The following is a 576,716-nucleotide window of genomic DNA, read 5'->3' as shown; positions in this document are numbered from 1 at the left end:
TACACACAGAGACAATAATACAGACACACTAACACATACAAACGGAGACACTAATACAGACACACACATATAGACACAAAGAGACACACACTTACACACACAAATGTACATCCTGACAACAACGTTTATAGAAAGATGACAGCTGCACATAGATGGTCTGCACTATGGTTGTTACAGAGTTAATACTTTTGTTTTACAGAGTAAATCTATCCAACATATAGCTAGATAGTAAACAGTTTCTCTCAAATTCATTTTAAATATCAATTTAAGACACAGATACAGGCACACGCAGAATTTTAAGTGCCTAGGGCAGCACAAAACCTAAATACGCCCCTGACACACAGTCACACAATTCTACATACTCTGTATAACAGAATATCACACACAGTGTCACACAATACTACACACCTTGTATAATAGAATCCGGCACTATATCAAGTTAAACAGTAATCTTTAATAAAGTCACATATAAAACAAGCAACGTTTCGGTGATTAACCCCTTAGTCATGCTTTTTGTTACATGTACACAATTTCTGCTTTTTAAATGCTATTTTTCGCGCCAGGAATTCCTGTGCATGACTCTACCACCCTCTAGTGGTGATCATACCACATTATAATTTTAAAGTGCACCAGTAACAAGGTTAAAAACATGGATTGTAACTAAGACAGTGAGGAGGCCTGTATTGATGACATGTATATAGAATTAAATACATAGGCACATTTTTTACATAGGAGCAAATCAGTAAAACAAAAAAGCAAAGCAGAAAAACAAATAAACTCGCTGTCACAGGTTTAGTTTTACAGGTGGCATAAATTTAAAGGAAACAAGTTAAATCAAAGTCACGGTTAAGACCCTTAGGGAAGAGTTTATTAAGCTTGTGAATCCACCACATCTCTTTTTGCTTTTGTAATTTCTCTCTATCCATCCCATTCCCAGGGGTATTAATTTGTTCTATAATTTGCCACCTTAATTGGCTAATACCATGACCATGCTCCAGAAAGTGTTTTGATAGAGGAGCATCCAGATTTTTTCTTCTTATGTTGGAACGATGTTGAGACATACGCTCTCTGGCTTTTTGGGTGGTCTCTCCCAAATAATAAAGGGAGGAAGGACACTTAATAAGATATACAACATGTGTAGTATCACAGGTATAATACCCATTGATGTCATACCTTTTACCACTATGGGATTGAAAAAAGTGGGCTCCTTTAATTATAGAGCTACAGCTCATACAGCCTAAACATGGATAGCTACCTTTTCGTTTACTGCCAATGCAGGTTTCCTTGTTGCCTTTGCTGGGACCTATGTCAGTTCTAACCAAATGGTCCCGAATATGTTTAACACGTCTATAGGCCATAAGGGGTGGTTCTTTGAACAAAGTTACTTGCTGGTTACAGTCCCTAAGAATATGCCAATTCTTTCTTATTATCTTAGTGATTTTATCACTGTGGGGGCTGTATTGGGATACAAAGACCATCCTATCGTTTTTATTCATCTTGTCCTCTTTGGGGATAGGATTTTGGATCTCATGTATTTTTCTGTTTATAAGGGTGAAAGGGTATCCCCTATCCAAAAATTTTTTTTGTCATCTCCTTAATTCTAACACTGACAAAACTACATAGTCTGCAAAGCAGAAGAAGGGTTGTACAACTCGGTGGCCCAGGTACAACTATACTTATTATTTGATTGTTAAAAAAACACAAGGGAAGAAAAACACCAAGGAAATAAAGTAGTGATTTTTAAACATTTGTGTGTGTATATGTATATATGTATGTATATGTGTGTATATATATATATATATATATATATATATATATATATATATATATATACAGTTTATATATGTGTGTGTGTGTATATATATATATATATATATATATATATATATATATATATATATATACACACACTGCTCCAAAAAATAAAGGGAACACTAAAATAACACATCCTAGATCTGAATGAATTAAATATTCTAATGAAATACTTTGTTCTTTACATAGTTGAATGTGCTGACAACAAAATCATAAAAAAGTTAAAAAAATGGAAATCAAATGTTTCAACCCATGGAGTTCTGGATTTGGAGTCACACTCAAAATTAAAGTGGAAAAACACACTACAGGCTGATACAACTTTGATGTAATGTCCTTAAAACAAGTCAAAATGAGGCTCAATAGTGTGTGTGGCCTCCACATGCCTGTATTACCTCCCTACAATGCCTGTGCATGATCCTGATGAGGTGGCTGATGGTCTCCTGAGGGATCTCCTCCCAGACCTGGACTAAAGCATCTGCCAACTCCTGGACAGTCTGTGGTGCAACGTGACGTTGGTGGATGGAGCGAGACATGATGTGCTCAATTGGATTCAGGTCTGGGGAACGGGCGGGCCAGTCCATAGCATCAATGCCTTTGTCTTGCAGGAACTGCTGACACACTCCAGCCACATGAGGTTTAGCATTGTCTTTGCAGTGTGATTGACTTGGAGTTACATTGTGTTGTTTAAGAGTTCCCTTTATTTTTTTGAGCAGTGTATATCCAATGTGTGCATCATATAATTTCTAACACATTCACAACATTTCTAATGTTGTATTGCCCTAATACATTTAGTGAAATAATTAGGCAATGTTATTGTATAAATATCTTCAAAATGACAAAGAATCTGTTAAAATTGTATTTTACTAAACTCCTGTCCCTTACTTACATCAGATTTAGAGAACACTGTCACAACCCGCCCCCCCCCCCTTACCTTATCAGTTTGCTCATCAGTTGTAAATTATTCCTGCTGTGCCTGTTTGCTGTCTCAAACGGAAGATGGTAGTACCGCACTCGGAGGAGAGAAAAGGGGAGGGCAAACCCGGAAGCAGAAGATGTTTCCAAACAAACCAGGCTGTTAAAGACACAGTCAGTCTACTGTAGAGTACACACAGTGCTAAACACATACATCTGGCCCTTATTTCAATGCTGATGGTGTCCCAGGGTGCTAACTCCTGCTCCTGAATGGCGGTGCTGCTAACTGTAAATTTGCACCCAAAATTATAAAATGGCGCCATTTTTTGTTTTAACCGGTGCAGCGGGGCCCCCTGACAGGGGGGACAGAGGCGGCCACCGCACTCGCCTTGCCCAAAGGCAGGCCCTGAGTTAGAGGGTGTTAGGGTTAGGGTTACAGTTAGGTTTAGGGGTTAATGTAGTTTAATTTAGGTTGTTGCGATGTGGGGGGCTGGCGGTTTATTTTTCAAAAGTATTGCCCACATAAATTTTGTCAAAACTGTTTGCATACTACATAATGCCTCCGCCATGTTTAACACATAATCATAATGCGAGCACATGTTTCTGTAGCAGCCTTCAACATGCCGTTTGCTCAGTGTATTAGATTTCAGTAGCAGTGTTCTGAGTTACGTATGTTTCAGGGTGTAGATATGGTAACATGAAGTGCAGCCCAGGTCAGCACAAGTATATTGAGACTGGAGATGACTATTCCTGTTCCCCTCTGCACACTCTGCAGCATGTATAAGTCATAGGTTTCTGTAAAAACATGTCCGTGGTGTCAACCCTAAGCGCACTCCAGTGATCATTGTAAACTGTGCTAAATTAAATTAATTAAAGTGACTGTTGTCCTTTTATTGTGCTGACCCTATAATTTCATTTTGTATATTCACATGGTAGATGTGTTAATATGCAGTTGTTCTAAGGGGTTTTCCAACACATTAATTGTTGTGACCATTTTAATTTATTAGTCTTTTAATTGAAAAAGTGTGTCCTTATCCTCTCAATTAATGAAGTCACAGCCCAAACAAGCCTTTGAGCGTGTAAGTAGTGTAGCACGAATGCTATACAGTAGAAATACTGATAATATACGCTAAACCATAAATGGTGTGAGCAAGTGATGTTTCTACTTTCATCTTGTAATCCCACACCAAATCACCATGCGCAAGTTTTGCAATAATAAAATCTCGCCAGCGGGTTTGTGTAAACGCTATTTTACGCTCCAACTGCAATCTAGTGATGGGACATTTGTTTAAAAAAACCTATGACTAAGTCTTAACACATTTACTTGTTTTTACAAAAATATGATATTTGTTGTACAGTTTAAAATACTAACATATGTGCTTTGTTTTTCCCAAAATATTTTGGTTATTTATTCTTCCAGGAATATCCACATCCACAAAAGAGATTTGTGTTGTACCTCCTGAGAATCATAGCGCCACTTGTGAAAAAAGGTATGTTTTTTTTTAAAAAACAATTCTAATAATACTAACATGTCACGTGTCTGACCGCTAGTATTTGCGCTATTTTGGGAAAAGGAGATGTTACTGGCTCTTTGCTGATTGGAAACGCAAGAGCTATTCACAACGCTTCAGGGATTCTAGATGACCGCCTAGCTAGCTTCAGTGGTAATGCAGCTTTTAAATGTGACTATAAAAACTAAAAGGCTTTACTAAAGCAAGAAAAGCAAAATAAAGAATTGGTCAATATTAAGGGGTAACCAGAGCAGAGTCCTAGAACAACCGAAAGGTCAGGTACCATGAGATTATTCCAGCAACTAGGTACCAAGGGGACAAACAAGAGCAGAGTCCTGGAACAGGCCAAAGGTCACATACTATGAGTTCAGTCCAGGACAGGCTGGCACAGGATATAATATAGATGCAATAGTGATAGCAGGATTCGGTGAAGGTGCCACTAGTACAGCCAGTACAGGAGATGCAGCAGGCACAGGATACCCAGCAGATACTGTAGGTGAGACTGTTACAGGATACCAGGTAGATGCAGCAGGATTCAGGTCAGCTACCTCTGGTACAGCAAGTACAGAAGACTCAGCAGGCACAGGATACCCTGTGTGTACTGTTGGTGAGGCTGTCACAGGATATTAGGTAGATGCAGCAGGTACAGCAGGATTCAGGTAAGCTGCCACTGGTAAAGCAAGTACAGGAGACTCGGCAGGCACAGGATACCCAGCTGTTACTGTCGGTGAGGCTGTTACGGGATACCAGGTATGTACAGCGTATGCAGCAGGATTCAGGTCAGCTACCACTGGTATAGCAAGTACAGGAGATTCAGCAGGCACAGGATACCCAGAAGGTACTGTTAGTGAGGCTGTTACAGGATACCAGGTAGATGCAGCAGGTACAGCAGGATTCAGGTCAGCTACCACTGGTACAGCAAGTACAGAAGACTCAGCAGGCACAGGATACCCAGAATGTACTGTTTGTGAGGCTGTTACAGGATACCAGGTAGATGCAGCAGGTACAGCAGGATTCAGGTCAGCTACCACTGGTACAGCAAGTACAGGAGATTCAGCAGGCACAGGATACCCAGAAGGTACTGTTAGTGAGGCTGTTACAGGATACCAGGTAGATGCAGCAGGTACAGCAGGATTCAGGTCAGCTACCACTGGTACAGCAAGTACAGAAGACTCAGCAGGCTGTCATGGGATACCAGGTAGTGCAAAAGGTACAGCGGGATACTGGAGACTCAGCAGGCTGGCACAGGACATCAGGATACAGGAAGAAAGTTAAAGATAACGTAGACTCCTCAATAACTCAGCCCAGAGTGATGGGCTGAATGGATTTGTATAGCAACTCCCACACCTCTGGCCACTTAGGTTGGAGTTTCTATAATTAGGTTCTGTCCCTTAAAATTAGCGCAGATATTTTGACACAGATTACAAGTGAAGCGCTATTGATAGCACAGAGTGTGCTATCAATATTGTGGGCCCGTGTTCATTATAGCACAATCTGGAATTACAAGTGAATGGTAAAACAGAATTACCAGAGAAGAGCTCTTTAATGTGCCCTATACTTGCCATATACACTTTGTCACATACCATGTCATGTTAAAACACTGTTAACACTAACCTAAAAAAATTAATAGTTTAAATACCTTTTGTTCTTTATTCAGAAGAAAATTATCTATATGCATGTGTGTGTATATATATACACTGAGGAAAGCTCCTGTGCGAGCTGAAACGTTTGGCAACAGGCCAATTCGTATTACCTTTTGATTAAAGGCTGTATATTTGTTACTTACCTGTGTAAACCTGCTTTGTGTTCTGGGGATTCCAGCCAGCTCTGGGATACTTCTAGGAAATCTACACTACTTAGGGGTAGATTTATCAAAGCAATTCACCTGTAATTGCGGGCAAAATAACGCATACGCATATTTATGAAAGCAATCTGTGCCTATAATTGCGCAAATCTAAAAGAAACCTCTTCGCACTCCGCTTGCATTCGCCTAGGCGCACGAACGCCCAGTTTCTTATTTATCATTGCTTTGAGCCGATAGGGAACTGAAATTTCTCCATAAATTGCGTGTTCTATATTTCGCCATACAGACTGAAGCAAACACCATTATCATACATGCTTTTACATCTTGTGATGCAGTACTTTCTTTTTTTAACTCATTTTTCAAAGGCTCGGCACCAAGAAGAGACAGTTTTTGCCATAAATTTGCATTTCCACAGGCGCATACGGGTATATATATATATATATATATATATATATATATATATAAATATCGATATATTGATTTTTGCGATCTTAAATTACCAACATATGGCAAAAACAGCACAGAAACATTATATAATATAAATATGCGCAAAATAGATACCTAAAAAATTATTATTTTAATAATCAAGACATGGTGGCGTAAATATTATAGGGATGTACTGTTATAAATAGGGAGTATATGCTTTTTCCGACAGGCGAAATTTGACTGATGCCTATTAGAGAGTTACCCAGCTAGAGAAGCTGATGTATGTTAAAAGACTTTTGTTCCTGTGAGCTGTGAAAGGACATTATTTTGACAAAGCACTTGTGAAGTGCTGGGACATGCTTGAAAGTACTGCTATTTACTAAACGTACTTTATATTGCTGCAGAGGAAGGATTACCCTGTTTTTGAAACTGAACTGCCTGTGTTGTTGCTGTGAAATATAAAAGCCTTTTAAAATATAGTGAACTGCCCTGCATTTGTGCCCTAGAAGACTGTGGTTAAAAGTGTTCCTGTTACACTTGGTGAAGAATCCAGGTAACCACATTGTATGTCTGCGGGCATTATAATCTGCAAGCAACATGGAGGAAGTCATTAAATCTTTGATCCATTCTAACGCTATACAGCAGGAGATTAACAGAAAAGCTGCTGAAATAGTGCAGCACTACAACAGTTGATCTTGGCCCAGTCAGACAGTGCTATGCTGCTGGCTAAATCACAGAGGGAGAACACTGAAATGTTGATACAACAGATGGCCGCTGTGCAAGCTGAGACATTTAGGAAGACCCGGTAAGAGCAACAAAGTGCTACACAAATTCTGCAATGAGAGGTTCAAGCCATATCAGAAAAACTGAACTCTGATTATGTTGGTGGCAGCCAAGGTTCCAGAGTAATAAGGGCTAGTAATTAGCTTAAAAAGATGACACCAGCTGATGATGTTGAGGCGTATCTTTTGGCATTTGAACGCACAGCAGAAAGAGAAAAATGGCCGGCAGCTGAGTGGGCGAGTATACTTGTGCCATTTCTTAGTAGTGAACCTCAGAAGGCCTACTATGATTTAGAGCTAGCACAAGCCAGTGACTATGAGAAATTGAAAGCGGAAATCCTTGCACGCCTGGGGGTGACTTTGGCAGTCCGTGCACAAAGATTCCATTCCTGGATGTTTTTTTCATAATGCTGCAAGATCAGATGTTAGACCTTATACACCTTGCCAGGAAGTCGCTGCAACCAGAGGTTAATTTGGCTACCAAAATAGCGGAACTACTGGTGATGGACCGGTTTCAGCATGGATTACCTGCTTGCCTGCGGCAGTGGGTTAATCAAGGTGATCCTCAAACAGCGAACCAGTTGATTGTGTTGGTCGAAAGATTTATAGCAGGAGAAGCTTTGCAACAGTCTTCAGTGGATCAGCCCTGCAATCCCATGTCCCAGAATACTAGAAGAACTGGTAAGACTGTTCAGGGGATAAAGGGGATAGGAGAGCAGCAGGTGTATATGCAAAACACCAGAGGCATTTCCCCAGGAATTAAGGAAACATTTAAATATAACCAACCAGTAAGATGTTTTAAATGTAATGAGGTTGGTCATATTGCCAGAGACTGTGATAAAGATGAACTTATGGACTGTAATGTTGCACATTTAATATTGTCTAATTGCAACAACTTTGTTAATAATGATTCCCATTGGTGTACTGTGAAGGTTAATGGTAAAGTTTCTAGGGCTTTGCTTGATTCAGGAAGTATGGTCACACTAGTGGCTAAATCTATAGTACCTGATGCAGTATTAGATTATGTGGAAAAAATGGGAATTATCTGTGTTTATGGAAATAAACGTGAATATCCTACAGCTGAGGTGGAGATTGAGACTCGGTGTGGTAAATTAAAATATTGTGTAGGTGTAGTTACACATTTAGCCCATGAGGTGGTGATAGGGAGATATTTTCCAAAATATTTGGAGTTATGGAAATCTCCAGAAATATGTCTATGTATTTACTTTCTCTGAAACTGATTTGGAAGGGTTTCCATTGAAAAGGAGAAAAATAAGATTTATTGCCCTATGCCTGTATTAGTAGGTGATCAACCTTCTCAGAGTAATGAAGTACCAAGTACTAGCTCAGAAAATACTGATGATTTGATAGATCTGGTTGGTGGCCCTGGAAATTTAAAAAAAGCCCAATGTGAGGATCCAACATTGGTAGAGGCAAGAAATAATATTAGGGTTATAAATGGTGTTGTGACACAGCCAGAAAATGTATTGCTCTATCCTTATTTTGGTGACCCAGACTTTTAGAAACACTGTATTAAATCTTTCAAATAACCAAATTCTAAGGAGACATTTGGGAGTTGAGAAAGCCAAAGAGAGAGTTCTTAGAATGTTTTATTGGCCATGGATATTTGTAGCCATCAATGATTATTGTGCCTTATGCCCTAAGTGTCAACTTACAGCACATGCTAAAGATTTTCGTAACCCTTTAGCAGTTCCTCTTCATAACAGCCCTGCAAAGTCCATAGCAAGATAACTCATGCTAATTTCTAGCAGGGTCAGGATACCTGAGGAAATTGTGACAGATCAAGGAACTACATTTATGTCCAGGGTTACAAAAAAATTGTAAGTTGTTTGGCATAAAACAACTAAGGACCTCAGTATATCACCCTCAGACTGATGGTTTAGTGGAAAGGTTTAACAAAACTCTCAAAAGTATGCTAAGAAAGGTAACCCGACACAGATGGGGGAAATTGGGACCTTTTGTTACCCTATTTAATTTTCTCTATCAGGAAGGTTCCCCAGGCTTCTACAGGTTTTTCCCCATTTGAACTGTTATATGGGCTTCATCCCAGAGGACTACTAGATATAGCCAAATAGACATGGGAGGAAGAGACAACACCTTATCAAAGTGTTATTGAACATATATCCCAAATGCAGGACCGTATGGAAGCTGTTGCGCCCATTGTAAGGGAACATATGGGGAAAGCACAGGAAGTACAAAAGTACAGCTATAACCACAATGCTAGTGCCAGGGTGTTCCAACCTAGGGGTAGGGTGTTAGTTCTGGTCCGTACAGTTGAAAATAAATTATTGGCTACTTGGCAGGGCCCATATGAGATAATTGAGAAATAATAATTGAAAACCTACAGAACTCCCTGCCACTGAACCAGAGGTAAATATATCCGAAACCCTATCTGTACATCAGAAGCGAGAGGTCAAGGATTTTATTAGGAGAAACAGAGGTATTTTCTGTGGTACAGGGAAAAAACAAATGTTTTTTTTATATATATAAATTTTTATTAATGTCATCAGTTGTAAACTCAAATACAAGTATGTAGTCTGTCCAGCACACAAAAGAAACAAGAAACATTAGTACATGTCATACAAAAAAACATATAACTATAGTAGCTTCTTTCCCCTAGAGCAAGCCAGAGTAAATTGAAATCATTACATTCCTGTTTACAAAATTAAATGAGCACATATCAGCCATCTATATTAAGGTCATCATTTATACACTTAAAGTGAAAGTAAATCCTAGTGTTTGTAAAACGCTAGGATTTACTATTTTAACAGATAAAGGGGACTTTCATTCATGAAGTATAAGATACTTCATGTAGAAAGCTCCTTTATTTTATTCAATTGATCGCCGTTTTTACCTTGTACAGCAGCCCACGGCAAGAAGAACAGCCGTGGGCTGCTGTACAAGGTAAAAACGGCGATCGATTGAATCAAATAAAGGAGATTTCTACATGAAGTATCTTATACTTCATGAATGAAAGTCCCCTTTATTTGTTTCAATAGTAAATCCTAGCGTTTGTAAAATGCTAGGATTTACTTTCACTTTAAGTACAAGCCCACATTCTGTCCAAAGTACAAGCCAAAAGAGGAAAAAAGAAAAGAAAAGAGCAAAAGGCATTTATACATGCCATAATGGAAAAAACAATAATATATGTTTCTTTCCCCTAAAACAGAAATATAGATAGCATCATTACATTCATATGTACCAGTAGGCGCAACTCATTAACGTTTAACCAATACAAAATAAACCCCTCTAAATGTAAGAGCTTATATAAGGACTTAGTGTCATGACCTTTTTATAACAAAGAACGAGAAAGAAGACGAACAGCTTTATTATATGCAGAATACATAGTATCGCTACCTGCTATAGTAAAATGAAAATTTATCTCAAAACTTATGTTTAAGTTGAATCCTGGTGAGTGAGGAAAGGAGGAGGAAAAAAAAAAAGGGAAAACCCTTTTTTCCATTTTTGACCCAGAGGGAGGGAGGTTTAGGAGCCGTCTGGGGCACTATACTCCTTAGCCATTCATTCCTAAATTTTGAAAAGTGGTCATGAGTTGTCTCTGGGAATTGCTCCCATATAGCTTAAGAAAATCCAGCCATTTTATACCGAACTTATCCTGCCGCGTTTCCGTGTTATTGAAACTATAAAATTGTAATGTTTAATTATAAATTGAGTTTGCAACAGAAACGTTAAATTATTAACGGTTGGTTCTCTTTTATTCTTCCAATTCCTAAGAATAAGGTATCTCCTCCCCAAAATAGTTATATTAATGAAGTCAATATTATCTTGCTTATCCCCTTTGTCTAGCAGAAAAAAGATATATTTTACATCCAAAGTAATATTAGATCTTGTCACTTTCCTCATCCCAAATTGAATACGTTGCCAAAACTGTTGAATTTTTGGACAGCTCCAAAACATGTGGACCAGGTCAGCTCCAAATGAGCTACACCGGGGGCATTTATTTTGCGAAACGGGGTACCTTTTTTAATATGGAAGGAGGTATGTATACCCTATTGATTAGTTTAAAATGCGACTCTCGCCATACTGCCGATAATGTAGCGTTCTCGACACTGACGATACTACCCTTCACCGTATTCGCATCTATTGCCGGAAAATCAGACTGCCATTTTAGACGGATATTAAATGCGTTAAACTCACCGGTATTTTTAGTATCATTTTATACCAATAATTGATAGAATGCTTTCCCATTTTAAAGAGGGATAATCCCATTTTTATACCTGGATGTGACCATGCCATATTAAAGTCTTTGGTAGTTTCAAAGAACCAGTGACGCACTTGTAAGTATGCATAAAAGTCTGTATTTCTAAGACTATAGCGATCTTTAAGAGTCTCAAAGGTAAATACTCTGGGAGTATCAATTTCATTAAATTGCTATAAACATATTAGCCCATCTATTAAACAGCTTATTATTAAGACCCCCGATTAAATAGCGGGTTCCCCGCAATAGGTAGTAGATCAGAGATATAAGGGTTACATTGTAAGGTAGATCAAATAAACTGCCAAGCTTTAATAATATGAAATATGGTACATCTTTTCCTGATTTTATTGGGGATAAGCTTACTAGGACAATGCAGCAGGGCACTCAAAGAGAAAGGGTATACCAATTTTTGTTCCCCTTCCAAATATGCGACATAATCCCCTCCAGTAAGCCAATCCATAGCTACTTTATTACCGGAAGTGCCAGTCCACCAAACTGCCTTGGTTGGGTTATTTTTTCCAAAGTTATACGTCTTCTACTAGTCCCCCAAAGAAATAACCTAAAACAGTTATCAAGAAACCTAGTATCTTTTTTTAATTAAAAGAATGGAGATATTCTGCATTAGGGATAAAAGCTTAGGTAGAACAATCATCTTAATTAAATTGACTTTTTCAGTAATTGAAAGAGGTAAATTAGCCCAATTCATCAGATCTTTTTGATTTTCACAAATAAAGGGGGATAATTTAGTTTATACCAACTCAAGGGATTTATACCGATTTTTTTTTTTTTTGATTTTTTTTAATAACTAATGTTATTAAGCATGACATAATAACAGAACCAGGGAAGAAAGTCTTGCTTAAGCCCTATAGGGTTCCTGAGGCTCGTAGAAAGGCCATTAAACTAGAGGTAGAAAAAATGTTAAAGCTTGGGGTAATTGAGGGTTCACAAAGTGAGTGGAACAGTCGAATCGTGCTTGTTCCAATGCAGGATGGTTCATTAAGATTCTGTAATGACTATCGTAAGCTTAATTGTGTTTCCAAATTTGACACCTATCCAATGCCTAGAGTAAATGAGTTGATAGAAAGTCTAGGAAAAGCACGTTATCTCACTACAATTGATTTAACGAAAGGGTATTGGCAGCTGCCTCTCACTAATCAAGTGAAGGAAAAGACAGCTTTTTCACCCCTAGAGGGCTTATTCCAGTATACGGTATTGCCATTTGGTTTACATGTGGCCCCGGCAACATTCCAGAGAATGATGGATAGAATTCTGAAACCCCATGTTCGTTATGCAGCAGCATATTTGGATGATGTTATAATTTATAGTACAGATTGGGAATCCCATCTTCCAAAAGTTCAAGCAGTACTTGATGCAATACGGTCCACTGGGTTAACTGCCAATCCTGCAAAATGTACTGTTGGTTTACAAGAAGCTAAGTACTTGGGTTATACTATTAGTAGAGGATTAGTTAAACCTCAGACAACAAAAGTAGAAACTAAAAAACAAGTGAGAGCTTTTATTGGAATAACTAGTTATTATAGAAGGTTCATCCCGAATTTCGATACAATTGCGGCACCCTTGACAGATCTAACAAAAGCAAGGGCCCCAATTATGATAAAATGGTCCCCAGAAGCAGAACAAGCTTTTTAGGCATTTGAAGATGCCCTTTGTGCCCATCTAGTTTTGGTAACCCCCAATTTCTCTATAGATTTTATTGTACAGACAGATGCCTCTGATGTTGGTTTAGGAGCAGTGTCAGGGAGAAGAGCATCCTGTCCTTTTCCTAAGCAGAAAACTTATCCCACAGGAAAATAACTATTCTATAGTGGAGAAAGAATGCCTTGCCATTAAGTGGGCTTTAGAGACCCTTAGGTACTATCTGTTGGGAAGAACATTTAAATTAATAACAGATCATGCTCCTCTCACATGGATGAGCGAGAATAAGGAAATAAATACAAGGGATACTAGGTGGTTTCTTAGCTTGCAACACTTCAATTTTACTGTTGAGCTCAGGGCTGGTTTTGCAGGGCAATGCTGATGGATTGTCTCTGGTACATTCGTTAATGTCTCTCAACCCACTGGGTATGAGCTGGGGGGGGTATGTGACAGAAAGCAAGGCCTGGTTATAAATGGAAGATATGCAAGACCAAGTATTGTACATAGTATTTCTCCTTTCAGTTAAAAACCCCAGGGGGAGAGTGTGTGTATTTGATTGTGCAGTTGGTAAACTGTGTTCTGGGTCCCTGGGGTTGGGATAATTGGGAGAAGGTGGGCCATTATCCAAGACAGCTGTGTAGCTGTCCAATTTAGGTTTTTGATTAAGCAGCTAATCATGTGTGGCTAATTAGAAGTTGTGAAAGTTTAAATAGGAGCCTGACGGATGCCTATTAGAGAGTTACCCAGCTAGAGGGGCTGGTGTGTGTGTTAAAAGACTTTTGCTCCTGTGAACTGTAAAACATTATTTTGACAAAGCACTTGTGAAGTGCTGGGAAATGCTTGAAAGTACTGCTATTTACTAAAAGTACTTTACCTTGCTGCAGAGGAAGGATTACCCTGTTTTTGAAACTGAACTGCCTGTTTGTTGTTGCTGTGAAAAATAAAAGCCTTTTAAACTACAGTGGACTGTCCTATGCTGCATTTGTGCCCTAGAAGACTGTGGTAATACGTGTTCCTGTATGTGTGTGTATATGTATATGTATGTATGTGTGTGTGTGTGTGTGTGTGTATGTATATATATATATATATATATATATATATATATATATATATATATATATATATATATATATATATATATATATATATATATATATATATATATATAATTTGCCCCCACAAATGCAAATTTATATTTGGGTTATTTTGAAATGGAAAAAGTATTCAATTCACATAATCCATTCAGAGAAAATCTGATGTTTTTTACACGTTTTATAGATGACATCCTTATTGTTTGGACGGGGGATGTACCAAGTATAAACTTATTTGTGAATTATCTGAATGATAACTTAGGTAATCTGAAATTACATATACCTGTTCCAATAAGAATGACATCTATTTAGACTTAAGGATATCAGGAGATAGTGATTTGAGGAAGTTCAAAACAGAAGTCTATCGAAAAGAAATAACAGGCAATACTATTCTGAGGTCAGACTCTTGCCACCTGAGACATCTAAAAAAAATGCTTTTACCTAGAGGGCAGTTTATTAGAATTCGTAGGATTTGCACTGAAAAGGAACAATATTTAGTACATATACATACAAAGAGAGAAGCGCTCTACCAGGAATGAACAGCTCAGTTTCTAGTTCTATGGCGAGATACGACCTAGGAGCAGCTTCTTTTAGCAAAGTTGCGCTTTTCACAAAGTAAAACTTTCCTGAAGTATATCAGTCTGATCCCGGTGAGTAAGGTCAGTCCAGCCCCAAAATACCAGGCAATTCTCCTCTGAACAAGGAACATGACAACCCCAGACTATTGTATTTAGTACATGCTAAAGATCTCAAAAATAGATTGTTGCATAGAGCCTGGTTTCTCAACAGCCGGGGCGTGGCCCAGTACCGGGCCGCTGGTGGGCCCCGACCTGTCATGCCCCCACTGCACACTCTTACCCCACTGCACCCCAGGGGCAGACTGAGACCAATCAAGGCCCCAGGAACACTGTCTCACACTGACCAAAATGTATTACATTTTATGCAAATGAACATGGTAGCCTCCCTGCCCTGCCCCCAACAGGCTCAACCTCCAGAGCCAGGACCCACAACATTAAGGTCCAGAGAAAGGGCACCCATCCTCCAGGGCCAGACCCCACACTCCATGGCCCTCACAGCGACAGACCCCCGCCAGGGCCCCGACTAAACCCACACTTTATATATAAAACTACCGGGCCCTGGACATGTCTAGCTAAAATGTACCAGGCCTTGAGGTCACTTTGGTTGAGAACCACTGGCATAGAGGATATAATGAAACGGCATTAGAAAAAATACTATTGGAGGTCTTGACTATAAAAAGAGAAGATCTGTTGAAGGATATGAAAGGGAAACCTAATTCTTATGAAGGAGAAGTTTTAACTTTTTACGCTCAATATAGTAGACAATTTGCTAGCATATGTAACATTATATAGAAATATCTTCCCCTTTTAGAGAAAGATCCAAAATTATTTGACATTATAAAATGAGGAGTCAGATTCTTGTCTAGAAGAGCAAAAACTTTGGGTAATATTTTAAATAGGGATTTCTCTGAAAAAGAAGAAATTCAATAAAACGGGTTATCCAAAAAATCAGGATGTTTTAAGTGTAGGGGTCACCCCTGTAAAAGTTGCCAGCATTTAAAAGTACAGTAACGGGTTAAAATTTTGAAATAAAGAATTATGTGACTTATAATACAAAATATGCTGTTTATTTAATAACGTGTGGAAAATGCTTTTGTCAATATACAGGGCGCACAATACACGTTCGTATACCAGAACATTTGTTATCTTTAAAACTGGAATTTGCTTAAAACCCCTGTAGCAAAACATTTTGCTATACATACACCATAATAAAACAATAACATATTTACAATCTCTGTTAGAGTTTCATGTTATAGACTGGTACAATTACTGGAGAGGATGACAGCCCATTCTTATTATGAAAGAAGTATTTTGGACATACTACCTAAAACCAGTAAGACCTGAGGGCATTAATAAAATCTCATATAAAGTTGTATACGGAATGTTATTAATAAGAAGAGAGAGAGGAAATAAAGATTTCCCCCTCCCCCGTACTATTATTATTGGGGAACTATAATTATACTTTTATATTACACAAATAAATACTGTAGTTGTACTTGTATGTGAAAAGATACAGGGTTTAAATAAATTATATATATATATATATATATATATATATATATATAATGCTCAAAAAACAAAGTATTGCAGTATGCAGTGATACCTTTTTTTATTGGACTAACATAATATTTCAAAGACAAGCTTTTGAGAGTTTTCCTCTCTTCCTCAGGTCTAAAGCAATACTGATCAATCTGATATAGATACACATCACATACAACAAATGGAAGGGAGGGAGGGAGGGAGGGAGGGAGGGAGGGGGGTGAGAGGGGTGTCATAAAAATCAGATAATGTGTCTGAAGGAGAAAATATCCCAGTCACACCAAACAAGGTATCATCTACAGCCAAGCTATCAGATATCACCGCATTTGCTCTGACACAAAAGACAGAGATCAGCACCTGAGTACACTGTCAGAGTCATTTAGGCAAAAGGGCTACAAGGAAAGGACAATATCTAAGAAAATCAAATCTGCCTTAAAAACACCACGGGAAAGGCTCCTACAATACAAAGAAAAGGAAAACAAAACAAGAACCCCTCTAGTAGTCACTTACAACCCTACTCTGGAAGGAGTACACAAAATTATTAAAGAGCTACAACCACTAATTTCAGAGGACCCCACACTCAAAAAAATATTTCCTGAACCCTCCATACTAGCATTCAAACAACCGCCTAACCTGGGACAGAGATTGGTCCGCAGCAAATTAACCACAGAACAGAAGCTTACACAGAATGGCACTGCATGATGCAACAAATCACTGTGCAAACTGTGTCAACATATATGTGACAACAACACAGCCAGACACAACAACACATCATATAATATTAAAGGATCCTATTCGTGCTCATCTGCTAATGTGGTGTACATGATACAGTGTACAGCGTGTGACAGAGGTTACTACATTGGAGAAACTGGCCTAAAGCTGCATCTCAGAATGAATCTACACAGACACTCGATCAAAAACCACAAGGAAAATGAATATTGTACCCCTGTTGGTCATCACTTCACCCAGACTGGTCACTCCATCCTTAACCTCAGGATTAAAATTCTTAAAGGGAATTTCAAAGACTCTCATGAACGAAAGACGTTTGAGATGAAAATGATCACACATTTCAATACCAGAAATGAAGGACTTAATGTAGACTCTGGCTTTCTCACACACTACCATAACTTTCTATAATCTCTCAACTTATTGTCCTATATTGGTTTCTTTTTCCTTTTGTTTTTCCTCTCATCTTGCCTATTTACTCTCCTCTGTTTATTTATTCTTTCTGGCTATTCTCAGCTATTTTCTCCTTCAGACACATTCTCTGCTTTTTATGACACCCCTCTCACACCCCTCCCTCCCTTCCATTTGTTGTATGTGATGTGTATCTATATCAGATTGATCAGTATTGCTTCAGACCTGAGGAAGAGAGGAAAACTCTCGAAAGCTTGTCTTTTAAATATTATGTTAGTCCAATAAAAAAGGTATCACTGCATACTGCAATACTTTGTTTTTTGAGCATCTTATCTACTGGACTAACACGGCTACTCCAATCTTCAATATATATATATATATATATATATATATATATATACGCATATATATGTGTGTGTATGTGTATATATATATATATATATATATTAAAAAAAATTCTCTGCTCCCTCTCTCCCATTAAGGGCTAGATTACAAGTGATGTGCAAAATATCCATTTCGCAAGGGTGATATTTGCGCTCCACTTCGTAATAACAGAGCACAGAAATGTGCGCTGGTATTACAAGTTAGGTCGAGTTCACATTGCATAGAAGCTTTGCGCTCATGAGAGCGCGCTTCCATAGGCTCCAATGGGAACCTTGTTCTCATGCCGTCAGACATATGAGAACCTAGCACATTGAAGGGGGTAAGTCGCGCAGCAAATGTTAAATATATATGAATATATACATATATATTTATGTGTATATACACATATTAACACATACATATACAGTACTGTGCAAAAGTGGCCACCATTAGATTTGTTGTTTTATCAAAGTTTTAATGACCATCCGTATTTATTTTTTGGTTTCTTGATTAAGATACAAACAGAAAATACAGGAAATATGTACACAAAATAAAAAAAAATAGAATTTTCAGAGCAAAATGGCTTCTTCAGGCAAAAGTCAGTATTTAGTAGTGTGACTTCCCTCGGCACTAAGCACATCTTGAACTCTTTTGGGGAGACTGTTCTGGTATATTATATCAGGCTTCTTTCATCACTACCCAGAGTTATTCTTTAGATTTAGGTTGTCTTTTATTTATTTCTCTGTCCAGGTGATCCCATACTTCCTCTATAATATTAAGGTCTGGACTCTGTGGAGGTCAGTCCATGACTGTCAGTGTTTTATCAGCTGTTTTTCTCTACAAATATGATTTCACTGCATTAGCAGTGTGCTTGGGATCGTTATCATGCTGAAAAATAAAACCATTCCCATTCTCGGACAATATCGCCAACACCACTGGCAGAAATGCAGCCTTTAACCAGGACAGACCCATATTTCACTGAAGGCTGCAAGCACTCATTCTTCCATCTCTCTCCAACTCTTCTTATCACATATTTTTGACGATTGGACCCAAAAATGTCAAACTTGGATTAGTCACTCCATAATACTATTTTCCACTGATCTTCATTCCAATCTTTGTGCACTTTAGCATATCTTCGCCTTTTCACCCTGTTCCCCTTCCGAAAAAGTGTTTTATTGGCTGCTACCTTTCCACAAAGACCTCCCCTTACACTTGAGCAATAGCAGGAATCTGGCTCTCGTAAACCTAAATGGAACCCTAATAATTGTAATTGCTAACACATGTATTTAGCCTACTATTTCATGTCAAAATGACTGCTGTCAAAAAAGGTCTATTACACCAGGTTATGCTTGAGCATTACATACACATGTGATATGAGTTTAATTAATTGGAAGCTTGCTAATAAGACCAACTTTCAATCACATCATTCCATTCAAAATGCCACAGATAACAGAATTTTACAAACATAAAATCATACTTTTGCATCAGCAAGGTCACTCTCAAAGGGAAATCGGCAAACAAACTGGATACTTAAGATGTGGTATTCAAGCTGTTACAAAGAAATTTGAAGAATCAGGAGAGGTCAAGGACAGAAAAAAGGAATGGAAGGCCAAGAAAACTTTCAAAATCTGATGAGAAGTTTCTCAGAGTTTCTTCTTTGAGAGACCCGTCTAGCATGGACCTCGTGCAGCATCGTGCAGCTTCATCGGGATGCCAAGTTGACCCTTCTATAGTCCGAAGAAGCTTGATCAGGAATGGTCTTTGTGGAAAGATAGCAGCCAAGAAACCACCTTTTTTGAAGGGGAACACAGTGAAAAAGCTAAGATATGCTAAAGCTCACAAAGATTGTAATGAAGATCAGTGGAAAAGAGTATTATGGAGTGACGATTCCAAGTTTGAAATTTAAACAGATAGTTAAAGTACTGCAGAACACTGGTGGTCCAGAGTGGAAAGTACCATTGGTCCAATCAGCAGCCCTTGTTGCACAACTGGGTTGTGTGACTGGCACTGCTAATTGGATCAGTGTCAGTTTTATCACTGTAATGTCACTTTAACATTGCACATTGTCTGCTGTTATAGTTTAATGCAGGAGCATGTATGAAGGCTGTTACTTGGATGCATAGACTTTCATTATAATTATATAATTATTGTTGTGGATATAAACATCTTGTGCAATACTCTAAATTACTCTTCCTTCTGAACCATTATCTTTCCTGCATTTCCAAGATCTGAAAATATAGCTAATGCACATGTTTAATGCAAAACCATTTTTTATCCAATACATTAGCTTAGTGTATAGACATAGTAAGGTCCAATATCAGTTGCTAACTAACTCAATGAATAAACATAAACAGAGATCAGACCCTTTAGGCCATGAGAACGTCTACTGGGTTCCAAAGAACAGTAAAATATAATATTGTGTAATTGTTATTGGATATTAAACTGATGCTTTTCTAATGGGTTGGTATGATTTTGATAAGAAAACCAAAATCACATCTCTGTTGGGCTTGTACTTTTCACAGGACAAACTTTAGAAGACCAGTGTCTACTTTGTGATGTCAGTTCTTTAAGTCTATGGTAATGTCTATTGTGAATCAAAAAACTTACAGTAAGATACAATAGTGCCACCTACGGACAAAGTCTAAAATTACACTGAAATACAATTGATCATTGCTTCATAATGGTATAAAATAATCCTATATTATAAAAGACAAGAGTTTGTCTGAAGCCGTCATGCCCAGTTCAGACAAACACTTGGCCTTAGACAGCAGCTGATCGCACGCGCAGGGGTGAATGACAGCAGCGCGAGGACCCGGCAAGTGGAGGAGGAGAGGGCTGATCGCACGCGCAGGGGTGAATGACAGCAGCGCGAGGACCCGGCAAGTGGAGGAGGAGAGGGCTGATCGCACGCGCAGGGGTGAATGACAGCAGCGCGAGGACCCGGCAAGGAGAGAGAGAGAGACTAGCAGTTGAAAGCGTCGCGAGGCATAACAGGGAGAGAGTGAGAGAGAGACAGGGGAGAGAGTGAGAGAGAGAGACAGGGGAGAGAGTGAGAGAGGGGAGAGAGTGAGAGAGAGAGACAGGGGAGAGAGTGAGAGAGAGAGACAGGGGAGAGAGTGAGAGAGACAGGGGAGAGAGTGAGAGAGACAGGGGAGAGAGTGAGAGAGAAAGGGGAGAAAGTGAGAGAGACAGGGGAGAGGGAGACAGGGGAGAGAGAGACAGAGGGGGAGAGAGAGAGACAGGGGGGGGAGAGAGAGACACGGGGGGAGAGAGAGAGGGGAGAGAGAGACAGGGGAGAGAGAGACAGGGGAGAGAGAGAGACAGACAGGGGAGAGAGAGAGACAGACTGGGGAGAGAGAGAGAGACAGGGGGGAGGAGAGAGAGAGGCAGGGGAGAGAGAGAGAGACAGGGGAGTGAGAGAGAGACAGGGGAGTGAGAGAGAGACAGGGGAGTGAGAGTGAGAGAGACAGGGGGGATAGAGTGAGAGAGACAGGGGGGAGAGAGTGAGAGAGACAGGGGAGAGAGAGAGAGACAGGGGGAGAGAGAGAGAGAGAGAGAGAGAATATAAAAATAAAAATAAACCACACGGCCCGTGTGAACGGGCTTTAGGACTAGTATATTAATATTATGTTATTTTTGGGAATAATAATCTGTTGAAATCTCTGTTTTTACTTTTCGTCTTAAAGGGATACTGTATTAAAAAAACAAAGTGCACATTTTAAAAAAAGAATCATTTAATTAGTCTTTTTGCCATATATAAATATGTATTAATTTTTTTCCAGCTAAAGTTGTTAAAATTGAGTACGTTCCTGTGTTGTAATTTCTTTTTAAGAACTGTATGCTACTTGTATTATATATACTAGTATTGTTTCTTCTCCACACAGCTCACTATTCTTCTATGATGCTTAAACACGTGTATTACAAGATTGTGTCATTACTAGCTGTGCATAGTATATTGTGTACACCATAAAAGGCAGCAGGTTTCTGTCTTACTTTAGCAGAAATGAGGCATCTTGTAAGGGAAAGTTAGTTTAGGCAGCTAAGACAACTTGTCAGGGAGCAGTTTAGTAATGCAAGTTTCAGCTGCCCTCACGGCAGAGACTAGTTTGTCGCCAAGGTAACCAAGGCTGTTCAGGAATTGTAATCAACTACAGAGCATATATGTATTAGGGCAATGAGGCAGCTTCTGTTTTATTGTTTGTGCCCCTGCACTTTGTTTCTGCTAATTTAAACATAAATCTGTTTGCATTGCTGTGTGCAGTAAACGCTGCACAGCTAGTACTATTATAGACAGTGGTGCCTGATAGTTGAGTAGGTGGCTCTATGGGGCCGATTTAAAAAGCTCTGTATTGGCCTCAATGCCTCTGTTTCTGCGTGAGCCTTCAGGCTCGCCGGAAACAGGAGTTAAGAAGCAGCGCTCTTAAGACCGCTGCTCCTTAACTTGTACGCCACCTCTGAGGCGGCATACAGCAATCAGCCCGATCACATATGATCGGGTTGATTGACATCCTCTACTAGCGGCTGATTGGCCGGGAATCTGCAGGGGGCGGCATTGCACAAGCAGTTCACCAGAACTGCTTGTGCAATGATAAATTTATTGATGTGCTGCGAACATGATCGCTACAATGGATCATGTTCGTACGCACAATGGTAAATCTACCCCAATTTCATACAGTTCATAACAGGAAATGACAACACCTGCAAGTTCAGACTCCATTTTAACAACTTTAACTGCAAGATTTTTATTACAGATATATTGTAAAAATGCTAATTAAAGGGACAATATAGTCAAAATTAAACATTCACGATTTAGATAAAACATGCAATTCCACAACTTTCCAATTTACTTATATTATCAAATTTGCTTTGTTCTCTTATTTTTGTTTATTGAATATTAAATCTAGGTAGGCTCAAAAGAGCTCAAGAGTGTGCAGTAATCTATGTCAGCAGTGTTTTGCAACGTTGTATAACAAAGCTATAAATAATGTTGCAAAACACTGCTGTCATAGAGTACTAAAAACACATGCACACTACTGAGTTCTTGTGAGCCAACCTAGATTTACTCTTCAATAAATACCAAGAGAACAAAGCACATTTGATACTAGAAGTACAATGGAAAGTAGTTTAAAATTGCATGCTCTATCTGAATCATGAAAGTTTGATTTTTACTTTACTGTCCCTTTAAAGGGACAGTCAACACTAGAATTTTTGTTGTTTTAAAAGATAGACAATCCCTTAATTACCCATTCCCCAGTTTTGCATAACCAACAAAGTTATAAAAATATACGTTTTACCTCTGTAATTACCTTGTATCTAAGCCTTTGTAGACTGCCCCCTTATTTCAGTTCTTTTGATAGACTTGCATTTTAGCCTATCAGTGCTCACTCTGTAAATTCACGTGCATGAGCTCAATTAAATATATATAAAACACATGAACTAACGCTCTCTAGTGGTGAAAAACTGTCAAAATGCATTTAGATTAGAGGAGGCCTTCAAGGTCTAAGAAATTAGCATATGAACCTCCTAGGTTTAGCTTTCAACTAAGAATACCAAGAGAACAAAACAAAATTGGTGATAAAAGTAAATTGGAAAGTTGTTTAAAATTACATGCCCTATTTGAATTATGAGAGTTTTTTTTGGACTTGACTGTCCCTTTAAGTCATTCTTTTTTCAAATATTGTACTCTGTTTAACCCATTAACTACTGGGACTTTTAGAGAAGAATTTGTCAAAAATATCAGAGAAGTTTTAGCATTTTTGCTATTACGCCATTTAAACAGAAATAGAGCCTTGCTTTTTTTAAATTTACCTGTCAAAACTATATATTTTTTTTAAGTTGACAACCCAAGGTATGAATCTAGGCCCATTTTCATGCCACCATTTCACCGCCAAATGCGCTAATATAAAAAAAATGGTTAACCTTTTCACAAAGTTTGGGTTTTTCATTTAAATTATTTACATACCGCTTGTGCAATTGTGGCGCAAATGATTGTAAAAGTTTCTCTGGGATCCCTTTTGTTAAGAAATAGAAGACATACATGCTGCCCATGACACTTCTATTGTTCCCGGCAATGAAGGGGTTAGTTTAGAGATTACCCTGTAGTTTAGAGATTACCCTCCCAATTGACACCTCCCACTCCTGATACCTCCCAAACAGCTCTCTTCCCTCCCTCCCTCACCCCCCCTTGCCAGTTTGCAGTTTTTTTTTTTTAAATGTATTATTATTTTTTTACATTTATTATTTTCTGCAGTGTAGGGATCCTCCTAAACCCTCACACCTCCCTGATCCCGCAAATAGCTCTCTAGCCCTCCCTATCCCACTACTTGTGGCCATCTTTAGTACTGGCAATTGTCTGCTAATACTTTTTTTTTTTTTTAAAACATTTTCTGTAGTGTAGTAGTTCCCCCCCCCACCCCCAGCGTTCATTATTCAGGGACCCCCACCCCACCTTTTTTTCTGTAGTGTGTCTCCCCCCTTCCCTCTCTCTCTCTCTCTCTCTTTTTTTTTTTTGCAGTGTAGGGTCATCCCACTCCCCCTCCCTCTGCTGCTGGGCATCCCGGTTTCCCTCCCACACCTCCTGCTGGCACAGACCGTGGCACACACAGTGTAACGTCTTTATAGATCTGGCATCTGCCTTCATATGCAGTAAGATAGGCAAAGTACTGCATGACATATATACATCCTTTTGGGTTAAGGGGTTAAAATGGCAGTTTAAAGGGACACCATTTTTTTCTTTATGATTCAGATAGAGCATGCAGTTTAAAACAAATTTCAAATGTTCTTTTCTTATTAATTTTTCTTCATTCTTTTGCTATCTTTTGTTGAAAAGCAACTCAGGAGTGCGCACCTGTCTGGAGCACTATATGGCAGTAGTTTTGCACAAATGTTATCTGTTTGCAAGAGCACTAGATGGCAGCACTATTTCCTGCTATGTAGTGCTCCAGATGCCTACCTAGGTATCTCTTCAACAAAGAATATCATGGAAACAAATGTAATAATAGAAATAAATTGGAAACTTTTTTACAATTGTGTGTGCTGTCTGAATCACAAAAGAAAATGTTGGAGTATCCCTTTAACACTTTTAGATGACAAAATAAAATGCATGATTATGCATAGTAAAACAACTTTGCAATAAACTTCCATTATTTATTTTGCCCCTTTTCCTGTAATTTAGGTCTAAAAATTGTGGATTTTCCAGTCCTGAAAACTGAAAGAGCACTTTACACACATAACCTTGCCACATATCTACCTAATTTGCAGTTTTATATTTTATCTTTTCAGCTGACAATTGATATTTTGCTATCTGCAGGTTTTAAGGGACAGTCTACACCCTTCTATTAAATCTACTCAACTATAATAACACCCAAGACAATGCTTTTGCAGCGGTTAACTTAGACAGCTGCTTTAACGAATCATTACCGTTCCTGTCAGACTCCTCCCAACTCTTCCTTCATGTTCATCAAGTAGCCAGTTACTCATGTACGTAGAGTGTTTTTATTTTTAGCATTACGCTGCATTTGGGGAACTGATAGGACGAGCACATGACTGTAATAACAGCGCATGTGCTAATTTACGAGGGTGACTCTTAAATCATTTGCCTGAGTCGATAGTGATATGCTGTTGCTTTACACCAACCACACACCTAGCAGTGGGAGGAGTCTGGTGGCCATTTTCAGATTTCCGCGAAAGGTACTGATTTTTCAAAATCCGCAACATTGTCAAGGCAGATTTAACTGCCGCAAAAGTATTGTGTTGAGTGTTACTATTATCGAGTGAATATAATTGAAGGGTGTAGACTGTCCCTTTAAGTCCAGAATAGCTCTTCCAAATAAGGAAACTGGGCCTCGATCCGATATGCAGCGTCGCCCGCAAAAGCCGGCGACGCCAAATTTTGCGCTGGTTTGGTATCACATATACTGCGTAACCTAGAAGTTAGGCTCGTATATTTCTGCCTTCGGCCGCAGTTTTTTGGCCCATAGACCGGTATACCAAACCAGCACAGTTTGGTATCCAATATACAGCGTAAGGACTTACGTGGCGAAAATGGAGAAATCTTACTCCATGTTCACCTCGCCACAAATTGCAGGCGTAGTGAGCCTTACGCTGTCTATTGGAGCCCCGTAACTCCCTAAACTACCTGCAAAATAAAACCTAACGCATGCGCAATGTCTATCTACCTGTCAACCGCGAACTGTTAAATAAAACCTAACGCATGCGCAATGTCTATCTACCTGTCAACCGCGATCCCCCGCCGCAATCCCTAATAAAGTTATTAACCCCTAAACCGCCGCTCCCAGACACCGCCGCCACCTACATTAAATGTATAACCCCCTAATGTGATCCCCCTACACCGCCGCCACCTACATTACCTACCCCCTAATGTGAGACCTTACACCGCCGCCAGCTACATTAACTACCCCCTAATGTGAGCCCCTTACACCGCCGCCAGCTACATTAACTACCCCCTAATGTGAGACCTTACACCGCCGCCAGCTACATTAACTACCCCCTAATGTGAGCCCCTTACACCGCCACCACCTACATTACCTACCCCCTAATGTGAGACCTTACACCGCCGCCAGCTACATTAACTACCCCCTAATGTGAGACCTTACACCGCTGCCACCTACATTAACTACCCCCTAATGTGAGCTCCTACCCCGCCGCCAGCTATATTGAAATTATTAACCCCTAATCTAATCCCCCTATACTGCCGCCACCTATATTAAATTAATTAACCCCTAAAATACTAAACTATCCCTACCACTAAACCTAAGTCTAACCCTACAAATAGCCCTGAAAAGGGCTTTTTGCGTGGCATTACCCCAAAGTAATCAGCTCTTTTACCAGCCCTTAAAAGGGCTTTTGGCGGGGCATTGTCACAAAGTAATCAGCTCTTTTGCCTATAATCTAAATCCCCCTATACCGCCGCCACCTATAATAAATGTATTACCCCCTAATCTAATCCCCCTACACCGCCGCCACCTATATTAACCCTAATTATATTAGGGTTAATATAGTTAATATAGTTATTATATTATATATATATTAACTATATTAACCCTAATTATAATAGGGTTAATATAGTTAATATAGTTATTATATTATATATATTAACCCTAATTATATTAGGGTTAATATAGTTAATATAGTTATTATATTATATATATATTAAGTATAATAACCCTATCTAACTCTAACACCCCTAACTAAATTCTTATTAAAATATATCTAATTAATATTAATATTATTAATTCAAATTTTCCTATTTAAATCTAAATACTTACCTATAAAATAAACCCTAAGATAGCTACAATATAATTAATAATTACATTGTAGCTATTTTAGGGTTTATATTTATTTTACAGGTAACTTGGTATTTATTTTAACTAGGTACAATAGCTATTAAATAGTTAATAACTATTTAATAGCTACCTAGTTAAAATAATTACCAATTTACCTGTAAAATAAATCCTAACCTAAGTTACAAATACACCTACACTATCAATAAATTAAATAAACTACAAATCTCTAAACTAAAATACAATTAAATATACTAAACTAAATTACAAAAACAAACAAACACTAAATTACAAAAAATAAAAAAAGATTACAAGAATTTTAAGCTAATTACACCTATTCTAAGCCCCCTAATAAAATAATAAAGTCCCCAAAATAAAAAAAAATCCCTACCGTATTCAGTCCACGGGTCATCCATTACTTATGGGATATTCTCCTTCCCAACAGGAAGTTGCAAGAGGATCACCCAAGCAGAGCTGCTATATAGCTCCTCCCCTCACATGTCATACCCAGTCATTCTCTTGCAAACCTCAACCAGATAGGACGTTGTGAGAGGTCTGTGGTGTTTTATACTTAGTTTATTTCTTCAATCAAGAGTTTGTTATTTTAAATGGCACCGGAGTGTGCTGTTTTTTTCTCTCAGGCAGTATTTGGAAGAAGAATCTGCCTGCGTTTTCTATGATCTTAGCAGAAGTAACTAAGATCCACTGGCTGTTCTCGCACATTCTGAGGAGTGGGGTAACTTTCAGAAAGGGAATAGCGTGCGGAGAATCCTGCAAACAAGGTATGTGCAGTAAATTATTTTCTAAGGCATGGAATTGACTAAGAAAATGCTGCTGATACCGATGTAATGTAAGTAAAGCCTTTAATACAGTGAGAGCGACTGTTAGCAGGCTGATTTAAATATATACAGTAAAGTAATTTTCTAAGGAATGGAATTTGACTGAGAAAATGCTATTAATACTGAAGTGATGTTATAAGCCTTAAATGCAGTAGGAAGACTGGTATCAGGCTTATCAATAGAGATACATACTCCTTAAAAAATAGGATGTTTAAAACGATTTTGCTGGCATGTTTAATCGTTATGTGAGGTACATTGGTGATAAAACTTATTGGGGCATACATTTTTTCCACATGGCTGACCGGTATTTCTGCATAGAAACAGTTAACTGAAACTCCCAATGTTGTAATTTTGAGTAGGAGGGGCCTATTTTAGCGCTTTTTTGACGCAGTAAAAATTCAGGCTCAGTCTTCCTGCTTCTTCCTGCATGACCCAGGTCGTCTCCAGAGAGCTTAAGGGACTTCAAAAGTCATTTTGAGGGAGGTAATCAGTCACAGCAGACCTGTGACAGTGGTTTTGACTGTATTAAAAAACGTTTTTTTCTTTACTGCTTATAAAGAAAACCGTTTTGGGTATTAAGGGGTTAATCATCCATTTGCAAGTGGGTGCAATGCTCTGCTAACTTAATACATTTACTGTGAAAATTTGATTGCTATAACTGATTTGGTTCATTGTTATTTCAACTGTGACAGTTTTTTTGTGCTTCTTAAAGGCACAGTAGCATTTTTTCTTTATTGCTTGTAAAATTATTTACAGTGTTTTCCAAGTCTGCTAGTTTTATTGCTAGTCTGTTTAAACATGTCTGACACAGATGAATCTGTTTGTTCACTATGTTTAAAGGCCGGTGTGGAGCCTCATAGAAATATGTGTACTAAATGTATTGATTTCACTTTAAATAATAAAGGTCAGTCTTTATCTATAAAGGAATTATCACCAGACAACGAGGGGGAAGTTATGCCGACTAACTCTCCTCACGTGTCAGTACCTTCGCCTCCCGCTCAGGAGGCGCGTGATATTGTGGCGCCAAGTGCAGCAGGGACGTCCATACAAATCACTTTACAAGACATGGCTACTATTATGAATAATACCCTGACAGAAGTATTATCTAAATTGCCAGAATTAAGAGGCAAGCGCGATTGCTCTGGGGTAAGAATAGAGCGCGCTGGTGCTACAAGAGCCATGTCCGATACTGCGTCACAGTTTGCAGAACATGAGGACGGAGAGCTTCATTCTGTAGGTGACAGATCTGATCCAGGGAAACCGGATTCAGAGATCTCTAACTTTAAATTTAAGCTTGAGAACCTCCGTGTATTGCTAGGGGAGGTTTTAGCGGCTCTGAATGACTGTAACACAGTTGCAATTCCAGAGAAATTATGTAGGCTGGATAGATACTATGCGGTACCGGTGTGTACTGATGTTTTTCCTATACCTAAAAGGCTTACAGAAATTATTAGCAAGGAGTGGGATAGACCGGGTGTGCCTTTTTCCCCACCTCCTATATTTAGAAAAATGTTTCCAATAGATGCCACTACACGGGACTTATGGCAGACGGTCCCTAAGGTGGAGGGAGCAGTTCTAATTTCTGGAAAACCTCCGTGTATTACTAGGGGAGGTGTTAGCGGCTCTGAATGATTGTAACACAGTTGCAATACCAGAGAAAATGTGTAGGTTGGATAAATATTTTGCGGTACCGACGAGTACTGAGGTTTTTCCTATACCTAAGAGAATTACTGAAATTGTTTCTAAGGAGTGGGATAGACCCGGTGTGCCGTTCTCACCCCCTCCGATATTTAGAAAAATGTTTCCAATAGACGCCACCACACGGGACTTATGGCAAGCGGTCCCTAAGGTAGAGGGAGCAGTTTCTACTTTAGCTAAGCGTACCACTATCCCGGTGGAGGATAGTTGTGCTTTTTCGGATCCAATGAATAAAAATTTGGAAGGTTACCTTAAGAAAATGTTTGTTCAACAAGGTTTTATCTTACAGCCCCTTGCATGCATTGCGCCTGTCACTGCTGCTGCGGCATTCTGGTTTGAGTCTCTAGAAGAGGCCATTCACTCAGCTCCATTGGATGAAATTATGGACAAGCTTAAAGCACTTAAGCTAGCTAATGCATTTGTTTCTGATGCCATTGTACATTTAACTAAACTAACGGCTAAGAACTCCGGATTTGCCATCCAGGCGCGCAGAGCGTTATGGCTTAAATCCTGGTCAGCTGATGTGACTTCTAAATCTAAATTGCTTAATATTCCTTTCAAGGGGCAAACCTTATTCGGGCCCGGCTTGAAAGAAATTATCGCTGACATTACTGGAGGTAAGGGTCATACTCTTCCTCAGGACAGGGCCAAATCAAAGGCCAAACAGTCTAATTTTCGTGCCTTTCGAAACTTCAAGGCAGGAGCAACGTCAACTTCCTCCGCCCCAAAACAGGAAGGAACCATTGCTCGTTACAGACAGGCCTGGAAAACTAACCAGTCCTGGAACAAGGGCAAGCAGGCCAGAAAACCTGCTACTGCCCCTAAGACAGCATGATGGGATGGCCCCCTATCCGGAAACGGATCTAGTGGAGGGCAGACTTTCTCTCTTCGCCCAGGCGTGGGAAAGAGATGTCCAGGATCCCTGGGCGTTGGAGATCATATCTCAGGGATATCTTCTGGACTTCAAGGCTTCTCCCCCTCAAGGGAGATTTCATCTTTCAAGGTTATCAGAAAACCAGATAAAGAAAGAGGCATTCCTACGTTGCGTACAAGACCTCCTAGTAATGGGGGTGATCCACCCAGTTCCGCGGACGGAACAAGGACAGGGATTTTATTCAAATCTGTTCGTGGTTCCCAAGAAAGAGGGTACCTTCAGACCAATTTTGGACCTAAAGATCTTAAACAAATTCCTAAGAGTTCCATTATTCAAAATGGAAACTATTCGGACCATCCTACCCATGATCCAAGAGGGTCAGTACATGACCACAGTGGACTTAAAGGATGCCTACCTTCACATATCGATTCACAAAGATCATCATCGGTTCCTAAGATTTGCCTTTCTAGACAGGCATTACCAATTTGTAGCTCTCCCCTTCGGGTTGGCTACGGCCCCGAGAATCTTTACAAAGGTTCTGGGCTCACTTCTGGCGGTTCTAAGACCGCGAGGGATAGCGGTGGCTCCGTATCTAGACGACATCCTGATACAGGCGTCAAGCTTTCAAATTGCCAAGTCTCATACAGAGTTAGTTCTGGCATTTCTGTGGTCGTATGGGTGGAAAGTGAACGTGGAAAAGAGTTCTCTATTGCCACTCACAAGAGTCTCCTTCCTAGGAACTCTGATAGATTCTGTATTTACCTGACGGAGTACAGGTTATCAAAACTTTTAAATGCTTGCCGTGTCCTTCATTCCATTCCACGCCCGTCAGTGGCTCAGTGCATGGAAGTAATCGGCTTAATGGTAGCGGCAATAGACATAGTGCCATTTGCGCGCCTGCATCTCAGACCGCTGCAATTGTGCATGGTAGGTCAGTGGAATGGGGATTACTCAGATTTGTCCCCTCTACTAAATCTGGATCAAGAGACCAGAGATTCTCTTCTCTGGTGGCTATCTCGGGTCCATCTGTCCAAGGGTATGACCTTTCGCAGGCCAGATTGGACGATTGTAACAACAGATGCCAGCCTTCTAGGCTGGGGCGCAGTCTGGAACTCCCTGAAGGCTCAGGGATCGTGGACTCAGGAGGAGAAACTCCTCCCAATAAATATTCTGGAGTTAAGAGCAATATTCAATGCTCTTCTAGCTTGGCCTCAGTTAGCAACACTGAGGTTCATCAGATTTCAGTCGGACAACATCACGACTGTGGCTTATATCAACCATCAAGGGGGAACCAGGAGCTCCCTAGCGATGTTAGAAGTCTCAAAGATAATTCGCTGGGCAGAGTCTCACTCTTGCCACTTGTCAGCGATCCACATCCCAGGCATGGAGAACTGGGAGGCGGACTTTCTAAGTCGTCAGACTTTTCATCCGGGGGAGTGGGAACTCCATCCGGAGGTATTTGCTCAACTGGTCCATCGTTGGGGCAAACCAGAACTGGATCTCATGGCGTCTCGCCAGAACGCCAAACTTCCTCGTTACGGATCCAGGTCCAGGGACCCGGGAGCGACGCTGATAGATGCTCTAGCAGCTCCTTGGTTCTTCAACATGGCTTATGTGTTTCCACCGTTTCCTCTGCTCCCTCGACTGATTGCCAAGATCAAACAGGAGAGAGCATCGGTGATTCTGATAGCGCCTGCGTGGCCACGCAGGACCTGGTATGCAGACCTAGTGGACATGTCGCCCTGTCCACCATGGACTCTACCTTTGAGGCAAGACCTTCTAATACAAGGTCCTTTCAATCATCCAAATCTAATTTCTCTGAGACTGACTGCGTGGAGATTGAACGCTTGATCCTATCAAAGCGTGGCTTCTCCGAGTCAGTTATTGATACCTTGATACAGGCACGAAAGCCTGTTACCAGAAAAATCTACCATAAGATATGGCGTAAATACCTGTATTGGTGCGAATCCAAGAGTTACTCATGGAGTAAGGTTAGGATTCCAAGGATATTGTCCTTTCTCCAAGAGTGTTTGGAAAAAGGCTTATCAGCTAGTTCTTTAAAGGGACAGATTTCTGCTCTGTCTATTCTTTTGCACAAGCGTCTGGCAGAAGTTCCAGACGTCCAGGCCTTTTGTCAAGCCTTAGCTAGGATTAAGCCTGTGTTTAAGAACCAAGTTTAAGCTCCACGGAGGAGCAACAGTTTTAAAGTTCTTCAAGGAGTTCCGTTTGAACCCCTTCATTCCGTTGATATTAAACTTTTATCTTGGAAAGTTCTGTTTTTGATGGCTATTTCCTCGGCTCGAAGAGTCTCGGAGTTATCCGCCTTACATTGTGATTCTCCTTATCTGATTTTCCATTCAGACAAGGTAGTTCTGCGTACTAAACCTGGGTTTTTACCTAAGGTAGTCTCTAACAGGAATATCAATCAGGAGATTGTTTTTCCGTCATTATGTTCTAATCCTTCTTCAAAGAAGGAACGACTTTTGCACAATCTGGACGTGGTCCGTGCCCTGAAATTCTATTTACAGGCAACTTAGGATTTTCGTCAAACTTCTTCACTGTTTGTCGTTTACTCTGGGCAGAGGAGAGGTCAAAAAGCTTCGGCAACCTCTCTCTCCTTTTGGCTTCGTAGCATGATACGCTTAGCCTATGAGACTGCTGGACAGCAGCCCCCTGAAAGAATTACAGCTCATTCCACTAGAGCTGTGGCTTCCACCTGGGCCTTTAAGAATGAGGCCTCTGTTGAACAGATTTGCAAGGCTGCGACTTGGTCTTCGCTTCACACTTTTTCAAAATTTTACAAATTTGACACTTTTGCTTCTTCAGAGGCTGTTTTTAGGAGAAAGGTTTTACAGGCAGTGGCTCCTTCCGTTTAAGTTCCTGCCTTGTCCCTCCCATCATCCGTGTACTTAGCTTTGGTATTGGTATCCCATAAGTAATGGATGACCTGTGGACTGAATACACTTAACAAGAGAAAACATAATTTATGCTTACCTGATAAATTTATTTCTCTTGTAGTGTATTCAGTCCACGGCCCGCCCTGTCTTTTTTAAGGCAGATCTAACTTTTAATTAAAACTTCAGTCACCACTGCACCCTATGGTTTCTCCTTTCTCGTCTTGTTTCGGTCGAATGACTGGCTATGACATGTGAGGGGAGGAGCTATATAGCAGCTCTGCTTGGGTGATCCTCTTGCAACTTCCTGTTGGGAAGGAGAATATCCCATAAGTAATGGATGACCCGTGGACTGAATACACTACAAGAGAAATACATTTATCAGGTAAGCATAAATTATGTTATTACCAGGTCTTAAAAAGGGCCTTTTGCGGGGCATGCCCCAAAGTAAACAGCTCTTTTGCCTGTAAAAAACCCCACTATACCACCCCCCAACATTAAAACCCACCACCCACATACCCCTACTCTAAACCCACCCAAACCCCCCTTAAAAAAACCTAACACTAAGCCCCAGAAGATCTCCCTACCTTGAGTCGTCTTCACCCAGCCGGGCCAAACTCTTCATCCAATCCGGGTGATGTCTTCATCCAACCTGCAAAGAAGAAGTCTTCTATCTGGCGATATCTTCATCCAAGCGGCAAAGAAGAAGTCTTCCATCCGGCGATGTCTTCATCCAAGCAGCAAAGAAGAGGTCCTCCATTGGGGCAAAGTTTTCCTCCAAGCGGCATCTTCAATCTTCTTCCTTCAGCCCTCCGACGTGGAACATCCAGCTGGCCTGACGACTGAACGACGAATGAAGTTTCTTTTAAATGAGGTCATCCAAGATGGCGTCCGTCGAATTCCGATTGGCTGATAGGATTCTATCAGCCAATCGGAATTAAGGTAAGAAAATCTGATTGGCTGATTCAATCAGCCAATCAGATTCAAGTTCAATCCGATTGGCTGATCCAATCAGCCAATCAGATTGAGCTCACATTCTATTGGCTGATCAGAACAACATCAATAGGATGAAAGCTACTCAAATCCTATTGGCTATTTAAATTAGCCAATAGGATGAGAGCAAGTGAAATTTTATTGGCTATTCAAATCAGCCAATAGATTTTCACTTGCTCTCATGCATATGTATTTCACCGGTTTTGTGCACTTACTCTATTATATAGTAAACATAGCCCGGGTGTCTCCTCACAAATATTTACAAAAATTGGCACAGACGAGGGCCCTCACAGGATTTTATGTAATCCACAAACGTTTTCTTTATTAAACAAGATTCATGTATATATAAATATATTTTAAACATTTTCTTCTAACTGAAGAACATAGTAATTTGAAGTATTTCTATTAAAAACACATTAAAACATTAAAGGAACAGTCAAGTCAAAATTAAATGTTCATGATTCAGATAGGGCACGCAATTTTGAACAACTTTACAATTTACTTTTATCATCAAATTTGGTTTGTTCTTATGGTATTTTTTTTTTTGAAAGCTAAACCTAGGTAGGCTCAAACTGATTCCTAAACTGTTGAAGTCCGCCTCTTATCTCAATGCATTTTGACGCTTTTTCACAGACAGCCATATAGATAACATTGTGCTCACTCGCATGTCAGCGCTGAAAATTCAAGTCTGTCATAAGAACTGAGATAAGGGGGCAGTCTGCAGAGGCTTAGAAATAAGGTAAAAAGTATATTAATATAACAGAGTTGGTTATGCAAAACTGGGGAATGGGTAATAAAGGGATTATCTATATATTTTTTTTAAACAATAACAATTTTCACGTAGACTGTCCCTTTAAAACTGCTTCAAAATATATTGCATATTTCAAGGTATGTGACTGGTGAAGGGCTCAAAAGTGTATTTATATGTGTGTACATGTGTATTTATGTTTATGTGCATATATGTATTTATATGTATTTATGTGTGCACATACATATTTATTTTTTTATATGTATAAGTATATACTTTTATATAAAGTATATACAGTATACTTTTATATAAAGTATATACAGTATACTTTTATATATACAGTATACTTTTATATATATAAGTGTAATACTTTGTTTTAACATCTTTTACATGTGTTTTGTGATTTCTTTTTTTAATTTTTTTTTTTAACCCTTACAGTCACTTTTGAATCAGGTCATGTCTTGCAAATTCTTCTAGCACTATTTGGACTTTTACTCGAGTGCAACCTATAACTTTCAACTTGTAATAGCGCTATTTAGTGCGGTCACAATATCCATTAGAATTAATGAGTGTGCTAGAGTGATGTCGGCCACGCTAAATCTTCTCTGGTAGATCTCATTTACCATGATCTTGTAATAATATATATACATTATGTAATATAATACTGCTTATCGCGTCCTGCGCTATCATTAGCGTGTCACTTGTAATCTTTTGATAAATCACTGATTAGCAGACTGCAGACATCACTTCTAATTAAAGATAATACAACTATAATATCTATTCTTATATATATATGCAAAGCAAAATATAGAGAAAACACATCTGCAATGATTTTATAAAAATACCAAGTAAAACAATAAATGCATACTGTAAATGTCTGGATGAAGTTGTTTGAATATAGAAAAAGAGTAGTTAGTAGTTTACCCTTAAAGGGACACTGAACCCAAATTTTTTCTTTCGTGATTCAGATAGAGCATGCAATTCTAAGCAATTTTCTAATTTACAACTATTATCAAATTTTCTTCATTCTCTTGTAAGTTTAGATCCTTGCCCATTTTTGGTGAACAACCTGGGTTGTCCTTGCTGATTAGACAGCACCAATAAACAAGTGCTATCCATGGTACTGAACAAAAATTTGCTGGCTCCTTAGCTTAGGTGCCTTCTTTTTCAAATAAAGATTGCAAGAGAACGAAGAAACATTGATAATAGTAGTAAATTAGAAAGTTGCTTAAAATTGCATGCTCTATCTGAATCATGAAAGAAAAAATTTGGGTTCAGTGTCCCTTTAACTTGAAATGTTTGTTACACTGTGGTTGATGCAGTTACAAATGTACTAGTAAAATCTACTGCAGTATAAAAAGAATTAGAATAATTTGTAATACAACATTTGGGTACATTTTCTTTACTTTTACCTAGTAAAATGCTCTGGTCTGCCAAGAAAATTCTGTCACTTTAGTTTCTGTGGCTTTTAGAAATCGATGCCCAGATATAGAAATCTATATATTGCAGTAATTGTCCTGTGTCAGGGGGCTGTATACAGTTATGTGTAAAGTAATATATCAGTTGGAGGAAGATGCACTTACTCTGTACAATTCTGCAGGTTTTGGAGTCTAAGAAGAATGTATTTCAGCCATCATGCCTGTATGAAATTGTTTCTTTTGTCCACTTCTCTCTCTCCTTTAGGGAGAAATCTATATGTAAATGTCACCCTCACTATTGCTAGTGCTACTCACGTGTTTACCTGATTTGTTCACCTTATTATTCCCATGAAATAATAACCACTAGGTGTCACTATTGTACTACTATAAGAATGTATACTACAAACCTCCATTTCACCTAGAGTTACATTTGTGTGACTCTACTGCAGAGCTTTCCAAACTTTTCATGTTGGTGACACACTTTTTAGACCTTCATCATTTCGCGACACAGTAATTCAGTTGTACTAGCAAACAGGAGGTTAAACTAATTTGTTTTAAGAGATACAGACACATACATAAATTATATAATAACGAAATGTATTTACAAGTAACAGTATGTATGTGCAGGAATTAATAAAAAGATTAATAACACCAATAGCTTCTTACTATTTTAATGGGATTTATGAGGTTGATGGGATGAACACAGTTTCTGAATATTTAGTGGAATATTAGATAAAGACACTCACATTTCATCATCAAGCATTTTTAAGCTTTCACTTCCTACCCGTATATCAAGAGCAGGAGCAGCAATGCACTACTGGGAGCTAGCTGCAAAAAAAAAAAACACTTTGAGTTCTGACTTCAGCTTAGCGTTTAAGCTGCCGCCCTTAGAGCTCTGTGAGTCCGACTGACTACTGCCCACACTGCAAACACACTGCTGTCCCACTCACTGACTACACATGCAGTCATGAGCCGATTGAGGAGACTACACATGCAGTCAGGAGCCAATGTGCCGCCTAAGGGAATAGTTTCAGTTCCCACTGAGCTGCGCCAATAGGTTAAGATGATCTGTGACCCACTAGGTATCAATCACGTGTCAACCATGTGATATGCATAGCAGGCAGGTGAAAAGTTAGAATCCAAAAAATTATTTAAATTAAAAAAAAATTGTGCTGAAGCAGGGACACACCTACAGACTGCTGCCGACACGCTAATGTGTCACGACACACAGTTTGGAAAGCACTGCTCTACTGGGTGGCACAGTCTTAAATTTCAAAACTTTTTTTATGATTGTAAATTAATTGTTAAATGAGGTCTCCTGGATGAAAGGAACAGTAACTTAAAAATTAAACATTCATGATTCAGATAGAATATGCAATTTTAAACAATTTGCCAATTTACTTTTAGTCTCAAATTTGCTTTGTCCTCTTGTTAACCTTTGTTGAAGCATAAACTTAGGTAGGCTGATATGGGCTTAGGGGTGTGCATGTGTCTTTTGCATTCTACAGGGAGTGCAGAATTATTAGGCAAGTTGTATTTTTGAGGATTAATTTTATTATTGAACAACAACCATGTTCTCAATGAACCCAAAAAAACTCATTAATATCAAAGCTGAATATTTTTGGAAGTAGTTTTTAGTTTGTTTTTAGTTTTAGCTATTTTAGGGGGATATCTGTGTGTGCAGGTGACTATTACTGTGCATAATTATTAGGCAATTTAACAAAAAACAAATATATACCCATTTCAATTATTTATTTTTACCAGTGAAACCAATATAACATCTCAACATTCACAAATATACATTTCTGACATTCAAAAACAAAACAAAAACAAATCAGTGACCAATATAGCCACCTTTCTTTGCAAGGACACTCAAAAGCCTGCCATCCATGGATTCTGTCAGTGTTTTGATCTGTTCACCATCAACATTGCGTGCAGCAGCAACCACAGCCTCCCAGACACTGTTCAGAGAGGTGTACTGTTTTCCCTCCTTGTAAATCTCACATTTGATGATGGACCACAGGTTCTCAATGGGGTTCAGATCAGGTGAACAAGGAGGCCATGTCATTAGATTTTCTTCTTTTATACCCTTTCTTGCCAGCCACGCTGTGGAGTACTTGGACGCGTGTGATGGAGCATTGTCCTGCATGAAAATCATGTTTTTCTTGAAGGATGCAGACTTCTTCCTGTACCACTGCTTGAAGAAGGTGTCTTCCAGAAACTGGCAGTAGGACTGGGAGTTGAGCTTGACTCCATCCTCAACCCGAAAAGGCCCCACAAGCTCATCTTTGATGATACCAGCCCAAACCAGTACTCCACCTCCACCTTGCTGGCGTCTGAGTCGGACTGGAGCTCTCTGCCCTTTACCAATCCAGCCACGGGCCCATCCATCTGGCCCATCAAGACTCACTCTCATTTCATCAGTCCATAAAACCTTAGAAAAATCAGTCTTGAGATATTTCTTGGCCCAGTCTTGACGTTTCAGCTTGTGTGTCTTGTTCAGTAGTGGTCGTCTTTCAGCCTTTCTTACCTTGGCCATGTCTCTGAGTATTGCACACCTTGTGCTTTTGGGCACTCCAGTGATGTTGCAGCTCTGAAATATGGCCAAATTGGTGGCAAGTGGCATCTTGGCAGCTGCACGCTTGACTTTTCTCAGTTCATGGGCAGTTATTTTGCACCTTGGTTTTTCCACACGCTTCTTGCGACCCTGTTGACTATTTTGAATGAAACGCTTGATTGTTCGATGATCACGCTTCAGAAGCTTTGCAATTTTAAGAGTGCTGCATCCCTCTGCAAGATATCTCACTATTTTTTACTTTTCTGAGCCTGTCAAGTCCTTCTTTTGACCCATTTTGCCAAAGGAAAGGAAGTTGCCTAATAATTATGCACACCTGATATAGGGTGTTGATGTCATTAGACCACACCGCTTCTCATTACAGAGATGCACATCACCTAATATGCTTAATTGGTAGTAGGCTTTCGAGCCTATACAGGTTGGAGTAAGACGACATGCATAAAGAGGATGATGTGGTCAAAATACTCATTTGCCTATTAATTCTGCACTCCCTGTATGGTAGCAGTGTTTGCAACATTGTATAACACCGCTGCCAGATGGAAAAGGACATGTAAACTCTCCTGAGTCTGGATTCCCCTTTTTTCCCATAGGGAGACTAAATACACACAGAGAGAAGCACACTCACAGGAACGAACAACTGGCTCAATACCATTGTTAGCCTGTTCTATAGCGATTTACCACCTGGGTGCAGCTTTTAGCCCAGTAATGCTTTTCACAGAGTAGAACTTTCCTGTAGTATATCAGTCGGATCCCGCCTATTACGGTCAGTCCAGCGCCGAAATACCAGGCAATTCCTCTCTGAACAAGGAACACAGCAACCCCAGACGATCGTTTCGGCCTTCATTGGGCCTCGTCAGTGAGGTGTAGCAGTATTCCTCTAAGCACACTGAGCAAGGAGTCCACGTCTGGATTCCCCTTTTTTCCCATAGGGAGACTAAATACACACAGAGAGAAGCACACTCACAGGAATGAACAACCGGCCTCATCATTGAGATGTAGCCATATTCCTCTAAGAACATTTCACCTTTACTGTCTCTTTAACCATCTTCACCAAAATAAATTAAAGGCAGTGTGTGTATATGTGTGTGTGTGTATATATATATGCACCATGGATAGTTTAATACTAAGGTCTTTAACTCAATTATTGACATGTAAATTCTGGGGAGGTTTCATTATTTTAAAGCAAGTGTATTCTAATTTAAACTCACAGATTGGTCTGGGGAACTAACAATGGTGAAATTAATTGCACAGGAAGGGAGTCTGCAAAGGGGCAAATAGGAAAAGTTTTCATGTTGTATTTGCAGCTGTGCTAATTTGAGCTGGCAACAGTAAAAAAATGGCTTATTTTGCCTCTTTGCCACCTTAGAGTTGCAAGATCAATCCCCCTGACACTTGCTTGGTGGGGTGACGGACAGGCCCTGCTCTTGTGTGATTGGTTTTTGTGAGTTCAGGGATCGGCATTGCACAATACCACAATTTTGCCTTTCAAAAAGTGGACATGTTCTCTACTTGAGAATGTGTCCTCCTGCAATCTTGATAAATGATCCTTACAGTTAAAAGACAACTGAATACTTTAGAATTACATACTTAACATGTACATAATAAAAAGACAATGCAATAGCATTTACTCTGAATTTCACAAAAGCAGTAGATATTTTTTCTGGCAAATGTATTTGTTCTCTCATTTCCTGACCCCTGTGTTATGTGACAGACATCAGCCAATCACAGACTGGTATACGTATACCCTGTGAGTTTTTGCATATGCTCAGTAAGAGCTGGTGCTTAAAAAACTTTGAATATAAAAAGATTGTGCAAAATTTGATAATGGAAGTAAATTGGAAAATTTCTTAAAATTTTGTGTTCTTTCTGAATCATGAAAATTTATGACTTGAGTGTCCCTTTAATTCCATAGGAAGTTTAGATCAGCCATTAGTGATGGTAACTCAAACATATCCAGGCACTAAACAAATGTTGTGTTTCTGGTGTGTAATTAAAATCAATCTAAATCATTAAATATAATTAAAATGACACTGAAAGGCACTTTGCAGTCCACAGCCGCTATCGGATTCATTTCATGCTAATTCCTCAAAAGATGGATCCTTGTTTTATGTCCATGATTGTAAAGGCTCTATAATTGTCTTCATTTAAACAAATTCTGTAGTTAAAACTGCATGTTCCAAATGTAACTCATAGTGCTTGACAAAAAATTAGAGGGTTCTGGTCAGCTCTATTAGAATTAAATTGCAGTTTGGTGGTTCGGTCAGGGTGGTTAGGGTTAATGTGTCCTCCTGTGTAAGCTATGTTCTATTGCTATAGTGAATGGAGTCACTAAATAATACCCAGTTTCTATAATGGAGTCACTATTTTTTTATTTCTTAGCGCTTCATAATAGCAACTTTAATAGGATCTATCCCCAAGTGGCCAATGCTCTACCTCATAACACTACTTTCTTTGAAAACATTCATGAAGATTAAACATAGAAACATAGAATTTGACGGTAGATAAGAACCAAAAAGGCCCATCAAGTCTGCCCATATTACATGTTACTTTTTCCTTAGGATAGCCTTATGCATGTCCCAGGCATTTTACAGTCTTTGTGTTTATCACTTCAAAGGCAAGTTTATTTCAAGATTAATGCAGTCATTTTGGCTATGGGCTTCTATTAAATTCTCCTACCTTCACCATGCAAAAATGCAACAGAAGGAAAAAGTAAAATTGCAGATTTGGTTCTAATTGTTACCTAAAGGTGATAACCCCTCACCCCACTCCATAGGATTTCTACTATGTGGTCCTAACTATATAATCATCTTGCTGTATGCAGATTTCACTCAGCAGTATGTGATGTTAATTATTTGTAGCTTCCCTAAATCATACTATTAAAAACTACTGGACTGGATATGGACTGCACACACACTAAACTGAATTCAAGTTCAACCATTTTCCACTTTACCTCTATTAACTAATCATCAAGATTAAACATTGTTCATAATAGAGAATCTAATTTATGAATTTCTTCAATTTTTAAACAAAATATCTAATAACACAATTGTATAGCCTTAAGGCTAGGCTTACATTGATTATTATTATTTTTTACTGATTTTCCTTGCCTATTAATTCTGCACTCCCTGTATGGTAGCAGTGTTTGCAACATTGTATAACACCGCTGCCAGATGGAAAAGGACATGTAAACTCTCCTGAGTCTGGATTCCCCTTTTTTCCCATAGGGAGACTAAATACACACAGAGAGAAGCACACTCACAGGAACGAACAACTGGCTCAATACCATTGTTAGCCTGTTCTATAGCGATTTACCACCTGGGTGCAGCTTTTAGCCCAGTAATGCTTTTCACAGAGTAGAACTTTCCTGTAGTATATCAGTCGGATCCCGCCTATTACGGTCAGTCCAGCGCCGAAATACCAGGCAATTCCTCTCTGAACAAGGAACACAGCAACCCCAGACGATCGTTTCGGCCTTCATTGGGCCTCGTCAGTGAGGTGTAGCAGTATTCCTCTAAGCACACTGAGCAAGGAGTCCACGTCTGGATTCCCCTTTTTTCCCATAGGGAGACTAAATACACACAGAGAGAAGCACACTCACAGGAATGAACAACCGGCCTCATCATTGAGATGTAGCCATATTCCTCTAAGAACATTTCACCTTTACTGTCTCTTTAACCATCTTCACCAAAATAAATTAAAGGCAGTGTGTGTATATGTGTGTGTGTGTATATATATATGCACCATGGATAGTTTAATACTAAGGTCTTTAACTCAATTATTGACATGTAAATTCTGGGGAGGTTTCATTATTTTAAAGCAAGTGTATTCTAATTTAAACTCACAGATTGGTCTGGGGAACTAACAATGGTGAAATTAATTGCACAGGAAGGGAGTCTGCAAAGGGGCAAATAGGAAAAGTTTTCATGTTGTATTTGCAGCTGTGCTAATTTGAGCTGGCAACAGTAAAAAAATGGCTTATTTTGCCTCTTTGCCACCTTAGAGTTGCAAGATCAATCCCCCTGACACTTGCTTGGTGGGGTGACGGACAGGCCCTGCTCTTGTGTGATTGGTTTTTGTGAGTTCAGGGATCGGCATTGCACAATACCACAATTTTGCCTTTCAAAAAGTGGACATGTTCTCTACTTGAGAATGTGTCCTCCTGCAATCTTGATAAATGATCCTTACAGTTAAAAGACAACTGAATACTTTAGAATTACATACTTAACATGTACATAATAAAAAGACAATGCAATAGCATTTACTCTGAATTTCACAAAAGCAGTAGATATTTTTTCTGGCAAATGTATTTGTTCTCTCATTTCCTGACCCCTGTGTTATGTGACAGACATCAGCCAATCACAGACTGGTATACGTATACCCTGTGAGTTTTTGCATATGCTCAGTAAGAGCTGGTGCTTAAAAAACTTTGAATATAAAAAGATTGTGCAAAATTTGATAATGGAAGTAAATTGGAAAATTTCTTAAAATTTTGTGTTCTTTCTGAATCATGAAAATTTATGACTTGAGTGTCCCTTTAATTCCATAGGAAGTTTAGATCAGCCATTAGTGATGGTAACTCAAACATATCCAGGCACTAAACAAATGTTGTGTTTCTGGTGTGTAATTAAAATCAATCTAAATCATTAAATATAATTAAAATGACACTGAAAGGCACTTTGCAGTCCACAGCCGCTATCGGATTCATTTCATGCTAATTCCTCAAAAGATGGATCCTTGTTTTATGTCCATGATTGTAAAGGCTCTATAATTGTCTTCATTTAAACAAATTCTGTAGTTAAAACTGCATGTTCCAAATGTAACTCATAGTGCTTGACAAAAAATTAGAGGGTTCTGGTCAGCTCTATTAGAATTAAATTGCAGTTTGGTGGTTCGGTCAGGGTGGTTAGGGTTAATGTGTCCTCCTGTGTAAGCTATGTTCTATTGCTATAGTGAATGGAGTCACTAAATAATACCCAGTTTCTATAATGGAGTCACTATTTTTTTATTTCTTAGCGCTTCATAATAGCAACTTTAATAGGATCTATCCCCAAGTGGCCAATGCTCTACCTCATAACACTACTTTCTTTGAAAACATTCATGAAGATTAAACATAGAAACATAGAATTTGACGGTAGATAAGAACCAAAAAGGCCCATCAAGTCTGCCCATATTACATGTTACTTTTTCCTTAGGATAGCCTTATGCATGTCCCAGGCATTTTACAGTCTTTGTGTTTATCACTTCAAAGGCAAGTTTATTTCAAGATTAATGCAGTCATTTTGGCTATGGGCTTCTATTAAATTCTCCTACCTTCACCATGCAAAAATGCAACAGAAGGAAAAAGTAAAATTGCAGATTTGGTTCTAATTGTTACCTAAAGGTGATAACCCCTCACCCCACTCCATAGGATTTCTACTATGTGGTCCTAACTATATAATCATCTTGCTGTATGCAGATTTCACTCAGCAGTATGTGATGTTAATTATTTGTAGCTTCCCTAAATCATACTATTAAAAACTACTGGACTGGATATGGACTGCACACACACTAAACTGAATTCAAGTTCAACCATTTTCCACTTTACCTCTATTAACTAATCATCAAGATTAAACATTGTTCATAATAGAGAATCTAATTTATGAATTTCTTCAATTTTTAAACAAAATATCTAATAACACAATTGTATAGCCTTAAGGCTAGGCTTACATTGATTATTATTATTTTTTACTGATTTTCCTTGGATTAATTAACCACTAGATGGCAGTACCTTCATGCAGTACACTTTCAAGCAGATTCAACAGTAATAGTTTTTCTGTATTGCAGTGGAACAAGTCAGTGTAATGCAAACTTATTGCTTTATTTTATCTCAATAATACCATAACACAATTCCTTGGTACATCATGGTACACAATGTATATCAAAAAAGAAAAATGTGTTTTTGCTGTATTTGGATTATGAAAAGATGTGCCTATTAGAGGCACACTGAGAATTTCTAGGGGTTGTTTTGAAAAAATAATCGCAGCAAAGTATTTCAAATTATAAAACTAGAGATGCCTTTTCAACCTAGTTAATTTCTATAAAATTCTATATCCAAGGAAAAATTCGGTTTCTACTGGCATTGCACACAAAAAAACCCATATGTTTTTAAAATGTGAACTAGTATAAAAATCCCTGAATCTCATGGGCATTTTAACATAAACACTTAATTCAGAATGAATTTAAATGATAAAATACCTGAAAACGAGATCTAAAGAGACATTAAACACTAAGGGCAAGATTACAAGTCGCTCGTCAAATCAGTTGGAAAACACCCTGCGAGTTATGGCTTTTTTGCATTTGTGGTTGCGCAGCTATTACAAGCTGAAAAACTTATTTTGTGCATGTGTTAAGCCACGTAATGCAAGCAGCCAAATCGTGTGTGTGTTCACGTATTCCCCATAGAATTCACTGGAGAAGACAAATAGAAAAAAAAAAACAACACACTTAATATGTTGCGCAAAGCCCTTGACGTATTCTCCTCGAAAAGTGTACATTAAAATGCGATTATTTCATATTGTGAAAATGTTTTCGTAACTGATGATGTTTCATTTATTTGTAAATAAATATTTTTCTTTTGGACTGAAATATCTATTTATAGCGAGATATGTATATGTCTAAATATCTCGAGATCTATATGCGAATATCTCTTTGAAAAGCCCTCTGAGATATTATTTAATGTGCATAAGATTGTAATGTAATATTTTTTTTTATTTCCATAGTTAAACATATCTCTATAAATATAAATCCATGTTTCTCTATGTATGTGTATGTATGTCAATGTAAAATCCCTGCATCTTTTTTTTTTTTTTCTAACACCCGAGATCTCATATCGATATTTTTTTAAGGGGTTCGAAACCTGGTCGTGCAGGAGAATGGCTGTGTCTGCTTAGTGCTCCTGAGCCGACAGTTGGCCCAAAAGTTTTCAAAGTCAGACCAAAATAAAAATACATCTAAACTGATCCCATAAACCGAGGGGACCACTAAGAACCTCAGGATCAACCAACTAACCGAAATGGCATTCTGATCAGCCACCACAGCCCACGACCGCCCGTGTAGGCCGCAATTGATCTCGTAACAGCGATAGTAATGCCGGAATCACATACTTGCATTGGGGGAAGCTAATCCCGTGTCTGGAGCACTTCGACGCCAAGGAGCTGGATAATTTACCTCACGGAGGCAGCTAAACACAAAACAGCACCTCCAATCGGCAGACCTAGCCTCGCCATCTTGCAATGACAGCCGTAAGGCCCAAGATACCTCTCCTCGGCGACCGGTAAGCACCCGGAATCACGAGAGTGGGTAAACAGTTGGGCTAAAACAAGCTTTAATGAGCCCAAAACTAACAGATTGGGGTTGTCGCTAGAGAGGGGCCTAAATTATCTCACAGCTCGCATAGCTATCCTACATTATATAAGAGCCATAATAACTGCATATAGCTCCTGAAGGAAGCCACATTGAAGCCATAGCTCTGCGAGCAACCGGTCAGCATTCTGTGCTATAATATCAACACAGGAGCTCTAGGATAGCGTAACTTTACAATAAGGGTCACTTTATCCCCAATGGGAGCAAGAACCAACACTCATCTCTTATAGGCACTGATACCATTATTGCAGCACAGTGAACGATAAAGACCTTTGCTGTATCAAATCTGCAACATGGTTGGTAGCAGCAATAAGTAAAAGATGAAGGGATCATAAATAAACAATTTAATACTTCAAAGCACATAAAACATGGCGCAGCAAGAGCCCAGCATTCCCGATAAAGGGGCAAAGACCAAAAACATGAGTCATTACCTCAAAGGAATAGACCCTCAAGTAATAAAAGAAGATCTTATACCACAAGACCCTAAGCAAGATGAACCAATACAGACACTCCGGTTCACTGATGTGCCCCCACAATATGTCACGAAAGAGGATTTAAAGACCCTTTCATCAAAAGAAGTTATTAAAGAAATCGTGTCTGAAGTTAAAAACCTGTTCAGTGAATTGCGCAGGGATGTCACAGATTTTTTTTTACAAAAAGTCATTAATATAGAGCACTCTCAAGGCACAATGCAAGAAAAGTTGAAGGAATCCTCTTCACAAGCACAACACAATGCAAACATGGTTCAAAGTTTATTAGACCGAATAGAAGACCGGGATAACCGCAGTCGGCGGAATAACTTACACATACTGGGCATCCCTGAATCGATTAACCCCACTGCTCTGCAGGTATATCTCCAAGACCCCTTTAGGATGCTTAATGGCACACCAATGTCAGGTTACCAATGGTAACCTGAAGTTACCATTGAAAGAGCCCATAGGGCCTTATGCCCGAAACCATCAGCAAAGGCACCTCCAAGGGGCATTATCCTTAGATTATTAAACTACAAGTATCAAGAAGAAATTCTTCAGCACAGCAGAAGTAAACACCCTATCCAACACGCTGGCATCATACTACAAGTGTTCTCAGACCTTAGCCCAGCGACTCTTCAAAAACGCAGAGATCTAAGATTCCTTACCACCAACTTACAGGACAACAAGATTTCATATCGTTGGTTGTTCCCTACATTTATAATAGCTTCCAATGGTGATAAAAAAGCACTATACAGATCACTGAATGTCCTTGAATCCTTCTGCTCAAGGCTGGGTGTAACACCTCCATCCCCAGACAACTTGCCTTCCCCTGAATCAGCCCCAGGGGAAAACCACCATCAAACCTGATTTACCTACTTGGCTGATCAACCATATCCCTTTCAAGACATTAACATAATGGTGGGATCCGTTACCACCTATATTCTGGGAAGTATTGACACCCACCCCCAACCAGGTCTGTAACCTTTTTTTTACCTCAACTGATTATCGACATTGACATTTAAAAATGCAGCCAGTACTATGTACTATGTACTATGCACCCAACAGACACTGACTTTACCTACTACTCTAGTCCACATAAGAAGTACTCCCGTATTGACTTGTACTTCTTCACAGATTCCCAAGGTATTGCATTTATTACACGTAGTGATATCTCGCCCATCACATGGTCCGATCACGCACCAGTCACATTTGAGATGATGTGGCCGGATACACCAGCCACCCCCTACATATGGCATTTAGATGACATGCTCTTGGATAATCCAATAGTTAAAGAGGACTTGACCTCCACGATAACAGAATATTTCGAACTAAACATGACAGAGGACCTAACTTTACCTACCATATAGGAAGCGCACAAAAGTCATTTTATTAAACATAAAGCAAAAATTTTGAAACAGAACAGATAACAACACAATCTCATCCTTCAAAACATAATTACTAGAGGAACAACACAAAAAAACCTTCAAATGCTAATCTTGAATCTACTCTAAATCAGGCCAGATTAGACTTTAAAGGGACACTCAATCAAAATTAAACTTTCATTATTCAAATGAGCATGCCATTTTAAACAAGTTTCCAATTTACTTCCATTAACAAAATGTGCACAGTCTTTTTATATTTAAACTTTTTGAGTCACCAGCTCCTACTGAGCATGTGCAAGAATAAGTGTGTATGCATTTGTGAATGGCTGATTGCTGTCACATGGTATGTGTATGCATTTGTGATTGGCTGATGGTACAGGGGGAGTGGAAAAAGACATAACTTTTAAAAGTGTCAGAAAAAAAATCCACTACTCATTTGAAGTTCAGACTAACTGCTATTGCATTGCCTTGTTATCTTGCATTTGTTGATTATGCAAATCTACTCTGTTGACTGGTCCTTTAAGCAACTATTACAAAATGAGAACCAACACAAAGCTTTATTGTTAAAACAAACATATTACAAAGGGGGCGACAAAGCTGGGAGGCTGCTGGACAGAGCACTTCGCCGCAGACAATTGAAGTCACATGTGTATGCTATAAATACAGGGTAGGCTAATCCCATAAAGATAGTCTCAAAATAGCAGAAACTTTTCGTTCCTACTCCAGTAAATTATATAACCTTAAATCCGCCTTACCTACCCCTTCTCCTGAGAAGGCCTCTATACATCACTTGGCACAGGAGTATCTGATAAATACACAACTACCGACATTAGAACAAGAAACAATAGATTTCCTCGAATCTCCCCTAACACAGCAAGAAATACAAGCCGCTTTAAAAGACCTTCCCAACAGGAAAAGCCCCGGCCCAGACGGGTTGGGCTCTAAATACTATAAAACATTTCTGCCCATTCTGTTACATCACCTACAAACTTTATTTAATGAATTACCTGACTTAGAAACATTACCATCAACCATGTTGACTGCATACATTGCTGTAATACCAAAACCCGGCAAACCGACAGACAGACCACAAAGTTACAAACCAATTGCGTTACTTAATACTGACGTAAAAATCCTGGTGAAGGCCCTGGCTAATAGCGTCAACAAATTTCTTCCCATGCTGATTTCCTCAGATCAAGTTGGTTTTGTTCCGAGGCAGGAGGCAAGGGACAATACCCTAAAGTCCTGCAGTTAATTGCATATTTCAAAACCAATGGGGTGCTGCCTGCTCTGTTATCAACAGATGCCGAAAAGACGTTTGACAGAGTGAACTGGCAACTCCTTAAAGGGAACCATAACACCTGCTTCAAATATTCTAAACTAACTTGTTCTAATACTGCAAAATAAACTAACAATTATGTATGCAGTCTTCATCTTTTAATTCTGTTGTAGAAAACCAGCCTCATAATACATTATTTAATAACAGCTTAATCTGCAGCCTAGCACTTTGTATGTAAGCTGCCATGTTATAACGTGCGTTCTACATCAGTACTGTAGGTCACGTGACTCACACTGCACCTCCTTTTTCTAATGCTGACGAAGCAGAGCATGACTGCAGTGTCTAAGAAGAACGGCTTCAGGCACTGCTATGATTATAAATACCAAGAGCAGGGGAGGAAGGGGGAGGGAGACTCTTGAGACTATGAATAACTTAGATGAATGCAGATGTTTCTTTTTACATTTATATCTGCAGCAAGAGTTTGGGTTCTGTCTCAGGAGCCTTTCTTCCCCCTGTGCATTCCTCTCCCCCTCCCACTTCCTTCCCTGCTCTTGGTATTTATAATTATAGCAGTGCCTGATGCCGTTCTTCTCAGACACTGAATGTGATCACTCTGCTTTCTCAGTGTTAGTAATAGAGGAAGGTGACGTTTTTGTCACATGACCCACTGTAGTGGAAAGTAATTGCCAATATGGCAGCATACATAGCAGATTGTAGTCTGCAGATTAACATTCAAATTATAAAGGTGTTTTCTGCAACAGAATACAGTAAATTGATGACCACACACAGAATTGTAGTTAGTTTATTTTGCATAATCAGAAAAAGTTAGTAAAAAACATTTCAAAGCAGGTGTTATGGTTCCCTTTAAGAATACAATGGAAAACATGAAATTTGGGGATAGGTTTATAAAAACCGTTTTTGCTCTGTACTCAACGCCCAACGCACAAATTAAAGTAAATAATATCCTCTCAGGCACCTTTACTATCTCCAAGGGGACCAGACAGGGGTGTCCGTTGTCACCCCTGTTATTTGCAATTTCGATTGAGGCCTTAGCAAGCAACATAGGAGCCAATCAATCCATTTAAGGGATACAACTAGGGACAAAGGAATATAAAATAACACTGTACGCAGATGATCTATTTAAACTTACAGATGTAGAAACATCTATCCCTGCCCTACTACATGAATTTACCAGATATGGGGATGTCTCCCATTTTCTCCTTAGCAATACTAAGTCAGAGCTTTTAGGTATCATGTTACCATCCTCCACAAAGATATGGCTTAAAGATCATAGCCCCTTTGTACTAAACACCAAATTTCTGAAATACCTGGGAATCAATATTTCCGCCTCCATATCAGATATATTTCAAGCTAATTATGCATCCCTTAGGAAAGAAATTGCTATTTACATCTAAACTTGGAAACATAAAACAATTTCCTGGTTAGGGAGAATCAGTTTTATAAAAATTAATGTCCTTCCAAGGATACTGTATCTATTTCAGACTATTCTAATTCCCCTCCCCTATGCGTTCCTCCCCTCACTACAAAAACTAATTGAAGAATTAATTTGTAAGGGAATAAGACCAAGAGTATATAGAAAAACTATGTACCTCCCTAGAGAGCAGGGCGTATTGGGGATCCCCAACTTCCACCTATATAGAAGAGCTATTTTTCTCCAAAGAGTGGTCGAATGGTGCCATAGGAGTGCTATGAAAGATTGGATACTCCTGGACTCTACCATTTTACAAACAAGATGTACAATGTAATGATTCCACAGCACCTTTCAATATAAAATGTCCTTTATTAGCAACTCATGGACAGAATGTGGTACAGGTGTACTATGTGGTATGCATGATTAAGGGACTGCGTTCCCAAAACGTCGCATAATATTCTGTCCATGAGTTGCTAATAAAGGACATTTTATTTTGAAAGAAAAAGAGAAACCAATGGCACTACAATTGAATTTAAGACTAAGCTCTAGATCTCTTACTATAACTAATTCTGGAATAATTTCCAGATGTAATAGTGTGTAATACTTGAGTCAGCGGTGCTGTGTACTATATTGCAACTGAAAAAACTATACGTGGTTAAATAAATAACCACTGGAAAGAGTACACTTATAGCACTCAAGAGCTTAATAAATAAACTGAAATTAATCAAGAAAATCAATAAGGCTAATCAATCATTGAAATGACAATGTCCTCTTAATATACAAGAACCTAACTAGATTTAAAACTTAACGTTTATTAATTTCACAGTGCTAAAATTAGCGGAAAACAACAAATAGTTAAAAACACTAGCTGTAATAGAAGCTATGTTGTGAATGAAAAAGGGAGAGTATTAGGATAGAGATCCAATACAGGGGTCAAGAATATTTATATTAGACGTGGGTATGGGAAATATTCGGTGTGTGAAAGGACCGTAATCACAATTGCATCAATCGAGTTGACTGTTAGTGATTAACAAAAATATCACAGTCCATATAATCTACTATAAGTTAGTAGTATTTAACGATTAATGAACATATGACACATTAGTGGTTATGACTGTTTGACATTAGGTCATAAAGAACATCATAATTGGAAGGATAGTTTTCAATATCAAAATTGATATTTTTATCACCTTGGGTTTTTGTGTCCAAGGTGTAATGTGGTAAAATTACCACTTGGGTTCTCTTAAGTAATGAAGAATATAAATACAGCTTAGAACTCACTCACCCTCTGTTTGAAAGCACAATTTGAGGAATATAAGAAAATAACATATGTGGATAGATAGGGCTAATGTTGGTTGTGTTAAGCAGCCTGTTTCTTAAACTTAGCACATCCTAAGTATGTCTCTGAAGCCAGATTCTTATGATGATATTCCCATCAACTGATGCCACGTATAGTGCACTTTATTAGTTCATACTGGTAATTGATTCTGTGGCTGTGTGAATAGAGGTTTTGCTGTGTATCATAGTTTCTATAATATAGATACACAGTATTGTTTTTATCCGCAAATATATATGTTACCCTTCCTCTTGTTACAGCTTTTACCAGATTCAAATAAGTATGTTACACGTCCTCTTGTTAATATGTAACAGATTAAATTATGCTAGTATGGATAAAAATTCCATTGCGTGTCATAGCTTTTAGGTTGAAATTATATAGTCTGCAATATTAATTTAGACAAATACAGGTTTTTTATATAATATACCGTGGTTTTGTATTATTATCCACGGATTAGGTTTTACAGTGAAACATTCTCCCTCTATTCAGTTTGTTTATTTAACAACTATTTGCCACTGAAGGATAGATAAAGTTTAGTAAACATTACTTTTTGGTATATATTCCTTCTGTGATAAAAGTACTCGATGTTGAGCTAAGAGATGCTTGTAATAATTTTTACCTTGTTTGTCTAGTAAACATAGATTTAAGAATATAGCTGCAAGCAGCGATAGAGGTGTTCATGCACATCGACATTGCAATGACATACAAGCAGCTAAGTCACAATATAAAGCTTTATAGAAGTTTTTACAATTCTAACATTAGCAGTTGGAAAGAAAACAGATTTTCGAAATTTTTGCGTTTTTCAAGATGGCTGCCCCACCATATGATTAATACTTTCATCACGATCAGATCTAACTCTGTGTGACAATATATGTTTATACAGAAAATTTCACAGCTTTAACATAAGCGGTTGGAAATAAAACACATTTCTTCTGTTAAGTGTGATCAGTCCACGGGTCATCATTACTTGTGGGATATTAACTGCTCCCCTACAGGAAGTGCAAGAGGATTCACCCAGCAGAGTTGCTATATAGCTCCTCCCCTCTACGTCACCCCCAGTCATTCTCTTGCACCCAACGACTAGATAGGATGTGTGAGAGGACTATGGTGATATATTTAGTTTTTATATCTTCAATCAAAAGTTTGTTATTTTATAATAGCACCGGAGTGTGTTATTCCTTCTCTGGTAGAATTTGAAGAAGAATCTACCTGAGTTTTTCTATGATTTTAGCCGGAGTAGTTAAGATCATATTGCTGTTTCTCGGCCATCTGAGGAGAGGTAAACTTCAGATCAGGGGACAGCAGGCAGATTAATCTGCAAAGAGGTATGTAGCAGTTTATTATTTTCTGACATGGAATTGATGAGAAAATCCTGCCATACCGTTATAATGTAAACTCAGCCTTGAATGCAGTAGATGTAGCTGATATCAGGCTGTCATGTATGTATATTTTACACTTCAGTTTTCTGGGAAATGGTACTTCTCTGGCTTTTAAACTGTATACATAGACTTAACCTATTTTGCAGGGACTTGCAATAGGTTTTAAATGACAATTAATTATTGAGGTAAAACGTTTTTTTGCTGGCATGTAAAAACGTTTTTTTCTCTGAGGTACTGGGTGAAAAAATGTTTTGGGCACTATTTTTCCACTTGGCAATAGTTTTGATTTAAATTAGAGCAGTTCACTGATCCCTCTCACTGTTATGTGTGTGGGGGAGGGGCGATTTTTGGCGCTTTTTCTAAGCATCAGAAAAACTCAGTCAGAGGTTCATTTTCTTCCTGCATGATCCGGTTCATCTCTACAGAGTTCAGGGATCTCCAAAGCCTTTTTTGAGGGAAGTAATCATTACAGCAGAGCTGTGCTGATTGTATTGACTGTGATATAAAAAACGTTTATTTGTGTATTTTTTTCTGCTGCCTGGGTTAGTTATCATTTGCTGAGGGGAACAATCCTTTGCTAAAACTGTATATTCTGACAAAGATTGATGCTATAACTTAATTATTTTATCTGTTATAATATTTTTCTGTGCTTCTTAAAGGCACAGTTCGTTTTCATATTATTTGTAAATTACTTTGAAAAGTATTTCCAAGTTGCTGTTTATTTGCTAGTGTGTTAAACATGTCTGATTCAGAGGAATATCTCTGTGCTATATGTGTTAATGCCAAAGTGGAGCCCAATAGAAATTTATGTACTAAATGTATTGATGCTACTTTAAAAAACAGTCAATCTGTACAAATTGAACATATTTCACCAAACAACGAGGGGAGAGTTATGCCGACTAACTCGCCTCACGTGTCAGTACCTGCATCTCCCGCTCAGGAGGTGCGTGATATTGTAGCGCCGAGTGCATCTGGGCGGCCATTACAAATCACATTACAAGATATGGCTACTGTTATGACTGAAGTTTTGGCTAAACTACCAGAACTAAGAGGTAAACGTGATCACTCTGGGATGAGAACAGAGTGCGCTGATAATGCAAGGGCCATGTCTGATACTGCGTCACAGTTTGCAGAACGTGAAGACGGAGAGCTTCATTCTGTGGGTGACGGTTCTGATCCAAATAAACTGGACTCAGACATTTCAAATTTTAAATTTAAGCTTGAGAACCTCCGTGTGTTACTAGGGGAGGTATTAGCGGCTCTGAATGATTGTAACACAGTTGCAATCCCAGAAAAAATCTGTAGGTTGGATAAATATTTTGCGGTACCGACGAGTACTGACGTTTTTCCTATACCTAAGAGACTTACTGACATTGTTACTAAGGAGTGGGATAGACCCGGTGTGCCTTTCTCACCCCCTCCTATATTCAGAAAAATGTTTCCAATAGACGCCGCCACACGGGACTTATGGCAAATGGTCCCTAAGGTGGAGGGAGCAGTTTCTACTTTAGCTAAGCGTACCACTATCCCAGTGGAGGATAGCTGTGCTTTTTCAGATCCAATGGATAAAAAATTAGAGGGTTACCTTAAGAAAATGTTTGTTCAACAAGGGTTTATATTGCAACCTCTTGCATGTATTGCGCCTGTCACGGCTGCAGCAGCATTTTGGTTTGAGTCTCTGGAAGAGACACTTCAATCATCCACACTAGATGACATCACACACAAACTTAAATTCCTTAAGTTAGCTAATTCATTTATTTCAGATGCCGTAGTACATTTAACTAAACTTGCGGCTAAAAATTCAGAATTCGCCATTCAGGCACGCAGAGCTCTGTGGCTGAAATCCTGGTCAGCTGATGTTACGTCTAAATCTAAATTGCTTAATATTCCTTTCAAAGGGCAGACCTTATTCGGGCCCGGCTTGAAAGAGATTATTGCTGACATTACAGGAGGTAAAGGTCATGCCCTGCCTCAGGACAAGGCCAAAGCCAAGGCTAGACAGTCCAATTTTCGTTCCTTTTCGTAATTTCAAAGCAGGAGCAGCATCAACTTCCTCTGCACCAAAACAGGAAGGAGCTGTTGCTCGCTACAGACAAGGCTGGAAACCTAACCAGTCCTGGAACAGGGGCAAACAGGCCAGAAAACCTGCTGCTGCCCCTAAGACAGCATGAATTGAGGGCCCCCGATCCGGGACCGGATCTAGTGGGGGGCAGACTTTCCCTCTTCGCCCAGGCTTGGGCAAGAGATGTTCAGGATCCCTGGGCGTTAGAGATCATATCTCAGGGATACCTTCTGGACTTCAAATCCTCTCCCCCAAGAGGGAGATTTCATCTGTCAAGGTTGTCAACAAACCTAACAAAGAAGGAAGCGTTTCTACGCTGCGTACAAGATCTTTTATTAATGGGAGTGATCCATCCAGTTCCGCGGTTGGAACAAGGACAAGGGTTTTACTCAAATCTGTTTGTAGTTCCCAAAAAAGAGGGAACCTTCAGGCCAATCTTGGATTTAAAGATCCTAAACAAATTCCTAAGAGTTCCATCGTTCAGATGGAAACTATTCGAACAATTTTGCCCATGATCCAAGAGGGTCAGTACATGACCACAGTGGATTTAAAGGATGCTTACCTTCACATACCGATTCACAAAAGTCATTACCGGTATCTAAGGTTTGCCTTTTTAGACAGGCATTACCAGTTTGTAGCTCTTCCATTCGGACTGGCTACGGCTCCAAGAATCTTCACAAAGGTTCTGGGCACTCACCTGGCGGTACTAAGACCGCGAGGAATTTCAGTAGCTCCGTACTTAGACGACATACTGATACAAGCTTCAAGCTTTCAAACTGCCAAATCTCATACAGAGATAGTACTGGCATTTCTAAGGTCGCATGGATGGAAAGTGAACGAAGAGAAAAGTTCTCTCTTTCCACTCACAAGAGTTCCCTTCCTGGGGACTCTGATAGATTCTGTAGAAATGAAGATTTAGCTGACAGAGGACAGGTTAACAAAACTTCAAAATGCATGCCGTGTCCTTCATTCCACTCTAAATCTGAATCAAGAGACCAGAAATTCTCTTCTATGGTGGCTTTATCGGCCACATCTGTCCAGGGGAATGCCATTCAGCAGGCCAGACTGGTCAATTGTAACAACAGACGCCAGCCTACTAGGTTGGGGCGCTGTCTGGAATTCTCTGAAGGCTCAGGGACTATGGAATCAGGAGGAGAGTCTTCTTCCAATAAACATTCTGGAATTGAGAGCAGTCCTCAATGCTCTTCTGGCTTGGCCCCAGTTAACAACTCGGGGGTTCATCAGGTTCCAGTCGGACAACATCACGACTGTAGCTTATATCAACCATCAGGGAGGGACAAGAAGCTCCCTAGCAATGATGGAAGGATCGAAGATAATTCGCTGGGCAGAGTCTCACTCTTGCCACCTGTCTGCAATCCACATCCCGGGAGTGGAGAACTGGGAGGCGGATTTCTTAAGTCGTCAGACTTTTCATCCGGGGGAGTGGGAACTTCATCCAGAGGTCTTTGCCCAAATACTTCGACGTTGGGGCAAACCAGAGATAGATCTCATGGCGTCTCGACAGAACGCCAAGCTTCCGCGCTACGGGTCCAGATCCAGGGATCCGGGAGCGGTCCTGATAGATGCCTTGACAGCACCATGGACCTTCAGGATGGCTTATGTGTTTCCACCTTTCCCGATGCTTCCTCGATTGATTGCCAGAATCAAACAGGAGAAAGCATCAGTGATTCTAATAGCGCCTGCATGGCCACGCAGGACTTGGTATACAGATCTGGTGGACATGTCATTCTGTCCACCTTGGTCGTTACCTCTGAGACAGGACCTTCTGATTCAGGGTCCTTTCAAACATCAAAATCTAACTTCTCTGAAGCTGACTGCTTGGAAATTGAACGCTTGATCTTATCAAAGCGTGGTTTTTCTGAGTCAGTTATTGATACCTTAATACAGGCTAGGAAGCCTGTTACCAGAAAGATTTACCATAAAATATGGCGTAAATACCTATATTGGTGTGAATCCAAAGGTTACTCTTGGAGTAAGGTTAGGATTCCTAGGATATTGTCTTTTCTACAAGAAGGTTTAGAAAAGGGGTTATCCGCTAGTTCCTTAAAGGGACAGATCTCAGCTCTGTCCATTCTATTACACAAGCGTCTGTCAGAAGTTCCAGACGTTCAGGCTTTTTGTCAGGCTTTGGCCAGGATTAAACCTGTGTTTAAAGCTGTGGCTCCACCATGGAGTTTAAACCTTGTTCTTAACGTTTTACAGGGTGTTCCGTTTGAACCCCTTCATTCCATTGATATAAAGTTGTTATCTTGGAAAGTTCTATTTTTAATGGCTATTTCCTCGGCTCGAAGAGTCTCTGAGTTATCAGCCTTACATTGTGATTCTCCTTATTTGATTTTTCTCTCAGATAAGGTAGTTCTGCGTACTAAACCTGGGTTCTTACCTAAGGTAGTCACTAACAGGAATATCAATCAGGAGATTGTTGTTCCATCCTTGTGCCCAAATCCTTCTTCGAGGAAGGAACGTCTTTTGCACAATCTGGATGTAGTTCGTGCCCTTAAATTTTATTTACAGGCAACTAAAGATTTTCGACAAACGTCTTCCCTGTTTGTCGTTTACTCTGGTCAGAGGAGAGGTCAAAAAGCTTCTGCTACCTCTCTCTCTTTTTGGCTTCGTAGCATAATTCGTTTAGCTTATGAGACTGCTGGACAGCAGCCTCCTGAAAGAATTACAGCTCATTCCACTAGAGCTGTGGCTTCCACTTGGGCCTTTAAGAATGAGGCCTCTGTTGAACAGATTTGCAAGGCTGCAACTTGGTCTTCGCTTCATACTTTTTCCAAATTTTACAAATTTGACACTTTTGCTTCCTCGGAGGCTATTTTTGGGAGAAGGCAGTGGTTCCTTCTGCATAAAGAGCCTGCCTATCCCTCCCGTCATCCGTGTACTTTTGCTTTGGTATTGGTATCCCACAAGTAATGATGACCCGTGGACTGATCACACTTAACAGAAGAAAACATAATTTATGCTTACCTGATAAATTCCTTTCTTCTGTAGTGTGATCAGTCCACGGCCCGCCCTGTTTTTTAAGGCAGGTAAATATTTTTTAAATTATACTCCAGTCACCACTACACCCTTGGCTTCTCCTTTCTCGTTGGTCCTTGGTCGAATGACTGGAGGTGACGTAGAGGGGAGGAGCTATATAGCAACTCTGCTGGGTGAATCCTCTTGCACTTCCTGTAGGGGAGCAGTTAATATCCCACAAGTAATGATGACCCGTGGACTGATCACACTACAGAAGAAAGGAATTTATCAGGTAAGCATAAATTATGTTTTTCAACATTTTCTCGTAAACCAATATGGCTGCCACAGCTTGTGACCAATTCCTTAAACATGAATAACTGTGACTCTAGGTCACAATATAAGGTTATACAGCAAGTTTCACAGTTCTAACATAAGCAGTTGCAGAGAAAATAGATTTTCGAAATATTCGCATAAAACAAAATGGCTGCCAGATCTTATGATATACAGCCTCCATATTATGCACAATAATTGGCACCATAGATCTCAATCAACATGGCAAAAATAAAGCATTTTTGTAAACGGTTTTTGTTTTATTATTAATTTAAAAATATTGTTAAGCGTTTTTGAAGAATTCAAAATGGCTGCCAAACCACATGACATATCAACTTCTCTTGAACAAATCTCAATGTTAGTCATAAGATAAATCTGTAAACAAAATTTCAAGTCTGTGCCATAAGCGGTTTCGGAGAAGATTTTTGTAGTTTTTAAAAAACGCGCATACGAAACAAAATTGCCGCCAAGCTATGCATTGTATGGCTTTCAAATTGCACATACTAATGCGCACTATAGACCTCTACAATTTGCAGAAGTTTTATGAAAATTTGCAAATGTTTTATTTCACGAAGGCGACTGCGCAGTGCAAATTTTTATTGCAATATTGCCTTTAGGGGTCATGAATATGCGTACTCATGTGTCTGCTACACTGCAATATAGTTAAATAGTGTAAACATAATGCATAAAGTGCAAATTTACGCAATTAAACAGCGATAAAAAGTCGAATGGCTCATAGCAGCCATGTTGATTATGGAAAATTCTCAGTTTGAACAAACTTGGTAGAGGACCTTACAAGGAGCACATGTGCAAAATTGCACTTCATTGCACTTAGCGGTTACAGAGAAGAAGATGTTTAAAGATTTTCGCACAATTCAAAATGGCAGCTAGGTCATGTGACTAAATCACTTCTCTTGAACAAAATTTATTCTAGGTCAGTACAGCAGTACACACAGCAAGTTTCACAGCTGTAACATAAGCGGTTCTGGAGAAGAAGATTTTCAAGCGGTTGTCAAAATTTGTCGCAAAAAGCAATATGGCTGCTAGATCACATGACCTATGAGATTTATGTTGCATAGGATTATGCACAGCATAGATCTTTAGCATAGTGCCAAGTTTCATGAGTTTTAGAGTTATGCTGTTGTTTTTATAAGCATTTGAATAAGTGGTGGAATAATAATAATAATAAATATAGCTGCAAGCAGCGATAGAGGTGGCCATGCGCATCGACATTGCAATGACATACAAGCAGCTAAGTCACAATATAAAGCTTTATAGAAGTTTTTACAATTCTAACATTAGCAGTTGGAAAGAAAACACATTTTTGAAATTTTTGTGTTTTTCAAGATGGCGGCCCCACCATATGACCAATACTTTCATCACGATCAGATGTAACTCTAGGTGACAATATATGGTTATACAGCAAATTTCACAGCTTTAACATAAGCGGTTGCAAAGAAAACACATTTTCGAAATTTTTGCGTAAACCAATATGGCTGCCACAGCTTGTGACCAATTCCTTCAACATGAACAACTGTGACTCTAGGTCACAATATAAGGTTATACAGCAACTTTCACAGTTCTAACATAAGCAGTTGCAAAGAAAATAGATTTTTGAAATATTCGCATAAAACAAAATGGCTGCCAGATCATATGATATACAGCCTCCATATTATGCACAATAATTGTCACCATAGATGTCACTAAACATGGCAAAAATAAAGCATTTTTGTAAAATGGTTTTTGTTTAATTATTAATTTAAAAATATTGTTAAGCGTTTTTGAACAATTCAAAATGGCTGCCAAACCACATGACCTATCAACTTCTATTGAACAAATCTGAATGTTAGTCATAAAATAACTCTGTTAACAAAATTTCAAGTGTGTGCCTTAAGTGGTTTCGGAGAAGAAGATTTTTATAGTTTTTAAAAACAGCGCATACGAAACAAAATGGCCACCATGCTATGCATTGTATGGCTTTCAAATTGTACATACTAATGCTCACTATAGACCTCTACAATTTGCAGAAGTTTTATGAAAATTTGCAAATGTTTTATTTCTCGAAGGCAACTGCGCAGTGCAAATTTTTACTGCAATATTGCCTTTAGGGATCATGACTATGTGTATTCATGTGTCTGCTACACTGTAATATATTTAAATAGTGTAAACATAATGCATAAAGTGCAAATTTACGCAATTAAACAGCGTTAAAAAGGTGAATGGCTCATAGCAGCCATGTTGAATATGGAAAATTCACAGTTTGAACAAACTTGGTAGAGGACCTTGCAAGGAGCACATGTGCAAAATTGTGCTTCATGGCTCTTAGCGGTTGCAGAGAAGAAGATGTTTAAAGATTTTCGCACATTTCAAAATGGCACCTAGATCATGTGACTAAATCACTTTTGTTGAACAAACTTTATTCTAGGTCACTACAGCAGTACACACAGCAAGTTTCACAGCTGTAACATAAGTGGTTCTGGAGAAGAAGATTTTCAAGCGGTTGTCGAAATTTGTCGCAGAAAACAATATGGCTGATAGATCACATGACCTATAAGATTTATGTTGCACAGGATTATGCACAGCATAGATCTCTAGCATTGTGCCAAGTGTCATGAGTTTTTGAGTTATGCTGTTGTTATTATAAGCATTTGAAAAAAACGGCGGAAAAATAATATTAATAGTACAAGCAATAACAAATAATAATATAGCTGCAAGCAGCGATAGAGGTGGCCATGCGCATCGACATTGCAATGGCATACAAGCAGCTAAGTCACAATATAAAGCTTTATAGAAGTTTTTACAATTCTAACATTAGCAGTTGGAAAGAAAAGACATTTTCAAAATGTTTGTGTTTTTCAAGATGGCTGCCCCACCATATGACCAATACTTTCATCACGATCAGATGTAACTCTAGGTGACAATATATGGTTATACAGCAAATTTCACAGCTTTAACATAAGCGGTTGGAAAGAAAACACATTTTCGAATTTTCGAATGCAATATTGCCTTTAGGGATCATGAATATGTGTACTCATGTGTCTCCTACACTGTAATATAGTTAAATAGTGTAAACATAATGCATAAGGTGCAAATGTACGCAATTAAACAGCGATAAAAATGTGAATGGCTCATAGCAGCCATGTTGATTATGGAAAATTCACAGTTTGAACAAACTTGGTAGAGGACCTTGCAAAGAGCACATGTGCAAAATTGCGCTTCATTGCACTTAGCAGTTGCAGAGAAGAAGATGTTTAAAATGTTTTGCACGTTTCAAAATGGCAGCTAGATCATGTGACTAAATCACTTCTCTTGAACAAACTTTATTCTAGGTCAGTACAGCAGTACACACAGCAAGTTTCACAGCTGTAACATAAGCGGTTCTGGAGAAGAAGATTTTCAAGCGGTTATCGAAATTTGTTGCAAAAAGCAATAGATCACATGATCTATAAGATTTATATTGCATAGGATTGTGCACAGCATAGATCTCTGGCATTGTGCCAAGTTTCATGAGTTTTTGACTTATGCTGTTGTTGTTATAAGCATTTGAAAAAAGTGGCGGAAAAATAATTCAATATTTCAGGCAATAACAAATAACAATATAGCTGCAAGCAGCTATAGAGGTGGCCATGCGCATCAACATTGCAATGACATAGAAGCATCTAAGTCACAATATAAAGCTTTATAGAAGTTTTTACAATTCTAACATTAGCAGTTGGAAAGAAAACACATTTTTTGAAATGTTTGCGTTTTTCAAGATGGCTGCCCCACTGTATGACCACTACTTTCATCACGATCAGATGTTAATCTAGGTCACAATATAACACTGTACAGCAAATGTCCCAGTTCTTACATAAGCGGTTGCAGAGAAAATAGACTTTCGAAATTTTCGCGTAAACCAAGATGGCTGGCCGATCGTAAGATATACAGCCTCCGTATTATGCACAATAGTGCTCACTATAGATCTCAATAAACATGGCAAAAATAAAGCATTTTTGTAAAACGGTTTTTGTTTTATTATTAATTTTAAAATATCGTAAACCTCTACAATGTGCAGAAGTTTTATGAAAATTTGCAAATGTTTTATTTCACGAAGGCGACTGCGCAATGCGAATTTTAACTGCAATATTGTCTTTAAGGGTTATGACTATGTGTAATCATGTGTCTATTACACTGTAATATTGTTAAATAGTGCAAACATAATGCATAAAGTGCAAATTTACGCAATTAAACAGCGATTAAAAGGCGAATGGCTCATAGCAGCCATGTTGATTATGGAAAATTCGCAGTTTGAACAAACTTGGTAGAGGACCTTGCAAGGAGCACATGTGCAAAATTGCGCTTCATTGCACTTAGCGGTTGCAGAGAAGAAGATGTTTAAAATGTTTTCGCACAATTCAAAATGGCAGCTAGGTCATGTGACTAAATCACTTCTCTTGAACAAATTTTATTCTAGGTCAGTACAGCAGTACACACAGCAAGTTTTACAGCTGTAACATAAGCGGTTCTGGAGAAGAAGATTTTCAAGCGGTTGTCGAAATTTGTCGCAAAAAGCAATATGGCTGCTAGATCACATGACCTATGAGATTTATTTTGCATAGGATTATGCGCAGCATAGATCTTTAGCATAGTGCCAAGTTTCATGAGTTTTTGAGTTATGCTGTTGTTTTTATAAGCATTTGAATAAGTGGCGGAATAATAATAATAATAATAATAATAAATATAGCTGCAAGCAGCGATAGAGGTGGCCATGCGCATCGACATTGCAATGATATACAAGCAGCTAAGTGACAATATAAAGCATTATAGAAGTTTTTACAATTCTAACATTAGCAGTTGGAAAGAAAACACATTTTCAAAATGTTTGCGTTTTTCAAGATAGCTGCCCCACCATATGACCAATACTTTCATCACGATCAGATGTAACTCTAGGTGACAATATATGGTTATACAGCAAATTTCATAGCTTTAACATAAGCGGTTGGAAAGAAAACACATTTTCGAAATTTTTGCGTAAACCAATATGGCTGCCACAGCTTGGAACCAATTCCTTCAACATGAACAACTTTGACTCTAGGTCACAATATAAGGTTATACAGCAAGTTTCACAGTTCCAACATAAGCAGTTGCAGAGAAAATAGATTTTCGAAATATTCGCATAAAACAAAATGGCTGCCAGATCATATGATATACAGCCTCCATATTATGCACAATAATTGTCACCATAGATCTCAATAAACATGGCAAAAATAAAGCATTTTTGTAAAACGGTTTTTGTTTTATTATTAATTTAAAAATATCGTTAAGCGTTTTTGAACAATTCAAAATGGCTGCCAAACCACATGACCTATCAACTTCTCTTGAACAAATCTGAATGTTAGTCATAAGATAACTCTGTAAACAAAATTTCAAGTCTGTGCCATAAGCGGTTTCGGAGAAGAAGATTTTTGTAGTTTTTTAAAATCGCGCATACGAAACAAAATGGCTGCCAAGCTATGCATTTTATGGCTTTCAAATTGCACATACTAATGCTCACTATAGACCTCTACAATTTGTAGAAGTTTTATGAAAATTTGCAAATGTTTTATTTCACGAAGGCGACTGCGCAGTGCGAATTTTTACTGCAATATTGACTTTAGGGGTCATGATTATGTGTACTCATGTGTCTGCTACACTGTAATATAGTTAAATAGTGTAAACAGAATGCATAAAATGCAAATGTACGCAATTAAACAGCGATAAAAAGGCGAATGGCTCATAGCAGCCATGTTGATTATGGAAAATTCGCAGTTTGAACAAACTTGGTAGAGGACCTCACAAGGAGCACATGTGCAAAACTGCGCTTCATTGCACTTAGCTGTTGCAGAGAAGAAGATGTTTAAAGATTTTCGCACAATTCAAAATGGCAGCTAGGTCATGTGACTAAATCACTTCTCTTGAACAAACTTTATTGTAGGTCAGTACAGCAGTACACACAGCAAGTTTTACAGCTGTAACATAAGCGGTTCTGGAGAAGAAGATTTTCAAGCGGTTGTCAAAATTTGTCGCAAAAAGCAATATGGCTGCTAGATCACATGATCTATGAGATTTATTTTGCATAGGATTATGCACAGCATAGATCTTTAGCATAGTGCCAAGTTTCATGAGTTTTAGAGTTATGCTGTTGTTTTTATAAGCATTTGAATAAGTGGCGGAATAATAATAATAATAATAATAATAATAATAATAATAAAAAAAATAATAAATATAGCTGCAAGCAGCAATAGAGGTGGCCAGCGCATCATTTTTGCAATGCCATATAAGTAGTTATGTCACAAAATATAGCTATACAACAACTGTTTACAGTTCTAACATAAGCATTTGGAAAAAAAACACATTTTCGAAATGTTTGCGTTTTTTAAAATGGCTGCCACACCATATGACCTATACTTTCAACATGAACAAATGTAACTCTAGGTGACAATATATGGTTATACAGCAAATTTCACAGCTTTAACATAAGCGGTTGGAAAGAAAACACAGTTTCAAAGTTTTTGCGTAAACCAATATGGCTGCCACAGCTTGTGACTAATTCCTTCAACATGAACAACTGTGACTCTAGGTCACAATATAAGACTGTACAGCAATTTTCACAGTTCTTACATAAGTGGTTGCAGAGAAAATAGACTTTCGAAATTTTCACGTAAACCAAGAAGGCTGCCCGATCGTAAGATATACAGCCTCTATATTATGCACAATAGTGCTCACTATAGATGTCAATAAACTTGGCAAAAATAAAGCATTTTTGTAAAACGGTTTTTGTTTTATCATTAATTTAAATATATTGTTAAGCAATTTTGAACAATTCAAAATGGCTGCCAAACCACATGACGAATCAACTTCTCTTGAACAAATCTGAATGTTAGTCATAAGATAACTCTATAAAGAAAATTTCAAGTCTGTCCCATAAGCGGTTTCGGAGAAGAAGATTTTTATAGTTTTTAAAAATGGCGCATACGAAACAAAATGGCCGCCAAGCTATGCAATGTATGGCTTTCAAATTGCACATACTAATGCTCACTATAGACCTCTACAATTTGCAGAAGTTTCATGAAAATTTGCAAATGTTTTATTTCACGAAGGTGATTGCGCAATGCGAATTTTAACTGCAATATTGTCTTTAAGGGTTATGACTATGTGTAATCATGTGTCTATTACACTGTAATATTGTTAAATATTGTAAAACTAATGTATAAAGTGCAAAATTACGCAATTAAATGACGATAAAAAGGTTAATGTCACACAGCAGCCATGTTGATTATGGAAAAATCGCAATTTTAACAATCTTGGTAGAGGACCTTGCAAGGAGCATACTTGCAAAATTGCGCTTTATTGCACTAAGCGGTTTAAGAGAAAAAGATGTTTAAAGATTTTTGCAAAATGGAAGATGGTTGCTACATCATGTGACCAAGTCACTTCTGTTGAGCAATGGCAAATCTCGGTCATAGCAGCACTAAGCACAGCAAGTTTCAAAGTTGCAACATAAGCAGTTCCAGAGCTAAAGATTATTAAGCAGTTCTCGAAATTTGTCGCAAAAAACAATATGGCTGCGTAACCTTATGACCTATGAGTTCAATATTGCATGAGATGTAGCATTGCAATAGGCTGTACCAGCATACCTGATTTAAAGAGTTTAGCATAAGTAATTTGTGTTTAGTGAGCAATTGACTCAAAAGAGGAAGTATTGAATTACAATTAATTACGATAAACATAAAACTGATATTGCTGCCGCATCATGTGACTGATTCTCTCCTAATGAGCAATTATGAATCTAGGTCACAATATAAGACTGTACAGCAAATTTCACAGTTCTTACATAAGCAGTTGCAGAGAAAATAGACTTTCGAAATTTTCGCATAAACCAAGATGGCTGCCCGATCGTAAGATATACAGCCTCCATATTACGCACAATAGTGCTCACTGTAGATGTCAATAAACATGGCAAAAATAAAGCATTTTTGTAAAACGGTTTTTGTTTTATTATTAATTTAAATATATCGTTAAGCAATTTTGAACAATTCAAAATGGCTGCCAAACCACATGACGTATCAACTTCTCTTGAACAAATCTGAATGTTAGTCATAAGATAACTCTACAAACAAAATTTCAAGTCTGTCCCATAAGCGGTTTCGGAGAAGAAGATTTTTATAGTTTTTAAAAATGGCGCATACGAAACAAAATGGCCACCAAGCTATGCAATGTATGGCTTTCAAATTGCACATACTAATGCTCACTATAGACCTCTACAATTTGCAGAAGTTTCATGAAAATTTGCAAATGTTTTATTTCACGAAAGCGATTGCGCAATGCGAATTTTAACTGCAATATTGTCTTTAAGGGTTATGACTATGTGTAATCATGTGTCTATTACACTGTAATATTGTTAAATATTGTAAAACTAATGTATAAAGTGCAAAATTTCGCAATTAAATGGCGATATAAAGGTTAATGCCTCACAGCAGCAATGTTGATTATGGAAAAATCACAGTTTGAACAAACTTGGTAGAAGACCTTGCAAGGAGCATATGTGCAAAATTGCGCGTCATTGCACTAAGCGATTTAAGAGAAGAAGATGTTTGAATATTTTCGCAAAATGCAAAATGGCTGCCACATCATGTGACCAAGGCACTTCTCTTGAGTAATAGCAATTTTAGGTCATAGTAGCACTAAGCACAGCGAGTTTCAAAGTTGTAACATAAGCAGTTCCAGAGCTAAAGAGTTTTAAGCGTTTGTCGAAATTTGGCGCAAAAAGCAATATGGCTGCAAGAGCATGTGACCTATGAGTTCAATTTTGCATGAGATGTAGCAGAGCAATAGGATGTACCAGCATACCTGATTTCAAGAGCTTTGCACAAGCAGTTAAGCAGTTATGGGCAATTGAATAAAAAGCTTGGCGGAATAAAAAGAATAATAATAATAAATATAGCTGCAAGCAGCAATAGTGGTGGCCAGCGCATTATTTTTGCAATGCCATATAAGTAATGTCACAAATAAAAGCTATATAACAACTGTTTACAGTTCTAACATAAGCATTTGGAAAAAAAACACATTTTCGAAATGTTTGCGTTTTTTAAAATGGCTGCCACACCATATGACCTATACTTTCAACATGAACAAATGTAACTCTAGGTGACAATATATGGTTATACAGCATATTTCACAGTTTTAACATAAGCGGTTGGAAAGAAAACACAGTTTAAATTTTTTTACGTAAACCAATATGGCTGCCACAGCTTGTGACTAATTCCTTCAACATGAACAACTGTGACTCTAGGTCACAATATAAGACTGTACAGCAAATTTCACAGTTCTTACATAAGCGGTTGCAGAGAAAATAGACTTTCGAAATTGTCGTGTAAACCAAGATGGCTGCCCGATCGTAACATATACAGCCTCTATATTATGCACAATAGTGCTCACTATAGATGTCAATAAACATGGCAAAAATAAAGCATTTTTGTAAAACGGTCTTTGTTTTATTATTAATTTAAATATATCTTTAAGCAATTTTGAACAATTCAAAATGGCTGCCAAACCACATGACGTATCAACTTCTCTTGAACAATTCTGAATGTTAGTCATAAGATAACTCTATAAACAAAATTTCAAGTCTGTCCCATAAGCAGTTTCGGAGAAGAAGATTTTTATAGTTTTTAAAAATGGCGCATACGAAACAAAATGGCCGCCAAGCTATGCAATGTATGGCTTTCAAATTGCACATACTAATGCTCACTATAGACCTCTACAATTTGCAAAAGTTTCATGAAAATTTGCAAATTTTTTATTTCACGAAGGTGACTGCGCAATGCAAATTTTAACTGCAATATTGTCTTTAAGGGTTATGACTATGTGTAATCATGTGTCTATTACACTGTAATATTGTTAAATATTGTAAAACTAATGTATAAAGTACAAAATTACGCAATTAAATGGCGATAAAAAGGTTAATGTCTCACAGCAGCCATGTTGATTATGGAAAAATCGCAATTTCTTCTGTTAAGTGTGATCAGTCCACGGGTCATCATTACTTCTGGGATATTAACTCCTCCCCAACAGGAAGTGCAAGAGGATTCACCCAGCAGAGCTGCATATAGCTCCTCCCCTCTACGTCACTCCCAGTCATTCTCTTGCACCCAACGACTAGATAGGAGGTGTGAGAGGGCTATGGGGATTATACTTAGTTTTATATCTTCAATCAAAAGTTTGTTATTTTAAAATAGCACCGGAGTGTGTTATTACCTCTCTGGCAGAGTTTGAAGAAGAATCTACCAGAGTTTTTGCTATGATTTTAGCCGGAGTAGTTAAGATCATGTTGCTGTTTCTCGGCCATCTGAGGAGAGGTAAACTTCAGATCAGGGGACAGCGGGCAGATGAATCTGCATAGAGGTATGTAGCAGCTTTTATTTTCTGACAATGGAATTGATGAGAAAATCCTGCCATACCGATATAATGTCATGTATGTATACTTTACACTTCAGTATTCTGGGGAATGGTACTTCACTAGAATTACACTGTAAGAAGTACATTAAGCTGTTTAATAACTAGAAATTATGTTTAACGTTTTTGCTGGAATGTAAAATCGTTTTCATTTGCTGAGGTACTGAGTGAATAAATGTTTGGGCACCATTTTTCCACTTGGCAGTTGCTTAATCTTTTTCTGACAGTTTCTGTTCTCTCTCACTGCTGTGTGTGAGGGGGAAGGGCCGTTTTTTTGGCGCCTTTTCTATGCATCAGTTATTTCAGTCAGCAGCTCATTGTATTTCCTGCATGATCCAGTTCATCTCTAGAACTCAGGGGTCTTCAAACTTATTTTGAGGGAGGTAATTTCTCTCAGCAGAGCTGTGAGAATTATAGTTGACTGTGATAAAAAACGTTTATTCTGTAATTGTTTCCTGCTTTCAGAATTTGTTATCTTTGCTATTGGGATTAAACCTTTGCTAAAGTTGTGTTGTTTACAAGGATTGAGGCTATAACTGTTTCAATTTATTAATTTTCAACTGTCATAGATTTTCTGTGCTTCTTAAAGGCACAGTACGTTTTTAATATTATTCTAATTGAATTGTATTCTAAGTTGCAAGTTTATTTGCTAGTGTGTTAAACATGTCTGATTCAGAGGAAGATACCTGTGTCATTTGTTGCAATGCCAAAGTGGAGCCCAATAGAAATTTATGTACTAACTGTATTGATGCTACTTTAAATAAAAGTCAATCTGTACAAATTGAACAAATTTCACCAAACAACGAGGGGAGAGTTATGCCGACTAACTCGCCTCACGTGCCAGTACCTGCATCTCCCGCTCGGGATGTGCGTGATATTATAGCGCCGAGTACATCTGGCCGGCCATTACAAATCACATTACAGGATATGGCTTCTGTTATGACTGAAGTTTTGGCTAAATTACCAGAACTAAGAGGTAAGCGTGATCACTCTGGGGTGAGAACAGAGTGCGCTGATAATATTAGGGCCATGTCAGATACTGCGTCACAGGTTGCAGAACATGAGGACGGAGAACTTCATTCTGTGGGTGACGGTTCTGATCCAAACAGACTGGATTCAGATATTTCAAATTTTAAATTTAAACTGGAAAACCTCCGTGTATTACTAGGGGAGGTGTTAGCGGCTCTGAATGATTGTAACACAGTTGCAATACCAGAGAAAATGTGTAGGTTGGATAAATATTTTGCGGTACCGACGAGTACTGAGGTTTTTCCTATACCTAAGAGAATTACTGAAATTGTTTCTAAGGAGTGGGATAGACCCGGTGTGCCGTTCTCACCCCCTCCGATATTTAGAAAAATGTTTCCAATAGACGCCACCACACGGGACTTATGGCAAGCGGTCCCTAAGGTAGAGGGAGCAGTTTCTACTTTAGCTAAGCGTACCACTATCCCGGTGGAGGATAGCTGTGCTTTTTCAGATCCAATGGATAAAAAATTAGAGGGTTACCTTAAGAAAATGTTTGTTCAACAAGGTTTTATATTGCAACCCCTTGCATGCATTGCGCCGATCACGGCTGCAGCGGCGTTCTGGATTGAGTCTCTGGAAGAGAACATTAGTTCAGCTACTCTGGACGATATTACGGACAGGCTTAGAGTCCTTAAACTAGCTAATTCATTCATTTCGGAGGCCGTAGTACATCTAACTAAACTTACGGCGAAGAATTCAGGATTCGCCATTCAGGCACGCAGGGCGCTGTGGCTAAAATCCTGGTCAGCTGATGTTACTTCTAAGTCTAAATTGCTTAATATACCTTTCAAAGGGCAGACCTTATTCGGGCCCGGGTTGAAAGAGATTATCGCTGACATTACAGGAGGTAAAGGCCATGCCCTGCCTCAGGACAAAGCCAAAACTAAGACTAGACAGTCTAATTTTCGTTCCTTTCGTAATTTCAAAGCAGGAGCAGCATCAACTTCCTCTGCACCAAAACAGGAAGGAGCTGTTGCTCGCTACAGACAAGGCTGGAAACCTAACCAGTCCTGGAACAAGGGCAAGCAGACCAGGAAACCTACTGCTGCCCCTAAAACGGCATGAATTGAGGGCCCCCGATCCGGGATCGGATCTAGTGGGGGGCAGGCTTTCTCTCTTCGCCCAGGCTTGGGCAAGAGATGTCCAGGATCCCTGGGCGCTAGAAATAATATCTCAGGGATACCTTCTGGACTTCAAATACTCTCCTCCAAGAGAGAGATTTCATCTGTCAAGGTTGTCAATCCAGACAAAGAAAGAGGCGTTTCTACGCTGCGTACAAGAGCTCTTGTTAATGGGAGTAATCCATCCAGTTCCACGATCGGAACAGGGACAGGGGTTTTACTCAAATCTGTTTGTGGTTCCCAAAAAAGAGGGAACTTTCAGACCAATCCTGGACTTAAAGATCCTAAACAAGTTCCTAAGAGTTCCATCGTTCAAGATGGAGACTATTCAGACAATTTTACCTATGATCCAAGAGGGTCAGTACATGACCACTGTAGATTTAAAAGATGCTTACCTTCACATACCGATTCACAAAGATCATTACCGGTACCTAAGGTTTGCCTTCCTAGACAGGCATTACCAGTTTGTAGCTCTTCCATTCGGATTGGCTACAGCTCCAAGAATCTTCACAAAGGTTCTGGGTGCTCTTCTGGCGGTACTAAGACCGCGGGGAATCTCGGTAGCTCCATACCTAGACGACATTCTGATTCAAGCTTCAAGCTTTCAAACTGCCAAGTCTCATACAGAGTTAGTACTGGCATTTCTAAGGTCACATGGATGGAAGGTGAACGAAAAGAAAAGTTCACTCGTTCCACTCACAAGAGTTCCCTTCCTGGGGACTCTTATAGATTCTGTAAAAATGAAGATTTACCTGACAGAGGACAGGTTAACAAGACTTCAAAGTGCTTGCCGCACCCTTCATTCCATTCAACACCCGTCAGTGGCTCAATGCATGGAGGTAATCGGCTTAATGGTAGCGGCAATGGACATAGTAGAGTCTCCTGCCAATAAACATTCCTTCTCTGAATCTGGATCAAAAGACCAGAAATTCTCTTCTTTGGTGGCTTTCTCGGCCACATCTGTCCAGGGGGATGCCATTCAGCAGACCAGACTGGACATTTGTAACAACAGACGCCAGCCTTCTAGGTTGGGGTGCCGTCTGGAATTCTCTGAAGGCTCAGGGACAATGGAGTCAGGAGGAGAGTCTCCTGCCAATAAACATTCTGGAATTGAGAGCAGTTCTCAATGCCCTCCTGGCTTGGCCCCAGTTGACAACGCGGAGTTTCATCAGGTTTCAGTCGGACAACATCACGACTGTAGCTTACATCAACCATCAGGGAGGGACACGAAGCTCCCTAGCTGTGATGGAAGTATCAAAGATAATTCGCTGGGCAGAGTCTCACTCTTGCCACCTGTCAGCAATCCACATCCCGGGAGTGGAGAACTGGGAGGCGGATTTCTTAAGTCGTCAGACTTTTCATCCGGGGGAGTGGGAACTTCATCCGGAGGTCTTTGCCCACATACTTCGACGTTGGGGCAAACCAGAGATAGATCTCATGGCGTCTCGACAGAACGCCAAGCTTCCTCGTTATGGGTCCAGATCCAGGGATCCAGAAGCAGTCCTGATAGATGCCCTGACAGCACCTTGGGACTTCAGGATGGCTTACGTGTTTCCACCCTTCCCGATGCTTCCTCGATTGATTGCCAGAATCAAACAAGAGAGAGCATCAGTGATTCTAATAGCACCTGCGTGGCCACGCAGGACTTGGTATGCAGATCTGGTGGACATGTCATCCTGTCCACCTTGGTCTCTACCTCTGAAACAGGACCTTCTGATACAGGGTCCCTTCAAACATCAAAGTCTAACTTCTCTGAAGCTGACTGCTTGGAAATTGAATGCTTGATTTTATCAAGACGTGGGTTTTCTGAGTCAGTTATTGATACCTTAATACAGGCTAGGAAACCTGTTACCAGAAAGATTTACCATAAGATATGGCGTAAATACCTATATTGGTGTGAATCCAAAGGTTACTCTTGGAGTAAGGTTGGGATTCCTAGGATATTGTCTTTTCTACAAGAAGGTTTAGAAAAGGGTTTATCCGCTAGTTCATTAAAGGGACAGATCTCAGCTCTGTCCATTCTGTTACACAAACGTCTGTCAGAAGTTCCTGACGTCCAGGCTTTTTGTCAGGCTTTGGCCAGGATTAAGCCTGTGTTTAAAACGGTTGCTCCACCATGGAGTTTAAACCTTGTTCTTAATGTTTTACAGGGCGTTCCGTTTGAACCCCTTCATTCCATTGATATAAAGTTGTTATCTTGGAAAGTTCTATTTTTAATGGCTATTTCCTCGGCTCGAAGAGTCTCTGAGTTATCAGCCTTACATTGTGATTCTCCTTATTTGATTTTTCATTCGGATAAGGTAGTTCTGCGTACTAAACCTGGGTTCTTACCTAAGGTAGTTACTAACAGGAATATCAATCAAGAGATTGTTGTTCCTTCTTTATGCCCAAATCCTTCTTCGAAGAAGGAACGTCTACTGCACAACCTGGATGTAGTCCGTGCTCTAAAATTTTACTTACAGGCAACTAAGGAATTTCGACAAACGTCTTCTCTGTTTGTCGTTTACTCTGGGCAGAGGAGAGGTCAAAAAGCTTCTGCTACCTCTCTTTCTTTTTGGCTTCGTAGCATAATTCGTTTAGCTTATGAGACTGCTGGACAGCAGCCTCCTGAAAGGATTACAGCTCATTCCACTAGAGCTGTGGCTTCTACTTGGGCCTTTAAGAATGAGGCCTCTGTTGAACAGATTTGCAAGGCTGCAACTTGGTCTTCGCTTCATACTTTTTCCAAATTTTACAAATTTGACACTTTTGCTTCATCGGAGGCTATTTTTGGGAGAAAGGTTCTTCAGGCAGTGGTTCCTTCTGTATAAAGAGCCTGCCTATCCCTCCCGTCATCCGTGTACTTTTGCTTTGGTATTGGTATCCCAGAAGTAATGATGACCCGTGGACTGATCACACTTAACAGAAGAAAACATAATTTATGCTTACCTGATAAATTCCTTTCTTCTGTAGTGTGATCAGTCCACGGCCCGCCCTGTTTTAAGGCAGGTAAATATTTTTTAATTTATACTCCAGTCACCACTTCACCCTTGGCTTTTCCTTTCTCGTTGGTCCTTGGTCGAATGACTGGGAGTGACGTAGAGGGGAGGAGCTATATGCAGCTCTGCTGGGTGAATCCTCTTGCACTTCCTGTTGGGGAGGAGTTAATATCCCAGAAGTAATGATGACCCGTGGACTGATCACACTACAGAAGAAAGGAATTTATCAGGTAAGCATAAATTATGTTTTTAACAATCTTGGTAGAGGACCGTGCAAGGAGCATACGTGCAAAATTGCGCTTTATTGCACTAAGCGTTTTAAGAGAAGAAGATGTTGAAAGATTTTCACAAAATGCAAGATGGTTGCTACATCATGTGACCAAGTCACTTCTGTTGAGCAATGGCAAATCTAGGTCATAGCATCACTAAGCACTGCAAGTTTCAAAGTTGCAACATAAGCAGTTCCAGAGCTAAAGATTATTAAGCAGTTCTCGAAATTTGTCGCAAAAAACAATATGGCTGCGTAGCCTTATGACCTATGAGTTCAATATTGTATGAGATGTAGCTTTGCAATAGGCTGTACCAGCATACCTGATTTCAAGAGTTTAGCATAAGTAATTTGTGTTTTGTGAGCAATTGACTCAAAAGAGGGAGTATTGAATTACAAATAATTACGATAAACATAAAACCGATATTGCTGCCGCATCATGTGACTGATTCTCTCCTAATGAGCAATTATGAATCTAGGTAACAATATAAGACTGTACAGCAAATTTCACAGTTCTTACATAAGCGGTTGCAGAGAAAATAGACTTTCGAAATTTTCGCGTAAACCAAGATGGCTGCCCGATCGTAAGATATACAGCCTCCATATTACGCACAATAGTGCTCACTATAGATGTCAATAAACATGGCAAAAATAAAGCATTTTTGTAAAACGGTTTTTGTTTTATTATTAATTTAAATATATTGTTAAGCAATTTTGAACAATTCAAAATGGCTGCCAAACCACATGACGTATCAACTTCTTTTGAACAAATCTAAATGTTAGTCATAAGATAACTCTATAAACAAAATTTAAAGTCTGTCCAATTAGCGGTTTCGGAGAAGAAGGTTTTTATAGTTTTAAAAATGGCGCATACGAAACAAAATAGCCGCCAAGCTATGCAATGTATGGCTTTCAAATTGCACATACTAATGCTCACTATAGACCTCTACAATTTGCAGAAGTTTCATGAAAATTTGCAAATGTTTTATTTCACGAAGGCGATTGCGCAATGCGAATTTTAACTGCAATATTGTCTTTAAGTGTTATGACTATGTGTAATCATGTTTCTATTATGCTGTAATATTGTTAAATATTGTAAAACTAATGTATAAAGTGCAAAATTACGCAATTAAATGGCGATAAAAAGGTTAATGTCTCACAGCAGCCATGTTGATTATGGAAAAATCGCAGTTTGAACAAACTTGGTAGAGGACCTTGCAAGGAGCATATGTGCAAAATTGCGCGTCATTGCACTAAGCGGTTTAGGAGAAGAAGATGTTTGAATATTTTCGCAAAATGCAAGATGGCTGCCACATCATGTGACCAAGGCACTTCTCTTGAGCAATAGCCATTTCAGGTCATAGTAGCACTAAGCACAGCGAGTTTCAAAGTTGTAACATAAGCAGTTCCAGAGCTAAAGATTTTTAAGAGTTTGTTGAAATTTGTCGCAATAGGCAATATGGCTGCCAGAGCATGTGACCTATGAGTTCAATTTTGCATGAGATGTAGCACAGCAATAGGCTGTACCAGCATACCTGATTTTAAGTGCTTTGCAAAAACAGTTAAGCAGTTATGGGCAATTGAATACAAAGCTTGGCGGAATAAAAAGAATAATAATAATAATAATAAATATAGCTGCGAGCAGCAATAGAGGTGGCCAGCGCATAATTTTTGCAATGCCATATGAGCAGTTATTTCAAAATATAAAGCTTTACAACACGTTTTTACAGTTCTAACATAAGCATTTGGAAAAAAAACACATTCTCGAAATGTTTGCGTTTTTTAAAATGGCTGCCACACAGCAAATTTCACAGTTTTAACATAAGCGGTTGGAAAGAAAACACAGTTTCAAAATTTTTGCGTAAACCAATATGGCTGCCACAGCTTGTGACCAATTCCTTCAACATGAACAACTGTAACTCTAGGTCACAATATAAGACTGTACAGCAAATTTCACAGTTCTTACATAAGAGGTTGCAGAGAAAATAGACTTTCAAAATTTTCGCATAAACCACGATGGCTGCCTGATCGTAAGATATACAGCCTCTATATTATGCACAATATTGCTCACTATAGATGTCAATAAACATGGCAAAAATAAAGCATTTTTGTAAAACGTTTTTTGTTTTATTATGAATTTAAATATATTGTTAAGCAATTTTGAACAATTCAAAATGGCTGCCAAACCACATGACGTATCAACTTCTCTTGAACAAATCTGAATGTTAGTTAAAAGATAACTCTATAAACAAAATTTCAAGTCTGTCCCATAAGCGGTTTCGGAGAAGAAGATTTTTATAGTTTTTAAAAATGGAGCATACAAAACAAAATGGCCGCCAAGCTATGCAATGTATGGCTTTCAAATTGCACATACTTATGCTCACTATAGACCTTTACAATTTGCAGAAGTTTCATGAAAATTTGCAAATGTTTTATTTCATGAAGGCGACTGCGCAATGCGAATTTTAACTGCAATATTGTCTTTAAGGGTTATGACTATGTGTAATCATGTGTCTATTACACTGTAATATTGTTAAATATTGTAAAACTAATGTATAAAGTGCAAAATTACGCAATTAAATGGCGATAAAAAGGTTAATGTCTCACAGCAGCCATGTTGATTATGGAAAAATCACAATTTTAACAATCTTGGTAGAGGACCTTGCAAGGAGCATACATGCAAAATTGTGCTTTATTGCACTAAGCGGTTTAAGAGAAGAAGATGTTTAAATATTTTTGCAAAATGCAAGATGGTTGCTACATCATGTGACCAAGTCACTTCTGTTGAGCAATGGAAAATCTAGGTCATAGCATAACTAAGCACAGCAAGTTTCAAAGTTGCAACATAAGCAGTTCCAGAGCTAAAGATTATTAAGCAGTTCTCGAAATTTGTCGCAAAAAACAATATGGCTGCGTAACCTTATGACCTATGAGTTCAATATTGCATGAGATGTAGCATTGCAATAGGCTGTACTAGCATACCTGATTTCAAGAGTTTAGCATAAGTAATTTGTGTTTTGTGAGCAATTGACTCAAAAGACGAAGTATTGAATTACAAATAATTACGATAAACATAAAACCAATATTGCTGCCGCATCATGTAACTGATTCTCTCCTAATAAGCAATTATGAATCTAGGTAACAATATAAGACCGTACAGCAAATTTCACAGTTCTTGCATAAGCGGTTGCAGAGAAAATAGACTTTCAAAATTTTCGCGTAAACCAAGATGGCTGCCCAATCGTAGGATATACAGCCTCCATATTACGCACAATAGTGCTCACTATAGATGTCAATAAACATGGCAAAAACAAAGCATTTTTGTAAAACGGTTTTTGTTTTATTATTAATTTAAATATATCGTTAAGCAATTTTGAACAATTCAAAATGGCTGCCAAACCACATGACGTATCAACTTCTCTTGAACAAATCTGAATGTTAGTCATAAGATAACTCTATAAACAAAATTTCAAGTCTGTCCCATAAGCAGTTTCGGAGAAGAAGATTTTTATAGTTTTTAAAAATGACGCATACGAAACAAAATGGCCGCCAAGCTATGCAATGTATGGCTTTCAAATTGCACATACTTATGCTCACTATAGACCTCTACAATTTGCAGAAGTTTCATGAAAATTTGCAAAAATAATTTTTCACGAAGGCGATTGCGCAATGCGAATTTTAACTGCAATATTGTCTTTAAGGGTTATGACTATGTGTAATCATGTGTCTATTACACTGTAATATTGTTAAATATTGTAAAACTAATGTATAAAGTGCAAAATTACGCAATTAAATGGCGATAAAAAGGTTAATGTCTCACAGCAGCCATGTTGATTATGGAAAAATCGCAGTTTTAACAATCTTGGTAGAGGACCTTGCAAGGAGCATATGTGCAAAATTGCGCGTCATTGCACTAAGCGGTTTAGGAGAAGAAGATGTTTGAATATTTTCGCAAAATGCAAGATGGCTGCCACATCATGTGACCAAGGCACTTCTCTTGAGCAATAACAATTTCAGGTCATAGTAGCACTAAGCACAGCGAGTTTCAAAGTTGTAACATAAGCAGTTCCAGAGCTAAAGATTTTTAAGCGTTTGTCGAAATTTGTCGCAAAAAGCAATATGGCTGCCAGAGCATGTGACCTATGAGTTCAATTTTGCATGAGATGTAGCACAGCAATAGGCTGTATCAGCACACCTGATTTTAAGAGCTTTGCAAAAACAGTTAAGCAGTTATGTGCAATTGAATGCAAAGCTTGGCGGAATAATAATAATAATAATAATAATAATAATAATAATAATAATAATCCGAACAATAACAATAGGTTGTCCTGCAACTTTGTTGCTGGCCACCTAATAATCCTAACAATAACAATAGGTTGTCCTGCAACTTCGTTGCATGGCCACCTAATAATCTTGACAATAACAATAGGTTGTCCTGCAACTTCGTTGCATGGCCACCTAATAAAAAAAATAATAATAATCTTGACAATAACAATAGGTTGTCCTGCAACTTCGTTGCATGGCCACCTAAATATAGCTGCAAGCAGCGATAGAGGTGGCCATGTGCATCGACATTGCAATGACATAAAAGCAGCTAAGTGACAATATAAAGCTTTATAGAAGTTTTTACAATTCTAATATTAGCAGTTGGAAACAAAACACATTTTCGAAATGTTTGCGTTTTTCAATATGGCATTGCATAAAACAAAATGGCTGCCAGATCATATGATATACAGCCTCCATATTATGCACAATAATTGTCACCATAGATCTCAATAAACATGGCAAAAATAAAGCATTTTTGTAAAACGGTTTTTGTTTTATTATTCATTTAAAAATATCGTTAAGCGTTTTTGAACAATTCAAAATGGCTGCCAAACCACATTACCTATCAACTTCTCTTGAACAAATATCAATGTTAGTCATATGATAACTCTGTAAATAAAATTTCAAGTCTGTGCCATAAGCGGTTTCGGAGAAGAAGATTTTTGTAGTTTTTTAAAAACGCGCATACGAAACAAAATGGCCGCCAAGTTATGCATTGTATGGCTTTCAAATTGCACATACTAATGCTCACTATAGACCCCTACAATTTGCAGAAGTTTTATGAAAATTTGCAAATGTTTTATTTCATGAAGGCGACTGCGCAGTGCGAATTTTTACTGCACTATTGCCTTTAGGGGTCATGACTATGTGTACTCATGTGTCTGCTACACTGTAATATAGTTAAATAGTGTAAACATAATGCATAGTGCAAATTTACGCGATTAAACAGCGATAAAAAGGCGAATGCTCATAGCAGCCATGTTGATTATGGAAAATTCGCAGTTTGAACAAACTTGGTAGAGGACCTTACAAGGAGCACATGTGCCAAATTGCGCTTCATTCCACTTAGCGGTTGCAGAGAAGAAGATGTTTAAAGATTTTCGCACAATTCAAAATGGCAGCTAGGTCATGTGAGTAAATCACTTCTCTTGAACAAACTTTATTCTAGGTCATTACAGCAGTACACACAACAAGTTTTACAGCTGTAACATAAGCGGTTCTGGAGAAGAAGATTTTCAAGCGGTTGTCAAAATTTGTCGCAAAAAGCAATATGGCTGCTAGATCACATGACCTATGAGATTTATTTTGCATAGGATCATGCACAGCATAGATCTTTAGCATAGTGCCAAGTTTCATGAGTTTTAGAGTTATGCTGTTGTTTTTATAAGCATTTGAATAAGTGGCGGAATAATAATAATAATAATAATAAATATAGCTGCAAGCAGCAATAGAGGTGGCCAAGCGCATTGCCTGTGCAATGGCATACAAGCAGCTAAGTCACAATATATAGCTATAATGCAAGTTTTTTCAGTTCTAAGATAAACAGTTGGAAAGAAAACCCATTTTTTAAATTATTGCACTTTTAAAGATGGCTGCCACACTATATGACCAATACTTTCAGCATGAACAGATGTAACTCTAGGTCACATTATATGGTTATACAGCAAATATCAAAGCTTTAACACAAGCGGTTGCAAAGAAAACACATTTTCGAAGTTTTTGCGTTATTCAAGATGGCGGCCATACCATGTGACCAATACTTTCAACATGAATAGATGTAACTGTATGTCACAATATAAGGTTATACATAAAGTTTCACAGTTCTAACATAAGTGGTTGCAGAGAAAATAGATTTTCGAAATTTTCGCAAAAAACAAAATGGCTGCCAGAATATATGATATACAGTCTCCATATTATGCATAATAGTTGTCACCATAGATGTCAATAAGCATGGCAAAAATAAAGCATTTTGGTAAAGCGGTTTTTGTTTTATTATTAATTTGAAAATATCATTAAGCATTTTTGAACTATTCAAAATGGCTGCCAAACCACATGGCGTATCAACTTCTCTTGAACAAATCTGAATGTAAGTCATAAGATAACTCTATAAACAAAATTTCAAGTCTGTGCCATAAGCGGTTTCGGAGAAGAAGATTTTTGTAGTTTTTAAAAACAGCGCGTTCGAAACAAAATGGCCGCCAAGCTATGCAATGTATGGCTTTCAAATTGCACATACTAATGCTCACTATAGACCTCTACAATTTGCAGAAGTTTCATGAGAACTTGCAAATGTTTTATTTCACGAAGGCGACTGCGCAGTACGAATTTTACCTGCAATATTGGCTTTAGGGGTCATAACTGTGTGTAGTCATGTGTCTGCTGCACTGTAATATAGTTAAATAGTGCAAATATAATGCATAAAGTGCAAATTTACGCAATTAAACAACGATAAAAAGGCGAATCGCTCATAGCAGCCATGTTGATTATGGAAAATTCGCAGTTTTAACAATCTTGGTAGATGACCTCGCAAATAGTACATGTGCAAAATTGCGTTTTATTGCACTTAGCGGTTTCAGAGAAGAAGATGTTTAAAGATTTTCCCACATTTCAAAATGGCAGCTAGATCATGTGACCAAATCACTTGTCTTGAACAAACTTTATTCTAGGTCAGTACAGCAGTGCACCCAGCAAGTTTCACAACTGTAACATAAGCGGTTCCAGAGAAGAAGATTTTCAAGCGTTTGTCAAAATTTGTCTCAAAAAACAATATGGCTGCTAGATCACATGACCTATGAAATTTTTATTGCATAGGATTATGCACAGCATAGATCTCTAGCACTGTGCCAAGTTTCATGAGTTTTTGAGTTATGCTGTTGTTATTATAAGCATTTGAAAAAAACGGCGGAAAAATAATAATAATAATAATTAAAATAATAATAATAATAATAATCTGAGCAAAAACAATAGGTGTCCAGCACTATAGTGCTTGGCCACCTAAATATAGCTGCAAGCAGCGATAGAGGTGGCCATGCACATCGACATTGCAATGGCATACAAGCAGCTAAGTCACAATAAAGCTTTATAGAAGTTTTTACAATTCTAACATTAGCAGTTGGAAAGAAAACACATTTTCGAAATTTTTGCATTTTTCAAGATGGCTGCCCCACCATATGACCAATACTTTCATCACGATCAGATGTAACTCTAGGTGGCAATATATCGTTATACAGCAAATTTCACAGCTTTAACATAAGCGGTTGGAAAGAAAACACATTTTCGATTTTTTTGCGTAAACCAATATGGCTGCCACAGCTTGTGACCAATTCCTTCAACATGAACAACTGTGACTCTAGGTCACAATATTAGGTTATACAGCAAGTTTCACAGTTCTAACATAAGCAGTTGCAGAGAAAATAGATTTTCAATATATTCGCATAAAACAAAATGGCTGCCAGATCATATGATATACAGCCTCCATATTATGCACAATAATTGTCACCATAGATGTCAATAAACATGGCAAAAATAAAGCATTTTTGTAAAACGGTTTTTGTTTTATTATTAATTTAAAAATACCGTTAATCGTTTTTGAACAATTCAAAATGGCTGCCAAACTACATGACCTATCAACTTCTCTTGAACAAATCTGAATGTTAGTCATAAGATAACTCTGTAAACAAAATTTCAAGTGTGTGCCTTAAGCGGTTTCAGAGAAGAAGATTTTTATAGTTTTTAAAAACAGCGCATACAAAACAAAATGGCCTCCAAGCTATGCATTGTATGGCTTTCAAATTGTACATACTAATGCTCACTATAGACCTCTACAATTTGCAGAAGTTTTATGAAAATTTGCAAATGTTTTATTTCACGAAGGCGACTGCGCAGTGCAAATTTTTACTGCATTATTGCCTTTAGGGAACATGACTATGTGTACTCATGTGTCTGCTACACTGTAATATAGTTAAATAGTGTAAACATAATGCATAAGGTGCAAATTTACGCAATTAAACAGCAATAAAAAGGCGAATGGCTCATAGCAGCCATGTTGATTATGGAAAATTCACAGTTTGAACAAACTTGGTAGAGGATCTTGCAAGGAGCACATGTGCAAAATTGCGCTTCATTGCACTTAGCGGTTGCAGAGAAGAAGATGTTTAAATATTTTTGCACATTTCAAAATGGCAGCTAGATCATGTGACTAAATCACTTCTCTTGAACAAACTTTATTCTAGGTCAGTACAGCAGTACACACAGCAAGTTTCACAACTGTAACATAAGCGGTTCCAGAGAAGAAGATTTTCAAGCGTTTGTGAAAATTTGTCGCAAAAAACAATATGGCTGCTAGATTACATGACCTATGAGATTTATGTTGCATAGGATTATGCACAGCATAGATCTCTAGCATTTTGCCAAGTTTCATGACTTTTTGAGTTATGCTGTGGTTATTATAAGCATTTGAAAAAAATAATAATAATAATAATAGTACAAGCAATAACAAATAATAATATAGCTGCAAGCAGCGATAGAGGTGGCCATGCGCAACGACTTTGCAATGGCATACAAGCTGCTAAGTCACAATATATAGCTATACAGCAAATTTCAAAAATTTAAAATAAGCGGTTGCAAAGAAATCAAATTTTCAAAATGTTCGCGTAAATCAATATGGCTGCCACAGCTTGTAACTAATTCCATTAACATGAACAACTGTGTATCTAGGTCACAATATAAGGTTATACAGCAAGTTTCACAGTTCTAACATAAGTGGTTCCAGAGAAAATAGATTTTCGAAATTTTCGCGTAAAACAAAATGGCTGCCAGATCATATAATATAAAGCCTCCATATTATGCACAATAGTTCTCAATATAGATGTCAATACACATGGCAAAAATAAAGCATTTTTGTAAAACGGTTGTTGTTTTATTAATAATTTAAAAATATCGTTAAGCGTTTTTGAACAATTCAAAATGGCTGCCAAACCACATGACGTATCAACTTCTCTTGAACAAATCTGAATGTTAGTCATAAGATAACTCTATAAACAAAATTTCAAGTCTCTCCTATAAGCGGTTTCGGAGAAGAGGATTTTTATAGTTTGTAAAAATGGCGCATACGAAACAAAATGGCCGCCAAGCTATGCAATGCATGGCTTTCAAATTGCACATACTAATGCTCACTATAGACCTCTACAATTTGCACAAGTTTCATGAAAATTTGCAAATGTTTTATTTCACGAAGGCGATTGCGCAATGCGAATTTTAACTGCAATATTGTCTTTAAGGGTTATGACTATGTGTAATCATGTGTCTATTACACTGTAATATTGTTAAACATTGTAAAACTAATGTATAAAGTGCAAAATTACGCAATTAAATGGCGATAAAAAGGTTAATGTCTCACAGCAGCCATGTTGATTATGGAAAAATCACAATTTTAACAAACTTGGTAGAGGACCTTGCAAGGAGCATATGTGCAAAATTGTGCTTTATTGCACTAAGCGGTTTAAGAGAAGAAGATGTTTAAAGATTTTCGCAAAATGCAAGATGGCTGCTACATCATGTGACCAAGGCACTTCTGTTGAGCAATAGCAAATCTAGTTCATAGCAGCACTGAGCACAGCAAGTTTCAAAGTTGTAACATTAGCAGTTCCGGAGATAAAGATCATTAAGCGTTTAGCGAAATTTGTTGCAAAAAGCAATATGGCTGCGTAACCTTATGACCTATGAGTTCAATATTGCATGAGATGTAGCAGAGCAATAGGCTGTACTAGCATACCTGATTTCAAGAGCTTTGCTTTAGCAGTTCAAAAGTTATGGGCAATAGAAAAAGTGGCGGAATAATAATAATAATAATAATAATAAAAAAAAAAAAAAATAATAATAATAATAATAATAATAATCCTGACAATAACAATAGGTTGTCGTTGCATGGCCACCTAATAATAATAAATATAGCTACAAGCAGCGATAGAGGTGGCCATGCGCATCGACTTTGCAATGGCATACAAGCTGCTAAGTCACAATATATAGCTATACAGCAAATTTCAAAGATTTAAAATAAGCGGTTGCAAAGAAATCACATTTTCAAAATTTTCGCGTAAATCAATATGGCTGCCACAGCTTGTAACTAATTCCATCAACATGAACAACTGTGTATCTAGGTCACAATATAAGGTTATACAGCAAGTTTCACAGTTCTAACATAAGTGGTTGCAAATAAAATAGATTTTCTCCAACATTGGTGTGTCCGGTCCACGGCGTCATCCTTACTTGTGGGATATTCTCTTCCCCAACAGGAAATGGCAAAGAGTCCCAGCAAAGCTGGTCACATGATCCCTCCTAGGCTCCGCCCACCCCAGTCATTCTCTTTGCCGTTGCACAGGCAACATCTCCACGGAGATGGTTAAGAGTTTTTTGGTGTTTAAATGTAGTTTTTATTCTTCTATCAAGTGTTTGTTATTTTAAAATAGTGCTGGTATGTACTATTTACTCTGAAACAGAAAAGGATGAAGATTTATGTTTGTAAGAGGAAGATGATTTTAGCAGACAGTAACTAAAATCGATTGCTGTTTCCACATAGGACTGTTGAGATGAAGTAACTTCAGTTGGGGGAAACAGTTAGCAGACTTTTCTGCTTAAGGTATGACTAGCCATATTTCTAACAAGACTGTGTAATGCTGGAAGGCTGTCATTTCCCCTCATGGGGACCGGTAAGCCATTTTCTTAGTCAAAAACAAACAGAATAAAGGGCTTATTATGGGCTAAAAAACTGGTAGACATTTTTATGGGCTAAATCGATTGCTTTATTTGTGCATATTATTCAAATTTAGGCTAACAATTGACATTTATAATCTTGGGGAACGTTTATAAAACGGCAGGCACTGTATTGGACACCTTTTTCAGTCAGGGGGCCTTTCTAGTCATAGACTGAGCCTCATTTTCGCGCCATTAATGCGCAGTTGTTTTTTGAGAGCAGGGCATGCAGATGCATGTGTGAGGATCTAAGAATCTCTGAAAAAGCTTTTAGAAGGCGTCATTTGGTATCGTATTCCCCTCAGGGCTTGGTTGGGTCTTAGCAAAGACTGTATCTGGGACTGTATAGGGGTTAAATTGAAAAACGGCTCCGGTTCCGTTATTATAAGGGTTAAAGCTCTGAAATTTGGTGTGCAATACTTTTAAGGCTTTAAGACACTGTGGTGAAAATTTGGTAATTTTTGAACAATTCCTTCATACTTTTTCACATATTCAGTAATAAAGTGTTTTCTGTTTGAAATTTAAAGTGACAGTAACGGTTTTATTTTAAAACGTTTTTTGTGCATTTTTGACAAGTTTAAGCCTGTTTAACATGTCTGTACCTTCAAATAAGCTATGTTCTATATGTATAAAGGCCAATGTGTCTCCCCATTTAAATTTATGTGATAATTGTGCCATAGCGTCCAAACAAAGTAAGGACAGTACTGCCACAAATAATGATATTGCCCAAGATGATTCCTCAAATGAGGGGAGTAAACATGATACTACATCATCTCCTACTGTGTCTACACCAGTTTTGCCCATGCAGGAGGCCCCTAGTACATCTAGTGCGCCAATACTTATTACCATGCAACAATTAACGGCTGTAATGGATAACTCCATAGCAAATCTTTTATCCAAAATGCCTACTTATCAGAGAAAGCGCGATTGCTCTGTTTTAAACACTGAAGAGCAAGAGGACGCTGATGATAATTGTTCTGTCATACCCTCACACCAATCTGAAGGGGCCATGAGGGAGGTTTTGTCTGAGGGAGAAATTTCAGATTCAGGAAAAATTTCTCATCAAGCTGAACCTGATGTTGTGACATTTAAATTTAAATTAGAACATCTCCGCGCACTGCTTAAGGAGGTGTTATCTACTCTGGATGATTGTGACAATTTGGTCATTCCAGAGAAATTATGCAAGATGGACAGGTTCCTAGAGGTTCCGGTGCCCCCCGACGCTTTTCCTATACCCAAGCGGGTGGCGGACATAGTAAATAAAGAGTGGGAAAAGCCCGGCATACCTTTTGTTCCTCCCCCTATATTTAAGAAATTATTTCCTATGGTCGACCCCAGAAAGGACTTATGGCAGACAGTCCCCAAGGTCGAGGGGGCAGTTTCTACTCTAAACAAACGCACTACTATTCCTATCGAAGATAGTTGTGCTTTCAAAGATCCTATGGATAACAAATTGGAAGGTTTGCTTAAAAAGATTTTTGTACAGCAAGGCTACCTTCTACAACCAATTTCATGCATTGTTCCTGTCACTACGGCAGCGTGGTTCTGGTTCGAGGAACTAGAAAAGTCGCTCAGTAGAGAAACTCCATATGAGGAGGTTATGGACAGAGTTCACGCACTTAAATTGGCTAACTCTTTTATTTTAGATGCCGCTTTGCAATTAGCAAAATTAGCGGCGAAAAATTCAGGGTTTGCTATTGTGGCGCGCAGAGCGCTTTGGCTAAAGTCTTGGTCAGCGGCTGTGTCATCCAAGACAAAATTACTTAACATTCCTTTCAAAGGTAAAACTTTATTTGGACCTGATTTGAAAGAGATTATTTCAGACATCACTGGGGGAAAGGGCCACGCCCTTCCACAGGATAGGTCTTTTAAGGCTAAAAATAAGCCTAATTTTCGTCCCTTTCGCAGAAATGGACCAGCCTCTAATTCTGCATCCTCTAAGCAAGAGGGTAATGCCTCACAACCCAAACCAGCCTGGAAACCAATGCAAGGCTGGAACAAGGGTAAGCAGGCCAAGAAACCTGCCACTGCTAACAAGACAGCATGAAGGAGTAGCCCCCGATCCGGGACCGGATCTGGTGGGGGGCAGACTCTCTCTCTTTGCTCAGGCTTGGGCAAGAGATGTTCAGGATCCTTGGACGCTAGAAATAGTTTCTCAAGGTTATCTCCTGGAATTCAAGGAACTACCCCCAAGGGGAAGGTTCCACAAGTCTCACTTATCCTCAAACCAAATAAAGAGACAGGCATTCTTACATTGTGTAGAAGACCTGTTAAAGATGGGAGTGATACACCCAGTTCCAATAAAGGAACAAGGAATGGGATTTTATTCCAATCTGTTCGTAGTTCCCAAAAAAGAGGGAACGTTCAGACCAATTTTGGATTTGAAGATCCTAAACAAATTTCTCAGGGTACCATCGTTCAAAATGGAAACTATTCGAACGATTCTACCCACCATCCAGGAAAGTCAATTTATGACTACCGTGGATCTAAAGGATGCGTACCTACATATCCCTATCCACAAGGAACATCATCAGTTCCTAAGGTTCGCTTTTCTGGACAAACATTACCAGTTTGTGGCTCTTCCATTCGGATTAGCCACTGCTCCAAGGATTTTCACAAAGGTGCTAGGGTCCCTTCTAGCGGTTCTAAGACCAAGGGGCATTGCAGTAGTACCTTACTTGGACGACATTCTAATACAAGCGTCGTCCCTGTCAAAGGCAAAGGCTCATACGGACATCGTTCTAGCCTTTCTCACATCTCACGGATGGAAGGTGAACAAAGAAAAGAGTTCTCTGTCCCCGTCAACAAGAGTTCCCTTCTTGGGAACAATAATAGATTCCTTAGAAATGAGGATTTTTCTGACAGAGGTCAGAAAATCAAAACTTCTAAGCTCTTGTCAAGTGCTTCATTCTGTTCCTCGTCCTTCCATAGCGCTATGCATGGAAGTAATAGGATTGATGGTTGCAACAATGGACATAGTTCCTTTTGCACGAATTCATCTAAGACCATTACAACTGTGCATGCTCAAACAGTGGAATGGGGATTATACAGACTTGTCTCTAATGATTCAAGTAGATCAAAAGACCAGAGATTCACTCCGTTGGTTGCTGACCCTGGACCATCTGTCCCAGGGAATGAGCTTCCGCAGGCCGGAGTGGGTCATTGTCACAACCGACGCCAGTCTAGTGGGCTGGGGTGCGGTCTGGGAATCCCTGAAAGCTCAGGGTCTATGGTCTCGGGAAGAGTCTCTTCTCCCGATAAACATTCTGGAACTGAGAGCGATATTCAATGCTCTCAGAGCTTGGCCTCAACTAGCAAAGGCCAAATTCATAAGGTTCCAATCAGACAACATGACGACTGTTGCTTATATCAATCATCAAGGGGGAACAAAGAGTTCCCTGGCGATGAAAGAAGTGACCAAAATAATTCAATGGGCGGAGGATCACTCCTGCCACTTGTCTGCGATCCACATCCCAGGAGTAGAAAATTGGGAAGCGGATTTTCTGAGTCGTCAGACATTTCATCCGGGGGAGTGGGAACTCCATCCGGAAATCTTTGCCCAAATAACTCAATTATGGGGCATTCCAGACATGGATCTGATGGCGTCTCGTCAGAACTTCAAGGTTCCTTGCTACAGGTCCAGATCCAGGGATCCCAAGGCGACTCTAGTAGATGCACTAGTAGCTCCTTGGACTTTCAACCTAGCTTACGTATTCCCACCGTTTCCTCTCATTCCCAGGCTGGTAGCCAGGATCAATCAGGAGAGGGCCTCGGTGATCTTGATAGCTCCTGCGTGGCCACGCAAGACTTGGTATGCAGACCTGGTGAATATGTCATCGGCTCCACCATGGAAGCTACCTTTGAGACAGGACCTTCTTGTTCAAGGTCCATTCGAACACCCAAATCTGGTCTCCCTCCAACTGACGGCTTGGAGATTGAACGCTTGATTCTATCAAAGCGTGGGTTTTCAGATTCGGTGATAGATACTCTGGTTCAGGCCAGAAAACCTGTAACTAGAAAAATTTACCATAAAATATGGAAAAAATATATCTGTTGGTGTGAATCCAAAGGATTCCCATGGAATAAGATAAAAATTCCTAAGATTCTCTCCTTTTTTCAAGAAGGTTTGGAGAAAGGATTATCTGCAAGTTCTCTAAAGGGACAGATCTCTGCTTTATCTGTCTTACTACACAAAAGACTGGCAGCTGTGCCAGATGTTCAAGCATTTGTTCAGGCTCTGGTTAGGATCAAGCCTGTTTACAGACCTTTGACTCCTCCCTGGAGTCTAAATCTAGTTCTTTCAGTTCTTCAAGGGGTTCCGTTTGAACCCTTACATTCCATAGATATTAAGTTACTATCTTGGAAAGTTTTGTTTTTGGTTGCAATTTCTTCTGCTAGAAGAGTTTCAGAGTTATCTGCTCTGCAGTGTTCTCCTCCTTATCTGGTGTTCCATGCAGATAAGGTGGTTTTGCGTACTAAGCCTGGTTTTCTTCCTAAAGTTGTTTCTAACAAAAATATTAACCAGGAGATAGTTGTACCTTCTTTGTGTCCGAATCCAGTTTCAAAGAAGGAACGTTTGTTACACAATTTGGACGTTGTCCGTGCTCTAAAGTTCTATTTAGAGGCTACTAAAGATTTCAGACAAACATCTTCCTTGTTTGTTGTTTATTCTGGTAAAAGGAGAGGTCAAAAAGCGACTTCTACCTCTCTTTCCTTTTGGCTTAAAAGCATCATCCGATTGGCTTATGAGACTGCCGGACGGCAGCCTCCTGAAAGAATCACAGCTCACTCCACTAGGGCTGTGGCTTCCACATGGGCCTTCAAGAACGAGGCTTCTGTTGACCAGATATGTAAGGCAGCGACTTGGTCTTCACTGCACACTTTTGCCAAATTTTACAAATTTGATACTTTTGCTTCTTCGGAGGCTATTTTTGGGAGAAAGGTTTTGCAAGCTGTGGTTCCTTCCGTTTAGGTGACCTGATTTTCTCCCTCCCTTCATCCGTGTCCTAAAGCTTTGGTATTGGTTCCCACAAGTAAGGATGACGCCGTGGACCGGACACACCAATGTTGGAGAAAACAGAATTTATGCTTACCTGATAAATTACTTTCTCCAACGGTGTGTCCGGTCCACGGCCCGCCCTGGTTTTTTAATCAGGTCTGATGAATTATTTTCTTTAACTACAGTCACCACGGTATCATATGGTTTCTCCTATATATATTTCCTCCTGTCCGTCGGTCGAATGACTGGGGTGGGCGGAGCCTAGGAGGGATCATGTGACCAGCTTTGCTGGGACTCTTTGCCATTTCCTGTTGGGGAAGAGAATATCCCACAAGTAAGGATGACGCCGTGGACCGGACACACCGTTGGAGAAAGTAATTTATCAGGTAAGCATAAATTCTGTTTTCGAAATTTTCGCGTAAAACAAAATGGCTGCCAGATCATATAATATAAAGCCTCCATATTATGCACAATAGTTCTCAATATAGATGTCAATACACATGGAAAAAATAAAGCATTTTTGTAAAACGATTGTTGTTTTATTAATAATTTTAAAATATTGTTAAGCGTTTTTGAACAATTCAAAATGGCTGCCAAACCACATGAAGTATCAACTTCTCTTGAACAAATCTGAATGTTAGTCATAAGATAACTCTATAAACAAAATTTCAAGTCTCTCCTATAAGCGGTTTCGGAGAAGAAGATTTTTATAGTTTGTAAAAATGGCGCATACGAAACAAAATGGCCGCCAAGCTATGCAATGTATGGCTTTCAAATTGCACATACTAATGCTCACTATAGACCTCTACAATTTGCACAAGTTTCATGAAAATTTGCAAATGTTTTATTTCACGAAGGCGATTGCGCAATGCGAATTTTAACTGCAATATTGTCTTTAAGGGTTATGACTATGTGTAATCATGTGTCTATTACACTGTAATATTGTTAAACATTGTAAAACTAATGTATAAAGTGCAAAATTACGCAATTAAATGGCGATAAAAAGGTTAATGTCTCACAGCAGCCATGTTGATTATGGAAAAATCACAATTTTAACAAACTTGGTAGAGGACGTTGCAAGGAGCATATGTGCAAAATTGCGCTTTATTGCACTAAGCGGTTTAAGAGAAGATGTTTAAAGATTTTCGCAAAATGCAAGATGGCTGCTACATCATGTGACCAAGGCACTTCTGTTGAGCAATGGCAAATCTAGTTCATAGCAGCACTGAGCACAGCAAGTTTCAAAGTTGTAACATTAGCAGTTCCGGAGATAAAGATTATTAAGCGTTTAGCGAAATTTGTTGCAAAAAGCAATATGGCTGCGTAACCTTATGACCTATGAGTTCAATATTGCATGAGATGTAGCAGAGCAATAGGCTGTACTAGCATACCTGATTTCAAGAGCTTTGCTTTAGCAGTTCAAAAGTTAAGGATAATAGAACAAGTGGCGGAATAATAGTAATAATAATAATAATAATAATAAAATAAAAATAAAAAATAATAATAATAATAATAAGAAGAAGAATCCTGACAATAACAATAGGTTGTCCTGCAACTTCGTCGCATGGCCACCTAATAAAAAAAATAATAATCCTGACAATAACAATAGGTTGTCCTGCAACTTCGTTGCATGGCCACCTAATAATTTAGCAGACCCCATTTGAATTAACACACTTGGATTACTTGCATAGTATAGTGCTTCAGTATAATGTGGGCTGATGTGCGTGTTTTTCACATAAAGACTTTTTCAAATTGTGTTAGTCTTGATTGAAGTATAATACATGAATAAAAAAATTCACTGTCCTTTTAATGTTTCTTTATTATGATAGCCTTACTCAAACTGTTTATAACATGAGATGAGTGCTTATGGTTATCTATAAAATGTTTGTTTAAACTTATAGTATATTACCGTTGCATTCAACATAGATATAAGAATGTCTGAGTCTGAATACCCACATATAAGTCTTTGTTTGACCCCTTAATGTCAGAGCATATAATTGTGGACTGGACTTTACGTTAAGCTATCAGGTGATACCCGATGTCTGTGTGATAGATATTTGGCGCTTTCCTATTTGAATTAGATATCCGATGGGGCAATCTAGCTCCCAAGTAACGGTCGAGTGTTTAGGAAGCAGCCAATTATCTTGATGTTATGAGCCTGTCAAGTATAGCTATATAGTCAAAGTTCAGCGCTCGTGTTATTGAATTTTTTAAAACCGGTGCAGTAATCTAGCTTCCCGGTGGTAATAGAATATTAGAGAGCAGCCGATATAGTTATATTTGTAGCCAGGCTGGTATAGTTATATAACGATGGAATGGCGTTTTGCTTTTAGTTAGTTCACCGGTGGGGTAATATGGTTCCCAAGCGGTAATTACGAATTAGATAGCAGCCACTCCATTAAGAGCCAGTCTATTATATGAGTTGTAAACCTCCTTTTTTTGCATTAAATTAGGGCTATTTCCTAATAGATAGCCTATAAAGTTATGAACATAGCACTAATTGTGGCTAGCCTAATCCGTGGATAATAATACAAAACCACGGTATATTATATAAAAAACCTGTATTTGTCTAAATTAATATTGCAGACTATATAATTTCAACCTAAAAGCTATGACACGCAATGGAATTTTTATCCATACTAGCATAATTTAATCTGTTACATATTAACAAGAGGACGTGTAACATACTTATTTGAATCTGGTAAAAGCTGTAACAAGAGGAAGGGTAACATATATATTCGCGGATAAAAACAATACTGTGTATCTATATTATAGAAACTATGATACACAGCAAAACCTCTATTCACACAGCCAAAGAATCAATTACCAGTATGAACTAATAAAGTGCACTATACGTGGCATCAGTTGATGGGAATATCATCATAAGAATCTGGCTTCAGAGACATACATAGGATGTGCTAAGTTTAAGAAACAGGCTGCTTAACACAACCAACATTAGCCCTATCTATCCACATATGTTATTTTCTTCATACAGAGGGTGAGCGAGTTCTAAGCTGTATTTATATTCTTCATTACTTAAGAGAACCCAAGTGGTAATTTTACCACATTACACATAGACACAAAAACTCAACGTGATAAAAATATCAATTTTGATATTGAAAACTATCCTTCCAATTATGATGTTCTTTATGACCTAATGTCAAACAGTCATAACCACTAATGTGTCATATGGTCATTAATCGTTAAATACTACTAACTTATAGTAGATTATAAGGACTGTGATATTTTTGTTAATCACTAACAGTCAACTCGATTGATGCAATTGTGATTACGGTCCTTTCACACACCGAATATTTCCCATACCCACGTCTAATATAAATATTCTTGACCCCTGTATTGGATCTCTATCCTAATACTCTCCTTTTTTCATTCACAACATAGCTTCTATTACAGCTAGTGTTTTTAACTATTTGTTGTTTTCCGCTAATTTTAGCACTGTGAAATTAATAAACGTTAAGTTTTAAATCTAGTTAGGTTCTGGTATATTTAGAGGACATTGTCATTTCAATTATTGATTAGCCTTATTGATTTTCTTGATTAATTTCAGTTTATTTATTAAGCTCTTGAGTGCTATAAGTGTACTCTTTCCAGTGGTTATTTATTTAACCACGTCTAGTTTTTCCAAAGGACATTTTATATTGAAAGGTGCTGTGGAATCATTACATTGTACATCTACATTGTGGCTAGTGGTTGCTAGCCGGACTAACGTGCACCTGGCCGAATCAGGCTATTTTTTGTTTGCTGGGTTTCCTCTGTTTTTTGCTGTTGAAAACATTCGACCATTGACCCGTGCAACTTGAATACAATACTATTTCCATTATGGAGAAGCAACAAAAAACGGACGGTACTAAAGTGTTCATGAATACCGAAATGGAGGCTGCCCGCATCACTACGCTTACCAGGGGCTCCAGGGAATTTCTAAAAACCATACCAGTATATGATTATGAAAAAAGATATGAGAATCTAAGGAGCAAGAACACTGCTTGGGATTTACATATCACTACCCTCTCTGAATATCATAGGGTTAAGAGAATACCCAGGGGCTTAAGAATGAATACGCGTCCCACTCTGTTACGTGATAACGAGAAGTATTGTGGAAAGTTTGAGGCTATACTCAATAAGTGCTCTTACGACCTTATTACACTCACTGTGGAATATTTATTAAAGGACGTTGAACAACAGGATAAAGAGATTGAAAATTGTAAAATGGAACTTAAGAAACTATTGTCAGTAGAAGCATTGGATGATTACATCAAAAAAATGGATGAGAAGATCGCTCAGCTGAAGAAAGATATTCAAGAGCGGAAAAGGCTCAAATTAATCCGAGACGAAGATGATTATGTCCGGGGGAATGTATGAAAGTGGAAATCAGGGTATACAGATTTGAATAGGGGATTCCCTAGTACGTCATTGGGACGTCAAAACCGCCAAGCCTGTCGACAGAATAAACGTAGAGAAGAAGGCGGAGCTACAACGGATCAGTCATCAGGTTCGTCATCACCATCCTCTTTTTTATCAAGCGACGAAGAAAACACTGTGGTGGACGGAAACACAGACGCGGAAAACAGCAAGCGGATGAAAACAAGGGGCCAAGGAAATCGGAAGAGAGGAACACGGAAACAGTGATAAACATTTCCAAAGAGACATTGGATGACAGTGAGTACAAACTGTTGGAAAAAGGACTCTCTTTTTGCCCTTACAAAGAGCTGGACTTATTTCAGTTGAATAAGGATCTGTATAATTTTTTTAGGAGTATTAAGATACGCTTGTTTTTTGATGGCATCAGTGCTAGAGATAACGTCAACATAGAGAGTAAGGTAAAAAAAGTAGACATTTCTAGTGATAATACTCCCCGTACAGAGGTCAGGGATAAATCAATCAACACTGACACATTTAACCCTAAAAAATTTGGTTTGTATAAAAAAAGTACTTTTACTCCAGCAATACAGAAAAGCAATTTAGACACTTTTTCTAAGTTGGTTATGTCAGATATTAATACTTTGCACTCTAAAATATTGCAAACTAAAAATAAGAACATAATAGCTAAACCACATAATTTGTCTAAAGATGAATTTAGGGCCATTGAATCCATTAAAAAAACGTAACATAGTTATTAAGAGAGCGGACAAGGGCGGAGCTACAGTAGTTCTTGAAAAAGACTACTATATTCAGGAAATTAATAACCAACTCAGTGACCCCAACACATACCAGGTCCTAGATAACAATCCTATTTCTAAAAGCCAAAAGGAAATAAAGAGAATACTCAATAATGCTATGAATAAAGGTATAATTGACAAAAAGATGTGTGATTATCTATACAATGAACACCCAAGGACACCAGTGTTCTATACAGTGCCCAAAGTACATAAAAATTTGCAAGAACCACCTGGGCGCCCCATAGTGTCTAATGTTGAATCAGTATTCACTAACATAGCTAAATTTTTCGATAAGGTGTTACAACTATATGTGGAGAGAATGACATCATACATTAAAGACACGGGGGACTTTATACAAAAATTATCAACAATGAAATTTGAAAACACTAAATATATTCTGTTTAGTCTAGATGTCAAAAGTTTGTACACCTCTATAAAACACGAAAGTGGGATAGGGGTGATCTGTCATCTATTGTCTAATAGTAATGATTATAATATGGTGCAAGTAAATTCTTTGGAAGAATTATTGAGGATTGTATTGTATTACAGCTATTTTTTATTTAGAGACACATGTTATATACAAAAGAAGGGGACTGCGATGGGGTCTAACGTTGCCCCATCATATGCCAACTTATACATGAGTAATTTTGAAGAAACAAGTGTATATAATAACCCTCTGTTCTTACAGTATGGAGCCACATGGTGTCGCTTTATCGACGATGTGTTAGGCATATGGTGGGGCAATGAAGACTCATTAAAACAATTTGTCAGTGAACTCAATTTGGTGGTCAATGGCTTAGAATTCACACTAGTAGCCAGTGAGGAGAGAATGGTATTTTTGGACACATATATAAGGAAGGTTCAAAATTAAAGATTGATCTTCATCGCAAAAAGACAGACTGTAACACATTGCTTAGATATGACAGTTTCCATAACCAAAGGTTAAAAGATTTTCTTCCAAGGAGTCAGTTAATGAGGGTCAATAAAATTGTGAGTGATAATTCCCTTAGAAATGTAAGACTCAAGGAAATGGGAGAGAAATTCCTGGAAAGAGGGTACCTTGAGGAGTTGGTGGTAAAAGAAACCCTAAATATTAAAAGAGAATTAAAGATAAAAGATGATAAAAAGAATGATAAAAATAGGTTTATTTTTATTTCACAATTCAATGATCAAAGTACAAAAATATCCAAAATTATCAGGAAGCATTGGCATATAATTCAAACATGTAATAAACACATAGATATATTGCAAAAATATCCAATCATGGCTCATCGGAGAGTTAAAAATTTGAGTGACATCTTGGTACAGTCTGACATGGGTTCTAAATATATTAGTAGAACTAGATACATTACTGAAAAGAACACAGGATGTTTCCCATGTCTAAACTGTGTCAGTTGCCATTCTAGGAGTGGACATAAATTTAAATTAAAATCACATTACACTTGTAACTCAACTTTTGTAACTTACATGATAAAATGTCCTTGTTCAAAATTTAACATAGGGGAAACGACCCGTAAGATGAGAGAAAGACTCAATCAGCATAAATCTAATATTAGAACAGGTGACTTTCAAGCTCCAGTAGCCTGCCATTTTTTGGAAAGTGGCCACCAAATTAATCAAATTAGATGGCAGATCATTGATCATGTTGATATACCTGGGGGGGGGGGAGGAGACAGGGAACGTAGTCTTAAACAAAAATAAGCATATTGGATCCATAAATTGGATTCAATGTATCCTAATGGACTAAATAGAGAATTGGACCTGTCAGTCTTCCTCTAGGTATATACATAAGTAATTATTGGGATTTTTTTCAAAAAAAGGCAGCCTCTCAATATGTGTATTAATGAATTTTTATATATTTGTATGAATTTTTAATTTTTTGTGTACAAGTACATTATAGATAGTACCTGTAATATCTAAGTATGAATTGTTTTAGTTAAAATTTGTCATATCCTCTAGATGGCAGTGTTAATGCAACCTGTGCAGAAAAATTGTGAAGTAGGATGTGTCTATTGAGCTGGCCAGTGATTAGCTGGATACACCTTTAAGTAAAGGTACAGGTGTGCTATGTGGTATGCATGATTAAGGGACTGCGTTCCCGAAACGTTGCATAATATTCTGTCCATGAGTTGCTAATAAAGGACATTTTATATTGAAAGGTGCTGTGGAATCATTACATTGTACATCTACATTGTGGCTAGTGGTCGCTAGCCGGACTAACGTGCACCTGGCCGAATCAGGCTATTTCTTGTTTGCAGGGTTTCCTCTGTATTTTACAAACAAATGACCTCTCCGGCCCTCTTATGGATGAATAAAAAATATAGACCCCCTAACATAGCACATTTTCCTCTATCGGAGGAACTACTTTCTGAATGGGATAAAACTGTTGAAATAGACTCACATATCTCGACTATCTGTTCTAATTTGTCCCCTGTATATGGAAATCCAGAACTCCTATTACAAATCAAACTAACCCCCGCTCAGACTTAATTTACTAATAACCACATAGGCCGAATCACTACATGCGGGAGAATAAAGACAAGAGAGGAAATTTTAGAAGAGCACCCTGATTTCTCAATCCCATGGTTTATTTACCTACACATTGGCCATTACATCTCTACTCATAAATACAAACAACAACTTCTTAGAGATCCCATGCCATTTGAAAAATTATGCACGCGCCGATCTGCTCTTAGACACTTGGCTTCCATAATATATAAACTTCTCCTCCTACCTAAGGATAGCGCTCTTCTGACCTACACCAGACTGTGGCATAGGGAGTTGGAAACTGAATTCACAACTGTAGAGTGGCAATGGATGTTCCGTGCTGCCAAAACCGTTTCAGTCTCAGCACACACGCAGGAATCCCATTATAAACTAATGAGTCGATGGTACCTTACATTCCACCGTCCCGGCTTAAAACTATATACCCACACACATCAGACAGGGCTGGAGGGGATGTGGAGGGATAGGTTCTATCCTAGACATTTGGTGGGGTTACCCCTTGCTAGAGAACTTATGCGCCTCAGTGTGGGAAGAGATGCAGGAAATCCTGAAGATGGATATTCCAAAAACTCCAGAGACTTTACTTTTCCCATTCAAAATTCAAAACCCGATTAAAAAAACACTTTTAATGCTGACAGGCGTGAAAAACCCAACGTCACAAATTCCCATGACTGCTGACTGGAAACAAAATGTACAGAAACTCTTACAACTTGAAAAATACCATTATACCCGAGTATCTAAAACAGAAACCTATGAAATGCTGCTCCAGCTGTGGAATGGGAGCGACTCTGAGGATTAAAATATACTCTCTAAAAAGTGGGTATACAGCTACAACGGGCTAGTGTACAGTGGGGCCTGTTGTGCGCCATACCCTTCCCTTGCTCATTCCTATCTTACATGGATTCCCTTCCCCTCCCCTTTTTTTTCTCCTTCCCCTTTCGCTCTTCTTCCCCCTTTACTTCTTTGACTATGTCTTAAATAAAAACACTTCCTACAACTATTGTGTGTGTTAACAATAATCAGTATAATGCAACCCTTTATCTTATATACAACAAGCTACTGTTAACTAATGTAATTAATATTTGTCATTTATGAACATATGGCTCCGGAGCAGCTTATGCTGTTTTTTTACATATTTATCAAGCTCCATAACCTGTCCGCCTGCTCTGAGCCTACCTAGGTAAACTTTTCAACAATAGATACCACGAGAACAAAGCAAAATAGATGATAGAAGTACATTGGAAAGTTGTTTATAATTACATGCTATACATGAATCCTAAAAGAAATATTTTAGATTTCATGTCTTTAAAGTCGGCAATAAACTATTTGGAGCTAGCTGAACTCGTCTGGTGAGCCAATGACAGGAAACATGTGGAGCCACCAATTACTTTGACTTTCATACCCCTTTAAACATGTCCCTTTAATCTCCTAGAAGTTTAAATCAGTAAGTCTTTACGATGGGGTAGATTTACTAAGGGCTAAGTGGACAGCATACGCTGTAGGCATTTATCATTGCACAAGCATTTCTAGTAAAATGCTTGTGCAATGCCGCCCCCTGCTCACCGGCAGCCAATCGGCCACCAGCAGGGGGTGTCAATCATCCCCATTGTATCGGATCGGGATGATTTCAGTCCGCCACATAAAAGGTAGCGGAGACGTTAAGGAGCAGCGGTTTTACGACCGCTGCTTCTTAGTTTAGGCGAACCTGAAATGATGGTTGTAGGAAGCAGCATCCGCTGCTTAATAAATCTACCCCGATGTCACATGTAAAGGGATTATTAAATTTAAATATCACCTACTGGTTAAATAAGGATTTGCAAACTTGCTAAACTAAAAGTAATATTGATTCAGAATTTATGACTATGGAACATATATATTGAAAAGTTGCAAAGTTATGAAGTTTTGCAGACAGCAAGAGAGCATGCACAGTATCTAAATTATTATTATTTTTAACTAACGTCAATGAGAAATTAAGCTAACAAAAGTGGTATCTATTCATTAACGATTTTTTTAAATGGTGTAAGAATCTCTTAAGGGAATAGCTTATTGATGTAAAATGACCCGAGTGATAGGAAATCTCATGCTAGGCAAGTCAGTTCAAACTAAGGCCTAGAATTCAAGTGGAGTTTAAATTATTGCACGCTCGCAAACGAACTTGCGTTCACATTGCTTTGAACTTGTAATACCAGCGCGCATTATTGTGCGCTGGTATTACACACTGGAGCGCAAATATCGCTTTAATTAAAGCAATATTTAGGGCTCCACTTGTAATCTGGCCCTAAATACTTAGTTGCATTCAGGTATCTCAAATGAAATACGTTCCCTATTTACAAATATTTCTTCTGCATTCACCTTATAGGCTTTAAGAACAGAAAGATGCCGATTGTCAAGCTACCAGTAGTTCAAAGGTTTGGAATAATATCAACTAAATATCAACTTGATCTTCAGAAAAGGTTCTTAGAAAAAAACGAGCAGCCTGTAAAAAAAAGTCCCAGGTTTGTATTTGAAAACACAATATGTATTTGTATATCTGAAATACTGCCTGATCCTCCTTTTCATCAGTATCCCAGCTATTAAACAACTTTACTGATGATAACTTAACACTAACATTCCAAGTCTCCTACCTCAGAGTTATAGTTGTCCTTCCAATTATCCTCTAAATTTTAGCTATGGGGTAGATTTACCAATGTCTGTCCGACATGATACGCTGTAGTGTATCATGTCCGACAGACATCGCTGAATGCAGACAGCATACACTGTTGGCATTTATCATTGCACAAGCAGTTCACCAGAACTGCTTGTGCAATGCCGCCCCCTGCAGATTCACGGCCAATCGGCCACTAGCAGGGAGCGTCAATCAGCCCGATCATATGAGATTGGGCGGATTGAAGACAGCAGCCTCAGAGGCAGCGGACAAGTTATAGAGCAGCGGTCTTTAGATCACTGCTTCATAACTGCTGTTTCCGACGAGCCTGAAGGCTTGCGCAGAAACAAGAGGAACAAGGGCCATTTGGCCCTTGTTAAATCTACCCCATTGTTTTTTATTTTTCTCAAATAAAATTCTTCAAATGATTTCACTAACAATAATGAATTTAACCCATTGGGGCCGATTTACAATGCCCCGAATGTGGCCATCTCGCCCTGTTTCTGCGTGAGCTTTCAGGCTCGCCGGAAACAGGAGTTAAGAAGCAGAGGTCTAAAGACCGCTGCTCCTTAACTGGTCCGCCTGCTCTGAGCGGCGGACAGCAATCAACCCCGATCGAATACGATCGGGTTGATTGACACCCCCTGCTAGCGGACGATTGGCCGCGAATCTGCAGGGGGCGGCATTGCACAAGCAGTTCACAAGAACTGCTTGTGCAATGATAAATGTCGACAGCTTTTGCTGTCGGCATTCATGGATGTCTGTCAGACATGATCCACTGAGCGGATCATGTCGGACAGACCGATGATAAATCGGCCCCTATGAATAACTATTTACTTTCTCAAAAAAAATAACCTACAAAGATAGGTAAAAAGAATACCCCTGAGCACAATCAAATAGACGTATAGTCCCTAAATAGGGGTTAAATATGATTTAAAATGTAACTTTTATTAATAGTGCAGGAGGAAATGAAAATACAGCAAAGATAAACTGCCCTACTAATATATAAAACCGTTCATTACTTGTAGCCAAAATAAGTTGCAAATTATAATAAATAATGGTTATTATATAAATCACTGATAACGCTGTGTCATATATAAAGGGGTTTGCGGAAGAAAGCTTGCTTGAGTTACACTAATAAGATTCTACAAACGTCTGCAAAAATGGCTGGGTTTAAAAGAAGATGTTTCTTACTGTTAATAGAAAATAAAGCAAACCGGAGCAAAGCTATAGTTCAAGTCACAGAAAAAACAGATATGCACTAAGAGTAAATTTTACACATTAATATCATGTGTAAAGTATATATGTTCAATATCTGATTTGGCACATAAATTAATATTGCAGATGATATACTGCTTCGGTATAGATTAACAAATTATTATGTTAAACTGGTACTGCTACATCAAATTGATACCTATATGGTAATAATAAAACGCTCCTTTGCAATAAAGGATTGCTAACGTTAATTAAGACAATTGTAGGTAGCAGTTGCTACTGAGCCTACCTAGGGATGATTTTCGACAAAGGATACCAAGAAAGTTGTTAAAAATTACAAGCTCTATCTGAATCACAAAAAAACATATATATATATATATTTTATTCCTTTAAACCCATTCGCTACCTGGAATGTCAGAGAAAAACATGCCCAAAGTACCAGAATGTTTTGCGTTTTTACTATCACTCCTTTAAACAGAAATAGAGCCTTTGTTGTATTTACCTATGGAATATATATATATATATATATATATATATAAATAAAGCTTCTGAAGTTTGCACTCACTTTAACAGAAAAGCACAACGACCGGGATGCAAAATATGTGCAATAAATAGTAAATAGGACATGGGGAGGTAGACACAGCAAATATGGGGAAAGTTTTATTCTACTAAAACTGATGAGTGCTGTGTCTATCTCCCCTGGTTTTATATATATATATATATATATATATATATTAGCAAATGGAGAGCACGCTCACTTTAAACCAACTTGCCAGGGTGCAAACAGAGAACAAATAAGAATAAACGATGGCTTGCACTCGCTGGTCTTTTGCAAATGTAATCCCCTTTTGTATCCCCAAAACGTTACATTAAAGGCACGTTTTTTTGCAAAAGACCAGCGAGTGCAAGCCGTTTTTGTACCTTCTGTGTCCTCTCATCCACCTGGGGGTGTTTATTTACCTGGGGATTTTGCCGTTCAGGTTACTTCTGCAGTAACTGCGGCTTTGTCAGCTTTCCCTACATTGGGTAAGCGTAAGAGAAAATATAAACATTGGCTTGATACTAAGGTTTCTGACTCTAGGACTGCATTAGCCACTCTTGCTCAGATGTGTGATGAGAAGAATACTTTGGTAGCTTCTGAAGTTGAGATCTCAGAATCTGACACTTTAGCAGACAAATCTTCATAATCTGAAGAGGTTAATTTTAGATTTAAGCTTGAACATCTCAGGTTACTATTGAAGGAGGTTTTAGCTACTTTAGACGACTCTGAACCTTTGGTTACTGTCAACCCCACAAAGTCTTCTAAATTGGATAGAGTCTATGATTCCGCATCTTCTGAGAAGGTTTTTCCTGTCTCAAGGAAGATGTCTGAAATTATTGCTCAGGAATGGGATAAGCTAGAGGTTCCTTTTTCCCCTTTCACTGTTTTTAAGAAGATGTTTCCTTTTGCTGACTCTATTCGTGGCTCATGGCTCACTGTTCCTAAAGAAGAATTGGGCTATTTAAACTCTTGCCAAGAGAACTACCATTCCTATAGAGGATAGTTGCTCTTTTAAGGACCCAATGGACAATAAGCTAGAGGCTTACTTAAAAAATATGTATATCCATCAAGGATTACAGTGGCAACCAGCAACGAGTATTGCTACGGTTGCGGGAGCTGCATCTTATTGGTGCGATGCATTGTCTGATCTTATTACACAGGAAACTACAGTAGAGGAGATCCAAGATAGGATCAAAGCTCCCAAATTGGCCAATACCTTTTATCTGTGATGCCAATATGCAGATAATTCATCTGGGAGCTAAGATGTCTAGCTTCACGGTTCTAGCCCGCAGGGATCTGTGGTTAAAATCTTGGTCGTCCGATGTCTCTTCTAAGGCCAAGCTTTTGGCTTTACCTTACAAGGGAAAAACTCTGTTTGGACCTGGTCTGGCAGAGATCATTTCAGAGATTACAGGTGGAAAGGGACCTTTCTTACCTCAGGACAAGAAAAATAGACCTAGAGGTCGTCAGACCTCTAATTTTTGTTCCTTTCGTAACTTTAAGGGACAATAGTCCTCCTTTTCCTCTTCTAAACCTGATCAACACAGATCTTCTTGGAAATCCAACTAGCCCTGGAACAAAGAAAAACAAAACAAGAAGCCTTCTGCTGACTCTAAATTAGCATGAAGGTTCCGCCCTCGATTCCAGCGTGGATCTGGTGGGGGGCAGGCTTTCTCTTTTTCGTCAAGCCTGGATACGCGATGTCCCAGACCCTTGGGCGGTGGACATAGTATCCCAGGGTTACAGAATGGGAATCAAGTCTTGCCCTCCAAAGGGAAGATTTCTCCTGTTAAGACTGTCCTCAAACCAAATAAAGAAGAAGGCCTTCTTAAACTGTGTAAAAGACCTATACAATCTGGGAGTTATTGTTCCTGTCCCTCTAGCAGAACAGGGTCTAGAATTCTATTAAAATCTATTTGTGGTTCCCAAAAAGGAGGGAACTTTTTGGCCCATTCTAGACTTCAAGTGTCTCAACATATTCTTCAGGGTTCCTTCCTTCAAGATGGAAACTATTTGTTCCATTCTTCATTTGGTACATGAAGGTAAATTTATGACGACCATAGACCTGAAGGACGCATACCTTCATGTTCCCATTCAAAGGGAACACCATCAATATCTGAGGTTTGCGTTTCTGAACAAGCACTTCCAATTTATTGCACTTCCATTTGGTCTGGCCACATCTCCCAGAATATTCACAAAGTTTCTGGGGGTGCTTTTGGCTGTGATCAGATCCCAGGGAATTGCTGTAGCGCCTTATCTAGATGACATCCTGATTCAGATATCATCTTTTCAACTAGCCCTATCTCATACAGAGATGCTGTTGTCTTTTCTAAGTTCCCATGGGTGGAAGGTAAATTTGGAGAAAAGTTCTCTTGATCTATCTACCAAAGTGTGTTTCCTAGGGACTATAATAGATTCCCTGTCCATGAAGATTTTTCTGTCGGAGGTCAGAAAAGACAAGATTCTTGCTTTTTGCCTTTCTCTCATGTCTGCTTTTCGTCCATCTGTGGCCCAATGCATGGAGGTGATTGGTCTGATGTTGGCATACATGGACATCATTCCTTTTGCTAACAAGAGACTCTCTCTCATAGTGGGTGTTACAAGAACATCTGTCTCGGGACACTTGCTTTCTGAGACCTTCCTAGGAAATTGTTAGGCTGGGTAGCTGTTTGGGGCCCCCTAAAGGCTCAGGGCCTGTGGTCTAGGGAAGAGTCCTCTCTTCCCATAAACATCTTGGAGTTGAGAGCTATCTTCAATGCCCTATCAGCGTGACCTCAACTGTCGTTGGTCCGGTTTATTAGATTCCAATTGGACAACATCACCTCAGTGGCTTACATCAACCACCAGGGAGGGACTCGGAGTTCCTTAGCCATGAAGGAGGTGGTTCACATTCTGTAGTGAGCGGAAGCCCACAATTGTCTTCTATCTGCCATCCACATTCCAGGAGATGACAACTGGGAAGCAGATTTTCTGAGCAGACAGACCTTTCATCCCGGGGAGTGGGCTCTCCATTCGGAAGTGTTCTCTCAGATATCGCGCAAGTGGGGTTCCAGAGTTGGATTTAATGGCATCCTGCCACAACGCCAAGGTTCCAAAGTACGGTTCAAGGTCAAGAGATCCTCAGGCCGTTCTAATAGATGCTCTAGGTGTTCCTTGGAGGTTTCCTCCGTTTGCTAACCTTCAACGAGTCATTGCTCGTATCAAACAGGAGAGAGCAGGATCTGGTTCACGGATCTAGTGAGGATGTCATCTCTACCTCCTTGGAGGTTACCTCAGAGGAAAGACCTTCTACTTCAGGGTCATGTCCTCCATATAAACCTAGAGTCTCTAAAGCTAACTGCTTGGAGATTGAATGCCTAGTTCTGTCTAAACGTGGTTTTTCTGAAGCGGTCATTGAAACTATGATTCAGGCTCGAAAACCGGTTATTCGCAAGATTTACCATAAGATATGGCATAAATATGTTTTTTTTTTGTGTGAATCTAAGGTGTTCTCCTGGAGTCGGTGAGGATTCCCCGGATTTTGTCTTTTCTTCAGGAAGGCCACGATAACATAATTTATGTAAGAACTTACCTGATAAATTAATTTCTTTCATATTGGCAAGAGTCCATGAGCTAGTGACATATGGGATATACAATCCTACCAGGAGGGGCAACGTTTCCCAAACCTCAAAATGCCTATAAATACACCCCCTCACCACACCCACAATTTAGTTTTAACGAATAGCCAAGTAGTGGGGTGATAGAAAAAAGGCGTAAAAAGCATCAAAAAAGGAATTGGAAATATAATTGTGCTTAATACAAAAAAACATAACCACCATAAAAAGGGTGGGTCTCTTGGACTCTTGCCAATCTGAAAGAAATGAATTTATAAGGTAAGTTTTTACATAAATTATGTTTTCTTTCATGTAATTGGCAAGAGTCCATGAGCTAGTGACGTATGGGATAGAAATACCCAAGATGTGGAACTCCACACAAGAGTCACTAGAGAGGGATAAAATAAAAACAGCCATTTTCTGCTGAAAAAATTAAATCCACAACCAAAAAAATAAGTTTTTCTCATAAATGAAAGAAAAAAACTTAAAACATAAGCAGAGAAATCAAACTGCTTGAAGAACTTTTCTACCAAAAACTACTTCTGAAGAGGCAAATACATCAAAACGGTAGAATTTAGTAAATGTATGCAAAGAAGACCAAGTTGCTGCTTTGCAAATCTGATCAACTGAAGCTTCATTCTTAAAAGCCCACAAAGTGGAGACTGATCTAGTAGAATGAGCTGTTATTCTCTGAGGCAGGGCCTGACCCGACTCCAAATAAGCCTTATGAATCAAAAGCTTTAACCAAGATGCCAAGGAAATGGCAGAAGTTTTGTAACCTTTCCTAGAACCAGAAAAGACAACAAATAGACTAGAAGTCTTTCTGAGATCTTTAGTAGCTTCAACGTAATATTTCAAAGCTCTTACAACAGCCAGAGAATGTAAGGATCTTTCTAAATAATTCTTAGGATTAGGAGACAAAGAGGGGACAACAATTTCCCTATTAATGTTGTTAGAATTCACAACTTTAGGTAAAAATTTAAATGAAGTCCGCAAAACTGCCTTATCTTGATGGAAAATCAGAAAAGGTGACTCATAAGAAAGAGCAGATAATTCAGAAACTCTTCTAGCAGAATAGATAGCCAAACGGAACAACACTTTCCAAGAAAGTAGCTTAATATCCAAAGAATGCATAGGCTCAAAAGGAGGAGCCTGCAAAGCTTTCAAAACCAAATTAAGACTCCAAGAAGGAAAGATTGATTTAATGACAGGCTTGATATGGACCAAAGCCTGAACAAAACAGTGAATATCAGGAAGCTTAGCAATATTTATGTGAAATAAAACAGAAAGAGCAGATATTTTTACCTTCAAGGAACTTGCAGATAAACCTTTATCCAAACCATCCTGAAGAAACTAAAATTCTAGGAATTCTAAAAGAATGAGAACGCCATAAAATATAAGTCTTCCAAACTCGATAATAAATTTTCCTAGAAACAGATTTACGAGCCTGTAACATAGTATCAATCACTGAGTCAGAGAAACCTCTATGACTAAGCACTAAGCGCTCAATTTCCATACCTTCAAATTTAGTAATTTGAGATCCTGATGGAAAAATGGTCCTTGAGACAGAAGGTCTGGTCTTAAAGGAAGTGGCCAAAGTTGACAACTGGACAAGGTCCGCATACCAGAACCTGTGAGGCCATGCTGGAGCTACCAGAAACACAAACAAATGTTCCATGATGATTTTGGAAATCACTCTTGAAAGAAGAACTAGAGGCGAAAAGATATAATCAGGTTGGTAAAACCAAGGGACTGCTAACACATCCACCGACTCCGCCTGAGGATCCCTGGACCTGGATAGGTACCTGGGAAGTTTCTTGTTTAGATGAGAAGCCATCAGATCTATTTCTGGAAGACCCCACATCTGAAGAATCTGGAAAAACACATCTGGATGGAGAGACCACTCCCCCGGATGTATAGTCTGACGGCTGAGATAATCCGCTTCCCAATTGTCTATACCTGGGATATGTACCACAGAAATTAGACAAGAGCTGGATTCTGCCCAAGCAAGTATCTGAGATACTTCTTTCATAGCTAGGGGACTGCGAGTCCCACCCTGATGATTGACATATTTCACAGTTGTGACATTGTCTTTCTGAAAACAAATGAATGGTTCTCTCTTCAACAGAGGCCAAACCTCAAGAGCCCTGAAAATAGCACGGAGTTCCAAAATATTGATTGGTAACCTCGCCTCTTGAGATTTCCAAACCCCTTCTGCTGTCAGAGATCCCCAGACAGTTCCCCAACCTGAAAGACTTGCATCTATTGTGATTACAGTCCAGGTTGGACGAACAAAAGAGGCCCCTTGAATTATACGATGGTGGTGTAACCAAGTCAGAGAAAGTTGAACATTGGGATTTAAGGATATTAATTGTGATATCTTTGTATAATCCCTGCACCATTGCTTCAGCATGCAAAGCTGGAGTGGTCTCATATGAAAATGAGCAAAGGGGATCGCGTCCGATGCTGCAGTCATGAGACCTAAAACTTCCATGCACATAGCCACTCAAGGGAGCGATTGAGACTGAAGGTTTTGACATGCTGAAACCCATTTTAATCGTCCCTTGTCTGTTAGAGATAGTCTTGGACACTGAATTTATCTGGAAACCTAAAAAGGTGACTATTGTCTGAGGAATCAAATAACTTTTTGGTAAATTGATCCTCCAACCATGTATTTGAAGAAACAACACTAGTTGATTCATGTGAGATTCGGCAGAATGTAAAGACTGAGCTAGTACCAAGATATCTTCCAAATAAGGAAACACCGCAATACCCTGTTCTCTGATTACAGAGAGTAGGGCACCGAGAACTTTTGAAAAAATTCTTGGAGCTGTCGCTAGGCCAAATGTAAGAGCGACAAATTGGTAATGCTTGTCTAGAAAAGAGAATCTCAGAAACCGATAGTGGTTTGGATGAATCGGAATATGAAAATATGCATCCTGTAAGTCTTGCTGAACAAAAGGCAGAATAGTCCTTATAGTCACCATTTTGAAAGTTTCGCACTCTCACAAAACGGTTCAAAATTTTCAGATCCAGAACTGGCCTGAATGAATTTTCTTTCTTTAGGACAATGAATAGATTTGAATAAAACTCCAGACCCTGTTCCTGAAACAGAACTGGTATAATTACCCCTGAAAGCTCTAGATCTGAAACACACTTCAGAAATGCCTGAGCTTTCACTGGGTTTGATGGAATGCGTGAGAGAAAAAAATCTTCTCACAGGAGGTCTTACTCTGAATCCTATTCGATACCCTTGAGAGACAATGCTCTGAATCCATTGATTTTGGACAGAATCTGCCCAAATCTCTTGGAAAATTTTTAATCTGCCCCCCACCAGCTGAGCTGGAATGAGGGCCGCACCTTCATGCAGACTTGGGGGCTGGCTTTGGTTTCTTAAAAGGCTTGGATTTATTCCAACTTGAAGAGGGTTTCCAATTGGAACCAGATTCTTTGGGGGAAGGATTGGCTTTCTGTTCCTTATTCTGTCGAAAAAGAACGAAAATAATTAGAAGCCTTAGATTTACCCTTAGATCTTTTATCCTGAGGTAAAACTCCATTCCCCCCAGTAACAGTTGAAATAATTGAATCCAACTGAGAACCAAATAAATTGTTACTTTGGAAAGAAAGATATAGTAATCTAGACTTAGATACCATGTCAGCATTCCACGATTTAAGCCACAAAGCTCTTCTAGCTAAGATAGCCAAATACATAGATTTAACGTTAATTTTGATGATATCAAAAATAGTATCACAGATAAAATGATTAGCATGTTGAAGCAAGTGAACAATGCTAGACAAATCAGAATCTGTTTCCTGTTGCGCTAAAGTTTTCAACCAAAAAGTTGATGCAACTGCAACATCAGTCATAGAAATGGCAGGCCTGAGAAGATAGCCAGAATATAAATAAGCTTTCCTTAGATAAGATTCAAGTTTCCTATCTAAAGGGTCTTTAAAGGAAGTACTATCTTCCATAGGGATAGTAGTACGTTTGGCAAGAGTAGAGAGAGCCCCATCAACTTTGGAGATTTTTTCCCAAAACTCCAATCTAATTGCTGGCAAGGGATACAACTTTTTAAACCTAGCAGAAGGAATAAAAGAAGTGCCAGGCCTATTCTATTCCTTTGAAATCATATCAGAAATAGCATCAGGAACTGAAAAAACATCTGGAGTAACCACAGGAGGTTTATAAACAGAATTTAAACATTTACTAGTTTTAATATCAAGAGAACTAGTTTTCTCAATATCCAAAGTAATCAACACCTCTTTTAACAAGGAACGAATATACTCTATCTTAAAGAGATAAGTAGATTTGTCAGTGTCAGAGAGATCGGGGTATTGCGGTGTTTCCTTATTTGGACAATATCTTGGTACTCGCTCAGTCTTTACGTTCTGCAGAATCTCACGTGAATCAACTAGTGTTGTTTCTTCAAAGACATGGTTGGAGGATCAATTTACCAAAAAGTTATTTGATTCCTCAGACAAGGGTAACCTTTTTAGGTTTCCAGATAGATTCAGACGTTTGAAATTGGTTGCAGCCTGTCGTAACCTTCAGTCTCAGTCATTCCCTTCAGTAGCTATGTGCATAGAAGTTTGAAGTCTCATGACTGCAGCATCGGACGTGATACCCTTTGCTCGTTTTCACATGAGACCTTTTCAGCTTTGTATGCTGAACCAATGGTGCAGGGATTATAGAAGGATATCACAATTAATATCCTTAAATCCCAATGTTCAACTTTCTCTGACTTGGTGGTTAGATCACCATCGTATAATTTTAGGGGCCTCTTTCGTTCGTCCAACCTGGACTGTGATCACAACAGATGCGAGTCTTTCAGGTTGGGGAGCTGTTTGGGGATCTCTGACAGCACAAGGGGTTTGGAAATCTCAAGAGGCGAGATTACCAATCAATATTTTGGAACTCCGTGCAATTCTCAGGGCTCTGGCCTCTGTTGAAGAGATAACCGTTCATTTGTTTTCAGACAGACAATATCACAACTGTGGCATATGTCAATCATCAGGGTGGGACTCACAGTCCTCAAGCTATGAAAGAAGTATCTTGGATACTTGTTTGGGCAGAATCCAGTTCCTGTCTAATTTCTGTGGTTCATATCCCAGGTATAGACAATTAGGAAGCGGATTATCTCAGGCGTCAGACTTTACATCCTGGAGAATGGTCTCTCCATCCAGATGTGTTTTCTCAAATTGTTCAGATGTGGGGGCTTCCAGAAATAGATCTGATGGCTTCTCATCTAAACAAAAAACTTCCCAGGTACCTGTCCAGGTCCAGGGATCCTCAAGCGGAAGCAGTGGATGCGTTGACACTTCATTGGTGTTATCAACCGGCCTATATTTTTCCGCCTTTAGTTCATCTTCCAAGAGTGATCTCCAAAATCATCATGGAGCAATTGTTTGTGCTGCTGGTGGCTCCAGCATGGCCTCACAGGTTTTGATATGCGGATCTTGTTCGGGTGTCCAGTTGCCAACCTTGGCCACTTCCATTAAGGCCAGACCTTCTATCTCAAGGTCTGTTTTTCCATCAGGATCTCAAATCATTAAATTTGAAGGTATGGAAATTGAACGCTTAGTGCTTAGTCATAGAGGTTTCTCTGACTCAGTGATTAATACTATAATTGCAGGCTCGTAAATCTGTTTCTAGAAAGATTTATTATCGAGTTTGGAAGACTTACATTTCGTGGTTTTCTTCTCATAAATTCTCTTGGCATTCTTTTAGAATTCCTAGAATTTTACAGTTCCTTCAGGATGGTTTGGATAAAGGTTTGTCTGCAAGTTCCTTGAAAGGACAAATATCTGCTCTTTCTGTTTTATTCCACAGAAAAATTGCTAAACTTCCTGATATTCATTGTTTTGTACAGCCTTTGGTTCGTATCAAGCCTGTCATTAAATTAATCTCTCCTCCTTGGAGTCTTAATTTGGTTTTGAAGGCTTTACAGGCTCCTCCATTTGAGCCTATGCATTCTTTGGACATTAAACTTATTTCCTGGAAAGTGTTGTTCCTTTTGGCCATCTCTTCTGCTAGAAGAGTTTCTGAATTATCCGCTCTCTCTTGTGAGTCTCCTTTTCTGATTTTTCATCAGGATAAGGCAGTTTTGTGGACTTCATTTAAATTCTTACCTAAGGTTGTGAATACTAACAACATTAAAGGGACACTGTACCCAAATTTTTTCTTTCATGATTCAGATAGAGCATGCAATTTTAAGCATCTTTCTAATTTACTCCTATTGTCAAATTTTCTTTATTCTCTTGGTATCTATATTTGAAAAGCAAGAATTTAAGATTAGATGCCGGCCCATTTTTGGTGAACAACCTGGGTTTGTCCTTGCTGATTGGACAGCATCAATAAACAAGTGCTGTCCATGTCTTCTTTTTCAAATAAAGAAAGCAAGAGAACGAAGAAAAATTGATAATAGGAGTAAATTAGAAAGTTGCTTAAAATTGCTTGCTCTATATGAATCACAAAAGAAAAAATTTGGGTTCAGTGTTTCGTTGGGTTCAGTATTTCTTTGGCATTGTGATTAAAGCTTTTGATTCATCAAGCTTATCTGGAGTCGGGTAAAGCCCCACTTCAGAGAATTACAGCTCATTCTACTAGATAATTTTCCACTTCTTGGGCTTTTAAGAATGAAGCTTCAGTTGATCAGATTTTCAAAGCAGCAACTTGGTCTTCTTTGCATACATTTACTAAATTCTACCATTTTGATGTGTTTGTTTCTTCGGAAGCAGTTTTTGGTAGGAAAGTTCTTCAGGCAGCTGTTTCCGTTTGATTCTTCTGCTTATGATTTAAGTTTTAATTTTATTTTTTGAGAATAAACTTATATTTGGGTTGTGGATTTATTTTTTTTCAGCGAAATGGCTGTTTTTATTTTGTCCCTACCTCTCTAGTGACTCTTGCGTGGAGTTCCACATCTTGGGTATTGCTATCCCATACGTCACTAGCTCATGGACTCTTGCCAATTACATGAATGAAAACATAATTTATGTAAGAACTTACCTGATAAATTCATTTCTTTCATATTGGCAAGAGTCCATGACTCCCACCCCTTTTTTATGGTGGTTATGATTTTTTTGTATAAAGCACAATTATTTCCAAATACTCCTTTCTTTATCACCCCACTTCTTGGCTATTCGTTAAACTGAATTGTGGGTGTGGTGAGGGGTGTATTTATAGGCATTTTGAGGTTTGGGAAACTTTGCCCCTACTGGTAGGATTGTATATCCCATATGTACCTAGCTCATGGACTCTTGCCAATATGAAAGAAATTAATTTATCATGTAAGTTCTTACATAAATTATGTTTTTCTCCCGAAGGCAGTATCGGATCAAAACATTAATCAGGAAATTGTTGTTCCATCCTTTTGTCCTAATCCTTCTTCTAAAAAAAACCCGTCTTTTGCATAACTTGGATGTTGTACGGACTCTAAAATTTTACTTACAAGCTACTAAAGATTTTCGACAATCTTCTGCCCTGTTTGTTGTTTTTTCTGGAAAGCGTAAGTGTCAGAAGGCCACTTCTACTTCTCTGATTAGTTTGGCTTATGAGACTGCTGGGCAGCAGCCTCCTGAGAGAATTACGGCTTATTCCACTAGGGCTGCGTCCTTTTCTTGAGCTTTCAAAAATAAAGCTTCTGTGGACAGATTTGCAAGGCGGCAACATGGTCCTCTCTGCAAACTTTTTCAAAATTCTACAAATTTGATACTTTTGCCTTGGCCAAGGCTTCTTTTGAGAGAAAGGTTCTTCAAGCTTTGGTTCCTACTGTTTAGGTCATCCTGCCTTTTTTCTGCCTCCCTGTTCATTCCGTGTCCTCTAGCTTGGGTGTTGGTTCCCATTAGTAATTGGAATGACGTCGTGGACTCTCCATGTTATAGGAAAGAAAACAAAATGTATGCTTACCTGATGAATTTATTTATTTCCACACATGAAGAGTCCATGACCCCGCCCTCTTTTCTCATTATAATTTGGCAGTTTTTTTCTGTAAACCTCAGGCACCTTTTCACCCTTTACACTTAACAGCTTTGCTGGGGTGCTCTTTGTCTCCTCCTGCTGGCCAGGAGTTGAATATCCCACTAGTAATTGGAATGACATCGTGGACTCTCAATGTCTGGAAAGAAATGCATTTTTCAGGTAAGCATACATTTTGTTTTTCAAGTATCACAATCCAAAATGGATTAGACCACTAAAACCCCACTAGAAGAGTTCCCAAAAATGTATTCTAGGTTGTTAAGTACTTAAGAATCGAAACTGGGAATCCAACCAAAGCTGACATATACAGTAGCCGTTTTATACCTCTTAAAGTCACATGAAAATTTTTATTTCATGATTCAGACAGGACATGCAATTTAAAGCAACTTTCCAATTTACTTCTATTATGAAATTTTCTTCATTCTCTTGGTTTCTTTATTTGAAAATCAAGAATGTAAGTTTAGAAGCCAGCCCATTTTTGGTGAACAACCTGGGTTGTTCTTGCTGATTGGTGGATAAATTCACCCACCAAAAAACAAGTGCTGTTCAGTGTTTGAACCAAAAATTGGCTGGCTCCTTAGCTTAGATACCTTCTTTTTCAAATAAAGATAGCAAAATAACGAAGAAAAATTGATAATAGGAGTAAATTAGAAAGTTGCTTAAAATTGCATGCTCTATCTGAATCACGAAAGAAAAAATGTGGGTTCAGTGTCCCTTTAATGAAAGTTTTGTATGAGACATTTATATCAGAGCATAAAAATATTTTATATTGGACTTAGTAGCTTGGGTTTACTAAGGATAGGGATACCAGTTTCTTCTGTTATGCTATAGCGTGGGAAAAAAAAAGGTTTGCTTTCTCACTAGAGAGTTCTCTGCATTCTAAATGAATCTTAGGTACTGAGCCTAGTTGATTTTTGTGGTTAGCAAATCCTTTACATAGGTGTATTCCTCCTTTACAGTGCTTATGAAAAATCAATAAAGGATTAGGTTTCTGGTCAGTAAATGACATTTCAAATCATTGCAATTCTTGTGATCTTATTTTAGACGGCCTTTGGAAATCTCAGAGGAGTTCATTGAACAGTTTAACAATGCAGCAGATTCTGATGAACAGGAACGTATGCTTGATTTAGCACAAAAAATTCTTCACAAATGCAAGGTACTACATTCTTTGATGGTGTGAATATCTACTATACTGTACAATATTGTGAATGTTGTTAAATTATATCTTTATAGTGTAAACAGTGAGTTAAAGAAGCATACATACATAAATGTATAAAGCAGACTAAAACAAGGAAATCAATGAAAATACACCAGTACTATAAAACAGCAAAGAGAAATCTCATAGCAATTGACCAAAACATGTATGTAAATTATTGCTATGAAAAAGTGCAGAAGTAACATTTCTGGTATGTAGCTAGAAATCTCAATAGTTTTATTTTTGATATTGATAAAAACGAGTATGCCTGTAATATGTTGCTAATCTCACATGGTGCTCAACTCTCCCTGAGTACTAGCAGCCTTTAAAAAATAAAATAAGAATAAATGTAATTACCATGGTGATCACCTGCCCCTAGTGCACACTCATACACTGTAAAACTAATAATAATTTCTTTCATGTAATTAGCAAGAGTCCATGAGCTAGTGACGTATGGGATATACATTCCTACCAGGAGGGGCAAAGTTTCCCAAACCTCAAAATGCCTATAAATACACCCCTCACCACACCCACAATTCAGTTTTACAAACTTTGCCTCCGATGGAGGTGGTGAAGTAAGTTTGTGCTAGATTCTACGTTGATATGCGCTCCGCAGCAAGTTGGAGCCCGGTTTTCCTCTTAGCGTGCAGTGAATGTCAGAGGGATGTGAGGAGAGTATTGCCTATTTGAATGCAGTGATCTCCTTCTACGGGGTCTATTTCATAGGTTCTCTGTTATCGGTCGTAGAGATTCATCTCTTACCTCCCTTTTCAGATCGACGATATACTCTTATATATACCATTACCTCTGCTGATTCTCGTTTCAGTACTGGTTTGGCTTTCTACAAACATGTAGATGAGTGTCCTGGGGTAAGTAAATCTTATTTTCTGTGACACTCTAAGCTATGGTTGGGCACTTTGTTTATAAAGTTCTAAATATATGTATTCAAACATTTATTTGCCTTGACTCAGAATGTTCAACTTTCCTTATTTTCAGACAGTCAGTTTCATATTTGGGATAATGCATTTGATTTAATCATTTTTTCTTACCTTCAAAAATTTGACTTTTTTCCCTGTGGGCTGTTAGGCTCGCGGGGGCTGAAAATGCTTCATTTTATTGCGTCATTCTTGGCGCGGACTTTTTTGGCGCAAAAATTCTTTTCCGTTTCCGGCGTCATACGTGTCGCCGGAAGTTGCGTCATTTTTTTGACGTTATTTTGCGCCAAAAATGTCGGCGTTCCGGATGTGGCGTCATTTTGGCGCCAAAAAAGCATTTAGGCGCCAAATAATGTGGGCGTCTTATTGGCGCTAAAAAATATGGGCGTCCCTTTTGTCTCCACATTATTTAAGTCTCATTTTTTCATTGCTTCTGGTTGCTAGAAGCTTGTTTTTTGGCATTTTTTCCCATTCCTGAAACTGTCATTTAAGGAATTTGATCAATTTTGCTTTATATGTTGTTGTTTTTTCTCTTACATATTGCAAGATGTCTCACGTTGCATCTGAGTCAGAAGATACTACAGGAAAATCGCTGTCTAGTGCTGGATCTACCAAAGCTAAGTGTATCTGCTGTAAACTTTTGGTAGCTATTCCTCCAGCTGTTGTTTGTATTGATTGTCATGACAAACTTGTTAAAGCAGATAATATTTCCTTTAGTAAAGTACCATTGCCTGTTGCAGTTCCTTCAACATCTAAGGTGCAGAATGTTCCTGATAACATAAGAGATTTTGTTTCTGAATCCATAAAGAAGGCTATGTCTGTTATTTCTCCTTCTAGTAAACGTAAAAAATCTTTTAAAACTTCTCTCCCTACAGATGAATTTTTAAATGAACATCATCATTCTGATTCTGATAACTCTTCTGGTTCAGAGGATTCTGTCTCAGAGGTTGATGCTGATAAATCTTCATATTTATTTAAAATGGAATTTATTCGTTCTTTACTTAAAGAAGTTCTAATTGCTTTAGAAATAGAGGATTCTGGTCCTCTTGATACTAATTCTAAACGTTTGGATAAGGTAGTTAAATCTCCTGTGGTTATTCCAGAAGTTTTTCCTGTTCCTAATGCTATTTCTGCAGTAATTTCCAAAGAATGGGATAAATTGGGTAATTCATTTACTCCCTCTAAACGTTTTAAGCAATTATATCCTGTGCCGTCTGACAGATTAGAATTTTGGGACAAAATCCCTAAAGTTGATGGGGCTATTTCTACCCTTGCTAAACGTACTACTATTCCTACGTCAGATGGTACTTCGTTTAAGGATCCTTTAGATAGGAAAATTGAGTCCTTTCTAAGAAAAGCTTATCTGTGTTCAGGTAATCTTCTTAGACCTGCTATATCTTTGGCTGATGTTGCTGCAGCTTCAACTTTTTGGTTGGAAACCTTAGCGCAACAAGTAACACATCATGATTCTCATGATATTATTATTCTTCTTCAGCATGCTAATAATTTTATCTGTGATGCCATCTTTGATATTATCAGAGTTGATGTCAGGTTTATGTCTCTAGCTATTTTAGCTAGAAGAGCTTTATGGCTTAAGACTTGGAATGCTGATATGGCTTCTAAATCAACTCTACTTTCCATTTCTTTCCAGGGTAACAAATTATTTGGTTCTCAGTTGGATTCTATTATTTCAACTGTTACTGGTGGGAAAGGAACTTTTTTACCACAGGATAAAAAATCTAAGGGTAAAAACAGAGCTAATAATCGTTTTCGTTCCTTTCGTTTCAACAAAGAACAAAAACCTGATCCTTCATCCTCAGGAGCAGTTTCAGTTTGGAAACCATCTCCAATCTGGAATAAATCCAAGCCAGCCAGAAAGGCAAAGCCTGCTACTAAGTCCACATGAAGGTGCGGCCCTCATTCCAGCTCAGCTGGTAGGGGGCAGGTTACGTTTTTTCAAAGAAATTTGGATCAATTCTGTTCACAATCTTTGGATTCAGAACATTGTTTCAGAAGGGTACAGAATTGGTTTCAAGATGAGACCTCCTGCAAAGAGATTTTTTCTTTCCCGTGTCCCAGTAAATCCAGTAAAAGCTCAAGCATTTCTGAATTGTGTTTCAGATCTAGAGTTGACTGGAGTAATTATGCCAGTTCCAGTTCAGGAACAGGGGATGGGGTTTTATTCAAATCTCTTCATTGTACCAAAGAAGGAGAATTCCTTCAGACCAGTTCTGGATCTAAAAATATTGAATCGTTATGTAAGGATACCAACGTTCAAGATGGTAACTGTAAGGACTATTTTGCCTTTTGTTCAGCAAGGGAATTATATGTCCACAATAGATTTACAGGATGCATATCTGCATATTCCGATTCATCCGGATCATTATCGGTTCCTGAGATTCTCTTTTCTGGACAAGCATTACCAGTTTGTGGCTCTGCCGTTTGGCCTTGCTACAGCTCCAAGAATTTTTACAAAGGTTCTCGGTGCCCTTCTGTCTGTAATCAGAGAACAGGGTATTGTGGTATTTCCTTATTTGGACGATATCTTGGTACTTGCTCAGTCTTTACATTTAGCAGAATTTCATACGAATCGACTTGTGTTGTTTCTTCAAGATCATGGTTGGATGATCAATTTACCAAAAAGTTCATTGATTCCTCAGACAAGGGTAACCTTTCTGGGTTTCCAAATAGATTCAGTGTCCATGACTCTGTCTTTAACAGACAAGAGGCGTCTAAAACTGATGGCAGCTTGTCGAAACCTTCAGTCACAATCATTCCCTTCGGTAGCCTTATGCATGGACATTCTAGGTCTTATGACTGCTGCATCGGACGTGATCCCCTTTGCTCGTTTTCACATGCGACCTCTTCAGCTTTGTATGCTGAATCAATGGTGCAAGGATTACACAAAGATATCTCAATTAATATCTTTAAAACCGATTGTTCGACACTCTCTAACGTGGTGGACAGATCACCATCGTTTAATTCAGGGGGCTTCTTTTGTGCTTCCGACCTGGACTGTAATTTCAACAGATGCAAGTCTCACAGGTTGGGGAGCTGTGTGGGGATCTCTGATGGCACAAGGAGTTTGGGAATCTCAGGAGGTGAGATTACCGATCAATATTTTGGAACTCCGTGCAATTTTCAGAGCTCTTCAGTTTTGGCCTCTTCTGAAGAGAGAATCGTTCATTTGTTTTCAGACAGACAATGTCACAACTGTGACATACATCAATCATCAAGGAGGAACTCAAAGTCCTCTGGCTATGAAAGAAGTATCTCGAATTTTGGTTTGGGCGGAATCCAGCTCCTGTCTAATCTCTGCGGTTCATATCCCAGGTGTAGACAATTGGGAAGCGGATTATCTCAGTCGCCAAACGTTGCATCTGGGCGAATGGTCTCTTCACCCAGAGGTATTTCTTCAGATCGTTCACATGTGGGAACTTCCAGAAATAGATTTGATGGCGTCCCATCTAAACAAGAAACTTCCCAGGTATCTGTCCAGATCCCGGGATCCTCAGGCGGAGGCAGTGGATGCATTATCACTTCCTTGGAAGTATCATCCTGCCTATATCTTTCCGCCCCTAGTTCTTCTTCCAAGAGTAATCTCCAAGATTCTGAAGGAATGCTCGTTTGTTCTGCTGGTAGCTCCGGCATGGCCTCACAGGTTTTGGTATGCGGATCTTGTCCGGATGGCCTCTTGCCAACCGTGGACTCTTCCGTTAAGACCAGACCTTCTGTCACAAGTTCCTTTTTTCCATCAGGATCTGAAATCCTTAAATTTAAAGGTATGGAGATTGAACGCTTGATTCTTCGTCAAAGAGGTTTCTCTGACACTCTGATTAATACTATGTTACAGGCTCGTAAATCTGTATCTAGAGAGATATATTATAGAGTCTGGAAGACTTATATTTCTTGGTGTATTTCTCATCATTTTTCTTGGCATTCTTTCAGAATTCCGAGAATTTTACAGTTTCTTCAGGATGGTTTAGATAAAGGTTTGTCCGCAAGTTCCTTGAAAGGACAAATCTCTGCTCTTTCTGTTCTTTTTCACAGAAAGATTGCTATTCTTCCTGTATTCATTGTTTTGTACAAGCTTTGGTTCGTATAAAACCTGTCATTAAGTCAATTTCTCCTCCTTGGAGTTTGAAATTAGTTCTGGGGGCTCTTCAAGCTCCTCCGTTTGAACCTATACATTCATTGGACATTAAATTACTTTCTTGGAAAGTTTTGTTCCTTTTGGCCATCTCTTCTGCCAGAAGAGTTTCTGAATTATCTGCTCTTTCTTGTGAGTCTCCTTTTCTGATTTTTCATCAGGATAAGGCGGTGTTGCGAACTTCTTTTGAATTTTTACCTAAAGTTGTGAATTCCAACAACATTAGTAGAGAAATTGTGGTTCCTTCATTATGTCCTAATCCTAAGAATTCTAAGGAGAAATCGTTGCATTCTTTGGATGTTGTTAGAGCTTTGAAATATTATGTTGAAGCTACTAAATCTTTCAGAAAGACTTCTAGTCTATTTGTTATCTTTTCCGGTTCTAGAAAAGGCCAGAAAGCTTCTGCCATTTCTTTGGCATCTTGGTTGAAATCTTTAATTCATCTTGCCTATGTTGAGTCGGGTAAAACTCCGCCTCAGAGAATTACAGCTCATTCTACTAGGTCAGTTTCTACTTCCTGGGCGTTTAGGAATGAAGCTTCGGTTGATCAGATTTGCAAAGCAGCAACTTGGTCCTCTTTGCATACTTTTACTAAATTCTACCATTTTTATGTATTTTCTTCTTCTGAAGCAGTTTTTGGTAGAAAAGTACTTCAGGCAGCGGTTTCAGTTTGAATCTTCTGCTTATGTTTTTCGTTAAACTTTATTTTGGGTGTGGATTATTTTCAGCAGGAATTGGCTGTCTTTATTTTATCCCTCCCTCTCTAGTGACTCTTGTGTGGAAAGATCCACATCTTGGGTAATCATTATCCCATACGTCACTAGCTCATGGACTCTTGCTAATTACATGAAAGAAAACATAATTTATGTAAGAACTTACCTGATAAATTCATTTCTTTCATATTAGCAAGAGTCCATGAGGCCCGCCCTTTTTTTGTGGTGGTTATGATTTTGTATAAAGCACAATTATTCCAATTCCTTATTTTATATGCTTTCGCACTTTTTTATCACCCCACTTCTTGGCTATTCGTTAAACTGAATTGTGGGTGTGGTGAGGGGTGTATTTATAGGCATTTTGAGGTTTGGGAAACTTTGCCCCTCCTGGTAGGAATGTATATCCCATACGTCACTAGCTCATGGACTCTTGCTAATATGAAAGAAATTAATTTATCAGGTAAGTTCTTACATAAATTATGTTTTACATTTATTAAAAAGATCCCACTAGGAATTTCTATGGGGCAGAGTAGGATTAACCAGAAGTACAACAGCTACAAAGTGAGAATTTAATATTTTACACCCACTCATTTTTTGCATAAATTGTAAGATGCTGCAAAGTGACATTTTTTTTTATTAATTTTTTTATCTTTTAGTAAATCATTTTTATTGACTATACAGATATAGGGGTCGAATTATCAAGCTCCAAATGGAGCTTGATGCCCCTGTTTCCGCATGAACCTTCAGGCTCGCTGGAAACAGCAGTTATGAAGCAGCGGTCTAAAGACCGCTGCTCCATAACTGGTCCGCCTGCTTTGAGGCTACGGACATCAATCCGCCCGATCCTATACGATCGGGCTGATTGACACCCTCTGCTAGCGGCCGATTGGCTGCGAATCTGCAGGGGGCGGCATTGCACAAGCAGTTCACAAGAACTGCTTGTGCAATGATAAATGCCGACGGCATATGCTGTCGGCATTTATCGATGTGTGGCGGACATGATACGCTACATGGTATCATGTCCGTCCGTACTTTAATAAATCGGCCCCTTAAAATCTTAATTTATTTTATAAGGTGGTGAGAGTCCATGAGCCATTACTCCTGGGATTCAACTCTTGGCCACTAGAGGCAGGCAAATAATCTTTCCTGCATAGGAGGTGGGTGAAGAATTGAGGTGCTCCAGATTCTTTGTTGAGAGGGGTCCTCAGACCGATTTGAGGCCCATTTACCCCTCAGAGAGCTGCTACTGGAACTAGCTCCCAGTGTACGAGTAAGTCACAAGTTTGCCACAAGTGTCGCAGGTACCCGTCCCATAGCCTCCACCTGTATGGTCATCAAGATACTCCCTACAACAATCTTCTGATGTGACGTACACAACACTAGATGGGCTCTCTACTAGAAGCAATTTATCTCTGCATCTGACTAAGCACAGTAGAGTGGGTGCAGTTTCAAGATAAGTGTGCACAAACATGCACTCACATAGTTCACATGCTATTGGTAGGTACATCTTTCATAAGGTACATCATAGCCAGGGGACATAGTAACATACAGAAATTACCATGTTTCACTCTGGACTTTAGTTTGCACTCCATTTTTCCTGATTTATCTAGTCACACTCTCGCTCCTTCTTAGCTTGTTACACTTGTTCTTGTATTCTAAACCTATTTTTGTCAGCACGCTCCTCACTATCTATAGCGTGCGTCATTTCTTTCATACAGGTGGTGAAAGTCCACAATCCATTACTCCTAGGAATTACTCTTCTCTACCACTAGGATGAGGCAAAGATTCCCAAGCTTCAAGAGCTCTTAGTCTTTACTTTGCCTCCACTGGAGGTGTTTGAAGAATGAAGCTGTGCCTTTAATTCTCCAGAGAGAGAGGTTTTTAGTCTATGTTGAGGCCTGGTTTCCCCTCAGTGCTTGTCAGAGGGCTGTACATGGGGTATGGTTTTTGTTCTTTTTCACCTCATGGAAATTTTTTCATAATCCCTCCATAATTGGTGATAGGGACTTGTCTTTTGCCTCCCTTTATGGGTCTACAATATACTGCTATTTCATATCCTCTGCTGATACGTTTCAGTACTGGTTTGGTTGTATGCTGCTTGTTTGTCAGTGGACAAGCGTCTATTTGTTAACATTTAAACACTCCTTTAGCTATGTTATGGGCACTTTTTAAAGTTTATACATATATTTGCTAATATATCCCTAGGATAGATCCTTTATACTTTTCCCTTGTTGTTTTGCACGCTTCAGCTTTTTTGGTGCACTTAGTTTGTATTTTGTGTGTTGGCCTTTAGGTTAATGTGCATCGTGGTTGCGTATGTCAGGTTAACGCTTGTCGGGTTAGCACATGTCTCTTTTAGTCTTTCTATACTTTACTTGCGCGTTGGACAGTTTACGCTTGTCGGGTTAACACCCATTTGTTCTCATCTATGCGCATGTCGGGTTTGGGGCACTATATTCCTTTTTTAGCTGTTCCTGTTATCTGACTTCAGGTGCTATCTTATTGTCTCCTGCTTTGTTTTGCAGTTAGTCTTAACTTGTATTTTGCCTGTGAGTTTATTTAAAAATCTTCTTTCCATTCCTCAAGAGCTTTTTTAAGGGGGTTATAGTGTTTATTGCATTGCTTTGCCATATGCTATAATGGATCAGTCTGATAGATAGATGGCGGCGGGGTAAGGGGCTCACTTTAGGGGGTAGGTAAAATAGATGGCGGTGGGGTAGGGGGCTCACTTTAGGGGGTAGGTAAGATAGATGGCGGCGGGGTAGGGGCTCACATTAGGGGGTTATAGATTTAATATAGCTGGCGGCGGGGTCCGGGCGGCGGTTTAGGGGTTAATACATATTTTATTGTTAGGACAGTGAGGGGGGATAGCGGATAGAGGGTTAGACGTGTCGGGCTATGTTTGGGAGGCGTGTTAGACAGTACGGGTGATTTAATAACTTTAGTCAGGTTTTGTAGGCGCCGGCAGTTTCTAAAGTGCCGTAAGTCACTGGCGACTCCAGAAATTTGTACTTACGCAGATTTCTGGACATCGCTGGTTTGTCAGACTTACGGCACTTTAGCCTCTGACGGTGCCGTATATAGGATAGCTCGAGTTGCGAGCTGAAACTGCGGGCGGCGGGGGTTCCCTCGATTGCGCCGCAAACGACGATCTTTATCGGATCACGCCCCTGATCTCTCTCAAATAAACAAAATTGAAAAAACAAACAAAAAACTTTTAAATCATAAAGCTTACTTGGAGGCAGGTCAGCCTCCATCGCAGTGGATTACTGCTCATTCTACTAGGTCAGTTGCCGCTTCTTGGGCTTTTAAGAATGGGGCTCCAGTTAATCAGATTTTTAAGGCAGCCACTTGGTCTTCTTTGCATACTTTTACTAAATTCTACCATTTTGCCTCTTCTGAAGCAGCCTTTGGAAGAAATGTTCTTCAGGCAGCTGTCTCAGTTAGATTTTTTTGCCTGTTTGATTTATTTTAAGTGCATTAAAAAATAAAAAAATAAAAATAAATAATAAATATTGGGGTTGTGGATTTAATTTGTCAGTGAAAAAAAAAAAATGTTTTTAAATCCCTCCCTTTATGTTATTAATTTTGGACTCCACAGCTTGGGTATTTGTTCCCAGTAGTAATGGATTGTGGACTCACCACCTGTATGAACTATAACATAATTTACGCTTACCTGATAAATTAATTTGTTTCATGGTGGTGAGAGTCCATGAGACCCCACTCATTTTTTTTTTTGTTTTTTTTTAATTAGTTTTTCTTTCCTATGGCATGGAGTTTCCACAACTTCATTCCATTTACTAGTGGGATATTCAACTCCTGGCCAGCAGGAGGAGGCAAAGAGCACCCCAGCAGAGCTGTTAAGTGTCACTTCCCTTACCCATAACCCCCAGTCATTCTCTTTGCCTCTGTAAATGGAGGATGTGCGAAGATGGTGTCTGAAGATATTTAATACTTTTATGGGTACTTTTCCCTGCAAGCAAGGATTGGGGTTATGCTGTGTCCATGTCAATCTCTTTAGTAAGAGAAATGGTAACTTTTAGCAGTTAGAAGACGGTGAGGTAGTCTTTGCTTAACTTCTAACATTAATGCTACCCCATTATAGAAAACCAGGGTTGGTTATTCTGTATTTCTTGTGGCTTCAGGTAACTGTCAGCGTCCGGGTTAAGGGTAACACACCTGAATGTGCTGTGCCTGCTCCACAACTGAAGACCCTGGAGGGTAAGTCCTTTTATGTTTATTTATAGAAGATCAAAAGGACTGAGACATTTCAGGGACCTAGTGGGACCTGTTGCTCCCATAAGGGGTTATTATAATTTTATTAATAATATCCTTGGTACGGGATGTTTGGCGGCTGAGCAGTTAGCTGGTTCATACCTTCTAGGGCTGGTCTATTAAGAGTAATGACCAGGCTTTAAGGTGTGTGTGAGGACGCTTGTCACAATTGTTTTGTAATTTCTCCCTCACTCTTCATTTCCCTGTTTGGTCTGTCTACACGTATTTGTGGATCATTGGGACACAGTGTTTTTGTCCCTGAGTCCGTCATATGGGTGTTATATTGCTACTCCATTATTATTTTTTTCGATTAAAGAGGGTGCAAAAATGTTTTATTAAGGGATTGGGTTTTTGGCGCCTTTAGTTTCTGCGCTTGGAAGCCATTATGCAGCCTGTTAGTATACTCAGGCTAAGCGGCAGATATTCAGCCCTCTTCCTGCGTAGGAAGCTCCTCCCTTGTGACCGGGAGTGTTCATGTCAGTACATCGGGTCTCAATGGATATCGGTAAGTTACACATTATCCAACTTGGTTTTATTGCAGATTTTTTTCCCTCCCTATAGGCGCGATACGGCAGTTTGACCATTTAGTCTGTACTGACAGGGAGAGGAGGTGTTAGAGTGATTCAATTTCTTCCCTCTGCTTAGTGCGGTATCAGCAATCTGACCGTTTGTATTTTCCAGTCTGATTTTGCTAGGGAGTAGAGGTCTCTGCCAGATTTGCCTGTTATCGGCAAGTCTTTTTAATGTGTCAGTGTTTTAAAGGACACAGCTGAACTCTGACCGAGAAATGTGTGTCATATTTCTTCCTCCCTATGCGGAGTATAAGCCCGGTGTTCTAAAATAAGTTGTATACCATAAGAATGTGTGCACTACGTCACTTCCGGTGAGGTGAATCAGCTGCTGGAGGTGTGTGGTGCTCAATGCGCATGCGCAAGAGGCCCAACCTCCTCCAAACAGCTGTTTAAGGCCACTTATTTGAGAACAACGGGTCAAGGAATTCTATGGGCCGTGCCGCACATGCGCACACGGCCCTACTCTTCACTCATCAGAGAAGGCACTAGCGGCACACTGGACCCTATTGGTTGTACAGTCGCTGACTTCACGGACACACAAACAAATCAGATAATGTAGTAACGCTTTTTTACTATGTATTATCTGATCGGTCCGTAGTCCATTTGATTTGCCCACCTCCATTCAATTTCCAAATTGTTCCATCGCACGCCGCCGACTTGTAGAGGGGGTATCCTACATAAGCCCCATCAGCACCCACTGTAACAACCGTAAGCACCCCCTGTGTAACTTACGTAAGCGAACAAAAAAAGAGGTAGAAGCTCTCCAGAATGCCAAAGATTCAATACTTTATTAGAATCATGTGCAGAGTCAAACAGCCACAACGTTTCGGGGTACTATGCCCCTTAATCATGTGGTCACCACATGATTAAGGGGCATATTACCCCGAAACATTGTGGCTGTTTGACTCTGCACATGATTCTAATAAAGAATTGAATCTTTGGCATTCTGGAGAGCTTCTACCTCTTTTTTTGTTCACTTATGTTGGGGAGTTTGGTAGTTACTCCTTGAAGCTCTGACCTGTGGTTTTGCTGCTGGATAAATATTTGCATTTGCTAACTTACGTAAGCCCCATTAGCACCCCCTGTAAACCCCATAACACATGCAGATTAATTGGCATTGTTTATGCTCTTCATAAACCTAAGTCAAGGAGGAATGAGAATGGAATCTTCAGTTACCGTTTAAGAAATGTGTTTCCTTCTGTTCACATATTCTCAGTTCTTACAATTATGCAGTATTATTTATGCAAGAAAGAGGGGACTTGATCATGGTGTTTTTATAAGGTTTTTTTTTCATTATTATTCCTTATGTCTACACTTCTTTTCAGGATGTGTTCTCCTGACAATTGGGTTTTTCATAGTATTTTGCGCCATCTTGTGACAGTTTTATGTAACTACATGTTCCCCTTCATTTTTATTTTATTAGAATACTATCTGCATAATCAAGACTGATATTGAATTTTTGTTTACAGTAGGGGCTGTAATTTTTTAAGCCTAGCAATGTTCTAAACTTTTAATTTTATCTGTATAACTTTTAGAGCTGGCTTCATTTAAAGGAATGATTCTGATTTTCATAAGTTTTGAAAATTAGAAGTCTATGTTATTGGGGATTATTAAATTGTTTAATCCTTTTTATTGCTACAATAGTGGTATACTTTGAATGCTGTCATAAGCCTTATGTCTGCTTATATACTCTATCTTGACTGTGCATATAAGTCTTGAGGGATTATTCCTTTTTCACAATTATCCCTATTTTTTCTGCATATATATATATAATCTTTCTCTTTGAGGTGATTTATTTTATTCTTTTTCATGTATTCTTCTATGTTATCTATAGAAGTTCTTTATTTTTATCTCTCTCAATGTGGAGGTTTGAGTTTGAGTTTCTTAGTGATCTGCTGACACTAATGCATTTTCTATAATGTCTCACATGAGGTGCTCTCTACATAGGTAGGGAGTCGCATTTGACTATATTGCCATATACTATCCAAAATTTTTTTTTTGTTTTGAAAGGTGTATGAATGATAAGTGGACTCTCAGGAATGAGTAAACATTAGTGAAATGGTAAAATATGAATTAACATGATAAAGTAATATATTAATAAATTCTGGTGACAAATGTGAAATTGGTTAACCTTAATAAATGACAGAAATAGTGTTCATGTTAAAAAAACAAAAGTTCAATTGCTGAAATTTTTTTCAATCCAAGTAAAAAAGGAGTGTATCAGGCAGCTCCACTTGGGGGAATGATCTCCGTTCACCTCAATGATCTAGGTTAGAAAGAAAATGGGCACCTCATAGTGAAATCCATATGTGATAAATAATAAAGAAGGTAAATAGTAAAACTCACAATTTTTGAAGGCACTAGATAGTGCAAACAGGCAGGCTGACACTTGCAGTAGTCAGCTAACTGGATACTGATCCTGTATCAAGGTAGAGACCAGTTCTCAGGTCATAGGTAAGATCACAGGGAAGTTTGAATCCAAGTATCAAACAACAGGCTGAAGATATGGTGCAGGCAAACCAATTGTGATGTAATGGTTTGTAAAGTTCTCTGTGCAGATAGAGCAAATTCAATCTGAATAATCAGACAGAAAGACTCCTCTGTATATAAATGTTAAAAGACAAGTTTAATGTTGCTGCAACGCGTTTCTCGACCACACAACACGGTTGTTTCATCAGGCATAAAAATAAGATCCATAGGCTCCAACGGGAGCCTCGTTCTCATGCCGTGAGACACGGCATGAGAACTAGGGCAGCAAAGGGGGTAAGTCGCTCAGCGATGGGCAGCAGATTGTAAATATATATGTGTATGCTTATACACATATATATTTATGTGTTAATATGTGTATATACACATATTAACACATAAATATATACTGTATGTATAAAAGCATATACATATATATTTACTGGGAACACACAGTTGCCATAGACCGCAATGTAAAGGCACTTTTCAGTGCCGTTTTTTTCTGAACACCCCACACCCGCCAACTTTAGCACCCTAAAACAGTCTGGTGCATTTATTTTATTAAAAAATAAAAAATGCTACAATTTTTATTTTTTAATAAAATACACATCACTGTGTTTTGGGACACATTTATAAAATTAACCAGAGATCTGATCTCTGGTTAATTTTATAAGCGCTAATTGCTACCACAAGCTCGCAGTAGCACTAACTAGCCACTTGTAATGGCTGGTTATTTATCGCTTGCCTGCAAATGGGCAAATTTGCCCATTTGCGGGCACATGATAAATTAGAGCTCCACTTGTAATCCACTTGTAATCTGGCCCTTAGGTCTCTATTTATCAAGCCGTCAACCGCAAATACGCTCTAATTCCGCAGCGTATTTGTGGCAAGCCTGATTCGCCTTAGTTATCAAACCCTACAAACCAGCAAAAGTAGAATTTGGTGACATAACATACGATCCGCCGGACTCAGTCCGACACAGATCGATGCTTACGTCACTACAGATGTTCCGAATGCAAGTTCGGCACTATCTGACTACTTTTGTTTGTTATCAAATAACTAGCAGGTACGCTCGGCACTTTTCCGGCCCAGCGTACCTGGTTTTCAATCCGCCGTCCTGGAGGTCGCGGATACCATAGGAATCAATGGGAGTCGGAAAGCAGCGAGAGATCATGTTCGCTGCTGCCCGATATCCCATTGATTCCTATGGGAATGTCTACACCTAACACCCTAACATGTACCCCGAGTCTAAACACCCCTAATCTGCCCCCGCTATAGAGCCGCCACCTACATTATACTTATTAACCCCTAAACCGCCGCTCCCGGACCCCGCCGCAACTAAATAAAGTGTTTAACCCCTAAACCGCCGCTTCCGGAGCCCACCGCCACCTACATTATACTTAACCCCTAATCTGTCCCCCCCCACACCACCGCCACCTACATTATACTTATTAACACCTAAACCGCCGCTCCCGGACACCGCCACAACTAAATAAAGTGTTTAAGTGTTTAACATCCCCCTACATTATACTTATTAACCCCTAATCTGCCCCCCCCACACCGCCGCCACCTACATTAAATTTATTTACCCCTAATCTGCCCCCCTACACCGCCACCAACTACATTAAATTTATTAACCCCTAATCTGCCCCCCCTACACTGCCGCCACCTACATTAAATGTATTCACCCCTAATCTGCCCCCCCTACACCGCCGCCACTATATTAAATGTATTAACCCCTAAACCTAAGTCTAACACTAACCCTAACACCACCTAACTTAAATCTAATTTAAATAAATCTAAATAAAATTATTCCTATTTAAAACTAAATAGTTACCTATAAAATAAACCCTAAGCTAGCTACAATATAAATAATAGTTACATTGTATCTCTAGCTTAGGGTTTATTTTAATTTTACAGGCAAGTTTGTATTTATTTTAACTAGGTACAATAGTTATTTAATAGTTATTAACTATTTAATAGCTACCTAGTTAAAATAAATACAAAAGTACCTGTAAAATAAAACCTAACCTAAGTTACAATTACACCTAACACTACACTATCATTAAATTAATTACCTACATTAACTACAATTAACTACAATTAAATAAAATTAAATAAAATTATGTAAAGTACAACAAATAAAAAACACTAAACTACAGAAAATAATAAAATAATTACAAGTGTTTTAAACTAATTACAGCTAATCTAATCCTCCTAATAAAATAAAAAAAAGCCCCCCAAAATAATAAAAAGCCCTAAACTATACTAAATTACAAATAGCCCTTAAAAGGGCTTTTGCAGTGCATTGCCCCAAAGTAATCAGCTCTTTTACCTGAAAAAAAGTACAATACCCCCCCAACATTAAAACCCACACACCCAATCCTACTCTAAAACCCACCCAATCCCCCCTTAATAAAACCTAACACTAACCCCTTGAAGATCACCCTACCTTGAGACGTCTTCAACCAACTGGGTCGAAGTCCTCCACGAAGCCGGGCGAAGAGGTCCTCCAGACGGGCAGAAGTCTTCATCCAAGCCGGCCAGAAGAGGTCCTCCAGACGGGCAGAAGTCTTCATCCAAGCCGGCCAGAAGAGGTCCTCCAGATGGGCAGAAGTCTTCATCCAGGCGGCATCTTCTATCTTCATCCATCCGGCGCGGAGCAGGTCCATCTTCAAGACATCCGACGCTGAGCATCCTTCCTGGCCGACGACTAACCGACGAATGAAGGTTCCTTTAAATGACGTCATCCAAGATGGTGTTCCTTTAATTCTGATTCAGCCAATCGGAATTAAGATAGGAAAAATCCTATTGGCTGATGCAATCAGCCAATAGGATTGAAGTTCAAACAGCCAATAGGATTGAGCTTGCATTCATTTGGCTGTTCCAATCAGCCAATCGGAATTCAAGGGACGCCATCTTGGATGACGTCATTTAAAGGAATCTTCATTCGTCAGTTAGTCGTCGGCCAGGAAGGATGGTCCGCGTCGGATGTCTTGAAGATGGACCAGCTCCGCCCCGGATGGATAAAGATAGAAGATGCCGCCTGGATGAAGACATCTGCCCGTCTGGAGGACCTCTTCTGGCCGGCTTGGATGAAGACTTCTGCCCGTCTGGAGGACCTCTTCGCCCGGGTTTCGTGGAGGACTTCGGCCCGGTTGGGTGAAGACGTCTCAAGGTAGGGTGATCTTCAAGGGGTTAGTGTTAGGTTTTATTAAGGGGGGATTGGGTGGGTTTTAGAGTAGGGTGTATGGGTGGTGGGTTTTAATGTTGGGGGGGTATTGTACTTTTTCTTTCAGGTAAAAGAGCTGATTACTTTCGGGCAATGCCCCGCAAAAGCCCTTTTAAGGGCTATTTGTAATTTAGTATAGGGTAGGGCTTTTTATTATTTTGGGGGGCTTTTTTATTTTATTAGGGGGATTAGATTAGGTGTAATTAGTTTAAAAAACTTTTAATTATTGTATTATTTTCTGTAATTTAGTGTTTTTAATTTTTTTAATTTTATTTAATTGTAGTTAATTGTAGTTAATGTAGGTAATTAATTTAATGAAAGTGTAGTGTTAGGTGTAATTGTAACTTAGGTTAGGTTTTATTTTACAAGTACTTTTGTATTTATTTTAACTAGGTAGCTATTAAATAGTTAATAACTATTTAATAACTTTTGTACCTAGTTAAAATAAATACAAACTTGCCTTTAAAATAAAAATAAACCCTAAGATAGCTACAATGTAACTATTAGTTATATTGTAGCTAGCTTAGGGTTTATTTTATAGGTAAGTATTTAGTTTTAAATAGGAATAATTTTATTTAGATTTATTTAAATTAGATTTAAGTTAGGTGGTGTTAGGGTTAGTGTTAGACTTAGGTTTAGGGGTTAATACATTTAATATAGTGGCGGCGGTGTAGGGGGGGCAGAGTAGGGGTTAATAAATTTAATGTAGGTGGCGGCAGTGTAGGGGGGCAGATTAGGGGTTAATAAATATAATGTAGGTGGCGGTGGGCTCCGGGAGTGGCAGTTTAGGGGTTAAACACTTTATTTAGTTGCGGCAGGGTCCGGGAGTGGCGGTTTAGGGGTTAAACACTTTATTTAGTTGCGGCGGCTCCGGGAGCGGGGGTTTAGGGGTAAATACATTTATTAGAGTTGCGGTGGGCTCCGGGAGCAGCGGTATAGGGGGTAAACAGTATAGTATAGTGTGGGTGTTTAGTGACAGGGTACCAAGAAAGCTGTAAAAAAGCCAAAGAGCAGCGAGATCGATGACTGTTAGTTAACAACAGTCCGCTGCTCATCGCACCGTACTTGGTGCGTGGCTTTTTGACAGCTTTTTTGATTATTTTGGAGAACGTATTCAGGTCCGCGGCAGCGATGTTAGGCGATCTTAGGCAAGCGTATTGGTGCCGTCGAATGCAGGTAAGTTGACGGCTTGATAAATAGAGGCCTTAGTGTTTAATGTCTCTTTAAAGGAACATGAAACCCCTTTTTTTTGTCGTGATTCAGACAAAGCATACAATTAATTTTTTTTAATCTGTTTTCAAATTTATTTTGTTGTCGTATGTTTTGTTGAAGAGATATCTAGATAGACTGCTGCCATATATTTCTCCAGTCACATGCATGCTCCTACTTCTTCCTAACTGCTGTTCAGCAAAAGATAGCAAGAAAACAAAATAAATTTGCTAATAGATGTAAATTTTATTTCTTTCCTAAGATATGGAGAGTCCACAACATCACCAATTACTAGTGGGAATATCACTCCTGGTCAGCAGGAGGAGGCAAAGAGCACCACAGCAAAGCTGTTAAGTGTCACTCCCCTACCCATAATACCCAGTCATTCTCTTTGCCTCTGTCAATGGAGGAGGCAAAGTTTTGTTGTCTGAAAAAAATTGGATTTCTTTTCGCTACAAGCAAGATTTTTTGGGTATTGCTGTAGTCCACGTCAATCTCAGCAGTAGAGTAGTGGTGGCTTTAAAGCAGTTAGGAACTTGTGAGGTGGGCCTTGCTTTGTTTTCCTAACATATTTACTGCCCATGGTATAGAAATAGAAAGCCAGAGTAGGTTTACTCTGTTCTTTCTTTTACTACAGGTCTCTGTGAGGAGTATGTGTCCTCTCACACCTTGTAAGCTATCGTCCTGCCAGACAGCTAGTCTGCAGGTACGTGTTTTTTGTCTTTTAGGTTCTGAAGTCTGGCACTTTTAAGAAGATTTATGCTGCAGTATATTTGGGACAGTTTTAATATAATTAATTAGGCTGGATTATTTCATGAGCAGGGTGCATGCACTGATGTGGGAGATTAGGGGTTAATTTTTTCCATTCATATATGGAACTTTTAATCCACTGTGGTTTATTTTAGTTTTTTTGTGGGCTTTTATTGGAAATTTTTAGTTCAGTAAGCTAAAGTGCTGCTTTTTGAACATTTGTGTTTTCACATGCTGCTTGAGACATATTGTGTGTGACAACTAGCGTTTTTTTACAGTTCATGTTTTTCACTGTTTGTACCTTTCTGGAGTATCAATTAGCCTACTGTGAGGAGTTGCCTTGCTTTTGAGCGGTCTTTTAGCGGAGATAGGGAATGCACGCTTTTAGTGTGGCACAGTTTCCCTTCTCTGATGATTATGTGACTTCCGGCTCTCTGTAGTAACGGAGCAGAGCGGCGTCACAGCTTTCCTTCATTCTCCTGTGTCGGCTCGATACGCTGAAGGAGAATTTTCAGTTTTCAGTTCTCTGATATACTCCTGTGGGTATGGTAGGAGCACCTCAGAGGTGTAGAGGTGTTTAATGTTTTTGTCAAAACTTGTCAATGTCCATTTAGCGTGTTATGCTACAGAAAAATAACGCTCTTGGGGAATTTTTACTGTGCTGTGGACATGGATCAATCTGCAGACCAGATAGAGGACAATGTTGCTTGTGACAGATGTTTACTATGTTTGGAGGCACACATTGTTTTGCCTATGCAACTCTGTGCTTCTTGTTTAGCTAGAACCATAGAGTTTAAAAGTAAAATTTTGCCCACTGAGCCAAATTTCTCTCAGGTTGATGTTGTTCAAGCAATGCCACAGTTTTCTCCTCAAATGTCCCAAGCCTCTATGGCGTCACATGCAGTGCCCTTCAGTTCCTCTCAACCTCCTGGAGGAGTTTATTTGCCCACAGAAATTGCTGCTCAGGTATCTTCTGCGGTATCTGCAGCATTATCTGCTTTTCCTATGTTAAAGGGAAACCGCAAGAGGAAAATTAGAGATTCAGATAGTAAGGTTTGTGTTCCAAACACTACTACTCAGGTTGCTCTCCCTCATAAGTCTGTTGAAGAGGATACGTCGGTAGCCTCTGAGGGTGAAATCTCAGATTCGGACAGTATAATTCCTTCATCTGATGCTTAAGTAGTAACCTTCAGATTTAAGCTTGAACTTCTTTGTGTATTGTTAAAGGAGGGTTTTGGCTACTTTGGATGACTCCGATACTCCTATCGTTGTCAACCCTAAGAAATCTAGTAAACTTAATAAATACTGTGATGTTCCTTCCACTGTGGAAGTGTTTCCTGTTCCAGACCGTGCCACGGAGATTATTTCACAGGAATGGGGGAAGCCAGGGATACCTTTTTCCCTGTCTCCTGTCTTTAAAAATATGTTTCCTGCTGCTGACTTCATTAAAGATTCATGGCGTACGGTGCCTAAAGTAGAAGGGGCAATTTCTACTCTGGCTAAGAGAACTACTATCCCTATTGAAGATAGCTGCTCTTTTAAGGATCCAATGGACAAAAAGCTGGAGGCTTATTTGAAGAAGATGTATTTTCATCAAGGTCTTCAATGGCAACCTGCAGTTTGTATTGCCACTGTGTCAAGTACGGCATCTTGTTGGTGCAACGCCTTGTCTGATTCGATTTTAGTAGAGACTCCTTTGGAGGAGATCCAAGACAGAATTAAGGCTCTTAAGCTAGCCAATTCCTTTATTTCTGATGCTACCATGCAAGTTATTAAACTGGAAGCCAAGATATCTGGCTTCGCTGTCCTAGAGCGCAGGGCATTGTGGCTAAAATCATGGTCAGCGGATGTTACTTCTAAGTCCAAGCTTCTGGCACTTCCTTACAAGGTTAAGACCTTGTTTGGACCTGGTCTGGCAGAAATAATTTCTGATATTACTGGTGGAAAAGGGTCTTTTCTACCAAAAGACAAGAAGAATAGACCTAAAGGACATCAAAGTATTTTTCATTCCTTTCATAACTTCAAAGGAAGTCTTCCTCTTCCAAGCAGGAACAGTCCAAGTCTTCTTGAAAACCCACTAAGTCTTGGAACAAGGGGAAGCAATCTAAGAAGCCCGCATCAGCATGAAGGGTTTGCCCCCGATCTGGAATCGGATCAAATGGGGGGCAAACTTTCTCTGTTTCATCAAGCTTGGATACAAGATATCCCTGGGCTGTGGACATAGTATCTCAGGGTTACAAAATAGAATTCAAAACTTTTCCTCCCAGGGGCAGGTTTCATCTCTCAAGATTATCTGCAGACCAGATAAAAAGAGAGGCATTCTTGGATTGCGTTCAAGACCTTTCTTCCCTGGGAGTGATAGTCCCAGTTCCTGTAAGGAAACAGACTCTAGGATTCTATTCAAATCTGTTTGTGGTTCCCAAAAAAGAGGGGACTTTTCGTCCTGTTCTATACCTAAAGTGTCTCAACAAGTTTCTCAGGGTACCATGCTTCAAAATGGAAACCATTCATTCTATTCTTCCTTTGGTCCAAGAGGGTCATTTCTTGACAACCATAGACCTGAAGGATGTGTATCTTCATGTTCTCATCCACAGGGATCATCACAAGTTCCTAAGATTCGCTTTTCTACACACACAATTTCAGTTTATTACTCTTTCGTTTGGCATTGCCACAGCTCCCAGAATTTTCTCAAAGGTTCTGGGGGCTCTCTTGGCAGGGATCAGGGGCGCGATTATGTATACGGCACAGGCTTCAGCGCAAGCACTGCAACCTGTGCCACCCCGTAATTTCACCTCGCACATCGGGGTATCCAATAAACCCAGCCGGCAGTTCATAAAGTGCCGTAAGTCGGATAAACTAGCGATGTCCAGAAATGAGCGTAAATACAAATTTCTAGAGTCGCCAGTGACTTACGGCACTTTAGAAACTGCCGGCGCCTAAGAAAAGTAAAGAAAATAACAAATCCCCCCGTAAAAGTCTAACACGCCTCCCAAAAATAAGCCCTACAGGTAAAAACCCCTATATCCGCAATCCCCCCTTCTCACTACTAATAATAAATGTATTAACCCCTAGACCGACAACCCCCACAACGCAATAAGCCTAATTAAACTATTAACTCCTATATCCGCCATCAAACCCACACCGCAAGTAATAACTCCATTATTAACCCCTAAATCCGCCAACCCCAACATAGCAAACTACCTAATAAAGTATTAACCCCTAAACCGCCATAGCCCATAACACAATAAATTTAACCCCTAACCTAACACCCCCTAAATGAACCCAAATTACCTAATTAACAAAATACTAAAGTTACTATTAAATTAAAAACCTAACACCACTTTAAAAATACAAATAAAATCAGTATAAATTAAAGGGACAGTCTAATCAAAATTCTGGTGTAGACTGTCCCTTTAAGCTACAATTACAGAAAATAAAAAATCTAAGATTACAGAAAATAATAAAGAAAATGACCAGATTTTACAAAAATTATACCTAATCCCTATAAAAATAAAAAAAGCCCCCCCAAAATGAAAACACCCCCTAATTTAATAAACTACCAGTAGCCCTTAAAAGGGCTTTTTTCAGGGCATTGCCCCAAGATAATCAGCTCTTTTTCAAGAAAATAGGTAGTTTATGGGTGTTAGTGTACTTTTTAGCACTTTAGTTATGAGTTTTATGTTACGGCTTTGTAACATAAAAGCCATAACTACTGACTTTCAGTTTACGGTATGGATCTTGACGGTATAGGCTATACCGCTCACTTTTTGGCTGGACAGGCAAACTCGTAATACTGGCGCTGTGGAAGTCCCATTGAAAAAGGACTTTTTAAAAGCTGCGGTAGTTATGTTGCATTATGGCCAAAAAATTGTGTGGTACACCTATATCTGCAAAACTCGTAATACCAGCGGTAGTGAAAAAGAGCCATAACGCTGCTTTTTCACTCATACCACAAAACTCGTAATCTAGCCGCTAGTTATTACTTGTGGTGTGGGTTTTATGACGGATATAGGGGCTAATAAACTTTATTAGTTATTGCGGGGTGTGATTGCGGTTGACAGGTAGATAGACATTGCGCATGTGTTAGGTGTTTATCTAGTTTATTTTTGCAGGCATTTTTGGGAGTTACGGTGCTCCCAAACTCAGCGCAAGGCTTGCTACGGCTGCCTTTTATGGTGAGGTAAAAATGGAGTACGATTTCTCCATTTTCGCCACGTAACTCCTTACGCTGGATATTGGATACCGATTTACGACGCAGTCCCATGTTATCCTATGGGAGTAAAAACTGCGGGCGACGGGTGAAATATACGTGCCACATTTATATGCGCCGCTGTATATAGGATACCAAATCCGTGCAAAAACCGGCTTTTGCGGGCAACGCTGCATATGTAATGAAGCCCCTGGTCTCGGGGAATTGCAGTGGCGCCATACCTGGACAACATATTGGTTCAGACGCCATCTTTTCAAAAAGCAAACTCTCATATAGAGATCTTGTTGTCTTTTCTACGTTCCCATGGATGGAAAGTGAATCTGGGAAAGAGTTCCCTTGTTCCAGCTACAAGGGTAGTTTTCTTAGGGACCATAATAGATTCCCTATCTATGAAAATATTTCTGACAGAGGTCAGAAAATCCAAAATTCTTTCCTCTTGCCTCTCTCTGCAGTCTACAGTTCGGCCATCAGTGGCTGATTTTATGGAGGTAATTGGTCTGATGGTCGCTTCCATGGACATCATTCCCTTTGCTCAATTCCATTTGAGAGCTCTGCAGTTATGCATGCTCAGACAATGGAACGAAGACCATTCGGATCTGTCTCAGAGGATAGATCTAGATCAGTCATCAAGAGACTCTCTCCCGTGGTGGCTTTCTCAGGAGCATCTGTCTCAGGGCACATGCTTCCAGAGACCTTTCTGGGTGATTGTGACCACAGACGCCAGCCTGCTGGGCTGGAGAGTAGTCTGTGACTTGTTAAAGGCGCAGGGACTATGGACTCGGGAGGAGTCTGCTCTCCCCATTAATATCTTGGAGTTGAGAGCGATTTACAATGCTCTGATGGATTGGCCTCAGTTGTCTTTAGCCCGGTTTATCAGGTTCCAGTCGGACAACATCACCTCAGTGGCTTACATCAACCACCATGGAGGAACTCCATGATAGAGGTGGCTCAGATTGTTCAGTGGGCGGAAGCTCACAATTGCTGTATATCTGCCATCCACATTCCAGGAGTGGACAACTTGGAAGCAGATTTCCTGAGAAGACAGACATTTCATCCCGGGGAGTGGGCTCTCCATCCGGAGGTGTTATCCATGTTAACCCTCAAATGGGGGTGTTGGAGTTGGATCTGATGGCGTCTCGGCAGAACCCCAAACATCCAAGGTACGGTTCAAGGTCAAGAGATATGCAGGCTACCCTGATAGATGCTCTGGCGGTTCCTTAGGATTTCAGTCTAGCATACCTGTTTCCTCCGTTTGCGCTCCTTCCACGAGTCATTGCTTGTATAAAACAGGAGAGAGCGTCAGTGATTTTAATGCATGGCCTCGCAGGATTTGGTATGCAGACCTAGTGAAGATGTCATCTCTGCCACCTTGGATGTTGCCTCTAAGGAAGGACTTCTAACTAATGGTCCATTCCTCCATCCAAATCTTGTTTCTCTGAAGCTGACTGCTTGGAGATTGAACGCTTAGAGTCGGTTATTGAGACTATTATCCAGGCTCGCAAGCCTGTCACTAGGAAAATTTACCATAAGGTATGACGTAAATACCTTTTGTTAGTGTGAATCCAAAGGCTACTCTTGGAGTAGGGTCAGGATTGCTAGGATTTTGTCCTTTCTCCAGGAAGGTCTGGAGAAAGGATTGTCAGTCAGTTCTCAGAAATGTCAGATTTTTGCATTATCTATTTTTTACATAAGCGTCTGGTGGATGTGCCAGATGTTTAATCTTTTTGTCAGGGCCTGGTTAGAATCAGGCCTGTGTTTAAATCAGTTGCTCCTCTTTGGAGCCTTAACCTTGTTCTTAAAGTTTTGCAGCAGGCTCCGTTTGAGCCGTTGCATTCCATAGATATTAAGTTGTTATCTTGGAAGGTTTTGTTTCTTATTGCTATCTCTTCTGCTCGGAGAGTCTCGGAACTGTCAGCTTTGCAGTGTGATTCATCTTACCTTATTTTTCATGCTGATAATGCGGTTCTTTGTACTAAGTTGGGGTTTCTTCCTAAAGTGGTTTCGGATAGAAATATTAATTAGGAAATTGTTGTTCCTTCTCTATGTCCTAATCCTTCTTCTCATAAGGAACGTTTGTTGCACAACTTGGATGTTGTGCGTGCTCTAAAGTTCTACCTACAGACGACTAAGGATTTTCGTCAGTCCTCTGCCCTGTTTGTTTGTTTCTCTGGAAAGCGAAGTACTGCATTCTCAACCAAAGGGAAAGATAAGTACTGCTACTTCTCTTTCCCTTTGGTTGAGAAGTATAATTCGTTTGGCTTATGAGACTGCTGGCCAGCAGCCTCCTGAGAGAATTACAGCTCATTCCATGAGGTCTGTCTCCTTTTCTTGGACTTTTAAAAAATTAAACTTCTCTGGACAGATTTGCAAGGCTGCAACTTGGTCCTCTCTGCATACTTTTTCCAAATTTGATACTTTTGCCTCGACTGCGGCTTCTTTTGGGAGAAAGGTTCTTCGAGCGGTGGTGAGTTCTGTTTAGCTCTGCCAGTCTTGTTTTACCTCCCTAGTCATCTGTGTCCTCTAGCTTGGGTATTGGTTCCCACTAGTAATTGATGACGTTGTGGACTCTCCATATCTTAGGAAAGAAAACAAAATTTATGCTTACCTGATAAATCACTTAACAGCTTTGCTGTGGTGCTCTTTGCCTCCTCCTGCTGGCTACGAGTGATGTCCCCACTAGTAATTGATGATGTTGTGGACTCTCCATATCCGGAAATAAATTTATCAGGTAAGCATAACTTTTTTTAATTTTTTTTTTATTTTACACTTTATCTGAATCATAACATGTTTTGGGTTTATGTCCCTTTAATTATACACCCTCTTGTTGATGATAGGCATTCTGAATATATTTCTGTATATAACATTATGCTGAGAGCACAAGCCTTTTCTATATTTTGTTAAAACTTAAATATCTTATTTTAGTTTAGCTACGGCTAGAATAAAATATTCAAATATTCTTTTTTGTTCCTTTTTTCACAAGTAAAAAGAATAATTTATCATGCTTTTCTTGTTATTGGAAAAACGCGTTCAAGTTAATTGCTCATTGTGAGTTTAATTTTTGATCTACAAATACATAGTTAAATCATCAACTTTTTTTATAATTCTCTAAAGCATCTTCTTTTTAGATTCAGAACATCCTTATTTACATATTGTATTTACTAACCTCAAGTGACTCAAAATGAAGTCAGCTGCTCTAGAGAGTGACAAATGCAGATTTATTTGAGCTTCCTTGAACTTCGATGTTTTACTATTTTTTCTAGTAAGAGCGGCAAAAAGGCATTTAATAATACAAGAAGAATTTCCAAAAGGTTAAACAGTAAGAAGAAGTTAAATTAGCAATTAAAATATATCAGCACAACATACATAATTAGATTTTTGTCACTTCTGCTTTGAAATCTTAAAGGATAGTTAAAAAAGGAAACAAATCAATTATGCATATTAAAGAGGAACAGTTAAACATGTTAAAGTAAGTATAGTAGATTTGCATAATCAACAAATGCATGATAAAAAGACAATACAATAGCACTTAACTTAAAATAAGTAGTAGATTTTTTTTTCTAACACATTTCAAAGATATGTCTATTTCCACTCCCCCTTTATCTTGTGACAGCCATCAGCCAATCACAAATGCATATATTTATATTCTGTGAATTCTTGCACATGCTCAGTATGAGATAGTGACTCCAAAAGTTTAAATATAAAAAAACCTTTATCTGTATAATGAAAGTTTAATTTTGACTTGAGTGTCCCTTTTAAGCAACACCAGGGGCATGATCCGATAAACGGCGTAGTTTGCGGCGCAAGCGAGGGAACCCGCGTCGCCCGCAGTTTCAGCTCGCAACTCAAGCTATCCCATATACTGCGCCGTCAGATGCTAACGTGCCGTAAGTCGGATAAACCAGCGATGTCCAGAAATCTGCGCAAGTACAAATTTCTGGCGTCGCCAGTGACTTACGGCACGTTAGAAACTGCCGGCGCCTACAAAACCTGACTAAAGTCTAAATCACCCGCACTGTCTAACACGCCTCCCTAACATAGCCCGACACGTCTAACCCTCTATCCGCTATCCCCCCTCACTATCCTAACAATAAAATATGTATTAACCCCTAAACCGCCACTCCCAAACCCCGCCGCAACCTAATAAAGTTATTAACCCCTAAACCGCCGCCAGCTATATTAAATCTATAACCCCCTAAAGTGAGCCCCTAACACCGCCGCCATCTACCTTACCTACCCCCTAAAGTGAGCCCCTACCCCGCCGCTATCTATTTTAAAATTATTAACCCCTAATCTAATCCCCCTACACCGCCGCCAGCTATATTAACTATATTAACCCTAATTATATTAGGGTTAATATAGTTAATATAATTATTATATTATATATATTAACTATATTAACCCTAATTATATTAGGGTTAATATAGTTAATATCGTTATTATATTATATATATATTAAGTATAACAACCCTATCTAACTCTAACATCCCTAACTAAACTCTTATTAAAATAAATCTAATATTAATATTATTAATTAAAATATTCCTATTTAAATCTAAATACTTACCTATAAAATAAACCCTAAGATAGCAACAATATAATTAATAATTACATTATAGCTATGTTAGGGTTTATATTTATTTTATTTATTTTACAGGTAAATTGTTAATTATTTTAACTAGGTATAATAGCTATTAAATAGTTATTAACTATTTAATAGCTACCTAGTTAAAATAATTACCCAATTACCTGTAAAATAAATCCTAACCTAAGTTACAAATACACCTACACTATCAATAAATTAAAGATCTCCCTACCTTATCTTCACCATGCCGGGCCGAACTCCTCATCCGATCCGGGTGATGTCTTCCAGCAAGCGGCAGTGAAGTCTTCTTCCATCCGGGCGATGTCTTCAAGCAAGCGGCAGAGAGTCTTCTTCCATCGGCGATGTCTTCAAGCAAATCGGCATCTTCAATCTTCTTTCTTCGCTCCTCCGCCGCGGAGCATCCATCCGGCACGACGACTTCCCGACGAATGAGGTTCCTTTAAATGACGTCATCCAAGATGGCGTCCGTCGAATTCCGATTGGCTGATAGGAATTAAGGTAGAAAAATCTGATTGGCTGATTGAATCAGCCAATCAGATTCAAGTTCAATCAGCCAATCAGATTTTTCTACCTTAATTCCGATTGGCTGATAGAATCCTATCAGCCAATCGGAATTCGACGGACGCCATCTTGGATGACATCATTTAAAGGAACCTCATTCGTCGGGAAGTCGTCGTGCCGGATGGATGCTCCGCGGCGGAGGAGCGAAGAAAGAAGATTGAAGATGCCGATTTGCTTGAAGACATCGCCGATGGAAGAAGACTCTCTGCCGCTTGCTTGAAGACATCGCCCGGATGGAAGAAGACTTCACTGCCGCTTGCTGGAAGACATCGCCCGGATCGGATGAGGAGTTCGGCCTGGCGTGGTGAAGATAAGGTAGGGAGATCTTCAGGGGGGTAGTGTTAGGTTTATTTAAGGGGGGTTTGGGTTAGATTAGGGGTATGTGGGTGGTGGGTTGTAATGTTGGGGGGTGGTATTGTGTTTTTTTTTCAGGCAAAAGAGCAGTTTTCTTTGGGACATGCCCCCACAAAAGGCCCTTTTAAGGGCTGGTAAGGTAAAAGAGCTTTGAACTTTTTTTAATTTAGAATAGGGTAGGGAATTTTTTTATTTTGGGGGGCTTTATTATTTTATTAGGGGGCTTAGAATAGGTGTAATTAGCTTAAAAATCTTGTAATCTTTTTTTTATTTTTTGTAATTTAGTGGGGGTTTTTTTGTTATTTAGTTTAGTTTATTTAATTGTATTTTTAGATAGATATTTGTAGTTTCTTTAATTTATTGATAGTGTAGGTGTATTTGTAACTTAGGTTAGGATTTATTTTACAGGTAATTGGGTAATTATTTTAACTAGGTAGCTATTAAATAGTTAATAACTATTTAATAGCTATTATACCTAGTTAAAATAATTAACGGCAGTTTAGGGGTTAAATACTTTATTAGGGATTGCAGCGGGGGATCGCGGTTGACAGGGAGATAGACATTGCGCATGCGTTAGGTGTTAGGTTTATTTAGCAGCCAGTTTAGGGAGTTACGGGGCTCCAATAGTCAGCGTAAGGCTTCTTACGGCTGCTTTTTGTGGTGAGGTGAAAATGGAGTAAGATTTCTCCATTTTCGCCACGTAAGTCCTTACGCTGTATATTGGATACCAAACTGCGCGGGATTGGTATACCTGCCTATGGCCCCAAAAACTACGGGCGACGGCAGAAATATACGCGCGTAACTTCTAGGTTACGCCGTATATAGGATACCAAACCCTCGCAAATATTGGCATCGCCAGCTTTTGCGGGCGACAATTTTTATCGGATCGACCCCTAGAAGTTTAACCATTATTGGCTAATAAGGACAAAAGCTTTATTGCTATACAGGGACATGCTTTAAAAAAACATAAAAAGTACTTTTAACATACCTTCCAGTGTTTGTGGCTATCTATTAGGGACTCGAGAGGTTGAGGGAGGCCGGGGCTGTTTTGTGGGCAGGATTGTATTGGAAGGGGGCGTGGTTACAGGTGGTTGACGTGTGGGATTATAGTTTGTCTTGCTGGTTAGTATGCATGCCTGGTCAGTTTGTTTGTATATCTGGGTGGTTCTTAGGGCAGTTCTGCAAATTGGGAGATATGGCTGTCACAGAGAGAAAGCGGGAAAGAACAAATAATTAGGGACAGTCACTATCAAATAGGGACAGTTGGGATGTCAGCTTTTAAGAAGAACAAGGTTAACAGTTTTATAATATTATTGGCTTTTAAAATTGCCTCTTGAAAGTTGCACAAACATCACAACAGATTCATATGGTTCAGCTTGTGATACTGCTCAGAAAGAGTTTTGCATTCCTATGCATTAAAAGGGACACTCAAGTCAAACTTAAACTTTTATGATTCAGATAGAGCATGCAGTTTTAAACAACTTTCCAATTTACTTCCATTAACAAAATGTGCATAGTCTTTTTATATTTACACTTTTTGAGTCACCAACTCCTACAGCGCATGTGCAAGAATTCACAGAATATACGTACAGTATATGCATTTTTGATTGGCTGATGGCTGTCACATGATACAAGAATAGTGGAAATGGACATAACTTTAAAATTTGTTGATAAAAAATCTACTAGTCATTTCCATTTCTTTTTTATCATACATTTGTTGATTATGCAAATCTACTGTATTTACTGGTCCTTTAAGAGTCAGTTTTATTGTTAAAGACCTTCATTCAAAATGAAGGGGTAGTGTTCCAACAAGCAATGTTGTACTCATAGAACCCAGTCCAGTTACGGTATAGTCAGAAAATAAGTGTACAGGGCATATCAACACAATTTCCCAAATTAAAGAGCTCAGAGAAGCTACCTTTTTAAAACGACAACACTAACATTAAAATAGTAAATGATAATCATATGCTCTTTCCAATTTAAAGGTTTTTTTTTTCGCAATATGAACATAAAATATGTGAATTAATGGAATTGAAGATAGTAAAAATGAAAGCGTAATGAAGAGACGATACAAAATCATTAACTTATCATTCACTGATATAGCATTAATTCATTTTTACTGACCATTTATTTGCTAAAAATTTTTCCGTGTTTCACAGTTTTATTTCAAAAGCATAAATTGAAAAATAATAATACTGCATGTAGTCATAATGTCATTTTGTCAATTGTATTTAGAGGACATCCGGCCTAAATTCAAAGGGCTCTGGAAATCATGTGAATCTCCACCTTGCATGGACAGAACTGATTTTGCTAGCACGATGCAAGGGCAAAATACAGGAAGGTAAATAATTTCACACTTCATAAATTCAACGTCTAAAACTAACATTTTAACTTTGGATTTTATATTTAATGAATATTAAGCCTTATCATATAGATATTTCAATTCTGCATGAAATACACTAGTATTTGGAACTCTAGTACAATAAAATCTGCAGTCAGGCAGGCTTGTATGAGATGCCTAGGGCGATATTACATATGCATATATCCGCAATCCCACCACATCGCTACTAATAATAAAAGTATTAACCCCTAAACCGACAACCCCCCACAATGCAATATGCCTAATTAAACTATTCACCCCTAATCCGCCATTCACCTACATTGCAATCTACCTAATAAATGTATTAGCCCCTAATCCACCATTCACCCACATCGCAAAATACCTTATAAATGTATTAACCCCAAAACTGCCAAACATCCACAATGCAAAGTAACTTATTAACCAAAACAGAACAGGACAGCTGCACTCAGATACTTATTGTTAAAGAAACAGGTGCTACCTAGAGAATGATATTTTTACAAACATAGCAAGAAAGTGGATTCCCTAAATGGAGGGATTTCCAAAAGTCTAGGCTTAATCAGCACAACCATTTAATAATAAAAACTCAAGAAACATAAGTGTCAAAAAGTAAAATATCCTTTAATACATCACACAATTCACAAACATACCACATTCATGCATGGGATCCCAGTAATAAAAAAGTCAATAGACTGAGAGCAAACTTCTTGTGCACCAGGGTGAACTGGATATATGTATGGTAACCAGTGGTATTAAATATTTTTGTAATCCACAAGGAAGATAATTCCATATCTTTAAAGTCCCCAAAGTGCCGCTCTGCCGAACTAGCCGGACCAAACCCTCGACCCAAAACAGTGATCAGATCACCTTCAAAGCATACCTCTTCAAGCCGTGCATGTATATGTTATCACAGGTGCATTAACTTATTAACCCCTGAACCGCCAAACACCCACATTGCAAAGTAACTAATTAACTTATTAACCCCTAAACCGCCAAACCCCCACATCACAATAAACCTAATTGATCTATTAAATCCTAAACCGCCAACCCCCCAAAACGCAAAAAAGAAAGGAAATTGCTAACAAAACAATAAACCAAATTATCAAAAATTAAAAAAATTAAACCTAATCCCTATGAAAAAAAAACAAAAAAACAACTAATCTAATACTAAACTACCAATAGCCCTTAAAAGGGCTTTTCTCTTGTAAGGTGTATCCAGTCCACGGATCATCCATTACTTGTGGGATATTCTCCTTCCCAACAATAAGCTGCAAGAGGATCACCCACAGCAGAGCTGTCTATATAGCTCCTCCTCTAACTGCCACTACCTGTCATTCTCTTGCAGCTCTCGACAAGAATGGAAGTAGCTAGAGAGATGTGGTGTTTTTATTTAGTTTATCTTCAATCAAAAGTTTGTTATTTTCAAATGGTACCAGAGTTGTACTATTTTAGCCTCAAGCAGAAAGTAGAAGAAGAGTCTGACTGTGGTCTTTGATGATCTTAGCAGGTTGTAACTAAGATCCATTGCTGTTCTCACACATAACTGAAGGGAGAGGTAACTTCAGCTGGGGGAATGGCGTGCAGGGTCTCCTGCTATGAGGTATGTGCAGTTTAAATTTTTCTAGAGAAATGAATATGCTAGAAAATGCTGTTAAAACCGGATTTATTTAAGGTAAGCCTGATTACAGTGATTTAATAACGACTAGTATCATGCTTGCTGTAAAAGGTAATATTCTTATTACTTTCTCACATTACTGAAAAATAAAACGTTTGCTGGAAGTGTTTAAACGTTTTTTTATACATATTGGTGATAAAACTTTATTGGGGCCCAGTTTTTTCCACATGGCTGGCTAGATTTTGCCTAGGGTTAGTTTTGTTAGGCCCTCTCACTGTGAATACAGGTTGGGAGGGGCCTATTTTCGCGCCTAAATGCGCATTAGATTTTGCAGCTTGAGACATCCAGTTTCCCTGAAGGAGTCCCCTGAACACTTAGGACCTCTCTAAAGGGTTTTTGTGCCTTTCAAAGTCGTTATATTAGGGCCACAGCAGAGCTGTGGCAGTTTGTTGTGACTGTTGAAAAACGTTTATATCGTTTTTTTGATACGGTTTTGAAACTAAGGGGTTAATCATCCATTTGCAAGTGGGTGCAATGCTCTGTTAGTCTAATATACACATGGTAAAAATTTCATAAGATTTACTGCTTTTTATCACTGTTTTTCAATTTCTGACAAAATTTGTTTCTCTTAAAGGCACAGTACCGTATTTATTTTTTGCTTGTTTACATTTATCAAAGTGTTTTCCAAGCTTGCTGGTCTCATTGCTAGTCTGTTTAAACATGTCTGACATAGAGGAAACTCCTTGTTCATTATGTTTAGAAGCCATTGTGGAACCCCCTCTTAGAATGTGTACCAAATGTACTGATTTTACTTTAAGTTATAAAGATCATATGCTGTCTTTAAAAGATTTATCACCAGAGGAAACTGACAAGGGGGAAGTTATGCCGACTAACTCGCCCCAAGTGTCAGAACCTTTTGACTCCCGCTCAAGACATGGCGGCAGTTATGGATCATACCCTTACAGCGGTATTGTCCAAACTACCAGAGTTACAAGGAAAGCGAGACAGCTCTGGGGCTAGAAAAAATACAGAGCACTCTGACGCTTTAGTAGCTATGTCTGATATCCCCTCACAATATTCAGAAGCGGAGGCAGGAGAGCTTCTTTCTGTGGGTGATTTTTCTGACTCAGGGAAGATGCTTCAACCTGATTCTGATATGTCAACATTTAAATTTAAGCTTGAACACCTCCGCGTGTTGCTCAGGGAGGTTTTAGCTACTCTGGATGACTGTGACACCATTATAGTGCCAGAGAAATTGTGTAGATTGGATAAATACTATGCAGTGCCTGTTTACACTGATGTTTTTCCAATACCTAAAAGGTTTTCAGAAATTATTACTAAGGAATGGGATAGACCAGGTGTACCGTTCTCTCCCCCTCCTATTTTTAAGAAAATTTTTCCAATAGATGCCGCTACACGGGACTTATGGCAAATGGTCCCTAAGGTGGAGGGAGCAGTTTCTACCCTAGCTAAGCGTACAACTATCCCCGTCGAGGACAGTTGTGCTTTCCTAGATCTAATGGATAAAAAGTTAGAGGGTTACCTTAAGAAAATGTTTATTTAACAAGGTTTTATTCTCCAGCCTCTTGCATGCATTGCCCCAGTCACTGCTGCTGCGGCCTTCTGGTTTGAGTCTCTGGAAGAGGCCTTACAGGTAGAAACTCCATTGGATGATATACTTGACAAGCTTAAAGCTCTTAAGCTAGCCAATTCATTTGTTTCTGACGCCGTTGTTCATTTAACTAAACTAACGGCTAAGAACTCAGGTTTTGCTATTCAGGCACGTAGGGCATTATGGCTTAAATCCTGGTCAGCTGACGTTACTTCAAAGTCTAAGCTTCTCAATATTCCCTTCAAGGGGCAGACCCTATTCGGGCCTGGACTGAAGGAGATAATTTCTGATATTACTGGAGGAAAAGGTCATGCCCTTCCTCAGGATAGGTCTAACAAATTAAGGACCAAACAAACTAATTTTCGTGCCTTTCGAAACTTTAAGACGAGTGCGGCATCATCTTCCTCTAATACAAAACAAGAGGGAAATTTTGCCCAGTCCAAGCCGGTCTGGAGACCTAACCAGGCTTGGAACAAAGGTAAACAGGTGAAAGATTGGCCCCCGATCCGGTAACGGATCTAGTAGGGGGCAGACTTTCTCTCTTCGCCCAGGCTTGGGCAAGAGATGTCCAGGATCCCTGGGCGTTGGAAATTGTGTCCCAGGGATATCTTCTGGACTTCAAAGCTTCTTCCCCAAAAGGAAGATTTCACCTTTCACAATTATCTGCAGACCAGATAAAGAGAGAGGCATTCTTACATTGTGTTCAAGACCTCCTAGTTATGGTAGTGATCCACCCAGTTCCAAAGGAGGAACAGGGGCAAGGATTCTATTCAAATCTATTTGTGGTTCCCAAGAAAGAGGGAACCTTCAGACCAATCTTAGATCTCAAGATCCTAAACAAATTTCTCAGGGTCCCATCTTTCAAGATGGAGACTATTCGAACCATCCTACCTATGATCCAGGAGGGTCAATACATGACTACCGTGAACTTAAAGGATGCTTATCTTCACATTCCGATACACAAAGATCATCATCGGTTTCTCAGGTTCACCTTCCTAGACAGGCATTACCAGTTTGTGGCTCTTCCCTTTGGGTTAGCTACGGCACCAAGAATCTTTACGAAGGTTCTGGGGTCACTTCTGGTGGTCCTAAGGCAGCGGGGCATAGCAGTAGCCCCTTACTTAGATGACATTCTGATACAGGCGTCGAATTTCCAAATTGCCAAGTCCCATACGGACATTGTTCTGGCATTCCTGAGGTCAGGATTTACCTGACAGAGGCCAGGTTGTCAAAACTTCTAAATTCCTGCCGTGTTCTTTATTCTACTTCTCTCCCTTCGGTGGCTCAGTGTATGGAAGTAATTGGCTTAATGGTAGCGGCAATGGACATAGTGCCGTTTGCCCGCCTACATCTCAGACCGCTGCAACTCTGCATGCTCAGTCAATGGAATGGGGATTACACAGATTTGTCCCCTCTACTAAATCTGGATCAAGAGACCAGGAATTCTCTTCTCTGGTTGCTATCTCGAGTCCATCTGTCCAAAGGTATGACCTTCCGCAGGCCAGATTGGACAATAGTAACAACAGATGCCAGCCTTCTGGGCTGGGGGGCAGTCTGGAACTCTCTGAAGGCTCAGGGGTCATGGACTCAGGAGGAGGCTCTCCTTCCGATAAACATTCTGGAACTAACAGCGATATTCAATGCTCTTCAGGCTTGGCCTCAGCTAGCGGCAGTGAGGTTCATCAGATTTCAGTCGGCTTACATCAACCATCAAGGGGGAACAAGGAGTTCCCTAGCGATGTTGGAGGTTTCAAAGATAATTCGTTGGGCAGAGATTCACTCTTGCCACCTATCAGCTATCCATATCCCAGGAGTAGAGAACTGGGAGGCGGATTTTCTAAGTCGACAGACTTTTCATCCGGGGGAGTGGGAGCTCCATCCGGAGGTGTTTGCACAGTTGATTCAACGTTGGGGCAAACCAGAACTGGATCTCATGGCATCTCGCCAGAACACCGAGCTTCCTTGTTACGGATCCAGGTCCAGGGATCCCAAGGCAGCGCTGATAGATGCTCTAGCAGCGCCTTGGTCCTTCAACCTGGCTTATGTGTTTCCACTGTTTCCTCTGCTCCCTCGTCTGATTGCCAAGGTCAAGCAGGAGAGAGCATCAGTGATTTTTATAGCACCTGCGTGGCCACGCAGGACTTGGTATGCAGATCTGGTGGACATGTCATCCTTTCCACCATGGACTCTGCCTCTGAGGCAGGACCTTCTAATTCAGGGTCCTTTCAACCATCCAAATCTAATTTCTCTGCGGCTGACTGCTTGGAGATTGAACGCTTGATTTTATCAAAGCGTGCTTTCTCCGAGTCAGTCATTGATACCTTAATACAGGCGCGAAAGCCTGTCACCAGGAAAATCTATCATAAGATATGGTGTAAATATCTTCATTGGTGTGAATCCAAGGGTTACTCATGGAGTAAGGTCAGGATTCCTAGGATATTATCTTTTCTCCAAGATGGATTGGAGAAGGGTTTGTCAGCAAGTTCCTTAAAGGGACAGATTTCTGCTCTGTCTATTCTTTTGCACAAATGTCTGGCTGAGGTTCCAGACGTGCAGGCGTTTTGTCAGGCTTTAGTCAGAATTAAGCCTGTGTTTAAACCTGTTGCTCTGCCTTGGAGTTTAAATTTAGTTCTTAAGGTTCTTCAAGGGGTTCCGTTTGAACCTTTGCATTCCATAGATATTAAGCTCTTATCTTGGAAAGTTTTGTTTTTAGTAGCTATCTCCTCGGCTCGAAGAGTTTCGGAGTTATCTGCTTTACAATGTGATTCTCCTTATCTCCTTTTTCATTCCGATAAGGTAGTGTTACGTACCAAACCTGGTTTTCTACCTAAGGTGGTATCTAATAAAAATATCAATCAGGAGATTGTTGTACCGTCACTGTGTCCTAATCCTTCTTCAAAGAAGGAACGTCTTTAACACAATCTTGACGTGGTTCGTGCTTTAAAGTTTTATTTACAAGCTACAAAAGATTTTTGTCAAACATCTGCATTGTTTGTTGTCTACTCTGGACAGAGGAGAGGCCAAAAGGCTTCGGCAACTTCTCTTTCTTTTTGGCTAAGGAGTATAATACGCTTAGCATATGAGACTGCTGGCCAGCAGCCTCCTGAAAGGATTACAGCTCATTCTACTAGAGCGGTAGCTTCCACATGGGCTTTTAAGAATGAGGCTTCTGTTGAACAGATTTGTAAGGCGGCGACTTGGTCTTCGCTTCATACTTTTTCAAAATTCTATAAATTTGATACTTTTGCTTCTTCGGAGGCTATTTTTGGGAGAAAGGTTTTCAGGCAGTGGTGCCTTCCGTTTAAGCACCTGCCTTGTCCCTCCCTTCATCCGTGTCCTATAGCTTTGGTATTGGTATCCCACAAGTAATGGATGATCCGTGGACTGGATACACCTTACAAGAGTAAACAAAATTTATGCTTACCTGATAAATTTATTTCTCTTGTGGTGTATCCAGTCCATGGCCCGCCCTGTCATTTTAAGGCAGGTGTGTTTTATTTTTAAACTACAGTCACCACTGCACCCTATGGTTTCTCCTTTCTCTTGCTTGTCTTCGGTCGAATGACTGGTAGTGGCAGTTAGAGGAGGAGCTATATAGACAGCTCTGCTGTGGGTGATCCTCTTGCAGCTTCCTGTTGGGAAGGAGAATATCCCACAAGTAATGGATGATCCGTGGACTGGATACACCACAAGAGAAATAAATTTATCAGGTAAGCATAAATTTTGTTTTTTTAGGGAATTGCCCTAAGTTAAACAGCTCTTTTATCTTTAAAAAATACTAATTCCCCCCAACAGTAAAGAACCCCCCCAAAAAAAAAACTAACACTAAAAAACCTAAGCTACCTATTGCCCCTAAAAGGGCATTTGTATGGGCATACAGATGCATACAGATGCCCTTTTATGCTCTTTTACTGTACTTAAAAGGGCATTCAGCTTTTTTAGTGCCCAATAAAATCCCTAATCTAAAAAATTAAAAAAATTAAAAATATAAAAAAAACCCCTAAGTCTAACCCCGAGATAGGTACTGAAGTCCGGCGGTGAAGTCTTCTTTCAAGCGGCAACATCTTCTTCCATCGTGGCGACCTCTTCTACCTTCATCCAGGACCACGGAACTGAAGACCGGCGACCGCGAAGCCATGGAGCGTGGAGGATCCTCTTTGTACGACCCCTTCGTACACTGAATATTGAATTCAAGTTACACATGGGGCTCCATTTATCATTGCAATTCTCCTACATTTACGCCTATAAATAGGCCGGCGTAAATTCTCTCCTATGTATTAAAACAAAATCCGACCAAAAAAACTGATTTTCGACCGAAAAATCCGACCACTCTATTCTATCTCGCCAAGGCGCACATGTGCGCCGATTGAAGCTTAAAACAGCGCTTTTTCGGTCGTATTTTCATCAAATCGACTAACAGATCGCCAAATTTCATATTTATCACTATTTTGCGCCATGGGAGAACCTAATATTCTCCTACAATTACGCCCTCCAAAGTTCTCCATATCCACTGAGGAGAACATTTCATTTACTTCATTTTTTATGAGAGAGAAGATGGAATATTTTCTGCTGTTGGCTGTTATTTCTTTGGCAAGGGGCTGTTAAAATCGTCTTGCTGATGGTAATATGCCCATATGGAGACGCCAAAGAGTGCCTAGAGTTTTTTTACCCCGGTGTGGACTACAGGCATTGTCTGATAAGGAGATAAAGCAAAGATTTCGTATAAATAGGGAGAGTATTATAAATCTTTACTCTCTGATCCAAAATGACATAGACCCTAGGACAAGAAGAACAAGGGCGATACCTGGACTTTTAAAATTATTAGCAGTTTTGCATTTCTTGTCAACTGGTTCATTTCAGGCAGTCTCTAGTGCTGTGGTGGGCATTAGCCAGCCTTCATTTTGCAGGCATCTAAGAATTGTTTTAAAAGCAGTTTTGAAACATCTGAAGAAGTTTATTTTTGTACCCAGGAATGTGCAAGAATGGCACACAGTTAAGGCATCCTTTTATCAAGTAGCTGGTATGCCTAATGTTCTTGGTGCAATTGATTGCACCCACATAGCTTTAAGACCACCAGCTTTAAGGGAGGAGCAATACAGGAATAGAAAAAGCTTCCATTCACTGAATGTTCAGGCTGTTTGTGATGCCAACCTAAAAATTTGGGCTGTGCGTTCAGGATTTCCAAGTTCCTGCCACGATTACCATATCCTCAAACAATCAGCATTATTTACATCGTTTGAACGTGGAGACATGCCCCATGGTTGGCTATTGGGTGAGTTTAACTTTATATTTTTTGGTATTATTGTTTTTATGTTTAATTTTGGTTTTCAACTTTGAAGGACATAGATTTGTAGTTAGATGTATATACACTTTAGACCTTTTTTTTGTGAAAATTAATTTTATGATCTTTTCATTTATGTTATTATTTATTTCATTAATTTCTGTATTGCTAAAAGTGCATATAGATTGTTATTCCAATGTAATAATTTTTTTTATTTTTTTATTTGTAGGTGACAGTGGTTATCCGTGTAGGCCTTGGCTTCTGACACCAGTACCATCGCCCCATACACGTGCAGAGATCAAATTCAACGAGTCACACCGTAGTACAAGAAGTGCTATCGAGAGAACCTTCGGTGTGTTGAAGATGAGATTTCTTCTGTTAAGTGTGATCAGTCCACGGGTCATCATTACTTCTGGGATATTACTCCTCCCCAACAGGAAGTGCAAGAGGATTCACCCAGCAGAGCTGCATATAGCTCCTCCCCTCTACGTCACTCCCAGTCATTCTCTTGCACCCAACGACTAGATAGGATGTGTGAGAGGACTATGTTGATTATACTTAGTTTTATATCTTCAATCAAAAGTTTGTTATTTTAAAATAGCACCGGAGTGTGTTATTATCTCTCTGGCAGAGTTTGAAGAAGAATCTACCAGAGTTTTTGTTATGATTTTAGCCGGAGTAGTTAAGATCATATTGCTGTTTCTCGGCCATCTGAGGAGAGGTAAACTTCAGATCAGGGGACAGCGGGCAGATGAATCTGCATAGAGGTATGTAGCAGTTTTTATTTTCTGACAATGGAATTGATGAGAAAATCCTGCCATACCGATATAATGTCATGTATGTATACTTTACACTTCAGTATTCTGGGGAATGGTACTTCACTAGAATTACACTGTAAGAAATACATAAAGCTGTTTAATAACTAGAGATTATGTTTAACGTTTTTGCTGGAATGTAAAATCGTTTTCATTTACTGAGGTACTGAGTGAATAAATGTTTGGGCACTATTTTTCCACTTGGCAGTTGCTTAATCTGTTTTCTGACAGTTTCTGTTCTCCCTCACTGCTGTGTGTGAGGGGGAGGGGCTGTTTTTTGGCGCTTTTACTACACATCAAATATTTCAGTCAGCAACTCATTGTATTCCCTGCATGATCCGGTTCATCTCTACAGAGCTCAGGGGTCTTCAAAACTTATTTTGAGGGAGGTAATTTCTCTCAGCAGAGCTGTGAGAATTATAGTTTGACTGAGATAAAAAACGTTTATTCTGTAATTTGTTTCCTGCTTTCAGAATTTGTTATCTTTGCTAATGGGATTAAACCTTTGCTAAAGTTGTGTTATTTACAAGGATTGAGGCTATAACTGTTTCAATTTATTAATTTTCAACTGTCATAGATCTTCTGTGCTTCTTAAAGGCACAGTACGTTTTAATATTATTCTAATTGAATTGTATTTCCAAGTTACAAGTTTATTTGCTAGTGTGTTAAACATGTCTGATTCAGAGGATGATACCTGTGTCATTTGTTGCAATGCCAAAGTGGAGCCCAATAGAAATTTATGTACTAACTGTATTGATGCTACTTTAAATAAAAGTCAATCTGTACAAATTGAACAAATTTCACCAAACAACGATGGGAGAGTTATGCCGACTAACTCGCCTCACGTGTCAGTACCTACATCTCCCGCTCAGAGGGAGGTGCGTGATATTGTAGCGCCGAGTACATCTGGGCGGCCATTACAAATCACATTACAGGATATGGCTACTGTTATGACTGAGGTTTTGGCTAAATTACCAGAGCTAAGAGGTAAGCGTGATCACTCTGGGGTGAGAACAGAGTGCGCTGATAATATTAGGGCCATGTCAGACACTGCGTCACAGGTGGCAGAACATGAGGACGGAGAGCTTCATTCTGTGGGTGACGGTTCTGATCCAAACAGACTGGATTCAGATATTTCAAATTTTAAATTTAAACTGGAAAACCTCCGTGTATTACTAGGGGAGGTGTTAGCGGCTCTGAATGATTGTAACACAGTTGCAATACCAGAGAAAATGTGTAGGTTGGATAAATATTTTGCGGTACCGACGAGTACTGAGGTTTTTCCTATACCTAAGAGACTTACTGAAATTGTTACTAAGGAGTGGGATAGACCCGGTGTGCCGTTCTCACCCCCTCCGATATTTAGAAAAATGTTTCCAATAGACGCCACCACAAGGGACTTATGGCAAACGGTCCCTAAGGTGGAGGGAGCAGTTTCTACCTTAGCTAAGCGTACCACTATCCCGGTGGAGGATAGCTGTGCTTTTTCAGATCCAATGGATAAAAAATTAGAGGGTTACCTTAAGAAAATGTTTGTTCAACAAGGTTTTATATTGCAACCCCTTGCATGCATTGCGCCGATCACGGCTGCAGCGGCATTCTGGATTGAGTCTCTGGAAGAGAACATTGGTTCAGCTACTCTGGACGACATTACGGACAGGCTTAGAGTCCTTAAACTAGCTAATTCATTCATTTCGGAGGCCGTAGTACATCTTACTAAACTTACGGCGAAGAATTCAGGATTCGCCATTCAGGCACGCAGGGCGCTGTGGCTAAAATCCTGGTCAGCTGATGTTACTTCTAAGTCTAAATTGCTTAATATACCTTTCAAAGGGCAGACCTTATTCGGGCCCGGGTTGAAAGAGATTATCGCTGACATTACAGGAGGTAAAGGCCATGCCCTGCCTCAGGACAAAGCCAAAGCCAAGACTAGACAGTCTAATTTTCGTTCCTTTCGTAATTTCAAAGCAGGAGCAGCATCAACTTCCTCTGCACCAAAACAGGAAGGAGCTGTTGCTCGCTACAGACAAGGCTGGAAACCTAACCAGTCCTGGAACAAGGGCAAGCAGACTAGGAAACCTGCTGCTGCCCCTAAAACAGCATGAATTGAGGGCCCCCGATCCGGGATCGGATCTAGTGGGGGGCAGACTTTCTCTCTTCGCCCAGGCTTGGGCAAGAGATGTTCAGGATCCCTGGGCGCTAGAGATAATATCTCAGGGATACCTTCTGGACTTCAAATACTCTCCTCCAAGAGTGTAAGAAATCACTTGTTTATGTGACAATTCTTTACTTATCTTTAGTACTTTAGAAGTAAAACTGTGGTAATATGTTAATGTAACAAACTGGGAAATATGCTTGCTAGTAAGGAAGCATATAATCCTAATCTGTATTTATATTGCCTCAATAAGATTCCAATATCAGAGAGTAATGAATACAGGAATGCTTCAGAGGCAGAACAAAGGATATATATTTCTCAAGACAGGAGCAGTAACTAGTTAAGGAAAATACCCTGATTAGTACTCATAGCATGTTTAATATGGCACACTGCAGGTGAGGAGTTAATATAACCATTTAGTAATGGTAATGCTAGTAGCTTGCTGGCAGATTTATACAGTGTAACACATAGAGGAATGTCAATATTATGGCAAGCTTAAATGTGGAAGTAGTGAGAGTAGCAGACTTAGAACACTACAAGTAAAAGCTTATACGGAACCTGATAACCTCATGTGTCGCTATACTTGTTGCAAGCTGAAGGCACTGTGAGTGCTTGAGATCCGGAAGGCTGTGTCAGAGCAGCTGGAAGTCTGTGCACGCTGTGAAGTTGGAACGCTGCCAGGCCTGAGCAGCGTGTGACGAGTGAATGGCTTGCAGTGACGTCAGAGTAAGCCGGGTAGGAAGATAACAAGCAGCGCTTTTGCCAAGGTGTGCAAGTGAAGTAGTTTAAATGCAGCTGAGTACTTTCTTTCACCAGGATACAAGCTGGAGATGTGAGTTAATCACTTCAATAAACCAGCAAAGAGTAATTAGACAGTGCAGGCTTTATAGGCAGGAGGAGACAATGTTAAGGTGGTATAGGCTTGATATGGCAAAGTATATATTAAGGTGGAATGTGTGAGATAGGACCATGACATACTCCCCCCCCAAGGAAACATCAAAGAGGTTTCAGGGAGAAGGACGATCCGGATGCCTCCGATGAAACAAAGAGACCAACCTATCTGCAGAGAGATTTGAAGCTGGTTCCCAAGAGTCCTCCGAAGAGTCGTACCCGGACCAATGAACCAGATACTGCAGTTCACCATGCCAACGTCTAGAGTCCAGAATGGCCTGGACTTCGTACTCAGGATCCGGGGTAGGAGAACCCAGGGAAGTGGCTGATAGAGGGGTAGAAGAGCAGCAAGGTTTGATGAGGGACACATGAAATGTCGGGTGAATGCGGTAAGTGGGAGGAAGCTGTAGAGTCACCGTAACCGGGTTTGGAAGAGCAATGATAGAAAAAGGACCAACAAAAAGTTTGTTAAACTTCTTGCAAGGAGTTGGAATCCTCAGATTCTTTGCCGATAACCAGACTTTTTTTCCTACAGCGTAGGTAGGATGAGGGCGATGGCGTAGGTCATAGAACCTCTTTTGGGTGGCCTGTGCTTGCTTGATGTTATCCTGTATGGTGACGTAAGTCTGCTTGATGGAATTGACGAGATCATTCACCTGAGGACAAGGTGAGTGTGTCATAGGCAATGGATGAAATCGGGGATGGTAGCCTGAATTGATATAAAAGGGAGAAAACCCCGTAGAAGTATTGGTGGTATTATTATATGCAAACTCAGCATGTGGGAGGTACGTGGCCCAAGATTCTTGTTTGTTGGAACAGTAGCAACGTAAAAATTGCTCGAGCCACTGGTTGGTTCTCTCACACTGTCCATTGGTCTGTGGGTGGTACGATGTGGTCAAACACTGATGTATGTCTAGTGAGGTACAAAGATGTCTCCAAAATTTTGAGGTGAATTGTGAGCCTCTGTCACTGAGTACTGTAGTGGGTATTCCATGTAAACGAATAATCTCTCTAAGAAATAACTGAGCTGATTTTTGTGCAGTGGGTAGAGTTTCGGTTGGAATGAAATGTGCCATCTTTGACATGAGATCCACAACAACAAAAATGACGGTGTAACCTTCAGATTTAGGCAAATCAACTATAAAGTCCATGGAGACAGAAGTCCACGGAAATTCGGGAATAGGGAGGTTCTGTAGTAAACCCAGAGGTGGTTGGTGTGAGGGCTTACAGGTTTGACAGGTAACGCAGAGTTTGATGTATTCTTTAACAGTGGTTCTCATAGAAGGCCACCAAAAATACCTCTGTAGAAGGTCAAGTGTCTTATGTATTCCCATATGACCTGCTAATAATGAATCGTGGGCAATGGACACTGCCTGATCTCGCAGCGAGGGTGGAACATATAGCCTTGAATCCTTGTAGAGGATTCCAGCATTATCAGGGGTAAGCGTGTAAGCGGTCTTAGTAATGTCTTGTTGTTGATGTGTTTTTAGATCTGTGAGATCATTTGATAGAAGACCTACAAAAGAAGATTTTGGAATGATGGTGGATGGAAATTGAGTAGACTCAGGCTTTTTATCCCTTCTAGATAAAGCATCTGCCTTTCCATTCTGTATGCCAGGACGGTAGGCGATGTGGAAGGAGAAACGAGAGAAGTAGAGGCTCCAGCGGAGCTGTCGTGCAGAGAGGGTTCTGTTTGTCTGGAGATACTGTAGATTCTTATGATCAGTAAATATCACTATAGGTTGCTCCGTACCCTCCAATAAATGCCTCCATTGGTCAAAGGATGACTTAATAGCCAACAACTCCTTTTCACCAACTGGATAATTCAGCTCAGCTGGTGTCAGGAGCCTAGAGAAATAAGACACAGGATGTAATGAGTCCTTAGGAGTGGATCTCTGGGATAACACGGAGCCAATGGCATATTCTGATGCGTCAACCTCTAATACGAATTGACACTTTGTGTTTGGTAGATGGAGTATCGGAGAGGTGGTAAAGAGATGCTTCAATTGGTCAAAGGCGGTTTGGGCCTCAGGTGTCCAACAAAATGGAGTCTTTCCCTTAGTCAGATTTGTCAGGGGTTTTGTGATGGCAGCAAAGTTTTGAATAAAGCGTCTATAAAAATTTGCGAAGCCCAAGAACCTTTGAACTTCTTTCACAGAAGAGGGTATAGGCCATGATGATATGGCTGAAATTTTGTTATCCTCCATCTTTATCTGACCCTTACTGATGTGATAACCCAAGAAAGACACCTCTGTGACGTGAAACAAACATTTTTATAATTTAACATAGAGTCTATGTGTTTGTAGTCTAGACAACACAAGCCTGACATGTTGTATATGTTCTGTCAAAGAGGGTGAGTAAATAAGAATGTCGTCTAAGTAGACAACCAAAAATGTGTCAAGGACATCTCTAAAAATATCGTTAATGAAGTTCTGGAATGTCGCCGGGGCATTGCACAGACCGAATGGCATAACCGTATACTCATAGAGACCATACCTAGTCCTAAATGCGGTCAGCCACTCGTCCCCGGCTCTTATTCTGACAAGGTTATAGGCACCCCTCAGATCTAGTTTAGTGAACACTGTGGCGCCACGTAACCTCTCAATCAGTTCTGGGATGAGAGGTAGTGGGTATCTGTTTTTTATTGTTATTTTGTTCAGCTCGCGATAATCTATTATCGGGCGTAAAGACCCATCCTTGTTCTTTACAAAAAACATAGCTGCTGCTGCAGGTGAGGTGGAGGGACGGATGAACCCTTTTTTTAAATTCTCAGTAATATAAGTTTTAAGGTGTTGTAACTCAGGTCTTGAGAGGGGATAAATATGACCATGAGGTATGGTTGCACCAGGCAGCAGATCTATGGGGCAATCGTAGGCCCTATGGGGAGGCAATACCTCTGCCTCTTTTTTATCGAAAACGTTTGAAAAATCAGAATATTCAACTGGTATGACAGGAGTGGATGCGATCAAAATATGTTTCCTAGGGAAGCAAGTGTTAGAACAGTAAGAGGAGGGGAAGGAGAGAGAAAGAGTGGACCAATGCAGAGTGGGTTGGTGTAAACAAAGCCAAGAGATTCCCAGTACAATAGGGTAAATAGGAGAGGATATGATATCGAAAGTAATTGTTTCAGTGTGACCAGAGGGAGTTGTGACTAACAGAGGGACAGTTTGATGTGACACCGGACCAGAAGCTAAATGTGACCCGTCAATGACTTTGAGAGGCAGTGGAATGCTTTTTAACTGAAAAGGAATTTTATTAGAATGAACCAAACGAACATCAATGAAATTGGTACAAGCGCCTGTATCAACGATGGCGTTACTGCTGATCCTGTGCTGATCCCACTGTAATTGTAAAGGTAAGGTAAAGTAAGTTGATGTAGCTGACTTTGTGTGAAGACAGTTACTATTTGATTTTGTCTTACCTAGCTTTTGCTTCAGAAGCAGGGGACAATCCTTAACCACATGCTCCGTACCAGCACAATACATACACAGATTGAGATTACGGCGTCTGGTCTTTTCTTGCATAGTGAGAGGTCCTCTCAGAAAACTAATGTCCATAGGCTGGTCAGGGGGAGCAGTAGCAGTAGGCGGAGTCGGGAGCAAGCGGCGTGTAGGGTGGCTAGAACTACCTTTTTCCTGCCTTCGCTCTCGGAGCCTGCGATCTATAGTAGTAGTTAAAGTATAGAAATCCTCTAGGCGATCTGGTATGCCAGTTCTGGAGAGTTCGTCCTTTACTTCCTCTGACAACCCCATTCGATACTGATTCTTGAGAGAGACCTCATTCCAGAGCGAATCTCTGGCCCAAATCTTGAAACGAGTAATATACTCCTCTACTGGAGCTTTTAACTGTTTGAGTCCTCTGAGTTTAGTCTCAGCAGTAATCTGACGATAAGGATCATCATAAAGGTTAGATAAAGCCTTTAAGAAGGCATCAAAAGAATTCAGAATTGGGTCCTGGGACTCATAAAATGAGTCAGCCCAGGCCCGAGGTTCCCCTCGCAGGTATGAGAGAACAGTTAATACTTTGGATCTGTCTGTAGGATAAGTTCTCGGTTTTAAATCGAATAACAACAGGCAGGCGTTTCTGAACTGGCGAAAAGTGGATCTATCACCAGTAAATTTCTCAGGGTAGGAAACTTGGGGCTCAGCCTGGTGGTCATTTCCAGCATTCCTATTGGCCAACACTTCTCTAAAACAGGCTTTGAGACTTTGGTTTTCCACCTGTATATCTCTAAATGCCTGAGTTAAGTTGTCCAGGCGCTGGTTTAAATTATGTAGCTGGGGGGCCACATCTGATGGCTCCATAGTTACAAAAAAAAAAAAGTTTTTTTTTTTTTTTTTTAGGGCTGGTTTATTATGTAAGAAATCACTTGTTTATGTGACAATTCTTTACTTATCTTTAGTACTTTAGAAGTAAAACTGTGGTAATATGTTAATGTAACAAACTGGGAAATATGCTTGCTAGTAAGGAAGCATATAATCCTAATCTGTATTTATATTGCCTCAATAAGCTTCCAATATCAGAGAGTAATGAATACAGGAATGCTTCAGAGGCAGAACAAAGGATATATATTTCTCAAGACAGGAGCAGTAACTAGTTAAGGAAAATACCCTGATTAGTACTCATAGCATGTTTAATATGGCACACTGCAGGTGAGGAGTTAATATAACCATTTAGTAATGGTAATGCTAGTAGCTTGCTGGCAGATTTATACAGTGTAACACATAGAGGAATGTCAATATTATGGCAAGCTTAAATGTGGAAGTAGTGAGAGTAGCAGACTTAGAACACTACAAGTAAAAGCTTATACGGAACCTGATAACCTCATGTGTCGCTATACTTGTTGCAAGCTGAAGGCACTGTGAGTGCTTGAGATCCGGAAGGCTGTGTCAGAGCAGCTGGAAGTCTGTGCACGCTGTGAAGTTGGAACGCTGCCAGGCCTGAGCAGCGTGTGACGAGTGAATGGCTTGCAGTGACGTCAGAGTAAGCCGGGTAGGAAGACAACAAGCAGCGCTTTTGTCAAGGTGTGCAAGTGAAGTAGTTTAAATGCAGCTGAGTACTTTCTTTCACCAGGATACAAGCTGGAGATGTGAGTTAATCACTTCAATAAACCAGCAAAGAGTAATTAGACAGTGCAGGCTTTATAGGCAGGAGGAGACAATGTTAAGGTGGTATAGGCTTGATATGGCAAAGTATATATTAAGGTGGAATGTGTGAGATAGGACCATGACAAAGAGAGAGATTTCATCTGTCAAGATTGTCAACAATCCAGACAAAGAAAGAGGCGTTTCTACGCTGCGTACAAGAGCTCTTGTTAATGGGAGTAATCCATCCAGTTCCACGATCGGAACAGGGACAGGGGTTTTACTCAAATCTGTTTGTGGTTCCCAAAAAAGAGGGAACTTTCAGACCAATCCTGGACTTAAAGATCCTAAACAAATTCCTAAGAGTTCCATCGTTCAAGATGGAGACTATTCGGACAATTTTACCTATGATCCAAGAGGGTCAGTACATGACCACTGTAGATTTAAAAGATGCTTACATTCACATACCGATTCACAAAGATCATTATCGGTACCTAAGGTTTGCCTTCCTAGACAGGCATTACCAGTTTGTGGCTCTTCCATTCGGATTGGCTACAGCTCCAAGAATCTTCACAAAGGTTCTGGGTGCTCTTCTGGCGGTACTAAGACCGCGGGGAATCTCGGTAGCTCCATACCTAGACGACATTCTGATACAAGCTTCAAGCTTTCAAACTGCCAAGTCTCATACAGAGTTAGTGCTGGCATTTCTAAGGTCACATGGATGGAAGGTGAACGAAAAGAAAAGTTCACTCATTCCACTCACAAGAGTTCCCTTCCTGGGGACTCTTATAGATTCTGTAGAAATGAAGATTTACCTGACAGAGGACAGGCTAACAAGACTTCAAAGTGCTTGCCGCACCCTTCATTCCATTCAACACCCGTCAGTGGCTCAATGCATGGAGGTAATCGGCTTAATGGTAGCGGCAATGGACATAGTACCCTTTGCACGCTTACACCTCAGACCACTGCAACTGTGCATGCTAAGTCAGTGGAATGGGGATTACTCAGACTTATCCCCTTCTCTGAATCTGGATCAAGAGACCAGAAATTCTCTTCTATGGTGGCTTTCTCGGCCACATCTGTCCAAGGGGATGCCATTCAGCAGACCAGACTGGACAATTGTAACAACAGACGCCAGCCTTCTAGGTTGGGGTGCCGTCTGGAATTCTCTGAAGGCTCAGGGACAATGGAGTCAGGAGGAGAGTCTCCTGCCAATAAACATTCTGGAATTGAGAGCAGTTCTCAATGCCCTCCTGGCTTGGCCCCAGTTGACAACTCGGGGGTTCATCAGGTTTCAGTCGGACAACATCACGACTGTAGCTTACATCAACCATCAGGGAGGGACAAGAAGCTCCCTAGCTATGATGGAAGTATCAAAGATAATTCGCTGGGCAGAGTCTCACTCTTGCCACCTGTCAGCAATCCACATCCCGGGAGTGGAGAACTGGGAGGCGGATTTCTTAAGTCGTCAGACTTTTCATCCGGGGGAGTGGGAACTTCATCCGGAGGTCTTTGCCCAAATACTTCGACGTTGGGGCAAACCAGAGATAGATCTCATGGCGTCTCGACAGAACGCCAAGCTTCCTCGTTACGGGTCCAGATCCAGGGATCCAGGAGCAGTCCTGATAGATGCTCTGACAGCACCTTGGGACTTCAGGATGGCTTACGTGTTTCCACCCTTCCCGTTACTTCCTCGATTGATTGCCAGAATCAAACAAGAGAGAGCATCAGTGATTCTAATAGCACCTGCGTGGCCACGCAGGACTTGGTATGCAGACCTGGTGGACTTGTCATCCTGTCCACCTTGGTCTCTACCTCTGAAACAGGACCTTCTGATACAGGGTCCCTTCAAACATCAAAATCTAACTTCTCTGAAGCTGACTGCTTGGAAATTGAACGCTTGATTTTATCAAGACGTGGGTTTTCTGAGTCAGTTATTGATACCTTAATACAGGCTAGGAAACCTGTTACCAGAAAGATTTACCATAAGATATGGCGTAAATACCTATATTGGTGTGAATCCAAAGGTTACTCTTGGAGTAAGGTTAGGATTCCTAGGATATTGTCTTTTCTACAAGAAGGTTTAGAAAAGGGTTTATCTGCTAGTTCATTAAAGGGACAGATCTCAGCTCTGTCCATTCTGTTACACAAACGTCTGTCAGAAGTTCCTGACGTCCAGGCTTTTTGTCAGGCTTTGGCCAGGATTAAGCCTGTGTTTAAAACTGTTGCTCCACCATGGAGTTTAAACCTTGTTCTTAATGTTTTACAGGGCGTTCCGTTTGAACCCCTTCATTCCATTGATATAAAGTTGTTATCTTGGAAAGTTCTATTTTTAATGGCTATTTCCTCGGCTCGAAGAGTCTCTGAATTATCAGCCTTACATTGTGATTCTCCTTATTTGATTTTTCATTTGGATAAGGTAGTCCTGCGTACTAAACCTGGGTTCTTACCTAAGGTAGTTACTAACAGGAATATCAATCAAGAGATTGTTGTTCCTTCTTTATGCCCAAATCCTTCTTCAAAGAAGGAACGTCTACTGCACAACCTGGATGTAGTCCGTGCTCTAAAATTTTACTTACAGGCAACTAAGGAATTTCGACAAACGTCTTCTCTGTTTGTCATTTACTCTGGGCAGAGGAGAGGTCAAAAAGCTTCCGCTACCTCTCTTTCTTTTTGGCTTCGTAGCATAATTCGTTTAGCTTATGAGACTGCTGGACAGCAGCCTCCTGAAAGAATTACAGCTCATTCTACTAGAGCTGTGGCTTCCACTTGGGCCTTCAAGAATGAGGCCTCTGTTGAACAGATTTGCAAGGCTGCAACTTGGTCTTCGCTTCATACTTTTTCCAAATTTTACAAATTTGACACTTTTGCTTCATCGGAGGCTATTTTTGGGAGAAAGGTTCTTCAGGCAGTGGTTCCTTCTGTATAAAGAGCCTGCCTATCCCTCCCGTCATCCGTGTACTTTTGCTTTGGTATTGGTATCCCAGAAGTAATGATGACCCGTGGACTGATCACACTTAACAGAAGAAAACATAATTTATGCTTACCTGATAAATTCCTTTCTTCTGTAGTGTGATCAGTCCACGGCCCGCCCTGTTTTTAAGGCAGGTAAATATTTTTTAATTTATACTCCAGTCACCACTTCACCCTTGGCTTTTCCTTTCTCGTTGGTCCTTGGTCGAATGACTGGGAGTGACGTAGAGGGGAGGAGCTATATGCAGCTCTGCTGGGTGAATCCTCTTGCACTTCCTGTTGGGGAGGAGTAATATCCCAGAAGTAATGATGACCCGTGGACTGATCACACTACAGAAGAAAGGAATTTATCAGGTAAGCATAAATGATGTTTTCGTGTGTTGGACAGGTCAGGGGGAGACTTGCAATACTCACCAGAGAAGTGCAATGACATTATTTTAGTATGCTGCATGTTACATAATATTGCAATATCTCAAGGTAACCAAGATGATTTGTGTCCTGAGGATCAACCAGATGACATCTATGTCCCCCAAGACATATTAAACAGGCACACTACTCGGGCCGGTGTTCAAAACCGTATGGAAATTATTGAGAGATATTTTTCATGTAAGTTATTTTTATTTTTTTTTTTTTGGGGGGGGCAAAGAATTAGTATTATATTTCTGAATTTCTAATTATCTTTTAACATTGTATTACAGAAACCACGGATAACACAGGAGTTGTTTGAAAATTGGACAATAATAATCCTCACTACTGTTATATAATCAGACAGATGAAAAAGTTGTGTTTATTTGTTAATAAAACAATTTAGTTTTTATTCTTTTAATAAATGTTTTTTGAACAAACAAACAGCCTTAATTGTTTTTTGAATTTGAAATAACATTTTTATTGTAATAACAAATACTTGAACACTTTGGAAGCATGTAACATTTTTTCAAAAATAACTTAAACTGTAACCAAATTCTAGTGTTTAACTTTTCAACATGAAAACAATTTGAACATTAAAGTGCAAAAACAAGAAATATTAATAATTAATTATTGAGTAGGAAATCTTCTATTCAAAATTTCTTTTTGGAATAATCCCTCTTAAATTCTGAATCAGCTTTTAAAATTGCATTTCTTTCTTCTTGTAATCTGATCAGTTCTTTAAAAAATGCACTTTGCTCATTCCTGAACCCCAATGCCATGTCTGTGAGGTTTTGTATATCATTTCCCCTGCCTGTGACATCTTCTGGGTTTATCAATTGTTCTGGTCTTTCATCTTCCTCAGAGTCATTGACCATGATATTCTGAGGAGTTTCTAGATTTGGTGGTGTTGGTCCCTCTGATGTGTGTCCCTCAATCTGAGTCTCATCCTCATCTTCTGGACATACAGAATCCTCAACCAGAGGTTCCAAATTGATTTCAACCTGATCTTCTGTATGACATGGAAAATATGTATTATTAATAGGTTACATTCATAAAAAAAAAAAAAAATAACATGACAATTAGAAGACAACCTACCCTCGAATAATAATATAGAATTGTCCTACATGGTTTGTAGTAATGCACGAACACCTACAACAACATAAAAATAATATTAGAATATCAACAGCATCGATTTATACAATCAAAATATACATTAGCCCACAAGTTATCATCAGTGCTCATCTGGTTGTTAATTGTTATTAAAATATATAACAACTATTGGTTGTTTTTTAAAAATAACTTACTCTCCCCTTCTTCTCTTTGTACTGTGGATGTGGAGGGTTCTTGGTCTTGTGAGGTGAATTCATTTTCCAAAGGTTGATCCTCTTGTGCATCAATCTCCTCTTCCTGACGTCCCTCATCTTCTTGCTCTAAATAATATAAATATACTTGTATTAAATTTGAATAATTATTGATAAAAACACAATTTCAAATATTTAGATAGATTTAGATAGACAATAGATAGTTATAAAACTGACTAGATTACTTTTATTATAGTTCATGCCTCCATTTTCTCCATAATCCTTATTTTCCAAATAAAAATGTAAACTAATCACAATTTTATGATCCAATAGCAGAAATCTTCAAAATTAAAGAGATAGTGAGCATATCTACATATACTTTCCATAAAGGAATATCTATTGAATCGAAATAATTACATAATAGATTTCAATCATAAAGATATATAATTTTTCATTCTCTTTTTTTAAATCATGAACAACAAAATTTGGGTGTCGTTTACATTTAACTTACCTCTAAAATCCATAGTGTCTGCTGGGACATCCAGGCCAACCACAACGGCATCACCCATCCTTGCATAAAGCATCTGTTCAAAATCCGTTAATTCGGCCCTATATCCAGGGCCTCCACCGGTTCCTTTGGCAGATTGCTTTTCCCTGCAAACCTTTTTCTTTATGTTTTTTCTAATATCAGTTACTCTCTTCCGACAAGCCCGCACATCCTTAGGAAAACTTCCTTCAGCTGAAACAGATCTACTGATTTGTGTCCAAATTGTTCTCTTTCTCTGTGGGTTTACAGTTCTGGCTTGGTACCCAATGATTTCATCGTAGTGTTCGATAACAGATTCGACCAAAATACAATTTTGCCGATGAGTGAACATGATACTTCTCCCGCTTTTGGTCTTTCCAGCTTGGGCAGATAACTAAATAAAGTTTTCTTTTATAACGGTTTCCAAAAAAGTATCTAAATGTAGTTGATGAAAAGGGGCGTATACTGTATGATGTTCTGGAAAGATCACTATGTCGCAGTTTATATTTCATATGGAATACCTGTATTTCCATTTTTGTTTTTAATAACAATTTTACATGTAAATAAAGATAATTTGGTTATGAATAACAATATTAAATTTAAATATCATTACATTGTTATATGTATCTTTACTTTTATTTCACCTTATCAACGGATACATGTAACATTTGTTAATGTTGCCAAAAAAAATAGTGCTGTTGTGGTGCAGTTCTATACAATGTTTCATTGTTATTATAATGGATAAAAAAAAACATCATGTTGTATACTAAAATACGAATTTTGATAATATTTGCCAAAATATGTATCCAATTGAGTGCTATTTGTAAAAATAGGTATTAGCTTACAAAATTGCGCATTTAAAAACACAAAATTAGTCCCGTCAGTGAGTAGAGATTGAATAATATTTAGAAAATGCCACGATCCAAGAAGTTCTCTATTGGAGAATTATTGATTATTTCTGATACTATGGATAAATATTTTCCAAAAAAAAGGAAAGGGATTTTCACTTTGGACCAGGACACAAGAAACCGAATTCTCTGTGAAATGGTGCGAAGAGTAAGGAGAGTATCTGGGCAAAAACGAACGAGGAAACAATGTCTGAAAAGATATAACGACTTGTACCGGAGGCAATCTAAAATGCGCACTTTGATAAAGAGTTATCTTAAAAAATGTAAGCAATATAGATAGAAATATAGTTTAATTATATAATCTTAAGTTTTAAAAATGTATAGTTTTTAATTGGAATAGTTTCAATAAGATAAACAAGTTAAACAATAATAGGATTAAAAGATTACCATTGACTGAAGATAAAGTGTGAATGAATCAAGTTTTTATAGGATTTTCAGACAAAGTTTTTGTGTGTATGGATTTTTAAGAATATATTTTCAAAAATTTTGTATTTTATATTATTTAATAGTCAAAAGAAGAAGAGCTCCAAGGTACCTTCTTCCCATTGATACCAATTCTAGTTCTGAAGGGGAATCAGACCCATTGCCCACAGTTTTTATGGATAAAGATAGGACTCAAGACACAGGTATAAAAAATGTAACTGTAATTTCGAGAAAAAAAAAACATTCTAAGCCAGGTATTAAACTAAATTTATCTTTTAACTTTTTTTATAATGCTATAGATAATAGCACTCCAAATAATAATCCAATGGATGAGCAAGGAGAAGAAGATATGGATAACATTGCAGGTAATTTAAAAAAAAATTCTTTGACATTTCTTTAACATATATATTTTATATAAATATAAATTTATTTTTAATAATAATTTTAGGACATGTAGAGCCTACAGAGTCAGAAATTGAGGATACTATGCATAGTTGGCAAGATGAAGAACATTTGGAACAAGAGGACGAGGAGGGCCATGAAGAAGATGAGGTTCATCCAGGAACATCAGGTGATTTTTTTTTTATTTTTTAGTGGTGATATATATATTCTACAAACATTATATATATATATATATATATATATATATATATATATATATATATATATATATAAAACAATAGATATGTATGCATATATATATCAATTTTATTAATATGTGTATATATTTTTTTTTAATACACAAATATAGTTTAATGTGTTTATGTGATTATGTGTTTATATATATATATATATATATATATATCTATATATCTATATATATATATATATATATATATATAAAAACACAAACACACATAGTTTTTTATATCTATCTATCTATCTATCTATCTATCTATAAATATATATATATATATATATATATAGATATATTAATATATACATATCGACATGTATATAGATAAAAAAAGACAGATATAAATATAGAAATAAAATTAATTGAAAGATAACATAGATAGAGAGAAAAATATAGTGTAAGATAGATATATTTTAAAGTTACAGTATCAATACATTGTAATCAAAATTTTGTTTTTTGAAGAAACTCAACAAAATATAAGAAACTTAGAGGTGCACGATGAAGACTCTCAGTCACCTCAATATTATAACTGGGGTAAGTGTTATAGCATTTATGAATAAATATATGTTATTGCTGTTGGTAATTCCATTGACAGATATTTTTTTTACTCTCATGTCTATAACTGCTATTCAAAAGAATAAAAATATATGTTTAATATAAATATATATATTTTTTATTTTTTAGTTCCGGATGATGAAAAATTTTAATAAGCAAAAAAGAGCTCCTTGAAGTCCTGCTTAAAGCTGCAACTGGACTGATAAGCAGTTACTCAGCAGTCAGGAAAATGAGGCTAAAATATGAAAAAATGTAACTTTTTCATTTATGTGTTATTAAAAAATTAATGAATGTGCTAGCAACATTTTTTATTTTTATTTTATATACAGAATAAATGCATATATTATTTAACAAATATAAACAATTGTCGTTAATGTGTAATATATTGAAACATCTTATCAATGAAAGGGTAAGATTAGGTCAATGTAAGACGTTAATTTGAAAAGAATAGTAGTGAAATGTCTAGAGGGGTTGTGTAAAGTAGGTAGAGAAAAACAAATTAGTTGGTAAAGATAAAAGACATGTTGAAAATCAAAAGGAATAATAGTTAAAGGTCTGCATGGGTTGTCTAAAATAGCTAAACAAAAAACAAAAAAACAAGACTTTGTAAGACATGTGTTAATATAACGTAGAATAATAGTAAAAGGTCTGTATGGGGTGTCTAAAGTAGATAAACAAAAAAATAAGGTCTTTGTAATATGTAAGACGTGTTAAAATAACGTGGAATAATAGTAAGGGCTCCATTTATCATGATAAATGGAGGCCTAAAAGGTCTGTATGGGGTGTGTAATGTAGAGAAACCAAAACACATGACTTTGTAATAAGTAAGACATGTGTTAAAAATAACGTTGAATAGTAGAAAAACGTCTGCATGCGGTGTGTAAAGTAGATAAACCCCAAAAAATTACTTTGTAATATGTAAGCTATCTGTTAAAAATAACGTGGAATAGTAGTAAAAGGTTGTGGTTTGTATAAAAACCCCAAAAACAATAATAATATAGAAATTTGTTCAATTCATATTACAAATATAAATGTTTTAACCAATTATATAACATTATTAAAAAGGATGGCTATTAGAATCCAGTAATAAAAAAGGAAAATACCAAAAATATGCGCTTTTTTACGAAGATGGAATGGTAAATTAGGCGCATATCGAATAATATAGTCGAGATTTATCATTAACACGCCGCATCTCGACTTTGGAAAACAGCGGTATAATACGACCAGTTTTTTGATAAATATTGGCGCACAAGTGCGCCTCACAGAGGGCGAGCTGCGGAGAACTTCTGGGAGAACTGAAAGTCTGGTTTCTCCAAACAATGATAAATGGAGCCCATGGTGTACTTTGCATTCCTATTGGCTTATTTGAATCTTCAAATTCAAATCAGCCAATAGGATGAGAGCTACTGAAATCCTATTGGCTGATTTGAACAGCCAATAGGATTAGGTTTAATTATTTTATTTTTGATAATTTGGTTTATTTTTTTCTTTAATGTTAGACTTTTTATTTTTTGTAATTTTAGATTAAATTAAAGGGACACTGAACCCAATCTTAGCAGCCAGGCCATTTCAGGTTCAGCACCATGGAAAGCGCTTGTTTATTGTAGGCTTACATTTACCCAGCAATAAACAAGCATAATCCAGGTTCTCAACCAAAAATGGGCCGGCTCCTATGCATCACATTCCTGCTTTTTAAATAACGATAGCAAGAGAACAAAGAAACATTTATAATAGGAGCAAATTAAAAAGTTTCTTAAAATTGCATGCTCTATCTGAACCATGAAAAAAAAAAAAGGGTTTAGTGTCCCTTTAAACTTAGTTTTTTTATTTTTAAAGTAATGTTAGGTTTTTTATTTTAATTGTAATTTAGTATTTTAAATTTTAGGTAATTGGGGTTAATTTAGGGGGTGTTAGGTTAGGGGGCTTAGTTATTTAATTAGTTATTTGCGTTGTGGGGGGTTATTGGTTTAGGAGTTAATAGCTTAATTAGGTTAATTGCGTTGTAGGGGGTTGGTGGTTTAGGGGTTAATAGATTTATTAGGTTTATTGCATTGTGGGAGTTCGGCGGATTAGGGGTTAATATACTTTATTAGGTAGTTTGCGATGTGGGTCAATGGCAGATTAGGGGTTAATAGTTTAATTAGTCATATTGCGATGTGGAGGTTGGCGGATTAGGGGTTAATATACTTTATTAGTTATTGCGGTGGGGGACTGCGGATAACAGGTAGATTTTGCACATGAATTAGCGGGCGACGGGTGAAATATACGTGCCGCATTTATATGCGGTGCCGTATATGTGATAGCAAAACCGGACTACACACCGGGGTCGCTGGCTTTTGCGGCCGACGCCGCATATGTAATCTCGCCCCTAGTTTCCACTACATCTAAATGTATGTCCCAGTTTAAAAAGTAGGTAGCCCTGTTTCTAAAGTTAGGTCTCATAATCCCGTCATCGTTATGTCATCTACCTAATGTATTTACTGCAGACACATACACGCTATACCCCTCACATGAATGAGCGGATTATACATTTTCAAATGAGGGGTCTCATGCACTTTTAGATAGTTGGTGATTATCACAGTAATTGCAATCACCTTTATAATAGGCGCCTTTTACGGTGCTCTGGGTTTTAAAATGCAACCTAGCTCCCTAAAATAAGCATTATAATTGGAAAAGATAATTTTTTTTTTATTTTTTTTTTGTATTTCAATAGATGACATTTTCTCATATTCTAGAAAAGTTAGAGTGGGTGAGATCCCCACACTGTCAATAGGGGGCGCTCACACCATAATATGTTTACTAACAGAATAAAAATAAGAATAAAACAATAAATTAAAAAAATATATGTAATTAATAAAATTCACAATACTGTATTACCCCTTGGAAACAGGTATAAGAAAGGACTATAATGACAAAAAGGAGTCCAATGTCCCAAGTGGGCAGTTAAATCTTCCTTATCCAGAGCTTCTCCTATGATACTCCCATCTGAAGATTGGCTGCACTCCTTCTTCTCACTTGCAGTATGGAACTTCTAAAAAAGATTAAATAACAAGGAGGCGCTGCATGTGTGTATCAGTAAAAAACAACATTCCAATACAGAGAGTTGATGCTACGGAGAGTGCGGCGTTTCTGGCAACATCCGGGGACCCGGCTGGTAGACCGGAAGTGATGCCGGTCTGTCTGGAAAAAGTTCAACCCACTTAGGTAAACGGAGTGCCGTAGCAGTGGCGAAACCAAGCCACTAGATAAGATCCATAGAGAGAGCAAAAAGCAGGCACTGCAGCGAGGGCTCCATAAAAGTAAAAATCCTTTATTTGTAACAGATTAAAAAAATTCCCAGCAACAGACGCTGGATAACACGCAACAAAGAGTCAATGGCAGGAGTGTAAGAGAGACTCTACAGGCTGTCTGACTAGTTTCGGGTCCCTTTAGGACGCTTATTCATAGACTGATTTGTGATGTAGGGCAGTCTGCATAAAAAGGGGAACTCTGTGTCTAATTGGCTGTAATCTAAATCCAAGTTAATGTGATACAGCTGATTATTTGTTAACCCCTTGATAAGCGGACTGCTCTGTTGGTACATCGCAAATGGAAAATATTTTAAAAACAAAAGTAATGAACCTCTGTTAACATAGTTAAAATATACAAATATATACAAAATTAGCAGATTAAACTACTATGCACTGGGGAAACATTTGATATGTGATGGGAAATGATACAGAAAATGAGTCCATTATGACAAAAAAGATGAACCATGCTGTATATATGAGATCATAATTTTGATAAAGGTTATAGCTTAGGAAAAGTGTTTAATATACATCTAAGGCCACCTTATATGAAACAGTATAATGTGGTATGATGTTATACTGACAAATTCAGGTATAATGGTGATTGTTCATTAACAGAACTGAAATGTTACTGTATATGTGGAGCAAAAATTTGTTCAGTTTTGACATAATTTTAGGATCCATTATCAATGAAGTAATTAATATCGCATTCACGATTCATCCCTAAAGGCGACCGTGTTTTTAACTTTAACATCCAAAATAGTTCCTTCTTATCCAATATTTTACATTTATTTCCCCCTCTTATGGATGTGGTTGCAATGTCTATTATTTTGATACTCATATTAGCCTCATTTGTCATGTGATAACCATTGAAGTGATTTGCCACTGCCGAGTCTTTATTGTAGTTCTTAAAATCCCTAGTGTGCTCATTGAATCTTTTGCGGGCCTCCCTAGAGGTTTGACCTGTATACTGCAATAGGCACAGGTTGCAAGTAATAAAGTAAACCACAAATGTGGTACAACAGTTGGCATAGAAATCTATCGTATATTCGTTTCCTGTGCTGTGACTTGAAAAATTGTCACCCTCATTGATGTGTGTACACATATGACAATTGGTTCATCTTTTTTGTCATAATGGACTCATTTTCTGTATCATTTCCCATCACATATCAAATGTTTCCCCAGTGCATAGTAGTTTAATCTGCTAATTTTGTATATATTTGTATATTTTAACTATTTTAACAGAGGTTCATTACTTTTGTTTTTAAAATATTTTCCATTTGCGATGTACCAACAGAGCAGTCCGCTTATCAAGGGGTTAACAAATAATCAGCTGTATCACATTAACTTGGATTTAGATTACAGCCAATTAGACACAGAGTTCCCCTTTTTATGCAGACTGCCCTACATCACAAATCAGTCTATGAATAAGCGTCCTAAAGGGACGCGAAACTAGTCAGACAGCCTGTAGAGTCTCTCTTACACTCCTGCCATTGACTCTTTGTTGCGTGTTATCCAGCGTCTGTTGCTGGGAATTTTTCTAATCTGTTACAAATAAAGGATTTTTACTTTTATGGAGCCCTCGCTGCAGTGCCTGCTTTTTGCTCTCTCTATGAACATTCCAATACACTGCACCGAAGATTCCAATACATTTGCATTTCATACAAGCACCCCAATGTGCTATTAGGCACAGGCTGGATCGTTAACAGCAAACCAGCTAACTGTACTCTGGTTCTCGGGATCACTGGTTTGCTGTTAAAGATTCAGCCTGTGCCTAATAGCACATGGGGGTGCTTGTATGAAATATGAGTACCCTAGATTCGGTGCAGTGTATTGGAATGTTGTTTTTTATTGATACACACATGCAGCACCTCCTTGTTGTTTGATCTTTTTTAGCCTTTCCTATATTCCCATTACACATGAAATCCACAAGAGTACTGGTTTGGTACAACATCCAGTATAACATTTCTGTCAGACTATTTTCTCATTTACAGTAGTTGTGTGAAGCAATACTAAAGCTATATCATGTGATTATTGTAATGGAAATATACGTAGGTTTCAGTATACTGAAACAATATTAATGCATTAATAACAGTAATAATTAGTACAAAGTGCTAAAGTATTAATGTGTTATCATAGTTTTATTTTTCAATGCAGTATAAAAAGTATAGTACTTAGTAATACTAATGCCTTGTGATACTGGGGTTATTTGTGCACTGTACAGTATTAGCCTACTTTTTATTGATAAAAACTTACCATTATATGATAAATACTATCAATATAATCATATTTTAAGGTGCTAATGTCATTCCTATATTAATAGTATGTAAATTATTGTTTCTCTCTTTTAGAAGCTTTAGATATTTTGTTTGTTTCCATGGATAACGCTAATATTGAACAAGAACATGTAGATCTTTTGTTCTTCATGGCTGAAACTGTGGTTTATAGAATTTGTTCTGATTCATCTCAAATGCCCAAGTTGTACTCAAGTGATATTAAACTTTTGAAGGTATGTATATTGCAAGGATGTCTGGCCTTGTTGGCAGTGACATCACAAATATTTTACAGTAGCTAACTAAAATAAAGATGTATTCTTCTGTATAAATAAACTTTAAATGAACAATGCTTTAGTAAAATATATGGCTTTGCTAATTTTTGTGCAACAATGCCACATACATACAAATACACAGACATAGAAACATATTCTTTATATCTTCCCAAAGAAGACAGGAGTGATCCAATTGCAGAGAAGTTCAAACATTTCCACCAATTAGTGATTGCAACCAAATGCTTTATTATAGTAAAAAGCAACTATGTGCAACAACTACAGAGATTAGAGGTTCATCCATTTTTGGGGCGGCAAATCACTCAACATCATTCAAACACATATATACCAGTAAACAATAAGCAGAAGTAAACATGTTGAGTTTGTGTTGAGACACAATGGGCCAGATTACAAGTTGAGTGCAAAATATATATATAGTATATATTTGCCACAATTTAGTAATACAAGCACACGCAAATGTTCGCTGGTGAAGTGCAATACAAACGTGATCTTGTGTTCGCATTGTACGGAATCATTGCACTTGCAAGAGCAGACTTCCTTAGGCTCCAATGGAAGCCTTGTTCTCATGCCATGAGACACAGCATGAGAACTAGCGCAGCAAAGGGTAAGTTGCGTAGCGTTGGGCAGCAAATATAAATATATATGTATATGAATATATACATATATATTTATGTGTTTATACACAAATGAACACATAACTATACATGTATGTAAGCATAAACATATATATTTACTGGGAATACACAGTCCCCATAGACTGTAAAGTTCTGACACCTGCCAACTGTGGCCCCCAAAAACTGCTTAGTACAGTTTTTTTTTAGTTTAAAAAAATATACTTTTTTTTTAAATAAAAAACTAAACTATACTTACTGACCTCTGGTTAATTTTTTGAGCACTAATTGCTACCATGCTACCACGAGCTTGTGGTAGCAATAACCAGCCATTTGTAATGTCTGGTTATTTATCCACACCTTTAAATGGGCAAATTTGCCCGTTTGCGGGCACGCGATAAATTAGCGCTCCACTTGTAATCTAGCCCAAAATCATTTTCACAATCCAAAATGAATGTTTTTTGTAGAAAGATTTATATTTCTTTCTAATGACACAATAAGTCCACGGATCATCTAATTACTATTAGGAATATCACTCCTGCCCAGCAGGAGGCATCAAAGAGCACCCAGCAAAGCTGCTAAATATCACTTCCCTTCCCTCCAACCCCAGTCATTCTATTTGCATACGTTCGAGTAAGGAAGTGGTAAAATTAGGTGTCTGAAAAGATTCTTCAATCAAGATTTTTTAATTTTATTTGCAGTACAAGTATGTGCTGTTTTTACTCCAGGGTGTAGCTGTAGTCCATTTCAGTCTCTTTAGTAGAGCATTGGTGGCTTTTAAGCAAAGGGAACTTGTGGGACATAATTCTCACTGCGCCTCCCTCATATTTAAATCAAAGTGCTGCCCTTATTATTATTATTATTCCACAGGTTCATGTGAGGGAAAGGACCTCTCAAACCTAGTGAGCTGCCTTGCTGCCAGGCAGATTTTATTTAGGCAAGTGCTAATTTTATTTTCTTAAGCAGTATTAAGGAAAAAAATTATAGCACTTTATTATTTCCCTGCAGGGGGATTTTTATTACATTTCTCCTATTGTTAAGTGTATTATGTAAGACAGTGTTTGCAGGTACTGGGGACTGGAGGAGAATTTGGCTCAGTTTGTGATATTTCTGTTATTTTATAACGAAGATTCACTTTAAATGTGGGACAGACGTTATTTGTCACGCCCACGATAGGTGGGGCTTGTGTGGCGGTAATTTTAGCTGTTGCGCACTTATTTTTCTCTCACTTCCTGTATAGGAGGAGAGATTCATTGCAGCTTGTGATTTTTTGTTCATAACGGACAAACAATCGTTTGTGGTATCATTTGTAGCAGCTCCGATTGTTTACTCACACGGAGGCCATTTTTACATACACATATTTCCTGTATAAGCAAGGTTGGCACCTCAGCAGATCTAAAGCTGAGGTGTAGAGGCTGTTTTAGTTTTTTTTTAAACGTTATTGTATTACATGATAAATAAATCAATTTAGTTATTGCATTGCTTCAAAAGTAAAGCAGTTTTGTTTTAAAATTTAAAGAAACAGTAACGGTTTTGTCTAAATAAAATTTTATTAAAGTTTGAATAATTTTAAAGATGGATCATAACTATGTTATAGATTACAGATGTCCTTTATGTTTGAATGCTAACATTGAACCACCAATCCTTTCTGTTCATCACGTGTTGAGAGAACATTACATTTTTAAGGATAGACGGATGCTGTCCAAGAGTCTTCTGACAATGTTCAAAATATGTCGCATATTTATCCTCAGGTGTCCCAAATGTTATTACCCATTAATACAGTGCCCTGCGCTTCCTCTCAAGCTCCGTCTGGGGTCTCTTGCAAGACATTGCTTTCCTCATGTCTTCTTGTTTCTGATGCGTTGTCTGTTTTTCTCATGCTACAGGGAAAGCGCAAGAGGAAGTCTAAAGAATCAGTGTGTAAGGTGTCTGACTCATTTGTGACTATTCCGAATATTCCCTCTCATAGATCTGATGAGGAGGATTCTTCAGTGGCATCTGAGGATGGGATCTCAGATTCTGACAGTGTAATTCCTTCTTCTAATGCTGAAGTTGTATCCTTCAGGTTTAAGCTAGAGCACCTCCATTTACTACTCAAGGAGGTTTTAGCTACTCTGGACGACTCTGTCGTTGTCAACCCTAAAAGGTCTAGTAAAATTATAGTAAGTATTATGATGTACCTTCCATGCTGGAATGTTTTCCCGTACCAGATCGGGCTACAGAATTTATTGTTAGGAATGGGAAAAGCCCGGTATTCCTTTTTCTCCTTCTCCTATTTTTAAGAAGATATTTCCCATTGATGACTCTATTAAGGAGTCTTGGCAAATGGTCCCCAAGGTGGAAGGGGCAATTTCCACTTTAGCTAAGAGAACTACAATTCCCATAGCGGATAGCTGTTCTTTTAAGGATCCTATGGATAAGAAACTGGATTGCCATTGTGACTCACAGAGCCTTGTGGTTAAAATTTTGGTCGACAGATTTGTCGTCTAAGCTTTTGGCTATTCCTTACAGGGGTATGACCTTGTTTGGCCCAGCTTTGGCTGAGACTATTTCTGATATTATAGGAGGAAAAAGGACGTTTCCTCCCTCAGGATAAGAGTAATTTTCATTCTTTTCAAAACTTCAAGGGTAAACCTTCCTCTACAAAACCGGTACAGTCCAAGCCTTCCTGGAGACCCATCCAATCTTGGAATAAGGGAAAGCAATCCAAGAAGCCAGCTAATGATCCAAAGTCAGCATGAAGGGTCTGCCCCCGATCTGGTACAGGATCTTGTGGGGGGCAGACTTTCCTTTTTTGCTCAGGGTTCGAGATGTTCAATATCCTTAGGCGACAGATATCAGGTCCCAGGGATACAAACTAGGATTCAAGACTTTCCCCCCAGGGGCAGATTTCTTCTCTCAAGGTTATCTGTCGACCAAATAAAAAGAGAGGTGTTCTTACGTTGTGTTCGGGGTAAATCCAAAATGGGGGTTATAGTTCCTGTTCCAGTTCAGGAGCAGGGTCTGGGATTTTCTCCAATCTGTTTGTGGTCCCCAAGAAAGAGGGAACCTTCAGACCAATCTTGGATCTCAAGAGTCTAAACAAATTTCTCAGAGTACCATCCTTCAAAATGGAAACTATTTGTTCCATTCTTCTTTTAGTTCAAGAGGGTCAATTTAAAGGATGCGTACCTTCATGTTCCCATCCACAGGGATCATCACAAGTTTCTGAGATTTACTTTTCTCCACAAACACTTCCAATTTGTGGCTCTTCCTTTTGGTCTTGCTACAGCTTCCAGAATTTTTCAAAGGTTCTAGGATCTCTGTTGGCAGTACAGGGTATTACAGTGGCACTTTATCTGGACAACAGACACAGTCTTTCATCTAGCAAACTCCCACACAGAGATGCTCTTATCCTTCTTGCACTCTCATGGTTGGAAGGTGAGTCTGGAAAAGAGTTCCTTGATTCCATCTACAAGGGTAGTCTTCTGGGGAACCATAATAGATTCCATATTGATGAAGATATTTCTGACAGAGGTCAGAAAATTAAAAATTTTTGATGCTTGTCTGGCACTTCAATCCTCTCCTCAGCCATCAGTGGCTCAATGTATGGAAGTAATCGGTCTGATGGTAGCCGCTATGGACATCATCCCGTTTGCTCGTTTCCACCTCAGGCCTCTGCAGTTATGCATGTTCAGGCAGTGGAACAGGGATTATTCGGATCTATCTCAGCAAATTCATCTGGGTCAGATGACGAGAGTTTCTCTTCCTTGGTGGTTGTCTCAGGATCATCTCTCCCAGGGAACCTGTTTCGCTGACCCTCCTGGGTGATTGTGACAACGGACGCCAGCCTACTAGGTTGGGAGCAGTATGGGGTCTTCTAAGGGCTTAGGGGACATGGACTCGGGAGGAGTCTTTTCTTCCCATAAACATTCTAGAGCTGAGAGCAATCTTTAATGCTCTTCTGGCCTGGCTTCAGTTAGCTTCAGCCCGGTTTATCAGAATTCAATCGGACAACATATCCTCAGTGGCTTACATCAATCATTAGGGAGGAACTCGGAGCTCCTTGGCCATTTCAGAGGTGTCTAAGATTATTTACTGGACGGAGACCCAAAACTGCTGTCTATCTGCGATCCACATTTCAGGAGTGGACAATTGGGAAGCGGATTTTCTTAGCAGACAGACCTTTCTCCCGGGAGAATGGGAACTTCATCCGGAAGTGTTTTCCAACTTGATTCTCAAATGGGGACAACCAGATCTAGATTTCTTGGCATCTCGTCAGAATGCAAAGCTCCCGAGGTACGGTTCAAGGTCCAGATCTTCAGGCGGTACTAATAGATGCTCTGGCTGTTCCTTGGAATTTAAGTTTAGCATACTTATTTCCTCAGTTCGATCTCCTTCCTCGGGTCATTGCTTGAATCAAATAAGAGAGCGCGTCAGTGATTCTCATTGCTCCGGTGTGGCCTCACAGGATCTGGTATGCAGACCTGGTGGAGATGTCATCTCATCCACCTTGGAGTCTTCCATTGAGCAAGGACCTTCTCCTTCAGGGGCCCTTCCTTCATCTAAATCTAGTTTCTCTGAAGCTGACTGCTTGGAGATTGAATGCTTGATTTTATCTAAGCGTGGATTTTCAGAGTCGGTCATTAAGACTATGATTCAGGCTCATAAGCCAGTGACTAGAAAGATTTACCATAAGATATGGTGTAAATATCTGCATTGGTGTGAATCCAGAGGCTACTCTTGAAGTAGAGTTCGGATTCCTAGAATTTTGTCTTTTCTCCAAGAGGGCTTGGAGAAGGGTTTATCGGCAAGCTCCCTAAAGGGTGAAATATCTGTCTTGTCTATTTTGTTACATAAACGTCTGGCAATCATTCTGTCAGGCCTTGGTCAGAATCAGGCCTGTGTTTAAACCGGGCACTCCTCTCTGGAGTCTTAATCTAGTTCTTAAAGTTCTTCAACAGGCTCCGTTTGAGCCTATGCATTCCTTAGATATTAAATTATTATCTTGAAAGATTTTGTTTTTGGTTGCTATTTCATCTGCTCGTAGAATTTCAGAGCTCTCGGCATTACAGTATGAGTCTCCTTACCTTATTTTTCATTCGGATAAGGTAGTTCTGCGTACTAGGTTAGGGTCTCTCCCTAAAGTGGTTTCAGATCAGAACATTAATCAAGAGATTGTTGTGTCCTAACCCTTTTTCTCAGAAGGAACATCTGCTGCACAATCTGGACATGGTGCGTGCATTAAAATTCTATTTACAGGTGACTTAGAATTTTTGTTAGTCTTCTGCTCTGTTTGGGGTTTTCTATGGAAAACGTAAGGGGCAGAAAGCTACGGCTACTTTTCTTTCTTTGTGGCTGAAGAGTATCATTTGCTTGACCTATGATACTGCTGGACAGCAACCTCCTGAGAGAGTTACGGCTCATTCTACGAGGGCTGTTTCTTCTTCCTGGGTATTCAAATATGAAGCTTCTGTGGAACAAATTTGCAAGGCTGCAACTTGGTCCTCTCTTCACACTTTTTCAAAATTCTATAAATTTGATACCTTTGTCTCAGCTGAGGCTTTTTTTGGGAGAAAGGCTCTTCAAGCAGTGATGCCTTCCGTTTAGGTTCCCTGTCTTGTCCCTCTCTTATCATCTGTGTACTCTAGCTTGGGTATTGATTCCCAATAGTAATTAGATGATTTGTGGACTCATTGTGTCATTAGAAAGAAAACAAAATTTATGCTTACCTGATAAATTTCTTTCTTTCTTGACACGATGAGTCAACGGCCCGCCCTGTTCTTTTTGGACAGGTTTGTTGGTATGTTATAAACTTCAGACACCTCTGCACCTTGTTGCTTCCTTTCTCTCTTTTGCTTTGGTCGAATGACTGGGGTTGGAGGGAAGGGAGGTGATATTTAACAGCTTTGCTGGGTGCTCTTTGCCGCCTCCTGCTGGGCAGGAGTGATATTCCCAATAGTAATTAGATAATCCGTGGACTCATTGTGTCAAGAAAGAAATACATTTATCAGGTAAGCATAAATGTAGTTTTTTCAGTTATAAAAGCCTGTATGATATGAACAATCAAGCATGAACATACATTTAGTTTTAGTTGGATTATATCATAATATCTCAAGACTGTAGATATTGTAATTCACATATTTTTTTTCTGAGGATGTCAGTTTGCTTATTGCAGTACTTACACTCAAATATGTACAGTACAGAGGTGTTAAAGAGACCCATTCATTATGACATATCTTCATGGGGCAAGTAGGCCACACCAAGTAAAAATAAAAACATTATAATTCTGAGGAGTCTTTTAGAGCCCTCACAGGACCTCACATGACATGAGAGAATGTGGCAACTATATTTACACGTTATTAGCCAAGTGTGGTTTGCAGCCCAAGGTCCTCAGACTAAACTACAATCCCTGACTCGTTGTGCTGGCCAAAAGTGAAAGACCTCCCTAGTCCTATGGCTCCATACCAGCATGCAGTGCTGATGTTCAGTGCAAACATTAATTCCCCAGCTGAAAAGAATATAAAAAGAGTGCCCAGAGAGCACCACCATATCCTAAAATGGGTCTTTACCTCTTTCAGTTTAATTCTTTCACACATCTCAATGAATAAATTGATGCTGAAAAGCTGGAGTGTCATTTGCTCCTACGTCTGAGGGTCTACACACAAAATGAGTCACAATTTAATAAAAACTTGCATTTGCAGTAAAATTATTACAGCTGATTTTATCATGACAAAATAACTGTAAAATCATAATAATACTTAGTGTATGTAAGAGTTTACTAGAATAATGCTTATACTTAATGCACTAATGAGTACAATAACGCGGGTTTATGCAGATTTTCAGAATTAAAGACTGTGTTGCTGCACATTGCAAGCAATCACTGTGCAGCATGCAGAAGGGTCTGAATTCTAGAGAATGCACTCCAGCCTCTCTGGAGGCAATGAAAAAACCTAAAAATTTCAGATATACATTAAAGGAAAAGATGGAAAAATAATAAATGAAAACAGACTTCCAAACCATCCCAGATTTTGCAGGATTGTCACAGGCTTGGAAGTCTTGCCACTTCCTATCAGCAACTTCTCGACCAGGGAAATTGTCTCTGTTTAAAGGACTGACTCAGCCCTGCCTTGGACATGTCCTTCCAGCATAATACACTCCCATGATCCCACAAGATGCAGGTGGGCTGTTTAGTTGTCCCTTTAACCACTTCACTACCGGGACTTTCAGAGCAAAACTTGCCCAAAATACTAAAGAATTTTTTTTAGCATTTTTGCTATCACTCCATTCAAACAGAAATAAAGCCTTGGTTATTTTATTTACCTGTCAAAACTATATATATTTTTTAAGAAGACAACCCAAAGTATTGATCTATGCCTATTTTGGTATATTTCATGCCACCATTTCACAGCCAAATGCGATAAAATAAAATAAAAATTGTTAATATTTTCACAATCTTCGGGTTTTTTACTGAAATCATTTACATCCTGCTTGTGCATTAATGACACAAATGATTGTAAAAGCTTCTCTGTGATCCCCTTTGTTCAGAAATAGCAGACATATGGTGTTGATGGTGTTGGCATTGGTTTTTGGTAATTAGAGGGCCGCTAATTGCAGCTGTGCACCACACTTTTATAATTCCCAGCAGTGAAGGCATTAATCAGGTAGCTTGTAAGGTTAATTTTTACCTCTAGTGTAGAGATTACCCTCCCACCCCCTGATCCCTACCTAATCCCTCCCACAGAGCTCTCTTTCCTACCCCACCCCAATGGTCACCCCCATTTTAAGTACAGGCAGACAGTTTGCCAATATAAAAAATGAATGCTTTTTTTTTTTATCCCATTTTTTTTCCTGCAGGGTAGAATCCCCCGTACCCTTCAACCTCCCTGATCTCTCCCAAACAGCTCTCTAACCCTCCCCCCTCTAACTATATCCGATCTTAGGTACTGCGCAAAATTCTTACTTCTAGAGAAGTTAACATGCAAGTGAGAACGATAAATAGCTCTCCACTGGTAATCTAGCCCTATGTGTATTACAGTGTCTCTGACTGGTCGAGGGAAGGTGCTTTTGCATACAAGAGTTAGTTGGCTCCCTACACATGCAGTATGACCTTGAGTGTCAAACAGCTTTTGTCTGCTAAACTTGTGTACACTGAGACATGTCTATAAAGTCGTTAAATCTCAGAACATCTGACATTTACAAACTTCCAGATTACCCTTAAGTAGTTTTTTTTTTAATATATATGCTTAGTATATATATCAGAAAATAATCACTTTATTACTAGAAGTCTTCATATAAAATATGTGCTTTCTAAGCATCAATAATAGACATTTAATTAGAATGGAATTACAGTGTAGATAATTTGCAACTCAGGAAAACATCCCTTCAAAAGCACTGAGGGGACATGGTGCCTGGTCTTTGTTCTGGTCAGTTAGAACCCACAAGTAAATCAGCATGTGTGATGGTTCCAAGCAGCCATTGCTGAAATAGGTCAAGAAATCAGTAGTATGTACTTTAGATGCCCAGGCTGTCTTAGGGGAGTGGAAACAGCACAATATGCCTAGGTACATTTCTGCAAAAGCTACCAATTACAATGTGAAAATACACATTTTATGGGGGGAGGGTTTATTTTGTGTTGAATGTACTATTTAAAACAAATAACATATGATATATAATGCAAACACTAGAAAAATACCGTATTATACATACAGATGATTAATATGGTGATGTAAATTTGATGCTTTAATATTTTTTTCAACAGCTCGGGTATTTGACATTTTTAAGACTCTTTATATGTCATATATTTGGACAACTAGAGCCTTTTGAAGACCACAAAGGGAGACTGTCTGAATATTTGGAAGGTATAATTAGAAAAATATGTCAAACAGTATTCTCTTAAAAGAAATTGAATTGAAGTAAAGCATTTTATCGGTTTTATTTACAGCACTTCCTGCATGTGAAACAACATATCAATCCTATCCAAATATTCTGCTTTCAGTCCATGTAATGTTACAAATTGGAAAAACCATATGCTCTTGTAATGGTCCATTAGAAAATTCAGATTCATTCCAGGTATGTTTCTAGACAGTAGAAGACAAAGGTTAACAATTTAAAAGACAAAGAAAAATATATGATGTTAGGAACACAGCTCAACCCTGCCAAAGTTTCTTAAGTGATTATTGCTTAATTTTCTGAGCAGACACATTTTAGGGGCTGCCCAAGCAGGCAGCTAACCTTTGGGCACAACTGTCGAACATAACATTAAAAACAAGGTAGAAACAAATCAGTGTTCTCAGGGGCAGTCTGGATCAGGTTTGATTGCACATCACAAAGTTGGAGAGGTGAGGCAGGGAGCATGGTTTAGCATGGTGTAGCTTTGTCTTTTTTTTTCCTCATATGTATGTTTAGGGGTTATCTTCTCTAACTGGCTCACCCACCCTGCCTGCATACTGCACCACATAACACCTATGAAATTTACCATGACATCCATTAAAGTCCTATGCCCTGTTCCATTTGGAAAGGGACAGATTAGGCTTAAAGATTCACTTCTTCTATGAATGTGTGCAGTGCTAGCAGAGCCAATCACATAACTTGTGCAACAGCTGCTCCATTATATATATTCCCCATATTGCAAGGGAAGAGCAACATCAGACCCTCCAACCTTTGATTGTCACCACCACTATCTAGGCATGTAGATGGAGCTGTTTGGGTTGGCCCCTGGTAGTCTGAATAAGTTAGTTTGACTAATTTAAAGCTTATTGCACTAAATATCTTTCAAGGCCGTAGAGTTCCAAGTAGAAAGGTAAAGAAGCCTTAGTTACTTGCTATATAGCTAGCCTGGGGACATGAGTATATATTTTTTTCTGAATGCAAAGACACAAACAGATTTAATATCTGCTAATACTTTTTCTATCTATTGCATGGCATTTAGATTTCTCCTTGGGTCAACATGCTACTATACTGTCAGTACTGCTACGGTATATCCCTGTATATCCTGATTTGCTAGCTTTCTTTGAAAGCATCTACTGAACTTGCCAAAACAACTTCATTAGGCAGAGAATTCCAAATCCTTATTGTTTTTACTGTAAGGAGCCCCCTTACTCTGCTGTTGGTGAAATATTTGTTCCTCAAGTCTCAATGGATCACCTCTTGTCTCTTGCCGAGAGGCAGAACTTTTCTTCACTTTCTGCAATGAGATATTTTTACTGAAACATTTTCTGCTTTATTTTGAAATAAAATTCAATTTTAAATTAGGCAGTTACACTAAAGCGCCAGCTTAATTGCAATGTCATGAATACATGGAGAATAAAGCAATTTTCTCCAACATTGGTGTGTCCGGTCCACGGCGTCATCCTTACTTGTGGGAATATCTCTTCCCCAACAGGAAATGGCAAAGAGTCCCAGCAAAGCTGGCCATATAGTCCCTCCTAGGCTCCGCCCACCCCAGTCATTCTCTTTGCCGTTGCACAGGCAACATCTCCACGGAGATGGTTAAGAGTTTTTGGTGTTTAAATGTAGTTTTTTATTCTTCTATCAAGTGTTTGTTATTTTAAAATAGTGCTGGTATGTACTATTTACTCTGAAACAGAAAAGGATGAAGATTTCTGTTTGTGAGAGGAAGATGATTTTAGCAGACAGTAACTAAAATCGATTGCTGTTTCCACATAGGACTGTTGAGATGAAGTAACTTCAGTTGGGGGAAACAGTTAGCAGACTTTTCTGCTTAAGGTATGACTACCCATATTTCTAACAAGACCATGTAATGCTGGAAGGCTGTCATTTCCCCTCATGGGGACCGGTAAGCTATTTTCTTAGTCAAGCAAACAGAATAAAGGGCTTAATATGGGCTATAAAACTGGTAGACACTTTTATGGGCTAAATCGATTGCTTTATTTGGGCATTTTATACATGTTTATGCTGATAATTCACATTTATAAACTTGGGGAACGTTTTTAACGGCAGGCACTATGTTAGACACCTTTTCCAGTCAGGGAGGGCCTTCCCAGTTGTAGGCTGAGCCTCATTTTCGCGCCTTTACTGCGCAGTTGTTTTTGAGAGCAAGACATGCAGATGCATGTGTGAGGATCTGAAAGTAGCTGGAAAAGTTTCTAGAAGGCGTCACTTGGTATCGTATTCCCCTCTGGGCTTGGTTAGGTCGCAGCAAAGGCTATAGCTGGGACTGTATAGGGGTTAAATTTGTAAACGGCTCCGGTTCCGTTATTTTAAGGGTTAAAGCTCTGAAAATTGGTGTGCAATACTCTTAATGCTTTAAGACACTGTGGTGAAATTTCTTCATACTTTTTCACATATTCAGTAATAAAGTGTTTTCTGTTTAAAATTTAAAGAGACAGTAACGGTTTTGTTTTAAAACGTTTTTTGTGCTTATTGACAAGTTTAAGCCTGTTTAACATGTCTGTGCCTTCGGATAAGCTATGTTCTATATGTATGAAAGCCAATGTGTCTCCCCATTTAAATTTGTGTGATAATTGTGCCATAGCGTCCAAACAAAGTAAGGACAGTACTGCCACAGATAATGAAATTGCCCAAGATGATTCCTCAGATGAGGGGAGTAAACATGATACTACATCATCTCCTACTGTGTCTACACCAGTTTTGCCCATGCAGGAGGCCCCTAGTACATCTAGCGCGCCAATGCTTATTACCATGCAACAATTGACGGCTGTAATGGATAACTCCATAGCAAATATTTTATCCAAAATGCCTACATATCAGAGAAAGCGCGATTGCTCTGTTTTAAACACTGAAGAGCAGGAGGGCACTGATGATAATTGTTCTGTCATACCCTCACACCAATCTGAAGTGGCCATGAGGGAGGTTTTGTCAGATGGGGAAATTTCAGATTCAGGAAAAATTTCTCAACAAGCTGAACCTGATGTTGTGACATTTAAATTTAAATTAGAACATCTCTGCGCACTGCTTAAGGAGGTGTTATCTACTCTGGATGATTGTGACAATTTGGTCATTCCAGAGAAATTATGCAAGATGGACAAGTTCCTAGAGGTTCCGGTGCACCCCGACGCTTTTCCTATACCCAAGCGGGTGGCGGACATAGTGAATAAGGAGTGGGAAAAGCCTGGCATACCTTTTGTTCCCCCCCCTATATTTAAGAAATTATTTCCTATGGTCGACCCCAGAAAGGACTTATGGCAGACAGTCCCTAAGGTCGAGGGGGCAGTTTCTACTCTAAACAAGTGCACTACTATTCCTATCGAGGATAGTTGTGCTTTCAAAGATCCTTTGGATAAAAAATTGGAGGGTTTGCTTAAAAAGATTTTTGTACAGCAAGGTTACCTTCTACAACCCATTTCGTGCATTGTTCCTGTCACTACAGCAGCGTGGTTCTGGTTCGAGGAACTAGAAAAGTCGCTCAGTAGAGAGACTCCATATGAGGAGGTTATGGACAGAGTTCACGCGCTTAAGTTGGCTAACTCTTTTATTTTAGATGCCGCTTTGCAATTAGCTAGATTAGCAGCGAAAAATTCAGGGTTTGCAATCGTGGCGCGCAGAGCGCTTTGGCTAAAGTCTTGGTCAGCGGATGTGTCATCCAAGACAAAATTGCTTAACATCCCTTTCAAAGGTAAAACTCTATTTGGACCAGAATTGAAAGAGATTATCTCAGACATCACTGGGGGAAAGGGCCACGCCCTTCCACAAGATAGGCCTTTCAAGGCCAAGAATAAGTCTAATTTTCGTTCTTTTCGCAATTTCAGGAACGGACCGGCCTCTAATTCTGCATCCTCTAAGCAAGAGGGTAATGCCTCACAACCCAAACCAGCCTGGAAACCGATGCAAGGCTGGAACAAGGGTAAGCAGGCCAAGAAGCCTGCTGCTGCTAACAAAACAGCATGAAGGAGTAGCCCCGGGACCGGATCTAGTAGGGGGCAGACTCTCTCTCTTTGCTCAGGCTTGGGCAAGAGATGTTCAGGATCCCTGGGCACTAGAAATAGTTTCTCAGGGTTATCTTCTGGAATTCAGGGAACTACCCCCAAGGGGAAGGTTCCACATGTCTCACTTATCCTTAAACCAAATAAAGAGACAGGCGTTCTTACATTGTGTTAAAGACCTGTTAAAGATGGGAGTGATACACCCAGTTCCAATAAAGGAACAAGGAATGGGATTTTATTCAAATCAGTTCGTAGTTCCCAAAAAAGAGGGAACTTTCAGACCAATTTTGGATTTGAAGATCCTAAACAAATTTCTCAGGGTACCATCGTTCAAGATGGAAACCATTCGAACGATTCTACCCACTATCCAGGAAGGTCAATTTATGACTACCGTGGATCTAAAGGATGCGTACCTACATATTCCTATCCACAAAGAACATCATCAGTTCCTAAGGTTCGCCTTTCTGGACAAACATTACCAGTTTGTGGCCCTCCCATTCGGGTTAGCCACTGCTCCAAGGATTTTCACAAAGGTACTAGGGTCCCTTCTAGCAGTTCTAGAAGACCGAGGGGCATTGCAGTAGTACCTTACTTGGATGACATTCTAATACAAGCGTCGTCCCTGTCAAAAGCAAAGGCTCATACAGACATCGTTCTGGCCTTTCTCAGATCACACGGATGGAAGGTAAACATAGAAAAAAGTTCTCTGTCTCCGTCAACAAGAGTTCCCTTCTTGGGAACAATAATAGATTCCTTAGAAATGAGGATTTTTCTGACAGAGGTCAGAAAGTCAAAACTTCTAAGCACTTGTCAAGTTCTTCATTCTGTTCCACGTCCTTCCATAGCGCAGTGCATGGAAGTAGTAGGGTTGATGGTTGCAGCAATGGACATAGTTCCTTTTGCACGAATTCATCTAAGACCATTACAACTGTGCATGCTCAAACAGTGGAATGGGGACTATACAGACTTGTTTCCAATGATTCAAGTAGATCAGAAGACCAGAGATTCACTCCGTTGGTGGCTGACCCTGGACCATCTATCCCAGGGAATGAGCTTCCGCAGACCAGAGTGGGTCATTGTCACGACCGACGCCAGTCTAGTGGGCTGGGGTGCGGTCTGGGAATCCCTGAAAGCTCAGGGACTATGGTCTCGGGAAGAGTCTCTTCTCCCGATAAACATTCTGGAACTAAGAGCGATCTTCAATGCTCTCAGGGCTTGGCCTCAGCTAGCAAAGGCCAGATTCATAAGATTCCAATCAGACAACATGACGACCGTTGCGTATATCAATCATCAGGGGGGAACAAGGAGTTCCCTGGCGATGAAAGAAGTGACCAAAATAATTCAATGGGCGGAGGATCACTCCTGCCACCTATCTGCGATCCACATCCCAGGTGTGGAAAACTGGGAAGCGGATTATCTGAGTCGTCAGACATTCCATCCGGGGGAGTGGGAACTCCACCCGGAGATCTTTGCCCAACTAACTCAATTATGGGGCATTCCAGACATGGATCTGGTGGCGTCTCGTCAGAACTTCAAGGTTCCTTGCTACGGGTCCAGATCCAGGGATCCCAAGGCGACTCTAGTAGATGCACTAGTAGCACCTTGGACCTTCAACCTAGCTTATGTATTTCCACCGTTTCCTCTCATTCCCAGGCTGGTAGCCAGGATCAAACAGGAGAGGGCCTCGGTGATCTTGATAGCTCCTGCGTGGCCACGCAGGACTTGGTATGCAGACCTGGTGAATATGTCATCGGTTCCACCATGGAAGCTACCTTTGAGACAGACCTTCTTGTTCAGGGTCCATTCGAACATCCAAATCTGGTCTCCCTCCAGCTGACGGGTTGGAGATTGAACGCTTGATTCTATCAAAGCGTGGGTTTTCAGATTCTGTGATAGATACTCTGGTTCAGGCCAGAAAACCGGTAACTAGAAAGATTTACCTTAAAATATGGAAAAGATATATCTGTTGGTGTGAATCCAAAGGATTCCCATGGAATAAGATAAAAATTCCTAAGATTCTCTCCTTTCTACAAGAAGGTTTGGAGAAAGGATTATCTGCAAGTTCTCTAAAGGGACAGATCTCTGTTTTATCTGTCTTACTACACAAAAGACTGGCAGCTGTGCCAGATGTTCAAGCATTTGTGCAGGCTCTGGTTAGGATCAAGCCTGTTTACAGACCTTTGACTCCTCCCTGGAGTCTAAATCTAGTTCTTTCAGTTCTTCAAGGGGTTCCGTTTGAACCTTTACATTCCATAGATATTAAGTTACTATCTTGGAAAGTTTTGTTTTTGGTTGCTATTTCTTCTGCTAGAAGAGTTTCAGAGTTATCTGCTCTGCAGTGTTCTCTGCCCTATCTGGTGTTCCATGCAGATAAGGTGGTTTTGCGTACTAAGCCTGGTTTTCTTCCAAAGGTTGTTTCTAACAAGAATATTAACCAGGAGATAGTTGTACCTTCTTTATGTCCGAATCCAGTTTCAAAGAAGGAACGTTTGTTACACAATTTGGACGTAGTCCATGCTCTAAAATTCTATTTAGAGGCTACAAAAGATTTCAGACAAACATCTTCTTTGTTTGTTGTTTATTCTGGTAAAAGGAGAGGTCAAAAAGCGACTTCTAGGGGGGGCGGAGCCAACTACCTTAGCAAGCAGACGTATATTGCAAGAGCTCTGGCCCTAAAACTGGATATCAGGGGTAAAAATATAAGTTGATATGCTTTTTTTTTTACGGATTGTTTGTGGAGCCCTACTAGTTTTCCTCACACAATACCCTGCTAACCACATATGGGGACTTTTATGTCACAGCCGAATCCAGCTTAAATCTTAAATACCGCAACCACGCAGACAGAACCAGCCAACGCAGATCATGGAAGATATGTGATCGTTTCAGCGGGAGTAGCAGCTCGCACAATCTACAGGCTGGCTTGCTATTTGTACCACACTGACTAAACTGAATTGCTGAAACAGCCGCGGCACATATATCAGCTTCAATCCAGAACTCTCTAAAAGCAAAAATGGCGGCCCAACCAGACTACGAGAAGATAGCTCTAGGCTATTTTGAGGCCTCCTACAGGCTCCTGGGAACACTTCTACCTAAGCTCCTTACCACACCACCATACGACCCTATGCCGGCTAGCCAGGCTTTGCGGGTAAGCGGAGCTCACAATACAGATCAGGACTACATACCCGCAGTCATCTATACACATAGAGCTGGTGTGGATGTTGTATCTTTGGATCGACGGAGATCCCCCACCCCTTCTATTGCTGGGAGCCCTTCTGAGCATGGTTCTGGCTTCAGACACGGAGCAGCATTAGGATTCTACGTGAGGAGCGGCATAAAGCTGTATCACTCACATGCCACGAGCGAGGTTTTGGAAGGCCTGACCATTCACTTGGTCCAACATTTGGAGCCCTTCCAGACGAAAGGTGATTTTGGCAGATGTTCGTTCCGGCTGGCTCAAAGATTACCTTCAGCTTTACGTTCTGGTGTGGGGTAAAGGACTTACTCCTATGGTATGTTGCGCCATGGCATTTCTCTCATCCAGACTATTATCTGCTTGGAGGGTCCATGTGTAAAAGCGGACATTCCATCTTAGCTGTGCAAATATGGCTTAACAGTGTTTTTTCTATATCTTTTTGCCAATTCTAACGAGGATCCTCATACTTCAGTTCACCCATGGACCTGGATATCTATTTGAATGACTGCTTGTTGTTAATTGAATCGGCTACTACAGTGTTGCATCTCGACTAAGCATTACATCGTATTTCTATATAATATACTAAATGTTGAATGCTAAACTAGATAAATGTTTTTAGTGTGTGGCTGGTTGAGGGCACCTGTGTAATATTTGTGTTGCTAATATGTGTGCTATGCTATAATAAGTTTGTTTATACTGGATTATCATAGCTATCATTTCTCCATCCCTCTATATGATAACTGATAGCAGCATGCCAGTGAAATCCTGAACCTAAGAACGATATCAATCTGGCTCCCTTAGATGCCCCCCACCCCCCATAATAATCCTTCCTTAGTAGAAGGCCTATGTGTATACTAGCAGGTATCTTAGACATTATCGGGGTGGAAGTTACTCACTGTTATTTGTTTTAGGTTTTGTCAGGTTATAGATCTAGTGTACATATTAATATTAACACCAACTATCCAGGCGCACTAACCGCATAGTGTCTACCCTAATAATTTGTTTTATTAAATTAGATGTATTTACTGTAGATATACCTGTATTTTCCTCATATTATTCTTATTATACTGAGCATTGGGCACCACTATATATGTACAAACGTTTTCTACACTGTTTTGTCTTTCCTGGTTTGAGGCCCCGTTTCTCTTAGTATTTACATGGGGTTTCTTTCCTTGTAACTTGTCTCCACTTACAGTTGAATTTGGGAATAATACCTACTCATAAAAGACATCCATTATTCCCACACTCCTACTAGTATCCACCGGGACTTACTTAGAGGCTTAATAATTTGAATGCAGAGTTTCATTTCTCTACAGTACAGGCGTTGCCAGCGGCCGAGGCTGCGCCCTTATATTTATTAAGTCCTACCATATAAATGTTATATAATGCTTAACTGCTTTATCCATCCCTCTATATTGCTACAGTTCCATTGTTGTCATATAACTCATACAGAGTGTACCGTCCGTTCCCTCATCAACCCCAACTAAAGGTCCCATATTATTCTGGGGGCAGTCTATCATAATCAAGCTTGTCTTATACTACAGAGGTGCCATTCTAATACCATGGTATGGACTTTACCTACATTTTATAGGTCAGCAGGTCTGATCAACAATAATACTAATTAGCTAAATCTATAACCCTTAGCTACACCTTGCCTTCTTAGCAGCTCCACTTGTTCTCCTCCTCAGCATAACAACATTATCTATTGGATGCCCTACATTTTATACGCTTCCTTTGACTCCTAGTTTCTATCCAGATATTTGCTATCATACCCACCTTATTCAAATGCCCAGCTACTCCTATGTTAATCCTCACTATTAACAATTATCCTCTAGCCATGGTTTTTAGTCTTAATTTCCATTCACATCCCAATGACCACCTCCCCCCCCCCCCCATCTCATAATGTACCTCCTAGGTAAGGAGGCCTACCTATGCGGTTTTTCTAACCAGTACCGCAACCTACCCCATCTATTTTCTATGTTTTTATGTGTAGCTTTTCACTCTGCCATAAAATTGACTTTATTTCTACTACCTTGCCAAGCGAAACTGTTAAGCTTCACTTACAAATTGAGTTACAAGTTTTAAGTTTAGCATGTTCAATTTCACCACACTACTCATATATCACAAAAACTTGTTTTGTTGTATTATAAACAAAAAAATAAATAAATAAGGAAGACACATGAAGACCATTTGCTGTTTACATATTGCGAAATGTATGCCATAACTATTGTTTATATTTGACTTACTTTGAGAATTTTGAATGCATTTCATTGACAAGTCTGTGTATTATAAACATTCCTACAGATCTAGCTTATGTATAATTTTACATCTCTGTATATTCTTATGTTTATATGGCTTCGTTTTTATATGCATGTAACCTTATTACTTTTTCTTTGTCTTCAATAAAAAGATTATTATAAAAAAAAAAAAAAAAAAAAAAAAAAAGCGACTTCTACCTCTCTTTCCTTTTGGCTTAAAAGCATCATCCGATTGGCTTATGAGACTGCCGGACGGCAGCCTCCTGAAAGAATCACAGCTCATTCCACTAGGGCTGTGGCTTCCACATGGGCCTTCAAGAACGAGGCTTCTGTTGACCAGATATGTAAGGCAGCGACTTGGTCTTCACTGCACACTTTTGCCAAATTTTACAAATTTGATACTTTTGCTTCTTCGGAGGCTATTTTTGGGAGAAAGGTTTTGCAAGCCGTGGTGCCTTCCGTTTAGGTAACCTGATTTGCTCCCTCCCTTCATCCGTGTCCTAAAGCTTTGGTATTGGTTCCCAGAAGTAAGGATGACGTCGTGGACCGGACACACCAATGTTGGAGAAAACAGAATTTATGCTTACCTGATAAATTACTTTCTCCAACGGTGTGTCCGGTCCACGGCCCGCCCTGGTTTTTTTTTTTAATCAGGTCTGATGAATTATTTTCTCTAACTACAGTCACCACGGTACCATATGGTTTCTCCTATATTTTTCCTCTGATTAGAGTGGGACACTTTGAGCCTAGAATATTGCACCTTTTCACAATATTCTAATTTTCTGTGGTTGTGGATTTGGGGTTTTCATGAGCTGTAAGCCATAATCATCACAATTATGAGAAATCACAGCTTGAACTATCTTGCTTTGCATGTAATGAGACTATCTCATATATTTGTTTCACCTTTTAAGTTGCATTAGTGAAATAAATTAACTTTTGCACGATATTCTAATATTTCGAGTTGCACCTGTATATTCAGAAGTCACAGCTTTGCAGACCGGGAAAGGCTGGGGGAGAAGTTGAAAAAATTCCTGAGAGCTAGTCACCAATCAGTGTGCTTCTGCTTTGCAGCTATGCTTCATATTTGATGGTTTTCTTCTAACAGCCCTTTGTTCTGGATAAACTGTGTTAAGGAAAAACTATACAGTGTAGCCAGAGCAACGCTCTGTTTACAGAGAACTGTCTAATATGGAGCTGAGCTGCAAAGTGTAAGTGCTAACAGTTCCTGCATGTTTCCTATTCTTTCTGCATACATTCTGCATTTTCTGCAATGACATCTCAGATCACAGCATGTTTTGCGTTGGTGGTCTTGTGAACAGTCCTATTGACAAACAGGTCAGTTGATAATTGCTTATTTGGGAGTTGAATATATACGTATAACATAATCATATCCCCTCAGAGGTCTCGTTCCCAGTGTAAATAATTGCAACCTTTCCAGCCTTTCTTCATAATGCAAATCTTCCATTCAATTTTGTCACCCTCCTCTGCACTTTGATGTCTATAATGTCCTTCTTAAAAACAGGTGGCCAAAATTTCTCTGCATATTCAATGTGGTGACTTATTGATTTATAAAGAGGCAAAATGATATTTTCATTACATGAATAGATACCCCTTTAATACATGACAGCAACTTACTGAACTGCTGGCTGACATTGTGTCGTATTATCAAGTCCTCCTCATTCAACAATATAGGTTGCCTGTTTATTTTTGCTGCAAAATCGCCTAGTTTTGCATTTATCTAAATTGAATCTTATCTGCCAATTGCCTGAACAGTCCTCCAATGTATCCATGTTTATCCTGTTCTGACTGAATTACCTAAAAATTGTTTATCTGCAAACACATCACCAAAGATAAAAGAAAAATGGACCCAGAACAGAACCCTAAGGCACTTCACTTTTGTCCAACTTAAAGGGATACTAAACCCATTTTTTTTTCCCTCTCTTTCCCTTCCAATTTTTAATTGTCTTCTCCTGTCTTTTTTCTCTCCCACTCTTGCACTCTTCAATGCTTCCTTTCCCTCTCTCCCTTCACTTTCTCAACAAACAGCTAACCACTTCCTTGGCCAGGCATGTGTCTTCACCAACATAATGTGGAATTGCTGTCTTTCATGAATGTCAGGGAACTGGAATGAATGGCTGAGAGGCTTGGTTACCAAATTCTCATAACAGTATATTACATGCTTTATCTGAATCACAAAAGAAAAACAATGGGTTTAGTATCCCTTTAAATGTAGCAAAACTGGAGTTCTTTAACAGGGACAGAAAAGGCAGGGAAATAGCAAATAATACAGACAGGGAAGTAGTGGATACATTGTCAAACAGGCAAGGTCCAAACAACTCAGGCAGATAAATATAGATCCCCATTGTGAGAGTAATTGTCTCAAGGAAAACCTAGTCAAGCCAATAGTTAAATACAAATGATCAGGGAACAGAAATATCTAAAGAAAATCCTAGTCCAACCAAGAGACACAAATACAAAATCCAAATGATCAGGGAAGTGGAATAGCTCATGGCCCCTATCCCCCACTCTCTGTCTCAGTCAAACCTAGAAGTAAACAAATACAAATAGTCAAAATAGGAAATGTCTGAGTACCTAAATAGGGTCCTGGTCTCCCACAGCGTAAACTTGGAAAAAGTATTTATTAAAAGTGTAATATACATAAAATACACAAGCTGGACGTGTTTCGCAAGATCAAACTTGCTTCCTCAAGCGCTTGAGGAAGCAAGTGTGATCTTGCGAAACGTGTCCAGCTTGTGTATTTTATCCTTATAAAGGGGATTTCTCTGTTACTGGTGGGATTTAATTTTTGAAATAATACGCCATTGGAGCGCCTTCTTCTTATCTTTCCTTTATCCAGAATCATTTGGTTCCTGAAGAGTTGCCCTTTGGTATGTGTGCCTACTACAGAATTATCAGCCTGATTTGTGGCGCCTCTGCTATCCTTTTCACTAATCACTGTTCGCAGTGGGGATTGAGCATTTGATTTCTTTAGATTTAGGTTGTCTTTTATCTCTTTCTCAGTCCAGGTGATCCCCTACTGCCTCTAAAATATTCAGGTGTGCACTCTGTGGAGGCCAGTCTATGACTGTCAGTGTTTTATCAGCTGTTTTTCTCTCCAAATATGATTTCACTGTATTAGCAGTGTGCTTGGGATCGTTATTACGCTGAAAAAGAAAACTATTCCCAATGACATGATAAATGGCATGATGAATTAAAACCTGCCTGTACTTTTCAGCATTCATGATTCCATCAATTCGGACTATGGGGCCGATTTATCAAGGGCCGAGTGGCCCATGATGCTCCTGTTTCTGCGTGAGCCTTTAGGCTCGATGGAAACAGCAGTTATGAAACAGCAGTCTTAAGACTGCTGCTCATTAACTGGTCTGCCACCTCTGAGTCGGCAGACATCAATCCACCCGATCGTGTACGATCGGGTTGATTGACACCCCCTGCAAGCGGCCCATTGTACGCAAATCTGCAGGGGTGGCATTGCTCAAGCAGTTCACTAGAACTGCTTGTGCAATGTTAAATAATGACAGCGTATGCTGTCGGCATTCAGCTATGTCTGGCCGACATGATACGCTACAGGGTATCATGTCCGCCAGACTTTGATAAATCGGTCCCAATATCGCCAAAACCACTGGCAGAAATGCAGTCCTAAACCAGGACAGACAATCCACCATGTTTCTCTGAAGGCCACAAGCACTCTTTCTTTCATCTCTCTCCAAGCCTTTCAGTCCTTTTTTTTGTCCTTGACCTCTCCTGATTCTTCAAATTTCTTTATAACAACTTGAATACCACATCTTGAATATCCAGTTTGTTTGCTGAACTCCCTTTGAGAGTGGCCTTGCTGATGAAAGTATGATTTTATGTCTGTCAAATTCTGTGATCTTTAGCATTTTGAATGGAATGATGTGATTGAAAGTTGGTCTTATTAGCAAGCTTCTAATGAATAAAACTCATACCACATGCATGTCTTGCACAAACGTGGTGTAATAAGTGTTTGCTATGATAATAATTAGGGTTCCATTCCATTTAGGTTTACAAGAGCCAGGTTCCTGCTATTGCTCAAGTGTTAGGTGAGGTCATATTAAGTACTTGCCACTTTAGCCTATAGAAGATGTTTTTTTCTGATTTTATTCAGTTTTTTTAATACTGCATACAAATATCCTGTATTTTCTGGATGTATTCTAATAAAGAGACTGAGAAATAGTTATATATGGTCAATATACCTTTGCTAAAACAACAAATCTAATGGTGGCCTAAGACTTTTGCACAGTACTGTATCTGATGTTTTTTTTAAAACAATATATAGTCCTGAATCAAAGATGCACTCTCAGGGTTTTCCAAACAGAGTAAGCTTTATTAGATGACGTTTCAGAGATATAACATCCTTTTCATCAGGTCTGATTTTATTTTGTTTGTTTATTTATATATATATATGTATATATGATTCTTCATGCTTTTAGCTACTTCACTGCAAAGGACTCCAATGCACTATATATATATATATATATATATATATATATATATATATATATATATATATATACAGTATATATATGTGTGTGTGTGTATTTATGTGTGTATATGTGTATATATGTCTGTAAATACATATATACACATACAAATGCATATGTACACACACACATACATATACATATTTTATGTATATGTATGTATCTCTATGTTTAAGTCCTTTGCAACTTTTTTTTTTTTAACACCTGAGACCTCATATCTTTGAGCCCTTATAACTTTGAATGCCTCGGAAGGAGACCAGGGGGCCGATTTACTAAGCAGTCAATCTGCTTATTCTGCCTTTAGGCAGAAGTTAAGAAGCAGCGGTCGTAAGACAGCTGCTCCTTAACTCGTCCGCCACCTATGAGGTGGCGGACAGCAATCATCCTAATCAGATGCGATTGGGATGATTGACACCCCCTGCTAGCGGCTTATTGGCTGCAAATCTGCAGGGGGCGGCATTGCACAATCATTTCACTAGAAATGCTTGTGCAATGATAAATGCCGACAGCGTACACTGTCGGCATTTAGAGATGTCGGGCGGACATGATCCGCTGCAGCGTATCATGTCGGTCTGACATTTAATAAATCGGCCCCTAAGTAGCTACTTTGCAAATTTGGTCAACTGTTGCCTCATTCCTCAGTGGCAGTCTCTTTAATTTCCCCCTTGGGAACATATATAAACAAAAACAACCAAATAAAAAATTGAAATTACGAATAAACAAAATGTGAAAAAAGAATTAACACTTCTCAAAAGAACACATTTTTTCTTTAGATAATTCCATAATCTGTCCTCAACTCATTAGTATACATATAAATATAATTACATAAACTTAGATAAGAAGTCAGAATATTATTGTAGATGACAAAGAGAGAACCCCCCCCCCCCCCCCCAAAAAAAAAAAAAAAACCCTTCATACAGCCATTCTTCGCTTAAATTGGATTCTAGAATATGTGGAATCTGTACAAAGTCATATTTAATAAGGAAAAACCCATGGAGGAAGGGGAATTTAACATGGAGGGACCCGTATATAGCATGGAGATAAGGTAAATATTAAGTGCTTATAAATAAATAAATTAATAAAGGAAACAAATACAGTGGTTACAGAATCACTCCCCTTGAAAATAATCACATTTTATTGCTTTGCAGCCTGAAATAAAGACTTATAACATCCAAGTGAAAGATATAACACCAACATGTCAGACAAAAATAAAGACAATTCAAAAACAGAATCACAGAGTTGGAAAAAGGATCACCCCCTTGTGTCAGTATTTTGTTGAACCACCTTTTGCTTTAAAACAGCCTTTAGTCTGTTGGGATATGTCGTTACTAACTTTGCCCACTCTTCTTTGCAGATCTGCTCAAGTTTCGTTACATTTGATGGTGACCGTTTGTCATGCCACAGATATTCAATAGGGTTTAAGTCTGGGCTCTGACTAGGCCATGCAAGGACATTCACCTTTTTCTCATTCAACCACTGTGTGGTCATGTGCTTTGGGTCATTGTCATGTTGGAAGGTAAACCTTCTTCCCATTACCAACTTCCTGGCAGAGGGCAGCCTATTTTCCTCAAGAATTTGATGGCATTTTGCCCCATCCTTTATTCCTTCTATCCTGACAAGTGCTCCAGTGCCTGCTGCAGAGAACCCCCCCCCCATAACAGGATATTACCACCTCCATGCTTTACTGTAGTTATGGTGTTATTTGGATGGTGAGCTGTACTGGATTTTCTCCAGACATATCGTTTGGTGTTGAGGCCAAATAATTAAATTTTAGTCTCATCTGATCATAACACCTTTTTCCATGTGGCTTCAGAATCTCCTAGGTGTGTTACAGCAAAGCTCAGTCGTGACTGCATGTGGTCTGTCTTGAGGAGGGGCTTTTTTCTTGCAACCCTCCCATAAAATCCATATTTGTGGAGAATTTGTGATATTGTTGTCACATGGGCACAATGACCACTCTTAATAAATCTGAAGCAGTTGCAGGACTTTATGACAGTGGGCCTCTTGGTAGCCTCTCTGACCAGTTTCCTCCTAGCTCGTTCATTGAGTTTGGAGTGACGTCCTGATCCAGAGAGGGTCTTTGTTGTACCAAATACTTTTCACTTCTTAATAATAGACTTCACTGTGCTTCTAACCATTGATAAAGCCTTTGGTATTTTCTTGTATCCATCTGCTGACTTGTGCCTGTCCACAACTTTATCCCGGATATCTTTTGACACTGCCTTGCCACCCATAGTAGATTGTTTCCTTCAGTTGCACTACCAGGGACTGAGATGCTCCAGGAAAGCTCCTTTCATGCTGAGCTAATCAAATGGCTTTGTGTGTGCCGTTGAGAAGGTGATTAGCTACAGCTGATTGAGTTTACAAGTAATTTTAGGAGAGGTTAATCCTTTTTCCAACTCAGTGATTCTGTTTTTGAATTGTCTTTATTTGTGTTTTTCCAACTCAGTGATTCTTTATTTGTGTTTTTCCAACTCAGTGATTCTGTTTTTGAATTGTCTTTATTTGTGTCTGACATGTTGGTGTTATATCTTTCATTTGGATGTTATAAGTTTCACTGAGTAATTACAACTGGATAAACAAAAAATGTGTCTGTCTTTATTTCAGGCTGCAAAGCAACACAATGTGATTATTTTCAATAACCACTGTAAATACTGAAGCTTTTTGTCAGTATTTATTTGTTTTCTTTTTTTTTTTTGTAGGTGCATTTTTTTGGATTTTCATGACGAATGTGCATTCGTCCGAAAACGAATGCACATCCCTACAAGTAATCAGAGTAGCAAGTAAACCGTGTGTTCCATTGAGAAGTTACCAGAAAGATATTAGTTTCATGGTAAATAAATGCAAATCACTAATTACAATGGGTCTTCAGCAGGTCTATCCCTTACAATACAGGTGTTTGCATTGATACTGTTGTACGGTGTGAAAGGACAATAGCAATTTACATGCGTGAAATTAACCTTTCACTTCCAGAAATAGCAACACTTGTGAATTGATTATTTTTACATTTGAGATAGTTATAGGATGCATTAGATGTGTTATCAATATGCATTATACTTTAATCTTAATTTTTCCATTACCAATAAAATTCATTCTTGCAAAACTGTAAATTCTCACTGCCTAGAATGATAATGTATTACTTTTCCACATATTTTAACTTTATATTTATAAAAACTCGTACAATGGATCTTGAAAGTGATCTAATACCCCTTCAGCACAGAAAAAATAAGCATTGTAAATAATGAGAATAGTGTACATTAAAATTACACTAATTAAAATATTAAATACATACAGGCATTGTATAAAGGTGTGTGTGCAACAGTTTTGCTGATGTTGCAATAGTGATTTATGTATAATTGGGTTTCTATTGGCTCTTGTGTGCTGTGAAACATTACATATAATACAGTTAATATAGTTAAATATTTAACCCTTTGAGTGCTAAGCACTTTTCCACCTAAGTGCTAAGCTGATTTGAGGGTTTTTTAATTTTTTTAAATATATTTCTCCAACATAGGTGTGTCCGGTCCACGGCGTCATCCTTACTTGTGGGATATTCTCTTCCCCAACAGGAAATGGCAAAGAGCCCAGCAAAGCTGGTCACATGATCCCTCCTAGGCTCCGCCTACCCCAGTCATTCTCTTTGCCGTTGTACAGGCAACATCTCCACGGAGATGGCTTAGAGTTTTTTAGTGTTTAACAGATTCTGTTATCGATACTCTTGTTCAGGCCAGAAAGCCTGTAACTAGAAAGATTTACCACAAAATTTGGAAAAAATATATCTGTTGGTGTGAATCTAAAGGATTCCCTTGGGACAAGGTTAAGATTCCTAGGATTCTATCCTTCCTTCAAGAAGGATTGGAAAAAGGATTATCTGCAAGTTCCCTGAAGGGACAGATTTCTGCCTTGTCTGTGTTACTTCACAAAAAGCTGGCCGCTGTGCCAGATGTTCAAGCCTTTGTTCAGGCTCTGGTTAGAATTAAGCCTGTTTACAAACCTTTGACTCCTCCTTGGAGTCTCAATTTAGTTCTTTCAGTTCTTCAGGGGGTTCCGTTTGAACCCTTGCATTCCGTTGATATTAAGTTATTATCTTGGAAAGTTTTGTTTTTAGTTGCAATTTCTTCTGCTAGAAGAGTTTCAGAATTATCTGCTCTGCAGTGTTCTCCTCCTTATCTGGTGTTCCATGCAGATAAGGTGGTTTTACGTACTAAACCTGGTTTTCTTCCAAAAGTTGTTTCTAACAAAAACATTAACCAGGAGATTATCGTACCTTCTCTGTGTCCGAAACCAGTTTCAAAGAAGGAACGTTTGTTGCACAATTTGGATGTTGTTCGCGCTCTAAAATTCTATTTAGATGCTACAAAGGATTTTAGACAAACATCTTCCTTGTTTGTTGTTTATTCTGGTAAAAGGAGAGGTCAAAAAGCAACTTCTACCTCTCTCTCTTTTTGGATTAAAAGCATCATCAGATTGGCTTACGAGACTGCCGGACGGCAGCCTCCCGAAAGAATCACAGCTCATTCCACTAGGGCTGTGGCTTCCACATGGGCCTTCAAGAACGAGGCTTCTGTTGATCAGATATGTAGGGCAGCGACTTGGTCTTCACTGCACACTTTTACCAAATTTTACAAGTTTGATACTTTTGCTTCTTCTGAGGCTATTTTTGGGAGAAAGGTTTTGCAAGCCGTGGTGCCTTCCATTTAGGTGACCTGATTTGCTCCCTCCCTTCATCCGTGTCCTAAAGCTTTGGTATTGGTTCCCACAAGTAAGGATGACGCCGTGGACCGGACACACCTATGTTGGAGAAAACAGAATTTATGTTTACCTGATAAATTACTTTCTCCAACGGTGTGTCCGGTCCACGGCCCGCCCTGGTTTTTTTAATCAGGTCTGATAATTTATTTTCTTTAACTACAGTCACCACGGTACCATATGGTTTCTCCTATGCAAATATTCCTCCTTAACGTCGGTCGAATGACTGGGGTAGGCGGAGCCTAGGAGGGATCATGTGACCAGCTTTGCTGGGCTCTTTGCCATTTCCTGTTGGGGAAGAGAATATCCCACAAGTAAGGATGACGCCGTGGACCGGACACACCGTTGGAGAAAGTAATTTATCAGGTAAACATAAATTCTGTTTTTTTTAACTTTTTTTTTTCTTTCAGATCCCCAAGACTTATAACGTTGAAAAGGTTAGGCAAAAACCTTTCCAACTGTAGGTCTTGGGAGTCTGTAGCTGCTTAGATGCCTGAGATACAGGCTTCTAAGCAACATGCCCCCTTTCCCTATACTTGTCAATGTATTTTGTTAATAAAGTTGCGCAATGACGTCATTGCGCGTGATGTCACCACACAAAACATGAACCCCCGGTGATGCCTGTCACTATACAGGCCCGATCGCCGGGGTAGGAGCAGTTGAGAGCCCCCAGATCTCCCTCAAGGTGAGAGAGTGCTAGCGATGACTCTGAGCCGTCGTTAGCACCTGAGTGGGAAACTCTGCGACGGTTCAGAGCCGTCGTTTGCACTCAAGGGGTTAAATTTCAGGATCAACCAATAGCGAAGGACTATAAAACAGATATGAATATAAAAAAAGTCTTGAGACAGTATGAAAATAAAGTCTAAGAGGCCAGTTATGTTGTTTCTGAAGTCTTGTATGAGCAGTCACAATGACTTTACCAGAGCTTTTTATTTTGGTTAACAGTATTAATGTTATTATCAGTCAAGCACGGTGGGTAACCATAAACTTTTGCTTGTGCAAGTAAATCCGTGATAGCGCCCGACTTGTTGGGACTTTGCTATTGTGTTTGCTCTACTTTAAATATTGATTGCAAAACACTTGTAATCTAGGCATTGAGGCCTATCTATCAAGCTCCGGATAGAGCTTGAGGCCCCGGTCACAAAGACCATTGCTCCATAACCTGTCCGCCTGCTCTGAGCACGATCAAGTACAATCGGGTTGATTGACACCCCCCTGCTGGAGGCTGATTGGCCGTGATTCTGCAGGGGGCGGCGTTGCACCAGCAGCTCTTGTGAGCTGCTGGTGCAATGCTGAATACGGAGAGCGTATTGCTCTCCGTATTCAGCGAGGTCTGGCGGACCTGATCCACACTGTTGGATCAGGTCCGCCAGACTTTGATAAATAGAGGCCATAGTGTATAAACAAGTCAGAATCTTTCTGCATTCTTGAAGAGTAGGGACACAAGTATGACATTATTTGCTGACATTTGATTCCTTTAGCTCTTTGCTTACTGCACAGAGTATCAAGTGGGAAACTCCATCTTAAAGGCATTTACATAACTTTTTCAAAGGGCTTTGAGGCCTTAAAAGGTCTCGTAATTTTCTTTTATTCAAACAAAAAAAAGTAGTTTGGAAATAGATCACTTGATTTGAAGTTCACAATGATCTGAAAAGTAGCATTTTTTTTTTTATTCCTTAGTTTAATTCATTATAGGTGGTTCTGCTACAAACCTGAGGCTTGTTCTTATGATGTTTGTGATTGAGGCCACAGTTCCTATTGACTTTGCCTATTTCGGCTCTTTTTCTGGCCGAAAAGGCTACATGTGCAAGATAATCGACTATTATTAAATAACCGTGAATTACTCACAAAGATGTCCAAAATGCCCTTTCGAGGACTTACCAAAGACATTGAGGTGTAGACTTTGAAAATTTAAATTTGGCCTCAAAAAGGGGATAGTGATTCAAAAATGGGTTGTGACCTCTGAAAACTTTACGATCCAATAGGAGAAACAGGGCTTTTAGCAAGGATCTGAAAACACGTTTGCGGATGCGGAAAAGAGCTGAATTGATTCTGCTTTGTACTTTTCCGCATTGTAAAAGTAGAAAAGATGGCATCAAATTAAAATCAGCAACTTAAAACACCAAACAAGATACAAAGCTTCTTGTTGCCTAAAGTCTTGTTAATGACAAAAGCAATGAGAACAAGCTTAGAGGTAAAAACATGTATTATTTTTATAGAACAGCACTTTGTAAATACAAGTTTTATTCAATAAAAATAAATGCTTACCCCTGTAAACTACCTGCCTTCATGTGTTCATTCATATTCCTTGCCTTTACATTAGTACCTAATAAACTCCACCACATGCACTTGGTGTACCAGTAAGGTTTATATAGGTGTGCGTATTACAATATGTGTAGGAGAAGAAACAAAGGGAATGTCACTTGACTGAAAGAAAAAAATCATAACGTGTGTAGGCTTGCAAAAATACTTTCCTGCACAAGAGTAGCGGTTCCTTACTGGCACCCAACTTTATTGTACATTTGGAGAAAAAAAATCACTTTAACTTACCATAGGTTATGGAACACTCGTTAATGTAAAGAAAAAAAGATTTACAATAGAAAGCCATTTAAAAAAAAACGTATAGGTGAGAATGCTTTAAAGCTATGTTATACATAAGTGTAAGTGCACCCTGAGATATATTGCATCTAATTATGACAAGTATGTACAAGCTGTACAATGTTTTGCAGTTTGAACTTACAGATATAATGTACTGTATGTGCCTAATACTGAACTCATTATCCTGTGTTTATATAAAATACAGCACACACACTTTTATCAAGCATTAGTAGACTAATAGATAACCAAATGCAAAGCTAGATTTCATTCGAACAGCAAGAAACTGAATTGAAAAAAATTGCAACAGCTTCATATGCATCACAATGCCATAGGTATTATTTAATTAATAACCATTTGTCGCAATAATGTTTATTTTTAACTAATGCATATTATCTAAGATAATTTGTATGTTTTATACTTTAAATTTCTTGCAGACAATTCCATTCTCATCTGCTGTGTTAAATTGGGAAATAAACCCTTTTGTTTGGCATTGCCTCCTGATTTGGATACATGCGCAAATGGATAGCCCTCATTTGTATGATGTTATTCAGCATCTCCCATTGTATAAAGAAGGTCTCCGTCAAGAAAATTGGTTTGTATAAAACATTTTGAATTGATTCTTTAACATATTAAGGACTATATTACGAGTGGAGCGATATCTTAATGTGTGCCCGTAAAGGGGAATTCTTGCCCCTTCAGAGGTGCACATTAAATAACCAGCCATTACAAGTGGCTGGTTAATTCTCCTGCGAGCTCGTGGTTTCACTTTGCGCTTATTGTAATTAACCAGAGGTCAGTCCTCTGGTTAATTAAAAAATGTTGCCCCTATTGCACCCCCAAAACCCCTATTGCCCCCCCAAATAAAGAGGACAGTTATTTAAAATAAAATATAAATATGAGCATCTTTATTTTTTATTTTAAAAGCTGCACCAAGAAGTTATAAGAGGTTAAACTGAGGGGATGTAGGGTGTTTGAAGAAAAAAAAACAGCACTGAAAGTGCCTTTACATAGAGGTGAATGGGGGACTATGTTTTTACTGTTAATATATATGTATATGCTTATATACATATATATTTATGTGTTAATATGTGTATATACACATGAAAACACATAAATATATATGTGTATATTCATATACATATATATATTTAATTTGCTGCCCAATGCTGCGCAATTTGCCCCCTACGCTGTGCTAGGTGGATTTTCTGTGTCTCACGGCATGAAAACGAGACTCCTATTGGACTATATGGAAGAACGTTCTCATGAGCGCAAGGCTTCCTGGCAATGCCAACGCTATGTCGTTTTCACGCTGTGCCTATCTTGTAATACCAGAGCACAATATTGCGCTCCACTCATAATCTAGGCCTAAATGAATAATGAAAGGTTAAATTGATGTGGAGTACAATATACTAATATCTGTCATGTGAAAGATAGGTTGAATGACTGAAGGGGTGTGTCTATGTACCATTTTAGCTTATATCGAAAAATTAAATCATACATTGAACTTTTAAATAAAGGGATAGATAGGCCATAATTGAAATGTGCATGGGTGCATTTTAATTTTAAATAGAAGGATTTTTTTTCAAATTTCTTTCATTAGCTAAAATACTTCTAGTAAAAGCCTATTACTGTTTTTCAGTGGCATACACACATATGCTGTGAGTGCTCATGCACCAGTATTCAAACAACACACCTTCTCAAAGAGTCATAAGTGGCTTGTAAGACACAAATTAGGTCTTAAGCAATACACCCCACTGCTGGAACTCTGAGTAGGCATGCTGTTCCATATATTAATCTCTGATAAGTTACTTGAAGAACACCCTACTTCTGATATCTGTCTTTTTTATGCTGAAAAAAAACAGTTTTGAATTATACAGAGCCCCCAACCTCCCATCTGATTCAGTTGTTGTTTTTTTTTGTTGGTAGCATGCAGTATACCAGTCAAAAGCAAGAGTGCACACTTCTTTTCTTTCATGTAATTAGCAAGAGTCCATGAGCTAGTGACGTATGGGATATACATTCCTACCAGGAGGGGCAACGTTTCCCAAACCTCAAAATGCCTACAAATACACCCCTCACCACACCCACAATTCAGTTTTACAAACTTTGCCTCCTATGGAGGTGGTGAAGTAAGTTTGTGCTAGATTCTACGTTGATATGCGCTCCGCAGCAAGTTGGAGCCCGGTTTTCCTCTCAGCGTGCAGTGAATGTCAGAGGGATGTGAGGAGAGTATTGCCTATTTGAATGCAGTGATCTCCTTCTACGGGGTCTATTTCATAGGTTCTCTGTTATCGGTCGTAGAGATTCATCTCTTACCTCCCTTTTCAGATCGACGATATACTCTTATTTATATACCATTACCTCTGCTGATTCTCGTTTCAGTACTGGTTTGGCTTTCTACAAACATGTAGATGAGTGTCCTGGGGTAAGTAAATCTTATTTTCTGTGACACTCTAAGCTATGGTTGGGCACTTTGTTTATAAAGTTCTAAATATATGTATTCAAACATTTATTTGCCTTGACTCAGAATGTTCAACATTCCTTATTTTCAGACAGTCAGTTTCATATTTGGGATAATGCATTTGAATCAAACATTTTTTCTTACCTTAAAAATTTGACTCTTTTTTTCCCTGTGGGCTGTTAGGCTCGCGGGGGCTGAAAATGCTTCATTTTATTGCGTCATTCTTGGCGCTGACTTTTTTGGCGCAAAAAATCTTTTCCGTTTCCGGCGTCATACGTGTCGCCGGAAGTTGCGTCATTTTTTGACGTTCTTTTGCGCCAAAAATGTCGGCGTTCCGGATGTGGCGTCATTTTTGGCGCCAAAAGCATTTAGGCGCCAAATAATGTGGGCGTCTTATTTGGCGCTAAAAAATATGGGCGTCGCTTTTGTCTCCACATTATTTAAGTCTCATTTTTCATTGCTTCTGGTTGCTAGAAGCTTGTTCTATGGCATTTTTTCCCATTCCTGAAACTGTCATTTAAGGAATTTGATCAATTTTGCTTTATATGTTGTTTTTTCTCTTACATATTGCAAGATGTCTCACGTTGCATCTGAGTCAGAAGATACTTCAGGAAAATCGCTGTCTAGTGCTGGAATTTCCAAAGCTAAGTGTATCTGCTGTAAACTTTTGGTAGCTATTCCTCCGGCTGTTGTTTGTATTAATTGTCATGACAAACTTGTTAATGCAGATAATATTTCCTTTAGTAATGTACCATTGCCTGTTGCAGTTCCTTCAACATCTAAGGTGCAGAATGTTCCTGATAACATAAGAGATTTTGTTTCTGAATCCATCAAGAAGGCTATGTCTGTTATTTCTCCTTCTAGAAAACATAAAAAATCTTTTAAAACTTCTCTCCCTACAGATGAATTTTTAAATGAACATCATCATTCTGATTCTGATGACTCTTCTGGTTCAGAGGATTCTGTCTCAGAGATTGATGCTGATAAATCTTCATATTTATTTAAAATGGAATTTATTCGTTCTTTACTTAAAGAAGTACTAATTGCTTTAGAAATAGAGGATTCTGGTCCTCTTGATACTAATTCTAAACGTTTAGATAAGGTATTTAAATCTCCTGTGGTTATTCCAGAAGTTTTTCCTGTTCCTAATGCTATTTCTGAAGTAATTTTTAAAGAATGGGATAAATTGGGTAATTCATTTACTCCTTCTAAACGTTTTAAGCAATTATATCCTGTGCCGTCTGACAGATTAGAATTTTGGGACAAAATCCCTAGAGTTGATGGGGCTATTTCTACCCTTGCTAAACGTACTACTATTCCTACGTCAGATGGTACTTCGTTTAAGGATCCTTTAGATAGGAAAATTGAATCCTTTCTAAGAAAAGCTTATCTGTGTTCAGGTAATCTTCTTAGACCTGCTATATCATTGGCTGATGTTGCTGCAGCTTCAACTTTTTGGTTGGAAACTTTAGCGCAACAAGTAACGGATCATGATTCTCATAATATTATTATTCTTCTTCAGCATGCTAATAATTTTATCTGTGATGCCATTTTTTGATATTATCAGAGTTGATGTCAGGTTTATGTCTCTAGCTATTTTAGCTAGAAGAGCTTTATGGCTTAAGACTTGGAATGCTGATATGGCTTCTAAATCAACTCTACTTTCCATTTCTTTCCAGGGTAACAAATTATTTGGTTCTCAGTTGGATTCTATTATCTCAACTGTTACTGGTGGGAAAGGAACTTTTTTACCACAGGATAAAAAATCTAAGGGTAAAAACAGGGCTAATAATCGTTTTCGTTCCTTTCGTTTCAACAAAGAACAAAAGCCTGATCCTTCATCCTCAGGAGCAGTTTCAGTTTGGAAACCATCTCCAGTCTGGAATAAATCCAAGCCTTCTAGAAAGGCAAAGCCTGCTTCTACGTCCACATGAAGGTGCGGCCCTCATTCCAGCTCAGCTGGTAGGGGGCAGGTTACGTTTTTTCAAAGAAATTTGGATCAATTCTGTTCACAATCTTTGGATTCAGAACATTGTTTCAGAAGGGTACAGAATTGGTTTCAAGATGAGACCTCCTGCAAAGAGATTTTTTCTTTCCCGTGTCCCAGTAAATCCAGTGAAAGCTCAAGCATTTCTGAATTGTGTTTCAGATCTAGAGTTGGCTGGAGTAATTATGCCAGTTCCAGTTTCGGAACAGGGGATGGGGTTTTATTCAAATCTCTTCATTGTACCAAAGAAGGAGAATTCCTTCAGACCAGTTCTGGATCTAAAAATATTGAATCGTTATGTAAGGATACCAACGTTCAAAATGGTAACTGTAAGGACTATCTTGCCTTTTGTTCAGCAAGGGCATTATATGTCCACAATAGATTTACAGGATGCATATCTGCATATTCCGATTCATCCAGATCATTATCAGTTCCTGAGATTCTCTTTTCTGGACAAGCATTACCAGTTTGTGGCTCTGCCGTTTGGCCTAGCTACAGCTCCAAGAATTTTTACAAAGGTTCTCGGTGCCCTTCTGTCTGTAATCAGAGAACAGGGTATTGTGGTATTTCCTTATTTGGACGATATCTTGGTACTTGCTCAGTCTTTACATTTAGCAGAATCTCATACGAATCGACTTGTGTTGTTTCTTCAAAATCATGGTTGGAGGATCAATTTACCAAAAAGTTCATTGATTCCTCAGACAAGGGTAACCTTTCTGGGTTTCCAGATAGATTCAGTGTCCATGACTCTGTCTTTGACAGACAAGAGACGTCTAAAATTGATTTCAGCTTGTCGAAATCTTCAGTCACAATCATTCCCTTCGGTAGCCTTATGCATGGAAATTCTAGGTCTTATGACTGCTGCATCGGACGCGATCCCCTTTGCTCGTTTTCACATGCGACCTCTTCAGCTCTGTATGCTGAATCAATGGTGCAAGGATTACACAAAGATATCTCAATTAATATCTTTAAAACCGATTGTACGACACTCTCTAACGTGGTGGACAGATCACCATCGTTTAATTCAAGGGGCTTCTTTTGTGCTTCCGACCTGGACTGTAATTTCAACAGATGCAAGTCTCACAGGTTGGGGAGCAGTGTGGGGATCTCTGATAGCACAAGGAGTTTGGGAATCTCAGGAGGTGAGATTACCGATCAATATTTTGGAACTCCGTGCAATTTTCAGAGCTCTTCAGTTTTGGCCTCTTCTGAAGAGAGAATCGTTCATTTGTTTTCAGACAGACAATGTCACAACTGTGGCATACATCAATCATCAAGGAGGGACTCACAGTCCTCTGGCTATGAAAGAAGTATCTCGAATTCTGGTTTGGGCGGAATCCAGCTCCTGTCTAATCTCTGCGGTTCATATCCCAGGTATAGACAATTGGGAAGCGGATTATCTCAGTCGCCAAACGTTGCATCCGGGCGAATGGTCTCTTCACCCAGAGGTATTTCTTCAGATTGTTCAAATGTGGGAACTTCCAGATATAGATCTGATGGCGTCTCATCTAAACAAGAAACTTCCCAGGTATCTGTCCAGATCCCGGGATCCTCAGGCGGAGGCAGTGGATGCATTATCACTTCCTTGGAAGGATCATCCTGCCTATATCTTTCCTCCTCTAGTTCTTCTTCCAAGAGTAATCTCCAAGATTCTGAAGGAATGCTCGTTTGTTCTGCTGGTAGCTCCGGCATGGCCTCACAGGTTTTGGTATGCGGATCTTGTCCGGATGGCCTCTTGCCAACCGTGGACTCTTCCGTTAAGACCAGACCTTCTGTCGCAAGGTCCTTTTTTCCATCAGGATCTGAAATCCTTAAATTTAAAGGTATGGAGATTGAACGCTTGATTCTTGGTCAAAGAGGTTTCTCTGACTCTGTGATTAATACTATGTTACAGGCGCGTAAATCTGTATCTAGAGAGATATATTATAGAGTCTGGAAGACCTATATTTCTTGGTGTCTTTCTCATCATTTTTCTTGGCATTCTTTTAGAATACCGAGAATTTTACAGTTTCTTCAGGATGGTTTAGATAAGGGTTTGTCCGCAAGTTCCTTGAAAGGTCAAATCTCTGCTCTTTCTGTTCTTTTTCACAGAAAGATTGCTATTCTTCCTGATATTCATTGTTTTGTTCAAGCTTTGGTTCGTATAAAACCTGTCATTAAGTCAATTTCTCCTCCTTGGAGTTTGAATTTGGTTCTGGGGGCTCTTCAAGCTCCTCCGTTTGAACCTATGCATTCATTGGACATTAAATTACTTTCTTGGAAAGTTTTGTTCCTTTTGGCAATCTCTTCTGCCAGAAGAGTTTCTGAATTATCTGCTCTTTCTTGTGAGTCTCCTTTTCTGATTTTTCATCAGGATAAGGCGGTGTTGCGAACTTCTTTTGAATTTTTACCTAAAGTTGTGAATTCCAACAACATTAGTAGAGAAATTGTGGTTCCTTCATTATGTCCTAATCCTAAGAATTCTAAGGAGAAATCGTTGCATTCTTTGGATGTTGTTAGAGCTTTGAAATATTATGTTGAAGCTACTAAGTCTTTCCGAAAGACTTCTAGTTTATTTGTTATCTTTTCCGGTTCTAGAAAAGGCCAGAAAGCTTCTGCCATTTCTTTGGCATCTTGGTTGAAATCTTTAATTCATCTTGCCTATGTTGAGTCGGGTAAAACTCTGCCTCAGAGGATCACAGCTCATTCTACTAGGTCAGTTTCTACTTCCTGGGCGTTTAGGAATGAAGCTTCGATTGATCAGATTTGCAAAGCAGCAACTTGGTCCTCTTTGCATACTTTTACTAAATTCTACCATTTTTATGTATTTTCTTCTTCTGAAGCAGTTTTTGGTAGAAAAGTACTTCAGGCAGCGGTTTCAGTTTGAATCTTCTGCTTATGTTTTTCATTAAACTTTATTTTGGGTGTGGATTATTTTCAGCAGGAATTGGCTGTCTTTATTTTATCCCTCCCTCTCTAGTGACTCTTGTGTGGAAAGATCCACATCTTGGGTAGTCATTATCCCATACGTCACTAGCTCATGGACTCTTGCTAATTACATGAAAGAAAACATAATTTATGTAAGAACTTACCTGATAAATTCATTTCTTTCATATTAGCAAGAGTCCATGAGGCCCGCCCTTTTTTTTGTGGTGGTTTTATTCCAATTCCTTATTTTATATGCTTTCGCACTTTTTTATCACCCCACTTCTTGGCTATTCGTTAAACTGAATTGTGGGTGTGGTGAGGGGTGTATTTGTAGGCATTTTGAGGTTTGGGAAACTTTGCCCCTCCTGGTAGGAATGTATATCCCATATGTCACTAGCTCATGGACTCTTGCTAATATGAAAGAAATGAATTTATCAGGTAAGTTCTTACATAAATTATGTTTTTTGTTTTCTGAGCTAGGTTAGCGCATGCGCAAAGAATGAGACTTCCTTGCTCTGCTAATCCAGCTCAGCAGAGAAAACAAGAGCATGCACTTTGTGCCTATTTCTAGATGGGCGATCAAAGGCAAAGTAAAAATTTTCACATGATATGCATTTTAACATTAAAAAAGCCAGATTTCAGAAGTGGGATGTTCTTCAAGTAGCTTATCAGGTGTACGTCTATGGAAGAGGGGATTATGTTTTTTTTTCAGTTACTGTCTCTTTATTATAGATAGTGGACTAGATTACAAGTGCCACGCTAACGTTTGCATGAGATCAATATTAGAATATCACACAATAATTTACCCATGTATTACAAGTTGAAAATCGAATTTAGCGAATGAGGACCTCACGTAAAGGGATAAATAAAAGTTGCACTAATCACAACATAAATACATTAAAATAAACTGTTACCCTTGTATAAACACTATCTGCTAAAAAATATTCACATAAATATTTTTTTTATAAAGTTTCAAAGATATATGGCCATGTAATTGACCACAAAGAGCTATTTATATATATATATATATATATATATATATATATATATATAACACCTGGCCACCAGGAGGAGGCAAAGACACCCCAGCCAAAGGCTTAAATATCCCTCCCACTTCCTTATTACCCCAGTCATTCTTTGCCTTTCGTCACGTTAGGAGGTGGCAGAGAAATGTCAGAAGATTTGGAGAGTCCTGAAAAAGGGTATCTGCCCTTCGAGATAGGACTGGAGTTTTAAGTAGTCACGTCAACCTCTCAGTGAGAGTATTGATGAAAGTTAGAGTCTGGAGGTGCAGGGAAAGTTTTTCTGCAAAAATATCCAGGCTTCTGCTAACAGCTCCTAAGCAATCAGTGTTGACAAGTTTCTCTCACTCAAGTCCATGTCAGGAGCACTGCTAAAAGACTATCACACTTGAGAGGCTGTGTTCTGTTCCACAGCATGGATCCTGGAGGTAAGATCATTTCAATTTTTACACATAAAACACTATAACAGTGTCACAGTGTGGCTCCTTTATACCTTGATAGGATCCAAGGTTAATATCCTCTGAAGGGGGTTATTGAACTGTTGGGTTAATTAATCAGTGTATTAATTATTTAAATGCTGCTTTGTGTGATTTTTTTCCTGGGCTGATAGACTGTGTGTTTTTGGCTGGCAAAAACAGATTTCACTTTCGTTTTGCACAGCTCCTATTACTTGCTGTACTTGTGATAACAAGGGAAGTACTGTCTTGCACTCCATGTGACCGGGTGTGGTCTATATTCATTTCCTCCATTCTGTCTGAAACTTGAACCTGAGAAGAGCGTTTCCTCTGTTAACTGTCTGGGTCTAGGAGGTGGTGAGTGCCCCAGCCATTGGGAGTATATAGGTGCAGTTATCTATAATAAAAAATAAAAAAAAGTTTTTATTTTTGTCCTTCTGTGGGTATAACCTGAGCTATAGAGGACTCTGACATGTTAGAAGGTACTCCTTCTGTACTAAATCATACCTGTTTATTTTGTGAGGAGGCCATGGTTTTCCCGCCCACTCAATTATGTTCCAAATGACTTAACGCTGTTATAAAGTCTAAGAAGGGAGACAAGCCTGCTAAGGCTCTTAGTCCCTTTGAGCTGTCTACCTCTCAGGACTCGGCGTCCCGTGAGATTGCTATCCTTGCTACATTATCCACTCCACATGCAGTTCCCCGTAGCACATCTAATCCTCCATCCAGAGGGGGCCTTCTTCCTGCGGACTTTGCCGCAAAGTTACAAGCGGCCGTGTCTGTGGCCCTCAGTGCATTACCTCGCTATAACTAATGCAAGAGAAAGGTTAAACATAGCTCTCCTGACCCAGCGTCATCTAAATATTTATTGGATTTAGCTATTATGTCCCAGTTATCCGATGATGAGTTAACCTCTGTAGCTTCAGAGGGTGAACTTTCTGCGTCCTTAGCGTTTAAGCTTCCTGCTGCGGAGGAACCGTACTTTAGATTTAAAATTGAGCACTTGCGTTTTTTATTAAAGAAGGTTCTGTATACGTTAGAGGTTCCAGGGGCCGCGCTGCCTGAAGAACCTATGATACCTAAATTAGACAGAGTTTATGAAGACAGGAAAGTTCCTTTGAATTTTAAGATGGCGAACATTATTAAGAACAAATGGGAAAGAATTGGTTCTTCCTTTCCCCCTCGTCTACTTTTAAATATGTGTTCCCGGACTCTCAACTGGATTTGTGGGGTTCCATTCCTAAGGTGGATGGTGCTATCTCTACGCTTGCTAAACATACTACTATACCTCTTGTGGATAGTTCTTTGTTCAGAGAGCCAATGGATAAGAAAATGGAAACCTTTATAAGAAAGATGTTTCAACATACGGGATTTGTGTTTCAACCGGTGGCTGCAGTTGCCGCGGTTGCTGGAGCGGCTACCTACTGGTGCAACTCTTTGTCAGAACTCATTGAGGTGGAGTCTCCCATCGAGGATATTCAAGACAGAATTAAAGCTCTGAGAATTGCTAATTCTTTTATCCATGATGCGAACATGCAAATTATTTGCCTAAATGCAAAGGCCTCTGGCTTTGCGGTCCTAGCCCGCCGGGTGCTCTGGTTGAAGTCTTGGTCTTTGAAGTCCAGACTCCTTTCTCTTCCCTTCAAGGGAAAGATTTTATTTGGTTCAGGCCTGGACTCCATCATTTCAATGGTTACCAGAGGCAAGGGTGCCTTCCTTCTGCAAGATAAGAAGAACAAGTCTAAGGGACGACAATCTTCTAATTTTTGTTCCTTTTGTTCTGACAAATCCCAACGACAACAATCCTCCTCCATGCCCAAGCAACCAAAAAGTACTTGGAAACCGGCTCAGTCCTGGAATAAATACAAGCAGAATAAGAAGCCCGCCGAAAACAAATCGGCATGAAGGAGTCCCAAAGAAGGAGGGAACTTTCTGCCCAATTCTGGACCTAAAGTGCATAAACAAATTTCTCAGTGTCCCTTCCTTCAAGATGGAGATGATAAGGTCCATCCTTCCTTTAATTCAGGAAGGCCAGTTTATGACCACTATAGATCTGAAGGATGCTTACCTTCATATTCCAATCCACAGGGAACACTTTTAGTTTCTGAGGTTTGCATTCCTGGACCAGCACTTCCAGTTTATTGCCCTTTCGTTTGGCTTAGCTACTGCTTCAAGAATCTTTATGAAGGTTCTGGGGGCTCTTCTAGCTGTTGCCAGAACTCAGAGTATTGCAGTAGCCCCATACTTGGACGATATTCTGGTGCAAGCACCATCCTTTTGTCTTGCGGAAGAATTCTCGAAGTCCCGTCTCAGTCTTCTTCGATCACATGGATGGAAAATAAACCTGGAAAAGAGTTATCTTATCCCAAGTACCAGGGTGGAATTCCTGGGTTCTATAAATGACTCTATATCCATGAGGATATTTCTAATAGACCAGAGACGTTGCAAGCTAACCGGCATGTCTTACCCTCCGGACTTCCTTGAGTCCCTGTGGCTTAGTGTATGGAGGTGATTGGTCTCATGGTGTCCTGCATGGACATCATTCCTTTTGCCAGGTTCCGTCTCAGACCTTTACAACTGTGCATGCTGAGGCAGTGGAATGGCGATCATTCAGATCTGTCTCAACAGATTGTATTAGACAGCCGGTCGAGAGAATCGCTCTCTTGGTGGCTCTGTCCAGATCATCTGTCCCGAGGGACATGCTTCTTAAGACAATCTTGGGAGATTGTGACTACGGACGCAAGCCTATCCGGATGGGGAGTGGTTTGGGGTGCCAGGAAAGCACAGGGGTTGTGGACTCTGGAGGAGTCCTCCCTCCCGATCAATATTTTGGAACTATGGGCAATCTTCAGGGCCATGAAGGCTTGGCCACTTCTGGGTTCGTCCGAATTTATCAGATTCCAATCAGACAATATAACCTCGGTGGCTTACATCAACCATCAGGGGGGAACGAGAAGTTCCTTGTCGATGAAGGAAGTATCTCAGATTCTGGAGTGGGCAGAGGCTCACAGCTGTTTGCTGTCAGTGATCCACATTCCGGGTGTAGACAACTGGGAGGCAGATTTTCTCAGCAGGCAATCCTTCCATCCAGGGGAATGGTCTTTCCATCCCGAGGTGTTTGCATAGATATGCAGCAAGTGGGGGACGCCAGAGATAGATCTCATAGCTTCCTGTCTCAATACCAAGCTACCCAGCTACAGGTCGAGGGATCCCCAAGCGGATCTAATAGATGCACTAGCAGTGCCCTGTTGTTCAAACTCATATATATGTTTCCTCCATTACCGCTTCTTCCTCGAGTGATATCCCGCATCAAGCAGGAGTGGCTATCAGTAATCCTGATTGCTCAATCGTGGCCACGAAGGACGTGGTTCGCGGATCTAGTGGGGATGTCCTCATCTCCTCCATGAAAGTTACCTTGTCGCAGAGACCTGCTGATACAAGGTCCATTTGTTCATCAAAATCTAGATTTTCTGAGGCTGACTGCGTAGCGATTGAACGCTTAGTCTTAGCCAAGAGATGTTTCTAGAGAGTGTCATTGATACTCTTATTTAAGCTCGTAAACCAGTTACTCTGCGTATCTACCACAAGGTGTTGTCATGTTCCGGTGTACATGCGCTCAGGACACAGACCCTCAGGGCAGTGGTAGGGATTTGGAGACACCGACCCCTGACCCGGGGAAGAGTATACTGGATGGGGATAGATTATTTTCTGTAATTCATAGTTGCAAGAAGTTATTGTAGAATTCATGGAGAGTGCAACATATGTATACAATATATTCTGGCTTCAATGTGACGTATAGTTAGTTAATAGGAGTAGCTGCAGGATTCATGAGAGAAAAATATAGCAATGTAGGATCTTCAGGCTTTAGAGTAAACTGGTAGAAGATTGACTCATAGATGCAAACTAATATTTGTTGCAGGTTCACAGTACATAATGTTATATAGAGCTGTATGACAGTAATAAGCAGAGCAGCAGGTGATAGACAAGTTGCAAGTTTAAGGCATTAAATACTGTTTGTGCATATATTAGAGAATCACACGAAAGCTTTTAACTGAACACATAGATTCAGAGTTCTGAATATATTAACATATTTGGAGGAGGGTATTTCAGCTATGACAACTTGTAGCAGAGAATAGTTATAAAGTTCTGAGTAAGATTCTGTTGTAGTAATTAAAGAGTGATTATAACCAAATGCATACTTGTAATTTATAATAAAGTTCAAAGTTTGTTAAGTAGCAGTGTCCAGGAAACAAAATGGTATTTTATGGATACTTGCAATTAGATGATTTTAAGCATAGCTAAAATGAAAAGGCTGTAGCTTGAATATGCTGGTAAAATCCATAATGCACATTAGGCCTGAGATGGTTTAAAAAGAGGCTGATGGAATCAGGTGCATGAATGATTAATTAGGCAGGTAAGTTGAATGCAGATACTGCCCAAACCACCATGATTGTCAGTAGCAGGGAAGGCAGTCTTAAAGGTACAGTGATATCAGGCAGGCATATGTTACAGGTGTGAAGGACCTACTTATTCTGGTGTGAAGAGCGTGGTTTTTCCTGGCACAGAGTTAAGGTTGCCAGGATCTTATCTTTTCTCCAGGATGGGCGGAAGAAGGGCATTTCTGCTAGTTCCCTGAGGGGACAGATTTCGGCCCTGTCGGTTTTATTGCACAAGAGACCGTCTGAGCTTCCAGAAGTGCAGTCCTTTATTAAGGCTCTGATTAGGATCAGACCTGTGTTTAGATCTGGGACTCCTCCTTGGAGCCTAAATCTTGTTCTTCGGGTTTTGCAACAGGTTAAGTTTGAGCCTCTGCATTCCGTTGACATTAAATTGTTATCTTGTAAGGTTCTCTTTTTATTGGCTATTGCCTCTGCGTGCAGAGTGTCTGACATCTCTACTTTGCAATGTGAGCCCCCTTATCTGATTTTTCATGAAGATAAGACAGTTTTACGTTCTAAATTAGGTTTTCTTCCTAAGGTTGTGTCAGATTGCAACATCAATCAGGAAATTGTGGTTCCTTCCCTGTGTCCTAATCCTTCTTCATTGAAAGAATGCTTACTTCACAATTTGGATGTAGTTCACGCCTTGAAGTTCTATCTTCAGACCACTGAGGAGTTTAGACAATCTTCCTCTTTGTTTGTTGTCTATTCGAGGAAGCGTAAGGGACAGAAGGCTACTTCGACTTCCCTTTCTTTTTGGTTAAGGAGTGTCATCCGCTTAGCTTACGAGACAGCGGGATATCGTCCTCCTGAGAGGATAACGGCTCATTCCTCTAGAGCAGTGGCTTCCTCTTGGGCCTTTAAGAACGAGGCCTCTATGGATCAGATTTGTAAGTTTGCTACCTGGTCCTCCTTACATACTTTTTCAAAATTTTACAAGTTTGATGTTTTTGCTTCGGCTGAAGCAGCTTTCGGGAAAAACGTTTTGCAGTCTGTGGTGCCATCAGAATAGGGTCCGTCTCTTGGGTATAGTTTTCCCAACAGTAAGGAATGAAGCCGTGGACTCTCCCTATCTTAGGAAGGTAAACATAATTTATGCTTACCAGATAAATTCCTTTCCTTCCGGATAGGGAGAGTCCACGGCCCCGCACGTATTTTCTTTTCTATGGGCAGTCCCCTATTATTTGTTTTATTCTTCTGGCACCATTTATACAATTTATGTTTCTCCTACTTTTCCTTCTTCCCTCGGCAGAATGACTGGGGTAATGAGGAAGTGGGGGGGATATTTAAGCCTTTGGCTGGGGTGTCTTTACCTCCTCCTGGTGGCCAGGTGTTGTATTTCCCAACAGTAAGGTATTAAGCTGTGGACTCTCCCTATCCGGAAGCAAAGGAATTTATCTAGTAAACATAAATTATGTTTTCATGTGTTTTACTGTGTACTTACTGTAAATATTCACTTTCTAATGTTCTTCACATTGGAAAATTGTATTTTTATTTTAAATACATACATATACTGTGTGTATGTATGTATGTATGTATGTATGTATGTATGTATATATATATATATATATATATATATATAATATATATATATATATATATATATAATATGTAGCCGGTGGCCTAGCACTCCTTCCACATGTGTGTAGCCAAAGCCTGGGTGCAGTCCTCAAATAGAAGTATAAAGTAGCTCTGTAGATGGAGGGCACACACATGACTTATATAAAATGTAATCTTTATTATTCTTTGATGTGAAACTGATGTTGTAAATAAAGATTACAAGTCCTGTGAGTGCCCTCCATCTACAGAGCTACTATATATATATATATATATATATATATATATATATATATATATATATATATATATATATATATATATATATATTTATTTATACCTGTATATCTATTCATATAGATATATATTTATAGATATATACTTAACATGAACATTATCAGGTATAAATAGAAATATATATTTGATAATAAACATTACATATTTTTCTTTGTGAAGAACATAGGAATGTAAAATATGCACAACGCGCTTCGGTTTTCACGCTTTAGGTCTAACTCAGTGTTGGGTTAATGTACACTTTGAGTTATCTTAAGACGCATTATTGAATAATAAATATGAATTTTTTTTACAAATATTAATAATTATAGATACTGTAAAATATACATATACTATTTATTTTAGAATATTTTATTTTATATATCTATATATATATATATATATATCAATCATTATTTACATTAATTATTATTATTTTTCAATATTTTATATTTAATAAATACATAACCCACCTTAAGATAACTAATGCTGGGTTACTGCACATGAAGAATTAGTGTACTCCTCTTGGGTTTGCACACACAAAGCAGATTGGAGTATTGGAGGCGAGATTACAAGTGGAGCGATCCACTGCTGGTATTACAAGTTGAAAGCAATGTAAACGTGAGCTTGCGTACGCATTGCTGGATAGTATTGTGCTCCATAGGCTCCAAAGGGAACCTCGTGCAGCGATGGCAGCAAATGTTAAATATATACAGGGAGTGCAGAATTATTAGGCAAGTTGTATTTTTGAGGATTAATTTTATTATTGAACAACAACCATGTTCTCAATGAACCCAAAAAAATCATTAATATCAAAGCTGAATAGTTTTGGAAGTAGTTTTTAGTTTGTTTTTAGTTTTAGCTATTTTAGGGGGATATCTGTGTGTGCAGGTGACTATTACTGTGCATAATTATTAGACAACTTAACAAAAAACAAATATATACCCATTTCAATTATTTAATTTTACCAGTGAAACCAATATAACATCTCAACATTCACAAATATACATTTCTGACATTCAAAAACAAAACAAAAACAAATCAGTGACCAATATAGCCACCTTTCTTTGCAAGGACACTCAAAAGCCTGCCATCCATGGATTCTGTCAGTGTTTTGATCTGTTCACCATCAACATTGCGTGCAGCAGCAACCACAGCCTCCCAGACACTGTTCAGAGAGGTGTACTGTTTTCCCTCCTTGTAAATCTCACATTTGATGATGGACCACAGGTTCTCAATGGGGTTCAGATCAGGTGAACAAGGAGGCCATGTCATTAGATTTTCTTCTTTTATACCCTTTCTTGCCAGCCACGCTGTGGAGTACTTGGACGCGTGTGATGGAGTATTGTCCTGCATGAAAATCATGTTTTTCTTGAAGGATGCAGACTTCTTCCTGTACCACTGCTTGAAGAAGGTGTCTTCCAGAAACTGGCAGTAGGACTGGGAGTTGAGCTTGACTTCATCCTCAACCCGAAAAGGCCTCACAAGCTCATCTTTGATGATACCAGCCCAAACCAGTACTCCACCTCCACCTTGCTGGCGTCTGAGTCGGACTGGAGCTCTCTGCCCTTTACCAATCCAGCCACGGGCCCATCCATCTGGCCCATCAAGACTCACTCTCATTTCATTAGTCCATAAAACCTTAGAAAAATCAGTCTTGAGATATTTCTTGGCCCAGTCTTGACGTTTCAGCTTGTGTGTCTTGTTCAGTGGTGGTCGTCTTTCAGCCTTTCTTACCTTGGCCATGTCTCTGAGTATTGCACACCTTGTGCTTTTGGGCACTCCAGTGATGTTGCAGCTCTGAAATATGGCCAAACTGGTGGCAAGTGGCATCTTGGCAGCTGCACGCTTGACTTTTCTCAGTTCATGGGCAGTTATTTTGCACCTTGGTTTTTCCACACGCTTCTTGCGACCCTGTTGCCTATTTTGAATGAAACGCTTGATTGTTCGATGATCACGCTTCAGAAGCTTTGCAATTTTAAGAGTGCTGCATCCCTCTGCAAGATATCTCACTATTTTTGAGTTTTCTGAGCCTGTCAAGTCCTTCTTTTGACCCATTTTGCCAAAGGAAAGGAAGTTGCCTAATAAGTATGCACACCTGATATAGGGTGTTGATGTCATTAGACCACACCCCTTCTCATAACAGAGATGCACATCACCTAATATGCTTAATTGGTAGTAGGCTTTCGAGCCTATACAGCTTGGAGTAAGACAACATTCATAAAGAGGATGATGTGGTCAAAATACTCATTTGCCTAATAATTCTGCACTCCCTGTATGTATATAATTATATACATATATATATTTATGTATTACTATGTTTATATACACATATTAATATTTAAATATATATGTATATATTTATATACATATGTATTTACAGGGAACACATAGTTCCCATAGACCGCAATGTAAAGGCACTTTTCAGTGTCGTTTTGTTCACACATTTCACACCCGTGCTTTTAACCCCTTAAAACTGCCTAGAGCAGTTGTTTTTTAGTTAAAAAAAATGCTATTTTTAAAAATAAATAAATAACTGTAATACCCTCTGGTTAATTTTCTGATTGCTTATTACTTGCAGTTGCAATAACCAGCCACTTGTAATGGAAAATTTGCCCGTTTACGGGCGTGTGCTAAATTAGCGCTCTTCTTCTAATTTAGCCCTATTTTTTTATGTGCAGTAACCCGACATGTGTTATCTTGAAGGGACATGAAGCCCAAAAATGTATTTCTTGATTCAGATAGAGAATATAATTTTAAACAACTTTATAATTACGTCTATTATCAAATTTGTTTCATTCTCTTGGTATCATTTGTTGAAGGAGCAGCAATGCACTACTGGTTTCTAACTGAACAGATGAGTCAGCCAATGACAATCGGTATTTATATGCATCCACCAATCAGCAGCTAAAACCTAGGTTATTTGCTGCTCCTGAGCTTACCTAGATAAACCTTTTCAGTAAAGGATAACAAGAGAAGGAAGCAAATTAATTATTAGAAGTACCGGTAAATTGGAAACGTGTTTAAAATTGTATTCTCTATCTGAATCATGAAAGAAATATTTTGGGTTTCGTGTCCCTTTAAGGTCCGTTACACATTTATTAAATATGAAATATTGAAAAATATTAATAATTAAAGGGACATTAAACACTAAATACATGCTAGATAGAACGATGTATTCAAAGAAAAGATTAGTCCATGACTAACATGTAGATGTATTTTTTAAAGTTTCATTAGTTGTTTAAAAAGTGACAAAATAAGTGTAAAGTTTTAGTGTCTATAAAACACTGGGAGCTGCCATGTTGTAACTTGTGTTACCTTCTCTGCTGTGGCCAATTAGGGTCAGTTATAAATAGGTCACTAGAGTGTGCAGCCAATGGTTGTGCTGGATTTGACAGTGTTCTGCACTTCCATTTCTAACAGGAACTGAAAAGCTTGCAATTTCAGAATGGAATTACAGGCAAAGAGGACAAAATAAATAATGAATGTATATTGCAGAGTTGTTTTATTATATACAATGTATCATTTTATATTACCATCTCCAAGTGTTTAATGTCCCTTTAATGTAATTATTATAGATGTAGTAAAATCCTCTAAAAAATACATAGAATATATATGTATATTTTACAGTATCTATAATAATAATTAATAATCTTGTTTTTATCAATATTTCATATTTAACATTTCAATGACACGCCCCCTAAAATAACTCATTCTGCCTGTGCGCTAATCCAACACCGCTCTAGACCTAAAGCACGCATTCTTATGTTCTTCACATATAATTTTTTTAAATTTTTATTATTACAGATATATATCTGATAATGTTACCTAAATATCTAAAGGAATGGATATACAGAGGTATATATATATATATATATATATATATATATATATATGTATATATAGACATATTGAAATATGCATTTAAAATAAAATTTTCCTGCATGCGAAGAACATTGGAATGTGAAATATTAATAACTTCTGTCAGGTTAGCACGCAAGCGATAAGTGTTATTTTGGGGAGAAAATATTAGATTTGTTGCAATATCTGAAGTCCTGAAGCAAGCGTGTGCTGGTTTTCCGCTTGCGCATAAAACATTTACTTTCAACTAAATTCAGGGCCAGCGTTTGTGTAAGGCAGTCTTGTCAGCTGCCTTAGGATGCCCCCAATAGGGGGGCGCCGAAAGGTGGGAGGTGCCGAGGTGGATCTGGCCTGCTAAGGTATTTTATTTATTGTAAAGTGCTTGCGCACCCTGCCACTACCAGCCCCACTTACAGAATGTGAAGCTGCTCCTGTGTATATCAAGTAGTTAGTTTCCATACAGAGAGACAGAAAGCTGCAGCTGCACATACAACAGAGTCCAGTACAGTATTTTTCTTACTGGCTGAGCTGTTACTAAGTGGGCTTGGAGTGGCAGCAGAAGCTGCCAGGCTAGTTCAGCTCTATTATGCAGATCGCTATTTTTCCCTGCCCTTCTTGAACCTTTAACCCACTGATATCTTCCTCATAGCTCGAGATCACATGGTCCGTGAGACTAGGGAAGCACTGATTAATAGACAGTATGATTTTTTTTTTACAGGTCAGTGACACTGGGCAGTGGGCTGACAATCCTCACATTCCTTCATTCTAGTAGCAGGCACATATTGGTAGGCATGTTTGTGAAATAAGAACTTTTTACATAGGCACACATGGTGTATACCCTGTACTGTAACAGTACTGTTGCATAAACATTTAGCCTTCAGTGTGTCTAAGGAATGATTTCTAATTTCTGCATATGAAACTCTTTGGATGAGGGAGAGGTGACAAGATCATAGCAGCTGTACTCTGGCACAGCAGCTTTTCTATTTCCTCCTTATATACAGACAAAATACAGCTGCTTTTGCTTTCTTTACTGCTTTCCAATACCTGGTAAGGGGTTAAAAATATGGTTACATGTTGTAGGCATTCATAGGAATCACGTCATATCAGAAGCATGTATTGGTTTAAAGCATTGCTGTTTGGTGTACTTATATCAGTGTTTTAAAGGGACGTGAAACCCCTTTTTTTTAATTATTCATACAGAGCAAACATTTTAAAAAAAACTTTCCAATTTTATTCTCTTATCTAATTTTCTTCATTCTTTTGTTATCCTTTTTTTAAGGAGTAGCAATGCACTACTGAGAGCTAGCTGAGCATTTTGGTAGAGTCAATGACAAGAGGTGTATATGCTTTTGAAAAAATGATACAAAGAGAGCAAAGCAAATTAGGTAAAAGAAAAGTAAATTGAAAAGTTGTTTATAATGGCATGCTCACTCCAAATCAAGTTTAATTTTGACTTTGACCTTAGTGTTCATTATTAACCCTTTAGAGTGTAAAAATGTGTTGGGGGGTAGTGGAGCTCTGTTAGCAGAGGAAGCTGTACCAGTGAAGCTGCAGCAAGTGGCACATTCCTGAGCTGGAATAGCATTGGCAATTACTCCCCCCCCCCCTCCCCGAACTCTGAAGTAAGAGAGTCAACTTGAGACAGAGGCAGAGCAGAGGAGGACAGTAAGTGAGATTATGCACTGGCTGGCACAGCAGCATTAACCCCACACAAAATGTAATTAAACAGTCACTGTCAGACATGCTTCAATTTATTTAAATATATTGGCCTTTTTAATTAAAATAGAATAGAAGGAACTTACTGGCATACATAGGGTGATAGGACTGCCATAGCAGACTTTACCTGTTGGGCCTGGAGGCTGGGGCCCAGCCAGGCCAGTGTTTTTTTATCTCTTTCCAGGTTAAAATAAATTTCAGTTTGGGCATGGGCAATGCTAGTGGGACAGTAGTGAAGGATTATTCATGTGGTCATATTGAGGGTGGGGGGGGGGGAGTCAAAATGCACCTTCGCCTGTGTAGAAAAAAATCCTTGCACCGGCCCTGGCTAAATTACTCCACTTGTAATCTAGCCCAGTATAGGGCTATAATTGTAATGATTACAGATACACAGAATGTTATACTGTCCTCCTTCATTTCATTTGATACAAACATTTTCTATAAAAAAAACATGCAGATTATAGTTTGGATATACTAGAATTTTGCTGTGGAACAATTGATGGATTTTTGCTATAGGCAAAACCAGTAGATTTCATTTTTCTTGTTCACATTATCAGTACACGTTATTTCCTTTTTCATAAGCCGTTTGTAATTTTTAAATGTTTTAGCCCTTAGATTTTCTTTTTAAGCAGACTTCATTTACGTATTTGAAACTCTATAATTTATCAAATATGTAAGCAGAAGAAAACAAATCTTGGCAGTCTTTTGGGAATAAATATATATACGATTTTTTTATTGCTAATGCCCCATCTGTAAAGTGTAGCTATAATGAATTTTAAATAATTTACACAACTTCACATTGAAATGTGAAGCTCCAGTTAATTAAACTGATATAACAAGCAATCTTCCATAGATGGAAATTGTATCAGGGGAACAAAAGCAAGAACGATTGTTTTTTGAATGTTCTAGTGTTGTGGAATAAGAAATAATAAAATAACCAGTTTGGAAGATTGGGTGAACCTAATGCTTGATTAAAAGTTTCTATCATTTTAAAAGTTAAGAAACAAAGGGCCAGATTACAAGTGGAGCAGTATTAAACACTGCCGTTTGCACGCTAACTCTGCTAAAAGTAAGCTTTTTGCACATTTGTATTACAAGTTGATGTAATAAGGTTTTCGCTCATGCGCTAACCCGATGTTGGCAAAAAGCCGAAGTTAGAATATTGCACGTGCATTAATGTATTCCTCTCATGGAAGTCAATGGAACAAAAAAAAAAAGAGTAAAAAACATACTTGCGAGCAAAAAACTATCTAATATTCTCAAGAACAGATATATCGAGAAATATCTATTTAAAAATGCATAGAACATATTCCCTTATGTGCAGAACATTGGAATGTGCAATATTTAATGTAAGGACATAGTTAAAAAAACCTTTCTTAAATATGAATATTGCATAAATATGTTTGACATTTTTTCATCTACTTAACTGCAAAGGGCTCCAATGCACACACACACACACACACACATATATATACAACATACAGAGAAAGTCCAGCACTCACTTACAAGCTCTCAGCTAAGATTTAAAAGCAAAAATGGAAAGGTTAGTTACCGCATTTGGCCAAATGGGACAAGCCCAGGTACCACATCAAGGTCCTTTCCAATACCTGGGACCCTAAAACAGCCATACAATGCAAGCTCTCAAATCCAAACAAACTGGGAACAAGGGAAGGGTGCACAGGCTTATGTAATCAGCCTAGACATATACAAAACACAGAAGGGGACTGCACTCTCATACCGGACCGGGTACACATCCCATGACCCTGCAACATGCTCAGCCCTGGGTGCTCATTTGGCCAATTGCGGTAACTAACCTTTCCATTTTTGCTTTTAAATCTTAGCTGAGAGCTTGTAAGTGAGTGCTGGACTTTCTCTGTGTGTTGTATTAATTTGTTTTGTAATTTTCCCTATGGTTCTTGCACCCAGACCTGTCTGGGGTTAACTGCCTGTGACTCTGGGGACAGCACAGCTTCCTGTGAGTGCCCGTGAGCACCCAGGGCTGAGCAAACCTAGGGTATTCCATATCTTATAAATACCCGAAGTGTGGTGTGAGACTGAGTGGTGTAGGTACTTACATATATATATTTGGGTATTCCTGACATATCCTAACAATCGCATAGAAGATCTGGATAACCGCAGCCGGCGGAACAACCTTTGCATACGGGGTATACCCGAATCTAAAAATCCTACTGCCCTGCCGGGTTATCTCCAAGATCTCTTTCAACTGCTCGAGGGAACCCCTATGTCACCTAAAGTTACCATTTAGAGAGCCCATAGGGCATTACGCCCAAAACCATCTTCAAAAGCACCTCCGAGAGATGTTATTCTTAGGCTGCTGAATTACAAGGATAAGGCAGAGATTCTACGGCACAGTAGAAACAAACATCCTATCCAACACGCTGGCATCACACTTCAAGTTTTCTCTGACCTTATTCCTGCAATCCTTCAAAAGTGAAGGGACTTAAAATTTCTCACCTCAACTCTGCAGGACAACAAAATCCCATATCGTTGGGGGTTCCCAACATGTTTAATAGCAACTACGGGAGACAAAACTGCACTGTACAGATCTTTGGATGACCTGGGTTCTTTTTGTTTCACACTGGGCATTAAACCCCCGACTCCAGACAACCTACCTTCCTAAGAAGCAGCCTAGGAGGATAACCTTAATCAAACCTGAATTTCTTCACAGGATTAACAGCTACTCTTACCGTGGGACATTCTCATAATGAGATGTTTCACCTTTGCCTTTATCCTGGAGAATATGGACTCCTGAAGCTGCCCAAGTCTGTAACCAAGATTAAGGTGTGAACTGTTTATTGTTACCAACATTTGTATCTGTAGTTTGTATGCTAAGTTGCATAAAGAAATTGTTCTAGTTTATTTACTCCCCAGTGTAACCCCATCCCCTTGGTTCAATCATTGCTATTGTAATGTAATCTTTTATGTTTTCAATTTTTGCATGTGACATTGCTGTAAATTGTCTTACTGTTTAGCCTCATATGTGTCTTTTCTAATGGGCCAACCACAGGCACATACCTTCTAGAGTAACTTTAAAAGTTTGAATTATTGTTTTAGGAGGAGAAAAAAACTACTAAAAGTATCTACTGATATATTTGTATACACAGAGTATATTGAAACCGATTACAAACATCTCTGTATTACTTGTTTGTGGGCAATATCTGTACTATATTTGGAAATAGTCACTGAGATGTTTTTTTTTTTCTCTCCCTCCCCCCTCCCAAACCCCACGGAATAAAGATACCTACACAAAACAAAACAAAAATTTACCCTGTTAAAATTATCACGGTTAATGTTAAAGGGCTGAACAGTCCAGGAAAACGTTCCATAGTCTCCCGAGAGCTGCATAAATTGCAGGGCAACATAATCTTCCTGCAAGAGTCCCATTTTATGAAACATAAAGAATTTAAATGGCATAATCGTAGATATCCGACAGCATTTTTCTCATCCGGGCCGCGTAAACAGAACAGAGTGGGTATCCTTATACACCACAAGATCCCTTTCCAGCTGCAGAGAATTGAAAGAGACACAGATGGTAGACTCCTAGTAGTGGTGGGTTTACTATATGGCAGGCTTATTACGCTTGCCAATCTATACGCCCCCAACACGGCTCAGCATACCTTTTGTAAAACCCTATCGGGTAAACTTCTTGAATTAACTAAAGGTGTGTTGATTCTGGGAGGAGACTTTAATGCACCGCTACATCCGAGAATAGACACCTCCAACGGTGTTTCTAGTGCTTCACATTACATTCTAAAGCAAATAACCGCTACATTAAAAAGTCACCTACTTCATGACATTTGGCGTACAATGCACCCAACAGACTCTGACTTTACATACTATTCCAGCCCGCACAAAATATACTCACACATAGACTACTTCTTCACCGACTCTCCGGGCATTGTATACATTACCCTAAGTGACATATCCCCTATTACATGGTCTGACCATGCACCGGTCACATTTGAGATGATGTGGCCTGATAAACCTAGCACCTCTTTCATATGGCGTTTAGATGAAACGCTTCTAGATAACCTAATAGTCAAAAAAGATATAACCCTGATGTTAACAGAATACTTTGATCTGAACATGACAAAAGACTTAGTCTTACCTATTATATGGGAAGGGCACAAAAGTGCCATTAAGGGTCATTTTATAAAACATAAAGCCAAAATTCTGAAACAAAACAGGGAAAAATACAATCTTATCCTACATAACATTACGACCCTGGAGGAACAACATAAAAAATGTCCTCTTGACACTAACCTAGAATCCTTGCTAGCCCAAGCCAGGGTAGATTTTAAACAGCTATTACAGGAGGACAACCAACATAAAGCCTTACTGCTAAAACAAAAATACTACAAGGGAGGTGACAAGGCTGGTAAGCTACTAGCCAGAGCGATACGTCGCTCACAACTAAAATCACATGTGTTCGTCATTAAGGAGGGGGAAGATAAAATTTATAAAGATAGCCTCAAAATAGCGGATGCTTTCAGGTCATACTACTGCAAATTATACAATCTTAAATCCACCTTGCACCCATCATCTCCTGAGAAGGCCTCGGAACATTATCTGGCACAGGAGTATTTAGCAAACACACAACTACCAACATTGGAGCAAGACTCGCTAGACTACCTTGAATCTCCCCTCACCCATGAGGAAATAAAAATGGCCTTGAAGGATCTGCCCAACGGGAAAAGCCCTGGACGGGCTTGGGGCTAAATATTACAAAACATTTCTGCCCATTCTGTTGCCTCATTTACAAAATTTGTTTAATTAATTACCTGACTTGGGATCTTTGCCACTTCTATGTTAGCTGCCTACATTACTGAAATACTGAAACCAGGTAAACTGGCAAACAGAACACAAAGCTATAGGCCGATATCACTACTTAATACTGACGTGAAGATCTTAGCAAAGGTTCTAGCTAACAGGGTCAATAGGTTTCTCCCCATGTTGATTTCTTTGGACCAGGTTGGGTTTTTCCCGGGGAGGGAGGCGAGGGATAACACCCTTAAAATTCTACAGCTAATTATATATTCCAAAACAAACCAAGTGCCTTATCTACAGACGCAGAAAAGGCATTTGACAGAGTGAATTGGAAGTTCCTTAAGAACACTTTGGAAAAAATTTAATTTGCTGGACAGATTTATAAAAATGGTTTTTACCCTATACTCAACATCCAATGCACAAATCAAAGTAAATAATATTATTTCAGACTCTTTTAATATCACTAATGGGATTAGGCAGGGGTGTCCGTTATCACCCCTTTTATTTGCTATCTCAATAGAGGCATTACCAAGCAATATTCGAGCTAACCAATCAATAAAGAGGTTACAGCTAGGGTCTAAGGAATACAACATAACAATGTATACGGATGACCTGTTATTTACACTTACAGATGTTGAAACATCTATTCCTGCCCTTTTAGATGAATTTAAAAAATATGGTGAGGTCTCCCACTTCCTTCTCAATAACACTAAATCGGAAATTCTGGGCGTTGCCTTGCCACCCTCCACAAAGATTTGGCTTAAAGAACATAGCCCTTTTGTGCTAAACACTAAATTCCTGAAATACCTAGGCATCAACATCGCCGCTTCTGTGGCGGATATTTTTTAAGCTAATTACTTATCTCTTAAGAGAGAAATTGCTAATAACCTCTCGGCCTGGAGACACAAAACAATCTCCGGGTTGGGATGGATCAATGTTATTAAAATGAATGTCCTCCCGAGGATACTATATATCTTTAAAACTGTCCCCCTCCCCCACTTGTTCCTCCCCTCGCTGCAACAACAACTTGAAGAGTACACCTGGAAGGGTATAAGACCTAGGGTAAACAGTAAAATCATGTACCTCATTAGAGAGGAGGGTGGGCTGGGACTCCCTAATTTCTCCCTGTATAGAAGGGCTATTCTGCTCCAAAGGGTGGTTGAGTAGTACCAGGGGGGTGTCCAGAAAGATTGGATAGCCTTGGATTCTTCCATTCTCCATATGGACGAGCTTGCCTCCCTCTTGTGGATGAATAAAAAAAACAGGCCACCTGACATACCACTTAACGAATGGGATAAAACAGTCTGCACTGACTCACACATTTCAACTATTTATTTCCCCCCTGACTCCAATATATGGAAACCCAGAAATTCCACTACAGATTAAAATATCTCCTGCACAAACATCTTTACACAATAACCATGTAGGCTGCTCTATCACATGTGGGAGAATGAAGATGAGAGAATATTCTAGAGTCACATCCTGACACCCCACTCCCATGGTTTGTTTACTTAATAATAGGTCATTACATCTTTGCCCATAAACACAAACAACAATTTTTTAGGGACCCCACTCCATTTGAGAAACTATACGCACATCGTACTGTTCTTCGACTTTTAACCTCTGTAATATATAAACTCCTCCTCCTACCCAAAGATAACGCTCTCCCGACCTACACGAGACTATATAAGCTATTGAGTAGATGGTATCTTACGCCTCTCGACTTAAAACAATATACTCAAATACATCAGATAGATGTTGGAGGGGATGCGGTGAGTTATGCTCCATCCTACATATTTGGTGGGACTGCCCTCTGTTGGAGAACTTCTGGACCACGGTGTGGGCGGAGATAAAAAACAATTTAGAGGTAGACATTCTAAAGACACCTGAGACTTTACTCTTCCATTTCCCATTTAAATGACAAAACCCTATTAAAAAAACACATCTGATGCTGACGGGGGCGAAGACCCTGATCCCTATTTGTTGGAAAACTACGCAAATTCCTACGATTTACGATAGTAAACAAAAAGTCTGTGGTCTTTTACAGCTGGAAAAATACCATTACATCCGTATATCTAAGGCAGACACATAGGAAATGCTGCTCAAATTATGGAATGGAGGTAATTCTGATACTTGAAAGCTATGCTCTGGCGGGGGGCAGTGCGGTCGCAGCAGGCTGCTATGCATCGAGGCCTACTATGTATTATGCCCCTCTTATGCTATCATTTGACCTGCTTAACTTCCCTCTCCCTAGGATCCACTTCCCTTTTTTTTTTTTTTTCGTTTCGTTACTATTATTTTATTGTATTTATTTTCGGACTGATTCCTAATTGCTGATAGTTTCCGCAAGCAACGCCAATGTTCAAAATATTTATTTTTTTAAGACACAATGAGTCCACAGATCATCTTAATTACTAATGGGATATTCACCTCCTGGTCAGCAGGAGGAGGCAAAGAGCACCACAGCAGAGCTGTTAAATAGCTCCTCCCTTCCCTTCCACTCCAGTCATTCTCTTTCTTTGCCTATGTTAGTGATAGGAAGAGGTAAAGTGAGGTGTTAGATTAGATTCTTCAATCAAGAGTTTATTATTTTTAAAGTAGTGCAAGATTGTGCTGATTTGTTCTAGGGTGTAGCCGTAGTCCATATCAGTCTGTTCAGTAGAGCTATGGTGGCTTTAGAGCAATGGGAACTTGTGGGACATATTTCTCACTGCGCCTCCCATATTCTGATGCTGCCTTGACCAAGAAAACCTGAGGGATTTTTACTCAGGACTTTCGTTTATTTACAGGTCCATGGGAGGGAGAGGACCTCTTAAACCTGGGAACTGCCTTGCTGCCAGGCAGAAGATGAGGTAAGTGCTGATTTTATTTCTGGGGGTAGAGGATCTCAGAAAAAGTTTGGGCACTATATTAATTTTTAATCTGACCTCATTGAACTCAGACTCAGATTCTCCTAGTTTTATTAGTGGACATTATGGCAGTTAGGACGCAGGCACTGGCATGTTTCTCATTTCCCGGCGGTCTCATCTAATAATAAGGCAGACTGGGTGATTGTATATGGTGGTCTTTGCCAGGGAACCTGCTTTCGCAGAAAGTCTTGGGTGATTGTAACAACAGACGCCAGCCTACTCGGGTGGGGAGCTGTCTGGGGCTCCCTAAAGACTCAGGGAGTGCGGACTCAGTCAGAGTCTGTTCTTCCTATAAACATCCTGGAACTGAGAGCTTTTATGACCTGGCCTCAGTTAGCCTCGGTACAGTTTTTCAGGTTCCAGTCGGACAACATTCTTCAGTGGCTTACATCAATCATCAGGGAGGAACGAGGAGTTCCTTACCAATGACAGAGTTAACCAAGATAATTCAGTGGGCGGAGGCCCATTCTTGCTATCTGTCGGCAATCCACATCCCAGGGGTGAACATCTGGGAGGCGGACTTTCTGAGCAGGCAAACCTTTCATCCGGGGGAGTGGGAACTCTATCCATAAGTGTTCTCCAGCCTGATTCTCAAGTGGGATCTCATGGCATCTCGTCAGAATGCCAAGCACCCGAGATACGGGTCGAGGTCCAGGGACCCCCAGGTGGAACTGATAGATGCTCTGGCGGTTCCTTGGACCTTCAGTCTAGCATACCTATTTCCTCCGTTTGCGCTTCTTCCTCGGGTCATTGCTCGAATCAAGCAGGAGAGGGCATCTGTGATTCTCTTTGCTCCGGCTTGACCTCGCAGGATTTGGTATGCAGATCTGGTGGACAGGTCATCTCTGCCACCTTGGGGACTTCCGTTGAGGAAGGACCTAGATTGAACGCTTAATTTTGTACAAGCGGGGTTTTCTGACTCGGTCATAGAGACCATGATTCAGCCTCGTAAGCCTGTAACTAGTAAGATTTACCATAAGATATGGCGTAAATATCTCTATTGGTGGGAATCCAAGGGCTACTCATGGAGTAGAGTTAGGATTCCTAGAATTTTGTCTTTTCTCCAAGAGGGTTTGGAGAAGGGTTTTTTGACGAGTTCCCTAAAGGGTCAAATCTCAGCCCTATCTATTTGGTTACACAAACGTCTGGCGGATGTCCCAGATATGCAATCTTTTTGTCAGGCCTTGGTCAGGATCAGGCCTGTGTCCAAACCAGTTACTCCTCCATGGAGTTTTAATTTAGTTCTCAAAGTTCTTCAAGGGGCTCCGTTTGAGCCTATGCATTCCTTAGATATTAAGTTATTATCTTGGAAAGTTTTATTTCTTGTTGCTATTTCTTCCACTCATAGAGTGTCAGAGCTCTCAGCATTGCAGTACAAGTTTCCTTACCTTATTTTCCATTCAGATAAGGTAGTTTTACATACTAGATAGGATTTCTTCCTAATGATCTGATTGGAACATTAATCAGGAGATTGTTGTTCCTTCTTTGTGTCCTAGTCCTTCTTCTCAGAAAGAACAACTTCTGCACAATTTAGACGTGGTCCGTGCTTTAAAGTTTTTCTTACAGGCGACTAAGGACTTTTGTCAATCTTCTTCTTTGTTTGTGGTTTTCTCAGGAAAACGTAAGGGACAGAAAGCTACGGCTACTTCTCTTTCTTTTAGGCTGAAGATCATCATACATTTGCATATGAGACTGCTGGACAGCAGCCTCCCGAGAGGGTTACGGCTCACTCCACAAGGGCTGTTGCTTCCTCATGGCAATTCAAAAATTCAAAAATTAAGCTTCTGTGGAACAGATTTGCAAGACTGCAACTTGGTCTTCTCTTCACACTTTTTTCAAAGTTTTACAAATTTTACACTTTTGCCTTGGCTGAGGCCGCTTTTGAGAGAAAGGTTCTTCAAGCAGTGGTGCCTTCCGTTTAGGTTCTCTGTCTTGTCCCTCCGTATCATCTGTGTACTCTAGCTTTGGTATTGAATCCAATTAGTAATTAAGATGATCCATGGACTCATCGTGTCTCGGCCCGCCCTGTTCTTGTAAGACGGGTTGTGGGTTATTGTAAACTTCAGACACCTCTGCACCTTAGCTTTTCCTTTCTTTCCTTGACTTCGGTCGAATGACTGGAGTGGGAGGGAAGGGAGGAGCTATTTAACAGCTCTGCTGTTGTTCTCTTTGCCTCCTCCTGCTGACCAGGAGGTGAATATCCCATTAGTAATTAAGATGATCCGTGGACTCATCGTGTCAAAAAAGAAATACATTTATCAGGTAAGCATAAATTTTCTATTTTCGTTAAATATACCTATAGACCTTTGTGAAGTTACTGTTAATTCCTTATTTACTGTTCTGACATCTATTGTACATGGAATATCGCAAGGAAATGTAAGAAAACTAGAAAATGTAGAGCTTGATTTGCTTTGAAGTATATTATTGTCATGCATCTATGCTGGACTTTCATTATTGTTGTGCTGCGGGCAGCTGGATCTGCCTGGAACCAAAGCTTCGGAGCCCACCTGTTTCTTATCCTACACATATACTGTACTGTTTTTGTTCTTCTCTTTTTAGTGATTGTACAGGTGAGCTCTGTAAACCCTAACTGCATTTGAGATGTATGAGTATTGTTTTTTTTTTTCTTCAAATAAAGCTCTTTGAAAAAAAAAAAGTTATTAACCCCTAATCCAACACTCCCCGACATCGCCGACGCTAAATAAAGTGATTAACCCCTAATTCGCTTCTCCCTGACACTAAATAAACCTATTAACCCCTAAACTGCCGGCCCCCCACATCACAACTACTAAACTAAACCTATTAACCCCTAAATCTCCGGCCCCCCACATCACAACTACTAAACTAAACCTATTAACCCCTAAACCGCCGGCCCCCCACATCGCAAACACTAAATTAAACTATTAACCCCTAAACCTAATACCCCCCCAACTTTAAATTAAAAATTACAATATAACTATCTTTAAATAAATAAAAACTTAAGTGTGAAATAAAAAAAAAACTAACATTAAACTCTGAGGCCCATTTATCAAGCTCCGAATGGAGCTTGAGGGCCCTGCTCTGATGAGGTGGACAGAGATTGCCACAATTCAACCCGATCGAGTACGATTGGGTTGATTGACACCCCCCTGCTGGCGTCCGATTGGCTCACAAGAGCTGCTGGTGCAATGCTGAAGACGGAGAGCGTATTGCTCTCCGCATTCAGCGAGGTCTGTCGGACCTGATCCGCCCTGTCGGATCAGGTCCGACAGAACTTTTGTTAAATAGGCCTCTATAAATTAACCTAACATTACTATTCTAAAAAAATTAAAAAACATAAATTATAAATTTAAATAAACCTAATACTACAAAAAAAATAAAAAAATCTAAGATTACAAAAAATAATAAACACTAAAAATATCAAAAATAAAAAAAATCTAAGATTACAAAAAATAATAAACGAAATTATTAAAAATAAAAACAATCTAATACCCCTATAAAAATAACCCCCCTAAAATAAAAACACCCCCTAACCTAAAAATAAACTACCAATAGCCCTTAAAAGGGCCTTTTATATGGCATTGCCCTAAATTAAACAGCTCTTTTACATTAAAATATTACAAAGTCCCCCCAACAGTAACCCCCCCAAAATAAAAAACCTAAGTCTAAATAAAATCTAAGCTACCCATTGCTCCCAAAGGGGCATTTGTATGGGCATTGCCTTTAAAAGGGCATTCAGCTCTTTTACTGCCCTTAAAGGGACAGCTCACCCAAAAAAATTCTCCCCTTTAAATTATTCCCAATGATCCTTTTAACCTGCTAGAGTGTATTAAATTGGTAACAAGTAGCTCCTTTACTCCTATTTCAGCATTTGGAATAGCTGATTTAGCCTGTGGTATCGCCACCTACACTGAAAAAATTAATACTGGAGTATAGGCTATTGAATAGCCTAAGTATACACAGCCAGCAGAAGAGATTACACTCTCAGTGGGATGCAGGATAGTTAAGTAATAAAATGATCATTTTCCATTGTTCTCTCTATGTATTGAGCTTTGGTGTTGCAGCCAAATAAAAGATAAGTAAGCAAATCTGTTTACACAAACTTATAAACATAATGAGATCTGATATCACCTTTAAGTTCAACCCATTGTAATAGGCTGTGGTTTCAAAGCACAAAATCAGCTACTTCATATACACAAATAAGCATGAAAATGGAATTTCTCAAATATTTTATACTCTGCAGTTGGTATAACAAGTCATTTAAAAAACATTCATGGAAAAAAATTTTTACAGTGTACTGTCCCTTTAACAGGACATTCCGCTCTTTTTACAGTGCCAATCTCTAATCTAAAAAAAAAAACACCCAAAAAAACCTAAAAAAAAAACCTAACACTAACCCCATAAAATCTACACACGGTTCCTGAAGTCCGGACATCCATCTTCATCCAGGCGACGAGAAGTCTTCAACCAGGCGGCAACATCTTCATCCATCACGTGGGCCATCTTCTTTCTTCATCCCGGTATCGCGGAGTTGTGGAGGCATGGAGCATTGTCGCCGGTGTAGCGGACATCCAGCATGGAGGATCCTCTTCTTACGGCACCACTGTACACTGTACGCTTGACTGTAAGGTACCTGTTTAAATATGGGCTACCTTTCTATTCCTATTGGCTGACAATTTCAAATAAGCCAATAGGATGAGAGCTACTGAAATCCTATTGGCTGATTTGAACAGACAATAGGATTTCAGTAGCTCTCATCGTATTGGCTAGTTTGAAAATATCAGCCAATAGAAATGCAAGGTACCCCATTTTTAAAGTGTACCTTGCATTCAAGTTTCAGTGTATGGCGGTAACAGTATGAAAATGTCTCGGGCTGGATGAAGACTTCTCGCCGCCTGGAGGAAGATGGATGTCCGGACTTCAGGAACCGTGAGTAGATTTTATGGGGTTAGTGTTAGGTTTTTTTCTTTATTTTTTTAGGTGTTTTTTTTTTAGATTAGGGATGAGCACTGTAAAAGAGCTGAATGCCCTTTTAAGGACAATAACCATACAAATGCCCCTTTAGGCTTTTTTTTTGTCGGTAAAAGAGCTGTTTAACTTAGGGAAATGCCCTACAAAAGGCCCTTTTAAGGGCTAATGGTAGTTTATAGTATGTTCTGGTGTGTTTTTATTATGGGGGGGCTTTTTTATTTTTATAGGGCTATTATATTAGGTGTAATTGTTTTTATTTTTGATAATTTTATTTATTATTTTTTGAAATCTTAGAGTTTTTTATTTTTCGTAATTTTAGTGTTTAATTATTTTTTATAATGTTAGATTTTTTTCAATTTTTTCGTAGTATTATGTTTTTTTAAATTTGTAATATAGTTTTTTTATTTTTTCGTAGTGTTAGGTTTTTTAAATCATGTGATTTAAGTTTTTTAATTGGTAGGTTTATTTTAATTTTATTAGAATAGATATGTTAGGTTAACCCCTTAACGACCAAGGACGTACCAGGTACGTCCTGCAAAAACAATGGACGTAATGGAGTTAGTAACAACGGACGTACCTGGTATGTCCTTGGTCTAATTGGGTGCTGGAAGCGATTGCGATCAGGGTATTGCAGTGATGCCTCGATATTGAGGCATCCTGCAATACCCTTTTTCAAGCATTCGATGCAGAGAGAGCCACTCTGTGGCACTCTCTGCACCGGTAGCGTTGGTGCCGATCGTTGGTGGGTGTGAGCTTAGCAGGGAGGCGGGTGGGTGGCCCATCGCTACCCGGCATTCGGGTCCTGTTTGTGCAATGTGCACGCAGGGTGCTGGGAGCGTGCAGGTGGGGCCTGCAGGGGGGGGGTACTCAAGATGGCGGCAAATAGGTAGGGGGGAGGGTTAGCTAGCTGTTTTGGGGGGATCAGGGAGGTAGGGGGCTAAGGGGGGGACCATCACAGCTGAATAGATATATATTTTAAACAAACAAAAAAACACTTTTATTTTATTACTGGCAGACCAGTACTTAAGATGGCGGGGACAATTGTGAGGTGGGGGAGGGAAGAGAGCTGTTTGGGATAGATCAGGGGTGGTATGTGTCAGTTGGGAGGCTGATTTCTACACTAAAGCTAAAATTAACCCTGCAAGCTACCTAATTAACCCCTTCACTGCTGGGCATACTACAAGTGTGGTGCGCAGTGGCATTTAGCGGCCTTCTAATTGCCAAAAAGCAACAGCAAAGCCATATATGTCTGCTATTTCTAAACAAAGGGGATCCCAGAGAAGCATTTACAACCATTTGTGCCATGATTGCACAAGCTGTTTGTAAATAATTTCAGTGAGAAACCTAAAGTTTGTGAAAAAATGAATTAAGAAGTAAATGATTTATTTTATTTGATCACTTTTGGCGGTGAAATGGTGGCATGAAATATACCAAAATGGGCCTAGATCAATACTTTGGGTTATCTACTACACTACACTAAAGCTAAAATTAACCATACAAGCTCCCTAATTAACCCCTTCACTGCTGGACATAATACACGTATGGTGCGCAGCGGCATTTAGCGGCCTTCTAATTGTCAAAAAGCAACGCCAAAGCAATATATGTCTGCTATTTCTGAACAAAGGGGATCCCAGAGAAGCATTTACAACCATTTGTGCCATAATTGCACAAGCTGTTTATAAATAATTACAATGAGAAACCTAAAGTTTGTGACAAAATTTGTGAAAAAGTGAACGATTTGTTTTATTTGATCGCATTTCGCGGTGAAATAGTGGCATGAAATATACCAAAATGGACCTAGATCAATACTTTTGGTTGTCTTCTAAATAAAATTTATACATGTCAAGGGATATTCAGGGATTCCTGAAAGATATCAGTGTTCCATTGTAACTATCGCTAATTTTGAGAAAAAAAAAAAGTGGTTTGGAAATCGCAAAGTGCTACTTGTATTTATTGCCATATAACTTGCAAAAAAAGCAAAGTACATGTAAACATTGGGTATTTCTAAACTCATGACAAAATTTAGAAACTATTTAGCATGGGTGTTTTTTGGTGGTTGTAGATGTGTAACAGATTTTGGGGGTCAAAGTTAGAAAAAGTGTGTTTTTTTCCATTTTTTCATCATATTTTATAAAATTAATTTATACTAAATTATAAGATATGATAAAAATAATGGTATCTTTAGAAATTCCATTTAATGGCGAGAAAAACGGTATATAATATGTGTGGGTACAGTAAATGAATAAGTAGAAAATTAAAGCTAAACACAAACACCGCAGAAATGTAAAAATAGCCTTGGTCCAAACGGACAGAAAATGGAAAAGAGCTGTGGTCCTTAAGGGGTTAATTTATAGTTTAATCTTAGGTTTTTTTTTTACTTCACAGGTAAGTTTCTATTTATTTTAAGATAGTTATATTGTAACTTTGAATTTAAAATTAGGGGGTGATAGGTTTAGGGGTTAATAGTTTAATTAAGTGTTTTGCGATGTTGGGGAGCGGCAGATTAGGGGTTAATAGAGTTAGTTTTTTTTTAAAATACTTTATTTTCAAAACTCAGTGGGGATACACCATAGTTGCAAAGCATCAATCACAATACTTCAAAACAATTATTACATAAAAAGTTATGACAAGTTTGATAAGCAGATGCTTGGACAAGTTAAAGTTCCTGAGCATTTTACATTTTCAACTGGGTGAGGGTCCTGGGAGGGGTGGAGGGGGGGAGGGAGGTGGGGGTTGTGAACCGGGACTTGGGGGCTAGTAGGAGAGAATGGGGAAAACACAAGGGGAGGGGGGGTGAAGGGTATATTGGTTAGATCTAGATCTAGCCTGGGCTATTTTACTTTCCCATGACTATATTGTAAGAATCACCCCGGTATCCATAAGCCAGCTTTGTTGCAGAGGGTAATAGTCAGGTGTGTGCTTAAAGCTTGACATGCTCTATCACAGTCTAGGAGTATTGTGGGGCTAATATATCTGGGTGCCTAACAATGCCACCCAGTGGTACTTTTGAAAAAAACAAAAAAACAGTATCAACTTAGCTAATCTAAATGAACATTATGAAGATTAAACTGAGGTTATTCAACAACTTATTCAACAGCTTACCACCCTTAAAGAGTTGTTTAGACTATCTTGTTGGCCCGCCCAATATGACCAGCATCCGGAAGGAGCCTCCAGATCCACCCAGTCTTTGTTCTTTCCACAACCTGGATCTTCCTGTCACTGTCGTGTTGTCATGATTGTGTAGGTTGTGTCTTTGGGGGAGGGGGAGGAGGGCGAGGGGGGGAGGAGATAGATTCAGAGCTATGGTCCCCTTGATATATCAGGGGTTCTGTTCGGAGTCTACAATGGCCATTTACCCATAATCTGTTCTGCAATTATGTAGTTGCCCCCCCGAAAAGGGTTCAATATTTTTTGTCTAATGTTAGGGGGTAAGTGTAACAAGTAAGGTTCCCATTTGGTCATAAATTATTTGATTCTTTTTTCCATATCACCCTTAACAACTGCCTGCTCCACTAGTAATTGGGTGTGTAGCAGTCTTGTGAAGTGTGTAAGGTGTTGCGGCTTAATTAAGATCCAGTGTTTGAGGATGAGGTGTCTAGCTAAGAGTATGGAGGCATTTAAAAGACGGTCCTGGGGAGATGAGTGGGTGTGGCCTCTCATGAAAAGGACATCATGCATTGTTAAAATGAAACTGGTTCCACATACCCGCGACAGCCAGTATTGTATTTTAGACCAAAATTGGAATATTTTGGGGCATTGCCAGAATAAGTGTGGAATATCTGGATCAGACAGGGAACATTTAGAGAGGTGTTATTTGCTCCTGGGACCAACTTAGCCCATAGTTAAGGTGTAATGTAGCTTAGATGCATGAGTTTGATGTGTGCTTCCCTATGGTCTGACGCTAATGTGGCTCTGAACACCAGCTCAAAGCTGGCAGTTAATGTTTCCTCCGTGATGTCTAGGTTTGTCTTTGTGTTCCAACTGGTACACATTTGTTGTGTGATTACTGCTGCCTTCACCCTGCTGATTGAGTTATAGATGTGCGAGATGGAATGTGTCCCTTGTTTGACTAGGGAGCAGAGGCAATCAATGGTGTTACGATCAGTGCAGTCAAGTCCAACGGTCAGTAGTTTGCGAACGTAATGGGAGCATTGGAGGTATGCAAAAGTGCTGTGTCGGGGTAGGTTGAATTTTTCTTGTAATACCGTGAAAGGTTGTAAATTGTTGGACAATGGCTCTAACAGTTGAGATACCAAGGTCAGTCCCCGCTCCTCCCATGTCCTGAACATTTGGGTTGTCATTCCTGGTAGAAAGGTGGGGTTACCTTGAATTGGCAAGTGTTTGGTCAGTGTGTTATCTTTGATGTGGGTGGGTAGCGAGTGTAGTGTTGCGTGAGGCAGAAAGGCCGGGTGGAGCGGGTGTGTAATCCGTTTCTCCAGTCCTGCATCACTGAATATTGAGGTGCCCGCCAGCCATTCAAGAACCAGTTATACCATTCCACCATTGGCAGCCTAAAGCCTCCTCTGTCAACTGGCATAGCCAGTTTGAGATGACTAATATGTTGTTTTTTGTTATTCCAGACAAACTTGGAAAAGGCACCATTCATGGTCTGTGTATCCCTCTGGGTTAACAACAGAGGAAATAATTGCAAAGGGTATAATAGTTTGGGCATTACTATAATTTCTCTTGTAAGGTGTATCCAGTCCACGGATTCATCCATTACTTGTGGGATATTCTCCTTCCCAACAGGAAGCTGCAAGAGGATCACCCACAGCAGATCTGTCTATATAGCTCCTCCCCTAACTGCCACCTCTCAGTCATTCTCTTGCAGCTCTCGACAAGGGAAGTAGCTAGAGAGATGTGGTGAATTAATGTAGTTTATCTTCAATCAAAAGTTTATTATTTTCAAATGGTACCGGAGTTGTACTATTTTGGCTTCAGGCAGAAAGATGAAGAAGAGTCTGCCTGAAGTTTTTTGATGATCTTAGCAGTTTGTAACTAAGGTCCACTGCTGTTCTCACACATAACTGAAGAGATGGGTAACTTCAGCTGGTGGAATAGCGTGCAGGGTTTCCTGCTCTGAGGTATGTACAGTTTTAAATTTTTCTAGAGAGATGATAAGCTAGAAAATGCTGTCAGTACCTGATTTATTTATGGTAAGCCTGATTACAGTGATTTAATAACGACTGGTATCATGCTTGCTGTAAAGGGTAATATTTTTGTTATTTACTCTCATTACTTAATAGATATAATGTTTGCTTGATGTATATAAACGTTTGCTACAAATGGTGATAAAACTTTATTCTGGGGCCCAGTTTTTCCACATGGCTGACTAGATTTTGCCTAGGGATAGTTTTTTAAGGCCCTCTCACTGTGAGTACATGTTGGGAGGGGCCTATTTTCGCGCCTTAATTGCGCAGTAGTTTTTGCAGCTTGAGACATCCAGCTTCCCTGAAGGAGTCCCCTGACATATAGGACCCCTCTACAGGGTTTTTGTGCATTCCAAAGTCGTTGTATGGGTAGGTAGGAGCCACAGCAGAGCTGTGGCAGTTGGTTGTGACTGTTTAAAAACGGCTATATCGGTTTTTTTTATCCGGTTTTGAAACTAAGGGGTTAATCATCCATTTGCAAGTGGGTGCAATGCTCTTTCAGTCTATTATACACACTGTAAACATTTCGTAGAATTTACTGCTTTTTTCACTGTTTTGCAGTTTATGTGATTGTTTTTTTCTCTTAAAGGCACAGTACCGTTTTTATTTTTTGCTTGTTCACAGTTATTAAAGTGTTTTCCAAGCTTGCTGTTCTCATTACTAGTCTGTTTAAACATGTCTGACATAGAGGAAACTCATTGTTCATTATGTTTAGAAGCCATTGTGGAACCCCCTCTTAGAATGTGTACCAAATGCACTGATTTTACTATAGATTACAAAGACCATATTCTGGCTTTAAAAAATTTATCACCAGAAGAAATTGACAAGGAGGAAGTTATGCAGTCTAACTCTCCCCACGTGTCAGAACCTATAACTCCCGCTCAGGGGACGCATAGTACATCTAGCACGCCCATTGCATATACCTTACAAGATATGGCGGCAGTTATGAATCATATCCTTACAGAGGTATTATCTAAACTGTCAGGATTGCAAGGAAAGCGAGACAGCTCTGGGACTAGAATAAATACAGAGCTCTCTGACGCTTTAGTGGCTATGTCTGATACACCCTCACAATGTACTGAAGCTGAAGCAGGGGAGCTTCAATCTGTGGGTGATTTTTCTGATTCATGGAAGATACTTAAACCTGATTCTGATATGTCTACATTTAAATTTAAGCTTGAACACCTCCGCATATTGCTCAGGGAGGTCTTAGCAACTCTGGACGACTGTGACGCTATTGTAGTCCCAGAGAAATTATGTAGATTGGATAAATACTATGCAGTACCTACTTACACTGATGTTTTTCCAATCCCTAAAAGGTTTTCTGTAAGAGTGGCGCAGCTTCAACTTCCTCTAACACAAAACAAGAGGGAACTTTTGCCCAGTCTAAGCCGGTCTGGAGACCTAACCAGGCTTGGAACAAGGGGAAACAGGCCAAAAAGCCTGCTGCTGCCTCTAAGACAGCATGAAGGAGCAGCCCCCGATCCGGAAACGGATCTAGTAGGGGGCAGACTCTCTCTCTTCACTCAGGCTTGGGCAAGAGATGTCCAGGATCCCTGGGCATTGGAAATTGTGTCCAAGGGTTATCTTCTGGAATTGAAAACCTCTCCCCCAAAAGGGAGATTTCATCTCTCACTTTTATCTGCAAATCAGATAAAGAGAGAGGCATTCTTACATTGTGTTCAAGACCTCCTAGTTATGGGAGTGATCCACCCAGTTCCGCAGGAGGAACAGGAGCAGGGCTTCTATTCAAATCTGTTTGTAGTTCCCAAGAAAAAGGGAACATTCAGACCAATCTTAGATCTCAAGATCTTAAACAAATTTCTCAGAGTCCCATCCTTCAAGATGGAGACTATTTTAACCATCCTTCCTATGATCCAGGAGGGTCAATATATGACTACCGTAGACTTAAAGGATGCTTATCTTCACATCCCGATACACAAAGATCATCATCGTTTTCTCAGGTTTGCCTTTCTAGACAGGCACTACCAGTTTGTGGCTCTTCCCTTCGGGTTGGCCACGGCACCAAGAATCTTTACAAAGGTTCTAGGGTCCCTCCTAGCGGTCCTAAGGCCGTGGGGTATAGCAGTAGCCCCTTACTTAGACGACATTCTGATACAGGCGTCGACTTTTCAAATCGCCAGGTCCCATACGGACATTGTTCTGGCATTTCTGAGGTCCCATGGGTGGAAGGTGAACGAAGAAAAGAGTTCTCTATCACCTCTAACAAAAGTTTCATTCCTAGGGACTCTGATAGATTCGGTAGAAATGAAGATTTACATAACGAAGGCCAGATTGTCAAAACTTCTAGACTCTTGCTGTGTTTTTCATTCCACTTCTCGTCCTTCAGTGGCTCAGTGTATGAAAGTAATCGGTTTAATGGTAGCAGCAATGGACATAGTACCGTTTGCCCGCCTACATCTCAGACCGCTGCAACTTTGCATGCTCAGTCAGTGGAATGGGGATTACACAGATTTGTCCCCTCTACTTAATCTGGATCAAGAAACCAGGGATTCTCTTCTCTGGTGGCTATGTCAGGTCCATCTGTCCAAGGGGATGAGCTTCCGCAGGCCAGATTGGACTATAGTAACGACAAATGCCAGCCTTCTGGGCTGGGGTGCAGTCTGGAACTCCCTGAAGGCTCAGGGCTCGTGGACTCAGGAGGAGGCACTCCTTCCGATAAAGATTCTGAAACTAAGAGCAATATTCAATGCTCTTCAGGCTTGGCCTCAGCTAGCTGCGGTCAGATTCATCAGATTTCATTCGGACAACATCACGACTGTAGCCTATATCAACCATCAGGGGGGAACAAGGAGCCCCCTGGCAATGTTGGAGGTTTCAAAGATAATTCTATGGGCAGAGGTTCACTCTTGCCATCTCTCAGTATATTGGTTAGATCTAGATCTAGCCTGGGCTATTTTACTTTCCCATGACTATATTGTAAGAATCACCCCGGTATCCATAAGCCAGCTTTGTTGCAGAGGGTAATAGTCAGGTGTGTGCTTAAAGCTTGACATGCTCTATCACAGTTTAGGAGTGTTGTGGGGCTAATATATCTGGGTGCCTAACAATGCCACCCAGTGGTACTTTTGAAAAAAACAAAAAAATAGTATCAACTTAGCTAATCTAAATGAACATGATGAAAATTATGAAGATTAAACTGAGGTTATTCAACAACTTATTCAACAGCTTACCACCCTTACAGAGTTGTTTAGACTATCTTGTTGGCCCGCCCAATATGACCAGCATCCGGAAGGAGCCTCCAGATCCACCCAGTCTTTGTTCTTTCCACAACCTGGATCTTCCTTTCACTGTCGTGTTGTCATGATTGTGTAGGTTGTGTCTTTGGGGGAGGGGGAGGAGGGCGAGGGGGGGAGGAGATAGATTCAGAGCTATGGTCCCCTTGATATATCAGGGGTTCTGTTCGGAGTCTCCAATGGCCATTTACTCATCATCTGTTCTGCAATTATGTAGTTGCTCCCCCGAAAAGGGTTCAATATTTTTTGTCTAATGTTAGGGGGTAAGTGTAACAAGTAAGGTTCCCATTTGGTCAAAAATGATTTGATTCTTTTTTCCATATCACCCTTAACAACTGCCTGCTCCACTAGTAATTGGGTGTGTAGCAGTCTTGTGAAGTGTGTAAGGTGTTGCGGCTTAATTAAGATCCAGTGTTTGAGGATGAGGTGTCTAGCTAAGAGTATGGAGGCATTTATAAGACGATCCTGAGGAGATGAGTGGATGTGGCCTCTCATGAAAAGGACATCATGCATTGTTAAAATGAAACTGGTCCCACATACCCGCGACAGCCAGTATTGTATTTTAGACCAAAATTTGAATATTTTGGGGCATTGCCAGAATAAGTGTGGAATATCTGAATCAGGCAGGAAGCATTTAGGCCTAGATTTGGAGTTCGGCGGTAGCCGTCAAAACCAGCGTTAGAGGCTCCTAACGCTGGTTTTGGCCGCCCGCTGGTATTTGGAGTCAGTGATTAAAGGGTCTAACGCTCACTTTTCAGCCGCGACTTTTCCATACCGCAGATCCCCCTACGCCATTTGCGTATCCTATCTTTTCAATGGGATCTTTCTAACGCCGGTATTTAGAGTCGTTTCTGAAGTGAGCGTTAGAGCTCTAACGACAAAACTCCAGCCGCCTGAAAATAGCAGGAGTTAAGAGCTTTCTGGCTAACGCCGGTTCATAAAGCTCTTAACTACTGTACCCTAAAGTACACTAACACCCATAAACTACCTATGTACCCCTAAACCGAGCTCCCCCCACATCGCCGCCACTCGATTAAAATTTTTAACCCCTAATCTGCCGACCGCCACCTACGTTATACTTATGTACCCCTAATCTGCTGCCCCTAACACCGCCGACCCCTGTATTACATTTATTAACCCCTAACCTGCCCCCCACAACGTCGCCGCCAGCTACTTAAAATAATTAACCCCTAATCTTCCGACCGCAAAGCGCCGCCACCTACGTTATCCCTATGTACCCCTAATCTGCTACCCCTAACACCGCCGACCCCTATATTATATTTATTAACCCCTAATCTGCCCCCCTCAACGTCGCCGACACCTGCCTACACTTATTAACCCCTAATCTGCCGAGCGGACCTGAGCGCTACTATAATAAAGTTATTAACCCCTAATCCGCCTCACTAACCCTATCATAAATAGTATTAACCCCTAATCTGCCCTCCCTAACATCGCCGACACCTACCTTCAATTATTAACCCCTAATCTGACGACCGGAGCTCACCGCTATTCTAATAAATTGATTAACCCCTAAAGCTAAGTCTAACCCTAACACTAACACCCCCCTAACTTAAATATAATTTACATCTAACGAAATTAATTTACTCTTATTAAATAAATGATTCCTATTTAAAGCTAAATACTTACCTGTAAAATAAATCCTAATATAGCTACAATATAAATTATAATTATATTATAGCTATTTTAGGATTTATATTTATTTTACAGGTAACTTTGTAATTATTTTAACCAGGTACAATAGCTATTAAATAGTTAAGAACTATTTAATAGTTACCTAGTTAAAATAATAACAAATTTACCTGTAAAATAAATCCTAACCTAAGATATAATTAAACCTAACACTACCCTATCAATAAATTAATTAAATAAACTACCTACAATTACCTACAATTAACCTAACACTACACTATCAATAAATTAATTAAACACAATTCCTACAAATAACTACAATTAAATAAACTAGCTAAAGTACAAAAAATAAAAAAGAACTGTTACAAAAAATAATAAAATATTTACAAACATAAGAAAAATATTACAACAATTTTAAACTAATTACACCTACTCTAAGCCCCCTAATAAAATAACAAAGCCCCCCAAAATAAAAAATTCCCTACCCTATTCTAAATTAAAAAAGTTACAAGCTCTTTTACCTTACCAGCCCTGAACAGGGCCCTTTGCGGGGCATGCCCCAAGGATTTCAGCTCTTTTGCCTGTAAAAAAATAAATACAATACCCCCCCCCAACATTACAACCCACCACCCACATACCCCTAATCTAACCCAAACCCCCCTTAAATAAACCTAACACTAAGCCCCTGAAGATCTTCCTACCTTGTCTTCACCATACCAGGTTCACCGATCCGTCCTGGCTCCAACATCTTCATCCAACCCAAGCGGGGGTTGGCGATCCATCATCCGGTGCTGAAGAGGTCCAGAAGAGGCTCCAAAGTCTTCCTCCTATCCGGCAAGAAGAGGACATCCGGACCGGCAAACATCTTCTCCAAGCGGCATCTTCAATCTTCTTCCATCCGGTGCGGAGCGGGTCCATCTTGAAGCAGGCGACGCGGATCCATCCTCTTCTTCCGTTGTCTCCCGACGAATGACGGTTCCTTTAAGGGACGTCATCCAAGATGGCGTCCCTCGAATTCCGATTGGCTGATAGGATTCTATCAGCCAATCGGAATTAAGGTAGGAATTTTCTGATTGGCTGATGGAATCAGCCAATCAGAATCAAGTTCAATCCGATTGGCTGATCCAATCAGCCAATCAGATTGAGCTCGCATTCTATTGGCTGTTCCGATCAGCCAATAGAATGCGAGCTCAATCTGATTGGCTGACGTCCCTTAAAGGAACCGTCATTCGTCGGGAGACAACGGAAGAAGAGGATGGATCCGCGTCGCCTGCTTCAAGATGGACCCGCTCCGCACCAGATGGAAGAAGATTGAAGATGCCGCTTGGAGAAGATGTTTGCCGGTCCGGATGTCCTCTTCTTGCCGGATAGGAGGAAGACTTTGGAGCCTCTTCTGGACCTCTTCAGCACCGGATGATGGATCGCCAACCCCCGCTTGGGTTGGATGAAGATGTTGGAGCCAGGACGGATCGGTGAACCTGGTATGGTGAAGACAAGGTAGGAAGATCTTCAGGGGCTTAGTGTTAGGTTTATTTAAGGGGGGTTTGGGTTAGATTAGGGGTATGTGGGTGGTGGGTTGTAATGTTGGGGGGGGGTATTGTATTTATTTTTTTACAGGCAAAAGAGCTGAAATCCTTGGGGCATGCCCCGCAAAGGGCCCTGTTCAGGGCTGGTAAGGTAAAAGAGCTTGTAACTTTTTTAATTTAGAATAGGGTAGGGAATTTTTTATTTTGGGGGGCTTTGTTATTTTATTAGGGGGCTTAGAGTAGGTGTAATTAGTTTAAAATTGTTGTAATATTTTTCTTATGTTTGTAAATATTTTATTATTTTTTGTAACTTAGTTCTTTTTTATTTTTTGTACTTTAGCTAGTTTATTTAATTGTATTTATTTGTAGCAATTGTGTTTAATTAATTTATTGATAGTGTAGTGTTAGGTTAATTGTAGGTAATTGTAGGTAGTTTATTTAATTAATTTATTGATAGGGTAGTGTTAGGTTTAATTATATCTTAGGTTAGGATTTATTTTACAGGTAAATTTGTTATTATTTTAACTAGGTAGCTATTAAATAGTTCTTAACTATTTAATAGCTATTGTACCTGGTTAAAATAAATACAAAGTTGCCTGTAAAATAAATATTAATCCTAAAATAGCTATAATATAATTATAATTTATATTGTAGCTATATTAGGGTGTATTTTACAGGTAAGTATTTAGCTTTAAATAGGAATAAGTTATTTAATAAGAGTTAATTTATTTCGTTAGATTAAAATTATATTTAATTTAGGGGGGTGTTAGTGTTAGGGTTAGACTTAGCTTTAGGGGTTAATACATTTATTATAGTAGCGGTGAGGTCCGCTCGGCAGATTAGGGGTTAATAATTGAAGTTAGGTGTCGGCGATGTTAGGGAGGGCAGATTAGGGGTTAATACTATTTATTATAGGGTTAGTGAGGCGGATTAGGGGTTAATAACTTTATTATAGTAGCGCTCAGGTCCGCTCGGCAGATTAGGAGTTAATAAGTGTAGGCAGGTGTCGGCGACGTTGAGGGGGGCAGATTAGGGGTTAATAAATATAATATAGGGGTCGGCGATGTTAGGGCAGCAGATTAGGGGTACATAGGGATAACGTAGGTTGCGGCGGTTTACGGAGCGGCAGATTAGGGGTTAAAAAAATATGCAGGTGTCAGCGATAGCGGGGGCGGCAGATTAGGGGTTAATAAGTGTAAGGTTAGGGGTGTTTAGACTCGGGGTACATGTTAGAGTGTTAGGTGCAGACGTAGGAAGTGTTTCCCCATAGGAAACAATGGGGCTGCGTTAGGAGCTGAACGCTGCTTTTTTGCAGGTGTTAGGTTTTTTTTCAGCTCAAACAGCCCCATTGTTTCCTATGGGAGAATCGTGCACGAGCACGTTTTTGAGGCCGGCCGCGTCCGTAAGCAACTCTGGTATCGAGAGTTGCATTTGCGGTAAAAATGCTCTACGCTCCTTTTTTGGAGCCTAACGCAGCATTTGTTTAAACTCTCGATACCAGAGTTAAATTTATGGTGCAGCCAGAAAAAAGCCCGCGGAGCGTTAACAGCCCTTTTACCGCCGAACTCCAAATCTAGGCCTTAGAGAGGTGTTATTTGCTCCTGGGACCAACTTGTCTTTGTGTTCCAACTGGTACACATTTGTTTTGTGATTACTGCTGCCTTCACCCTGCTGATTGAGTTATAGATGTGCGAGATGGAATGTGTCCCTTGTTTGACTAGGGAGCAGAGGCAATCAATGGTGTTACGATCAGTGCAGTCAAGTCCAACGGTCAGTAGTTTGCGAACGTAATGGGAGCATTGGAGGTATGCGAAAGTGCTGTGTCGGGGTAGGTTGAATTTTTCTTGTAATACCGTGAAAGGTTGTAAATTGTTGGACAATGGCTCTAACAGTTGAGATACCAAGGTCAGTCCCCGCTCCTCCCATGTCCTGAACATTTGGGTTGTCATTCCTGGTAGAAAGGTGGGGTTACCTTGAATTGGCAAGTGTTTGGTCAGTGTGTGAGACAGTCCCCACCACCTGCAGAGTTTCGCCCACGCCCTCAAGTGAGTGTAGTGTTGCGTGAGGCAGAAAGGCCGGGTGGAGTGGGTTTGTAATCCGTTTCTCCAGTCCTGCATCACTGAATACTGAAGTGCCCGCCAGCCATTCAAGAACCAGTTATACCATTCCACCATCGGCAGCCTAAAGCCTCCTCTGTCAACTGGCATAGCCAGTTTGAGATGACTAATATGTTGTTTTTTGTTATTCCAGACAAACTTGGAAAAGGCACCATTCATGGTCTGTGTATCCCTCTGGGTTAACAACAGAGGAAATAATTGCAAGGGGTATAATAGTTTGGGCATTACTATAATTTCTCTTGTAAGGTGTATACAGTCCACGGATTCATCCATTACTTGTGGGATATTCTCCTTCCCAACAGGAAGCTGCAAGAAGATCACCCACAGCAGAGCTGTCTATATAGCTCCTCCCCTAACTGCCACCTCTCAGTCATTCTCTTGCAGCTCTCGACAAGGGAAGTAGCTAGAGAGATGTGGTGAATTAATGTAGTTTATCTTCAATCAAAAGTTTATTATTTTCAAATGGTACCGGAGTTGTACTATTTTGGCTTCAGGCAGAAAGATGAAGAAGAGTCTGCCTGAAGTTTTTTGATGATCTTAGCAGTTTGTAACTAAGGTCCACTGCTGTTCTCACACATAACTGAAGAGATGGGTAACTTCAGCTGGGGGAATAGCGTGCAGGGTTTCCTGCTCTGAGGTATGTGCAGTTTTAAATTTTTCTAGAGAGATGATAAGCTAGAAAATGCTGTCAGTACCTGATTTATTTAAGGTAAGCCTGATTACAGTGATTTAATAACGACTGGTATCATGCTTGCTGTAAAGGGTAATATTTTTGTTATTTACTCTCATTACTTAATAGATATAATGTTTGCTTGATGTATATAAACGTTTACTACAAATGGTGATAAAACTTTATTCTGGGGCCCAGTTTTTCCACATGGCTGACTAGATTTTGCCTAGGGATAGTTTTTTAAGGCCCTCTCACTGTGAGTACATGTTGGGAGGGGCCTATTTTCGCGCCTTAATTGTAGTTTTTGCAGCTTGAGACATCCAGCTTCCCTGAAGGAGTCCCCTGACATATAGGACCCCTCTACAGGGTTTTTGTGCCTTCCAAAGTCGTTGTATGGGCAGGTAGGAGCCACAGCAGAGCTGCGGCAGTTGGTTGTGACTGTTTAAAAACGGCTATATCGGGTTTTTTTTATCCGGTTTGGAAACTAAAGGGTTAATCATCCATTTGCAAGTGGGTGCAATGCTATTTCAGTCTATTATACACACTGTAAAAATTTCGTAGAATTTACTGCTTTTTTCACTGTTTTGCAGTTTATGTGATTGTTTTTTTCTCTTAAAGGCACAGTACCGTTTTTATTTTTTGCTTGTTCACAGTTATTAAAGTGTTTTCCAAGCTTGCTGGTCTCATTACTAGTCTGTTTAAACATGTCTGACATAGCGGAAACTCATTGTTCATTATGTTTAGAAGCCATTGTGGAACCCCCTCTTAGAATGATTACAAAGACCATATTCTGGCTTTAAAAAAATTTATCACCAGAAGAAATTGACAAGGAGGAAGTTATGCCGTCTAACTCTCCCCACGTGTCAGAACCTATAACTCCCACTCAGGGGACGCCAAGTATATCTAGCGCGCCCATTGCATATACCTTACAAGATATGGCGGCAGTTATGAATCATACCCTTACAGAGGTATTATCTAAACTGCCAGGATTGCAAGGAAAGCGAGACAGCTCTGGGACTAGAATAAATACAGAGCTCTCTGACGCTTTAGTGGCTATGTCTGATACACCCTCACAATGTACTGAAGCTGAAGCAGGGGAGCTTCAATCTGTGGATGATTTTTCTGATTCAGGGAAGATACTTAAACCTGATTCTGATATGTCTAAATTTAAATTTAAGCTTGAACACCTCTGCATATTGCTCAGGGAGGTCTTAGCAACTCTGGACGACTGTGACGCTATTGTAGTCCCAGAGAAATTATGTAGATTGGATAAATACTATGCAGTACTTACACTGATGTTTTTCCAATCCCTAAGAGGTTTTCTGAAATTATTACTAAGGAATGGGATAGACCAGGTGTACCGTTCTCTCCCCCTCCTGTTTTTAAAAAGATGTTTCCTATAGACGCCGCTACAGGGGACTTGTGGCAGACGATCCCTAAGGTGGAGGGAGCAGTTTCTACTCTAGCTAAGCGTACCACTATCCCTGTCGAGGACAGTTGTGCTTTTCTAGATCCAATGGATAAAAAATTAGAGGGTTACCTTAAGAAAATTTGTATTCAACAAGGTTTTATTCTCCAGCCTCTTGCATGCATTGCCCCAGTCACTGCTGCTGCAGCTTTCTGGTTTGAGTCTCTAGAGGAGGCTCTATAGGTTGAAACCCCGTTGGAAGATATTATTGACAAGCTTAAGGCCCTTAAGCTAGCCAATTCATTTGTTTCTGACGCCGTTGTTCATTTAACCAAGCTAACGGCTAAAAATTCAGGCTTTGCTATTCAGGTGCGTAGGGCAGCTATGGCTTAAATCCTGGTCAGTTGACGTGACTTCAAAGTCTAAACTTCTCAACATTCCCTTCAAAGGACAGACCCTATTCAGGCCTGGACTGAAGGAGATCATTTCTGACATCACTGGAGGAAAAGGTCACGCCCTTCTTCAAGACAGGTCCAACAAATTAAGGAACAAACAGTCTAGTTTTCGGCCCTTTCGAAACTTCAAGAGTGGCGCAGCTTCAACTTCCTCTAACACAAAACAAGAGGGAACTTTTGCCCAGTCTAAGCCGGTCTGGAGACCTAACCAGGCTTGGAACAAGGGGAAACAGGCCAAAAAGCCTGCTGCTGCCTCTAAGACAGCATGAAGGAGCAGCCCCCGATCCGGAAACGGATCTAGTAGGGGGCAGACTCTCTCTCTTCGCCCAGGCTTGGGCAAGAGATGTCCAGGATACCTGGGCATTGGAAATTGTGTCCAAGGGTTATCTTCTGGAATTCAAAACCTCTCCCCCAAAAGGGAGATTTCATCTCTCACTTTTATCTGCAAACCAGATAAAGAGAGAGGCATTCTTACATTGTGTTCAAAACCTCCTAGTTATGGGGGGTGATCCACCCAGTTCCGCAGGAGGAACAGGGGCAGGGCTTCTATTCAAATCTGTTTGTAGTTCCCAAGAAAGAGGGAACATTCAGACCAATCTTAGATCTCAAGATCATAAACAAATTTCAAGATGGAGACTATTCGAACCATCCTTCCTATGATCCAGGAGGGTCAATATATGACTACCGTAGACTTAAAGGATGCTTATCTTCACATCCCGATAAAGGATGCTTATCTTCACATCCCGATACACAAAGATCATCATCGTTTTCTCAGGTTTGCCTTTCTAGACAGGCACTACCAGTTTGTGGCTCTTCCCTTCGGGTTGGCCACGGCACCAAGAATCTTTACAAAGGTTCTAGGGTCCCTCCTAGCGGTCCTAAGGCCATGGGGTATAGCAGTAGCCCCTTACTTAGACGACATTCTGATACAGGCGTCGACTTTTCAAATCGCCAGGTCCCATACGGACATTGTTCTGGCATTTCTGAGGTCCCATGGGTGGAAGGTGAATGAAGAACAGAGTTCTCTATCACCTCTAACAAAAGTTTCATTCCTAGGGATAGATTCGGTAGAAATGAAGATTTACCTAACGAAGGCCAGATTGTCAAAATTTCTAGACTCTTGCCGTGTTCTTTATTCCACTTCTCGTCCTTCAGTGGCTCAGTGTATGGAAGTAATTGGTTTAATGGTAGCAGCAATGTACATAGTACCGTTTGCCCGCCTACATCTCAGACCGCTGCAACTTTGCATGCTTAGTCAGTGGAATGGGGATTACACAGATTTGTCCCCTCTACTTAATCTGGATCAAGAAACCAGGGATTCTCTTCTCTGGTGGCTATGTCAGGTCCATCTGTCCAAGGGGATGAGCTTCGGCAGGCCAGATTAGACTATAGTACAGATGCCAGCCTTCTGGGCTGGGGTGCAGTCTGGAACTCCCTGAAGGCTCAGGGCTTGTGGACTCAGGAGGAGGCACTCCTTCCGATAAACATTCTGGAACTAAGAGCGATATTCAATGCTCTTCAGGCTTGGCCTCAGCTAGCTGCGGTCAGGTTCATCAGATTTCAGTCGGACAACATCACAACTGTAGCCTATATCAACCATCAGGGGGAACAAGGAGCCCTCTGGCAATGTTGGAGGTTTCAAAGATAATTCTATGGGCAGAGGTTCACTCTTGCCATCTCTCAGCTATTCATATCCCAGGAGTAGAGAACTGGGAGGCGGATTTTCTAAGTCGGCAGACTTTTCATCCGGGGGAGTGGGAGCTCCATCCGGAGGTATTTGCCCAGCTGATTCAACTATGGGGCAAACCAGAACTGGATCTCATGGCGTCTCGTCAGAACGCCAAACTTCCTTGTTACGGGTCCAGGTCAAGGGATCCCCAGGCAGCGCTGATAGATGCTCTAGCAGCGCCCTGGTCCTTCAGCCTGGCTTATGTGTTTTCACCATTTCCTCTGCTCCCTCGTCTGATTGCAAAGATCAAGCAGGAGAGAGCTTCTGTGATTTTGATAGCTCCTGCGTGGCCATGCAGGACTTGGTATGCAGATCTGGTGGACATGTCATCCTTTCAACCATGGTCTCTGCCGCTGAGGCAGGACCTTCTACTTCAAGGTCCCTTCAAACATCCAAATCTAATTTCTTTGAGTCTGACTGCTTGGAGATTGAACGCTTGATTTTATGAAAGCGTGGTTTTTCCGAGTCGGTCATTGATACCTTAATTCAGGCTCGAAAGCCTGTCACCAGGAAAATCTATCATAAGATATGGTGTAAATATCTTCATTGGTGTGAATCCAAGGGTTACTCATGGAGTAAGGTTAGGATTCCTAGGATATTATCCTTTCTCCAAGAAGGATTGGAGAAGGGATTGTCAGCTAGTTCCTTAAAAGGACAGATTTCTGCTCTGTCTATTCTTTTGGCTGAGGTTCCAAACATTCAGGCGTTTTGTCAGGCTTTAGTTAGAATCAAGCCTGTGTTTAAACCTGTCGCTCCGCCATGGAGTTTAAATTTAGTTCTTAAAGTTCTTCAAGGGGTTCCATTTGAACCTTTGCATTCCATAGATATTAAACTTTTATTTTGGAAAGTTCTGTTTTTAGTAGCTATCTCCTCAGCTCGAAGAATTTAGGAGTTATCTGCTTTACAGTGTGATTCCCCTTATCTGATTTTCCATGCAGATAAGGTAGTTTTACGTATTAAACCTGGTTTTCTTCCTAAGGTGGTATCTAATAAGAATATAAATCAGGAGATTGTTGTTCCTTCACTATGTCCTAATCCTTCTTCAAAGAAGAACGTCTATTACACAATCTTGATGTGGTTCGGGCTTTAAAGTTTTATTTACAAGCTACGAAGGATTTTCGTCAAACATCTGCTTTGTTTGTTGTCTACTCTGGACAGAGGAGAGGCCAAAAGGCTTCGGCAACTTCTCTTTCTTTTTGGCTAAGAAGTATAATCCGCTTGGCTTATGAGACTGCTGGCCAGCAGCCTCCTGAAAGAATTACAGCTCATTCTACTAGAGCAGTAGCTTCCACATGGGCTTTTAAACATGAGGCCTCTGTTGAACAGATTTGTAAGGCGGCGACTTGGTCTTCGCTTCATACCTTTTCTAAATTCTACAAATTCGATACTTTTGCTTCCTCGGAGGCTATTTTTGGGAGAAAGGTCTTACAGGCAGTGGTGCCCTCAGTTTAAGCGCCTGCCTTGTCCCTCCCTTCATCCGTGTCCTATAGCTTTGGTATTGGTATCCCACAAGTATTGGATTAATCCGTGGACTGGATACACCTTACAAGAGAAAACAAAATTTATGCTTACCTGATAAATTTATTTCTCTTGTGGTGTATCCAGTCCACGGCCCGCCCTGTCATTTTAAGGCAGGTGTTTTTTATTTTTTAAACTACAGTCACCACTGCACCCTATAGTTTCTCCTTTCTCTTGCATGTCTTCGGTCGAATGACTGGGAGGTGGCAGTTAGGGGAGGAGCTATGTAGACAGCTCTGCTGTGGGTGATCCTCTTGCAGCTTCCTGTTGGGAAGGAGAATATCCCACAAGTAATGGATGAATCCGTGGACTGGATACACCACAAGAGAAATAAATTTATCAGGTAAGCATAAATTTTGTTTTTTATTAGGTTGATTCTGCCAGCCAGGGACAATGGTAGTTTTGACCAATCATTCAGGAGCGTCTGGATTTGCCGGAGTATGGGCGGAATGTTAAGTTTGTATATTAAATTAGGATTTGTGTGCAAGTGGATTCCCAGGTATTTGAAAGAGCCCTCTGTGAGCTGAAATTTCAGTGGTTCAGGTGGGGGGGGGTCTTTTGTGTTTTTAAGAAAATCGGTTCTGATTTATCCAAATTTACCTTGTAGCCAGACATGGCTCCAAACTGGTTAAGTATGTTTATAAGTTTTGGAATTTCGGCACTTGGATTTTGTATATACAACAGCAGGTCATCAGCATACAAGGATAAGTGTAAGGAGTGTTTGTCCATCTCTACTCCCTTAAGGAAAGATCTTATATAGATGGCTAACGGCTCTATTGCCAGGTTGAAAAGGAGGGGCGAGAGTGGGCATCCCTGTCGAGTTCCCCTTTCCAGGTGGAAGGGCTGTGATATCTCCCCATTGACTATAACTGAGGTTTGCGTTCTACTATAGAGTGTCTAGATAAGCTTGTGAAAGTCTTCAGTGATGCCAAACTTATCTAGGGAAGTCAAAAGATGACTCCATTCGACTCGATCGAAAGCCTTCTCTGCGTCTATAGCAAGAAGACATGCGTCAGGCAAGGAGTCGACCCAGCCTTCACATTTAGCCTGCCTATAGTGGGCGATTGTTAAGGTTTTACGAATGTTCGCGACCGACGACCTGTTCTTCATAAAACTGGTTTGGTCTATGTGTATAATACTACCTAACACTCCGGCTGTTGGGTTGCCAGTATTGCTGTGAATAGTTTGTATTCATTGTTTAACAATAATGTAGGTCGGTATGACGCGGCTAATCCAGGGTCTCTGTCAGGTTTCATGATTAAGCACATATGTGCATCTGCAAAGTCCGTCGCGGGTTGGGCTGTAATTTTTAGATATGCTCTAAATGACTGTGCTAGGGAGGGACTAAGTTCTTTTTGGAGAATTTTATAGTATTTTATTGTGATTTTATCTGGGCCTGGGGTTTGCCTAGCTTGGCATTCCCTATTGCCTTCTGCACCTCCCTGACTGTTATAGGTGCGTTTAATGGGGCTAGCTGCTCCTATGTAAGGGTTGGGGTTTTTATTTGAGACCAGAATTTGTCTCTTTCTACCGTTGAGGTTGTTTGCTTAGAATAGAGTTCTATATAGAAGAGCATAAATTCCTCAGTGATTTTCCTATTGTCGGTTTGGGGGTGGCCGTTAGAGAGTATGGAGGTAATCAGTGTTTTAGGAGAGCTTAATTTTACCGCGTTGGCCAGTAGTTTTCCCGTTCTATTTCCAAACCTATAAAAACGCCCCTTTCTATGTTGTTGAAAAACTAGATCTTGGTTTTGAAGTATGTTGACCCTATCCTCCTTCCTCTCATATTATTTTTGCCTGGTTTGTTTAGAGGGATGGGCCAGATAGTCATTGTATGCTGATGTGACTGCAGAGTTTGTGTTGGCATCAAGCTTTTTTCGTTTTGAGTTATAATGAGCTGTGAAATTGTTTATGTGTCCTCTCATGACTGCTTTTGAAGCATTCCAGAAGAGTCCAGGGGTATTTTGGTGCTGGGCATTAAATTCGGCATATTCTAGCCAATGTGTTTTTAAGTGTTTTTGAAAATCCAAGTTATTGTACAAATATGTGGGAAACCGCCACACTCCATGTGAAGGGTGTTGGGAGGTGAGACTTAGCTCCAACCAGATAAGGGAATGATCCGAGATCACCACATCAGTAATGTATGTGTGCAGGATTTGTTATTAAGCTGCGGGAAGCATAGAAAATAGTTGATGCGTGACATTGACCCATGCGTCTTAGAGATGCAGGTGAAATCTCTCTGGGTTGGGTTGCGCAGCCTCCATAGGTCCACCAAACCCAGAGCGGCCTTAAATGCTGTGATAGTGGCGACTTCCACCTTGTGTCGTCTATACCCTGTCTGTTTGGAACCCTTAGGTTGCGTGTCGGTCCTACGATCTAGAGGTATGGTTTGTGTCAGATTAAAATCGCCCCCTACTAGGAGGGGACTCTCAGCATGTGCGAGTAGAGTTGCTTGGAGAGTCTCCCAGAACTGAGGAAGTGGTCGGTTTGGACCGTAAACTAAACATAGAATATAGGATTTCTCTGCTGATTGTAGAAGTGCCACTATATATCTGCCCTGTTTGTCAGATTCTAGGAGAGTTACTTGTGCTGCTAACCCCTTTCTCACTAGTATTGCCACTCCCCGCTTGCGTCCCTCTGCAGGGGTGTAGAGTGTCTGGCCCACCCACCTGGTTTTTAGTTTTTTATGTTCAGTGTCAGTCAGATGAGTTTCCTGCAGGAGGGCTATGTCTGTGTGTAGGCATTTGAGGTGCTGTAAAACGAAACTCCTCTTGGTCGGAGAGGGGAAACCTCCCACGTTCCAAGAGACTATTCTAAGTACTTGGGTCATGTTTTACTCTGGGAATGGAAGTTTGTTGGCCCCTTGGGTCCGCAAACAAGGGGAGATACATTGGTGTTCGTGTTAGTGTCCCTTTGGTGAGGTCATAGTGATCAAATATCAGTTGTCTGTGGGGTCAGGTGAGGTTATGTATGGTTGGTTTTGTTACCTGTCTGAATGTAATGAATGACTCACGTTTCCGCTTGTCCACTCTGTGAAGTCTTCTCATGTTAAAGTTGGAAGATGACTGGATGGAGGACCGGAGGCCCCCCCCACACTATCTGTTAGGGGAGAAGGAAAAATTGTATTAGTAGATGCTGTTGTGAGTTGACATCAGCCCCTTGGTTATCTTAGCTGTTCCCTAAGCTATTGGTAGGGGTCATTCGTAGTATGTGTGGGGTTCGTCTATGGGAGGTATGGTTCTTAGGTATATGCGCTATTGCTAAGGGTGGCAGCAAGGAGGGGAAAAATCCAAATGCAAATAACAGTAATTGAACAATAACAAAAACAAGAACAAACAGCCTCCTCGGTACATGTTAACCGGGGAGCTCAGAAACTGAGCCATTTTTCTGTATCTTTGCAGGCTCTCTGTGACTCAGTTTATATTGTGTCTGCAGTGTCCGTGATCTGTCCATTATACTGCCATGCAGCAAAGACATGCAGAGTGACTGCAATATCTTAGTTTCTTGATATTTGTGAAGGTGAGAAAGGGGGCCATTCATCCATCCGCATTGCCTTGCTTTTCCGTATCCAGGTAGTTCTGAAGTTCTCTAGGAGTTCTGAAGAATTTGGCCCCTGAGGGGCTTTGCAGCTGAAGCTTAGCTGGGAACATCAGTGCAGCTTGTCTCCCCTCCTCGTATAGTCGGGAGCATATAGGAGCAAATTCTCTGCACAGTTTGGTGACTTCTGCAGAAAAGTCCTGGAAGAGTAGTAGTTTCCTGCCCTCAAAAAGGAGGTCCCCTGAATTTGCTCTGTAGGCTCGTAGTAATGCTATCTTTTCCTGATAGTTGAGGCACTTAAATATGTCCTGTCGCGGCCTAGAATTTGCCGATTTGAGACCATTATCTGGGCCTATTCGGTGTGCTCTTTCCACATCTATGGGCAGGTGATCAGGGTTCATCTTCAGGAGTCTGGGTAGTGTCAGTGCAGTGAACTCAAGTAGATCTTTATTCTTAACGGTTTCTGGGAGGCCTATAACCCGGAGATTATTGCGCCTACTCCGGTTTTCCAGATCATCGACTTTGTCTTGGAGTATCTGGTTTTGTCTTACAATTTGCCTGATGGAAGTGGCTGCTGTAGTCTGGCGATCTTCCACATCAGATATCCTCTGTACCGCTTGGGTTAGTCTTGTGGAAAACTGTCTCACTTCCCTGGTGAGTGGGTCCATCCCAGCCTGAAGGGACTCCATTTTGGGTAAAAAGAAAGTTTTTAATTCTTGTAGCAGTGCCGTTGAGTCTAAAGTGTTAGTCTCTGGTGTTAGTGGAGAGGGTGGATTTTCAGCATGAGCCTCGGGCGTGTCGCCTTTTGTCTCCTTGTTTGGCCCTGGAGTTCATCTTCCCTTCCAAGGGGGGAGGTATCATTTTAAGGTATTTATCCACTTTCCTGTAGTTATTTACGTGATAATAAGAGGGTAATAGCAGCTTTTACTGCAGTAATTGGAATTGACCAGCAGATGGCACTGTAGGACTGACAATTGTAAGCTGATATGGGAAAAGTCAGAGAAATTGCATAGTCCCAGAGCTGCAATGTTAAAAAAAAAAAAAAAAAAAATATGCTTCTGCAGTTTTCTACTAATTTCCCAGCCACCGTTTGCCAAGTGTTTGAATTTAGTTCAAGAGCTGCAGGGTACTATGATTGCTCTGCTGTTTCATGTAATCACTATACACGTGGTGCAGCTATGTTCCGTGTCTCCTGACCCCAAAAATAGTCCAACACCTCTCTGTGCCCTTTATTTTAAAGTTGTCTCCTTAGGGATTGGTGTGGTGCGTTAGACTGGATAGGGCTCGTGCTTGTGCTGTGTGATAGACCCAGTGTGAGGAGACGTTTTGTATTTAGAGTCAGTAGTAAAATTGTATGGATCTTTTACTTAGCCTTCCATTGCTCCGTGTCTCTATTCAGGCTGCCTGGTGCTGCAATGTCTTAGGGAGCTGAACAGGTGCTGGGAATCTTCCTTGTCGTGTCTCTTGCAGCTGTGTCCTCAGGGATTGCTGTGTGTTTTGCTGACACACGTAGTGAGGCCTTTTCAAAATGGCGCCTGGAGCGCTTAGGCAAAACAGTTAAATGGCCTTCCAGCTCTTCACGCTGCTGTGCCAGCTGGGGAGGGTAGCGGTATCACACCCAGCAAGCTTTGTGCGTGGGAGAGCGGGTGATGGTGGTCTTTTTTTGCCGATTTTGAGGTCGCCTGCACGGAGCTCCTTCTCTCTGCTTCCACCCGCTTGCTCCGCCCAACCGGAAGTCTCCCACACTTTCTTAACAGACCAGATGAAAGCCAGGACAAAACTGTAAACAGCAAATGAGTTAGCAACAGTCTAGCAGAGAAGTTACAAAGGATAAGGGCAGGGCTACTTAGCCTTGGTAATCCAGAAGTTTTGGAACTAGATTTCCCATGATGCTCAGCCAGCTGATGCTCAGTGTCTGAGAATCATGGGCAATTTTGTTTTAACACCACTGGAGCACCAAGGTTGAGAACCCCTGGATTAGGCAGAATCAGTTCGAGATTCAGGCAGAGGTAATCAGCAAACGGGCTAAGAACATGACACATTTGTTAGGCGGAAGAATAATAAAACAGTCCAAGGTCAAATCTGGAAAACTGTTCTTAAGCCAGGGATGAGACAGAAAGAATGGTCCAAAAAACAAGCTGGGTCAAATAATGTCAGCAAATATAATTCCAGAGATTCACAACCTAGGATTAATTCAACAAACAAGCAAAAAAAATAATGCTGATGGTGTCATAAATAGCTGACAGTACACCAAAATGATTAGAAAAAAGATACAAATGGAAGAAAAAACAAAACCTGGCATGAAAAAGTGATGCAATGCAACTTTGGTTGCTAGGGAACAATCTTAGAGTGTTACAACCGGCTACACAGTATCTAGTCTGTGTGATGCTCTGCCTTGGGACGTCAATCAGGTTCAGATCTACACATGCATGAGCTTTTGTCAAGATACCTGATTGAACCCTTGTTCTCCTTAAATGTAATGTTCTTAAATCCTTCATGAGCCTTATTGCAGGTTAATTACAAGAATCAACAATTGACTTAAAGGGACATGAAACCCCCAAAAAATCTTTCATAATTCAGATAGAGAATACAATTTTAAACAACTTTCAATCTCTTGTTCTCATTTGTTAAATGAGCAGCAATACACTGATGGTTTCTAAACTAAACACATAGGAGAGCCAATCACAATCGATATATATATATATATATATATATAAATATATATACAGCCACCAATCAACAGCTAGAACCTAGGTTCTCTGCTGATCCTGAGCTTGCCTAGATAAACCATTCAGCAAAAGGATAACAAGAGAAGAAAGCAAATTAAATATTTGAAGTAAATTGGAAAGTTGTTTAAAATTGTATTCTCTATCTGAATCATGAAAGAAAACGTTTGGGCTTCATGTCCCTTTAAATAATGTTAATACAGTATATACCTTTTCTGTTTTATATATATATATATATATATATATATATATATATATATATATATATACATAAAACCTTGCACTCACCAGCAGGCACACAGCAATTTTTAAAAGAAAAAATGGGAGAGGCAGTTACATTTGGCGCCAAATGGTTAGAGCTGAGGAACTTGTCAAGGTCTCTCCCTTCCTGGGACCCTAACCAGCAACCACACAATGCATACTTTCAAACAAACCAACTGGGAAGCCCCCACAGTGCATTCTGTGGGTGCTGGTTAGGGTCTCAGGAAGGGAGAGACCTTGACGTGGTCCTGGGCTTGAACCGTTTGGCACCAAATGCAACTGACGCTCTCATTTTTGCTTTTAAACATTGCTCTGTGCCTGCTGGTGAGTGTCAGGTGATATATATAGGGGGTTGCTACATTTCTTGTTCAAGAAGAGATTTCTTGGTATTTTAGTGCTGAACTGTGCTTTTTATGCAGGATCAAACCTCATATGTTCCAGGGTGGGCATAGAAACTAGGAGGTTATATGTAGTGGATGGTGGTTAGAGTTTACTGCAGTTGGGGAATGGACATGGTTTATATTTATTACCATTAGTGGGATGTAAGAGATCAGAGAATCCCCCTAATGTAGATACTAGTAGTAACTCAAAGTGGCTGATTTTTACATTTGATTGGTTTATCTTTAGTTTTAGCTTCTCTTATGTATGAATTTGGGACCAGGACAAGGCAAGTGTCTTGCAATAACATAGCAATAAGTTGCAAGAAATTGTTCCAGGATTGTGAATCAAATTGCCCTTCACTTTCAGTGGGATTTGCCATTTCTTGTAACCTTTTGCTATGGGGGTTTGGTTCAATTTTTAAACTTCTGGATCATTTGTGTTAGAGTTGCTGGCATTTACTCTTGTTTTTTATGTTGCATTGTCCTATGGTTTGTTTTGCACACTTAAATTCTATTTGACTGCAGGTTATTTGTTATGTGTATTATGAATTTTTCATGTAGCTGGAAATGTAAGTTTATCTTTTCTTCCATGCTGAATTATTGTTATATTTTATTATTCAACAGGTTGCATTCACTTTTGGCAGTATTTGTTTTGGGAGAAGCTGCTAAATTAAACATTTTCTGTCTGAGAGCCTTAATGGAACTTGGGCAAGATTTTGTCACTTTCCCAGAGCACCAAACTCAAATACAGGTAATTTACTTATTAGTTTAAATATTTATATTATTATTATTTATGGTGAGAGGTATCAGATTTAGTTACTAAACAGTCTGTTTCTCTTTAGATTTATTTATGCTTAAAGGGACATGAAACTCAAATTAAAATGTACGCTCTATCTGAATTTATTTTGATATACAGATGTTGTGCTGTAGTGTAGTATTTTTAGCTGGAAACAGAAAAGTCTACTTTTGCTCCATTGTCTTTTCATTATTTGACACATGAAATAGCACTATTTATAAGATTATTTTACTCACAATGGCATGTGACACATTTTTCCTTTGTGCTGCTGTTAAAATTCTTTTTTTATATATATATAAACAGAATTCAAGCTCGAATATCAGCTCTTTTTTTCCTTGGACATGGGAAGTTGCTCATATTTACATTATGTTACTTTCTGACATCTGCCTGCATGGTACTACATCTGAGATACAAAAGCATGCTTTTATTGGGTTTAAAAATGAAAATCAAGCCACAAGAGAATGCAATGGGGCAAGCTTGCATGAATTATTACATTTGAATTCATCACAGACATCAGACATTAGTAAGTATAACGATTGATCTATTTGTTCATTTTAACATTGTTGTTCCTTTTTGTTTGCTTTAAACATTTTTTAAAGTACTGCATGGTCTACTAAGACACAATAAGGGGCCGATTTATGTAGCTGTGAATGCAGCTGTTTCCGTGCGCCGGAAACATAAGTTAAGAAGCAGCCTCCTTAACTCGTCCGCTACCTCTGAGACGGCGGACAGCATTCATCCCGATCGGTTCCGATCAGGGTAATTGACACCCCCTGCTAGCGGCCAATTGTCTGCAAATTTGCAGGGGGCAGTATTGCACAAGCATTTCACAAGAAATGCTTGTGCAATGATAAATGCCGACAGCAGATGCTGTCGCATTTATCGATGTAGGGGAAACATGATCCGCCCACATCTTCATAAATCGGCCCCAATGTCTTAAAGATAAGGGTTTACACACAATTATGGTGCTTTGTTATAACAGACATACATTTTTTTTAAGAGAAGATGAAAAGATTGACTTCATGGCCAGAATGGACTGTTAAACCTCCAGTCTTCCTCACCTAACCATTTTCTTCCAGACATTTCTACCAATTGGAAATCATTTTCATAAAGGAACATAATTATAATATCCTTCTATTTGGGCCTTTGGGGGGTGGGCAATAAGTGAACAATTTTGCTCTTTATACTTAAGAACCCACATGCCACTTTTTATGCCAATAAATAATTTCTAATGTATTTTTACTCTGCTGAACACAGGATGTTGATATGGGGGAGTTACCATTCTTTATATTGGGCCAGATTATGATTGGAGCGTAAAATTGCTCTTTGGCAAACATGATATTTGTGCTTCACTCAGTAATACTAGCACACACAAATGTGCGGTGGTATTACAAGTAAAGCGCAATGCGAACACGAGCCTGCGTTCACATAGCATGGAAGCTTTGTGCTCACGAGACATACACGGCACATAACCTAGTGCAGCAAAGGGGGTAAGTTGCGCAGCGTTGGGCAGCATATTTAAAATATTTAAAATATATATGTATATGAATATATACATATATATTTATGTGTTTATATATGTACTGTATATATAATTCTCAAAAGTGCAAATAAAGAGCAATCCAGCTTCTATGTAAAAAAGAACGTTTATTCAAGATTTCCAATTAAAAACATAGGTCAAAATAGCAGCAGAAATGAGATGCATGGACACCTCAGGGCTGGCAGGCTTACGTGTTTCGGCATTACGCCGTAATCATAGCATAGGTTTGCCAGTCACAGGTGCATAATTTATACACAGGTCAAATAATCATCATTGGTTAAAACCAACATAGCATTAAACTATAGACACGCCCATATGGTGTAACCCTCACATGCCTGATACAGAACGAATGGTGGACCTCATAGAAACACTCTCAATGTATAACACATAGTGGCGATACAAATAGCCCTTAGAGCTGTGTAATGAGTCTTAAACAGGGCAATTGGGAAATTATATGATGGCACTCAGGAAAAAAGAGAAATAATATGTTCTAAACTATACTATGTTATAATGTGTAAAGTGTTATTGTATAACATGATATTAACCGTATACTCTATAATATATTGTAGTATACAATGTAAATACACCATCCTGTGGATTTGATCTAAGTACATAGAGTATGTATAAATTATCGGCCCACATTCAATAGTGAGTGAATGTCATTAAACACATATATACATACATATAGGAAATCATATAAATTGAGTTAAATTAAGTTAAGTTAAATAGGATTCCAATTGAAGCATGATATTTTTGTTTAGAGAGTAATGGCACTATTGTTGCATTTATTACTATATACTTACATCCCCAAATATTTATATGAGGATAGCGCAGACAATTAAAGTGGTAGTCCATCCCCACAAATGTGTATATATATCATAGTATGGTTAAGGGACTCAAAAACCCCTAGAGCTTACAATTGAATCATGTCGGCCAAATGATACAGTGTATATACATAGAAAAGATATATATACACATATGTACAGAAGAGAGAGATGTTGTGGACCCCAGGTTACCAGTGGTTTATAACACACTACTCCCAATAATTGATGAGATCAAATTCAGAGTTCAAACCCTGAGGGACCCTGTTTTCTAACTTAAAGATCCACAGCATCTCCCTCTTCCAGAGCATGATCTCTCTATTGCCCCCTCTCAGGGAACGGGGGATCATGTCAATGGGTTGCCATCAAAAACAAGATAAATCTTGTTTATGTACCTGAGCAAAATGATGCACCAGGGGGGTAGTAGCTTTTCCCACACGGATTGTTGAAAGATGCTCCCTCACCCTGGATCTAATATCTCTTGTGGTGAGTCCAACATACTGTTTTCTGCACTGTGTACATGTGATACAATATATCACAAATACTGATGTACAATTTAAACAGAAGTTCACTTCATATGTTTTTACTGTCACCGATGAATCAAAGTGGTCAGAAATGATCAGATAGTCGCAGGCTCCACATCTGGAGCTGCCACACCTAAAAGATCCCTTGCTCGTTAGCCAGGCACTAGCCTGGGATATAGGTTTTTTTCAAAACTGTCGGGGACAATATATTGCCCAGGGTACGGTTTCTTCGATAGGAACATCTTAGCCCTTCCTGTACACATTTCATGAGTCTGTCATCGGCAATAAGCATATTGAAGTGATGTCTTACAATCTTACACACTTCTTCATATTGGGAACTGTAGTCGGTGACAAATGTTACTCCTACATTAGTCCCTGACTTCTTGGGTTTCTCCTACAAGAGCTCTGATCTATTGAGTTTGGTAACCTCATAGTATGCTTTCTTGATAATCTTATGTGGATAGCCCCTTTGAATTAAGCGCCTGCTAACATCTTCCATCTGTACTTTACATTCAACCTTATCTGAGCAATTCCTTTTAACTCTAATGTATTGACCTTTCGCTATTGCATATGGCACATGCTTTGGGTGACAGCTTGTAGCATGTACGAAGGAATTGCCAATATGGGTTTTCTGTAGAGGCTAGTGATTGTCTTGCCCTCTCCTGTACTTATCAACGATATATCAAGAAAATTGATCTTATTTTGGTGGGTCTCAAAAGTAAATTGAATTCCCACATTGTTAGCATTGATACGCTGTACAAAAATCCCCAGTTCCATCTCATTGCCTTCCCAAATAAGAATCAAATCGTCTATGAATCGACAATAGAATCTTATATTGTTTTTGTAGGGGTTGATATCACCAAAGATGTGGGACAGTTCCCACCAACCCATAAAAAGGTTGGCGTAAGAGGGGGCAAATTTGGCCCCCATCGCTGTCCCACATCTCTGGAGGTAAAAAATACCCTCGAATTGGGGGACTTCCGGGCGGCGGCCATGACTGGTCGCACTTCTGCAAGCTGCTCCAGCTTTCCTGTGTTATCATCCTTTATATGAAGCATCCAATGTTAAGTTTGGCATCTCTAAAACCTACTATTGAAAGCCTACCTAGCGAGATCATTTTTGCCAGGATCGCTGCTAGCTTCAGAGCCCGGAGCTACATTGAAGTCTAGAACATCGACCACGGGAAATACCCCTGGCAGGATGCTTTACAGCTCCTGTCGTTAGTTTACACTGTGAGTGTATTTATAATTTCCTATTCAGTGTGCTGACCTGCGACTTACACAAAAGATCAATATGGACATGACAAGTGTCAAAGCTGTCTTACAAGCACTGCGTGATCTCCTCTCGGATCACCATGTGGCCTAAGAAGAAAAGATAACAGTAGCATTTAACTCCGGAGGCTTCATAGCACCTCAACAAACCACTTCGGCCAGGTCTGTTCCGGCGATGCACCTAGGTGATAGTGCTCTGGGGCCCCAGCACTATGGACTTACCCTGGCTGAGTCAGATAAACCACTTATTACCGCAGGGCTTATGGTTGGAGCTGAGGCCATTGCAGACGTGAAACCTACACAGATTACCGTCGGCTATACAGCTGATGTAAGATACGGCGAAGGAGATGCAGAAGTGATCCAGTCAGCCTTTCCTTGCACCGAGGAGCATATATATAAGAGAGTTCCTGCAGAACGATCACCCCGAGATCGTAGAGGTACATATATACAATCATGGGGACCCGCAGTGACTTTACCAGTTTGGAAAAACCCCTGTCGCAACGCTGTGAGGCTGTTACATTGGAACGCTACTCAGATTCAGGGACACTATCCTACCGCCATTGCCTATGTAAGGCTCAGACTGTGGGCTACCCGGCGAGCAACTAGTAAAAATGACTATGTCAAGGGGATTCACACTGGAGTTGGTTAAGCTGATGTGTTTATTCAGTAACATGTTAAATATTATATTTACATTCACCCAGCTTTGTTTGCAATTTTTTCCGCTATTATTCTTAGTGTTTATACTGCGTAGTACAGTCTGAATTTTTCAGTGGTTCCCTATCCTTGTGTTATTTCACTTTTGACTGTATATAAGTTATATTTCTCCTCAAAACCTATTTCTACTGATATTGAGAGTTTCCTACAAAACCTAATTTAGCTGCACATTAACCCTCAATTGCACTTGCTCTTGGCAGTTTCATTTCGAAATAGCAAGATAGGGGAGTCTCTTATTATTATCTCACAGGCTGTATTTTATTTTTATTTTTAGAAGCTAGCAAATGACAGCTTTTACATGTAGGTCTGCAGAAGTAGGTACTGTGCTGTATATTAATTTTCTTAGCCTAAACTAACCTCAAGTTATATGTTTACTAAATGCCTATTTTATTGTTATTATAAACTTATTGTGCGTTGTTGCATGGCCTGCGGCCGGGGTGATGCACTATGCGCATTACTACATAACCAGCTTTTATTTTTGGTAGAACATGTGAAATGATTCTGGGTCTGAGGTGAGGTTGTCTATATAAGTAAGTTCTATGCTTGCCTTGCTCATGCTAGACTGTTATATGGAAAGTCCTGAGATTGTCCCTCTCTCTAAGTGGGTCAGCACAGAAAATCTACAGTGTACGATAGCATTATCTTACCTAGCTGGCACCAACTTTTCTAAATTTACCTTATCTTATTAATATTATTCACAGTTGTGGTGTTTATAGCAGATTATTTTAAAGTGTTTACTAAAAAATGAGGTTTATCAGTTGAGATCCAAAAGTGGTCTCCATTATTGGGAATAACCTCCTTCTCTTAGAATTTGCAGTGATGAGGCCCATGAGTGACCTCTTATGTCATCACGGAGGCTAACCAACTATTAGGCATCTGAATTATTCACTATATTCGTGGACTTCTGTTTTAGAAATATACACTGTATACCTGAAACTTCTCGCCATGAGATTTATGTATTTTAGCAATACTGTGTTCTATTGTTTTATGTTTTCTGTATGCCTTATTTCAAACATCAAATAAAAAAAATAAAAAAAAAATACCCTTGAATTCAATGAGGAGAAACATTAACACACGTAGAATAAACCTTTCTTCTGTTAAGTGTGATCAGTCCACGGGTCATCATTACTTCTGGGATATTACTCCTCCCCAACAGGAAGTGCAAGAGGATTCACCCAGCAGAGCTGCATATAGCTCCTCCCCTCTACGTCACTCCCAGTCATTCTCTTGCACCCAACGACTAGATAGGATGTGTGAGAGGACTATGGTGATTATACTTAGTTTTATATCTTCAATCAAAAGTTTGTTATTTTAAAATAGCACCGGAGTGTGTTATTACCTCTCTGGCAGAGTTTGAAGAAGAATCTACCAGAGTTTTTGCTATGATTTTAGCCGGAGTAGTTAAGATCATATTGCTGTTTCTCGGCCATCTGAGGAGAGGTAAACTTCAGATCAGGGGACAGCGGGCAGATGAATCTGCATAGAGGTATGTAGCAGCTTTTATTTTCTGACAATGGAATTGATGAGAAAATCCTGCCATACCGATATAATGTCATGTATGTATACTTTACACTTCAGTATTCTGGGGAATGGTACTTCACTAGAATTACACTGTAAGAAGTACATAAAGCTGTTTAATAACTAGAAATTATGTTTAACGTTTTTGCTGGAATGTAAAATCGTTTTCATTTGCTGAGGTACTGAGTGAATAAATGTTTTGGGCACTATTTTTCCACTTGGCAGTTGCTTAATCTTTTTTCTGACAGTTTCTGTTCTCTCTCACTGCTGTGTGTGAGGGGGAGGGGCCGTTTTTTGGCGCTTTTGCTACGCATCAGATATTTCAGTCAGCAGCTCATTGTATTTCCTGCATGATCCGGTTCATCTCTACAGAGCTCAGGGGTCTTCAAAACTTATTTTGAGGGAGGTAATTTCTCTCAGCAGAGCTGTGAGAATTATAGTTGACTGAGACAAAAAACGTTTATTCTGTAATTTGTTTCCTGCTTTCAGAATTTGTTATCTTTGCTAATGGGATTAAACCTTTGCTAAAGTTGTGTTGTTTATAAGGATTGAGGCTATAACTGTTTCAATTTATTAATTTTCAACTGTCATAGATCTTCTGTGCTTCTTAAAGGCACAGTACATTTTTAATATTATTCTAATTGAATTGTATTCCAAGTTGCAAGTTTATTTGCTAGTGTGTTAAACATGTCTGATTCAGAGGAAGATACCTGTGTCATTTGTTGCAATGCCAAAGTGGAGCCCAATAGAAATTTATGTACTAACTGTATTGATGCTACTTTAAATAAAAGTCAATCTGTACAAATTGAACAAATTTCACCAAACAACGAGGGGAGAGTTATGCCGACTAACTCGCCTCACGTGTCAGTACCTGCATCTCCCGCTCGGGAGGTGCGTGATATTGTAGCGCCGAGTACATCTGGGCGGCCATTACAAATCACATTACAGGATATGGCTACTGTTATGACTGAAGTTTTGGCTAAATTACCAGAACTAAGAGGTAAGCGTGATCACTCTGGGGTGAGAACAGAGTGCGCTGATAATATTAGGGCCATGTCAGACACTGCGTCACAGGTGGCAGAACATGAGGACGGAGAACTTCATTCTGTGGGTGACGGTTCTGATCCAAACAGACTGGATTCAGATATCTCAAATTTTAAATTTAAACTGGAAAACCTCCGTGTATTACTAGGGGAGGTGTTAGCGGCTCTGAATGATTGTAACACAGTTGCAATACCAGAGAAAATGTGTAGGTTGGATAAATATTTTGCGGTACCGGCGAGTACTGAGGTTTTTCCTATACCTAAGAGACTTACTGAAATTGTTACTAATGAGTGGGATAGACCCGGTGTGCCGTTCTCACCCCCTCCGATATTTAGAAAAATGTTTCCAATAGACGCCACCACACGGGACTTATGGCAAACGGTCCCTAAGGTGGAGGGAGCAGTTTCTACTTTAGCTAAGCGTACCACTATCCCGGTGGAGGATAGCTGTGCTTTTTCAGATCCAATGGATAAAAAATTAGAGGGTTACCTTAAGAAAATGTTTGTTCAACAAGGTTTTATATTGCAACCCCTTGCATGCATTGCGCCGATCACGGCTGCAGCGGCATTCTGGATTGAGTCTCTGGAAGAGAACATTAGTTCAGCTACTCTGGACGACATTATGGACAGGCTTAGAGTCCTTAAACTAGCTAATTCATTCATTTCGGAGGCCGTAGTACATCTTACTAAACTTACGGCGAAGAATTCAGGATTCGCCATTCAGGCACGCAGGGCGCTGTGGCTAAAATCCTGGTCAGCTGATGTTACTTCTAAGTCTAAATTGCTTAATATACCTTTCAAAGGGCAGACCTTATTCGGGCCCGGGTTGAAAGAGATTATCGCTGACATTACAGGAGGTAAAGGCCATGCCCTGCCTCAGGACAAAGCCAAAGCTAAGGCTAGACAGTCTAATTTTCGTTCCTTTCGTAATTTCAAAGCAGGAGCAGCATCAACTTCCTCTGCACCAAAACAGGAAGGAGCTGTTGCTCGCTACAGACAAGGCTGGAAACCTAACCAGTCCTGGAACAAGGGCAAGCAGACCAGGAAACCTGCTGCTGCCCATAAAACAGCATGAATTGAGGGTCCCCGGGATCGGATCTAGTGGGGGGCAGACTTTCTCTCTTCGCCCAGGCTTGGGCAAGAGATGTCCAGGATCCCTGGGCGCTAGAGATAATATCTCAGGGATACCTTCTGGACTTCAAATACTCTCCTCCAAGAGAGAGATTTCATCTGTCAAGGTTGTCAACAATCCAGACAAAGAAAGAGGCGTTTCTACGCTGCGTACAAGAGCTCTTGTTAATGGGAGTAATCCATCCAGTTCCACGATCGGAACAGGGACAGGGGTTTTACTCAAATCTGTTTGTGGTTCCCAAAAAAGAGGGAACTTTCAGACCAATCCTGGACTTAAAGATCCTAAACAAATTCCTAAGAGTTCCATCGTTCAAGATGGAGACTATTCGGACAATTTTACCTATGATCCAAGAGGGTCAGTACATGACCACTGTAGATTTAAAAGATGCTTACCTTCACATACCGATTCACAAAGATCATTACCGGTACCTAAGGTTTGCCTTCCTAGACAGGCATTACCAGTTTGTGGCTCTTCCATTCGGATTGGCTACAGCTCCAAGAATCTTCACAAAGGTTCTGGGTGCTCTTCTGGCGGTACTAAGACCGCGGGGAATCTCGGTAGCTCCATACCTAGACGACATTCTGATACAAGCTTCAAGCTTTCAAACTGCCAAGTCTCATACAGAGTTAGTACTGGCATTTCTAAGGTCACATGGATGGAAGGTGAACGAAAAGAAAAGTTCACTCGTTCCACTCACAAGAGTTCCCTTCCTGGGGACTCTTATAGATTCTGTAGAAATGAAGACTTACCTGACAGAGGACAGGCTAACAAGACTTCAAAGTGCTTGCCGCACCCTTCATTCCATTCAACACCCGTCAGTGGCTCAATGCATGGAGGTAATCGGCTTAATGGTAGCGGCAATGGACATAGTACCCTTTGCACGCTTACACCTCAGACCACTGCAACTGTGCATGCTAAGTCAGTGGAATGGGGATTACTCAGACTTATCCCCTTCTCTGAATCTGGATCAAGAGACCAGAAATTCTCTTCTATGGTGGCTTTCTCGGCCACATCTGTCCAGGGGGATGCCATTCAGCAGACCAGACTGGACAATTGTAACAACAGACGCCAGCCTTCTAGGTTGGGGTGCCGTCTGGAATTCTCTGAAGGCTCAGGGACAATGGAGTCAGGAGGAGAGTCTCCTGCCAATAAACATTCTGGAATTGAGAGCAGTTCTCAATGCCCTCCTGGCTTGGCCCCAGTTGACAACTCGGGGGTTCATCAGGTTTCAGTCGGACAACATCACGACTGTAGCTTACATCAACCATCAGGGAGGGACAAGAAGCTCCCTAGCTATGATGGAAGTATCAAAGATAATTCGCTGGGCAGAGTCTCACTCTTGCCACCTGTCAGCAATCCACATCCAGGGAGTGGAGAACTGGGAGGCGGATTTCTTAAGTCGTCAGACTTTTCATCCGGGGGAGTGGGAACTCCATCCGGAGGTCTTTGCCCAAATACTTCGACGTTGGGGCAAACCAGAGATAGATCTCATGGCGTCTCGACAGAACGCCAAGCTTCCTCGTTACAGGTCCAGATCCAGGGATCCAGGAGCAGTCCTGATAGATGCCCTGACAGCACCTTGGGACTTCAGGATGGCTTATGTGTTTCCACCCTTCCCGATGCTTCCTCGATTGATTGCCAGAATCAAACAAGAGAGAGCATCAGTGATTCTAATAGCACCTGCGTGGCCACGCAGGACTTGGTATGCAGACCTGGTGGACATGTCATCCTGTCCACCTTGGTCTCTACCTCTGAAACAGGACCTTCTGATACAAGGTCCCTTCAAACATCAAAATCTAACTTCTCTGAAGCTGACTGCTTGGAAATTGAACGCTTGATTTTATCAAGACGTGGGTTTTCTGAGTCAGTTATTGATACCTTAATACAGGCTAGGAAACCTGTTACCAGAAAGATTTACCATAAGATATGGCGTAAATACCTATATTGGTGTGAATCCAAAGGTTACTCTTGGAGTAAGGTTAGGATTCCTAGGATATTGTCTTTTCTACAAGAAGGTTTAGAAAAGGGTTTATCTGCTAGTTCATTAAAGGGACAGATCTCAGCTCTGTCCATTCTGTTACACAAACGTCTGTCAGAAGTTCCTGACGTCCAGGCTTTTTGTCAGGCTTTGGCCAGGATTAAGCCTGTGTTTAAAACTGTTGCTCCACCATGGAGTTTAAACCTGGTTCTTAATGTTTTACAGGGCGTTCCGTTTGAACCCCTTCATTCCATTGATATAAAGTTGTTATCTTGGAAAGTTCTATTTTTAATGGCTATTTCCTCGGCTCGAAGAGTCTCTGAATTATCAGCCTTACATTGTGATTCTCCTTATTTGATTTTTCATTCGGATAAGGTAGTTCTGCGTACTAAACCTGGGTTCTTACCTAAGGTAGTTACTAACAGGAATATCAATCAAGAGATTGTTGTTCCTTCTTTGTGCCCAAATCCTTCTTCGAAGAAGGAACGTCTACTGCACAACCTGGATGTAGTCCGTGCTCTAAAATTTTACTTACAGGCAACTAAGGAATTTCGACAAACGTCTTCTCTGTTTGTCGTTTACTCTGGGCAGAGGAGAGGTCAAAAAGCTTCTGCTACCTCTCTTTCTTTTTGGCTTCGTAGCATAATTCGTTTAGCTTATGAGACTGCTGGACAGCAGCCTCCTGAAAGAATTACAGCTCATTCTACTAGAGCTGTGGCTTCCACTTGGGCCTTCAAGAATGAGGCCTCTGTTGAGCAGATTTGCAAGGCTGCAACTTGGTCTTCGCTTCATACTTTTTCCAAATTTTACAAATTTGACACTTTTGCTTCATCGGAGGCTATTTTTGGGAGAAAGGTTCTTCAGGCAGTGGTTCCTTCTGTATAAAGAGCCTGCCTATCCCTCCCGTCATCCGTGTACTTTTGCTTTGGTATTGGTATCCCAGAAGTAATGATGACCCGTGGACTGATCACACTTAACAGAAGAAAACATAATTTATGCTTACCTGATAAATTCCTTTCTTCTGTAGTGTGATCAGTCCACGGCCCGCCCTGTTTTTAAGGCAGGTAAATATTTTTTAATTTATACTCCAGTCACCACTTCACCCTTGGCTTTTCCTTTCTCGTTGGTCCTTGGTCGAATGACTGGGAGTGACGTAGAGGGGAGGAGCTATATGCAGCTCTGCTGGGTGAATCCTCTTGCACTTCCTGTTGGGGAGGAGTAATATCCCAGAAGTAATGATGACCCGTGGACTGATCACACTACAGAAGAAAGGAATTTATCAGGTAAGCATAAATTATGTTTTTAAAGTCGACTGAAAAATCAGACCATTCTCTTAAAAAGAAGGCAATAACTTTCATACCCTTTTCATAGGGGATAGAAGAATAGAGGGCAGTATCATCGATGGTAGCCCATCTGTAAGAGTCTTTGCTCCATTGTAGATCTTCTATCAGGTTCACTAGATGCTTGGTATCTCTGAGAAAACTGGGTAATGCCTCCACAAACGGGTGTAATACCATATCCAGCCTTTGGGATATGTGCTCAAACAAGGATCTGATGCCGCTAACAATAGGACAACCCTTTACATTTGTGAGAGATTTATGCACCTTCGGGAGATGGTGGAAAACTGGTGTCACCGAATGTTCCACATAAATATATGTTGCGGTATCTTGGTCAATAAACCCGTTTTCTACACCATCATCTAGAAGATGTTTTAGTTCTCTTTGAAAACTACGAGTAGGATTAATGGATAGTGGCATCTCTCCCACTCCCTCTTCTGGTATATTATATATGTATTAACACATAAATATATATATATATATATATATATATACTGTGTGTGTGTGTGTGTGTATATATATATATATATATATATATATATATAAAGCATATACATATATATTTACAGTTTAAACACAGACCCCAAAGACCACTATGTAAAGGTTCTTTTCAGTGCCTTTTTTACACCCTACACCCCCTCACTTTAACTTTCTTTTAGTTAGTTTTAGGATCGTGTCACAAGGATATCATGGACTATACTTTTATTTATAAGGATTTCTTGAATCACAGGATTGTATTAAGGATACTATTCACATTTTTTGTGATAGTCCTATATATAGCTTATTTCTTTATTTTTTTACATGTGTATATATATATATATTTTTCCTAATATTTTTATTTTTAAATGTTATACATTTATTTTTCTACACCTTTTCTTGAGGATCTCTTCATCACACGGATTCTTTTGGGAATGGACTTGGGGCAATCTAATTTACTGTTTTTTCATTTGATCAATTATGGCATGCTCATTCACCCTATGAGCAACCGTTTAGGTTTAATTGTGCCCTGATAGGTGTTCTTATTTTGACTAACATTTGGTTTTAATGTTGTTGTTTTTTATACTGAATTTGTTTATTAAATTTATATTTTTATATTCTCACATATCTGTCGTCACACTTTAGCCTGAGAGGTGCTCCTAAGCGTCTTAACATTTTCTATCTATATCGATCAAGTTAGGAGATCGTAATTAGTAATCTTGTGTGTTTTGTATTGGTGCTGTGTACTATTTTTGTAGCTCCCCTTGCTTTAACCCCTTTATTGGGTGTTTAATGATAATGATCTCCTGAAAGAGATAACATGAATTGGTGCCTCAGCAGTTCAGGAAAGACACCTATCATAGCACTCTGGATATACCAAGCTCTTTTGTATTGAGCAGCCTTAGAGACCACATGCAATAATATCCAAATCGTGTAAAGCAAATATCTATTGTATAATGCTGTATACAAATATACAAATATGATCATTATAGAAAGGTGACAACGAAATACAGGCAGTCCCCAGGTTACGAACAAGATCGGTTCTGTAGGTTTGTTCTTAAGTTGAATTTGCATGTTGGAACAGGCACTTTTTTTAGTTGGAACTCTAGCCAAACATTTTTTTAGTTTTGGATAGCATAGGGAAAAGTTTGTTTTGCTATCTGTGCCCCTGTTCAGAACATTTCACATCACTTTCTGTCCTTGTGACAATTGGATTTTGAGTATTTGGGGTTATCCTGTAAAGAAGGATTGGCAATAAGGCTCTATTATCTCTGTTTGTAAGTAAGAGTTGTACTTAAGTCGGATGTCTGTAACCCAGGGACTGCCTGTATACTGTTTTTTGACTAAACCTCAGGCACCTCTACACCTTTGTGTTATTCCTTTTTCCATTTCCCTTTGGTCGAATGACTGGGGATTATGGGTGGGGGAGTGACACTTAACAGCTTTGCTGTGGTGCTCTTTTCCTCCTCCTGCTGGCCAGGAGTGATATTCTCACTAGTAATTGAATGACGTTGTTGACTCTCCATATCCTGAAAGAAAGAAATTTATCAGCTAAGCATACATTTTGTTTTTGTTTGGTCCAGGTTTGGAGTATTTTGTCGATTGCGGATGGCTAGGAATTTTTTTTTTTGCACCAGTATAAGCAATCTCAAGCCAAGGCCAAACCTGGCAATCTATTGCACTTTTCTCTGTTCCAGGTCCTAGGGGGTTCTCCTTGGGAGTGCCTTATTTTGGAGGAGCAGATTGGGTTGGCACCTGAGCTCTGTTGGGATGGGTGAGTCCCCCATTTTTTTCTATCCATTTCCTGGGGGCTTGTGGTTGGGGTCTTTTTGTCCCCCCGTCTATCGGACATGTCTGTCACTTGGGCAGATGCGGTGTTGGAGCAGAATCTGAGATATGTTGCTCTGCAGTTTTGTCCTCGGAGCATTCGAGTTACGGTAAGCCTCTTTGAGGTTTCTGTCACACCGCACCATTCCCTGCTCGTTGCCAGGCGCTGTGTCGGGTCGTATGCGTGCAGCGCTGACGTCATTGCCGCATGCTCTCTTCTCCTGATGCAAGTCCGGACGTCTTCTGGCCGTACTTCTGCTGCAGAATTTTCTCTCCTGGACTTCCGCCAGGGCCAACTGGCCTCCTGGGGTACCTCCTGTTTCCACTTCTGCCTTGCTAAAGTCACTCCTCTGCCCCGCTTCCCCATAGCCAGTATGCAGACTCCTCCAGACCTTCCTTCAGTATATGCAGACTTTGCAGATGTATTTGAGAAAAAAGTAGCCGACGTGCTGCCACCCCACCGTCCTTATGACTGCAAGATCGACCTCTTTCCCGGAGCCCCACTTCCTAAAGGGTGGACTTAACCACTCTCCAAAGCTGAAACCAAATCCATGGAGGATTACATCCAAGAGAACCTAGCTAAAGGTTTCATTCGCCCTTCCTCCTCTCCTGCTGGGGCAGGCTTCTTTTTTGTCAGTAAGGAGGATTGTGGGCTCAGACCCTGCATCGACTACAGGGCCTTGAACAACATAACTATCAAGAATTGCTATCCCATTCCATTGATCACCGAACTGTATGACTCGCTCCAAGATGCTCTCTTTTTCACCAAATTGGACTTACGTGGGGCATACAACCTGATTTGTATCTTTCCAGGCCACGAATGGAAGACTGCTTTCAACACAAGATCCGGGCATTACAAATAACTTATAATGCCTTTTGGGCTGTGTAACGCCCCTGCAGTCTTCCATGCATTTGTCAACGATGTCTTCCGTGACCTCCTCAACCGCACTGTCGTCTATCTGGATGACATCCTTGTTTTCTCTTCCACTTTGGAGGAGCATCATAAACACGTGAGACAAGTTCTTCCACGTCTTAGAGACAATTCTTTGGTAGCCAAGCTAGAAAAATGTGTGTTTGATCAAGTTCAGATCCAGTTCCTTGGTTATGTTATCTCGAAAAAAGGTTTTGCCATGGATCCTGCTAAACTCACCACAGTTCTAGAATGGCCTCAACCTACTTCTTTAAAGAAATTGCAGAGGTTCTTGGGGTTCTCCAATTATTACCAAAAGTTTATAAAGAACTTTTCCCAAACAGTCGCTTCTCTCACTGAATTGACAAAACAGAACAAAGTCTGTAAACACTGGCCTCCGGAAGCCATAAATGCTTTCTCCTGTCTGAAAAAGGCTTTCTGTTCTGCTCCTGTGCTCCGCCATCCTTATCCTGACCTACAGTTCACTTTAGAGGTTGATGCCTCTGAGATAGGGGCTGGAGCAGTTCTAACCCAAAGGGATTCTTTGACTTCCAAGTCACACCCTGTAGCCTTTATCTTTAAACGCTTTACTCCTGCTGAGAGATATTACAATGTGGGTAATCGTGAATTCTTAGCCATTAAGATGGCTTTGACTGAATGACATCATTGGTTAGAGGGCACCGCCGATCCCATACAGATTCTCACTGACCCCAAGAATCTGACTCACCTAGAGACTGTCCATCGACTCAATCCTCGACAGGCCAGGTGGACCTTGTTCTTTTCCCGTTTTAATTTTGTGGTCTCTTATCTTCCTGGAACCAAGAACAAGAATGCGGACGCCCTTTCTCGTCAGTTCCCTCACTCAGGTGACTCCTATGAAACTTCTATTGAACACATCATACCTCCCTCCTGTGTGGTTGCTCAACTAAATACCACCCTTCTGTGAAGATTACAATGTGCCCAGTCTTGTAAACCTCCTGGAGCTCCTGTGGCCTCCAATATCCTCTTTGTTCCTCTGAATCTACGTACCCCTGTACTATCCTGGGTTCATGATAGCAAGCTCTCAGGACATCCTGGTTTGACTAGGACTTTTAAGCGTCTTTCCCAACACGTATGGTGGTCTACTATGAAGTCTGACGCTCAGGATTATGTGAAAGCCTGCACAACTTGTGCTGCCAACAAAATTCCCCGATCCTTGCCTCCTGGCTTGCTCCAACCATTGTCCATTCCCAAACAACCATGGACACACATAACAATGGATTTCATTGTGGACCTTCCTTCTTCTGACCGCCATACTGTTATCTGGGTTGTGGTGGATCGCTTTTCCAGACTGGCTCATTTTGTACCCCTAACCATACTGCCTTCTGCCCAAGAATTGTCATCTCTTTTTCTCTTGCATGTGGTATGACTTCATGGCATTCTGGTGAACATTGTTTCCGACAGAGGTCCACAGTTCATCTCCACCTTTTGGAGAGCCTTTTGTAAATTGATTGGAACCACTGTTTCCTTGTCTTCTGACTACCATCATCAGACCAATGGACTAACTGAAAGAGTGAACCAGGATCTTGAAGCCTACCTTAGAACCTTTGTTAAATGCTCGCCATACCAACTAGTCTGAGTTGTTACCCCTAGCTGAGCTGGCACTCTTCTCTTAGATGTTCTCCATTTCAAGGCGCAGCAGGGTATCAGACTCATGTCTTCCCCCATTCTGCTCAGTCCACTGGGGTTCCTGCTGCAGACCGACATGTCACTGGACTCACCACTCATTGGCAACGTATTCACCACTCATTGGCAACGTATTCACCCCAACATCGCCGCCACTATATTAAATGTATTAACCTAAACCTAACACCCCCTAATTGAAATATAATTAAAATAAATCTAAATAAAATTTCTAGCATTAACTAAATTATTCCTATTTAAAATTAAATGCTTACCTGTAAAAAAAAAACCTAATCTAGCTACAATATAACTAATAGTTACATTGTATCTAGCTTAGGGTTTATTTTTATTTTACAGGCAAGTTTGTATATATTTAAACTAGGTAGAATAGTTACTAAATACTTATTAACTATTTACTTACTACCTAGCTAAAATAAATACAAATTGACCTGTAAAATAAAACCTAACCTAAGTTACAATAACACCTAACACTACACTACAATTAAATAAATTAACTAAATTAAATACAATTAAATAAATTAGCTAAATTAAATAAATTAAATTAGCTAAATCACAAAAAAACAACAGCACTAAATTACAGAAAATAAAAAACAAATTACAGATCTTTAAACTAATTACACCTAATCTAAGAGCCCTATCAAATTAAAAAAAAAAAAAAAAAAAAAAACCTAGCCTAAACTAAACTATCAATAGCCCTTAAAAGGGCCTTTTGCGGGGCATTGCTCCAAATTAATCAGCTCTTTTACCTGTAAAAAAAAAAATACAAACAACCCCCCCAACAGTAAAACCCACCACCCACACAACCAACCCCCCAAATAAAATACTAACTAAAAAAACTTAAGCTCCCCATTGCCCTGAAAAGGGCATTTGGATAGGCATTGCCCTTAAAATGGCATTTAGCTCTTTTGCAGGCCCAAAGCCCTAACCTAAAAAATAAACCCACCCAATACACCCTTAAAAAAATCCTAACACTAACCCCCGAAGATTCACTTACCTGGAGAAGTTTTCATCCAAGCGGCAAGATGTCCTCAAAGAAGCCGGCAGAAGTGGTCCTCCAGACAGGCAATCGGCCAATTTGATTGAGCTTACATTTTTTTGGCTGATTGGAACAGCCAATAGAATGGCAGCTCAGAATGCCAGCTCAATCCTATTGGCTGATTGCATCAGCCAATAGGATTTTTTCTACCTTAATTCCGATTGGCTGATAGAATTCTATCAGCCAATCGGAATCTAAGGGACAGCATCTTGGATGACTTCAGTTAAAGAGATATTCATTACGAAGAAGCCATCGTTTGAAGAGGATGCTCCGCGTCGGATGTCTTGAAGATGGACCCACTCCACGCTGGAAGGATAAAGATAGAAGATGCCGTCTGGATGAAGACCTCTGCCCATATGGAGGACCACTTCTGCCCGTCTGGAGGACCACTTCTGCCGGCTTTGTTATGGACATCTTGCCGCTTGGATGAAGACTTCGGGGGTTAGTGTTAGGATTTTTTTAAGGGTGTATTGGGTGGGTTTATTTTTTAGGTTAGGGCTTTGGGCCTGCAAAAGCTTTTAAGGGCAATGCCCATCCAAATGCCCTTTTCAGGGCAATGGGGAGCTTAGGTTTTTTTAGTTAGGCTTTTATTTGGGGGGTTGGTTGTGTGGGTGGTGGGTTTTACTGTTGGGGGGGTTGTTTGTAAAAAAAAATTTACAGGTAAAAGAGCTGATTAGTTTGGGGCAATGCCCCACAAAATGCCCTTTTAAGGGCTATTGATAGTTTAGTTTAGGCTAGTGGGTTTTTTTATTTTGGGGGGGCTTTTTTTTATTTTGATAGGGCTATTAGATTAGGTGTAATTAGTTTAAAGATCTGTAATTTGTTTTTTATTTTCTGTAATTTAGTGTTTTTTTGTGATTTTGCTAATTTAATTTATTTAATTGTATTTAATTTAGTTAATTTTTTTAATTGTATTTAATTTAGTTAATTTATTTAATTGTAGTGTAGTGTTAGGTGTTATTGTAACTTAGGTTAGGTTTTATTGTACAGGTCAATTTGTATTTATTTTAGCTAGGTAGTTATTAAATAGTTGATACTATTTAATAACTATTCTACCTAGTTAAAATAAATACAAACTTGCCTGTAAAATGAAAATAAACCCTAAGCTAGCTACAATGTAACTATTAGTTATGTAGCTAGATTAGGGTTTGTTTTATAGGTATTTAGTTTTAAATAGGAATAATTTAGTTAATAGTAGTAATTTTCTTTAGATTTAAATTATATTTAAATTAGGGGGTGTTAGGGTTAGGATTAGACTTAGATTTAGGGGTTAATACATTTAATATAGTGGTGGCGACATTGGGGATGGCAGATTAGGGGTTAATAAGTATAATGTAGGTGGCGGCGATGTTAGGGGCGGCAGATTAGGTGTTAATAATATTAAACTAGTGTTTGTGAGGCGGGAGTGCGGCGGTTTAGGGGTTAATATGTTTATTATAGTGGCGGCGATGTCCGGAGCAGCAGATTAGGGGTTAAAAATTGTATTATATTGTTTGCGATGCGGGAGGGCCTCGGTATAGGGGTTAATAGGTGGTTTATGGGTGTTAGTGTACTTTTTAGCACTTTAGTTATGATTTTTATGCTACGGCGTTGTAGTGTAAAACTCATAACTACTGACTTTAGAATGCGTTACGGATCTTGGAGGTAGAGGTTGTACTGATCACTTTTTGGCCTCCCAGGACAGACTCGTAATACCAGCGCTATGGAAGTCCCATAGAAAAAAGGGTTTACGAAGTTTACGTAAGTCGTTTTGCGGTAAGGCCAAAGAAGTGTGCGGTACCCCTAAACCTGCAAGACTAAGTAATAGCAGCGGTAGTGAAAAAGCAGCGTTAGGACCTGTTAACTCTGCTTTTTTACCTTACCGCAAAACTCGTAATCTAGCCGATAGTTTTAGAGCATTTCTATTGTATTTTTTTAAATCTTTTCTTTAACATATGTGTAGCTTTACTTCATTAACCAAGCGCTTTTTATGGTCTTGCACTGTCAATTCTGTTACTGTGTCTCACTGCACGTCATAGATGAGGATACTTTGGGCTACATTATTTTCATTTTATGTATAAATGACACATGGTGGTTATATATCACTTACATGATGTCCAAAATCTGTCTTTACTATTATTGCTGATGGCGACTTTGCTAATATGCGTACTCATATTTCATATGTCACACTGGCTCATATGAGGTTCTAACTTCCTCCTCTCAGCCGGCGAGGGTTGGAAAGGTTTGATAGCTCTACTATATAACCCCCCCATAGACATCACCACAGAACAGTTTTCCTGTACTTGTAAATTTGGGAAAAGGTCCTAATTTTTTTCAAATGGGTCTGCCCTCCACCCTTCTTTTCTAATAACAGAGCCCTCATTCATAGAAGTCCCAGTCAGTCTGAGCAACAACCCCATATGGGTTCATGTAGGCTCAATTATTATTTGCAGCCCTATTTCGATAATCGCAGCCTAACATTGGCAATATTATGATCTAAGTGTTTGAGAGTTACAGCTATTTTATTCTTGTTTCAGCGTATATTATAATACCAGTTTAATGTTCTCTATATCATCTCTTCCAAAGCCCAAAGTCTACTAATATTATTAACCCCTCCCCCCATACGCTAACATGAGCCCCCCAGTAGGCTATATCCAGCTTAGAACTCGAATGTTCCCTTTACTTTTATTGCTACTTTCTATTCAAATTATTGGCGTAAGGCCTTGAGCTGTGCTTACCCGCTGTTGGATTTTCTCTATTGTGTATTAATAGACCCAAGAGGGTCATAAACTGGACTAACTAGGTTTACCAGTGTTACCTAAATCAATTGGTCCAAAAGCAACCGGCTAATTAGTCCTACAAAAGAGAATTTCATTAAAATGTCATGCTAGATACCCGTAAGTTCACATTGCTATTTTGATTGAGGTACATAAGCGACCTCATGCTTGTAGGGGGGATAATTTTAAAATGAAAAAATAGAGGTCTTAATTTGACAGATATTTTGGACTTTTGCAAATATCTTGCTCATCTTTATCTTGTGTAATTCAAGGCTTCTAAGAGTTTATTTTATCCTTGTTTTGTACTATTCTTTGTATTGCATAATACTTTTTGATGATGTATTGATACTAATGACCTCAATAAAAAAAAAAAAAAAAAAACAGTAATACCTTTTACTAGAATAATTTTTGCTAATGGAAGTATATTGTAAAAATGTTTATTTAAAATTTAAATGCACCTATGCACATTTCATTGTGGACCTTTCTATCCATTTAATGCAGAATGTTATACAAAAAGTATTAGCTTTTATTTTAACCATAACTGTATGTCAGCAAAATAAATGTGTGCGTAATTTCTGAATAGAATGTGACATGTTATAGTATTTTCTATATTTATTTAACACATGATTAATACAGGTGAAAATGTGTTTCTATTATTTGTTCTTAAAAACAATGCCCTTTATATGAAGGAAACAGAAGTGTTGGAAGGTGTCATATACTTTATCTTGCTTCCACAATATCTCTGTGCATTCAGAAGCCCTGCTTCCAATCCCAGCATGTGTCTGAGCAAGGAAAACTCATTATATTTCATTGCACCAATTAAATAGGGAACAAAGATGTAGCCCATAAAGAAAAAAATATATTGCTACAATAAATCTTGTTCATATATTACAAAATGAAAAGCAAATTTGTTTTCCAATTGGTAGATGAACGTAACATATTAAATTCTATATATCACATTATAGTGAATAGACAGTCCTGTTATTGTGTTTACTCTTTATTTTTTAGTTATATGCCAATTGTAAAAACAAAGTCGAATACAGCTTAATTCTTAAGTAATTTTTCACTGAAAATTACCGAAATAAGACTTTAAAAGAAGCTAATTTTGTCCTAGTGGAGCAAAAAAATGGTAGTGCTATGATGTTCTAACATCACTAGAGCGCAATCCATATCCCTTCAATTTTAACTTCAATATTACTAGTGAAGAGTAAAATATTAAACTTGAGCGAAAGCCTAGTTCACACAATAGACTTCTATGGGGTGTGCTGAAAAATTCAGATCCGGGCTTTAACTCGAGCGTTAACCTGAAGGTGCCCTAAACTGGAGGAGCACTAAAACAAAGAAGACACCGTATAATATATATTTTATTTAATATATTTTATTAACAAATAATGTATTAACAGTTCTATAAAGGGATTTGGTATTTGACAAGGTGTTGGACTGGGAAGGCCTTAAGGGTGTTTATTTTATATATGTTTGTGGATTTATACACAAACATAAACATTTACACACACACAAACACATACATACATATATATATATATATATATATATATATATATATATATATACACTGTATATTGTTCCAGTAGAGCCAGCACTTACGGTTCAATAAGCATAAGACCCAGGGTGCATCCAAAAGGTATCACAGGATCGAAGCAAAAGAGCACTCGCCAGGTTTTTTTATATTTAATCTGTAAATATGTGTGAAATATTTTAACATGTCATACATGTGTTTTTTTATACTTTTATTGTATCCCTAATAATTTACTTTAGGTCTCCATGTGCCTGTTCCTGACACACCACTTAAATATGAGCGATGATAGCACAGGGCGCGTTATTTATTGAAAGTATAGGGCGCACTTAAAAAATGAAGGCAACTCTACCATTCTCTGGTAAAGCTATTTTACCATTGACTTGCAATACCACATTGTGCTCTATTATTAGCACAGGGCTTTGATATTGATAAAGCACCCTGCGCTATCAATAGTTATCACTTACAATTTAGATCGCTAAATGTAGACATGAAATTGAATTCATAGAATAATTTCTTAGTTTTTCACTTTTTAATATAGCAACAGTCTCTGCTGTGAATTTCTTGTTTGCCCAATTATGTGGAATACACATATCCAACATCTTGGATAGTGGAAAGTACCATGATACTCTAAAACATTGCATATGTGTAGAGCTTACAATTTGGTTTCATCCTTGGTGTTTGTACAAAATGTTATACTTGGGGAACAATTATTTGTAAATATTATAAATATCAGGCTATGGAATAAACAACATAATACTAAATCATCTACATATGATGTTTTAATGTATTTTGGGTTACCAACTGCTTTTTCCTATTTTTTATTTTTTTAGTATTTGAAGATGCCAAGACCTCTCTAGTAAGAAAATATATATTCTGTATGTAATCCTACAGGGCTGATTTAATAAAGACTGAAGCAGAATTTCTCCACAGAATTTCATTGGAATTAGAGAGAAAAGCTTCTTTAGAGCATTTTTTTTAATTCTTAGTGAATTTATCCAACTGTCAGCAGTCCTACCATGCATTGCAAACAGCTGTCCTTGGTGATCAGATATGACAGACAAAAAATAAAAATTTAATGAATCAACAAAATGGAATTCTGTATCTATATTTATGAAAATTGTTGCTACCAGAGTTTGATGTGGGCATATATATATATATATATATATATATATATATATATATATATATATACACACACACACATATATATATATATATATATATATATATATATATATATATATATATATATATAGAGGGGGTGTGAGAGAGTAGGTAATATTGCTAAATATATGATAAATGGTGCCACCCTTCAAATAGATATAGTATTGTAGTAAAGAAAGAAAAAAATACCAGGGTATATATTAATGCCCTAGAAAAGCAAGGGATTTAGAAACGGCACACAGAAAGACTTTCAAATTTATAATTAATTTCCCAAGAAATACAATTCAGTATAAAAATGTATTATCTGTCAGCGTTAAACACCACTACAGACAGCAAATTCTAAAATAAAACATTTCAAGTACAAAGAGACCTAGTTCTTTCCCTATTCTATATAGAAAAAACACCATAAACAGTAAGGGGTTAACCAACAAGGATACTGTTTACAACATAATATATAGTGAATCAGCTGTTAGGACATATAATAGGTAGGCAATATATATGCATAAATATATGGCTGCAGTCCATACATAAGTGAACTAGATGATTCGTATATAACGCTTTATCGCTCATTAGATACACAAGCAAATCTCCTCATTAAGGCAGAAATCGAGCCGCAGCTATTCCTGCTGCATTAAAAGTCATAAACAAGTATTATTTCTCAGTTGGAAAACGCAACATGTACTTAGCTTGAATCCTCCGGTTGTATTGTTTCCACCGGCTTTCAGCTTGCAAACACTTGCGATGACTTCTTAGCGTGTGACGTAATCAGCAGTAGGAGTGGCGGAGCGTCACCAGGGACTGTGAGTGGCTGTAGACGGAAGGAAGCTTTTCCATTGGTTAAGAGACGTCCAATTGAGTCGGCATGTCGCCGTGAAGTTTGTCAAAAGTCCTGACAAAATAGGATACCAGAAAGTACCGTATACAATCACTTCTCATGCAGGCACATCCTTATTGCATTCCAATAGCACACTTTTAGAACCACTCACTCCACCGCCGGAGCCATATCAGCATATCAATTACTCACTTAGGTTGTACCGCTGTATGTATAGAGCCAGAGTGTCTCTTAGTAAACAGAAGATTCAGGGAATAGGTCTAGACTTATGCACTAGAAATCCTGACCCATAGTACAGTCGACAAGTACCTGGGTCGCAAAACTATGTGTTTTGCAACCCAGGTACTTGTCGACTGTACTATGGGTCAGGATTTCTAGTGCATAAGTCTAGACCTATTCCCTGAATCTTCTGTTTACTAAGAGACACTCTGGCTCTATACACACAGCGGTACAACCTAAGTGAGTAATTGATATGCTGATATGGCTCCGGCGGTGGAGTGAGTGGTTCTAAAAGTGTGCTATTGGAATGCAATAAGGACGTGCCTGCTTGAGAAGTGATTGTATACGGTACTTTCTGGTATCCTATTTTGTCAGGACTTTTGACAAACTTCATGGCCACATGCTGACTCAATTGGACGTCTCTTAACCAATGGAAAAGCTTCCTTCCGTCTACAGCCACTCACAGTCCCTGGTGACGCTCCGCCACTCCTACTGCTGATTACGTCACACGCTAAGAAGTCATCGCAAGTGTTTGCAAGCTGAAAGCCGGTGGAAACAATACAACCGGAGGATTCAAGCTAAGTACATGTTGCGTTTTCCAACTGAGAAATAATACTTGTTTATGACTTTTAATGCAGCAGGAATAGCTGCGGCTCGATTTCTGCCTTAATGAGGAGATTTGCTTGTGTATCTAATGAGCGATAAAGCGTTATATACGAATCATCTAGTTCACTTATGTATGGACTGCAGCCATATATTTATGCATATATATTGCCTACCTATTATATGTCCTAACAGCTGATTCACTATATATTATGTTGTAAACAGTATCCTTGTTGGTTAACCCCTTACTGTTTATGGTGTTTTTTCTATATAGAATAGGGAAAGAATTAGGTCTCTTTGTACTTGAAATGTTTTATTTTAGAATTTGCTGTCTGTAGTGGTGTTTAACGCTGACAGATAATACATTTTTATACTGAATTGTATTTCTTGGGAAATTAATTATAAATTTGAAAGTCTTTCTGTGTGCCGTTTCTAAATCCCTTGCTTTTCTAGGGCATTAATATATACCCTGGTATTTTTTTTCTTTCTTTACTACAATACTATATATATATATATATATATATATATATATATATATACTGTATATATATAAAAAAATATACCGATATATAAATATATATATATATACAGTATATTTATATATATATATATATATATATATATATATATATATATATATATATATATATATATATATATTGGTGAAAGGGGCATTAAGGGGTTTTACATTTAAAAGTATTTATAAAAAAAAATGTTTTGCAGTAATATGGTAGTTTTGTAATTCATCTCTTATATAAATAGAACAGATTCTTAGATGTTTTTTGCATTTTTGTGCTCTTTTGAAGTCTATGGGTTGATTGGGTTGATTGGGTTTGCGCTCGTACTCAAACTTTTTACTTTCAACTTATAGTATGAGTGTAACCCGACGCATGCAAAAAGTCTCCGTCAGAGAGCAGGAGGCCTAAATAGAGCTCCACTCGTAATCTAGCCCATATCCTTTTATACTTTAGATTGCTTATGAAGCACTCAGGAATTGTCCCCATCACATCTGATCCTTTTGCGGGTAGATCCTCTGATTATTTATTTACACATATTTTTTGTAATAAGATATCTGTAATTTCTCCAACTTAGTTATGTAGCTCATGTGTGCATCTCCTCATGCATACTAAGCAGTCTACTACTGCCATTGCCTCTACAGGATTCTGTCCTCCTTCTGATTGTACATTCCAAGGGAGAACTTCAGAAATTTCACCAGATTTAGATAAATATTTGTGTTCATCTGAGATGATGGCAGCTTTACCACCTTCACATAAGCGCAAGAGTCTCAAAGAAGCAGCGTGTATCTGATGACCCTTCTAAAGCTCATCATAATAAATATGCTTCTCAGTTACTTACAGATTCAGATATAAATTCCTCAGATCTGTCTTCTCAGGGTGAAACTCTCTGGGATGATCAGGATTCAGTTTCTGATCACGATACAGAGTCTTCCACCTTTATATTTAAGGTATAACATATCGGATCTCTGCTAAAATAGGTTTTAATTACCTTAGGAGTTCAGGAGTCTAAACCCACAGAGGAAAAGACTGTAAAACAACTGGATCTGATTTTTAAACCATCTACCATCTACTGGGAAGAATTGTTTTTAAAAGTTAGCTTAGTTCCAATTCACTCTCCAAGACAAATATACATCCAAATCTACCTTTACTAAGACTCAATAGCTTTTTCCTATACCTGATGCTGTAATGGAAATTATTTCAATGGAATGGTCCAAACCTGGTCTTCCTTTTAATTCACTTTCTGCTTTTAACAACATGTTTCTTCGACCAGCTTCTAATGTGGAGCTTTGGGAAACAATTTCCAAAGTAGATGGATTCTACTTTGATAAGAAGAACTACTATTACATTAGAGGATAGCACACGTTTCAAGGACCCTATGGATATTCCAGCTGGATATTTGTTCAAACCTGCCATTAGCACAGCTTGTGTTGCAGAAACCTCTTCTTTATGGTGTGACAATTTAGCAGAACAGTTTCAAAACGTTTGGTTGAAGACAATCTTCAGTCCCATCTGAAACATATTAGATCTGCAGACGCTTTTATTTGTGATGTTATTGTTGATGTCAATAAATAAAATTCCAATAAGGACCTTGTGGCTTTCATCTTGGTCAGCTGACATGGTATCCGAATCCAGACTTTTAACTCTCCCTTTCAAGGGAAAGATATTATTTGGTCCTGACTTTGACGCTATTATTTCTGCTTTTACAGGAAGTAAAGGGGTTTTTCTTCCTCAAGACAAGAAGTCTAATGGAAAGGCAAAGCTTCAGTTAATTTTTGTTCTTTTCCTCAAAATTCGAACCAATGATCCTCCTCCTCAGATCAAAATCAGGAATCTACTAGACCTTCCGGGAAATCTAATTCCTGTTGGAGCAAGTCTAAGCAGAGGGGCAGACTGCACCTTTTTTCAGAAGGCATGGTCTCAATATGTTCAGGAACCTTTGGTCCTTAACATAGTTTTTCAGGGATACAGAGTGGGATTCAGATTAAGACCTCCAAGTAGAAGGTTTCTTCTGTTCCATGTTTCAAAAAAATCCTGTAAAGGCTTACACTTTTTTTAAGTGTATTCAGGAATTAGAATGTATGGGGGTAATGGTTCCAGTTCCCATTCCAGAACAGGGTCAGGGTTTTTACTCCAATCTTTTCATTGTCCCAAAAAGAGAGAAGGAACATTTAGACCAATTCTAAACACATTTCTCAGAATTCCTTCATTCAAATTGGAAACTATCAGAACTATTCTTCCACTTGTTCAGCAAGCAAATACATGGCAACAATAAATTTAAAGGATGCTTACCTTCATATCCCTATCCACAAAGATTATTATCAGTTTCTGCACTTGGCTTTCAAGGATAATTATCAGTTTGTTGTACTTCCATTTGGACTGGCTACTGCTCCCAGAATTTTTACTAAGATTCTGGGTACGCACTTGGCTATAATTTAGTCTTAAGCTATTTCAGTAATATTTTACCTGAACAACATCTTGGTACAAGCTCAATATTTACCTGTAGCAATATCTCATACCAACAAACTTTTGTCATTTCTTCGCAGTCATGGCTGGAGAATCAACAGACCAAAAAGTTCTCTATCAAACCAGAGTAACATTTCTTGAATTTATCTTAGATTCCATGGCAATGAAACTTTCTCAAACAGAGCGGAGAGACTATTGAAGTTATAAACATCTTGTGTGAAGCTACAGTCTCTATCCAAACTGTCTGTAGCACTGTGTATGGAGGTCTTAGGTCTGATGATTGCAGCATCAGATGCAGTTCCATTAGCTCAATTTCACATGCAATGTCTTCAAATTTGCATTCTTCATCAGAGGTGCAAGCTACAATACTTTCTATCCTGGCCAATAGACAACCCATTCATTTTTCAAAGGACATCTTCCGTCCATCCATCTTAGACAATAATCACAACGGATTCAAGTCTTTCTGGTTGGGATACTGTCTGGGAGTCCAGAGGAGAACAGGGAGTTTGGTTTCCTCAGGAGGCAAGTTTACCAATAAACATTCTAGAACTCCATGCTATCTTTTGGGTCCTTCAAAGTTGGCCTTTTCTAAAACAAGAGAAATCCAACAATGTCACATCAGTGGCATACATCAACAACCAAGGATGAACTTGCAGTTCCCTTGCTATGAAAGAAGTATCCCGACCATATCCCAGGAGTATTGAATTGAGAAGCAGATTTTCTGAGTTGCCAGTCTCTTCATCCTGGGGAGTAGTCTGTACATCAGGAAGTTTTCGACTAGATAGTGACCCTTTGGGAAGTTCCGGGAGTAGACTTAATGGCTTCTTCGGCTGAACAACAAACTTCCAAGGTACTTTTTGAGGTCCAGAGATCAACTAACAGAGTCAGAGCAGCATAGTTCTTCTCATTTACATCATAGATGTTTTTCAGATGAAGTTATAGATACTTTAATTCAAGCTAGAAAACCTGAGAGGTCTATCACAATATATGGAAGCTTTTTCTTTTTGCTGTATGAAAAATGTAATTGGCATTCTTTCAGAATTCCCAGAATTTTCACATTTCTACAAAAGGGTCTGAACAAAGGTTTATCCAGCTCTCTAAGAAGCCAAATATCAGCTTTATCTGTTTTATATCATAAAAAGATTGCAAGACTACTTGATATTCAAAAGTTTGTTTAGGCTTGGGCAGAATTCGTCCAGTGATTAAACCTATTTCCCCACCATGGAATTTTACTTTGGTTCTTAAAATTTAGCAAGCTCCATCATTTAAACCAATGCTTTGGATTCAATGTTTCTTTCTTGGAAAGTTTTATTTTTGCTAGCGATTTCTGCTGCTTGGAGGGTATCTTATTTTTCATCAAGATAAGACTTTTTTAAGAACTAAATTAGATTATTTATTTTTTTACCATGAGTAGTCTCAGCTGATAATATAAACCAAGACTTGGTTAGGACATTGAAATTTTGTCTCCAGGCTATCAAAGATTTCAATCTTCTAGTCATTTTATTCAGTTCTCAGGTCCTCGGAAGGGTTTGAAAGCATCAGCAGTTTCGTTAGCTCCCTGGTTAAAATCTTTGATTCCCAAAGCCTCCTCCTAAATGCATCACAGATCATTCTAATAGATCTGTTTCTACTTCTTGGGCTTTCAAAAATGAGCCTTCGGTAGAGCAGATTTGTAAAGTGGCCCTACATACTTTTACTAAATTCTATCATTTGGATTTTTGCTTCTTCAGAAGTGGCCTTGGTAAGAATGTCCTTCAGGCAGCAGTGTCTGGAAAAGAGATTCCTGCTATTGTTTTTTTTCTTATATTTCTTTACCCTCCCATTATTACTAGTGGACTCCATGGGGTAGATTTACTAAAGATCGAGTGGACATGATTCGCTGTAGCTAAATGCCATCTGTGGACATGATTTGCTGTAGCTAAATGCTACTTGTTATATCGACCCCTATGGCTTTGGTATAATATTATTATTATTATCAGGTATTTGTAGAGCACCAACAGATTCCGCAGCACTATAAAAATAGGCGGTATACAAGGTAACATTTATAGGGATCAAATGGGTAGAGGGCCCTGCCAAGAGTTGCACTGTTGTTGTAATCAGCTCTTATGAGGGTGATCTACAAACAGCTGGGCTCATAGGCGTACATGCTAAGGGGTTAAAAGGGGATAGCAATGGAGTTAGGAAAGGTTAGTGTAGGTTGTATGCATCCCTGAATAGTACAGTCTTTAGGGAGAGCTTGAAGCTTTCAAAACTAGGGGAGAGTCTTGTGGAGCGAGACAGAGACTTCCACAAGATGGGAGCCAGTCTGGAGAAGTCTTGTAAACGGGAATGTGAGGAGGTAACAAGAGAGGAGGAGAGGAGGAGATTGTGAGCAGAGCGAAGGGGTCAGGAGGGAAAGTATCTGGAGACAAGGTCTGACTTGTAGGGGGGAGCAGTGCAGTTGAGGGCTTTGCATGTCAGAGTGAGAATTTTGTGTTTAAGCCTGGAGGCAAGAGGAAGCCAGTGAAGGGATTGGCAGAAAGGTGCAGCAGATGAAGAGCGACGTGTAAGGAAGATGAGCCTGGCAGAAGCATTCATTATGGATTGTAAAGGAGCTAGGCGGAAGCTAGGGAGACCAGAGAGGATGGAGTTGCAGAAGTTGAATCGGGAAAGGATGAGAGAGTGGATTAAAATCTTAGTTGTGTCTTGTGCAAGGAAATGTCTAATTTTAGAGATGTGTTTAAGTTAAAAAGGCAGCAGACTTTAGCCAAGGACTGAATGTGAGACAAGACATCGGGCATGTGGGGTAGGAGTAATGATGGAGTTATCAACATTTATAGAGAAGTTGGGGGTGGAGATTTTTGAAGAAGGGGGGAAAATAAGGAGCTCATTTTTGGAGAGATTTAGCTTAAAGGGACAGTCAAGTCCAAAATAAACTTTCATGATTCAAATAGGGCATGTCATTTTAAACAACTTTCCAATTTACTTTTATTACAAATTTTGCTTTGTTCTTTTGGTATTCTTAGTTAAAAGCTAGTTCATGTGTTTCATATACATAACATTGAGCTCATGCAGGTGAATTTACCAAGGAGAGAGCACTGATTGGCTAAAATGCAAGTCTGCCAAAAGTACTGAAATAAGGGGGCAGTCTGCAAAGGCTTAGATACAAGGTAATTACAGAGGTAAAACGAGTATTATAACTGTGTTGGTTATGCAAAACTGGGGAATGGGTAATTAAGAGATTATCTATCTTTTAAAACAACAAAAATTCTGGTGTTGACTGTCCATTTAAGGTAGTGAGAGGACATCCAAGATGAGATATGAGAAAGACAGTTAGTGACACGGGTTTGCAGAGAGGTACTGTAGATTTGGGTGTCATCAGCATATGAATGATATTGAAACCTGTGGGACTTCATTAAGGAACCTAATGATGACGTGTAGATTGAGAAGAGAAGGGGACCGAGGACAGAGCCTTGCAGTACCCCAACAGAAAGTGGTAACGGGGCAGATGATGCCCCAGAGAAGGCTACACTAAAGGTATGGTTAGACAGATATGAAGAGAACCAGGAGAGAGCTATGTCGCAAATGCCAAAGGATTGGAGGGTTTGGAGCAAAAGAGGGTGGTCGACATTATCAAAAGCTGCAGACATATCAAGGAGGATAAGCAGAGAGAAGTGGCCTTTGGATTTTGCTGTAAGTAGGTCGTCGGTAACCTTAACAATTGCTGTCTCTGTGGAGTGATGGGGGCGAAATCCAGATTGCAGTGGGTCAAGGAGAGAGTTTAATGTAAGGAAATAGGAGACGTAGTATAGGGTCCCAGTCGTAATTAATTTGTGGACTGTCACCACCTAATGAAAGAAAACAAAATGTATGCTTACCTGATAAATTCCTTTATTTCATGGTGGTGAGAGACAATGACTGTGACCACAAATTTTAAAGATCAGTTTTGTTTTTTAGTGTAAGTTCCAATGTGCACCTCTATTTTCCCTGCTTTGTTCTTTCCTACCTTGTTTGTTTTCTATTCTCCCTACTTGGCTACATGTATAACTGACATACCAGTGAAGTGAAAGGGATGAAGTGCTCTTTACAGTTTTAGGAAACTTTGCCTCCTCCTAGTGTCTAGGAAGTGAATCCCAGGCGTGTGGACTTTCACCACCAATGTAAGAAAGGAATTTATCACATTCATTTTTGTTTTTTTCCCAATTCCAAAGGCATATCCTTTAAGAAGCCTATTCAGTAACCATATATTGGTTATGGCCAGTCTAGAATCTAAATGTGCTCTATCATGTTCAATTAGTCACTGTGTAGAATACTTCAGGGTTTAGAGTCCAGGAAACTAAAGGATCCACTCCGAATACTCTATGTGGGTTAATGGAAAACATTGTGCAATTATGCATTAAATTAGAGGAGTAGGCAAAATAAAGATGAAAATGTCTTGCAAATACTTGTTTTCTATGAATAATAACACAATTTCTATACATAATTATACTACAATCCACGTGACAAGCTACCCGTGTGACTGTAAGCTTTTCAGAGTAGGGCCTTCCTCCTTCTGTACTAGCTTTGTTGTATCTGCTGTTTTTTGCATCTTATCACAAATCATTGTCATTATATACCCCTATCTCTGTACCCCAGGCTACGGAATTTTGGAGCGCTATATAAATAAACAATAACATTTTGTGGGGAATAACAATTTTGAGTTCTTTTAACACTGCAGTGACACCAACACCTTAAAATGTTTTAGTATATTATATCTGTAACTATTCTGAGGTTTATACCACACAACCGTGCGCATTTCAGAAAGGCAAATGACCTTTTCAGTATGCTGCTGATATAGCTTCCCTACTTGTGTTTATTACAGGTGGGAACATACTGTGGACTATTCGCTATGGAGCTGTCTACAATCTGGTTAAGGTTTGCCATGAACTCCGTGGGGATGTGAAGCGAGAAGGTCTCAGAAATGCAGTATGGAAAGTGTTGTACAACCAGATAAGCAATGAAAATGATATTCGGATACTAGATGCTGTGAAAGTAGCCGAGGTATGTATTCCAGTTAGCATATGTATAGTGATTTAGGTTGTCATTTAACCCATTGGCTTCCAAAGGGCTGTTTACATGCTATGAAATGGGCTGCAAACCTCAGCTGCAGCCAAAGGGTTAAACAATTATTTTATTTATAGTATTTTGCTGCTGCATTTCCTCTTTTGTTTCAACAGTTGAGCAATACAAATCTTTTGGAGTTGTACAATGGGGAAAAAAAAAAAAACTCTAGGTGTTATGGGTAATAATCATCTATTTACAATGCACTTTTCTCCAAGACTGCATTACAATTCAAAGCAGACTCTGTGAAATACAGAACTGCGTGGGCATAAAACATAAATTACAAGCTAGAACATAGAAATTGTAATGCCAACAGCAGATGTTTTGTAAGGAGTACTATACTGTAAGTAACACTGCATTGATCAATAGTCTAGGGAAGCAGGGTTGTCTTTTTTATTTAAAAACGTTCTGCATAAAGGAGGACAGATTCTAAGTGGCTGATATTATAATGACCTGGCTGCAGAATTATGTTACCTGCTGCCGACTTTATAGATTTACATTAGATTCCTATGTATACAGAAGAGCAAATGTTATACTGGTAATGTACAGAAGCTTAAAGGGACATAATAGTTCAAAAAGAAAATGCTCTTATGCTAGAGCTTATTATTCTTATTTTCATTTTTTTTTGTTAAAGGGACATAAACGTGCAAAAAGGAAATACTCTAATGTGTTAAGGCATTATACTATTGCACTGCTGCCTGCATGTAACAATGAGGCCCATTTATCAAGCTCTGTATGGAGCTTGTGGGACCGTGTTTCTGGCGAGTCTAAAGACCGCTGCTTCATAACACTGTCCACCTGCTCTGAGCAGGCGGACTGGAATCGCACAATTCAACCCGATTGAGTACAATCGGGTTGATTGACTCCTCCCTGCTGGCGGCCCATTGGCCGCGAGTCTGCAGGGGGCGGCGTTGCATCAGCAGCTCTTGTGAGCTGCTGGTGCAATGCTTAATACGGAGAGCGTATTGCTATCCGCATTCAGCGAGGTCTTGCGGACCTGATCCACACTGTCGGATCAGGTCCGCAAGACCTTTGATACATAGGCCCCTATGTGTTTACCCCTGCAAAGGGTGAGTCACATAGTTGCAGTCAACTCCATAACCGCACCCGGTCCTAGATGAACACATCTGATGAGTCCATGATGAGAGGCGTATGCCTGTTGCTTGCATATAACTATGGGGTTGATTAAAATCTTTCTGATCCCATTTATCAGCAGTTTTTTACCTCCCGATTAATGTACTTCAAGTTCTGGGTGATCACAATCCAAGTAAAAACACATTTTCCATATTGGGGAAAGTTCAGATCAGATCTCAGCAGATAGCTTAAAAATCACCCACATGAATGACTTTGGTGTTTACAATCCTCCCAACCATAGGTTTTGGATTTAAGTTTGACACCAAAATTCACACATCAAATTCACCACACAGAGTTAATAAGAACAAAACTGTCTTTTTCCACATCTTTGACAGTATTTGAAATAATTCTATTAACTTGCACACGTGCAAAACACTCTATAATGATTACAGACATCATTTTAGATGTATATATCAATATATGGTCTAGGTTAACCTATATTTAGCACTTGTATGGTCTCTCAGCAGTGAGCGGGACAGACATTTATATATCTATATGTATTTAGTAGACACGTGCATGATGTCTCATACAGCTAACGAGATCTGTAGGAAGCGGGAAATTACGCCATCAAGAAATTGCATTTAGCGTTTGCGCTTATAATTTTTGTTTTTATTTCACATTTGCATTTTCGTGATTTTAAGTTACAGTAAACAGGATTGCTATCAGCAGTTGTGTCTTTATAATCAGTTTTGTATTTTGTAAAATTCAAACCTCGTTCTGTACAGTGAGGTTTAGAACTTTGCCAATATTTTAAACCTTGTCACTTCATGGTTTCATGATTTACAGTGTGAGAACTGTTAAAATCCCATTGTAGAAGATTACGGACACATTCTTGCTATCGAGTTAAGCACATAATTAAGTCAGCTCCTGAGCAGCAGTGCACTACTAAAAGCAAGTGGAACACATCTGATGAGCCAGTAACAGTAGGCATATATTTTTAGCCACCAGTCACCAGCTAGCTCCCAGTTGTCCATTCTCCTGGGCCTATCTTGGTATGCTTTTCAACAAAGAATTCCAAGATAACTTTAATTTGTTAACAGATGTAAATGTAAAAGTCTTGTAAATTTGAATGCTCTATCTGAGTCATGAAGGGATGTTAATTTGTTAAAAAACATACCTAGATATGCTCAGGATCAGCATACCTAGATAGGCTTCAAAGTACCAATGCACTACTTTTTAAGAAAGCATTGGCTAGATCAGTCATCATGCACTTGTTTGACTTAGTTTAAAGTACTCTCATTTCCATAATCGAGGACCTTTCTTTGCTTTTGCCACTTTGCAATAGTTTATTTGTTAACAGTGATTTGCAAGTTAAAATCATATTGCTTCTATCGCTGTTATAAAGCCCAGTCGTAGAACTGCCTCCTTCTTCATTTTATTCATCAGTGCAGTGCTGTCTTGTCATTACCTTGCCAGATGTGTTCAGCTATGTCCGGGTAGTGCATTGCTGATTTGGAGATGAATTTAACTATAAATGTTTCTGCTCTTTGCAGGAGTTAAACACACAGCGGTCAACCACTAACCTTTAGAAAAATGTATCTTATTATTTTGCAACAAAATTCACCATTAAAGTCTATGTGCATTTTTGTAGACAAATCAATAGTTTAATATCAAACACAATTTGTTTCTTTCATGATTCAGACAAAGATTGCAATTTGAAACAACTGTCTAATTTACTTCTATTATGACATTTTCTTTGTTCCCTTGGTATCTTTTGTTAAATAAAGCTGGATCACTATATGGCAGCAGTTTAGCAAGAATGGTATCCATTTGCAAGAGCACTAGATGGTAGCACTATTTTCTGCAATGCAGTGCTCCAGACACTTACGGCTAGATTACGAGTTGTGCATTAGGCTTAAAAAGCAGCGTTAGCCGGTCCTAACGCTGCTTTTTAACGCCCGCTGGTATTACGAGTCTTGCAGGTACAGGTGTACCGCTCACTTTTTTGGCCAGACTTGGAAATACCGCAAATCCACTTTGTATCCTCTTTTTTCAATGGGACTTGCATAGCGCCGGTAATTGGTCTGCCAAAAAGTGAGCGGTAGACCCTCTCCTGTCAAGACTGGTACCGCATATTAAAGTCAGTAGTTAAGAGTTTTACACTACAAAGCCGTAGCATAAAACTCTTAACTTAAGTGCTAAAAAGTACACTAACACCCATAAACTACATATTAACCCCTAAACCGAGGCCCTCCCACATCGCAAACACTAAAAGAAAAATTTTAACCCCTAATCTGCCGAACCGGACATCGCCGCCACTATAATAAATATATTAACCCCTAAACCGCCGCACTCCCGCCTCGCAAACACTAGTTAAATATTATTAATCCCTAATCTGCCGTCCCTAACATCGCCACCACCTACCTACATTTATTAACCCCTAATCTGCCACCCCCAACATCGCCGCCACTATATTAAAATTATTAACCCCTAAATATAAGTCTAACCCAAACCCTAACACCCCCTAACTTAAATATAATTAAAAGAAATCTAACTAAAAATTCCTATTTAAAACTAAATACTTACCTGTAAAATAAACCCTAAGATAGCTACAATATAACTAATAGTTACATTGTAGCTAGCTTAGGATTTATTTTTATGTTACAAGCAAGTTTGTATTTATTTTAACTAGGTAGAATAGTTATTAAATAGTTATTAACTATTTAATAACTACCTAGCTAAAATAAATACAAAAGTACCTGTAAAATAAAACCTAACCTAAGTTACAATTACACTAACACTACACTATAATTAAATAAATTAACTAAATTAAATATAATTAAATAAATTACACACAATTACCTAAATTAAATTAGCTATAGTACAAAAAATCCACTAAATTACAGAAAATAATAAACAAATTACAGATATTTAAACTAATTACACCTTATCTAATAGCCCTATTAAAATAAAAAAGCCCCACCAAAATAAAAAAAAACCTAGCCCAAACTAAACTACCAATAGCCCTTAAAAGGGCCTTTTGTGAGGCAGTGCCCCAAAGTAATCAGCTCTTTTACCTGTAAAAAAAAATACAAGCAACCCCCCCCCCAACAGTAAAACCCACCACCCACACAACCAACCCCCCAAATAAAAACCTATCTAAAAAACTGAAGCTCCCCATTGCCCTGAAAAGGGCATTTGGATGGGCATTGCCCTTAAAAGGACAGTTAGCTCTTTTGCCGCCCAAAGTCCCTAACCTAAAAATAAAACCCATAGCATGGGTTTTAGCATCCTCTTCATCCAACGACTAGCACAGAATGAAGGTACCTTTAAGTGAAATCATCCAAGATGGCGTCCCTTAGATTCCGATTGGCTGATAAAATTATATCAGCCAATCGGAATTAAGGTAGAAAAAAACCTTTTGGCTGATGCAATCAGCCAATAGGATTGAGCTCGTATTCTATTGGCTGATTGGAACAGCCAATAGAATGCAAGCTCAATCCTATTTTTCGACCTTAATTCCGATTGGCTGATAGAATTCTATCAGCCAATCTGAATCTAAGGGACGCGTCATCTTGGATGACGTCACTTAAAGGTACATTCATTCTGTTTTAGTCGTCGGATGAAGGGGATGCTCCGCGTCGGATGTCTTGAAGATGGACCCGCTCCGCGCCGGATGGATGAAGATAGAAGATGCTGTCTGGATTAAGACTTCTGCCCGTCTGGAGGACCACTTCTGCCTGGCTTGGATGAAGACTTCTGCCCGTCTGGAGGACCACTTCTGCCTGGCTTGGATGAAGACTTCTGCCCGTCTGGAGGACCACTTCGCCCGGCTTGGATGAAGACGTCTCCCGGTAAGTCGATCTTCAGGGGGAGTACTATTTGTCTCAGGGAGGATATGGAAGAAGATTTCCCCCTGAAATTGATGATCTTAGCAGCAGTTACTAAGATCAATTATGGTTCCCACAGATCTGAAGGTAATATGAGAAAACTCTTCAGTGTGGAGGACGGTCTCATGCAGCAAGCAGCATTTGAGGTATGTTTCAGCCCTTTTCTTCTGAGGAAACTTAGTATATCAGAATTGGCTGATTTGGTTCCTTATAGTGGGAACAGGGTAAGCAGTAGTCCTGTAAATGAAAAGGGTGTTACTGTCCTACTGGGTGTCCTACTGGGTGTTTTACTGACATTAATGCAGCAATTATGGGGTATTTTACAAAATTATGGCATAAAATAAGTGTATTGATAAAGAGGACTTTATGTTGTGCTTATATGTTTGGGGACCACATGGCTGTTTGTAACCGCTTTCCATGCGGTAGATTAATCAAATAGTGCGACGTCCATTATGGGCGGGGCCTATTTTCGCGTCTCAGGCGCGCAGTTTACTCTGAAGGAGACAGCAGACATTAGCGCCGGTTGGGCCCTATCTGTGTGTTATACTATCTGGATTGGTGTCGAGTCGTTTGGCAGTTATCTGGGGGCAGGTAGGCGCCACAGCAGAGCTGTGGCGAGGTGCAGGGGTCGTTATTTAGCAAATTGAGTTTTGTTTTGCTTTATGTTCCTGTGGAGGGTAAATTTCTGCTCTTGCATGTGGGATGCAATAATTTTTGGCATCTCTGTATATCCATACCTAGTTTTTGAACGTTTATAGATGTTATTAAGTGTGTTTGGAAAAATTGTGCGCTTTTATCTCTTAAAGGCACAGTACTCGTACTTTTTTTTTTTGCAAAATTGTTTTTTTCAATAAATAAAGTGTTTACCAACTGTTGTGGTTATTACTACTTTGTTTAACATGTCTGACATTGAGGAAACTCATTGCTCTATGTGCTTAGAAGCCATTGTGGAACCCCCACTTACATTGTGTACCTCTTGTACTGATAGAGCCTTACACTGTAAATAACATATTTTAGGAAAAGAAAGTGTGTCTAAGGATGATTCTCAGTCTGAAGAGAATCAGGATATGCCATCCAATTCTCCCCAAGGGTCACAACCTTTAACACCCACACAAGCGACACCTAGTACCTCTAGTGCGTCTAATTCTTTTACTCTGCAAGATATGGCTGCAGTTATGTCAACTACCCTCACTGAGGTATTATCTAAACTGCCAGTTTTGCAAGGTAAACGCAGTAGGCCAGGTATTAATGTAAATACTGAACCCTCTGATGATTTATTAGCCATTTCCAATGTACCCTCACAGTGCTCTGAATTGGGGGTCAGGGAATTATTGTCTGAGGGAGAATTTTCAGATTCAGGGAATGTGTTACCTCAGACAGATTCGGACTTAGCGTCCTTTAAATTTAAGCTTGAACACCTCCGCCTGTTGCTCAGGGAGGTCCTAGCGACTCTGGATGATTGTGAACCTATTTCAATTCCTCCAGAAAAATTGTGTAAGATGGATAAATATCTAGAAGTACCTACTTACACTGATGTTTTTCCGGTTCCCAAAAGAATTTCGGAAATTGTTAAAAAGGAATGGGATAGACCAGGTATACCGTTCTCTCCCCCTCCTAATTTTAAGAAAATGTTTCCTATATCAGACACCATAAGGGACTCTTGGCAAACGGTCCCTAAGGTGGAGGGAGCAATATCTACTCTAGCTAAGTGTACAACTATACCTATTGAGGACAGTTGTGCTTTTCAAAGACCCTATGGATAAAAAGTTAGAGGGTCTTCTAAAAAAGTTATTTATTCACCAGGGTTTCTTGTTACAGCCTACTGCCTGCATTGTTCCAGTAACTACAGCAGTGGCTTTCTGGTTTGACGCCCTTGAGGAGTCTCTGAAGGTAGAGACGCCGTTAGAGGACATTTTGGACAGAATTAGAGCTCTCAAGCTAGCTAATTCCTTTATCACAGATGCTGCTTTTCAGATTGTTTAATTAGTGGCAAAAAATGCAGGCTTTGCCATTTTGGCGCACAGAGCGCTATGGTTAAAATTGTAGTCTGCTGATGTATCATCAAAATCTAAACTTTTAGCTATTCCGTTCAAGGGTAAGACCCTATTCGGCCCTGAATTGAAGGAAATCATTTCCGACATTACTGGAGGTAAAGATCACACCCTACCTCAAGACAAACCTCTTAAGATGAGGGGTAAACAAAATAATTTTCGTTCCTTTTGAAATTTCAAAGGAGTACCCTCTGCTTCCCCTTCCTCCACTAAACAGGAAGGGAATTTTGCTCAATCCAAGTCTGTCTGGAGAACTAACCAGGCCTGGAATAAGGGTAAACAAGCCAAGAAGCCCGCTGTTGCTACCAAGAAAGCATGAAGGGGCAGCCCCCGATCCGGGACCGGATTTAGTAGGGGGCAGACTTTCTCTCTTTGCTCAGGCTTGGGCAAGGGATGCTCAGAATCCCTGGGCATTGGAAATTGTGACCCAGGGGTATCAGTTGGATTTCAAGGAATTTCTCCCTAGGGGGAGATTTCATCTTTCACGTTTGTCTGTAGACCAGACAAAAAGAGAGGCGTTCCTACACTGTGTAAAAGACCTCTATACCATGGGAGTAATTTGTCCAGTTCCAAAGCTGGAACAGGGACAGGGGTTTTATTCAAACCTTTTCGTGGATCCCAAAAAAGAGGGAACTTTAAGACCCATTTTAGATCTAAAATGTCTAAACAAATTTCTCAGAGTCCCATCTTCAAGATGGAGACTATACGAACAATCTTACCAATGATCCAGGAGGGTCAATATATGACCACCGTGGACCTAAAGGATGCGTATCTTCACATTCCTATCCACAAGGATCATCATCAGTTTCTAAGGTTTGCCTTTTTGGACAAGCATTATCAGTTCATGGCCCTTCCCTTCGGGTTGGCCACAGCTCCCAGAATCTTCACAAAGGTGCTAGGGTCCCTTCTAGCGGTTCTCAGGACAGGGGCATAGCAGTGGCGCCCTATCTGGACGATATCTTGATTCAGGCGTCAACTTATCATTTGACCAAATTTCACACGGACATTGTGTTGTCTTTCCTAAGAACTCACGGCTGGAAAGTGAATGTAGAAAAGAGTTCACTTGTTCCACAAACAAGAGTTCCATTCTTGGGAACTCTGATAGACTCGGTAGACATGAAAATATTTCTGACGGAGGTCAGAAAATCAAAGATTCTAAATACTTGCCGAGCTCTTCAGTCCATTCCTCGGCCATCAGTGGCTCACTGTATGGAGGTCATTGGATTAATGGTAGCAGCAATGGACATTGTCCCGTTTGCTCGCTTTCATCTCAGGCCACTGCAGCTGTGCATGCTCAGGCAGTGGAATAGGGATTATGCGAATTTATCTCCTCAGATAAATCTGGATCAAGAGACCACAGACTCTCTTCTTTGGTGGTTATCACAGGATCATCTGTCCCAGGGAATGTGCTTCCGCAGGCTATCATGGGTTATAGTGACAACGGACGCCAGCCTCTTGGGCTGGGGTGCAGTCTGGAATTCCCTGAAGGCTCAGGGTACTTGGACTCCGATGGAGTCTCAATTACCAATCAATATTCTGGAACTGAGAGCAATATTCAATGCGCTTCAGGTGTGGCCTCAGTTGGCTCTGGCCAAATTCATAAGATTCCAGTCGGACAATATCACAACTGTGGCATATATCAATCACCAGGGGGAACAAGGAGTTCTCTAGCGATGATAGAGGTATCAAGGATAATCCGATGGGCGGAGACTCACTCTTGCCATCTATCAGCAATCTATATCCCAGGAGTAGAGAACTGGGAAGCGGATTTTCTAAGTCGATCTAATGGCATCTCGACAGAATGCCAAGCTTCCACGTTACGGGTCCAGGTCAAGGGATCCCCAGACTGTACTGATAGATGCTCTAGCAGTACCTTGGTCGTTCAACCTGGCTTATGTGTTTCCACCATTTCCTCTCCTGCCCCGTGTGATTGCAAGAATCAAACAGGAGAGAGCTTCAGTAATTCTAATAGCGCCTGTGTGGCCACGCAGGACTTGGTATGCGGATCTAGTGGACATGTCGTCTCTACCTCCGTGGAAACTACCATTGAGGCAGGACCTTCTCATTCAAGGTCCGTTCCAACATCCAAATCTAAATTCTCTGCAGCTGACTGCCTGGAGATTGAACGCTTGATTTTATCTAAGTGGGGATTCTCTGAGTCGGTCATTAATACTTTGATTCAGGCTTGCAAGCCTGTCACGAGAAAAAATTACCATAAGATATGGCGTAAATATCTTTATTGGTGCGAATCCAAGGGCTTCTCATGGAGTAGGGTTAGGATTCCTAGGATTTTGTCCTTTCTCCAAGAAGGATTGGAGAAGGGATTATCAGCTAGTTCCTTAAAGGGACAATTTTACTACATAAGCGTCTGGCGGATGTCCCAAACGTTCAGTCTTTTTGTCAGGCTTTAATCAGAATCAAGCCTGTGTTTAAACCTATTGCTCCGCCATGGAGTTTGAATTTAGTTCAGTTTTGTTCTACAAGGGGTTCCGTTTGAACCCATGCATTCCATAGATATTAAGCTGTTATCTTGGAAAGTTTTGTTTTTAGTTGCTATCTCTTCTGCTCGAAGAGTTTCTGAGCTTTCTGCGTTACAATGTGATTCACCTTATCTTATATTCCATTCTGATAAGGTGGTTTTGCATACTAAACCTGGATTCCTTCCTAAGGTTGTTTCAAATAAGAATATTAATCAGGAAATTGTTGTTCCTTCCTTGTGTCCTAATCCTTCTTCTAAGAAGGAACGTCTGTTACATAACTTGGACGTGGTTCGTGCCTTGAAGTTTTACTTACAAGCGACCAAGAATTTCCGTCAAACATCTTCTTTATTCATTGTTTATTCTGGAAAACATAGGGGTCAAAAAGCTACGGCTACCTCTCTCTCTTTTTGGCTGAAAAGCATCATCCGCCTGGCATACGAGACTGCTGGACAACAGCCTCCTGAAAAAATTACGGCTCATTCCACTAGAGCTGTGGCTTCCACATGGGCTAAAAACGATGCTTCTGTTGAACAAATTTTCCAAATTTGATACTTTTGCTTCTTCTGAGGCTATTTTTGGGAGAAAGTTTCTTCAAGCAGTGGTGCCTTCCGTTTAGGTATCTGTCTTGTCCCTCCCGTTCATCCGTGTCCTGTTGCTTTGGTATTGTATCCCACAAGTAAGGATGAATCCGTGGACTCGTATCTTGTAGAAGAAAAGGAAATTTATGATGATTTCTTCTACAATAGGACGAGTCCACGGCCCGTCCTATTATTTTAAAACAGAATTATTTTTTTTTAAACTTCAGCAGTCACCTATGCACCGTTTAGCTTTTCCTTTCTCTTTCTATACCTTCGGTCAAATGACTGGGGGGTGGAGTCAAGGGAGGAGCTATATAGACAGCTCTGCTGTGGTGCTCTTTGCCACTTCCTGTTAGCAGGAGGATAATATCCCACAAGTAAGGATGAATCCGTGGACTCGTTGTATCGTCGTATCGTAGAAGAAATCAATTTTTCAGGTAAGCATAAATTTCCTTTTTGTATTTATTTTAGCTAGGTAGTTATTAAATAGTTAATAACTATTTAATAACTATTATACCTAGTTAAAATAAATACAAACTTGCCTGTAAAATAAAAATAAACCCTAAGATAGCTACAATGTAACTATTAGTTATATTGTAGCTATCTTAGGGTTTATTTTATAGGTAAATATTTAGTTTTAAATAGGAATAATGTAGTTAATTGGTGATTGGTGGCTAAATGCAACCACCATTAAACAAGTGTTGTCCAGTGTGCTGAACCAAAAATTGGCTCCTTAGCTTAGATGCCTTCTTTTTCAAATGAAGATAGCAAGAGAACGACGAAAAATTTATAATAGGAGTAAACTAGAAAGTTACTTAAAATTGCCTGCTCTATCTGAATCATAAAATAAAAAAAAATTGGGTTTAGTATCCCTTTAACCCTTTAATGACCACAGCACTTTTCCATTTTCTGTCCGTTTGGGACCAAGGCTATTTTTACATTTCTGCGGTGTTTGTGTTTAGCTGTAATTTTCCTCTTACTCATTTACTGTACCCACACATATTATATACCGTTTTTCTCGCCATTAAATGGACTTTCTAAAAATACCATTATTTTCATCATATCTTATAATTTACTATAAAAAATTATAAAATATGAGGAAAAAATTAAAAAATACACACTTTTTCTAACTTTGACCCCCAAAATCTGTTATACATCTATAACCACCAAAAAAACACCCATGCTAAATAGTTTCTAAATTTTGTCCTGAGTTTAGAAATACCCAATGTTTACATCTTCTTTGCTTTTTTTGTAAGTTATAGGGCCATAAATACAAGTAGCACTTTGCTATTTCCAAACCATTATTTTTCAAAATTAGCGCTAGTTACATTAGAAAACAAATATCTTTCAGGAATCTCTGAATATCCATTGACATGTATATATTTTTTTTTTTTAGTAGACAACACAAAGTATTGATCTAGGCCCATTTTGGTATATTTCATGCCACCATTTCACAGCCAAATGCGATTAAATACAAAAAATTGTTCACTTTTTCACTAATTTTTTCACAAACTTTTGGTTTCTCACTGAAATTATTTTCCAACAGCTTGTGCAATTATGGCTTAAATTGTTGTAAATTCTTCTCTGGGATCCCCTTTGTTCAGAAATAGCAGACATATATGGCTTTGGCGTTGCTTTTTGGTAATTAGAAGGCTGCTAAATGCCACTGCGCACCACACGTGTATTATGCCCAGCAGTGAAGGGTTAATTAGGGAGCATGTAGGGAGCTTTTAGGGGTTATTTTAGCTTTAGTGTAGTGTAGTAGACAACCCCAAGTATTGATCTAGGCCAATTTTGGTATATTTCATGCCACCATTTCACCGCCAAATGCGATCAAATTAAAAAAAACGTAAAATTGTTCACAATTTTAGGCTTCTCACTGAAATCATTTACAAACAGCTTGTGCAATTATGGCACAAATGGTTGTAAATGCTTCTCTGGGATCCCCTTTGTTCAGAAATAGCAGACATATATGGCTCATGGCGTTGCGCATGACTCGTGTATTATGGCTAGCAGTGATGGGGTTAATTATGTAGCTTGTAGGGAGCTTGCAGGGTTAATTATAGCTTTAGTGTAGAGCTCAGCCTCCCACCTAAAACATCAGACCCCCTGATCCCTCCCAAACAGCTCTCTTCCCTCCCCCACCCCACAATTGTCCCCGCCATCTTAAGTACTGGCAGAAACTCTTCCAGTACTAAAATAAAAGCTATATTTGGGCTTTTTTTTTTTTTTTAGCATATTTACATATGCTGCTGTGTAGGATCCCCCCTAAGCCCCCAACCTCACTGATCCCCCACCAAACAGCTTTATAACCCTCCCCCTCTGCCTTAATGGGCGCCATCTTGGGTACTGGCAGCTGTAAAAAAAGTATGTTTTGTTTGTTTTATTGCCCTTTTCTGTAGTGTAGCTTCCCCCCCCAGACCAACCCCCCACCCCTTCCAGAACCCTTAGATGATCATTGAATTTTTTTAAATATATGGGTTTTTTTTTACTTTTATTAACTTTTTTTTCTGCAGTGTAGCGGTTCCCTCCCGCTCCCGCCCCGTGTACGCGCTCGCCCGCCACCCCCCGTACACCCCCCGTCTGTCCTGCCCCCGATCCCGCCCCCCTCCACTCCACTCGGCACATCGATGGCCGCCCACCCGCTTCCCAGACTTGCTCCCACCCACCAACGATACCGGCCACCGATGTCTGGTGCAGAGAGGGCCACAGAATGGCTCTCTCTGCATCGGATGGCCAAGGGGGGTTATTGCAGGATGCCTCGATATCGAGGCATCACTGCAATAACCGAAAAGCAGCTGGAAGCGAGCAGGATCGCTTCCAGCTGCTTTCCAGACCAAGGACGTATGCCACACGTCCTCGGTCATTAACTCTATTTTTTTGAGGACATGTGGCGTATGTCCTTGGTCGTTAAGGGGTTAAAGGGACACTGAACCCAATTTTTTTTTCATGATTCAGATAGAGCATGCAATTTTAAGCAACCTTCTAATTTACTCCTATTATCAAATTTTCTTTGTTCTCTTGCTATCTTTACTTCAGAACCATGGATAGCACTTAATCAGCAAGGACAACCCAGGTTGTTCACTAAAAAAAGGCCGGCAATTAAACTTACATTCTTGCTTTTCAAATAAACATACCAAGAGAATGAAGAACATTTGATAAAAGGATTAAATTAGAAAGTTGCTTAAAATTGCATGCTCTGTCTGAATCATGAAAGAAAAAAATTGGGTTCAGTGTCCCTTTAAGCTTTTTTTAAAGGATTACAATTGACTCTAAAGTTATCTACAAATAGTGCAATAATACAATGTTCTAACACATTAGAGCATTTTATTTTTGCATTTTTATTCCTTAATTATATCAGAATCCTAACCTAATACTATCCTAGGATCCACTACAGTCAAAAGCAAAATCTATAGTATAGCATATAATTGAATATAAACCAGACCTGTACTAATACATTTCTTGATCTTGTTTAAAGTGAAGGTAAACTTTGATGAATGAAAGCCCGTTTTTTAAAAATACTATTAAAAATAGGGGCACTTTCATTCATCAAAGTTTACAAAGCAGCCGTTTTGATTAAAAACTTACTTTTTTTTCTTTTCACAGCCAGAGCAGCTTCCCCTTCCTGGAAATCCTCTCTTCACACATCAGCCATGACTAATCCGGCTTCCTCCAATTACAGCATGGCCTCAGGCAATGACTACCCTGGGGGGAAAGCTGTAATTGGAGGAAGCCGGATTAGTCATTGCTGACGTGGGAAGAGAGGATTTCCAGGAGGGGGAAGCTGCTCTGGCTGTGAAAAGAAAAAAAGGTAAGTTTTTAATCAAAACGGCTGCTTTGTAAACTTTGATGAATGAAAGTGCCCCTGTTTTTGATAGTATTTTTAAAAAATGGGCTTTCATTCACCAAAGTTCACCTTCACTTTAATCAGTCCAATTGACATTGACAGATGTATGTGGTTGCCCTTAATAAGACTCAATATTCAAATATGAATTATGTTTAAAAATGAAAAATAATAATTGGCACTGACTAATCTAACCATCCTGCTTGTTAGTAAGTCTAAAATGTGTTTACTGATCTATAAACTGAAATTTGATTCATGATATCATTAGTTATATTTTATATACACTGATCTTCTTAGGGCTAAAAATTATGACTGACATTAAATTCCAAAAACATATCATATGAAATGTGTTTTCTATTCCAGTGATTTATTTGAAGATAAAATGAAACTTAACTGAGTGGTAAAATACATATTCATAACATTAAGTAAATAGTCTGTGGCATTTTCATCTATAAATGGCATGATGCAGTAGGCAATCTGTTTCATCACTAGTATATGCAGAAGATAACATCTTTTATGATATTCACAGGACCACATTCTCTTCTGTTAAAGGCCCCTTCTTGTCACAGTGTTTCTAACATTTTATAGCAGCTTGGGAAAAAATTTAATATTATTTAGTGATAGATCTAATTCTTCCTATGGTCTCTATTCAAATCCACTGGAGTTTTTTTTTTACATCTTTCCAATAAATTAGAAGCAAAATCACCCAAATATTATCTCTGAGCTATCAATAAAATGTGATTATGTTTGGAGCGTGCACTGGCGCTTTTACAGAATTCCCTGGAAGGAAGTTCTAATAACCAACCATATCATCAAAAATAAATATATTGTTGTATACTATATAAGACCATGTTAAAGAGATCTACACTGAGAGTAACAGGAAAATTATATTGAACAGAGTATTTTTTTTCATATATGTGTTGTGAGATGAGATGAGATGAGTGCTTTGCAGTTGGGGTCAGGTTACAGGGGTTTAAGAAGGTTAAGGATAGAGGAAAGTGGGGATATCATGGTTATGTTTAATACCAATGGTTTGGAACGGCTAAGAGTAATTATATTTAAAGGCACTGTAAATAGCTTGAGATTTCAATATAAAATGTATAGTAAAATAACTTTACGATATACTAGTATTTATTTTTTCCATTTTTCATATACTCTATGCTAACGGTTGCTACATGAGCAATATATATATATATATATATATATATATATATATATATATGGTAGCTGAAAGAAGGGAGTCACTCACAGGGCCTTGAATCCAAAATACCAATGTATTTATTGACGTTTCGGGGTTGCCCCCGTGTTCAAAATAAGCATACAAACCAAACAAGCACTTACCCTCCTATATACCCCTACTAATCAAAAAACACACCACTCGTTGGCAATCAAGGCTGCAACCGGAAGTTACACAGCGTCACGTGACGTCAACGTCACATGTGTTACTATGGCAATTGCACGCTGTGCCACGACAAACCAATGTGAAAATAAAAACAATACCAGCTGCTGCAAGTGTCAAAGAATAATACCAGAATCAGATATGTGTTAAAGTACTAGAGGGTGTGGTCATATAATATATCAATATATCATAGCAGGTAATTGTTCAAAGGCGATAAGCGTCAAAGTGTCAGATATTCAATTATAGTAAATAGGGTAACATAGACGAATGTGGACTCATACACAATTTCTGAAGAGAAGGGTACATCGTATAGACACAGAGTATCACAGATACAGCACAGTAAAGGATACATTACTAATTAGGTGCCTAAGACTATGGCTGATGCAGATAGTGTCTAAGAATAAAAAGCAATTAATACTATATTATAATGCTACCATCGCGCTCACTATAGGCAGCAATGCTAGTCCAGGTGTACATTAAGACCCCTAGGGGTCATGAATCCCAAATTAGAGATCCACCCCGTCTCCCTTTGTAGGAGGTTTTTAGCCCTGTCTCCACCTCTGGTGGGGGGAGGGATGTGGTCGATGATGAAATATTTAAGGTCAGTGATTTTATGGCCCGCTTCAACAAAATATCTGGCCACAGGCTGGTCCGAGGTTCCCTTGTTCAGGTCAGCCCGTATGGTTGAACGGTGGTTGGCCATCCTGGTATGGAGGTCATCCACTGTTTTGCCCACATAAAACATCCCACAAATGCAGTGGAGCAAATACACAATGAACTTTGTGGTGCAAGTTACTCTGTGCCAGATCTTGTATTTTCTTGTTGAATATGGGTGACTAAAGTAGTTGCCTGTGGTAAGTCCACCACATGTGGTGCAGCCCAAACATCGAAAATACCCTGGTTTTGTCTTCAACCAGGTTCCGCTGTTGTAGCAATTAATGGGATCCTTTTTAATGAGTTGATCTCTAAGTGAGTAGGCCCTGCGGTATCCAACCCTGGGTGGCGGCATGGTCTTGAACGGTAGGTCCCTATCTGTAGTCAGGAGGTTCCAGTTGTTGCGCAGCGTCTCTGCTATGCCCTCATTACCCATCGAGTAAGTTGTGGTGAAGGTCAACTTGCTCTCTTTATCTTTGTTTTTATTCTCGTAGACATGTTGTCTTTGAGTATTCATCTTCGTTGATTCTCTGCTATGTTTTAAGATCTTACTGCTGTAGCTTCTCTGCATGATTTTTTTCTGCATCTCTGTTATTTGAATATCCCTTTGTTCCATACTGGTGTTATTCCTGGTCACCCTTTTAAATTGGGAGATGGGAAGTGCTCTCTTCAAGCTAGGCGGGTGGCAACTAGAGGCACACAGAAGCGAGTTCCTGTCTGTGGGCTTACTGAAGAGGGTGGTAATCAAGGTTTACCCCTATCGGATGATTCTTATGTCAAGGAAATCCACAGATTCTCTATCATAAGCCATTTTGAATTTCACAGTTGGGTGGACCCCATTCAGTTCCTCAAACCATTGCAATAGTTCATACTTAGTGCCCTTCCATAGCAAAAACAGATTGTCTATGTACCTCTTGAATAGATGAATCCTCGGGTCATGGAATAGTTCTGTACCCCCATTGTTGCTAGGTAGCAAAAAGACGATGGGCCTCAGCCAAAAGGAATATTTGACGACCTATTAAACTTGTTGACACTAACCCCTCCTAAATCTCCACCCCTGACCATGTCTTGTGCCCAACATATCACACATAAACACGCACACACAAAGAAACACTCTCAGAAATTCTCACACAGAAACCCTTTCTCACACACACTTAAACAGAGAAAGAAACACTTACACACTAACACTCTCACACACAGAAACCATCTCACTTGTACACTCTCACATAGAAACACTCACACACATAAACCCTAAACCCTCTTACATATACATACACACACCCTCTCACATTGAAACATTTACTCACACAGCAACCATCTCAGTTACATACACATACAGAAACCCATAATATATACAAACACTCAGAGAAACACTCAAAAAGAGAAACTCTCACAGAAACAGTCTACTGATAAACTCTCAGACACACATACATACATTCACTTACATACAGAAACCCTCTAACTTAAACACTAACACACAAACATTCACACACACAGAAACCCACAAGTACACAAACACTCTGAGAAACACTCACATAGAGTCACTCTCACAATCACTCAAACACACAGAAACCATCTCATTTACACACACTCTCACACACACAGAAACCTAAAAAAACACAAACGCTCAGAGAAGTACTCACATAGAGAAACTCTCACACACAGAAACCATCTGACTTACACACTGTCGCAGATAAACTCACACACAGAAACCATCTCACTTACACACACATACATCCACACAGAGAAACCCTCTCACAAACAGTCACTCACACAAAAACCCTCATACATACAAACACTCACACATACAAACACTCTTACTTGCACACTCAGACACAGCACCAACTCACATTCACAAAAAACCCACTCACACACAGTATAACTATGTGCTTGCAAGAGAGTGCCAGACTTTCTATGTGCTGTGTTAATAATTTTGTTTATTAATTTTCCATATGGGCTTTGCACCCAGGCTTGTCTGGAGTTATGTGCCTGAGTCACTGAAAGGTGTGCAACTGACTGTGAGTGCTGGTGAGCACCCAGAGCTGTGAGTTTTGCAGGATCATGGGATGTGTACCCAGTCCGGTTTGAGAGGGAAGTCAATTTCCATGTTTTCTATGTTTATGTATCCAACAGAAAATTGTATTTAGCAACTCTATAGCAAATTCCAACTTGTGTAAGTGCAAGAGTGCAGTGACATTACTAAAAAAAAGTGTTTTTATCACTACCGGTTCATACATTTTATAAAAGAAACAAACAAAAATACACAATTTTGTTGCAGGTTTTATTAAATGTCTTGATTGCTTACACCTGGTGGTTATGAATCAAATATATATATATATATATATATATATATATATATATATATTTAGATGCTCAAAAAACAAAGTATTGCAGTATGCAGTGATACCTTTTTTATTGGACTAACATAATATTTAAAAGACAAGCTTTCGAGAGTTTTCCTCTCTTCCTCAGGTCTAAAGCAATACTGATCATTCTGATATAGATACACATCACATACAACAAATGGAAGGGAGGGAGGGGTGTGAGAGGGGGGTCATAAAAGCAGAGAATGTGTCTGAAGGAGAAAATAGCTGAGAATAGCCAGAAAGAGTAAATAAACAGAGGAGAGTAAATAGGCCAGATGAGAGGAAAAACAAAAGGAAAAAGAAACCAATATAGGACAATAAGATGAGAGATTATAGAAAGTTATGGTAGTGTGTGAGAAAGCCAGAGTCTACATTAAGTTCTTCATTTCTGGTATTGAAATGTGTGATCATTTTCATCTCAAACGTCTTTTGTTCATGAGAGTCTTTGAAATTCCCTTTAAGAATTTTAATCCTGAGGTTAAGGATGGAGTGACCAGTCTGGGTGAAGTGATGACCAACAGGGGTACAATATTCATTTTCCTTGTAGTTTTTGTTCGAGTTTCTGTGTAGATTCATTCTGAGATGCAGCTTTAGGCCAGTTTCTCCAATGTAGCAACCTCTGTCACACGCTGTACACTGTATCATGTACACCACATTAGCAGATGAGCACGAATAGGATCAGTGATTTGTTGCATCGTGCAGTGCCATTCTGTGTAAGCTTCTGTTCTGTGGTTAATTTGCTGCGGACCAATCTCTGTCTCAGGTTAGGCGGTTGTTTGAATGCTAGTATGGGGGGTTATATATTATTATATTTATTAACCCCTAATCTGCCCCCCCAATGTCGACGCTACCTAACTACACTTATTAACCCCTAATCTGCCGACCGGACCTCGCCGCCACTATAATAAATGTATTAACCCCTAAACGGCTGCACTCCCGCCTCGCAAACACTATAATAAATAGTATTAACCCCTAATCTGCCCTTCCTAACATCGCCGCCACCTACCTACAATTATTAACCCCTAATCTCCTGCCCGCAATGTCGCCGCTACTATAATAAAGTTATTAACCTCTAAACATATCTCTAACCCTAACACCCCCCTAACATAAATATAATTTATATTAAACGAAATAATATTCCTAAAATTAACTAAATTATTCCTATTTAAAACTAAATACTTACCTATAAAATAAACCCTAATATAGCCACAATATAACGAATAATTACATTGTAGCTATTTTAGGATTTATATTTATTTTACAGGCAACTTTGTATTTATTTTAACTAGGTACAATAGCTATTAAATAGTTAATAACTAATTAATAGCTACCTAGTTAAAATAAGTACAAAATTACCTGTAAAATAAATCCTAACCTAAGTTACAATTAAACCTAACACTACACTATCATTAAATTAATTAAATAAATTACCTACAATTAAATACAATTAAATAAACTATTCTATAATACAAAAAAAACCAAACACTAAATTACAAAAAATAAAAAAGAATTACAAGCAGTTTAAACTAATTACACCTAATCTAAGCCCCCTAATAAAATAAAAAAGCCCCCCCAAATAAAAAATTCCCTACCCTATTCTAAAATACAAAAGTAATCAGCTCTTTTACCAGCCCTTAAAAGGGCTTTTTGCAGGGCATGCCCCAGAGTAATCAGCTCTTTTGCCTGTAAAACAAAAATACAACCCCCCCCAACATTAAAACCCACCACCCACATACCCCTACTCTAACCCACCCAAACCCCCCTTAAATAAACCTAACACTACCCCCCTGAAGATCTTCCTACCTTGATTCGTCTTCACCCAGCCGGGCCGAAGTCTTCATCCGATGGGGCAGAAGAGGACATCCAGATCGGCAGAAGTCTTCATCCTATCTGGGCAGAAGAGGACATCCGGACCGGCAGACATCTTCATCCAAGTGGCATCTTCTATCTTCATCCATCCGGAGTGGAGCGAAGCCATCTTCTTCCCAGCCGACGCGGATCCATCCTCTTCAACCGACGCCTACTCGCCGAATGAAGGTTCCTTTAAATGACGTCAAGATGGCGTCCCTCGAATTCCGATTGGATGATAGGATTCTATAAGCCAATCGGAATTAAGGTAGGAAAAATCTGATTGGCTGATTCATGCCCCGCAAAAAGCCCTTTTAAGGGCTGGTAAAAGAGCTGATTACTTTTGTATTTTAGAATAGGGTAGGGAATATTTTATTTATGGGGGCTTTTTTATTTTATTAGGGGGCTTAGATTAGGTGTAATTAGTTTAAACTGCTTGTAATTCTTTTTTATTTTTTGTAATTTAGTGTTTGTTTTTTTGTATTATAGAATACTTCATTTAATTGTATTTAATTGTAGGTAATTTATTTAATTAATTTAATGATAGTGTAGTGTTAGGTTTAATTGTAACTTAGGTTAGGATTTATTTTACAGGTAATTTTGTACTTATTTTAACTAGGTAGCTATTAAATAGTTATTAACTATATAATAGCTATTGTACCTAGTTAAAATAAATACAAAGTTGCCTGTAAAATAAATATAAATCCTAAAATAGCTACAATGTAATTATTCGTTATATTGTGGCTATATTAGGGTTTATTTTATAGGTAAGTATTTAGTTTTAAATAGGAATAATTTAGTTAATTTTAGGAATATTATTTCGTTTAATATAAATTATATTTATGTTAGGGGGGTGTTAGGGTTAGAGATATGTTTAGAGGTTAATAACTTTATTATAGTAGCGGCGACGTTGCGGGCAGGAGATTAGGGGTTAATAATTGTAGGTAGGTGGCGGCGATGTTAGGAAGGGCAGATTAGGGGTTAATACTATTTATTATAGTGTTTGCGAGGCGGGAGTGCAGCGGTTTAGGGGTTAATACATTTATTATAGTGGCGGCTAGGTCCGGTCTGCAGATTAGGGGTTAATAAGTGTAGGTAGCGGCGACGTTGGGGGGGGGCAGATTAGGGGGTAATAAATATAATATAGGGGTCGGCGGTGTTAGGGGCAGCATATTAGGGGTTTATAGGGATAATGTAGGTTGCGTTGGTGTCCGTAGCGGAAGATTAGGGTTTAATAATAATATGCAGGGGTCAGCGATGTCGGGGGCGGCAGATTAGGGGTTAATAAGTGTAAGGTTAGGGGTGTTTAGACTTGGGGTTCATGTTAGGGTATTAGGTGCAGACTTAGAAAGTGTTTCCCCATAGGAAACAATGGGGCTGTGTTAGGAGCTGAACGCTGCTTTTTTACAGGTGTTGGTTTTTTTTCAGCCAGCTCAGCCCCATTGTTTCCTATGGGGATATGTTGCACGAGCACGTTTTCCCAGCTTACCGCTACCGTAAGCAACGCTGGTATTGAGAGTTAACGTGGAGCTAAGTTAGGCTCAACACACCCTTTTTTGAGCCTAACGCAGCCCCTCAGACAACTCTAAATACCAGCGTTGTTGGGAAAAAAAGCAGCGTTAGCTACGGGGGTCTTTACCGACAAAACTCGAAATCTATCCGATAGTAAAAAAAAGATGTTAGTTTGTTTTAAGATATTACGACATGGCTGATATGTTATTCTATAGCAATACAACAGATGGAATTTAATTACAAAATGTTTACAGTCCCTCTAAGTTGGGTTGTGGTTATGGTTTATTACTATGCTTGAGCTTTGTATTAGTAAATTTATGTAAATAAAAGCTACAAGCTCACTTTTTTCATTGGAAAATGTCACGAGAGAAGATTTTGAGCAAAATATTGGATGGCGTTATCAAATTGATAACTGCGTACTGAGGTTTGAGTATGCTCACCTAACACATTGTTGTTAATGTCCAATTAAGAGCTGCAATGCATTTAAAGTCATGAGTAGGACGTCAATGGTGAGTCCATCATGTGCTGAATACCAATCAAGCTTACGGTCACCCTCACTACCCTACTCAAGACCTGCTTGATATTTTAGCTGCTATGGGTGTAACTACTTTGCAAGGCTCAAGCACATTACAGCATTTTTTTTTATGCAGTATGTCCTATTAATTGATGTTTTCGAAAAAAGTGCTACTTGATTAACAACAAAATTCAACAACGAGCCATTGTCCTTTAAAGCTCTAGGTCTTAAGTCTTTAAAATCATTTTGCATCATTAACCTATTTTAGACATATTAATGCAGAGCTTTTGTTCCCTTTTTTCAATAGGCTGAAGTAAATGGTCCAGAAAATCCTTTCATTAGTACAAATGCTAAGGCTTCATCATCTGCAGTGTGCTTGGCCTTTTCCCAGCATGCAGGATTCAAACTTGCTAGTGCACTGTCTCGTCGTTTCTTGCCCATTGAGCCTTACATCCCTTTACCAAAAAAAACTGTTCAAAGTAAAGTACCTATAAAGCTTCCTGAAATAAAGCAACACAGCAAGGAAAAAAAAGTGTCTCATCTCTCTTTAAGGTATGAAACATATTAAATTGCTCCTTTCTGTTGTTTTTTTATATGTGGTATAAATTGGTACAATATATGTAAATGGAAAATGAAATTACTTTAAAGATTTATTTCATACAACAGAGCTGTGGTCTCCTTATTACTTAAAAGTGATTTACTCTAAATTGCACTCTTTTAAAACGTACATTTTTTATTTCTAGCTGCTTGACATGTTAAGCCCTTTTTATTGAAGGGGAATGCAAAATGACCTGGAAATACCACTCTTAAATTCAAGGGAATAATTTGAGCAGATATATTGCTGCAATAAATGTTGAAGTTTCATGCAAATTATACATGAAACATCTTTGTTTTGTTGGAAAAGCAAGGTGTTTCATTTTTTTCTTCTAAAGTATAAATATATATATATATATGTAAAAATATGCATAATCTATTCTAAACGTAGGCATCACTCTAGATGAATGATATAATGACTGGATGTGTCACATAAAGTTTAACTGCAGATGATGAAAGGTGCTCTAGGGCCGTTGTGTCAGGGTGACACAGGTATGTAAGAAAGAGACAGACAGACAGATACATTAATAATTGTTTGTTAGTATATACTTAGGTAATGTATGAAAGGGACATACTTGGGCAATAACATATAGTGTTCAGCAAAAAAAATAGCAATGTAAGCTAATAATAATAGCCACAATCACAGCTATCAGTAGTGACTTTTCGGCTGATTCCTGCACTCGGAGACAAGTTTTAGTATTGTTGATAATACCCTATCCTCCTTTGGAGCCGATAAGTTCTCAACGATCACAATACGTTTTACAAGCCCATTTTTGTCTTTTAGAATTCGATTTGATAAGTCTTTAAAAGGGGCATTTTGGATATCTTTTTACACTATTTCAAGGTAATATTGCTATTATCTTGTATATATGTAAAACACTCTGAAATTAGCACGGGAGACATTATAGATACAAGTTCACTTGTACTGTGTACTCTCTACACATATGGAGGGTACACACTGCTCACCTCTGAGACTTACAATTCAACACAGTATATTGTTATCATTATTATTGTTATTGGTTTTATTGATTCCTTCACGGGTGTTGATTTGCTTTTCCCGATCAAATTAGCTATTAGTAAAATATTCACAAACATACTGGACACCGTAATGTCTGTGTTTATTTTTAAAGTCCATGAGTGTTAACTGTATAATGCCTCCAATGCCTCAATGCATTACAAATACGGAGCAGAAAAAAGTTAGGGGTAGTCAAGGGGTTCCAATCTCTACTGTTTATGGGATATATTACAAGTGGAACGCTAATTTATTGTGCGTCCGTAAATGGGCAACTTAGCCCGTTTATGGTCGCAGGATAAATAACCAGCCATTAGAAGTGGCTGTTTAATGCTACCATGAGCTCGCGGTAGCAATTAGTGCTCATAAAATTAACCAGAGATCAGATCTCTGGTTAATTTTAAAAGTGTCCTTAATAAAATAAAAAAATAGTAGCATTTTTATTTTTATTAAAAATAACTGTCCAAAGCAGTTTTTAGGGTGTGGGGTGCTGGAAAAAAAATGGCACTGAAAAGTGCCTTTACATTGCGGTCTATGTGGACTGTGTAATTACTATAAATATATATCTATATATCATGTAATTACTATAAATATATATGTATTTTGTAATATACATATATATTTAAATCTGTTGCCCATCACTGCGCAACTTACCTCATTCACTGTGCTAGGTTATCTGCCGTGGCTCACGGCATGAGAACGAGGCTCCCATTGGAGCCTATGGAAGCTACATGTCTTATTGGCATGTGCAATTATTGATTTGTATGTTACTGGCAGCCAAGGAGTAAAATGACTGCCTAGTTGTAAACAATATATATGTAGGATCAAGAGTCGGGTCTAAGGTAGAGGTTTGGTGAGGGGCCATTTTGTGACCTTTGCTACCCATAATGTCCCCATCCACATTGAGACATAAACAAAACTTTTTGAAATTGCCAGTACTCTGAAAAAATACTGGATAAGCTGTAGGTGACTTAGCACTATTTGCAGGTGCGGTTAATCAAGGGCCCCACTCCAAAACTAATAGCTTAGGCCTCACCCCTGACACTATATATATATATATATATATATATATATATATATATATAAAATCCCCTTGGCTGCCACTACCATATATATTAATAGTTATGCCTATTTGACTGCCAGTAACACACACACAGCAGAAATTTGACCCTGTCTTAATTGCCTATAGCACATACAGAGCAGAAATGTTACTACAGTGGCTTCACAAAGAGAGAGTCACTTTAACATCCCCATGCCAGTAAAGTACAAGACAGTACTTTTTTAGCCTCTTAGGCTGCTAGTAACACAGAATATTGTATTTGCAGTGCTACTTCTTTATGGGTTATGCTTGTAATGCTAGAGGCATAATAAGCCAGTATTTTTTAATAGACTTTACTGGTAAAATACTGGGCACCTGGCAAACCTATTTTGTAATAGGATTAGGGGCACATCTATAATAATTATTTAGATTAATTATTAATATTTTTTTAATTATTTTATATTTAATACATTTGTATTGTGCCTTAAGAGAACTCATGTCAGGTTAGCACACATATAGAATTAGTGTACTCCTGTCAGACTTATGTGCACACACCTGACGGGAGTACACTAATTCTTCATGTGCGCTAACCTGACATGAGTTCTCTTAAGGTGCGTCATGTATTTATTAAATTTAAAATATTGAAAAATGTTAATAATGTAAATTATTATTATAGATGTGCTAAATATATACAGACAAACGACCTCCAGGGCAGCGCTCAGACGATTCTCCTCTGTACCTTAGTGGCACGCACAACGTACTGATCTTCACGCTGCACTCCGACACTCCGTTCAAGCCAATGATGAAAGGCGCAGGTGCAGAAGGGCAACAACACAGCAATAGCAGGTGCCATAAAAGAGGAGGTGGTCCACCCCTGCCTCAGAAGAAACACAGTCCAACAACAGGAACGCACCCTGCCAGCAATATGATGAAATAAAATGAAATAAGCAAACCAAGAGCAATGGGTGATAGTGGTAAAAGAATCTCCATTTAATCCATCTCATGAAGATAGGACACACACATAGAAACGGACAGCAAAAACACCCATTGCTCTTGATTTGCTTATTTCATTTTATTTCATCATATTGCTGGCAGGGTGCGTTCCTGTTGTTGGACTGTACTAAATATATATGCATATTTTACAGTATCTATAAAAATTGTTAATAATTATTGTTAATATTTTTTAATATGTAATATTTCAATAACACACCTTAAGATAACTAATTCTGCATATGTGCAAACCCAGCATCACATTAAACCTAAAGTAAAAACCCGAAGCGCGTTATGCATATTTTACATTTTAATGTTTTTTACATAGATTTTTTTTTAATTATTATTAAATATATATGTATTTCTCTCTCTCTCTCTCTCTCTCTCTATATATATATATATATATATATATACATATATATATATATATATATATATATATGTATGTATATATATATATAATAATGTTAATATAAAATATATATCTATAGTATAGTAATAGATATACAGGTGTGTATATATATATATATATATATATATATATAAATTAAAATCAAATTTTCCTGTGAAGAATATTGGAATGTGTTAGTGCATGAGCGATAAGTGTTAGATTGCTTTCTTCTACACTCTCCATTGAAGTCTATTGGGAGAAAAAGTTAGTGCAGTCATAATATCCAAAGTTCTGAATTTAGTGCATGTCGGGTTTAGCTTGTGAGCAAAACTTTTATTTTCAACTTACAATACTTGTGCTAACCTGTGCGCGCAAAAAGAGTGTTTACTCTCAAGGAGGATCGATAAATACCTCTCCACTTGTAATCTTGTCCTAAGTGTCCCAATATTGTTTGGTTCCATGTTATGTATAGACGAACACTACAAAAATATGTCTTTATGGGCTGAATCATTCCAGATTCTCCCCTTAAAATATAATAAGACTCCTGGCCTTATATACTACTTCTAGGTCACTTTCATCGGCACCTGAGCTTGGGTGAGGTGCCTAAACCAATGGAAGTGGTCATTGTTTTGCAGTGTTTCAAAACATTTTTGTTTATATTTGTAATTGGATGTGCGCCAATGACGTTAGTTTTACACAATATTTTTTAAAAAAATATAGCTAATAGTACATAGTTGCATAGTAATGTAGGTTGTCCATCAAGTTAATCCTTTGGGGCCGAATTATTAAGCTCCATAACCTGTCCGCCTGCTCTGAGGTGGCGGACAGACATCACCGGAATACGATCGGGTTGATTGACACCCCTTCTGGCGGCTGATGGGCCACAAATTTGCAGGGGCGGTATTGCACCAGCAGTTCTTGTGAACTGCTGGTGCAATGATAAATGCAGAGAGCTTATGCTGTCGGCATTTATCAATGTGCAGCGGACATGATCCGCAATATCGGGTTATGTCCGCTGACATCATGATAAATAGGCCCCTTTGACACTACTGATATGCCTCAAAGAGACAAAATGCGTATATTCCTGTTTTATCCTTATATACACTCCTTTGTCAAAAAAGCATGCAGTCCTTTTAAAAAAACAAACAAGGTTATTACAATGTCCACACAACATTTTTTTTCTTTAGTCCATTCTAGCCTATCATGCAAATTTAAATTAAGTTTGCATGCCTTAGTACTTTCTTATAAAGCCAGTGACATCACAAGCAGTCGCCTAAACATGCATGTGCTCGATTCATGTACCTGTGACTTACAGTCACATCTCCATCTAGGGCTATATTACGAGTGGAGCACTAATTAGCGTTCTCACTTGAGCGTAAACTTTGCTAGACATAAGCTTTTTACGCGCATTGGGTAGTGCACGTATGACTCGTTGAAAGTAAAAAGTTTGTGCTTCAGCAAACCCCGATGCAACCATATCGATACCGTGTTAACTTCTCCCGATATAAGTAAATGGAGAGCGCAGAAGAAAAAACTAACACCTATTGCTCACTCGCACGCTAGGAGTTATGAATATTTCACATTCCAATGTTCTTCACTTACAGAACAATGTACTTTTTATTGTAAATACATATTTCTTTATATATACATATACCCTTATATCTGTTCCAATAGATATATAGGTATAGATATCTAATTTACATATTAAATATAAAGTATTAAAAAATATTAATAATTATTTAAAATTATTATACATAACCAAATAAAATTGCGTTTGGTATACAATGAATAGTCGAAACCCAATAAGGGCCAGTTTACGTTCTACCAGTTACGTGTGAGCGATATCGGGTTTATTGCAGACAATTTAATGCGCATCAGGTTAGCGTGAACGCAGAGCACCAGTTAACTGTTACACTCAAATAAAACATTTCACAAAACATATCAAAATTACATCTACAAGTACAGTTTTACTCATAAAACACTTTCTAATAGAAATGATGTTAAAAGAATATTGCACAAAAAAGTTATAAAAGCTCAAAGATATGAGGTCTCAGGTGTTAGAAAAAAAGGACTGCAAAGGACTTTAACATAGAGATACATTCATATACACATCTAAATATGTACTGTATATCTATGTATACATTGGTTTATATGTGTGTACTTATGTATTTATTATTATATGTGTGTACTTATGTATTTATATGGGTATATATGTATTTACACACATATCTACACACATATAAACACATAAATACATATATACACATATATAGACGTACAGTATATATATAATTGCATTAGAGCCCTTTGCAGTCAAATAGATGAAAACATGAAAAACATATTTATGCAATATTCATATTTAATAAAGTGTTTAATTATGTATTTACTGTAAATATCTCACATCAATATTCTTCACATTGGGAAATTTGTTTTAAGTATTTTTAAAAAGATATTCCTATATATGTCTGTATGTATTTATCTAGCTACCTAGATATTTATATAGGTATAGATATATATTTTACCAAAATACATCATATATATATAGAAATATGTATTTATAAATAAATAGAACATATTATTTTATGGGAAGAATAATGGAATGTGAAATATTCATATTTTCATGCCGGGTTAAGTCACTTGAGATAATGGCGCACAAGTAGAGTGTTAGGTTTTTTTCCACTTTTCGTGCTCCATTTTACCTTTGGGAGAATTAGTTAATGGGTTGCGATATTCTAAATTTAGCTTTTTCATGCTTTAGGTTAGCACGCGAGAAAAACTTTTTACTTTTAACTTGTAATACGAGCGCTAACCCGACATGTGCAAAATGCTTACTTCTAGGAGAGTTAGCGCGTGAAGTGGGAGCGATAAATGGCGCACCACTTGTAATCTGACCCAAACTATTTTGCCTTTAAATAATTTAAGATATATATTTTGATTTAGAAACAGGCCTTAATTAAAAAGTAATAACTTACTCAAATTGTCTGAACAACAAAAATAAATGCATCTCCACTCTTGGATATTACAGTATACTTGCAGATATTTCAGTAAAAGCACTTCCATAATAAGGTCACTTTCAATGAGAGCAGCCTGCTTGCTCTTATAATGATTGCCTAAGCATTTGTATTTATTCATTTTGAGTTTTAGACACCTACATCATGTGCATTAGCGGAAAGGGAAAAAAATAAATGTCTCTCGAGGAAATTAATCAACTGACCTTGAAAAATAGGATACTTGCAATTGCTTATGCCTAGATTGCATATTCTCTTTTATGAACTAGTTATTTACTTTTTTTTCATTATTTTTGGGGGTAAAAAATGAGCTTGCAGGGTAGCATTATGACCTTTAATGTTTTATAAAAAATGATAAAACTGCAGAGGTTGTTGAAAACAGGCCTCTGTTTGTGAGCACTAATCAATCAATTTTATCCATTAATGCTAAGAATTGTAATGGATTATAAAGTGTTTCTAATCCAGATTCAAATACACGGATTTACTAAAATTATATATATACTCAGCTTGCCATTGCACTCCCTTATTCAGATAATGCTGGTGCTTGGTCCTTATAATAAATAGCATCAAGAAAACTCAGGCACACAGGCTTCACTTCAAAATGTTTATTTTGGTGCACTCCGGTATTATCCTCCCCAACGTTTCAGTCTTGTAATCGGACCTTTATCAAGGGTAAAATTGTCTATACAACAAAAGAAAAATAAAATTCCAAATGCGGTAAACAACTGCTATACAGTGCATCACCATACCGGAAGTGACATCATATCTATTCCGGGTCCGGCTGTGCTAATGTTAACTCTGCCTAGGAATGGTCTTTTAAGTTACCCCTACTAACAGGCAATATGTTGTCATAGGAACCTATAAACAACCCACACAAATATATCACAATCTGCGATTTTTAAACTGCAATCACATCTACTATGTTTACATCATCTTATCGCATGCCACATATAATATGTAAGCTATCAAATGCTGTATGTCAGTCACTTATGATATCACACATTGCCACAACCAACAAATACAATTATTAGGTGATGGCATCACAATATAAATATTTCCTGACTCTAACCTAATCTACCTAAAAGGGAATACCAGTACTCATACCTATACTAACAAATTTATATTTGTAACAGAGCTCATAGCCAATGATATTATTCCTATATCATCTATCAGACAGAAAACAGGATAGTGGCACCTGTCTATTCAAACCCCAAGGGGTTAAAGTTTGCAGTCTGTATCTATTCAATTTCTCTGCACAGGAGTTGTCCCCTGGTGTTTACCCCTCTTGGATGTCATTTAATTTGGTCTATTGGCATACATCTGCGGTCCGTGAATCCATGCTTGGCCTTCAAAAAGTGTAACGCTACTGGGTGCTCACCATTCCCATTTTTTATGGCTTGTCTAATTGTAGACTTGTGGTTAGCTATTCACTTAATGATGTAAACCATCATTGAGGATGAACAGGTCAATCAGTGTTTTAACTGCATCATCTTGCCTGTACATGGGTGACCAAATGCGTCCCCCACTATTAAACTGTTACAGGTCACACATCCATCCGATCTGTAACATCCAACATTTGCTTCCAAACTCTTTTGAGTATAGCATCCAATCGGATCCGTTCTCACCAGGAGATCCTAAACTTTTACCACGTCTGAATCCTATTAAAGCACAATCACCTATAACCTTATTCAGTATAGGATCACTCTGCAAAATGTTCCAATTCTCATGGATGCCCTTTTTCATTCTTAGAGACTGTAAATTGTAAGTAAGAGTGAACACAAATGAGGGAGGTGGATCATTGGGACCTATAGTACTCTTAGTCCCAGTCATATGTTAACTTTTAGCCTTATTTTAACAGGATTGTTGGTACCCTCTTGCTAAAAACCTGCTAAAAACCTGCCTATAATCTCTTTTACTCCTGACTGTATGACCAGGCACTATCCTCCTGACCCTAAAAATTTGGCTAATTCGCAAACTATGCAATAATTTCTTAGAATGAAAGCTAGATGCCAATAGTAAAGTGTTCCTATCTATCTTTTTTTGTATAAAGATCTGTGATCAGTTTCCCCTTATGTCTTTTTTTTTAATTACTTTATAACCAGCAGGGAATACCAACACAGTTCAGAATAGACATTTTACGCCAGGGCCTGATATCACATAATTGTAAATAGTAACATACACCATAAAAGAAACAGAAAAAATTATGTCCATTAATTATATCCCATCTACATTGTATAACCTGCTTTTTTCCCCTTAAAATAAACTAAATAAACATTCTCATATCGAGGGGAAAAAAAGAAGGATAAAGAATTAAAGAACATTCTTTCTCTCCATTCTCACAACTCACACCTCCCCCCCCCCCCCCTCACACCCGCCAAACACAAAAAAAAATTCCCCTAATAAAGAACTTAACCTTTGCCCACACTACTTCTGATCTAATCCTGGAGATTTAATTCAAACTTATCCTGCCTTATTAAAGCCAAAAGATCCAATTCCCTCTATCATGTCAGCCAAGATGCTGGAATGAGGTTAGCAATCACTAACTCAGCAAATGGAATAGAATTTAAAAACGGAAATAATATACGTCTTTGAACATGTAATGGGAAAGATTTAATCAATGGAAGCCAATCCAGAAGGAATGATCTTATGCTAGATTCTGCTGGGGGGTTCATGTAATGAGCTTCAAATAATATCAGATATTGTATTTCTTTGATAAATAATGAGAAACTCGGCGCAGCATGATCTTTCCAACTTTTCAAAATTAGATATCTAGTGGTAAGAATAATAGTATTTAAAACTTTGGTCATAGTTTTAGATCTGGCGTTTGAGGACATAAGAAAAAATATATCTTCTGGATTATAGACATTATAATCTTGATACAATTTACTGTACCAAAACCAGATCTTTTGTCACAACTGAAATATTTTCGGACATGACCAGAATAGATGTTTAATATCTGCTTTAGGGAGAGAGCAGTGAGAACATTGGAAACTTTGCAAGGGATAGAATCTTGACATTCTATCTGGGGATAAGTAATAATTATTGACTAGTTTCATATGTGATTCTCTCCAAGAAGTTGGTATCAGTAATTCATCCAACGTCAGAAAGCTTTGATTAATCCTGTTCTCTTCCAACATAGGAAAATACCTCATCCAAAAATTATGTAATTTGGTAACATGTAGTTCTCCCTGCTTAGCCAACATAATATCATATATCAGGGATATAGAAGTACCTCCTACGGCAAAACTACGAATGATTTTCATGATATCGGACCACTCAGACAATACTACCGTATTCCATTTCTGAGAAACAACAAAATGACGTAGTTGAAAATAAGCATATAAATTCAAACTCTGAAGAGAAAACTTTTGGAACAAAGATTCAGATGTCATTATTTGATTGGAACTGAAAATTTGATAAATATATATTAAACCAAGGTCCGCCCATCTTCTAAATACTACCTGCGCTATACCTGGGATAAATTCAGGGTTACCCATTATTGGAAGAAACTCAGAGAAAGCTGGGGACACCTTAAGCAACTTACAACTATTCTGCCAGGCAATAATGATATTTTTAAGAGAAATCAATCTAGAAACATTTGAGGGAAGTTTCTTCGATGAACAATGTAAAATCGCCTTTAAGGAAAATGGAGTTACTAAAAAAGACTCTAAATCCAATAATAAGAATTTTTTTAACTCTGTAATCCATTCTAAGGCAACCTTAACTAGAGATGCACAGTTATATAATCTTAGATCTGGCAAAGACAATCCAGCTATCTGGCGTGTTAGGGTTAATTTCTTGAGGGCAATCCGGGGTTTACTTTTCCCCCAGATAAACTTAGATTGCCAAGCCTGTAAATCTAAAATATCTTTATTTGATAATAATAAAGGGAGATTCTGGAATAGATATAGTAATCGCGGAAAGACAATTGTTTTTATTAAATTGATCCTAGCTGACAGAGAAATTAATAAGGTGGACCAGGAGTCTAGATCCGACTTAATTTTCTGAAATATTGGACCGTAATTCAGCCTTTACCAATTTCCTGGCTTTCTATGCAAAACTATGCCGAGATATCGAAAAGAATCTACTGATTTAAATGGATGAAAACAAGGCTTACGTCTCCCTTCTGAAAGCATTAACAATTCACTTTTGTTATGATTAATTTTATATCCGGAGAAAGATGAAAAAAAAGTGAAAAAGTCGAAGAAGCTGCGGTATACCTTTGTAAACATTATCAAGAAATATGAGCAGATCATCTGCATAGAGGAGAATTTTTAACCTATGAGGACCCATTACTATACCTGAAAGGTTGTCTCTTAGCCAAATAGCAAATGGTTCCAAGGCCAAATTAAAAAGTAAAGGAGAGAGCGGGCAGCCTTGTCGCGTCCCTCTCTTTAAATATATCTTGGGAGATAGGGAGCCATTTATACATAAATATGAAATAGGTGATTTATAAAGATTTCGAGTAAATTGAAGGAATTGATTTCTGAGTCCAAATTTCTCCACAGCTGTGAATAGATAATTCCAGTTAATTGCATCAAATGCTTTTTCTGCATCAACAGTAAGTATAGCATTTTCCTTATATTTTTTAAACTCATCTTCATTATGATCAAGATTCCATACATAGTCTAACAACACAGTAACTTGTCGAATATTTCTAAAAGAGCTCCTATTTTTCATAAATCCTGTCTGGTCAGGATGGATAATTTTATCCATGAGTATGGCTAGTCTGGAAGATATAATAGACGTCAATATCTTGTAATCTGTATTAAGTACCGATATGGGTCTATAAGCCCCTGGATCGAGGGGGTTTTTACCTTTCTTTAATATCAACATAATACGTGCTGTGGTAAAATAAGTTGACATTTCATTTCCATAATAAAAATAGAAATTAAATAAACTAGCTAAGTGAATTTATATTTCTTCCAGTAGAATTTTATAAAACTCTATTGGAAGGTCATCCGGGCCTGGCGCCTTGTTACTACTGGCTGATTGAATAGCTTCTACTATCTCCTCCTCTGTTATTGGTTGATTCAGCCCTTGAAGTTCCTCATCAGAAATAGTAGGGATCTTAATCTTTGTCCAAAAGTTTGTAAAATTATCCCTCTCTACCTGGGATTCTGCATATAGCTGTTGAAAGACCTTAAATAATACTTTATTAATGTCTTCAGGATCCGTGTAACTTATATTATTATCTTTAATAGCTGTGATAAGGTTCTTACTCTTTCTGATTTTAACTAATTTGGCCAGCTATTTTGCCGAATTACCATAGGTTCCTCTAAATTGCAGATTAATTTTTTGTTCTTCTACCAGGAATCTTTGTTTCAAATAGATATCTCTTTCTCTTCTAGCTTTGCAATATTTATCCCAGTTATCGGGGGATTTATATCTAATATAGTTCCTAAGAGCATTTCTAACTTGCGAAGCGAGCTGTAATTCCAAAGTTGTTGTCTTTTTCTCCAGTCATAAAGATAAGATTTAATTTCCCCCCTCAAAACTGCTTTTGCAGCTTCCCAAAACGTCTCAATTTTCTGGCATTGAGCTATATTATATGACGAATAATCCTTCCACTTCTGTTTTAAATTATTAATAAATCTTGGATTATTTGCCAGAAACTGCGGAAAAAAGAAAGGGGGGACTTGATTCTTAGGTGGGGCCGTTGCACACAGGATAACTGCGATTGGAGAGTGGTCTGATATCACAATATCATAAATACTAGCCTCTGTTCTACAGATAGCCAATGGTTTAGAAATAAATAGAATGTCTATCCTAGAAAAAGTTTTGTGAACTTTTGATTCACATGTAAAGCTTCGCTGGTCCGGGTTTTTTAATCTCCAAATATCTACGAGAGTTTCTCCTTATGTCTAATCACCATTACATCTAAGTAACTTAAAAGTGTATAACTGGCATTCATTGTGAAAAATATTTTTGAATCTATTCCATTGTATTTATTCATTTTGTTTATTAATTTTGTTAGATCAGTCATTGACCCCTTCAATGTCCCTTTAATAACCATCCAGTGATTTTATAAACCCTTACATTAAAAGTGATGATCACAGCTCTTAACTTTACATGGAAGTTGGAACTCTCTAAAACAAAAATATTGGCACCCATGCATTTCTGTCAGTTAATTCACCACTTTGCACAGAAAATTGTTGCAATTACAAATGTTTAGGCATTCTCATGTTTAATTCTTTTGTTTGTATTGGTATGACACACAAAAGTGGAGAAAGTAAAGCCAAATCTTACACATTTCACACAAAACTCCAAAAATGGACTGGACAAAATTATTGGCCCCCTCAATTTAATATTTGGTAGCACACCCCTTGGAAACAATAACTAAAATCAATTGTTTCCTGTAACCATCAATTCGTTTCATACACCTCTCTACTGGAGTTTTGGACCACTCTTCTTTGGCCAACTGTTCCAGGTCTCTCAGATTGGAAGGGTCCCTTTTCCCAACTGCTGTTTTGAGATCTCTCCACATGTGCTCTATGGGATTGAGATCTGGACTCATTGCTGGCCAGTTCAGTACTCTCCAGCGCTTTGTTTTAACCCATTTCTTTGTGCTTTTTGACATGTGTTTTGGTCATTGTCCTACTGTAAGACCCATGACCTCTGACGGAGACCCAACTTTATGACACTGGGCCCTACATTGCACCACAGATTTCTTTGGTAGTCTTCAGATATCATAATGCCATGCACGCAGTCAAGACATCCAGTGCCTGAAGCAGCAAAGCAACCCAAAAACATCAGTGAACCTCCACCATGTTTGACTGTAGGGATTGTATTCTTTTCTTCAAAAGCCTCATTTCTTTTTCTGAAAACAGTAGAATGATGGGCTTTACCAAAAAGCTGTAATTTAGTTTCGTCTGTCCACAGCACATCCTTCCAAAAGGATTTTGGCATCCTCAGGTAAGTTTTGGCAAACTCCAATCTGGCTTTTTTATGTTTCTGCGTCAGCAGAGGTGTCCTCCTGTGTCTCCTACCATAGCGTCCCTTTTCATTGGCGACGTATAGTGCGAGCTGACACATTTGTACCCTGTGCCTAAAGATCAGCTTGAATTTTTCTAGAAGTTGATTGAGGTTCTTTATCCACCATTCAAACAATCCTTCATTGCAATCTTTGATTATTTTTTTCTCTTTCACCCACGTCCAGGGAGATTAGCTACAGTGCCATGGGCTGTAAACTTCTTGACAATATTGCGCACAGTAGACACAGGAACATTAAAATCTCTGGAAATGGACTTGTAACCTTGAGATTGTCCATGCTTTTCCACAATTTTTGTTTTCAAATCCTCAAGCAATTCTTTGCTGCTCTTTCTCTTCTTCATGCTCAGTGTAGCACACAGAGACACAAAACAAAAGGTTGAGTCAATTTTTCATTAGTTTAAGTGGTTGCCAGCGTGATTTCTATATTGTCACCACCTGTTAATTGATACAGGTGAGTTTAATTACAAATTACAGGTGCATCACAAACTTTGAATGCAATTATTTCTTACAATTTTGATCTAAAGACCGCTGCTCCATAATTTGTCCTACCCTTGAGACTGCGGACATCAATCCCGCCCGATCCTATACGATCAGGCTGATCGACACCCCCTGCTAGTGGCATATTTGAAGGGGGCTGCATTGCAATGATTCACAAGAACTGCTTGTGCAATGATAAATGCCGACAGCGTATGCTGTCGGCATTTATCGATGTGTGGCGGACATGATACGCTACATCGTATCATGTCCACTCATACTTTCATAAATCGGCCCCTAAATCTGCAGTATAGTTTTTTTCTAAATACTAAAATATTCTGTTTATTGTGCTGCAGAAGAATGATATCTTTATTTTGTAAAGTAATATTTTTTTTTTATTTATTAAGAAAGCTTTATTGAGTGACCAGTATTAAAAGACAAACAGTGAAAAATTAAATGTAACATCAAAACAAGCATTACAGAGATATTATCCTGAATATACAGTGCAGTGCAAACATATCTCTAATTGTGCTTAAAAATCATATTTCTGGTACACAGTTCACATTTATTTGCTTAGTGCTATACAGCGTAGCTGTATAGTATATCTGTTGGTCAAGGTATATAAATATTCATAGGTATGAGAAAAAGCAAGAAGAGGAGTCGAAAGGAGTAAAGGAGGAAAAGAAGGGTGGATAGGGAATGGGGAGAAAAAAAACAAAAAACAGAAATTTGTGGGGGGGGGGGATGTAAGGGTAAGGTGAGAGGTGGTGATGAGCTCTATGAGTGATCTAATTCCAGAGCCGGAACAATTCCGAGGTTATCATCTCAATGCTTCCCCAATCATTTCTTCCCTCGCTAACAGCTTATCATGTGCACCCCCAGGACACAGCACCTCAGGTCAATCAAATTAGTTTAGGTCCCATTAGGCTTTCAAACATTTTTGCCCTCCCAGATCATTAACATATGTTCATGTAATACAAGTTTTCCAGTTTTGAGGTAGTGGAACCTCTCCAGATCAAGCAGGTCTTTGACTCCATGTTTCCATTCGTTCAGGTCTGGCACATTGACAGACTTCCAGTACTTCGGAATTAAGCTTTTAGCTCCATTTAGCATTATTAGAAACAGCCTATGTTTCGCTTCCACTGCTAACTTAGGGAGAGCATGGTAAATCAAATTGCTTGGGTTTGGAGGCAATATTATCCCAAGGAGCCGGCTGCACTCGGCGAATATTCTTGTCCAGAATTCCTGTATACGTGGACATGCCCACCAGATGTGCATTATTGAGCCGGTCTCCCCATAGCCTCTCCAGCAATCTCCGCTCATTTGTGGGTAAATTTTACTTAACCTCTGTGGAGTCAGATACCACCGGCTTAGGAATTTAAAGTGCATTTCCTGCAATCTCATCGAGACTGAGGCTGTTTTGGCTTTATTAAAAATCTGCAACCAATCTTTTGAGGCTATGTCTAAGTTAAGGTCTGCACTCCATGCTTTGGTATAGGAGGGTATGTGCTCATCACTGCTTTCGAGCAACAGTTTGTAAAGGCGAGATATCAGATGACCAGGTGTTTGGGTCACTGTGCAAATATGTTCCAGTGATGTTTTTTCTCTCGTGAAGAGGGATTTATCTTTGTGTCCATTCACATAATGGTGAAACTGTGCTACTCTAAACCAAGAGGAGAACAGCCAGGTATCCCACTCTTTTAGCTTATCTTGGGTCAGTATCTTGCCTTGATGAAAAGCATTAGATATAGCGGCTTCTGCCAGTGTATATGTGTTTCTCTGTGGCTGTATTCTATTTGCTAAGGCATTTTCTGGGTTATCAAATATCGGGGTTACCGGGGACGGGACGGAAGAGATGCATCTGTCTTGTTTGATCAATGAGTCCCATGTGCAGTACACATCTTTTAATAAGGGGTTTGATCAGAGGTGTTCGATTCTCTGCTGATATCCAAGCAAGGGTGCCTATATTTCCCCTTTGCAGAAGCATTCGGTCCAACTCTACCCAGGCTTTATCTAGTTTGTTGTGACACCAATGGACCAATCTCTGAACCATTATTGCTTGGAAGTATGCCTTTAGTAGAGGGACTCCTGCCCCTCCCCTATCTCTGGGTAGGTACATTGTTTCCTTCCTGATTCTAGGTTTTATATCTTTCCAGATATATGTCTCCATTTCTGACTGGATCTGATGGACAAAAGGTAATGCCATTGCGAGAGGGAGTGCCTGCATGATATATAGAATCCTAGGTAGGACGTTCATTTTGACCGCATGGATACGACCCATCCATGAGATGGATTTGTTTCCCCATCTGGTCATATCAGCTGTCACTGTATCTCTAATTAGCTTATAATTCATATCAACTATGCCAGAGATCATCGGGGTCAGGAAGATCCCGAGGTACTTTAAGCGATGTTTCGCCACACTCAGTGGGCATTTATCACAAGCTTCCTCAAAAATATCCGCCGGTATAGTTATGTTCATGATTTCGGATTTGGATAGGTTAAGCTGGAAGTTCGAGGCCTGATCAAATGCTACGAACTCCGTCAATAGGGCTGGAAGCGAGATGGATACATCCGACAACGTTACTAGAACGTCGTCCGCATACATGGCCAACTTATGTTCTTTGTTACCTACTACCAGTCCCCTTATGTCAGAGTTACTACGAACTCTACAGGCTAGAGTTTCAATTACTAAGGCGAACAACAGGGGTGACAGTGGACACCCCTGCCTCGTTCTATTAGAGATCCGAAAAGGCCTTGAGAACATACTATTAACACGCACTTTAGCACTTGGTGTCAAATATAACGCAAAGATCGTATTTATAATGCCATTGCCAAATCCCAGTTTTGTCAAAGTGTGTCGCATAAACAACCAACCTACCCGATCAAATGCTTTCTCAGCGTCCGTAGACACAAGTGCCAACGGAGCTGAGTGAAGATCTGCGTAAGAAATTAGTTGCAGTACTCTAAGGGTATTATCCCGGGCTTCTCTGCCCGGAACAAATCCCACTTGATCCGTAGAGATCAGTTGTGGTAGTAGTCTGGCAAGGCAGTTGGCTATCATTTTTGCTAGGATTTTTAAATCCGAATTAAGGAGTGAAATAGGTCTGTAGCTGCTGGGTAGATTCTCAGGTTTCGGGGGTTTATGTATAACTGAGATATGTGCTTCAAGCATAGCGCTAGGGAGGGTGGAACTTTCTGACAATTGGTTAAATACTGCTAGTAAGTGTGGTACTAATCTATCCCGAAATGTTTTGTAGTAACGCATACCAAAGCCATCTGGCCCAGGGCTTTTGCCTCCTGGGAGGAGCTTAATTGCTCGCTGGATCTCTTCTATCGTGAACGGTATTTCAAGTTGCTCCGCTTCTTCCCGAGACAGGCATGGCATGTCTATACCCTGTAGGTAGTTTAAAATATCTCTTTCCTGGGTAGTACCGGGAATTTGGTCTTCTTCTGCTAGCTCCTCTGTACGTAGATTGTATAAGGTTTCGTAGAAGTCACAAAACGTGTCTGCTACAGCAGACCCTTCTCGGTGTGTTTCACCGTGGTGGTCCTTGACTTCATAGACATAGGTCCTAAGTCTTTGGCGGGCCAGAGCTCGTGCAAGGAATTTCCCTGCCCTGTTGCTCTGTTCGAAGTAATGTTGTCGGAGCCTCAGGGCTTTAATTTGCTGCTCCTTCTGGAGGTGTTGCAATAGAGCCGATCTAGCTTCATTAAGATCAGCCTGTACTGCTCTGTCAGTCGGCCTTTCTTTATGTTCGGCTTCGGCATGTATCACTTTCTCAAGTAGCGCGTTGTAGCGGAATTTCTGCTCTCGGCGGAGCGCTGATACATGTCTAATCAATTCTCCTCTTAAAACACATTTATGTGCTTCCCACACTGTCGTTTCAGTTTGGTCGCCTCCTGAGTTATTGCGAAAGTATTCATCAATGGTGTTATCCAATTTCTGCCTTAGTAGGGGCTCATCTAGCAAGGACTCATCCAGGCGCCATATGAATGGAGTGATCGGCATCTCAGGCCATTTGATGGTACACCTCACTGGGGCATGATCAGTCCAAGTGATCTGACCTATACTGCTGCTAGTGATGCTGGAGAGTCCCGTAGAATCGGTAAAAATGTAATCGATTCTGGTGTATTTCCCGTGGGGATGGGAGTAAAAGGAGTAGTTTTTAGTATTTGAATGCATTGTGCGCCAAACATCATGAAGAACCAGATCTCTTAGATATCTAGCTATCTGTTTGACCACCTTGTGTCTAGCGCTGGACAGTCCGTCTGACGTATCCAACTTGGGGCAGAACGAAACATTAAAATCACCACTTAAAAAGAGTATTCCCCAAATCTAAGGTGTGTTCCTTCATGCCCTTCATTGTGTTAGTTGGTGGCCTAAAGCTGCTCAGGTCAATATAAAGGGTGGGATAAGTTGCGGAAGGGAGCTATGCAAAAAAAAAAAAAAGGAGGGGGTGGTGGGAGGGGTAGGGGGTTAGGTGGAAGTAAAGGTTAGAGGGGAGGAAAAAGGGAAAGGTGGAGAGAGTAAGTGATTAAGAGGAGGAGAAACTAATTTATAAAGATGACCTTATGCGGTATGTTCAGAAAACAAGCAGGAGAAAGGGAGAGGAGAAACAGGCAAAAAGAAAGAGAAATAGAGTTCTGTTATGTATGAGGATATATATTATAGGTTAAAGAAACGTAAGAGGAGAGAAATCAAAGTAAAATAGAAAAGGAGAAAGAATGACTGTAAAGTCGAACTCTATCCAACTAGAATTGGGATAGACAAACAACAGGGGTAGTAACCCCTACACTCTCAGCAAATGAATTATTCTTATTAACATAAATTGTAGGCAAACATAGCATTCAATATACATAACTTATATCATTAACTTTATTTAACTCAGCAACTTATCCATTTTTATTTATATTTTATGTATGTGTGGCTGACTCAAAGATGAACTGCACTTTTCTATGGGGTTGCACTTAGTGTCAGTTAGCGGGACAGAGTGATTTATCTTAGTACGCTAGATAATAGGCGTTATGTTGTACCTTTGTTCAATTTAAGGAGACCTTAGTGGAACATGGGGGCTCTTACTGACTCTGTCATGTGGTTATATAATAACATCTCTATAAGGGCCAATGTGTCCTGTTATGGGGTGAAGGCACTTAGCGAGTATGAACATGCTGCTTTAAGTTTGCGGTCAATGCCTGCGTGAAGAGGTTAAGACCTAGGGGCAGCTGTGCAAATGTCTTAAGTTGTAGTGTACCCCTATAAATCCCTTATCTCCATTATCATATGACAGTTTAGTTTTAACAGTGGCCATATATGTATCTATATAGTAGTTAATTACAAAGGGCATAAATCGGTACTACCATCATATTGTCTATTTCATCTATTCACTGAGTATATCTATAGCCAACATTTGAGCGGTTGGTGCATCCAGTCTCATCAGGATGTAATTAAGACTGTCCTTGCTTCTGGAGCTAGTGCCTATGTATGAGTTCAGCCACAACATTCTATATTTCAGCGGTATGACCACCGAAGTGAATCTAAAACATAAACCATCACTAAAACTTAATAGGTGATTAAAGGTAAAATTCCAATGTACTTAACTGTCATATAATAGAAACATGTTTACATTATAAGCTGTCATGCACAATCAACCAGAGATAATCTAGAAAAAACAGTAACAGTGAGTGGCTCAGTTTTGGAGCTTATAGCATGGGAGCTGCAATTACTGTATTGTCCCAATAATATCTAATTCATTGGTGTTTTGGATTTGTCCATCTTTCTCCTGCAAATGACAGGAGTGTTAATTTATCCCTATATGGTGCATCAGGTATTTTTTTTTAACAACAGATGCCAATGTTTATAGATAGACATAACTGCAACAAGTAAATCTTGTAACTGCAAGGCCTTTAAAAGCAGACCTCGAACATAAGTCATAGGCAGATAAAACAGTATATATTCAAGTACTTAGCTGTCATGCGAGAAAGGCATAGTCTTAGATGTGGCATCTGCTGCATACAAATCTCAGGAGATTCAGCAGTTCTGTCAAGGTGCTGGTGGTGTGACCCCCCTGTAAAGAGGCGATGGACTCAGGGGAGCCCTCTGCCATGAGGGCCCTCCAACGCTCTACGATTTTCTCTTATAGGTAGTGGCTCTGCTGCAGGGCCCAACGGCCTGATTTGAGTTCCAAGGGCTTGATTGAAGGCTGGAAGATCAGCTATCATACGGTATGTGGCCGTGGTTCCATCCTTAGATGCTATTAGACAGGTCGGGAAGCCCCATCTATAAGGGATCCTGTGATCTTTGAGGCCCAGCGTGATGAAGCGCATCTCTCTACGCTTTTGCAGGGTAGCAGGGCATAAATCTGTGTATATTTGAATCTCTACTCCTTCATGCATTAATGGTTGTTGGTTTCTAGCGTGCCGGATTATGTCTTCCCTATCCCTGTAGGATAAGAGCTTGACAATAATGTCTCTGGGAGGGGCCCTTGCTGGTGGTTTTGGCCTTAAGGCTCTGTGGGCCCTTTCAACATGTATATCATCATCTCCAGGGCTGTTTTTAATGCATTTGAAGAGTCTCTGTATATAGTCGTTTATCTCTGTTGGGGCCACAGTCTCCGGGACACCCCTAATCCTTAGGTTGTTCCGACGACTCCTATTTTCTAGGTCTTCAATCCTTTCATTTAAGTTGAGGATAGTAGCGTCCTGTGATTGCACACAACTGGAGTTTTGTTGCACGTCTGAGCGCAGTGCTTCTTGCGATTCCTCTACTAATGTGACCCTGTGGTCTATATTGGCAATATCTTTTTTGAGCTCCCCAAACATATTTCTCATTTCTAGGATGGCTGCTTTTATGTCACTTTTAGAAGACAGATGTCTGATATCTTCTTTCGTGACATATCCAGATTGTCTAGGGTCACAGTTAGAATGATGAACAGTTTCTTGAGTGTTAGGCAGGTCTGAAGGATCTTTTTGTGAACCCTGCCCTGAGTCTGTTGATATTAAATAGTTTTCCATGCTTGCCGATTGTAAGGCTTTCTGTGGTTTGGGGCCTCTTTTAGTTGACATATTTCCCCAGCTCTAGGGTTGTGCTTTGCTAATAGCCCTGAGTATTGCCAGTTCGGTAAACAGTTGTGGGGATTGCAACAGGGAGATAGGCCCAGAAGCCACATACAAGTAAAAACAAGAACGTGGTGTGCTCAAATAGAGGCCTGTATTTTCCTGATATTTCTTGTTCACCAGATTAGCTCTGTATTGCCCCAATGGTCTTTTTTAGCCTAATATGTATGAGTGTCTCTTGTTATATCTTCCCTCCAGACCCTCATCTCTGTGTCTTAATGTCAATAACGTCAGGCTTTTGAGATGCAAGGCCCCGGTGTGTTTAGCGCTAAAAGATGCGACTCACCGTACATCAGATCCGTGTCACCTTCTGTAAGCGGGTTGTCTCCTCTCGTGACTATCTAAGCCTGGAATTGATCTGTTCTTGTCGGCGAGCTGCAGCTGCGGGTCCCGTCTGCGTATAGATCTCAGCAGTTGCCTCTGTTCGTTTTCCTATGAGAGCCTCCGCAAACAGCCTGTGGGTCAGGGGGCACTGACAACCTCCTATCAGTCCGGTATGTCCGTTGCGGTCAGCGCTCTTAATTGTATTGCGCTATGCTATATCTGATGCGCAAGGTAATTGAGACCGGTGCTCCGACTTCCCTTTCTTGTTGGCCTCACTTTGCACCACGCTTCCCATCCGGCGGTCACGCCATGAGAAAAAAAAAAAAAAAAGTTTGAGAATCGAAGCAGTCTTATGTTCTGAGTTAGAGGATCTCATTTCTATGTGAATCAAAGCTATTTGCTATGTTTAGCCTTATGCTGAGAGTGCATGGGTATCAGAGCACTTTCAGTGTGCAGCCATCAGCATTTGTGGCCAGGCTCCGCCCCTGTAAAGTAATATTTTTAACATAGTAATGTGCATTTAAAAATGTAAAGCATGTGACCAAAATTTTTTAGTATGTCATACTCTGTTTCAATTGTGGGTTGTTGTTTTTTACGGACATTGCATACGCTGATACCTTTTAGTAGCTTGCTTAGCATTCATGCACATATAGTCACATAAAGAGCTGATTTCTTTAGGGCAATGCCCTACAAAAGACCTTTTTAAGGGCTATTGGTAGTTTATTGTAGGCTAGGTTTTTTTTGATTGGAACAGCCAATAGAATGCGAGCGCAATCCTATTGGCTGATTAAATCATTTTTTCAATCTTAATTCCGATTGGCTGATAGAATTCTATCAGCCAATCAGAATCTAAGGGACGCCATCTTGGATGACGTCATTTAAAGGAACCTTCATTCGTCGGGAGTTGTCGGAAAGAAGAGGATGCTCCGCGTCGGATGTCTTGAAGATGGACCCGTTCCGCTCCGCGCCGGATGGATGAAGATAGAAGATGCCGTCTGGATGAAGACTTCTGCCCGTCTGGAGGACCTCTTCTCCCGGCTTCGTTGAGGACTTCTTGCTGCTTCGTTGAGGATGGATGTCGGATCTTCAAAACTAAGTGGTTCTTCAGGGGGTTAGTGTTAGGTTTTTTAAGGGTTTATTGGGTGGATTTTATTTTTAGGTTAGGGCTTTGGGCTGCAATAGAGCTAAATGCCCTTTTAAGGGCAATGTCCATCCAAATGCCCTTTTCAGGGCAATGGGGAGCTTAGGTTTTTTAGTTAGGGTTTTATTTGGGGGGTTGGTTGTGTGGGTGGGGGGTTTTACTGTTGGGGGGGTTGTTTGTATTTTTTTTTTTCAGGTAAAAGAGCTGATTTCTTTGGGGCAATGCCCCGCAAAAGGCCATTTTAAGGGCTATTGATAGTTTAGTTTAGGCTAGGGTTTTTTTATTTTGGGGGGGCTTTTTTATTTTGATAGGGCTATTAGATTAGGTGTAATTAGTTTAAAGATCTGTAATTTGTTTTTTATTTTCTGTAATTTAGTGTTTGTTTGTTTTTTGTAATTTAGCTAATTTAATGTAATTTATTTAATTGTTTTTAATTTAGTTAATTTATTTAATTGTAGTGTAGTGTTAGGTGTTATTGTAACTTAGGTTAGGTTTTATTTTACAGGTACTTTTGTATTTATTTTAGCTAGGTAGTTTTTAAATAGTTAATAACTATTTAGTAACTATTCTACCTAGTTAAAATAAATACAAACTTGCCTGTAAAATAAAAATAAACCCTAAGATAGCTACAATGTAACTATTAGTTATATTGTAGCTATCTTAGGGTTTATTTTACAGGTAAGTATTTAGTTATAAATAGGAATTATTTAGGTAATAATATTAATATTTATTTAGATTTATTGTAATTATATTTAAGTTAGGGGGGGTTAGGGTTAGGGTTAGACTTAGGTTTAGGGGTTAATACATTTAGTATAGTGACGGCGACATTGGGGGCGGCAGATTAGGGGTTAATAAATGTAGGTAGGTGGCGGCGATGTTAGGGACGGCAGATTAGGGGTTAATAATATTTAAATAGTGTTTGTGAGGCAGGAGTGCGGCGGCTTAGGAGTTAATATGTTTATTATGGTGGTGGCGACGTTGGGGGCGGCAGATTAGGGGTTAATAAGTGTAGGTATGTTGCAGCGACATTGGGGGAGGCAGATTATGGGTTAATAAATATAATGTAGGTGTCGGCGATGTTGGGGGCAGCAGATTAGGGCTTAATAAGTATAATGTAGGTGGTGGCGGTGTCCAGAGCGGCAGATTAGGCGTTAATAAGAATAATGTAGGTGGCAGCGATGTTAGGGGCGGCAGATTAGGGGTTAATAATATTTAACTAGTGTTTGCGGGGCGGGAGTGCCGCGGTTTAGGGGTTAATATGTTTATTATAGTGGCGGCGATGTCCGGAGTGGCAGATTAGGGGTTAAAAAATGTATTATAGTGTTTGCGATGTGGGGGGCCTCGGTTTAGGGGTTAACAGGTAGTTTTTGGGTTTTAGTGTACTTTTTAGCACTTTAGTTATGAGTTTTATGCTACGGCGTTGTACCATAAAACTCTTAACTACTGACTTTAAAATGCGTTAGGGATCTTGGAGGTAGAGGGTGTACCACTCACTTTTTGGCCTCCCAGGACAGACTCGTAATACCAGCGCTATGGAAGTCCCATAGAAAAAAGGGTTTACGTAAGTCGTTTTGCGGTAAGGCCAAAGAAGTTTGCGGTGCCCCTAAACCTGCAAGACTCGTAATAGCAGCGGTAGTGAAAAAGCAGCGTTAGGACCTGTTAACGCTACTTTTTCAGCCTAACGCACAACTTGTAATCTAGCCATATGTTTTTTCTTGCAGTTATTATTTGAGATATACCAAATACTATAGTAATGTGCAGTATTGTATTTTGACCACGGGCTTAAAGCAAACCCTAAAGAGTCAGTTCAGTGGTCCATGTAAGGGTCCTGACGAAGTGCCAAGTGTGGCACGAAACGCGTAGGCTTGTTTCTATGGGGTCTGCTGACTTTCTTTTTTATCTATCATTGTTCAAATAAAAGCTATGTTTTATACATTCCCATGTTTTTCACAGGATACCTTGCTGTTTTGTTATAGTACCCAAGGTCAGAAGTTTGTTGGAGGACATTCATAATGAACAAAGATATGGAGCTGCTATTATTTAGAAATCTGTTGTTCCATAGATTTTTAACCAACCTTTTTGTGAAAAAAAAATATATTCTCTATTGCAGTTGTGTCTTCTTTGTAACTTAACATCTAACATTCATCCCCAGTATTTATTCAGGCCTGATAATTACAATTTTACAATATGCATGATTAGTTTTAGAATCATAATTTAAAATAAAATGAGCAGTTCCTCTTGAAATCTTTACAAAGTTCGGGTTGTTAGCTGAGCGAAAGTGAATTAGACTAAATATTGAATTATTTTTTTCTAGACTTTGCATTTCACATTCATGATCATTTGTATCAAGACACTGATTTCCTATTTGTGCTATGGCAATTACCTTACCAAATAGTGAGATCTCACTCTGCTGCTTTTGCTAATGCTGCAGACTGATTTCACCTCATTTCCAGTCTAGTAGTGTCTGCAAAATATCATACTAGCTCTCATTTTAGCTCTTCAATCATCTAGTATATTTAATAAATTGTCTTCAGTATTCGTCCACCTGTATTTAGAACTGGCTCAGTGCTCTGTTCTGAAACCTCAATTGTTGCATGAAGAAGGTTAATATAATTTGTTTCTATGAGACATTAATTCAACCTCCACTATGTAGACTTGACAAGGAAGTTTATCTTGAGCTACTTGGCTTTTGAAGCATGTTAGTGTATTTTGTCTTCCCCAAGGTGTGTTCATTTATATGTTATAGTTTTTTTAGATTTGCATAACATAACAGATGTGAGTTACAGAATGTAACCTTGCTGAAAATGCCTTCTGGGAGTGAATAAATTGGGTGAATATGAATGTATAATTCACAAAATATTTCTATCATCTTAGATCAAACTTAAAGGGACAGTCTACAACAGAATTTTTATTGTTTTAAAAGATAGATAATCCCTTTATTACCCATTCCCCAGTTTTGCATAACCAACACAGTTATATTAATATACTTTTAACCTCTGTGATTATCTTGTATCTAAGCCTCTGCAAACTGCCCCTTTATTTCAGTTCTTTTGACAGACTTGCAGTCTAGCCAATCAGTGCCTGCTCCCAGATAACTTCACGTGCACGAGCACAGTGTTATCTATATGAAATACGTGAACAAACACCCTCTAGTGGTGAAAAACTGTTTAAATGCAATCTAAAAAGAGGTGGGCTTCAAGGTCTATGAAATTAGCATATGAACCTCCTAGGTTAAGCTTTCAACTAAGAATACCAAGAGAACAAAGCAAAATTGGTGATAAAAGTAAATTGGAAAATTGTTTAAAATTACATGCTCTATCTGAATCATGAAAGTTTATTTTGGCCTAGACTGTCCTTGCATTGTATTTTTATATCTGCTGTGTTACCCACAAAATAAAAATATTCAGTTAAAACATGAAAATTATTTTCTGGCCTCTTGATTAGAAAGTAAGGTATTATACTGAACCAACACAATTTATGTGTATGTCACATATTAGGAATTATAATAAACTGTAACATTATAAGCATGTGCAAAGTAGATATTTTCTAAGTTACAGAAAATATTAATGCACATAGTTCCACAGGAATTGCTATCAGAGTAATGCTGAATAAAAAGTTACAATAATCAGACGTTAAAGATACCACTCACATTTGTAAAAACAAAAACTCTCCTCACATTTCTTTTGCTTTCTTATGAGGAAGGCCCAGCAATGCTTTTGAACAAAAGTTACTTACATAAAAGAAGTTTTTTTTTTTGTTTTTTTTTTTACTTTGGTATAGTTGACTAAAATATAACATCACTCTTAAAGGGCCATTAAACCCAAAAACATTCTTTCACGATTCAGATAGTGAATATAATTTTAAACAACATTCCAATTTACTTCTATTATCTAATTTGGTGCAATCTTTAAATATCCTTTGTTAAAGAAATAGCAATGCACATTGGTGAGCCAATCACATGAGGCATCTATGTGCAGCCACCAATCAGAAGCTACTGAGCCTATCTAGATATGCTTTTCAGGAAATAATATCAAGAGAATAAAGCAAATTATATAATAGAAGTAAATTAGAAAGTTGTTTAAAATGGTATTCTCTATCTGAATCATGAAAGAAAAAATTGGGGTTTAATGTCCATTTAAAGACTGTTGCAGTGAAAAATATATTAGTGTACAAGCAAAGCTACATAATTATATTTTTTTAAAAAAGTGTATATATATATATATATATATATATATATATATGTTTTATAATAGATTTATAATCCTACTCTTTCTTCTTTTGACTGGGCTGTGACATACAGAGCAGTCCCTCCCACTCTATACATAGGCTTCCTAAGGGCTTTCAAAGGGCTGGACTTCAAGAGTGTCATATAACTCACACATTGATTGGATGCTCATTAGAATTGTCATAAAAAAAGTTCATCCCAGTGGACCGGCATAACATTGTAACAGAAGCATTACTATAGGCACAAATTTAACCATTTTCACAGATAGATGAAAAATAAAAAGGTACACATATAGGGGGCGATTTATCAAGCTCAGGCGGACAGGGGCGCACATACGTGCCCCTGTCTGCCGCAGCCACCTCTGGCGAACTGAATTCCCCATATGGAATTCAGCATTGCACACAAGCACTATTTTGCGCTCGCGTGCAATCCCGCCCCCTACCCGCGCACAGCCAATCACATTCGGCAGGAGCTGTCAATCTCAACGGTCGGACTATACCATGGAGATTGAAATTCGCCACTTTAGAGGTGGTGAAAGGTTAGGAAAGGTCATCAGACCGCTGCTTGTTAAATACGGTGTGCAGGTTCTCTTGTGAGAACCTGCAGTTGTATAGGGTTGAAAGGCTCGACCCCTTAGTCTTTTCTTTCATATAGGTGGCGAGAGTCCATGATCTATTACATATGGGATATGCATTGCTACCACTAGGAGGAGGCAAAGTTTCCCAAACCCTAAGACATGAAGATGTGCATGATTTCTTCAGTGAAAGGGGCTTAACAGTCTATATTGAAGCCCGGTTCCCCTCAGTGCTTGTCAGAGGGATGTATTTGGGGTATGGTTTGTGACACAATGGTTTCGCCTCATGGGAAATCCTTCATAGGCCCTCTGTAAATTCAGTCACAGGGATTCGTCTTCTGCCTCCCTTTACAGATCTACATTCTACTCCTATTCCATTACCTCTACTAATATTTTTCAGTACTGGTTTGGCTATCTGCACTTCAGTTTGTGTGCGTCAGGTCTCAACGCATTAATACGCTTGTCAGCTTAACGCGCCTTATATGTATTATTAGCCTACATAGAATACAGGTTAGTTGATCTGTCAGATTAGCACACATCGGAGCATTAGTTTACGCACGTCGGGTTAGCGCACCTCTGCGAGTTACTATACGCGCGCCGGGATAGAGCACATCTGTCTTATATGCGCACGTCGGATATTTGGCGTGCTTTTCATTTAATTAAACAGTAAGTTTTTTTACGCACGCTGACAGTTACTGCTTAGCTGGGCTTAACATGCTTAGTGCTTTTATGTCCCTGTAAACCTATATGGAGAGGGTATAGGTTTTCCATTAATCAAGAGTTTGCTGAAAGGGACAGTCAACACCAGAATTTCTGTTATTTTAAAAGATAGATAATCCCTTTATTACCCATTCCCCGGTTTTGCATAACCAACACAGTTATAGTAATACACGTTTTACCTCTGTAATTACCCTGTATCTAAGTCTCCGAAGACTGTCCCCTTATTTCAGTTATTTTGACAGACTTGCATTTTAGCCAATCAGTGCTCACTCCTCGGTAAATTCACGTGCATGAGCTCAATGTTATCTATATGAAACACATGAACTAACACCATCTAGTGGTAAAAAACTGTCAAAATGCATTTAGATTAGAGGCGGCCTTCAAGGTCTAAGAAATTAGCATATGAACCTCCTAGGTTTAGCTTTCAACTAAGAATACCAAAAGAACAAAGCAAAATTGGTGATAAAAGTAAATTGAAAAGTTGTTTAAAGTTACATGCCCTATTTGAATCATTAAAAAAATTTTTGGACTTCACTGTCCTTTTAAAGGGGTTAATTATATAGTGTTTATTGCATCACTTTTTGCTATACTAGAGCAGCACAAATCTGTCCCTAAATTTACCCTAGAAATTCAGTCTCCTGAACACATTTCTACCAATATTAAGTGTGCTTATTTTTAGAAAAAACTAAAGTACCTTTTTCAGCGCATTTATGTGGCTCATGTTTAGATTTGTTATTGAATACTAATCAATCTAATGATGTTTCTATGAGTAATAACACACCTACTGTGTGTTCATTACATTAAGATGCAGATGGAGTACCTCCAGCAATGAAAAATTGTATTACTATTGCTATTACGAAGACATTAGCTGCTCTACCTCCTTCAAAAAAGTGAAAAAGATAAGTTCAAGTCTTACAAGTAATGTATGTCCTGATCCAAAGGATACTGTAGTATCTTCGGGTGGTTAATCCCTCCTTTTTTTAAGTTGAATACATTTGTTCATTTTTAAAGGAGGTTTTGAAAAGCCAAAACCTTCCGATGATAAACCTTGTAATTGTTTACATTTAGTACTTAAAATTCTTGTTCATCTCCCTGAGATTTTCTCTACACTTGATGCTGTCTCTGATATGATTGCTAAGGAATGGTCTAAGGTAGGTGTGCCTTTTAATCCTTCTACAAGGTTTAAAAAACTATATCCTTTACCTGCTGCTAATTTAGAGTCATGGGAACCTGTTCCCAAAGTAGATGGGACCATTTCCACTCTAGCTAAATGTACTACTATTCCTTTAGAAGACAGTAATTCTTTTAAAGACACTTTAGACAGGAAATTAGAATATTTTCTAAGAAGGGCTTTTCTACATACTGGTTATATACTCAGACCAGCTATCTATATATCTATCACTGACTTTGCTGCTGCTTCTACTTACTGGTTAGCCAGTCTTGCACAGCGGTTTTCTACTTACCCTGAACGTTCTAATCTTTTAAGTTTACTTCAGAGTGCAAATAATTTTATTTGTGATGCTATATTTTATATTATGAAAATCAATGTCAAAGCATGTCTTTAGCTATTCTTACCAGGAGGGCCCTGTGGCTTAAATCCTGGAATGCTGATATAGGGGTCAATTTACTACAACTAATGATGTAGCATATAATGTCCGCTGCACATCGATAAATGCTGACAGCATACTCTGTCGGCATTTATCATTGCACCAGCAGTTCTTGTGAACTGCTGGTGCAATGCCGCCCCCTGCAGAATTACGGCTGCTAGCAGGGAGTGTCAATCAACCCAATAGTATTTGATCGGGTTGATTTCTGTCCGCCGCCTCAGAGCAGGCAGACAGGTTATGGAGCAGCGGTCTTTAGACCGCTGCTTCATAACTTCTGTTTCCGGCAAGCCTGAAGGCTCACCAGAAACACGGGGCATCAAGCTCCGTACGGAGCTTGATAAATTTACCCCATAATGTCTAAATCTAGATTAATTTCTCTTTTCTTTCAAGGAAATAAATTATTAGGGTTGAGATGAATTATATTATTTCTACTATTACTGGAGGTAAAGGAGCTTTTCTTCCTCAATAAGTCAAAAGGAAAATGTAAAGCTCCTAATCCTTTTCATTCTTTTTGTTAGAATAAAGAACAGAAAAGCTAACTCTTCAGCTAAACACAGCTCCTCTGGTTCAGTCTGGAGACCCAATGCAAATTGAATCAAATCCAAATAGATTTTCCAGCCTCCAAAACTGCGTGAGTGTACGGCCCCCAATCCAGTATTACTGGTAGGGTGCATATTCAACCTCTTTCGAGAGGCTTGGTTTCAATCTTTCCCAGATCCCTGGGTTCAGAACATTATTTCTCGGGGATATCAAATTGGATTCAGAATAAGGCCTCCCAGAGAAAGGTTTGTATGTCCCATATTCCAAAAAATCCAATAAGCTTTTCTTCAATCTGTCTCAGATGTGGAAGATTTGGGAGTAATTGTTTTCAGTTCCTTTGCAGGAACAGGGGATGGGATTGTATTCAAATCTCTTCATTATACCAAAGAAGGAAGACTTTTTTAGACTAATATGGGTATTAAAACTCTAAACAAATTTGTAAGAATATCATCTTTCAAAATGGAATCTATCAGGACTATTCTACCTTTAATTCAACAAGGTCAGTTTCTGTCCACCATAGATTTAAAGGATTCTTACCTTCACATCCAAATTAACTCAGAACATCACCAATTTCTGAGGTTTGCTTTTCTGGAAAAGCATTATCAGCTTGTTGCTCTTCCATGTCGTCTAGCTACAGCTCCAATAATATTTACCAAAGTCCTGGTTGCCCTTTTGTCTGTGTCAGGGTGCCAGGAATCAGACTGAGACAAAAAGTTCCAAAATAATCACACCTTTATTAATAGCAAAAAATAATAAAAAGTCCACAAGTCAAATAACAAGCCAGGAATCAAAACCAGAGGTGGTAGTCAGACGAGCCGAGTCAGGAGCCAAAGCGAGTAGTCAGACGAGCCGGAATTAGGAACAAGGAGAACAGCAGAGTCAGGAACAAGCCAGGGATCAGGAACCAAAAGGGACGTCAGACAGCCAGGTAATACACAGGAGCTCTCACAAACAGGTCTAAGACAACGCAAGGGCAAAGCATACTGAACAGAGGCCCTTTAAATAATAAGTGATGGCATCACAATTCTGAGACTGCATCATGTCTCACACGGATGATGTACACCAGTCTGGCCATAAAAGGAAGTGCAGGAAATGAGCAGCATCACACAGTATGCACCAGAGTCAGCAAGAGAGGTGAGTAAAATGGCTGCCAGCAGCACATGGCAAACAAAACAGGGAAAAAACCCTGACAGTCTGTAATCAGAACTCAGGATATTGCAGTATTTACTTACTTGGATGATATCTTGGTACTAGCTCAATCTTTTCATTTAGCAGAATTTCACACAAAACAACTATTCTTGTTTCTTCAAAGACATGGTTGGAGGATCAATTTACCAAAGAGTTCCTTGATTCCTCAGACAAAGGTTACCTATTTAGGTTTCCAATAGGTTCAATTAAACACTTAGTTCTGAGTCATAGAGGATTCTCAGATTCTGTGATTAACACTCTGATTCGGGCTTGTAAGCCTGTTTCTAGGAAAATCTATCACAAAGTTTCTTCCTGATATTCATTGTTTTGTTCAGGCTTTAGTCTGAAGTAAACCTGTTTATTAAAGGACCAGTCAACACATTAGATTTGCTTAATCAGCAAATGCAAGATAACAAGACAATGCAATAGCACTTAGTCTGAACTTCAAATGAGTAGTAGATTTTTTTATAACACATTTTAAGTTATGTATATTTCCACTCCCCTTGTACCATGTGATGGCAATCAGCCAATCACAAATGCATATACGTATAGTCTGTGAATTCTTGCACATGGTCAGTAGGATCTGGTGACTCAAAAATTGTAAATATAAAAGACTGCACATTTTTCTTAATGGAAGTAAATTGGAAAGTTGTTTAAAATGACATGCTGTATCTGAATCATGAAAATTTAATTTAACCTGAGTGTCCCTTTAAGCATATTTCTCCTCCTTGGGGTCTTAACCCAGTGTTAAGGGTTTTGCAGGCTCCTCCTTTTTAGCCTATGCATAAATTGGACATTAACCTACTTTCATGGAAAGTGTTGTTTCGTTTAGCCATCTCTTCTGCTAGAAGAGTTTCTGAATTTTCTGCTCTCTTTTGTAAATCTCCTTATTTGATATTCCATCAAGAAAACCCTGTTTGCAGACTACATTTAATTTTGTACCTAAAGTTATTTCCTCACATAACATTAGTAGGGAGATTGTTGTTCCCTCCTTGTGTCCCGATCCAAAAAAATGCTTCTGAAAGATCTTTTCATTTTTTTGGATGTTGCTAGAGCATTGAAATATTATGTTAAAGGGACAGTCTACACCAGAATTTTTATTGTTTTAAAAGACAGATAATCCCTTTATTACCCATTTCCCAGTTTTGCATAACTAACACAGTTATAATAATATACTTTTAACCTCTGTGATTATCTTGTATCTAAGCCTCTGCAAACTGCCCCTTTTTCATTTCTTTTGACAGACTTGCAGTCTAGCCAATCAGTGCCTGCTCCCAGATAACTTCTCGTGCACGAGCACAGTGTTATCTATATGAAATACGTGAACTAACACCCTCTAGTGGTGAAAAACTGTTAAAATGCAATCTGAAAGAGGTGGGCTTCAAGGTCTAAGAAATTAGCATATGAACCTCCTAGGTTAAGCTTTCAACTAAGAATACCAAGAGAACAAAACAAAATTTGGTGATAAAAGTAAATTTGAAAATTGTTTAAAATTACATGCTCTATCTGAATCATGAAAGTTTATTTTGGCCTAGACTGTCCCTTTAATGCTACTAAGGATTTCAGACAAACTTCTAGTTTGTTTGTTTGTTCTTTTTTTTTCTGGCTCCAGGAAAGGTTATTTCTTTAGCCTCTTGGTTAAAACTTTTGATTCACAGAGCTTATTTGGAGGTGGGTCAGCCTCCGCAACAGAGAATTAAAGCTCACGGGTGCACGATAAATTAGCGATCCACTTGTAATCTAGCCCGAGATGTCTTAGATCATCTTACCTGAGGGGTAAGCTTTTAATATCAGGCCTTAGACATATTTTAAATGTCAGTGTATGTAGCAATATGATATTAATTTAAACAGCTACATTTTGTTTGTTTTCTTTGTATTAAATAGTTCTCACTGTGTTGTGTTCAAGGAAGCTGCCTCTGGCACAATAATGTTTATACGCATTTTAAAGAGATAGTAAACTCTGCTTGTGCATTAGAGTTGTATGTTATGGTCAGTATGTGTCGCTCACCATCAGTGCATGCAACCAGAGTTTCAAGACTAGACATTGAGAAGACAGTGGGTATCCTTATTCACATAATGTACAGTTGTGTCTAATAATCAGAGGTAATTCTTTTTTAATAAATCTTTGTACTACATTTATTATTGTGTGTGATTCTAGGCATTTGTCCCAAACCTTTCACAGTCTAAAAGAACACTAGATTACAAGTGGAGCGCTTATTGATTCCTTGCCCGTAAATGGGTAAATTCACATTGGTGCAATAAATAACCAGCTATTACAAATGGCTGAATTTTGCTACCTCAAGCTTGCGGTAGCAATTAGCGATCTGAAAATTATGAAGGTCGCGTTCGCATTGCACCTAACTTGTAATACCATCGCACATTTGTGTTGCGCTGGTATTACAAAGTGGAGCAAAGATATCGCCCTAGTGAGAGCGATATTTTGTGCTCCACTTGTAATCCGGCCCTTTGGTTTTGTCCTGATACAAATATAGGTAAGATTTTTCATCTAAAACAGAATCTACCCATTAGTTTGATGTGTTGTTGCTTTGACAGTTGTCAAGTAGTTCAGATACTACTTTGTGATTAACTTAAAGGGATTTGAAACCCAAATGATTTATTTCATGATTCTGATACAGCATGTCATTTTAAACAACTTTCTAAGTTACTTCTATTATCAATGTGTCTTTGTTCTCTTGGTATCTTTTGTAATAAAGCAGGGACATATGCTTAGGAGCACTATATCCATTTGCAAGAGCACTAGATTGCAGCACTTTTTCTTGCCATGTAGTGCTCTAGATGCCTACCTAGGTATCTCTTCAACATAGAATATAATGAGAACGAAGCAAATTTGATAATAGAAGTAAATTGGAAACTTTTTTTAAATGGTGTGCGCTGTCTGAATCACAAAAGACCCTTTTGTTACATAGCTAAGCAGCTGCTGGCTTTGCACTTAGTAACCCAAATATTTATTTTATGGTACAAATAGAGCAAGAGCATACATTTATAAGTGACTATTCATTTTATTTCCATTACCAATTTTGCTTCATTAATTAACACTACTTGTTGGGAGCTACCTTGTTAAGCCAATGAGAAGAGGAATAAATGTGCAACAACCAATCATTCGCTAGCTCCCTTCCTGCTTCTGAATCTCAGCCTACCTGTAGGTATGTCTTTCAACAAAGGATACCAAGAAAATTAAGCAAATTAAATATGTATATTGGAAATTTGTTTAAAAGTGCCTATCCTTTAAAGGGACAGTCTACTCCTTAATTTTTATTGATTTAAAAGATAGACAATCCCTTTATTACCCATTCCCCAGTTTTGCATAGTCAACACTGTTATATTAATACACTTTTTACCTTTGTGATTACCTTGTATCTAAGCCTCTGCAGACTGTCTGCCCCTTATTTCAGTTCTTTTGACAGACTTGCATTTTAGCCAATCAGTGCCCTCTCATAAGTAACCCCACAGGCGTGAGCATGTTATCTATATGGCACACATGAACTAACACCCTCTAGCTGTTAAGAATAGTCAAATGCAGATAAGAGACAGCCTTCAAAGGCATAGAAATTAGTATATGGGCCTACCTAGGTTTAGCTTTCAACTAAGAATACCAAGAGAACAAAAACAAAATTTATGATAAAAGTAAATTGGAAAGTTGTTTAAAATCGCATGCCCTATCTGAATCGTGAAAGTTTAATTTTGACTAGACTGTCCCTTTAAGTAAAGACACTCTCAGTATAGTAACGTTACATACATATAGTACTACTAGTTGTTACTGTACCTTCAATTAAACTTTTAGTTTTAACAAAAATGTAGTGCACAAAAATTTAGTTTAAGAATTAGAATGACAAAATTAAAGCTGATTACGACTTCATATAAAGAAAAGTGGCAAGAATCTGCACTGTAACTCAAATCTAAGATTTTAGTTTGAAAATTCTTTCCAAAATACAGCCATGAACGCAAACAAACTAAAACATTAAAATTTAACAAAAATGTTACATTTAACAAGATAATTTGCATAAATGTTCAATCTTTGTACCAAACTACACATAAAGGCATAACCGCACAAGTGTCAGCACAATAGCCTACTTTTAAAGACAAGCTGGTCAGATTTACTGGGTAAACTCTGATAAGCTGGCAAGGGAAATGTTGATAAGGTGTTGGGATAATACCCGGGACATTTTGGGACAAGGAAGGGCACTTCCTGGTCTGCCCCCCTGAAGGAGTGATCAGTGATTGCTTCTTGTGGAAACAATCGCCTAGATTACGAGTCTTGCGTTAGCCTTAAAAAGCAGCGTTGAGAGGTCCCAACGCTGCTTTTTAACGCCAGCTGGTTTTACAAGTCTGGCAGGTACAGGTGTACTGCTCACTTTTTTTCCGCGACTCGAGCATACCGCAAATCCACTTACGTAAATTGCGTATCCTATCTTTTCAATGGGATTTTCCTAACGCCGGTATTACGAGTCTTGGAAAAAGTGAGCGGTACACCCTCTCCTGTCAAGACTGATACCTCATTTAAAAGTTAGTAGTATGGAGTTTTATGGGCTAACGCCGTAACATGAAACTCTTAACTAAAGTTCTAAAAAGTACACTAACACCCATAAACTACCTATTAACCCCTAAACCTAGCCCCCCCCCACATCGCAAACACTATATTAAAAATTTTAACTCCTAATCTGCCAAACTGGACATCGCCGCCACTTCAATAAATGTATTAACCCCTAAAACGACGCACTCCCGCCTCGCAAACGCTAGTTAAATATTATTAACCCCTAATCTGCCGTCCCTAACATCGCCGACACCTACCTACATTTATTAACCCCTAATCTGCTGACCCCAACGTCGCCGCCACTATATTATTAGCCCCAAAATCTAAGTCTAACCCTAACACCCCCCTAACTTAAATATTATTTAAATAAATCGAAATAAAATTACTTCAATTAAATAAATTATTCCTATTTAAAACTAAATACTTACCTATAAAATAAACCCTAATAGTTACATTTGTATCTAGCTTAGGGCTTATTTTTATTTTACAGGCAAGTTTGTATTTATTTTAACTAGGTAGAATAGTTATTTAATAGTTAATAGCTACCTAGTTAAAATAAAGACAAATATACCTGTAAAATAAAACCTAACCTAAGTTACAATTACACCTAACACTACACTATAATTAAATAAATTACCTAAATTAACTACAATTAATTACAATTAAGTTAAATAAACTAAATTATGAGAATTTTTTTTTACAGAAAATAATAAAATAATTACAAGTTTTTTAAACTAATTACACCTGATCTAATCCCCCTAATAAAATAAAAAAGCCCCCCAAAATAATAAAAATCCCTACCCTATACTAAATTACAAATAGCCCTTAAAATGGCTTTTTTGCGGGGCATTGCCCAAAGTAATCTGCTCTTTTACCTGTAAAAAAAAAGACAATACCCCCCCAACATTACAACCCTACTCTAAAACCCACCCAATCCCCCTTAATAAAACCTAACACTACCCCCTTGAAGATCACCCTACCTTGAGACGTCTTCACCCAACCGGGCAGAAGTGGTCCTCCAGACGGTCCGAAGTCTTCATCCTATCCGGGCAGAAGAGGTCCTCCAAATGGGCAGAAGTCTTCATTCAGGCGGCATCTTCTATCTTCATCCATCTGGAGCGGAGCGGGTCCTTCTTCAAGACATCCGACGCGGAGCATCCTCTTCTTTCGACGGCGACTGCAACAATGATGGGTCCTTTGAATGACATCATCCAAGATGGCGTCCCTTCAATTCTGATTGAATGATAGAATTCTATCAGCCAATCGGAATTAAGGTAGAAAAAATCCTATTGGCTAATCCAATTAGCCAATAGGATTGAGCTTGCATTCTATTGGCTGTTCCAATCAGTCAATAGTATGCAAGCTCAATCCTATTGACTGTTCTAATCAGCCAATAGGATTGAACTGATTGGATCAGCTAATAGGATTTTTTCTACCTTAATTCCGATTGGCTGATAGAATTCTATCAGCCAATTGGAATTGAAGGGATGCCATCTTGGATGACGTCATTTAAAGGACCCGTCATTGTTCCAGTCGCCGTCGAACAAAGAGGATGCTCCGCGTCGGATGTCTTGAAGATGAACCCGCTCCGGATGGATGAAGATAGAAGATGCCGCCTGGATGAAGACTTCTGCCCGTCTGGAGGACCTCTTCTGCCTGGATAGGATGAAGACTTTGGACCGTCTGGAGGACCACTTCTGCCCGGTTGGGTGAAGACGTCTCAAGGTAGGGTGATCTTCAAGGGGGTAGTGTTAGGTTTTATTAAGGGAGATTGGGTGGGTTTTAGAGTAGGGTTGGGTGTGTGGGTGGTGGGTTGTAATGTTGGGGGGGTATTGTCTTTTTTTTTACAGGTAAAAGAGCTGATTACTTTGGGGCAATGCCCCGCAAAAAGCCTTTTTAAGGGCTATTTGTAATTTAGTGTAGGGTAGGGATTTTTATTATATTGGGGGGCTTTTTTATTCTATTAGGGGGATTAGATTAGGTGTAATTAGTTTAAAAAACTTGTAATTATTTTATTATTTTCTGTAATTTAGTGGGGGTTTTTTCCGTAATTTAGTATATTTAATTGTAATTTATTGTAGTTAATTTAGGTAATTTATTTAATTATAGTGTAGTTTTAGGTGTAATTGTAACTTAGGTTAGGATTTATTTTACAGGTATATTTGTATTTATTTTAACTAGGAAGTTATTAAATAGTTAATAACTATTTAATAACTATTGTACCTAGTTAAAATAAAAACAAAGTTGCCTGTATAAAAATAAATCCTAAAATAGCTACAATGTAACTATTAGTTATATTGTAGCTATCTTATGGTTTATTTTATAGGTAAGTATTTAGTTTTAAATATGAATAATTTATTTAATAATAGTATTTTTATTTAGATGTATTTAAATTATATTTAAGTTAGGGGGGTTAGGGTTAGACTTAGGTTTAGGGGTTAATAACTTTATTATAGTGGCGGCGACGTTGGGGGCAGATTAGGGGTTAATAATTGTATGTAGGTTGTGACGACATTGGGGGCGGCAGAATAGGGGTTATTAACTATAATGTAGGTGTCGGCGATGTTGGGGGCGTCAGATTAGGGGTTCATAAGTATAATGTAGGTGGCGGCGGTGTCCGGAGAGGCAGATTAGGGGTTAATAATATAATTAGGTTGCGGCGATGTCGGGGGCGTCAGATTAGGGGTTAATAAGTGTAAGATTAGGGGTGTTTAGACTCGGGGTTCATGTTAGGGTGTTGGGTGTAGACATAACTTTTATTTCCCCATAGGAATCAATGGGGCTGCGTTAGGAGCTGAACGCTGCTTTTTTGCAGGTGTTAGACCTTTTTTCAGCCAAATCAGCCCCATTGATTCCTATGGGGAAATCGTGCACGAGCACGTTTTGCCAGCTTACCGCTACCGTAAGCAGCGTTGATATTGAGGTGAGATGGGGAGCTAAATCCTGCTCTATGCTCACTTTTTTGTGGCTAATGCTGGGTTTCTAAAAACCTGTAATACCAGCGTTACTGTAGGTGAGCGGTAAGGAAAAACCTTGCGTTAGCGCCGCACACCATTACCGACAAAAACTCGTAATCTAGCCGAATGTAAGGAAGTGGTGCAATGCCAGCCCCTGGAACATTTGCGGCCAATCGGCCGCTAGCAAGGGGTGTCAATCATTCCAATCGTATGCGATTGGGATGATTGCTATCCGCCACCTCAGAGGTGGCGGATGAGATAAGAAGCTGCTTCTTAACTTTTGTTTCTGGCTTGTGTGGAAACAGCTGCATCCGCAGCTTAGTAAATGGGCCCCTAAGTGTTTAATCCATTTTCAGGAATAAAACACATAGTTATATGCAAGCAATAGTGCAATAATAAAGTGCTCAAACATATTACAACACTTTATTTCTGCACTCTTATATTCCTTTCGAGTATAGTAAGGGATCTGTTTAGGCTGAGAACATTTTTCACAAAACCAGAAACATGATGCAAGGTTTCAAACTGGATTATTACGCTCATGAATTATTTGTGTAAGCACATAAATGGTGGTAGGGTTGTTCAATAGGGGGTAAATACTGTTAGTTCAAGAATGCCAGCTATAGTATATGAACAAGGCTATCCTGAGAATTAGTTACACTAGTATTTCACAAGGAAATATGGGTAAATTCATGGGGTAGATTTATCATACCCCGGGCTGACATGATTTGCTATAGCGAAACATGTCCGCCCTGCATCGCTAAATGCCGACAGCATACGCTGTTGGCATTTAACATTGCACAAGCAGTTCTAGTGAACTGCTTGTGCAATGTCACCCCATGCAGATTCACGGCCGCTAGCAGGGGGTGTCAGTCAGATCGTATAAGATCGGGCGGATTGATTTCTGCATCCTCAGAGGCAGCGGACAAGTTAAGGAGCAGCGGTCTTAAGATTAGTCACCCCTCAGGGCATGTTAAATCGACCCCCTTGGGTTTCCTGGTTCTTATTTACTGTAAAAAAAACATTCTTAAAGTGTCTTTAAAGTCTATTTTTTTATTTTGTCAAAGGAATTTTTAGAAAGCATGTTACTGTAATTAGAAATAAAACTAGTTAGTGATTTTTATAACTTTAGAGGTGTGTCTCTGTGCACCAATAGGGATAGGGGTATTGTCCTTTTCGCCTTATAAGACAGCTATAAGGATCTGTTCACAAGCAATCAATTTTCTGCCTTAATATCAATTTAATCTTTAATATTTTTTCATGTAAAAAATATTTTATCCTGGTTAAACAGTGTTCTTTCAATAGCATGACATCATTTTATGGATTTTAGTGAATTTGCCTTACCTTATGTTTATTGGCATCAAAGAACAACAATGAGCACACACATTTAAAATGATAATAAACACCCTAGCTGTACGATATAATTACATATAAATCTCTCATTTAAATGAAACTACATGAATTATTAAGGCATCAATAAGCGCGATTGTAAAGACAAACAGCGTTATTTTTTAAAAACGAGGTATAGATAATGTATTTGAGAAGCAATTTTGTGTTCCGCATTGTTCTACATGGTAAGCATTGTAAGTTGGCAAATGTTATCCAACATATCATATGTAATTATGTTTGCACGGTATTATTTAAAGGGACAGGCAATTCAAAATTATACTTTCATGACTCTAATAGGGCACGCAATGTTAAATAACTTTCCAATTTACCTTTATCATTAAAAGGGATAGTAAACCCCAAAATGTTATATTAGTATTCAGATAGAACATACAATTTTAAACAACTTTCCAATTTACTTCAAAATTTGCTTCATTCTCTTGTTATCCATTGCTGAAGGGACAGCTTTGCACTACTGGCAGCTAGCTGAACACATCTAGTTAGCCAATTACAAGAGACAAATGTGTGCAGGCACCAATTATTAGCAGCTCCCACCTAGTGTATGATATGTGTGTATTCATTTTTTAACAAGGGATACTAAGAGAACAAAGCACATTTGAAAATAGAAGTGAATTTAAAAGTGTCTTAAAATTGCATGTTCTATCTAATTCAAGCAAGTTTAATTTTGACTTTCCTATCCCTTTAAATTTGCTTTGTTCCTTTGGTATGCTTTGTTGAAAGCTAAACCTATGTAGGCTCATAAACTGATTTCTAAGCCGTTGCAGCCTTTTATCTAAGTGCATTTTGACAGTTTTTCACAGTTAGACACTGCTAATTCACATGTGCCATATAGATAATATTGTGTAGTGAGCACTGATTGGCTAAAATGTAAGTCTGTCAAAAGAACTGAAATAAGGGGGCAGTCTGCAGAGTCTTAGATACAAGGTAATCACAGAGTTAAAAAGTACATTAATATAACAGTGTTGTTTATGGAAATCTGGGGAATTGGTAATAATGGGATTATCTATCTTTTTAAACAATAACAATTTTCAAATAGATTCTCCCTTTAATGATTCTTGCCATTTAAAGACTTTAATGCTTACTGATTCAGATGTTTTAAATACTGTTCCACTTCAGGCTTTTTCCAGTTGTTATCATTCTCAGTGCATGCGTTATTGTTTGGCTATGCAGTACCTAGAATATTTCTTATAAACAGTTCACCTCTAGATGGCACTAGAGAGGTACTTGTAAAGTTCCTTTTTTATTTTTATTTATAGCTGATAAAGGAATTCTGATGCAGTGGGAAAAGCTGAATATTTTTTCTACAAAATTATCTATTTTTTTAACACTCAGTAGCAGTTCTACTATAAAAAAATATAACCCCATTTACTTTGCAATGCTTATGCATAAACATCTGCACAGCAGTTGGGGACACTATTTTAGTGTATGCAAACATTAAATATAATGAATATTACCTATCTGAATGATTACATTATAAACTGTATCATAAATTCTTTTTCACTGTCTGGAAAATATAAATTGTGTCTATAAGCTGTTACATATGAAATCCCTTAAAGTGTGTGTTTCCTTGAAAAAAACATATTTTGTACAACAGAGAAACAATTGCATGTTTGCTTAACAGCAAGTTGAGTGTAATATTATTATTCCTACTGAGTGTTATGACACTTTGAAGCCATGTGTGTTATCTCCAATGCTCAAAACTTAAAGTGAATGTAAATTTTTTACATATTGACAATAAAAATCGATTCTTATTTACTATTTTATTAATACCGCATAGTTATTTGCTTCAAATATCTAAAATTTAACATTATATTCAAGTTTGTAACTTAGCTCCGTTTTGATTCCGAGCTCCTCCCATCCATAACTTCCCTTCTTTTCCTCGCATAACGTCTAGAACGGTCCCACCCGCTCTATGACGTATTAGCAATGCGCGCTCACGATTGCTCCTTTTTGTGCGCATGCGTTTCAAATTTGTTGCCGTCTATGCGCATGCGTTCAAGATATACTTCGGCAATTGCGCATGCATTTATAAATAAGGGTGTACTCGCGATCGTGACAGCTAATTTTTGTGCGCATGCGTAGCGAGCGGGTATGTTCTCAAAGCAACATAGTAGTCTGGTTGTGGCTGCGGGCTTTATATGCGCATGCCTCAAGCGTGAACACGCAGCGCTTCGAAATCCAGCTGAAGTTGATTTACGCATGCGCATATAAAAGACGCATGTGCATAAATTCATGAGTGACGTTATTAAAAAGGGGCTGGACGCCACGGGGTACGGCAAATTATTAGTTTAGGGAAATGTCAATCAAAGTTATAAACGCGGAACAAAATGGCAGGCGGAGGGAGAACGCAAGACGTTTGGAATTATCTAAGTATATAAATCGATATAATATTATGTATTTTAAAAAATCATGACTTAAACTTATGCTATTTTTGGATGATACAGCAGTTATGATTGTCGGCTATCAGTGACTTTACATCCACTTTAAACTGTCTCTAGGTTGTGTAGCATTACACATTGCCAGACTTCTTAAGGGTAAACAGATACATTTGTTTCTTTCTAGGGCAACTTCTTGCAAGTTTACAGAATCTATGATATATACAACTTATATTATTAAAGGGAAAAGAAATGATTCAGATAGAGCATACAATTTTAGAAAACTTTCCAATTTACATTTATAATCAAATTTACATGTATTATCACATTTTTAACTGAACACATAGGGAGAGCCATTAGTCAAATATATGCAGCCACCAATCAGAAGCTAGCTCCCAGTAATGCATTTATGCTAATGAGCCTACCTAGGTATACTTTTCAACAAAGGATACCAAGAGAATGAAGCAGATCAAATAAAATATATACATTGTGTAGTTGTTTAAAATTGCATGCACTATTGGAATCAGGGAAGTGATTTGTTAAGGTTTAAATATGATGTAATGCAACTTTGATTGTCACAAAATGGTTATGTTTGTTCTTTAGCCACAGATACTGTAAAATAAATGGTTGTTATAGAAACTTTATATTCATTTTTGCAAGTTTATAAGCAATATTATGTATTAAGAGTGGTATATGGAAAATTAAAAATTACATGTGTTTCATCTTTAGATCCAGTAGATGGCAACCTAGAGCTGTCTCCAATATTAAAACTTTCCGACTTCTAAAAGTACAATAAATGTCATACTGTGATAGTGAATTAATCATGTTGTTTATGAAAATAATTAGTGTAGTGTTGTTTGTTAATTGGGATGGATTAGCATTTACACAGTAAAGATGCTCATATTCTTTGCAGTGATGTAGTATTTTGGTATTTAATTCACCATTTTAATTAGGAGAATGTATAATCAGGGAAGTGACATAATGTTTTTAATATCATACTGCTAGTTCTAGTTTGTTTAACTAAAACTCCAACTAGTATTACCTAATAGGCTTTTTATATTGCTATTTACACAAAAAATGTTATACCATTTTATATTTGTTTATTGCAAATATAAGGAATGCAGGGCTGTGTAGTCAGAGGAGGGAAAGTCTCACCTGTCATGAAAATAAAAATTAAAAGAAAAAAGAAAAAAAATAATAATAATTTTCTGACCTTATTTGCTAATACATAGAGAGAGGCAGCAACCAGCCCAGCCTCCCCCAACTGCGCAACAAAGTAGAAGGTGCTGTAAGGAGGGCCCACCCACTGTCTGTCTGGTCAGGAGTCACATTTCATCATTAAGCCAATCAGAAAAAAGCCCGAAGTGAGGCAGCTGTTAAATCTGCCTTTTGGGAGGGGGGGGGGGCTTGTTATTGTTAGAGAAGCACTGACAATCTGTCTTGTGGAAGGGAGCTAATAGAAGAGGGAAATATGGGCGGCAGACATATAGTGCTGCAACTCTCTTTCTACTTAAAATTGTGCACAGGAATTATTGTTGTGAACGCAATGTCTGCAGCAGCAGGAGAGGTCATTATTTCTGTGCCGCTCTCAGTTCTGCACTGCGTGTCCTGTGTGGGCGGAGCTGTGTTCCACTTATACAGTTTCCCATGTAGAGGGCTGCTGGAGCTTGCAATGCAGGGTAGCCACAGCCCTTGCTCTATTATGGCTGCTGGCTGCCTGGCTGTGCATTTTTACAAACATCTGCAAACAGCAGCCGTGGCTTTAAGAGGGCAGAGCTGTCAGCCTTTTACTTCCTCCCTCCACTAGGCAGATCTGCAGTGCATTACTGGGATGTGCTACTCATAGCTCTCATGTGAAGGTGCTAAGGAGGCACAGCCTTGGTTAAGTATTTATTTTACAGCATTTAACACCTTATGCTGAGAGTGTATTTTTTTGTTTTTTATAACATTTGTGCTAAAAAGCCTACTTAAACAATGTTATTTAATTATACTAAACACAATACTTATACTAATTATTATTATTATTATTATTAGTGGCAGAAAACTGTGGTAGGAAATCAGAGTGTACAGTTTTTTAAAATACCATATGTCATCTTTTTTAAGCCATCTGTCTCCATCTTACCTTAAAAAGCCATGTGCCTCTATTATGTAACTAATAGTATTCAAACAATTACATAAGGGACATTCTTTAGCGATTGTAGTATTTTCTAAAAAGGGTGTGCACCACAAATCTCATATAGAATCTCCCCTGCTAATTAATATGCCAGGGAGTTTACTTAGTAAGGCATAATAGGTAGTTGGTAACAAGCATACATTTAAGGGGCCTGCCTACAAACCTTCTCCAGCTTACAGTTTAACTTAGGGACATGATTTACTATTTATTTACCATTATAACTGATTGTGTATGAACAATACTTTTTTAATTGTGTGCTTAGAAATAGCTAGAGAGGACAAGAAGGTGCAATAGTTACTTTATACTGTTATAAAGGCAAAAGACCTAATAAATTCTAAATTCTGCATGCTGAGCCTAAATGTAGGTGAAAACATCCCAACAACTGCTCTAGAACACCCCGGAATGCTGACGGACAGCCCCTTGTTCACATTTGCAAAATCGCCAAGTCACCTTTTGTTCAATCCTATAGGAAGACAGATATGACAATAAAAAGTGTAGCACAGTATCTGTCCCTAAAACATGGAGTATGTCTACCAGCCATTTGTTTTCTCTTTCCCTCTCGCTATCTGATATGATAGAGCTCCACTGCTCTTGTGTGCAGTTTAGCAGGATAACTAATATGTTATTCTTGTTACTGTTACTGTATCTTCATTTAAAGTGAATGTAAATTTTGATGTTTAAGTGCCCGGTTTTTAAAACTTTGATTAAAAACAGGGGCACTTTAATTCATCAAAATTTACATTTCACTCCTGTTGTGAGAAAAAACCTTACCTTTTAATCTTCACAGCAGCTCCAGCTTCCTCCGGTCTCACAAGCCATTTCTGATGTCAGAAATGATTGATAGGTCATCCTCCAATCACAGATTCCCCCCCGGGGGATTCAGTGTCTGATTCACTGCTGTGATTGGAGGAAGCCAGATACCTCATTTTAGACCCAGGAAGAGGCTTTGAAACAGGTGGAGGAAGCTGGAGCTGCTGTGAAGATTAAAAAGTAAGTTTATTTTCACAACAGGAGTGAAATGAAAATATTGATGAATTAAAGTGCCCCTGTTTTTAATCAAAGTTTTAAAAACCGGGCACTTTAGCATCAAAATTTACATTCACTTTAAGAAATAAATTAATGTTTGTTTTTATTGGATTCACCCTCAATTCTAAAATTTTAAAATGAGTTATTCAACATTGGAATAGCTAAACTCTCAGTTATGTGAATTTAACGCAGTAGTATCAATATAAGTACATACGGTTTAATTTGCAATAGTACTGACAATGCAGTTGTTTCATTTCTATAAGTAAGTGTTAATTACAAGAAAGCACATTTACTATACATATACATATATATACATACATACTGTGTAAATATATTTAGACACGTATATGTATGTATTTCTATTTTAAAGCCCTTTGCCTGCCTTTTTTTTACGAACACTTGAGACCTCATATGTTTGAGCCCTTATAACTATTTTTATGTAGTATTTTATTTTAATCATTTTTTATCTGACAGTGTTAATATGACTGTAACTTTACTGTTATATGTTTTTTGTGTGCAACATTTTAGTCTCGCGTAACAGTTAACAAGAGCTCTAAATTTGCATGTTAAATTAAATTGTTTTCAAGCGAAGACGTTTACTTTTAACTCGTCATACGTGCACGACTTCCGACCCCATATTGCTGACTCACAACAGTTAGGCGTCACTAATAATCTAACCCAGAGTCAATGGGGCATATGTATCAAGCTCCGTATGGAGCTTGATGCCCCGTGTTTCTGGCGAGTCATCAGACTCGCCAGAAACAGCAGTTATGAAGCAGCGGTCACAAAGACCGCTGCTCCATAACCTGTCCGCCTGCTCTGAGCACATCGCCGGAAATCAACCTGATCGAGTACGATCGGGTTGATTGACACCCCCCTGCTGGCGTGCGATTGGCCGCGAGTCAGCAGGGGGCGGCATTGCACCAGCAGCTCTTGTGAGCTGCTGGTGCAAAGCTGAATACGGCAAGGGTATTGCTCGCCATATTCAGCGAGGTCTGGTGGACCTGATCCGCAGTGTCGGATCAGGTCCGCCAGACCTTGATAACTATAGGCCATAAACTCTGTGGCAGCTAGTTGTAGCAGCCAGCCATAAGAAACCACTTTTATTGTCACCCACATCTTCAAACATAAGCAGTGTGAGTTTTTGATCAGATCACAGAAATAGAGTTTCTCTTATACATTTACTGTTGCTAGAATTTTCATAATAGTGTCCTCAGATTAACCTACATAGGATCCAGCCCATAGTTTACTGGAGATTTCTGAAAGCCCTGCAGCAGCTTGCTGTCAGTATTTAAAACTTGTCTTTGTAGCATATAGAGAGCAAGTATCTTGAATGAGTGGTGGGTGGTGATGTTTAATTTCTGGAAGTGAAGAAAAGACATGTCCAGTGCGATAAAGCACTGCATGACAGGAGAGTTCTGTTACATTTACTCTTTGTGCTTAATATTTTTTATTACTTTAGACTTCAGATGTTGTCCTTACGATGTATTACATTTAAGTTATACACTATTTTGTACTTTAATTCATTTATATTCTGTACACATCAGTGCATTTAGAATTGTGTTTTTACTGATTATGCTTTGAGAGTTCTGTGCACTTTAAAGGGACATGAAACCCAACCCAATTTTTTTTCTTTTGTGGTTTAGAAAGATCATGCAATTTTAAACAACTTTCTATTTTACGTCTATTATCTATTTTGCTTCATTCTCTTGATATCTTTTGCTGAAAAGCATATCTAGATATGCTTAGTAGTTGCTGATTGGTAGTTGCACATAGATGCCTCATGTGATTGGCTCACCCATGTGCATTGCCATTTCTTCAGCAAACGATATCTAAAGAATAAAGAAAATTAGATAATAGAAGTAAATTGGAATGTTGTTTAAAATTGTATTCTCTACCTGAATCGTGAAAGAAAATTTTGGGTTTAGTGTCCCTTTAATACATTATGATCATACTGTGTATATTTATTTGTATCTTTTGCAAATTGCTTTGCACTTTGTATTTGTTCTATGTGAAATAGTCTGAAAATTTCAGAATGTGAGAGGGGCAGGAAAGTTCCCTGAGCTGAACAGGGTGTGTCTGAGGGCCGATGATCTAAAGCTTTCTGCTCATATGAGATTATCTAAGATTATCCTCTAGCACTGCAAGAGCTCTCACAAGATTCTAAAATGGCAAATGTTGCTATACCTCTCCAAGGGGTGTTCCCTGCATATCTTGGTGTGAAAGAGAAAGAGGATCAGTGCAATAGAGTACTCAGAGACGTAATTAGAACTCACTGGGCCCCAGGGCATACTACTAATAATTATATTGTACCACCAAAAGGCACATCAAAAATCCCCATTACCTTTGTTATAAAATATACCATATTCCACAAAAATTAAAGAAGTAAACAAATGTAAAAAGCATTAACCCTATAAACATAAATAAATGTAATAAATCTTTACTTTTAGATATTCTGGGTAATTCATATTGGAAATATATAAACAATTCGAAAATTCGAAATAATGTATGGCAATGTGACCGGAGCTTCTACATTAGCATCTGTCCCTAATTGACCTTGGGAGGGGTGATACGTTACGGATACATATTCGAAAATTAGAGAAAGATGGAAGAAAAGATAAAAAATATATATATACACATACATATATACTGTTCAAAGAGAGCACTCTCACTTCCAAAATGTAAATGCCTGGGTGCCAGCAGGTACGTATATAAATGAAGGAAGGCACTCTCTGGTCTTTTAAGTGAATATTTAATAAATCAAGCGTTGATTTATTAAATATTCACTTAAAAGACCAGAGAGTGCCTTCCTTCATTTATACACACATATATATATATATATATATATATATTAAAATACACACAGACAGTATATATACAGTGTATATCTACTTATATATATATATATATATATATATATATATATATATATATATACACACAGTATATAGAGTATATAGTATTTATAGAATATATATATACACACACAAATATATATATATATATATATATATATATATATATTCATTAAAATTATGGTGGAGATAAAAGTTTAAGATTAAAATCCTCCATGTCTCAAAAGTAAATCAATATATAATGCATAGGAAATTAGCACATCTAATTAATACTTGCCTAGATGTGCTAATTTCCTATGCAACATTTTTATATATATATAAAACATATACCTGCATATTGCATTGCTAAGGGTTTAATCAGTAGCACTTGACATACATTACGTTTTAATCAACAAATAATGGACTGGCTATAAATATGTTGGAGACGGAGCCATAACAAATCTAAGTAGAATCAACCAAACTCAACATTGGAAATCTGGGAAGCAAAAGGCAAGCGGTGTCACTGGTTACTGTTCTGTGGTGCATGTTTCTTTCTCTTGTAAGGGAGGTATTTACAATTTTTCACTGTGTTGCTTGCGGACTAACTAGAGGAATATAGTAAGTGATCACAGCATTAGGATTTCTCCCTGTAACTCCCTTTACTTTGATGTTGATTGCTGCTGTCCTCTTACCTTGTGCTTTCTGCACTGTTCCTGCCTTCCCCCTCAGATACAGTATGGGCTAACAGACTGCACTGGAATAGAGAAGGGGAGGGTAGGAAACAGTGCAGAGAGCAGTTTGCTTTGCTTTTTATCTAAGGTAATACATTTAAAAAAATAGTAGTGTGAATGCTAAATAATTGGCAGTGCTGCTATGATCATTGGTTTGTTAAAACAGATAAAAAAAAACAGCACAGAGACTGGGTGACCAAAGGGCTTTTTTTCACACGTTAATGATGTGTGGCTGCCTCTACTCACACATTTCCTCCCAAGACTATGGCACTCATAAAGTGTATATCATTGATCACTACAATCAATCTGATTTGACACTCCAGAATGACTGTCTCTGAAGAGCAGAGAAATGGATCCATCTGCTGCCAGGGACAATCAGCTATCTTTGGAACCTGTCCTGTTCAATGGCATATTTCCTCCTTTCACTCCATCCCTGCAGACAGCAGAGATGACAGGAAGTAACGGTGTAATGCAGCCCCTACACCCTCCATTGCTACCTGCTCCACCCGCCTTCCTGTTTATCAAAAAGGTTAGAAGGTTATATGGTGCACACAGGGAAACAAATAACATGGGAAATGAAGTTTACAGCTCACAATTGCAACCAAGGGAACAGTGCTCACAGGTCCTCAAAAAGGACAGGCCCAGTCCCATTTGTGACTTCTTCAACCCCCGTAGTTATGCCCCTGATAGTACTGCTTGAGATTAGAGTTTTATTACATTTACACTTTTGTGCTTTGTATTTTATATTACTTAGAACTTCAGATTTTGCCCTTCAAGTTTTATTACATTTAAACTTAGCACTTTCTCTTTTGGTTTTTAATGCATTTAGACTCTTTCTACAGCAGTTTATGTAGAATGTAATTTTACTACTGCATAGCTTTAAGAAATTAGGATCATTCATTGTATATTTCTATGTATTTTTACAAATGTCATTGCACTTTGTATTATTTGTGAAATAATCTTGACAGTTTCAGAAAGTGGAAGGACATGGAGTTCCCTGTGCTGAACAGGGTTATTCCCAGGGTATGTCTGAGTCTCTCTCACAACTCTCATGATATTCTGTTACCTTCAGGTCTTGCTATCTAGCCAGCTACTTATATAACTGTCAGAAAAGTAATGTGTACTAAACTAGAAGCAAATGCAAGTTAAACTGTAGTGTTTGCTGCAAACTGAGACTTTATATAAGGGTAAGGTGCTCCTCTGTTAACTTCACTCTCCCCTATGCAATTCTCTATCCCAGAGAGATTCATCTCTTTCTATAGGATGCAGCTCTCACCTGGGCTTCTAGATTTCACCCCTTTTCTATATGAAGTCTGCACTTTAAAAAAAAAAAAAGAAAAGAAAAAAGAAAAGCCACTATTTGCCACACACTTAACTACATAGGTAAATCCGCAGAAAAGGAGCCAAACTAATAAAACTTAACTTTTACTTGCAAATGTTTGCCTGTTTGTGAGTAGTCTGGATATTACTGAACGTATTTGTTGCGCTCTTTGCAAGTATTAAACTGGTAATTTTGGTTATTCCTTACTCACTGCTAGCCCAGACCATTTTTACAGTAATTGTAAGCAATTGCCTACCGAGAGATAGTCTTATAAGCCCCATCCTGTACCCACCTTTGCTGGGTATCATCTAATCATAGTCATAGTCAGTAGTTTATTAGGGAACTTTTTCCATCTCGGTGGACAACCTACAATGGGCTTCTGACAGTGTTGGAATTTGCTTTATGCTGTAAACTTAGAGCCTTTTTGAATATTGCCTCAATTTGAATTAATACACCTCTAGGTAGTTAATAACTCTAGGTAGTTATTAAATAGTTATTAACTATTTAATAACTATTGTACCTAGTTAAAATAAATACAAAGTTGCCAGTAAAATAAAAATAAATCATAAGATAGCTACAATGTAACTATTAGTTATATTGTAGCTATCTTATGGTTTATTTTACAGGTAAGTATTTAGTTTTAAATAGGAATAATTTATTTAATTATCGTTATTTTATTTAGATTATTTAAATTATATTTAAATTAGGGGAGTGTTAGGGTTAGACTTAGGTTTAGGGGTTAATAACTTTATTATAGTAGCGGCGACGTTGGTGGTGACAGATTAGGGGTTAATAAATGTAAGTAGGTGTCAGCGATGTTAGGGCAGGCAGATTAGGGGTTAATAAAAATGAACTAGTGTTTGCGAGGCGGGAGTGCGGCGGTTTAGGGGTTAATACATTTATTAAAGTAGCGGCGATGTCAGGTCGGCAGATTAGGGGTTAATAAGTGTAGTTAGGTTGCGGCTATGTTGGGGGCGGAAGATTAGGGGTTAATAACTACAATGTAGGTATTGGCGATGTTAGGGGCAGCAGATTAGGGGTTCATAAGTATAATGTAGGCGGCGGCGATGTCCGGTCGGCAGATTAGGGGTTAAAAATATTTATTATAGTGTTTGCGATGTGGGGGGGCCTCGGTTTAGGGATTAATAGGTAGTTTATAGGTGTTAGTGTACTTGTTAGCACTTTAGTTAAGAGCGTTATGTTCCGGTGTTAGCCCATAAAACTCTTAACTACTGACTTTTAAATGCGGTATAAGTCTTGACAGGAGAGGGTCTACCACTCACTTCTTCCAAGACTTGTAATACCAGCGTTAGGCAAATCCCATAGAAAAGATAGGATACGCAATTGACGTAAGGGGATTTGCGGTAGCCTCAAGTCGCGGAAGAAAAGTGAGCTGTAGACCCTTTCCTGCCTGACTCGTAATACCAGCATTAGATAAAAAACAGCGTTGGGACCTCTCAACGCTGCTTTTTAAGGCTAACGCAAAACTCGTAATCTAGGCGTTTATATGTATCATATGTTCTCCTGTTAATGTCGCTCTCCCCTTTTGAGACTCTCTATCCCAGAGAGGTTCATTACTTTCTATGGGAGTCAGCTCTCATCTCTCTGGGACTTCCAGGTTTCACCCTTTTTCTTAGAGAATTCAGTAAGTTCAGTCCCTGTGAAATCTGAACTATGATTTCTCTCCAAGCTGCAAAACGTTTGATTATCGGACCCTAGTTATGATGCATTGGAAAAGAGGTAGGGATTTGGAAAATGACTCATTAATCAGTGTTAGCAGGAAACAATTGACTTTTCCTAAGTATGTTTCAATCTACACTGTGGCTCAAAAACAAAAATAAAGAAGTCAGCAAACAAGATATACACTAATTGTGTTTTTTATAAATGACAATTATTTGATTTGGGGTTTTTAATTACTTAGCTTATTTTTTACCAACAGTGAGACGTGACTGCTATTTTTGAAGCTCTTGTGCTAAATCTGGCAAACAGCTTTAGTCTTGCAGCTTTTAGTATTGCATTAAACACTTAAATATATTTAAAGCATACCAATGTTCCTGCTGTCGAGGCATTAGTTGCAATGTGGTAACTCTTTCTATAAAATGAATCCAGGAACTGCATGCAGTAAATAATTAGATTTCTTCACTCTGCTCTTTCAGGTATGCCTACTATATATAAAGATTATTGCTGCTTCCTATTTCCAGAATTATTGAGTTTTCACTGACAGGTTGCAAGATAAAATTTTAGAGACGCTCAGTCATTTGGTGTACATTGAACCTTCTCTGCTAATACTCATAACCTGACCTGCCTTGCAGAGATCACATATCTCAAGAGATTGAGGTTTCCTTGTAGTTTTTTAGTCCTCATTGTTGTATCTGCCCACCTGAAATTATTGTCTTGATTTTTTCCATATTTGAAGTTGTGTCATTATTTCCTATGTTTAGTTATAATACTCAATTTTAACAGGGTATACTATATACCACTGCAGTGTCTATTGCACTAATTGAAAATAAATTGTGTGTCTTATTTGTGTAATAGTTGCAATTTATAGTCATATTGCGACAGATATATATATATATTAGATAATTTTTTGTATAGGATTTTTTTAAGATTAGGGTCTCTATTTAACAGTGCGGATCAGGTCCGCAAGACCTCGCTGAATGCGGAGAGCAATACGCTCTCCGTATTCAGCATTGCACCAGCAGCTCACAAGAGCTGCTGGTGCAACGCCGCCCCCTGCAGACTCGCGGCCAATCGGCCGCCAGCAGGGAGGTGTCAATCAACCCGATCGAATTCCGGCGATGTCTGCTCAGAGCAGGCGGACAGGGTTATGGAGCAGCGGTCTTTGTGACCGCTGCTTCATAACTGCTGTTTCTGGTGAGAGCTTGATAGATACGCCCCTAGGGCTTTAATTTTTTTTGAGATTAGGTTTTTTTTAGAATCGGTGTTGGGCAGCAAAAGAGCTGAAATTTATTTAGGGCACTGCCATACCAACTGCCCTTTTCAATCTTTTTTAGGAATTTTTTATTTTATTTTAGATTAGGCTTTTTATTTTTTATTTTTTTTGGGGGGTACTTTTATTGTAAAATGGGGTTGTATTTTTTACGTGAAAAAGGGTGTCTGGTTATTGCAGACAGCCCGGTGAACACAAGAGGCAACTGAAAGTATTTTTACAGTGGATGATACGCAATATGTATATTTTTCTGGTGAATATAGTTTATGCTGTCACGAGTTTCAAAAACTAAGCTATGTAATATACTGTCTGGTTTAATAAGTCCTCTTTGACTCAATTGCCACATAGCTTCAAGGAACTGTGTATGGGATATAAATTATTACTATCCTGATTTCAGATTGTGGTGAGAGGTTGTCATAACATTGTGGTGCAAGTACATATACGTCCTATATAGAGACTTTGCTTTACATAACAATTTGGGGATATCTGGTTGTGATCTTTATAAAAACATTGGAGACTAATACCATCATGGTTTTAAGAGCATCTACAAAGCACAAGATAATTTGCCCGTTTGCAGGCGCTGTATAATTTAGCGCTCCACTTGTAATCTAGTCCTAAATTGTGTAGAACTTTTGACTTGTCGTGTAAATATGTATGTAAGGGGACCAAGACATTCTAGCATATCTTGTCTACCTTACATGTATGTTAAAGGGATGGTAAACTTAAAGCAATGTCTAATTCTCATACAATTCTAAAATTAAAATAAACATGAGTTTAAGTCATGAAAAATTACAATGTTTAATTGTAATACCTTTATTCTGAACGCAACAGCTACTATATACTGATATCCATCGACTAAACAATTTTTTTTTTTTTTTTAATGACGATAATTGCGTGCTCCAATGAAATCTGTGGCATTTTAGCATAGAAAAAAAAATTGATTCCTTTGCGCATGCGTTAGTGACATCATGCAGCTTCTGATCTTTGCTAAAATGCCAAAACGCCACAGATTTCATTGGACCACGCAATTATCGTCATTTTAAAAAAAAACTTTTGTTTTGTCACGGGGATGTCGGTGGATACCAGTATATAGTAGCTGTTGCGTTTAGAATAAAGGTATTACAATTGAATTTTTTATGACTTAAACTCATGTTTATTTTTATTTTAGAATCGTATGTGAATTAGACATTGCTTTAAGTTTACCGTCCCTTTAAAGTTAACTAATAAACAGCTAGATTACGAGTTTTGAGTGCTATAGGGAATTTATTTCACCTCCCTATAGCGCTGGTATTGCGAGTTTTAAAAAGCAGGCTTGTGCGGGCAAAATGGTTGCGTTGAGCTCCATACCGCACCGAAAACAAGCGCTGCTTTGACGTCCTCTTGCACGATTTCCCCATAGACATAAAAAAAAAGCCTAACACCTGCGATCGCGGAATGAAAAGCTCAGTAACGCAGCCCCATTGATGTCTATGGGGAAATAAAAAGTTACGTTTAAACCTAACACCCTAACATAAACCCAAGTCTAAACACCCCCAATCTGCCGCACCTGACATCGCCTCCACCTACATACAGTTATTAACGCCTAATCTGTCGCCCCGATATCGCTGCCACCTACATACAGTTATTAACCCCTAATCTGCCACCCCCAACATCGCCGCCACCTACATAAAGCTATCCGATGTTGCCGCCACTATACTAAAGTTATTAACCCCTAAACCTCTGAACTCCCACATCACTACCACTAAATAAATCCATTAACACCTAAACCTTACACTAACGTAACCCTAAGCCTAACACCCCCTAACTTTAACATAATTAAAATAGAGCTAAACTAAAGTTACAATTATTAACTAAATAATAACTATTTAAAACTAAATACAAACTTTCCTGTAAAATAAAACCTAAGCTAGCTACAATATAACTAATAGTTATATTGTAGCTAGCTTAGGTTTTATTTTTATTTCACTGGTAAGTTTGTATTTATTTTAACTAGGTAGACTAGTTAGTAAATAGTTATTAACTATTTATTAACTGCCTAGTTAAAATAAATACAAACTTACCAGTGAAATAAAACCTAATCTGCCTTACATTAAACCCTAACATTACAAAAAAATAAATAAACACTAAAATTACTAAAAATAAAAATAACTAGAACACGGACGTAAAGATCCTAGCTAAAGTTTTAGCAAAACGTCTCAATAAATATATTCCAAATTTAATATTGTCGGACCAGGTAGGTTTTATACCTGGTAGAGAGGCGCGAGACAACACCAATAAGGTGATCCAGTTAATAAACTATGCACGGGTTGAGGATGTGCCGATGGCACTTTTCTCAACGGACGCGGAGAAGGCCTTCGACCGTGTCGACTGGCTTTTTCTGCGTCGGGTCATGAAGGCGATGAACTTTGATGAATCCTTTATTAATATGACCTATATTCCACTCCAAACGCCTGAGTTAGGGTAAATGGTACATTATCAAATACATTCACTATAACAAATGGGACCAGACAGGGCTTTTTGCCCTATCAATTGAAGCATTAGCACAGAAGGTTAGGGGGAATCCAAACATCACAGGGATACGGGTGGGAGATATGAAACATAAGCAAGCACTTAATGCTGACGACATTCTCTATACCCTCACGAATATCGAAACATCAATCCCAGAGCTTCTGGATGAATTAAACAAGTATGGGGAAGTCTCTAACTTTCATTTAAATCTTACAAAATCGGAACTGTTGAATATAAATGCCCATCCTGAACATATACAGCGTATGGCAACAGAATACATGGTCCCTATAGCTACCTCTAAATTGAAATATCTGGGTGTATATCTGTCAGCAAACCCCTTAGACCTTTACAAAAATAACTATCTGACTTTACAGAAATAAATAATTGGTGATTTATCCTCATGGAAAAATAAACCGTTGTCATGGCTGGGGAAAATAGGTTTAGTAAAAATGAATATACTACCGCGCATACTATATATAATGCAAACTGTCCCAATTTCTTTACCAAAAGATTTCTTTCCCCACATAGAAAGAACTATCATACAATTTATATGGACTGGCGTAAAGCCAAGAGTGCCTAGGAAGACACTACATCTCCCCCGTGATGGAGGAGGGTTGGGGTTTCTGGATTTAGACACTTACAGATGGGCTATACTCTTGCAGAGACTGACTGAATGGTCGCACAACACTAAACAAAAACAGTGGGTTCGAATAGATGGACAGATCTTTAAATTGCACAATATAGGAGCTTTGGCGTGGATTCCTGCAACAAAACGTCCTAAGTCACTACATAAATACCACCTAACCTTAGAAACTCTGAATGAATGGGATAGGCTACTAGCCACCAGCACTCATATTTCCTCAATCCATTCACCAATGGTACCGATTATAGAAAATCCTGATATACCATATTACAAACTAGGAACACGCATGAGCACACCCTATAGTCTGAAAACAGGTATTTTGCGTTGGATGGAGGAAAGCTGCGCTCTCAGCAAAGTATGATTGAACAGTACAGGGGGATCTTTTCTTCCTGGCTAAGATATCATCAATTGTCACATTTCTTGATGCATCACAAAAACAAAAATAACTTTAACAGGGAACTCACACCTTTTGAGCTGCTTTGCACGGGGAACACCCGTGTTGATATCTAAAGGTATATAAACTGCTGCTTATGCCACCAGATATACAATTACCAATATACACTAGGGCTTGAAATTGAGATCTTAACAATACAATAGATGAAGAAGAATGGCTTAGATCATTTAGGTTAACAAAATGCTCTTCTGTTTCGGCTGCAGTACAAGAAATACATCTCAAGTTATTAACCAGATGGTACTATACTCCAACAAGACTGCACCAATTTTTTTCGTCGGCAAACCCCTCATGTTGGAGAGGCTGTGGAGAGCCAGGCACACTTATCCATATCTGGTGGTCGTGCCCTAGACTGACAGATTACTGGTCAGCAGTGCTCAAAGTTATGTCGATTAAATTACAAACGCCAATCCCAAATATGCCAGAAACGCTATTAATGCTACACCTCCCTAAAACTAAAGATGTTTACACTCGGGCCCTTCTCTTGATAATGCTCACAGGAGCTAAGACACTTATTCTTAACAAAAGGAAATCAAAACAGGTCCCATCAATTGATGAATGGTACTCCTCAGTAGAGGAACTACTAACTGTGGAAAGGCTACACTATTTCAAAAATAACCAATTGGTGACGCATGAGATGATGCTGGCGGTGTGGAAGGCTAATCCGTTATAGTGGTTGATACGGCTATTGGTTCCATGATATGATACCCCCTTTTTTTCCCCTTGTTCTTCTTCCCCTCTTTAGTACTGAACCCCCTCCTGAATTACCCGGACGCACACCTGAACTGAAACGTCAAGCTTTGCAATGAAAGGTACAACCAAGGACAATCAAGTACATTTAAGCCATTTTGACTTTGGAAAGAGAAGATTTCATTTTGTAACACCAAGGCCGTGCCTAGGCTTCATCTTAGTAATAAACTGGATTGTAATACTGAAATGTACGTGATTTTATATTTATGACTTGAGCATTGAGAAATGTACTTTAACTTTGTATAACTTAATGACTTGAATAATAAAGCTTGTTTTTTAAAAAAAAAAAAATTAAATTAATCTAATAGCCCTATCAAAATAAAAAAGCCCCCCCAAAATAAAAAAAAAACCCTAACCTACAATAAACTACCAATAGCCCTTAAAAGGGCCTTTTGTGGGGCATTGCCCCAAAGATAACAGCTCTTTTACCTGTAAAAAAAAAACACCCCCCAACAGTAAAACTCACCACCCCACAACCAACCCCCCCAAATAAAATAACTATCTAAAAAACCTAAGCTCCCCATTGCCCTGAAAAAGGCATTTGTATTGGCATTGCCCTTAAAAGGGAATTTAGCTCTTTTACATGCCCAGACCCTAAACTAAAAATAAAACCCACCCAAAACCAGACGATCCACTTACTTAACTATTTAGTAACTATTCTACCTAGTTAAAATAAATACAAACTTGCCTGTAAAATAAAAATAAACCCTAAGCTAGCTGCAATGTAACTATTAGTTATATTGTAGCTAGCTTAGGGTTTATTTTATAGGTAAGTATTTAGTTTTAAATAGGAATTATTTAGTTATTAATAGTAAGTTTTATTTATTTTAATTATATTTAAGTTAGGGGGTGTTAGGGTTAGACTTTAGATTTAGGGGTTAATACATTTAATATAGTAGTGGTGACGTTGGGGGCGGCAGATTAGGGGTTAATAAATGTAGGTAGGTGGCGGCGATGTTAGGGACGGCAGATTAGGGGTTAATAATATTTAACTAATGTTTGCGAGGTGGGAGTGCAGCGGTTTAGGGGTTAATATGTTTATTCTAGTGGCGGCGATGTCCGGAGCGGCAGATTAGGGGTTAATAATTTTATTATAGTGTTTGCGATGCGGGAGGGCCTCGGTTTAGGGGTTAATAGGTAGTTTATGGGTGTTAGTGTACTTTTTAGCACTTTAGTTATGAGTTTTATGTTACAGCTTTGTAGCGTAAAACTCATAACTACTGACTTTAAAATGCATTACGAATCTTGCGGTATAGACTGTACCGCTCACTTTTTGGCCTTCCAGGACAAGCTCGTAATACCGGCGCTATGGAAGTTCCATTGAAAATAGACTATACACAATTTGCGTAAGTTGATTTGCGGTACTGCCAAAAAAGTGTGCGGGACAGCTGTACCTACAAGACTCGTAATAGCAGGCGTAAAAAAGCAGCGTTAGGACCTGTTAACGCTGCTTTTTCACCTTACCGCAAAACTCGTAATCTAGCCGTTATTTATTTTATTTTCATAATTTAGTGTTTGTTTGTTTTTGTAATTTAGTTTTTTGTTTTTTTTTGTAATTAGATACTTTTTGTAATTTTTAGAGTAGTGTTAGGATTTTTAATGTGTAGTTTAGTTTAATTTAATGGGTAGTTAGTTTAATTGTAGTTTAATAATTATCTTAGTTTAATTGTTAGTTTAAAATTAATTTATTTAATTTGACAGGTAAGTTTTAATTCAATTTAAGATAGGGAAAATGTAATTTTAATATAAAGTTAGGGGGGTGTTAGGTTTAGGACTTTATTAATTAATTATTAATAGTTTATTTTAGTATATTTCATTGTGGGGGATTTTCGGTTTAGGGGTTAATAGTTTATTTAATTATATTTCGCTGTGGGGGGCTTGCAGTTTAGGGGATAATAGGTTTATTATAGCGGTGGTGTTGGCGGACAGCAGATTAGGGGTTAATTATATTTAAATTGTATTTAAATAGTGTTGGCAATGCGGGAGGGTGGGGGTTTAGGGGTTAACAGGTTTATTATAGTGGCGACGATGTTGGGGAGTGGCGGAATATGGATTAATACATTTTAATAGTGGCGGCGATGTCCTGATCTGCAGATTAGGGGTTAATGCTTTTATTATAGTGTTTGCGATGCGGGAGGGCCTCGGTATGGCGGTACGAATCTTGTTGTTATAGGGTGTACCGTTCACTTTTTGGCCTCCCAGGGAAACTCGTAATACCGGCGCAATGGGAACCCCATTGAAAAAGGACTTTTTTAAAAGTGCGTTACTGACTTGCGTGACTGGCTAAAAGGTGTGCGGTACACCTATACCGACAACACTTGTAATAGCAGCGTTAGCGAAAATGAAGCGTTATGGGCCAAAACACTGCTTTTTCACTCATAACGCCAAACTCGTAATCTAGCTGAAAGTAATTTTTTATGTATGAAAGTTGTGCCTAAACTTGAGTCAAGTAATCATTCAGCAGATAAGCCAATTGGCTCCTCTCAGTGCTTTCATTGCAATTGCTATAAATATATTTTTTTATTATTATCAGGTATTTGTAGAGCGCCAACAGGTTCCACAGCGCTAGATATGGTTTCTTACTTTTTTATTAATATAATTAAATTATATTTAAATGTCAATCAAGAAATTAAAACTTTGTGTACAGAAAGAATGTAAGAGGTGTATTTACAGAGTTATGAGTTTGCTCTCTGAAGAAAAAAAAACAAGATTTAATTAAAAAAAAAAAATTTTCACAAAGGAAATGTGTGTTTCATACTCAAGAAATAAAATAGTACATAGCCATGTAGAAATTAAACATTTATACATATTTAGGATACTATAAAATCTTCTGTTAAGTCTTCTCAGCCAAGCCCACAGATGCCAGACTACAACATACAAGAGGGAGTACAAGATGGAGGGCTGGTATTCAGGTTAGATAATTGTTCCAAAGAATGACATATTCTTAGAATTTAAAGACCTACAAAAAAAGATGCAATCTTGTTGCATTGTACCCCAGAGAAAAGGCATTCTTGGATCAGTAACATAGATGAGGCAGACAGAACTTTCTAGTTCATCTCATTTGGCTACGTTTTTCTTACATTTCTGCACAATGATTATTTAGATATTTAAGTACTGTAAACACTATTATTCTTTTTTTTCTACCGTATAGCTCCTTCCCTACAGAAAAATACTTTAATTAATTTAATGTACAAAAGCACATAATGTAAAATTAATATAAAAAATGAACAGCGCGCTGTGAAGCAAACAAACTGGAAAGCAGACATTTATAATCTTCAGACAGAGCCTATATTAAATCAACTGCTTATTCCATATGGTTAAACATACATATTTAACCTTTTTATTTTTCAAAGCACATGGAAACACCATCTGTTACTAATTGAAATAAAATACCAGTACATTATCTTCATGAATATAACATTATATCTGTTTAATTATGTGATTGTTTTGCTGATGCTTTTTACATTTTAATATCCATATTTCTTAAAGATAGTTCCAATAACAGGTATATTATTTTTTTGTGAAATTAAAGTGTTCTATAGATTATTATGCTAATCTACAGGTTTAAGTTACCAGTTTTAATAATTCTGCAGCTAGTCCATGACATAAACAAATACCATTGTGTATCCTGCGTATATGTTGATCCCCTCAGATAACCTTCCCAGACCAGTAAAGAATTAAGGCCCTTATGCATTATTATGAGGTTGGACAATATTCACAACTTGGGAACTTGTCTGCCTGTGTTCACAACGAAGGGCAGCAGACACTGTAGTCCTCTGCCCGCATGTACTATTGTACAAGCTAGAGCAGGGCCTGTCAGTCACCCCGAGAGAACAATCTTTGCAACTTATGGTAAGCAGTCTTGCAGACGTGGACTGCAACTCCTCCAGAGTACCATCTGCTGCTTAGTACATAGAACTCTTAGGCCGAGATCAGGTCCGACAGACCTTTAATAAATAGGCCTAATTGAGACTGCACTAAGTCCTTCTCACCATAGACTTCTATGGGTGCCCTACAAAAGCGTTATTTATTGCTCCCTCCTATAGCCCTTACTGTTTCATAGTGTAGCGGCCCCATCCCTCCCTCTGTCTTCAAACACATATTCTCCCCCCTTCTCACTGGCTGATCAGCCCACCTCCCTTCTTCCCTCCCACCGCTCAAACTCTGCACCACGATGATTGTTACAGAAAGTGACACAGACAGTGCCACTCTCTGTAATGAATAGCGATCTGCCTTAATATAGTAAGGGAGCACGATGCCTTCTGCCCCCAGCTGCAGTCTTCACTGTCTAAGCTGACAGTGGGGACTTCAGCATGCGCAACAGTGTTGGACGTAGATACTATGTCAGCACAGTATGCTGGGCAAAGTACCGTGTGACATAGTGCCTACTTCCATATGGCACAATGGGTTATTAAAGCAGTGTTTCTCATCTCCAGTTCTCAAGTTTCCCTAACATAACAGGATTTCATGATTTTTTGACTAGAGCACAGGTGAAATAATCAGCTAATTTGTAGCCATAGTTACTAACCTGTTTTCGCCCATCATCTGATTATTTCACCTGTGTTCTAATTAAGATATCGCGAAAATCTGGCCTGGTAGAGGCACTTGAAGACTGTAGTTAAGAAACACTGCTTTAAACTCTTGTGCCATATGGATGTAGGTACTTTGCCACACAGTACTTTGCCCAGCGTACTGTGGAGTGGTGGGAGGGAAGAAGGGAGGCAGGTGGATTAGCCCAGTGAGGAGGGAGGAGGGAATTGCGGGGTTACCTACACTACAGAAAATGTGTATTAAGGGAAAGGGTGGAATGGAGCTGCTACACTATGAAACAGGAGGGGCTGGAGGGGGAGGGAGGATCTTTTAAATAAGGAAAATATTGTTCTTGGAGGGGGGAGGGTAATTAAACAAATAACTGATTTGATGACTGGAACCAACCTAGAAGGAGATGCGTTGCAGACTCAGAGCAGGGAGAGACTGCCAATTGAAGGAAAATAAAAATTATGCTTACTTTATAATTTAATTTCCTTCTTGGCAGTGAGAGTCCACGACCCCACACTAATGTTATTAGTGTAGTGGCGGCAGTTTTTTTTTTTTGCACCTCTGTACCCTTTGTACCTCTCTTCTCTTTTCCTTATCCTTGGCTGAACTACTAGATGGTAAGGGAAGAGGGAGGGGTATTTATAGTCTTGTTTAGGGTGTCTTTGCCTCCTCCTGGTGAACAGGAATAGTATTTCCCATAGGTTATGAATGTTCTCGTGGACTCTTTTTTTCACTGAATCTTCAATGCAAGGGAGCCTTTTCAAAATGGCGTCCCTTGCATTCCTATTGGCTGATTTGATTTTGAAAATTCAAATCAGCCAATAGGATGAGAGCTACTGAAATCCTATTGGCTGTTCAAATCACCCAATAGGATGAGAGCCACTGAAATTCTATTGGCTATTCAAATCATATAGTTTAATATATAGTTTAAATTTAGTTTTTTTTTTTATTTCACAGGTAAGTTGTTATTTATTTTAAGATAGGGATCTCGTAATTTTAATTTAAAGTTAGGGGGTTGTTAGGTTTTTGGGGTTAATAGTTTAATTTAGTTTTTGGCAATGTGGGGGGCTGGCGGTTTAGGGGTTAATAGGTTTATTTAGGGGTAGTGATGTGGGAGGCCACAGGTTAAGGGGTTAATAACTTTATTTAGTGCCAATGATGTCGGGGAGCGGCAGAATAGGGGTTAATATCTTTATTATAGTTTGGGCGATGTTGGGGTGTAGGGGAATAGGGGTTAATAACTGTATAGTGGCGACAATGTCGGGGAGCAGCGGAATAGGGGTTAATACATTTTATTAGTGGCGGCGATGTTGGGTGCGGCAGATTAGGGTTATCAACTCTAAAATAGTGTTTGCAATGCGGGAGGGCCTCGGTTTAGGGGTTAATAGGCAGTTTATGGGTGTTAGTGTACTTTGTAACACTTTAGTTATGAGTTTTGTGTAACAGTTTTGTTGCGCAAAACTCATAACTACTGGTCTCAGATTGCGGTACAGATCGTGTCGTTATAGGGTGTAACGCAAGCTTTTTAGCCTCACCGCAAAACTTGCAATGGCAGCGCTATGGAAATCCCATGCAAAAACGTCATTTTTTTCAAGTGTGGGACCGACGTTGCGTTACAGGCTAAAAGACTTGCAGTACAGCTATACCGACAAGACTCGTAAAGGCTGGGTTGCTGTTTTAACGCTGAAAATACAATTTTTTCAGCGTTAAAACACGAACGCAAAACTCGTAATCTAGGTGCTTGTTAGGTTCCATTCCCAACTTTTTGAAGATAATCAGAAACCATAGTTAGTCTTTTATGTGCACCAATACTTTCAACTGAGAAAGTTTTATATCAGTATTACAACTTTTATAGCAGCTTTTGCATGATTTTTGAAATTACTGATTAAAATATTTTAAACCATTTGAAAACCCTTTGGAAGTTATAATAAAATGGCCCACTCCAGCGAGAAGAACCATTCAATGCTTTGTGAGCTTCACAATCTTTTACAGAAAGTTTATAAGGGACATCTTTCATGTTATTCAAGCTATTACAGCCCTCACCAAGAAGACTGTCAAAATTCACTGGTCTGATAAATCACAACAAGCCTTTAATCACCTAAAGTGACTTTTCACCTCCTCACCCATCCTGAATTTACCTGAACCAAGAAAGCCCTTCTATGTCAAAGTTAATGCTTCTGAGACTGCCATTGGAGAAGCATTGTCTCAAAGAGCTGATGACAAGGATTACCTCCACCCTATAGCCTTTTTTTGTCTCGAGTTCTCTCTCTCAAGTTCTCTCCCCAGTGAAAAGAATCTATGATGTGGGAGATAGATAACTCCTCACCATTACTTACAGTGCCCCTTATATTTTATAATAAGATTTTTTTTATTGCTAACAATTTTTCATATTTAATACAATTTATTCCTGTGTAACTTACATACAAGTTTTACGTTTTTGATTAAATACGATTTTTCAGTTATTTTTTTTTAAATATTTTTATTGAGGTAATAGCATAATACAACAAAGTGCAAACATGTTGATCTGAAATAATACATCATATTCAAATATTACAAAAGGTATACAGTTATGCACATTAATATAGCCAGGTTACCTAATTTTCTAAATGGTTATATTTGTATCCCCTAGAGAAAAACATATATCTAACTAAGGAAAAGATTACCTTATTAAACTAAGTAAAATAGCTTCTCTTCGACCACATAATATTTATACTGTAACAGGAACCACTTTTAACCACGGTCTTCTAGGGCACAAATGCAGCACAGGACAGTCACTGTAGTTTAAAAGGCTTTATTTTTCACAGCAATGACAAACAGGCAGTTCATTTTCAAAAGAGGGAAATCCTTCCTCTGCAGCAAAGCTAAGTACTTTTAAATGTGTCCCAGCACTTCACAGCATTCCACAAGTGCTTTGTAAAAATAATGTCCTTTTACAGTTCACAGGAACAAAAGTCTTTTACACAGTGTAACAGACACACACACCAGCCTCTGTAGCTGTGTAACACTCTCTCAAGGCCTAAGTGAGGCTGCTATTTAAACCCTCACAACTTCTAATTAGCCACACCTGTGATTAGCTGCTGGACAGCTTCACAGCTGTCTGGGATAATCAAATACACACTCTTTCTCCCTGGGGTTTTAACTGAAAGGAGAAATAGCATGTACAATGCTTGGTCTTAAATATCTGCCATTTATAACCAGGCCTTGCTTTCTGTCACATATCCTCCCCCCCAGCTCACACCCAGTGGGTTGAGCGACCATGGACATCAATGAATGTACCCGAGACAAACCATCAGCATTGCCCTGCAAAAGACCAGCCCTGTGCTCAACAGTAAAATTGAAGGGTTGCAAGCTAAGAAACCACCTAGTAACCCTGGAATTTGTTTCCTTATTCTGACTCATCCATGTGAGAGGGGCACGATCTGTTATTAATTTAAATTTTCTTCCCAACAGATAGTACCTAAGGGTCTCTAAAGCCCACTTAATGGCAATGCATTCTTTCTCCACTATAGAATAGTTCTTTTCCTGTGAAATAAGTTTTCTGCTTAGGAAAAGGACAGGATGCTCTTTTCCCTGACACTCCTGCGAGAGAACTGCTCCTAAACCAACATCAGAGGCATCTGTCTGTACAATAAAATCTTTAGCGAAATTGGGGGTTACCAAAACTGGATGGGCACAAAGAGCATCTTTCAAATGCTTAAAAGCTTGTTCTGCTTCTGGGGACCATTTTATCATAATTGGGGCCCTTGCTTTTGTGAGATCTGTCAAGGGTGCCGCAATTGTACCGAAATTCGGGATAAACCTTCTATAATAATTAGTTATCCCAATAAATGCTCTTACTTGTTTTTTAGTTAGAGGCTGTGGCCAGTTCTGTATGGCCTCTACTTTTGTTGTCTGAGGTTTAACTAATCCTCTACCAATAGTATAACCCAAGTACTTAGCTTCCTGTAAACCAACAGTACATTTTGCAGGATTGGCAGTTAACCCAGCGGACCGTATTGCATCAAGTACTGCTTGAACTTTTGGAAGATGGGATCCCCAATCTGTACTATAAATTATAACATCATCCAAATATGCTGCCGCATAACGAACATGGGGTTTCAGAATTCTATCCATCATCCTCTGGAATGTTGCCGGGGCCCCATGTAAACCAAATGGCAACACCGTATACTGAAATAAGCCCTCTGGGGTTGAAAAAGCTGTCTTTTCCTTTGCTTGACTAGTGAGAGGCACCTGCCAATACCCTTTCACTAAATCAATTGTAGTGAGATAACGTGCTTTTCCTAGCCTTTCTATCAACTCATCTACTCTAGGCATTGGGTAGGTGTCAAATTTGGAAACACAATTAAGCTTACGAAAGTCATTACAGAACCTTAATGAACCATCCGGCTTTGGAACAAGCACGGTTGGACTGTTCCACTCACTTTGTGATTCCTCAATTACTCCAAGCTTTAACATTTTTTCTACCTCCAGTTTAATAGCCTTTCTACGAGCCTCAGGGACCCTATAGGGTTTAAGGCAGACCTTCTTCCCTGGTTCTGTTATTATTTCATGCTTAATAACATTAGTTTTTCCCGGTACCACAGAAAATACCTCTTTGTTCATTCTAATCAAATCCTTGACCTCTCGCTTCTGATGTACAGATAGGGTTTCCAATATATTTACCTCTGGTTCAGTGACAGGGAGTTCTGTAGGTTTTAAGGTAACTACAACTTCCCTATCTTTCCAAGGTTTTAACAGATTTATATGATATATTTGCTCAGGTTTCCTTCTCCCTGGCTGACTTACTTTGTAACTAACATCAATATTTTCCGAGCTAGTACTTGGTACTTCATTACTCTGAGAAGGTTGATCACCTACTAATACAGGCATAGGGCAATAAATCTTATTTTTCTCCTTTTCAATGGAACCCCCTTCAAAATCAGTTTCAGAGAAAGGAAATACATGAATATAAGAAGTTTGACATATTTCTGGAGATTCCCATAACTCCAGAAATTTTGGAAAATTTCTCCCTATCACCACCTCATGGGCTAAATTTGGTACTACACCAACACAATATTTTAATTTACCACACTGAGTCTCAATCTCCACCTCAGCTGTAGGATATTCCCGTTTATCTCCATGAACACAGATAATTCCCATTTTTCTATTTCTGCTGTGCGTTCAAACGCCAAAAGATACGCCTCAACATCATCAGCTGCTGTCATTTTTTGAAGATAATGACTAGCCCTTATTACTCTGGAACCTTGGCTGCCACCAACATATTCAGAGTTCAGTCTTTCTGATATGGCTTGAACCTCTCGTTGCAGAGTCTGTGTAGCACTTTGCTGCTCCTCCCGGGCCTTCCTGAATGTCTCAGCTTGTACAGCAGCCATCTGTTTAAACAGAGACACACTGTATGACATATTCACTCCTTAAAATAGCCTGCAGTAATCTAATAAAGCAGAATATACATGTCAGCCTCACCAATTCTCTAATATAGATATTGTAAAAAACTCTAATGGCTAAAATAGTTCCTGCAAATAAAGAGCCAGGCAAACTTTCCAAGAATACGTGAGCTGTTTAGATTGTAGTCTTCCATAACAGTAAGTCCAATAGTAGGTATAAACCCACATAATTAGTAGTTTAAGTAATGTGAAGAGAGTATAGACCTGATGGAATAGCAACTATTCTTCTTAAATACTTCCACTGATATCTATAGTGTACTATCTTGTCTGGTCTATAAGCTTAAAAATGTAGATATATATTCTTGTGGCATATTACTATTTAAAAGAATATACCTTGGTTTAGATACGACTAATTTGATAACCTAATAAGCAAGCCTTTCACTAGCTGTATGGGTGCTCGGTGGAGAGAAGTATTAGTAGGTTAGGTTAGTGCATATATGGTGACGCATATGTCAGTGGGTGAATATGATGTAGTAGAACAGGCATTACAACCTTGCAAAATAGAGATGTTCATTGGAGCACAGAGAATATAGTATATATTTTTAGGAATTAAATCTATTGTCCATAAATCAGACCCAAAGGTCTTCATATAAAATGCAGTTATTGAGGGCTAAAGAGTGTGGTACAGAGGATATTATCTCTATGAAGATGTCCCAGATAAGCACATTCTTATCCTCTGTTATGTGTGTAAGTTCATCCAATTCCAGCCTTCCAGAAAGTCAAACTGCCACCGGGTAGAATAAAAAGAGATACTGGATATGCGTGTATGGTTTGTTGGCAGTTTTGCTCCAAATCACTCATGGCCCACATCTTATCTGTATCTGCCTCTCGATTGCATACTACAGCTCCTGTCTCCGGTGAGGGCTCCACATTTTCAGTAGGCTCATCACGATCAGTGTATATCACTAATCCGTCCGCTGGTATTGCTGCGGTCTATGTTCCAGCCACCACATCCATCTTCTCATTCTAAACATATTTCCCATCCTGTCTGGTGTACGCTGCAAGGAAGGCTTTGCTGATGATCGCTGATTTACTGCTCTGCACTGGATCATCATCTAGCTTCCCCTCTTCACACAAATCGTTGTATGCTAGGGGCTTCACACTATGGAACTCCTCATAGGCAACTTCAGATGGAGCTCTCCAGGAAACAGGAGATCCAGTTATCTCTTGTCTAGGTGAGTTTGAGCCTGTGTGAAACACCCTTCGGTTAACAGGTGGAGGTTTCAGAAATGTTCTTCCAGAATATTTAGCAGTGTGTCTTCTAGTTTTTGCATCTCCATTTTCACTCAAAGGTAGCTTGCCACTTAGGGCACTGGCCGCACAACAATGGCGCAGCAATTGTGAGGACAAATTAGGCTTCAGTTATTGGGCAAGTCCTCAAAGTAAAAGGTACTGAGGACTCGGGAGCCGCACCACAATCCCAAACCCATTCTCTGGGGTCAGAGTGCCTTCAGTCGAGCTTCTTCACCTAATTAAATGGCATGTCGCCAAGATTTCAGCTTAAATCTAGATAAAAGTGGTGAATGACTCAGGAGCTGAAGCTCAGGGTGGCCAGTAAGATGGCAGCTGCCTGGAAGTCCAATTACACAGCTTTTAAAGAGTGTGTACACAGCTTTTAAATAGTGGAGACATCTACTGGAGGGGGCTGATCATCCCATTACAGTTTTCAAGGACCACAGAAATTTGGAAAATTTACGCTCAGCTCACAGACTCAAAGCCCACTGCGCACTCCTCTTTAGCTGCTTTCATTTCTTGATCACATATCGTCCAGGAGCAAAGAATGACAAAGCGGATGGCCTATCCCGTATTGGAGAAATTTAGAAAATGAATCAGAGCCTACTGCTAATCTCCAACCTGGAGATTTCCTAGCTAACAAATCTTCTTTATAGAACACTATTACTCAAAAAACGCAGAAGATGCCTCCAGTTCCACAGAAACTATTCAGCATCCAACTTTCCATAAAATCTTATGTACAGTCTTGTCCTTTGTGCATAGTTAACTAAGACTCATGATAACCCCTTGAGGGTTGTTAAACCACTTCCTGTGCCAAGCATGCTGTAGGCTGAAATAGCCATGGGGGCATATCTCTCAAGCTCCAAATGGAGCTTGATGCCCCGTGTTTCTGGCGAGCCTGCAGGCTTGCCAGAAACAGCAGTTATGAAGCAGTGGTCACAAAGACCGCTGCTCCATAACCTGTCCGCCTGCTCTGAGCAGGCGGACAGACATCGCCGGAAATCAACCCAATCGAGTACGATCAGGTTGAATGACACCCCCTGCTGGCGGCCGATTGGTCGCGAGTCTGCAGGGGGCGGCGTTGCACCAGCAGCTCTTGTGAGCTGCTGGTGCAATGCTGAATACGGAGAGCATATTGCTCTCCGTATTCAACGAGGTCTGGCGGACCTGATCCGCACTGTCAGATCAGGTCCGCCAGACTTTCTTAAATAGGGGCCATGGACTTTATAATTGATTTACCTCCTGCTCAAGGCTATACTTAGTAGATCACTTTTCTAAAATGGCCCATTTTGTTGCCAACAAGGATGTATCCGGTGCTGGTCACACAGCTACAATCTTCTTGAAAGAGATTTTACCAGAGACCATAGTGTCTTATAGAGGTCCCCAATTTACGCTTTAATTTTGGACAGCTTTCTTCAAAGGACTGCATATCCAACGGGCCTTAGCTATAGCTTTCCATCTCCAAACAGATGGCCAAACTGAGCACACAAATCAAACATTAGAGCAAATCCTCAGATGTTATACTACGACTTTACAAGATGACTGGGCTCTTTGGCTGAATTTGCTTATAATAATCAAGTTCATAGATTTACATCCATGTCTCCTTTCCTTTGTACGTATGGGTATCATCCAAATATGTTACTTTTGCCCACCTCTCCAAAGCTCATTTCCTGCTGCTGATCAACATCTACAGGAGGTTTACAATACTTTCTATAATTAAGAAATGATTAATAGAGGCCCAAAAATAATACAAACATTATGCTGACAAGAAGAGATGTCCTACGTATCAAGTTGGAGACAAAGTAAATGTATCCACTGCTCATCTTTGACTAGCTCTTTCTTCCAAGAAATAAGGTCCCCTCTTCACTGGGCCGTTCACCATTGAGAAGATAATATCTCCAGTTGCAATTCATCTTCAGTTGCCATCATCCTATCACATCTATCCAGTTTTTCATGTCTCCCTTATCAAACCTGCAGTGCCAGACCCATTTCCATCTTGCAAGCCATCTACTCCAGGGCATGGTAGATGGGACTGAAAATAATGAAGTTGAAGAAATTCTGATTGCCAGACTTCACAGACTGGAATACCTCATCCATTGGAAGGGATATGGTTTTGATGAGAGAAGATGGGTACCAGCATCTTAAGTGTATGCTTCTGAAAAAATCAGAGATTTAAAAAAAAAAAAAAAGCATCCCAAGCATCCTGTTTCAGTCATCCCTGGAGATTACGCCTATGAGGATCCTACCTTAGGGAGGTCCACTCCTGGTCTTCTATCTATCTATCTACACACCCACACACTCCCAGACATAGGAGACATATAAGGCACAACGGCAGTATACAATGTATTTTCAAAATGCAAAAAAGCAAGATTTTCTATAACATTTTGTTAAAATGTTTGGGTAATATTTTATAATGTTTCTCACAAATCAAACTCGAAACTCACCTGTTTACAACCATCTTTTACTTTGGAGCATTTAATTAATAATTCATAGTTATTAGGTTCGGCATTTACTTTTATCCTTTTGAGCTTTATACTATTTAGGGATGATCCTAAAATTCTATAAGACACAAATTGTATATATTTAGTATTACTGTGATAAACGAATGAAATTAATAATTATAAAAAAATTAAAACGTATCCAGAGCCATATTGTTGGCTGCTTTGTAAACTGGGAGCCAAGGATTGTAAGCAGATGGCACCCATATCTACAGGCTTCCTTATCCCTCCTCTAATTGTTTTGCTTCTTCTTATTAGGAGAGCACGAGTTAGATTAGCTTCTTGCTGAAGTGCTTCTCTTGTGATCCACCATCCAGGCATGGAAGCTACTGTAGAGCAGCCTGTTTGTGAACCTCTATCCATGCATGATGTATGCTGAGAAGCAGGAGCCCTTACACTCCACTCTGGCCATTAAAATATCACTGTAGGCAGCCTTTTTTGTGGGATGATAACACTGTCCCATATTCACAGTTACATATATATACTGCATATTGCTAGGCCATGCAGCATGAAAAACGAAGAGGTATCTAGGGAGATCACAATTACTGTGTCAGGTTGTGAGTAAGATTTTTTTCTTATCAAAGGGACCTAAAGGAACAATCAGAAAATGCTGTTATGTTCTAGAGAATTGTATTATTGCTTCACTATCAGAGGCAACAATTGTAGGTAACTGTCAATCACTGGTTGTGCTCAGCCACATGTTTGTTATTAGTATAGATTCTGGGCCTCATTATATAAGGTGCTGGTCTGCTACACCATGGGTCACTATGCATTACTTGAGTAAACGATACAGAAGAATTCTTATTGTGCAGACTCCTAGACCTCTAAAAAGCCAAAACTGCCCCAAAAGAACTATGACTCCCCCAGGGTTAAAAATCAAATACTAAAATACACAGGCGTAGCGCTAAAAAAGCAGTCAAGGTCTTCCAATCAATAATAATTTTAATAAAATATATATAAAATACACAATGAATATTAAAGACAGAATATATATATATATAAAACTGGCTCTGGTATCCTTATTGGAATCACTAGTACATCAATCACACATTTAAGTTAAAAACCCTCTCTGAAGGTATATACAAATCTACCACTGGATCAAGATATATGGCACACGTATCTTAGATGTAATTAATAAATTACTGGATGTATTAAAACATTTAAGAATTATACAATGTAAAAAGTAAGACTCCACATCTTTAAAACCCTATGCTCCGCCAAACTTATTTAAAACTTGATCGTTTATGACAATATAAATACATAGATAAAGTAGGTCCCCCGAAAGTTTGGTTACCGAGTGTGTAATTGGACACGTGTCACAAGAGGTGTGGTAACAGTTTATTACCTTCTAGTGAGCAGTTCCACATTAAGTCCATTGCTCACTGGTTATTCTTTCATTTCCTCTGATCTCTCCTTGTGAGTGAATTGTATAGCATGTAGACAATAAATGCCTTCTAGACTGGGCTAGGTTGGCTGTCTTACTGCGGTTCCTCACTTAATCCGGATATCGCACTTCCAAAACCTCTACAGTCCTTCACCATGCTGATCAGTTAAACAATCCTCTGTGTGTGTGGTACACCACAAATCAACTGAAATTCACAGGTGCCAATAAGGGTACGCCTCTACGCGTTTCAGCTCCACCTGAGCCTTTATCAAGAGTCCGCAGGTGTAGCCAGTTCTTATTGGCATCTAAAATTGTTTACTGGGTATTATTAGCTAAACAATGAGAATAATATAATCATAATATATAGTATAATATATATCATATCAATTGCATTAAAGGGACAGTCTAGTCTAAATTAAACTTTCATGATTCAGATAGGGCATGCAATTGTAAACAACTTTCCAATTTACTTTTATTATCAAATTTGCTTTGTTCTTTTGGTATTCTTTGTTGAAAGCTAAATCTAGGTAGGCTCTTATCTCAGTGCATTTTGACAGTTTTTACCACTAGACAGCACTAGTTCATGTGTGCCATATAGATACCATTGTGTTCACTCCTGTGGAGTTACCTATGAGTCAGCGCTGATTGGCTAAAATGCATATCTGTCAAAAGAACTTGAATAAGGGGGCAGATAACCATGTTGGTTATGCAAAACTGGTGAATGGGTAATAAGCACTGATTGGCTAAAATGCATGTCTGTCAAAAGAACTCGAATAAGGGGGCAGATAACCATGTTGGTTATGCAAAACTGGGTAATGGGTAATAAATGGATTATCTATATTTTTTAAGCAATAAAATTTATGGAGTGGAAAATTCCTTTAAAGGCAGCTGTAATTTTCTTCCTTGTATGTCCGTTTTAATGCAAATCAGTGGGGGCCGATTTCTTAAAGTGCAGACGGACATGATATGATGTAGCGTATCATGTCCCCCACACATCGATAAATGATGATAGAATACGCTGTCGGCATTTATCATTGCACAAGCAGTTCTTGTGAACTGCTTGTGCAATGCCGCCCCCTGCAGATTCGGGGTTAATCGGCCGCTAGCAGGGGGTGTCAATCAGCCCGATCATATAGGATCAGGCGGATTGTTGTCCGCAGCCTCAGAGCAGGCAGACAAGTTATGGAGCAGCGGTCTTTAGAAACAGGGGCATTAAGCTCCATTCGGAGCTTGATAATTCGGCCCCTTGGACTTTGTTGAATACGGGCAGTTTTTGGATGCTAGATGTTATATACAGTATAAAATTATTTGAAACTGGGGTCATTTTTTTTACTTAAGATGTGTTTGTGCCTTTTTTTTACCAGAAAATAAACATCTTTCAAGTGACATAAAAATCTTAGTCAGGGGATATACATGGAAATACATTTGATAATTTTCAATGAATTACTGTCATTATTTCAAGATACTGACCCTACAAAAAGTGACTGAGATATTTTGAGATCTTGCTGTTGACATTGCAGATGTCCAAGAGATTTTACATATAGAAAGCAGTCATGTGCTGAGGTACAATAGGAAAGCAGGGTGATGGTCTGATAAAATAGCCACAGGCAAATACCCCTTTCTTTTGCCTGGCGCTATCTGTAGTTTAAAAAATTCCATACCAACAGGGACAAAGTTGTTGTTTTTTGTAGTAGCACAAACTCAATGTCAGTGTAATAATAGGATACAATTTTCAATAAGTAATGTGATCAGAAGCAGATGATTTTTGCAACACACACACACACACGTATATATATATATGTGTGTGTGTGTGTATATATATTTATATAAAGCCTAGAGTTTAGGTTGTTAATCAAATGATAACAAGCAAGGAAATTAAATTGCCCTGATTACATCACACATGACATTGTTAATGACATCATTAGTAACATCACATATGACATTATCAATGGCATCAGTAGTGACAATCTTTAAAACCATCCTTCATAAAGAAATTATAATATCTAAATCACCATTGACATCACTAGTGACATTGATGACATCATTAATGACATAACCCATCACATCATTCTTCAAATAAAAAAATATATATTTTCTAAATGTATAACAGCCACAAAAACACACAGCAACTCCTTTCTGCTGTTTAATCCTATTTCCCTTACCCTTGCCATATCCTCATATGTACACACAGCATCTCTTTATTGTTCCTTATCATTTCCTTTCCCTCACACACAGCCTTGCCTTCTGTGTTGCCCCTTCTATTAATCATGTCTACATCACATCATAACTTCATAGCTCTCAATTACCTTAATATTTACCTGTAATCTGATGCCTTACCCTTCTCACATTAGTCTATTTTTAACAACCCCTCCTTTTTCTCATACAAAGAGCTTATCATCTTTTCCATTAATCTTACTCTCTTTCTCATCCTCTTATTTTTCTCTCTTATGCCCATCAGTCTTCTCATCCTCAGACCACTCAGAGATACACCTACATTTCCTTTCCTTGCACTAATTTCTCATGCGCACACATCCTCTTCTATCCTCTTCATTTTCCTTGTACAACATCCGTTGGTTAGTTTTCTCAAGCTCAGTTTAACTCCTATAGTATTTTTCTCCTTTTCCCTAACACAGAGCATCTTCCTAACCCTCTTACACTTATCACACATAATCCATCCATACCCTCTTAGGTCACAATTAACACATTTCATACAATCAATTAAGTAAATACATAGAGCATATTAAATATTTCACTACATACTTTTTTATAGTAAACATGCATATATTTCTACACATTTCTGTATATGGTGGTACCATTAATTACATCATATGTTATGTTACAAACAACATTGCACAATGTAATCTGAGTAACATTGCAATACATTTTTTCCACATGTCTCTGATATATAGGAAATTGTCATGAGTTATGTCACTACTGGTGCCATTGATGATGTCATAGGTGATGTCACTAGTAGTGTCATTGATAATTAAAACAATATAGTTTCTCTGATATGTAGGATGATGTCACTACTGATGCTATTGAAGATGTCATCGACGATGTCATGTGTGATGTAATCAGTGATGTCATTGATGATGTCATGCAAAGCACCCAGGGCGGGGGCAGTTTAAGTTGTGAATTACCTTGCTTTTTATGTTTGATTAACAACATAAACTACAGGCATTAACGTTTTTTGCTAATTAATTTCCTAGTTTTTTTTTTAAATATTTGAAAAAAATATTTGAACCACATTTATCATATATATTGTATACTATTTTATGTTGCTAAAAGAATAAATAAATAAAACTAAACAAAAAGAAAAATATTTTTTTTTTTAATTCTTAGACCTAGATTTGGAGTTTGGCGTTAGCCGTGAAAACCAGCGTTAGAGGCTCCTAACGCTGGTTTTAGGCTACCGCCGGTATTTGGAGTCACTCAAAATAGGGTCTAACGCTCACTTTTCATCCGTGACTTTTCCATACCGCAGATCCCCTTACGTCAATTGCGTATCCTATCTTTTCAATGGGATCTTTCTAACTCCGGTATTTAGAGTCGTTTCTGAAGTGAGCGTTAGACATCTAACGACAAAACTCCAGCCGCAGGAAAAAAGTCAGTAGTTAAGAGCTTTCTGGGCTAACGCTGGTTTATAAAGCTCTTAACTACTGTACTCTAAAGTACACTAACACCCATAAACTACCTATGTACCCCTAAACCGAGGTCCCCCCACATCGCCGCCACTCGATTAAATTTTTTTAACCCCTAATCTGCCGACCGCCACCTACGTTATCCTTATGTACCCCTAATCTGCTGCCCCTAACACCGCCGACCCCTGTATTATATTTATTAACCCCTAACCTGCCCCCACAACGTCGCCTCCACCTACCTACACTTATTAACCCCTAATCTGCCGACCGGACCTGAGCGCTACTATAATAAAGTTATTAACCCCTAATCCGCCTCACTAACCCTATGATAAATAGTATTAACCCCTAATCTGCCCTCCCTAACATCGCTGACACCTAACTTCAATTATTAACCCCTAATCTGATGACCGGAGCTCACCGCTATTCTAATAAATATATTAACCCCTAAAGCTAAGTCTAACCCTAACACCCCCCTAAATTAAATATAATTTAAATCTAATGAAATTAATTAACTCTTATTAAATAAATTATTCCTATTTAAAGCTAAATACTTACCTGTAAAATAAATCCTAATATAGCTACAATATAAATTATAATTATATTATAGCTATTTTAGGATTTATATTTATTTTACAGGTAACTTTGTATTTATTTTAACCAGGTACAATAGCTATTAAATAGTTAAGAACTATTTAATAGCTAAAATAGTTAAAATAATTACAAATTTACCTGTAAAAGAAATCCTAACCTAAGTTACAATTAAACCTAACACTAGACTATCAATAAATTAATTAAATAAACTACCTACAATTATCTACAATTAACCTAACACTACACTATCAATAAATTAATTAAATACAATTCCTACAAATAAATACAATTAAATAAACTAGCTAAAGTACAAAAAATAAAAAAGAACTAAGTTACAAAAAATAAAAAAATATTTACAAACATAAGAAAAATATTACAACAATTTTAAACTAATTACACCTACTCTAAGCCCCCTAATAAAATAACAAAGCCCCCCAAAATAAAAAAATGCCCTACCCTATTCTAAATTACTAAAGTTCAAAGCTCTTTTACCTTACCAGCCCTGAACAGGGCCCTTTGCGGGGCATGCCCCAAGAAATACAGCTCTTTTGCCTGTAAAAAAAAACATACAATACACAAGCCCCCCAACATTACAACCCACCACCCACATACCCCTAATCTAACCCAAACCCCCCTTAAATAAACCTAACACTAAGCCCCTGAAGATCATCCTACCTTGTCTTCACCTCACCGGGTATCACACCGATCCGTCCAGAAGAGCTCCTCCGATGTCCTGATCCAAGCCCAAGCGGGGGGCTGAAGAGGTCCATGATCCGGCTGAAGTCTTCATCCAAGCGGGGCAGAAGAGGTCTTCCATCCGATTGAAGTCTTCATCCAAGCGGCATCCATCCGGAGTGAAGCGGCAGCATCCTGAAGACCTCCACCGCGGAACATCCATCCTGGCTGACGACTGAACGACGAATGACGGTTCCTTTAAATGACGTCATCCAAGATCGCGTCCCTCGAATTTCCGATTGGCTGATAGGATTCTATCAGCCAATCGGAATTAAGGTAGGAAGATTCTGATTGGCTGATGGAATCAGCCAATCAGAATCAAGTTCAATCCGATTGGCTGATCCGATCAGCCAATCAGATTGAGCTCGCATTCTTTTGGCTGTTCCGATCAGCCAATAGAATGCGAGCTCAATCTGATTGGCTGATCGGATCAGCCAATAGGATTGAACTTGATTCTGATTGGCTGATTCCATCAGCCAATCAGAATATTCCTACCTTAATTCCGATTGGCTGATAGAATCCTATCAGCCAATCGCAATTCGAGGGACGCCATCTTGGATGACGTCATTTAAAGGAACCGTCATTCGTCGTTCAGTCGTCGGCCAGGATGGATGTTCCGCGGTGGAGGTCTTCAGGATGCTGCCGCTTCGCTCCGGATGGATGCCGCTTGGATGAAGACTTCAATCGGATGGAAGACCTCTTCTGCCCCGCTTGGATGAAGACTTCAGCCGGATCATGGACCTCTTCAGCCCCCCGCTTGGGCTTGGATCAGGACATCGGAGGAGCTCTTCTGGACGGATCGGTGTGATACCCGGTGAGGTGAAGACAAGGTAGGATGATCTTCAGGGGCTTAGTGTTAGGTTTATTTAAGGGGGGTTTGGGTTAGATTAGGGGTATGTGGGTGGTGGGTTGTAATGTTGGGGGGCTTGGGTATTGTATTTTTTTTTTTACAGGCAGAAGAGCTGTATTTCTTGGGGCATGCCCCGCAAAGGGCACTGTTCAGGGCTGGTAAGGTAAAAGAGCTTTGAACTTTAGTCATTTAGAATAGGGTAGGGCATTTTTTATTTTGGGGGGCTTTGTTATTTTATTAGGGGGCTTAGAGTAGGTGTAATTAATTTAAAATTGTTATAATATTTTTCTTATGTTTGTAAATATTTTTTTATTTTTTGTAACTTAGTTCTTTTTTATTTTTTGTACTTTAGCTAGTTTATTTAATTGTATTTATTTGTAGCAATTGTATTTAATTAATTTATTGATAGTGTAGTGTTAGGTTAATTGTAGGTAATTGTAGGTAGTTTATTTAATTAATTTATTGATAGTCTAGTGTTAGGTTTAATTGTAACTTAGGTTATGATTTCTTTTACAGGTAAATTTGTAATTATTTTAACTATTTTAGCTATTAAATAGTTCTTAACTATTTAATAGCTATTGTACCTGGTTAAAATAAATACAAAGTTACCTGAAAAATAAATATAAATCCTAAAATAGCTATAATATAATTATAATTTATATTGTAGCTATATTAGGATTTATTTTACAGGTAAGTATTTAGCTTTAAATAGGAATAATTTATTTAATAAGAGTTAATTAATTTCGTTAGATTTAAATTATATTTAATTTAGGGGGGTGTTAGTGTTAGGGTTAGACTTAGCTTTAGGGGTTAATACATTTATTAGAATAGCGGTGAGCTCCAGTCGGCAGATTAGGGGTTAATGTTTGAAGTTAGGTGTCGGCGATGTTAGGGAGGGCAGATTAGGGGTTAATACTATTTATGATAGGGTTAGTGAGGCGGATTAGGGGTTAATAACTTTATTATAGTAGCGCTCAGGTCCGGTCGGCAGATTAGGGGTTAATAAGTGTAGGCAGGTGGAGGCGACGTTGTGGGGGGCAGATTAGGGGTTAATAAATATAATATGGGGTCGGCGATGTTAGGGCAGCAGATTAGGGGTACATAAGGATAATGTAAGTAGCGGCGGTTTACGGAGCGGCAGATTAGGGGTTAATAATAATATGCAGGGGTCAGCGATAGCGGGGGCGGCAGATTAGGGGTTAATAAGTGTAAGGTTAGGGGTGTTTAGACTCGGGGTACATGTTAGAGTGTTAGGTGCAGACGTAGGAAGTGTTTCCCCATAGGAAACAATGGGGCTGCGTTAAGAGCTGAACGTGGCTTTTTTGCAGGTGTTAGGTTTTTTTTCAGCTCAAACAGCCCCATTGTTTCCTATGGGGGAATCGTGCACGAGTACGTTTTTGAGGCTGGCCGCGTCCGTAAGCAACTCTGGTATCGAGAGTTGAAGCTGCGTTAAAAATGCTCTACGCTCCTTTTTTGGAGCCTAACGCAGCCTTTATGTGGTCTCTCAATACCAGAGTTATTTTTATGGTGCGGCCAGAAAAAAGCCGGCGTTAGTTTTTCGGGTCGTTACCGACAAAACTCCAAATCTAGCCGTTAGTTTCTTCCATATTTTTCAGTTACAAAATCTCAACACCGCTTTATTATCATTCTGTGTAGACAACTGATACATTTAAAACTTAGCATTGCTGATACCTGTTATCTGTGAAAATGAACTGAAATGTTATTTTTTGTTAACCAGGCTGTCCACTAGTTTGTAGTAATCCAAATAATCTCATTGCACATATTTTATGACATCAATCTTCATAGATCCTTCCAGTACTTATTGTGCATCTATAACAGGAAATAATGAAGTACAGATTAAATAAATAAAAGAAAAAAAATCAATAAAAATAATAATTTTGCAGTCATTTCTATTAGCAATATACCACTGTTTAGAGCTTCAAAGATAGCAACATTGAAAAAGATATTTAACATACCTTTAACCTATTCAGAAATATCACAAATACCCACTATATATTTATTTTGTTAACAAAAAGTTAATAAAAAATATATTTCGTACTATACTGATCTAGCATCAACCTACACAACTCTCTCACAAAATAATTATATTGTGAGCTCTTTTTCTTATCATTCCTTTTACTATTGTGTACTATTCTTATCACTCACACTTCTCCTAGATCTAATTGCCATGGCTGAGAAAGTGAGACGGAGCTCTGTACAGCATTCGGTAATGACATAGAAGATCATTTACGAAAGCAATAAAACATGCACGAGCAAAAATGTGCTTATGGCGCAATCTTGAATTTTAGTTTAAAATAACTCAAAATATCTCAAAAACAATTAATCACACACATGTTCACCCAATGTAGCGGCATGCAGCCGTTTCACAAATAAACATGTCTCGGTCTTCAATGTTAAGTCTAGTTTCAACTCATATCCCTATTTTTTTAAAGGATTACTTTCTGTTATAATTTTTAAGCTAAACAACCAACATATTAAAGTTAATAAACATTAATTAAAACCTACTGACCTATATTTTCTCCAAAACGAAGTTTCATAACGTTCTAAAAGTTATATCTTTTATTCGGCGATGATGTCACGTTATCCTGCCCACTATTTTCAGCACTGCATGTTCAAAATACTTAAACCAATAACTTTGTGTTTAAAGCGCCATTTTGAAACCTAGGTATTGTAAACGGATTGGTACAGAGCAAAGGATACCCACGGAGTGGGTTTGGAAAACAATTAAATTTGCAGACAAGATTTCTGATATACGGTAGAGATATGTTAATGAAATGCTATTGATAAAAAGCGTATTTGGGGTAGTTAGTTAGTAACAGGCATAGAAAATATTTACTTACAGTGGCCCTTTAATCTAAAATATCTCAAAAGCTACTTAACCAAATCACTTCAAAAATTCCCAGTCTGGGTGTAACTGCCAAATTTCAGCAAGATATGTTAATTCACTCCAAGGATATGAGCATTTGAAAAATCTAATTTTGAATGAAAACTGTTCTCAACTTAAACTATAGCAACACTACCATGTTGCTATAATAAATTACCTCTAAGTAGATGCAGCATATTAATGTGTGACAAGCAGGCTGCATTGTGGTATAGCACACACAAATTGTGCTAGCAAGATTTTTATTGGAACTAGAAATCTGCTCCTTTTTGATATAACACTCAGATACTTTTTGTCCTTGTATTTTTTGCAATGCACAAAACTAAAACCATGACATTTATTATATGAGAACACAGTATGCTAACTATAAATATAATCATGCCCTTGGGACTATTATTAAGATTTGTACAAGAACCTTACATCATTATCCTGAAAACAATTAGATGTGAATCATCTTTCATAAAGCAATCCAATTTCTAAATAAGACCGCAATGTGATGAATAAAAATGTACAACTGGTTAAAAGTAAACCTCAATGAATTTTGTCACCATTGGATATGAGTGATTTAAAAATCAGCTTGGTCTAAGAATCTCATAAAAATGAACATGGAAATTAATGGTGTGAGACAAGATAAAACACTTGTGGAAACGTCCAAATATGGAATGAAAACACTTCTAGGAAAATAAATATTCCCAAAACCCTTTGAAATATGGAGCATCCTTGTGTCATTATTGATCAATCTAAAATCCACAGGTCTAATCTAAAACAGAAAGAAACCAACAGTGTAATATTTATAGTCATTGTACTGTGCTTTACCCTTTTCTAAGGTAAGAATATTTGTTTAATCAGTACATTGACACTGTTTTAGCATGCCTCTCAACATTTGTGGCTAGGTATTAGGGACTCAGGAGGTCTTGTTGGGAGGAGACAGGGTCACGGGTATATAGTGGACATGATCATGTGTGGTCTGGGTGGTGGGGGTGTCTGGGTGGTTCATGGTTGTTTCTAAGAGATTTATGGGCAGGGCTAAGGGAAATTCTGCAAATCTGACATAACAGGACACAGTTAAAGGGACATACAACACAAAAAAAAAATATGATTTAGATAGAACATACAATTATAAACAACTTTCCAAATTACTTCTATTATCAAATTTTCTTAATTTTCTTGTTGAAAAGAAGGAAGGTAAGTTGAAGAGTGTGCACGTGTCTGCAGCACTATGGGCTCGATTTATCAAGCCCTTCTCCACGCTATGACTGCAGGTTCTCACAAGAGAACCTGCAATCAGTATTTATCAAGCAGCGGTCATCTTCTTAAGTGCAGAATTTGATTGACAGCTCCTGCCCACACGTGATTGGCTGTGTACGGCAGGAGGCGGTGTTGTACGCGAGTGCAAAATAGCGCTCACGTGCAATGGTAAATTCCTGTTGACCCTTGCTTGATAAATCGAGCCCGATATGGCAGCAGTTTTGCAACAATGTGATACATTAGAGAGAGCAGTAGATGGCAGCACTATGTCCTATCATGAAGTGCTCCAGACACGTGCACGCTACTTATCTAGATATATCTTCAACAAAGAATAACATGAGAACTAAGCAAATTTCATAATATAAGTAAATTTGGAACTTTTTTAAAATTGTATTCTCTATCTGAATTATAAAATAAATATTGTGGAGTTCATGTCCCTTTAAGAGGTCTGGTTTTTAGGGGGTGTAATTTTAGTTTATGCATTTAATTAGCATTTATTTCCCCATACCCGACCTGGAGATTTACCAAAACTAAACCCAACATCTCTGGTCTATATAAAAAATATCTTTTTTATAACACATTAGAAATACTATTTCTCCAGTGTGCTATTAATATGTATTTTAGGTAAAGGTGCAGAGTCTAGTAAACCCCTAAAACAGATAGATTGTCTTACTTTTAACATTAGTTCATAGTAAGCATGAACATGATGAATAATGTGTTTTTGTAGTATTTTTAAATGGGAATAAACAAAAAAAAGTAGCCATACAAATGTACGCTGTATTTACTTCCAGGTGTCTCACCGTATCTAACTGAATTTGCCCCACCCCATATATGGTTCGTATTACCATGTGCAGTAATTGCTGATAAAATGTAAGAATGTCCTCTTGTGATTAACAGTAGCGCCACAGACAACTGTATATATATGATACTACAATCCTCCAATATTAAGCAGTACAGGTAACTCTTGGTTACTTTAGATAAGTCACTGCATATTAGTTATTTCTTATCGTCATGTTTACAGTGAGATAATGTTAAATGAGTATAGCTATTTCAGTGTTGTTCATTATGTCAGATCCTTGCTGATCAAACAAAAAGAATCATGTTTACAACATTAGACTTTACAAACATGGAATAAAGCTATATCTTTCCAACAGACAAGAAGATTTGAATGAAGAAGCGCCTTTTAAACAACCTGCACAGTATATAACCCGTACAAATATTGACTTGCAGAAAGTTGTAAAAGACCAGGTGAACTATAATTCCCCCACATTTCCGAAATAAGACTGTATTGATATACCTTCTACTATTTTTTTTTAACTTTTTTCTTTAATAGTTTTTACAAATAATTATTTACTATTAGTATCCACATATTTTGAAAAATTCACATAGATAACATAACCAAATCTATCTTGATAGCTATCTATCGTTAGATATATTCACACATTTGTTTTGGCAAATAATGTGTTATAAGCAACAGTCTCTTTAATATTTGGAAAACAAAACAACCAAAAACAAAAATCTTATACTACTATTATTTTCTTATATTGTATCTTTCACCTTACAGTCTACATGTATTATTTCTTGCTGACTCCTAATAAATATTTACATATTTGCTATTGGTTTGTTATATCTCAAGGAAATTGAGTGACCCAGCGTTACACAACATTGTAAACAGTTTATTCCACAGACATGACTATCACTGGTTTGACTTACTTGCAGCACTGAATCCAAAGTGTAGGTAGGATCCTTCAGATGACAGGACTTATCACCCTGAATGACAACCCACACATCTCTCTGCTCATTAAATGGCTCCCCACACTTCCCTCTTACTTAATTAGACTTCACACTTCACTCACTGAATGACAGTGCTCACTTCTATCACTTATTGAGCACTGTCATGTGAATGAACAGTAGGCTTGCTCATGTCACCAGGTCCAATAGCTGTGGTACAAGAGGGTGCAGTTTTAAGATACAGAAACAAGCTGGCTGTGCCCCTTAAAGCAACAAGCACCATCACAATGTAGCCCTTTACAAGAGTGGCAGTTTGAACCCTGCGTAAATCTATATGACAGCAAACTCTACTGCCATCTAGTGCTCCTGCAAATGTTTGTTTGAAGTACTCCTGCAAACTGGCTATGGTCTAGTTCTCCTGACGTGCACACTCCTGAAGCTTCCTACCTGCTTTTCAACAAGGGAGGTCAACAGAGCAAAGTAAATTTTACAATATATGCAAACTGAAAATTACAAAATAGGGGAAAGATTACATAGGCGGTGTCGTCCGCAAAAGCCGGCGATGCCGGTTTTTATGCGGTTTTGGTATTACATATACGGCACCGCATATAACTGCGGTTCGTATATTTCACCCAGTCGGTCGGTATTTTTACTCCTATAAGCTAACTTAAAACCGTGTTGCCAATCAGTTTCACATATTCAGCACAAGGACTTATGCGGCGAAAATGGAGACATTATTTTAATTATATAGACAGCTCTGCTGTGGTGCTCTTTGCCACTTCCTGTTAGCAGGAGGAGAATATCCCACAAGTAAGGATGAAATCCGTGGACTCGTCGTATCGTAGAAGAAATCAATTTATCAGGTAAGCATACATTTCCTTTTTTATTTATCTAGTTCTTAAAGGGACATTATACACTCGTTTTTTCTTTGCATAAATGTTTTGTTGATAATCTATTTATATAGCCCATTAAGTTTTGTTTTTTTTTTTAAATGTAAAGTTTTGCTTATTTTTCAATAACATTGCTCTGATTTTTAGACTCCTAACCAAGCCCCAAAGTTTTATGAGAATACTGTCAGCTACCTTCTCCAGCTTGCTCCTGTTTGTGTAAAGGGTCTTTTCATATGCAAAAGAAGGGGGAGGGGGGAGTGTCTTATTTGCTACTTTCCAGCTACCTTTTCAACAGAGCTAAACTGAGAGCTTCTAAGTAAGTTTTTAAACAGTTTTATACTGGATTTTTATATCAGTATCTGTGCATCTTATTCTTTATAGCAGAGTCTATTACATGCATTTATATGAAAATGAGTGTATACTGTCCATTTAAAACCAAAGAACAGAAGAAACAATAAAATTAGTGCAGGTGTAGCAAAGGTTAATACCCATTCATACAACACAAGCAATTATAGGCACTTGTCTCTTGGGTTCATATATACATTTCCTAAGTTACAGTATATCTGCAAATGATCACAAATCTTGCTCAAAAAACCTTGTGTGCACACAAAAGGAAACATTTTTAAACAAAAAGTTCCTGTTATAGGCAAGTGGTGACCAGCGCTGGTATATTGTTAGTTTCAAAGCATTCTTATTTCAGCGTGTCCAGATTAGCAAAGGTTAGGAGCAGTCCCCTTATATGTACATAGATTTGTATATCAGGTCTTGATGAGAAAATAGTCAGTCACAGACTTATTTTTAGCACCAGCAGTATGTCAGTATGTAGCAACATTAGGCTAAAGCTTTAGTAGCCGATTGTAGTTACCAGGGAAGCATAGCATAACAAGCATGCAATGTGACAGGGAGTTTTTCTATCTGCAAATTGGCTCAAACAAAAGTTCTCAATCCTTTAACTTCAGAGATGAAAGAGATATAATACCTTTCTTGTAGCCACCCCTCCCTTCACTTAGCTTATGTAAGTCTGTTCCTGGTTGTTTTCTCACTGGAATACCAATGCTTCATACCGTTATCAGAGAATGCAAGGGACATCATATTTAAACGCGTAGCTTGAATTCACTATTCAGTGTACGGCAGCGATCGTACGAAGAGGATCCTCCACGCCCCATGGCTCCGCAGTCGCCGGTCCTTATCCGCGCTCATCTCCGCTCCATGCCGGCTTGGTCCTGGTTGAAGAAGGAAGTGATTCCCACTTGGAAGATATCGACCACTTGGAAGAAGACTTCACCGCCTGGAACAGGACCTTTTCCGCTGGGCTTCAGGAACGGTGAGTACCTATTTAGGGGTTAGAGTTAGGATTTTTGTTTTGTTTTTTTTAGATTATGGTTTTAATGTAACTTAGTGTTTTTTTAATTTAGGTAATTGGGGTTAATTTAGGGGGTGTTAGGTTATGGGGTTTAGTAATTTAGTTATTTGCGTTGTGAGGGTTTGGTGGATTAGGGGTTAATTGGTTAATTAGGGTACTTGCGTTGTGGGGGTTTGGCGGTTTAGGGGTTAATAGTTTTATTAGGATTATTGCATTGTAGGGGTTTGGCGATTAGGGGTTAATAGATATATAAGGTTTGTTGCAATGTGGGTTAATGGCAGATTAGGGGTTAATAGTTTTAATAGGTACTTTGCTATGTGGGTTATTGGCAGATTAGGAGTTAATACATTTATTAGGTAGTTTGCTATGTTGGGGTTAGTGGATTTAGGGGTTAATACTTTTACTAGGTCGATTGCGATGTGGGTTAATGGCGGATTAGGGGTTAATAGTTTAATTAGGCATATTGCATTGTGAGGGGTTGTCAGTTTACGGGCTACTACTTTTATTATTAGTTCCGATGTGCGTTTGATAGCGGATATAGGGATTTTACGTGTCGGGTTTATTTATGGGAGGCGGGTTAGACTTTTACGGGAGATTTTATATATTTTTTTTTTTTTTCATTTTCTTAGGTGCCGGCAGTTTCTAACGTGCCATAAGTCACTTGCGACTAGCTCATTTCTGGACATCGCTAGTTTATCCGATTTACGGGCACTTTATGTACTGCCGGCGCCGTATATGTGATACCCCAATGTGCAAGGTTAAATTACGGGTGGCGTGGGTTTGAGCAATTGAGCCGACGCTTGTGCCGCATATGAAATCCCGCCCCAAAATGTCTGCTCTGTCTGAATCATTAAATCATGCTCCTGTAATTTAAAAAAAAAAGTTATACAAGGCTAAAGTTAATCAGACCATGTGTATGAATGGATCTTAAACATCATCTTTCAAAATCTTTAATGCTTAACAAACATCCTTTAGATTTCAGTATACAAAAATCTGCACATGAATAGTCAAACAAACGTAAGAAAGCAATGGCATATTTTAAGACCAGATGCTAATGACTCTGAAACTACTAATTGTAATTTGCATCGTTAACTCTGAAATAACACTAGTGTCACATTATTGTTTTTATGGCATTTTATGGTATTTCTGTCAAAACTCAAATGAGCTAATTCTGTATGATTCAAAGAAATTGTAAGAACCTTTTTATGCAAAGTTTAAAAAAATCTGCATAGAATTCTCATTATATATAATGAGATTTTTTTTTTGTGTGGTTTTTTACTAGATAAAATATTTGAATATTTTGTATTAGATACCAAGAATCATCAATAAATAAAACATAAAAACTTTAGTTTTACAAAATACTATGAAAGGGAAATATAACCGGACAAATACATTTATTTCAGTTATTTTTTTTTTTTAAACAAATCCCTTTTTCCCCTACGGGCTATCAAGCTGCGGATTCAGCTTTGGGACTCCTGCAGCCAATAGTTGAGAAGCAGCTGTTGTCAAGCCACTGCTTTTTAACCTCTCTGTCAGCTCTGAGCTGGTGATTTAAAATCACCCAGACTAATATGATCATGCTGATTGACAGCTCCTGCACTTGTGCGATTGGTTGTTCGAGAGTAGGGGCTGGCGTTGCACAAGTGAACTCTGGCCCAGATTACAATTGGACAGATTCCCTAATTTGGAACTTGTCTGCTCTTCATTGATAAATGGAGCTCTGAATGTTTAACTCTTTCAAAGAGGTTAAATACATAATAAAAGTTACACACCAGACATGCTTAGGAGACGCTTATGAGCAAGGCAAACCCAGTGATTAATAAACATGTGCATATTCTTCACTGGAACTGCAGTGCATAGTACCTGGGAGTGTAGCTTTTTTTTTTTTTTTTTTCAAACAAGCTTTATTTAAGATTATACAAATACAATACATGGACAAGATGTAAAAACATAAACATACTTTTTGAGGTATTTGTACCCAATTTAGGCCTCGCTTCCATTGAGTCGTAATTCAGTTTGCGTGCACTCGCAAACCGTTAAATATGCTGTCGAAAGCAATAGCGTTTAACGACTGTTTCCAATGGCGCGTTATACCTTAATATCGGCTTCCGGACTTCGGCTGCCGAAAAGATTTTCGCGTCCCATAGAAAGTAATATAAGCCGTTAATCGATAAATTATACCAGGTTTCCATTGAAAGCGCTAACCGTTAATACACTGTCGGAGGCTGTCGATACATTGAGACATATTACCCCCAGCTCAACTAGGTGTAAAGGAGGAAAAAAGAGCTTTTTGAGGCCTGTTTCTCATTGAAATTGAAAATCACAAAAAAATTACATATAGAAATATAATTTTATCTAATAAGAATCTTCTCCTACATGTATATATGTATGATAATTGTATATATATATTTGACCTATATAAATCATATAATTTTAATAATTACTTTTAACTGTTATGATAAAGGCTGATATATTTAAATTGAAAAATAGAATAATTACATTCAGTGTCTTTGAATTTCCGATATGTAACTACATATATGTTAAAATTATAGTTCATATCAAAAATAAAAGTCATGAGTAAGTATATACTTTCAAACTGTTCATTAAATTAAGGATTAGATGAGATGAAGATAAGCCCTCCCCCCCATGTTATTCATTGCAATCACCAGTTTCACATATGTTAACAAGCAACACACAGCTATAAAAAAAAGACCACACCTAGCCTAACCTCAGAACAGATATTTCAAAATGCAGGGTGAGAGAGAAGCTGACAATGCTGAAGTTAGACAGCGTAGGCCTGACATCCCCAGAGTGAGGCTGGATATAGAAACCCTGAATGAGCAGCAGGTGTTTGAAAGTTTCAGGCTCAACAGGGAGAAAATATATCAGTTATATGCCCTGTTGCAAGATAGGCTGGAAAGCCAGGGCTATTCAAGCAGGGCTGTCCCTGGAATGACCAAACTACTAGGGGCACTTCATTTTTTGGCTTTTGGATCCTTTCAGGTGACAGGGGGCATTGTAACTGGGGTGCATAAGTCCACTCTTTCTAAGCATCTTTCAAAAGTTATTGATGGACTTTATGATAATTGCAGAAAATTTATTTTTTTCCCCACATCACCCAGAGGTTGGCGTGATGTTAAGAGGGACTTTTTTCTTTTAGGTGGCATACCCAATGTCCTTGGGGCCATTGACTGCACTCATATTGCCCTAAGACCCCCTGTGCGCAGGGAGATAATATTTAGAAATAGGAAACACTTCCACTCCTTAAATGTGCAGATTATATGTGATGCAAACATGCGCATATTAAATGTTGTGGCAGGGTTCCCAGGAAGTAGCCATGATGCCTACATCCTCAGGAATTCTGGTGTGTGGAGATTGTTTGAGACAAATCAAATGCCTGAAGGACATCTCCTCGGTAAGTGTTTATGTATATATTATGATGCCTTCATGTGTTCAATATTTTGACATTTTATTGTTTCATTGCTTTATAATCCTTTATGTATGTGTCTAAGGGGGTGAAATTGATTAAATAAATAAATTGTTAATCATTTAAAAGATATATATTAACTATGTCATAGTAAGACATATGCATAACATTATTTCATGTCATACATTGCTTTATGGAAAGATGTGTGTTTATCTATCTATCTATATCTATATATATATATATACTGTATATCTATGCATTCATATTTTAGCAGATTCTGCATATCCTCTTAAAAAATGGATTTGGACACCATTGAAAGAGAACCAGGTTGTTGGGCCTGCTGAATTAAGGTAAAATATATATTTATTTTCTGCTCATGTGTGTCAGAAATATTGATTGTGCCTTGCAAAATGCTCACTATAATCTGTAGAAAAGTAGGACCAGTACACACTTCATAGGAATGTCCCTTTAAATCACTCTTGGGTGAATGTAGGTGCAAACCTGGAGGACCTCCTTTTCCAAAGTCCCAGTAAATGTAATGAAATAGAACACACAGGTAGCACTCTATGTGGAGCAACAGCACCTTTATTGAGCAACGTTTCGGGGCTCCTGCCCCTTTATTAAGCTATATATCTGTGTTTGTGCACATACATTTGTTGCTTGATTATCTTGTGTGTGTGTGTATATATCACTATCACAGACATAACAATGTTGTACTGAGTGCCTTTAAAGGGACAGTCAAAATACAAATCATCTATTATCAGTGAAGCATTTATAAATCTCTCTGCTTCAATATAAATATATTTATATATATATAAAATGGTTTAAAGATTTATAAGATCAAACCAGGAATGTAGTTAGCTCATTAGTATTTGATTTGTCTTCACATTATATATTATAATCATATTTCTTGTTCTTTTAATACAGATATAATGAAGCACATATCCGAACACGTGCTATAATAGAACGACTGTTTGGTGTTCTAAAAATGCGCTTTCGCTGCCTGGACAGATCAGGGGGGGATCTCCAATTCAGTCCGGAAAAAGCTATTAAAATCATAGTGGCATGTTGCTGTCTACACAACATGGCACAGGAGCATGGGATGTTGAACGACTTACTTCCAACACCACAGCCCCCAGGTGAAATCTTTGAGCCTGATGTAATTAATCATCCACAACCCCTCAATGCCCATTTGGAGAGATCTGCAACTATTCAAGAATTCTTTTCAGGTATTTTTATAGTATTGTAATGAGACCTTTTAGTTATTTATGATTATGTTTTTTAATAATACACATTTTTTTCTTTTAATGTTTTACAGATTGAAGATTCTCAGAAATGGAATACCACTCCCCTCCCTCTCTCCTCATCCCTATATTTACCACATTTTCCCTAAATAAATGTATACTTTACTCAAATATAGTCATGGTGAATGTTTCTTTATTTCCAGCTATGTACTAATCAATGCATTCATCTTATGATTTATGTATAACATAATTATCTAAAATATAATTTTAATTATATTCCAAATATGACTTTGTTCTCTTGGTATAATTATTTAAAGAGCAGCTATGCACTCCTGGTTAATAAAATTGAGTACATGGGTGAACCAATGACAGACAGGATATATACTGTATGTTGGCAACAATAAACAGCTCCAACATAGGTTCTATGCTGCTCCTGATCTTACCTAAATAAAACTATAATCAAAGGATACTAAGAATATTAAGAAATATAAAGAATATAAATATATTAGATTTGCTTTTAAATATATATGTTTTAGCAAAATAATGGAATTTATGTCACTTTAAAAAAAAAAAGGAAGAGTGTGTTCACAATAAAACATTAATGAACCAGATAAATCATTCAATTCCAATCAACTTACATATGTACTCATAATCAATTTAATCCTTTTATGTTTCTTATTTCAATCATGTATTTAAGTTTAGGAGCCATTCCATTTAATGCTCATCACCTGTGGTGCACTTGCTGATTGTTGCCTACATTTAGACAACAATCATCAAGCGCTCCCCATGTGCAGAATCAAAATGGGTAGATTCCTAAGATAACATTCCTGTTTTATTAAATTACAGATGATAATTAAGTTAAATAGATTATAGGATTACATATTTAAGTATATAAATACTGCATGCTCTAATTCCTGAGTTTTATTTTTAATAGGCTATCCCTTTAAGAAATATATCAGATGCTCATTTCAAAGAGACAAATCCAGATATAATATAATCCTTAAAATAAAGATACATTATCAATACATACAATCCCCTGAGATTGCACACTTGAATGGCATGGTTACCTCATAGAAAATAATATAGAAAAATAAGTCAAAGGAAAAAATCTTTTTATCATGAAGATGAGTTTTATTATTACAGATTTACCCTCATTCAAATGTAATTTTCAATGTGAAAATCATATTTATTCAATACAAAACGATGACACATTAAAGTTATAATGTGTCATAGTACTAATATTTATAAAATATATGTAATGTCATGTCTGCTAAAGCAGATAATACATTTGCAATATTTAGACTATTAACCAAAATACATAAGTGCTTAATATGACATACTTCAAGAGATATGAAGTATTGTCTTTAACATGGAGTTATTGAAACAATTTAAAAGTGCATTGTGCATTGGTCCCAGGGAGAGTCTGTGTCTGTTCATATGATGTCAATTAAAATGTATTAATCACCTCTATATCATGGCAATCACATATATGTTGTGTATACACCAGTGCTTAAATATCATAAAGATACATTTATCTAATTATTCTAAATATTGAATAATAATCTTGACAAAAAGGAGTGCGTTAGTCATGATAGGTATATATTTCAGATATTACATTCCACATAGGACTATAATGAATGCAAGGTATTTGGCCATATCAACAGGAAGGAATATTTACTTTTCAACTCTTCTATAACTGTATAAGCCTTATTAGCTTCATCTGAAGGAGCAAACAACATATGCTTGTGGAATATAAATCATAACATTTACACATGTCACGTTGACCAATGTTAGATAGCATATACTGTATAAATTTCAGACACGTATCCCCAAGTATTCTTAAACGGCATAATATCCTCAATAAAAGGACACATACATTTATCAACAATTTACACCTGCATATTAATTGACATCATGTGAAATAAAAATGAATAAAGCTGTTAATGTTTTTGAAAATAAACAGCTATTAAAACAATTTTGAAATATATTTTCTAATTTTGATTAGAAAAATATATGCATATTTATGAGATGGAAATCACACTTAAGAAAGTGCTTCATAAAAAAATTAGATATTATATATCTTGAAAGAATTTAAAAAGAAAAATACTTCTTAATGCTTGCGGCGGGATTTGGCCTTTGGAGGAGAGGTACTTGGGATGGAAGTGTGGCGTCTTGGGCGACGCACACCAGCTGGCTGGGAGGCTAAAAGATGTGATTCAGGGTCCTGCAGGGAGATAACGGAGGATGCGAGTGAGGAGGGAGTTTGCGGCCTATCTGCAACCCTCTCCACTGCCTCTGCCAGGCGGACGAGTGCAGCATTATGTATGTCCATCTGGCTCTGTAGCCTCCTGAAATCCTGCTGCTGCTGGAGCCTAGTAAGTCTAAGCTCCCTGTGAATGAGCCTCAGTAGAGCATCCTGCTGGGACTGCGCGGGGATATTGGATTCCATGGGGGGCACTTGTGGCTGTATAGGTGTCTCCGGCACATATTCCTGGCTCTGTGTGAGGTTGTCGTCACTCAGTCTTGGGGACTGTGTGGGTGGCTCAATATCCAATTGAGGACAGACATTGGTGGGGGGTGGTGGTGATTGTTGTGGTGGTGGTAGTGGTGGCGGCATTTGTTGTGCCATGGGAGGGTGCTGAATGTGTTGTTGAGGTGGCATATAGTACATATGCTGCGGTGGAGGATGCATCTGCTGATGCTGTGGTGATGGAGGATGCATCTGCTGATGCTGTGGTGATGGAGGATGCATCTGCTGATGCTGTGGTGATGGAGGATGCATCTGCTGATGCTGTGGTGATGAAGGAGGCATCTGCTGATGCTGTGGTGGTGGAGGATGCATCTGCTGATGCTGTGGTGATGAAGGAGGCATCTGCTGATGCTGTGGTGGTGGAGGATGCATCTGATAATGCTGCGTTGGAGGATGCATCTGATAATGCTGTGTTGGAGGATGCATCTGATAATGCTGCGTTGGAGGATGCATCTGATAATGCTGCGTTGGAGGATGCATCTGATAATGCTGTGGTGGAGGATGCATCTGATAATGCTGTGGTGGTGGAGGCTGCATCTGATGATATGTCCTCCCAGATGAATATGGGGATGGGCCAGGAACATTTTCAACCTCATAGGCCAGTGGCTGTTGCTCATCTCCTTCAAGTATGCTGAGGTAGGAGTATCCAGCTTCAATAACATCCCCCTCCTCCTCCTCACTGAATTCCGGAACATCACTGGCCTCCGGTCTTGTTGAGGACTCATACTCATGTTCCAATTCTGAAAAATAAATTGTAATTATAAATTAATCTGATGAAACATCTAACATTTGAAAATCAATTTTATAGATATAGTTTTATATATATATATATATATATATATATATATATATATATATATATATATATAATTTCTGTATGAACTTAAACATATTTAACCAGAGGTGTATATTTAAAGATTGTGCCTCTAAGCGACTCTTTGTATTACACATAGTCCATATATATGATATAGATAGAAAGAATTTAAATCTATACCCTTGCTTGTTTGAGCAGATAGCCACTCCAGAAATCAGGATGAATATATCCACTACAACTATGTTAAGATGCCATTAAAGGGGCAATGAAGTACAAATTAAACTTTCATGATTCAGACAGAGCATGCAAATTTAGTCAACATTTAATATTTTACTCCTATTATCATATTTTCTTCCTTCTCTTGGTATCTTTATTTGAGAAGCAAGAATGTAAAGCTTAAGAGCCAGACAATATTTGTTTCAGAACCTGGGTTGCTGTTGCTTATTGGGTGGCTAAATGTAGCCACCAATCACGAGCGCTAGCCAGGGTTCTGAACAAAAAATGCAAAGTCTCCATAGCTTACATTCCTACTTTTTCAGAAAAAGATACCAAGAGAACAAATAAATATTTATAATAGTAGTACATTAGAGAGTTGCTTAAAATTGCTGCTCTATCTGAATCATGAAATAAAAAAATTGGGTTTACTATCACTTTAAGTTACTGTGCAAATTAGACTTTGAACCATGTAAAACATTACTTGTACTAATCCTACCTAGGTATGTTTTCCACTGATGCTTGAACACAATTGATTACTAAACATATATAATATATGAACATTCTATATTCTGTATTACACATGTGTATGATTACATTTATATTTTAAAAAACAAAGCCGATATATATTTCTGATGTTAACATATATTTGTTAGAAATAAAACATTTATTACATATGATATTTAATATTCACCTTCATGGACCTCTTCAGCTGGCACTGATGTGTCCATTGTCCCCTTACATCCGTAAACAGATTCATCTGAGATGACATTGGCCATCATCTCCTCCCATGACCTTAGGTGTATCCTCTTGCTAGGACCACCACCTGTCCCACGTGCATATTTGGCCTGCTGTGCCAGCTTAGCTTTGGTTTCCCTCCTGCAGTCATGATAGCGGTGTTTAATGCTGGCAATAGAACGATTACGTCCTAAGCAGCTGACTGCCACTCGAATCTCCTCCCACAGCTTATTCCGGACAGCCGGCCTCAGGTTAGGGTTCTCCAGCTGAGCTGCCCTCTCCAAGTATGCCTCAACAAGAGCCTCCTTCTCCTCCTCAGAGTACCTCTCCTCTCTAAGCCTGCCCTTCACACCTGAAGGGCCAGCAGACACAGACTCTCCCTCCTGTGACTGGGGACCAGCCCTCTCTACCTCCTCTGTCCCTGCAGGCTGTGACAGGCTACCACCAGCCCCACCCCCAGTTGCCACAGTCTGCCCCACTTTCCCTTTTCTTTTTGTGCCTAGCTGAGGCTGACTCCTCCTCACTCCTCCCACCTCCATTCCTCTTCCACCCTCTCTCCTTCCCTCCTCTGCCAGGGTTTGAGGAAGGACAAATCCTCCACCCAAACCTCGGCCCCTATTCCTGCCCATACTACTCCCTACTTCCCCCCTCCCCCTCCCTCTATCCACCCTCACCACTGCCCTCCCCCTAGCCACCCCCTTCCCAACTCCACTAGGCCTATCCATCCCTTTCTCCTTCCTCCCTAACTCTAACCTAACACTAAAGTCCCTAGCTTACCTAACTACACTAAGTCACCTAACTAAACCCTATATTAAATAGCCCCAAAACTAACTACCTAACCTATCTAGACCCTAACTATCTCTATTCTATATCCCTCAAAATAAAAATAAAATGTGGGGGTGAAAATAAACAAAGGGATGTAAATGAAAATGGAAAAACTAAGGAGGATTAGAACAAAATTATAGACAAATAATAAGGGATGCAAATGAAGAAAGGGGTGAGCTATATAGTCAAATGAAACAAAAAATATGGGATGTAAAAAATAAATAGGATGGGAAAAATGTATATATAAAAAAAAAAGTTATATAGTGAGGAAGGGAAAGGTAGTCAAAGGGGGGATGGGAAGTGGAATAAGGGGATTAATGAAAGGAGTAATAAAGGAAGATGGGGATATGGGGGTTAATGAAAAAAAATATGTGAATGTGTTTGTATCAAATAAAAGTGTGTATGTGTGTGTGTATAAACTAATGTGTGTTAATTAACTAATGTATGGATGTGTGTGTGTGTTCCTAATATTATATGAGGCCTACAATAAGAATATATGAAAATCAAATATCAAACTCTCCACTAACTCTCAAACAACTCTCAAAAACCCAAAACTCCTACCAACGCAACTAGCTCCCGTGTCTTTCTCTCTAGAGGCGATCACAGGTAAAGAGCGCAGGCGCAAACCGGTATTCTTATAGACAGAGGTCGGGTTACCATGGCAATGCACTTGTTATGGCGCGCTTTTCGACAAATCCGACATCGGTTGGCAACGCAAACTTACGTACGGCCGAAAAGAGCGACTGCGCGCAACACGCTAATCTTTTCAATGGAAACCTGGTACTAAAATGGAGCCGTAAATTACCTTTAGCTGTCGTCCGCTTCGGTAGCTTACGGCTCCATTTTTAACGACTCAATGGAAGCGAGGCCTTAGGTTGTGATATATCGTACAACTAGATTAGGATAAATTCTACAGCAAGATGGTAATTCGAGGGGTTCCCACAAAACCTACAAGTGTGGATCCCCCCGTTACAAAGTACATGCTAGATACTTAGTTATAGGATAAGTTGTCCATTTACGTTGGTAATTAAAGCTTGACTTTTTTAACAATATTATTTAATATGTAAATAAATTAGTACCTTTATGAACAAAAAGCTCTAAAAGAAGCAGCCCATATACACCGGGCCCAATGAAGTAGAGAAAGTGAAAGAAAAGAGAAAGAAGAAGAAGAGGAGAAAAAAAAAAAAAAAAGGGGGGAGGGGTGGGGAAATGGTAAAGGGGAAAAAAAAAAAAAAAAAAAAAAAGGGGGGGTGGGGGTCTCCCTTAATGAATTCGATTAAGTTTTTAGTGGTAAAATTATATGCACGCTCAGAAGATCACCAATTAGTTTAACCAGTTTGGGGGGGTTTCCAGGTAGCGAGCAGAGATTCATATACATCTATTTGGTTGCTTTGAAGATAGTGCAACCTTTCAAGTGATAATAATTCATTCACAGTGGATTTCCACTCTACAAGAGTGGGCACCTCCTTTGATTTCCATAGTCTAGGAATCAGTCTCTTCGCACCAGTCAGCATAATCAGGAGAAGGGCCCGTCCCTGCCTGCTGATATTGTCAGGTAAATGTAGAAACAAAATGGTTTCGAGGGAATTTGGGATATGTACATTTAATATATTAGACATCTCCTCTAAGACAGTTGACCAGAAGTTTGTCAGCCTAGGGCAGGACCACCAAATGTGTGAGAGTGTTCCCGTCTCGCCACATCCTCTCCAACAAGCCGCTGAGGCCGTCGGAAAAAATCGATGCAATCTAGATGGAGTATAATACCATCTAGTGTGTAATTTAAGTTGTATTTCCTGAACTACTGCTGAAACTGAAGAGTGTTTAATCAGTCTAAATGACTTGAGCCATTCCTCCTCCCCCATCTCATTATTAATGTCTCTGTTCCATGCGTCAGTGTATGTTGGTAATCTTATGTCAGGTGGAATGAGAAGCACTTTATATATTTTTGAAATTAGTCTTTTTGGCGGGGTGGAGTCAGTACATAAGGTCTCAAACGGTGTAAGCTCTCTAAGGAGATCATGTTTATTTTCGTGGTGTGCTAGATAGTGGGAGAGCTGGTGATATCTTAACCAGGATGAGAAAATATAGTCTGAGTGTTCCCTCATTTCATGTTGTAGTTTGAGTCTCCCATTGGTCAATGCGAAATGTAAAGCGCCTACTCTCAGGTTGTAAGGTTTATCTCTGTTTCTGCTCAAGTCATAATAGGGTAAGTCAGGGTTCTCTAAGATTGGGATAAGTGGTGAGGTGCGTTTAGATATATGTGTACTAGTGGAAATTAACCTGTCCCATTCCGTAAAGGTTTCTGTTAGTAAATGGTAATTTTGCAATATTTTTGGGCATTTAGGCGCAGGGGTCCATGCCAGAGAAGCAACATTATTAGAATGTAGAATCTGCCCGTCAATCCTGACCCATAACTTCTGTGAAGAATTATGTGCCCACTCTGTAAGCCTCTGCAATAATATGGCCCTCCTATATAATGCCAGATCTGGGAATCCCAGTCCCCCTCTATCTCTGGGAAGGTAAAGTGTCTTTTTTGGAACTCTGGGTTTTACTCCTGACCATATGAACTGCTCTAAGGTTTTTTGAAGTTTGGGTAGGAAATCCGCTGGTAGGTGAATAGGGGTCGTTTGCATGATATAAAGTATGCGTGGTAAAATATTCATTTTGATTAATCCTATCTTTCCTAACCAGGATAATGATTTGTTCTTCCATGAGGATAGGTCATCGGATATCTCTTTCTTAATAGTTAAGTAATTATTTTTATATAGATCTGCCGTGTTTGCTGATAGGTAAATGCCTAAGTATTTCAGCTTTGTGGCTGCTAAGGGGACATTATGATGTTGTGCTAGGAACTGGGTATGTTCAGGGGGAGAGTTGATGTTGAGAAGTTCTGATTTGGAGAGGTTTAAATGGAAATTAGAAAGATTACCATATACCATTAGTTCAGAAAGTAACTCTGGGATTGATGTTTCTATATCAGTAAGAGTGTACAGAACATCGTCGGCATATAATGCCTGTTTATGCTCCGTGTCACCAATGCGGATTCCTTTGATGGTAGGGTTAAGGCGTATTTTTTGTGCTAATGCTTCGATTGATAGTGCAAAAAGTAAAGGGGATAACGGGCATCCCTGACGGGTCCCGTTAGTTATAGTGAAGGTATCTGATAGTGTTCCGTTTAGTCTAATCCGAGCATTGGGAGCTGAGTAAAGAGCAAAGACCATATCTAGGAAAGGCTCTCCAAAATTCATGGCCTTCATGACCTGACGCAGGAAGAGCCAATCGACCCGGTCAAAGGCCTTCTCTGCGTCAGTCGAAAATAATGCCATAGGTACCCCTTCAGTTTGTGCGAAATTTATTATCTGGATCACTTTCATGGTATTATCACGTGCCTCCCTACCAGGCACAAACCCTACCTGTTCGGGGGAGACAAGATTTGTGAGAAATTTATTAAGACGATTTGCTAAAATTTTTGAGAGAATTTTGATGTCTAGGTTTAATAGGGAGATAGGTCTGAAATTAGCTGGATTATTAGGGGGCTTGCCCGGCTTAGGCAACACGGTAATATGTGCTTCTAACATAGTGCTAGAAAGCTCTGGTTGTTTGGTCAAGTTGTTAAAAAGTTGAAGCATCAATGGCCCTAGTGTTTCAATGTATGACTTATAATATTTTATGGAGAGCCCGTCTGGGCCTGGACTTTTTCCATTGGGGAAATCTTTGATAGCTTGTAAGAGTTCTTCAGCAGTGATTTGTGAGTCTAAGTAGTTTCTCTGTTCAGCATCTAGCTGCGGCAACGCCAGCTCCGCTAGATATTGATCTATCAAGAGCGTTCTGTCTAGTTTGTTTCCCTGAGGTTCTATGGATTCAGCAGACTGTCCTATATTGTATAATGACTGATAGAAAGAGTGGAAGGAGTTAGCTATTTGTTTATTGCCTTTAATTACAGAGCCATCTGAATTTTGTATCAAATGTATGTGTGTTTTTAGTTGTTTTCTACGTACTGCCCTAGCTAACAGCTTTCCAGGCTTATTTCCTCCCTCATAGTATTGCTGTTTCGTGTGCATAATTTTGCGGTGGTAAGCGTCAGATAAAAGCGTTTTTAGGTCTTTTCTAGCAGTATCTAAGGCATCTTTAGTTTCAATATCAGATAAGTCTTTTTTGTGTTTCTCCTCTAATTGTGATATGGAATGAAGTATTTCTGCCTGTTTTACTCTATGCATCTTAGTAAGACGCGCTTTATGTTTCAGGAAGTCTCCTCTTATGACACATTTGTGAGCTTCCCATACAGTTATAAGTGAGGTTTGCTTAGGATTATTATGTGATAAGTAATCTTCCAGAGATTTTTGGATATCAAGTTTAATAATGGGATCATTCAATAGGTAATCGTCCAGTCGCCATATGTAGGTTGTGGGAGGGAGATCTGGCCACTGAACCCGGCACGTAACCGGGGCATGGTCCGACCAAGTAATGTGTCCAATGGAACAGTCAGTAACCATGTCCAGTCCGTTGGAGTCTGTGTAGAAATAATCTATGCGGGAGTATTTATTATGTGGTGGAGAATAATATGTGTAGTCTTTGCGTGTTGGGTGCAGTGTGCGCCATATGTCATGGAGTTGGAGGTTTAAAATTGTGTTTTTGACAGATTTCAGTACTTTGGTAGGAGTGCTAGCTATGCCATTGGAAGTGTCTAATGTGGTGTCCATAGTTATGTTAAAATCACCAGACAGGAAAACCGTACCCCTCGCGTGATCCAACAGGAGTTTTGACATTTTAGACATAAAAACATGTTGGTCAGTGTTTGGGCTGTATAAGGTGGCCAATGTTATTGGATGCTCGTACAATGAACCCGTTACAAACAAATATCTCCCTTCTGGGTCTCTTTCTATCTGTGAAATTTTCAAAGGCACCGAATGGTGAATTAAGATACCTACACCACCTTTTTTAAATTGTCCTGAGGCAAATATGGCAGTGGGATATTGTGAGTTAAACCACTTCGGTTCTTTTCCTTTATGGAAATGCGTCTCCTGAAGGAACAACACATGACTATACAAACTTTTCAGTGACCTGAAGGCTATAGACCTTTTACCTGGGTTGTTTAAACCTTTGGCGTTGATTGTAGTTAATGTTAGGCCATGCGAGCCAAACTTGCTCTGCCTCTGATTCATCCTGGGGGAGAGAAAAAAAAAAAAAATAGGGAACAAAGTAGAAAGAGCGAGAGAAATCAGATAATAGAAAGGGAGGAATAAGAAATTGAGAAAAAGGTTTTTAGACCCGATGTATACTTTCGGACCCAGTAATGTATAAGGTAAAAAGAAAATAAACTTTCGTATCTAGATTATACAATTACTTAAGTAATACAACAGATTGAAACTGAAAGTTTTTCGCACAGGGTAATAACCCTCAAGCCAGTACATAAAAGGAATGATAAACTTTAAACTCCAAATAACATTGATATACACTAACAGGGGAGTATTTTATAATTGCTGTCTCGTAGTGTCAAGGATTTGTAATTGTGTAATATAAAGTATTGAGTCAATAATACAGGTGAGAGAAAAGGGGAAAAGAAAGGAAGGAAAAGGCAAGTAAAGTTATGAATGGGAAAGGATGAGGGGGACTAAATGTAAGGAATTGGTGAGAAAAGGGAGAAGAAGTATGGGGATAGTAAGGTGAGGGGGAGAAGGCGGGAAGGAGAAGAGGGTTCTGGAAAAAGGGTGTGAAGGGGGGTGTGCATGAAGTGAAGTAGTTTCTGACTGCATAGGTGAAATACTAACCCCAACTCTGGACCCAGGGACACTCACATTATCAGGCCCTACATGATGTTAATGCATTTGTAGATACATATAACCTGTTAATATATTATAGAGGTTTAAATTGCCTTTTGACATCATACATCCTATAAAAGGGTGGTGAATACGTCAGTTAGTGTAAAAAATATGAAAAATAAAAAAAAAAAGATAAAAAATATTTATATTAACTGTTTAAACCCTAATACGTGAATACAAACAGTATAACTTTTCAGTGCATGACATCATATTGGATACAGATGTTTAAGAGAGCAAATGCCCTTATGTTTTACCCATCATGAGCCTGAAGTCTTATCAAATTGTCCAGATCAATTAGACCTGCATTCGTGCCCACCCTCTCGTTGTCCCTGGAGCACTAGAAATGTACATCACATTTAACAAGTAACAGTCACATCAGCTCGGACTCAACACCAACTAAGATAAAAAGGATACAGCTCTAGACGCTCTGTGCAAAAAGTCAAACCTGGAAAGAGGAATGATGGGGGTAGTCGGCCGGCAGGGCCAACTCCCACCGGCCACCGACTTGACATGAAGATGGAGAGATTTATTCTGGGGATATACCCCGTTGCGGCAGATCCACATCGATGGAAAGTCCGGAGAGGAAGGCTTGCTCATCTGATCCAGGATGAAATATGAAGGATTTATTCTGATAGGATGCCACCAAGGAAACTGGGAAACCCCACCGGTATGGTATTTTATGTGCTCGAAGTTTGGCTGTGATGTGGCCCAATTCCCTCCTTTTCTGGAGGGTTGTTGGCGAGATATCCGAGAAAATTTGCAATTCTTCCCCGGCATGATGGACTGGGTGTTTAAGGCGTGCACATCTAAGGATGTCTTCTTTATCTCTGTAATTTAGAAAACGAACAATAATGTCTCTGGGGGGGGCCTTAGGTGGTGGTTTTGCCCGTAGTGCACGATGTGCACGCTCCAGAATTATGTCAGGTGAAGATGGGGTGTCCTTCAGGGATCGGAATAGACTTTGAAGGCATCCATTTATTGCAGGGGGGTGAATAGTCTCTGAGATTCCTCTGATACGTAAGTTATTACGTCGACCTCTGTTGTCTAGGTCTTCAATTTTATCAGCTAATTGTTGTATTGCCTCTGAGTTACTTTGAATGTCAGTATTCATCAATGTTACTGAAGCTGTATGCTCATGTTGTTTAGCTTCTACCTGAGAGACTCTGTTATCCAAAGCTGAGATGTCTTTCCTTAACTCATTAAAAAGATTTCGCATTTCTTGAACCGCTTCTTTAATATCCTCCTTGGAGGACAAATTTCTGAGGTCATCTTTAGTGATTGTGTTTTGCATTTGAGTGTCCGTGCTTTGTTGTTGCATGATGTTAGCCTGTGAGACTGCCTCTATAATGCTATCAGGTGGAGATGTGGTAGAAGTGTCGACTTGTTTTAGAAATCTATTTAAAGCACCAACTGGAGTATTTTTTTCAGCTTTTTGCTGCTTTTTGCAAGGCATCCCTCAATGTCTCTTATTGTTAAATGGGTATTGGATTGTTAGAATTAGCCTTGTATTAAGTGCATTCCTCTCTTGGTGTAATTAATGTGGAAATTAGTGCTTGACACTAAAGGTGTGCTTATTCAAGATTATCTCCACGTCCTTAATTAAGTAAAATTTGTCAGGGGGGTTCTGTGTATTTTGTCCTTTATGATGACTCAAATGCAGCTTTTATGGTAGAAAGGATTTTAAATGCTGCTTGTGAAAGGACATCTGTGGTTGCTAAATTTGGTTGTTGCAGCCCCCTGCAATTTATTAAGGACCAGATCCCTTGATTTCCTGTGACAGATCTGATTTGCAAGGTGGAATTAGGGGGATCAACTAGGTCCGTGGAAATGTTTCCCCTTGTGTTCAACTGTGGGTTTTAATAAAGGCCAGTCAACTCTCCTCAGCCCCAATCTCTCACCTCTTTTCAAAATTATTCCTGAAACAGTCGCAACTTTTCTTGTGAAGATTTATGCCTGAAGGTCCCTACCGTGATCTGTTATGCTTAGCGGAGCTGCCCTCGTGGTATGCAAGATGGTGTGTTGTGCACTTGGGCCTTACTGCAGTGTGACAATATGCTGTATGTGCGGCTGGCTTACCCTGTTTATTGTCGGATGGTGTCCACTTTTCAGAGCCCAGCCGCGTATATGCTGCGATTGTCCTCTTATGTGAATAGGGGCTGAAGTAAGTGAGCCGCGATGTTCACCTGCTGTCTCCGGTTTTCTATCTCGGCGCGAGCATTAATGGCGCGGGTGTCACGGCTGCTATATGCTGGAGGCAGTCCGCGTTTATGCGTTCAAGGGGTGTCAGTAGTTGAGGATTGCTTCAGTACTCCCACTGGAGTTCAAATAAGTGAAAAAAGGAGCATTTATATGTTTAGAATATGCTATGTACGGCTTGAGGGTTTAGGAGCTCTCCTACAACACAGCCATCTACCAGCGTGGCTTGGCTCCGCCCCCGGGAGTGTAGCTTTAACTGTGTTTGCATTAGCTGAACTCATACAGATCTATTCAAAACCAAGTGTAATGGCAAATCATCATCAAATTACAGCAGAGCTCCCAACCATCACACATATTGCGAAATTCTCACAGGTTGGAAGTTTTGCCCTGTTATTCCTTTTCGCTGTTTCTCTTCAGAGCAAATATCCTGGTTTAGAAAGCTCTGTGCACAACCTGCTGTAACTCCTCCTCATCTCTCTGTTCACAGCTCCCCAACAAAACCCTCCTCACCATCCAGTTCCAGATAGCCTGTTACTCAAAATCATTTACACAAAAAAACACATGTTGTTACATATGTGACAAGTACCTGGACATGTTGATTGTTGCAAATATCACACCTCTAGCAATCAAATTGTCTGGAATTTCTATTTAAAAAGCACACAGATTTGGCCAAACAAATCCACTCCTAATCTATACTATAATTGCGTTTGTAATGTCTGTCACTGTCGGCAGTTGCGCACGCATCCTCAATGGAATGTTGGCAGCGCGAGGACAAAATAATTCACCTGGATGCAGCGAAGCTGCATAGTCATTTTTCGGAATCCACCGGGACACAGCGAAGGCAAAAGGACTAATCGCCCACATTAATGTATTTAAAAAAAAAAAAAGTAACCGCTGGCAAGTATTTAAAAAAAAAAAAAACGCCCTGCATCAAGTATTTAAAAAAAAAAAAAAAAACACCGCCCGCACGAAATATAACAAAAATAAAACTTCTACACAAAGTATTAACTTCTAAACAGCAAAAACCCCACATTGCTATTTACCTAATTTCCTTATTAACCCCTAAACCGCAAAAACCTCTACATCTCAATAAACCTATTTTCCCTATTAACTCTTAAACCGCAAAACCCTCCACATCACAATAAACCTATTTACCCTATTAACTCCTAAACGGCAAAACTCCTATCGCAATAAACCTAATTAACTTATTAACCCTTTAAACCGCCAAAAACCAAAACGCAAATAACTACCTAAATAACTAAGTACCCTAACCTAACTCCCCCTAACCTAACAACCCCTAACCTCACCCCATTAAATAAACCAAATTACCTAAACTAATACATTCTAAAGTTACAAAAAATAAAAAAAAACGAAGTTTACAAAAGATAAAAAAAAAGGCTAACATTATAGAAAATAAAAAATCAAATTACCAAATTCAACAAAATTAAACCTAATCCCTATGAAAATAAAAAAGACCCCCCCAAAATAAAAACACCTCCTACTCTAAGAATAAACTACCAGTAGCCCTTAAAAGGGCATTTTGCAGGGCATTGCCCCAAGATAATCAGCTCTTTTACAAAAAATATACAAAGTCCTACATAACATTAAACCCCCCCCCCCACCTCACATAATAAAAGAACCTAACACTAAAAAACCTAAACTACCCATTGCCCTGAAAAGGAATTCAACAGACACCATCTTTAATCGCGTACCTTGAATTCACTATTCAGTGTACGGCGGAGATCGTACGAAGAAGATACTCCACGCTCCATGGCTCTGCAGTCGATGGTCTGCAGTTCCAGGGTCTCCAGTCTTCAGCTCTGTGGTCTTCAGTCTTTAGCACCGCTCCGCGCAGGATGTTCCTGGAAGAAGAAGAGGTTGCGCTTGGAAGAAGACTTCACCGCCTGGAACAGGACCTTCTCCGCCGGACTTCAGGAACGTGAGTACCAACCTGGAGGTTAGATTTAGGATTTTTTAAGGTTTTTTTGGGGGGTTTGTTTTATTTAGATTAGGGATGGGCAGTAAAAGAGCTAAATGCCCTTTTAAGGGCAATGCCCAAACAAATACCATTTTCAGGGCAATGGGTAGTTTAGGTTTTTTAGTGTTAGGTTCTTTTATTTTGGGGGGTGGGGGGTTTAATATAGGTGGGACTTTGTATATTTTTTGTAAAAGAGCTGATTATCTTGGGGCAATGCCCTGCAAAAAGCCATTTTAAGGGCTACTGGTAGTTTATTCTTAGAGTAGGGGCTGTTTTTATATTGGGGGGTCTTTTTATTTTCATAGGGATTAGGTTTAATTTTGTTCAATTTGGTAATTTGATTTTTTTATTTTCTGTAATGTTAGCCTTTTTTTATTTTTTGTAAACTTATTTTTTTTATATTTTCTGTTACTTTAGAATTTATTAGTTTAGGTAATTTGGGTTAATTTAACCCCTTAATGACCACAGCACTTTTCCATTTTCTGTCCGTTTGGGACCAAGGCTATTTTTACATTTCTGCAGTGTTTGTGTTTAGCTGTAATTTTCCTCTTACTCATTTACTGTACCCACACATATTATATATCGTTTTTCTCGCCATTAAACGGACTTTCTAAAGATACCATTATTTTCATCATATCTTATAATTTACTATAAAAAAAATTATAAAATATGAGGAAAAAATAGAAAAAAACACACTTTTTCTAACTTTGACCCCCAAAATCTGTTACACATCTACAACCACCAAAAAACACCCATGCTAAATAGTTTCTAAATTTTGTCCTGAGTTTAGAAATACCCAATGTTTACAAGTTCTTTGCTTTTTTTGTAAACTATAGGGCCATAAATACAAGTAGCACTTTGCTATTTCCAAACCATTTCTTTTCAAAATTAGCGATAGTTACATTAGAGCACTGATATCTTTCAGGAATCTCTGAATATCCATTGACATGTATATATTTTTTTTTAGTAGACATCCCAAAGTATTGATCTAGGCCCGTTTTGGTATATTTCATGCCACCATTTCACCGTCAAATGCAATCAAATACAAAAAAATCGTTCACTCTTCACAAATTTTTTCACAAATTTTTTCACAAACTTTTGGTTTCTAACTTAAATTATTTACAAACAGCTTGTGCAATTATGGCATAAATGGTTGTAAATTCTTCTCTGGGATCCCCTTTGTTCAGAAATAGCAGACATATATGACTTTGGTGTTGCTTTTTGGTAATTAGAAGGCCGCTAAATGCCACTGCGCACCACACGTGTATTATGCCCAGCAGTGAAGGGGTTAATTATGTAGCTTGTAGGGAGCTTGCAGGGTTAATTTTAGCTTTAGTGTAGAGCTCAGCCTCCCACCTGAAACATCAGACCCCCTGATCCCTCCCAAACAGCTCTCTTCCCTCCCCCACCCCACAATTGTCCCCGCCATCTTAAGTACTGGCAGAAACTCTGCCAGTACTAAAATAAAAGGTATTTGGCCCTTTTTTTTAAAAAAAAAGCATATTTACATATGCTGATGTGTAGGATCCCCCCTTAGACCCCAACCTCACTGATCCCCCACCAAACTGCTCTCTAACCCTTCCCCTCTGCAATAATGGGCGCCATCTTGGGTACTGGCAGCTGTCTGCCAGTACCCAGTTTTGTAACAAAATGTGCCTTTTTTTTAAAAAAAATTCCCTTTTCTGTAGTGTAGCTTTCCCCCCCCCCCCCACCGAGACCAACCCCCAACCCCTTCCAGGTCCCTTAGATGATATTTTACAGTAATTGTGTTTTTAATTTTTAACCTTTTTTTTCTGTAGTGTAGCGGTTCCCACCCGCTCCCGCCCCGTGCACGCGCCCGCCCCCCCCCCCCCCCCCGTGCACGCGCGCGCTCCCGTGCGTGCCCCCGTAGCTCCCGCCCCCGATCCCGCCCCCCTCCACTCCACACTGAGCACCGATGGCTGCCCACCCGCCTCCCACGTAAGCTCCCACCCACCAACGATACCGGCCACCGATGTCCGGTGCAGAGAGGGCCACAGAGTGGCTCTCTCTGCATCGGATGGCCAAGGGGGGTTATTGCAGGATGCCTCCATATCGAGGCATCACTGCAATAACCGGAAAGCAGCTGGAAGCGAGCAGGATCGCTTCCAGCTGCTTTCCAGACCAAGGACGTACGCCACACGTCCTCGGTCATTAACTGTCTTTTTTTTTAGGACGTGTGGCGTACGTCCTTGGTCGTTAAGGGGTTAAAGGGACACTAAACCCAAAAATTGTCTTTCATGATTTAAGTAGAGAATACAATTTTAAACTACATTCCAATTTACTTCTATTATCTAATTTGCTTCATAATTTAGATATCCTTTGTTGGAGAAATAGCAATGCACATGGTGAGCCAATCAAAAAGAGACATCTATGTGCAGCAACCAATCAGCAGCTACGGAGCCTATCTAGATATGCTTTTCAGCAAAGTATATCAAGAGAATGAAGCAAGTTATATAATAGAAGTAAATTAGAAAGGTGTTAAGAATTGCATGCTCTTTCTAAATCATGAAAGAAAAATATTGGGTTTCATGTCTCTTTAAGGGGGTGTTAGGTTTGGGTGCTTAGTTATTTAAATAGTTATTTGCGTTGTGGGTTTTTGGAGGTTTAAGTGGTTAATAAGTTAATTAGGTTTATTGTGATGTGGGAGTTTTGCGGTTTTAGGGGTTAATAGGGTAAAAAGGTTTATTGCGATGTGGGGGTTTTGCGGTTTAGGGGTTATTAGTTTAATTATGTTTATTGTGATATTTAAGACAGTAGTCCATTATAATTATAGTATTGCTACACCTGTACTTTAAATATTTATATAAAAGAAGAGTTACAAAATAGGTTGTTTCTACATCTGTAGTTTAAAAAAAAATTAGACTGCCCTCTGGGCAGGCTTATCGGCTAGTCACAATATAAAAGTTCTCTAGTTATTTGATGCAGAGCTTCAGAGTAAGTATGGGGCAAAAAGAGCCAAGATAGCGGTTCACACAGAAAAGGTATTTACATTGGTATACATGCATACACATACATGTATATGTATGTATATATATATATATATATATATATATATATATATAAATATATGTATGTGTGTATATATATATATATATATATATATTAATATATGTATGTGTGTGTATATATATATATATATATATATATATATATATAAATATATGTATGTGTGTGTATATATATATATATATATATATATATATTAATATATGTATGTGTGTGTATATATATATATATATATATTAATATATGTATGTGTGTGTATATATATATATATATATATATATATATATATATATATATATGTATGTGTGTGTGTGTATATATATACACTGCTCAAAAAAATAAAGGGAACACTTAAACAACACAATGTATCTCCAAGTCAATCACACTTCTGTGAAATCAAACTGTCCACTTAGGAAGCAACACTGAGTGACAATCAATTTCACATGCTGTTGTGCAAATGGGATAGACAACAGGTGGAAATTATAGGCAATTAGCAAGAAACCCCCAATAAAGGAGTGGTTCTGCAGGTGGTGATCACAGACCACTTCTCAGTTCCTATGCTTTCTGGCTGATGTTATGGTCACTTTTGAATGCTGGTGGTGCTTGCACTCTAGTGGTAGCATGAGACGGAGTCTACAACCCACACAAGTGGCTCAGGTAGTGCAGCTCATCCAGGATGGCACATCAGTGCGAGCTGTGGCAAGAAGGATTGCTGTGTCTGTCAGCGTAGTGTCCAGAGCATGGAGGCGCTACCAGGAGACAGGCCAGTACATCAGGAGACGTGGAGGAGGCCGTAGGAGGGCAACAACCCAGCAGCAGGACCGCTACCTCCGCCTTTGTGCAAGGAGGAACAGGAGGAGCACTGCCAGAGCCCTGCAAAATGACCTCCAGCAGGCCACAAATGTTCATGTGTCTGCTCAAACGGTCAGAAACAGACTCCATGAGGGTGGTATGGGGACCCAACGTCAACAGGTGGGGGTTGTGCTTACAGTCCAACACCGTGCAGGACGTTTGACATTTGCCAGAGAACACCAAGATTGGCAAATTCGCCACTGGCGCCCTGTGCTCTTCACAGATGAAAGCAGGGGCACACTGAGCACATTTGACAGACGTGACAGTCTGGAGACGCCGTGGAGAACGTTCTGCTGCCTGCAACATCCTCCAGCATGGCCAGTTTGGCAGTGGGTCAGTAATGGTGTGGGGTGGCATTTCTTTGAGGGGCCGAACAGCCCTCCATGTGCTCGCCAGAGGTAGCCTGACTGCCATTAGGTATCAAGATGAGATCCTCAGACCCCTTGTGAGACCATATGCTGGTGCGGTTGGCCCTGGGTTCCTCCTAATGCAAGACAATGCTAGACCTCATGTGGCTGGAGTGTGTCAGCAGTTCCTGCAAGACGAAGGCATTGATGCTCTGGACTGGCCCTCCCATTCCCCAGACCTGAATCCAATTGAGCACATCTGGGACATCATGTCTCGCTCCATCCACCAACTTCACTTTGCACCACAGACTGTCCAGGAGTTGGTGGATGCTTTAGTCCAGGTCTGGGAGGAGATCCCTCAGGAGACCATCCGCCACCTCATCAGGAGCATGCACAGGCGTTGTAGGGAGGTCATACAGGCACGTGGAGGCCGCACACACTACTGAGCCTCATTTTGACTTGTTTTAAGGACATTACATCAAAGTTGGATCTGCCTGTAGTGTGTTTTTCCAATTTAATTTTGAGTGTGACTCCAAATCCAGACCTCCATGGGTTGAAAATTTTGATTTCCATTTTTTAATTTTTGTGTGATTTTGTTGTCAGCACATTCAACTATGTAAAGAACAAAGTATTTAATTAGAATATTTTATTCATTCAGATCTAGGATGTGTTATTTTAGTGTTCCCTTTATTTTTTTGAGCAGTGTATATATATATATATAAATATATGTATGTGTGTGTATATATATATCAGTGTTTTTCAACCAGTGTGCCGTGAGAGATCCTCGGGTGTGCTGCGGCAGACTGACAACAGTGCAGTGGTGTCCCTCTTTCAAATTTTGAAATATTGGGAGGCATCATTTACAACCATGACATTGACATTCATTCACAGACAATGATTATGATTGTTTGTGAATGAATGTCAATATGTCATGTATAGTTTGTAGGAGGCATGGCATGACAGCACAGTACAGTGTGTGTATATATATATATATATATATATATATATATATATACATACACCCACACACACTGTATATATATCTTGTATTAGGCTACAATGTGTGATTTTGTAAAATTTTGGGATGGTGGTGTGCCACAGGATTTTTTATTGTAAAAAAGTGTGCCACAGCAAAAAAAAGGTTGCAAATCACTGATATAAATATATGTGTGTATATATATATATATATATATATATATATATATATATATATAAATATATGTATGTGTGTGTATATATATATTTATATATATAGGCAAAAAGAGTCAGTTGCACTCTCACAAACAGTTCTCCAAGGGCCAGGGTGCTAGAGTAGATGAAATGTAGTAAAACAGGAAACAGCACTCTCTGGACTTAAGTATAAAACAAATAGTTTATTCGGTAACGTTTCGGGGAATGCTCCCCTTCATCAGACGTCTGATGAAGGGGAGCATTCCCCGAAACGTTACCGAATAAACTATTTGTTTTATACTTAAGTCCAGAGAGTGCTATTTATATATATAAATATATGTATGTGTGTGTGTATATATATATAAATATATGTATGTGTTTGTATATATATATATATATATATATATACACACATATATTTATGTGTGTGTGTGTATATATATATATATAGAGAGAGAGTGCTATTTATATATATAAATATATGTATGTGTGTGTGTATATATATATATATAAATATATGTATGTGTTTGTATATATATATATATATATATATATATATAAATATATTTGTGTGTGTGTGTGTATATATATATATATATATATATAAATATATGTATGTGTGTATACATATATATATATATATATATATATATATATATATACAGGGAGTGCAGAATTATTAGGCAAGTTGTATTTTTGAGGATTCATTTTATTATTGAACAACAACCATGTTCTCAATGAACCCAAAAAACTCATTAATATCAAAGCTGAATAGTTTTGGAAGTAGTTTTTAGTTTGTTTTTAGTTATAGCTATTTTTGGGGGATATCTGTGTGTGCAGGTGACTATTGCTGTGCATAATTATTAGGCAACTTAACAAAAAACAAATATATACCCATTTCAATTATTTATTTTTACCAGTGAAACCAATATAACATCTCAACATTCACAAATATACATTTCTGACATTCAAAAACAAAACAAAAACAAATCAGTGACCAATATAGCCACCTTTCTTTGCAAGGACACTCAAAAGCCTGCCATCAATGGATTCTGTCAGTGTTTTGATCTGTTCACCATCAACATTGCGTGCAGCAGCAACCACAGCCTCCCAGACACTGTTCAGAGAGGAGTACTGTTTTCCCTCCTTGTAAATCTCACATTTGATGATGGACCACAGGTTCTCAATGGGGTTCAGATCAGGTGAACAAGGAGGCCATGTCATTAGATTTTCTTCTTTTATACCCTTTCTTGCCAGCCACGCAGTGGAGTACTTGGACGCGTGTGATGGAGCATTGTCCTGCATGAAAATCATGTTTTTCTTGAAGGATGCAGACTTCTTCCTGTACCACTGCTTGAAGAAGGTGTCTTCCAGAAACTGGCAGTAGGACTGGGAGTTGAGCTTGACTCCATCCTCAACCCGAAAAGGCCCCACAAGCTCATCTTTGATGATACCAGCCCAAACCAGTACTCCACCTCCACCTTGCTGGCGTCTGAGTCGGACTGGAGCTCTCTGCCCTTTACCAATCCAGCCACGGGCCCATCCATCTGGCCCATCAAGACTCACTCTCATTTCATCAGTCCATAAAACCTTAGAAAAATCAGTCTTGAGATATTTCTTGGCCCAGTCTTGACGTTTCAGCTTGTGTGTCTTGTTCAGTGGTGGTCGTCTTTCAGCCTTTCTTACCTTGGCCATGTCTCTGAGTATTGCACACCTTGTGATTTTGGGCACTCCAGTGATGTTGCAGCTCTGAAATATGGCCAAACTGGTGGCAAGTGGCATCTTGGCAGCTGCACGCTTGACTTTTCTCAGTTCATGGGCAGTTATTTTGCGCCTTGGTTTTTCCACACGCTTCTTGCGACCCTGTTGACTATTTTGAATGAAACGCTTAATTGTTCGATGATCACGCTTCAGAAGCTTTGCAATTTTAAGAGTGCTGCATCCCTCTGCAAGATATCTCAGTATTTTTGACTTTTCTGAGCCTATCAAGTCCTTCTTTTGACCCATTTTGCCAAAGGAAAGGAAGTTGCCTAATAATTATGCACACCTGATATAGGGTGTTGATGTCATTAGACCACACCCCTTCTCATTACAGAGATGCACATCACCTAATATGCTTAATTGGTAGTTGGCTTTCGAGCCTATACAGCTTGGAGTAAGACAACATGCATAAAGAGGATGATGTGGTCAAAATACTCATTTGCCAAATAATTCTGCACTCCCTGTATATATATATAAATATATGTATGTGTGTGTGTATATATATATATATATATAAATATATAAATGATAGCGTTTATATGAGTATAACTGTATTTTTTAAAGTATTTATGTTGTGTTGGTGCACATCTTTTTTAACCCCTTACCATTTTTGCGAGGTCTTTAGTTGCGCAAATTCCCCAAGCAAATAATAAATTTGCACTTGCGTTTACTTTGAACTTGTAAAGTTAGCTCGTCTTGATATTAATATTGTGTTACTCCTAGCACACCACTAGCCCTTTATTTGTATACCTTAAAGACATTTTACTGCACTTTTTATCTCTATGGGGAAATCTTAAAATGTTACCCTATGTTCCTCTTAACTCTTAATCTGCTAAAGAGTTTTGTGAGCCATTGTTATGCAATGTATACTAGCATCCTCTGAATACAAAAGAGTAAAGAACTTAAGACCGTAAAAGAACCTGTTTGCCCTGACAAGTCCTGATTCCTTTTGACAGAAATCTGATTTCTGAATGTTCAGCGAGTTCTTGTGATGTGTATGCTGAACAGCTAAATTGAAATACCCTGACTCCATTTCAGAATGACCATCAATTGCCCTTGACAGATCTGAACGATTTTTAATCACTTTGTTCTTGGTCGGATTTAAATATGCTGTGGAAGCTGCAGATCCTTTTATTTTAAATTAAGTTATCGGGATAAAACACTATGCTCAAACTATTTATTTTTATGATTCTACATTAACCTTGTACTGTTTCTTTTTTATAATACTACATCCAGGTATTTGTAGAAATACTCAAAGCTAAACAAAACATTCCCTAAATAAATATTCCAATGAGGGATGGTGAACCTATGGTACAATTGCCCAAGGTGACACTTACAATACATTTTCATAATAGCAGCTATTTTTTTATTTATTTGGAAGAATTTTTTGGTGATTGGATGAAGGTCTTGGCAGTGGCTCTTGATAGCGTGCAATATTCAGTCAGAGAGCTTGTCTGATCTTTATGTTAACTCCTAATAAATGTGCCACTACTCTGCCTCTTGGCTTCACCATACTACTTTGCTTCATTGGCTGAGAACGTAGTGCTTTATATTTCTAATGTACAGGCATACCTCGGAGATATTGTGGGTTTGGTTCCAGACCAAAAATCCAAAGCAAAATGTAGCAATAAAGCTAGTAACACAAATGTTTTGATTTCCCAGTGTATATAAAAGTTATATTTACACCATACTGTAGTCTATCAAGTGTGCAATAGAATTATGTCTAGAACACCAATCTGCATACCTTAATTAAAAAATACTTTATTGCTAAAAAAAAATGCTAACCATCATCTAAACCTTTTTTGAGTCGTAATCTTTTTGCTGGGTGTGTGTGTATATATATATATATATATATATATATATATATTCAAATATTTTTCAAAGAGGAAAAGATATATAAACACAGTAGAGCTATATGAGATACTGTGAATAAAACAGGGCATTTCAGCACTCAAAATTAACTATTTCTTGATCTAATATGTAGATTAAAGGCTGGTATATTGTATCAAACAATGAAACACAAGCACACATTGGTCCAAATAATAGGCAATGAATTTATTACCCAAACAACATATTTTACGAATAGGGTAGTTCATACTAATGCACCACCAAACATATACCACTGCAGTGGATAGCCTAGATCAAATATAACCGGTACTGACAGCAAATAAAAATCACAGATAAATTACCAGTGTTATTAAACATATAGATGGGTAATTCAACACTTAGCAAAGGACTGTTAACCAAAGGCAAAAAGAGTCCCCAGAGCAAAGTCCCAGATAAACAGACTTCTTTCCTTTTATAAACATATCCTCTGAGAGAAATAAAACCGTGATGATCACTATTGCTTGATTGTACCGTGACCTTTATAGAGCTGACAAGACCAAGGTAAGAGCGTCCTCCAAAATCAGCTCTTACAAATACAATAATTCGTTGGTTAAAGGCTTGCTTATCCAAAGTGGTAATTGAAGTGCAACAAAACATACAACCTTATCCTAGTTGTTTTAACTTCAAGCAGCAAAGTCCTGGTATTTAAGGCATTTTCTGAGGCATAACAGATAACGGACCGGGACCACGCCTCGTTCCGTCTCGTCCCCTTGCTCCATGAGACACAGGTCGAACTTGAGACACAGGTTAACTTCGGTAGACTTTCCTCGCCTTTGCCAGATCACTTCCGGACTTGATACTCTGCAACACCGTTAGTAGATACAGGTGCCCACAATTTCTGCATTTGAATGACTCTGTCGACGCGCGTTTTGCCCCACAATGCTTTGCGGTAGGGGCCTCGTCAGGACTGTCAATCACAATGTAATGCTTCAGATTTTATTTGTTGCTTTTCATTGAAGGAGTGGCTGAGGTGTGTGCTTGCTTTCCAATCACGCAGGCATTCTTTGTTACACCTCCTTTTATTTATGTTACATAGCTTACATTTATTATCTAAGCTACAAAACTATCATACAGAAAAAAGCAACAAATTATGAAAACTAATAGGCGTAACAAATCCATTGCAGTACCAAAAGACCAATACATGCTGAGTCTCTATAAAACATCTCTAAACAGAAGGGGGTGGAGCGAGCGGCTGACCAAGATGGCCGCACATCACTGAAGCTCTCCATGCGAGCTTGGCTTAAAGGCTCATATCTATTAAAAGCCTTGAGCTACTGAGGTATAGGACCTTGATCTGAACTTCGGAACACTGGAGGATCACCCGATGAGACTTTGGTACAGTTTTATTTGATCCTGTCGGAGACGCTGGAACCGCACTTCGTAAACCCACGAGGTCTCTATATACAACGACATGGAGCATTGCAAACAAGCGGTCGCACAGATACCTACCTAAAAAGAACCACAAGCTGAACCGGATCAATCCCTGATGAAAATAGAGGTGAACCTTATAACTCAGTGTAATATTAACGCTATATATGACTCCGAGTGCCATTACAGCTGCACATTAAAATACCGGATTGAGATATGATATTAAAACTTCCTTTTTTTTCTTTTTTTTTCTTCTTGCAACGTTGGGAAGAAAAGGGTCAAATATATACTGTTGAGGTACCTCTTTTCTTTTTTTTGCTGTGCGAACTTTGGTCAGCAATGTGGCGTGACGCACATATATTGAAGTGAATCGACTAGGGTAAAATCCCTGACATAGTTTGCATATCTGTATACTACTAGAGATACAACAACAAACTAATTATCACAATCTATACTGAAACATGTTTTTTTTTCTGCTTGTTTTGCTGGACTTTATTTTACAATATGTTATTTATGCTGAATTGATATAATTGGGGCACATCCCTGGGCATAATCTACCGATTAAGAGTTTGAATAGTCCACTGGCTACAAATAGTGTACACCCTCCTACTCCTTTTCCCACTGTTCCTGGTAGCAGTGGGTCATATCCAATACCTTTTCCCGTAATCGCTCTGTGAGAGCAATAGCCCCAAGGAGGGGTGTACTACTACAGCAATCCAGAACTTTATAACAGTCATATTTAGTATATCCTCCAGATCTCTTCAGTATGTCACAAAGGAAATTAACTAGGAGGGATAAATCTCAGAAGCTACCACCACCAACCCAGGGAGCTATGAGCTCTTTTTTCGAACAAGCTGACAAGCATAAATCTAACAAAGATCAAGATACTACGCTAACTTCTCAAGATGAAAGCTCATGTGAGGCCTCAGATGCCGCAATAGAACTACAGCCTAAAACTATTGAAATGGGAAAAGACGACATTATAACATATGGCGCTATGGAAGCCCTTATAGAACAGGTCAAGTCCTGAATTAAAAATGAGTGTGCAGGCTTGAAAAAAGACATTTCTGATCTGTGCTATAGGGTTGATACCTTAGAAGTTCAAATGAATGTATATCTATCAGCGCCACAATAATACCATACAAGCTATATCTGATATAGGCGGAGTCTCCCAACCAGACTCCAAAAGTTAAGAGTAAAAAGAAATGCCAAGATACAGCGCTACACTACCCTCAGATGAGGGTTGGGTTGCTAAAGATGGTGTCCACGACTAGGAATGTGTATACATCAAGGTTAATATATAATATTGTGTTACACAAAGAATATATATAAAACCATGTGAAAAAGTACTTAAAAGGTAAAAGATTAAAAACAAAATATATATATATATATATAGGATGTGATATTAAAATGTATTAAACAAACATTTTATTAACATAAACTGACAGTTAAAAATACAGTTAAAAATAGATTCAACAATCTAATGGATTGCCCCATACAATGTCCAAGAAGTTATGTCCTATGTAACATACAAGTGTTTAAGTCCCATACCAAAATGTCCAAAGCAAATGTTCAAGGTTAATATCCAAAAAAAATAAAAATGATAATATGTCCAAAGTTGGTGTAAAAATCAAAAAGGTGAAAAAATTTAAAAAATATAAAAAATATATTAAATATTTTTTGAAAAGATGAAAAAATGAATAAAAATATATAAAAAATATATGAGTTGTGATCAGCAACCCATATGGAAGGAATATAATATATGTGATAGTGAATAATTCTCGTGAGGTGTACACCTAAAAAGTGTGTATAAAAATGTGTGTATATAAAAGGGTGTGGTAAAAAATGTGTCATAAAAAATGTGTCATAAAAAAGGATTCAAAATCTTCTGAGAGTAGAATCAAAGTGGATCTTCCTGCTAGACTGCATCTTTCCCAAAGGTCTTAACAGCAACACTGAAATATTCCACCTATTATAAGAGAAGCAAAAAACAAACTCTCTCCCACTCCCAACTCTCCAAAAGACACCAGAAAATCAGGAAAGATGGGAAGAAAGTAGACTGTTTCAAACACAAGCACCACTCTCAACCAATCAAATTAAAAATTAAAGAAATTTTAAAACCAAAGCAATTTTTAAATGTTTTTTAAAAAAAGTTTTAAAAAGGTTTCTTTGGGGTTCAAAACCTTTTTTAAAATCAAGGTTCCAAAAGCTTTTACAATATATATATTTTTTACATAATATATTTTTTATATAATATTTTTATAATAATATTTTTACACAAATTTTCTATATTTTTTAGATATTTATATATTTGTACTTATAAGCTACCCCCAAACCTATTGGCAGACTCCTGAAACTATATAGGACAATGAGATCCTCAGGATAGAAATATTATTGACAGTAATAGGTTCCAAACACACTACTATGCAATATAATACCAACTCCTGTTTTAAGTAATGTCTACCCCTGTTTACGTAATGTTAGGTAATAAATATATAACTCCAACATAACGGTTTTATAATTTTGTACCCACAACATATGGATATCCATATGCCCTTATTTGTATCTTACAATTTTTTATATATTGTATTTGCATTTTTATTTTTATACCAGATATTTGTATTTTTATTCTATACCAGACATTCTGAGCTTCCAATACCAATCCCAATTTTTATTCATATGTCATATATTTTTTATTATTTTTTATCATTTTATCTTTTTATATAATTAAACTTATTCACATAGAGATTGTTTTTTATGTAATGACACAACTACAAGGAATAATGCCATTACATATATTTACACTCATATAGGCAACTTTGCATTTTGCCAAGTCAATATACTATAACCCCAATATGCCAAAATGAGTTGGCACTTCCACCGGCAAATACACATGATATATATTCTTTCCCCTTTCGGATAATAGAAATGGGGGACAATATAATTATCAATTTCTGGAAATTTATTTTAAATGAGAAAAAAAAAAAAACACACTTAAGGTGTAGAAGCCAGACAGCTGCTACCAGTCTTGAGAAAGGTCCCTGAGGACCGAAACGCGTTGGCTATACACTGGTATTGCAGCTCAGAATATATCTGGTGAGTAGAATACTGTTGTTGTCATTCTAAAGTGATTTTATTGCACTATGTCTATTTTCTGTACACTTTTTTAGGTACAGGAGGATATCCCATTACATTTGATAACCTTTTAAGAAGAGGAACATCAACCCAGCACTTTCTACACTCACATTTGGAATACTTGGAATTATATACACATTTTTTTGGAGCAATTTGGACTTCATTTATTTCACCAGGATTTTGAATCCTTTTTTATGACACATTTTTTATGACACATTTTTTACCACACCCTTTTATATACACACATTTTTATACACACTTTTTAGGTGTACACCTCACGAGAATTATTCACTATCACATATATTATATTCCTTCCATATGGGTTGCTGATTACAACTCATATATTTTTTATATATTTTTATTCATTTTTTCATCTTTTCAAAAAATATTTAATATATTTTTTATATTTTTTAAATTTTTTCACCTTTTTGATTTTTACACCAACTTTGGACATATTATCATTTTTATTTTTTTTGGATATTAACCTTGAACATTTGCTTTGGACATTTTGGTATGGGACTTAAACACTTGTATGTTACATAGGACATAACTTCTTGGACATTGTATGGGGCAATCCATTAGATTGTTGAATCTATTTTTAACTGTATTTTTAACTGTCAGTTTATGTTAATAAAATGTTTGTTTAATACATTTTAATATCACATCCTATATATATATATATTTTGTTTTTAATCTTTTACCTTTTAAGTACTTTTTCACATGGTTTTATATATATTCTTTGTGTAACACAATATTATATATTAACCTTGATGTATACACATTCCTAGTCGTGGATACCATCTTTAGCAACCCAACCCTCATCTGAGGGTAGTGTAGCGCTGTATCTTGGCATTTCTTTTTACTCTTGATACCTTAGAAGAACATGAATATATATCAGCTCAAAAAATTGCGAATCTCTCCTCTAAAGCCTTTCAACATCACCATCATATGGTAGACTTAGAGGATAAGTTAGATGATTTGGAGAATCGATTTAGAAGGAGTAATTTACGATTCAGAGGAATCCCTGAGACTGTGCAGAACAACGAGATTCAAGATTATCTACAGTTCTTCTTCACAGACCTAATAAAGAGCAATTCAGGAACTATATCTGGCATTATACTAGACAGGGCTCACAGATCCTTACGTCCTAAACCAACTGAAAACTCACCTCCTTGAGATATCATTGTTCATTTCCAAAATATCCAACACAGAGAAGCTATCTACAACTACTCTAGAAAGCAATCATCCATCATGTTCCAGGGCCACAGAATACAAGTGTTCCAGGATTTATCAACAAGAACGCTTCAAAAAAGGAGAGATCTCTCTTTCTTAACCTCACACCTTCGTACTTTGAAGATTCCATATAGATGGAGATTTCCAACCTCAGTTATAGCTGTTAAGAATGGGAAAAAATATGAATGCCCTTTTCCTCCTGATGCAGAACAATTCTGTCAACAACTTGGAATACCACCGCCTGAATCACAAGATTTAACTTCACAATCCTCTACAATACATCGACCAGACAAGAATCTTCTAAGTCACAAAGGCGACCCTGGATGGAATCCGCAGCTCCGCTGAATAAAAGAAGACACACCAATAATGTTGATGTTGAAGATGAACCACCCTGAAAAGGGACACGTAACTATATGATGTTGTCACTAATTCCTTTGCTATGCATATTTGTCGAATCTCTTTTCAGCATCCATAAGGACTGTTTTCAGTTACTATTTACTAACCATGTTTTGATTTGTTTGTATTACCCACTCAATAACCTAATTGTTCCAGCCTCATATATAATCACTAATTTACTAAGATAGGCCCTTTAAAACCTTTTCCTATTCGAAAAGGTGAAATTTATATCTTGCGTAATGAAAAGAGCATTGATTGTAGGCAGCATGTTATAGTTGTTTTAACTAATCTGATTTTTCCTTTTAGGTATCACAGAGACTATATCTAAATGCTTATTGCACTTTGTTACGATAAAGTTTGATTACATCTTTGTCTGAAGGCGTTTGTTACACGCATAAATGTTATGGTAGGAATAGACAAAACTATGATTTAACCTGAGGCTCATATAGGCCCTGTTATATATTTCCGAGGGGGTCCTCTACCTTCGCTGCTAATGCATTTAAAATATTTAATCATTAAAATATTAATCATTTAGCCCCACTAAAACATAAACTCATTGCTGTATGTTAAAAAGTGGTTTGGAGTTGCTTTTATAGTTACAATACAAGATATCATGTTGTATCATTCACCTCACCTAGCTCTATAATGATCCAATCATTAATATATTATATTTGCCTCTTTACTTTTTCTCCTCCTCTCTCTTCCCCTTCCATCTCCCCCATTCCCTATACCTACACTATTATTTCTTAGCGAGCACATGCCCAGCTTGCCCAGAAGCCTCCACCAACTCTAAATCAACTACATCTTTTAAAAGATTTCTACCAACACAGTCAATTTTTAAATTTAACCCTTTATTTTTTTCCATATCAAATCACAAACCTCCTTCTTTCTAACCATACCCCAGTGCCTCGCCTCTCCTGCACTTATATTTTGTTTGCTCTTAGATAGTATTTATATCCTCATTTTCAACAATGTCTACTTGTTTGTACGAAGGGTCAATAACTATTGCTACCCAAAATGTGAAAGGCTTCTTATTGGCTAAATAGCGTTCTATCGCCCTTCATGACTTCCACAAAAAGAATCTGGATATTATTATGATCCAGGAAACCCACTTTAAAAAAAAAACACGAACCCACACTCTCATCCAAATATTATGACAAACATTATTTTAGCTCAGGCCCATCCTGAGGGAAGGATTATGATATTATTAGGCCTTTACTATGGTTAACCTATTACACTCGCAAACATCTATGCCCCAATCCGACCTACTTCTTGCTTTTTCCGCAAAGTCATTAATAAGCTACTTGACATAGCCAAAGACTCCATCATATTAGGGGGCGACTTTAATTTCCCCTCAGATCCCGCTCTAGATACCTCTACAGGTCATTCTTATCTTAGATACTCACAGGTTAAGAATAATAATCTTTCTCTCCACTCACTCAACCTGTTCGACACATGGAGAACGGTACACACCTCCACTAAAGACTATACCTTTTTCTCCCACCCACAACGATCATATGGACTAATAAACCCAAACACAGACTGAATTGGAGACTAAACGAACACATTCTTACAGACAATGAAATCATTAACCAACTAACTAAATGCACAGACGAATATTTCTTATTTAATATCCCCTCTGATACAAATGCCGCAAATAACTGGGAGTCCTACAAGTGCTATATCAGGGGAATCATTATACAATTAACAGCAAAACTTAAAAACAAAGATCTGCTCAGTTTGACTCTTTGTCTAGCATCTTATTACAGTGTGAAAACCTACATAAAAAAGACCCAAAATCCTTACAAAAACTAACAGAAGTAAAAGAAGCTAGGGATAATCTGAATAAATTCTTAATCAAAAATGCACATATGCGTGTTATGACAACTAAAGCTAAATTCTTTGCAGAATCAAATAAGGCCGGAAAAATGTTGGCCAGATCTTTGAAAAAACAGAGACTCGCCTCACATATCCAATCTATTAAACATAACTCAGGAGCAACATACACCAAAAATGAAGACATAATAAACAGCTTTGTCACATACTATACCTCACTATACAATATTAATAATACAAACGACCAGGACAAACAAGATAGGTTAAAAGCGTACCTAGACTCAATACATGTACCATCAATCCCTACAGAAGACCTGTCTATGTTGGACTCCCCCATCTCCTTACAAGAATTTGTAAATACTATTAAATCCCTCCCAAATAGCAAGTCACCAGGACCGGACGGTCTCCCTACCAAATTCTATCAATTATTAATAGGAAATATTGGCCCACACTTACATGAATTATTTCTGTCTATAGATCAAGGCCTGGCGTTTCCCCAATCACTCTTAGATGCCATGATAACAGTGATTCCAAAACCAGATAAGCCTAGGGACATTGTAGGTAATTATAGACCGATTTCCTTACTAAATGTCGATATTATAATATACGCTAAGATTTTAGCCAATCGCCTCAGTCATATTCTGCCGAAGGTTATCCACCCAGATCAGGTAGGATTTATTAATGGTCGCGAAGCAAAAGATAACACCACTAGGTTACTACATACAATTTACACCTCCCATGATCAGTCGAGCCCCCTGGTGCTTCTTTCCACTGATGCTGAGAAGGCCTTTGACAGGGTCGACTGGCACTTTATGTGGTCAGCCCTGTCAAAATTCGGTCTCTCTGCAGTGTTGTGTGTGAGCGCTCTGTTCGGCCCCCGTGTGGTGTTTCATGTCCTCGTCTCCTCCTCCACCGAGACCCTCCGCCCCGAGCATGGAGCCCCCGGGACAAATGCAGCTACCTGGGCCTTTCCCACGGCAACCTGCGCGTCCATTACAAAGGACATGGAAAAACCTCAAAGGATGCGGCTTCAGTACGTGCTACTCACCCTATTCCAGCAGCCTGTGGTATATATTACTTTGAAGTGAAAATTATTAGTAAAGGAAGAGATGGTTATATGGGGATTGGTCTTTCTACTCAAGGTGTGAATCTTAAAAGACTCCCAGGTTGGGATAAGCATTCCTATGGTTACCATGGAGATGATGGACATTCGTTCTGCTCCTCTGGAACTGGCCAACCATATGGGCCCACTTTCACAACTGGGGATGTCATTGGCTGCTGCATCAATCTGATTGACAACACTTGCTTCTACACCAAGAATGGACATAGCTTAGGTATTGCATTTACAGATCTTCCGCCAAATTTATATCCAACAGTAGGACTTCAGACACCAGGAGAAGTAGTTGATGCCAATTTTGGACAGACTCCATTTGTGTTTGACATAGAAGATTACATTCGAGAATGGAAAACAAAAATTCAAGCACAGATTGAAAGGTTCCCTGTAGGAGGAGAGTGGCAATCCATAATACAAAGGATGGTGTAGTCATACCTTGTACACCATGGATACTGCTCTACAGCTGAGGTATTTGCCAAGTCCACAGATCAGACTGTGCAAGAAGAGCTTACATCAATTAAAAATAGACAAAGAATTCAGAAACTAGTGCTGGCTGGAAGAATGGGTGAAGCCATTGAAACAACACAGCAGTTATATCCAAGTTTGCTAGAAAGAAATCCTAATCTTTTCTTCACATTAAAAGTACGACAGTTCATAGAAATGGTAAATGGTACAGACAGTGAGGTAAGATGCCTAGGGGGCCGTAGTCCTAAGTCTCAGGACAGTTACCCAGGTCCTGATAGTAATTGCAGTAATCGAGTCATCTCAAACAAAACTCACCATTCCCACTGTCGAAGCAAGTATCAGCCTACTAGCCTTAACGTAACAGAACTGAACAGTATAAATGAAACACTGTCACAGCAAATGAACAGCTACAACAGCAATGATGTAGACATGGAGACAGATCACTATTCCAATGGTTTTGCTTCAACCTCATCCAACGGATTTCTTAATGGCAGCTCAAAGCATGACCATGGATTTGAAGAATGTGACACTGAAATGGAGGTTGATTCTGCTCAGGTCAGGCGCCAACTGTGTGGGGGCAGCCAAGCAGCAATTGAGAGAATGATCTGTTTTGGGAGAGAATTGAAGGTCATGAGTGAAGAATTAAGAAGAGAAGGAGGAAAAAATGTAACTAACAAGAATATGCTGAAGGATGCATTTAGTTTGCTAGCATATTCTGATCCCTGGAACAGTCCCATCGGATACCAGCTTGATCCAATACAAAGAGAACATGTGTGCGCATCTCTTAACAGTGCAATACTAGATATACACAATTTGCCTAAGCAGCCACCCCTATCGTTGGCATTGGAACAGGCTTCCCAGTGCTTAGAGATGATGGCCAAGTCGGGGATTGGTTCCTGTGCATTTGCCAGAGTAGCTGATCACTTACATTAGCTATGCAGGATCTAACTAAATCTATAGAATATTGGGTACTATAGGAAACTTAGACCAACTCTACTTATATTGAGTTTATTTAACATGTAACAAGCATGTGTCTATCATTACATTTATATAGCATTGTTCTTTAACCTTTTTTTGTTACTTTTTTTGTGTAGTTCTGGTTTGACATAAAAGCAATAATTTGGGGTTTAACTATTTGAGTTATTAACATTATTGAGCCTATTCTACTATTTTCAATCTATAAATCACAAAGAAAAATGGAGAAACCAGACGAGAGCAGGAAAACACAACCTTGTTATAGAAGAGTCGGGATAGTGTGAAGCACAGTGAATATTGCCTGCTTTTGGAGACAAAATCTAGAGTTTCTGATTAAAGGAACATGAAAGGTGTAATGCAACACTCCAGTGTCCCTTGTAGGATACCAAAACAGAGAAGCACTTAACATAAACATATTTAATTCATGCAGATTTTAAATAAAACCTTACTTCCGGCCTATAGTCTACCACCCTGTTGTTTTCCCTCCAAGAATAGGCTTCAGGTGCTATTGCCAATCAAAGGCCATGGTGCCAGAGCCACGATTTTAATGTTGGCAGTCTCCTGATTGCTCTCTATCTTAAAGGGAATAGACAATGCACAATGACCCCTGAGAAAAAAGTACTTACAAAGTCTGCTCCCATTTTTTACAAAATGAAAGTTTCAGGAAACGTTTCCTTTAAAATACACACAAATGAAAATGCATATTTTAAATGCTTCCCTTTACTACAGTCATCATATTGGAGTGATATTTAAAACCTGATGCATTACTGTATAACTGTTTGTATAACTGCATGCATTGTTATTGTTATTGTACAAATGCCATGTCTGGTATGTACCATTGTAAATACAAACTGCACCAATTACAGGTAGGGCATCAAATAGTGCTGCAAATTACCTGTCCTGCAAAATATCCTTCAGGAGTGATGTACTTAGATTTTATTATTTTTGCAGACATATATGATAGTTACCGGATGCTTTGATCAATTTGTGTGTGTTCCTTTATTACTTCAGGCCATGTCTTATTTGTTATGTGATAATATAACTTACTTATCGCATCCATTTCTTAATATGAGAAGAAGTTGTAACAATGGGAAAACTTCTAATACAAACCAGTGTGTGTTAATTTCATGCTTTATAGAGAATAACCAAGTAAGTACCTTTTTTCTTTTTACACTTTTTAAGTGTTAAAATAACTATTGCAATAGAAAATGTTAATTTAATGAACCATTAAAAATTTACATTTTGGAAAAAAAAAAAAAAAAAAAATTTGGTCTCTCAGACAAATTCTAATCCAGAGTACAGGCATTGTACAACAACCCTTGAGCGTCTATCAAAGTTAACGATACAATCTCACAAACTTTCCCAATATCTAATGGCACCTGGCAAGGGTGCCCACTATCCCCTCTCTTATTTGCCATTACAGTAGAAATGTTAGCTATTCAGATTAGAAATAATCCAAATATCTCAGGCATTAAGTTTGGCAATATTCAACAAACATGTCTTCTTTTTGCAGATGACATTATTTTTACTCTAACAACACCTTTGAGCTCCCTACCAGCCTTAATACAAATCCTGTAGACTTATAAACAATTTTCTAATTATTCAATAAATATGGATAAATCTAGCATCATTCCTTTTCATATAAATCCAGCGGAAATGGATTACATCTCACAAAACACTCCCTTCTCAGTCACAAATACCCTCCGATATCTGGGATTGAATATACCATAAAATCCTCAAAATCTATTTCATGATAACTACACGACACTTCAAACTAACGTCTTCTCCCTATTACAGACATGGCATAAGCAGGGCCACCTTTCTTGGTCTGGACGAATAAATACAATTAAAATGATAATTCCTAAATACTTATATATATTTCAAGCCCTACCTATAACGATACCAAGGCATTATCTACGCACTCATCAGAGGATGCTAGAATCCTTTATCTGGGATTATAAAAGGCCAAGAGTTTCACGCAACACCATGTACTTGAGAAAAGAGGAAGGAGGCCTAAATGTACCAAATTTAGCATTGTACCATAAAGCAACACACTTAACACGTATAATCTCATGGAACCATAATCCCCCTTCTAAAGTGTGGATACAAATAGAAGCAGCCTTACTTAAAATAAATGGAATGTGAGATATATGCTGGCTTCCTAAACCTCTTAGACCCTCACTGACTAAAGCTAACGAATGCATCAGGACGACATTAGCTATATGGGATTCTCTTATCCAACACCCCAACACTCTTTCTTCTCCAATCTCACCAATGACCCCATTATTGAATAACACCCTTTTTTTTCCCAGCACCAGTTTAAATACGAACATGAGGACGCTTCTTATAAAAACATGCCTATATTTTTACTTATAGACTCGTCTCAAATAAAAGATAGAACTGTTCTGAGAGATTCAATAGGTTCTCCTTTCCATAAATGGTTCCCCTATTTTCAAATTCGACAAGCGATTTTGAATGGCCCCCACAAGAACAATTGTCTCCGTCCACTCAATCCATTCGAAAAACTATGCATTACAAAAGATATTCATAAGTCACACCTTTCTATCACACATAAACTTTTAAGGGTTCTACACACAGTCAGACTACCTTCCTGCACTTCTAAATGGGAAATAGAACTCAAGATTCAGCTCCCGAAAGACACCTGACTACAATGTTTTCGCACTACTCACTCTTCCTCGACCGCACTTACCCTGACAGAGCTTAATTACAAAATCATTTCACGGTGGTACCTTACACCCCAGAAACTAAATTAAATATATCCAGGAGCTAACTCTATCTGTTGGAGACGTTGTGGTGAAACGGGCACACTCTCTCACCTTTGGTGGTCCTGTTGTAAATTATCAACTTTTTGGGCACAAATTGAACGCTGTATTAACCTTACATTAAACACTCAGATCTCTCTCTCAGCTTCTATGATTGTACTAAATCAAGTAACTAACTTACAATGTATCTATCGTAAAAAACCTCTTCAACTGATGCTCACATGTGCCAAACGTATTATTCCCCGGCTTTGGAAACAAACACTCCCCCCCCACTTTTAATCAATGGGTAGCTGAGGTCATCCATACTTTATCCCTAGAAAAGAGACATTACAGCTATTTAGGGAAGCAAGACTTTATATTGGATATATTTTTTTTATGGGAGCAAAGAGCAACATAAATTTGAAGAGACAACCCTTATTTACCTATATAAAGATAGATCTTATAACTATCTAAGACACAAGTCATTATCTCTAAGCAGATAAGGTACAAGGAGGTTTTACTATATTTCTCCCCTTCATCAGACCCTCTACTCCAGATTCCCTTGACCCTCATACAGAACGCCCTTCAATTCCCCGTCCACACTCCCCCTCCACCTTTTTCTTTTATTTTTTCCCATTATTCACATTGCAATGACTGGTAAAGAAATATAGTGATTCAACATGTTGATGCATATTTACTGATCTTTGTTACTCATTTATTTGTTTTTGTTAAATATAAAAATGTCAATAAAAAACTATTTAAATAAAAAAAACATCTCTAAATAACATATGAGATACAACGTAACTAGGCTCTCATATATCAATACACAGCTTAGGATGAATATAGGAAACTATATATAAAATAATGCGCAAGCATTTTCCTGCCAAAATAAATCTCATAAACTTTTAGGATTACACTCAAGTAGTTAGTTTTTTAGATTGCTTTTGTTTATTTATAAACCCAACGTAATACAAATATTTATTTTTGAATCTATATATCGTTCAGTTTATAAATCAGGAATGATTAAAAGCCAATATACAAATAAAATGAGATACTCATATTTCATTTATAAATTTATATATCAGTCAGTTTACAAATTAGCAATGATTTAAGACCATTATGTTAAGCGTTATCCAGCTTATCAAATTGTTGAAAATATTTAACCCAAAAAGGACCCATACTCAATTCTCTCATTTAGGCCAAGGGGGGACGTTATTTTAAGCACGTATGTCCATCTTGCTTCTTTGTTTAAAAGACATTTATTGTTATCTCCTCCTCTGCCATTTGTTATTCCTTGATCAATTCCTATGAATTTTAAAGAAACAGTACTACTGCTGTGGACATCCCTAAAATGTCGAGCTACGCTCATATCTCTTTCATAGAGGATGTCATCTCTATGCTCCTGTACCCTGTCCTTGAACATTCGTTTCGTTTTCCAAACATAGAACAGGGGACAGGAGCATTGTAAGAGATATACAACTCCCACAGTGTTACAATTTGAGAAGCATCTAATCTCAAATTGTTTCTCAGTATTTGCTAAGAAGGATTTGCATTTAAGCATATATGGACAGTACACAGGGAAAATTTCCTTTGACCTGTTGGTACTTGTTTAACCAACTCCTTTCAGGTTCAGACCTCACAAATCTACTTTTAACTAACTTGTCCTTTAAGTTAGGTGAATTGTTTGCAGTCAATAAGGTTTTTTTTCCTATTTTTTCAACAATTTTCTCATCCAGGGACAACAAATGCCAATTGTGAGATAAAATGTATCTCATATTTTGCCATTGACAATTAAATGTAGTAATGAATCTTATATAGTTGTCAGTTGTAACATCAGTTTTTTTAGAATACAGTAGATCATTTCGATTAAGTTTCCTAACTTTATTTAGCGTATGTTTAATTAGGTTGTGAGAGTAACCTCTTTCTATGAATTTTTTACACATTATCTCATCATGGTGTTCAAATTTCATCCTTGAGGAACAATTTCTCTTTAATCTTAGTAGCTGACCATAAGGAATACCTTTCTTTAGGGGTTCTGGGTGACTACTAGATGCTTCCAGTAAACTATTTGTGGCAGTATTTTTACGATGGTTTTCAGTGGATATACAATTCCCTTCCTTTTTAATACAAATGTCTAGAAAAGGTAATTCTTTATCGCTGAGGGCATACGTCAGAAAAATGTTACGATCATTCTTATTTAATGCATCAGCAAATACTGAGAAACAATTTTAGATTAGATGTTTCTCAAATTGTAACACTGTGGGAGTTGTATATCTCTTACAATGCTCCTGTCCCTTGTTCTATGTTGGGAAAACGAAACGAATGTTCAAGGACAGGGTACAGGGGCATAGAGATGACATCCTCTTTGAAAGAGATACAAGTGTAGCTCGACATTTTAGGGATGTCCACAGCAGTAGTACTGTTTCTTTAAAATTCATAGCAAATGGCAGAGGAGGAGATAACAATAAATGTCTTTTAAACAAAGAAGCAAGATGGACATATGTGCTTAAAACAATGTCCCCCCTTGGCCTAAATGAGAGAATTGAGTATGGGTCCTTTTTGGGTTAAATATTTTCAACAATTTGATAAGCTGGATAAGGCTTAACATAATGGTCTTAAAGCATTCCTAATTTGTAAACTGAATGATATATACATTTATAAATGAAATATGAGTATCTCATTTTATTTGTATATTGGCTTTTAATCATTCCTGATTTATAAATTGAACAATACTGTATATAGATTCAAAAATAAATATTTGTATTATGTTGGGTTTATAAATAAACAAAAGCAATCTAAAGAACTAACTACTTGAGTATAATAAGGTTTATGAGATTTATTTTGGCAGGAAAATGCTTGCACATTATATTATATATAGTTTCATATATTCATCCTATGCTGTCTATTGATATATGAGAGCCTAGTTACTTTGTGTCTCATATGTTGTTTAGAGATGTTTTATAGAGACTCAGCATGTATTGGTCTTTTGGTACTGCAATGGATTTGTTACGCCTATTAGTTTTCATAATTTGTTGCTTTTTTCTGTATGATAGTTTTGTAGCTTAGATAATAAATGTAAGCTATGTAGCATAAATAAGGAGGTGTAACAAAGAATGCTTGCGTGATTGGTAAGCGAGCACACACCTCAGCCACTCCTTCAATGAAAAGCAACAAATAAAAGATGAAGCGTTACATTGTGATTGACAGTCCTGACGAGGCCCCTACCGCAAAGCATTGTGGGGCGAAACGCACGTCGACAGAGTCATTCAAACTAATGCAGAAATTGTGGGCACCTGTATCTACTAACGGTGTTGCACAGTATCAAGTCCGGAAGTGATCTGGCGGAGGTGAGGAAAGTCTACCAAAGTTAACCTGTGTCTCAAGTTCGACCTGTGTCTCATGGAGCAAGGGGACGAGACGGAACGATTTGGGTGAGACTGGATGTCGGAGGTGTGGTCCCGGTCCGTTATCTGTTATGCCTCAGAAAATGCCTTAAATACCCGGACTTTGCTGCTTGAAGCTAAAACAACTAGGATAAGGTTGTATGTTTTGTTGCACTTCAATTACCACTATAGATAAGCAAGCCTTTAACCAACAAATTCTTGTATTTGTAAAAACTGATTTTGGAGGACGCTCTTACCTCTGTCTTGTCAGCTCTATTAAGGTCACGGTACAATCAAGCAATAGTGATCATCACGGTTTTATTTCTCTCAGAGGATATGTTTATAAAAGGAAAGAAGTCTGTTTATCTGGGACTTTGCTCTGGGGTCTCTTTTTGCCTTTGGTTAACAGTACTTTGCTAAGTGTTGAATTACCCATCTATGGCCTCGCTTCCATTGAGTCGTAATTCAGTTTGCGTGCACTCGCAAACCGATAAATATGCTGTCGGAAGCAATATCGTTTATCGACTGTTTCCAATGGCGCGTTATACCTCGATATCGGCAGCCGGACTTCGGCTGCCGAAAAGATCTTCGCGTCCTATAGAAAGTAATAGAAGCCGTTAATCGATAAATTATACCAGGTTTCCAATGAAAGCGCTAACCGTTAATACATTGTCGGAGGCTGTCGATACATTGAGATATATTACCCCCAGCTCAACTAGGTGTAAAAGAGGAAAATTGTGCTTTTTGAGACCTATTTTCTATTGAAATTATAAAACTTGCAAATAATGCAAGTGTTTTAATGTAGAAATAAATTGTTATAAGTAATATTTATTGTTGTCTCATGTATAGAAATAGTTGAACTTATATTCTAATAGAAATATCAGTATATATTTAAATATAATAATATATGCAAGAACATATCTACAGAATGCAAACTATACCTATGCCTAGGGCAGCAAGAAATATTACTTATATTTATGAAGTGTTAAATATAATTATATTAGAAAATAGTATTTGATTATTAAAAATATGGATGTGTTTTTTTATTTTTCTTGAGAGGCGATCACAGGTAAGAAGCACGGACGTTAAACGTAAATTCTATAGCATAAGGTCGGGTTACCTTAGCAACTAATTGATTTTCAAGAAATCCGACGTCAGATGGAAGCGTTAACACAACGTTAACTTACAGCTACACGAAAAGAGCGACTGCGCGCAACACGCTAATCTTTTCAATGGAAACCTGGTACTAAAATGCAGCTGTAAATTACTTTTAGTTGTCGGCCGCTTCGGTAGCTTACGGCTCCATTTTTAACGACTCAATGGAAGCGAGGCCTATATGTTTAATAACACTGGTAATTTATCTGTGATTTTTATTTGCTGTCAGTACCGTTTTTATTTGATCTAGGCTATCCTTTGCAGTGGTATATGTTTGGTGGTGCATTAGTATGAACTACCCTATTCGTAAAATATGTTGTTTTAGTAATAAATTAATTGCATATTATTTGGCCCAATGTGTGCTTGTGTTTCATTGTTTGATACAATATACCAGCCTTTAATCTACATATTAGATCAAGAAATAGTTAAAACTTAGAAACATAAAATTTGACAGTAGATTAGAACCAAAAAGGCCCATCAAGTCTACCCATATTACATGTTACTTTTTCCTTAGGATAGCCTTATGCATGTCCCAGGCATTTTTAAATTCCTTTACAGTCTTTGTGTTTACCACTTCAAATGGAAGTTTATTCCATGAATCCACCACCCTTTCTGTAAAAAAATGCTTCCTCAAATTTTATCCTGAATCTACTACCCTCTAACTTTAGATTGTGACCCCTTGTTTTGGCATTTATTTTTTTGTGAAAAATGCTTTCAGCTTCTATTTTATTAAGTCCCTTCATATATTTGAAGGTTTCTATCATGTCACCTCTTTCCCTTCTATCCTCTAAACTATACATATTTAGAACATAGAATCTTTCTTTGTGCGTTTTATATTTTAGACCATGTACCATTTTAGTAGCCCTCCTTTGGACAGCTTCTAGTTTATTTATATCTTTCTGAAGATATGGTTTCCAGAACTGTACACAGTATTCCATATTTGGTCTAACTAATGATCTGTAAAGTGGCATAAGAACCTTGCTATTTCTGCTACTAAAACCTCTTCCAATGCAACCAAGCATTTGACTGGCCTTGCTGGCTGCACTGCAGCATTGTGTACCAAATTTTAAATTCCCAAATCCCTTTCTTCTTTAATTACAGTCAGTAATATACCATTGAGACTATAATTGGCCTTTGGGTTTTTGGATCCTATATGCATAATTTTGCTCTTGGTAATATTAAATTTCAGATCCCATTTATTTGACCAGTCCTCTAGTTTATTAATATCACAGTTCATTTGATCAACTCCTCCTGGAACATCTACCATGTTACAAATTTTTGTATCATCAGCAAACAAGCAAACCTTCCCCTTAAGCTCACTTCCAATATCACTTATGAACATGTTAAACAAAACAGGCCCAAGAATTGACCCTTGGGGAACACCACTAGTAACTGATGCCTCAGTTGAATGTACTCCATTAATTGAAACCCTCTGTCGTCTATCTTTAAGCCAGCATTCTACCCACAAGGCAATACATTTTGTTAATATGTTTGTTGTGTGGGACGGTGTCAAATGCTTTGCTAAAGTCTAGATATGCAACATCTACGGCTCCTCCCTGGTCTATTATTTTAGTTACATGGTCAAAGAAATCAATTAGATTAGTCAGGCATGATCTTCCAGCAGTGAAACCATGCTGTCCTTTGTCTTCTAAGTTGTTTGTCTGAATGAAAGATACAAGTCTTTCCTTTGAAAGAGTTTCCATTAATTTCCCTGCAATTGAGGTCAAACTGACTGGCCTATAGTTAGCAGAATCTTCCCTACTACCCTTTTTATGAAGAGGGACTACATTGGCAATTTTCCAGTCTTTTGGAACAGTTTGAAGTGACTGATTAAATAAATCAGCTAATGGAGTAGCTATTACGGATCGAAGTTCACTTAGAACCCTTGGATGAATATTATCTGGACCCACAGACTTATTAACTTTTATTTTTGATAAAGCCCTTGAAACCTCTTCCTCTGTAAAAAGAAAAGTACTACTCACATTATTATTTATAGTAACATCCCTTAATAGAATCTCACTATCTTTACCATCTGTTGTAAAGACTGAACAAAAGTAATCATTTAAACAGTTTGCTCTTTGTTTATCTTCTTCCACTACTCTATCCTCATTCTTGAGTCTAACTATTCCTCTGTTAGTTTTTCTCTTTTCTCTTGTAAGGTGTATCCAGTCCACGGATCATCCATTACTTGTGGGATATTCTCATTCCCAACAGGAAGTAGCAAGAGGACACCCACAGCAGAGCTGTAATATAGCTCCTTCCGTAACTGTCATAGCCAGTCATTCTCTTGCAACTCTCAACAAGCAAGGACGTTGTAGGAGAGAGTGGTTAAATATAGCTAGTTTATTTTCTTCAATCAAAAGTTTGTTATTTTTAAATAGTACCGGAGTTGTGCTATTTTATCTCAGGCAGTAAATAGAAGAAGAATCTGCCTGAGGTTTCTATGATCTTAGCAGGTTGTAACTAAGATCCATTGCTATTCTCACATATGTCTGAGGGGATTACACAGATGAGGTAACTTCAGCGAGAGAATGGCGTGCAGTTTATTCTGCTATCAGGTATGTGCAGTTATAATTTTTTCGAGAGATGGAAAACACTAGAAAATGCTGCTGATACCAGATTAATGTAACTTAAGCCTGAATACAGTGATTTAATAACGACTGGTATCATGCTTACTCCCAGGTTTAATAGCCTTATGATATTTACAATATAAAACGTTTGCTGGCATGTTTAATCATTTTTATATATGCTTTGGTGATAAAACTTTATTGGGGCCTAGTTTTTTCCATATGGCTGGCTTAAATTTTGACTAGAAACAATTTCCACTGTTGTAGTATAAAAGTTACAGTTGGTGCAGTTAAAATTACAAACTGTGACATCCAGCTTCCATCAAAGGCCCTCTGAATGCTATAGGACATCTCTAAAGGGCCCAAAGGCTTTCCAAAGTCTATTATTGGGGAAGGTAGGGCCACAGCTTGCTGTGGCAGTTGGTTGTGACTGTTAAAAAACGTCTATTTCGTTTTTTTTATCCATTTTTTGAACTAAGGGGTTAATCATCCATTTGCAAGTGGGTGCACTGCTCTGTTAGCCTATTATACACACTGTAAAAATTTCATTTGATTTACTGCATTTTTTCACTGTTTTTCAAATTCTGACAAAATTTGTTTCTCTTAAAGGCACAGTACCGTTTTTTATATTTGCTTGTTAACTTGATTTAAAGTGTTTTCCAAGCTTGCTAGTCTCATTGCTATTCTGTATAAACATGTCTGACATAGAAGAAACTCCTTGTTTATTATGTTTAAAAGCCATGGTGGAACCCCCTCTTAGAATGTGTACCAAATGTACTGATTTCATTTTATGCAATAAAGATCATTTTCTGTCTTTAAAAAATGTATCACCAGAGGAATCTGATGAGGGGGAAGTTATGCCGACTAACTTTCCCCACGTGTCAGACCCTTTGACTCCCGCTTAAGGGACTCACGCTCAAATGGCGCCAAGTACATCTAGGGCGCCCATAGCATTTACTTTACAAGACATGGCGGCAGTCATGGATAATACACTGTCAGCGGTATTAGCCAGACTACCTGAACTTAGAGATAAGCGAGATAGCTCTGGGGTGAGACAAAATGCAGAGCATACTGACGCTTTAAGAACCATGTCTGATACTGCCTCACAATATGCAGAAGCTGAGGAAAGAGAGCTTCAGTCAGTGGGTGATGTTAATGACGCAGGAAAGATACCTGATTCTAATATTTCTACATTTAAATTTAAGCTTGAACACCTCCGCGTGTTGCTTAGGGAGGTTTTAGCTGCTCTGAATGACTGTGATACCATTGCAGTGACAGAGAAATTGTGTAGACTGGATAAATACTTTGCAGTGCCGGTGTGTACTGATGTTTTTCCAAATACCTAAAAGGTTTACAGAAATTATTAATAAGGAATGGGATAGACCAGGTGTGCCGTTATCTTCCCCTCCTATTTTTAGAATTTTTTTTCCAATAGACGCCACCACATGGGACTTATGGCAGACAGTCCCTAAGGTGGAGGGAGCAGTTTCTACTCTAGTAACGCGTACTACTATCCCTGTCAAGGACAGTTGTGCTTTTTTTTTTTAGATCCAATGGATAAAAAATTAGAGGTTACCTTAAGAAAATATTTATTCAACAAGGTTTTATCCTACAGCCCCTTTCATGCATTGCCCCTGTCACTGCTGCTGCGGCGTATTGGTTTGAGTCTCTGGAAGAGGCTTTACAGGTAGCGACTCCATTGGATGACATACTTGGCAAACTTAGGCCTAGATTTGGAGTTTGGCGGTAGATGGGCTGTTAACGCTCCGCGGGCTTTTTTCTGGCCGCAGTATAAAATTAACTCTGGTATCGAGAGTTCAAAAAAATGCTGCGTTAGGCTCCAAAAAAGGAGCGTAGAGCATTTTTACCGCAAATGCAACTCTCGATACCAGAGTTGCTTACGGACGCGGCCAGCCTCAAAAACGTGCTCGTGCACGATTCTCCCATAGGAAACAATGGGGCTGTTTGAGCTGAAAAAAAACCAAACACCTGCAAAAAAGCAGCGTTCAGCTCCTAACGCAGCCCCATTGTTTCCTATGGGGAAACACTTCCTACGTCTGCACCTAACACTCTAACATGTACCCCGAGTCTAAACACCCCTAACCTTACACTTATTAACCCCTAATCTGCCGCCCCCGCTATCGCTGACCCCTGCATATGATTTTTAACCCCTAATCTTCCGCTCCGTACACCGCCGCAACCTACGTTATCCCTATGTACCCCTAATCTGCTGCCCCTAACACCGCCGACCCCTATATTATATTTATTAACCCCTAATCTGCCCCCCTCAACATCGCCGACACCTGCCTACACTTATTAACCCCTAATCTGCCGAGCGGACCTGAGCGCTACTATAATAAAGTTATTAACCCCTAATCCGCCTCACTAACCCTATCATAAATAGTATTAACCCCTAATCTGCCCTCCCTAACATCGCCGACACCTAACTTCAATTATTAACCCCTAATCTGACGACCGGAGCTCATCGCTACTATAATAAATGGATTAACCCCTAAAGCTAAGTCTAACCCTAACACTAACACCCCCCTAAGTTAAATATAATTTACATCTAATGAAATTAATTAACTCTTATTAAATAAATTATTCCTATTTAAAGCTAAATACTTACCTGTAAAATAAACCCTAATATAGCTACAATATACATTATAATTATATTATAGCTATTTTAGGATTAATATTTATTTTACAGGCAACTTTGTATTTATTTTAACCAGGTACAATAGCTATTAAATAGTTAAGAACTATTTAATAGTTACCTAGTTAAAATAATAACAAAATTACCTGTAAAATAAGTCCTAACCTAAGTTATAATTAAACCTAACACTACCCTATCAATAAATTAATTAAATAAAATACCTACAATTACCTACAATAAAACCTAACACTACACTATCAATAAATAAATTAAATACAATTTCTACAAATAACTACAATTACATAAACTAACTAAAGTACAAAAAATAAAAAAGAACTAAGTTACAAAAAATAAAAAAATATTTACAAACATAAGAAAAATATTACAACAATTTTAAACTAATTACACCTACTCTAAGCCCCCTAATAAAATAACAAAGACCCCCAAAATAAAAAAATTCCCTACCCTATTCTAAATTAATAAATGTAAAAGCTCTTTTACCTTACCAGCCCTGAACAGGGCCCTTTGCGGGGCATGCCCCAAGAAAATCAGCTCTTTTGCCTGTAAAAAAAAACATACAATACCCCCCCCCCAACATTACAACCCACCACCCACATACCCCTAATCTAACCCAAACCCCCCTTAAATAAACCTAACACTAAGCCCCTGAAGATCTTCCTACCTTGTCTTCACCATCCAGGTATCACCGATCCGTCCTGGCATCCGGTGCTGAAGAGGTCCAGAAGAGGCTCCAAAGTCTTCCTCCTATCCGGCAAGAAGAGGACATCCGGACCGGCAAACATCTTCTCCAAGCGGCATCTTCGATCTTCTTCCATCCGGTGCGGAGCGGGTCCATCTTGAATCAGCCGACGCGGATCCATCCTCTTCTTTCTGTGTCTCCCGATGAATGATGGTTCCTTTAAGGGACGTCATCCAAGATGGCGTCCCTCGAATTCCGATTGGCTGATAGGATTCTATCAGCCAATCGGAATTAAGGTAGGAATATTCTGATTGGCTGATGGAATCAGCCAATCAGAATCAAGTTCAATCCGATTGGCTGATCCAATCAGCCAATCAGATTGAGCTTGCATTCTATTGGCTGATCGGAACAGCCAATAGAATGCGAGCTCAATCTGATTGGCTGATTGGATCAGCCAATCGGATTGAACTTGATTCTGATTGGCTGATTCCATCAGCCAATCAGAATATTCCTACCTTAATTCCGATTGGCTGATAGAATCCTATCAGCCAATCGGAATTCGAGGGACGCCATCTTGGATGACGTCCCTTAAAGGAACCGTCATTCGTCGGGAGACACAGAAAGAAGAGGATGGATCCGCGTCGGCTGATTCAAGATGGACCCGCTCCGCACCGGATGGAAGAAGATCGAAGATGCCGCTTGGAGAAGATGTTTTCCGGTCCGGATGTCCTCTTCTTGCCGGATAGGAGGAAGACTTTGGAGCCTCTTCTGGACCTCTTCAGCACCGGATGCCAGGACGGATCGGTGATACCTGGATGGTGAAGACAAGGTAGGAAGATCTTCAGGGGCTTAGTGTTAGGTTTATTTAAGGGGGGTTTGGGTTAGATTAGGGGTATGTGGGTGGTGGGTTGTAATGTTGGGGGGGGGGTATTGTATGTTTTTTTTACAGGCAAAAGAGCTGATTTTCTTGGGGCATGCCCCGCAAAGGGCCCTGTTCAGGGCTGGTAAGGTAAAAGAGCTTTTACATTTATTAATTTAGAATAGGGTAGGGAATTTTTTATTTTGGGGGTCTTTGTTATTTTATTAGGGGGCTTAGAGTAGGTGTAATTAGTTTAAAATTGTTGTAATATTTTTCTTATGTTTGTAAATATTTTGTTATTTTTTGTAACTTAGTTCTTTTTTATTTTTTGTACTTTAGTTAGTTTATGTAATTGTAGTTATTTGTAGAAATTGTATTTAATTTATTTATTGATAGTGTAGTGTTAGGTTTTATTGTAGGTAATTGTAGGTATTTTATTTAATTAATTTATTGATAGGGTAGTGTTAGGTTTAATTATAACTTAGGTTAGGACTTATTTTACAGGTAATTTTGTTATTATTTTAACTAGGTAACTATTAAATAGTTCTTAACTATTTAATAGCTATTGTACCTGGTTAAAATAAATACAAAGTTACCTGTAAAATAAATATTAATCCTAAAATAGCTACAATATAATTATAATTTATATTGTAGCTATATTAGGATTTATTTTACAGGTAAGTATTTAGCTTTAAATAGGAATAATTTATTTAATAAGAGTTAATGAATTTCGTTAGATTAAAATTATATTTAACTTAGGGGGGTGTTAGTGTTAGGGTTAGACTTAGCTTTAGGGGTTAATCCATTTATTATAGTAGCAGTGAGCTCCGGTCGTCAGATTAGGGGTTAATAATTGAAGTTAGGTGTCGGCGATGTTAGGGAGGGCAGATTAGGGGTTAATACTATTTATGATAGGGTTAGTGAGGCGGATTAGGGGTTAATAACTTTATTATAGTAGCGCTCAGGTCCGCTCGGCAGATTAGGGTTTAATAAGTGTAGGCAGGTGTCGGCGACGTTGTGGGGGGCAGTTTAGGGGTTAATAAATATAATACAGGGGTCGGCGGGGTTAGGGGCAGCAGATTAGGGGTACATAAGTATAACGTAGGTGGCGGTCGGCAGATTAGGGGTTAAAAAAATTTAATCGAGTGGCGGCGATGTGGGGGGACCTCGGTTTAGGGGTACATAGGTAGTTTATGGGTGTTAGTGTACTTTAGGGTACAGTAGTTAAGAGCTTTATGAACCGGCGTTAGCCCAGAAAGCTCTTAACTCCTGCTATTTTCCGGCGGCTGGAGTTTTGTCGTTAGAGCTCTAACGCTCACTTCAGAAACGACTCTAAATACCGGCGTTAGAAAGATCCCATTGAAAAGATAGGATACGCAATTTACGTAAGGGGATCTGCGGTATGGAAAAGTCGCGGCTGAAAAGTGAGCGTTAGACCCTATTTTGAGTGACTCCAAATACCGGCGGTAGCCTAAAACCAGCGTTAGGAGCCTCTAACGCTGGTTTTCACGGCTACCGCCGAACTCTAAATCTAGCCGTTAGAGCACTTAAGCTAGCCAATTCTTTTATTCTGATGCCATTGTTCATTTGACTAAACTAACGGCTAAAAATTCTGGTTTTGCTATACAGGCGCGCAGAGCGCTATGGCTTAGATCATGGTCAGCTGACGTGACTTCAAAATCTAAGCTACTTAACATTCCCTTCAAGGGGCAGACCCTATTCGAGCCTGGTTGAAGGAGGTTATTGCTGATATCACTGGAGGAAAAGGTCATGCCCTTCCTCAGGACAGGTCCAAATCTAGGGCCAAACAGTCCAATTTTCGTGCCTTTCAAAATTTCAAGGCAGGTGCGGCATCAACTTCCTCTAATAATAAACAAGAGGGAACTTTTGCTCAATCCAAGACGGTCTGGAGACCAAACCTGGCATGGAAAAAAGGTAAGCAGGTAAAAAAGGCTGCTGCTGCCTCTAAGACAGCATGAAGGAACGGCCCCCTATCCTGGAACGGATCTAGTAGGGGGCAGACTTTCACTCTTTGCCCAGGCGTGGGCAAGAGATGTTCAGGATCCCTGGGCGTTGGAAATTATATCCCAGGGATATCTTCTGGACTTCAAAGCTTCCCCCCCAAAAGGGAGATTTCACCTTTCACAATTATCTGCACACCAGATAAAGAGAGAAGCATTCTTACACTGTGTACGAGTCCTCCTAGTTATGGGAGTGATCCATCCAGTTCCAAAGGAGGAACAGGGACAGGGTTTTTACTCAAATCTGTTTGTGGTTCCCAAAAGAGAGGGAACCTTCAGACCAATTTTGGATCTAAAGATCTTAAACAAATTCCTCAAAGTTCCGTCGTTCAAGATGGAAACTATTCGTACCATCCTACCACTGATCCAGGAGGGTCAATATATGACTACAGTGGATCTAAAGGATGCTTATCTTCACATTACGATACACAAAGATCATCATCGGTTTCTCAGGTTTGCCTTTTAAGACAGGCATTATCAGTTGTAGCTCTTCCCTTGGGATTAGCTACAGCCCCAAGAATCTTTACAAAGGTTCTAGGGTCACTTATGGCGGTCCTAAGGCCGCAGGGCATAGCAGTAGCCCCTTATTTAGACGATATCCTGATACAGGCGTCAAACTTCCAAATTGCCAAGTCTCATACGGACATAGTACTGGCATTTCTGTGGTCGCATGGGTAGAAACTGAACGAGGAAAAGAGTTCTCTATCCCCACTCACAAGAGTTTCCTTTCTAGGGACTCTGATAGATTCTGTAGAAATAAAAATTCACCTGACGGAGTCCAGGTTATCAAAGCTTCTAAATTCATGCCGGGTTCTTCATACCATTCCGCGCCCTTCGGTGGTTCAATGTATGGAAGTAATCGGCTTAATGGTAGCGGCAATGGACATAGTGCCGTTTGCACGCTTACATCTCAGACCGCTGCAACTATGCATGCTCAATCAGTGGAGCGGGGATTACACAGATTTGTCCCCTCAACTGAATCTGGACCAAGAGACCAGGGATTCTCTTCTCTGGTGGCTATCTCGAGTCCATCTGTCCAAAGGTATGACCTTTCGCAGGCCAGATTGGACAATTGTTACGACAGATGCCAGCCTTCTAGGTTGGGGTGCAGTCTGGAACTCCCTGAAGGCTCAGGGATCGTGGACTCAGGAGGAGTCTCTCCTTCCATTAAATATTCTGGAACTAAGAGCGATATTCAAGGCTCTTCAGGCTTGGCCTCAGTTAGCAACTCTGAGGTACATCAGATTTCAGTCGGACAACATCACGACTGTAGCTTACATCAACCATCAAGGGGGAACGAGAAGTTCCCTAGAGATGTTAGAAGTTTCAAAAATAATTCGCTGGGCAGAGATTCACTCTTGCCACCTATCAGCTATCCATATCCCAGGTGTAGAGCACTGGGAGACGGATTTTCTAAGTCGTCAGACTTTTCATCCGGGAGAGTGGGAACTCCATCCGGAGGCATTTGCACAACTGATTCATTGTTGGGGCAAACCAGAACTGGATCTCATGGCGTCTCGCCAGAACGCCAAGCTTCCGTGTTACGGATCCAGGTCCAGGGATCCCAAGGCGACACTGATAGATGCTCTAGCAGCGCCCTGGTCTTTAACCTGGCTTATGTGTTTCCACCGTTTCCTCTGCTCCCTCGACTGATTGCCAAGATCAAGCAGGAGAGAGCATCTGTGATTCTGATAGCACCTGCGTGGCCACGCAGGACTTGGTATGCAGATCTAGTGGACATGTCATCCTTTCCACCATGGTCTCTGCCTCTGAAACAGGACCTTCTACTTCAGGGTCTTTTCAACCATCCAAATCTAATTTCTCTGAGGCTGACTGCCTGGAGATTGAACGCTTGATTTTATCAAAGCATGGCTTCTCCGAGTCAGTTATTGATACCTTAAGACAGGCACGAAAGCCTGTCACCAGGAAAATTTACCATAAGGTATGGCGTAGATATCTTTATTGGTGTGAATCCAAGGGTTACTCATGGAGTAAGGTCAGGATGGCCAGGATATTATCTTTTCTCCAAGAAGGTTTGGAAAAAGGATTGTCAGCTAGTTAAGCGTCTGGCAGATGTTCCAGACGTTCAGGCATTTTGTCAGGCTTTAGTTAGAATCAAGCCTGTGTTTAAACCTGTTGCTCCACCATGGAGCTTAAACTTGGTTCTTAAGGTTCTTCAAGGAGTTCCGTTTGAACCTCTTCATTCCATAGATATCAAGCTTTTATCTTGGAAAGTTCTTTTTTCGGTAGCTATTTCCTCAGCTTGTAGAGTCTCTGAGCTATCTGCCTTACAATGTGATTCTCCTTATCTGATTTTTCATACGGATAAGGTAGTCCTGCGTACCAAACCTGGGTTCTTACCTAAGGTGGTATCTAACAAGAATATCAATCAAGAGATTGTTGTTCCATCCTTGTGTTACACAATTTGGACGTGGTCCGTGCTTTAAAGTTTTACTTACAAGCTACTAAAGATTTTCGTCAAACATCTGCTTTGTTTGTTGTCTACTCTGGACAGAGAAGAGGTCAAAAGGCTTCGGGCAAACCTCTTTTTATTTGAGACTGCTGGACAGCAACCTCCTGAAAGGATTACAGCTCATTCCACTAGAGCTGTGGCTTCCACTTGGGCCTTTAAAAATGAGGCTTCTTTTGATCAGATTTGCAAGGCGACGACTTGGTCTTCGCTTCATATTTTTTCAAAATGTTACAAATTTGATACTTTTGCTTCTTCGGAGGCTATATTTGGGAGAAAGGTTTTACGGGCAGTGGTTCCTTCCATTTAAGTTCCTGCCTTGTCCCTCCCTTCATCCGTGTACTTTTGCTTTGGTATTGGTATCCCACAAGTATTGGATGATCCGTGGACTGGATACACCTTACAAGAGAAAACACAATTTATGCTTACCTGATAAATTTATTTCTCTTGTGTTGTATCCAGTCCACGGCCCGCCCTGTCATTTTAAGGCAGGTAATTTTTAAATTTAAACTACAGTAACCACTGCACCCTATGGTTCCTCCTTTCTCAGCTTGTTTTCGGTCGAATGACTGGCTATGACAGTTAGGGGAGGAGCTATATTACAGCTCTGCTGTGGGTGTCCTCTTGCAACTTCCTGTTGGGAATGAGAATATCCCACAAGTAATGGATGATCCTTGGACTGGATACACCACAAGAGAAATAAATTTATCAGGTAAGCATAAATTGTGTTTTCACAATTTTGTCACCGTTTTTTACAGATTGTGCTATTTTCTCTTCTGCATCAGCTTTATCCTTTCTGATTAACTGCTTTGTCATCTTTTGATGGGTTCTCCATTTTTCTTTATCCTCTTCTGAGCCAGTGAGTTTGAATTTCTTTCTTAACTGCATGTGCTACTTCCCTTGAAAACCAGATTGGTTTTCTTTTTCTTTTACTGTTACAAACAAGCCTAATACAGTGTTTAGTTGCATCTAGAATAGCATTTTTAAAATATTCCCACTGTTCTTGTACTCCTGTAATCTGTGCCATCCCTTTTAGGGATTCATCTAGGTATCTGCCCATGTAAGAAAAATCAGTTGATCTAAAGTCTAACGCCTAGATTTAGAGTTCTGCGGCCAAAGGGGTGCATTAGCTACGTGTGCTTTTTCTTCTGTTATGTGTGATCAGTCCACGGGTCATCATTACTTCTGGGATATAACTCCTCCCCAACAGGAAATGCAAGAGGATTCACCCAGCAGAGCTGCATATAGCTCCTCCCCTCTACGTCACTCCCAGTCATTCTCTTGCACCCAACGACTAGATAGGATGTGTGAGAGGACTATGGTGATTATACTTAGTTTTTATAACTTCAATCAAAAGTTTGTTATTTTACAATAGCACCGGAGCGTGTTATTACCTCTCTGGCAGAGTTTGAAGAAGAATCTACCAGAGTTTTTTACTATGATTTTAACCGGAGTAGTTAAGATCATATTGCTGTTTCTCGGCCATCTGAGGGAGGTAAAAGCTTCAGATCAGGGGACAGCGGGCAGATGAATCTGCATTGAGGTATGTAGCAGTTTTTATTTTCTGAATGGAATTGATGAGAAAATCCTGCCATACCGTTATAATGACATGTATGTATACTCTACACTTCAGTATTCTGGGGATGGTATTTCACTGGAATTACTCTGTTAAAAGTACATTAAACCTTTTAATAGGTATTTATTATGTTAAACGTTTTTGCTGGAATGTAGAATCGTTTGCATTTTCTGAGGTACTGAGTGAATAAATGTTTGGGCATTATTTTTCCACTTGGCAGTTTGCTTGTTTTAATTGTGACAGTTTCGTTTCTCTCTCACTGCTGTGTGTGAGGGGGAGGGGCCGTTTTTGGCGCTCTTTGCTACGCATCAAAAATTTTCCAGTCAGTTACTCTTGTATTTCCTGCATGATCCGGTTCATCTCTAACAAAACTCAGGGGTCTTCAAACTTCTTTGGAGGGAGGTAGATTCTCTCAGCAGAGCTGTGAGACTTATATATTGACTGTGATTAAAAACGTTGCTCTGTAATTTTTATGTTTCAAATTTAATTATTGTTACTTTACTAATGGGAACAAACCTTTGCTAAAAGTTGTGTTGTTTTCAAGGATTAATGCTATAACTGTTTTTTCAGTTCATTATTTCAACTGTCATTTAATCGTTTAGTGCTTCTTTGAGGCACAGTACGTTTTTGTTAAATAAGATTGTAACCAAGTTGCAAGTTTATTGCTAGTGTGTTAAACATGTCTGATTCAGAGGAAGATACCTGTGTCATTTGTTCCAATGCCAAGGTGGAGCCCAATAGAAATTTATGTACTAACTGTATTGATGCTACTTTAAATAAAAGCCAATCTGTACAAATTGAACAAATTTCACCAAACAGCGAGGGGAGAGTTATGCCGACTAACTCGCCTCACGTGTCAGTACCTGCATCTCCCGCCCGGGAGGTGCGTGATATTGTGGCGCCTAGTACATCTGGGCGGCCATTACAGATAACATTACAAGATATGGCTACTGTTATGACTGAAGTTTTGGCTAAATTACCAGAACTAAGAGGCAAGCGTGATCACTCTGGGGTGAGAACAGAGTGCGCTGATAATACTAGGGCCATGTCTGATACTGCGTCACAGCTTGCAGAGCATGAGGACGGAGAGCTTCATTCTGTGGGTGACGGTTCTGATCCAAACAGATTGGATTCAGATATTTCAAATTTTAAATTTAAATTGGAGAACCTCCGTGTATTACTAGGGGAGGTTTTAGCGGCTCTTAATGATTGTAACACTGTTGCAATACCAGAGAAATTGTGTAGGTTGGATAAATACTTTGCGGTACCGGCGAGTACTGACGTTTTTCCTATACCTAAGAGACTAACTGAAATTGTTACTAAGGAGTGGGATAGACCCGGTGTGCCGTTCTCACCCCCTCCAATATTTAGAAAGATGTTTCCAATAGACGCCACCACACGGGACTTATGGCAAACGGTCCCTAAGGTGGAGGGAGCAGTTTCTACTTTAGCTAAGCGTACCACTATCCCGGTGGAGGATAGCTGTGCTTTTTCAGATCCAATGGATAAAAAATTAGAGGGTTACCTTAAGAAAATGTTTGTTCAACAAGGTTTTATATTGCAACCCCTTGCATGCATCGCGCCGATTACGGCTGCGGCAGCATTTTGGATTGAGTCTCTGGAAGAGAACCTTAGTTCAGCTACGCTGGACGACATTACGGACAGGCTTAGAGTCCTTAAACTAGCTAATTCATTCATTTCGGAGGCCGTAGTACATTTAACCAAACTTACGGCTAAGAACTCAGGATTCGCCATTCAGGCACGTAGGGCGCTGTGGCTAAAATCCTGGTCAGCTGATGTAACTTCTAAGTCCAAATTACTTAATATACCTTTCAAGGGGCAAACTTTATTTGGGCCCGGTTTGAAAGAAATTATCGCTGACATTACAGGAGGTAAGGGCCACGCCCTGCCTCAAGACAAAGCCAAAGCTAAGGCTAGACAGTCTAATTTTCGTCCCTTTCGGAATTTCAAAGCAGGAGCAGCACCAACTTCCACTGCACCAAAACAGGAAGGAGCTGTTGCTCGTTACAGACAAGGCTGGAAACCTAACCAGTCCTGGAACAAGGGCAAGCAGGCCAGGAAACCTGCTGCTGCCCCAAAGACAGCATGAATCGAGGGCCCCCGATCCGGGACCGGATCTAGTGGGGGGCAGACTCTCTCTCTTCGCCCAGGCTTGGGCAAGAGATGTTCAGGATCCCTGGGCGCTAGAGATCATATCTCAGGGATACCTTCTAGACTTCAAATTCTCTCCCCCAAGAGGGAGATTTCATCTGTCAAGGTTGTCAACAAACCAGATAAAGAAAGAAGCGTTTCTACGCTGTGTACAAGATCTGTTATTAATGGGAGTGATCCATCCGGTTCCGCGGTCGGAACAAGGACAAGGGTTTTACTCAAACCTGTTTGTGGTTCCCAAAAAAGAGGGAACTTTCAGGCCAATCTTGGATTTAAAGATCCTAAACAAATTCCTAAGAGTTCCATCGTTCAAAATGGAAACTATTCGGACAATCTTACCCATGATCCAAAAGGGTCAGTACATGACCACAGTGGATTTAAAGGATGCTTACCTTCACATACCGATTCACAAAGATCATTACCGGTATCTAAGGTTTGCCTTCTTAGACAGGCATTACCAGTTTGTAGCTCTTCCATTCGGATTGGCTACGGCTCCAAGAATCTTCACAAAGGTTCTGGGTGCCCTTCTGGCGGTACTAAGACCGCGAGGAATTTCGGTAGCTCCGTACCTAGACGACATTCTGATACAAGCTTCAAGCTTTCAAACTGCCAAGTCTCATACAGAGTTAGTTCTGGCATTTCTAAGGTCGCATGGATGGAAAGTGAACGAAAAGAAGAGTTCTCTCTTTCCTCTCACAAGAGTTCCATTCTTGGGGACTCTTATAGATTCTGTAGAAATGAAGATTTATCTGACAGAAGACAGATTAACAAAGCTTCTAAATGCATGCCGTGTCCTTCATTCCATTCAACTCCCGTCAGTAGCTCAATGCATGGAGGTGATCGGCTTAATGGTAGCAGCAATGGACATAGTACCCTTTGCACGTCTACATCTCAGACCGCTGCAATTGTGCATGCTGAGTCAGTGGAATGGGGATTACTCAGACTTGTCCCCTACTCTGAATCTGGATCAAGAGACCAGAAACTCTCTTCTATGGTGGCTTTCTCGGCCACATCTGTCCAGGGGGATGCCATTCAGCAGGCCGGACTGGACAATTGTAACAACAGACGCCAGCCTACTAGGTTGGGGCGCTGTCTGGAATTCTCTGAAGGCTCAGGGACAATGGAATCAGGAGGAAAGTCTCCTGCCAATAAACATTCTGGAATTGAGAGCAGTTCTCAATGCCCTTCTGGCTTGGCCCCAGTTAAAAACTCGGGGGTTCATCAGGTTTCAGTCGGACAACATCACGACTGTAGCTTACATCAACCATCAAGGAGGGACAAGAAGCTCCCTAGCAATGATGGAAGTATCAAAGATAATTCGCTGGGCAGAGTCTCACTCTTGCCACCTGTCAGCAATCCACATCCCGGGAGTGGAGAACTGGGAGGCGGATTTCTTGAGTCGCCAGACTTTTCATCCGGGGGAGTGGGAACTTCATCCGGAGGTCTTTGCCCAAATACTTCGAAGTTGGGGCAAACCAGAGATAGATCTCATGGCGTCTCGCCAGAACGCCAAACTTCCTTGCTACGGGTCCAGATCCAGGGATCCGGGAGCGGTTCTGATAGATGCTTTGACAGCACCTTGGAACTTCGGGATGGCTTATGTGTTTCCACCCTTCCCGCTGCTTCCTCGATTGATTGCCAAAATCAAGCAGGAGAGAGCATCAGTGATTCTAATAGCGCCTGCATGGCCACGCAGGACTTGGTATGCAGATCTAGTGGACATGTCATCCTGTCCGCCTTGGTCTCTACCTCTAAGACAGGACCTTCTGATACAGGGTCCATTCAAACATCAAAATCTAACTTCTCTGAAGCTGACTGCTTGGAAATTGAACGCTTGATTTTATCAAAACGTGGTTTTTCTGAGTCGGTTATTGATACCCTGATACAGGCTAGGAAGCCTGTTACCAGAAGGATTTACCATAAGATATGGCGTAAATACCTATACTGGTGCGAATCCAAAGGTTACTCCTGGAGTAAGGTTAGGATTCCTAGGATATTGTCCTTTCTACAAGAAGGTTTAGAAAAGGGTTTATCGGCTAGTTCATTAAAGGGACAGATCTCAGCTCTGTCCATCTTGTTACACAGGCGTCTGTCAGAAAATCCAGACGTCCAGGCCTTTTGTCAGGCTTTAGCTAGGATCAAGCCTGTGTTTAAAACTGTTGCTCCGCCATGGAGTTTAAACCTTGTTCTTAACGTTCTACAAGGAGTTCCGTTTGAACCCCTTCATTCCATTGATATAAAGTTGTTATCTTGGAAAGTGTTATTTTTAATGGCTATTTCTTCGGCTCGGAGAGTCTCTGAGTTATCAGCTTTACATTGTGATTCTCCTTATTTGATTTTTCATTCAGATAAGGTAGTTCTGCGTACAAAACCTGGGTTCTTACCTAAGGTAGTCACTAACAGGAACATCAATCAAGAGATCGTGGTGCCTTCCCTGTGCCCGAATCCTTCTTCAAAGAAGGAACGTCTTCTACACAATCTGGATGTAGTTCGTGCCCTCAAGTTCTACTTGCAGGCAACTAAGGATTTTCGACAAACGTCTTCCCTGTTTGTAATTTATTCTGGTCAGAGGAGAGGTCAAAAAGCTTCGGCTACCTCTCTCTCCTTCTGGCTTCGTAGCATAATTCGTTTAGCCTATGAGACTGCTGGACAGCAGCCTCCTGAAAGAATTACAGCTCATTCTACTAGAGCTGTGGCTTCCACTTGGGCCTTTAAGAATGAGGCCTCTGTTGAACAGATTTGCAAGGCTGCAAGTTGGTCTTCGCTTCATACTTTTTCCAAATTTTACAAATTTGACACTTTTGCTTCTTCGGAGGCTATTTTTGGGAGAAAGGTTCTTCAGGCAGTGGTTCCTTCTGTATAATGGGCCTGCCTATCCCTCCCGTCATCCGTGTACTTTTGCTTTGGTATTGGTATCCCAGAAGTAATGATGACCCGTGGACTGATCACACATAACAGAAGAAAACATAATTTATGCTTACCTGATAAATTCCTTTCTTCTGTTGTGTGATCAGTCCACGGCCCGCCCTGTTTTTTAAGGCAGGTAAATATCTTTTAAATTATACTCCAGTCACCACTTCACCCTTGGTTTCTCCTTTCTCGTTGATTCTTGGTCGAATGACTGGGAGTGACGTAGAGGGGAGGAGCTATATGCAGCTCTGCTGGGTGAATCCTCTTGCATTTCCTGTTGGGGAGGAGTTATATCCCAGAAGTAATGATGACCCGTGGACTGATCACACAACAGAAGAAAGGAATTTATCAGGTAAGCATAAATTATGTTTTTTCCCACGCACCTTTTAAATACCGCTGGTTTTTAGAGTTCACAGAATGGCTGGGTTTTCAGTGCGTTAGGCTCCAAAAAGGGAGCGTAGTGCATAATTTAACGCCACTGCAACTCTAGATACCAGCGGTGCTTACAGAAGCGGCCAGCTTCAAAAACGTGCTCGTGCACGATTCCCCCATAGAAAACAATGGGGCAGTTTGAGCTGAAAAAAAAAACCTAACACCTGCAAAAAAGCCGCGTTCAGCTCCTAACGCAGCCCCATTGTTTTCCTACGTCTGCACCTAACACCCTAACATGTACCCCGAGTCTAAACACCCCTAACCTTACACTTATTAACCCCTATTCTGCTGCCCCCACTATCGCTGACACCTGCATATTTTTTTTAACCCCTAATCTGCCGCTCCGTAAACCGCCGCTACCTACATTATCCCTGTGTACCCCTAATCTGCTGCCCCTAACACTGCCGACCCCTATATTATATTAATTAACCCCTGATCTGCCCCCCACAACGTCGCCTCCACCTGCCTACACTTATTAACCCCTAATCTGTCGACTGGACCGCGCCGCTATTATAATAAAGTTATTAACCCCTAATCCGCCTCACTACCGCCTCAATAACCCTATAATAAATAGTATTACCCCTAATCTGCCCTCCCTAACATCGCCGACACCTAACTTCAAACATTAACCCCTAATCTGCCGACTGGAGCTCACCGCTATTCTAATAAATGTATTAACCCCTAAAGCTAATTCTAACTCTAACCCTAACACCCCCCTAAGTTAAATATAATTTTTATCTAACTAAATAAATTAACTCTTATTAAATAACTTATTCCTATTTAAATCTAAATACTTACCTGTAAAATAAACCCTAATATAGATACAATATAAATTATAATTATATTGTAGCTATTTTAGGATTAATATTTATTTTACAGGCAACTTTGTAATTATATTAACCAGGTACAATAGCTATTAAATAGTTAAGAACTATTTAATAGTTACCTAGTTAAAATAATTACAAAATTACCTGTAACAGCCAATAGAACAGCCAATAGAATGCAAGCTCAATCTGATTGGCTGATTGGATCAGCCAATCGGATTGAACTTGATTCTTTATGGCTGATTCCATCAGCCAATCAGAATATTCCTACCTTAATTCCGATTGGCTGATAGAATCCTATCAGCCAATCGGAATTCGAGGGACGCCATCTTGGATGACGTCATTTAAAGGAACCGTCATTTGGCGAGTAGGCGTCGGTTGAAGAGGTTGGATCCGCGTCGGTTGGAAAGAAGATGGCTCCGCTCCGCTCCAGAAGAAAGAAGATTGAAGATACGGCTTGATAGAAGACTTCATCCCGATGATGGACTTCCGACTTCAGCCGATGATGTATTTCTTCAGCCGCCGCTTGGATCCAGACTTCAGCCCGAGGATGGACGTCACTCTTCAGCCCCCCGCTTGGGCTTGGATCAAGACATCGGAGGCTCTTCTGGACAGATCGGGACCCGGTGAGGTGAAGACAAGGTAGGGAGATCTTCAGGGGCTTAGTGTTAGGTTTATTTTAGGGGGGTTTGGGTTAGATTAGGGGTATGTTGGTGGTGGGTTGTAATGTTGGGGGGGTATTGTATGTGTTTTTTTTACAGGCAAAAGAGCTGAATTCTTTGGGGCATGCCCCGCAAAGGGCCCTGTTCAGGGCTGGTAAGGTAAAAGAGCTTTGAACTTTTTTAATTTAGAATAGGGTAGGGCATTTTTTATTTTGGGGGGCTTTGTTATTTTATTAGGGGGCTTAGAGTAGGTGTAATTAGTTTAAAATTGTTATAATATTTTTCTAATGTTTGTAAATATTTTTTTATTTTTTGTAACTTAGTTCTTTTTTATTTTTCGTACTTTAGTTAGTTTATTTCATTGTATTTATTTGTAGATATTTTATTTAAATAATTTATTGATAGTGTAGTGTTAGGTTTAATTGTAGATAATTGTAGATATTGTATTTAATTAATTTATTGATAGTGTAGTGTTAGGTTTAATTGTAGATAATTGTAGGTATTGTATTTAATTAATTTATTGATAGTGTAGTGTTAGGTTTAATTGTAACTTAGGTTAGGATTTATTTTACAGGTAATTTTGTAATTATTTTAACTATTTTAGCTATTAAATAGTTCTTAACTATTTAATAGCTATTGTACCTGGTTAAAATAAATACAAAGTTGCCTGTAAAATAAATATTAATCCTAAAATAGCTACAATATAATTATTATTTATATTGTAGCTATATTAGGGTTTATTTTACAGGTAAGTATTTAAATTTAAATAGGAATAATTTATTTAATAAGAGTTAATTTATTTTGTTAGATAAAAATTATATTTAATTTAGGGGGGTGTTAGGGTTAAAATTAGCTTTAGGGGTTAAAAAATTTATTAGAGTAGCGGTGAGCTCCGATCGGCAGATTAGGGGTTAATACTTGAAGTTAGGTGTCGGCGATGTTAGGGAGGGCAGATTAGGGGTTAATACTATTTATTATAGGGTTATTGAGGCGGGAGTGAGGCGGATTAGGGGTTAATAACTTTATTATAATAGCGGTGCGGTCCGCTAAGGAGATTAGTGTAGGCAGGTGGAGGCGACGTTGTGGGGGGCAGATTAGGGGTTAATAAATATAATATAGGGGTCGGCGGTGTTAGGGGCAGCAGATTAGGGGTACATAGGGATAACGTAGTTGGCGGCAGTGTACGGAGCGGAAGATTAGGGGTTAATAAGTGTAGGCAGGTGGAGGCGACGTTGTGGGGGGCAGATTAGGGGTTAATAAATATAATATAGGGGTCGGCGGTGTTAGGGGCAGCAGATTAGGGGTACATAGGGATAACGTAGTTGGCGGCAGTGTACAGAGCAGAAGATTAGGGGTTAAGATTTTTTTATAGAGTGGCGGCGATGTGGGGGGGCCTCGGTTTAGGGGTACATAGGTAGTTTATGGGTGTTAGTGTACTTTAGAGCACAGTAGTTAAGAGCTTTATAAACCGGCATTAGCCCAGAAAGCTCTTAACTACTGACTTTTTTCTGCGGCTGGAGTTTTGTCGTTAGAATTCTAACGCTCACTTCAGACACGACTCTAAATACCGGCGTTAGGAAGATCCCATTGAAAAGATAGGATACGCAATTGACGTAAGGGGATCTGCGGTATGGAAAAGTCGCGGCTGCAAAGTGAGCGTTAGACCCTTTCCTGACTGACTCCAAATGCTGGCGGTAGCCTAAAACCAGCATTAGGAGCCTCTAATGCTGGTTTTGACGGCTACCGCCCAACTCTAAATCTAGGCCTAAGACTTTTGTTTTACTATGGTTGCTTAGTACCTTTGCCTGAATATTAAACCATACAGACTGATGATCACTAGAGCCTAAGTTCTCACCCACAGACACCTCAGATACTATATCAATGTTTGTAAGTACTAAATCTAATATAGTTCCTTTTCGTGTTGGTTCTTTTATTAGTTGCTCAAGAGATTCCCTTTGTAAAGATTCCAGGATATATTTACTTCTAGTTGATTTGGCAACAGGTACTTCCCAGTCTACATCAGGCATATTAAAGTCCCCCACTACAATAACATTGCCCTTCATTGTAATTTTGGCTATTTCATCAATTAATAAATTGTTTGATGCTTTATCCTGTAATGGTGGTCTATATACTACTCCTATTCTAAACACCTGTTTCCCTTCAGTTTCTATAGTTACCCAAACACTTTCTACATTGTCATTTTTTTCTACAATTTCAGTTACTTTAATGTTGTCTTTCACGTACAGAGCAACTCCGCCCCCTTTTTTACCTACTTTATTTTTTTTAAACAATATGTAACCAGGTATGACTGTTTCCCAGTCGTGAGAGTCATTGTACCATGTCTCTGTTATAGCTTCTAAATCCAATTTATCTTGAATCATTATTGCAGTAAGTGTAGGTAATTTACTTACTAAACTGCGAGCATTTGTGCATATTGCACGTAGAATATTTCTAGAATTCTCAAATCCTTTTGCATGGTCAATACAACCCCTGCCTACATTATTCAAAGTCTTATTCCTAAAAGTAATGTTTTTTTTCTTAAATAAACAAGAATCCAAAATTTGGTTGACTGTCTTGGCATGTTCTGGGGGACAGATATTAACTCTGTCCCCCTTCATTATTTTAAATTACTACTAATAAAGTCTTTAAATTCTTTACTCAATACTCCTGTCCCTTTAATATCCAGATGCAAACAATCCTTCTTATACAAGCTGCTATCAAGCCAAACAGGGCTTTGATGGCTAACAAACCCATATCTTCTCTCCCTACACCACCTCTCTAACCAAGAGTTAAATTCTATAATACGTTGCATTCTTCCTTCTTCCTATCCATACACAGGTAAAGCAGCAGAAAAGGACACAGATGCAGCCACATGATCTAAACAACTTCTTAGTTTAAAAAACTCCTTTTGCACAGCAACAACATCATTTCTAGCCAGATCATTAGTACCTAGGTGAACAATAACATCTAACTCACTGTCTTTTCTAGCTGCTTTAACAATTCTTGAAATACGATTTAAATCTCTGTGAGCGGTAGAACCTGGAAGACATCTAACCTCTCTCAAATCTCCTTTATCATCATCTATCTGTACATTTCTTAAATTGGAGTCACCTATTAACAAAGTCTTACAGAAATTTAAATTTGCAGATCTTACCTTGGATTTCTTGTTTGCAGATTCAGACACCAGAACTCAGACCTCCCTGTTACACTACTAGCATTTGTGCTCTCTTCTTCACAGATGCCAGCAGTAATAGCAGCATAAGAGTTTTTCAAAGGCAGAGGATGAGGAGTATGCCTTTGTTCTACTGTTCTTACCCTTCTTGTGCCAACAGTTGTCCATCTCTTTTTTCTTAGTCTCTGGGGTAGAGGTACAGCTTCCTTAGGAGGCTGTTTTGAGCAAACATACATGTTAATTATTGTATCTTTAAGATAAGCTATTTCTTAAAATAAGAGAGAAAACTGCTTACACACTGGGCAGCCTCTGAATCTCCAGAATACTGCACGATCAAACAGGGCAAGGCACCCATTGCACTGAATCTGAGACATGTTTAAATAAATATGTAGATACTCTATCAAATTACTACAATATTTAACCTCCTCACTAACTGAATAACTCCTGAAATAACTCTTGCACTTAATGCAATCCTTATGTTTCTATCCTATGTTTCTAGAAATAGTTAATTTTGAGTGCTGAAATCCCCTACTTTATTCACAGTATCTCATATAACTCTACTGTGTTTATATATCTTTTCTTCTTTTAAAAATATTTGAATCTCTATTATAATAAGGGGTCTGCACCAGGTCTAGGATCAGCCCTTGTGATCTAGGCTTATTTATATATATCAGAAAATATACCTTTGTTTTCGAAGGTTTCTGTATGTTTTTCTCCCAATTGTAAGTTCTTATTTTACTGTATTAAGGAATAAAAGAGAGGATTCTCAATAAATTCCGTTCCAAGGGATTGAGAAACACTATATTTACATAGCCAATTTATTTGTTATATGTTACTATTTTCTTGCTTTGGCTGAGATATTGTTGATAACATATAAACATGGCCTTTACTCTCTCAGATGAGGTCTGGGAAGCTGAGCTGAAAGAGTCTCTGACCAATACCAATTTAGAAAGCAGCGATTTTGTTTTCAATGCTTTTAAGAAATATAAAAACTGCATAGTGAAACAGGTTAAAGTCAGAGCTGAAAATTCAAGCTTGGCAAATTATGTTGAGAAAAAAATAGTCCCAAGAGGATTAAGGTTATTCCTAGACCCTGGGTTTAATGCAAGAGAGGAAGAAGGAGGTTTAGAATTTCTCGATGAATGGAATGAGAAACTATCCACGTGTGCGCTTGGAATGATTGAGATGTTATTCAAGAGGAATGATAAAAGATTGGAAAAAAATAAAGAAGATGTTAAATTAGCTTTACAGATAGTTAAAGGGACAGTCTAGGCCAAAATAAACTTTCATGATTCAGATAGAGCATGTAATTTTAAACAATTTTCTAATTTACTTTTATCACCAATTTTGCTTTGTTCTCTTGGTATTCTTAGTTGAAAGCTTAACCTAGGATGTTCATATGCTAATTTCTTAGACCTTGAAGCCCACCTCTTTCAGATTGCATTTTAACAGTTTTTCACCACTAGAGGGTGTTAGTTCATGTATTTCCTATAGATAACACTGTGCTCGTGCACGAGAAGTTATCTGGGAGCAGGCACTGATTGGCTAGACTGCAAGTCTGTCAAAAGAACTGAAAAAAGGGGCAGTTTGCAGAGGCTTAGATACAAGATAATCACAGAGGTTAAAAGTATATTATTATAACTGTGTTGGTTATGCAAAACTGGGAAATGGGTAATAAAGGGATTATCTATCTTTTAAAACAATAAAAATTCTGGTGTAGACTGTCCCTTTAATAAATTTGATCATGATCCTAATTTTAATAAACTAAATAAAGAAACTAAAACACATATATCCAGACTACAGGCAGAAATTAAAGTAAGGAAATGTAGAAAGTTACATCGTGATCAGGAAGACTATCAAAATAAAAAGGTCTATGTGTATACATTTGACAAAGGTTCCTATGATTCAGGAACAGATATGTCAGATTTAGAAACTGAAGAAAGGACTCCAAAAAACGATGGGGTCCTTGGTACACAGAATACAGGTCAAGGGTGTATAGGAGGAGACGAGGGGGGAGGAAGAGGAGAGGCCAGAAGCACAGCTTTGGTAGGGAGGAGATATCCCCAGCGAAATCAGAGAGGGAAAGGGGACAATTTGAGACAGAGATCAGGAAACAGGGGGAGGCCACGAAGGAGACCTTTTCAGGGCTATTAACCCCAGCCCCAGTTGAGGATGAATTACAAATTATCAACCTTTCCTCTTTTAGCCTAAACCTTACACACAATGAAGTTTTGAGAAAGGGACTCTCTTTCTGTAAAACTAATAAGCTTAACTAATTTGATCTAATTAAAGATCTACACCTTTTTGCAAGGAAATTAGTGCTGAAGACAGAAAAGATGATGAAGCACGAAGTGCTTTAAAATCTCTTATAGATGAAAATGAGGGGAATCTAATTAATTTTGAAAGTGAAAAAACTTTTAGAACAAACTTAAAGTCTAAATCAACTTTCATGCCCTCAATTGCACAGGTTCCTGCTGTTTCCCTCTTTGTTAAAACAGTAGAAAGGGAAATTGAAAATTTACCTGAGGACTGGATTTGGTCGGATAATCTAACCCCAAAACAGAGAAAAACGCTTAAAGAACTTATGCCAGTGAAAGGGATAGTGTTCAAGCCGGCAGACAAGGGCGGAAATTTAGTCCTTTTAGATGAATCTGTCTATCTAAATGAGGCTAAAAGACAATTGTTGGATAAAACCCAGTATGAAAGACTTACAAGAAATCCGCTGTTACAGATGAAATCAAAACTATATCATATCTTACAAGGAGCTAAAATGGAAGGTCTCATTTCGCTTAATGAATTTAAATTTTTTAATCCAGTGTGTCCAGTGATGCCAACATTTTATATCATCCAGAAAATTCATAAAAACAAGTCTCATCCACCTGGAAGACCAATCGTGTCGGGAATAGGTGGCATCAGTGAACACATTGGACAATATGTTGACTTCTTTTTAAGACCATTCCTCCTCTCTCCCTTCCTACGTAAACGATACCCCTGACCTATTGTGAAAACTAGATGATATATCAGTTTCATCACAAAAAATCCTTGTATCTCTAGATGTTGAGAGTCTTTATTCCTCCATACCCCATGAGGTAGGAATTAATGCAAGTGAACATTTTTTAAGGTCTAGAGGTTCAGGAAGTAATAACCATACCACCTTTGTTATCAATCTTTTAAGGTTTATTTTTGAAAACAATGTTTTTGAATTTGATGGCTCGATTTATAGACAGGTCAGGGGGACAGCCATGGGAGCTGTCTGTACACCTACATATGCCTGTCTACACTTAGGGTCATGGGAGTTGGACATCTTTGAGAAGTTTGGTGAGGTGTTCAGCTCCCATGTTTCCCTCTGGATTAGATATGTGGACGACATCTTAATGTTTTGGGATGGCCCCCTGGCCTGTCTATATGATTTAATCGATGCATTTAATAAAAAGGATCGTAACATTTTGCTGACGTATGCCCTCAGCAATAAAGAATGACCTTTTCTAGACATTTGTATTAAAAAGGAAGGGAATCGTATATCTTCTGAAAACCATCGTAAAAGTACTGCCACAAATAGTTTACTGGAAGCATTTAGTAGTCACCCAGAACCCCTAAAGAAAGGTATTCCTTATGATCAGCTACTAAGATTAAAGAGAAATTGTTCCTCAAGGATGAAGTTTGAACACCATGCTGAGATAATGTGTAAAACATTCATAGTTACTCTCACAACCTAATTAAACATGCGCTAAATAGCGATTAAGGTAGGGGACACCATACACACAACCACACCAAGAATACAAGCCGCCTTTAGAGACTACTACCAATCTTTGTACAGTGGTCAGAAGATAGACGAAACTCATCAGATGTCCTTTGGGGAATCCATACATTGCCCCCAAATAACAAAGGAACATCTGAGCATGCTTAATGCACCTATCACAGAGACTGAGACTATCAGGGTTATTAAGGCGCTACCTCTTGACAAGACCCCGGGTCCTGATGGACTCCCCGGGGAATATGACAAATTGCTGAAGGGAGAGGTGACAGCGGTGCTTACATCAATATACAATAAAATTATGACTCGGGAGTGAGAATTGTCAGATTGTTTCACAGAGGCTAATGTTACGGTAATCCCCAAGGAGGGTAGAGACCCGCTCCTCACCAAATCATATCACCCAATATCCTTAATGAACCAGGATTACAGGGGAGATCCTCAGTATTTAACATGCCAAAACTTCAATTCATATTGACCCATTTCTGGAATAGGGGGGATGGTGGGGGAGGGGAGAACCCAGATGCATGTGCCCTGATAATAGATGCGGAAAAGGCCTTTGACATGGTCCTATGGGATCATCTTTTCCATATTCTAGACAAATTCGGGATCCAAGGACTATTCACGCACACTGTAAGATCACTATATTCCAAACCCCGGGCGTTGGTCCTGATTAACAGGGCTACCTCCCCCTACTTCCAGCTGGGTAGAGGCACAAGGCAGGGGTGTCTGTTGTTGCCCCTCCTTTTTGATATAGCTATCGAGCCTCTTGCCATTAAGATACGTTCAGAAACAGAGGGGTTGTGGGTGGGGGGAACCCGGTGTCACCTGTTCCTGTTTGCGGACAACATGATATTATACATACAGAACCCAACAAAAAATATCCCTCTTATCATGCAAATTATACACCACTTTGGTCTGGTTTCGAGTTACAGGATAAACACAGACAAATCAGAACTCATCTGGCTACATCCCCAACACACACATATTGATTTACCATACAACTTTAAACTCATCACACACTCATTCAAATATCTGGGAATAAAACTCTCCAAAAATCCAAGGGATTGGTACAATCTCAACTATCGACCAATGATCAAAGATCTTCAGGACATGTTACTTAGGTGGGACAAGCTGCCAATCACATTGTCAGGAAGGATTGCATTAATAAAAATGGTCATGTTCCCAAAACTCTTGTACCTGTTCCAGATGATCCCGGAAATTATTCATAAAACAGATCTCTCGGTAATAAATAAATCCATGTGGGCAGGGAAAAAACATAAAATAAAATTCAGTAGAATGACAGCAGACATTAGCTCTGGGGGAATGGCGGTCCCGAACTTGGAGACATACTATGAGGCAGCCCAGATTAAATATGTCTTGGACTGGCTGACAGGGAAGCAACACTTTACTTTGCCGGTTCTGGAAGAACAGGTGATAGTCCCATGATCACTGCAGACAATCCCCCACATGACACCTTCACTTATACTTAAACTAATTAAAGATTACCCACTAATATATCAACCCCTGCGAGCGTGGTGGAGAGTATGTAAGAGACTCCGCTACAATCATAATTACACAAGATATCTGCCCTTGAAGGGTAACCCAGAATTCCCAGCGGGTATTGACTCTGGGGTGTTTGCCTTCTGGAAAACCAGGGGGCTGACTTCTATACACAGTTTGTAAACACAAATAACAATGAAAAAATTCCCAAGTTGATACTAGTATGTCTCTACAAATGTAATGTTCCAAACCAGTTTCGTGGAATCTTCAATAAATCACAAAGGTCAATTAAATTGTAGCGGTATTTGCCCCAGCAGGTCTACACAGCAACCACCCCCAGTAGTGAGGAACAAAAGGCATCCACCATTGCGGAATAGAGTGAAGCAAACTTACCCTTCTGCCAATATCCTCTCCGGTTCTGGACGATTGACTGCTCCAAGGCTGTACAAGGTATGCGCTGATAGAGATCCTCCGCTTGGCGTGTAACGCCGCTGATGTTTCTCTGTTTCAAGCGTCCCGGCGCCTAGGCATGACGTCTAAACTGGGGGTGTGTGTGAAGCTGCGAGCCCATTGGCTGAACCGCTCCGTGGTGAATCCTTCGTGTCAAGACGATCCGCTTCCAAACTGAAGCAATTAACACTGAGTAGGTAGGAACAGGGATATAATCGGAAAGAGGCTGCAAAGAGGATTCCTTGTAATCCAATGTGTAAATAGTAAGAAAAAGAAGAGCGCAACCTCATCCGGTAAAAAAGTTCATCTTTATTGTTTAAAGTACATGGATAAAATTCCAGCAGCAGCAGGAAACATAGAACAGGGATGAAAGGTCTGACTAGTTTCGGCTATCTCGCCGTAATCGTAAACCTGTACATCTTAAAATTGTATCGGTTTAAAAATACTTTACTATTCTCTGATTGGTTGGAGAGAGGGCGTTGTTTGCTAAAGCATATTAACTCCATGAGTGCTGAAAGGAGTAGTGGGAGCTAGATGACTGTACATACTGAATCAAGGAGTATTTTATTGAAAACTGTTGTACACCAGTATGTTCTTAAGGTGACAGATTATATATACAGAAAGAGAGGAGGTTGGAATAATACCCAAGTAATTCATAAATCCCTATATCTAAACATACATTTGAAATGGTTTTAGTATTTTTTTACCATATTATTGATTACAATGCTGCATAAACATGTCTAACCCTTTTATATCAAGATTCAAAAATGTTTCTCATGTCACATATAATTCAAGGACAAGGGTAATATATACACATACATGTATCTATAATGCAATACATTGATCTCAATTGACCAGAAGAGCCCCCTAAAGATCAACCAGAATTATACAAGTGTCTGAAATAATCCTATTGAATTTAACCTATTCATAGATTAAGATACCTCAGAATAACCACGTGAGCATAGTTTTTGATTAAAGCAGAACTGATGATAAACATATGGCTTCATCTAGGACATATTGAGCTCTATAATTCTGGTATTTTGTGGTATCTTAAAACAATTTATTCTTCCAGACAGATCATACATTATATATGTATGTAAGGGTACTAAGCACTGATGTAGTATAATGATAATAAACTAATAAGTTAAAGGCATATACACTAATGTATGGTGTAAAGGAAACCAATTGTCTTATGACTAACAGTAGTCAGTAACTAAGAACTCCGAGCCATTAGGGCCCAAATAAGTTTCAAATAACACCAAACCTGTAGTTATTTAGAAAATATCAATGGTAATATTTAAGATGGTACAAATTCTTATAGTACACAATCTATAGAGTATATGTATGACTTGTCAGAGTCATATAAACCCCTATCATATGGTGTAAAGAGTATTATCCATGTTTATGACTTGGGAAAATGAAAGGATATTATATGTATATGTAGGGAGAAAGCTCCAGAAAGGGGTATTAGGCACAGGTGCTACATGGCGTGTGAAAAGTGTGCAGTTGGCTATACAGTACAGGTATCATCGCTTCTACATGCACACAAAATTATGTGATTGCATATTGGGATGTCGGCCGCAGGCAGCCCAAAACGTGTAAAGGGTAAACGGTTGGCTGGAATAGGCAGGTATTGCCACTTCTACAGACCATTCTACTATCTATCATCACTTTATGTGACTATTTACCCTTATTTGGTCTGTAGAAGTGGCAATACCTGCCTATTCCAGCCAACCGTTTACCCTTTACACGTTTTGGGCCGCCTGCGGCCGACATCCCAATATGCAATCACATAATTTTGTGTGCATGTAGAAGCGATGATACCTGTACTGTATAGCCAACTGCACACTTTTCACACGCCATGTAGCACCTGTGCCTAATACCCCTTTCTGGAGCTTTCTCCCTACATATACATATAATATCCTTTCATTTTCCCAAGTCATAAACATGGATAATACTCTTTACACCATATGATAGGGGTTTATATGACTCTGACAAGTCATACATATACTCTATAGATTGTGTACTATAAGAATTTGTACCATCTTAAATATTACCATTGATATTTTCTAAATAACTACAGGTTTGGTGTTATTTGAAACTTATTTGGGCCCTAATGGCTCGGAGTTCTTAGTTACTGACTACTGTTAGTCATAAGACAATTGGTTTCCTTTACACCATACATTAGTGTATATGCCTTTAACTTATTAGTTTATTATCATTATACTACATCAGTGCTTAGTACCCTTACATACATATATAATGTATGATCTGTCTGGAAGAATAAATTGTTTTAAGATACCACAAAATACCAGAATTATAGAGCTCAATATGTCCTAGATGAAGCCATATGTTTATCATCAGTTCTGCTTTAATCAAAAACTATGCTCACGTGGTTATCTTGAGGTATCTTAATCTATGAATAGGTTAAATTCAATAGGATTATTTCAGACACTTGTATAATTCTGGTTGATCTTTAGGGGGCTCTTCTGGTCAATTGAGATCAATGTATTGCATTATAGATACATGTATGTGTATATATTACCCTTGTCCTTGAATTATATGTGACATGAGAAACATTTTTGAATCTTGATATAAAAGGGTTAGACATGTTTATGCAGCATTGTAATCAATAATATGGTAAAAAAATACTAAAACCATTTCAAATCTATGTTTAGATATAGGGATTTATGATTTACTTGGGTATTATTCCAACCTCCTCTCTTTCTGTATATATAATCTGTCACCTTAAGAACATACTGGTGTACAACAGTTTTCAATAAAATACTCCTTGATTCAGTATGTACAGTCATCTAGCTCCTACTACCCCTTTCAGCACTCATGGAGTTAATATGCTTTAGCAAACAACGCCCTCTCTCCAACCAATCAGAGAATAGTAAAGTATTTTTAAACCGATACAATTTTAAGATGTACAGGTTTACGATTACGGCGAGATAGCCGAAACTAGTCAGACCTTTCATCCCTGTTCTATGTTTCCTGCTGCTGCTGGAATTTTATCCATGTACTTTAAACAATAAAGATGAACTTTTTTACCGGATGAGGTTGCGCTCTTCTTTTTCTTACAGTTTGTAAACACCTTAGACATGAAAGTCAAATCTTTCCAAGAAATACAGTTGCAATTTGATCGGCCCCACAAACACCACTTTGCATACCTACAGGCGAGACATTATGTTAGTGACCTGCTTCAGCACAAGGAGATCACAGACCAGAACTTAGACATAAATAGGCTCTTACATAGGGTCACACAGGGGGAAACATCTATAACTCCGATATATAGGATCTGCATGAAGCACACGAATGAAGCAACAACCAAACACATAAGTGATAGTTGGTCAGACAACCTAAATACGGAAATCACGACAGATCTGATTAAGAAAAGTATACAACAGTCGAGAGGAGCGACATTATCAGCGGTTAACAGAGAACCACACATCAGACTTTTACAAACTTTGTACATACCACCTGTAATCTTTAAAAAATGGAGGCCAGGTGCGGAGGGTCTCTGTCAGAAATGTAAGGCACTGGACGCAAACTTACCACACATGCTATGGGATTGTCCTAAAATCCGTCAGTTCTGGGGGATGGTAATAAATTGGATAAAAACCACATTTCATATTGAGGTAGGGGTTTCCCCTACACTGATACTGCTTCTTGACACCTCCACTCTTGCACCCAACACCGCAAGCAAATTGATAATCAATATCATTCTCCAGGCTAGGAAACTGATCTTTCAGGGATGGTTGGGCCCTGCTCCTCCCACGATTCCACAACTCAAGGCTAGTATGCAACAACAAGTAATATATGTGGTAGCTGACACTTTGAGGGACGTGCAAAAAAGAACTAGGCCTTTCATGAGGAAATGGGAGTCATACATATGCACCATGAAAACCACCATGCAAACACTTAAATTTCTACTTTCAGCGGTCTGTCCTGGTGTTGCGGTTGGGGGAGAGAGAGAGGAAAGGATTTATGAAACCTGCTCTGCCTGGCAGTCGTGGCTGCAGGATTATCTATTTAATGTTAAAACCGTTCATTGTTTATCACCCTTTGATATAGGACGAGTAAAATGTGTAATTACCATTTTAGATAATGCTCCTCAATGATGTCATCTGCCTGGCAAATGATTATTAACAAACTTCGTTGACTTCTATAATTGTGTGGCAGAGGGTTAGGTGAGTGGGGGGTGAGAAGGTCTACTGGGAGGGTAAGGGAATTTAAAAAAAAAAGAAGGTACTGTTATGACAACTCAGGGATGAACTGATGCTGTTCCCTGACGGCGTCAGGAAATGAATTCTTATGGCAACTTATGGACAATTAGATATGTAAAGAGACAATGTGTAACCGATATAGACTCAATGTACTGTTTCCTTTGTGAACTGTTACCATACCCAATATTGATGTGTTTTTCTACAGTGTCCTTTAATTGAAAAATAAAGTTTTAAAAAAAAAAACGTTAAATAAAGTTAGGAGACTTAATCGAAATGATCTACTGTATTCTAAAAAAACTGATGTTACAACTGACAACTACATAAGATTGATTACTACATTTAATTGTCAATGGCAAAATATAAGAGATATTTTATCTCACAATTGGCAATTAATAACAATAAATGTCTTTTAAACAAAGAAGCAAGATGGACATACGTGCTTAAAACAATGTCCCCCCTTGGCCTAAATGAGAGAATTGAGTATGGGTCCTTTTTGGGTTAAATATTTTCAACAATTTGATAAGCTGGATAACGCTTAACATAATGGTCTTAAATCATTCCTAATTTGTAAACTGAATGATATATACATTTATAAATGAAATATGAGTATCTCATTTTATTTGTATATTGGCTTTTAATCATTCCTGATTTATAAACTGAACGATATATAGATTCAAAAATAAATTTTTCTATTACGTTGGGTTTATAAATAAACAAAAAATCTAAATAACTAACTACTTGAGTATAATCTTAAAGGTTTATGAGATTTATTTTGGCAGGAAAATGCTTGCGCATTATATTATATATAGTTTCATATATTCATCCTATGCTGTCTATTGATATATGAGAGCCTAGTTACGTTGTGTCTCATATGTTGTTTAGAGATGTTTTATAGAGACTCAGCATGTATTGGTCTTTTGGTACTGCAATGGATTTGTTACGCCTATTAGTTTTCATAATTTGTTGCTTTTTTCTGTATGATAGTTTTGTAGCTTAGATAATAAATGTAAGCTATGTAACATAAATAAAAGGAGGTGTAACAAAGAATGCTTGCGTGATTGGAAAGCGAGCACACACCTCAGCCACTCCTTCAATGAAAAGCAACAAATAAAAGATGAAGCGTTACATTGTGATCGACAGTCCTGACGAGGCCCCTACCGCAAAGCATTGCTGGGCGAAACGCGTGTCGACAGAGTCATTCAAACTAATGCAGAAATTGTGGGCACCTGTATCTACTAACGGTGTTGCACAGTATCAAGTCCGGAAGTGATCTGGCGGAGGCGAGGAAAGTCTACCAAAGTGTCTCAAGTTCGACCTGTGTCTCATGGAGCAAGGGGACGAGACGGAATGATTTGGGTGAGACTGGATGTCGGAGGCGTGGTCCCGGTCCGTTATCTGTTATGCCTCAGAAAGTGCCTTAAATGCCCGGACTTTGCTGCTTGAAGTTAAAACAACTAGGATAAGGTTGTATGTTTTGTTGCACTTCAATTACCACTTTGGATAAGCAAGCCTTTAACCAACAAATTCTTGTATTTGTAAAAGCTGATTTTGGAGGACGCTCTTACCTCGGTCTTGTCAGCTTTATAAAGGTCACGGTACAATCAAGCAATAGTGATCATCACGGTTTTATTTCTCTCAGAGGATATGTTTATAAAAGGAAAGAAGTCTGTTTATCTGGGACTTTGCTCTGGGGACTCTTTTTGCCTTTGGTTAACAGTCCTTTGCTAAGTGTTGAATTACCCATCTATATGTTTAATAACACTGGTAATTTATCTATGATTTTTATTTGCTGTCAGTACCGGTTATATTTGATCTATGCTATCCACTTCAGTGGTATATGTTTGGTGGTGCATTAGTATGAACTACCCTATTCGTAAAATATGTTGTTTTAGCAATAAATTAATTGCATATTATTTGGACCAATGTGTGCTTGTGTTTCATTGTTTGATACAATATACCAGCCTTTAATCTACATATTAGATCAACAAATAGTTAATTTTGAGTGCTGAAATCCCCTACTTTATTCACAGTATCTCATATAGCTCTACTGTATTTATATATCTTTTCCTCTTTGAAAAATATTTTAATCTATATTATAATAAGGGTTCTGCACCAGGTCTAGGATCAGCCCTTGCGATCTAGGCTTATTTATATATATCAGAAAATATACCTTTGTTTTCAAAGGTTTCTGTAAGTTTTTCTCCCAATTGTAAGTTCTTATTTTAATATATATATACATCTATCTATATATATATATATATATATATATATATATATATATATATATATATATATATATATATATATATATATATATATATATATATATATATATACTGTATATATATGTATATATATATACTGTATATGTATATGTATATATATATATATATATATATATATATATATGTGTACAAAGAGATCAGCACTCACCAGCAAAGCAACCACTCTGTGCACGGCCTGTAAATAGGTTTTATCGTCGGTATATAGATGATGTATTCCTTGTTTGGAAGGGGGATTTGGAGTCTCTACATGTGTGGTTTAATTATTTGAATTCCATTAATTCTACTGTACAGTTCAAGATGGATATAGATAATGATAAAATCCATTTCCTTGATCTTGAGATATACAAGAGTGAGACAGCAGATGGGTTGAGGTTATTTACTACTCTCTATAACAAACCTACTGATAAAAATTCCATACTACACTTTAATAGTTTTCACCCTAGATTTCAGAAAACAGGGGTTAGTTCCTCTCAGCTCCTGCATGTTGTACGCAACAACACAGAGGAGGCTCACAAGAAACAACAGCTGGATACAATGGCACAGAAGTTCATCAATAGAGGGTACCCGGAACCACTTATCATGACACAATGTGAGAAAGCACACATAATGGCCCAGCAATCCATTAGCAATCAACCACAGAAGCCTGCTGAACAACGTTTGAATTATATCACTACTTACACCCCAGCATCACATAAAGTACAGGAGGTTATCAAACAACATTTACCGATTGTATCAACGGATACCAGCTTACCATTTGGCGAGATTTCACCACCTCGGCTGGTTTATAAGAGGGCGCAGAACCTTAGAAACTTGTTGGTGCACACTGATCCAGTACAAAGTTACCAGAAGAGCACCTGGCTACCACAAAAGAAAAAAGACTGTTATAGGTGCGGTAATTGTACGACCTGCAACGGCATGTTGTCTGGCAATACATAACATCATAATCATACCAACAAAAGATTTACCATTCGGCATCAATTGACCTGTACTTCTGATCATGTCATTTATGTAATTATCTGTCCATGTTCCCTTTATTAAGTGGGGAAAACGATAACCACATTCAGAGAGAGGTTGGCCAACCACAAATCTGCTATAAGGCTGGCCCTTGATAAGGGCAATTCGGATCAACCTGTGGCTCATTATTTCCTACAAGCGGGATATGCCATCTCCACGATGAGGACTATATTAATCGATCACGTCCCTAAATCTATGCGGGGTGGTGATCGATCATAGGCTTTACTGAGAATGGAATATATATATATATATATATATATATTGGACTCAAAACTTCCATTTGTAGAAAATGCAATACCTGCAAAAGCGCATTAAAAAGAGGTATGCCTGTATCCGTATCATATTTTAGCAATTGAGCTTTAATAATAAAAAAAATATTTATAGAAGAATTTTCAGCTGCTGTGTTTAGCTTTGTTTCAGTAGGGCAGCCTGGAGCTGACGTTAGCTATGGTGCATGTGAGAGAGAATCATTTTTTCATATTGAAAATATTTTTTTGTCTGAAAAAAATATTAACAAAAAAGCTGTTTAAACATAAATGCAATCTGATACTGCAGTACTGTTTGGTACTAATTTGCACTGGCTGATAAGGGCAACTGTCTCAGCTTTACTGTTGTAAAGGTACACACTTGGTGACTAAAAAAGTCCTCCTTCAATCCATTTACATGGTTAAAAGACATACTTCTGTTCAAGTAATTGTGCAATAAAAATACTCTAGTACATTAGAGCATTTTATTATTGCTTCTTATGTCCCTTTAATTAAATTCCACAAAAAGCAAACTCCTATACATTATGGCAGTATCAGCTTGTCTGGAAACATGCAAGTATGTATGCTCTTTTAAAGGGACATTCTAATAAAAAAAATATATGTCTCTCCTACCATTTTTGTTTTTCAGTAGTAGTAGTTTTTTATTAAAGTGATTTGTTGTAAGGGTGCAGACATTTTTTTAAGTCTATAGGAAATTGATTGACTTAAATGATGCCACAGTATGCAAGGCAGTTTTATTCACATTTTGACAGTTCTATCTCAAGTAGCATAAAACAATATTTACCCCAGCATTGTGCGGTAACTTTCTTTACTAGCCATATAAAATAGTACCGTACAATGTTCAGAATTCTGAAACAAAGTCATTTCTTAATATAGGGCAAGGCTGTAACTGACTCAGCAGAGGGCCTTGGTGCAAATTTATTTTTGACCCCGCCCCCAAATGTAACTTATTTGTAAGTGATTGTAATGATATACATGCTGCACTCTGCAATGATTTTGAGGATGGATAGATAGATAGATAGATACAGTAGATGACTGCACTAGTAAAAGGCTCCCCTGTATTTGGATTGAACACATTCTGCACACACCTTTGTATAGACTGACAGCTATGGCCCCCCCCCCCCCCAGCACTTGGGCCCTGGTGCCACTGAGAGTGGGTGTGGGCGAACTTTGTGCCTTTGAACCCAGCTGGGTGTGAAGGTTTCCTGTTCCTGTGAGCATTCTGCAGGAGTTTTACTTACATCGTCGCAGCTTCATTTTCCTTCTGATCCGACCCCAACAAACACAGATGATTAAATTATCAAATTAATAATATTTAGTTTGTGTTAATAACAAACAATGTGATTGATAGTTAAAGCTAGCGTGTAAGGATGCTGGTGTTTTTCAAATTGTACTTCCATACTATTGAAATATGACTGTTATGAATAAGACCACCAAACAGATGGTATACAGCTTTAAGAAGTTGTAAGTTGAAGTAGTATGGACGCTATAAAGGAACTGTTTTGCTCGCTCACAATGAATCTGACAAAGCCCTGGCCAAACCCCTTAGTGGGAGGGGCGAAACGTGTCATTTGGCACACACACATGGTTTGGTTTGGTTTGGTTTGGTGATGCCTTACACGCTGGAAATTGCATTCGCTTGAGCACATCGTTTCCAAGCAGCATTTGCCAACAGATGGACTGTATGATTGATACTCTGCATCGGAATTGCAACTTTGTATACACGCAGTGGGTTTTGGCTTACCGGCACTTGAGGTGTCCGGATACTCAAAAGTCAAGCTGCAAATTTGTTACAAACAGTGAGATACTTACTTTGGGTTACGGATCATGTAAAAGGTATTTATGCAAGAGGGGCAAGATCGTTGAGAGAAAATCCCTTGCAATAAACATCAAGCCTTAAAATACAGATCTAAGTATTTCCCTGGCATAAAGTAATCTGAATGGACATTTGCATATTTTAATTCTACACCCTTCAGGCTGTATGGGGTGTGCTTCGGCACTAAGTGCTCCTAAAACTGCTTGTGAACTTTTGTCGTAATTAGCTGGGAAGTGCTTTAAAATAATTATTTCAGCTAAACGGATTAACCTGTTTTATATAGATCGAATATTGATTAAATATGTATGATGTGATTTATGCTATGAAATATGACTGATATGAATCAGACTACCAAACAGATGGTATACAGCTTTAAGAAGTTGTAAGATAAAGTAATATGGACGCTATAAAGAAGCTGTTTTGCTTACTCACAATGAATCTGACAAAGTCCTGGCCAAGCCCCTTAGTGGATGGGCGAAATGCGTCATTTGGCACACACACATAGAGTTTGTTTGGTGATACAATAAACGCAGGAAATTGCATTTGCTTGATCACATTGTTTACAAGCAGCATTTGCGGACAGATGGGCTGTATGATTGAAGTGTCTACATCTCACTTTGATACTGTATTGTATGTATGTATTGGGTACTTGTAAAGTGCGACTACTCACCCCTAAGGGTCACAAGGCGCTGCTGATTTTATCGACCTCGGAAGGATGAAAGGCTGAGTGGACCTCGCCAGGGATCGAACCTGCAACCCTCGGGTTGCTACGGAGCTCAGCCACAGTGCATGCATGTTGAGCTATCTGTCCTACTCTGAATCAGAATTGCAACTTTCTATACACTCAGTGAATTTCGACTTACCGGCACTTGAGGTGTCTGGATACTCCAAAGTCAAGCTGCAACATTGTTACGAACGGTGAGATACTACTTATGGATCATATAAAAGTTATTTTTGCAAGTGGGGCAAGATCGCTTGCAATAAACATCAAGCCTTAAAATACAGATCTAAGTATTTCCCTGGCATAAAGTAATCTGAATGGACATTTGCATATTTTAATTCTACGCCCTTCAGGCTGTATGGGGCGTGCTTTGCCACTAAGTGCTCCTAAAACTGCTTGTGAACTTTTGTCCTAATCAGCTGGGAAACGTGCTATTTGCACTAAGTGCTTCAAAATAATTCTTTCAGCTAAACTGATTAACCTGTTTTATATAGATCGAATATTGATGAAATATGTGTGATGTGATTTATATTATGAATTTTCTTGCTATTAAGTGATGGTTCTTAATTTTTGTTCTCACAATAAATACAGTTGCATTTAAATTAAGCATTGGTGCGGCCTTATCATTCTTTGACATTTGAATATATATCATTTGTCCTTTCTTGTATTTGTGCATACTAATTCATGGAATAAACTTCCAATTAAGGTGGTAAACACAAAGGGCCAGATTGCAAGTGGAGCCCTAAATATCGCTTGCATGCAATAATACCAGCGCACAATAATCACAGACAGCATCAGAACCTTGCGCAGTGAAGGAGGTATGTAGTGCAGCGATGGGCAGCATTTTTTAATATATATATGTATATGAATATATACCGATATATTTATGTGTATATACTCAAAAATATATATGTATTTAACCATACACATATATATTTACATTGCAGTCCATGTGAACACACAGTTCCCATAGACCACAATGTAAAGGCTATTTTCAGTGCCGTTTTTTTTCTGACACCCACTCCCAAAAACTTTAAAGCCCCAAAACTGCCTAGTGCTAGATTTAAAAAAAAAACAAAAAACTGCAATTCCCTCTATTTTAAGGGCATTTGGGCCACTTTAGAAAATTAACCAGAAATCTAATGTCTGGTTAATTTTCGTAGTGCTAATTGCTACTCGCAGTAGCAATAACCAGCCACTTGTAATGGCTGGTTAATTATCGCGCTCCTGCAGACCGGCAAATTTGCCTGTTTGCAGGAGCGTGATAATTTAGCTCTTCACTTATATTCGAGCCCAAAGACTGTAAAGGATTTAAAAAATGCTCCCGCAGATCAGGTCCGCCAGACCTCGCTGAATACAGCGAGCAATACGCTCGCCGTATTCAGCATTGCACCAGCAGCTCACAAGAGACTCGCGGCCAGCAGGGGGGTGTCAATCAACCCGATCGTACGTGATCGGGTTGTATTGTGGCGATGTCTGTCCGCCTGCTCAGAGCACAGGTTATAGAGCAGCAATCTTTGTGACCGCTGCTTCATAACTGCTGAAACACGGGGCATCAAGCTCCATACGGACCTTGATACATATGCCCCAATGCCTCAGATTTCCTGTGATTGTGACATTTTCTGTTATATGAGACAGGTTATATGCTGGGCACATTTGAGTTATTATGCAAATTGTGAACATGATAAAATTGATAAATTACGTTGTTTGGGACCTTAAATGTAACACAACAATAATCAGCTGTTTTGATTTTTGAAATTTGAGTTACACTGTGCAGCTGTTCTCATATTTTCAGCTTGTTGATGGCTTGATAAATGGAACCTATAGTAATGATAATGTATTTACTTTGAAGCTGCCTCCTGCTGTTCACATTTATAAAAATATTTGATCTGTTCTTTGTAGCACAAGAAAATCAATAACAGCAACTGATCTTTTTCTAAATATAAACATTATCATTCTCCATTCATTTAGAAGATTATCACAGGCCTTTGGTGTTGTAGATGACTTTCTTGTATTTCAAAAATGTATTGCTTCTCTAGCAAGTGCATCCAGCAATTGTAATTGCTGCCTTTTGAAAATGGTTGTAATGTAACATGTTAAATAAAACGTACTTGAATTATATCTACACTTTTTGTTGTGTGAGCTTCAAGGGACATAGAATGCAAAAAATAAAATGCTTTCATTTGTTAGAGGATTTTCATTAGTGCACTGTTGATTGCATGTTAAAACACTGCAAAGGGAGCTAGCTGATCACATCTAGGGCTAGATTACAAGTGGTGCGCTGTTGTGCGCAAGCGATATCAGGTTTATTGTTGCTCTTTGTGTGTGTCAGAAATAGCGCAATTTTACGGGTTGAAAGTAAATGCTGGAGCATAATTGAATTTGAATTGACGCGTGTCGGGATATTGCGACCTCAGAGCTCTGGTTAATTACATTTAAAAGTACAGTTACACTCATGATAACACTGTCTGATAAAAAATATTAATAAAATATTGCATTACAAAGTTATAAGGGCTCAAAGATATGAGGTCTAGGTTGTCAGAAAAAAAGGTCTGCAAAGGACTTTATTATAGAGATAGAGTACATATATATATATATATATATATATATATATATATATATATATATATATACTGTATATACTAGTCCTAAAGCCCGTTCACACGGGCCATTTTTTGCAGTATAGCGATCCCACCCCTTGCGCTCTCTCCCTCCCCCTCTCTTTTGCTCTTTCTCTCTCCCCCTCTCTTTTGCGCTCTCTCCCTCTCTCTTTTGAGCTTTCTCTCCCTCCCTCTCTTTTGCGCTCTCTCTCTCCCCCCTCTCATTTGCGCTCTCTCTCTCCCCCCTCTCTTTTGCGCTCTCTCCCCTCTCTTTTGCGCTCTCTCCCCCTCTCTTTTGCGCTCTCTCTCCCCTCTCTTTTGCTCTCTCTCACCCTCTCTTTTGCGCTCTCTCTCCCCCCTCTCTTTTGCACTCTCTCTCTCCCCATCTCTTTTTCACTCTCTCTCCCCCCCTTTCTCTCCCCCTCTCTCTCCCCCCTCTCTTTCTCCTCTCTCTCTCTCCCCATCTCTCTCTCTTCCCCCCTCTCTCACCCCTCTCTCTCTCACCCCCCCTCTCTCTCACCCCCCTCTCTCTCTCACCCCCCTCCTCTCTCACCCCCCTCCTCTCTCACCCCCTCTCTCTACCCCTCTCTCTCCCCCCTCTCTCTCTCCCCCTCTCTCCCCCCCTCTCTCTCCCCCTCTCTCTCTCCCCCCTCTCTATATCCCCCCTCTCTCTCTCACCCTCTCTCTCTCACCCTCTCTCTCACCCCTCTCTCTCACCATCTCTCTCACCCTCTCTCCCCCTCTCTCTCCCCCCCCCTCTATCTCTCTCCCCCCTCTCTCTCTCCCCCCTCTCTCCCCCTCTCTCTCCACCCTCTCTCTCTCTCCCCCCGCTCTCTCTCTCTCCCCTCTCTCTCTCTCTCCCCCTCTCTTCTTTTGCTCTCTCTCCCCCTCTATTTGCTCTCTCTCCCCCCTCTCTTGCACTTTTCCCTTTCTTATCATATGTTTAGCTCTTTCCCATCTCTTTTGTTCTCTCCCACTCTTTCTACCTCTCTCTATCTCTCTCCCCTCTATCTTGCATGCGTGACCGCGCCCGGCTCTTCCCCCTTCACACATGGCCCACCCCCTTCACACCCGGCCACGCCCCCCGCTCATGCCTGGCCACGTCCACTTCTGCCCGCACCGCAGATCAGGTAGGGACTCTAAGGCCAGGTGTGTTTGTCCTCGTGCTTTCTCTACTGCGCATGACAGCTTCAGACAAACACACTTGGCCTTTTATATTATAGGATTGTAGTAAATAATGGGGATGCACTCGCCAGGATTTCCAAAGTTACCTTTAATGTAACATTTCGGGGTGTTACCCCCTTCGTCAGACAATACAAAATATAATAATGTTATTTTGTATTGTCTGACAAAGGGGGTAACACCCCGAAATGTTACATTAAAGGTAACTTTTGAAATCCTGGCGGGTGCATCCCCATTCTTTATTACTATCAATACTATGGAAGCACACTTGGTGGATGAAATGTTAACCATGAGTGCTGGCCTGCCTTCTGTCTATATACTGTATACATACATGTTTAAATATGTATGTATATATATATATATATATATATATATATATATATATATATATATTTGTAGAAAAAGGCCCAATGGCACTACTAGGGAAATGAGAGGGAACTCAATGTGATAATAAGTTATTGGTAAGAGGAGGTATTATATTATGCCCTTCTACCCTATCGTATAGTATATCACAATAGGTGCTGTGTACTGGTTAATATTTAAAGAAAGCAGTACAGGACTGCAAGGAATGTACACCTTGAAGCACTCAGAGTCCCTTATTATGAACTAGACTGATGAGCAGACATATATTAAAGGAGAAAATATAAGTTAAAAAATAACTTTTATTGGGGCAAATTAAAATAATGGACAACACAATTTGAAAACACAGGATTATCTTCTGACCTAAAAGAGGGTTGAATAGCAGGGGTAAGGTTGTCTCTATAGGACAGAGGCCCCTATTAAATAGATGGTACTTTGGCAACAATTGAAATTCAAGGACCTAAAATAAAGCTGTTAATCCATAGTCTTCAAAAATGATATGCTGGAAGTACTTTGTGTTCCCTATAAATATAGCGGTCCCTAAGGGGAGGTTGGGAGTTAATGGGCTATCATTCGTTTTTTTAAACTTAGCAGGATTCCTAACCTAAAAAATTGTATTGCAAATTGCCATCACACTTCAATCGTAAGGTGTATACAAAGCAATGATACTATGGCTGGTCTGTTGGTGTTAGGAGTAGTATTTATATAGTGGGTTAACGCAGGTTAACGTTAGAATCTCTCTGCAAAGCAGTTATTTTATCTTATATATTAAACTGATACTAATTCCGATTTGGGATTGTAATAGAAAAGGCACCGGCAACCTTTCTTCTTCAGCACAAACATAGAACTGTAATACTAGTAAAAGATATTTGAGATATATTATTTATAGTACCCTAATATAGGGGAATAATCTAGCGGTATTATTTGGTCTCATTTATATGCCTCTGTCATGAATGCTTGATATATTTAATTACAGATAAAATGTGCACCTATATAGAAGACACACTAACAGACGATAATAGTCCATATTGGTAAAATTGAAAAAAGAGAGAACACAGAGGCGCCAAACATGGCCTAGTACAGCCAGAAACCAAAATCTGCAATCCACACAAATGACAATTGGATACTCACAAAGAGGACGCACCCTTTGGTGCTATTGGGACAGACTGGAGCCTCTCAGTGGTCCAGCTCACTGGTGAACATCAGGAGTCAATCGGAGCCCTTGGTGATAGTTGTTATCAGATTCCTAAGTGGACACAAAATGTGCATACCATAGCCCAGTAACGTTTAAACAGAACAATGGTAAAATGAGCAATCTTACTTACAAGATCAAGAGCACCTGCAGGTGCATTCACAGCATACTGGAACCAAACAGTCGCCCAGTAGACTGATACTTCCAGGTGAGAACAGGGTAACTCTTAAGTGCCAGCACGTAAATTAACAGCATACGCTCTCCGTATTCAGTATTCAGTATTGCACCAGCTGCTCACAAGAGCTGCTGGTGCAACGCCGCCCCCTGCAGACTCGCGGCCAATGGGCCCCCAGCAGAGAGGTGTCAAACAACCCGACAGGTTATGGAGCAGCGGTCTTTGTGACCGCTGCTTCATAACTGATGATTCTGGCGAGCCTGCAGGCTCGCCAGGAACACAGGGCATCAAGCTCCATTCGGAGATTGATAGATAGGCCCCTATATATGTATACGTTGTTTCGATTTTGATAAACAGCAACTCTGTTACTTTTTGTCTAGTTAATTCTACTGGCTCACGTAAAAATATAGTCCTTTTTATCCAGTTCTCATGTGTATAACTGAGTAAACCAAATACACTTGCAGAATATCAAGGTTAATTTCAGTCCAGTTTACAAGGTTTATATTATTCACTCTCTATGTACATGGAACATCACAATGTGCCATAATCATTCATGAATATATACAGACTGAACTTGATTTAATTATACTACTAGGACCGCTATATTTATAGGGAACACAAAGTACTTCCAGCATATCATTTTTGAATACTATGGGGCCTATCTATCAAGCTCCGAATGGAGCTTAATGCCCTGTGTTTCTGGCGAACCTGCAGGCTCACCAGAAACAGCAGTTATGAAGCAGCGGTCATAAAGACCGCTGCTCCATAACCTGTCCGCCTGCTCTGAGCAGGCGGACAGACATCGCCGGAAATCAACCCGATCGAGTACGATCGGGATGATTGACACCCCCTGCTGGCGGCCCATTGGCCGCGAGTCTGCAGGGGGCTGCGTTGCACCAGCAGCTCTTGTGAGCTGCTGGTGCAATGCTGAATACGGCGAGCGTATTGCTCGCCTTATTCAGCGAGGTCTGGCGGACCTGATCCGCACTGTCGGATCAGGTCCGCCAGACTTTCTTAAATAGGGGCCTATGAATTAACAGCTTTTTCTTTGGTCCTTGAATTTCAATTGTTGCCAAAGTACCATCTATTTAATAGGGGCCTCTGCCCTGAGTATTGTAGTTTAGATATCCTATAGAGACAACCTTACCTCTGCTATTCAACCCTCTATTAGGTCAGAAGATAATCCTGTGTTTTTATATATATATACTGTATAGGTATATATATATATATTTATATATATATATATGTGTGTGTGTGTGCATTCGAGCCCTTTGCAGTCAAGTAGCTGAAAATATGTGAAATCATATTTATGCAATATTCATATTTAATAAAGTGTTTAACTATGTATTTACTGTAAATATTTCACATTCCAATGTTGTGCACCTAAATGCTATTACAGTTCACCATTCCTGATTTGGTTAAAAAAAAAAAAAAGTAATAAAACAAACATTAGCATGACCCAGAAATACCATCTATAAAATTGATTTAAATTGATAATTCATTATTGGTATCCCTATACAGAAATGTAAAAATGCAGTTACGCTGTTGTCTGTGGTAATGTATTAAAACAACTTTACTTTGTTTATAGAATGCAGCTAATTATCTCACCTTATAAATATCCTTTATACTTCACAGTGGGAGAAGGAACTACACATTAGAATGAAAGAAGATGAAGAAACCTTGAAAGCAGAACTACATGAAAAGCAAAAGAAAGAAGAAGAACATTTTAAAGAAATAATGAAGAAAAGGGAGCAAAAACTTAAGAAAACCAGCAAACCTTATGAGATTCCTATAGCCAAAAATATCTGCTAAAAGTATATTATTAAAGGGACATGATACCCAAATGTTGAATAGCTTGAAAGTGAACCAGCATATCAGTAAAACACTAAATAGAACATATCACATGTAAAACGGAAGATATTTTACCTCATAATTTTCTCAGTAGCCACATCCGACTGTAAAGAATCTCCAACCCCTTTGCTATTGTACATTTCAGAGAAAAACTTCACAAAGTACTGGATAATTTTTAGCATTTTCGGTACCACTCAGTTTAAACAGAAATAGAGCCTTTGTTCTTTGATTTACCTATGAAAATGATATATATTTTTCAAGTAGAAAACTGAAAGTATTGCTCTAGGCCCATTTTGGTATATTTGATGGTACTATTTGGCCAACAGATAGGATTATATAGACAAAATTTAAACTTTTTCGAAAACTGAGTTTCTCTTTATTAAATTATTTACACACAACTAATGCAGTCATAAGACAAATGGTTGTAAAAGCTTTTTTGGGGTCCACTTTGTTTAGAAATAGCAGACATGCATGGCTTTGCCATTGTTTTTTTGTCATTTAGAAGGCTGCTAATTGCTGCTGCGCACTACACTCCTGAAATTCATGGGGACAAAGGTGTTATACAGTTAGCTTGTAAAGTTAATTTTTGCTGTAATGTGGGGATTATCCACCCCTTGATCCCTCCAAAACAGCTCTCTTACCTCCCTCCCCACTGGTCAGAGTAAGTCTTTTTTAAATAGATATAAAGATATTCCTCTCTTACCTCCTTCCCCACTGGTCAGAGTAAGTATTTTTAAATAGATATATATTTATATATATATATATATATATATATATATATATATATATATATAAACAACTCAGTTCCAGCACGACCCTCCTACTGGCATCTGCCTGGGTGCAACGATATCCATAAATAGCAGCCAAAAAAGAAGCACTCAAAGGTCTTTTGAAAACAAGTACAACATACTTTTATATGAAATGTTTTCGGGGATCTAGTCCTCAAAAACAGATTGGCAACAGCACCATTTCTTCAAATTGAAGTGTTTCTTTATTTAAGTGACATAAGAGAAATAAACGGTGTAATAATATTGAGGTACACTAGATGGCAGTAACAGTTAAAAAGTATGATGTGTGTATTAATGAGTTAACAATTGAGCACACAGGTGCTATAAAGGGCTCCATTTATCATTGTAATTCGCCTACATTTGCGCCTATAAATACGCTGTCGTAATCGTTCTATTTATCATCGTAAAATATGTCTAAAAATAAGCAAATGCGACAGCAAAATTATCCCACTCTATTCTCTCTCACCTAGGCGCACATGCTCGCCAAAGAAAGCACAAAAATGCCCTTTTCTGTAGTATTTTTAAAAATACGCCTTTATTCTCCCCGAAATTCTGATTTATCATTAGTTTGCGCCTTAGGAGAAACAAAAATTCTCCTACTAATACGACCACGAAAGTTCTCCATAACCACTGTGGAGAACTTTGAATTTACGCCAAGAAGATTGAATATTACGGCAAGGGACCGTGAAAATTGTCTTAATGATGGAAATATGCCCTATTTATAGAATACAACTAATAATATTAGATCAAGTAAAGATGCAATACATCTACAGACGTCTTAACATATTTTTGGTCACCACTGTCATTTTTGCATATCTATAGGAGTCATAAGTACTGCAGGGGGGTGTGGAAGAAGATAAAGCAAAGATTGTTTGTACAGCTATTTTTATTGTTAGCATTTTAGCATGTGTTAACAAATATTAAGCTTTGTTACATGACTCAAACTTAAAAAAATGCATTTATTGGTTAAATTACATGTATTAGGTTACATGTTTTTTCATAATTCAAAAAGAAAAAAATTATATATTTTTTTATTACATTGTTATTATATTAGGTTTGTATTGAAATATTGAAGATTTTCATAAAAAAAAAAAAAGTTTGACAGGTTCTATAAAAAAATCAAGTCTATTTGGGAGTATTTTTAATGATAAATAAGGCGCATATATAATACTAATGGAGAGATTTATCATTAATCTGCCGCAGCTCAACTTTGGAAATTGGTGTGAAAATACTACGGTTTTTATGATAAATATGGGCGCACATGTACGCCTCTCTAAAGGAGAGCTGCAGAAAACTGATATGAGAACTGAAAGTCTTATTTCCAAAATGAATAATAAATGGAGCCCATAATGTGGAAAATACCAATACTCTCTAGCACAGAGCTTTCCAAACTTTTTATGTTGGTGACACACTTTTTAGACCTACATCATTTTGCGACACAGTAATTCAGTTGTAGTAGCAAACAGGAGGTTAAACTAACTTGTTTTAAGAGATACGGACACATACATAAATTATATAATAATGAAATCTATTTACAAGTAACAGTATGTATGTGCAAGAATTAAAAAAAAGTTTAATAACACCAATAGCTTCTTACTATTTTAATGGGATGTATGAGGTTGATGGGATGCACACAGTTTTTGAATATTTGGTGCAATATTAGATAAAGATAAATATTAGATAAAGATACTCGCATTTTTAAGCTTGCACTTCCTAAGCATATATCAAGAGCAGGAGCAGCAATGTACTACTGGGAGTTAGCTGCAAAAAAAAACCCAAAACACTTTCAGCTAGATTATGAGTTTTGCGTTAGGTTTAAAAAGCAGCGTTAGCCGGTCCTAACGCTGCTTTTTAACGCCCACTGGTATTACGAGTCTTGTAGGTACAGGTGTACCGCTCACTTTTTTGGCCAGACGTGGCAATACCGCAAATCCACTTACGTAAATTGTGTATCCTCTTTTTTCAATGGGACTTGCATAGCGCCGGTATTACGAGTCTGCCAAAGACGAGTCACCCATAAACTACCTATTAACCCCTAAACCGAGGCCCTCCCACATCGTAAACGCTAAAAGAAAAATTTTAACCCCTAATCTGCTGAACCGGACATCGTCGCCACTATAATACATATATTAACCCCTAGACCGCCGCACTCCCGCCTCGCAAACACTAGTTAAATATTATTAACCCCTAATCTGCCGTCCCTAACATTGCCGCCACCTACCTACATTTATAAACCCCTAATCTGCTGCCCCCATCGTCGCCGCCACTATACTAAAGTTATTAACCCCTAAATCTAAGTCTAACCCTAACACCCCCTAACTTAAATATAATTAAAAGAAATCTAACTAAAAATTCCTATCATTAACTAAATTATTCCTATTTAAAACTAAATACATACTTACCTGTAAAATAAACCCTAAGCTTGCTACAATATAACTAATAGTTACATTGTAGCTATCTTAGGGTTTATTTTTATTTTACAGCCAAGTTTGTATTTATTTTAAATAGGTAGAATAGTTATTAAATAGTTATTAACTATTTAATAACTACCTAGCTAAAATAAATACAAATTTACCTGTAAAATAAAACCTAACCTAAGTAACACCTAACACTACACTATAATTAAATAAATTACATAAATTAAAAACAATTAAATAAATTAAATTATCTTAAGTACAAAAAAAACCTCCACTAAATTACAGAAAATAATAAACAAATTACAGAAATTTAAACTAATTACACCTAATCTAATATCCCTATTAAAATAAAAAAGCACCCCACCCCAAAAAAAAAAAAAAAAACCTGGCCTAAACTAAACTACCAATAGCCCTTAAAAGGGCCTTTTACGGGGCATTGCCCCAAAGTAATCAGCTCTTTTACCTGTAAAAAAAAATGCAAACAACTTCCCAAACAGTAAAACCCACCACCCACACAACCAACCCCCCAAATAAAATACTATATAAAAAAAACTAAGATCCTCATTGCCCTGAAAAGAGCATTTGAATGGGCATTGCCTTTAAAAGGGCAGTTAGCTCTTTTGCCGCCCAAAGTCCCTATCCTAAAAATAAAACCCACCCAATACACCCTTAAAAAATCCTAACACTAACAACCTGAAGATCGACTTACCAGGAGACCTCTTCATCCAAGCCGGGCAAAGTGGTCCTCCAGATGGGCAGAAGTCTTCATCCAGACGACATCTTCTATCTTCATCCATCCGGCACGGAGCGGGTCCATCTTCAAGACATCCGACGCGGAGCATCCTCTTCATCCAACGACTAACACAGAATGAAGGTACCTTTAAGTGACGTCATCGGAATTAAGGTAGAAAAAATCCTATTGGCTGATGCAATCAGCCAATAGGATTGAAGTTCAGTATTTTTTTTACAGGTAAAAGAGCTGATTACTTTGGGGCAATGCCCCACAAAAGGCCCTTTTAAGGGCTATTGGTAGTTTACTTTAGGCTAGGTTTTTTTTTGGGGGGGGGCTTTTTTATTTTAATAGGGCTATTAGATTAGGTGTAATTAGTTTAAATTTCTGTAATTTGTTTATTATTTTCTTTAATTTAGTGTTTGTTTGTTATTGTATTTTAGATAATTTAATTTAATTTCTATCAGCCAATCGGAATTAAGGTAGAAAAAATCCTATTGGCTGATGCAATCAGCCAATAGGATTGAAGTTCAATCCTATTAGCTGATTCAATCAGCCAATAGAATACGAGCTCAATCCTATTGGCTGATTGGATCAGCCAATATGATTGAACTTCAATCCTATTGGCTGATTGCATCAGCCAATAGGATTTATTCTACCTTAATTCCGATTGGCTGATAGAATTCTATCAGCCAATCGGAATCTAAGGGACGTCATCTTGGATGACATCACTTAAAGGTACCTTCATTCTGTGTTAGTCGTCGGATGAAGAGGATGCCCTGCGTCGGATGTCTTGAAGATGGACTCGCTCAGAAGATGCCGTCTGGATGAAGACTTCTGCCCGTCTGGAGGACCACTTCTGCCCGGCTTGGATGAAGACTTCTGCCCGTCTGGAGGACTACTTCGCCCGGCTTGGATGAAGACGTCTCCCAGTAAGTCGATCTTCAGGGGGTTAGTGTTACGTTTTTTTAAGTGTGTTTTGGGTGGGTTTTATTTTTAGGTTAGGGACTTTGGGCGGCAAAAGAGCTAACTGCCCTTTTAAGGGCAATGCCCATCCAAATGCCCTTTGTTCAGAAATAGCAGACATTTATGGCTGTGGCATTATTTTTTGGTAATTAGAAGGCCGCTAAATGCTGCTGCGTACCACACTTGTATTATGCCCAGCAGTGAAGGGGTTAATTAGGTAGCTTGTAGGGAGCGTGTAGGGCTAAATTTAGCTGTAGTGTAGTAGGCAACCCAAAGTATTGATCTAAGCCCAATTATATATATTTTAGAAGGCTGCTAAATGCTGCTGCGCACCACACTTGTATTATGCCCAGCAGTGAAGGGGTTAATTAGGTAGCTTGTAGGGAGCATGTAGGGTTAATTTTAGCTGTAGTGTAGTAGACAACCCAAAGTATTGATCTAAGCCCAATTTGATATATTTTATGCCACCATTTCACCACCAAATGCGATCAAATAAAAGAAATTGTTCACTTTTTCACAAACTTTTTCACAGACTTTAGGTTTCTGAAATTACTTACAAACTGTAACTGAAATTATTTACAAACAAATTGTGCAATTATGGCACAAATGGTTGTAAATGCTTCTCTGGGATCCCCTTTGTTCAGAAATAGCATTATGGCTTTGGCATAGCTTTTTTGTAATTAGAAGGCCGCTAAATTCCACCGCGCACCACACTTGTAATATGCCCAGCAGTGAGGGGGTTAATTAGGTAGCTTGTAGGGACCTTGAAGGGTTAATTTTAGCTTTAGTGTAGAGATCAGCCTCCCACCTGACACATCCCACCCCATGATCCCTCTCAAACAGCTCTCCTCCCTCCCCCACCCCACCCCACAATTGTCCCTGCCATCTTAAGTACTGGCAGAAAGTCTGCCAGTACTAAAATAAAAGGCTTTTTTCATTATTATTTTTTCATATTTTTTTTTAAATATATATATATTCTGCTGTGTATAATATCTCCTTAGCCCCCAACCTCATTGATCCCCCCCAAAGAGCTTTCTAACCCTCCCCCCACTAACTATTTCCCACCATTTTGGGTACTGGCAGCTGTCTGCCAGTACCCACTTTGCACTTAAATGTGTTGTTTTTTTTGTGTTTTTTTAATACCTACTTTTTTCTGTAGTGTAGCTGCTCCCACTGCATACCCTCCCCCCTCCCCTCCTAGATCTATTTTTAAAAATGATTTCCCCCCTCCCATCCACAACTGCCACCCACCACCCTCTCCCACCACTTTGAAATTGTTAAGCCCGGCGATCTTTTCCAACTGCTGGCCAAAAGATTGCCAGCGATGGGCCGCCCACCCGCCTCCCTGCAGCTGCTCCCACCCACCAACGATCGGCACCATCGCTGGGCGATGTAGAGAGGGCCACAGAGTTGCCCTCTCTGCATCGGTGTGCCAAAAAAGGTATTGCAGTGATGCCTCAATACTGAGGCATCGCTGCAATAACTTAGAAGCTGCTGGAAGCGATCAGGATCGCTTCCAGAGCGTCAAACCCCAGAGGACGTGCCAGGCACGTCCTTGGTCGTTAAGTGAGTCCTTGGTCGTTAAGGGGTTAAATTAAAAAAAACTTGTGCTGAAGCAGGGACACACTTACAGACTGCTGCCGACACACTAATGTGTCACGACACACAGTTTGGAAAGCACTGCTCTAGCATGACTAATGGCTAGTTAGGCCCAAAACGTATTTGTTTTTTATATTCTCTTATGTCACTTAAATAAAGACACACTTCAATTTGAAGAAACGGTGCTGTTGCAGGACCCTTGGAGCAAGCGAGCACCTTAAGAAAATTATAAGACTTTGCACTAGTGCTGCAACTTCACTCTGGTATTTATATTTATAGATATGTAGGTATAGATCAGAGCTTTCCAAACTTTTTATGTTGGTGACACACTTTTTAGACCTACATCATTTTGCGACACAGTAATTCAGTTGTAGTAGCAAACAGGAGGTTAAACTAACTTGTTTTAAGAGATACAGACACATACATAAATTATATAATAATGAAATCTATTTACAAGTAACAGTATGTATGTGCAAGAATTAAAAAAAAGTTTAATAACACCAATAGCTTCTTACTATTTTAATGGGATGTATGAGGTTGATGGGATGCACACAGTTTTTGAATATTTGGTGCAATATTAGATAAAGATAAATATTAGATAAAGATACTCGCATTTTTAAGCTTGCACTTCCTATCCATATATCAAGAGCAGGAGCAGCAATGTACTACTGGGAGTTAGCTGCAAAAAAAAACCCAAAACACTTTCAGCTAGATTATGAGTTTTGCGTTAGGTTTAAAAAGCAGCGTTAGCCGGTCCTAACGCTGCTTTTTAACGCCCACTGGTATTACGAGTCTTGTAGGTACAGGTGTACCGCTCACTTTTTTGGCCAGACGTGGCAATACCGCAAATCCACTTACGTAAATTGTGTATCCTCTTTTTTCAATGGGACTTGCATAGCGCCGGTATTACGAGTCTGCCAAAGACGAGTCACCCATAAACTACCTATTAACCCCTAAACCGAGGCCCTCCCACATCGTAAACGCTAAAAGAAAAATTTTAACCCCTAATCTGCTGAACCGGACATCGTCGCCACTATAATACATATATTAACCCCTAGACCGCCGCACTCCCGCCTCGCAAACACTAGTTAAATATTATTAACCCCTAATCTGCCGTCCCTAACATTGCCGCCACCTACCTACATTTATAAACCCCTAATCTGCTGCCCCCATCGTCGCCGCCACTATACTAAAGTTATTAACCCCTAAATCTAAGTCTAACCCTAACACCCCCTAACTTAAATATAATTAAAAGAAATCTAACTAAAAATTCCTATCATTAACTAAATTATTCCTATTTAAAACTAAATACATACTTACCTGTAAAATAAACCCTAAGCTTGCTACAATATAACTAATAGTTACATTGTAGCTATCTTAGGGTTTATTTTTATTTTACAGCCAAGTTTGTATTTATTTTAAATAGGTAGAATAGTTATTAAATAGTTATTAACTATTTAATAACTACCTAGCTAAAATAAATACAAATTTACCTGTAAAATAAAACCTAACCTAAGTAACACCTAACACTACACTATAATTAAATAAATTACATAAATTAAAAACAATTAAATAAATTAAATTATCTTAAGTACAAAAAAACCCTCCACTAAATTACAGAAAATAATAAACAAATTACAGAAATTTAAACTAATTACACCTAATCTAATATCCCTATTAAAATAAAAAAGCACCCCACCCCAAAAAAAAAAAAAAACCTGGCCTAAACTAAACTTCCAATAGCCCTTAACAGGGCCTTTTACGGGGCATTGCCCCAAAGTAATCAGCTCTTTTACCTGTAAAAAAAAATGCAAACAACTTCCCAAACAGTAAAACCCACCACCCACACAACCAACCCCCCAAATAAAATACTATATAAAAAAAACTAAGATCCTCATTGCCCTGAAAAGAGCATTTGAATGGGCATTGCCTTTAAAAGGGCAGTTAGCTCTTTTGCCGCCCAAAGTCCCTATCCTAAAAATAAAACCCACCCAATACACCCTTAAAAAATCCTAACACTAACAACCTGAAGATCGACTTACCAGGAGACCTCTTCATCCAAGCCGGGCAAAGTGGTCCTCCAGATGGGCAGAAGTCTTCATCCAGACGACATCTTCTATCTTCATCCATCCGGCACGGAGCGGGTCCATCTTCAAGACATCCGACGCGGAGCATCCTCTTCATCCAACGACTAACACAGAATGAAGGTACCTTTAAGTGACGTCATCGGAATTAAGGTAGAAAAAATCCTATTGGCTGATGCAATCAGCCAATAGGATTGAAGTTCAGTATTTTTTTTACAGGTAAAAGAGCTGATTACTTTGGGGCAATGCCCCACAAAAGGCCCTTTTAAGGGCTATTGGTAGTTTACTTTAGGCTAGGTTTTTTTTTGGGGGGGGGCTTTTTTATTTTAATAGGGCTATTAGATTAGGTGTAATTAGTTTAAATTTCTGTAATTTGTTTATTATTTTCTTTAATTTAGTGTTTGTTTGTTATTGTATTTTAGATAATTTAATTTAATTTCTATCAGCCAATCGGAATTAAGGTAGAAAAAATCCTATTGGCTGATGCAATCAGCCAATAGGATTGAAGTTCAATCCTATTAGCTGATTCAATCAGCCAATAGAATACGAGCTCAATCCTATTGGCTGATTGGATCAGCCAATATGATTGAACTTCAATCCTATTGGCTGATTGCATCAGCCAATAGGATTTATTCTACCTTAATTCCGATTGGCTGATAGAATTCTATCAGCCAATCGGAATCTAAGGGACGTCATCTTGGATGACATCACTTAAAGGTACCTTCATTCTGTGTTAGTCGTCGGATGAAGAGGATGCCCTGCGTCGGATGTCTTGAAGATGGACTCGCTCAGAAGATGCCGTCTGGATGAAGACTTCTGCCCGTCTGGAGGACCACTTCTGCCCGGCTTGGATGAAGACTTCTGCCCGTCTGGAGGACTACTTCGCCCGGCTTGGATGAAGACGTCTCCCAGTAAGTCGATCTTCAGGGGGTTAGTGTTACGTTTTTTTAAGTGTGTTTTGGGTGGGTTTTATTTTTAGGTTAGGGACTTTGGGCGGCAAAAGAGCTAACTGCCCTTTTAAGGGCAATGCCCATCCAAATGCCCTTTGTTCAGAAATAGCAGACATTTATGGCTGTGGCATTATTTTTTGGTAATTAGAAGGCCGCTAAATGCTGCTGCGTACCACACTTGTATTATGCCCAGCAGTGAAGGGGTTAATTAGGTAGCTTGTAGGGAGCGTGTAGGGCTAAATTTAGCTGTAGTGTAGTAGGCAACCCAAAGTATTGATCTAAGCCCAATTATATATATTTTAGAAGGCTGCTAAATGCTGCTGCGCACCACACTTGTATTATGCCCAGCAGTGAAGGGGTTAATTAGGTAGCTTGTAGGGAGCATGTAGGGTTAATTTTAGCTGTAGTGTAGTAGACAACCCAAAGTATTGATCTAAGCCCAATTTGATATATTTTATGCCACCATTTCACCACCAAATGCGATCAAATAAAAGAAATTGTTCACTTTTTCACAAACTTTTTCACAGACTTTAGGTTTCTGAAATTACTTACAAACTGTAACTGAAATTATTTACAAACAAATTGTGCAATTATGGCACAAATGGTTGTAAATGCTTCTCTGGGATCCCCTTTGTTCAGAAATAGCATTATGGCTTTGGCATAGCTTTTTTGTAATTAGAAGGCCGCTAAATTCCACCGCGCACCACACTTGTAATATGCCCAGCAGTGAGGGGGTTAATTAGGTAGCTTGTAGGGACCTTGAAGGGTTAATTTTAGCTTTAGTGTAGAGATCAGCCTCCCACCTGACACATCCCACCCCATGATCCCTCTCAAACAGCTCTCCTCCCTCCCCCACCCCACCCCACAATTGTCCCTGCCATCTTAAGTACTGGCAGAAAGTCTGCCAGTACTAAAATAAAAGGCTTTTTTCATTATTATTTTTTCATATTTTTTTTTAAATATATATATATTCTGCTGTGTATAATATCTCCTTAGCCCCCAACCTCATTGATCCCCCCCAAAGAGCTTTCTAACCCTCCCCCCACTAACTATTTCCCACCATTTTGGGTACTGGCAGCTGTCTGCCAGTACCCACTTTGCACTTAAATGTGTTGTTTTTTTTGTGTTTTTTTAATACCTACTTTTTTCTGTAGTGTAGCTGCTCCCACTGCATACCCTCCCCCCTCCCCTCCTAGATCTATTTTTAAAAATGATTTCCCCCCTCCCATCCACAACTGCCACCCACCACCCTCTCCCACCACTTTGAAATTGTTAAGCCCGGCGATCTTTTCCAACTGCTGGCCAAAAGATTGCCAGCGATGGGCCGCCCACCCGCCTCCCTGCAGCTGCTCCCACCCACCAACGATCGGCACCATCGCTGGGCGATGTAGAGAGGGCCACAGAGTTGCCCTCTCTGCATCGGTGTGCCAAAAAAGGTATTGCAGTGATGCCTCAATACTGAGGCATCGCTGCAATAACTTAGAAGCTGCTGGAAGCGATCAGGATCGCTTCCAGAGCGTCAAACCCCAGAGGACGTGCCAGGCACGTCCTTGGTCGTTAAGTGAGTCCTTGGTCGTTAAGGGGTTAAATTAAAAAAAACTTGTGCTGAAGCAGGGACACACTTACAGACTGCTGCCGACACACTAATGTGTCACGACACACAGTTTGGAAAGCACGGGTATAGATATATATTTTACTAAAAAAGTATCGGATATATAGATATAGAAATATGTATTTATTGGTGGGGGACAGTGGGAGGGGGAAGGTAAGAGATTTGTTAGGGGGCCAGAGAGGTGGGAGAGTAAGGAGGGATACCTACACTTAAAATTAGTTAAAAGTAAACTTTCTGCGCTAGCTAAGCGCATGTAAAAAGCTGAACTTTGAATTTAGCGCCTGAGTTAACATATTCCCCATAGACTTCAATAGAGCGCGAAAAGTGGAGAAAAACACCCAATCGCGTTTTCACATTCCAATGTTGGAATGCTCACATAGCAGAATATGTTCTTTTTATTCATAGATACATATTTATTTAAATATATATATATATATATATATATATATATATATATATATATATATATATATATATATATATACAGTATTTTGGTAATATATATATATAAAATAAAGAAAGCTATCCAAAATAAAAAAATTAAACCTAAACTAATACCCCTATAAAAAATCCCCCCAAAAATAAAAACACTCCCTAATCTAATATTAAACTACCAATAGCCCTTAAAAGAGCTTTTGTAGGGCATCGCCCTAAGTTAAACAGCTCTTTTACCTAAACAAATTACCAATTACCCCCTAGGGCATTCAGCTCTTTTACTGCCCTTAAAAGGGCAATCAGCTCTTTTCCAGCCCAAAAAACCCTAATCTAAAAGAAAAGCCACCCCAAAAAAATAAAAAAGCCTAAGACTAAGCCCCAAATAGGTACTCACCTTTCCTGAAGTCCGACGCAGAAGGTCTTCTTCCAGGCGGCTCAATCATCTATCTTTATCCGGAACGAAGGCGAAGCGGAGGTGGGAAACTGTCTTCCCCGATGCGTGGATCCGCAGCGGTGGTCCTCGGCGGCATGGAGGCTCCTCTTCATCCGATGTCCATCATAGACTGAAGATTGAATGCAAGGTACCGCAATCAATTTGGGGTTCCATGCATTCCTATTGGCTGAATATTTTGAAATCAGCCAATAGGATTAGTACTACTGAAATCCTATTGGCTGTTCAAATCAGCCAATAAGATTTCAGTAGCTCTCATCCTATTGGCTGAGTTAAAAAATTCAGCCAATAGGAATGCAAGGTACCCAAATAAATATGGGGTACCTTGCATTCAATCTTCAGTTTGCGATGGACGTAGCCTCCACGCCAGAAGGACCGCTGCTGAGGATCCACGCATCGGGGAAGCCAGCTCCCCTCCGCCTTCACTCCGGATGAAGATAGAAGATGATGGAGCCGCCTGAAAAAAGACTTTCTCCGCTGGACTTCAGGAGCGGTGAGTACCTATTTGGGGCTTAGTGTTAGGATTTTTTTATTTTTTTTAAATCAGTGATTTAATGGGCTGGAAGAGGGGATTTAGTAATTTTTAAATGTAAAAGAGCTGTTTAACTTAGGGCAATGCCCTACAAAAGGGCTATTGGTAGTTTAGTTTAGGGGGTGTTTTTATTTTGGGAGGACTTTTTTATTTTTATAGGGATTAGGTTTAATTTATTTTATTTTTGATAAAAAAATTTTTTTTGTAATTTTAGATAATTTTTTTGTAATTTAATGTTAGGTTTTATTTAAGTGTAACTTAATATTGTGGTTAATTTAGGGGGTATTAGGTTAGCGGGCTTAGTAATTAAATTAGTTATTTGCATTGTGGAGGTTTAGTGGTTAATAGGTTAATGTGGTTTATTGCGATGTGGGGGTTTGTTGGTTTAGGGTTTAATAGGTTAATTAGGTTTATTGTGATATGGGGGATTGGTAGTTAAGGGGTTAATATTTTAATTATGTTATTTGCGGATTAGTGGTTAATTACTTTATTTTGCGATGTGGGGGTTGGCGGTTTTGGTGTTTGATGATACTTCGAGCCGGAGGTTATGTTTTTTTTTTATACTTCGTGCTGGCAGTTATGTGTTTTTTATTTATTTCTTGCGGACGGTTACATGTTTTTCCGTTATTTCGTGCGGTTGCGTGTTTTTTTTTAAGGCTTCGGGTTTTCCTACGCTGCATCCAGGTGGATTATGAAAATGGCAGGGTGGTGAAAGAAGATTCCACCGGGATGCAGCTTCTAGTATAGATATAAAATATTCCCCTTTGCGAAGAACATTGGAATGTGAAATATTTACAGCAAATACACAGTATAACACTAAATATGAATATTGCATAAATATACTTTTTCATGTTTTCATCTACTTTACTGCAAAGGGCTCCAACGCACTTCTATATATGTCTATATGTGTGTACATATGTATTTATGTATTTATGTGTCTGTACATACATATGTACACATATAAATAAATATGTACACACATATATACATGCATATGCATATTTAGACATGTATATGTCTCTTAATGTTAAAGTCCTTTGCCTACCTTTTTTTCTAACACCTGAGACCTCATATATTTGAACGCTTATAACTTTTTTGTGCAATTTTGTTAAAAAATCATATTTATTAGATAGGGTTATTATGAGTGTAACTGTATCTTGTAATGTATTTTTGATGTGTTTCTCGTTTAATTTTAGCTTGTAATACGAGCGGTAAACCTGATGCGAGCAAACAGCCATGATAAAGCCCTTTTCGCTTGTGCGTAACTGTTAATCTGGCCCAATATAGGTATCTATAGAAACAATCGTCTGGGGTTCTCATGTTCCTTGTTCAGAGCAGAATTGCCTGTTTTTGGGGGCTGGACTGATCTTACTCTGCGGGACCACACTGATATACTTCATTAAAGTTTTCCTTTATGAAAAGCACAACTGGGCTAACAGAGGCTGCGCCTAGGTGGTAACTCGCTATAGAACAAGCTACTGAGCTGTTGTTAATTCCTGGTATAGCGCTTCTCTCTTTGTATGTATCTATAGAAACTGGTCTGGTATTTTTTGCAACTTATATGAATTCTATTAATTGTGACTTCTTTTATCTAGATTTTTATAATTATTACTTTCTCTTGTTAAGTGTATCCAGTCCACAGATCATCCATTACTTGTGGGATATTCTTCTTCCCAACAGGAAGTTGCAAGAGGATCACCCACAGCAGAGCTGCTATATAGCTCCTCCCCTCACTGCCATATCCAGTCATTCTCTTGCAACTCTCAACAAAGATGGACGTAGTAAGAGGAGAGTGGTGTATTATAGTTAGTTTTTTAACTTCAATCAAAAGTTTGTTATTTTTAAATGGTACCGGAGTGTACTGTTTCATCTCAGGCAGCATTAGAAGAAGAATCTGCCTGTGATTTCTATGATCTTAGCAGAAGTAACTAAGATCCACTGCCGTTCTCACATATTCTGAGGAGTGAGGTAACTTCAGAGGGGGAATGGCGTGCAGGTTTTCCTGCAATAAGGTATGTGCAGTTAATATATTTCTAGGGATGGAATTTGCTAGAAAAATGCTGCTGATACCGGATTAATGTAAGTTAAGCCTTAAATGCAGTGATAGCGACTGGTATCAGGCTTATTAACAGAGATACATACTCTTATAAAAGTGTAATATAAAACGTTTGCTGGCATGTTAATCGTTTTTATATATGTTTGGTGACAAAACTTATTGGGGCCTAGTTTTTTTTCCACATGGCTGGCTTGATTTTTGCCTAGAAACAGTTTCCTGAAGCTTTCCACTGTTGCAATATGAGTGGGAAGGGCCTATTTTAGTGCTTTTCTGTGCTGCTAAAAATACTGACAGAGACATTCAGCTTCCCTCTGCATGATACAGGACATCTCTGAAGGGCTCAAAAGGCTTCAAATTCGTGTTTGAGGAGGGTAACATCACAGTAGACTGTGGCAGTTGTTGTGACTGTGTTTAAAAAACGTTTTTGTCATTTATTATTCTGTTTTTGTTATTAAGGGGTTAATCATCCATTTGCAAGTGGGTGCAATGCTCTGCTGACTTGTTACATACACTGTAAAAATTTTGCCTTTTTTCACTGTTATTTCAAATTTTGTCAAAATTTGTTTCTCTTAAAGGCACAGTAATGTTTTTTATATTGCTTGTTAACTTGCTTTAAAGTGTTTTCCAAGCTTGCTAGTCTCATTGCTAGTCTGTACAAACATGTCTGAAACAGAGGATACTTGTTCATTATGTTTAAAAGCCATGGTGGAGCCCCATAGGAGAATGTGTACTAAATGTATTGATTTCACCTTAAAGAGTAAAGATCAGTCTTTATCTATAAAAGAATTGTCACCAGAGGGGTCTGTCGAGGGGGAAGTTATGCCGACTAACTCTCCCCACGTGTCGGACCCTTCGCCTCCCGCTCATGGGACGCACGCTAATATGGCGCCAAGTACATCAGGGACGCCCATAGCGATTACTTTGCAGAACATGGCTGCAATCATGAATAATACCCTGTCAGAGGTATTATCCAGATTGCCTGAATTGAGAGGCAAGCACGATAGCTCTGGGGTTAGACGAGATGCAGAGCACGTAGATGCTGTAAGAGCCATGTCTGATACTGCATCACAATATGCAGAACCTGAGGACGGAGAGCTTCAGTCTGTGGGTGACGTCTCTGAATCGGGGAGACCTGATTCAGAGATTTCTAATTTTAAATTTAAGCTTGAGAACCTCCGTGTATTGCTTGGGGAGGTATTAGCTGCTCTGAATGACTGTGACACAATTGCAGTGCCAGAAAAATTGTGTAGGATGGATAAATACTATGCAGTGCCGGTGAGTACTGATGTTTTTCCAATACCTAAAAGGCTTACAGAAATTATTAGTAAGGAGTGGGATAGGCCCGGTGTGCCCTTTTCCCCACCTCCTATATTTAGAAAAATGTTTCCAATAGATGCCACTACATGGGACTTATGGCAGACTGTCCCTAAGGTGGAGGGAGCAGTTTCTACTTTAGCAAAGCGTACCACTATCCCGGCTGAGGACAGTTGTGCTTTTTCAGATCCAATGGATAAAAAATTAGAGGGTTACATTAAGAAAATGTTTATTCAACAAGGTTTTATTTTACAGCCCCTTGCATGCATTGCGCCTGTCACTGCTGCTGCGGCATTCTGGTTTGAGGCCCTGGAAGAGGCCATCCATACAGCTCCATTGACTGAAATTATTGACAAGCTTACAACTCTTAAGCTAGCCAACTCATTTGTTTCTGATGCCGTTGTTCATTTGACTAAACTAACGGCTAAGAATTCCGGATTCGCCATCCAGGCGCGTAGGTCGCTATGGCTCAAATCCTGGTCAGCTGATGTGACTTCAAAGTCTAAATTACTCAACATTCCTTTCAAGGGGCAGACCTTATTCGGCCTGGTTTGAAAGAAATTATTGCTGACATTACTGGAGGTAAGGGTCATACCCTTCCTCAGGACAGGGCCAAATCAAAGGCCAAACAGTCTAATTTTCGTGCCTTTTGAAATTTCAAGGCAGGTGCAGCATCAACTTCCTCTGCTTCAAAACAAGAGGGAACTTTTGCTCAATCCAAGCAGGCCTGGAAACCTAACCAGTCCTGGAACGAGGGCAAGCAGGCCAGAAAGCCTGATGCTGCCTCTAAGACAGCATGAAGGAGCGGCTCCCTATCCGACAACGGATCTAGTAGGGGGCAGACTCTCTCTCTTCGCCCAGGCGTGGGCAAGAGATGTTCAGGATCCCTGGGCGTTGGAGATCATATCTCAGGGATATCTTCTGGACTTCAAAGCTTCTCCTCCACAAGGGAGATTTCACCTTTCAAGATTATCTGCAAACCAGATAAAGAAAGAGGCATTTCTAAGCTGCGTACAAGATCTACTTGTAATGGGAGTGATCCATCCAGTTCCGCGGACGGAACAAGGACAGGGGTTTTATTCAAACCTATTTGTGGTTCCCAAAAAAGAGGGAACCTTCAGACCAATTTTGGATTTAAAGATCCTAAACAAATTCCTCAGAGTTCCGTCATTCAAGACTATTCTAACCATTTTACCCATGATCCAAGAGGGTCAGTACATGACCACAGTGGACTTAAAGGATGCCTACCTTCACAAAGGTTCTGGGCTCACTTCTGGCGGTCCTAAGACCGCGAGGCATAGCGGTGGCTCCTTACCTGGACGATATCCTGATACAGGCGTCAAGCTTTCAAATTGCCAAATCTCATACAGAGATAGTTCTGGCATTCCTGAGGTGTCATGGGTGGAAAGTGAACGAAGAAAATAGTTCTCTATCTCCTCTCACGAGGGTTTCCTTCCTAGGGACTCTAATAGATTCTGTAGAAATGAAAATTTACCTGACGGAGTCCAGGTTATCAAAACTTCTAAATGCTTGCCGTGTTCTTCACTCCATTCCGCGCCCCACGGTGGCTCAGTTCATGGAGGTAATCGGCTTAATGGTAGCGGCGATGGACATAGTGCCATTCGCGTGCCTGCATCTCAGACCGCTGCAATTATGCATGCTCAGTCAGTGGAATGGGGATTACACAGATTTGTCCCCTCTACTAAATCTGGATCAGGAAACCAGAGATTCTCTTCTCTGGTGGTTATCTCGGGCCCATCTGTCCAAGGGTATGACCTTTTGCAGACCAGATTGGACAATTGTAACAACAGATGCCAGCCTTCTAGGTTGGGGTGCAGTCTGAAACTCCCTGAAGGCTCAGGGTTCATGGACTCAGGAGGAGAAACTCCTCCCAATCAATATTCTGGAGTTAAGAGGAATATTCAATGCTCTTCTGGCTTGGCCTCAGCTAGCAACACTGAGGTTCATCAGATTTCAGTCGGACAACATCACAACTGTGGCTTACATCAACCATCAAGGGGGAACCAGGAGTTCCCTAGCGATGTCAGAAGTCTCCAAGATAATTCGCTGGGCAGAGACTCACTGTTGCCACCTGTCAGCGATCCATCTCCCAGGTCTAGAGAACTGGGAGGCGGATTTTCTAAGTCGTCAGACTTTTCTTCCGGGGGAATGGGAACTCCATCCGGAGGTGTTTGCTCAATTGGTTCTTCGTTGGGGCAAACCAGAATTGGATCTCATGGCGTCTCGCCAGAATGCCAAGCTTCCTTGTTACGGATCCCGGTCCAGGGACCCAGAAGGGGCACTGATAGATGCTCTAGCAGCGCCTTGGTTCTTCAACCTGGCTTATGTGTTTCCACCGTTTCCTCTGCTCCCTCGTCTGATTGCCAAAATCAAACAGGAAAGAGCATCGGTGATATTGATAGCGCCTGCGTGGCCACGCAGGACTTGGTATGCAGACCTAGTGGACATGTCATCCTTTCCACCATGGACTCTGCCTCTGAGACAAGACCTTCTAATACAAGGTCCTTTCAATCATCCAAATCTACTTTCTCTGAGACTGACTGCATGGAGATTGAACGCTTGATCCTATCAAAGCGTGGCTTCTCCGAGTCAGTAATTGATACCTTAAAACAGGCATGAAAGCCTGTCACCAGGAAAATTTACCACAAGATATGGCGTAAATATCTTCATTGGTGTGAATCCAAGAATTACTCATGGAGTAGGGTTAGGATTCCTAGGATATTGTCCTTCCTCCAAGAGGGTTTGGACAAAGGATTATCAGCTAGTTCTTTAAAGGGACAGATTTCTACTCTGTCTATTCTTTTACACAAGCGTCTGGCAGAAGTTCCAGACGTTCAGGCATTTTGTTAGGCTTTAGTTAGAATTAAGCCTGTGTTTAAACCTGTTGCTCCTCCATGGAGCTTAAACTTGGTTCTTAAAGTTCTTCAAGGGGTTCCATTTGAACCCCTTCATTCTATTGATATCAAACTTCTTTCATGGAAAGTTCTTTTTCTGATGGCTATTTCCTCGGCTCGAAGAGTCTCGGAGTTATCTGCCTTACATTGTGATTCTCCTTATCTGATCTTTCATTCAGATAAAGTTGTTCTGCGTACAAAACCTGGGTTTTTACCTAAGGTGGTTTCTAACAAGAATATCAATCAAGAGATTGTTGTTCCATCATTATGTCCTAATCCTTCTTCAAAGAAGGAACGTCTTTTGCATAATCTAGACATAGTCCGTGCCTTGAAGTTTTACTTACAGGCTACTAAATATTTTCGCCAAACATCTAACCTGTTTGTTGTTTACTCTGGACAGAGGAGAGGTCAGAAGGCCTCGGCAACCTCTCTTTCTTTTTGGCTTCGGAGTATAATCCGTTTAGCCTATGAGACTGCTGGACAGCAGCCTCCTGAAAGGATTACAGCTCATTCTACTAGAGCTGTGGCTTCCACCTGGGCCTTTAAAAATGAGGAAAAACAATTTGGTAGACAAGATCACCTATTCATACAGTCCCCATAAATTGTGTGTACTATGTGGGGATAAAAGTGCTGGTACGTAGGGAGTATAGTAACACAAGTGATAATATCCGTTTGTAGTAAACAACAAATTTGTTGTCAGTTAACACCTTGATACAGTTCAGCCTGTGTGCCTAGAGCAAAATAGTTTTTAAATAGTGAGTTGATGCATAAACCACTTCATACGGTACAATCCGTGCAGGATACTGGGTAACAGGGCTCAAATTCCTTAGCAGCTATATAGCGTAAAATAATAGCATTCACCGCCCTACCACAGTATTGTTCGTGTACTCACAGTCAATTCTGAGGGAGACTGGCGACTCCGGTGATCCTGGACTGTCTCGCGGTCCCTTCCTTTGGGTTCAATTGCGGGTATGCCTAACACCGCTCGCCGAACGAACTCCTCTCTCACAGGTAGATCCAGATGCACACAGGCCTTGGCGTGACTCACTGCTGACGCTAACGATCCTGATTGGTTAACCTTTGCACACCTTCCTTCCTCCCATTGGACAATAGGTACCAGCACTCACTCCTTCAATCTGTTCCTCGGTTAAACGGCAAAAATAATCCAAAGAGAAGAGAGCAAGTCCGGGGTCAGATTTAAAAGCTAAATACTTTATTGTAAAAGTTAAAATCCAACATGGGGACAGAGCACAAAAAGTCCAAACACCTAACACTGTGGCTTACGCGTTTCGGCCGTAGCCTTACTCATAGCCAATATCACATTGCTGATCTATTCAGTTTAAAAAGGCTCCCCTGGGCTGTGATTGGTTCAAAAAACAATAGGCCTGTTGAAACTGTGATTAGTTACCTGTGAAACTAACAAATATCCACTATAGGTCAATCCAGCATAACAAAACATTTGAGTCATAAAGAACTTCAAAGACAAACATAAATAAATAAATTGAAAGTACAAACACTGAATGCCGGCTTTGTCTTATGTAAAACCTAGCCTTTGGAATTATCCTGGTGTATCATATTAAAGTGTCTATAATTAAAACTAACCTATTAATAATAATAGTTATTGCCAGTCTCAAATATGTAATTCTCTATATTTATAATAACTATCATAAAGCTGGAAATTGAAAATGTCAATAAATCTACAGCTAATCCAGTCTGAAAATATATGGATTAAATGTTGTTAAGTGTATCAAAATATATATGAATATGACTCTATGCCTAAGGATGGAGCAAATAAAATAAAATTTAATTTAATATTTGAATCCAAAAGAACTAAGGGATATCTGATATTATTATTCCCAATAATTGATTAGATCATATTGGGAATTTAAACCTCTGGGATGTCTGGTTTCCAGCTGGAAAATCCAGAACATTTCTTGTTTTCCTAACAACTTTTCTTTGTCACCCCCCCCTCTGGGGAGTAACCACTTGTTCGATTGCCTTCCATTTTAATGAAGCAATGCTGTTATGATGTTTTGTGACAAAGTGCTGCACAATTGGAGTAGTTGCTTTCCCCACTTTGATGGTACTAAAATGTTCCCGCATACGGGATCTTACGTCTCTAGTCGTAAGTCCTATATATTGGACCTGACATTGTGTACACTCCAACATATAAATAACATTGCTTGATGAGCAATTGAGACATCTTTCAATGTCATATGTTTTGCCTGTGACAGTAAAGGAAAAGGTGGTTTGTCATACATTTCAAGTTTTTCATACTTGTGCTCCTTATTTAACATGGAGGAACAGAATCAAACCTACTATTCCCTCATTCCAGTGACTGAGAGGGATTGTCTCCAGCAGGACATTGATAAGGTTTTTTCTACGGACAGGACTATCATGACATTGAATACTCTGTTTATAGAGATGGAAACAAACTTAATCAAAGAACATAAACTACAATGGGATATCTGGACTCTTGAGAGATATTATTCTCAACAGATGGTACCCAGGGGTATGAGAATACAAAAGTTCCCATCCTTTGAGACCAACGATAAGTCTTTCATTGATGATTGGAATCAGACTTTAACTGACTGTTCCCTGAAACTGATGATGTTATTGATTGGATATAAAATTCATTTGCTCAAAATGCTTAGAATAGATATTGCAGAGATACAAAATGAGCTAAATAAAAGAAGTCAGGACAGTCAGTTTAAGGGATTTGATGAACAGCTTTTAAAGGTTGTAGCAGACACGAAACTGCAGATAATGGAACATAAACATTCCAAATTCATCAGGGATAATAGTGATTATCAAGCTAACACTGTTTATATATGAAATAAACAGCAGAGATTTATAGCCAGAAAACAACAGAATAGACAGCGGAGTAGCAGTCGTAATAGACGCAATAGACGCTGGAGGAATAGCAGACAGGTTACATTCAGTGATAGTGAGGGAGATTCAGGAGGGGATGACTCTCAGACACATAATAGAGACACTGTTCACTACACTCTACCTACAATTCCCCAAGGTATTTTGAAACAACCAAGTAATACACAAGTATCCTCATACAGAACTATCACTGAAATGCCTAATGATAATCGCACTAGGCCTAGACCTTATGATGATCATGCACACATGGCAATGCCCTCAGGTACCACATCTTTTCAACAGCCAATAACATCACAGTATGACTATACACAACAGAATATGGCAGCAAATACATATCACAGTGGTCAGTCATATCAGAACTATCATATTTCTCCTCCCATTGTTAATACACATATGGGTATGGGTTCCATGAATACAGACAATAGGACTGTGCGAGATTCCAGAGCTATTGAACAGGTTTTTTCAATCCCTCCACAAGTCCTAGGGAGGGGAACAGGGGCAATAGGTACCTCAGAACCCAGGTATCCTCAGAGAACAAACAGATCCCAACAGAGACGTTACATTTTCAGATCATTAATCTATCAGATGTTGAATTAACCCCCATACAAATCAAAGTCTTGAGCCACAGGTTTAGGTTTTGCACCAACCAGTGATTTCAACCTTTTTAATACCATCTTAGATCTTAACAGACTAATAAGGAATTTAACTTTGCGCAAGCATTTCCATGACTGAGAATTCTACTCCATTACTAGATAGGAGAGTGGATGACCAGAGTCTGCCCCTATCTTTCTCAGAACAATGTGATGTTATCAATCTTAACAGTCTTTTGACTAAGGGCTCTTTGTCCCCTAGTCAATCAGTGGACAAACAAGTCAGATTTAAAAACAAGTCCAAATTTTCAAGAAGAAAAAGACTGGTGAACCCACATATGGAACCAGACCGCACAATTCATGTGATCAGTAATGAGCTATACAGCCAGACCCAAGAAATTGGACCCTCTGTGACACGCCTTAGAATACGATAAGTATATATTCAGATGTAGCCTTATCTTGTGAAATGTCTTAGCACAAAATCAAAGACGATCTAATAAAGAGATCTACCAGAGACATTAACTTTATCAATGTTGAATGTTTAATATATTGAGGTTATATTTGAATTCTTTGAATGCACGAATTAGAACTTTGGATTATTAAAATTAGAAGTTGCTTTATTTTACTATGCACATTATTGACCTGGAGAGAATTAGTAATATTCATAGCTAAATTGCTGATATAAGACCACTTTGTTATAAATAAATCTTGAGAAATTTCGCCAATTTACAATATGGTTAACTGAAGATCTCTACACCATATATTACATGCCTAAATTTCATTTAATTTAATAGATGATGGCTAAAACTTTAGTTTTCTAATTGTGACACAAAAGTAAAGGTTGCTTCAAAATAAGACGCAACTTTATCTCTAACAGAATAAAGAATTAATGAATAAATGTGTGTTCATGATAATGATAGACAGATCATTTAACAACTTAGCATTGTTGTCAAACAAATTCTTTTATATCAAATAATGAGGTGAAATGTGTATACTATTCAGTTGTGTCCCTGGACTTGAATGACAAATGTTTTAGCAATGAAAGTTATAATGTTAAATTAATTTCAGTAGACACCAGTTAAAAATTGTTATGTGTGTCCCCCCTCGTCTTGCCTTATAGAATTAATGTACGAGCTGTAGACAATAAAGGAGACATGCTACCTCTAATACGGAAATGAGTCGAAGGTTGACCTATTTCCACTTTGTTTTTGTTTTGTTTTTTTCTTTTTTCCCCTTTTCCTTTTTTCTTACTTTCTTATGTCCTGGTCCCGCCCCGTCCGACGCCTGTATATACGAGCATACCAAAGGTTACTTCTTACAATGTGAAAACATAATGGAGATATGCATAAGTACTATAATTAACTATGGCTAAACACCACACTCAACACTCACAATCAAATGACATGCATTTATATTCGGTCAATGCTAAGGGACTAAATATCCCTCATAAAAGAGCTATAGCTTTAAGAGATTTCAGGAATTTGAAAGCTGATATAGTATTCCTCCAGGAGACGCACTTTAGAAAAGGTAGGGAACCCACCACTTTCTCCCACCTATATGGTACATGTTATTGGGCATCCCATACTAAATTTAAAAAACAGGGAGTAGGCATTTTGATTAAAAAAGGCATTCCATTCACGGAATTACAGGTTATTAGAGACAGAGAGGGAAGATTCATTATCCTAATAGGCCTGTTATATAATAGACCACTAACCCTCATCTCACTATATGCCCCAAATTTAGACCAACATTCCTTCTTCAAAACAATCACAGACAAAATACTAGACTACCAAAAGGGGGTACTGATCATGTGTGGGGATTTCAATGTCGCACTGAACCCTAAACTAGATAGTTCATCCGGTCACTCCTCGATTCCCCGAAACAAAATCAACAAAATAAACGGGCATCTAAGAAAGATAGTTGCACATGATGTATGGAGGGTCCTACACCCCCAAATAAGAGATTATTCGTTCTATTCCTTCCCACATCAAAAATATACTAGAATTGATTATGTTTTCTCCGATGTAGGAGGATTATCTTTATTTAAAACTGCAGACATCAAACCGATAACATGGTCGGACCATGCCTCGGTGACGTGCACGCTAACTTGGCCCTCAAAACCCATCCGAGATTTTATTTGGAAACTAGACGATACTATAATAGCAGACACACACAACGTTACAAAAATTAATAAAGTACTAACGGAATATTTTCAATTTAACGCAATAAATGGAATGAATGCACAACTTGTTTGGGAGGCCCACAAAACTGTAGTGAGAGGAGAAATGATGGCCATTAAAGCATATATTAACAAAACAAACAGAGACTCCATAAAAACATACTTAGAAAAAATACGAAACCTAGACCTCAGACATAAACAAACACCAACTGATAGGAACTTGCTACAAGAACTCACACTAGAAAAACAAAAGCTAGCCCAACACTTATCTAAAGACCACAGGAGGAAAGCCTTACAAGCCCAACAAGAACACTATGAAGGTCGCAACAAGTCAGGGCGCTTGCTGGCCAGATATCTCAAACACAAAGCACACAAGAAGTTTATATTACAAATTACTGACGACAAGGGATGTACTAAATACTCAACCTCAAACATCGCCCATATTTTCAAAAATTATTTTAAAAAACTGTATAATATACAGATGACACCTAAAGATAATTCTAGCGCTGGCGTAGCAAGAACCCAAAAAATAGAAGACTATTTGACAAACTTACACCTACCTAACATAACCCCCGAACAAAAAGACAGACTGGAGGAACCTGTAACACTAGAAGAAATTCAATTAGTTATTAAAGATCTTCCGACAGGAAAAGCACCAGGTCCTGATGGCTTTGGACACAAATATTATAAAGTATTCCAGGAAATACTCGCACCACATATGCTGAATTATTACCATACTATTGATTCCAATACAACCTTCTCCAGAGAAGCTTTGGAAGCCCACATAATGCTCCTACCCAAACCAAATAAATCACCTAAAATTCCGGCCAATTATCGCCCCATTTCATTATTGAATACAGATATTAAAGTCTTCGCAAAAGTTATAGCCCTTAGATTAAATAGAATCCTTCCGGATATTATTCACCAAGATCAAGTGGGCTTCATACCAGGCAGGGAGGCTAAGGACAACACGGTCAGGGCCATACACCTCATTCATTACGTTAAAAAACATAATATTCCAACCGTATTTTTATCAACGGATGCTGAAAAAGCCTTTGACCGTGTTGCCTGGGATTTCTTAAAAGCCACCCTGATACAAATGGGACTAGGGCCCCACATCATGCATAGAATTTTTTCCTTATACTCCCACCCCAGTGCCCGAGTAATGGTAAATGGATCTTTGTCAGACCCCTTCCCTATAACCAACGGTACACGTCAAGGCTGTCCGTTATCACCCCTCCTATTCACTTGTGTGATAGAAACACTGGCAACCAGCATTAGACATAATACCCAAATACATGGTGTACATATCGACTCTCAGAAATACACAGTATCTCTCTTCGCGGATGACATGCTTTTTTCGCTTACAAAACCAAGGGAATCCATACCTCAACTAATGTCGGAATTTGAAACATTTCATGATTTATCTAACTTTTCCATAAATAAAACTAAATCTGAGATCCTAAACATAAATCTACAAGATACCACACTGGCCATCGTCAAAACTCTAACCCCGTTTATATGGTGCCCACAAGCCTTAAATTACCTAGGAATAAAATTATCATCCACGATAGACGACTTGTTCAATTTAAACTTCATACCGATTAAACGTACGATAATTAATGACCTCTCTTCATGGAGGTCCAAAAAGTCCTGGTTAGGCAGAATTGAAGTCATTAAAATGAATGCTTTTCCACGAGTGCTTTATTATCTCCAGACAATACCTATACCCCTCCCAAGAAATTACTTGAACTCAATACAAAAGGCATTCAGTGAGTTTATATGGGATAGAAAAACACCTAGGATTAATCAACACATAATGCAAACCCCGAAATCACAAGGAGGGCTGGGGGTCCCAAACCTCAATCTATATAGACAATCCATATTTCTTCAGAGGGCGGTGGATTGGAATGTCCACTACCACTATAAACGATGGGTCCCACTAGAACACATGATAGCACAGAAACCACATCTGGGGCGCTTATGCTGGTGCGATCCAGACTATTTTAAATCCATGAAGTGGAATAACCCCATAACTGAAGAGACATACCAGATTTGGAAAAAAGTAATATATACATCTTTATTTATCTCCTCTATACCATCCCCTATGACATCACTAATAGAAAATGGGGAATATACACTACGACCTTTCTCACGTTCCACTACACCAGAGACAGTAACTAGAGATTTAGCAATACGTTTAATGATTGCTGATGAAAGCATTCGATCACAAACTGACTTAACGCAAGAGGGTCATGACTGTTTTTCGAACTGGTATACATACAGGCAAGCAAGACATTATATACTTAAGCATAAGGGAAGAGAAAACATGATAAGACCAATGACGAAATTTGAGCTCCTATGCAACCTACCCCCTCCACTGAGGCATACCCTGTCAGCCATATACAAAATATTAATTCAAAACCCACCCGGATATATACCTCCATATATGGAGAGATGGGAATCGGACTTAGGGGTAGTTATACTCCCTCAAACAAGCACCTCCATGCTACAAGCTACCCTGAAAACTTCAATTTCCTCCTCTGTGGTAGAGATAAACATCAAATTATTACACAGATGGTACTTTACCCCTCGAAAACTTCATCGATTATTCCGTTCACAAAAAAACCAATGCTGGAGATGTGGACATGTCAATAGTGATACCACACACATGTGGTGGTGGTGTAACACCATACAAAACTTATGGAGACTGGTGATCTCAGAAATAGAACACATACTGGGCATTGAATTGCCGTTAGACCCTCTGATATGGTTATTAAATAAACCCCCTAACATTAAATACAAACCCAACCTTAACCTGTTTAAAATAATGACTAACGGACTTAAAATATTAATTGCTAAAAACTGGAAGCAGAGAGAGGTCCCCTCATTAGACATGTGGATTAGGAAGACATCAGACTTGGTTGAATTGGAGGAGTATTATTATTTAAAACATGAAAAGATGGAAATCTATGCGGAAATGTCCCAGGTATGGGGAGAATATCAGAAATCAGAAAGAACGACTAAGTTACTCCGAACTATAGCCAGATAGAGTGGGTAAAATAAACTACATAATATAAACTGATAAGAAATTAAGAGGGTGCTGGATGGGACGGGACCCCAATTTTCCCCTTTTGAGTTTTGTCTTTCTTTACTCCAATTATAAATGTTCATTTTTATTTTTATTTTTTTTATTTATTTTTTTTCATTTCTGTTAATGTTTATAAGGTCATTACGGCTTTCACAATGATAGATGGAACTTTTAGATATTCCAATAAGCCATTTGAAACTAGATTCTTGAATCATAAAAAAGACTAAAGTTAAAAATTGAGTTGACATATCTAGTTAGTTATGTAAGGATTGCAAAAATTTAACTACATAAATATGCAAATAATATGTGAAATAGTACTGACTTGGAGCTGCGTCTCCACCAATTGTATTGTTTGAATAATATTTTCAATAAAGTTGCTTAAAAAAAAAAAAAAAGTCCAAATTTTATCCCATTCATTCACGTGGTAATGTCTTAGAAACCTTTTACAAAAGGGTGGAGCAGGATCTCGTTAATTTGAAAACTACGAATACATGTACTACTAATAATTTGACTAAACAGGACAAAACAGCCTTAAAATCCATTCAGAACAATAAAGCATTGGTGGTGAAAGGAGCTGACAAAGGTGGCTCGGTGGTTGTCATGAATAGGTCTGATTACATACAGGAAGCCAACAGGCAACTATTAGACACAGAAAGTTATACAAAACTTGATCACAACCCCATTTGGTTTTTCCAAAAGGAGCTTAAAGATCTTTTGGATGATGGCCTGGAAAGTAGCTTCCTAGATAGAAACACCTATGACTATCTTTTGGTCGACCACCCCGTCACTCCTATCTTTCATCACCTTCCGAAGGTCCACAAATCTTTGGAGGGTGTGAAGGGTAGACCTATTGTCAGCGGGATTGGGTCATACACGGAAAATGTATCCCAATGGTTGGATGCGATATTGCAGCCACTGGTGACCCAGTTACCGAGTCATTTGAAGGACACCACACATGTGTTACAATTACTTGAGTCCGAGAAATGGAGTACTGACAACGTATGGGTCACAGTGGATGTAACATCATTATATTCCATGATCCCACATGATAAGGGGATATAAGCTTTGAGATATTTTTTGGCAGAACAAACCAATTTTTCCACACCATATCAGGAATATATACTGAGGGTTACTTTATTTTTGTTGACCCACAATTATTTTGAATTTGAGGGGGATTTTTTCTTGCAGAGACGTGCGACAGCTATGGGTGCCAAATTTGCACCTTCATACGCCAACCTATATTTAGGTTGGTGGGAGCTGTCCCACGTCTATGCACAAATTAATCCATATATCAATGAAATTGCTTTTTATAAGCGTTTCATTGATGACCTTCTAATAATTTGGAAGGGTGAGAAGGGAAATATCACTGAGTTTATGACTTGGATCAATGACAATGATCTTAACCTTGGGTTCACTTTCGAGGTAGAACCCTATGAAATAAATTTCCTTGATATCACAATGAGGGGCATGTTTGATGGCAGGATTGTAACTAGTAGTTAAAGGAAACCGATCTCGGGCAACACTTTGTTACATGGCCGGAGCTGCCATCCCAAGCATGTCCCTTACGCGATAGCAAAGGGACAGTTGATTAGGCTCAAACGAAACTGTTCTGACACACAAACATATGATAAACAGTCAAAAGATCTAGTGAGTCGCCTCAAAGAGAGGAATTATAAAAATTCTGATATAACCAAGGCTACAAATGAGGTTAAACACATAGATAGAAGATCTTTGCTCACCCCCAAAAGTGGTGACACCACCTCATCTGAACACAAGGGAGTCACATTTGTTACCACATTTAGTGCTCAATACCAACAAATTTGTGGTATAGTTCGGAAACATTATGGTATGTTAAGGGCGGATGATAAACTAATTGACACTGTTGATAATGGTCTGAGATGCTCATACAGAAGGGCTTGTACACTTGGCAACATACTCTCCCCTTCTAAATTAAAACCTATAAAACAATCTACTAGCTCATGGCTACAACACAGGGGCATGTTCAGATGCGGACACAATAGGTGTAAACCGTGTGATTATATGGATATAACAACCACCTTTTCCTCTACTGTCACAGGCAAAACATATGACATTGAAAGATGTCTCAATTGCTCATCAAGCAATGTTATTTATATGTTGGAGTGTACACAATGTCAGGTCCAATATATAGGACTTACGACTAGAGACGTAAGATCCCGTATGCGGGAACATTTTAGTACCATCAAAGTGGGGAAAGCAACTACTCCAATTGTGCAGCACTTTGTCACAAAACATCATAACAGCATTGCTTCATTAAAATGGAAGGCAATCGAACAAGTGGTTACTCCCCAGAGGGGGGGTGACAAAGAAAAGTTGTTAGGAAAACGAGAAATGTTCTGGATTTTCCAGCTGGAAACCAGACATCCCAGAGGTTTAAATTCCCAATATGATCTAATCAATTATTGGGAATAATAATATCAGATATCCCTTAGTTCTTTTGGATTCAAATATTAAATTAATTTTTTATTTTATTTGCTCCATCCTTAGGCATAGAGTCATATTCATATATATTTTGATACACTTAACAACATTTAATCCATATATTTACAGACTGGATTAGCTGTAGATTTATTGACATTTTCAATTTCCAGCTTTATGATAGTTATTATAAATATAGAGAATTACATATTTGAGACTGGCAATAACTATTATTAGTAATAGGTTAGTTTTAATTATAGACACTTTAATATGATACACCAGGATAATTCCAAAGGCTAGGTTTTACATAAGACAAAGCCGGCATTCAGTGTTTGTACTTTCAATTTATTTATTTATTTATTTATGTTTGTCTTTGAAGTTCTTTATGACTCAAATGTTTTGTTATGCTGGATTGACCTATAGTGGATATTTGTTAGTTTCACAGGTAACTAATCACAGTTCCAACACGCCTATTGTTTTTTGAACCAATCACAGCCCATGGGGGCCTTTTTAAACTGAATAGATCAGCAATGTGATATTGGCTATGAGTAAGGCTACGGCCGAAAAGCGTAAGCCACAGTGTTAGGTGTTTGGATTTTTTGTGCTCTGTCCCCATGTTGGATTTTAACTTTTACAATAAAGTATTTGGCTTTTAAATCTGACCCCGGACTTGCTCTCTTCTCCTTTAAAAATGAGGCCTCTGTTGAACAGATTTGCAAGGCTGCAACTTGGTCTTCCCTTCATACTTTTTCCAAATTTTACAAATTTGATACTTTTGCTTCTTCAGAGGCTGTTTTTGGGAGAAAGGTTCTACAGGCAGTGGTTCCTTCCGTTTAAGTTCCTGCCTTGTCCCTCCCATCATCCGTGTACTTTAGCTTTGGTATTGGTATCCCACAAGTAATGGATGATCCGTGGACTGGATACACTTAACAAGAGAAAACATAATTTATGCTTACCTGATAAATTTATTTCTCTTGTAGTGTATCCAGTCCACGGCCCGTCCTGTCCTTTTCAGGCAGGTCTAAATTTTAATTAAACTACAGTCACCAGTGCACCCTATGGTTTCTCCTTTTCTCGGCTTGTTTCAGTAGAATGACTGGATATGGCAGTGATGGGAGGAGCTATATAGCAGCTCTGCTGTGGGTGATCCTCTTGCAACTTCCTGTTGGGAAGGAGAATATCCCACAAGTAATGGATGATCCGTGTACTGGATACACTACAAGAGAAATAAATTTATCAGGTAAGCATAAATTATGTTTTTTTATGACTTAGTTTTGCTACTTGACAAGTATTGCCTTTTCTTTTTAAAACAGTACAGGGAGTGCAGAATTATTAGGCAAATTAGTATTTTGACCACATCATCCTCTTTATGCATGTTGTCTTACTCCAAGCTGTATAGGCTCGAAAGCCTACTACCAATTAAGCATATTAGGTGATGTGCATCTCTGTAATGAGAAGGGGTGTGGTCTAATGACATCAACACCCTATATCAGGTGTGCATAATTATTAGGCAACTTTCTTTCCTTTGGCAAAATGGGTCAAAAGAAGGACTTGACAGGCTCAGAAAAGTCAAAAATAGTGAGATATCTTGCAGAGGGATGCAGCACTCTTAAAATTGCAAAGCTTCTGAAGCGTGATCATCGAACAATCAAGCGTTTCATTCAAAATAGTCAACAGGGTCGCAAGAAGCGTGTGGAAAAACCAAGGCGCAAAATAACTGCCCATGAACTGAGAAAAGTCAAGCGTGCAGCTGCCAAGATGCCACTTGCCACCAGTTTGGCCATATTTCAGAGCTGCAACATCACTGGAGTGCCCAAAAGCACAAGGTGTGCAATACTCAGAGACATGGCCAAGGTAAGAAAGGCTGAAAGACGACCACCACTGAACAAGACACACAAGCTGAAACGTCAAGACTGGGCCAAGAAATATCTCAAGACAGATTTTTCTAAGGTTTTATGGACTGATGAAATGAGAGTGAGTCTTGATGGGCCAGATGGATGGGCCCGTGGCTGGATTGGTAAAGGGCAGAGAGCTCCAGTCCGACTCAGACGCCAGCAAGGTGGAGGTGGAGTACTGGTTTGGGCTGGTATCATCAAAGATGAGCTTGTGGGGCCTTTTCGGGTTGAGGATAGAGTCAAGCTCAACTCCCAGTCCTACTGCCAGTTTCTGGCAGACACCTTCTTCAAGCAGTGGTACAGGAAGAAGTCTGCATCCTTCAAGAAAAACATGATTTTCATGCAGGACAATGCTCCATCACACGCGTCCAAGTACTCCACAGCGTGGCTGGCAAGAAAGGGTATAAAAGAAGAAAATCAAATGACATGGCCTCCTTGTTCACCTGATCTGAACCCCATTGAGAACCTGTGGTCCATCATCAAATGTGAGATTTACAAGGAGGGAAAACAGTACACCTCTCTGAACAGTGTCTGGGAGGCTGTGGTTACTGCTGCACGCAATGTTGATGGTGAACAGATCAAAACACTGACAGAATCCATGGATGGCAGGCTTTTGAGTGTCCTTGCAAAGAAAGGTGGCTATATTGGTCACTAATTTGTTTTTGTTTTGTTTTTGAATGTCAGAAATGTATATTTGTGAATGTTGAGATGTTATATTGGTTTCACTGGTAAAAATAAATAATTGAAATGGGTATATATTTGTTTTTTGTTAAGTTGCCTAATAATTATGCATAGTAATAGTCACCTGCACACACAGATATCCCCCTAAAATAGCTATAACTAAATACAAACTAAAAACTACTTCCAAAACTATTCAGCTTTGATATTAATTAGTTTTTTGGGTTCATTGAGAACATGGTTGTTGTTCAATAATAAAATTAATCCTCAAAAATACAACTTGCCTAATAATTCTGCACTCCTTGTATTGCAATCCCTTTGTTTCTTACATCATGTCTATAACTATCTTAAACATACATCATCGCTAAGTAGCTGCATTGCATCTGAATTTTGCAATTTTTCCAAGTAAAAGGACAATAGGAAACTAAGAATGACTTTTTTTAGCAATGTAAATGGACGTGAAACTCAATAACCATCTGTAAATTAGCTCCTCATCAAAAAATGATGCATTGCTTATTATATTTAACGCCAAAGTCACTGCCTCATTTTCAGCTGGTGGACTTATATATAGATTTACAGACCATTTGTCTCCAACAAGAAGTGCAAAAATGAATCACTAATTGTCATTTTAATTATTAAATAGATTTTAATTTAATTGTTTCTACTTATGAGTAAAAACATTTTTCAGAAAAATCTGCATGTCTAATAAGCTATTTTAAGCTATTCAAGAATGTGGAAAATAAGTTGTTCCCAGTAGGTTGGATCTGGTAAAAGAAAAAAAAGGTTAGTGTGCCCATTGAATCTTCAATTAAAGGGACACTGAACCCAAATTTTTTTCTTTCATGATTCAGATAGAGCATGCAATTTTAAGCAACTTTCTAATTTACTCCTCTTATCAAATTTTCTTTGTTCTCTTGCTATCTTTATTTGAAAAAGAAGGCATCCCAACTTTTTTTTTTTTTTTTTTTTTTGGTTCAGACCTCTGGACAGCACTGTTTTTATTGGTTGAATAATTTATCCAACAATCAGCAAGGACAACCCAGGTTGTTCACCAAAAATGGGCCGGCATTCTTGCATTTCCAATAAAGATACCAAGAGAATGAAGAACATTTGTTAATAGGAGTAAATTAGAAAGTTGCTTAAAATGTCATGCTCTATCTGAATCACAAAAGAAAAACATTGGGTTCAGTATCCCTTTAAGACTTTTTAGATTAATTTGAATAGGCTAAATGTATGACAAAGTAATTTGAAAGGTGTTGAAAAAAAAATAGCTCTTTCATACTGATTGTAATTGGTCAGAAAATATAACCAGACCACAAAAGCTCATCCAACAAATGCATGTTATAATTGTGATGGTACAACGCATCAAAAAATCGCCATAAAGCTAGTTTCAATTTTTAGGTATTAATGCATTCAGGAAAATACTCCACATAGGTCCCCATTTATCAAACACTGGATGGACAAGGACCCGCCCAGCATTGCAGCTAACAGGCAGCATCTGCTATGCTTGGTTACCATTTCACATGGCGTAGAGGGACAGTCTACTCCAAAATGTTTTTTTTTTTTATCTCAGTCCATTTTATAAGCTTTTCACAGGAAGACAGAGCTAGTTTATGTGTACCATATAGCTAACACCTTGCTCACTCCTGTGGAGTTACAAATGAGAACACAATGATTGGCTAAAATGTAACTCTGTCAAAAGAACTGAAATAAGAGGGCAGTCTGTAGAGGCTTAGATACAAGGTAATCACACAGGTGTAGTCTTTCAGACCTGCTCATGGAAGCCTGCAATGCTCAGGCTCTGAAGCTGCATCTGCTTCATAAATGGATCCCCATAATGTTTTGTTATATATTATTTATACATTACAGCAAATTGGAGCAAATACAGTATTTCATTGAATAATAAAGGGCCATTAAATACATTTTTAGTGCTCGAGAGATAGTCTAGGGCACACTAACATCTGAACATGACCAAAATAGTAGTTGAGAGGATAAGGCAAAAAGCCGGGATCCAGGCCAGGTGTCAGCAACGAGCGGGCAAAGGCAGTACCAAATCGGCAGGCAAAGAAATACACAGCTCAGGCAAAAGGTCAAAGACTTCCAGGCAAAGACAGGCAGAATCAATAGATATTATACAGGGTAAATTATAGGAAGCTTGCTTAAAGGGCCACTAAACCCAAAATCTTTCTTTCATGATTCAGATAGAGAATACAAATTTAAACAACATTACAATTTACTTCTATTATTTATTTTGCTTCATTTTTTAGATATCCTTAGTTGAAGCAAAAGCAATGCACATGGTGAGCCAATCACATGAGGCTTCTATGTGCAGCAACCAATCAGCAGCTACTGAGCATATCTAGATATGCTTTTCAGCAAAGAATAGCAGGAGAATAAAACAAATTAGATAATAGAAGTAAATTAGAAAGATGTTTAGAATTGCATTCTCTTTCTAAATCATGAAAGAAAAAATGTGGGTTTCATGTCCCTTTAAAAAGGATGTTGATTGCAAAATATCCTGCAACTGGCAGGCAGGTGGAGCCAAAGAGCAAGCCAGAGCAGGCAGAAGTATAAGCAAAACAAATGCTAAGCCAGAATCCTCCAGTGGCTCAGAGGAGTCTGGAGGGCCCCGAATCCACTCCAGGCACAGGCACTAACAATCAAATACCATTAGGAAAGTTATTCTCAACACTGTTGCAGAAGTTTCCACAAATGTATAGCACTCGGTCAGTATCTTTTTGTAGGATGAATCCCTAGCAAACTCTGTGTATATCAAATGGTACTACATGGAGCTGCAAAATGCTGTGGTAGTATTATTGGTTTAGGGTGCAAGTGACCAACTCTGAATCCAGGGAGAGCCCCACACCATTACATTTACTCCTCCATGTTTGACAGCTGGTGTCTCAGAATGAAAAACAATCCTTTTGCCAACTTGACTCCATAAAAAAACCCTACATGATGAACCAAAGATTTCAAATTTTGATTAATCTGTCCATAAAGCCTTCTTTCAGTATTCAGTAGTCTGCTGGTGGTGCTTCATAGCCCAGGCTAGCCTCTTTTGGTTATGTTTCTGTTATCAACAGGGTTATAATAGTCTGTCTTCCTTTGTTAATTAATTTCCATTTTCTCACCATAATGATAGCAATATACTACTTCATGTTGTATTACAATAGTCTTTTCCAACACTGTTTTTAACCCATTAATGATGGACGATGTACACTGTACAGCAAACCTCTCTAGCAGCGCAAAGATAACACAACAGAGTTCACCCCGGACAAGCGATCACAGGAACAGGGTAACCCCATGATTGCATGCCTGTAAGTGGAGGGTCTGCTTTTGCTGGATGCTGGCATGTAAGGATATCCACAACAGAGCAGTAACAGTCAAGTTTTACTGTTACTATGTTTACGATCATTGAGACAACCAGTCACAGTGATTGTATACTTAAAATGGAGCCAAGATACTGGCATGCTGCAACCCATGTTGGTATCAGGCTCGCTGGGCTATCACTGTACAGCCAGTTGCAATGAACACATGGGTGAGGTCAGATTGGCATTGCTGGCTCTCTGGATGCTTCGCTGCAAGTTCTGTACATTTTATTTTTAGTTTGCGCACTCTTTTGATAGCTTTTTATATTAGTTTACTCTGAAGTGACCTTGGCCTCTTTTTTTGGTGCCAAACCTAAAGGGCTGGTGTTAAAAGGTCTCAGAATCCCATTCAGTGCTTGGTTACTCATATGGAGACTGAAGCATTCTTGTTCCTGGCTTGTTTCCCTGATCTGTACCAAGGCAAATTTTCTGGACTACACTACATGTCTGATCCTTTTTCTGAGATATGCTACCTGCGGATGGTTTCTGACTGATCTTTTGATTCTGACCCTTGGAGGCCGAATTATCAAATGTCTGTCAGACCTGATCCGACAGTGCAGATCAGGTCCGACAGACATCGCTGAATGCGGAGAGCAATACGCTCTCCATATTCAGCATTGCACCAGCAGCTCACAAGAGCTGCTGGTGCAACGCCGCCCCCTGCAGACTCACGGCCAATGGGCCACCAGCAGGGAGGTGTCAATCAACCCGATCATACTGTCCACCTCATCAGAGCAGACAGACAGGGTTATGGAGCAGCGGTCTTTAGACTCGCCAGAAACACGGGCCCTCAAGCTCCGTACGGGGCTTGATAAATGGGCCTCCATGTCTGTTAACAGATTGACCTCCAGCTGTCCGTATTCTTTTCTGCTTTCCATTCTCTGCACAACTGGTTCCAGAGGGACAATTAGGTAATCTGTTACCTTATTGTTTGTAAACAATGGCTTGTATTGACCCATCCCATTCTCTTCCATACAGCATCTATGTCCATTTATCATCTATGCTCTTGGTGATAAAAGGGATATATAAAAAGTGTCAAAATGCCTCTAGGTAAATACCCTGAGGTGTCTAGTTTCTCCAAATGTATAGTCTAAGCATAGCAAATCTTAGCATAAAACCAACAATTCCATTCTTGCAGTATTTGGCCTATATTTGCTATAAATTATTTGGAAAACTGAAAATATGAGTTGGTTCCAAATTCAGGATAAAATAATTTATTTCTTACACTAGTTTTGAAAGAAATTTGAACCTTTCCCATTTTTCAGAAACAAATCCCTTTTTATTGTTAGAAATACCTGTTAAAAAAGGTATATAATATGTATGGTGCACTTAACAAAATAGCGCATGATTATTTTGAAACCAATACCAAGCAAAAATTGCCTCTTCATTTAAAGGGACAGTCTAGTCAAAACTAAACTTTCATGATTCAGATAGGGTATGCAATTTTAAACAACTTTCCAATTTACTTTTATCATCAAATTTGCTTTGTTCCCTTGGTGGTATTTTTGAAAAGCTAAACCTAGCTAGGCTCAAACTGATTTCTAAACAGTTGAAAACCGCCTCCTAGCTCAGAGCATTTTGAAAGTTTTTCACAGTTAGACTGTGCTAGTTCACATGTGTCATATAGATAACATTGTGCTCACTCCCGTGAAGTTATTTAGGAGTCTTCACTGATTGACTACACTGCATGTCAGTCAAAGGCACTTAGATAAGGAGGCTGTCTGCAAAGGCTTAGATACAAGGTAATCACAGAGGTAAAAAGTGTATTAATATAACTGTGTTGGTTATGCAAAAACGGGGAATGGGTAATAAAGGGATTATCTATCTTTTTAAATAAGAAAATTTTTGGTGTAGACTGTCCCTTTAAGTGCAGAAACTTGAAAGAAACTTTGCCCTTAAAGTGTCGTAAAAAGAGATTGTATAAAGGGTACACAAGTAAGGCGTGTTTGTCTGTTGGTATATAGTATTTGGACTGTAATATATTTACAGTAAATACACAGTTAAACACATATATATATATATATATATATATATATATATTAGTTAAAAGAGAACAGGTGGTAATCAGCGCTAAGTGTGCCCTCCCAACACCAGTCGTCTGTTGGTTCTATGAATGAAACGGCAGCCTAATACCTGAAATAGGATTACCGATAGGTCCCCACCTATCAATGTCCTATTTCTATTTATGAAGCAAATGTGTGAGTGATAAGATTAGTATTAAGGCGCACAGCTCAAAAAAGATTGACCAATGTTATGTCAATTTTAATGTCAGAGGAAGATATTGTATAAATCAAGGTCCAGTGTATGTTATTTGAATCACCACTATATTTAACATATAGTTCCTGGTTTTATACTGTCAGTGTAGATGTATTACAATATCTTATAGCCTTACTACAGAGTTAGGTGAGTAGGGGTATAGGTATGAGTGTTAGTTTTTTGTTTCCTCTGTAGTGTACAAAGGTAAATATTTATATAATTTGTTCACATATAGTAGATGCAAAAAAAAAAAAAAAAAAAAACCCACACAGAGTGAATTTAAACACAGTACATCATTACATCAGTCCCAGATGTATCATAAACTTGTGACATCCAATTATTAGAAGTAAGTGCCCACTTACTAGATTCAACCTCAATCCTATAAGGTAAGTAAATGCGTCCCTTTAAGATAAAGTTGTCTCTCAGCAATCCTGTACAACCGCTTCTTTTGCCTCCTTACTGTGGTAGAAAGTTTTTATTTCCCTTTCCTCCTTGTTTAGCTGAATCTCTCTGTCTTCATACACGATCCTCTGAAAATGCCCTAAGAGCTTCATAGGCCCACTAGAAGCTCTTAGGGCATTTTCAGAGGATCGTGTATGGAGACAGAGAGATTCAGCTAAACAAGGAGGAAAGGGAAATAAAAACTTTCTACCACATTAAGGAGGCAAAAGAAGCGGTTGTACAGGATTGCTGAGAGACAACTTTATCTTAAAGGGACGCATTTACTTACCTTATAGGATTGAGGTTGAATCTAGTAAGTGGGCACTTACTTCTAATAATTGGATGTCACAAGTTTATGATACATCTGGGACTGATGTAATGATGTACTGTGTTTAAATTCACTCTGTGTGTTTTTTTTTGGTTTTTTTGCATCTACTATATGTGAACAAATTATATAAATATTTACCTTTGTACACTACAGAGGAAACAAAAAAACTAACACTCATACCTATACCCCTACTCACCTAACTCTGTAGTAAGGCTATAAGATATTGTAATACATCTACACTGACAGTATAAAACCAGGAACTATATGTTAAATATAGTGGTGATTCAAATAACATACACTGGACCTTGATTTATACAATATCTTCCTCTGACATTAAAATTGACATAACATTGGTCAATCTTTTTTGAGCTGTGCGCCTTAATACTAATCTTATCACTCACATATATATATATATATATATATATATATATATATATATATATATATATATATAAACTAATCTGTATTTGCCGATTTTTCAGATAAGTCTTCAGCGTTTAAACAGTTTAACAATTCTTGCATATAAAATAATTTAAGTGTAATAATACTGTAAACCTTATTCATTCCTTTCTTGTGTAAGTGGTAATGTCAGCAATAAGCTAGTTGAATGTGAATTCTCACAAATCATTTACAACTGAACTGTGTGTATCAGTACTGACAATTGCACTGCATCACCTCTATTTGTTTCAGCTCATTTTAAAATAAAAAGTACTTTGCTCCATTTTGACCCTTTCGTTATTGATCCTGCTTTGAAACAGGCGCCCTGTGACATTAAAAACTCTTTATACAAAAGCTTGGGCGGCTGGCGTAGCCAACGCGTCTATAGCAACAAAACATTTTAGCTGGTGATAATGGTGTTGCTCTGTGCAGGCCACAATCATATGTCTGTCATTAATTGTTCATTTTGGCCCAAATTTTAAATTTAATTTAAGTTATAATATTCTCATTAAATTGCATTTACATTTTAGTTATATTTTAAAAAAAATGTTTCAAATGGTTTCAATTGTCAATGTTTTTGACATTAAAATGTCATCGTCTGAGATTAAAGTGTCTGATTTAGTGAAACAAGTATTTGAATATAGTATTAAAAAAACAAATTTCTTTACATTTCCCTAACATACAGGTAGATTACAAGTTATGCGTGCTATAGGGAATTTAACTAACGCAACAAAAGTTGCGTTATTTCACCTTCTATAGCACTGCCATTACAAGTTTTGAAATAGCCGGCTTGTGCGTGCGATATGGTTGCGTTGAGCTCCATATCGCACACAATTTAAGCGTTGTTTTGACGTGCTCGTGCACACTTTCCCCATAGACATCAATGGGGAAAGAGTGTCAGAAAAAACCTAACACCTGCGATCGCGGAATGAAAAGCTCCGTAATGCAGCCCCATTGATGGGGGAAAAAAAAGATATGTTTAAACCTAACACCCTAACATAAACCTCATGTCTAAACACCCCTAATCTGCTGCCCCCGACATCGCCGACACCTACTTAATGTTATTAATCCCTAATCTGCTGATCCTAATATCGCCGCCACCTAAATAAAGATATTAACCCCTAATCTGCAGCTCCCGATATCTCTGCCACTATACTAAAGTTATTACCCCTATTCCTCTGCACCCCAACATCGCCCACACTATAATAAATCTATTAACCCCTATTCCATCGCTCCCCGACATCGCCGCCACTAAATAAAGCTATTAACCCTTAAACCTCTGGCCTCCCACATCACTACCACTTAATAAACCTATTAACCTCTAAACCGCCATCCCCCACATCGCAACAACCTTAATTAAACTGTATTAACCTCTAACCCTAACGTAACCCTAACACCCCCTAACTTTAACATAATTAAAATAGAGCTAAATTAAAGTTACAATTATTAACTAAATAATACCTATTTAAATCTAAATACATAGTTGCCTGTAAAATAAAACCTAAGCTAGCTACAATATAACTAATAGTTATATTGTAGCTAGCTTAGATTTTATTTTTATTTCACAGGTAAGCTTGTACAGGTAGCCCTCAGTTTACGCCGGGGTTAGGTTCCAGAAGGAATGGTTGTTAATCGAAACCGTTGTAGATTGAAACCCAGTTTATAATGTAAGTCAATGGGAAGTGAGGTAGTTAGGTTCCAGGCCCCTCTCAAAATTGACATAAATAACACCAAATACATTATTTTTAAAGCTTTGAAATGAAGACTTTAAATGCTAAACAGCATTATAAACCTAATTAAATAATCACACAACAGACTGTATCATCAAACTAAGTTTAATGAACAAAAACATTTTTTTACTTGCATTTTTCTGCAAACAGTTCTCTGAATTGTTAGCATGTTAGATAATATTGGGTCTGCACCAATTCTATGCATTTCCATCTGGACTGATTAAGCAGTTAGGCACCCTCACCTCAAGCAGCTGGACAGGAAGATAATAGGGAAATGGCTGCTAGATCTTGTTGCTTTGAAAGCTGCTTGATAGCTAAGGTCTGTTTTGTGTACACAGATTAATTTCAGTCTGCTAAGCTTGCATAACTTTGCTGCAACACAAGCGGACAGCTCCACCTACTGGCTAACCTACTGGTTAATTAGTGCACTGCTTTTCAATGCTTTTCAGTAGCAGTCACATGACTGAAAAAAAGGTTGTTATTCTGAAACGGCGCAAATTGAACCGCCGTAAACCGAGGGCAATCTGTATTTTTTTTAACTAGGTAGACTAGTTAGTAAATAGTTATTAACTATTTACTAACTACCTAGTTAAAATAAATACAAACTTACCTGTGAAATAAAACCTAAGCTACCTTACACTAAAACCTAACATTACAAAAAATAAAAAACATTAAAATTACAAAAACAATAAAAATGATTCCTATTCTAATACCCTTTAAAAAAAAATCCACCCCAAAATAAATAAAACCCTAATCTATAATAAATTACAAAGGGCCCTTAAAATGGCCATTTGTAGGGCATTGTCCTAAAGTTAACAGTTCTTTTGCTAAAAAAGAAAATCAAATACCCCTAATAGTATAGAAACCCCAACTCCCCAAACCCACAAAATAAAAATAAAGTAAAACCTAATCTACCCATTGCCCTGAAAAGTGCATTTTTATGGGCATTGCCCTTAAAGGGCATTCAGCTCTTTTGCTGCCCATTAAAAATAAAAAATGGCTATTCTAAAAAGAAAAACACACCCCAAAGCGATAAAAAGATTACACAAAATAACAAACAAATTATCAAAAATAATAAAAATTATTCATATTCTAATACCCATTTTAAAAAAAACACCCAAAAATAAAAAACTAATCTTTAATAAACTACCAATAGCCCTTAAAGAATGCTTTTTGTAGGGCATTGCCCTAAGTTAAACAGCTCTTTTACCTGAAAAAAAATTACAAAGACCCACTAACATTACAAACAAACAACCCCCCCAAACCCACAAAATTAAAAAAAATAATAATAAAAAAATAATAAAAACCTAATCTACCCATTGCCCTGGAAAGGGCATTTGTATGGGCATTGCCCTTAAAAGGGCATTTAGCTCTTTTGCATTGCCCTGAAAAGGGCATTAAGCTCTTTTAAAGCCCAAACCCTAAACTAAAAAAAAACCCACACAAAAAAGTTTAAAAAATCCTAACACTAACCCCCCGAAGAGCCACTTACAGTTTCTTAAGTCCCGCTTGAAGGATCTTCATACCGGCAGCTCCATCTTCATCCAGGCGGCATCTTCTATCTTCATCCCGGCGACGTGGAGCGGGTTCATCCTGAAGACATCCGGCGAGGAGCATCCTCTTCATACGGTCGCCGCCGTATACTGAATCTTCAATGCAGGGTTTCCAAAATCAAATCAGCCAATAGGAATGCAAGGGACGCCATTTTGAATCGCGTACCTTGTATTGAAGATTCAGTATACGGCGGCGACTGTACAAAGAGGATGCTCCTCGCCGGATGTCTTCAGGTTGGACCCGCTTCGTGCCGCAGGGATGAAGATAAAAGACGCCGTTGGGATGAAGATAGAAGATGCCGCCTGGATGAAGATGGAGCCGCCGGGATAAAGACCCTTTAAGCGGGACTTCAGCAACTGTGAGTACCTAAAGAGGGGTTAGTGTTAGGTTTTTTAAGTTTTTTTGGGTGTTTTTTTTTTTAGTTTAGGGTTTGGGCTATTCTTAAAAGAGCTAAATGCCCTTTTCATGGCAATGCAAAAGAGCTAACTGCCCTTTTAAGGGCAATGCCCATACAAATGCCCTTTTCAGGGCAATGGGTACCTTAGGTTTTTGTTAGAGTTAGGTTTTTGTATTTTGAGGGATTGGTTGGGTGGTGGGTTTTACTGTTGGGGGGGTCTTTGTATTTTGTTTACAGGTAAAAGAGCTGATTAACTTAGGGTAATGCCCTACAAAAGGCCCATTTAAGGGCTATTTGTAGTTTATTGTAGGCTAGGGTTTTTTCTTCTTTTTGGGGGTCTTTTTTATTTTAGATTAGGTGTACTTCTTTTTTATTTTTAATAATTTTGTTTGTTATTTTTTGTAGTTTAGTGGGGTTTGTTTGTAATTTAGTCTTTTTTATTTTTTGGAATTAGATAGTTTGTAATTTTGAGAGTAGTGTTAAGAGATTTTTAAATTTGTAATATAGTTTATTTAATTGGTAGTTAGTTTAATTTTAGTTTAATAGTTATATTAGTTTAATGGTTAGTTTAAACTTAGTTTTTTAATTTGACGGGTAAGTTTTAATTTAATTTAAGATATAGAAATTGTAATTTTAATATAAAGCTAGGGGGGCGTTATGTTTAGGGGTTACTAGTTTAACCCTTTCGTGACAGGGTTAAAGTGTCTACATCGGAACACCTGTTCCGATGTAGACAAATTGAAACTACGCGATCGTGCATACGATCGCGAGATTTCAATTATTGGATCGCATCTGGGGGCGTCCCTACAACCGTAGGAACGCCCTCCAGACCGCGATCAAGTCCTTGAAGCGCAGAAGGCTTCAGGACAGCTGTTTTATATGACGTTCTATTCCATCATAACGGCTTTAAAGCCCAGTGTAAATATGACGGAATAGAACGGCATAACGGCGTTAAAAGGTTAAATTAGTTTATTGTGATGTGGGGGGCTTTCGGTTTAGGGGTTAATAGTTTAATTTAGTGTATTTTGGTGTGGGGGGCTTGCGGTTTAGGGGTTAATAGGTTTATTATAGTGGTGGCGGTGTAAAGCTTAATAACTTTAGTATAGTGAGGGCGATGTGGGTGGGCGGCAGATTAGGGGTTAATTACAGTTAAATAGTGTTTGCAATGCAGGAGGGCGGTGGTTTAGGGGTTAATAACTTTATTATAGTGGAAACAATGTTGGGGAGCGGCGGAATAGGGGTTAATAAATTTTATTAGTGGTGGGCTGGCGGCAATGTCGGGAGCAGTAGATTAGGGGTTAATAACTTTAATATAGTATTTGCGATGCGGGAAGGCCTCGGTTTAGGGGTTAATAGGTAGTTTATGGGTGTTAGTGCACTTTGTAACAGGTTAGTTATGAGTTTTATGTAACAGTTTCTTAGCGTAAAACTCATAACTACTGCTTTTAGATGGCGTAACGGATCTTGTCGGTATAGGGTGTAACGCAAGCTTTTTAGCCTGAACGCAAAACTCATAATAGCTGTGCTATAGAAGTCCCATGAAAAAACATAATTTTTCAAGTGCGGGACTGACGTTGCGTTACAGGCTAAAAGACCTGCGGTACCGCAATACTGACAAGACTTTTAATGGCTCCGGTGATGTTTTAACGCTGAAATTACCATTTTTTTTAGCGTTAAAAGACAAATGCACAACTCGTAATCTACCTGAAAGTTATTAAATAACGTTGTTTAATTAAATTATCCCAATTGCAACCCCTCTGTGATGTATTCAATCTGTTCCTGATGCATTATTCAGAGATGATAAAATATGTGACCCATGAAGGGTAAGGTTATAGTAATGGGGACAGATATAGACTGGAAGATTCCTTATGGTAGATCAGCTAGAAGCAGGCATATTCTTGAATCTCTGCTAGGGGAATCACTTGAGCAATTAGTTAAGGAAGTAACTCATAAGGAAGCTATATTAGATTTAATACTTTCAAACAGTGATACCGTTTCAGATGTTCCTGTAGGCGAGAACTTAGGATTCAGTGATAATCAATCTATTTGGTTTAGTATTCATGTGCAGAAACTGTCCACCCAGACTAAAACAAAAGTTTTAGACTTTAGGAAGGCAGATTTTGTATTAATGGGAGAATACCTAAAAAAATATTTAAAAGGGAAAACTCTTATTACAGGGATTCAAGAACAGTGAGGATTTGTGAAGGGTGCCATTTTAGATGCAACCGCACACTGTATTAGACATGTCTGTAAAAGAAATAGAAAACGGAAACTAAATTGGTTTTCCAAAGAAGTAGCACATGCTGTAAAGACAAAAAAGATAGTTTATAAAAATTACAGACACACACAATCAAATGATGATATGAAAATATGGAGACTCCAACATAAAAAGACTAAGCAGTTATTTAGGAAGGTTAAAGTTCATGTAGAATAGAAGATAGCACATTCAGTAAAACATGGGGACAAAACATTCTTTAGATATATCAGTGAAAGAAGAAAAAATAAGGTAGGAATAGTAAAATTGAAAACAGTTGATTGTAGAATAATAGAAAGAGATAAACAAATTGGAAACTGTCTCAATGATTACTTCTGTTCAATTTTCACAAAAGATTGTGAAGATAGAGAGGTCTAATTATCAAGCTCTGAATGTTTCCGCGCAAGCCTTCAGGCTCACCGAAAAACAGCAGTTATGAAGCAGCGGTCTAAAGACCACTGCTCCATAACTGGTCCACTACCTCTGAGGCTGCAGTCTGCAATTCGCCCGATCCTATACGATCAGGCTGATTGACACCCCAGCTAGCGGCCAAATCTGCAGGGAGCGATATTGCACAAGCAGTTCTGCTCACTGCAGTGGGCATTCAGCAATGTCTGTCGGACATGATACACTACAGTGTAGCATGTCGGACAGACATTGATAAAATGGCCCCAGAATGTCTATATTAAGGGATGCTACGAAAAATAGAAACAAGCTTAACACTAGACTTTTTTTTACAGAGGATGAGGTTTTGTTAGCATTATCAAAAATAAATGTTAAAAAGGCAGTGGGTCCTGATAATATTCATCCAAGGGTTTTAAAAATACTTCAATCAGTGCTAACTGTCCCATTAACTTTTCTGTTTAATCAGTTACTATTAACAGGAGCTGTTCTAGATGATTGGACAATAGCAAATGTAATACCTCTTCATAAAAAGGGCAGTAGAGAAGAATCTGGTAACTACAGGCCAGTTAGTTTAACTTCAGTAGTAGGGAAATTAATGGAAAGCCTCATAAAAGAAAGAATTATGACTTACATAAAGACAAACAATTTAGAGGACCAAAATCAGCATGGTTTTACTTCATGGAGATCATGTCAGACTAATTGGATTGACTTCTTTGATTATGTAACAAAAGTATTAGACAAGGGTGGAGCAGTTAATGTAGCATATCTAGATTTCAGCAAAGCATTTGACACCGTCCCACACAACAAACTAATTTACAAACTTTATCTCCTTGGTCTAGACTCAAAAATTGTGAACTGGGTGGAATGCTGGCTTAAGGACAGAAAACTAACGCCTAGATTTAGAGTTTTGTCGGTAAAAAGCTGCGTAGCTAACGCTGTTTTTTTGCCAACGCACCCTTCCAACAACGCTGGTATTTAGAGTTGTCAGAGGGGCTGCGTTAGGCTTAAAAAAGGGAGCGTTGAGCCTAACTTAGCTCCACTTCAACCCTCAATACCAGCGTTGCTTACGGTAGCAGTAAGTTGGCAAAACGTGCTCGTGCACGATATCCCCATAGGAAACAATGGGGCATTTTGGGCTAAAAAAAACCTAACACCTGCAAAAAAGCAGCGTTCAGCTCCTAACGCAGCCCCATTGTTTCCTATGGGGAAACACTTTCTAAGTCTGCACCTAACACCCTAACATGTACCCCGAGTCTAAACACCCCTAACCTTACACTTATTAACCTCTAATCTGCCGCCCCCGCTATCGCTGACACCTGCATTATACTATTAACCCCTAATCTGCCGCTCCGTACACCGCCGCAACCTACATTATACTTATGAACCCCTAATCTGCTGCCCCTAACATCGCCAACACCTATTTTATATTTATTACCCCCTAATATGCCCCCCCAATGTCGCCGCTACCTTACCTACACTTATTAACCCCTAACCTGCCGACCGGACCTCGCCGCCAATATAATAAATGTATTAACCCCTAAACCGCCGCACTCCCACCTTGCAAACACTATAATAAATTTGATTAACCCCTAATCTGCCCTCCCTAACATCGTCACCACCTACCTACAAATATTAACTCCTAATCTCCCGCCTGCACCGTCGCCGCTACTATAATAAATTTATTAACCCCTAAACCTAACTCTAACCCTAACACCCCCCTAACATAAATATAATTTAAATTAAACAAAATAATATTCCTAAAATTAACTAAATTAATCCTATTTAAAACTAAATACTTACCTATCAAATAAACCCTATTATAGCTACAATATAACTAATAATTACATTGTAGCTATTTTAGGATTTATATTTATTTTACAGGCCACTTTGTATTTATTTTAACTAGATACAATAGCTATTAAATAGTTAATAACTATTTAATAGCTACCTAGTTAAAATAAATACAAAATTACCTGTAAAATAAATCCTAACCTAAGTTACAAATACACCTAACACTACACTATCATTAAATTAATTAAATAAATTACATACAATTAGCTAAAATAAAATACAATTAAATAAATTATACTATAATACAAAAAAAGTAGTTAGGTAGCGTTGACCTTGGGGGGGCAGATTAGGGGTTAATAAATATAATATAGGGGTCGGCGATGTTAGGGGCAGCAGATTAGGGGTTCATAGGGATATTGTAGGTGGCGGCGGTGTCCGGTCGGCAGATTAGGGGTACATTTTTTTTATTAGAGTGGTGAAGATGTGGGGGGGCCTCAGTTTAGGGGTACATAGGTAGTTTATGGGTGTTAGTGTACTTCAGAGCACAGTAGTTAAGAGCTTTATATTCCGGCGTTAGCCCATAAAGCTCTTAACTACTGACTTTTTTTGGCTTTAGGAGTCTTGTCGGTAGAGGGTCTACCGCTCATTTCTCCCAAGACTCCAAATACCAGCGTTAGGCAGATCCCATTGAAAAGATAGGATACGCAATTGGCGTAAGGGGATCTGCGGTAGCCTGCAATCGCGGTAGGGAAGTGAGCGGTAGACCCTTTTCTGTCTGACTCTAAATACCAGCGGGCGGCCAAAAGCAGCGTTAGGACCCCTTAACGCTGCTTTTGACGGCTAACGCAAAACTCTAAATCTAGGTGAAAGTGTCTTAGTAAATGGAGTACATTCAACAGAGGGGGCTGTTACTAGTGGTGTTCTTCAGGGGTCAGTTCTGGGGCCTGTTTTGTTTAACATATTTATCTGTGATATCAGCAAAAGGCTACAGGGGAAAACATGTCTGTTTGCAGTTGATACAAAAATTTGTAACAAAGTGGATGTTCCAGGGGGGAGGGGTAGATAAAATGAGAAGTGATATACAACAATTGGAGGATTGGACAAATGACTGGGATCTAAAGTTTAACACAGCAAAGTGTAAAATAATTCATTTAGGGAAGAAAAATCCAAATGTTAATTACAGACTCAATGACACTTTACTGACTGTTACAAATGAGGAACAGGACTGGGATTTATTATTTCAGGTGATTTAAAATTTAGCAAACAATGTAGTACTACAGCAAGTAAGGCCAGCAGAATGCTTGGATGTATTGGTAGAGGTATTTGCAGCAGAAATAGTAAGGTTCTTATGCCACTTTAAGGATCATTAGTTAGGCCTCATCTTGAGCATTGTTTGCAGTTCTAGAGGACATATCTTCAGAAGGATATTAACAAACTTGAATCTGTGCAAAGGAGGGCTAACAAAATGATACATGAAGGGCGATTTATCATCAGTCTGTCCGACATGATCTGCTCAGCGGATTATGTCCGACAGACATCGATGAATGCCGACAGCATACGCAGCCTGCATTTATCATTGCACAAGCAGTTCTTGTGAACTGCTTGTGCAATGCCACCCCCTAGCAGGAGGTGTCAATCAGCCCGATCGTATGAGATTGGGTGGATTGATGTTGAAGCCTCAGAGCAGGTGGACCAGTTAAGACCACTGCTTCATAACTGTTGTTTCTGACGAGCCTTGATAAATCAGCCCCATGGTCTAAAAAATAAAACCAGGATAGGCTCAATGACCTAAATATGTATAGCTTAGAGGAGAGAAGGGAAAGAGGTGATATGATAGCAACTTTCAAGTACGTTAAAGGGCTTAGAAAAAGTGAGGCTTTGGGTATTTTACATAAAATTGAAAATTCAAGAACAAGGGGTCATGATCTCAAGCTAAAGTAGTAGATTCAGGAGTAATTTGAGGAAGCACTTCTTTACAGAAAGAGTGATTGATTTATGGAATAAACTTCCTCAAGAGGTAGCAATGACAAACACTGTGGGGGACTTTAAAAATGCCTGGGACAAGCATAAGGCTATCCTACAAACTAGATACGTTTATACTGTTAGGTAATATCAGGCAGACTTGCTGGACCTATGGCTCTTATCTGCCGTCAATATCTATGGTTCTATGTCATGTCAACTGCTTTAACAGCAAGTCAACAAGGGCCACTAAAAAAAAATAGTAAAAGTAATAATTGGGCAAGTAAGAAAGCCGCTTTACATAAATCCACATTTAACTGAATGTAATAGAAACTACTATAAAGAATAACATGCATATATACTGATATAAAAATCCAGTATTAAACCTTTTAAAAACTTACCGCTAGATTTAGAGTTTTGTCGGTAACGACCCGCGTAGCTAACGCTGGCTTTTTTTCCCCGCACCTTTTAAATACCGCTGGTATTGAGAGTTCACAGAATGGCTGCGTTAGGCTCCAAAAAAGGAACGTAGACCATAATTTACCGCCACTGCAACTCTCAATACCAGCAGTGCTTACGGACGCTGCCAGCTTCAAAAACGTGCTCGTGCACGATTCCCCCATAGGAAACAATGGGGCAGTTTGAGCTGAAAAAAAACCTAACACCTGCAAAAAAGCAGCGTTCAGCTCCTAACGCAGCCCCATTGTTTCCTATGGGGAAACAGTTTCTAAGTCTGCACCTAACACCCTAACATGAACCCCGAGTCTAAACACCCCTAACCTTACACTTATTAACCCCTAATCTGCTGCCGCCGCTATCGCTGACACCTGCATATTTTTTTAACCCCTAATCTGCCGCTCCCTACACCGCCGCAACCTACGTTATCCCTATGTACCCCTAATCTGCTGTCCCTAACACCGCCGACCCCTATATTATATTTATTAACCCCTAATCTGCCCCCCCCAACGTCGCCGCTACCTACCTACAATTATTAACCCCTAATCTGCCGACCGGACCTCACCGCTACTCTAATAAAGTTATTAACCCCTAAAGCTAAGTCTAACCCTAACACCAACACCCCCCTAAGTTAAATATATTTTAAATATAACTAAATAAATTAACTCTTATTAAATAAATTAATCCTATTTAAAGCTAAATACTTACCTGTAAAATAAACCCTAATATAGCTACAATATAAATGATAATTATATTGTAGCTATTTTAGGATTTATATTTATTTTACAGGCAACTTTGTATTTATTTTAACTAGGTACAATAGCTATTAAATAGTTAATAACTATTTAATAGCTACCTAGTTAAAATAATTACAAAATTACCTGTAAATTAAATCCTAACCTAAGTTACAAATAAACCTAACACTACACTATCAATAAATTAATTAACTAAACTACCTACAATTATCTACAATTAAACCTAACACTACACTATCAATAAATTAATTACATACAAATACCTACAAATAAATACAATTAAATAAACTAACTAAAGTACAAAAAATAAAAAAAGAACTAAGTTACAAAATATAAAAAAATATTTACAAACATTATAAAAATATTACAACAATTTTAAGCTAATTACACCTACTCTAAGCCCCCTAATAAAATAACAAAGCCCCCCCAAAATAAAAAAATGCCCTACCCTATTCTAAAATAAAAATAGAAAAGCTCTTTTACCTTATCAGCCCTTAACAGGGCCTTTTGCGGGGCATGCCCCAAAGAATTCAGCTCTTTTGCCTGTAAAAAAAAATACAATACCCCCCCCCAACATTAAAACCCACCACCCACATACCCCTAATCTAACCCAAACCCCCCTTAAATAAACCTAGCACTAAGCCCCTGAAGATCTTCATACCTTATCTTCACCGCGCCGGGTATCACCGATCGGTCCAGGCTCCAAAGTCTTCATCCAAGCCCAAGCGGGGGCTGAAGACGTCCATCATCGGGCTGAAGTCTTGATCCAAGCGGCGGCTGAAGAGGTATATCATCGGGCAGAAGTCTTCATCCTATCCGGGCAGAAGAGGAGATCCGGACCGGTAGACATCTTCATCCAAGCGGCATCTTCTATCTTCTTCCATCCGACGACGAGCGGCTCCATCTTCAAGACCTCCGGCACGGATCCATCCTCTTCTTCCGATGTCCTAACACAGTATGAAGGTTCCTTTAAGGGACGTCATCCAAGATGGCATCCCTCGAATTCCGATTGGCTGATAGGATTCTATCAGCCAATCGGAATTAAGGTAGGAAAATTCTGATTGGCTGATGGAATCAGCCAATCAGATTCAAGTTCAATCCGATTGGCTGATCCAATCAGCCAATCAGATTGAGCTTGCATTCTATTGGCTGTTATTTTATTAGGGGGCTTAGAGTAGGTGTAATTAGCTTAAAATTGTTGTAATATTTTTATAATGTTTGTAAATATTTTTTTATTTTTTTGTAACTTAGTTCTTTTTTTATTTTTTGTACTTTAGTTAGTTTATTTAATTGTATTTATTTGTAGGTATTTTATGTAATTAATTTATTGATAGTGTAGTGTTAGGTTTAATTGTAGATATTTGTAGGTATTTTATTTAATTAATTTATTGATAGTGTAGTGTTAGGTTTAATTGTAACTTAGGTTAGGATTTATTTTACAAGTAATTTTGTAATTATTTTAACTAGGTAACTATTAAATAGTTATTAACTATTTAATAGCTATTGTACATGGTTAAAATAAATACAAAGTTACCTGTAAAATAAATATTAATCCTAAAATAGCTACAATATATTTATTATTTATATTGTAGCTATATTAGGATTTATTTAACAGGTAAGTATTTAGCTTTAAATAGGAATAATTTATTTAATAAGAAATAATTTATTTCGTTAGATTTAAATTACATTTAACTTAGGGGGGTGTTAGTGTTAGGGTTAGACTTAGCTTTAGGGGTTAATACATTTATTATAGTGTTGGCGAGATCCGGTCGGCAGATTAGGAGTTAATAAGTGTAGGTAGGTGGCGGCAACGTTTGGGGTGGCAGATTAGGGGTTAATAAATATAATATAGGGGTCGGCGGTGTTAGGGGCAGCAGATTAGGGGTACATAGGGATAATGTAGGTGGCGGCGGTGTGCGGTCGGCAGATTAGGTGTTAAAATTTTTTAATAGAGTGGCTGCGATGTGGGGGGACCTCGGTTTAGGGGTACATAGGTAGTCTATGGGTGTTAGTGTACTTTAGAGCACAGTAGTTAAGAGCTTTATGAACCGGTGTTAGCCCAGAAAGCTCTTAACTCCTGGCTTTTTGCTGCGGCTGGAGTTTTGTCGTTAGATTTCTAACGCTCACTTCAGCCAAGACTCTAAATACCGGCGTTAGAAAGATCCCATTGAAAAGATAGGATACGCAATTGACGTAAGGGGATCTGCGGTATGGAAAAGTCGCGGCTGGAAAGTGAGCGTTAGACCTTTACCTACACGACTCTAAATACCAGCGGTAGCCCAAAACCAGCGTTAGGAGCCTCTAACGCTGGTTTTGACGGCTAACGCCACTCTAAATCTAGCAAATACTTAGAATCTCCAAATTTAGCACTGTTGATGAGGTTAGGTTGGGACACCCACTGAAACGGGCTGAGAGCAATCCCCCCTTCCCTGCATATAAAAAGAACCATAATACAAACAGAAGCAGTCTGAAGTCTGTATACATCAGTATACATCTAAAACTTTGTGGCTTGGTTAGGAGTCTGAAAATCAGCCCAATGTTATTTAAAAATAAGCAAAACTATACATTTTTACAAAAACATCCCCAGATAGGCTATATAAATGGATCATCTACAAAACTTTTCTGCAAAGAAAAATCTAGTGTACAATGTCCCTTTAAGCTGTTACATCTATAACATTGGAACAATCACATATTAAACTGATAAATAGAATTTACATTACTCTAGATATTATATATTATTAAAATAGAACAAAAGAAAAGATTAAAAAGAATGCATCTTGTTTTCTAAAGAATGAGCTTAAGAATCAGTCTTTGATGTAATATAGAGATAGAGATAAAGAGAGCAGGTTGATTTGAGACATCATAGACTTCTCAGATTCTGTATATTATCACTATTTATTGCAGGTTTATACTGTAACTAAAGTTAGCTGGGGTTTAGTATTACATATCCCCAAATCCAGAATTCCATAATCCAGAACTATTCAGAAATCCAGACTTTTTCATTCATATTTAAAAAAAAATTAAAAAAATTACCCACCAGTAAGTAACAAACATCTCTGCCTGCATCTTTGTTTTGTGTGTTCTAAAATGCAAATGCTAATCTATATTTATTTAAAACAGCAACTAAAACCTTTCTGATTACAGTACTTTACTACATTTCTGGTGTTACCGTGTATAAAATATATTACACATTTTATAAAACTACCTTTAGCTTGTTTATATAATCTGTTTTAGGACATGTACATAGTAACTAAATTAAATAAGATTGTTGTTTACATGTGGCCCCATCCCCTTTGCAAGACGTCCTATTTTATACAAATCATCTTTTCTGGTCCCCGGCAGTTTGGATAAAGGTTTTTGACTTGTATTATTTATTTATTTTTAGAGTACCAACATATTCTGCATTGCTAAAACATAGGTGCATGTTGAGATGGTAACATATAAAAAAAAATGTAAACTCTAAAAATGATGACCGGGTAGAAAAAATTAAATGTGAAGTTTGCATCTTGACTTTATGTACACTGTTAGAATGTTTCTGAACATTCCACTTTCTTAACACCTGTCACAAGAAAAACATCAAATCAGTAGTGACTAGTGTTGACCTCTTTGGACGGAAGCATTGTACTAAGAGAACAAATCCATCAACATCCAATATGTCTCCCCCCCCCCCCCTCCCCAACACTGAAGGGTTCAGTTTTCCTGAGCCAGCACCAAAGAGCAATGAAAACAGATTTAGAAATCTAGATTGTATTCAGTCAAGCAATCCATTTATAATTTATTTATACTATGACACAAACTTAACTATTAATTTGCTTAAAATTGCATGCTCTATCTGAATCATGAAAGAATAAGTGTGGGTTTAGTATCCCTTTAAATAGGAGATTAATACAAAAAAAATTACATCAAAACTATTAGTGAGTCACATACTTAGAGATGAAAAACTGTAACAAAATAGGTTGTCCTTGCTTTTCTTTTAAAATAAGAAGACATCGTGCCTTTGATATAAGTTCATTTGACTTGGTATCTGCTTTAGTTCCATTACCCTACAACACTGTACTTTATTAGCTGTGCTCTTTCATGAAGGTAGTGGAATATAAATAAGAAATGACATTCTATATCATTCCTCTTGGTGAAGTGGCAGATACACATGAGTGATGATTCTCAAATAAGGAACAACATGTTATGTGCTCCAAAAGACATTTGGTAATTTCTCAATCCATCAAAGTAATGGTTTGTGTGATAGATGGTGCGATTCTTTCCAATAATATCTCAGAAAAAAAAGTTTTGTTTTGGTTGTCAAAGAACAACCTATAATTTACTTTAAGAATTGTTTTGCTTTTTGTTTGTTTGTTTTTTTTTGGCTGAAAAGAAGAATAAGACGTTGTTACATAACATAAGAAAATAATGTAATAAATACACAAATACACTATTTATTCATTGTCTGTTTATTTAGCTAGCATCAAATTAGTATTCTATTTAGATTTTTCATTTATGTGACATTTGTATGCATGATTTTTGTGTATTGTGTAAATTAATGTAAATTCTTATGTGTAATTTAGTATATTCAAGTAAATTATGGTGTAAAATAAGTTTTAATATTTGAATATTTGCAAAGAAGGATTGTTTAGCACAAGTCTCTGAATTATCTTGTGTAACCTTACAGGGAAATAAAAAAAAAAGTAAAATGAATATGAAGCTATTTCTCTTCCCTTTTTTAAAAAAACAAAAACGTAACATTATTATCATATAGTTTAGAAATTAAAGGGACAGTCTTGTCAAAAATAAAATTTCATGATTCAGATAGAGCATGTCATTTTCTACAACTTTCCAATTTAGGTTTGTCATCCATTTTGCTTTGTTCTCTTGGTATTCTTTGTTGAAAGCTAAACCTAGGTAGGCTCATATGCTAATTTCTTAGCACTTGAAGGCCGCCTCTTATCTGAATGCATTTTTTCACAACTAGAGGGCGTTAGTTCGTTTGTGCCATAACGATAACATTGTGCTCATGCCCGTGGAGTTACCTAGGAGTCAGCACTGATTGACTAAAATGCAAGTACGTAAACAAAAAAAAACTCAAATAAGGGGGCAGTCTGCAGAGGCTTAGATTCAAGGTAATCACAGAGGTAAAAAGTGTATTAATATAACTGCTGATTATGCAAAACTGGGGAATGTGTAATAAAGGGATTATCTATCTTTTTAAACAATAAAAATTCTGGTATAGACTGTCTATATAAATAGGAATATGGTTTTTCACAAATTCCAGTGGCTAAAACCATTTCTTACTTGACCTTAATCCATCGGGAAAATGTATTTGTAAACACTGTGTTTGCTATGGGTTTGTTAAACTTCACTTATTTCCAAGAATATCTCTGAAGAAGTTATGGTGAGTGGAACTCAGAATGCAGGAATAGATACGCTGAACAACAGAAGCCTTTTAAAAAGCTTTACTTTCACAGCATACAAAGGTTTAAGATAAGTATGCTTAACCTGAGAAACAAGGAGAGCATACACAGGTATCAGGTAGTATGCTTAGCTTCAGGAACAAGGAGAGCATACACAGGTATCAGGTAAGTATGCTTAGCTTCAGGAACAAGGAGAGCATACACAGGTATCAGGTAGTATGCTTGGCTTCAGGAACAAGGAGAGCATACACAGGCATCAGGTATTATGCTTAGCTTCAGGAACAAGGAGAGCATACACAGGTATCAGGTAAGTATGCTTAGCTTTAGGAACAAGGAGAGCATACACAGGTATCAGGTAGTATGCTTAGCTTCAGGAACAAGGAGAGCATACACAGGCATCAAGTAGTATGCTTAGCTTCAGGAACAAGGAGAGCATACACAGGTATCAGGTAAGTATGCTTAGCTTCAGGAACAAGGAGAGCATACACAGGTATCAGGTAAGTATGCTTAGCTTCAGGAACAAGGAGAGCATACACAGGCATCAGGTAGTATGCGTAACTTCAGGAACAAGGTAGGCTTCACAATAACTCAGTACAGAGTGATGGGATGAGGGAGTTTTTATAGGATCTCCCACACCTGAGGCCTCCAGGTGGGAGTTCCAATAACTAGGACATGGCCCCTTTAAATCTAGGCAGCATGCAGCCACACAAACCTAGTATGCTTAGCTTCAGGAACAAAGAGAGCATACACAGGTATCAGGTAGTATGCTTAGCTTCAGGAACAAGGAGAGCATACACAGGTATCAGGTAAGTATGCTTAGCTTCAGGAAAAAGGAGAGCATACACAGGTATCAGGTAAGTATGCTTAGCTTCAGGAACAAGGAGAGCATACACAGGCATCAGGTAGTATGCTTAGCTTCAGGAACAAGGAGAGCATACACAGGTATCAGGTAAGTATGCTTAGCTTCAGGAACAAGGAGAGCATACACAGGCATCAGGTAGTATGCGTAACTTCAGGAACAAGGTAGGCTTCACAATAACTCAGCACAGAGTGATGGGATGAGGGAGTTTTTATAGGAACTCCCACACCTGAGGCCTCCAGGTGGGAGTTCCAATAACTAGGACATGGCCCCTTTAAATCTAGGCAGCATGCAGCCACACAAACCTAGTATGCTTAGCTTCAGGAACAAGGAGAGCATACACAGGTATCAGGTAAGTATGCTTAGCTTTAGGAACAAGGAGAGCATACACAGGTATCAGGTAGTATGCTTAGCTTCAGGAACAAGGAGAGCATACACAGGTATTAGGTAGTATGCTTAGCTTCAGGAACAAGGAGAGCATACACAGGTATCAGGTAAGTATGCTTAGCTTTAGGAACAAGGAGAGCATACACAGGCATCAGGTAAGTATGCTTAGCTTCAGGAACAAGGAGAGCATACACAGGCATCAGGTAGTATGCTTAGCTTCAGGAACAAGGAGAGCATACACAGGCATCAGGTAGTATGCTTAGCTTCAGGAACAAGGAGAGCATACACAGGTATCAGGTAGTATGCTTAGCTTCAGGAACAAGGAGAGCATACACAGGTATCAGGTAAGTATGCTTAGCTTCAGGAAAAAGGAGAGCATACACAGGTATCAGGTAAGTATGCTTAGCTTCAGGAACAAGGAGAGCATACACAGGCATCAGGTAGTATGCTTAGCTTCAGGAACAAGGAGAGCATACACAGGTATCAGGTAAGTATGCTTAGCTTCAGGAACAAGGAGAGCATACACAGGTATCAGGTAAGTATGCTTAGCTTCAGGAACAAGGAGAGCATACACAGGTATCAGGTATTATGCTTAGCTTCAGGAACAAGGAGAGCATACACAGGTATCAGGTAAGTATGCTTTGCTTCAGGAACAAGGAGAGCATACACAGGCATCAGGTAGTATGCTTAGCTTCAGGAACAAGGAGAGCATACACAGGCATCAGGTAGTATGCTTAGCTTCAGGAACAAGGAGAGCATACACAGGTATCAGGTAGTATGCTTAGCTTCAGGAACAAGGAGAGCTTACACAGGTATCAGGTAAGTATGCTTAGCTTCAGGAACAAGGAGAGCATACACAGGTATCAGGTAAGTATGCTTAGCTTCAGGAACAAGGAGAGCATACACAGGTATCAGGTAAGTATGCTTAGCTTCAGGAACAAGGAGAGCATACACAGGTATCAGGTAAGTATGCTTAGCTTCAGGAACAAGGAGAGCATACACAGGCATCAGGTAGTATGCGTAACTTCAGGAACAAGGTAGGCTTCACAATAACTCAGTACAGAGTGATGGGATGAGGGAGTTTTTATAGGAACTCCCACACCTGAGGCCTCCAGGTGGGAGTTCCAATAACTAGGACATGGCCCCTTTAAATCTAGGCAGCATGCAGCCACACAAACCTAGTGAGACACAGCAGCTGCAGCAGGAGAGGACCCCTCCACGTGGGGCACCGAGGCCGGGAGGACAGGCTCTGGCATCTCCCCACCCTGGGAGGAGTACACATGGTAAGCGCCTAACAATATCCCTTATTTGCCCCAACTATTTACAGTTTTCCAGGCTCCCTTATTAATCTGTTCTTAGAACATTTTTCTCCCTTTATTTTTGCAACATGTAAAATCTTCATTTCATATTTTACTTTTATTTAGTTTTATATTTTTTTAATGTATCTGACAGTTTAATGTCTTTACTCCCACTATGCCTTAACCCCTTAATGACAACTGACGTACCTGGTACGTCAGTTGTCTAACAGAGTGCTGGAAGTGATCACAATCACTTCCAGCAGCTCTGAGGGTATTGCAGTGATGCCTCGATATGGAGGCATCCTGCAATACCCCTTTACAAGACTCCGATGCAGAGAGAGCCACTCTGTGGCCCTCTCTGCACCGGTAGTGATGGTGCCTTTGTCCGGTGGGAGGAGGGAGCGTGTGCGCATTAGCCACTCTGACACCAATGAAAAAGGAAGGGGAAAAAAAGTTTTTTTTTTTTTTTTTACATTTAGGAGGGGGTGGGGGTATTGTGGGGGGGCTGCTACACTACAGAAATAATTAAACATACAAATAAAAGTAATAAATAAAATTAAAATAGTTTGGTTTGTGGGGCCAAAAGTGGGTACTGGCAGACAGCTGCCAGTACCCAAGATGGCGGTAATTAGGTAGGGAGAGGGTTAGAAAGCTGGAGGGGGGGATCAGGGAGGTTGGTGCTAAGGCAGGGGTCCATCACAACTAAAATATTTTATAATTTTTATTTAAAAAAAAAAAAAACTCTTTTATTTAGTACTGGCAGACTTTCTGCCAGTACTTAAGATGGCGGTAACAATTGTGGGGTGGGGGAGGGAAGAGAGCTGTTTGGGAGGGATCAGGGGGTGGGATGTGTCAGGTGGGAGGCTGATCTCTAAAATTAACCCTGCAAGCTCCCTACAAGCTACCTAATTTAACCCCTTCACTGCTGGGCATAATTCACGTGTGGTGCGCAGCAGCATTTAGCGGCCTTCTAATTACCAAAAAGCAACGCCAAAGCCATATATATCTGCTATTTCTGAACAAAGGGGATCCCAGAGAAGCTTTTACAACAATTTCTGCCATAATAGCACAAGCTGTTTGTAAATAATTTCAGTGAGAAACCTAAAATTGTGAAAATGTAAAGTTTTTTTTTTTATTTGCTCGCATTTGGCGGTGAAATGGTGGCATAAAATATACCAAAATGGGCCTAGATCAATACTTGGGGTTGTCTACTACACTACACTAAAGCTAAAATTAACCCTACAAGCTCCCTACAAGCTCCCTAATTAACCCCTTCACTCCTGGGCATAAAACATGTGTGGTGCGCAGCGGCATTTAGCGGCCTTCTAATTACCAAAAAGCAACCACAAAGCCATATAAGTCTGTTATTTCTGAAAAAGGGGATCCCAGAGAAGCATTTACAACCATTTGTGCCATAATTGCAGAAGCTGTTTGTAAATAATTTCAGTGGGAAACCTAAAGTTTGTGACAAAATTTGTGAAAAAGTGAACTTTTTTTTTTATCGCATTTGGCGGTGAAATGGTGGCATGAAATATACCAAAATGGGCCTAGATCAATACTTTGGGATGTCTTCTAAAACAAAATATATACATGTCAAGGGATATTCAGGTATTCCTGACAGATAGGGTTCCAAAGTAACTAGCGCTAATTTTGAAAAAAAGTGGTTTGGAAATAGCAAAGTGCTACTTGTATTTATTGCCCCATAAATTGCAAAAAAAGCAAAGAACATGTAAACATTGGGTATTTCTAAACTCAGGACAAAATTTATAAGCTATTTAGCATGGTTGTTTTTTGGTGATTGTAGATGTGTAACAGATTTCGGGGGTCAAAGTTAGAAAAAGTGTGTTTTTTTCAATTTTTTCCTCATATTTTATCATTTTTTTTTTAGTAAATTATAAGATATGATGAAAATAATGGTATCTTTAGAAAGTCCATTTAATGACAAGAAAAACGGTATATAATATGTGTGGGTACAGTAAACGAGTAAGAGGAAAATTACAGCTAAACGCAAACACTGCAGAAATGTAAAAATAGCCATTGTCATTAAGGGTAAGAAAATTGAAAAATGGTCCGGTCATTAAGGGGTTAAATGAGAAATAGAATTCACAGATTTGCAGAAAGTTGTTGTATTAAGCTGTGTGAATAAAGATGATTTGTATAAGAATTTTGTTGTACCAAACTTTATCAAATTGTAAAATAAAGTTTTTTTTCCCAGTAACTACTGTATAATTGGTCTATTTCCTAAGTGAAATTTGTCAATTCCTTTTTCTCCCTTATTTTCTTCAAAAAAAGTTGGCAACCCTACGCCTAGATTACGAGTTTTGTCAGTAAAAACTTGCGGAGCTAACGCTCCTTTTTTTTCCAGCGCTCCCTCAGAAAAGTGAGCGTTGAGCAAAATTTAGCTCCACTTCTCACCTCAATACCAGCGTTGCTTACGGTAGCGGTAAGCTGGAAAAACGTGCTCGTGCACGATTTCCCATAGGATACAATGGGGCTGAGCTGGCTTAAAAAAAACTAACACCTGCAAAAAAGCAGCGTTCAGCTCCTAACGCAGCCCCATTTTTTCCTATGGGCAAACACTTTCTAAGTCTACACCTAACACCCTAACATGAACCCCGAGTCTAAACACCCCTAACCTTACACTTATTAACCCCTAATCTGCCGCCCCCGCTATCGCTGACACCTACATTATATTATTAACCCCTAATCTGCCGCTCCGGACACCGCCGCCACCTACATTATCCCTATGAACTCCTAATCTGCTGCCCCCAACATCGCCGAAACCTACATTATATTTATTAACCCCTAATCTTCCACTCCAACGTTGCCACCACCTACCTACAATTATTAACCCCTAATCTGCCGACCGGACATCGCCGCCACTATAATAAATGTATTAACCCCAAAACTGCCGCACTCCCGCCTCGCAAACACTATAATACATTTTATTAACCCCTAATCTGCCCCCCCCCAACGTCGCCGCCACCTACCTACAATTATTAAACCCTAATCTCCCGCCCCAACGTCGCCACTACTATAATAAAGTTATTAACCCCTAAACCTAAGTCTAACCCTAACACCCCTAACAACCCTAAGTTAAATATCATTTAAATAAAACAAAATAAAATTACTATAATTAAATAAATCAATCCCATTTAAAACTAAATACTTACCTATAAAATAAACCCTAATATAGCTACAATATAACTAATAGTTACATTGTAGCTATTTTAGGATTTATATTTATTTTAAGGCAACTTTGTATTTATTTTAACTAGGTAGAATAGCTATTAAATAGTTAATAACTATTGAATAGCTACTTAGTTAAAATAATTACAAAATTATCTGTAAAATAAATCCTAACCTAAATTACAAATACACCTAACACTACACTATCAATAAATTAATTAAATACATTACCTACAATTATCTAAACTAAAATACAATTAAATAAACTAAACTATAGTACAAAAAACAAACAAACACTAAATTACAAAAAATACAAAAATATTACAAGAATTTTAATCTAATTACACCTAATCTAAGCCCCCTAATAAAATAAAAAAGCCCCCCAAAATAATAAAATTCCCTATCCTATACTAAATTACAAAAGTAATCAGCTCTTGTACCAGCCCTTAAAAGGGCTTTTTGCGGGGCATTGCCCCAAAGTAATCAGCTCTTTTACCTGTAAAAAAAAAATACAAGACCCCCCAACATTAAAACCCACCACCCACACACCCCTACTCTAAAACCCACCTGATCCCCCCTTAAAAAAACCTAACACTAACCCCCTGAAGATCACCCTACCTTGAGCCGTGTTCACCCAGCCGGGCCGAATTCTTCATCCAATCCTGGCGATGTGGTCCTCCATCTGGCAGAAGTCTTCATCCATCCGCGGGGCAGAAGAGGTCCTCCATCCGGCAGAAGTCTTCATCCAAGCGGGCCAGAAGAGGTCCTCCATCCGGCAGAAGTCTTCATCCATCCTCCGCTCCATCTTCAAGACCGCCGACGCAGAACATCCTCCTCGGCCGACGGACTAACGACGAATGAAGGTTCCTTTAAATGACGTCATCCAAGATGGCGTCCCTTGAATTCCGATTGGCTGATAGGATTCTATCAGCCAATTGGAATTATGGTTGGAAAAATCCGATTTGGTTGATTTAATCAGTCAATCGGATTGAAGTTCAATCCGATTGGCTGATTGGATCAGCCAATAGAATTGACCTCGCATTCTATTGGCTGATCCAATCAGCCAATCGGATTGAACTTCAATCCGATTGGCTGATTAAATCAACCAATCAGATTTTTCCTACCTTAATTCCGATTGGCTGATAGAATCCTATAAGCCAATCGGAATTCGAGGGACGCCAACTTGGATGACGTCATTTAAAGGAACCTTCATTCGTCGTTAGTCCGTCGGCCGAGGAGGATATTCCGCGTCGGAGGTCTTGAAGATGGAGCCGCGGATGGATGAAGACTTCTGCCGGATGGAGGACCTCTTCTGGCCCACTTGGATGAAGACTTCTGCCGGATGGAGGACCTCTTCTGGCCCGCTAGGATGAAGACTTCTGCCGGATGGAGGACCTCTTCTGCCTCGCAGATGGATTAAGACTTCTGCCGGATGGAGGACCACATTGCCCGGATTGGATGAAGAATTCGGCCTGGCTGGGTGAACACAGCTCAAGGTAGGGTGATATTCAGGGGGTTAGTGTTAGTTTTTTTTTAAGGGGGGATCGGGTGAGTTTTAGAGTAGGGGTGTTTGGGTGGTGGGTTTTAATGTTGGGGTGTCTTGTATTTTTTTTTACAGGTAAAAGAGCTGATTACTTTGGGGAAATGCCCTGCAAAAAGCCCTTTTAAGGGCTGGTAAAAGAGCTGAATACTTTTGTAATTTAGTATAGGGTAGGGAATTTTATTATTTTGGGGGGCTTTTTTATTTTATTAGGGGGCTTAGATTAGGTGTAATTAGATTAAAATTCTTGTAATTTTTTTATTTTCTGTAATTTAGTGTTTGTTTGTTTTTGTACTATAGTTTAGTTTATTTAATTGTATTTTAGTTTAGATAATTGTAGGTAATTTATTTAATTAATTTATTGGTAATGTAGTGTTAGGTGTATTTGTAACTTAGGTTAGGATTTATTTTACAGGTAATTTTGTAATTATTTTAACTAGGTAGCTATTCGTTATTAACTATTTAATAGCTATTCTACCTAGTTAAAATAAATACAAAGTTGCATGTAAAATAAATATAAATCCTAAAATAGCTACAATGTAACTATTAGTTATATTGTAGCTATATTAGGGTTTCTTTTATAGGTAAGTATTTAGTTTTAAATAGGATTAATTTATTTAATTATAGTAATTTTATTTCGTTTTATTTAAATTATATTTAATTTAGGGTTAGGGTTAGACTTAGGTTTAGGGGTTAATAATTGTAGGTAGGTGGCGGCGACGTTGGGGGAGGGCAGATTAGGGGTTAATAAAATGTATTATAGTGTTTGCGAGGCGGGATTGCGGCGGTTTAGGGGATAATACATTTATTGTAGTGGCGGCAATGTCCGGTCGGCAGATTAGGGGTTAATAAGTGTAGGTAGGTGGTGGCGACGTTGGGGGGGGGGCAGATTATTGGTTAATAAATATAATATAGGTGTCGACGATGTTAGGGACAGCAGATTAGGGGTTCATAGGGATAATGTAGGTGGCGGCGATGTCCGGTTGGCAGATTAGGGGTTAAATCATTTTATTATAGTGTTTGCGATGTGGGGGGGGCCTCAGTTTAGGGGTTCATAGGTAGTTTATGGGTGTTAGTGTACTTTGTAGCACTGTAGTTAAGAGCTTTATGTTCTGGCGTTAGCCCATAAAACTCTTAACTACTGACTTTTTTATGCGGTAGGAGTCTTGGAGGTAGAGGCTGTACCGCTCACTTCTTCCAAGACTCGTAATACCAGGGTTAGGCAAATCCCATTAAAAAGATAGGATACGCAATTGACGTAAGGGTATTTGCGGTAGCCAAAAGTCACAGAAGAAAAAAGAGCGGTACACCTGTACCTGCCATACTCATAATACCAGCGGGAGTTAAAAAGCAGCGTTAGGACCCCTTAACGCTGCTTTTTAAAGCTAACGCAGAACTCGTAATCTAGGCGCTAGTTTTTTACCATAAATGCAATATTACTCTTTTATAAGGTATAAGAGACACTGGGGGGTAGTTATCAACGTGTCAACTTTCCTGCCTTCGCCGGCCCAATACGCCCGCCTAAGCTCGCCTCACATCGCCGCCGCGGACCTGAAAAAATTCGCCTAAGTTATCAAGTAAAGCTGTCAAAAAGCAGCGGGGCGATGAGCAGCAGACTGTGAGAGTTATCACTCATCCGATCTCGCTTCTCTTCGGCTGTTTGACAGCTTTCTTGCTAGCCTGTCACTAAGCACTCACACTAAACTACACTGTTCTACCCCCTATACCGGCGCCCCCGCAACTAAATAAAGTTACTAACCCCTAAACCGCCGCTCCTAGACCCCGCTGCAAGTCTTATAAATGTATTAACCACTAAACCGCCGCTCCCGGACACCGCTGCCACCTACATTATACCTAGTAACCCCTATCCTGTCCCCCCTATACCGTCGCCCTCTATAAAAAAGTTATTAACCCCTATCCTGCTGATCCCGCACCTCGCCGCAAATAAATAAATAGTTTAACCCCTAAACCGCCGTTCCCTGAACCCGCCGCAACCTATATTAAATTTATTAACCCCTATCCTGCCCCCCCTACACCGTCGCCACCTATAATAAATTTATTAACCCCTATCCTGCCTCCCACTACACCGCCGCCACTGTAATAAAATTATTAACCCCTAAACCTAGGTCTAACACCCCCCTAACTTAAATATTAATTAAATAAATCTAAATAATATTTCTATTATTAACTAAGTTAATCCTATTTAAAACTAAATACTTACCTATAAAATAAACCCTAATATAGCTACAATATAAATAATAATTATATTGTAGCTATCTTAGGATTTATTTTTATTTTACAGGTACCTTTCAATTTATTTTAACTAGGTACAATAGCTATTAAATAGTTATTAACTATTTAATAGCTTACCTAGCTAAAATAAAGAGAAATGTACCTGTAAAATAAAAACTAACCTAAGTTACAATTACACCTAACACTACACTATACTTTAATAAATTATTCCTATTTAAAACTAAATACTTACCTGTAAAATAAACCCTAAGATAGCTACAATATAATTAATACTTACATTTTAGCTATCTTGGGCCTAGATTTGGAGTTTGGCGGTAAAAGGGATGTTAACGCTCCGCTGGCTTTTTTCTGGCCGCACCATAAAATTAACTCTGGTATTGAGAGTTCAAACAAATGCTGCGTTAGGCTCCAAAAAAGGAGCGTAGAGCATTTTTACCGCAAATGCAACTCTCGATACCAGAGTTGCTTACGGACACGGCCAGCCTTAAAAACGTGCTCGTGCACGATTCCCCCATAGGAAACAATGGGACTGTTTGAGCTGAAAAAAAACCTAACACCTGCAAAAAAGCAGCGTTCAGCTCCTAACGCAGCCCCATTGTTTCCTATGGGGAAACACTTCCTACGTCTGCACCTAACACTCTAACATGTACCCCGAGTCTAAACACCCCTAACCTTACACTTATTAACCCCTAATCTGCCGCCCCCGCTATCGCTGACCCCTGCATATTTTTTTTAACCCCTAATCTGCCGCTCCGTAAACCGCCGCAACCTACGTTATCCCTATGTACCCCTAATCTGCTGCCCTAACATCGCCGACCCCTATATTATATTTATTAACCCCTAATCTGCCCCCCTCAACGTCGCCGACACCTGCCTACACTTATTAACCCCTAATCTGCCGAGCGGACCTGAGCGCTACTATAATAAAGTTATTAACCCCTAATCCACCTCACTAACCCTATCATAAATAGTATTAACCCCTAATCTGCCCTCCCTAACATCGCCGACACCTAACTTCAATTATTAACCCCTAATCTGACGACCGGAGCTCACCGCTATTCTAATAAATGTATTAACCCCTAACGCTAAGTCTAACCCTAACACTAACACCCCCCTAACTTAAATATAATTTACATCTAACGAAATAAATTAACTCTTATTAAATAAATGATTCCTATTTAAAGCTAAATACTTACCTGTAAAATAAATCCTAATATAGCTACAATATAAATTATAATTATATTATAGCTATTTTAGGATTAATATTTATTTTACAGGCAACTTGGTATTTATTTTAACTAGGTACAATAGCTATTAAATAGTTAAGAACTATTTAATAGTTACCTAGTTAAAATAATAACAAATTTACCTGTAAAATAAATCCTAACCTAAGATATAATTAAACCTAACACTACCCTATCAATAAAATAATTAAATAAACTACCTACAATTACCTACAATTAACCTAACACTACACTATCAATAAATTAATTAAACACAATTGCTACAAATAAATACAATTAAATAAACTAGCTAAAGTACAAAAAATAAAAAAGAACTAAGTTACAAAAAATAAAAAAATATTTACAAACATAAGAAAAATATTACAACAATTTTAAACTAATTACACCTACTCTAAGCCCCCTAATAAAATAACAAAGCCCCCCAAAATAAAAAATTCCCTACCCTATTCTAAATTAAAAAAGTTACAAGCTCTTTTACCTTACCAGCCCTGAACAGGGCCCTTTGCGGGGCATGCCCAAAGAATTTCAGCTCTTTTGCCTGTAAAAGAATAAATACAATACCCCCCCCCAACATTACAACCCACCACCCACATACCCCTAATCTAACCCAAACCCCCCTTAAATAAACCTAACACTAAGCCCCTGAAGATCTTCCTACCTTGTCTTCACCATACCAGGTTCACCGATCTGTCCTGGCTCCAACATCTTCATCCAACCCAAGCGGGGGTTGGCGATCCATCATCCGGTGCTGAAGAGGTCCAGAAGAGGCTCCAAAGTCTTCCTCCTATCCGGCAAGAAGAGGACATCCGGACCGGCAAACATCTTCTCCAAGCGGCATCTTCGATCTTCTTCCATCCGGTGCGGAGCGGGTCCATCTTGAAGCAGGCGACGCGGATCCATCCTCTTCTTCCGTTGTCTCCCGACTAATGACGGTTCCTTTAAGGGACGTCATCCAAGATGGCGTCCCTCGAATTCCGATTGGCTGATAGGATTCTATCAGCCAATCGGAATTAAGGTAGGAATTTTCTGATTGGCTGATGGAATCAGCCAATCAGAATCAAGTTCAATCCGATTGGCTGATCAAATCAGCCAATCAGATTGAGCTCGCATTCTATTGGCTGTTCCGATCAGCCAATAGAATGCGAGCTCAATCTGATTGGCTGATTGGATCAGCCAATCGGATTGAACTTGATTCTGATTGGCTGATTCCATCAGCCAATCAGAAAATTCCTACCTTAATTCCGATTGGCTGATAGAATCCTATCAGCCAATCGGAATTCAAGGGACGCCATCTTGGATGACGTCCCTTAAAGGAACCGTCATTAGTCGGGAGACAACGGAAGAAGAGGATGGATCCGCGTCGCCTGCTTCAAGATGGACCCGCTCCACACCGGATGGAAGAAGATCGAAGATGCCGCTTGGAGAAGATGTTTGCCGGTCCGGATGTCCTCTTCTTGCCGGATAGGAGGAAGACTTTGGAGCCTCTTCTGGACCTCTTCAGCACCGGATGATGGATCGCCAACCCCCGCTTGGGTTGGATGAAGATGTTGGAGCCAGGACGGATCGGTGAACCTGGTATGGTGAAGACAAGGTAGGAAGATCTTCAGGGGCTTAGTGTTAGGTTTATTTAAGGGGGGTTTGGGTTAGATTAGGGGTATGTGGGTGGTGGGTTGTAATGTTGGGGGGGGGTATTGTATGTTTTTTTTTACAGGCAAAAGAGCTGAAATTCTTGGGGCATGCCCCGCAAAGGGCCCTGTTCAGGGCTGGTAAGGTAAAAGAGCTTGTAACTTTTTTAATTTAGAATAGGGTAGGGAATTTTTTATTTTGGGGGGCTTTGTTATTTTATTAGGGGGCTTAGAGTAGGTGTAATTAGTTTAAAATTGTTGTAATATTTTTCTTATGTTTGTAAATATTTTTTTATTTTTTGTAACTTAGTTCTTTTTTATTTTTTGTACTTTAGCTAGTTTATTTAATTGTATTTATTTGTAGCAATTGTGTTTAATTAATTTATTGATAGTGTAGTGTTAGGTTAATTGTAGGTAATTGTAGGTAGTTTATTTAATTATTTTATTGATAGGGTAGTGTTAGGTTTAATTATATCTTAGGTTAGGATTTATTTTACAGGTAAATTTGTTATTATTTTAACTAGGTAACTATTAAATAGTTCTTAACTATTTAATAGCTATTGTACCTAGTTAAAATAAATACCAAGTTGCCTGTAAAATAAATATTAATCCTAAAATAGCTATAATATAATTATAATTTATATTGTAGCTATATTAGGATTTATTTTACAGGTAAGTATTTAGCTTTAAATAGGAATCATTTATTTAATAAGAGTTAATTTATTTCGTTAGATGTAAATTATATTTAAGTTAGGGGGGTGTTAGTGTTAGGGTTAGACTTAGCTTTAGGGGTTAATCAATTTATTAGAATAGCGGTGAGCTCCGGTCGTCAGATTAGGGGTTAATAATTGAAGTTAGGTGTCGGCGATGTTAGGGAGGGCAGATTAGGGGGTTAATACTATTTATTATAGGGTTAGTGAGGCGGGTTAGGGGTTAATAACTTTATTATAGTAGCGCTCAGGTCCGCTCGGCAGATTAGGGGTTAATAAGTGTAGGCAGGTGTCGGCGACGTTGAGGGGGGCAGATTAGGGGTTAATAAATATAATATAGGGGTCGGCGGTGTTAGGGGTAGCAGATTAGGGGTACATAGGGATAACGTAGGTGGCGGCGCTTTGCGGTCGGAAGATTAGGGGTTAATTATTTTAAGTAGCTGGCGGCGACGTTGTGGGGGGCAGGTTAGGGGTTAATAAATGTAATACAGGGGTCGGCGGGGTTAGGGGCAGCAGATTAGGGGTACATAAGTATAACGTAGGTGGCGGTCGGCAGATTAGGGGTTAAAAATTTTAATAGAGTGGCGACGATGTGGGGGGGCCTCGGTTTAGGGGTACATAGGTAGTTTATGGGTGTTAGTGTACTTTAGGGTACAGTAGTTAAGAGCTTTATGAACCGGCGTTAGCCAGAAAGCTCTTAACTCCTGCTATTTTCAGGCGGATGGAATTTTGTCGTTAGAGCTCTAACGCTCACTTCAGAAACGACTCTAAATACCGGCGTTAGAAAGATCCCATTGAAAAGATAGGATACGCAAATGGCGTAGGGGGATCTGCGGTATGGAAAAGTCGCGGCTGAAAAGTGAGCGTTAGACCCTTTAATCACTGACTCCAAATACCAGCGGGCGGCCAAAACCAGCGTTAGGAGCCTCTAACGCTGGTTTTGACGGCTACCGCCGAACTCCAAATCTAGGCCTTAGGATTTATATTTATTTTACAGGTAACTTTGTATTTATTTTAGCTAGTTGGAATAGTTATTAAATAGTTATTTTTTTCCTTATATATTTCACTATTTATAGGCCTTCTGATGAGGTTTAGATATTCCATATATAGAATTAAATAATTAACCCACTTTCTTGACTTATAACACACTTACACTTTAATTTTTTTTTTTTTTTTTCCTTAGTGTGTGTGATCTATCCGTTTGATACACTTAATGGACAAATTTTTGTCCTCCTCTGCTTTTTCACCCCTAGCTATGCCACCTAAATCAAAAGACAAAAAGGGACCCAGAACTAGTTTAAGTTCCCAGGAGGAACCCTTGTATTTTGAAAGTAAACAATTACTACAGAGTATGTCAGACTTATTTACGCCACAATTTGCAGAGATTAAAATAGAGATATCCAATCTTGCAATAGAAGTCCGCCAATTTTCTGGCCGACTTGACGAGGCAGAGCACAGAATTTCCAACTTAGAGGACTTATTAAATAACCAAGATATAACAGTAGCGGATCATGAAAAAAAAATAGCTACCATGCAAGCCAAGATCGAAGATCTTGAAGACAGATCCAGACGCAATAATTTAAAAGTAGTAGGCTTGCCTGAAAGCACTGAGTTTAATGACCTCATACATTTTGCATCAGTTTTACTACCACAATGTGTGGGCTTACAGAACCAACTACCCCTGTTAATAGAAAGGGCACACAGACTAGGAGCAGTTAAGGAGAACCCTTCAGGTCCTGCTAGACCCAGACCGATTATAATAAAATTTCTTAACTTCCAAGATAAGACCTTAATAATGCAAAATTATCGTAAAATCCAGGAATGCAAAATAAACCAATATAAATTACTTCTATTTCAAGATTTTTCTGCAGAAACTTCGGCAAAACAGAGAATCATGGCACCGTTTTGCTCTAAATTTATCAATGCTAAACTACAAGCAAAATTGGTTTATCCAGCAAAAATCATAGTTAAAATCAAAGATACCACCCAAATAATCACAGAACCGGAAGCAGCTCAAACATTATGTAAAGAACTTAAACTCAATTAGAATGAATAGAATTCTAGGTTTAATTCTCACCTGTTCTTTTTTAGACTTAAGTATGGTACTTGGTTGGGATGCATGTATGAATGTTGTATGTATGAGAATGGGTTTGTGTGTTTTTTTTTTTTTTTTTTTCTCCTCCTCCACCTCACCCCCCCCACCTCGCCTCACTCCTTTAATGATTTTTTTCCAAAGAAGCACAGCGACACACTCCTAGTAGAATAATATGAGTACAAATGAACTTAATTTTTTATCCTGGAATGTGGGGGGAATAACATCTCCAATTAAAAGAAAAGCAATTATTAGACACCTAAACTCCCTTAATCCGCAAATAGTCTTCTTACAGGAAACGCATTTAAAACCAGAGGAAGCTTTAAAACTAAAATTTAGATGAGTAGGTAATGTAATATATTCACCATATTGTGGCAGGAAAAGAGGAGTGGCGATTTTATTTAATAAGAATTTGCAATGTGAGATCCTCTCCCAAATTATAGATCAAGAAGGGAGATATATTATCTTAGAAGTACGGATACATGATCTAAAACTAGTCCTTTGTAATGTTTATGGCCCCAATAAACCAGAAAAAAATTTCTGGGAGAATTTGAAATCCAAGTTAATGTATTATAGTAATCAAAGAATAATTATTGGGGGAGATTTTAATATTGCTCATAGGCCTCGATTAGATAGGTTTAAGTGTGTTAACAAATCTGAAT

General features: G+C 38.8%; 3 protein-coding genes across 3 annotated transcripts; all 3 read left to right on the top strand.

Moving 5' to 3' along the window:
* The first annotated feature begins 101,250 nt into the window (after window positions 1-101,250).
* On the top strand, window positions 101,251-504,656 carry TMEM232 (transmembrane protein 232). Its single transcript, XM_053699731.1, has 17 exons — window positions 101,251-101,369; window positions 115,887-115,998; window positions 146,303-146,408; window positions 177,249-177,406; window positions 186,815-186,914; window positions 186,998-187,125; window positions 193,951-194,447; window positions 203,632-203,712; window positions 206,089-206,155; window positions 208,711-208,868; window positions 268,609-268,735; window positions 269,084-269,303; window positions 295,927-296,214; window positions 301,524-301,702; window positions 324,280-324,524; window positions 408,800-408,893; window positions 504,480-504,656. The coding sequence occupies exons 1-17, from the start codon at window positions 101,251-101,253 to the stop codon at window positions 504,654-504,656; spliced, it is 2,856 nt and encodes a 951-aa protein (XP_053555706.1).
* On the top strand, window positions 414,653-416,471 carry LOC128648713 (putative nuclease HARBI1). The gene is made up of 4 exons (XM_053701537.1): window positions 414,653-415,044; window positions 415,328-415,406; window positions 415,984-416,285; window positions 416,375-416,471. Exons 1-4 carry the CDS (start codon window positions 414,924-414,926, stop codon window positions 416,377-416,379), a joined length of 507 nt encoding a protein of 168 aa, XP_053557512.1. The 5' UTR covers window positions 414,653-414,923; the 3' UTR covers window positions 416,380-416,471.
* LOC128648712 (ran-binding protein 9-like) lies at window positions 449,329-451,034 on the top strand. The gene is given in 1 exon segment (XM_053701536.1): window positions 449,329-451,034. A coding segment is annotated over 1 exon segment (1,395 nt). The 5' UTR covers window positions 449,329-449,542; the 3' UTR covers window positions 450,938-451,034.
* Window positions 504,657-576,716: the final 72,060 nt, after the last annotated feature.

This window comes from Bombina bombina, chromosome 2 (genome assembly GCF_027579735.1).
Source record: "Bombina bombina isolate aBomBom1 chromosome 2, aBomBom1.pri, whole genome shotgun sequence".
Taxonomy (NCBI): domain Eukaryota; kingdom Metazoa; phylum Chordata; class Amphibia; order Anura; family Bombinatoridae; genus Bombina; species Bombina bombina.
The sequence above is the reverse complement of the archived record's forward strand: the minus strand, read 5'-3'. Positions and strand labels throughout refer to the sequence as shown.

What these genes read in the sequence shown, in the direction of transcription:
- TMEM232 (XM_053699731.1), top strand. Translation starts at nt 101,251, where the DNA reads ATGCCGATTGTCAAGCTACCAGTAGTTCAAAGGTTTGGAATAATATCA. An exon ending in AGCACCAAACTCAAATACAG is followed by an intron (nt 268,736 to 269,083) that starts GTAATTTACTTA and finishes ATATATAAACAG; the next exon opens with AATTCAAGCTCGAATATCAG. An exon ending in GTGTCTCATCTCTCTTTAAG is followed by an intron (nt 324,525 to 408,799) that starts GTATGAAACATA and finishes TCTTTCCAACAG; the next exon opens with ACAAGAAGATTTGAATGAAG.
- LOC128648713 (XM_053701537.1), top strand. Translation starts at nt 414,924, where the DNA reads ATGCGCATATTAAATGTTGTGGCAGGGTTCCCAGGAAGTAGCCATGAT. An exon ending in GCCTGAAGGACATCTCCTCG is followed by an intron (nt 415,045 to 415,327) that starts GTAAGTGTTTAT and finishes TTCATATTTTAG; the next exon opens with CAGATTCTGCATATCCTCTT. An exon ending in GTTGGGCCTGCTGAATTAAG is followed by an intron (nt 415,407 to 415,983) that starts GTAAAATATATA and finishes CTTTTAATACAG; the next exon opens with ATATAATGAAGCACATATCC.